This window comes from Schistocerca piceifrons, chromosome 8 (genome assembly GCF_021461385.2).
Source record: "Schistocerca piceifrons isolate TAMUIC-IGC-003096 chromosome 8, iqSchPice1.1, whole genome shotgun sequence".
Classification (NCBI taxonomy): Eukaryota; Metazoa; Arthropoda; class Insecta; order Orthoptera; family Acrididae; genus Schistocerca; species Schistocerca piceifrons.
Genome location: NC_060145.1, coordinates 263,016,401 through 263,593,116, shown reverse-complemented (window position 1 = coordinate 263,593,116; position 576,716 = coordinate 263,016,401). Strand labels below are relative to the sequence as shown.

General features: G+C 42.7%; 1 protein-coding gene and 1 pseudogene across 1 annotated transcript; both read right to left on the bottom strand.

The window, feature by feature from the left end:
* Positions 1-45,719: 45,719 nt before the first annotated feature.
* On the bottom strand, positions 45,720-45,837 carry LOC124712816 (annotated as a pseudogene).
* Positions 45,838-259,111: 213,274 nt separating this feature from the next.
* On the bottom strand, positions 259,112-502,945 carry LOC124712257. Its single transcript, XM_047242551.1, has 9 exons — positions 502,918-502,945; positions 488,739-488,914; positions 464,569-464,746; positions 400,911-401,161; positions 372,381-372,808; positions 314,335-314,704; positions 303,688-303,951; positions 279,533-279,739; positions 259,112-259,528 (listed from the first exon to the last, which is right to left on the bottom strand). Exons 1-9 carry the CDS (start codon positions 502,943-502,945, stop codon positions 259,112-259,114), a joined length of 2,319 nt encoding a protein of 772 aa, XP_047098507.1.
* Positions 502,946-576,716: the final 73,771 nt, after the last annotated feature.

Genomic DNA, 576,716 nt, shown 5'->3' with positions numbered 1-576,716 from the left:
ACGCACATTTAGCGCTACAGGACACGCATTTGAGTGATTAATTTTGTACTTAAACCATTTATTTTTCAAGATTTTTGAATTACAAAGAAAGTTTTCCGTGATACATTTCATTCCATTGCTGTAATCTGTAACACCTGAGGGTATAATTACATTAATCCTCAGGGGGGTACACGCCTACTTTTGTACCATGTGTTTGGCAAGCACAAGGAGCCCTAGCTAATATGGTATTTGCTTATACAACTTTACACATCAGTACCATATTTCTCCAACACCGAATTACACAGCTACCTGATTATTTAACAGAGAAACAAACTTTTTTTTTACTACATCAGTGACAGATGTTTATGTAATTACACAGTTGGATAACTTCACACTTATGAAACTGTGTTTTGTCTGTACTTTGTGAACAGTTCATATTTTTTCGGAACCATTGTGATACTATGAGAGCTTTGAATGATGTATTTGGTATGGGATCATGTTTTTAAAGTACGTTTGAGGTAGATGACACTATTTAAATGAGCAGAGAATTTTTTTAGGTTTTGAAATTATTGGAGGAAGCTACGACGATTTTGAGATTTGAGTGAGGTGTTATGATGTTGTTATTACGACGACGATGTGTATTATGCTGTTGAGGTATGTTTATGATCAATAAGATGATGCTACCGTATATGAGGAATTTGATTATGTTACGTATTTCTTATGATGAAATATTGAAGAAGTGTCGATGAATATATATATGTTTAATAAGGTAAGGAATAATGAGTAGTGGTTAGGGACTCTGATTTGTGGAAAAGGATGTTGGAAACGAAGAATCGTATTTTAAGAGTTATGAAATGTGTGTAAATGCGTGAATGTATCACAATGCCGGCGAAAATTTTTTGGACACTGTTATAAGATTTTGTTTCTACAGATTTGTAACGCAAATATTTCGACCTTTGAAATCTTATTTGTATCAAACTGTCACTGTAGCGAAAACTGATGTCTTAAATATTTCGGTATGGAAGGTAGGTCACTGTAAGCACCCAGCTGCGTGACAGTCGCCTGGAAAAAAACGATTAGTGTGTGCCTTTCAGAGGCACAGGTGGAGAAAAAAAAGAGGCCATTATCCTCGCTATTGACATTTCTTTGTAGAAAGCATAGCAAATATGGTACGCCCAAACTTGAAAACATATGATTACACTGTGGAGCTCTTAATTTATGATATTTACTGAAATGCCTAATGAAATGATGAGAAATATTTTATGTCTATACACCTGATTATGACTACTGTCTTTCTAGTTGAGAGATTTTTTTACTACCTTATGAAATGCCATATGGCTAATGAATGATGTTTCATGCCTTCCTTTGTACATATTTGCTCATTTTGTTTAATATCTAGTTTCTAGCTGCACTGCAGCATTGGTTAAAATAAAATGTTATAGATGTACTAATATAGATATTTTCTGTCTACAAATCCAGTAAATGATAATTTTGTAATATACTTCCAAAAAAATGAGGAAGCACAAAAAGACATTTCCCTTCACAGGAACTGCATACATAATTTTCTTTTCGAGTACTTGGTAATTTTTATGGTAGAATAACTTCTTGTGGTGCACCACTTTAATGGCATAGATATTAAGATGTGAATAGACATTTCCCTTATCTGCATTGTTGTCTTTAGTGTACTATTTTTTCTGCTTGAGCTTTGTCATGTTTAGGTATAAGTTACTGCATTTGCGGCTGCTGTGTACCAGGCATAGTGCTACTGAATTTCACTTTGTATTACTCTGTTAAGCCAGTTTTACTACTGATTTATTTTTCTTGTTGCTGCACATTGGCTCATATTAGTTGTAATGTTGCATTTGCTTGGTAATTTAGATTAACTGTAGCTTGCTTTGCCAGTTTGCATTTTTTTTTCATTGCTGTTTGTATTAATTGTTTTGTGCTGCTGCATTGCCTCGTTCTTTAGTTTAGCATGTGAGCTCAGTAGATTTAAGTTAGCTTAAGAGGGGGTAGACTATATAAGAGAAAGTGTTGCGATGCATTGGAAGAAATACATTGAGAAGTTATACGAAAAAAGTACAGAAAGCAGGTATAGATAGGACTTTTTGGAAATAATGAAGAATGAAGGGAGATCTCCGAGAAGTAAAGAAAGTTTTGTTTGCAAAATACTGCAGTAAAACAAACCCTGTCCTTTCCTTGTGTTATCCCACTATGTGTTTGTGTACCCTTGGGTATTTGTGTTCTTCCTGTCATTATTTGTTTATCTGATGAGAGTTACGTTGTAGAATTTTTATGATAATATGTTATTTTCTTTGTGAAGATGTTTAGACATTATTTATTCTGTTTTGTTTTAATGCTCACGTGTGAAGTGGATGTTTCAAAAGGTATTCTATCTTTTATGTATTTACTTATGTCATAATTCCTGTAACACTGACGTATATGTTTATTTCTATTCTTTTGTAAAGCCTGTATTACTACAAATGTTATCTGTACAGTTATGTTCTTTAATGATGTATTTTGTACCTTTGCAATTGTATTCTTATGTTGTAAATTTGTAATTGTATAGACACCAGTTCTTCAAATTAAGTTACATTTCACTGCACACGTTTCTGTTGGTCATAGTAATGCACAATATGTGAGAAGTTGGGACTCTTAGTGTTTGCACATGTGTTAAGAATTCAGCAAGGGACTGCATAACAGCATTGCTGGTTCGAAGGACATTTCAAAAAAAAATTTTGTGTGTGCACAAGTGGTGGTTCAGGGACTTGCTATTTTCCCCACAAGACTCTTCAATGGTGATTGTGCACCTGCACAGTCACAGCTGATGGCTGCTAGCCACCTCTACAATGACTGCAGTGGGTCAGCACCTCTGGTGGCCCACCAATACCATAATCTCTACCAGGACTACAGTGGGTCTGTTCTGTGATGACCTACCTACCTACCAGTATTCTTCAAAACTTCGAATGACTCTGCTGTGGGTTTGCTCTGATGTGGCCCATTACCTGTCTGCATGTCAAGAGTCAGCACTGTCTTTCCGTTGGAAGGACAACACTACTTCTTCAAGACTTCATGGAAATCCACTACTTCCGTGTGCATTTTCTTTTACTGCTCAGACTTTGAGAAAAAAAAAAAAAAACACTGCAATTCTACTGTGATGAATGATCAGGACTGCCTTTATGGACTGTGAGAAAATTTTAGCTTTTGACCAACATTGTATCAATAAGTGTGTGCATTTGATTTCTTTGTTATTGTAATTATGAAAATTTTTTTCAAATCTGTATTGGCCACTGCCCAAAGCAATTTGTAAATTTTTTTGTGGGGAGCATGGGGGCTATGTAAGTAGGCTGTTTAAGTTTTTATATTGGTAACGCCACGTAGCGCTCTGTATGAAAATCAATGGCTGTGTTGTGTGCAGTCTGTGGCTGGTTTGCATTGTTGTTGGCCATTGTAGTGTTGGGCAGCTGGATGTTAACAGCGCGTAGAGTTGCGCAGTTGGTGGTGAGCCGCCGGCAGTGGTGGATGTGGGGAGAGAAATGGCGGAATTTTGAAATTTGTAAGACTGGATGTCATGAACTGTTATATATATTATGACTTTTGATGACTATTAAGGTAAATACATTGATTGTTCTCTATTAAAATCTTTTATTTGCTAACTATGCCTATCAGTAGTTAGTGCCTTCCGTAGTTTGAATCTTTTATTTAGCTGGCAGTAGTGGCGCTCGCTGTATTGCAGTAGTTCGAGTAACCAAGATTTTTGTGAGGTAAGTGATTTGTGAAACGTATAGGTTAATGTTAGTCAGGGCCATTCTTTTGTAGGGATTTTTGAAAGTCAGATTGCGTTGCGCCAAAAAATATTGTCTGTCAGTAATTTTTCTAAGGGGACGTTTCACAGGAAAATAACATTTCGGCAAACTGCATGAGGAAATCTTAATCAAAGATCAAGCAACGGCTTTATACAGTCGAAAAAGTTTTTATTTCACAGGTGCAGCTGTTCGTTGAGTATGAGGCCATCATGACGAGATAGAGGTTTGAAAATCTCCAATTCCTCTAAAACACCTATTTCGTAATTTTTTTTTAGAAAGTGACTTGTAAGTACTGCATCTCTTTCCAGTCAGTACACACTTAAGTTTATTACTATGTTATATACCTATTATGTTTTAGAACAGTTAGTTTAATTCTGAAGACGACGCTCATAGTAGCGTCGAAACCTGGTCATTTTTGACTTAATATTTGTGACCGAGGGCTTATTTGTTCTAATATAATACGTGTAAACACCTTTTAATAACTCTCTGCACTGCATATGAGGTCATCTCCTCCAAGCTTTATTTATCGCCCAAATTGATACTCATTTGGCGCAGGTCCTACCGATAAGTCCAGTGATGGCACCGCGACTCCAAGCGGTTTTTGATTATTTTGTTAGTGCTGGATTTCTCTTCAATATATGATACAATACCATCACCTTCCCCCTAGCAACGGAGGCTTGTGATGTCATAGGACTCATGACGGTGCCTTCTTCTCAATTTGTGTCCTGCCGTGGCGAAGGAGGTTTTAAAATAATCCCATATTCCAACTTATTCCACATTCAAATTGTACTTATCACTTCATCGGTTCCTTTTGAAAACTTCTATACAACTCCTAGAAGCCATAAAAAGAATTGTGAAAGATTTAATTGGATGGCTGACTTCCGCAGTAGCTCTATATGCATTTTTGTCTGTCTATAGCAAGCATGGGCAACATTTGGTGACACGCGACCCTGATTCACATACGCATGTAAGCTCGCGAATCGCCTCGTCACGTGACGCGACAGCAGCAGTCCAAGAGCATAAATTCAAATTATAGCATCCTTGACGTTAATGTTTATGTGGTAATGCATCAGTAAAAATTGCACCCCTTTCCAGACACGTCACGCCAGCAAATGATGCCTCAAAACACACGTTCCTTGAGAGTACATTCATTTTATTTTGACCGCATCTTCATCAACTTACATTTATGTACGTGCCGTGAACTCTGTTTCCTTAGTTACAATGTTTTACAGTAGTTATCTTAAAACCTTCTGCTGGAAATTCTGCAATGCTGTTCGTAAATGAAAAATGTTACCAGTACTTATATAAACGTAAACAGAAGATGAGATGCCACGCAGGTCATCGGGAAAAATAAGCGCCTATAAAACCAACTGGTTGCAGGTAATTCATTATAGATTACCTCCAGTTTCAGAAGTTACAGTGTTATAATACGTCCACAATCGACAATTTTTTTTTACTAATGGTAATAATCGTATAAAACAGACCGCAAAAACAAAATATGGCAGTGACTCTGATAATCCCAGTCGTCAAGCAGTTAGGAGTGACTTTGCGATTTTTGGCCGCTGCCACATCATTAGAGTGAAATTTAGCAACACTTTCACCCATATTTGTCCACAAAATTCTTCTGATGATTGATTGCAGAGGTATGGGTTGTTTCTGTCACGAGCCAGAACATTACGATCACCGACCTAGTATCGATATAAACTCGTCCAGCGATAGCTGCATCACCTGGCTAGTCAGACACATGCTTGGTGCGTGTAGTATCAATGAGCGTGCTTTCGGTTTGTAGAATGGGGAAGGCGCGCTATCTATCTGGGTTTGCCCGAGAGCAGCAGGTTATGATGGCCTGAAGACATGGCACGAGCGTTTCGGAAACTGTAAGTCTTTTCGAGCGTTCGAGGAGTGCTGTGGTGAGTGTACTCAACACGTGGCCAAACCAAGGTGAAACCACGTCCAGACGTTGAGGGGTTGGGCGGCCACCCCTCATTACAAACGTCGGACGTCGTAGGCTGGGCAGTCTGGTGAAAGAGGACAGGCGGCGAACTGAGACGCAGCTGACATCAGGCTTCCATGCTGGGCACAGTACAAGAGAACACTCCCAACGATAGTACCGAGCGGGGTGGCGCAGTGGTTAGACACTGGACTCGCATTCGGGAGGACGACGGTTCAATCCCGCGTCCGGCCATCCTGATTTAGGTTTTCCGTGATTTCCCTAAATCACTCCAGGCAAATGCCGGGATGGTTCCTCTGAAAGGGCACGGCCAACTTCCTTCCCAATCCTTCCCTAATCCGATGAGACCGATGACCACGCTGTCTGGTCTCCTTCCCCAAACCAACCAACCAACTCCCAACGATAGGCCTCCGCAGCCGACGAGCCATGCATGTGCCAATGTTAACACCATGGCGTCGGCAACTACGACTGAAATGGGTACGTGACCACGTGCGCTGGAAGGGGTACAGTGGCAGAGCGTTGCACGGTCTGGTGAATCCCTATACCTTTTTCATCATGCCGATGGGAGGGCGCGAATCCGTCGTATTCCAGGGGAACAGCTCCTTGACACCTGTACCGCAGGACGGAGACAAGATAGTGACGGCTCCATTACCCTCTGAAGAACATTCACGTGGGCATCTATAGGTCCAGTGGAACTCGTGCAAAGCACCATGACGGCCAAGGTGTATAGTACAGTGGTTGTAGACCACGACACCTCTTCATGACTACCATGTTTCCCTACGGCAGCGGCACTTTTCAACGAGTTAATGCGCATTGTCACAAGGTCAGGAGTATGATGGAGAGGTTCGAGTTTCAGTTGATGTTCTGACCCCGTACCTCACCAGATCTGAACTCGATCGAACACTGCTGGGATGTGATTAAACGTGACGCCAGAGCTCATCGTTCCCTTCCCCGGAACTTACGGGAATTGCGTGAATTGTGTGTGTGTGTGTGTGTGTGTGTGTGTGTGTGTGTGTGTGTGTGTGTGTGTATGCGTGCGTATGTGGCGCCAACTCCCTCCAACGAGCTTGCAATGCCTCATTGCTCCCATGCCACGACGCGTAGCCGCTGTAATCCGGCTATAAGGTAGGTGGTCATAATGTTCCAGCTGATCAGCGTAAATGAAGCTAAAATGAAATCAATACAACGCCGAACATCCGAAAATGCGTCCAAGGTGGAGTGAATGCGAGCGCCTCGCTCCCTTTTCAACGATCCGGCCGGCGGGCCGCCGGTTGCCCACTCGTGGTGTAAAGCATTCTGCAGTTTAAGAGAGCGCGTTTGGCTCTTTTAGACAAAGCATCATCAGTGATGGTTGGGCGTTTATTAGTCTTACATTTACTGAATTCGACAGGTTTCGAAAGATTTCTGACCGGTTACCGTCAGAGGAAAATCCAATGCTAAACGCAGAACTTGTATAGTTCCAGTAACGTTTCTGCGAAAGCAATTTGTATGAATTTTTACAAATCTTGAGCGAAGTTCAAAGAACGCAAGTGCAGCGAAAGGATAAGCAGGTTCATACAAGTGTAAAAAACTGGTGAGGGTGAAAGTGGTACCAAGCTTTTTCAATTCATTCCCTGCTTGCAACGAGCTAATACGCTGACGATCGTAAAACATGTAAATAATAAACCCAAACCACTACTAATGATGATTTAGTAACAAGAGGGAAACACGGTATACCACGACCATAAATTACACTACGCTAAAGAAAGAAAGAAAAAAAACTAATTGATCGCCCTGAGGTGTGACAGTTGGCAGGTTCCTCGAGTGCCCTGGTATGTCAGCACATTTCAATTTTAGTAGTCTACAGTAAAATAAATGAAACGGCCTTGTTAGTGTTGTTAGCTATTTATATCGCTGGCTCGCAAAGAGAATGTGAGGTTAGCAAAAAAATGGAAAACTCTCTCTAGAGGAGAAAATTCTTTCCTCTTGAGGCGCTCGCGTGTGCTGAAAGCGGAATAAAAGCGCCCAATTTCATGCTTCTCGGCACTCGCCAATTGCTAAATTATCCGCTGACCTCCTTTCAACAGCCTTGACCTCCGACAGGTTTCGAGCTGTGTTGGATGTTAGCATAGCGCAAACAAAGTTCATGCCATTGGGAGCGCAGGCTACGAACAAACACCCTTTTTTCTTTGTTCGATTGGATTCGTATGTGACCCCTATATCATCGCGCCTTTTTCTATTTTTAGAATCTTTGCAGGCAGCATTTGTTCATTTTAAACTCTCTCCGTCTACTGCCGCAACTGTGATAAAAGTCGATAACGCACGAATTTGAGCTGACTAGCATGTGAAATGTGCGTAAGGGCTGTTATCCAGGAACACTTATTCACCGACATGAAACTACACTCATGCTCATAAATTAAGGATAATGCTGATACATGGTGAACCAACGCTCTGGTGGGCGATTTGCGGGTTTAAGTCACCTCGGGGTATGACCATGCAGTGCATTTGACCTGCGGTCATCGCATAGTGGCGCTGGCAGCAGTGCACATACGCAGAGCTGTGTTGGTGCATGTCAGAGTACGGTGCAGCTAGTAAATGTGCAGATGTTTTCAGACGTGCTAATGGTGACTGTGTGTTGAAAATGGCTCAAAGAACACATATTGATTACGATATGAGAGGTAGCATACTAGGGCGACTGCAGGCTGGTCAAACAGCAGGTCGTAGCACGGGCCCTCCGTGTGCCACAAAGTGTGATCTGAAGATTATGGCAGCGATTCCAGCAAATAGGAAACGGCGAGACGTCTACTGTGTACAACACCACTAGAAGACCGGTATCTTGCCATCAGTGCCCGCAGACGGCCACGGAGTAGTGCAGGTAGCCTTGATCGTGATCTTACCGCAGCCACTGGAACAGTTGTCTCCAGACACACAGTCTACAGACGACTAAACAGACATGGTTTATTCGCCCGGACAAGGTGCATTCCACTGACCCCTGGTCACAGGAAAGCCCGTAAATCCTGGTGTGACGAACACAGTACATGGTCATTGGAACAGTGGTCCCAGGTTATGTTCATGGACGAGTCCAGGTGTAGTCTGAACAGTGATTCTCGCCGGGTTTTCATCTGGCGTGAATCAGGAACCAGATACCAGCCCCTTAATGTCCTGAAATGGACCTGTATGGAGGTCGTTGTTGATGGTGTGGGATGGGATTTTGATTGGTGCACGTACATCCATTCATGTCTTTGACAGAGGAACTGTAACAGGTCAGGTGTATCGGGACGTCATTTTGCACCAGTATGTCCGCCTTTTCAGGGGTGCAGTGGGCCCCACCTTCCTCCTGATGGATGATAATGCCCAGCCCCACCGAGATGCCATCGTGGAAGAGTACCTTGAAACAAAAGATATCAGACGAATGGAGTGACCTGCCTATTCTCCAGACCTAAACCCCATCGAGTACGTCTAGGATGCTCTCGGTCGACGTATTGCTGCACGTCTTCAAACCCATAGGTCACATCAGGAGCTCCGACGGGCACTGGCTCAAGAATGGGAGGCTATACCCCAGCAGCCGCTCGACCACCTGATCAAGAGTATGCCAACCCGTTGTGCGGCCTGTGTACGTGCGCATGGTGATCATATCCCACATTGATGTCGGGGTACGTGAGCAGGGAACAGTGGCGTTTTGTAGCACGTGTTTTCTCAACTTATCACCATTACCGTGGACTTACAGATCTGTGTCGTGTGTGTTCCGTATGTGCCTACGCTGTTAGCGCCAGTTGTGTGTAGTGCCACGTTGTGTGGCACTCCATTCTGCAGTTATCCTTAATTTATGAGCATAAGTGTATTGTGAGTAAATCATTTCAGCCACAGCAAGTACTCACCCATGTCGTAAATATGAAGACAGTAACGAATTGTACTAAGTGAAATATGTAGACTGTAGAATCTGGATCCGGATCCTCCCTACCAGCATGTTTTGTATGTATACGAGCACTGAAGCGGATTCGGTGCGCTTCTGATCAACAGAAATATCTGTTCTAATATTCTGATATAAAAATTTGTGTGAACGAGAGTTTCCGTTGATTAACTTAACTCTGTAACTTGGACAACGGAACCATTTGCAATTTTTGTTGTTGTGAATACTGCATCTCAATTCTGTAGGTGCTTTGCTGTTAGCTGTAATACAGGGCTGCTATATATGAATCATTCGTTTTCAGTGAACTACATTTTTCACCTGTATAAATATGGTTGTTGCATGAATAGAGCCTTAAAATCACGGAGATTGCATTGTCTCCACCTTCTGGCGTCAAGAGTGTAGTGCCTTGACAGAATGGCGACAAAGAAAGAAAAGTGGCTTGGTGTGTTCGAATATTCGGGATGTTTATTTGTTATAAGAGTGCAGTTTGCGTTCGGAAGGAATTGTGGAAAGAACCGTCATGTAAAGAGACGACTGTGCCTTTATATCGGCAATTTAGGCACACTTGGCGTCTCTATAAACAGAAATATACTGATGGATCAAGTGTATCAGATGTAACAGTGGAGAGAGTGAGGTAAAGTTCTGTACGCAGTCAAATAGAAACTAACTTCAGATATCGCAACTAACTGTGTGGAAGGCTTTGCGACAGCGGTTACATTTCAGATCGCACCGTCTGCAGCTCTTACACAGTTAAAACCGGAAAATTATGAATGGCCCCTTCAGCTTTGTACCATAATACAGGAAGAACTTTAGGATGAAGCCTCCAAGCAAATAAAAGCGACGAAGAAGCCACCCATTTATCTGGAATGGTTCCCCATAATGTGAGAGTAACGGGCACTGAAATTCCTTAAAAAATAGTGACGCATCAACTCTATTCGCTGAAGGTTAATGTTTTCTGTGCAAGTCTCAGAAGAAGCTGTATGTGCCGCTTTTCTTCTCTGAGTGCCCTGTGGCGGGTACCTCTCACTTTGATACGATGCAGCTGTGGTTATTTCCACAACCGCTTACTGATTCCGAGAACTTCATCTTCCAACAAGCTGGGGCACCGTCTCACTGGAGCATCGATGAACGTCGCTGTCTAAACGACGAACTTCCGCACCATTTGATTGTACATAGTGTTGAAGATGAAGTGACTGTATTTCATTGCCGCCCGCCCCCCCCCCCTCCTCCTCCACCCAGGTCGCCTGACATTACGCTTTGTAACTTTTTCTTTTCGTGGTCATTAAGGACCGTGTTTACGTATCCCCAATGTCAAGAAAGCTGGAACAGCTCATAGAAAGTACCAGGATTACTGTGATTATTATTGACAGGATATTGTTTCACCAGTGGGGAACTCACAGAACAGGATATTGTGTCACCAGAAGGGAGCTCACAGAATATGCTAACTTGGTGAGTTTACGGTTCTATTCGTGCATCAGTTATTTTGTGCATGTTACACCTTTAAAGATACAGGGTTTTTAAGACGTATGTATCATTTAAAGTAGCCTATACAACCTTGAATATATTACAATTATAATTTTATACATCTCAAACATTATGACGCACTGGAAATAGGGACGGAGAAACTCTAAAATAATAATGGCACGCAGCGAAAGTCGTACAAAAATAACATCTCCGTCTCATGAGAGTATATTCAAGAAAAGTATGTTTATAGTGTGAAGTCCAGCTATCGTGGCTATGATAAAATTCAGACTCGTATGGTCAACAGCTGACATAAATCGAAGATACGTGTTCACCAACCTTTTATATTATGGCTCACTCATTCAAATTCATCAAGAAATAAAATGCAAATGGAACTATTACGAAGCTAGGCAAAGCTCTTTGCGTCTCATAGTCTATTAGGCAAGATCACTATATTACTGCGGGTATCTCATCACATTTATTCGGTTCAGAATAACACGAGGACCAGAAATACAATGAATTGGAACAGTTCTTAAACTCGTACGTGACTTTGACCTATGATTTTAAATCAGACTTTACTACTTTGAAATAATATCGTGCCACAAGCAGCAAGTTATAGATTCCTGCGTAATGAAAGTTTACACCCCACGGAGCTTGAACAATACAAATTAAAATCAAACTCAGACAAAATAATATTAATGAAGTTAAAATCTTCTGGGTTGTTAGGCTGTCTCATATTTCTTCCAGCAGTCGACGTTTCTACTCCTCCGCTGGGATCTTCTTCAGCATCTTGTGGTGTCCACTGCAAATTGTATACTGTCAGCTTCGCTTTGGACAGTAAACACCACAAGATCCTGAACAAATATCAATTGGCTAAAGAAATATGACGCAGTCCACCAACACAGAAGATTATAACTTCAACGACAACGGCCACGGAAGCCTGGAAACATACATAAAATGACATCAGTTAAACTCAGGTAAAGATCGGGCTGAGCCATGTTCTCGATAAATTACCTAATTTGGTCTTTTTAATGCCGATTTCCTATTCAGTGACCACATGGTACTGACTGCACCCTGTAACATGCGATGGGCCCCACACTGGCAATCCACACCAGAATGCCCTCTCTTCAACGCGGTCTACTGAACCATGCAATCGGCGCGAAAAGTTGTCCAACGTCCAGTCATGTGACCTACAGTGTGTTATGGAGTGAGGGCAAACGACACGTAATGATGACCCGTCCGTTGGGTTGGGACGTTAAGCTCGGCAGTGTCTTTGGTGTTAATTTGGAGATATGACAATAAGCGCCTGCTCCAAGAATGATCTTTTCTTTACATGATCCCCACAATAACTACATTGTAAAAGCACTGGTCAAATTCATGTAAAAGATACAGTTACACACTGTAATTATGCGGCCTTCACTATGCTCCGTGTTAGGTGGGGTATTACAGAATTAAGGGATGGCTCATTAGCGATTAGTTTGGCATTTCAAACACAGAGCAGAAGTCTTTTAGTATCAACAAATAAGAGACTAACCAGACTCTGATTATTATGCTGTAACGTCAGACATGCAATAGGGCTGAAAACAGGAGATTACGAGTATTCAAAAGCATATCAACGAATGAATCAAGAAGAGGGAGAAACTAAACATTGCAGAGAACTTAGAATCGGAGATAAAGGGTCAAGAATTATAAATGTTTTTGGGATCACAGAATCAAAAGATACTTGGGAAACATTCACATATGAGATAATGACAAATACGGAGGGAGGAAGTCTGCAGCTTATGAGTAAAGGAGGATGTGTAAACTATTACAAGATATTATTCACATTACAAAGATTTCTGAAACGAAGCACATGAATTAAATCGAAACTGCACAAAATGAAGAAGAATGAAGAGGTTCCAAGAACAGGAAATGTAGAAGAACAGACCACAAAAGAGTTTTAATTTCCACAAAAAAAGAATTTCATATGAGTATTACAGAAAACTACGAACCAGGGGAATCAAAGGAGGGAATATTCTAACTGTAGAGGTATAAGTGTAACGGTAAACAGGAAAAATTACATGAAGAATTTCTCAAAAACGTTCTGGAGAAGAAAATTATAGATCATGTGTAGAGAATATATTTCATCTGCAGCAGGTAATTAAAAGTAGTTCGCTAGGGTTATGGAAGTCCATTTTGTTTTAGTAGGCTCAAGAAAGCATACAGCACTATCCCTCTCAGTAGATTTTGGTATGGAGTGCTGCAGAGTGTCGTAAGCTGCCAGCTCATAGCAATAACACGTAGCATGTGCGAAAATATTTCAGCAAGTATTAGAGTAGAGGAAAAACTTATTGAATCTATATATATCAAGAATGGAGGAATACAAGAATGGACACCCTTTAAGACAGAAGTACAGAATGCTCTGGGCAACTCAAGTAGTAAATTGTATGGCATGGGAAAACCTGTAGCACCAAGTAGTCTCCATAGCGAACAGTCGACCAACGATGAGTTTATCATAGCAGCAGATAACGATTACGTACTTTGTGACGACGAATATGGGAACTGGGGCCTGGTAATGAAGACCAAAAAAAGAGAATACATCGAAGTTGCAGTCAATATGAAAGAATAAGAAGTATTTAAAGACATAATAAAAGGTATCAATATTAATTTTCTTATATTTTCTTAGTGACAACAATCTGCTCCTCTTGTTGTCGTTTGTTGAACGAAAACGTCCTTTTAATTTCAAAATCTCTGTTATTACACAATGGCAGTTGCGTAGCTATTTTAAAATGGCTTGGAAAAAATCCGATATAACATAGTTAAAATGCAAATACACAAGAACCATTGCTTGTTTAGTCGAAAGAATAAAAAGAAAGAAACGAATACTTGCGTTATATAACTCGTCACTCGAGAGTATTAGGGTTACACTCCAAGCGTTCGTCTAGTCATACATTGTTAAAGTTTAGTGAGATGCCCTATTGTCCCATAAATGTAAACAGAAGGAGAATTAAAAGGTGGTACTTACCCAATAAATCAGCACTATATATAATAAAACATATCACCATGTTACAGGACTTAAAAATTAATAACGTTATACCAAGTGTAAGCGGCAGTGGCATAACAATCAGTTTTTCAGAGAAAAACTTGAGCGATCGAAGTATGCCATGTTTGCCGCTGAAATACCATTATAGTCATTCTTGTTCTGCTACGAAAGTGGCATAATCCAAAGTGTGACTAATATCACTGGATGATCGATTGTTATTTCTTTACTCTTTGTGCAAGCCCATAGAGATTTCATTTCTAAATTTCTCTTAGCGTGAAAATAACAATTACTATTGTAATTAAGAATTTAACAATAATTACTCCTGATATGTATCTTCAGGCTCACTTGAAAATGGGAACACAGATGCTATTGCGCAGATATGGAGAATGCAAAATAAAATAATACAAGTACAACGAGAGCCAGTATACCAAACTTATGTCATTCAGGAACTTTGTTTTGCCTGAGAACTCCATCGCGACTAACATAACAATAAATCATACAAATACATATTAGTTTCAACAACAGCTAAAGGAGACCGCGAAGCAATAAACTAAACATACACTTGGTTAAGACATAGCAGCAATAAAACATCTAAATAATGTGCTACGAATACGAAGATCTGAATATATATAACAAATAGCGAATCCGGAAATGCTTCAGAACTGCTAAATATATATGTGAATTGGATATACGTCCTAATCTGAGATACCCCTGGGTATTGTGTAAGGACGCAAGTTTTAGTTCCTCGCGGCGGCTTCATCCACTTTGAAGTATGGAACTCGAATTTATAATAAATCATCTAGAATATACATTAAAAGTTTCCTTTGCTTCCGTCTCCGATTTTATTTTATTTATTTATTTTTTTACATGATGCGATTACAAAACTTTCCGATTCTCATGCATACTGCGTGGTAAGAGTTTAAGCTAGTTTTCTGAATTACGAGTTCGTAAAAGTTATATACTCCTGACATTGTTAGTATGGGGGCTATCCGCAGCGTATGTTAGCTGAAGAAAACTTCAGAAGCCAACACAGCTAAAAAATTATTTTATTGGATGGCCGGTTTCAACACAGCTATGTTCTCATCATCGTATCTTATGCTTTAAAATGACAACAGTTACAACACCGATGGACAATATGTGGTAATTTCTTGAAGAATAAGATCCGATGATAATAGCGTAGCTCTGTCGATATCAGGTATTCAATAAAAAGTTTTTTTAGCGAACTTCGCTTATGAAATTTTCTTCAGTTACTGGTTTGTGAAAGGGCAACATACAACTGTCCATGGGAGAAACGCTCTGATCGTGAATCAGTTTTAAAGTATTTGAATGTCTGCCTTGAGTTTTCTTTATTGTTCCTGCAAACGAAACGTTGAGTCTCTTTAAATTAACGGGTATACTGGTTGGGATCATTGGTATACGGGCTGTGAGAAACGTCTCTCCACCTGCTGGATCTCTGTGGACAGTAGCTTCAGTCACATCACGTCGCATAGTTTTAATCTTCGAATGGATAGAATTATAAGGTTTCGAACGAGTCAAATTGCGTGCCAGTATCAGAGTCGGACAGTCACGACATTGGTGCTCATTTTTGTTATACGTTCTGACAGTAGTACTCCAAGCGGACTGTAAGCTCTAATTCTGAATATGGTATCAGATGAATGCGAATACTACCATTTAAACAGATTTGTAACATAGCTTCTAAAAAGGTGGCGTATGTACTGTCATAAAAATCGACAACAGCTAAAAAATGATATCACGTTTGTTTTATTCGATTCTCTTGTGACCTACAGATATTCACTGAACAATGTCGTTCTCCTTTAAGGACAAGAAATATCTAGTAAACAGCAGAAGATCTGCGTTTTTGCAGAAAGACGTCTTATATGTATTGATTAACGTGTTGTTCACTGTACTACCAATTAAATCAGATAATGTGGAATGCACGTTGCAATACGGTATGGAACACCTACATTATCCAACGTGTCAAATAAGGCACCACAACTACAGCTGAAGGGGAAACCACACGGGCATGCTAATAAAACGTCAAAAGCAATAAAACTGTTTCCCGACACAGAAGAATCGAATTCCACAATCGTTGCTACATCTGAGCCACAAACGACAAGAATATTCAACACATTCGCTTTTGAAGCAAAGTGATTGCGTTTTCATAAATGTTCCTATATTAGAGACTCAAGCGAAGTGTAAGAACGTGCTGTTCAAGAGATCCATATGAAGCTGTTACCGAGCGAGGTTGCGCAGTTGTTAGCACTCTGGACTCATGTTCTGGAGGACGACGGTTGTAACCCGCGTACGGCCATCCTGATTTAGGTTTTCCGTGAGTTCCCTAAATCACTTCTGGCAAATACCGGGATGGTTCCTTCGAAAGGGCGCAGCCGACTTCCTTCCCCATTCTTCCCAATCCTAAAGGACCGATGATCTCGCTGTTTGCTCCCCTCCCGCAAATCAACCAACTAAGGGAATTGTTATATGTCAATGTGTCAAAACAAGGTGGAAGTCTCAAACAAGTGCACCTGTGAAAAGCCGAACATGCGAAAGCAGTATCTCATCTGTCTACCTCTTAGCGTTTTCAGTATTCCTCCGACCGCCAACGAAGATGTGCAGCTGCGTACGGTCACAAAATATGATACCTCTTCACACCATTAGGCCATCACCACTTAACCGGTTTCTTTCCACGATATTCTTAGGTTTGTATCGGCTACCAGGTTCTCTCCAGAATAATGTGCGACGAGAATAATTTTGCATACTCAAGTGGGATTCATCTGTGAAGAGGACATTCCTCCATTCACTCATGATAAAATTTTGATGCGCCGACTCCAAACACACGAAAGCGTCTTACTGGAGTGAACAGGATAAGCAAGGCTGGACGTCTAAAAAACAGCCCCGCTGTTCTGAGCCTACGATACACATTTTGTCGGGAAACAGCAAATCCTGAGGTAGCTCTGCAGCCAATTGTCCTACGGGTGCACGCCGATTTCATCGGGCAGTTAGTGCCAAATATCGATCCTTCTATGGGATGGAGTCGACCTTTTGCTGTCCTACAACCAACATCTCCTGCGTCTCGAAATCATGGCCAAAGCCTCGAAATGACACTTTGCAACACATCCAAGAATACTGAGACTCCGATCTGTGTCCGCCCTACTTCCAAGCGTCCGAGAACTTTACCTTGCAAAAAGGGATCAAAAAGGCGTCTTTTTGATGCCACGCCGGCCACTGTGGCCGAGCGGTTCTAGGCGCTTCAGTCTGGAACCGCGCGACCACTACGGTCGCAGGTTCGAATCCTGCCTCGGGCATGGATGTATGTGATGTCCTTAGGTTAGTTTGGTTCAAATGCACTATGGGACTTAACATCTGAGGTCATCAGTCCCTTGACTTATAATTACTTAAACCTAACTAACCTAAGGACATCACACACATCCATGCCCTAAGCAGGATTCGAACCAGTGACCATAGCAGCAGCGCGGTTCCGGACTGAAGCGCCTAGAACCGCTCGGTCACAGCGGCCGGCGGTTAGTTAGGTTTAAGTAGTTCTAAGTTCCAGGGGACTGATGACCTCAGATCTTAAGTCCCATAGTGATCAGAGCCATTTGAACAATTTTGACGCCACATAGCCTACTTTGCCAAAGAATTGAGTGATTTAATGTCCCGTTTGTGTTCAGCTTTTGGTTACGGCGCTATTCGCTTCACGGAGTACTCCATTCCTATACAGAACGAGCAATTAGGGTTTGTAGGTAAATATTTGCGGTGATGTTCGGGGATTTTCACCTTTCGTATTTTCGTTTTTGTGTTATCGTAATTGTGCTTAACGTTGCGACACTCCATCTACATCTAAATACGTGCTGCCGGCCGCGGTGGCCGTGCGGTTCTAGGCGCTGATGTCCGGAACCGCGGGACTGCTACGCTCGCAGGTTCGAATCCTTCCTTGAGCTTGGATGTGTGTGATGTCCTTAGGTTGGTTAGGTTTAAGTAGTTCTAAGTTCTAGGGGAGTGATGACCTAAAAGTGAAGTCCCATAGTGCTCAGAGCCATTTGAACCATTTTTTTAACTACGTGCTCCGCAAACAACGTACAGTGCATGGCGGAGGTTACTAACTACCACTACTAGTCATTTCCTTTTCTTTTATATTTTCAAGTAGAGCGAGGTAAAAACAACTGTCTGAAAGCTCCTGTACGAGCCCTAACTTCTCTTATCTTCTCGGTTTATTAATAGGATATAGATAGTTGAAAGCGTAATGCAGGCAGGGCGATGGGACCAATATACGGAAGGAAAGTGCCGGCCTTGTAGTATTATAATGGCGGGCTGTAGCAGACGTCGATATACAGGGCTGAGTCCATCGCGAAATTAGGCCCGGCCGGGTGGTGTCGTCCGTCAGGCCGGAAAAGGTGGGCCAGGATAGCGGCCGGAGGGGGAGGGGGTGGGGCGGAGGCGTTGCGTGACTGAGTCACCGATGGCGCTCGCACAGCGGGCCGAACAAGCGAGGTATTGAAAAAGTCAGGCAATCGCCTACCGCCGGTGAAGTGAAGCACTCCCCGTACGATTCTAACCTTTTATTACTCCATTTGGCAATTGCTGTGCAGACCAGCTGGTTAGCACCTGGTAGTTAAAGTACACTGTTCAAGGTAAACGACTGCAACATGCAGGGAAGCAGCCTACTCACGCTGTATAAAATTCACATCAGTCTTTCCACTGTGTGCCAGCCTAGTCCGCTGTAACTAGCTCTGACGTCATAAATGTTGAGCAATATTTTAAAAATCAAGTATATAACCTGAAACGGTTCTAGCCTGTCAGGAGTAATTCTAAATCAATATGTGTTGAATGTCAGTTCAATAACTTTAACCATTTTCGAAATTTGGATGTTTTTCTGTAAAAATCATTGGCGCAACAGAAAGGAGCTAGAGACTTAAGAATTTATATTTAGATTCCTTTTTCATAATAATTTAATAGAAACAGTACTTTGGCTCTCACAAATTAAAATTTTAGTGGAAATTCATGATTTTCTGGTTTTTGTCTTAAAAATTCAGGAAGCAAAATAGATTAAGTAGGCGAATAAATAAGGCTAGGATGTTAAATTTAAGTAGAAGGGAGATCTGCTATAATAATAAAGATGTGAGAAGTTTCAATTGAATAACTAAAAAACTATAGCGATAGCGTATCTCCAAAGGGCAAGTTCAGAGCTCGTCTACTGCGTGTAGTGTAATTAAATTAATTCTCTCGCCCAAAATTTTGACTTAGGCACGTCAGACTTTTATTACGATTACTTACCTGTGTGCTGAATGCACATTTAAATTGAGAGCTTCATCGGCCATCAGCAAAGGAAGCGATGATTTATTCAACAACTTAAAGTGGTGCTTTACTAGCCCAGCGGCTAGTTGGGAGAGCCGATTTGATCAGGCGTTCCCTTAGCCGTCCGCACCGCGGCTTTACATATAAGAACGCTGCGCGAGGAAGCAAGGCCCCAGTTCTCTCCAGACGCTAAATAGCACACCACCTGTGCCAGGAGTCGCGTCGCGTCGGTATCATTGCTATAAACAGCCTCGGATGCCGTAATAAGTTACTCGGGATACGCGTAACCATGGGATCGTTTTGGAGTGAAGTGTTAATTCTGGGATGACTTTAATGATCTATCTTCAGTTTGTGCATGTCGTATTTTCACGTGCCGCCGCGGGACAAACATTCTACCATTATTTAGCGTGGCGCTTGATGAACATTATCATCAAATTATGGCGAGCATTCACTTAAACATTTAATTTGGACAGTTATAGTTGCATCAGCGCATTAGACTCTGAACTGCTCTGTTAGTCAGATTGTGTGGATTCTTTTTTTTTAATCTGTGACTTTCAGAATATAGCGAACGTTTTTTTCACGATCGCTTTTGATTATGAATCCCAGACAATCTCCTAATTCCTCAGAGCTATAAGCTGTAGCTATAAATGTATTTCTCAGATGAATTGGGCACTAGGAATTCTAATTACAGGCTTCACGTTTTGCTAATCACTTTCTGGTTGCCAAAATTGTAGTTAGAGAGCCAGTGATGAGAACGGCAAAGGACAGCATAATTAATAGGAACATGTATATAACAATTAATTCCACCCGCCGCCCCACATATGGTTAAACGGCAGGGAAATGCATTCTTTTCTACATTACATTACAAACCAAACATTAAATAACAGCAACCTAAATTTCCACCAGCCGCCTCACATATGTTGCTAATCGGCCGGGAAAAATATTCAACATTTAAATATAAAACAGCATAATTCCACCCTCCGCCCCACATATGGTGCATCGGCCGGGAAAAACATTCAACATTTTATATAAACAAATAATAATTCCACCCGCCGCCCCACAAACAGCTTGACAAGTGAACTAAAAACGCTGATTCGTCTTAGGGAATTCACTTTCACGACATACCAAGTAACTCACTTAAGCTATTAATCTCGTTTTCAAAACCTTTTAATAGGGTAATTCTAATAATAACTGAATTCTCCATCGGTGCTTGGTAATAATAGTAAAAAGGGATCACTTTTCTTGAGGGTTTTAGGATTACGTACCTCCATCGACAAAAACGAAACGCTGACGTAGCTTGATAATGCCTAAGAAGGAAAAATTAGTTAATTGCTAAATATTGAATTCAAATGATTACTTCAAAATAAAAGGGCAATCTACACAGGAAATGACGTCCTTCAAGAAATTTCTTGATGTTCAGTAACTATTATTTATTCGGTCACGATCAGTTTGAAACGTCTCTGTGAAGTCGTTTCATAAGATGCTTGTCGAACTCGGTACAACTTATTCACTTTACTACCTGATTTTTAGCTCAATTCATGAACTCTTCCTGAAAGACTGAGCACTCAAATGAAGCCTATTGAATATTATATCTGTGTTTTAATGTGGGGTTTCGGTTTTGTTTTGTGGGAAGCGCTGAGTTGGTCATCGTCTGGTGGGAGCAGACGATGTTGCGTCTCGTTCGGAGGAGAGCACAGGATGACAAACTTAGGTTTCCAATACCTGAAAAGAGTTTACCCAACTTAGTCGAAGGCTGTGTCGAAGACTGTTTTTGTGCGTGAGGTTGGTGACGGAGGGCTACCCCTCTGGTAGCTTCCGCTGCACGGGGAGCTAGGTAATCTCGAAAGAGAAAGGGGCACTCTTCGGTGAATGCTTGGTGAGTACGGATCGTAGCTCTTAAGGGGGGGGGGGGGGGGTTTCAGGTGATAGGAAGCAGGTTGAGTTACGACTTCGTTACGTTTAATTGTTGAAATACGTAAGAACATCAGTTTAACTGAAACGTGTGAGGAGAGCTATTTATCTAAATGTGCCATAATTATATTGCTTTAAACAGGTGTTTTTTGGGTGTTTGAGTTAAAAGTGCGGAAGTTACTTTGTTCATTTTGACGAACGATGAAGTAGAATTTCAAACGGTAAATCTGATTAGGAAAAGCTGATTAGGATCACTTCAACCGTACGTGAGTGTAATACTGTGTCTAAGTGAGTATGATTTTTTGCTTTTGTCTTTTTGTGTCGATTTTGTGCCACGTGTTTGGTAATCATATGGTTCAAATGGCTCTGAGCACTATGGGACTTTACAGCTGAGGTCATCAGTCCCCTAGAACTTAGAACTACTTAAACCTAACTAACCTAAGAACATGACACACATCCATGCTCGAGGCAGGATTCGGACCTGAGACCGTACCGGTCGCGCGGTTCCAGACTGAAGCGCCTAGAACCGCTCGGCCACTCCGACCGGCGTTTGGTAATCAATGACCCTTCTGGTACACCATGGCACCGCAGTAGGCTTTATTTTAACAGTTTGCTTGTTTAATGAGCTATAATTTCTGCAAGAATATCTGTTCTTCCGTGCGCTTTCTACAAAGCAGCACAACAGTTTGATTCGGAATGCACCACGTGCTCTAGTTCGGCCGTTTGCAAGAAGAAGACGCAGTTAGTATGTTGAATAATTATCGCACAATCTCGTGCACTGGTTAAACCTCTGTCCAGAATAGTGCATACGTAGAATCGTAATGTGAGTCTCACTGAGATATTTTTATGGTATGATTGCAAAGGAAATGATTGTATCATTGTCTTCCCTCCCCTCCCCTCCCCCTCCCCTTGTGTTTCCTCTTGCTGTAGTTAAATTGTGCTCTGTTACATTCTCACGTAATTCTTACTTAAATATTTCTAGACAGGTACCAGTTATGTGTAGTTAGGACGTGCAAACAAATACTTCTTGTTGTTGTTGTGGTCTTCAGTCCTGAGACTGGTTTGATGCAGCTCTCCATGCTACTCTATCCTGTGCAAGCTTCTTGATCTCCCAGTACCTACTGCAACCTACATCCTTCTGAATCTGTTTAGTGTTTTCATCTCTTGGTCTCCCTGTACGATTTTTGCCCTCCACGCTGCCCTCCAATACTAGATTTGTGATCCATTGATGCCTCAGAACATGTCCTCCCAACCGATCCCTTCTTCTAGTCAAGTTGTGCCACAAACTTCTCTTCTCCCCAATCCTGTTCACTACCTCCTCATTAGTTACGTGATCTACCCACCTTATCTTCAGCATTCTTCTGTAGCACCACATTTATAAAGCTTCTATTCTCTTCTTGTCCAAACTAGTTATCGTCCATGTTTCACTTCCATACATGGCTACACTCCATACAAATACTTTCAGAAATGACTTCCTGGCACTTAAATCTATACTCGATGTTAACAAGTTTCTCTTCTTCAGAAACGCTTTCCTTGCCATTGCCAGTCTACATTTTATATCCTCTCTACTTCGAACATCATCAGTTATTTTACTCCCTAAATAGCAAAACTCCTTTACTACTTTAAGTGTCTCATTTCCTAATCTAATTCCCTCAGCATCACCCGACTTAATTTGACTACATTCCATTATCCTCGTTTTGCTTTTGTTGATGTTCATCTTATATCCCCCTTTCAAGACACTGTCCATTCCGTCCAACTGCTCTTCCAAGTCCTTTGCTGTCTCTGACCGAATTACAATGTCATCGGCGGACCTCAAAGTTTTTACTTCTTCTCCATGAATTTTAATACCTACTCCGAATTTTTCTTTTGTTTCCTTCACTGCTTGCTCAATATACAGATTGAATAACATCGAGGATAGGCTACAACCCTGTCTCACTCCCTTCCCAACCACTGCTTCCCTTTCATACCCCTCGACTCTTATAACTGCCATCTGCTTTCTGCACAAATTGTAAATAGCTTTTCGCTCCCTGTATTTTGCCCCTGCCACCTTCATAATTTGAGAGAGAGTATTCCAGTTAACATTGTCAAAAGCTTTCTCTAAGTCTACAAATGCTAGAAACGTAGGTTTGCCTTTTCTTAATCTTTCTTCTAAGATAAGTCTTAAGGTCAGTATTGCCTCACGTGTTCCAACATTTCTACGGAATCCAAACTGATCTTCCCCGAGGTCGGCTTCTACCAGTTTTTCCATTCGTCTGTAAAGAATTCGCGTTACTATTTTGCAGCTGTGACTTATTAAACTGATAGTTCGGTAATTTTCACATCTGTCAACACCTGCTTTCTTTGGGATTGGAATTATTATATTCTTCTTGAAGTCTGAGGGTATTTCGCCTGTCTCATACATCGTGCTCACTAGATGGTAGAGTTTTGTCATGTCTGGCTCTCCCGAGGCCATCAATAGTTCTAATGGAATGTTGTCTACTCCCGGGGCCTTGTTTCGACTCAGGTCTTTCAGTGCTCTGTCAAACTCTTCACGCAGTATCTTATCTCCCATTTCGTCTTCATCTACATCCTCTTCCATTTCCATAATATTGTCCTCAAGTACATCGCCCTTGTATAAACCCTTTATATACTCCTTCCACCTTTCTGCCTTCCCTTCTTTGCTTAGAACTGGGTTGCCATCTGAGCTCTTGATATTCATACAAGTGGTTCTCTTCTCTCCAAAGGTCTCTCTAATTTTCCTGTAGGCAATATCTATCTTACCCCTAGTGAGACAAACCTCTACATCCTTACATTTGTCCTCTAGCCATCCCTGCTTAGCCATTTTGCACTTCCTGTCGATCTCATTTTTGAGACGTTTGTATTCCTTTTTGCCTGCTTCATTTACTTTATTTTTATATTTTCTCCTTTCATCGATTAAATTCAATATTTCTTCTGTTACCCAAGGATTTCTATTAGCCCTCGTCTTTTTACCTACTTGATCCTCTGCTGCCTTCACTACTTCATCCCTCAGAGCTACCCATTCTTCTTCTACTGTATTTCTTTCCCCCATTCCTGTCAATTGTTCCCTTATGCTCTCCCTCAAACTCTATACAACCTCTGGTTCTTTCAGTTTATCAAGGTCCCATCTCCTTAAATTCTCACCTTTTTGCAGTTTCTTCAGTTTCAATCTGCAGTTCATAACCAATAGATTGTGGTCAGAATCCACATCTGCCCCAGGAAATGTCTTACAATTTAAAACCTGGTTCCTAAATCTCTGTCTTACCATTATATAATCTATCTGATACCTTTTAGTATCTCCAGGATTCTTCCAGGTATACAATCTTCTTTTATGATTCTTGAACCAAGTGTTAGCTGTGATTAAGTTGTGCTCTGCGCAAAATTCTACCAGGCGGCTTCCTCTTTCGTTTCTTACCCCCCCAATCTATATTCACCTACTATGTTTCCTTCTCTCCCTTTTCCTACTGACGAATTCCAGTCACCCATGACTATCAAATTTTTGTCTCCCTTCACTACCTGAATAATTTCTTTTATCTCGTCATACATTTCATCTATTTCTTCATCATCTGCAGAGCTAGTTGGCATATAAACTTGTACTACTGTAGTAGGCATGGGCTTTGTGTCTATCTTGGCTACAATAATGCGTTCACTATGCTGTTTGTAGTAGCTAACCCGCACTCCTATTTTTTTATTCATTATTAAACCTACTCCTGCATTACCCCTATTTGATTTTGTATTTATAACCCTGTAATCACCTGACCAAAAGTCTTGTTCCTCCTGCCACCGAACTTCACTAATTCCCACTATAACTTTAACCTACCCATTTCCCTTTTTAAATTTTCTAACCTACCTGCCCGATTAAGAGATCTGACATTCCACGCTCCGATCCGTAGAACGCCAGTTTTCTTTCTCCTGATAACGACGTCCTCCTGAGTAGTCCCCGCCCGGAGATCCGAATGGGCGACTATTTTACCTCCGGAATATTTTACCCAAGAGGACGCCATCATCATGTAATCATACAGTAAAGCTGCATGCCCTCGGGAAAAATTACGGCTGTAGTTTCCCCTTGCTTTCAGCCGTTCGCAGTACCAGCACAGCAAAGCCGTTTTGGTTAATGTTACAAGGCCAGATCAGTCAATCATCCAGACTGTTGCCCCTGCAACTAATGAAAAGGCTGCTGCCCCTCTTCAGGAACCACATGTTTGTCTGGCCTCTCAACAGATACCCCTCCGTTGTGGTTGCACCTACTGTACGGCCATCTGTATCGCTGAGGCACGCAAGCCTCCCCACCAACGGCAAGGTCCATGGTTCATGGGGGGAGCAAATACTTAGATAAAATAATCTACGTGAAAGATAAATCCTGTGGTGTTGATCTTTCCTACTTACTCCGATTTCCAATCCTGAATTAATCTAGTTGCTTCATGCACGACATGGAGTGCTATTTATCTGGCTACTTAAAGAAATTTGCATACTTGTAATTAAAGTATTAAAGTATTAAAGTAATTAAACTAATAATTTTCTAGCTTCGTTTTTTTCTAAATGGTTAGGAAGGGCTTGTGCTGGTGGCGACCCTGAATTTCTGAATTTTTATCATTATTTGTGTGAGAGAAGCAGCTAGAAATGCGAGATAACGTATATAGCTCGATGAGCAACGTCGTAAAGATAGTAATACGTTACAAGGTTTTCGGCTTTGTAGTCCATCGTCAGGCCATTACTTAATGTCGCAACACAATGAAAGTGACGTGGGACTAGGACGGGAGCTGTCTCTAATGCAGCATTATCTCAATGCACAGAACTCGTTCTTTTAAAAAAGAATTGATTTTAATGTGGATTTTTCTGATAGAAATATGCCCTGAAACTGAACATCTTTTTTCTTATATCTCTGATTACGTTCGCTGGGCATAAATTTTGCTCTGTTTGTCATGCAGCTCGTAGACCCAAACAACGAGAAACTTACCTCACGCACTGGAACAACAAACATTCGTGCACCTGTTTGTGCAACGTATTCAGCTCAGTCTCTTACCGGAAGGCGAGACTGGTAATGGAAAGGATGCATAATTATTGGCTTGGGCTAAAGAAAAAAACCTAAACGCCGTTGTATAGATCAGTTGTTTGAAGCCAAATTGTAAAAGTAATGAGAGTTCCATTGAGGACAGTATAGGTATGCATATGACCAAATACTGAAGGCACACAGTGCATGACCACATGTTGCTAAACAGTACAAGCCTTATGATTCATTCATTTACGAAACGTACTGAGGTAACACATTCATACGATATAATTAGCAGGTGTAACAGTTTCTTTGGCTTCGGTGTAGTTCAATGTACTAAATCTGAAAGCAGTAGTACGCAATATCACACTGGCGTAATGGCGCGCTGAGTGAGAACAGATGAGCACCTTTGTAAAAATATAATCTGGAAGGAACTGAAATGAAGAAGAAAGAAAGGAATGAAAAGAAACAACAGACTGGCTTGAAGTGCTAGAATAGGAAGGATGTACTTGGATGCTTTGCTGAAAATTCATAGAAGGAAACAAGAAATAAGGAGTATGCGTCAGAGTAGTCACTCGTACGTTTCCTAAATCTCTGATAACGTCGATGACAATCCTTACGATAGGAGTGTAATGGCGCATTGGAAATGAGTATGTACACGCAGTAAAGTAGCTAATGAGCTATGTTGCATCTGTGGAGAAGCAGGTAAAGACATATAATTAAGGTTCACCTGTGTTGGGTGGTCTGCTTGGAACCATACTTCATGTACTGGAGGAGACACCCTAAGAATAAGAACATTCTAAAAATTGTTGAAATCCAAAAGTGAAAGAGATTATAGATTCCATGTTACTGTTTAAAGACGTTTCAATACTCTAAATTGCTAACAGAAACTGTCAGGTTACTTAAATGACATTTATATTCGTTCTTATATATGTAACATAAGTTTCCCTTCTCAGGTGCTCCTGTCCCTAACCATTGCGGATAATTACCGCACGGGGTTGGGAACTGAGAACAGTCGAATCTTTTTTATTTTTGCAGTTAAATTTCATTCTACCGCTTTTTAACATTTACACTGATGTAAGAAAGCAGAAGTAGAGAAACTACAACAATAAAATGTTGTCAGGCTTCAAGTCGCGTCAAGTGGGTGAAATACCATGGACTTTCGACCAAGTATTTGTCGGCCATTGCCAAGTGGAATGACGGCTGTAGGTCTGCTGGTACGCCCTTATATACTGTACCTGCCGGTTGTGACGGCGCTTGTGTTCACATTATCGCCATACACTATGTGACCAAAAGTATCCAGACACCTAGTTGACAATGACTTACAAGTTCGTGGCGCCCTCCAACCGTAATGCTGGAATTCATTATGGTATTAGCCCACACCTTAGGCTTGATGACAGTTTCCACTCTCGCAGGCATACGTTCAATCAGGTGCTGGAAGGTTTCTTGGGGAATGGCAGCCCATTCTTCACGGAGTGCTGCTCTGAGGGGAGGTATCGATGTCGGTCGGTGAGGCTGGCACGAAGTCGACGTTCCAAAGCATCACAAAGGTGTTCTGAAGGGTTCAGTCAAAACTCTGTGCAGGCCAGTCCATTACAGGGCTGTTATTGCCGTGTAACCATTCCGCCGCACGCCGTGCATTATGAACAGGTGCTCGATCGTATTGAAAGATGCAGTTGCTATCCCCGAATTGCTCTTCAACAGTGGGAAGCAAGTATGTGCTTAAAACATCAATGTAGGCCTGTGCTGTGACAGTGCCACGCAAAACAATGGATGCAAACCCCCTCCATGAAACACACGACCACACCATAGTACCACCGCTTCCGAATTTTACTGTTGGCACTACGCTGGCAGATGACGTTCACTGGGCATTCGCCTTACCCACAACCTGCCATCGGATCGCCACATTGTGTACCGTGATTCGTCACTCCACATGACGTTTTTCAATTCTTCAATCGTCCAATGTTTAGGCTCCTTACACCAAGCAAGTTGTCGTTTTGCATTTACCAGCGTGATGTGTGACTCATTAACGGCCGCTCGACCATGAAATCCAAGTTTTCTCACATCCCGCCTAACTGTCATAGTACTTGCAGAGGATCCTGATGCAGTTTGGAATTCCTGTGTGATGCTCTGGATGGATATTTGCCTATTACACTTTACGACCCTCTTCAACTGTCGGAGGTCTCTGTCAGTCAACAGACGATATCGGCCTGTACGCTTTTGTGCCGTACGTGTCCCTTCACGTTTCCACTTCACTATCACATCGGAAACAGTGGACCTAGGGATGTTTATGAGTGTGAAAGTCTCGCGAACAGACGTATGACAAGTGACACCCAGTCACCTGACCACGTTTGAAGTCCATGAGTTCCGTGGAGCACCCCAATCTGCTCTCTCACGATGTCTAATGACGACTGAGGTCGCTTATATGGAGTATCTGGCATTAGGTGGTAGCACAATGCACCTAATATGATCTCACAGTGAATGTATGTGTTATTCACTTACTGAAGGCTTTCGATAGCATTCAGGTAATAGACGTGGAAAACCTGCACTACAATAGCGGTATTCCTGTCAATTCAATGAAACCATTGAAGACAGTTTTTCCAATAACCGCGTCCAGATTTCAGATTAACTTGCTATATACCAGTGAATAGTGGTATTAGACATGGTGACTCTTTGAGTCCGCCACTTTTAAAGAGTCTTGGACAAGTTGATGAATAAGATAGTGGCTGGTGCTGACTATAGAATGTGGAGATGAAAAAATAAAAACCATTTGTTACGCTGACGATGCAATTCCGCTAGCGAACAGTGAAAATAACATGCAGAAACTTTTACATATAATTAACGTGATAGCCAAGAACCTCAATATGGCCACACCCAATCAAAAAGCCAATCAATTAGATGCAAACTCGAAGTAGATTGAAAATTTTTTTTTTACAGGTAATGGCATGTAATTACTTCGGTATTGAATTTCCCAGCTGGGATAACGCCACAAGGTAGATAGGCAACAAGGAGGAGGATAAAAGAACGAAGTGGCATGGTCTGCAAAATATTACGGTTTGGAAAAACAAACATATAGGAAACGACGCAAAGGCAATGATATACAAAACAATTGTGAGACCAATTGTGACCAACACAGCTGAGACAATAGCTGAAACATGAAAAATCTAGAACACTTTCGGACACCACGGAAATGAAAATTCTGCAGAGGACTACAGGGAAGACAGTGAGAGGCGGACAGAGAAGTGATAGCATTAGAAAATGATGTAAATTGGACTGCACTAATGAGTTTATATGTAAAAGAGAAAGCGTGAATGGGACGAACACATAGGCAGAATGGAAGACCGGAACATGTTGAAAATTGTAAGAAATGAATTACCAGCTGGCAAAAGAAATCCAAGGAAAAGATAGAGTGACAGCCTCAGAGTAGACTGAGGGATACTAAATGGAACATGTTTAAACTTAGGAAGAAAGGAAGAAGAAAGCTTCAACGGGATTCCTAAGATGAAGGGAACACTTCCTTTCTTTCGACTGATAATTGTTACAGAGATTCATTGGCAATAGACCACTCCACTTGAACTATCAACAGAACTGGCGTTGCTAAAGGTCTTCCACATCGCTGGCACAACACAACTGACACTGGCTTAGTCAGGATTTAATGCCCAGGAAGGGGGCACTGGCAGCTGATTGGAGGAGGAAAGGGAGCGGGAGGCCAGGCCTCCTCATTTTTCTGTGTTAAAACTAGTAGTCGTAATAGTAGTAGCAGCACTAGTAGCAATATTTTTTTTTACAGTAAACCTTTATACACTTTTGTCAGCGGGAGCAAAAGACTTTACCTTGTGCTAATTATCCTAAACCACCCACACTAGAGGTTAACTTAAGGCAGCCGGAGATGCAAGCCATATGCCGAAGAGGCCAGAGTCATTACAGGCCGCCTGTCAGCGCTCGGTTGCCGTGGTAACCTGACGTGAGGAGAAGGGACAGAAGATGGGGTACAGGCGGTCCTAAGCCATGGTGCTCGCGCTTCGGTGGCACGGGGGGCCAGCAGCTGTGGTATCGCGCCTCTAGGTTTCTCTTACGTTAGTTGTTCTTAGTGTAGTGAATACGGAGAATTAAACGCGCTACAAACTAAGATATGTGAAATTGCCCACACCCCAATCTCTTTTTGCTCTCTGTTTTGCACAACGTTTAAATTTCGTTCTTGTATAAAACCAGTAAGAATTCTTTTCTCCACCCTTCAGGATATTGCTGCTTCCTTCCGCCAGTCATCCAAACGTACAGTAATTCTGGATGACGTTGTTGTAAATGCATTCCTTCTAACAGTGGAACGAGGTGGAACTGTAACGCCAGAATAATATCTGCCATTCACGAAAACCGTCCCGGGATAGCTGACGCTTTAAATGAAAAAAATTGACGTTTCAGACTCTAGTGACTAATTCATAAACTGAATCTTCCATGAATAGAGCTGAAATGATGGCTGAATGCAGTAGCTATCCATTTATGTCAAAACGCAAACAGGTGTACTTCGAGGTATTGTGTAATACTGTAAAAAACTGGAAACTTCTCTTCCTTAAATTAGACGACGCTGCTCAGTTCGTCAATTAAGCCTAGCACTTTTCGATAGACGGTTTGGATTAATTGTAGTGTATCCTTCAATCGCTCACAGTTATGTGTACAACTAGAGACTGTATTTTGTTCCCAGCATAAAGAGAGAGCCGGCCGCTGTGGCCGAGCGGTTCTAGGTCCTTCAGTCCGGAACCGCGCTGCTGCTATGTTCGCAGGTTCGAAGCCTGCCTCGGGCATGGAGGTGTGTGATGTCTTTAGGTTAATTAGCTGTAAGTAGCTCTAAGTCTAGGGGACAGATGACCCAGATGACCTCTGATGTTAGGTCCCATAGAGCTTAGAGCTATTTGAACCATAAAGAAACATTTCACTCCGTCAGTTTTGGAGACGTTATCGAAAAACTGGTTGAGAATGGAGCGGACAAAATCTTTCAAAAGCTTTCAGACTATATCGTCTAATTGCCACCATTCCTGCAACAAGTGTTTCAGTTGAAAGAAATTTTTCCTATCTTAAATACGTAAAAACGTATTTGAGGAACAGTATGATCCAGGATCGCTTATCAGTTCTTGCTTGTACCCCAGTTGAAAAACCAGTATTACGAAGCCGAGACACATCGTATGACGAAGTCATCGAAAGATTGTAGAAAAAAAGTATCATAGAGGTTACTTGTTTTACAAGTAACGATGCTCAAACACCCAATCTACCCATTCGTTTGTTAATAAAAGTGAGTGTAGCAGCAGCAGTAGTAGTAGTAGTAGTAGTAGTAGTAGTAGTAATAGTGGTAGTCGTCGTCGTCGTCTTAGTAGTAGCAGTGCTACAAGTAGTATTAGTAATAACAGTGGTGGTCTTTAGAAACGCTAGGAACAGGTTGATTAAAATGGAAAGGAAGGATACCTGGCAATGTTTTCCAGCCTCCCCACAACTTAGGCCCCTTATCCGCAACTAGGAGAGGGGGCGGGAGGGGGTTCGACAAATGGACATCATAATAAAGTTTCTATAATAGAACATAAATACACACTGACGGGGAAAAAATCACAACACCAAAAATAATTAATGTAGAGTAATGAAATGTCGGGAATAAATTAGTGTAGTTAAGTGATCAACATTGCAAGATCACAGATAGACCATTGCATTGTGAAATGCATTGTGTTGTACAGGTGGTGGATACCAGTTTGCAGGATGGAGTTCCATGCCTGTTGCACTTGGTCGGTGTATACGGGGACGGTTAATGCTGCTTGCGGATGACGCTGGTGTTCTTGTCCGATGATGTCTCATGTATACTCGACATAAGAGACAAATCTGGTGGTCGAGCAGACACAGGCAATGTGTCGACATTCTGTAGAGCGTGTTGGGTTACAATAGCGGTATATGGGCGAGATTTATCCTTTCGGAAAAAACACTCTGCGTTTTTGTTCATGAATCGCAGCACAGCATGTCGAATCACCAGAATGACATACAAATTTGCTATCCAGGAGAGTGCTCCTGCTGTCATACGAAATCACGCCCCAGACCGTAACCTGAGGCGTAGGTCCAACGTGTCTAGAGTTGGGTTGGGTTGTTTGGGGGAGGAGACCAAACATCGAGGTCATCGTTATCTACGGATTAGGGAAGGACGGGGAAGAAAGTCGGCCGTGCCCTTTCAAAGGAACCATCCCGGCAATTGGCTGCAGTGATTTACGGAAATCACGTAAAACCTAAATCAGGATGGCCGGACGCGGAATTGAACCGTCGTCCTCTCGAACCACTGTGCCACCTCGCTCGGTCCAGTGTGTCTATCAAGCAGACATGTTGGTTGGAGACCCCGAGCTAGCGTTCTTCTAACCACTGGCACCGGGACAGGACAAGCTTTCATCAGAAAACACAACAGACGTCCACCTGCGCACCAATGAGCTCTCAGTTGACACCACTGATGTCGCAAATGGTGGTGGTTTGGGGACAGTGGAATGCACGGTAGAGGGCATCTGGCTTGAATCTATCCTTGAGGAAACAGATTTGTAACAGCTCACTGTGTCACTGTGGTGCTAACTGCTGCTGAAATTGCTGCTACAAATCCAGTACGATGCGCCAGAGTCGTACGCCGAACACGATGGTCTTCCCTCCCGGTAATGACTGTGACCGTCCGGAGCCCGGTCTTCTTGCGACGGTACATTCTCTCGACAGCGCTACCAGCAGCCATGTACAGTGACTACATTCCGCCAGTCTTCGTGTAATACAGGGCGAATCAAAAGTCCTTTGACACCTTCGTAAGTTGGAAAATTAAAGGGAAAATTGAAATGTGATGATGGGAACATAGGTTTTACGTGGGGCTGCAACTTTTGGACTGAATGTCATTCATGGCCGCCATCTTGAAATCCGCCATTTTGGATTCAAGTCCTTTTTTTTATGGGAAAGGGGGTCTATGACACATCAAATAACACTTGCTTGAGCTCTGGAATTGAGTGGTGTAATTTGTTTGGTCTATCTTGTACAGTTTAGAGGTTATTAATGTTCAAAGTTGGGAAATTACCTTCATACCGACCGCTACAACACATGTTCTACGTGTTGTCTATCCTGAGACATGAGTCGGTATCAAGATAACTTTGAACATTAATAATCTCTAAACTGTACAAGACAGACAAAAAACAAATTACATCACTCAATTCCATAGCTCAAGCGAGTGTTATTTGATGTGTCATACACCACCCTTCCCATTTAAAAAAATGACTTGATTCCAAAATGGTGGATTTCAAGATGGCGTCCATGAATGACATTCACTCCAAAAGTTGCAGCCCCCCGTCAAACCCATGTTCCCATGATCACATTTCAATTTTCGCTTTAATCTTCCAACCTATGCAGGTGTCCAAGGACTTTTGACTCGCACTGTATATTACAAGACCTTGTTCAAACTCAGAGAGGTACTGGTAATATCGTTCTTGTCGCCTTAAAGGCATTCTTGACTAACATGAACACACCCTCGTCCAATCTGAAAGGTAGCTAACTCTCACGAGCGATATGAAGTGTGCTTAAACCAAACCTGATTTGCATCTTCATAGTGGCGCTACTGGAACCACTCTTTTTGACAGGCGTCAAATTTGAAAAGACATAACCTTTCAGATGTAGAAACACGCATCCCAATTTTCGTTTATGTTACCCAACTCCTTCTCGATGTTGCGAATTTTCTTTCCCGCAAAAGTTCGTTACCATATGAAAATGTAGTAACTTACGGTATGACGTAGATATAGAGGTAAAACTTAACACGTAACACATTGCCTGAAATGACAGGGTGTCTTATTGAAACCAAAAACGAGTGTAAAAACCGGCCAATAGATGTAGCTGTCTTCGAGGAAATGCAGGGTGCTGCTTTTCAAACTGAAAGAGTGATAGGTGCAAGCTTCGCTGATATGTTACAGAATTGCATCGTCTGTAACTTGTGTGATAAGCACCTGCTGGCAGATATGACCTTTTAGCAGGACGGCGCTCCATTACATATTGCTTGCTACATGTGTGAAAGACCTCTTGCGCACATCGTATGGTGAGGGTCGCCTACTGAGGCGCCAACCGTCAAGTTTGGCCTCCCATATCGCCAGACCTCAATCCTCGTGAGTATTTGATGTGGGGTTATCTAAGTCGCAAGTCTTCCGCGATGTCCGACCTAATTAGAGATGCCAAAAGATAACATCTGACAGCAATTTCTGGCTACCAACCGACTGATATGCTGTAAGAGATGTTCATAACATTGTGGCTCGACTACAGGTATTTGTTAATGGATGATGGCCGACATATCGAGCATTTATTGTATACAACATCGTCTTTGCTAAAAATTGTTTCTTCTGGTAGTTATTTCTTTCTTGTCATGTGGAGCGCCATCTGTAGGTCGTTCTCTGCACTTTTTTATTTCAATAAAACCTCATGTAATTTCATGTGTGCTAACTTTAACCTCTCTACCCATGTTATTCCGTGACGTATTGAATTTTCAAGTGTTAATGGACTGTCAGATCACCCTATACATTCAGGGTGAATATTTATAAAATCGAAAACTGCAGGGACGGATTCCCGACTGGATATGGAGGAACGGAGGTCCCGTGAACATGTCTCCGGTAATGCATTGTTGCCAAGGTAGATGGTGCTGACAAAGGAAACTTACTCGGACCACGTGTTGCGTCTGTAGCCCACAAGTAACGATTATACAGGTTGATGATGCCAGTTCTGGTAAAGCCTGCTTCGTCGGTAAAGAGGACTGATGACAGAAATCCCGTAATAGTGATGGTCTGGTGCAAAAACAATAGACAAAATCCTTCCCGTAGAGGGAAATCCGCTACTGATAATCCTTACACTCGTTGCAGGTGATAGGGATAATAGCGGCTGCCATGCAGGATATACATAATCGTGCTTTGGCTTACACTATATTGACGAGCCACTTGCCTGGAGCTTGTACTAGAGTTCGTCTCAATATCGTGTAGAACCTTGTCCGCCAAATCTGGTGAACTCACAGTCCGTGGCATCTCTGTGCTTTCGTCTGTCTGAAAGGACGCAGGATCACACAAAAGCCCAAAAAGGGCTTGAAATGTTGTGATACACAGACACCATTTTGTCCTGTTCCCCACACAGATACCGGCCTATTCTGCTGCTTACAGTACGCTGCTTCCATCATACAGCCCGCAACGCACAAGTAACACACGGCACATGGTCAGAGGAACTGTCATTCGTCAGCGCCATATAATGTGGCAACGACGCATCAGGACACATGTTCATAGGACCATTTTTCCTCCATTTGTAGTAGGAATCCGTCACTGCAATTCATCGGCTTTATTAATGTTAAGCCTGATTGGTTTCTGATTGATGAAGACTGTTATAATTTAGTAGCTAAATGACCTACAAGAATTTAAATTTTATAGTGAGAATTACCCCCCCCCCCCCATGAACCATGGACCTTGCCGTTGGTGGGGAGGCTTGCGCGCCTCAGCGATACAGATAGCCGAACCGTAGGTGCAACCACAACGGAGGAGTATCTGTTGAGAAGCCAGACAAACGTGTGGTTGCTGAAGAGGGGCAGCAGCCTTTTCAGCAGTTGCAGAGGCAACTATCTGGATGATCGACTGATCTGGCCATGTAACACTAACCAAAACGGCCTTGCTGTGCTGGTACTGCGAACGGCTGAAAGCAGGGGGCAACTACAGCCGTAATTTTTCACAAGGGCATGCAGCTTTACTGTATGATTAAATGATGATGACGTCCTCTTGGGTAAAATATTCCTGAGGTAAAATAGTCCCCCATTCGGATCTCCGGGCGGGGACTACTCAAGAGGATGTCGTTATCAGGAGAAAGAAAACTGGTGTTCTACAGATCGGAGCGTGAAATGTCAGATCCCTTAATCGGGCAGGTAGGATAGAAAATTTAAAAAGGGAAATGGATATGTTAAAGTTAGATATAGTGGGAATTAGTGAAGTTCGGTGGCAGGAGGAACAAGACTTCTGGTCGGGTGACTACAGGGTTATAAACACAAAATCAAATAGGGGTAATGCAGGAGTAGGTTTAATAATGAATAGGAAAATAGGATTGCGGGTAAGCTACTACAAACAGCATAGTGAACGCATTATTGTGGCCAAGATAGATACAAAGCCCACGCCTACCACAGTAGTACAAGTTTATATGCCAACTAGCTCTGCAGATGACGAAGAAATTGAAGAAATGTATGATGAAATAAAAGAAATTATTCAGATAGTGAAGGGAGACAAAAATTTAATAGTCATGGGTGACTGGAATTCGTCAGTAGGAAAAGGGAGAGAAGGAAACATAGTAGGTGAATATAGATTGGGGGGTAAGAAACGAAAGAGGAAGCCGCCTGGTAGAATTTTGCGCAGAGCACAACTTAATCATAGCTAACACTTGGTTCAAGAATCATAAAAGAAGGTTGTAGACATGGAAGAAGCCTGGAGATTCTGACAGGTTTCAGATAGATTATATAATGGTAAGACAGAGATTTAGGAACCAGGTTTTAAATTGTAAGAGATTTCCAGGACCAGAGCTGAAGAAACTGCAAAAAGGTGGTTATTTAAGGAGATGAGACTTGGATAAACTGAAAGAACCAGAGGTTGTAGAGAGTTTCAGGGAGAGCATAAGGGAACAATTGACAAGAATGGGGAAAGAAATACAGTAGAAGAAGGATGGGTAGCTTGGAGGGATGGAGTAGTGAAGGCAGCAGAGGATCAAGTAGGAAAAAAGACGAGGGCTAGTAGAAATCCTTGGGTAACAGAAGATATTCTGAATCTAATTGATGTAAGGAGAAAATATAAAAATTGCAGTAAATGAAGCAGGCAAAAAGGAATACAAACGTCTCAAAAATGAGATCGACTGGAAGTGCAAAATGGCTAAGCAGGGATGGCTGGAGGACAAATTTAAGGATGTAGAGGCTTATCTCACTAGGGGTCAGATAGCTACTGCCTACAGGAAAATTAGAGAGACCTTTCGAGAAAAGAGAACCACTTGTATGAATATAAAGAGCCCAGATGGAAACCCAGTTCTAAACAAAGAAGGGAAAGCAGAAAGGTGGAAGGAGTATAAAGAGGGTCTATACAAGGGCGATGTACTAGAGGAGAATATTATGGAAATGGAGAAGTATGTAGATGAAGATGAATGGGAGATATGATACTGCGTGAAGAGTTCGACAGGGCACTGAAAGACCTGAGTCGAAACAAAGCCCCGAGAGTAGACAACATTCCATTAGAACTACTGACAGCCTTGGGAGAGCCAGTCCTGACAAAACTCTACCATTTGGTGAGCAAGATGTATGAGACAGGCGAAATACCCTAGGACTTCAAGAAGAATATAATAATTCCAATACCAAAGAAAGCAGGTGTTGACAGATGTGAGAATTACCGAACTATCAGTTTAATAAGTCACGGCTGCAAAATACTAACGCGAATTCTTTACAGACGAATGGAAAAACTAGTAGACACCGACCTCAGGGAAGATCAGTTTGGATTGCGTAGAAATATCGGAACACGTGAGGCAATACTGACCCTACGACTTATCTTAGAAGCTAGATTAAGGAAAGGCAAACCTAGGTTTCTAGCATTTGTAGACTTAGAGAAAGCTATTTACAATGTTGTCTGGAATACTCTCTTTGAAATTCTGAAGGTGGCAGGGGTAAAATACAGGGAGCGAAAGGCTATTTACAATTTGTGTAGAAACCAGATGGCAGTTATAAGAGTCGAGGGGCATGAAAGGGAAGCAGTGGTTGGGAAGGGAGTGAGACAGGGTTGTAGCCTCTCCCCGATGTTATTCAATCTGTATATTGTGCAAGCAGTGAAGGAAACAAAAGAAAAATTTGGAGTAGGTATTAAAATCCATGGAGAAGAAATAAAAACTTTGAGGTTTGCCGATGACATTGGACTTGGACAACGGACTTGGAATAGCAGTTGAACGGAATGGACAGTGTCTTGAAAGGAGGATATAAGATGATCATCAACAAAAGCAAATTCGAGGATAATGGAATGTAGTCGAATTAAGTCGGGTGATGCTGAGGGAATTAGATTAGGAAATGAGACGCTTAAAGTAGTAGATGAGTTCTGATATTTGGGGAGCAAAATTACTGATGATGGTCGAAGTAGAGAGGATATAAAATTTAGACTGGCAATGGCAAGGAAAGCGTTTCTGAAGAAGAGAAATTTGTTAACATCGAGTATAGATTAAAGTGTCAGGAAGTCGTTTCTGAAAGTATTTGTATGGAGTGTAGCCATGTATGGAAGTGAAACATGGACGATAAATAGTTTGGACAAGAAGAGAATAGAAGCTTTCGAAATGTGGTGCTACAGAAGAATGCTGAAGATTAGATGGGTAGATCACATAACTAATGAGGAGGTATTGAATAGAATTGGGAAGAAGAGGAGTTTGTGGCACAACTTGACAACAAGAAGGGACGGTTAGTAGGACATGTTCTGAGGCATCAAGGGATCAAAAATTTAGCATTTGTGGGCAGCGTGCAGGGTAAAAATCGTAGAGGGAGACCAAGAGATGAATACACTAAGCAGATTCAGAAGGATGTAGGTTGCAGTAAGTACTGGGAGATGAAGAAGCTTGCACAGGATAGAGTAGCATGGAGAGCTGCATCAAACCAGTCTCAGGACTGAAGACCACAACAACAACAACAACAACAACAACAGTGAGCATTCATTTATAAAATTTCCATTGTTGTGGATCATTTAGTTAATAAATGATAAAGTCACCATTAAGAAGAAATAAATCAGTAAAATTGTTTTGTCGAGGGTAATTCCATGGAGATGTGTTGTTTAGAGATTGCAGGGACACTTCACATGCATTTCGACAAACCACGTGTTTCAATCAAGTGGTGTAGTTTTAAACAATAACGGGTTTGTGAGCAGGAGCAGCACAATGACCGTCGCAAAGAGAGGAGAAATACATGGGAAAGAATTTCCATCTTACTCAGTGCTGACAACACACGTATGGTGCCGGCTTTATAGGCCTATCAATCGGCTACTGTGGTAGAAGTAAATAAGTGAGTTTAGTTTTTTTTTGCCTCCTCGACAGCTGAGTTAACTGGAGACGAAGTGCTGCTCGGATTTTTAATATTGGAGGGGAAGGAAGTGGCAGGCCTTATCAAGGCGCCATCCCAGGGATCGCCTAGAGCGAAATTGGAAACCACGGAAACGCAAAATCCGTATAGCTGGCACTAGGGTTGAACACGGGTCTCTCAAATACGAGCCTAGTGCTTTAGGCACTACGTATTCTGCTCAGTGCTATGTTGGAAATGACAGACGAGAATTATATAGTGATGTGAATGCGTAGAACAGGAATGTTTATATTGATATGTGGTCCTTAGTAATAGTAATGAATATGAAATTAAATCAACTGCATTTTCACAATGTTATAAAGCAGAGATTGCCAGTGGCCGGATTCTGAACGAAGATTACTTACTTTTGGCGAAATGTACGCCAAGCGATTCCAACTATAGCTAGTACAGGTTTCTGGGCAGTTCCACTCCCTTTTTCTGATCGGTAGTTGTCGCTAGAAGTCTGACATGGTTATGTCGTTTATTGAGGTGCCCGCCAGTCTCAGCTATCAATTGACTACTGGAATTGTTATAACAGAATAATTTAATTTCATCGTCGTTACTACAAATAAGAACAACATTTAAATGTGAATATACCTAGGAGGGTTGGAACTTCAATAGTGACAACCATTTATTTACAGCTCGTAGAAAATAGATAAGTGTTCCAAAGTTTTACTGACCTCCAAAGTAGTCACCAGCATTGTGTACAACCAGTTGCCGGCGATGTGGAAATCGTAGAATACTCTTAGTAGTGCCAGTTGTGTTGACAGTTCGAGCAGTGCGGTCTATTGCCCGACGAAGCTAATGCTGTGAAGTGTTTCGTTTAGAAATCGAGTTGCACTTACGAGGGCTTAGGTCAGGGGGTCCAATAGGTGGTCTAACACTTAGCAGCCCCATCAGTCAAACAAATCAGTAAAAGCTTGCACTGTACATGCTTGAGCATTGTCCTGCAAAATGATGGTCAGGCCCTGCAGAAAGTGTCATTTCTGTCTGATCATAGGTTCTGTCCCAAAAATGACCAGCGCAGAGACAGAAGTGATGACACTTACTGCAGGACCTGACCAGCAGCGAGCGGTTGTACGAAGGTGAGTCAAATGAAAACCTTAAATTTGTAATAACAAATAGAAATTTCGCCCAGTTATCCTGTAAATTGGTAAGCGTGCTACAGACAGCGTGCAGAATGGCCTGTATGTGGCAGCACAGTGCAGATGCACTCATAGTGTCGCAGTATCAGTATAAAGATGGACGCCCCACTTGCGACTTGCACCAGGGAAGAACAGCGTTCTGTTATTCGGTTTTTGCGTAGTGAAGGTGTGAAACTACTGATATTCATCGACTAATGAAGGTTCAGTACGGTGATGCATGTTTGTCACAGCAGCAAGTCTACGAATGGAGTAGTAACTTCGTAAATGGTGTGACTTCAGTGGAAGATGCTCCTCGTCCAGGTCAGGCACAACGAGTTGTGACTCCACGGAACATTGCAACAGTTGAAGCCATAGTGAAGGAAAACAGCCGAGTGACACTGAATAACATTGCAGCATGTTTACAGATTAGTCGTGGGTCAGCTCACCACATTGTGCATGATGTGCTCCAGTTTCACAAAGTGTCTGCAAGATGGGTGCCACGGCAGCTGACTCCTGAAATGAGAGAACGTCGTGTTGATGCTTGTGAAGAACTTCTTCAGCGCTTTGAATGAGAAGGTGATGGCTTCCTTGCAAGAATCGTTACTGGGGACGAAATCTGGGTTCACTTCCACCAACCACTTCCTCATCCACCATACTCACTACACCTTGCCCCAAGTGATTTCCGTATGTTTGGACCACTCAAAGACGCAATGGGAGGAAAGAAGTTCCGTTCTGATGAAGAGGTAAGCCATGTGGTGCATGAGTGGTTGCGCGGACTACCAAAAGAATTTTTTTCCAATGGAATTTATGCACTTTGTAAGCGCTGGAGGACTTGCATTGAGCGTGGGGGAGATTATGTTGAAAAGTGATACAGCTTTGTACCACTTCTGCACAATAATACACTACTGCCCATTAAAATTGCTACACCAAGAAGAAATGCAGATGATAAACGGGTTTTCATTGGACATCTTATCCTAGAACTGACATGTGATTACATTTTCACGCAATTTGAGTGCATAGATCCTGAGAAATCAGTACCCAGAACAACCACCTCTGGCCGTAATAACGGCCTTGATACGCCTGGGCATTGAGTCAAACAGAGCTTGGATGGCGTGTACAGGTACAGCTGCCCATGCAGCTTCAACACGATACCACAGTTCATCAAGAGTAGTGACCGGCGTATTGTGACGAGCTAGTTGCTCGGCCACCATTGACCAGACGTTTTCAATTGGTGAGCGATCTGGAGAATGTGGTGGCCAAGGCAGCAGTCGAATATTTTCTGTATCCAGAAAGGCCCGTACAGGACCTGCAACATGCGGTCGTGCATTATCCTACTGAAATGTAGGGTATCGCAGGGATCGAATGAAGGGTAGTGCCACGGGTCCTAGCACATCTGAAATGTAACGTCCACTGTTCAAAGTTCTGTCAATGTGAACGAAAGGTGTCCGGGACGTGTAACCCCATACCACCACGCCAGGTGATACCTCAGTATGGCGATAACGAATACACGCTTCCAATTTGCGTTCACCGCGATGTCGCCAAACATGCATGCGACCATCGTGATGCTGTAAACAGAACCTGGATTCATCCAAAGAAAATGACGTTTTGCCATTCGTGCACCCAGTTTAGTCATTGAGCACAACATCGCAGAAGCTCCTGTCTGTGATGCCGCGTCAAGGGTAACCGCAGCCATGGTCTCCGAGCTGATATTCCATGCTGCTGCAAACGTCGTCGAACTGTTCGTGCACATGGTTGTTTTGCAAACGTCCCCATCTGTTGACTTAGGGATCGAGACGTGGCTGCACGATCCGTTACAGCCATGTGGATAAGATGCCTGTCATCTCGACTGCTAGTGATAAGAGGCCGTTGGGATCCAGCACGGCGTTATGTATTACTCTCCTGAATTCTGCGAACAGTCATTAGATCTCGAAAAACGCGAGCAGCGACGTCACGATACGATAAACCGCAATCGCGATAGGCTACAATCCGACCTTTATCAAAGTCGGAAACGTGATGGTACGCATTTCTTCTCCTTACACGAGATACCACAACAACGTCTCACCAGGCAACGCCGGTCAACTGCTGTTTGTGTACGAGAAATCGGTTGGAAACATTTCGCATGTGAGCACGTTCTAGGTGTCGCCACCGGCGCCAACCTTGTGTGAATGCTCTGAAAAGCTAATCTTCTGCATATCTCACCACCTTCTTCCTGTCAGTTAAATTTCGCGTCTGTAGCACGTCATCTTCGTGGTGTAGCTATTTTAATGGCCAGTAGTGCATTTAAAAAAATGTTTAAGGTTTTCATTTGACTGACCCTCGTATATGATTGTTAAGTATGGAGTTCTTGCATCAGCCTACTGTGAAAGGAACCTGGACCAGAAAACTTGCTTTTATTACGTGATTTAAGTTGCTTCACTACTCCCAGGATATCTACTTCTAAGTTACTCATGTTGGCAGATATTCTTGATTCGAATTGTGGAATATTTACTTCCTCTCCTTTTGTGAAGGCATTTCGGAAGGCTGTGTGTAGCAACTCTGCTTTGACAGCACTGTCTTCGATAGTATCTCTCTGTTAAGCTTTACTTTTGGTACCTTCGGTGGTTTCAGTTAATCACAAACCAGCTTTGCTTCTATGTTTCCTTATTCGGAGTACTTTTTTTGTGAGCAGAGACCGGCACTGCGTAGTTTCCCAAGGCGGCATAACAAAGGGGACACGTGCTCGCAGCTCACGTGGAGGCGGCGCTCGCCGCTGACCTGACCAAGGCGTCGCGGACGGTCGATGTCGGCCGTGAGCGAGACGTCGATACCGCCGACCACAACACAACACGGGCGCCGCTGCCATCCGTCAGGGCCAGACCTGGCTAATGGCCAGTCCGGTGGATGCGGCCGACCGCCTCACCTGTTGACCGCCGGACACGGTGGTTGCGGGGGTGGCGCGGGGTGCCTGGGAGGAGAGGGGGGGAGAAGAAGGTGGCTGCTCGCTGTCATTATTCCTGTGCTAGAGTGCGACATAAAAGGCTCGAACGGTTTATGTCACAGGTCGGCAAATCTCGGGCTCTGATGGCAGAGCGATCTAGTGAATTCTTTCTTCCTGTTTACACGACGTCCCTTATCGTTACTAAAGCGCTGTTAGTTTTAATACTAAAAATTACTGCTTAACTTACTATTTTTTTCCTTTATTGAGTTTTGATTCCTCCCGAAGCGGGCGGGCTGGCAGCGGCTTAGTATGCCGCTCTTCAGCCTACAGAATTTGTTTTACAAAGATGAAGATAATAAATAATAAAAACTGGCGATAAAATCGGAGACTTAAATGGTAACATGGCGGAAAAATCGTGGAACTTAAAACACAGAACAAAGGGATGATGATGCTAATAAAATACTTATGAAGCAGACAGGTAAAATAATAGACAGACAATTAAAAAACATGGCGACAGTCTGGTTTCTGTTTGCGAGAGACATAAAATTCTCACCCAGCGACAGCACGATTTCTGTTCGCAACACTTTGGAATTACGAACAACACTGAACATTCACTTGAACACTGCACTAAAAAGTTGTCAAATAAGACATACCACAGCCGAGGGGAGGTGGGGGGAACCTGGACAGATGATGGGAAAATAAAAAGACGGGGGAAGGACAGGAAAAACGAAGGGACAAAGGGGAGGGGGGGGAAGGAGCAAATTAAGGATGAGGACCCAAAAGAGGGGGGGGGGGGGTGCTGGTCAGACGCAAAAGGGAGTGGGGAGAGGCAGAGGAGGGGAATACAAAAGGACATGGGGGGGGGGAGAAGGGAGGTAGAGAGAGGTTATGTGGGGAGAAAACAGGATGGAAGGGGGGGAAGAGGGAGCCCAGGGAAAGGACAGAGGAAAGGATGGGGGGGGGTGAGGATCAGAGTTGATAGGAGGGATAATTGGAGGGGGAGGGCATCATCCGGGAGGGGGAGTTGATGGAAACCACCTTGAGAAAGGAGATGAAGGGCATAGAGATGGAGGGTAGGGGGGACACAACAGTGAAGGTGTGGCAGTGGTGGGGATGGGAGAGGAGAGGAGAGGAGCGGAGCAACCAGGGGGTGAGGGGGATCAAGGTGGCGAGAGGTGTGGAGTATGCGGATATGTTCGAGGAATAGGAGCAGATGGGAGAAAGGAATGAGGTCATAGAGGATCCACGTGGGGGATGGGAGGCATATACGGAAGGCGAGCTTAACTTACTACCCAACCACGACATTATTGCACTTGGCCTCCCGTGGCTGTTATCGGGAACATACGGTGACGTCACAGTACACAAAAACCGCGTCCATTTTTTCGACTGTCCTACACACTATGGAAGTCTCAATACCTTCACGAACAAGTTTTCTCGTCATCAGAAAAGCAGAGCAGATTGTGGTGGGCTTCAAGTGCAAACGTGAACACATGAGCCGACCGAAGCGCCCTCACTTCCAGCGTGCAATCATAATGGGGTCGACTAATAGATTGCAATGACATCTAAAATAACAAATAATAAAAAACAATAAAGGTTCGGTTTTTCATAACTCTGTGACCACCTTTCCAGCTGAAGAGCACATTAGACCTCTTTTCTTACCATTGCACCTTCACTCTTTCTTCTATTATTTATAAAGGAAACTACAAAACAGGGTTCTGTTCGCCGCCGCCACTTCGACCCTAAAAAAATATCAGCACCACGTCAGGCGTTGGTTCCTAACTACCCCTATCCCAACAGATCTACCTAAACTGAAAAAAAGGAAAGGAAAGGGGGGGCGGACAGGGCAGGGCATCAAATGTATGTAACGGAGACGATGTTTTTCTTTTTTTCTCGAACCTGTGGAATGAAGTTCTTGAAGGTCGCCTCTGGTAGTGGAGAAAGTCATACACGTCTTCTCGAAATAAAGAGGAACACCGTGGGATCACTGGTGTCAAAAATAGTGCATCAGATCGACTGCTCATTGCAGGGACGTTTCTACTACGCGGCGAGTCGTAAAAAGCACTCTAAAGCACTTCGTCTCCAGGCCACGAGTGGCCTGCCGGGACCATCCGACCGCCGTGTCATCCTCAGAGGAGGATGCGGATAGGAGGGGCGTGGGGTCAGCACACCGCTCTCCCGATCCTTATGATGGTATTCTTGACCGAAGCCGCTACTGTTCGGTCGAGTAGCTCCTCAATTGGCATCACGAGGCTGAGTGCAACCCGAAAAATGGCAACAGCACATGGTGGCCTAGATGGTCATCCATCCAAGTGCAGACCACGCCCGACAGCGCTTAACTTCGGTGATCTCACGGGAACCGGTGTATCCACTGCGGCAAGGCCGTTGCCCACTCCAAAGGAAGTTGGAAAAGTATTGCATCTATTTCGGATTACGGACAATGGCACAATGACGTTCATTCGCGTAAGTCCAAAAATCGAGAATACTCTTCTCACCAGTGGCCAAAAAGTATCGATCTGCAAGGTCGCGTAACGGATTCACAGAGTGAGTCTTCGTCTGCATGTAGTACACGTCATCCGGCAACAACATCATGTGCGTTGTTATTCAGTCAATAGTGGCACGTGAGAGGAAGGCCAGAATTCGCGGGAGCAAGCACATCACGATAGCTTGGGCTGAAAGGGAACGCCACGACTCCCAGTAAGGAGTATCGATCCTTTTGGCTTGGAGACTCTCCAGGCGTCAGAAAAGTTACCGCAGTGATAACTGGCTTGTGGCTACCATACATTTATAACTACGTCGCTTTTTCATCCTTTGATGTCAGCTTTTCTGTAGTTTCTAATCAAAATTTGCCAAATGTTTCACTATTCGCCCACTAACATGGAAAGCTGTTTCTTTAAGTCGTCAATCATCTGACTGGTTTGATTGTGGCCCGCCACAGATTCCTCTCCTGTGGCAACCTCTTCATCTCATTCAACTCTCAGAGTAGCATTTGCAACCTACGTCCTCAGTTATTTGCTGGATGCTTTCCAGTTCCCGCCTTCCTCTACAGTTTTTGCCCTCTACGAGGTGCAGTCAAGTTCTAAGGCCTCTGATTTTTTTTCGCCGGACTGGAAAGAGATAGAAACATGCGCATTGTTTTAAAATGAGGCCGCATTCATTGACAATACGTCACAGAGATGGCAGCACCGTACGGCAGATGGAATTTTACCGCCAGTGGCGAGAATCAGAACTGTTTTAAATACTTGAAATGGCGACGTTTGAACAGCGTGCAATCATTCGTTTTCTGAATTTGCGTGGTGTGAAGCCAATTGAAATTCATCAACAGTTGAAGGAGACATGTGGTGATGCAGTTATGGATGTGTCGAAAGTGCGTTCGTGGGTGCGACAGTTTAATGAAGGCAGAACATCGTGTGACAACAAATCGAAACAACCTCGGGCTCGCACAAGTCGGTCTGACGACATGATCGAGAAAGTGGAGAGAATTGTTTTGGGGGATCACCGAATGACTGTTGAACAGATCGCCTCCAGAGTTGGCATTTCTGTGGGTTCTGTGCACACAATCCTGCATGGCGACCTGAAAATGCGAAAAGTGTCATCCAGGTGGGTGCCACGAATGCTGACGGATGACCACATGGCTGCCCGTGTGGCAAGTTGCCAACCAATGTTGACGCGCAACGACAGCATGAATGGGACTTTCTTTTCGTCGGTTGTGACAATGGAGGAGACGTGGATGCCATTTTTCAATACAGAAACAAAGCGCCAGTCAGCTCAATGGAAGCACACAGATTCACTGCCACCAAAAAATTTCGGGTAACCGCCAGTGCTGAAAAAATGATGGTGTCCATGTCCTGGGACAGCGAGGGCGTAATCCTTACCCATTGTGTTCCAAAGGGCACTACGGTAACAGGTGCATCCTACGAAAATGTTTTGAAGAACAAATTCCTTCCTGCACTGCAACAAAAACGTCCAGGAAGGGCTGCACGCGTGCTGTTTCACCAAGACAACGCACCCGCACATCGAGCTAACAGTTTCTTCGCGATAACTTTGAAGTGATTCCTCATGCTCCCTACTCACCTGACCTGGCTCCTAGTGACTTTTGGCTTTTTCCAACAATGAAAGACACTCTCCGTGGCCGCACATTCACCAGCCGTGCTGCTATTGCCTCAGCGATTCTCCAATGGTCAAAACAGACTCCTAAAGAAGCCTTCGCCGCTGCCATGGAATCATGGCGTCAGCATTGCGAAAAATGTGTACGTATGCAGGGCGATTACGTCGAGAAGTAACGCCAGTTTCATCGATTTTGGGTTAGTAGTTAATTAGAAAAAATTTGGAGGCCTTAGAACTTGAATGCACCTCGTACATATCCCTCCAGTACTATTTAAGTCATTCATTCCCTGATGTCTTAACAGATGTCATATCATCCAGTCGTTAAAGCCTTCACATTGTATGACTGCTTGCAAGTCTCCATACGAGACCTTATCTCTGTTATTTTGTCGTTAAGATTCTTTCGCGAGATGAACGTTGGACACAGTGAAAGCGTCCTGTAGCAACCTTTCATTAGTCCGGTAGCCCATTTTCACTAGCTTTTCTCTTTCTTTTCCCTGTTTCTTTTCCTCATAACTCTGATAGTGATGTGATTGAATGAATGTGGTTGTGTGTCACGTTGCTAGACGGTGGCGTAGTCTGCTGCACAAAGTCTGCGATAGTCATACAGATTCAGCAGCAGTTGTACAAAATAGCCAACTCTCGTAGTGGTCGAGTAGGCAAAGAGGTTTGGGCTACTTGTGAGATATCCATCTGCGTTAGGTTGGTGGCGGAAATGGCATCTTTGGGTTTTCCGGTCCACCCGGAGCGTGGAGGAGGCTGGAGATGAGAAAGGGAGGAGGCTGCCGCCCGTACGGGAAGCGTCCACAGCTGTGCTCCAGTCGAAGAAGGGTGAGTTAGACTGACCGCGTGGCGCCCTGTTACTTGGCGAGAGGAGGGCTGTTAGCTTTTGGTCTCGCTTTCCAACTCTGAAAGATTGCTTTGCCTTGTCGCAGCAAGGAATGCAAAACTTTGGCAGATTTTTCTTTTAGTAAATTTCTGTAGCAGACTTGGATCAGCCGGAAGAGCGCCACACAAAGGTATCGATAAGAAGTGAGCACTCGCTTCTGTATAAACATGTCTGTTTGCCTTTTCTAAATATTAATAGCTTTGCCTTCTCGTAAATTTGCCTTGCTTTATGTATCTTTCGTCCGTGGGGAGCCGACCACATGGTTGAACATTAGAGTTTGTTGGGCTACCGTCACTAACTGTCCGATCTCATGTTTGTTTTAAAGAATGTTAACTGTTCCTGATTGTGTGATGTGATATTGTTGCAACTTTGCCACGATACCTATAAATTGCATCTCTACAAACCACGTGGGCACGCGGGTGTACTGCGAAACGCGTACCGTTTCACGAGTTATTGCGATCAGTTATCAGGTACCAGCAGTTGTATGAATGATTCGAACCAATGATTTTAGTCGTAGATTATAACGGTGTATGTATCGATTTTCTTTAATGTTTTAGGAATTAATGTTATCAGAAATTGTGTACGTGCCTCACATCCATATCTTAGGAATAAATGATTTTATACACAATTTTCTCTTGCATTCCGAGGTTACATTTTTGCACCTAAGCCACTCACCTCGTAGCTTTCCTGTTAGCACATCCAACGCGTTTCCTTACGTACAGGTCCAGTGATTAGTTTCCCCTTTTATTTTAAAACAAATACTTGAGATTAAGTCTTATTTCAAGGTGTGCTGCTGGGAGCTGATCTTCTGCACAGTGTTCATGCATGTGCTATTTTATTTTAAATGGTTGATTCTCGTGGACAGTGCACGGGAAATACTATTAATGACATCGCATCCCCTATGAGCGATATCACGACGTACGTATTTTTATGAGTTTTTGGTCTGTGATCAAATTAATTTATTTTCCGACTCGGCCAAACCTTTGTTTAGTTGTATGGTTAGAGTCGGTGGCGATCCTAATCTTCTCACGTTAATTTCACAATCAATAAGCATTTCCATTCCCACTCTTAACGTAATAACCCGTAGAATCAGTTTAGTTACAACAGTAAACTCGTTCCGCAATCTGTCGCAAATTCTGGTCCTTTAAGCTTCTTCATTGATCGCAACTCTTTTATACCGGTGAACCCTGTGGGGAAGCAAGCACTTACCGCTATGTTCAAATGGTTCAAATGGCTCTGAGCACTATGTGACTTAACATCTGAGGTCATCAGTCCCATAGAACTTAGATCTACTTAAGCCTAACTAACCTAAGGACATCACACACATCCATGCCCGATTCAGGATTCGAACCTGCGACAGGAGCGGTCGCGCGGTTCCACAATGTAGCGCCTAGAACCGCTCAGCCACCCCTGCCGGCCTTACCGTATGTCTAGTGTGACGAGAGAGTGATTTTTCTCTGTCACTCGACCAAGTTCCAGACGACAGAGCCTAATTCATGTCGTGAATAGAGAGAACAAAGAAACTGCGCAATAATCTTACGTGAAATTAAATGGTTTAATATTGGTATTAAACTTGGCCACAGTATGTAACATGTCAAAGATTTCCAGTCCCGCCTTGATCCACTGTTAAATTTCTCCAAGAACCCAGTTAGTTTCATTTGGCTATAAAAACATTCTGCAAAGGTTGCCAGCAAGCTACCTTTCTTTACTTTTTGAAATATTTCACATTTTACGAAATCTCTAAAGCGCTTGACATTAAAGTTATAGGGTTCTAGCTGTGGAATTAAGTTCAGTTCTTCATAAAAACTTTCGGTAGGCGTTTTCGTGAACCTACGAGTACGTCCTTTATTTATTGAATTATTAAGAACAAAACTATTTTCGTGCCAAGAACTGTAAAAGTGAGTTAGTTTAAATTACGTTAGTATATAAGACGCAAAGGTAAATGACAGCACTGTATTTGGCATAAGTAACAATGAAAATGTATCAAGTTTCAGTACGATTTTGTAATTCAATAAGGGCACAGAGATTTGAAAGACATAACTGAGCATCTATCCTCGGTTATGTTTGAAAAACTCTGGAGGTTAAAGGTTAAACTAGGCAGAGAATTTATACAATATAAACAGAGTACAGATATATTTCGAGAAAAATTGAGTATTTTTAGGTCTTGAACTAACAACGATATAAAAAATTCTGTAGTCAAAAAAAGGGTGCCGGATGATTGCTGCTGCCAAGGCTGGAAACAATCTTGGAGCGAATGTTTCCTTTCGCCTTTCGCACTGCGGGTATATAAATACGGATGTGTGTGTACTGAGGAGATTACTTCATCATCATCATCATCATCAGTCATACAAAATATTTTACACTCCTCCATAGAATGCGCCGTGATTCTGTCCGCGTCCGTGTCCGCTTAAGCCTTGGGTGGCATTAATGACGACTGGCATGATTTTTTTTTAAAAAAAACGTATCTTGTATAACTTAAGAAACTGTATAAAACTGAGCTTACTCGGATTAATGATTTAATTTGCTATCTCGTGTTTCGTTTTCGATGTCCTTCTGTTTCGTGTGCCGAACTTTATATTATAGAGAAGCACGTGGCAAACGTCTGAGACTATTCTCCACATTTAAGGCGATAAATTAACTTTACGTGGATATAAACAAGGAGAATAAACCGTCGCTGAATTGTTTTAGTGCTGAGTACGATATGACAAGTTTTACTGATTTTCAAATCCCATTCTTGCGCGTATGATTTTCTATCAGATTATACCGCTCAATTAAACGACAGTAGACTTTTATTTATCGTCGTGATTCCTAACGCATCTGCATCATTATTAGAGAGATAAAACATTTTATTTCAGTTTCAGCAAGATGAATTGTGTGTGAAATGTGTGTTAAATCTTATTGGACTTAACTGCTAAGGTCATCAGTCCCTAAGCTTACACACTACTTCACCTTCATTATCCTCAGGTCAAACACATACACCCATGCCCAAGGAAGTACTCGAACCTCCGCCGGGACCAGCCGCACAGTCCATGACTACAGCGCCCTAGAACGCTCGGCTAATCCGGCGCGGCGATGAATTGTGCGCCTGTGGACTAAAGACTAGGAACAGTACGTTATTCATCACTGTCCAGCAGCTCGCACAAATATTTGGTTTGTTCATCAGCTCGTGGCGTTTTCCCATAACTTTAATGAACACAACAGCTACACGTAACAGAGACTTCAGTCCTCAATAATGTATTCTCCTTCACTGTTTACAACGTTCTGCCACTGCTGGGATAACTTTTCGATTCCGCGACGTAGAAATCGCGTGGTTTTGAGGTGAGGAACTCGTAAAGCCAAGTTCGGAGCGCATTTTCATCCGTAAAGAAAGTTCCCTGAAGGTTGTTCGGTAGAGAATGGTAGAGAATGGAAAATATGAAAATCTAAGGACACAGGTGGGTGCGGAATGACTCCAACCAACTCGTGTATAGAATTTTTTATCAGTCTAGCAGAACGCGGGCGTCGCGCAGTCTTCCTGGTCGTTGTTCTTGGATTTTGTCTGCAGTTGTTGACAATAAATTTCAGCAGTGATGGTTACCCGTGAAGCAATTCGCAGTATAACCAACCGCCGCTGTTCCACCAGTAATATAATAATCTTTTGCGTATGCGCGCATGTCTGTACAGGGAGTTGCTGTTTTGTTAGGGCTTAATCATTCCTTTATTTTCTTGTATTGGCGTAAAGACAATATTTCTCGTCAATAGTAACGATAGAGAATAGGAATGGTCCATGTTGTTCACGAGCCAATTGATAAGTAAGCAGAGTTGCACATACAGCCAACTGCAGATTTTTGTGACTTTGGCTTAGAGCACGCGGTACCCGGCTTAGAGCACGCGGTACCCGTACCCCGATTTTTGAACGTTCCCCAATGAACGCAAATGGTGGAGAAATGATCACATTTCATCACATTTACCAGTTTTCGTGGATCGTTGGGGATTAATGCTTTTAAATGATCTTCATCAAACCCGATGGCTTTCCTGACTGTGGAGAGTGACTTATGTCAAAACGATCCTTCTCAAAACGAGAAAAACATTTTCTTGCCGTGCTCTGTCGAATGGTAGCATTCTCATGTACGGTGTAATGTTTTTGGATGCCTCCGCTGCTGTCATCTCTCTACTGAACACAAACAGAAGAATATGTCGGAAATGTTCCAACTTCTCCAACATCCACAGCTCCACTCCCTGTTTCCAAATGACAAAATGATAATACGCAAACTCAAATAGCAACAGTGAACTGCAAACAGCGAATGGCAATCCACAATTGAACCCATAGCAACCGTAATATCAACATGCAAAACAAAAATGCTACGAACTTACGCAATACACTATAATAGCTTTCAAGTCCTTTTAAGAGGCCGTAGCATCCAAAAACCGCACAATGCTACCAAACTATTCAAATTATAAAACCAACATTAACAAACCACAAATGTAGTTCTACCTGCCGACGCACAATCCGACCGGTAACAAATTTGGCAGCCAACCTCCGACGCCTTCTTCAGTCTGACCTCGCGGGAACCTCAGACAATCTAGCAGTACTCATGAATGAATCACGTAATCAGTCTGTACGCAATCTCCTTTGTAGGTGAGCCACACTTTCGCAGAAATCCACCGATAAACCATAGTCCGCTGTAGGAAAGACGTTTCCTACCTACAGTTGATCGTAAGTGCTCGTTACGTTTCATGTCGTTTTTCAACGCGACAGCTAGGTTGGAGTATTTAATCGATGCGCTTCAGGCAGCCATCCTATTCGCACAAATGCACATTTATTCACATCTAAATTAAGCTGCCACTCATCGCACTAAGCAGAAATCATCTCCAAGTCATCCTAAATCGCATTATAGTCATTCAGTACAGACATCCCAGTACACAACAGCGTCATTGGCAGTCTCTGATTGCTGCCTGCCAGGGGCGGATTTCATATGGAAATTTTCAAAAATATGGATAATTTTTCTTGTGTTACCGTCCGCTTAGGGTCCATTCTGCGTAAAAGTGAGCTGTTCGAAATTTAGGCTCAATAGAATAAATGAAAAGGAGAGCCCATGGAAAATCAAAATCCCAAGAAGGCAAGACAAGTAGCTAAGAGGGCGGAACAAGCTGAACCATTAGCTCTTACGACTCAATCCGGACCACCGCAAAACTCTTTCACTTTCGAGGAGCGGTAGCTTAGTTTCCAGCTCGTTCATAGGAGTTGACTTATTTGTTCAGGTACTGCTTTCACTGAATAACTGGAAGGAAACTACCACCAGACAGATAAGCGTTAGTGGCTCATATTTAAAATTTGCGGATATGTAGGTTAACTGTGACACTAGCTGTGCGGCAAATGATGATTTATTGTGCAAAAGCACTAATTACGTTACTGGAGCTGAGAAACAGCATACTAAAATTAGTAGCTTTCCGTCAACAACAGGGGAAAGTACAAAAACATTCGGCAGGTCATTGTAGATTCAAAAGCAAAAAGAAAATTTTTTCCCAAAAAACTGACGAGATCGCACATGATACAATTTTGACTATCGTCACTATTGAAGAAGATAACTAGTATTTATTCAGTTACGGAGTGAAAGAAAACCCAAGCACCTTCACTAGAATCGATCACCAGTTTAAAAAAATTTAAAATGATCTCTGAACCATCCCAGGTAGCAAAGGAGAGGCCTGAGCAAAGCGAATATGAAATCCAACAGTTACATCAATTATGTGTATTTCTGTGCTCATACTCTAAATTTGGCACTTGAATGTGTTCGAAAATCAGTCCGAGCACAATGCAAGGTACCACTACGTTCCAAAAAGTCTCTCGCGAAAATGCGATTTTTCAGCTGTCATATCTCGGGTTCTATTGGTAACAGAGGAAAGGGATAAAATGTTTTGGATATGCATTGGCCTAGAGAACATTTGTATCCCTATCGGAAGAACGGGCAAACTGTAGCTATTCTACAATATAGGGTCAACATATAAACAAGACACATTTTCATCAGTCCAGGCAAACTGAGCAAATCAGTTGGTTCTTTTGTGACGATGAGCCTTAGGCGACTTATAAAAGCATAATTTGTTTATTAGCGGTTCCTGAGAAAACCCTGAAAAGCCATGATTTTTGGGTACTAAAAATACCAGTTGTGGGGTGGCCACTTCTATAATGTCTGTTCATGGCAAATCACTGAAATTTTTGCCATGTGTTTTTAAGAAGATGCTGTCGGGGAACGTAGAAACATTTTTCGGTACCATCATCCGTTACCAAGATCCACGTGTTCAAACACACAGCACTTACGCACATAAAATACGTACGTAGTATCCGTCTGAGGCGTAAATGCATATAAACTGACGCAGTGAACACATGGAAAGAATTCTCGGGTCATCGCAAAGACACTGAGGTCACCAAACCATGTTTTTAATCGCCATTTTTCACCAATAAAATTTGATAATGCTCTGTCTGTGTATAACAAGCACTTCAAGGCTATGTAGGCTATCTTGAGCTAAAAACTATTCCACGGTGCCATCTGTCGCCGTAAGTATCTTAGGAAGATTATTTCGTCATATGTAACTCTTTGTACTTGCAAATCAAACACCTTACTTTTTCTTATACTATGAGTGCAACCTAAAAATGTTGTGAATTTTTATGTCAAGTTCTATAAAATTAAATTGTGTTGGACGGGAGACGATTTTGTGTTAATCTTACATGATACGTACTTATTTGTTGTTTATGTGTCAAAATACGTAAATGAGTTAAATTACATAAGTAAATTGTCTAAACCTCACTGAGCTGTAATATTCGTTTTATACAAACAGTAGACGCCGCTATTAGAGGAAAAAGGGAACCAGATGAAAAAAACTCCAGTCAGAGCACAAAAAAGGCGAATATGCTCCTCTTGAAAAGACTGACAGAAAAGTAGGGAACCAGCAGCCTAAGTTCTCATTCCGTCTTTCTCACCAAAACTCTTAGCATGCAATGGAATGCAATTTGTCTCAGTATTTTTCCTAATCACTGTGTATGTCATTCTGTGCCTCTTCTGAAACGAAAGCACAAAATCTGAATGTCAGTATTCTTTTAAAATATTATTAACTAGCTGAGTACCAAGTACTGCCTGGGTATGTATTCACTCCACTCTTCTTTTAGTACATCTGCACCTACTTGCTCTCTCTCACCCATCTCCTCTTCCCCCTCTCTCCATCCATCTCCCTCCTTTTTTCTCCTTCCTCTTCATTATCTCTGTCCGTCCCATATTCTCCCTTTCTGTATCACCTTCTCCCTATTCCTTTGTCCAACTCCTACTCCACCTTACCACTGTCTAACTCACATTCGCTACCCCCCCTCTCTCTGTCCATCTTCTCCTCCACTCTGTCTGCGTCCATCTCCTCCTCTTCCCTTTCTCTGTCCATCTCTCACTCCGCCCTCTCTATCCATTTCCTCCTCCCCCTTTCTCTGTGCAGCTCTTCCTCCCTCTATCACTATTCATCTCATATTTCCGTCTACCAATCTCCTCCTCTCCCTATTTCGGTCTCCTACTCCCCCTTATCAATATCCTCCTTCCCCTCTTTACGTCTATCCTCTCTTTGCCCTATCAGCGTCTGTCCCCTCCTTCTGTCCTCTGTCCTCCCCCTCCATTTCTCCATCCATCACCACTTTATCACCTCAACCCCAGGAGGAGGTAAGTGGTTTTCAACCTCACAGATGTGTTTCCTGATAGTAAGCAATATGTGTTGCAAGTTCGGTTAAAATCGATCCAGGTGTTTAGAAGGAGATTTTTAACAGCAGATTCACGTAAGTACGCAATGTCATAAGCATTTCACACATATTTAACGTATTTCACACATGTATGTGCAATAGATCACCTGTCTCTCTAGCGAATTTTGCCCTATTGTTTGGTTCCACACAACTCAATGTTTATGACGTCATATCGTTTGAACCATTTGTCGTGCAATGACATAATTTTTCAAGGTCACTCTATGGTAAATGGGTGTACAGTCTGCAAAATGTCTTGTGGATAGAGTTATCAGTAAAGATGTAATAAATTAAAACGTTATACATGGTGCGGAAGATTTACTACATGAACAGCGAAAATGTAGTATTCAACATTTTTTTTCCTTTTATCGCGTTGTGAGTGTTGTCAGAGAAAAAATACTGAGATTATGTGCAAAGTCTGTGGACAGCTACTAAGTGCTCTCATTCTCAAATACTGAATTAATATAACATAGGTATTTGCGTGTCGTGAGCTGCACTTGTTTTCCACACCGACGTCCACCCCTTTGAGAACTAGGTGGTTGTCAACCCCACAGAGTAAGGCAGTAAGCGAAAAGTTTATCATGTTTGGTTGAAATCGACCTAGTGGCTTAGAAGGGGATGTGGAACATACCCACCTGATACATTTCTGTGATATGTATCGATATTAGACTATCTGTCGTGAAGCACTGCTCTACAAACGTTAAGGAAGAGATAGATAAATTAACATAATACACTGAAGAGCTGAAGAAACTAGTACACCTGCCTGATATCGTGTAGGGCTCCTGCGAACACGCGGAAGTGAGGCAGCAAGACATGGCATGGACTCGACTAATGTCTGAAGCAGTGCTGGCAGGAATTAACACCGTTAATCCTGCAGGGCTGTTCATAAATCCGTAAGAGTACGAGGAGTTGGAGAACTCTTCTGAACAGCACGGTGCAAGACATCCCAGATATGCTCAATAATGTTCACGTCTGGGGATTTTAGTGGCAACGGAAATGTTTAAAGTCAGAAGAGTTTTCCTGGAGCCACTCTGTAGCAATTCTGGACGTGTGGGGTGTAGCACTGTCCTGATGGAATTGCCCAAGTCCATTGGAATGCACAATGGACATTAATGGATACAGGCGATCAGACAGAATCCTCACGTACGTGTCACCTGTCAGAGTCGTAACTAGACGAATCAGTGATCCCATATTACTCCAATTGCACTCGCCCCGCACCATTACAGAGCCCCCACCAGCTTGAACAGTCCCCTGCTGACATGCAGAGTCCATGGAATCGTGAGGTTGTCCCCATACCCGATACAATTTGAAACGAGACTCGTTCGACCAGGCAGCATGTATCCAGTGATCAACAATCCGATGTCAGTGTTGACGGGCCCAGGTGAGGCATAAAGCTTTGTGTCGTGCAGTCATAAATGGTATACAAGAGGGCCTTCGGGTCTTAAAGCCCTCAGCGATAATGTTTCGTTGAATGGTTGGCATGCTGTCTCTTCTCGAAGGCCCAGCATTGAAATATGCAGCAATTTGCGGAAGGGTTGCACTTCTGTCACACTGAACGATTCTCTTCAGTCGTCGATGGTGCCGTTCTTGCAGGATCTTTCTCTGGCTGCAGAGATGTCGGAGATTTGATATTTTACCGGATTCCTGATATTCACGGTACACTCGTGAAATGGTCGTACGGGAAAATCTCCACTCCATCGCTGCAGTGTCCTATCGTACGTGCACCGACTATAACACCACGTTCGAACTCATTGAAATCTTGATAACATGCCATTTTAGCAGCAGTAGCCGATTCAATAGCTTCGCCAAGACACTTCTTGTCTTATATAGGCGTTGCCGACGGCAGTGCCGTATTCTGCCTATTTACGTATCACTGTATTTGAATACGCATGCCTATACCAGTTCCTTTGGCACTTCAGTGTATATTAATAACTCAGGAGAAATGAATGAATGTGTGAGAACATGTTGCCAGAAATCCATAAGTGGTTGTATACGAGGAGTTGCTGTGCACTGAGGTGGTGTTCAACTCTACAACACGGCCCGGAGACAACGTTTGAATGACTTCACACGGGGAAGAATCATTCGGGAAATCTAAGAAGGATAAGGCGGGCCTAGAGCAGTCCACTAGTCTGGTACTGCCCAGAGCGTTTCATGTGCGTGGGGAGCGTACCGAAACGCAGGCACTCTTTCCCAAAGCAGAGGTGGTGGTCAGTTACGATCACCTACAGCAGGAAATGACCGTTACATTTTGTAACATTGAAGAAAGGACTCACGTCAAGCAGCAGTTTAACTGCAACCACGTCTACCAGGATTGCAAGGCACACAATCTCACGCTCCACAATGAGACGGTAATTGCGTCGGACCTCTATGCGCGTTGACCGGTAAGTAGTGGTCCATTCACGTCCGCACATCGGCGACTCGGTTTTCGATGATGCCGACTGAACTAACGAGGAGTGGGGTCTTACGTTCTTCTCAGATGAGAGCAGACTGAGTGTTAGAAGTGACTCTGGGTGTATACTCGTACGGCGAGAGGGGGGCGCAAGTAATGCACCCAGGAACGTTGTCGGGCATTACCGTTTTGATGGTCCAAGGGATATGGTGTACTGAGGCCTAGTGTTGCATGGGCGTACTGACCTCTACATCTCTGAAAACGGCACAGTCGCCAACCAACGTTATTGTGACAGAATTCTTCCCGAAATGCGTCTTTTTGTGGGTGCGTTTAGCCCTGACTTCATTCTCAAGGATGAAAATGCGCGACACATCGAATATCGTATGTGGAGGAGCTCTTGGGGTGAGAAAATATTCAGTACATAAACTGCATTGCTCCAATTTAATTCCCATCGAGCTCATGTGGGATGCGCTGGGGACCCGTATTGCAACATGTCCACTCGTACCAATGACTGTCAGGCAGTTGTCAACCGAGCTGATGGACGAATGGGACTGCCTACTACACGAACCTATCTACGTTGGCACCAGCGTGGGAGGACATTGCCGAGGTCACATTGGCGTCCGTGGTGATAATACGCTGAAACCTGATAATTAAAGAAGGCAGGATTGGGTTACGATTGTGGACGGCCCAAATCAATTACTACTGGTTTGCTGGCAATTTCATACATTTATTTTAATGAATAATTTTTGAAAATAAGCCAGTGAGATCCCAATCAAAATTTTAAAGCAAGTAACCGCAATCACGGCTGAAGGCCTTTTAACGCCAAAATGGCAATTATAAAAAATTTAACAAAGGTACTGTCAAACGGTGAATGGCACAGCAAAAGTTAATTTTAAAAAAATATTAGATCACCAAGCAGGTGGGACAAATGATGGTGACTTAATAATACAATAATGATATAAAACACAAGGGCCAGTGGCGGACGGTGCTCCAGGAATCGACCTCTGAGTAGGTCACACCCAAAAACACTTCCGCGAGCAAAGAGAAAGGCAGCCAAGAATTACATTCAGATCACAAGATGGTAACTCGGACTGGTGGCAGTCTAACGAGCGACTAATGATAATCTTGGTGAGGCTACCTGACATCTAACAAAACAAATGCAAGATGTAAAATTACGCCAAAGCTGGAACCGGCTGTCTGGGCTCCGCCTGCAGAACACTGTGCTAAGAGCGCCCGGAACAAGAAGGAATGACTACCACTAAGGTAGAAGAACGCCACCAGCCTACACAAGAAGTTGTCAAACTTACAAGCCTTACCAGACAGCGGCGGCAAGGCGAGGAAACGTTCACTGCCGTTACATACACTAACCCCCAGGGCAGGTAACTGGGTCGTTAGCGGCCACAAGAGAGAAAAATACCACTGGTTGAACTTAACAATGTAAGAAACTGAAAATAGTAAATAGTTATTAGAAGCTCAGGAAAGCTAATCACATCCGCCTTCCTCATGTACTCCACTCGCTGTCTTTCGCCTCGGCGACACTATGAGCACCAACACGAACTCAAGTCACTGGAGAATCGCGAGATTTCACAGTGGTGCAGGTTTATCTACGTGAATTACAATGCACTCAACTTAAACATGCAGGATCCGGTTTCGACGAGGTCGTGCTTCCTCGTGACCACTGCCCTTCCATCCGGCAGTCCATACACGTTGTGGCGGCTATTGTATATCATCAACATGGACAAATGCAATGAATATGGATGATATGATACTCTATGGTATTCTGCGGTTTGAATTCACTCTGTTTTTTTTAGCAGATGCATTGATTTGATTTTTTAAATGATACTGACAATATTATAAACATGTATAACGCATTATACATACTACAACTTCTCCCGGATAATTATTTTGTTCAAATTGCACAAGAATTCCACCTGACGCAGTGTAATAATGTTGACTGTAAGTTGTGTTCATGTCACTAAAATTACAGATCGTACATCAGAGCTTTTATAATTTTTGTCTTCGATGGATTTAATTATTCTTTGCAAATTGATCACGAAAAGTAACCACAGAATACCACCCGCACACAACACTGAGGTATGCTACCAGAAATATTTTTCTCCGTGATTCGTGCGTTGTTTAATTTTGGCCTCATACATCAGCAATGAAATCTTGTTCAACAATAAATACCATCAGCACAGTTCTTAGAAAACGCAGTCTGATTCGATTAATTTTTTCTTTTATAAATAGAGTTCAGTACCGCCGGTGCACATTTATTTCTTACACATCGGAATATTGTTTGCAGTTTCAAGCAATTTAAATTTGCCACGGTGATGAAAGTTAAGATGGCGGCAAACAAAAGATAGAGGATTTCTTTTTTAATTAAGATTTTCCTTTGCTCAATAAATAATTAATCATTTAAATTGGTGCCACCAATAAAAAAATATTAAGTTGTCTTGCAAATTAGTTTAATACAAACCCATGCTATTTTCTACTAGAAGTACAGACGAAGTTGCTATATAATCGCAACTAACAATGGCTGCGCTTCTTGCAGCTATGATAAAACAATTAATAAAAAATTATAATTAAAAGAGGAAGTGAATTTTCAATAATTAAACATAAATAGTTTTAACGCATTTGGCTCTATTTGTTTTTACCAGCAAATGAACATAAAAGTACAATAGTTTTACATTAAATGTTTTTCATTCAACAGACCTCAAATCGATTCGCGTCTTGCGTCGGCGACGTACATCAGGAGAAGGCGACAAAAGGGTACAAAACAAAAGAAAAGAATGACATAGATTCACAAGTTCGTCAGTTTCCAGGCGAACTTGGAGCGACTGTAGTAAAATTATTGTTTTGTCATAATACACCGCTAATGTAGTTTCCAGGTGCACTTGGAGCGATTGTAGTAAAATTATTGTTTTGTTATGTAGTTTCCAATCGTGCTTGGAGGTAGGATGGGGTCTCGACCGGTGGTGGTTCAAATGGCTCTGAGCAGGATTCGAGCCTGCGACCGTGGCGGTTGCGCCTGAAACCTGTTTTGTCTCTGTTTTACATAATTATCATATTTTTAAGAAATAATTACATAATTTAATGAATATTATTGAGTTACGTAATTTTCCACGCGTTCGTATTCCACTCGTAATAAAAAAATATATATATCTTGGATGTTATAACGTCACCAGCGGTCCCGACGTGTTGTCGCTCTGCGCGGACCTCGCTGCTTCTCCGTCCCCAACCGAACTCCTCACTCACATCACATGGAAGAAGAACGAGGTCGCTCCAAAGATAGGGCAGCAGATCTACATATCGATAAGCGCCGCTGCTGCCACCGGTAAAGCTTTGCGCAGATGTGTTTGGCAGTGTCTCTTAGTATGCCCGTCGATTGTGTCGCATCGCTCTTTCCAATTTTGAATGAACAATGAGCAAGTAAAGATTCGTAGGGAATAGAGTCTCCCGCCAAGTATGAGGGCCCGCTAAGAGATTTCGCCTGTGTCATGCAGCCCACATAACACAAATGGCTCTGAGCACTATGGGACTTAACATCTGTGGTCATCAGTCCCCTAGAACATAGAACTACTTAAACGTAACTAACCTAAGGACATCACACACATCCATGTCCGAGGCAGGATTCGAACCTGCGACCGTAGCAGTCGCGCTGTTCCGGACTGAGCGCCTAGAACTGCTAGACCACCGCGGCCGGCCACATAACACAACTGTCGTACAGTTCCTTCTTGATGCCAATTCCCGGCCGCACAGCGCAGGCGCAGTAAAGACGCTCCTGCAGTGTTTCTGATGAGAAGTGTTTGATCACCCACAATACAGTCCATAATGCCCCCCACCCCCACCGAGTCTCCTCTGCGCTCACAAGAACGGCTGGCTATGAAGACAACAATTTTTCCACAGACAATCAGCTGCAGATAACTGGCCGAAAGCACAGACGGCTGCTTTCTACGACGAAGATATTGGAAGGTTAATACAACACTAGGACAAAATACGAAGTTGGAGCGGCGACTGTGTGGAGAAGTAGGTGGAAGGTGTACCTAACTGTTGCAAATAAAACTTTTCTGGTTTTCACTGTCGTTTCCATTTCGTGACCGATCGGAACTTACTTCCAGGACAACCCTCGTATTAAAAACTCTGTCTGGCAGTTTGTAATGTCGCACTATCTTCAGTGTAATTATTGTCATCGAATAAAAGTGTCGTTTCTGTTCGTTCAAAAATGTTCAAATGTGTGTGAAATCTTATGGGACTTAATTGCTAAGGTCATCAGTCCCTAAGCTTACACACTACTTAACCTAACTTATCCTAAGGACAAACACACACACACCCATGCCCGAGGGAGGACTCGAACCTCCGCCGGGACCAGCCACACAGTCCATGACTGCAGCGCCTGGACCGCTCGGCTAACCTGCGCCGCTTTCTGTTCGTCCCGCTGCGTATTTCTTTCAGTTATCTTCTGTAGCATACTATACTACACTATATTGTACCATGCTATTTACGGTCCAAGATTCATCGAATTTTGTTATTTGGCAGTGGCACATCATGCGAAAGTTACCTTTGTCCTTAAGTTTTGCGCGCCATTGTATATCTCGACTGGTTTTACGATAACTAAAAATTATGTGTGGTACTTGCCTCCCATTCTCTCACTATAGCCATCTGTGTACTTATTTGTCTTCTGAATAAAAAACCGAGACTGCTCGGTGATTGAAAGTGGTGCAAGTAGGAGTCGGTCAGATCTCAGAAGGTATGAAAGATATCACCAACTGTGACCATAATCGTGGGTAAAAACGGTGATTCAGGTAGAGTACAATTATTTTGTTTTTTTTACAGAGCACACGCACAAAAAAATTTGTCCTCGGAGTATTAATTTCGGTCAGTGGTGAACATCGGCAATGCTATCTGATTTTGTTTGTATCTTTTGACTATGCAACTTTGGCTTTATTATGTTAGGATTGGTTTTAAATTTTTAGGACAGTGTACATGCATACAGAGTACCTTATGGCAGTCCTTCGCAGTGAAATGAAAAATATTTCATCTCTCTACACCTAGTTATTAACCTGAACGTTGCTGACTGTGGTGGCAAGCTTGTGGAGGACTACAATCTGTTATTTATATAAAACTAGGAAAACAAGCAGCTTGCACCTAAAGTCGCATCTGGGTATCGCCTTAAGTTTCCAGAGCATAAATAAGACTGTCGCAGAAGAGGTATTTTCAAAAGAAAACTTAATTTCTTTTCATCGTATAGTCTTCGAAAACATAGTACTCACTAGCTTAATAATTTGTATTTCCAGTGTTAATAAGCAATATTAATAATTTATTTAAAATTAATAGGTTGGTCAAATATGTCTATAATGGGCAAAGCGCCCAGTCATCAGGGAGATTTCAGCAAAACTTGTGACACTTACAGGGTTTGGCCGGAAACGGAAGCGAGAGAAGTGGGAGCTCCAGATGGCCTGTCATAGCCGTTCTGGCGTAGGTCGTGCTAGGCTCGAGAAGTTTGTGTTTGCTTCGATTTCACACAGTGGTGCGCTAGAGCAAACAGTAGGGATCGGTAATCTGATCTTCGTGGGGTCGAATCACTAATCGGAAAGTTATGTTTATTTTCAATTTTTTCATTACTTATACTGCAAATAATCCGAAATAATGTTTAGTACATGGTAATTATTAATATTTTCATAAAAAGCTTCAAAGAAAAGGCAGATGAACAATTGGGATCGGTATAAAAATTCCAGGAAGGGATTATAAGGCGTACACGAGAACTTAGCGTATTAAATTAGACATTTTTATTGTTTTGCAGTTTATAAGTTACACGTGCTGCCCTGATAGTCATCGTAGAAACAAGAGAAGCCGCACTTTTCTCGGCCTTTTGTAGCTTTATAAACGCCGCATTTGTATAATTATATGGTTGCAGAATGAGATTTTCACTCTGCAGCGGAGTGTGCGCTGATGTGAAACTTCCTGACATATTAAAACTGTGTGCTGGACAGAGACTCGAACTCGGGACTTTTGCCTTTCGCAGGCAAGTGCTCTACCATCCTTTTTTTTTTAGTTGATCTCATTTTGTTCCATATTGTTCGTTGAATTTGTTCGGGGTGGACGTCCGATGACACCCGTTCAGATTCTTCGTTGATCCGTTCACTCAGTTTTTTTATTAGAGAGGGTAGCTAGCGCTCTGACTGAACACGTTGAGGCACCGTGTCGTCAACCATCTGAGCTACCCAAGCATGACTCACACCCCGTCCTCACAGCTTCACTTCTGCCAGTGAGTCGTGCCTGGGTAGCTCAGATGGCAGAGCACTTGCCCGCGAAAGGCAAAGGTCCCGAGTTCGAGTCTCGGTCCGGCACACAGTTTTAATCTGCCAGGAAGTTTCATAATTAAATGGTTGTTTTAAAGTTCCTATACGAAAAGAAACTTGATTTACATTCACAAAATACTCGTTCACATCGCAAACTGCGGGTAACACATCATTTAGTTGAATATTGGAGAGGACAGCTACTGATGTTCAATGGAATGTATTTTCAAGCAGTCTTGTTTTCTCTCTCTCTCTCTCTCTCTCTCTCTCTCTCTCTCTGTGTGTGTGTGAGATAAAAACAGCTTGAAGCTTTTAGATCAAATTCTTTACCAGACGCTAAAAATAGACATCACTGGCACTACATCCGGGGAAATCACTTTAACACTATATGATGTCAATCCTTCCTTCTTCATCTTGAAAAATCTCATCGTATAATTGTGGGTTCCCCCCCATGAACCATGGACCTTGCCGTTGGTGGGGAGGCTTGTGTGCCTCAGCGATACAGATAGCCGTACCGTAGGTGCAACCACAACGGAGGGGTATCTGTTGAGAGGCCAGACAAACGTGTGGTTCCTGAAGAGGGGCAGCAGCCTTTTCAGTAGTTGCAAGGGCAACAGTCTGGATGATTGACTGATCTGGCCTTGTAACAATAACCAAAACGGCCTTGCTGTGCTGGTACTGCGAACGGCTGAAAGCAAGGGGAAACTACAGCCGTAATTTTTCCCGAGGGCATGCAGCTTTACTGTATGATTACATGATGATGGCGTCCTCTTGGGTAAAATATTCCGGAGGTAAAATAGTCCCCCATTCGGATCTCCGGGCGGGGACTACTCAGGAGGATGTCGTTATCAGGAGAAAGAAAACTGGCATTCTACGGATCGGAGCGTGGAATGTCAGATCCCTTAATCGGGCAGGTAGGTTAGAAAATTTAAAAAGGGAAATGGATAGGTTGAAGTTAGATATAGTGGGAATTAGTGAAGTTCGGTGGCAGGAGGAACAAGACTTCTGGTCAGGTGACTACAGGGTTATAAACACAAAATCAAATAGGGGTAATGCAGGAGTAGGTTTAATAATGAATAGGAAAATAGGAATGCGGGTAAGCTACTACAAACAGCATAGTGAACGCATTATTGTGGCCAAGATAGATACGAAGCCCACGCCTACTACAGTAGTACAAGTTTATATGCCAACTAGCTCTGCAGATGACGAAGAAATTGAAGAAATGTATGATGAAATAAAAGAAATTATTCAGATTGTGAAGGGAGACGAAAATTTAATAGTCATGGGTGACTGGAATTCGAGTGTAGGAAAAGGGAGAGAAGGAAACATAGTAGCTGAATATGGATTGGGGGACAGAAATGAAAGAGGAAGCCGCCTGGTAGAATTTTGCACAGAGCACAACATAATCATAACTAACACTTGGTTTAAGAATCATGAAAGAAGGTTGTATACATGGAAGAACCCTGGAGATACTAAAAGGTATCAGATAGATTATATAATGGTAAGACAGAGATTTAGGAACCAGGTTTTAAATTGTAAGACATTTCCAGGGGCAGATGTGGACTCTGACCACAATCTATTGGTTATGACCTGTAGATTAAAACTGAAGAAACTGCAAAAAGGTGGGAATTTAAGGAGATGGGACCTGGATAAACTAAAAGAACCAGAGGTTGTACAGAGATTCAGGGAGAGCATAAGGGAACAATTGACAGGAATGGGGGAAAGAAATACAGTAGAAGAAGAATGGGTAGCTTTGAGGGATGAAGTAGTGAAGGCAGCAGAGGATCAAGTAGGTAAAAAGACGAGGGCTAGTAGAAATCCTTGGGTAACAGAAGAAATATTGAATTTAATTGATGAAAGGAGAAAATATAAAAATGCAGTAAGTGAAACAGGCAAAAAGGAATACAAACGTCTCAAAAATGAGATCGACAGGAAGTGCAAAATGGCTAAGCAGGAATGGCTAGAGGACAAATGTAAGGATGTAGAGGCCCATCTCACTAGGGGTAAGATAGATACCGCCTACAGGAAAATTAAAGAGACCTTTGGAGATAAGAGAATGACTTGTATGAATATCAAGAGTTCAGATGGAAACCCAGTTCTAAGCAAAGAAGGGAAAGCAGAAAGGTGGAAGGAGTGTATAGAGGGTCTATACAAGGGCGATGTACTTGAGGACAATATTATGGAAATGGAAAAGGATGTAGATGAAGATGAAATTGGAGATACGATACTGCGTGAAGAGTTTGATAGAGCACTGAAAGACCTGAGTCGAAACAAGGCCCCCGGAGTAGACAATATTCCATTGGAACTACTGACGGCCGTGGGAGAGCCAGTCCTGACAAAACTCTACCATCTGGTGAGCAAGATGTATGAAACAGGCGAAATACCCTCAGACTTCAAGAAGAATATAATAATTCCAATCCCAAAGAAAGCAGGTGTTGACAGATGTGAAAATTACCGAACTATCAGCTTAATAAGTCACAGCTGCAAAATACTAACACGAATTCTTTGCAGACGAATGGAAAAACAAGTAGAAGCCAACCTCGGGGAAGATCAGTTTGGATTCCGTAGAAACACTGGAACACGTGAGGCAATACTGACCTTACGACTTATCTTAGAAGAAAGATTAAGGAAAGGCAAACCTACGTTTCTAGCATTTGTAGACTTAGAGAAAGCTTTTGACAGTGTTGACTGGAATACTCTCTTTCAAATTCTAAAGGTGGCAGGGGTAAAATACAGGGAGCGAAAGGCTATTTACAATTTGTACAGAAACCAGATGGCAGTTATAAGAGTCGAGGGACATGAAAGGGAAGCAGTGGTTGGGAAGGGAGTAAGACAGGGTTGTAGCCTGTCCCCGATGTTGTTCAATCTGTATATTGAGCAAGCAGTAAAGGAAACAAAAGAAAAATTCGGAGTAGGTATTAAAATTCATGGAGAAGAAATAAAAACTTTGAGGTTCGCCGATGACATTGTAATTCTGTCAGAGACAGCAAAGGACTTGGAAGAGCAGTTGAATGGAATGGACAGTGTCTTGAAAGGAGGATATAAGATGAACATCAACAAAAGCAAAACAAGGATAATGGAATGTAGTCTAATTAAGTCGGGTGATGCTGAGGGAATTAGATTAGGAAATGAGGCACTTAAAGTAGTAAAGGAGTTTTGCTATTTGGGGAGCAAAATAACTGATGATGGTCGAAGTAGAGAGGATATAAAATGTAGGCTGGCAATGGCAAGGAAAGCGTTTCTGAAGAAGAGAAATTTGTTAACATCCAGTATTGATTTAAGTGTCAGGAAGTCATTTCTGAAAGTATTCGTATGGAGTGTAGCCATGTATGGAAGTGAAACATGGACGATAAATAGTTTGGACAAGAAGAGAATAGAAGCTTTCGAAATGTGGTGCTACAGAAGAATGCTGAAGATTAGATGGGTAGATCACATAACTAATGAGGAAGTATTGAATAGGATTGGGGAGAAGAGAAGTTTGTGGCACAACTTGACCACAAGAAGGGATCGGTTGGTAGGACATGTTCTGAGGCATCAAGGGATCACTAATTTAGTACTGGAGGGCAGCGTGGAGGGTAAAAATCGTAGGGGGAGACCAAGAGATGAATACACTAAGCAGATTCAGAAGGATGTAGGTTGCAGTAGGTATTGCGAGATGAAAAAGCTTGCACAGGATAGAGTAGCATGGAGAGCTGCATCAAGCCAGTCTCAGGACTGAGGACCACAACAACAATTGTGGGTTTGTTTTTCTTCCCCACAAATCACTTGACAAAACGAATTTGTTCTACTGTACGTAGAGCATCACATTAGTCAAAAAAATTTTATGTACGGCTATTGAAAGTTTCCCAGATTTACAAGAAGTCAAGACAACATTCCAAAATTTTGCAAGCACTTGTCCACTCTATTCTTAATCCTCGATCCAAGAGAGTCAGTACTCCCCCGTAGGTATACATAGACTGTTGGCAACCACTTTTCAGAAAGGGTTGTAGCATATTGCGCTGTATAAGAATGGGTTATTTTGTACCTGTTGTAAGACATTGTGGTCTTCTGACCTTCATTGCTTACATATTCCGCCCTCACAATCATATTCCGCACATCAAGACGCTTCATTCGAACCCAAACTCGATAAAATAAAGTCAGTGTTGTATGGATTCATGTAAACGATATGCAAATAATAAGTAAGAGCACCGTGTTTGAAATACTCGAGGCTGGCGTACACATGTACATTCCAGACACGACAGTCACAGGAGCTTTTAGTTCAAGAGAGGCAGACCACATGCCAGGAGGCTGGTCTCTTCAGAGGACAAGTCAACCTTGGCCACCCGTGGAGCAGACAGTGTTTGCCTGAGTGAAAGGAAGAATGATCCCGTGTTTGGCTTAAAAGCAAATTCTGCTACATTGTGTGGGAGCGTCCAGCCTACCCATTCTTTACAAATATAGCACACAGTTTCAGAGATTTTCACAGGGAGACAGTAAACGCCAAACACTGATGCTACAGATTTCCGGATTGGTCGCCTTAAACAAAACGTCATTCTCCAGTTTTAGAAGAGCAATGCCGATTGGCAGACGATATTTCTGACACCTTGAGCTGAAGGAGTAATAGAAGAGACCGAAAGATATACCCCTTCACATCAGGTGTGGAGAGGGGCCGTTCCATTGTCGCTCTTGAAGCGAGAACATGTAACAAGAGCGTGCGCGCTCTTACGTGTACTCAAAGAGTGAGGAACAAGTCTCTCCTCAGTACTTCACTGGGAGAGCACCTCTGTGGAGAGTGAATCGGAGTGCGACTCTATACTGAGTCCTTGCGATTAAGCGTTGTTCTCTGTGTTGGCCGACACACTTATTATGCGGTGTGAACGGACAGAGTTATAGTTAAACGCCAGTGAGCGAATTTTTGAGTGGCATCACATTGGACTGGTTATCTGACCGGTGTACCATGCCAATAGTTAGACTAGGGGCGAATAGGAGTCCTTGACTTCATCAAGGCATAAGGAGAGTTTGATTGGCGAAGGTCAACCCAGATAGAACGAGAGTTATCTTCTTTGTCAGCAGCGAGCGGCGCAGACAGTAGTCATCGCAGCTTACGGTATTGTGTGCTACAGCTCTTGAAAGCCCCATATTTCCTCCACAACAGTACACTTCACTGCATTTCACATGCGACAGCCTCGACCATACCTAGCAACATTCTAACGGATTATTATTCAAGTTGAGTAGGCGTTGCTCTCAGCCATTCTGCCAAGTCAATAACAATCTTAAACTTTGTACAGAAATTTCATTAGCGAATCCTATCTGTAAGAGGTAACTTCACACTCCGAAAAGGACCCGGAAATAACTTGTTCAGTTCATAACTAAAAGTGCCATTGTGATTTCTCAGAATTTTAGCAAAACAAATAATAATTGTCGTTAGTTTCATGTTTTTCTTACACTAACTAACACTACTCCAGTATCCAAGTATCCCACTAGTTACATAAGAAATTTTGTGAATTTTTGCGTCATTTCCTTTCAGTGGACGACTCTAGAAGATATTTATTGCTGAAAGTTTTTCAGGCATTTCTTTTAGTACGTTAGGAGCGTCTGTCTGACTTCTGTAGCAGTGTGGGGGTGGAAATTGCATCTTGCAGGAGCCACAGGGTAAAAGGTACATCTCAGATTAATCCGTTGCGCAGAATGACAGAATAGCACCCCACCGCTCACACTGTCAGTTTATTTGCTGTGTGGTAACATAAAAAAAGTATTCGCATATAGAATCAGACCCATAACTCTCGGATTATCATTCTGTACTCTTCCCGCTGCGCCAATCGCTGGTTGGAAACTACGCTGTCATGAAGGCCATGCCTCCCCTGACCTATGCCAAAAATTCTATTTTTATTTTCTAAACGCTCGGACATTTGCAGCTCCCAATTCCATCACTTTCATTTGTGCAAAGTGGTATGTATACCATAAGTCTGGACGAAATTGGTGATGACTTTTAAGGCTGGTTCACTCGTAAGGAATTTGAGATAAAAACAAACAAGATTTTTGGAGGATTTTTTTTTTTATTTTCCTTATTGCATGATCTGAGTGCACTCAACTTTTCCTGCTGAGACAAAATTCCAATAACTCATGCTTTTATGGAATGGAAACTGCTGCGGCGTACACGTAAACGAAAACAAATTTGAAAAATAGGGACCAACCTGCCTGCTAACCTACCCGACAAATAATTTACGTTTATGGAGAACCGGAGAAATCTTGTCCCGCTTGCTTGGCGCGCTCATGACGTTACATTCGTCTCCATGACGATTCATGACGTTCTGTTAGTCGAAAATTCCTGAGCCAATAATGTATCTGAGAACCTTTTACATATGCTGAGACCTTCAATAACAGTCTACAATGTGTAACAGTATCGAACGTGTTCCAGAAGCACTCGACTGTTTCCACAAGCGAGTATTTAGTTGCTCCAGCAGGAGCAATTCCGGCTGCTGCGGTGTTGCTGTTCCCCGAAACGGTAATTCAATTCAGAAACTCCAGGATAGGCTCTCATGGTTGCGTCATAGCTAATTTTCGAGTTTGTAGAAGTTTTAGTAGGCTTCAGGAGTGTTCGTTCTGCAAATTAAACTTTGAAACTCGAGTATAATTAGAAAGCGATAACTAACGTCTGAAATATTTCGTCCTAAATTGCTACACGTCGTGCGGGCTTCATGAGGTAATTCGTTTTGCAGCTTGGAGGAAAGCGCTAGTGTTATCTAAAGAAGAATTTACGAAGTCTACACAGTTTATCGTTTTCAGCACGACTCAGTTTCCCTTCGCATTTTGCCATAATGTTGTCTGAATGCTACATAAGACTAAAACATGTAACTTATGTATACAGTAAAGTCCACACATCTTTCGTTACAACCCTTCTTTGAAGAGCACAACATATGTTGTAACTTCAGAGCGTGTACTAAACAGTTTATTGGCATTAATCAGCTAAAAATACGTATTTGCTTAATACTAAATTGCCTGCACAGGCCCTGGAGGATCTGTTACTATCGACCGACCGCCGTTTCATCCTAGGCCAATGACGTCATTGGAAGCGTTGTGGATGGGCTTTGGGTCAGCACACCGCTCTCGCATCTGTTGTTGGTCTTCGGGAAAGTAGCCCCTCATTTGGCATCACAAGGTTGCATGCATCCCATTACAGTCCACCCACTAGGAAAGAATCCTGGTAGAAGCGGGAATCGAACGCGGGACATCCACATGGCAGTTAAGCGCGCTGACCATTCAGCTACGGAGGCGGACAGTTGTCAAACTGCACCATCCTACAAAGTAACAACTACGTCGGAACAGACGTTAAGACACTGAACTTTCATTTGTGAACAGCTGGGTTCAAAGGCTGAGCTAACCATTATGACCTATACTTTTATTGATTTCGAAATCGTATAAAGGCGGCTGTGAAGGTTTTTCTTCAGTGACGCAACGATGGATTTCCTTCCTTATTTTCCTCCAGCTGACAGAAGTGTGTGGTCCGCAATTAGCTTGATGCTGACAGTACGGTAAGGGCTCTTGGGACAGCCAGACGGGAATTCTCCTTTCGTCCAACGTTGGTGTCCAGTATGTAGGACCTCCGTAGGGTAAATTATTATTTTGTGTTTAAAATTTTGTGTGTGATCTTGTAAAGGCAAATATAGTTGATAAATCGATGGAGGACCAAGGAGCTACACAGGAATACTTATGCAATCTGCACAAACAAATTGCGGCACGGTCTTCAATTTTTTCTTCCAGGGCAGCTAGGAGATGCCTGGCTGTTCGCTTTCGTCTTTTACCATGTTGATATTGTCATGTAAGAATAGTTGTCTGTAGCTCTGAATAGTTTCTAACATAGTGGGCCAACTTTCATTTAAAACATATTTGAATACCTTATTACAAGTCAGTCGAAGCCTTCAGCCGCACACTCTAGGCAAATGCCGGGATGGTTCCTGTGAAAGGGCACGGCCGACTTCCTTCCCAATCCTTCCCTAATCCGATGAGACCGCTGACCACGCTGTCTGGTCTCCTTCCCAAAACCAACCAACAAACAACAACCTTCAGCCGCGCGGGATTAGCCGAGCGGTCTAGTGCGCTGCAGTCATAGACCGTGCGGCAGAGGTTCGAGTCCTCCCTTGGGCGTGTGTGTGTGTGTGTGTGTGTGTGTGTGTGTGTGTGTGTGTGTGTGTGTGTGTGTGTGTGTGTTTGTTTGTCTTTAGGATAATTTAGATTAAGTAGTGTGTAAGCTTAGGGACTGATGACCTTAGCAGTTAAGTGCCATAGGATTTCACACACATTTGAACAAAGCCTTCTCTGCGTGATAGCAATGGAAACACTGTCGACAACAGTGCTGCGAAAGAAGAGTTACTAAACGCAGCCTTTCGAAATTCCTTCAGCGAAGAAGACGAAGTAAATATTCCAGAATTCGAATCAAGAACAGCTGCCAATTTGAGAAACTTACAAGTAGATATCCTCAGAGTAGTGTAGCAACTTAAATCACTTAACAAAAGCTAGTCTTCCAGTCCTGATTGTATACCAGTTAAGTTCCTTTCATACTATGCTGCTACAATAGCTCCGTACTTAACAATCATATACAACCGCAAGCTCGACGAAAGATGCGTACCCAAAGACTGGAAAGTTGCACAAGTCACATCGATATTCAAGAAAGGTAGTAGTAGCAGTCCACTAAATTACAGGACCATATATATCATTGACGTCGAAATACAGCAGGATTTCGGAACATACGTTGCGTTCGAACATTATGAATTACCTCTAAGAGAACGGTCTATTGACAGACAGTGAAGATGGATTTACAATGCGTCGTTCTTGTGAAACCCAACTAACTCTTTATTCACACGAAGTTCAAAAATGGTTCAAATGGCTCTGAGCACTATGGGACTTAACTTCTAAGGTCATCAGTCCCCTAGAACTTAGAACTACTTAAACCTAACTAACCTAAGGACATCACACACATCCATGCCCGAGGCAGGATTCGAACCTGCGACCGTAGCGGTCACATGAAGTGTTGACTTCTATCGACAAGAGATTTTCAATTTATTCCGTATTTCTAGATTTCCAGAAGGCTTTTGACACAGTTTCTCACGAGCGGCCTCTAATCAAATTGCGTGCTTAAGGAATATCGTCTAAGTTATATGAATGGATTCATGATTTCCTGTCAGAGAGGTCTCAGTTCGTAGTAACTGACGGAAAATCATCTAGTAAAACAAAAGTGATTTATGGCATTCCCCAAGGTAGTGCTCTAAGCTCTTTGGTGTTCCTAATCCAGATAAACGATGTAGAAGACAACCTGAGCAGCCGTATTAGGTTGTGTGCAGATGATGTTGTCGTTTATCGTCTAGTAATCTAATCATAAGATCAAAACAAATTGCAAAACGATTTAAAAAAGGTATCCAAATGGTGCGAATATTGGTAATCGACCCTAAATAATGGAAAGTGTGAGGTCATCTCATCTACATGAGTGCTAAAAGAAATCTTTTAAACTTCGGTTACACAATAAATAAACTGAGATTCCTCACAGATAGAATTAACAGAGTACATCAGAAAGTTCAAAGAAGAGAAGCATGTTTTGTATTATCCTGAAATAGGGGAGCGACTGTCACGGACGTGATACAGGATTTGGGGTGGAAAACATTAAAATAAAGGCGTTTTTCGTTGCGGCGGAATCTTCTCACGAAATTGCAATCAATAACTTTCTCCTCCGAATGTTAAAATATTTTGTTGAATTCCACCCGCATAGGGAGAAACAGTCATCATAATAAAATAAGGGAATTCGGAGCACGGAAGGAAAGTTGTAGGTTATTGGTTATTCCGCTCGTTATTCGAGATTGGAATAACAGAGAATTATTGTGAAGGTGGTTCGATGAACCCTCGGCCAGGGACTTAAATGTGTTTTGCAGAGTATCCTGTAGATGTAAATACCAGCCAGCTAATAACAGCAGGTTTAAGCAAATTATTTTTTTTTTTTTTTGGGGGGGGGGGGAGACAACACGTCGACGAGGCATCTGTCCGCTATACCTTTTTGTCCTGTCGCACAATTTAAGCCTGCAGCCATTTGAAGTAGGAGTCCGAGAATTTTAACTAATCACACCGCATAGAGCGGTTACGAGATCGTAATACGCAATTTGCATTTCAAAAATTCCATCAGTCCACATCTTTAGTTGCGCTGCCCCAATACCAACGTGGGACAATTTCATCGTACATTCTTTTATTGCTTCGGTATCCATTCAGTTATAGGAGGCGGAAACCAACTCGCAATTATTACAAACAGTGCGTCAGCTTACGTGATAATGACAATAGTAATACAACAAAAGTAAGTGTTATAAGGAAACTAATAGGACACTTAAAGGTTGACAGGAAAGTGACAGATGATATAAGGACACTGAAATTAGTAACTATTGACGTTTCATTTCATTTATCATAGGATGCGTTTCAGGTTCATTTCACATCTTCAGATAACTCTTCAGGTACTTTGTATTACATTCGAAGTACTCAGCGCTGTAGGCAAAATGTAGACTGAACATATTTGAAGATGAGTATTTATACTTTCAGTGTTGCTGCACAATAGCAGTTAACGCAGACTGGTACTGTGAGACCCTGAAGAAACTCAAACGGGCAATTCAGAACCGGAGAAGAGGAATGTTGAGCAAGGCCGTACCCATTCTCCATGACAACGCTCGCCCAAACATCGCTCGGCAAACCGTTGCTCTCCTGTAACAGTTTCAGTTGAACATAATCTCCCACCCACGCACCCTATAGTCCTGACTTGGCGCCAAGTGACTATCACCTGTTCCCTAAGTTAAAAGACAATTTGGCCGGAAAGCGATTCAGCTCCGACGGTAAGGTGAAAGAAGAGGTTCATAACTTTCTGAACAGCATGGCGCGCGAGTGGTATGACATGGGCATACAAAAACTGCCACAGCGTCTACAAAAATGCATCGACAGAAATTGTGATTATGTCGAAAAATAGCTAAATGTTCTAGCTGTAAACTGATGTAAACCATTGCAGAAATAAACAGGTCTATGTACTTCCAAAAAAAACATGAGACCTTACTTTTGGGATTGCCCTCGTAGTATAGATGCAACAGTAAAATTAATTTTATGAATGAGTGGCGTCTGTTCCTTTGTACATGTCCGGAAAAACAGACGTTACGCAGAATACGCAGCCGTGATACATATTATATAAATTGAAGATGTATGGGGAGCAAGGAAAAGAAAGGGAAGGAACTAATGACGTCAGCTATATTGGGACTTAATGCGGAATGAGCGGAGACGAGTGAAATTGTGTGCCAGACCGGGATTCGACCGCGCGATCTCCTGCATACCAGGCAACTGATTTACCGCTGTGCCATCCGGACACTGTTCGTCATAATTGCGTGGACTATCTCGGGACGTCCGTCGGTCAACCCACATTCCCGTCCAGCGCCTCCTATCCACATACTCGGTCCATGTCCTCCACGGTGGCTGCTTTGAGATTCCCGCAGGAGGTCGAACGAAAGGGTTCGACGAGGACTACGGATAGGTGCCGCTGAGTGGGAATGTGTGGTGGCCAAGGGCGTGCCGACATAGTCCGCGCACTGGCGACAAGCGCTGTATCCGGATGGCGAGTAGTTAACGCAACTGCCTAGTCAGCAAGCAACCCCAGGTTCGTCTTTTCCGTCCGCCACACGTTTTCACTCGTCGCCGCTTATTCTGCATAAAATCTAGATGCAGCTGACATCAACAGTTCCTATCCTTTCCTCTCCTTTCTCCTACTTCCACCTTCAGTTTACATAATAAATACTCATGCTCATAAATTAAGGATAATGCTGATACATGGTGAACCAACGCTCTGGTGGGCGGTTTGCGGGTTTAAATCACCTCGGGGTATGACCATGCAGTGCATTTGACCTGCGGTCATCGCATAGTGGCGCTGGCAGCAGTGCACATACGCAGAGCTGTGTTGGTGCATGTCAGAGTACGGTGCAGCGAGTAAGTGTGCAGACGTTTTCAGACGTGCTAATGGTGACTTTGTCTTGAAAATGGCTCAGGAACTCATATTGATGACGTTATGAGGGGTAGAATACTAGGGCGACTGGAGGCTGGTCAAACACAGCAGGTCGTAGCACTGGCCCTCCGTGTGCCACAAAGTGTGATCTCAAGATTATGGCAACGATTCCAGCAGACAGGAAACGTGTCCACCCGCTACAGCATGGGATGTCCACAGTGTACAACACCACAAGAAGACCGATACCTCACCATCAGTGCCTGCAGGCGGCCACGGAGTACTGCTGGTAGCCCTGCTCGGGACCTTAACGCAGCCATTGGAACAGTTGTCTCCAGACACATAGTCTACAGAAGACTGAACAAACATGGTTTATTCACCCGGAGACGTGCAACCTGCAGTCCACTGAGCCCTGTGATAAGGGACGTAGACTGCACGACTTCCTCCCTGACATAAGGTAGCGGTTGAGAACGAGACATATCGATCCCAGCCTACTGCGTGAGTCTGAGGCAGACACCTACATGCACATGCGGGGAAGAAGGTTCCCCAGAACACACTGTCTTTTTCTGCGGGCAATACGCGAACGGTAGACATACACTACAGTTAGACGACACAGATACAGACAGAGACAGAGATATATACACAGCAATAAGAGACGAAGTACAATGGCCACAATTAAACGCACTGACAAACAGTATTTCAAAAACAACACATGAAGAATACCTGCGAACACAACATAACAGACATGCCTATGTGCAGCGTAACAACAATCTCCAGAGGGTGAACAGCGATACCCACAGTGACAGCGAAAATAGTGACAATGAGGAGGAACAGGAAGGGGAAGCTGAGGTGTGACAGTAAATAAGCGTAAGGTGCTGGCGATCTAGTCAAGAAATCACCAAACGCTGTACATGGATGGTCACCTAAAGTAGTTAATACATAGGATTAGAAATAAATAGGATAAACAGTATTATTTCTCTACTAATAACCTTTTTGTGTGTGTTTGTGTGTGTGTGTGTGTGTGTGTGTGTGTGTGTGTGTGTGTTTGTGTGTGCGCGCGCGCGCGAACAGGCTGTCAACGGCTCGAAGAAACCATTCCGAGGTATTCACCGTCAGTCACATTCGGTGATGGTACTAACAAATCTCTCCTCTATCTTATCATCTTTTTATATTCTTCTTAAAAAATAACAAAATTTTATTTATATTTCAACCTTAAATTATTGTTATTTTGAAAAGTATCACTCTTTGTAAATGTTGTAGATAAAACAAAAGAAAAGAAAACTGTAAAAGATGAAAAACGAAAGTTGTAAGATGTACGACCTGTTTTAATCATCAGGTAACAGGTCTATAATTTGTCAATAAATAAATAAGTCCACTGACCCCTGGTCACAGGAGAGCCCGTAAAGTCTGGTGTCAAGAACACAATACATGGTCATTGGAACAGAGGTCCCAGGTTATGTTCACGGACGAGTCCATGTATAGTCTGAACATTGATTCTAGCCGGGTTTTCATGTAGCATTAACCAGGAACTAGGTACCAACCCCTTAATGTCCAAGAAAGGGACCTGTATGGAGGTCGTGTTTGATGGTGTGGGGTGGGATTGCGATTGGTGCACGTACACCTCTGCGTGTCTTTGACAGAGGAATTGTAAAAGGTCAGGTGTATCGGGACGTCATTTTGCACCAGTATGTCCGCCTTTTCAGGGGTGCAGTGGGTCCCACCTTCCTCCTGACGGATTATAACGCACGGCCCCACAGAGCTGCCATCGTGGAGGAGTACCTTGAAACAGAAGATATCAGGCGAATAGAGTGGCCTGCCTGTTCTCCAGACCTAAACCCCATCGAGCACGTCTGGGATGCTCTCGGTCGACATATCGCTGCAAGTCTTCAAACCCCTACGACACTTCAGGAGCTCCGACAGGCACTGGTGCAAGAATGGGAGGCTATACCCCAGAAGCTGCTCGACCACCTGATCCAAAGTATGCTGACCCATTGTGCGGCCTGTGTACGTGTGCATGGTGATCATATATCATATTCATGTCGGGGTAGATGCGCAGGAAAGAGTGGCGTTTTGTAGCACGTGTGTTTCGGTACGGTTTTCTCAACTTACCACGAATACTGTGGACTTACAGGTCTGCGTCGTGTGTGTTCCTTATGTGCCTATGCTATTAGCGCCAGTTCTGTGTACTGCCACGTTGTGTAGCACCACATTCTGCAATTATCCTTAATTTATGCGCATGAGTGTATAATGGTATTATTGTCGCGTTTTTGTAATCTAGCCCAAAGAAAAAATGAAATTTGGTTAGAGTAACGAACTTCATTACGAATTTTGAGAATAAGTAACTTATATCGCCGTTTGTCTAGCCACTTTTTCCTACAGCTCGCGCTGCTTTGGGATTACATCTTTGTTTTCACAACTGATCGTAAAGCAGACTGTTTCTGCTGTTCTGCAGTCGTCGAGCCCCCGCAATATTTCATCCTGCTGACTGCAGTCGGACAGTAACCATAACTCGTAAGGCGGCGGAAGGCGGGCGCCAATAGGGTCGACGATACCAGAGCTGTGGAATCGCCTTGACCCCGAGACCGCCAAAGCGGCAGCTATCGAACCGAGAAATGCACCGCGCGAACGGCCTATTAAAATTTCACGGCCCGGCGCACACGCAGCAGTTTGGTGGGTCTGCGGGCGCGCAGGTCGATCTCCTGCGCTTTGGCAACGCAAACAGCCGCCCCCGGAGGCGGAACCCGAGGCACAAACCGCCGGGGCTCCCGGCGGAATTCCCCTCTTAAAGGGAAATGTCCAAGAAGGTAAGGCGCGCCACCTTAGCCATCAAAGGCATCACGAGCTTTCCATTACACCATACACGGGGGAAAGTCAAGAAGTAGCTACATGACATTTTCCTACAGGATACAAACCATATTTACAGGTGTCTTAAACTCTATAATTTATTTAATTTAAGAAAAATGAGTGGGCCGTTACATTTTAAACTTCGTGTTTAGAAAAAAACTTATAGTGAACTATCTCAATTTTTACCACAGTTTTTTATAGATTTGGAAAATTATGCTGTGCAAAATTCATCGAAGGCTCTCTCTTACTTATGAACAAAAGTGTACCTTTCCCAACAAATGCAGCCAATAGTAAGTGAAAAACTGATGAAATTTCACATGTAAAAAACAAATATTTTGTTATGTTTTTGGACGTCACTGCTATGAGTTTGAACCGTGAATGCTTCCTGGTCATGCTGACAAAGTTTATGAATTTATTTGTAAAAGTATAGACAGTGGAAATTAAAATATCCTGTAGTGCCTTCCCCGCTCCAATTCTGCCCGTTTGAAGCCTATCCCCCTTAAATTAGAATTATTACTCACGAGTTTTTGCTTCCTGCGTCGTTCTGAACGTTCTTCCACACTCGTTCTCGAGTCTTAGGGCATTGCACTTCACTGACACTAAATACATATTTGTTCGTGTGATATGTAGATGCACCTAGACTTTGTCCATTTTGTTTTGACGTTATGTGGTGCGATTGTCCTTTGTTCTGTTTTATGTGGTTGTGGAAGCATCGCCGGCCGATGTGGCCGAGCGGTTCTAGGGGCTTCAGTCTGGAACCGAGTGACCGCTACGGTCGCAGGTTCTAATCCTGCCTCGGGCATGGATGTGTGTGATGTCCTTAGGTTAGTTAGGTTTAAGGAGTTCTAAGTTCTAGGGGACTGATGACCTCAGATGTTAAGTCCGTTAGTGCTCAGAGCCATTGTAACCATTTTTTTTGTGAAAGCATCTCTTACTTCTCTCAGTGTGTATTTGTCTTTTTTGAGTATTGTGTGTGCACATGTGTCTATATGTGTGGTACTGGCCGTGTACACACACACACACACACACACACACACACACACACACACACAAACGCGCGCGCGTCGAAAACGATCAATAGAAACACAGATGATTAGCAGGCGTTCCCATAACCACAGAAAACAAAACAAAAGACAGTAGTGCCTCACAACAACAAAACAGTGTACGAGATGCATTCGCATCTACACATTGTGCAAACAAAAATACATCCAGTGTCCCCGAAGTACAATTCTCTAAAAACCGAACCCATTCGTGTCAAAGAACCTTAAGAATAAAACAGAAGCAGAAAATCGTCAGCAATAAAAGTAAGTTAACAGTGTTTAATAGTTTTCGCCTCAGAAGCACGCCGGTGAACCGGGTTCTATTGCCGGTAGTACCAGGGATTTTAACCGGTTTCTATTGCCGGTAGTACCAGGGATTTTCCCTTAGTGGGAGAATTGGTACGGGGTGCAGCGCACGTCGTTAGCCGAACTGAGTGCCAATTAGTAGCGGTTCTAAGGCCAAGAAACCCTGCAATGACCGGGAGAGTGGTGTGCTTAACACAGGCCCCTCCATCCGGTATCCGATGACACCACCGGCAGACAATGACTCGGTTATCGATCGGCCCAATTGGACCGTCCAGAGCCAGTAGGTGGAACTCTACACGTTTACTATTTAATACCAATAATGCACAACATGACAACTGTTTTCGATCTTGACAACAGATTTGTAAGAATACCAAATTTTACAGTGACAACTGAAGATGCTTTGGAATGAAGCGCCGGCCAGTGTGGCCGAGCGATTCTAGGCGCTTCTGTCTGGAACCGCGCGACCGCTACGGTCGCAGGTTCGAATCCTGCCTCGGGCATGGATGTGTGTGATGTTCTTAGGTTGGTTAGGTTTAAGTAGTTCTAAGTTCTAGAGGACTGATGACCTCAACTGTTCAGTCCCATAGTGCTCAGAGCCATTTGAACCATTTTTTTGGAATGAAGCGAAACGCGTATGGCCGAAGTAAGACTTTGATTACAGTTTCAAAAGAGGATTATAATCTATATTACCTGTATAACAGTGACCGCCGGAAAAATGAGGCACAACCACGAAAATGACAAATTTTTTTCTTCTACGACAATACAAGATTTACAATGCCATCACTTTCAACATTGTCACCCTGCTTTTTCATGCACTTGCTTCATCTTTGCAGAGGCTTCCCGAAAATCCGAGAAGAAAAGGTTTTCGGAAGAGGTCAGGCTCCTCTATCTCTTCATCAGAGATGAACCGTTAGCCTCTTAAACCGTTTCTAAGTGACCACACAAATAGACATCCGAGGTCGTGAAATGCTCCAACACCTTGAAATGTAAGGTGTTGAACGGTGACGGCAGCAATATATTGACGCTGGATGTCATGCAAAGAAAGAGTGTCACTTGGAAATAGACCTCCGCATTTGTTTTGAAGTACAGATTTCAACGAATTGCATTGCACATCACTGCCTGTTCGCTGTTGATCGATTTAACATGTAATGTTTCAGAATTGCCCATTAAGCGTCCGAAGAAAGTGCACGCATCAGTTTTCCTGTAGAGGGTATGAAAGGTTCCTCTCGTACGTATTCAGGGCTTCCATGGCGCCGCGCGAAATAGCACTCGCAGCCGTGACAGAGTCCACGCTCTCTTGGCTACAGCCAGCGCGCAAAAGAAACAGTGCAACGTACTGTTCTGCAGATTTAATTGGGACCGTTTATTGGCGGACCATGGTTAATTCTCTGCAGCACTACACACGTATCACAGTCTAACTAAGTGTTCAAAAAATGGTTCAAATAGCTCTGAGCACTATGGGACTTAACTTCTGAGATCATCAGTCCCCTAGGACTTAGAACTACTTGAACCCAACTAATCTAAGAACATCACACACATCCATGCCCGAGGCAGGATTCGAACCTGCGACCGTAGCGGTCGCGCGGTTCCAGACTGTAGCGCCTAGAACCGCTCGGCCACCACTGCTGACTAAGTAAGTGTCGCCAGACTAGATGTCATGCGCGAGACAAGGTTGATCTTCTCCCTACTCCAATATCAATGATTAAGGCTCTATAGCAATCTAAATATTTTCAGATCGTTTCCAATATTATATCACCGGGCTGGAAAATGTGCGCTGCTAACCGTTTATACGCCACCTCCAATTGGTTCCTAGCAGCCTCCGGCGGTAATCTCTACAACACCAAAACTCTAATACAGTTTAAAGTTAACAGGGACAGGATCACACTGAAGCATTATACTAATATTTCAAGCGATCGAAAATAATTTATTCGTTTCCATAAAACATCGGCAAATGCCTCTCGTTCCTTAAACACCACAGCCCAGCTAGCTAATTGCCTATTTGTGGTTCCTGGCTATTGATTTCCTGTCTGCACACTCGTCAAACGGCAACTCTCGAGTTGAAAACCGGAATGACTCATCCCGAAATTTACGCGCCTACGAGCGAAAGCACTTTCGAATTCTTTCAATTTTCCCTGCTGCAAGAAATTACTCGGCTCACCACGAAGAAACGCCTTCTTCCGTCTTCTGAAATACACTATGAGAACACCAACCTCGCCACTGAGGGCACGTGAATTCTACACCAGACGATGGCTACCTGCCAATTTCTCAATTCCTTGAACTCCAGATTGCTCCACTAAATTCATAACTCTGTGTGTGTGTGTGTTTGTGTGTGTGTGTGTGTGTGCGGGAGGGTGGGTGGGTGAGCTATGGGCGCTAAACTGCGAGGTTAACAGTGAGCTTACATAAATCAGGAGGAACGAATGTTGTTAAAATATCATAAAACGAGAAATAATGTCTCATACACAATTACGCGCACTCTCTTCCAATACACACACGCTCATCCGCACAATCATACTAGCTCACATCCCTTAAGATACCGTAAAAATGTACAGATGTACAGATGTTCTAAAACTGGCAACTGAAAGATATCATTTGAGGGCAGTCAAAAAGACAAGCCAATACGGGACCATAGAATGGCTCCGTTCAAAAGTAACCACCACACGCGTTACGACATACGTCGCACTGTGAGACAAGAAGATAAATTCCTGTTTTGTAGAACAAGGTCGGCCGCTGACAGATCCAAAATCGCGTACACTTTTGCAACTGTAACCGATGTCCGCGCGTGTCTTTGTTCACATCGGCAGAGATGTGAAAATCACACGATGAAAGATCCGGCCTGTACAGAGGATGTTGCAGTGTTTCCCAATCAAATCGCTGAAGCGTAGCGTTCGGCCGATTGGAGGTGTGGGGGCGGGCGTTATCGTGCAAGAGAATGATTCCATCGGATAGCAATGACGGGCATTGTGACTTTATGTCGTGTCGTAGTTTCTACGTTGCGTGTTGATTGTGGTCCCACGGTCAAGGAACTCTACGACCAGACTTGCAGGGTAACGCCCGCTCCCACACTGCCAATCGGCCGAAGGCTACGCTTCAGCGATTTGGTTGTGAAACACTGCAGCATCCTCTGTACAGCCCATAGAGTACAAATATCTCTGGAGTGAGCATTGCGTCCTGCGCATGTTGTCAACATTAAACTGGAACTGTCACGTGATCTAGGGACGACGTCAATTGTTTAACGCCAATTCGCGTCCGCCATCAGGTGACATCACGTCTCGTCACACAACACCAAAACGTTCTACAATACCTTTCGAATAGAGGCATTCGCACAGGTCGTCAACGGAACGTCACGTCATTTCACGGTACATCAAGGTTTCTCGGGAAGAAAATTTTGACTGTACCAGTCTGTTAACATCTTAAGTTAATCTATTTTCGCCGCGCTCATTCTCCTTATAATAGTGGATTTTGTACTGTTGTATCTTCATAATCTTTATTTTATAATAGCGCTTTCTTTTAGTGACAAATTGGAGATGTTCCATGACGACTGGGATATTTTTTCCACTTTCTTACACAACCGAGGTCGTATATCTGAAGACGAAAAGTTATTTAGGTTTTACGATAACACAACGGCGCTACGCCCACAATGTATATGTATAAGAACATTAGTAGACGAAGCAAATTCCACCACATGACATTTTAAGCAAAAAAGTCAGCTTAAATGAAGGAGTCAAATGAAGTTGTTAATGACGTTATTAATTACATAAGAAAAACATAATGGATAAGTTTAACAGGCTTCATTAATTCGTTTGAAGCTTTCTTTGATGTGTATGAATGTACATATTTTCCCTAGCAAATAATTGTCGATGTTTTGAAACGTTGTCTCACTTCTCAGTAATTTACCAAACATAATTGATCAAGAACATATGTTATAAAGTTTGCTTCAGCCATTGACAAATTTTGTCGTGGTTAGCTCCTCAGTTCTGATACTATACTGTAACATTTTATGCATATTAGGTATGGTGACTCAAAACCCCAATTTCGCCGTTCAGTACTGTGTTAAGCGACTTGAAGAGATGTGACATGAAAGGCATTGCAAATACATGCTGACGTGAAGCTTCTGTGACGTCATGCTCGTTCGTTTTGCTCTTCAAAGCTAAGAGCCCAATTTATTTCAAATATCAGACATAAACTGCTATGGTGCCTGCAAAACGTTTATACTAAGTCCACAGCACTTACGAAGGGAATCTGTCTTTACTAGCGATATGACAACATTCAAAATTTATAGGATAAACGTCGGGCAAATCTACGGCGTCCCGAGATCACGTGACCATTGTGGCAACGCATGTTGACAACACAAAATCAATTGTGCGCTTCTGAATGCTCACTCCAGAGATATTTCTACTCTCTAGTACAGCCCAGACCTTTCACTGTGTAATTTTCACATCTTTGGCGAACTGAAGAAAGACATGCGCGGACGTCGGTTTGAGTCTGACGAGGCGGCGCGAGAGTGGATGAGGTTGTGGATCTGTCAGCGGCCAACAGCGTCCCACGAAACGGGAACTGATCGTCTCATCTCTCAGTGGGATAAATGTCGTAACGGGCGCCAAGATTACTTTTGTATGGAACCATTCCCTTGTCCCGTAGTGACACTTGTTCGGTTTTCATTGACTGCCCCTTATAAGAAGAAAGATAAAGTAATTACGCAGTGATCTGTGACTAGCTGACGTATCGACTCCTGGAAAGCTTCTAAAAACCGTAGTAAAATGTTACGATAACCACAAGTGAACTGTGTCAATAACGAATAAAACTATGCATGTTTATGTGTGTAAATATGTTATCAATGATGAAACATTATTTTGGAACGAGAAAACTCTCCATATTTTGAACATAAAAATATTAATAATAAATATATTTATGTGTAACAAATACTAAGAATAACAAAGAATATGAGTATACCTTGTCATGAAATTTCTGTACAGTTGTGGGATAAAGTCTTGGATGAATAAAATGATTACTCTGGTTCCAGCTCTCAAAGCTAGTGCACGTTTTTGTACGAGGGTGCTTCTGAACGCACGAATTTGTAACGTGTAGGTAAGTTTTTTCGCAATGTGTGTATAAAAAGTATTTGTCCTTTTAATTATATTTCATATAATTAAGTGGAAATAATCAATTATCATAAGAATTCACGTGTTATCATTGGCCGTCTGCCATTTTTTTTTGTCGTAATGGCCAATATGTAAAATATAATTAATCACATGATTTTAGGGCTTACTCAACATAAAAAGAAAAAAATACCTTAAATATTTTGCGGAATAGTTTTCAGTAAATATACACAATAACGAAAAGATAATAAATAATAATACGAGCTTATGAGTAAGTCGCTGAGTGGTAAATATCTTGTTTTCACTGCCGTAAATGTTATTCAAACCATAATAGCAGTATGAAAGGTCAGTGTTTAACAAAGAATTTACGTAACATTGAGAATAATAGTGCAGCTACGTAGGAGATTATATCGTCTCTCTCTCTCTCTCTCTCTCTCTCTCTCTCTCTCTCTCTCTCTCTCTCTCTGTAACAATATTTATTTATCGGGCGTTAACTAACACAGTTTTAAATAAATTGCGCGTACTTCTGGGCCAGCCGCGTGTGTTGACAACATAAGTAAACTGTTACAACCCAACCCTAGTACCTTTACTTGGAATTATTTGCTTAAGTAGCAACACTCATGATTGTTAGCGTGTATTTCAGCCGTTAATACGAGTATGCGAAATATACGCGAAGTTGCGACTTGTAAATATTTTCATCCACGATTCCAAACGTAACAAACCGACACCTTGAATACAGAAAAAAGAGAAATGAAATGAGCGTGTGGCATTGTTGGTCGGGAGGCATCATCCGGGGAAGTTCGGCCGCCGAGTGCAAGTCTTATTTCAGTCGACGCCACATTGGGCGACTTGCGTGCCGGTGATGAGGATGGAATGATGGAGAGGACCACACATCACGCAGTCCATGAGCGGAGAAAATCTCCAGTCCGACCGGGGGTCGAACCCGGACCCGCTCTATAGTAGGCAAGCATGTTACCACTCTTGTTTTAATTCCACAGAAACAGTAATAAAAAAGGCTAGCTTACAGTGAAATGACCAAAATATGGTGACACATAACTCCAGTCATAAATTACAGCATCCGTAGAATGAGGAATGATATTCAGTCTTTAGCAATAGCACACATTTAGCGCCTTCACTGTTACCTTCAACTGGTGGCAGTTCAGCATGCACATTTTCTTCTTCTGGAGCCTGAGGTTCCTCATCATCATTTCCCAGACCCAAATCAATCATTCAGTAAATCCTTGATGTGTGTTCCTTCCGGGGTCAATTACGTGGACAGGAGAACAGTCCCGAACAGCGACATCGCAAAGTTCTTCACTGACTTGTTACTTTTTGTCAGTTCCAGCCTTCTAAACGCGTCCTTAGGGTGTTCAAGATCTTCCGAGCTAAGCAGGTGGACAGAAAGAAAGAGACAGAGAGAGATACGACATACTTATCAGTTACGAAAACACCGATGAACCAACCACTCTGTTGATACATTCAAAACTCCTCCGTAAAATTTTAGAGAACAAGTCGAACATTTCAGCCACAATAATAGTGGTCATGCTGACAGTCAGCTGTGTTCCAGATGTTGTCGCACTGTCAGTGTGTACACTTCCTTCCTATAAGAAAGGTCCAATTACTGACTGACTATACGTGACTTGGTTGTACTATCCTGCAAGGCAGAGCTAACAATTTTCTGCTCGAATGGGGACATCGAGACCCTGCATAGCGTCAAACATGGCCATCATCAAATCATAGTTTTCATATTCACGTGAGAGTCGTGTGTTCACGACCAAAGCGAGCAGCGACATCTTGGAACGATTAACCACAGTCTCATTACATTACGATCCTGCCATTACCGAAGTCCAACCAGAAAGGGTAGGCGTTTATCTTGCTTACACGAGGCATAAGACAATCTTCTCACAAACAAAAAACATTAAAATGCGATTTTTGCACACGAAACCTTGCTGCGTAATCTTTCCTTATACATGGCCTATAGAAAGGCTTTACTGCTGTGTGTTTGTAATTGAGGTGCAGGTACTCATGGAACTCCTGTGGGGGCTGTAATTATCGCACAGCAGCGAAACATGATAAATACGCCAAGGCCTCAATGCGGAACCGATTGACGTTGGAAAAATAATTAGTTCCATTTGTGGCCACCAGGTGTCAATCTGGCGCTGTACGCTGTTTGTATGATGGTACGACATCCACGCTGTCCGCTGTCATTTGACAGGCCTTAAATTGGGGAAAATATGCCTATGCAGGAGAAAGACAGTGCGCTGTCAGTGAAACTGTTTTACGTGAATGGCAGTAAATAGAGTATTGCCGACTGAAGGCTCTGTAGAGAGGCCCGATATTATTTAATTCCTTAAAGAACATGATGATAAACACGAGGGAGCTGAGAATGGCACCTAGTTATTGACCAGGGTTGCTGTTGCTTCACCTGTGCCTGCAACACCTGTCCTGGATAGTGTTAGTGCTCCTGCAGTGTCACGAGAATTGTCAATCACTTGGTCAACAGTAGGGAAAGGTTCGCAGTCTTTTTTTCACTGGTAACCATACACTGGTACGCTACGACTTATCTTAGAAGATATATTAAGGAAAGGAAAACCTACGTTTCTAGCATTTGTGGAAAGCTTTTGACAATGCTGACTGGAATACTCTCTTTCAAATTCTGAAGATGGCAGGGGTTAAATACAAGGAGCGAAAGGCTATTTACAATTTGTACAGAAACCAGATGGCAGTTATAAGAGTCGACTGGCATGAAAGAGAAACAGTGGTTGGGCACGGAGTGAGACAGGATTGTAGCCTATCCCCGCTGTTATTCAATCTGTATATTGAGCAAGCAGTGAAGGAAACAAAAGAAAAATACGGAGGAGGAATTAAAATCCATGGAGAAGAAATAATAACTTTGAGGTTTGCCGATGACACTGTAATTCTGTCAGAGACAGCAAACGACCTGGAAGAGAAGTTGACGGAATGTACATTGTCTTGAAAGGAGGATATAAGATGAGCATCAACAAAAGCAAAACGAGGATAATGCAATTTAGTCGAATTAAATCGGGTGTTGCTGAGGGAATTAGATTAGGAAATGAGACTCTTAAAGTAGTAAATGAGTTTTGCTATTTGGAGAGTAAAATAACTGACGATGGACGAAGTAGAAAAGATATAAAATGTAGACTGGCGATAGCGAGAAAAGCGTTTCAGAAGAAGAAAAATTTGTTAACATCGAGTATAGATTTAAATGTCAGGAAGTCGTTTCTGAAAGTATTTGAGTGGAGTGTAGCCATGTATGGAAGTGAAACATGGACGATAAATAGTTTACACAAGAAGAGAATAGCAGCTTTCGAAATGTGATGCTACAGAAGAATGCTAAAGATTAGATGGATAGATCACATAACTAATGAGAAGGTATTGAACAGAACCGGGGAAAAGAGAAATTTGTGTCACAACTTGTCTAGAAGAAGGGTTCGGTTGGGAGGACATGTTCTGAGGCATCAGTGGATCACAAATTTAGTATTGGAGGGCAGCGTGGAGGGCAAGAATCTTATAGGGAGACCAAGAGATGAAAACACTAAACAGATTCAGAAGGATGTAGGTTGCAGTAGGTACTGGGAGATGAAGAAGCTTACACAGGATAACGTTGCATGGAGAGCTGCATCAAACCAGTCTGTGGACTGAAAACCACAACACAAACAACCGCACAAGATCCACACGGCGTAGCAACTGAAATCACATGATCTGTAGCAACGTTCTGAATTTGCTCCTCAGCTTTCGGCACTGGTTAAAGTTGATGACATATGCTGGAGCAATATCGTATTCATTGACGAGGCACATTTTACATCACAGGGTGCAGTGAATACACACAACTGCCGAATTTGGGTTACTGTTAAACCGCATGTTGTGTATGAAGAGCCACTGCTCACGCCGTATTTGACAGTATGGATTCACGAGGACTTTTATTCTTGGTCCGTTCAGGTGTACAGTGACGTCTGGACGTTATCGAGACCTTTTACAGTATGTGATTCCTGCTTTTTGAGGGCGTGATTGTGTGGAAACTACTGTTTTCATGCAAGATGAGGCAACACTTTACGTCGCTCGTCCAGTAAAAGATTTTCTTATTGTAAGAAAGCCTTATCTGCAGATGTTTTGCAGATACATGGCCTGCAAGATCGTCGGATCTAAATCCATGTGACTTTTGGCTCTGGGAGTACTTAAAAGAACGTGTTTACCACGGACACGTTCTTCCTCTACCTGAGCTAAATGCCTGTATACAGGCACACGTTCTTGCGATTCCACAGCAATTGCTGCGAACAACTGTTAATTACATAGTTTTACGGATGTAGCATCTCTTCGGCGTCTCAAGTACTCATACAGAACAAATTTTGTAAGCAGTTGTTAGTAATAGAATAAACATTATGCCATTCTGATTTGTTTGATATCTTCTGCCCACGTATCGTGCTTCTAGTCCATTCCATATGGAAACATCTCTGTACATCTTTCTTTCATTCTTGCATTGGAAATGTCGTGTGGCTAGGGCCTCCCATCGGGTAGACCCTTCACCTGGTGCAAGTCTTTCGAGTTGACGCCACTTCGGTGACTTGCGTGTCGAAAAGGATGAAATGATGATGATAAGGACAACACAATACCTAGTCCCTGAGCGGAGAAAATCTCCGACCCAGCCGGGAATCGAACCGGGCCCTTAGGTATGACATTCTATCACACTGACCACTCAGCTACTAGGGGGCAGACATTGTTGCATTTACAGCGCCAGATTTGAATCTAATGGCCAAATTTGTAAGTAACTGTTTTTCCAACTTAAATGGCTTCCACATTAACGCATTAGAATATATAACAAGTTTCGCTGCAATACGATAATTACACCCCACACTGGACCTTCGTGAATAGCTGCACTTTAATTATAACCACCCGAAACTACCGAAGTTCTGCGGTTACGTTGAAATGCTAATCTTTTGAGTATCAAACCATGTGGTGGACTTGGTGCCAATCTGACGTCTGTTGCATGTCACCGTCAAAGCGCAGCAGTGTATTGCGGCAACTGAGCCAAACTGACACTTCTCCCTGCAGTTTCTAAGAGAGCAGGTGAAACGGAATAAAGATGTGGCCACAAACTAACTACTGCTCTGTCGCGCCATTGTCTGCCATCAGGGATGCACTACCCAGGGTGCAATCTACCGATTCACTGTTCTTTGTCAGCCAGCTTCTAGCTTTAAAACTGACCTGATCATCGGTTTTCAGAGGTAACAACTTGCGCTAAACTGAAGAGAATCAATTCGGCTTGTTCTCAAATGTATCATATTCGATCCTACTTACAGACGTGAATAGTGCAGTGAATTCTTACAATAACTAAACCGAGTTGATTATCGTGATGTGAGTGAATAGAAAGAGCGAGAACCACAATCATAAAACCGATAAAGGCCCATATTTCACTCCATATTTGAAATGTATTCAGCGCGAATGTTTTAGGTTTTCTAAATCATGGCTGACAAACAAATACTCTGATTTAAAACAAACGTAAAATAAAGATATTTAGAAAGGGATGTGGTTTTGACGCTGTCAAGTGCAAGGAATGCGGCAATGAGAAGGGGTATGGCGTGACGGCGTGTTACTTGGCTTGTAGGCAGCAGCATCTGCAAGTGTGGCTACAGGCCAGACTGAATGTTTGATATTTAGATCTCGTAAACATTAAATTTAATTCACGTGTCTAACACGGTAAACGCTACGCTCTGTATTAGAGGCTCTTAATACTCCGCTGAGCCTTCAGAATATCATTTTCTCATTTTCGCCATGATGCCATGGAGGTGGGCACTGACTCTTCATCATGGACATTGCAAGTTTGGTGCTCAAGAAAACCGTCAAAGTGAAGCTGATTGATATTGATGGGTCCTGTTTATAGATTCATAAAACAAAAAACAAAAAAAAAAACAAAAAGGAGTACTGTCGTCGTGATCAGTAAGGTCTGTTATCACCATAAATAAACAACTTCACCAAAAAATGGTCACTTTTATATGCAAGTTCTAAGGAAACACATCCATTGGACTGCCATCATCTGGCTTGTATTAACAGAGGTATTCCTACTCTGATACAGAGTAATCTTTTTAACACTCATTGTCATCTTGGCGAAAGTTTATGATTATAACTTGGGAGGAGTTACGAGAAAATTAAAATACACGGCAAGTGCTCCCGCACGCAACGAATAACAAGAGCGAATTTCAGTCTCAGGATAATATTTGCCATTTATTAATTAACAACTTATTCGCCAAACAAAGTACTGCACTTAAATTTAATCAAGTGCTCTCGAATCTCGGTCACACAATTATATTACTAACTTCCCACTTTTCGGTTTCAGACTACAATCTTTTACGAAAACAACTGTCCCCTGCTCAATTACTCACCCTTCAGTAGGTACCTCGATTATGGACAGTTTAATAAACTCCCAGAATTGTGAAGCTTATCAGAAGACAACAGGAAAAAGCTGTAATATATGGGGAAGAAGAACTTCAAAACCTACAATTTTTGCTACGAGGAGAAAATCTACACCTGCTACAAAATGTGGGACACGACTGTTTCGTTGTTCAATTTCATCGACTTTTCTATTTTTTGTAACTAGTTACATTAAGCAAACATCTCAGTTAATTTACATGCTGCCTACAGCCAAAAGATAAAACACAATGTCAGTTCCACGGTTATGTAGAGAGCTTTGGGGAAAATATGTGAATCCCACATCGCTTTACTGAGTTACCTCCTTACGGTTTGCTGCTGCCTCTGATCTGTCAAGCTTTGGCGTAGCACACATTTACATTGGGAGCTAGGTTCGAAGCTCGTAAAAAGTAAACAAAATTATGCTGCTTGGCTTGATGAAAAAAATGGAAAACAAGCCCAGTTTAGTGTGACAGAATTTTCAATCAGACTGTTGTCTTTGTTACCAGAACGATGTAGCGTAAATATTTGTTCACAAATCGTAACTAAATAATTTTATCAGTTATTTGGGAATAATTGCAGAATGGATATTTTGTTTCTGTTGCATGTCTAATGAACGGGAATTGGAACAGCGTAAAGAAAAATAATATCCTAAATAACGTGTGCTAAACACATCGTGGTAGTGGTGTGCCGTTTGAAAGAGGGATTACTGAAAGGTAATGCCTCCGAACTTGTGTGTGAAACTTCTCACAGCTTTTTAATTAAAACGAACATCATTAACAGCCTACATCTTTACTCTTCACATTTACGTATCTTCAACCCTCTACCGCTAGAGGGCTCCGAAATGTAGTGCGGTGTGTAACGTAGCTACGTCAGTGCGTGAGAAACATCGTGCGGTTAGGGAGATTCGAGCTCGAAGAGTTCGTCCACACATGGCGCGCCATTTTCTTCAGCATGACACTGCCAGACCGCATGCCAGTACTGCGACACCTGTAACAATCCGACGCGTCGGTTCACTGACGTCGATCATCTTACATACCGTCAGTCCCGATTTGGCCTCATCCGATTTTCATCTATTTCGAAAATTTAAAGAGTATCTTTAAAAATTTCACTTTGATAGCGATGAAACGGTGCAAATTGGATGTGGTTCCATCAACAAAGTCAAACATTCTACTGTCACAGTATCAACAAACTGGTTCTCTTTGGGAGAAATGTGTTCGTCACCAGGGTAACTACGTTGAGAAATAAATGTTTAAACATGAAGAATAAAGACCCAGAATGTTCGCATCGTTCGTTTCCTTTAAAAAGCTTTAAGAGTTTTTATATCAGTAAGCCCTCGAACACTATGTGATAAAAAGTATCTGGACACATGGCTGAATGTGAGTTACAAGTTCGTGCTGCCCTCCATAGGTAATGCTGGAATTCAATATGGTGTTGGCCTTGATGTCAGCTTCCACTCTCGCAGGCATACGTCAATCAGGTGCTGGAAGGTTTCTTGGGGCAGCCCATTCTTCACGGGTATCGATGTCGGTCGGTGAGGTCTGGCACGAAATCAGCGTTCCATAACATCCCAAAGGCGTTCTGTAGGATTCAGATCAGGAGTCTGTGCAGGCCAGTCCATCATAGGAATGTTACTGTCGTGTAATCAGTCCGCCACAGGCCGTGTATTATGAACAGGTGCTCGATCGTGTTGAAAGACGCAATCGCCAGCCCCGAACTGCTCTTCAACAGTGGGAAGCAAGAAGGTGCTTAAAACGTCACTGTAGGCCTGTGCTGTGATAGTGCCACGCAAAACAAGGTGTGCAAGCGCCCTCCATGAAAAATACGACCACACCATAACACCACAACCTCCGAATTTTACTGTTGGCACTACACACGCTGACAGATGATGTTCACCGGGCATTCGCCATACCAACAACCTGCTATCGGATCACCACATTGTTTACTGTGATTCGTCATTCCGCACAACGTTTTTCCACTATTCAGCCATCCAATGTTTACGCTCCTTACACCAAGCGAGGCTTTGTTTGGGATTTACCGGCGTGATGTATTGTTTATGAGCAGCCACTCGACCATGAAATAAAAGTTTTCTCACCTCCCGCTCAACTGTCATAGTACTTGCAGTAGATCCTGATACAGTTTGGAATTCCTGTGTGATGGTCGGAATAGATGTCTGCCTATTACATACTACGACCCTGTCGGCGGTCTCTGTTAATCAACAGACGAGATCGGACTCTACGCTTTTGTGTTGTACGTGTCCCTTCACGTTCCCACTTCACTATCACACCGGAAACAGTGGACCTACACAAGTGACACCCGATCACATGACCACGTTCGAAGTCCGTTAGTTCCGCGGAGCGCCAGATTCTGCTCTCTCACAATGTCTAATGACAACTGAGATCGCTGATATGGAGTACCTGGCTGTAGGTGGCAGCACAAAGCACCTAATATGAGAAACGAATGTTTTTGGTAGTGTCCGGATACTTTTGATCACTTTATGTATTTCGTACCAGAATGTTGTCAGTACCTGACTTGTTGGGTAACGTAACGTTGATGAAGGCAGCAATACATTTTCAACTGTGGGTCTATACTATGGCCAAAGTGAAAATAAATACTTTATTGTCATAGTGTAAAAATCACTAATCTATGTGAGGAACTTATTTGTCAGATTAACAAGTTTTGTTTGTGAAGTGAAAACGCAAAAAAGGAGAATATCTATATTTTTATCCTATTAGAAGAGACATAAAAACAAATATTATAAGTTGGAAGTAGTAGTCTGCATATTACGGAAATATCTGAGTATATGACACTAGCAAAGACTTAAATATCATAAATTTTATTTTAAAAAAGTATGAGTTCTATATGGGTGTTGAACGTATCATGGACTATAAAAAATTAATTGAATAAATTTTTGAGTTTAAACCACATTGGGGCACTGTGTATAAAGCACGTCGCTGGTTAATGGTATATCAATGGCATCAACAGCAAGTTAAGAACAGCTATCCTGCGTTGTCGTGTAAGTTACCACATTCTCTGGTCACTAACTAAACACTTCTGTTCCTACAATAACACTCAATATGTTTCGGTGTACCGGCCAGCCTAACGTGATTTTTAAGCGGTTTCCCATATATGCCTACTCGAACACTGGGCTAGTACGAACGTTCCGTCTCACACGATTCGCATACCTTTTGCAAAATTTTCTCGGAGTGACAGGAATACTCTCCACCATTAACATACTCAAAAGTCAATTCCAAAATTAACGGATCGACCCTGTGAAGTTACCGGGTGAGGCCTGGAAAAAGGAGATATGATCTACTACACACATACAGGGTTATATAGTAGGACGTTGCAATTGAGTATCCAGCGAAAAATGGCGATTGCCATTTTGGAAAACCGCCAAGTCTGAATGCGGAGCCATTAGTGGCAGTTAGTTGGGCGGAAGTTGGAAGCTTCGTGAAAAATTTTGGCGTGTACTGCGTCCCTTGGCGCCATACTGGACAGATGTCATCAGTCACCGGGGATTTCTAACTCGAGTCCAAGCTATCTCAAAAGGGACGGGAGCATATATTCTCTAATATGAGACAAATTGTTTTCCACGATCTGGGTAACCTTAGTATTCACATGATAGCTTCACTATGGATTCCGTATTTCTCTACAGATGGTATCCCAAGCCCTTGAGGTCAGTATAATAGGATAGAAAAGGACAGAAAACTGAATGCTTTGAGAAGAGAATATGAGGGTAACTCAGATTTTAAATTTCTCGAATGACAAAACTGAACTCAGGGTTCGATGTCTCATGGCCCCATTCATTATACAGTTTTTCATAACAGGAACTCTCCATTCTTCGAAGAGTACAGTCACGAGCAAGTTTACACGAGCTCTTTGATGAATCTTAAAACCTCCGGTTTCGATCCCTTCACTGTATGTACAATTGGAACATGCAAGTTACGAAAAGAGGCAAAGAGGCTAATTGTTACTGGCAGAACCTGCATCGAAATAGAATATTCGACTATGTGATGCTGTTAGGTTCTACATATGTTGCATTCTGTACATTATGAGGTGTGGTTATAATGTGTTACCTATGAAGCATTCTATTAGAAGGTTTCTCAAAAGATTTAGTATCCGCAATCGTATAATAATACGAGGGTCGTTCAATAAGTAATGCCCCACGTTTTTAAAAAAAAGCCATTAACATACATAGACAAACGTCCCTGTTAGTGCTTCACAGTTGATGCTTGTTTTGTGCGCCGGTGAAGTTTCGAACCGTTCTGGTAGATGACAGAACCGTAGTACAGCGTCAAAATGGCGTCTACATACGACTCACGTTACAAGCAGCGCGCTGTTATTGAATTCTTGAGTGCAGAAAAAGAAACCGTAGTGCGCATCCATACACGTTTGTGTGGAATGTATGGCGATGCTGCAGTTGATAGGAGTACAGTTGGGCGATGGGTAAAGAAAGTAACAGCCTCAAAAAATGCAGAAACAGAGCGCCATGATCAGCAACGCTCGTGACGTCTTGTCACAGCCATTGCTCCAGACATGCTGAATCGTGCGTATGTCATTATTCGTTCCTACCGGCGCATCACAACTCGATAATTGGCTCTACAGTTGTCGGTCATTATTGGAAATGCGTCTGGAATGGTCGAGACTCTCAGATACTCAAAGAGGTGCACACGATGGGTTCCACGAATGCTTACAGAGGACCACAAGATTCAAAGAAAGGCCCCTTCATATGAACTGTTTGAGCGTTTTGAAACCGACGGAGAGGTCTTTCCGCCACGGATCGTTACTGGGGACGAAAACTGAATGCACCACTTTGCACCAGAAACATGGCTACGCCTACAGGAAAAGAGCATTTACGGGCAGGAAATACATGCCCTTCCACAACGTTGGCGTACGGCCGTAGAATTTAATGGAGGCTACATAGCAAAATAGGATATGAACAAGACATGTTGATGTATATTGTCACCGAATTCTGACTCTTAACAATAAATATGTTCTGAGAAAAAGAATGTGGGGTATTACTCATTGAACGACTCTTAGTTGCCAGACAATAATATACAATGAGGTCACCAATTGTGTAGCAGACAAGAGCAAAAAATGTTGTACAGTGGAGTGTGTTTATTTTCTCAGTTGCTCATTTACTGAATTTGATTATGTGCTTATGCCGTAATGGGAGCAATGGGTGGCGGATAAAGATTGTTTGAAAGGATGGCACATTATAATTCCCTGTCCCTGTGCTGGTCCAAATTTTACTTCTCTAGAATTCAAGGTAATGAGCGTGAATAAGAGAAAATGACTAACATTTTTAATGTGTAATTGGTGATTCACAGGTATAATGAGACACAGGCGATCTCAGGTGTATACTGGTTGAGGTGGCACAATGATAAAAAGACATTTGTCCCACAGTCGGGAGGAGTAGAATTCATACCCTTGTCTGGCCATCAATAATCAAGTTTTCCGTGGTTTTACTAAGTCTTTAAAAGCAAGTGCTGGGATAATTTTGTTGAAAAGGGCGTGCCTGATTCAGTTCCCCATCTTCTCTAACTCAAGCTTGTATTACATCTCTAAATACGAAATCTAAAATAGGAAGTTAAAACATAATCTTCCTCCCCATCTTAAAGTGTTCCAGAAGTGGACTCCAAGATATGATTATGACGTTTTTCACTGATTGATAGCTAATGTTACAATGAAAGAACTATGGTTTCTTACCCTCGTTTACGTGAGCTTGTTACATTTACTTATTATGTTGACGCTCAGTTTCACGCTTTGAGTTCTTTTCTGAAGCTCAAAATCGTTTTGTGCACCATGGACTGCATATGTTATGTGAACTAAATCTACCTTTGTTTCATCATGTGCTTTGCGTTTCCAGTCAGTTTCTGCCTTTCTGCCTGTGCTATTTTCAAATCAGATGCAAATCGGTAGCGAATGGTTAATCACATTTTCGATCAAATCGTGTTACGTGGGTTGAGGAATTTGTCGTTATACACGAGTAAAATTTCCTAGCATATAAATAGGATAAAAATCAGAATGACTACCAGCATGTGTAAAATTCATATCAAATCTCTGAAATTTTTACGTATCTGTAAAATGATTGTTGAAAAATGTGCTTTTGTACCAGGGTTATCGACAGCTTATACATGGTAAATGCGGTTGTAAACGCGCAAAATCTTAGTTCACAATTGACGTATTTCACATTTTTCACTTTTTGTGATGTTCTTCTGTCCCCGTCTCTTACGTTTTATTTTTACCTACCCAAAAAATATGGCTTTCGAGAAGGAAATTTGCATCACTATTACATGTGATACAAATAATCATTAAGCAATGAATATTGTGAGTTTGAAACAAATTTGTTTACCTAATCGAAAAAACATTAATTTTAACAGTTTTCAATCACTACGTATTCTAAAAATACTATGAATTCGTCCTGATAGTTGATGATCACCGATCCACAAAGCCAAGAGTGATGAGGACGTTACAGTGCTTCCGTCTTTGAAAGGACTTTGTAGCTAGATGTTTTGCTGCCTGCTTACCGTTCAGCAGTTGGAGGAGCATTTCGACGGCTGACGTCGTACTCTTCCGCAGGAGATGGCCGCGAACCACCAGGTACTGCCAGGCACCTGCACTGCGTCTTTCCACTCGACGTATGAAGCTGGAGGAAGCAGAAATATTTGCCTCACGTTGAGAATTTCTGCCAGCGGATACCTGCCCCACACTTTTCTTGCTACCAAAACTATTGCAGTCCATTCGGCCACCCACTCTCTAGTACAAAACACACCACAGAGGAAATGCTAGTTATCACAAGTCACACTATTAAATTCGTATCTGAAAATTATTATCCTTTGAGTAACTGTCAGTCGCCGCGGAGCACTTAACTGTGCCTGTCGATCACTAGCACAAGTGAGGACTCATCACGACGCGGAGCTGCTCTGTCGCCAGCGTCGACTGAGTTGGCAGCCCTGCCGGCGGGGGTGTCCCGAACAGGTGTCCGCCCTGCGTCCGCGCGCGCCTGTACTTCCCCGACAACTAGACACCGGCACGCACGGGAAAGAGAGAGAGGCGTGAAGGCAACGCCCCCGCCGTGGAGCGTACAGCGAGAACTCGTTTCTTCCGTCGATAATCGTGGTATCGACCCCTCGCACTGGCACAGGCACTAGGTCAGCGGGCGGGGCCTAGTTCTGTGTCTGTGTCGCGGCTCAAGTCGGACGGCATTGCGTGGCAGATGCTCGCCGGCAGCAGGGGCTAGCGTGACTCGTAATGACTCAGAGCCGCCACTGCCTTCCGCAAGGGAGCTCGACGTCGCCGGTGCCCACCCCTTGGCTAGGCACACCGCACCGCACCACGTCCGGAAATTCAATAGCGTGACACCACTGTCGATTGTGCAACAGCTTTCTCTTACCTTACAGTTTCTCCGTTTCATTTTCTCATTTATCATTCAGGCTAAGCAAATAGGAGAAATTCTGACATCGCACCTAAAAGATTTCCGTGTAGGTAAGTAAGGAAGGAAGGAAGGAAGGCTAGCGTTTTACATCCTTTTGACATGGAAGGCATTACAAACTAGCCGCATGCGGTAATTTGCAGCATTGGATATCATTATTTTGATAACAGTGGATAGAAGAAAACGAACTCATGTTTAAGCTACTCTTATAAACCACAACATGTAAACATTTTTGTACATTATTTACACCACGAAAAGTTCAAAACAAAAAAGTTAAGACATAATTAAAGAAGTGAAATTCACAAAAAGCCAGTCGATGTATTTTACACGAAACAAAACGAAACTGCTTTAGAACTATTTTCACTTTTTCCTCCTTTTACTAGAATTTAATGCTCCATTATTTATCAGGTTTACTCTGGCAGCCTACTTGTACGTAAAATATTTTTATTCGTCTTGTTGCAGGAAAATGGAGATCTATGGACGGATGTGCTAATCCGTTTGTGACTTTTGGAATCATCTTTTATCTTTTTTTTAAGGTAAGAAATATTTTTCACGCGATCCTGTTGTACGTGGCACATTTAGAATTAGTAGCACAAGCTCACAAACTTCACGTCCACCAGTAGAGCTCCTAGCCGATACACTAGCTGGTACGTTTTTTCCCGTCATTTCGTGTAACGTAAGGAACCAGAAAACTTGGTTGATATCTAAATTAAAATACTCATTTGAACACTTCAGGAGAAGACCGATATGGTCCCTCATCCAGTCTCCTTCAACTGTCTTTCCATATGACTCTGCAACTCATAGTGAGGTCTGTCTTTATTGACCCTGACATCGAAGTTTCGTCACCTTCAAACCATCGTTCAGTATAATGAATAATTTAAACAGTATTGCAGTTGTTCCAATTAGGTGCCGTAACTCAATATTCCTCTCATAACATCGTCAAGAAGGCGCCTCATTTAATAGAAAGGTTAATTCGTCGATATTCCTATCATAACACCGTCTAAAAGACGCCTCGTTTAATAAAAAAGATTCATTCGTCGATATTCCTACCACAACCCCGTGAAGAAGACGCCTCATTTCACAGAAAGACTAATTCGTCTATATACAGGGTGGTGAGAACAGTCTGAAAAGCTTGTAAGGGTGTTGCAGAATAGGTTCTGATGAGAAATCATTTTCAACAAAAAAATTCGATACTTTGCGCCGTTTCCGAGTTAGTTAGCATTGCAGTTAGCCAATCACGCCATTGTTCGCAAAAATTCAAGCAGGCTGCCAGAGATGATGTCACCAAATGCGTTCTTCTTTCGATTTCGTAAATCTGGAAAAAGAGAGCGATAGAAAAATTGTATATGAAACGGTGTAAGGACCGAACGCGAGTCGAAGATTGAGCAGTCTCGTGCGCTATCATCTACGCTGTGGGCAACTATCGATACTAATTGCATCTGGCGGGCCACTTGAATAGCGTAACATCGATGCTAGTTACTACTCTAAGCTACCCTACAACTCCCTTACAATCTTTCCAGACGGCTTCTGACCACCGTGTATGCTTCCCGACGCACCTTCAGTAAAACTCAATGACAATTATATCGGTAACAGTTTAATAGTTATTTGACTCGATTTATAATTTGTGAACTTAAAGCTTTTCCCGGCATACATACTGCTGCGAAATCCAGGCCTTGAATTTGTCAAAATCTGCCGATTTATCGAAATGTAAACGCCTGTGATTATCAATGCACGAACCGTAGCCAAATCTTTGTTTCCCCTCTCTCTGTTCCGAAAGGGAAAGCAATCATCCCGAGTATTGAGACATGGCAGCGTCATGTTCTTTCAGCTGATAGAGGGCTAGGAAAACCTATCCGGACACCGGCAAGTAAGACGGAATTTACCATTAGGTGTCACGGGACGCGACCCCCTAGTACAAAACGAGGCAGGGTGGGGAGTGTTGTGTTGCCAGTAGAGAAGCCGTAACATGAGAATGCGTCGGTCAGCAGAACTGAGTGAGTTCGAAAATGGACCAGTTGGGTTGGGGTTGGGGTTGGGTTGTTTTGGGGGAGGAGACCAGACAGCGAGGTCATCGGTCTCACCGGATTAGGAAAGGAAGTCGGCCGTCCTCTTTCGAAGGAACCATCCCGGCATTTGCCTGGAGCGATGTACGGAAATCACGGAAAACCTAAATCGGGATGGCCGGACACGGGATTCAACCGTCGTCCTCCCAAATGCGAGTCCAGTGTAATGGACCAGTCACTGGATATCACCTGAGTAACTAACCCCACAGGAGCATTTAAACCCTTCTAAAGCTTCCAAAGTTGACTGTCGGTGATGTGAACGCGAAGTGGAAATGTGAGGGAACAACTACAGTTAAACTAAGATCGGCCACACCTCATGTAATTGCACACAGGGACCGTCAAGCATTGCGGAGGGTCGCTGCAAAAAATAGCATGAAATCAGCGGTAAGAATCACTCGTGAGATTCCAAATATTTATTTTCATTTTATTTATTTAACCTGATCTGATAGGGCCATCAGGCCCTCTCTCACATCGGACCAGTGTTTCACACACACAGTACCATTTTTGCGTCATTCTCGCAGTTACGTAAGAAATAAAAATTTTAAAATGACAAACAGTAGTAAAAAATAATTTGAGTGTCCGTAGCGACAATGAGAGTAAAGAACACTGATTATGAACTAATGGAATTAGTGTACTTGTGCTGCTGCTACTGATTTTGATAAATGTAATAATAATAATAATAATAATAATAATAATAATAGTGGCAGATGTAAAAAGTATAGGTACACAAAACAGATGTGTTCTGATATAGCAAGTTTTTGGGAAGGAAATTTAAGGAGCTTGCACGAAGCTAAAAATATTGGGAAATGAGGAAGACCTGGTTGGAAAGAAGGAAGTACAAATGTAACGAGTGCGCATGGGGACAATGTCAATCACTACTAGCAGTCAGGCTAACACAGTGATTGCGCGTAGGGAGTTAACAAGTATGAGGTACAGTGGTCGAGCAGCCTCTTGTAAGGTACGCAGTTGTGCAGTCAGTGGTAAGCAACGCTTCGCGTGGTGTAAAGAGCGACACAAATGCACAATGGATGACGGGAAGCGAGTAAGTGATGAATCACGCTATATCCTGTGGCAATCCGATGGAAGTACACTGAAGCGTCAAAGAAACTGTTACACGCATGCGTATTCAAATACAGAATAGTTAAACAGGCAGAATACGGCACTGCGGTCGGCAACGCCTGTATAAGACGACAAGTGTCTGGCGCAGTTGTTGGATCGGTTGCTGCTGCTACAACCACGAGCGATAGGACACAGCATCACCGAGATAGCGATGGAGCGGTGATTTTCCCGTATGACCATTTCACGACGGCACCGCGAATATCAGAAACCCGGTAAAACATCAAATCTCCGACATCGCTGCGGCCGGAAAAAGGTACTGCAAGAAATGGACCAACGACGACTTAAGAGAATCGTTCAACATGATAGAACTGAAACCCTTCTAGAAATTTCTCCAAGTTTTCAGACCCGGAGGTCAAGGAAGGCAGGATTCGGTTACTATTGTAGACGGGGCCGTAATCAGTTACTATTGGTTGGCTTTTCTTTTCATCACACACAGTTTATTTAAAATCAACAACAAATTAAAATAATGGCAATAATTAAGGAATTGTTTCACGGCTGAAGGCCTTAATGGCAATAAATTAAGAATTGTTTAATTTGTTGCAACTTACAAACTACAGTTGTTAAAATATTGAAAACAAATCACCAAGTTCCTAAAGGTTAACTGCTAAAATAGAGTTGCCACATTAGAATTTTAAGACAAGTAGCGACGGTCACGGCTGAAGGCCTTTAACGCCAAGAATGGCAACTACTAAAAAAAATTTAACAAACATACTGTCAAACAGCAAGGCAATAACAAAAGTTAATTTAAAAGACAGGCAACTGATCACCAAACAGGTGAGACAAAATGATAGTAAACTTAGTAGCACAACCGTTTAAACTTGCTGTAACGCCAAGAATGGCAATAATATTTAAAAAATTTAGAAACATACAATAAAACGGCAAATATAATAACAAGGTTACCTCAAAAGGACAAGTAAATGATAACCAAACAGGTGAGACAAATGGTGGTAACTTGCTAATACAATAATAAAATGATAAAATGATAACAATAATAACACACAAGCGCTAGTCACAGACGGTGTTCCAGGAATCGACCTCTGAGTAGGTCAGGCCAAAAACACTTTCGTTAGCGATGAGAAAGGCAGCCAAGAGTTGCATTCACTTCACAGGATGGTAATTCAGACTAGTGGCAGTATAACGAATGACTAATGATAATCTGCTGAAGTTACCTAACGTCTGATAACCAATGCAACGATGGAACACCACGCCTAAGCCGGAACCAGCAGTCAGCACTACGTCCTTAGAATGCTGTGTTTAGAGCGTCCGAAAGGAGAAAGGAACCACTACTACCAGAGCAGAAGAAACACCAATCGACCTACAAATCAAGGAAACTGTCAAAACTACTCCCCTTACCGGACAGCAGTGGCAAGGCGAGGAACCGTACACTGCCGTTACATACACTAACCTCCAGAGCAGGTCACTGGGGCGATAGCAGCCACCAGGCAGGAAGAATACCGCTGGTTTAAGTTAACAAATAGTAACACACAGAATGCAGCAATTAGTAACAGGAAGTCGAGGAAAGCTAATTAGATCCGCCTTCCCCAAGCACTCAACTCACTGCTCTTCGTCTCAGTGACACTGCGAGCAGCAACGCGAACCCAAGTCACTGGAGAATCGCGAGATCTCACAATGGTGGAGGTTTCACTGCTAAGATTAAAATCCACTCAACTTGGATCCCGTTGATCTCACATGACCCGGGAGAACAACGACGTCACCCCAAAGATAGGGCCACAGTTACTACATATCGATAACTCCGCTGTTGCCACTAGCGGGCAGGCAACGCTTGCGAAATCAAGTGGCGCCATTCAACACTAGGAGAATACAAACAACCACAACCATGCCAACTTAACGATACCATCTGGCCTCCAACAGAGGACGGAAACATACAACAGATCCAACACGAGCCCCAGCACCGATCAGGTTTCAATGCTGGGCCATCAACAACTGTCAGCGTGTGAATAATTCAACGAAACATCATCGATGTGGGCTTTCGGAGTCGAAGGCCCACTCGTATACCCTTGATGACTGTACGACACAAAGTTTTACGCCTCGACTGGGCGCTTCAACACCGACGTTGGACTGTTGATGACTGAAAAGATGTTGCCTGGTCGGACAAGTCTCGTTTTAAATTGTATCGAACGAATGTACGTGTACGGGTATGGAGACAACCTCCTGAATCCGTGGACCCTGAATGTTAGCAGGGGACTGTTTAAATTGGTGGAGGCTCTGTAATGGCGTGGGGCGTGAGCAGTTGGAGTGGTATGGGACTCCTGATATGTCTATATACGACTCCGACAGATGACACGTACTATGTCATCCTATCTGATCACCTGCATTCATTCATGTCCACTGTGCGTTCCGACGTACTTGGCCAATTCCAGCAGGACAATAGGACACCCCAAACGTCCAGAATTGATACATAATGGCTCCAGGAACACTATTCTGAGTTTACACACATCTGCCGACCACCAAACTCGCCAGACATGAACATTATTGAGCATATTTGGGTTGACTTGCGACGGGCTGTTCAGAAGAGATCTCCACCGTCTGGTACTCTTATGGATTTATGGGCAGCCCTGTAGGTTTCGTGGTGTCAGTTCCCTTCAGCACTACTTCAGACGTTAGTCGAGTCCATGCCACGTGGTGTTGCGGAAATTCTGCGTGCTCGCGGGGTCCCTACACGGTATTAGGCAGGTGTAGGCCTACCAGTTTCTTTGGTTCTTCATTTTATTTTGGTTTGGCGAGTACCTGGTGAACTCTACCTGTCATCAAGTGTAGTTCTAGCACTGAAGTACGGAGGGAGTTTATAGTGGGGGGTGTTTCTCTTGTTGAGCTTAAGAAAATACATTTTACAACACTGTATATTGCGCAGTAGAGGAACATTTCCGAGACGATGATTATATCAGCATAACAGTGCATCCTGTCACAAAGCAACATCTGATAGACAATGGTTTGTGAACAGTAATGTTCCTGAAATTGACTAGCCTGCCCAGAGTCTTGACCTGAAACCTATGGAACACCTGTGGCGTGAGTTACGGCGTCTACTTCGCTTCAGGCTGCAGAGTCCGGCAGTACTACCTTGTCCGGTCGGCTCTTGAGGAAGAATCAGCTCTCACTCCTCCACAAACACTCAGAATTTCATTGACTGTGTTCCCAGCGAGTTCAAGTGTTATAAAGGTGAGGCGTGGACAGACTACACTTCAATATCCACTAGCAGGTGTTTGCATATTTTTGATTAGATAGTGCTTGTGTATACAGAGTAAACACAATGATTTTCTCGACTTATGCGTTGTACGTCGATTTCCCTCTGAGGCGCTGCGATCGACGACATCCACCGAACCTAAACTTTTTTTCGTGTTTTGTAATTTGACTCCTGTTTAGTGTCACGCTGCCAGCGCCTGTTTCCGCTTTCCAGCCTTAAGGTCACAGTTTATTTTAGAGCACAGTATTGTGGAAGTAGACAAAAACTCATTTTTTAGTAAAAGAGTAATCTGTTATTTACATTTATGCCACGGTTGTTGTTGTTGTGGCCTACAGGTGGTGCAGGCGAGATGTCGCGTTGTTACACTACTTGCCACTAAAATTGCTACACAAAGAAGAAATGCAGATGATAAACGGGTATTCATTGGACAAATATATTACACTAGAACTGATATGTGATTACATTTTCACACAATTTGGGTGCATAGATCTTGAGAAATCAGTACCCAGAACAACCACCTCTGGCCGTTATAACGGCCTTGATACGCCTGGGCATTGAGTCAAACAGAGCTTGGATGGCGTGTACAGGTACAGCTGCCCATGCAGTTTCAACACGATACCACAGTTCGTCAACTGTAGTGACTGGCGTATTGTGACGAGCGAGTTGCTCGGACACCATTGACCAGACGTTTTCAATTGATGAGAGATCTGGAGAATGTGCTGGCCAGGGCAGCAGTCGAACATTTTCTGTGTCCAGAAAGGCCCGTACAGGACCAGCAACATGCGGTCGTTCATTATCCTGCAGAAATGTAGCGTTTCGCAGGGATCGAATGAAGGGTAGAGCAACGGGTCGTAACACATTTGAAATGTAACGTCCACTGTTCAAAGTGCCGTCAATGCGAACAAGAGGTGACCGACACGTGTAACCAATGGCACCCTGTACCGTCACACTGGGTGATACGCCAGTATGGCGATGACGAATACACGCTTCCAATGTGCGTTCACCGCGATGTCGCCAAACACGGATTCGACCATCATGATGCCGTAAACAGAACTTGGATTCATCCGAAAAAATGACGTTTTGCCATTCGTGGACCCAGGTTCGTTGTTGAGTACACCATCGCAGGCGCTCCTGTCTGTGATGCAGTGTCAAGGGTAACCACAGCCATGGTCTCCGAGCAGATAGTCCATGCTGCTGCAAACGTCGTAGAACTGTTTGTGCAGATGGTTGTTGTCTTGCAAACGTCCCCATCTGTTGACTCAGGGATCGAGACGTGGCTGCACGATCCGTTACAGCCATGCGGATAAGATGCCTGTCATCTCGATTGCTAGTGATACGAGGCCGGTGGGATCCAGCACGGCGTTCCGTATTACCCTCCTGAACCCACCGATTCCATATTCTCCTAACAGTCATTGGATCTCGACCAACGCGAGCAGCAATGTCGCGATACGATAAACCACAATCGCGATAAGCTACAATCCGATCTTCGGAAACGTGATGGTACGCATTTCTCCTCCTTACACGAGGCATCACAACAACGTTTCACCAGAGAACGCCGGTCAACAACTGTTTGTGTATGAAAAATTGCTTGGAAACTTTTCTCATGTCAGCACGTTGTAGGTGTCGCCACCGGCACCAACCTTGTGTGAATGCCCTGAAAAGCTTATCATTTGCATATCACAGCATCTTCTTCCTGTCGGTCAAATTTCGCGTCTGTAGCACGTCATCTTCGTGGTGTAGCAGTTTTAATGGCCAGTAGTGTACTTGTTCTGTGGCTGGTGGAGAAGGCAGTAATGTGTGTAATGCTGGCGCTATTAGCCTATTGATGCGGATGCAGCTTTTAGATGGCTGTGGTGGCAACGACGAGGCAGCAAGCATGCATGTCCGAAGGAACACTGTCGTTCTTCTTAACAACACAGGCATCGCAATTTAGTATTTCTCGCAGATACCAGGCACTGACTTTCAATTAAACTGTCCTTCCCGATACGGGAATTACATAATATGTGTACAACTACAGGTTTTGACGCAGGTACGACGACAAATGGAAGTTTGGGTCAGGTTGTGAGTTGTGAACGGATAGCCAAAGCGGTTAAGGCGACCCATAGGGTAAAGAGTAAAATCCGGGGTCGAGTCTCGGTGCGGCACGAATTTCCATTGTCGTCATTCCCTTATAAAGCAGATGATTGTTCGTATTAGCAACTGCAAATACATTTCATGTATCTAATGACCTCATTGTCCATGGTGCGTTAAACTTTAATCTTCCTTCATTCGTTTTCGCTTGTGCAGTGGACGCTAACAAGTAGATCACTGGTGAAACAATGTGTATGAACAATATCCGTTTTGAACATTTCGAGAACTGTGTGTCGATATGTTTCGCGAGTGTCATGAAATAGACGAACTTTATCAGTAAATACGCAATCGCCATTATGCCCCAATTTACAGTTTTACTGTAAGAGCTACAACTCTTACCATTGGCGTAGATACCATAATTACGTCACGCGTGATAGCTCTTATGCAGGTAAAATCATTGACAATTATGTGCAGAATATGACACCTTTTCAACAATTTTACAAGACGTCGACACACAAAATCTGCCTTGAATTTAGAATAAAACTACGCGATGTGCCTAATAAAGAGGAGTGATACTACCGGAATTTCTAATAATTGTGCATTCATGTCGTGAAATGATATAAACCAAGGAGGAAACAACCAATATGATGAAGTTTCCTAGTTTTTACGAAAGCAAAACAATCACACTCTTCTGTAAATCTTTGTTCAACAAATTATTTTTTGTGTTCGTGCTGTATAGTGGTTATGTAGTTGCTTGTCAGGTAATTGATCCACACATTCACAACATAAATTATGATTTTTTATTGCTCCACATACGCACAATATGAATTACGAATTATTTTTTCCCCGTTTCATTAGTAATTAAAACAACCGATCGATTCCTGCTGTTTTATGCACGTATCGTTTCCAATTCATTAAAACACTGGTTATTTTAATTTTTGACAGATTACGGTAAGTCATTCCTCGCCCTTCTTTGTCATTTCATAATTGTTTTGGATGTAATGCCTGCACTTTCCAGCTCTTATGTAGTTCTGTCTATCGCTGATATCTGTCGTTCCCGATCACTTAGTCTGGTAACAAAATTTTGAGATAAATCAAATGCTTTGGAGTAAACTTTGCGGAACAGAAGTCTCTTCAGGTCTATCAGCTGTAGCAGACCACGTGCACATGATCTGATTGTGTTTAACGCTGCATTTACATATCACTGAAACTCTCACTGTGACTTTAATATACTGGAGAAGAACATACTAATGTTTGACATTACTTACATTACTAATCGAAAATACTTATATTAATAAGAAAATGTGTTCAAACATAACTATTTTTAGTTTAACAAGACATTTTATAAACAACCGGATGGTTGAGCCATAGAATCAAGCCTCGTTGGCTTGCTAGATGATGTTTATACTGAACAATTAAAAAACATGATTCTTTGCTCAAATCATGCGCTAGAAAGTAAAATAATTTAGTTGTACAGATATATATATCACGTTATGATACTTTCCCTGGCCAATAAAACCAAAGCAGAACAGTTATGTAATCTTTTCAGCCAGTTCCATCCCAGCATCAAATTCACCATTGAACACCAGATGATAGAAACATTAAATTCCTAGAACTAACAGACTGCATAAGATCAACAGATACAAATTCACAGTATGCAGAAGGAAAGCGGTTACAGATGATACTATCCAAAATAGCTCTTTCCATCCCTCTACACAAAAATTAATAGCATATGCAAATGTAATGAACCGTGCAGTGAACATCCCAGTGCCACAATATGATCATGGTGATGAAATTGTTTTAATCAAACGAATAGCCACTAATAATGGATATTTGCTACCCACAATTGATTACTTCCTTAAAAACAAGAAAAAATAAGAAAATATAGCTGAAACAATACATTTGTTACCAAAGACAATAAAGCCATAAAATATTTCAGTAACCCAATCGTTGGAAAGGCCTTGTATTAATCTGCAAATCAATTCAAAAGATATGGCATTAACATGAGCTATTACGCAAAAAATAAAATAAACCATGTCCTTTTTCGCAGTTGCAACAAACATGACAAACGCAAGTAACTATGGGTTCATGAGATCACATGCTCAGTCTGTCCTAGTTTTTACATGGCTTGGACAGGCAAATCAGTTGCCATAGGGTACAATGAACACATATCAGCTCTACAGATACATCCTAAATCTGTAATGGTAACACACCATAATGACAGCAAACACAACCTTCCAGCATCAATGAAGACCTCAAAATCTGCCACAGGCAATCCTCAGGCACGTAACTCAACAAGCAAAGAAACTAGAAATACACAGACACCAAATTTTCCGACCCACTGACATGCTGAATGTACAGACAAATACCTAATACAACAGATAATTTTCTGTATTCAGTAATTACTATCTTTTAATACAAAAATAAGTAAGAAGTAATGAAGACGGTTCCCTTATCCCTGTCTCATTGATCTCAAAAATTCAAAAATCTCATACACACCTCATTTTACCTACCCTGCTCGCGCTCTCTCTCTCTCTCTCTCTCTCTCTCTCTCATTCAAAAGACAGAAAATGAACTCCAGTTTAAAATATATGTCTTAAATCAAGAACGGTACGTAAGAACGACGATCTAAAAATTTCAGTAAAAAAACTAAAGTAATACCCTTCAAAGGGAAATTTCCAGATTTAAAATCAATACAGCAGGTGTTAAATTTGCAGCTTTTAGTCTGCGGTATTATTTAGGAATAGAAAACGGATGTCATTTATTTGTTTGTTTGTTTGTTCGAACTGTCCTTTAAGGAGCACGTTAACTCAGTATTTAATTCTTTCTGCATGTGCTCTTCTTCCTCTTCGTCGACATTCGTTTCATAGCGTCTGGTCTTTGCTTCTACAGTTGTTCCGTGGTATAGGCTGTTTTCTTGTTCGTCCCTGATAACTACGTTCTGAATTTTGTTCCTAAATAAATCCCTGTTATCTGTGTCCATAATGTTCATGTTTGGTTCTTTGAGACATTTAGTGTGTGTGTAAAGAATACTGGTTGTACTTTCAACTTCATAATTTTGCTGAAGACTTGTTTCGTCAGTCTGTAATCATTTATCCTATCCATATTCCCGAAGAACGACATTCTTCTTTCGCTCAATTTGTATATTATGTTTTCTACACGTTCATAGATTTCTTTATTGGGTCGTGGCCTGTTGTATTCTGTCTCCGTTGTTCTTGGCCAAGTACGCTTGTAACCAGCCTTCCTTCCCATAACTTTTTCATGCGACCTTTTCAAACTAGTTTAGAGCTGCGAATCCATACAGAGCCTCAGATTTCACTACTGTATTATAATTAATTTTTGTATCCCGAGATAAAGACTTCTTGTATATGTTTCTGCTGTTCTTGAATACGTTGTTCACTTTATTTGCTCGTATCTCTAGACTGTTCTCATCGTTGTTTGTGCTTAACCAAACACCTAAATATTTAAATGTGCTGACTTTCATGACTGTTTTCACTTATGAGTAATTTCTGTGGACGATTTTTAATGTTTGCTATAAACTCTGATTTTGCGAAGGACATTCGCAGTTTGCCCATTTAGATTTTCTATCTGGATTTTGACTTTTTCTGATGTGTCTTATCAAGGCAACGTCATCTGCGAATGTCAGGGAATCCACATAGATGTCATCTTCTACATTTTCCAATTTGATGGCTTTCGTGTTGGATTTTCTCTACTCACTAATCGCCTTTTCCCGACCGCAGCTGGAAAGTAAAAGTAACACTCCACCGCCCCTTTCCTGCTCTTGTTTCATCTGAAAGATTTTGGAGAATTCTCCACAGACCTGAAATTAAATGAAGAATTTCTTAATATGTCTTTGCTATTGTTCGTAATTTTCCCTCTAAACAGAATTGTTTCATAATATTGATGAGGAATTATACCTTTAGTTGAAATCTATAAATGTAATTGTTCTATGTCATTTTCTCGGTTGGTTATTTGTAGAACTTGATTTAGATTCAAGGTCCGTTCGCTGCATTACCTATTTTTCTAAAACCCACGTTAATATTCCCGTAGTTGGAGAGTCTGATTTAGATTCTGCACGACTGACCAATGCTTTAGATAAAATGTTGCATGTCACTGACTAGAGTGATATGCGTCTATAATTATTTGGGTCTTTGAGTCCTTTCTTACGCAGATGATGTATGATGGCTTTATAACAGTTCTCTCGTATTTCTTATTAGATTAGATTAATACTTGTTCCATGGATCATGAATGAGACACTTCGTAATGATGTGGAACGTGTCAGGTTAATAAAAGATGTCTGTACAAGATATTAATTACACAAAATATTGCATGACACTAATGTTTAAGTTTTTTTCCTTTGAATTATATCTAAAAATTCAGCCAATGAGTAGAACGAGTTGTCATCTAGAAATTCTTTTACTTTATTTTTAAATGTTAGTTGGCTATCTGTCAGGCTTTTGATGGTGTTTGGTAGGTGACCAAAGACTTTTGTGGCAGCATAATTTACCCCTTTCTGTGCCAAAGTCAGATTTAACCCTGCATAGTGATGATCATCCTTTCTCCTGGTGTTATAGCTATGCACACTGCTATTACTTTTGAACTGGGTTGGATTATTAACAACAAATTTCATAAGTGAATATATATACTGTGAGGTTACTGTGATGATCCCTAGATGCTTAAATAGATGTCTGCAGGATGACTGTGGGTGGGCTCCAGCAAATATTCTGATTACACGTTTTTGAGCAATGAATATTTTTCTACTCAACGATGAATTACCCCAGAATATGATGCCATACGAAAGCAGTGGATGAAAGTAGGCATAGTAAGCTAATTTACTGAGATTCTTATCACCAAAATTTGCAATAACCCTAATAGCACACTTAGCTGAACTCAGACGTTTCAGCAGACCATCAATGTGTTGCTTCCAGTTTAACCTCTCATCAATGGACACACCTAAAAATTTTGAAAATTCTACCTTAGCTACAGACTTCTGTTCAAAGTCTATATTTATTACTGGAGTTGTGCCATTCACTGTATGGCACTGTATATACTGTGTTTTACCAAAATTTAAAGAGAGTCCGTTTGCTCAGAACCACTTAATAATTTTGTGAAAAACATCATTTACAATTACTTCACTTAGTTCTTGGTTTTTGGATGTTATTACGATACTTGTATCATCAGCAAAAAGAACTAACTTTGCATCTTCATCAATGTGGAATGGTAAGTCAATGTATATCATGAACAGTAAAGGACCTAAGACCGAACCCTGTGGGACCCCGTACTTGATAGCCCCCCAGTTTGAGGAATAAGCTGTTGTTGTAACATTACATGAACCACTTATTTCAACTTTCTGCATTCTTCCAGTTAAGTATGAATTGAACCATTTGTGCACTGCCCCCTCCCCCTCAAACCATAATGATTTAGCTTATCTAAAAGAATTCCATGATTTACACAATCAAAGGCCTTTGAGAGATCACAAAAAATACTAATGGGTGATGTCCGGTTATTCAGAGCATTGAATATTTGATCAGTGAAAGCGTATATAGCATTTTCTGTTGAAAAGCCTTTCTGAAAACCAAACTGACATTTTGTTGGTACTTTATTTTTAAAAATATGGGAGGCTACTCTTGAATACATTACTTTCTCAAAAATTTTTGATAGAGCTGTCAGAAGAGCGACTGGGTGGTAGTTGTTGACATCCGAAGTATCCCCCTTTTTATGCAATGATTTTACAATGGCATATTTCAGTCTGTTGGGGTAAACACCCTGCTCCAAAGAGCTATTACATACGTGGCTGAGAATCCTACTTATCTGTGAGGAACAAGCTTAAAGTACCTTGCTGGAAATGCCATCAATTCCGTAAGAGCTTTTACTTTTCAGTGAGTTTATTATTTTACTGATTTCAGAGGGAGAGGTTCGTGGAAGTACAGTTGTTTCAAACTGCATGGGTATGGTCTCTTCTATTAGTAGCCATGCCTATTCTAGTGATACATTCTATTTTCCCCACAACATTTAAAAAATGATTATTGAAAATATTTTTAATTTCTGATTGTTTGTTAGTACACTTGTCATTCAGTTCATCTCCCTGATGTGTGTTACAGTTTTAAGTTTAAGAACGCTGGCATCATCTAGAGTTTTCCATTTCTGTGTGGCTGTCGACTCATCGATTTGAGTATAGCTTTCACTAACGATAAATTTTGATGTAGGTTCATGACAGTATTATAAAACCAAAAACTTTTGTCATTATTTCTTAGTTTTCCAGTTTAGAGTGAGACGTCTCGTTTGCTTTCGAATTTACAAGCTGTAAAGTTGGCTATGTAGTTTTCGTGAAGTGTTTCTTAAACAGCTGCCTATAGTTTTTTCATTTTTCGGTTTTTAAAATCTTTATTAAGATGGTGTAGCTCATTTCTGATGAATAACTTACTCTCTCTTTTAAAATTTCTAATGGCTTCTCTGGTTCTTTTTAGGGAATTGCTTCTGTTTTCCTGACTTGTTTGCATTATACTTTTCCCATGACTCGTGTCTTTCTTTTAGGGCCTTGTCGCATTGACCATTCTACCGTGTCTATCTTTTTTGGCTTAGTGCCTGCTGTTTTTTTTTTTACTAATACTTTGATGAAGCGATTTTTAAGATTTCCGACGTTTTGCTGCGCTAATATTAGTCCTAGCCGAAGGAAAGGGAAATTTTGTCAGAATTCAAAGAAGGCACAGTTGGGCGATGAAATCTGGGGCCGCTGGCAGAGTGTTGTAACAGTCAACAGCCAGCGGGCCAGGCAAGATACACATGGCACTCGCAGGCGCGGGGCTGCAACGGCAGTACTGCATGTACAATTTGTTTTGAGTGGAACAACAACGAGGCAGAAAACTGCAGTGTTGCTTTAAGTTATTGCGATGTATGAGGCAGGGCACTAAGCCAGAACCAAGAGTGGCGATTTGTAAGTAGCTGACGTGTGGGAATTTATCCATACCACAGTTTCTGGCTCTCTCTGACACTACATCAAAAGCGAGGGAAAAACTGATATAAATAAACAAACTTTTAGCTTGGGATAGAGTGTGCCAGGACAGTCGAGCGTAGGGACAGACCCTGTGCTGGTCTTCGCTTATAGGGGGCAGTCTGGCAGCAATGTTTTAAGTATCCTGCAATACTGGTATTCTGCTTTCTATGTAGTTGTTTGAGCTATATTCCGCCTCCAGGGACAGAATACTGGGGCAGGATGGAACAGCAGCCTAGAACTTGGAGATCGCACGGTCTGCCTGAAAGAGGGCAGTGACAGCAGTCTGCAGCGTGTCCAGGAGGGGCTCAGTTCCAATCGAGTCTGCAGGCCACATTCGCTTCCCACCTGTGGTACCGGGGTCTGGACAAGGTATACGCTACGTAAGGCACAGCAGCGCTTCAACAGCGCCAGAGATGGCGGCGGGTGGTGCCAACCGTCTAGCACCACTAGCGGCAAGTTGCGGCACAGCATCCAGGAGGGTGCGGGTTCGAGTCCAGTTCTATCCTGGGAGCAGCGGCGGCCCAAGGGCCATGGGTGACCGGTACACCAACCAACCAGACTGAGCAAGCCAAACAGGGCAGACGGCGACAAGGACCAGGGACTGTGGCTGTCTCCGGAATCGCGGTCAGCAGCGCGGCACAAGTCGCAACCCATCTGTGGGCAGTGACTAGGAGAGAACGGTTGACTTACAGTGGGGCGGCCTTGAAGACAGCAGCACTGGCGCTGGCATACTAGTAGCTTGCTGAGCCAGCTGAACTTGTGGGACAGCGCACGGGCGGCACGCCAACAGTACGCCTCACCCATCGAGTACTGTAAATTATCTGAATTAATAAATATTACCAAATACCACTGTATCACTCTGCACTGCCCCTTGAAGCCCTTGAACTTGTTCGGCCTCCTGACTAAACACGGCGTGGTGGGTCCCAGTTTCAGCTCTGCCATCTCGAGTCTCGGGTTCGACACACCAACCCCGCAACAATTCGACAGTTATGGCTTTGTATATCTGTTTTTAATGTTCCCAGTTCCAACTCATGAGTGTCATATTTCACGTTCTTGGTTTGTCTCTTAAGGTTCCTGGGTAATTCAGGCTTAATCGTCAATTTAGGTACAGTGATCTAATTGGACGATTTTCTGCTCATTTGCATGTGGTGTACTTTTTTCCCCATATATTGAGTTCAATGACAGCCACGTCATTAGCTTCTTGGGTTTCCCCTCAAATGGATATGGATTCTAGGACTATGTTGAGATTAGTACATAGATTTATCAGTACTTCCCCATTTCTGTTGGTATGTATATGCATAGCCTGTATACCAAATAACTTGCTATATTTTTCTCTTTGATAGTATTCTATTCATGTAAGTATCTATTTTCTTCCAGCATTCGTCTGTATTAAGTCTGGGTTTCCCTTATTTTTGCCATTAGTGGGAAAATGAATATTTCATGTGTTATAACTGTATTTGTGAATTTCAGTGTTAGAAATGATTCCTTTCCTCAATAGGGTTAAAATGCACTACTGAACCAATTATTTTATCAGAAGTGATGAAACCACTGGCGAAAATGGGTATACCCCTTAACATCCTGCTATTGGATTTACTCTTACAGATTTTGTATCTGTTTCAATATCATTAATGATTTAAATATTATTAATTAAGTACAGGGACAAACAATTCAAGAGTAAAACCACAGCAGTATGCTGCATAAGTAACTCTCACAAAATTCAGTCGCATGAATGTATCACAAACTTCTCCATCTGAAATTAAGAAAATTTTACATTCTCTCAAAAGTAAAAGCTCATCTGGGTCTGATGGTGTTTTATCATGACATTTTCCATAGAGACTTAAATATACCGTTGTTACGCCCTCTTTAAGGAAGGTGATGAGAAAGATGTCTAAGACTAACGACCTATTTCACTGCTAACATTATTTTCCAAAATTTCTTAGACGGTGATGTACCCTAGTATAATCTCTCACCTTAGCAACAATAATACCCTCAGCAAGTCAGTTTATTTCGGAGAGTTGCTCTACTGAGAATGTCATTTGCATGTTCACTCATCAACTTTAACATGCATTAAATAATAAAACAGTGTCCGTTGGTACTTTCTGTGACCATTCCAACGCATTTAACTGTATGAATCGCAGTATTCTCCCAGACAAATTGAAGTTCTATGGGAAAGACGGTATAGCCAACCAATGAATAATACCATATCTAACCAGTTACTTAGCAGCTGTGATGTCTAGGGAAGTAATCGTGACTGTGGAGAAATTTTTATGGGGTTCCCCAAGAGTCAATCTTAGGCCAACTCTTGTTCCTCATATATGTAAATGATTTTCCGTACAACAAGCGGAATTAGTTCTGTCTGCAGATGACCCTGGTATTGTAATCAGTCCAGGCATACATACAGCAATAGAAGAAATGGTAAACATTGTTGTTAAAAGTGTAATCGACTGGTTTTTAGCAAGTGGTTCATCTTCAATTGTAAAAAGACACAATGTATCCAGTTCTGCCCATCTAGGGGTACTACACCAATGATACATGTAGTACGTGGTGAGGAAATAATAGAGTGGAAACTTCAAAATTCTTATTTGTTAATACTGATGAGAATTTAAACCATAAAAAGCACATTTTGTAACTCCTGAACAATTTAGTGCACCCACATTTGCACTTGGAACCATTGCAAATTTTGGGGAGAGACAAATCGGTACGTTGAGGTATTTTCCACACTATCATTCGGTAATGTCATATGGCATAATGTTCTGGGGTACGTCATCATTAAGAAAGAAATTCTTTGTTGTTCAAAAATGTGCTGTAACAACAATATATGGTGCTCACCCACGATTATCTTGTACACAAATATACCAATACAAATATATTCATACTGTGATACTTGGTAAATTACCGTTTTTGGTTGAATGTATAAAATAAGGTTTTTAATACAAATCATAATAAAAATCTTACGTCAGAGACATTATTTAAAGAGGTCAGACGGAAAGGAACTTTGTATATCTTTTGGTGTAAAACAAATGAAACTTCACTTCAATTATTCTCGCCATTCTGTGGCGTCTTTTTTCGTCTTGTGTAATAGAGTAGGATCACATGTATCTATTACCGTAACTTCAGGAAAAATGTAAGATATATGTTTTTTAATTGTGAAAGTGGAATTTAGTTGCAGTATCAGACCTGATCACGTCCCTTGATAGTAACCACATCTTTGTATGAATATGTGCACTTTTTTGTCAGACGCAGTAAAATGAATGACGACGAATTGTTCGAGGGTAGAACAGTTCGCTAAGTGAAGGCCGTCGACCACTGCGTTGTCCGTAGAGAGGGGTAATGCCTGGAATTTCGTATTCTCGGCACACACTTGGCACTGTTGGTCTTACACTAGTGAATCCCCTAAGGATTTCCGAAACGAAATTTCGCACGCGTCTAGCTCAAACTACCATTCCGTGTAAAAAGTCTGTTAATTACTGTCCTGTTGCCATAATCACGTCTGAAACATTTTCACACAAATCAATTCAATACAAATGACAGCTCCGCCAATGTATTGCCCTTTCATATTTTTTGTACCCGATATTACCGCCATCTGTATATGAGCATATAGCTATCCCATGATTTTTGTCACCTGAGAGTAATTACGTGAATACGATCTATTTAATTTCATTTATGTATTTCTCTTACTCAGGTTTGCCGTTTTTGAACGTTTCTCGCGCCTATCCCGGGACTGCTTAGTAATCAGTATTCTTATCTGCTGTGACGTTCTGCGAACAGTTTTCATAATAGTAGTACCTTAGGCCTTTCTCTTGTTCTGTGAATTACTCCCTCATGATGTTTCTTATAAATAATCTACTACGTTCAAAAGGGGCAATGAAGTACATGACAATACCAGAAGGGAAAATGGCATTCGTTATTCCATGTTAAGATTGTCTTTAGCAAAGGAAGAGGTCCACAATGCTGCAACAAAATTGTTTGATCATTTACTCATTGGTATAAAAAGACTGGTAAACAGCAAAGTAAAATTTTGAACAAAAGGAAAAGAGTTTTTCTTGACAGCTCCTTCTGTTCCGTAGAAAAATGTAACCATATTTACTAATTAATTCGGGATGTGTGTGTGTGTGTGTGTGTGTGTGTGTGTGTGTGTGTGTGCGCAATTAGACGATCCACATTATTACGATTTATCGTTAAAAATCAGCCATGGAACATGAAACTAGCTAACTAAGTACTGTTCTCCAATTCCTCCTAACATTCATACACGTCCACCCTACGATCCAGTCAATTACTTTCTCTGAACAGCCCTCCCTAGAATTTATCGTGGCTGTTATCGCGAAAAACTGTTTATATTCTGTATAAAGTTTTTCTTACTGTCCCTATTTCACTTACTTAGTCTGCCACCATCTCCAAGACTGTAAGTAGGTTGGAAACATACCTAAACAACCGCATACAGCCTGAAAATGGTTGCTGGCAAACGTCACCGCTTTTAATTGGGTACAAATTTTATTTCTCACTCCGGCAAGTAGTAAAGAGTATTGATTTAATTTCGACTTGCTTACACATTCCGATGCAAACTCAAGATTTTCTTAACGTACGATACTAACTGGTATATTTGTGTGTTCATCTTTAATGTTTCAAAAATTCCATGGGAGACATGTGTAAAAGTAGTCGCAAATTGCGGTACAGACTTCAAGTTGCAGAATGGCTAGAACAGGTACGAAGATAAACCTGTAAGTGGCATCCATAAACAATCATAATTTATTCCATCAGGTTTCAAAACAACGTATGATGTAATGAATCTTTGTGTAATGTTGTTCTTGTCTGATCTTTCTGTAGGAATGCAATATTACAGTAGCGTATGTTTTACTTTTTGGTATCAGAGGTTGCATTAGAATAGTCAATATACATCTGTTGTGGGTTGTTGTCGATCTTCGGTAAGTTACACCAGCAGTCGACCACCGCAAAGATGCTTGATGTCCATGAGGCGTCGCCGGGGGGCGAAATTCCGGATAAGGCCTGCACCACGCCTCCCAGTAATTGCGAGATGGCGCAGCCGCGCAGCGGTTATAAAATACCGCCGCATGGGACAAGGGTGACAATTCTGTCCGAAGTTCAGATAGAGTTGACTTCTGCTTCTGGTGGACACAGTCATAGAGTCGTCGCTTTTTCGAGCGTATGTCGACATGTGTATTCAGATTGTTTAGTTGTCTCTAACGGACGGAGTTTGTAGCAGCTGCACCTAGAAAATTTAGTGTGAGATGTAAAGACTTGGATATCACGCAGCACAGTGTCTTCGGCTGCTTCTTTGTTAACTGTGGGAATCACGAACTATATTTGTGTAAATAATTCCACTCGTCCTTCCGTTCAAATGGAGTGTCATTAAGTACTAAATAATGAGTTCTTTTACTTGACTGTTCAATTTTTTATACTTGCGTATAAAAAAGGAGGATAAAACATGTTGTGTCTGTCAGTTATTTCATCTAGGATCAAAAATTCTGGATTATTGATTGCTATTCTTTTTGTAGACAACATTTTCCATTCATGTTAGAGGTGGAGTACTGGTTTTCTTAAGGGGACATTGTATGTCTTATGCCGACAACGTTAAATTATCTAATTTTGTGACCCATTATTTGGGAAACGTTTTAAGACACGAACATACAATTTTCCATAATTACTGAATGCACCTTTCTAGATACACTGAACTAGAACTGTTCCTAAAATTCTATTGTGGGGCATGTTACCTTTTTTTTTTTTTTCAAACATTAATTTTTGACAGAATTTTGTAAATAAATGAACATAAAAACAAAACTAGGGATATTTTAATTATTCTAGTTCCATATGTGTTGAATCTCACACTTGGCATGCTGTGAAAATTTCATGTCTATACCATCAGTACTTTTTTTAGAAAACGGGTCATTTATTACAAAAATGTAGTTAAGAGATATTGAGGTTTCAGACCTTTTTATTACAAATTCTTATACTGACTTACATTTCTGCGTCTTTTATGCACTATAATTGCCCTGGATCATAGTCTGTGTCTTCTTCAGTATCACAACAGCCTCTCCATTTTCTTTCTTGCTTCTTTCGTCATTTTCTGAGCAGTTGCTAACTCTGCTTCACGCACACGAAACTCATCCAGTTCCCGCAGTCCTTTAGCTGTGTTCTGTCCAATTCTTAACCCTAACTTCTCCAGAACCTTAAGTCTCTCATAGTTTCCATCATTAAAAGTTATTACAGCATCAGACACTGCTAACATTTGAGTCACAAGACCAACAAATACATTTTTAGGCACACGGCACCACACAACATTATTGAAAGTCTCATTCACGTTCTGGGTCTTCCCACGTAAACACCTCTTTAGTAACTCAGGATTTGCCAAATCTCTGCAAATAGATTTTATTGCCTCCACTACTGCCAAAGGAAGAGAATGTTTGTGAAAATTCATGCAGAATGCAAGAAAATTCAGCTTGCCTCTATTTACACAAGTGTTTGGTGGAGGTGGACACAAAGCATGACCTGGCTTTTCATCGGTGTTTTCAAGTACTTCAGAAGAAAATTCAGGTCTCACATATCTGTTACCCTGAAATTTGCATTTCTTGAAGTTACTTATACGTTTAGTCATTTTATTTACGTATAGAAAACAATAGAAGTTAGCCTACTACAAAAATAGCCGATGATCACACTACTTTCAACGAAAACTAGTATCAGAAACAAAGGCCTGATTTGTTTATTCGTAATGCCAACTTCTGAGACGTAGCATTGGGCACAAAACAAAGAAATTCAGTCTCCCAGGCGGTGTAGTTCCGAAGGTATGAGTGCTCAATTGTGGCAGTATATGTGTAGCAGCGACATTTGACAGTCACACGTCAACATTCAAAATATTATTTGAAGGTCTCACAATTGTCTGATTTTTTATGTATTATATACCAAAATGTTCAGGAAACCCAAAGTACATTATAGAGTAGAAAACAGGAAATGTCAAATATCAACGAATTTCACGTACAATATCCCCTTAAGGGACTCGCGTTAGGAACACCTATCCTCGTATACTTTTCCATATACAATTTCATAAGGGACTCTTGCAGCTTTGAAATTTTGACAGTATCTAACAATTACTGCTGAGTCCAGTTACTCTTCAAAACAGCTCATGTGGTCAAACCAGTTGCGTCTTTAGCAGTGATTACCCGTACTTCCGGCACTTGGGCTGTGCACGGCTCTGTTTAAAGAGAATAGATCGATGTAGTCATAGGAGCGAGCCGTACACACCTGCTCTCATGCCTCACAGCTAATTCGCTACAAAAAATAACCTGTAGCTGTGATCCTGCAGTCAAATAGTCTATTCATTGGCTGGAATTGCGAGTTAATGAAATACAATGAAACATAAAATAAAAGTTAAATGAACAATTTGATGACAAGCGTGCTATTCTAATGTCTGTAGTTAAGGTAAACGACAGAGAATTATTTTGAATAATGTTTATTCAACAAAGGACATCTCAAATAAAAGGAAAATGGTCCTGCGCTATTCTCTTAAAGTACGTAATTTAATCCAACCTAACTCCATTCGAACACATCTCGGAAGTGCCTAACGGTACTGACCGACCGCCGTGTAATCCTCAGCGTTATGCGTCACTGGATACAGATTGCTCTCCCAGCCATTGTCAGTTTTCGTGGCCAGAGCGGCTACTTCTCAGTCAAGTAGCCCTTTGGCCTCACGAGGGTAGAGTGCACCGCACTTGCCAACAGCACTCGGCAGACCAGACGGTCACCCACCCACGTGCTACCAAAGCCCGACAGTGCTTAAATTCAGTTAAAATACAGACAGAAAATATCCTTATCAAACACAGTAAAGTTACATTGAGAGCATTACGAGAATTGTAACAATATCTTCCATCAAAAACACGTGAAATCTAAATCTATTTCATACTGACAGTACATGAAATATTCACCAGTTCAAAAACAGTTCAGAGTTCAACATGATGATTTACAAATTATTGCACATGATACAAAGAGTAGTAACAGATACTCAGAATTCTCAACCCTACACAGGAGCACACTGAACCGTCTCGAAATATAAAGTCCCCTCAGACGTTGAAGTGTTGTAGTGGCCATTCACCGGCCAGAATAATCACCTGTATGATCAAACGAAGAGTCTTACTGCAGGAACGTCTCCCTTCTTCATGAACTCGACATCCAGTGACCAGGATCTCCCGGTTCAGCTCTTCATTCGAAAAGTCCCAGTCTCCACAAACTCCCATAGTGTTCTGTTACTGTCTGCTTTTCCACTGGCTGAAGGATATCTCCACCAAAAATACATCGTCCTTAAACTGCACTGACATTACCTGACTCAACACGACTACTTCCCAGACGAAAATAATATAACAAAATCTAAGTAAAGAAATGTCATAAACATTCGTTTACACGGATTACAATAAGTAGGAGTAATAGGTGGTTCACAACTAAGTAATCGAGCGTTATTCCACAACTGTCCGCACGATAAATGATGACAGATTTTCCTTAAATAGTGATTAAACAATTATTTATGCCTTCTGGAGAGAAGTGGCTTTTGATTCTCTTTTCAACTGTTGTGTTCGCTAACACATACGAATGACCACATTTAAATTTTTGTAGTTCTTTTTATAATATTTGCAGTCAACATTTAAATAAAGTTGCTGGCAAAATACTAAACTGTTCATTAAATAAAAACACAAGCATGACAAAATACGAGGTATTGATGCTGTGTTCATTTGCTGTTTAAATATGGAAAACACGACGTCTGACAAACATTTGCGTGATAAAAAAAAAGATATGAAGGACGGAATAAATCAAGAAATGAAATAGATATCGATATGTAGGTTTCAGAGATGATAGCTATAGTGTAATGCTATCATCTGAGACATCATATGTTGAAGTCAATCGGAGGTTCATGGTGAAAATGTTTATTCGTTGTGAAATATTAATTTTTTAGGTTTAAAGATATTGAAATATTGTTGTCGTTGGATAGATTTCATTTTTCTGAGATTGCAGATGTATTCATGTTTGCGTTAATATTTTACTGAACATTATTGTAAATTTCTCAAAGAGATGTAAGGTACCATCTTTCAGCTTGTCTGACGCTCTGCCGTTGCTTGGAGCATAGTCTATCCTTTTAAGTGTCAAAATGCCCCCTTACTAGGATTTTCCACGTTCTCGGTGTCCATACCAGAGGTCGCTCCCAACGGTCGCTGCGCCTACACCGGCTGCGGCGCTTTGACGACCCTGGAGCTGTCTGCCAGCGCTCAGCCATACAAACCTCGTACCAGTACTGGGCGGCCGATTAACTCGTCTAAATAGGCGCAACGCTACACATCTTCTCTTAATGTGGCACTTTAGCTCGCTAACTTGGCACATTAAGTTTCATCAAATTTTACATACTTACGAGGTAAATAAATACACGCACAACATAATAAATAGAATATCCTACTGGAGTATCGGAACAGTGGTGTAATTATTTTCGTGGTGGCGTGTTAAAGAGCGTGTGCCTTCTAGGATATGTCATATTGTATTACCAGCAAATCCTTTCTAAATCTAACACAAATTATAGAAATTACGTAATATTAAATAAAGGCCTGAATAAATACACAACTTCTATGTAACTTTAGAGTCAACAATTAGAAAAGTCTTTAGCACTTTAGCGCTCATTGCCTTGACCACATTGCAGCTCACCAACACAACACGCGATCGGTGTTCTGGCGTCGAAGTTTAGATGGTTCACCGAACAGCTGCCTCTGGAGAATTCGATGACCCCCTTGGTCACAAACTGCGCCGAATATTCGTCAATCAGCAGTCACTGCCAGTGCTGAAGAACGATACCTGTCAAAATAAGACTGCGTTGTAACTACCGCTGATAGTGTGATTTCTAGAATCCCCTTTGATCAGCCACTGAACGCCCTCCCCAGTGGAATCGATACATGTACAAGCAGGATAGCAAGCAGAAACTGATTTATAACGTAGTCTTAACACCTGATTCAAATCGGCATTTCAAACACTGTCTATGTTTCCAGTGGAAAACACGTCTATGAAATTTTGTTTCACATCATAAGTCAAATAACATTTTATCTTTTCTCTAAAAGTTTATCTCGTCTAATTAGAAACTTTAAAACTAACACTATCCTTTCATTTTTAACTCAGATAATAGCTGGATCATAAATTCAGTAAATGTTAACTCTAAAATACGATTTATTCCCAGACTTCATTCTCATAAATATATTACGAACTTATCGCCATAATTTTACTCACATAAATCAATTAAAAACCCTTCCAAGATAACGTGCTACAGAATTAATCCATCGAAATATAGCCGGCCAGTGTGGCCGAGCGGTTCTAGGCACTTCAGTTTGGAACCGCGCGACCGCTACGATCGCAGGTTCGAATCCTGCCTCGGGCATGGATGTGTGTGATGATGTCCTTAGGCTAGTTAGGTTTAAGTAGTTCTAAGTTCTAGGGGACTGATGACCTCAGCAGTTAACTCTCATAGTGCTCGGAGCTATTTGAACCATTTTTTTGTGAACACACATTCGCACCTATGCCTATTAAAAATTGTTTCCTGCCACCAACTCACCCCAGTAAGCTACATTCCGTTTGGACATTAATTTGTGTCGTGCCACAGTGTATGGGGACTACCTTCCGACGGTTGAAGCAATCCCGTTTGTGTTTAACGGATGCTTCCCTCGCTGGTTTTTTCCATCCTTCCTACCTCCACGCTCAACTGCCCACTGACCCACAATGCCACACGCATAGCACTATCGGTGCTTGCACTGAATGCCCCTCCCGGCCACTTCTGTAACACTACTTCAGAAGCGGACATACGATGGCCCACTCCCTGCTTTATGGTCATACACACCTCGTCTGTAAGTGTTGAGATCCTGAAGGCTGACTAAGTCCTCTCAGTTCTCCATCCGTACCCTCCGTGACATTTCAGTGGGTATACAACGCAAAAAAAAACACCCACCGCTCTATTTTCTGCCTCCTCTAACAGTATCGTCTAGTAAGGTCATCCGAAGACCAGTATCAGTTGCACAGCGATTTAGAAAAGATTTCTGTATGGTGTGGCAGGTGGCAGTTGACGCTAAATAACGAAAAGTGTGAGGTGATCCACATGAGTTCCAAAAGAAATCTGTTTGAATTCGATTACTCGATAAATAGTACAATTCTCGAGGCTGTCAATTCAACTAAGTACCTGGGTGTTAAAATTACGAACAACTTCAGTTGAAAAGACCACGTAGATAATATTGTGGGGAAGGCGAGCCAAAGCTTGCGTTTCATTGGCAGGACACTTAGAAAATGCAACAAGTCCACTAAAGAGAGAGCTTACACTACACTCGTTCGTCCTCTGTTAGAATATTGCTGCGCGGTGTGGTATCCTTACCAGGTGGGATTGACGGAGGACATCAAAAGGGTGCAAAAAAGGGCAGCTCGTTTTGTATTATCAGGTAGTAGGGGAGAGAGTGTGGCAGATATGATACGCGAATTGTGGTGGAAGTCATTACAGCAAAGACGTTTTTCGTCGCGGTGAGATCTATTTACGAAATTTCAGTCACCAACTTTCTCTTCCGAATGCGAAAATATTTTGTTGAGCCCAACCTACATAGGTAGGAATGATCATCAAAATAAAATAAGAGAAATCAGAGCTCGAACAGAAAGGTTTAGGTGTTCGTTTTTCCCTCGCTGTTCGGCAGTGGAATGGTAGAGAGATAGTATGATTGTGGTTCGACGAACCCTCTGCCAAGCACTTAAATGTGAATTGCAGAGTAGTCGTGTATATGTAGAGCCCATATGAGCTTCTGCGTTCTTGATCTGCACATATGTCTTTGCGTTTAGCTTAATGATTCTATCCGAGAACGTTTCCAGACTCGTAGCGCAGCATCGACAAGGTACTTAATTTCTCCCACACTGTTCTGCTTTTGGCAACACTAGCACAATCCCTCGGGCTTCTCCTGGTACGTATGTGCCTTTCGCAGTGTCTCGTGGAAGAGAACTTATGCTTTGGCGTCCCCCGCCGAACGCACATTAGCAACATACAGCGTTACTTCATCCGCAGCGTACTTAACATCCGTAACGAAAATTGTCACGTCTTCCACTGTCTTGTCCGAGAGGGGATTAATCAGAGCGACCACAGTCGGGTCAATTGAAAAAGAAGGCACTCTCAATCCAGACTTACTTTCCCGTGACGCTGATTACAACTTATCGTGACACCCGTTACGAGACTAACTCACGGTAAAGTTCGAAATTTTTTCTCGTCCATGCTCTCAAACTGCTCTGTTAATGCTTGCAAAAATGGTTCAAATGGCTCTGAGCACTATGGGACTTAACTGCTATGGTCATCAGTCACCTAGAACCGAGAACTAATTAAACCTAACTAACTTAAGGACATCACACACATCCATGCCCGAGGCAGGATTCGAACTTGCGACCGTAGCAGCAGCGTGGTTCCGGACTGAAGCGCCTAGAACCGCTCGGCCACAGGGACCGGCTTAATGCTTGCACTTGCCGAGTTAAAGCATCAACTGCATCTGCGGTAGTACTAATTTCCACCTTTTTGCATACTCTATTTCCACCTTAATTCAATAGATTATTTTTAAAAAGAAGAAAAACAAGACAAAACAAAATTCAAATTCAACTCTGCACAAAAAAATGTATACCCAAATTAATTCCTTCAGTGAATCATCGCCAGTTTGCACTCAGTACAACTACTAGACAGATGACCAGCAAGTCTACATACAGAACAAACAGCTGCTACAGTTCTACTCGCGCCCTGACAAATTGCAAAATGGAAACCTCGCTGGCGCTAAATTATCGTGTCCAATATTATGCCTAAACAAAGATAAGTTCACGGGATCCTGCGGTTTCACTAAACTTTTTCGAAACATCTTGTTCACACAACTAACTCTGACAGCAAGAGCAAACATAACAACTATTAATAGAATTTAGACTCACCGCACCACAATGCGCTGAACCGGTACCTAGGTCAAATGCTACTGCTCACTCACTCACCAAAACCAACTGCCTCACCAAAACGTAATGCTGGACGTGGACGGACGCTTTCCGACACAACATATTGTGTTGGAAAGCGAAACGACCAGTTCCTGACACCAAATTGTTACAACCCCCTGACCTCAGGGGTTGTAGTATGTCAGAACGACCGAGAGGTATGGTGTAGGAGAGAGGGATGACTCACGCCCCGTCGTTCAGCCTTACGGATGTAGTGCTCCTATTCACGCCACAGCCAAGTGGCCGCCGCCTAAGTTAACTGCACCCGATAGCCGGGAACAAGGATGACTGCTCCCTCAAGCGCGACTCATGACCCCATGTAGAGCACCGAAGGAAAACTGCCGACCGCCGCCGTCGTAGTGAGCCTTAGCAGCTCCGGCCGTCCGTCCATGGCAGCTCGTTCAGAACCCGCAGACAGTTCTGCACCCGGGAGGCAGTGTGTTCGAATCCGAGGTCCGGCCCTTGCAGTTCGCCGTACGATGTCACCCAGAGAGCTGTGACCAGCTCTCTCGCTCCTCGTGTCGGTACAGTTCCAAGGTGCGAGCGCTCAACCACAGCAATGCAGCGGAGGATGGAGGTTGCTTCAGGTGGGGGGGGGGGGGGGGCGGATTTAAACAATCGTCATTCTCTCCGGTTCTTGACGTGGATAAAATGGCTACACGATTCCATGCTTTGATCTTCCGGGCTCCCTTATTTGTACGCCGTTTCCCTACACCTCTGACGTAGTTTCTCTGGGGGAGGCAAATGGAGCGCTCTTTGATAATTGCAACGTCAGCTTTCCTCAGCCTGCTTCGGCCCCTACACACAGGTCGCTAGATGCTGTTGTAACCGCAACGCACGAATTCTTCACAGCATGTTGGTGCCCTGTGCTGCCCTGAGTGCTTCACTTTTGTATATCGTGTCCACCAGGCCGTGCCTTGTAGCCTGCGAGCAGTGTCGTAAACCTGCCTCGCAGAATCGTTTGCGAAATATTAACGTCACCCGCGCCTGCCATCCAGTGTGGCAGTTGGTCCCGTAACTACTACCTTCTAGCCATAGCTGCGTAAAATTTACAAGAATTCCCAAAACCCACACCTGTACTTATTCGTGGCGCAGCAGTATCAATACCTCATATTTTGTCATACTCGTGTTTTTCTTTAATAGTTTATTTTACCAGTAACTATTTAAAATAATGCTGATTTGCAAATACTATAAAAAAGTGTAAATTAAAAAGTAGTCATTCATATGTGTTAGCGGACACTACGATTATGAAGGGAAGACGCTTTTGTCAAGAAGGCATGAATAATTGTTTAAGCACTATTTAACAAAGTATTTTGTCATTTATTGTGAGCACACTTGCGCAAGAATGACGCCATGTTTATTTATGAACCAACTATTTCTTGTATTTTTTGCAAATAATGAGAGTAACCGAATGTTTATGACCTTTTCTTATGGAGGTGTAGATATAATATATTAGTTTAGTCTGGTAAGTGGTCAAGTTGAGTGAAATAATGTCAGTAGAGCTTAAGGACGATGTATTTTTGATGCAGACAGCCTTCAGCCAATGGAGGAACAGACAGCAGCAGAACACTACACAAGTCTAGTGGAGACAGACTGCCCGAGTGAAGAGCTGAAGTGAGCAATATCTGGGCACTTCGTCAAGTTTTTGAAGAAGACAGATCTGCCTCCAGTAACAAGGATCATTTGGTTGTTTAGGTGATTGATTCTGGGTGGTGAACGGCAGCTACCATACTTCAACTTCTGAAGGGATTTTGTATTTCAAAAGGTCTGAATGTGTTCCTGCATAGGACTGAGGATAGACAGAGTATAAATTACTGTTCTTTGTAGCATGTGTGATAATTTATAAATCGTGTTGAACTCTGAACTGTATTGAGCTAGTTAGTATTTCGTGTACTATGATTATGAAATGGACTTAGTTTCCGTGTATCTTTGATGACTATTTAGTCTGGGAACTTTGCTATCATTCTCGTAATGCTTCCAACGTAACTTTATTGCATTTGATAATGGTATTTTCTGCCTGTACTTTAACAAAATATCGTAGGACCACTTCCCGTTTATTTGAGATGTACTTTCTTGAGTAAACATTATTAAACATAATTGCCTGTTGTCTATGTCAACTGCAGATGTTAGAATATAACCCTGGTTATGAAATTATTCATTTAACTTTTGTCTTATATTTCTGTGTATTTTATTAACTTGCAATTCTAACCAATGCAAAGAATGTTTGACTGCAGGACCACAGCTACAGGTTATTATTTGCAGCGAGTTAAGATGTGGGACATGAAAGCAGATGTGCATGGTTCGATGCTGTGACTACGTCGAGCTATTCGATTTAAACAAGCCATTGTTAGTGGCATGGTCTAGGATTGGTAAGAAGAGGACAAGGGCTGCTGGAGTGGAATGCTGAACCCATTTGAGGATACAAAAATTTATTTTCACCACGTTAATTAAAACAGAGCACCGGTAACAAGACAACGATTGAATAGTATTTGAAAATTGCCGTGACTAGACCGACTATTCAACTGCATAAAAGCAATGAGAGTATTTTTAAAAAAATTAAGGAAAACCAGCCTTATGGCCCCAACTTTAAATTAATAAGGAATTGCTTTACACAAATTATAACGTTTACACAGCTACACATCTGAGCTCACTAGTCAGTTGTTAGGCCTTGTGAAAATGAAAAATAATTTGTAAAAGCTATTAGGTTTTAAAAAAATACTGAAATAGCAAGGTCTCATAAATAAGCGAATTAACTATTAAGGAAAACATTCGGCAATATGACATGATAGCCTGAAAGATCTACACAGCAATCAGCACAATCCCGACGTTGGCGTTCACATCGGCCATGCATCTGAATTCCAAGTTCAAGTGACAACAAGCAGGAGGGCCTGCGCACACCAATAACGGCTTCTAGACCAACTATCGATACACAGTTCACTAAAATACCAAAACCAACAGTCAAGCACCGGGTAGCGCTGAATGTAGGAAGACACGTTATAGTGTGACAACAGCAGTTACTATAAAAGCAATAGTCCATTAAACAATCCCCAACGACGTGACATTTCACTTGATAAACTTATAAACCACAACTTGTTCACGGTGATAATGACCAGACAATCGGCTCACAACCTTAAATACCAAAGCACCCTTTGACGGTTACTATTATAGTTGCCAACAACAAGAATACTGGCGATTCCAATTTAAAGTGGCGGCTGAAGATTTGTACCGAAAATAAACTTTGATTCATAAAATCGACCACTTAAAATATTAACAATAACAATAAATAAAGGAATCGCCGAACATCGGCCACACTTGAAATGCAACAGAACTAGGGCACAGCGCAGTTACATGTGTAAGTAGGCAGTTTAGGTTTTTATGTTGGTAACGTCACGTAGCGCTCTGTATGAAAATCACTGACTGTGCTGTGCGCAGTCTGTGGCTGGTTTGCATTGTTGGAATATTTGCTGTTGTAGTGTTGGGCATCTGAATGTGAACAGCGCGTAGCGTTACGGCAGTTGGAGGTGAGCCGCCAGCAGTGGTGGATGTGGGGAGAGAGATGACAATTTTGAGAGCGGACGATCTGGACGTGCGTCCATCAGAAAGAGTAAATTTGTAATACCGTATATCATGAAATATATGATGTCTTTTGAACATTATGAAGGTAAATACATTGTTTGTTCTCTATCAAAATCTTTCATTTGCTAACTGTACCTGTCAGTAGTTAGTGCCTTCAGTGGTTAGAATCTTTTATTTAGCTGGCAGTAGTGGCGCTCGCTGTATTGCAGTAGTTCGAGTAACGAAGATTTTTGTGAGGTAAGTGATTCATGAAATGTATAGGTTATTGTTAGTCACGGCCATTCTTTTGTAGGGATTATTGAAAGTCATATTGCGTTGCGCTAAAAATATTGTGTGTCAGTTTAGTGTTGATCAGAATAAGTAAAGAGAGAAATGTCTGACTACGTTTAGTTCTGCTCAGCTGTTTGAAAATCAAATAACGTAAGAGTTTTATCAGCACAGTCATTTATAATTTTTCTAAGGGGATGTTTTACATGGAATTGCAATTCCAAGTATCCCGGACCCAAGTCCAAGTGGTTCAAGGAGTGACTAGCGAAAATCAAGGTGGCAACACGTAGCAACGACACAAAATGGCTCACCATTTGAAGTTAGTCCAGGAGCTCGCCGTTAACATGCACGCCAGGGTAAACTCCAGCGCTCTCCTCAGGCTTCGAGATAGACACGACTGTTGAACAGAGCCTATGTTGACCGGTGAGTGCTTCCGCACTCCAGTTGCGCTCGCCACCAGACCCAGGCGCCGGGATGTCAACACCGCGCGTCCTCACATCACACCAAGCGCCGACTGACTACTTGAGATGCTCCGTGCGCTGTCTTCCCTCTGTCACTACCCCGACTGTGTCTCCTCTAGCGAGCTGCGACCGTCGTAAATAGAGGGCGCTAACCAACCAGGACGCCACAAAGCGTGCAACTTCGACAGAGAAACTATCCTGCCAAGAGCATCACGGGAAATCACTGCTCAGTTAGCCCAGGTACCTCAGGTACAAGTAACCACTGGTAAAGGTGCAACTCGTTTGCTCGTCTGAGATACTGTTTGGGAGAGCAACTACACTCATCAGCAACTGTTACGTGCTGTCACTATTGGGGACTCAGCTGGGATATGAATTTCGTCCCTTTACAACTACATCTGTAATTACAACACTTCAGAATATTCTATGATCCAGATCCCAAATCTAAAGCATGATAGGCAGTTCGTGTGGGGGCTGCATGCATAATATTTTGCAGCAGTTGGTTGCGTGAGTATTGGTAACAAATGTTGTGTGGGGGAAGTTACATACGGAACTTCAAGAAAGAAGAAGAAGGCAACGCAGAGCTGTGTTGGCAGCATCTTCACAGTCGGCAGTAGCAGTACAACAGAAGCAGCCAGCATGAGCGACAAGTTAAGTACCTGCGCCGATAGGGTTAATACGTGTCCACCCACAGAGTTACTGGCACTGATGGAGCTTCCAAAGCTTAATCAGTCACCCAGCGTGTGTACCTCAGATAATGTTAATGGGCCAGTTATTCCAAACACTGAATGTGGTGATGTTCATAGGGACGATATTAGTGGAGCGGATAGTCCATAATCAGAGAGAGGAAGTAAGCTTTCAATGCAATGCACTCTAGTATACTGGCATCGGATACAACGATGGAATAGAAAATTCTTCCCATAATTCAAATACTGAAAGTGTAAAAGCTGAGGCGGAAAAAAGGAAATCAGATACTGAAGGAGTTATGGATACAAAATTATAAATTAGAAGCGCAGACATAACCAAGTTTTCTGTTGAGGTTAGCAGTCGATACAGTAGAAAAATATTTCAGGGAAAAACTGGAAAAGATACAGGACGAGCTGGGTGACTATGTTAAGAATGTGTTGAGGCAAAATGCACTGAGGAAGAAACCACTAAATCTGTTAACAGTCAGGTGGAGTAATAGAATGTGAACGGACGTGCTTAAACATAGAGTATATTTTGAATCAAGACTAAATAAAGAAGATGTGCAGCATGAACAGCAATTTAAAGACGTGAGGGCTGAATTAAATTCTTGTTTTCAGATGATGGAAAATACCATCTTTCTGCATGTAGAGATGGTTTTATAAGAGGAATATCACAAGAGGAAAAAATTAGGTTCGCTAAAAGACATCTTGAGGGCAATACAGGATCATGGCAAATTTAACGAGTGCTTCATTTACTACCAATGAACTGTCTGAGAGTTGTTTCCTGAACAAATTCTGGAGTGAAGCGAAACAAAGGCGACTTCAGAATGAGTTTCTAAACGGACCAAATTTCATACACGGAGATGCGTCAATGTGGAATATTTGTGTTCATGAATTGACTAAGTTGACGCACATGAATCGTCTGCTGGGGGTATTGAGAGAGATTATGTCCCTCAAGATACGACTACCGAAATTTTTATCATGGTATCTTGTCCACAACCCGACGAAGCCCATTGATGAGTTTTTAGATTTTATTGAGAAACTTGAACAGGCACTGGATTCAAGCCTCATTATTGGAACAGTAGACAGAAAAGTGGGTGCTAGAAAAGGAATTACAATAATCATGAAAATAATTATCACCGCATTGGTAACAGTAATTTTCAAAGGGAAATGGAAATTGGAATTCTCACAATCGAAGTCAAAACTGAGAACGAAGATCTGAGTGGCAGGAGCATCATGAAATGCAATGAAAGAATAAGAAGTCGGGAAATTGGAGATCGCTGCATTTGAGGTCTGAAGGTGGTGAAATAAACCAGCGTCGAAAAGAGAAGTTATTTTGAAAATTCTGTGGCTATTGGAAATTCGAGAAAGAAACCACAAATGTTGGACATGTAAGTTATATGATATGGGGCTGGGAAATTTAATTTTTGAAAGTGAAGTGAATGATGGAATTAACGTATTCATCAGGGAAAATTCCGTGATCAGAAGAGAGGCTGAGGTGGATCTGAATTTGGTAGAGATGAAATGTATGCCGAATTCTAATGAGGCACTACTCAGTAGCAATTATAATAATGTAGCTGAGAAGTCTGTAGACGATTTTGTACAGACGGAAATATGTGAGGATATATGTGAAGGCGGCGAAGCTGCAGTCTCGTCAGTTGGAGAAGAATTTTGTGGTATATCGAAGGAAGTATGTAAAGATACTTGTGAAAATATTTTTGTCAGCTGGTGATGAATTTTATTAAGTATCGGTGGAAGTGGGCGATTTATTGTTAAACGGAAGTAAAGGTAATGTTTCATGTGCTGAAGTTGCGAAGGCTGAAGCTGCTCATTTATATATTTCGGAAGAAGGAATCTGTGCATTTATTTATATGGAAGTGAACCGGTGATCTTGAAGAAAGAATGAATTATGAGTGAATGCGAAAGGATGAATACGAAAGTAATGTGTTATGTAGTAGATCAGAATACGAAGTGGCGGACGCATCTGATTTGGGGGTTGGGGGGGGGGGGGGTGTGAAAGAGAAAGTGTTAGATCCGAGTCTGGAGGAATTTAGGTGTACTGTGAGTTCTAATGTAGAGTGATGTACTAACGGCAATTATGTGGAGTATCGGTGGTGATTTTTATAATGTATTGATGAATGTAACATGTTTTACGTAATGAATCGTATGAGTTATCGGTGGATGTTAATGGGGTTAATTGTGATAAAGTTTGTAGTGATTCGGAGAATATAAGTGAGGATTTGTTTAAGAGAGACAAAGTCTTAAGCTGTGTGGTTAGTTGGAATAATGTTGCAGCTTCTAATACCGTTACTTCGAAGGAGGCGAACGCTATATTTGATGTTTATGAAGATGATCAAATGACAGGTTTTGAGAATGACTTAAATCCTACAGATGAGTTGGAGTTAGAGCAGGAGAATCTAGGCATAGATAACGAAATGGAGGGTTGGTCTGACGTTGCAGTGTCTACAACAGATATAGTAGAGAAAAGAAAGGATAATGAATATGATCCTTTGAGGGAACAGTGCTTAGGGATGTGAAATTAAAAATGTGCAGCCTGTAAGTGAAGTGATCAAAGTTGATGAAGAAAGTAAGTGTGCGTCTCTCGAAATTAAAAATGGTGTTCCAGCGGTAGTCACAAATGTTGTCGGTAAATCAGGAGTCCGTTGGTGAACAAGGAAACAAGGTTCGAAATTGAGCAGTTCAAAACACGCAAAAGGATGAAATTTAAAAGGTGCTCAAACTTGCGAGAAAAATGCATTAACCGTTACAACCCTTTGAGGCACAGAACAGACAATTGCTGAATTTCAGCTGGGAACTGATTAAATTGAATCAAATGCACATGAAGTAAAACAAAATGATAATTTATTAAATTTTTCTTGTATTTGCATACAAGTTAGGGGATGGTTTCATTTGAAGTCACTGTGGCAAATCTTAGCGACATACACAATACGTAAGGAAACACACTGCATATCCTGAGTAGACTCAAAATAACTGATTATGGGAAGGAATGAAACAATTCCTGTCAGATGACAAATATAAGCCTACATCACATGTTTTTTGCAACTCCATCTGTATCTACGAGGGTTTTTTTCGTACTACGGTACACACAACGTTTTAGAGTCCCATGCTGCGGCATGTGTTTTGCTTCAGAGTTTGTTTTCTGTAGGTATCTGTGGTTTGAATCTCTTAGAGTGTGGTGTACTACGTGATGGACATGGTAAATGTGTCACATTTCCAGCACCTTCTAACCAATTGCAACATTCCTTCTAAATTCTTTGAGACATAAGCTCCTATTCAGTGTTCCACAGAGTGCAGAAAATAAATGAATTTACAAGTGATTCATCAATAAAATACCAAAATAAACCTAGCCAGGACCATTTCGCTTTTCTATTAATTGTGTAGAACAATCTTAACATTTCAGCTTTCTCAACGCATTGCATATTCGCATGAAATGCCTTAGGAATGTTAAGACAACCAATATGCTCTTTGCTACCATCAACCTGCCTTCTGTTTACAACAGAAACGTCATCTGGAGAATAGATAGTAGATAGAAAACAATACAGTGCATTTTCCTTCCTTTTTATGTGGGCTGTTCCATCTTTCATTACTGAGAAATCATATTCCCTTCTACTGAGTTCTTTATCTTGCTTCCATTGTGGTAAACCTCTGCAATCACACCTGACACTAACACAACTCAGCATTCTACGTAGTTTTAGCTTATATAATAACGGCAAACTTGTGAAGTAATTGTAAAAAATACATTGTAATCTTTCCCTTCCTACAAAATCAAGCACAACTCTGTCATAAATTAACCTCAACCGTATCTTTTTTCCCAGTCTTCACTTGAAAATCACAAATTTTATGCATCGGCTCGAAGCCCTATCTTGTATTCTCTTCTAACAGTTTTCTCTTGCATGTATTGTTTATAACCAGTCCTACCCTTGAATTTCACCTTTCATTATTCAACTGCTTCATTTTTGGTGGGAATATAATTCTCTTTCTGAGTTTTACTCAGAATGTCAAGCATAGGGTTAGTCTTATAAAGCTTGTCGTTATTTTGAGAATTCCTTCTTGGCATCAGGTTGTTATCATTCAATGAATATGTGATAGTAGCTATCCAAATCTATTTAGGAACAGGAAAGAACTTATACAATTGTCTTTCAACTATTCATGACAAGACTAACAATCATGGTAATTACGAGGTCGTTTCATTCCATGAGAACATATATCGCTAGAAAAACCAACGTTTTGTCTTTGGTTAGATTTTTAAATGGATTGGCTTTTTGAGTGGCATATACGTCAGTGTGTAACACTAAATGTTCAATCAAATCATCACAGAAAATTACTGAAGAGAGATCATGTGGTGCCATGCTGTTACCTTCGTCTCTCAATTTTGCCCTGTACACGAACACACTCATTGAAGTCAGGTCACTTTATACTAGCACAATAAATTTTACTCCACGTATTAGTGAAAAAATAAGATAAAGACATAATATCATCGCTGCTAAAACAGTCATCATAATCACTTTCACTCTCAGAAATTATTTGGCCTCCAGAAATTATTGAGAGTGGTAGCACCTCCATGACTATTTCTTGAGCAAAACTTCCAGAACAGGAGCAGGATCAGGATTGCCATCAAGGTAACATGCATCACTTTGTAATTCGGGTTCAAGCGTAACTTCATTCAAAATTTTTAATATTTCTTTATTAGACGGTGTTTTTTTTAGACATTGTGTTCTTGGGAAAAAATGGTTCAAATGACTGAGCACTATGGGACTTAACTTCTGAGGTCATCAGCCCCTAGAACTTAGAACTACTTAAACCAAACTAGCCTAAGGATATCATCACACACATCCATGCCCGAGGCAGGATTCGAACCTGCGATCGTAGCGGTCGCGCGGTTCCAAACTGAAGTGCCTAGAACCGCTCGGCCACACTGGCCGGCTATATTTCGATGGATTAATTCTGTAGCACGTTATCTTGGAAGGGTTTTTAATTGATTTATGTGAGTAAAATTATGGCGATAAGTTCGTAATATGTTTATGAGAATGAAGTCTGGGAATAAATCGTATTTTAGAGTTAACATTTACTGAATTTATGATCCAGCTATTATCTGAGTTAAAAATGAAAGGATAGTGTTAAAGTTTCTAATTAGACGAGACAAACTTTTAGAGAAAAGATAAAATGTTATTTGACTTATGATGTGAAACAAAATTTCATAGACGTGTTTTCCACTGGAAACATAGACAGTATTTGAAATGCCGATTTGAATCAGGTGTTAAGACTACGTTATAAATCAGTTTCTGCTTGCTATCCTGCTTGTACATGTATCGATTCCACTGGGGAGGGCGTTCAGTGGCTGATCAAAGGGGATTCTAGAAATCACACTATCAGCGGTAGTTACAACGCAGTCTTATTTTGACAGGTATCGTTCTTCAGCACTGGCAGTGACTGCTGATTGACGAATATTCGGCGCAGTTTGTGACCAAGGGGGTCATCGAATTCTCCAGAGGCAGCTGTTCGGTGAACCATCTAAACTTCGACGCCAGAACACCGATCGCGTGTTGTGTTGGTGAGCTGCAATGTGGTCAAGGCAATGAGCGCTAAAGTGCTAAAGACTTTTCTAATTGTTGACTCTAAAGTTACATAGAAGTTGTGTATTTATTCAGGCCTTTATTTAATATTACGTAATTTCTATAATTTGTGTTAGATTTAGAAAGGATTTGCTGGTAATACAATATGACATATCCTAGAAGGCACACGCTCTTTAACACGCCACCACGAAAATAATTACACCACTGTTCCGATACTCCAGTAGGATATTCTATTTATTATGTTGTGCGTGTATTTATTTACCTCGTAAGTATGTAAAATTTGATGAAACTTAATGTGCCAAGTTAGCGAGCTAATGTGCCACATTAAGAGAAGATGTGTAGCGTTGCGCCTATTTAGACGAGTTAATCGGCCGCCCAGTACTGGTACGAGGTTTGTATGGCTGAGCGCTGGCAGACAGCTCCAGGGTCGTCAAAGCGCCGCAGCCGGTGTAGGCGCAGCGACCGTTGGGAGCGACCTCTGGTATGGACACCGAGAACGTGGAAAATCCTAGTAAGGGGGCATTTTGACACTTAAAAGGATAGACTATGCTCCAAGCAACGGCAGAGCGTCAGACAAGCTGAAAGATGGTACCTTACATCTCTTTGAGAAATTTATAATAATGTTCAGTAAAATATTAACGCAAACATGAATACATCTGCAATCTCAGAAAAATGAAATCTATCCAACGACAACAATATTTCAATATCTTTAAACCTAAAAAATTAATATTTCACAACGAATAAACATTTTCACCATGAACCTCCGATTGACTTCAACATATGATGTCTCAGATGATAGCATTACACTAGAGCTATCATCTCTGAAACCTACATATCGATATCTATTTCATTTCTTGATTTATTCCGTCCTTCATATCTTTTTTTTTATCACGCAAATGTTTGTCAGACGTCGTGTTTTCCATATTTAAACAGCAAATGAACACAGCATCAATACCTCGTATTTTGTCATGCTTGTGTTTTTATTTAATGAACAGTTTAGTATTTTGCCAGCAACTTTATTTAAATGTTGACTGCAAATATTATAAAAAGAACTACAAAAATTTAAATGTGGTCATTCGTATGTGTTAGCGAACACAACAGTTGAAAAGAGAATCAAAAGCCACTTCTCTCCAGAAGGCATAAATAATTGTTTAATCACTATTTAAGGAAAATCTGTCATCATTTATCGTGCGGACAGTTGTGGAATAACGCTCGATTACTTAGTTGTGAACCACCTATTACTCCTACTTATTGTAATCCGTGTAAACGAATGTTTATGACATTTCTTTACTTAGATTTTGTTATATTATTTTCGTCTGGGAAGTAGTCGTGTTGAGTCAGGTAATGTCAGTGCAGTTTAAGGACGATGTATTTTTGGTGGAGATATCCTTCAGCCAGTGGAAAAGCAGACAGTAACAGAACACTATGGGAGTTTGTGGAGACTGGGACTTTTCGAATGAAGAGCTGAACCGGGAGATCCTGGTCACTGGATGTCGAGTTCATGAAGAAGGGAGACGTTCCTGCAGTAAGACTCTTCGTTTGATCATACAGGTGATTATTCTGGCCGGTGAATGGCCACTACAACACTTCAACGTCTGAGGGGACTTTATATTTCGAGACGGTTCAGTGTGCTCCTGTGTAGGGTTGAGAATTCTGAGTATCTGTTACTACTCTTTGTATCATGTGCAATAATTTGTAAATCATCATGTTGAACTCTGAACTGTTTTTGAACTGGTGAATATTTCATGTACTGTCAGTATGAAATAGATTTAGATTTCACGTGTTTTTGATGGAAGATATTGTTACAATTCTCGTAATGCTCTCAATGTAACTTTACTGTGTTTGATAAGGATATTTTCTGTCTGTATTTTAACTGAATTTAAGCACTGTCGGGCTTTGGTAGCACGTGGGTGGGTGACCGTCTGGTCTGCCGAGTGCTGTTGGCAAGTGCGGTGCACTCTACCCTCGTGAGGCCAAAGGGCTACTTGACTGAGAAGTAGCCGCTCTGGCCACGAAAACTGACAATGGCTGGGAGAGCAATCTGTATCCAGTGACGCATAACGCTGAGGATTACACGGCGGTCGGTCAGTACCGTTAGGCACTTCCGAGATGTGTTCGAATGGAGTTAGGTTGGATTAAATTACGTACTTTAAGAGAATAGCGCAGGACCATTTTCCTTTTATTTGAGATGTCCTTTGTTGAATAAACATTATTCAAAATAATTCTCTGTCGTTTACCTTAACTACAGACATTAGAATAGCACGCTTGTCATCAAATTGTTCATTTAACTTTTATTTTATGTTTCATTGTATTTCATTAACTCGCAATTCCAGCCAATGAATAGACTATTTGACTGCAGGATCACAGCTACAGGTTATTTTTTGTAGCGAATTAGCTGTGAGGCATGAGAGCAGGTGTGTACGGCTCGCTCCTATGACTACATCGATCTATTCTCTTTAAACAGAGCCGTGCACAGCCCAAGTGCCGGAAGTACGGGTAATCACTGCTAAAGACGCAACTGGTTTGACCACATGAGCTGTTTTGAAGAGTAACTGGACTCAGCAGTAATTGTTAGATACTGTCGAAATTTCAAAGTTGCAGGAGTCCCTTATGAAATTGTATATGGAAAAGTATACGAGGATAGGTGTTCCTAACGCGAGTCCCTTAAGGGGACATTGTGCGTGAAATTCGTTGAAATTTGACATTTCCTGTTTTCTACTCTATAATGTACTTTGGGTTTCCTGAACATTTTGGTATATAATACATGAAAATCAGACAATTGTGAGACCTTCAAATAATATTTTGAATGTTGACGTGTGACTGTCAAATGTCGCTGCTACACATATACTGCCACAGTTGAGCACTTATAACTTCGGAACTACACCGCCTAGAAGACTGAATTGCTTTGTTTTGTGCCCAGAAGTGCTCAGAAGTTGGCATTACGGATAAACAAATCAGTCCTTTGTTTCTGATACTAGTTTTCGTTGAAAGTAGTGTGATCATCGGCTATTTTTGTAGTAGGCTAACTTCTATTGCTTTTTATACGTAAATAAAATGACTAAACGTATAAGTAACTTCAAGAAATGCAAATTTGAGGGTAACAGATATGTGAGACCTGAATTTTCTTCTGAAGTACTTGAAAACACCGATGAAAAGCCAGGTCATGCTTTGTGTCCACCTCCACCAAATACTTGTGTAAATAGAGGCAAGCTGAATTTTCTTGCACTCTGCATGAATTTACACATAAACATTCTCTTCCTTTGGCAGTAATGGAGGCAATAAAATCTATTTGCAGAGATTTGGCAAATCCTGAGTTACTAAAGAAGTGTTTGCATGGGAAGACCCAGAACGTGAATGAGACTTTCAATAACGTTGTGTGGTGCCGTGTGCCTAAAATTGTATTTGTTGGTCTTGTGACTCAAAAGTTAGCAGTGTCTGATGCTGTAATAACTTTTAATGATGGAAACTATGAGAGACTTAAGGTTCTGGAGAAGTTAGGGTTAAGAATTGGACAGAACACAGCTAAAGGACTGCGGGAACTGGATGAGTTTCGTGTGCGTGAAGCAGAGTTAGCAACTGCTCAGCAAATGACGAAAGAAGCAAGAAAGAAAATGGAGAGGCTGTTGTGATACTGAAGAAGACCCAGGCTATGTTCCAGGGCAATTCTAGTGCATAAAAGATGCAGAAATGTAAGTCTGTATAAAAATTTGTAATAAAAAGGTCTGAAACCTCAATATTTCTTAACTACATTTTTGTAATAAATGACCCGTTTTCTATAAAAGTACTGATGGTATACACATGAAATTTTCACAGCATGCCAAGTGTGAGATTCAACACACATGGAACTACAATAATTAAAATATCCCTAGTTGTTTTGTTTTTATGTTCATTTATTTACAAAATTCTGTCAAATATTGATGTTTGGAAAAAAAAGGTAACATGCCCCACAATAGAATTTTAGGTATAATTCTAGTTCAGTGTATCTAGAAAGGTGCATTCAGTAATTATGGAAAATTGTATGTTCGTGTCTTAAAACGTTTCCCAAATAATGGGTCACAAAATTAGATAATTTAACGTTGTCGGCATAGGACATACAATGTCCCCTTAAGAAAACCAGTACTCCAGCTCTAACATTAATGGAAAATTTTGTCTACAAAAAGAATAGTAATCAATAATCCAGAATTTTTGATCCTAGATGAAATAACTGACAGACAACATGTTTTATCCTCCTTTTTTATACGCAAGTGGAAAAAAATTGAACAGTCAAGTAAAAGAATTCATTATTAAGTACTTAATGACACCCCATTTGAAGCTCTCCACAGCTGTGGATGACGGAAGGACGCGTGGAATTATTTACACAGTTAAAGAAGCAGCCGAAGATACTGTGCTGTGTGATATGCAAGTCTTTACATCCCACACTAAATTTTCTAGGTGCAGCTACTACAAACTCCGTCCGTTAGAGACAACTAAACAATCTGAATACACATGTCGACATACGCTCGAAAAAGCGACGACTCTATGACTGTGTCCACCAGAAGCAGAAGTCAACTCTATCTGAACTTCGGACAGAATTGTCACCCTTGTCCCATGCGGCGGTATTTTATAACCGCTGCGCGGCTGCGCCATCTCGCAATTACTGGGAGGCGTGGTGCAGGCCTTATCCGGAATTTCGCCCCCCGGCGACGCCTCATGGACATCAAGCATCTTTGCGGTGGTCGACTGCTGGTGTAACTTACCGACGATCGACAACGACCCACAACAGATGTATATTGACTATTCTAATGCAACCTCTGATACCAAAAAGTAAAACATACGCTACTGTAATATTGCATTCCTACAGAAAGATCAGACAAGAGCAACATTACACAAAGATTCATTACATCATACGTTGTTTTGAAACCTGATGGAATAAATTATGATTGTTTATGGATGCCACTTACAGGTTTATCTTCGTACCTGTTCTAGCCATTCTGCAACTTGAAGTCTGTACCGCAATTTGCGACTACTTTTACATATGTCTCCCATGGAATTTTTGAAACATTAAAGATGAACACACAAATATACCAGTTAGTATCGTACGTTAAGAAAATCTTGAGTTTGCATCGGAATGTGTAAGCAAGTCGAAATTAAATCAATACTCTTTACTACTTGCCGGAGTGAGAAATAAAATTTGTACCCAATTAAAAGCGGTGACGTTTGCCAGCAACCATTTTCAGGCTGTATGCGGTTGTTTAGGTATGTTTCCAACCTACTTACAGTCTTGGAGATGGTGGCAGACTAAGTAAGTGAAATAGGGACAGTAAGAAAAACTTTATACAGAATATAAACAGTTTTTCGCGATAACAGCCACGATAAATTCTAGGGAGGGCTGTTCAGAGAAAGTAATTGACTGGATCGTAGGGTGGACGTGTATGAATGCTAGGAGGAATTGGAGAACAGTACTTAGTTAGCTAGTTTCATGTTCCATGGCTGATTTTTAACGATAAATCGTAATAATGTGGATCGTCTAATTGCGCACACACACACACACACACACACACACACACACACACACACATCGCGAATTAATTAGTAAATATGGTTACATTTTTCTACGGAACAGAAGGAGCTGTCAAGAAAAACTCTTTTCATTTTGTTCAAAATTTTACTTTGCTGTTTACCAGTCTTTTTATACCAATGAGTAAATGATCAAACAATTTTGTTGCAGCATTGTGGACCTCTTCCTTTGCTAAAGACAATCTTAACATGGAATAACGAATGCCATTTTCCCTTCTGGTATTGTCATGTACTTCATTGCCCCTTTTGAACGTAGTAGATTATTTATAAGAAACATCATGAGGGAGTAATTCACAGAACAAGAGAAAGGCCTAAGGTACTACTATTATGAAAACTGTTCGCAGAACGTCACAGCAGATAAGAATACTGATTACTAAGCAGTCCCGGGATAGGCGCGAGAAACGTTCAAAAACGGCAAACCTGAGTAAGAGAAATACATAAATGAAATTAAATAGATCGTATTCACGTAATTACTCTCAGGTGCCAAAAATCATGGGATAGCGATATGCTCATATACAGATGGCGGTAATATCGGGTACAAAAAATATGAAAGGGCAATACATTGGCGGAGCTGTCATTTGTATTGAATTGATTCGTGTGAAAATGTTTCAGACGTGATTATGGCAACAGGACAGTAATTAACAGACTTTTTACACGGAATGGTAGTTTGAGCTAGACGCGTGCGAAATTTCGTTTCGGAAATCCTTAGGGGATTCACTAGTGTAAGACCAACAGTGCCAAGTGTGTGCCGAGAATACGAAATTCCAGGCATTACCCCTCTCTACGGACAACGCAGTGGTCGACGGCCTTCACTTAGCGAACTGTTCTACCCTCGAACAATTCGTCGTCATTCATTTTACTGCGTCTGACAAAAAAGTGCACATATTCATACAAAGATGTGGTTACTATCAAGGGACGTGATCAGGTCTGATACTGCAACTAAATTCCACTTTCACAATTAAAAAACATATATCTTACATTTTTCCTGAAGTTACGGTAATAGATACATGTGATCCTACTCTATTACACAAGACGAAAAAAGACGCCACAGAATGGCGAGAATAATTGAAGTGAAGTTTCATTTGTTTTACACCAAAAGATATACAAAGTTCCTTTCCGTCTGACCTCTTTAAATAATGTCTCTGACGTAAGATTTTTATTATGATTTGTATTAAAAACCTTATTTTATACATTCAACCAAAAACGGTAATTTACCAAGTATCACAGTATGAATATATTTGTATTGGTATATTTGTGTACAAGATAATCGTGGGTGAGCACCATATATTGTTGTTACAGCACATTTTTGAACAACAAAGAATTTCTTTCTTAATGATGACGTACCCCAGAACATTATGCCATATGACATTACCGAATGATAGTGTGCAAAATACCTCAACTTACCGATTTGTCTCTCCCCAAGATTTGCAATGGTTCCAAGTGCAAATGTGGGTGCACTAAATTGTTCAGGAGTTACAAAATGTGCTTTTTATGGTTTAAATTCTCATCAGTATTAACAAATAAGAATTTTGAAGTTTCCACTCTATTATTTCCTCACCACGTACTACACGTACCATTGGTGTAGTACCCCTAGATGGGCAGAACTGGATACATTGTGTCTTTTTACAATTGAAGATGAACCACTTGCTAAAAACCAGTCGATTACACTTTTAACAACAATGTTTACCATTTCTTCTATTGCTGTATGTATGCCTGGACTGATTACAATACCAGGGTCATCTGCAGACAGAACTAATTCCGCTTGTTGTACTGAAAATCATTTACATATATGAGGAACAAGAGTTGACCTAAGATTGACTCTTGGGGAACCCCATAAAAATTTCTCCACAGTCACGATTACTTCCCTAGACATCACAGCTGCTAAGTAACTGGTTAGATATGGTATTATTCATTGGTTGGCTATACCGTCTTTCCCATAGAACTTCAATTTGTCTTGGAGAATACTGCGATTCATACAGTTAAATGCCTTGGAATGGTCACAGAAAGTACCAACGGACACCGTTTTATTATTTAATGCATGTTAAAGTGGGTGAGTGAACATGTAATTGACATTCTCAGTAGAGCAACTCTCCAAAATAAACTGACTTGCTAAGGGTATTATTGTTGCTAAGGTGAGAGATTATACTAGGGTACATCACCGTCTAAGAAATTTTGGAAAATAATGTTAGCAGTGAAATAGGTCGTTAGTCTTAGACATCTTTCTCATCACCTTCCTTAAAGAGGGCGTAACAACGGTATATTTAAGTCTCTATGGAAAATGTCATGATAAAACACCATCAGACACAGATGAGCTTTTACTTTTGAGAGAATGTAAAATTTTCTTAATTTCAGATGGAGAAGTTTGTGATACATTCATGCGACTGAATTTTGTGAGAGTTACTTATGCAGCATACTGTTGTTTTTCTCTTGAATTGTTTGTCCCTGTACTTTTTACTATATTTAAGAAATGATTATTAAATGTATTTGATATCTGTGACTCATCATGTATAGTCCTTCTATCAGCTGAGCAGCGGTGTTACCGTGTTTTGTGACTCACTGTCCTGTCTCTCGTTTCACTACATTCAATATAGCCTGAAGTCTTGTCTAAATTACTAATTTATGACATGAGTTTCTCAGGTATTTAATAACATTTTTTAGTAATTTTGAGTATTTTTTGTAGTGTGCAACTGCCGCAGGATCTCTACTTGTTCTTGTCAACACATACATTGTCCTTTTCCTTTCACAAGGTACTTCAAACCCTCTAGTGATTCGTGGCTTTTTGCATGGATGTTTAATGCCCTGTCTGATGCTTATGCGGAAAGTTCTTTTCAAAAAATAATACGAATTCATCTTGGAATAGATTAAATTTTACGTTAGCATATATTTCATTACAAATTACTCCCCAAGTCTTCTATTGTGAACTATTCTTAAAAACATTTGTCCTGGGGTCATTTATTATTCTAGCTGATTTCCACTGAGAAGTATCTAAGAAGCACTGTGTTATTCATCCAAAATAACTATGCATCATGTTCAGAGACAGCATTTGTTACTGAGTAAACAGTTTCTTGCTTCGAGCTTCACCAAAGAAAATATTATCAGCTAGCGTCTTATTGTTTTTATCCACTCGTTTGGAAAGTTCATTACTGTGAACAAATTGCAGGATTCAAATAAGAATTCCAAATCTTTTTCTATCAGACATTTAGGAAACCTACGCTGAAGTCGCCACAGACAACTAACAGCTTGCTGTTTTTTTGTCAGATAGCACAGTAAGGAATTCAGGTTTACGAACTTCCAGCATGTTGAAATAGCGGTGGGCCTGCAACTTCTGTTAACCATTACAACCAAAAACCTGTCCAAAGATGCAAAATTTCATTTTTTCATTCATTCGATGACAAGTTTCGAGCCGGCACCCATTTCCAAATCATCATCATAACATAGTCAAAAAAGGTATTTCCGAAAATGCAAAAACCATGTCAAAAATGTGCAAACGAACAGTTACGGCGCTTACAGATAACTCACCAAAAACGTGCAAACGAACTGTTACAGCGCATATAGATAATTCATCAGCATTCACTGTAACTGATCGTTTGCACATTTTTGACATGGGTTTTGCGTTTCCGGAAATGCCATTTTTGAGTATATTAGACGATTTGAAAATAGGCCCCAGCCCAAAACTAGTCATCGAGTGAATAAAAATATGAAATTTGCACGTTTGGACTGGTTTTTCGTTGTATTAAAAGTGAACCGATTTTCAGTAGCGAAATAATAGCTTAACCAAATACTTTGTTTCTTCTCTGTACGGAAGTGTTGGCTGATCAACTGCAAAGATCGTTTCACTTATATTTTTTTAAGGACCACTTCGATTGTTGAATGTCATTTGTTTCAACTGTTTCTAGATTATCGTCTGAAGATAATGTAATCTGTAATGTATTTAAAGATACTATACTTATTTTTCTCTTCTTATCCAGCCTTGCCAGGTACTTGTCACATTGATCTGGATTTGGCATAATTGGTGGTGGACAGCGAATAGATGCCCTTCTGTCGCCACCCCTTCCTCCCCAGCATGAAACGAGTGTACCCAATTTCCCTCTATCTAGTGATGGCCCATGTTAAAGCGTGAGAATGTTTTCGAAACGTTTACGAACCGTGTAACTGAGACTGGATGTGGGTACCAGCGTGGTATTCGCCTAGTCAGTTGTGAGAAACTGCTGTTAAGACCAGATCCGGGGTTTGCCATCACACCGGTCTTCGTAGTTTATCCGCCAGACACGCCACCACCATACCCGAAGTGGCAACCTAATACGCGCAGCTGTCCGGGCAGCTAAAGAGATTTTACAATGCATCAGTGATTTTCTTGCAAACTGTTGGAATGAAACCGCAGAACACACCAATAACTAATATCCGCTCTCAAAAGAATCGCCTTGTTGCCGACTACTGCAAATTGTGTCTGCCCCTGGCAGCTGAGTGGTCAGAGTGGCGGAATGTACCTAACGGCCCGGGTTCGATTCCCGGCTGGGTCGGAGATTTTCTCCGCTCAGGGACTGGGTGTTGTGTTGTCCTTATCATTTGATCCCCATCGACACGCAGTTCGCCAAAGTGGCATCAACTCTAAAGACTTGCCCCAAGTGAACGATCTACCCGACGGGAGACCTAGCCGCACGGCATTTCTTCTACTTCTACATGGATACCCTGCAAATCACATTTAAGTGCCTGGCAGAGGGTTCATCGAACCACCTTCACAACTCTATTATTCCAATCTCGTATAGCGCGCGGAAAGAATGAACACCTATATTTTTCCGTAAGAGCTCCGATTTCCCTTATTTTATCGTGGTGATCGTTCCTCCCTACGTAGGTCGGTGTCAACAAAATATTTTCGCATCCTGAGGAGAACGTTGGTGATTGGAATTTCGTGAGAAGATTTCGTCGCAACGAAAAACGCCTTTCTTTTAATGATGTCCAGTCCAAATGCTGAATTATTTTTGTGACACTCTCTCCCATATTTCACGATAATACAAAACATGCTGCCTTTCTTTGAACTTTTTCGATGTACTCCGTCAGCCCTATTTGGTAAGGATCCCACGCCGCGCAGCAGGATTCTAAAAGAGGACTGACAAGCGTAGTGTAGGCAGTCTCCTTAGCACATCTCTTACATTTTCTAAGTGTCCTGCCAATAAAACGCAGTCTTTGGTTAGCCTTCCCGAAAACATTTTCTGTGTGTTCCTTCTAATTTAAGTTGTTCGTAATTGTAAAACCTAGGTATTTAGTTGTATTTACGGCTTTTAGATTAGACTGATTTGTCGTGTAACCGAAGTTTAACGAATTCCATCCTGTGGATGACCTCACATTTTTCGTTATTTGGGGTCAACTGCCATTTTTCGCACCATTCAGATATCTTTTCTCAATCGTTTTGTAGTTTGTTTTGATCTTCTGATGACTTTATTAGTCGATAAACGACATCATCATCTGCAAACAACCTAAGACGGCTGCTCCGATTGTCTCCCAAATCGTTTATATAGATAACGAACAGCAAAGGGTCTATAACACTACCTTGGGGAACGCCAGAAATCACCTCTGTTTTACTCGATGACTTTCGTCAATTACTACAATGTCCATTTACAGCAAATTGTTATGTAGCTCAATGTGCCACTGAGATAATGCAGTTCCTCTCAGCAGATGCATTTAATAACGATCTCATTGTGCCACTGATGTAATGCAGTTCGTCTCAGCAGATGCATTTGGTAACAAGCTCATAGAGCCGCTGAGGTAATGCAGTTCCTCTCATGCATTTAATAGCTTTTCTGTACCTATGTGTAACATATTACAGGAAAATTTGATGAATGACTAGTAGTTGTACGTAAAGACCCTTGAAGATAACAAAGGACGCACCACAAAGGAATTTTGGAAATAGGTCACAAATTTACATTCATACAGGTATCGACAGAAAATTCAGAATTTTAAACGTTGGCAACCGGTGTATGAATGTATGACGCTGCAGCAAAGTTTCACCACGCCGCTGTCAATGATAGCAGACAGGGGAGATATCGGTAGCAGGGCACAGTCTTTGCTAATTTCATTTCAAGTCGTAGTTGGACAATAACTATGTCTCGCAGACAGGCGTGTGAACAATATTTGCAGATTTCAGAAAGACTCAAAGAAGCCGGTTGGAGTAATTGGCAAATCGCTCGATGTATTATTAGGAACTATACCACTAATTGACGATGTTGTGTGGCGTTTTCTTTGTGTCGGCTCAATGGTGATGGTTGTCCCAGTCTGGTTGACATGGAACAGTGTCCGTCGATCGTGACGACACCGATCTCTAACTGTTAAAAACAAACTCCTCGCTTGGTTGGTTACTTATAGGCACTACCTCCCTTAGACTGACATCAGCGTATCGATGTAGCAGCACGACGGAATGCGTAAGCAGCCCTTGTTTAAAATTGAAGCACTGGTGTTCGAAGTCTGTCGGTCTTCTTTACTTCGAACCCACAGCGACTGCACCACTCGGTACCGCAACAACTCCCTTGGTCTGAAACAATTAACGAAATATGCTTCGAGTGTTCGCGACAGGCTGATAAGCTTACGCGAACTTGATAACTGTAGTTCTTATGCCCGGTTTTGGAATGAGTTCAAACGCAGATAATAGGGTATCTTGAATTATGAAGTCCATCACTGAAGCCGATGCCACATCATAGTTTTCCGAGATGTTGATTTATTTATTAATATAGTGTCGTTAAGGCGTCGCTAGGATGTTAATTCGACAACTAATACGACCTAATTCCAGAGATAAAATAATCTTCGGACAACGTACAGAAAGCGTCGTATTTCGGTGTAAATTTGCTGTTCACTGTTAATAAAATCACTAAATCACCTTAAAGTTCTGCGTTCTCTGAAGAAATAGTTTATTTCACAATTACACAGTAAATTTCGATTAAATAACTTAGCCGACACGAAGCATTAAGGTTATATTGGAGTTTATTGAACTTCGTAACTACTTAAACCTGCACTGAAAACACACCGATCTGTCATTGAGGGTCTTGAATCCATTTGCATCAGCGATTCTGACATTGACTACAGCTTCCAACAACAGGGCGCAACTAAGTTCTTTGTGTTCGCGTGTAGCTGTTTCCTACTCAAGACTAATAATAGAGTTTATGTCGGCGGTTGGTGTATTGCTGTGTCCTTTGATGTTCGCGACAATCACAGATCACGGAGGCTAAGTCCCAGCATTAATCAGGTATCACACGATTTACTTTTCTTTCGCATATAATAACTGCCTTGTTGTCTGCCTAAATCGTAAATGTCATTTTACTTCAGTTCGAAATACTGACTTGTACGTCAAGTCGATACTGGAAAAGCTTTAAAACTTCCGATCGGTTCGAAACAATCTAGTAGCGTTCAATAGGCTTACTACTATTTGCGGCGTCTACAAGAGAGACTCAGTTAACATCTCCATTGCAGTGTTACATTGTAGTCGCAGCGAACTTACAACTCGATGCGGCTACAACTCTCTTCTTGGATAAATGTAGTATCTGATCTATTTATGGTCTGGGCTTTAACGTTCGTAAATAATATATTTTGAATTATTTATTTAAAGGTTCATGCTTCGTATCATCTGATAGTCTTTCATTTAGTCCTTTCTTTATAGTAAACGTTATTAGTTACATAGCATTCCTGTTAGTCAAACTTGCAATAGTGTTAATTTTGTTGTCAGTAGCTCGCGTCGATGTCAGGATAACTAATTTTGCTATTTCTCTTGCTACCAAAGGGCTTTCATTAGGGGTTCGATATCGGGGTGTTACAGTTGCCAGGAATGGGTGAGCCATAGCCGAACACAGCGTCAAGAAGGAAGCGGTCGATCGACAGGGAAAAAATGGCTCTGAACACTATGGGACTTAACACCTGAGGTCATCAGTCCCCTAGAACTTAGAACTACTTAAACCTAACTAACCTAAGGACATCACACACATCCATGCCCAAGGCAGGATTAGAACCTGCGACCGTAGCGGTCACGCGGTTCCAGACTGAAGTGCCTAGAACCGCTCGGCCACACCGGCCGGCGACTTACAGGGACAACAGAACGAGCAGAACGAGCAGACCGAGCAGTCATCAGGATCCATCACTGCCATTTGTCCTACGTGGAGGAAGAGCTTCAGTGACCACAGGGATCATTAACAAGTGGCACAAAAGAAAAACAGCCGAGCTCAGGGTGCCCCTTGGGCTGACTTCCATTGATCGACAACCCCGTCTGCACTGCTGTTGGACACATTCAGTAGCGTAGCGAGGAGCGGCGGGGGTGGGGTGGGGGAAGAAGAAGTAGGTCTATTATGCTAAATATGCCACTTGCAGAGTGGTGTCAAATGGTCTGCAAGATTTTCTGGTAAACATATTACTAGAGTAAATTCTATGTTATTTTACGATGTGTGCGTGAGGAGGGAGGTGGGGGGGGGGGGCAACAAAGTGTATCGTTGTATTCTGGACGCCGAGTTGGAGGTGGGAGGAGCGCAAGTCTCGTTCGCTACACCACTGGACACTTTCCGCCTGGAATCTCACTGACCGTCGTAGACTTGTCTTCAGTGATGAGTCCCGCTTCGAACAGAGCCCTGATGATCAGCGAGAATGTGTTTGGAGACGCTGCAGACGGTGGTGAGATACCAACGGGACTGTCGCCCGCCCACCATACGGCCCGACACCCAGGCGTAATGATCGTTTGGGGTGCCGTTCCTTTTCATGGCAGGACCCCTTTGGTTGGCTTACGTGGCACACTTCTAGCGCAGAGGTACGTCAACGATATTCTGTCGACGATATTCTACGCCCTGCTTTGTTGCTCTTCATGTTTGCCAAACCGCACCTTGCCCAGTTAGACCGCTGGATCTCTCTTCGAATGAGAACGTTTGGAGCATAATCGTCAGGGCCAATTGGGCAAAATTTTACATAAAATCCCTCTCGAGGACATCCAACAAATGTATAAATCAGTGCCAAGTCCAATAACTGCTTGCATAAGAACCAGAGATGGACCAACGCGTCGTTTATTTGCTTAATTTGTGATGATCATTCTCTTTAATAAATCGTATCTTTTTCTGATATTGTAATCATTTGCTTATCTGATCATGTACATCACATCTACCTATTTCCGTCCCATTCGGAAAATTCGTTCATGGTGCGTTGTTTCTTTTGTCTTAGACCGTATATTGTTCAAACATTGGACACCCATTCTATGCTACGACATATGCATTGCATATTCACAAATACTCAAAATTTTATCGTTTGCTTTAGCAATTAGGTAGAGCAATGGCTAAAACCAGCGCATGCTAGTAGATCCGCCTTTCAGGTTTTCCCAAAGCTGTGAAAGAGACTTTTTTCAAGAATTTTATTTAATGTAGTACATATGGGCAGTATGTAGCTACATACTGCCCATATGTACTACATTCATCGTTCTTGTTCTTTTCTTAATTTTATTTAAATTTTTTCTCAAAATATCAGCCTTTAAAACGTATAAGTGGTTTCATGAGTACGATGCCATTATGGAAATACGTTTTCCACTCTTCTTTCCACACTTCACTGTGTTCTACGCTGCAGATAGGTGGGGTCGGACGTCTACGTCTGTGTCTCATTGGCTCCAGTTTTGTAGGGAGCCTGTGTGTGGACTTGGAGTTTCTATTCTGGTCAGTCTGCACTGATTCACTGTCCCCTCTCTCCCCGCCCTCTACCTCGGTAAGCCAGGTTCGTTGCTACAGATACTATTCACAGGTTAAAAATTTGGCCATACACAATGTTCACAAACGCAACAAAAATGGTTAAAATTACAATGCATGTTATACAAACTGCAGCAAATGCACGCAAGATTTATACAAAATGCATTTTAACACGTTCACACACCGTATACCACTGGTCGTTCCCCCTCGACGCTACCAATTACGCTACCTGCAACACAATACCGTATGATACATACCTATCAGCCAAGCGCAACGAACAACTCTGAATAAGGTTCGCAGGAGAGCTTCTGTAAGGTTTGGAAGGTAGGAGACAACGTAATGGCAGAAGTAAAGCTGTGAGGACGGGGCGTGAGTCGTGCTTGGGTAGCTCAGATGGTAGAGCACCCGCGAAAGGCAAAGGTCACGAGTTAGAGTCTCGGTCAGGCACACAGTTTTAATCTGCCAGGAAGTTTCATCTCTGAATAAAATTTTATGAGACCCTTCAACGAGAGAGTTTTCTGAATAAATGAGATAGCTCACAATTTGTGATTCGTTTAGCGTAAGGTATTTGACGTGATCTCTCGCTGTTTTAAAAGAACAGATTTATGCAATTTTCAACACGAAAGGTCATTATATTGAAATAGCTGTGATCGACGTTTTTGAATACGACCACCGCCCCACGGCGAGAAACAGGAAAAGCGGCGTCGACAAATAAAGGAAAACGTGAATAGGTGCGCTGCCCCATAGAGAGAAACACAGTTCTCAGTGCTGGTGAGAAGTACAGTCTCACTGACTTCATTTACCCCTGTTCAAAACCACAGTGTTGCTAGCAACTCGTTCTAACGCGTCCTTTTTGGAAATACAAGGGTCGGGCAAAAGTCACTGCATTCATTTTTTTATCCTCGCAAAACCATCCTAGTTGGAAAATACGACCTCGAACATTTTGGATTAATTAACTCGCATCGAAGAATACATACAGAAGGGATCACGTCGGCGGATACTGCGATGGTCAATCACAACGTAGGTTGAAAAAGAATAAAATAAAGCTCAGCTGAGAAATGTCACAATCTCTATTCGTATCAAGCGACCAGATTGCTCGTTAGAACCGGTACTTGAGTTCCAACTCAGCATAACTGAGTACCACATGTTGTGGAATGAGCCACTTTTTTGAGTGAAAATGAACGATTAAAAGGCGACAGAGTTCAAGAGCAAAGAGAACTACTGAGGGGGTTTGTGACAAAAGTCATTGCAACTATTTTTTTTTTCCCTTGCAGATACGAGTCCGGTTGAAAAATACGATACACAGATGAAAGGATGAGATGGGAACTACGTATGTGAACACTGAAGAACACGCAAACATTCTTTCTCACACGTTTATTACAGTAGTGTACAGGAAAATACTGGTTTCATTGTGTACAATGATTAAATCACAGCATACATAGAGTTGACATGACAAAAATGCTTCTAAATGACCTCAAAGTAGTCCCCCGCAATGTTCACCACACGCTCCAAGTGGGAAGTGCTGACAATGGACAGTGCATCATACAACACGACAACGCAAAACCGAATAAAGCTGGGTATGTACGGCGGCAACTGCACCGCTGAGCATGGGAGAAATTGGAGCACCCGCCGTAGCCGCCTGAGCTTTCGCTCTGTGACTTTGATCTCATGCGAAAGGTAGAGGAACCAGTACGTGGTGGGCTATTTACGACACGGGGGAACATTACCAATTCTGTGCGACAACAGACGACCTGATTCAGACATGGTACGGCAAATAGTGACAGTATTCAGAGCCTCCGACATCGTTGCCAGAGTAAGGTGAAACTTGCAGAGGACCACTTTGGTGGCCTTTAGAGCTACTTTTGTCTTGTCAACTGTATGTATGCTGCGCTGTAATAATGTCGCATTATGAAACAAATATTGTCTTGTACACTACTGCAATAGATGTGTGAGGCACAATGTTCGCGTACTCTTTGATGTTCACACGTCTAGTTCCCACCATCATCTGTATACGTCGCAAAAAAGTTCCCTCATTTTACAACATGTGCAGGTAGTTCTCGTGCGTTGGATGCAGTCTCAAGTACCGGTTTGTAGAGAGCAATATGGTCGCTTGATACGAATAGAGAGAGAATGCGACATTTATCTGCCGAGCTATATTTAATCGTTTTCAACCTACGTTCTGATTGTACCGCGTAATATCCACCAACGCTATACCTTCTCTGTTGTTAATTAATCCAAAATTGTCGAGGTAGCTAAATTTTTGTTGACCACGTCTGTATTCATAAAGTGCTGTTGGCAACAAATTATAGCGGCAGAAACTGACACAGTTTTCGCCTAAAAGTGTCTTTTTTTGCATCTGTTCAGTGCCACTTTGACACCTGAAATCCCTGGGTCTAGTCATAGAGCAGGGAAGCAGCAGAAGCAAAAAAAAAGGTCTGTCCAGTGTCATCAGTGATGTTACCAACGAATGTAGGAGGTATTTTTAATGCAGGCGTATACACGGGGTAGCATATGGCACCGAACGGAAGCCACCGGAGCGATAGTAAATCACGGCTGTGGCGGCCCGGGATTATTTCCAGTGTTTCGCTCTCTGCGCGGAGGCACAACAGCGACCGACGTAAATTACGATCTCCAGCGGCTCGCAAATTACAGGAATTACAGCCAGAGTCGCGGCCGTTGACTCGGCTGGGAAAGACCGCGATAAACAGGTGACCCGTCTCACGTTACTTTGCATATCTCCACCCCCTCGGCCGACGCGCTCGCCATTTGGCGGCCAGTAAATTCCCTTTCCGTGACTCGAAATGGTCAGACAGACCACCCCCACCCCCATCCCCCCCACAAATCCTAAATAAAGATCATGGTGCACTATCTCCGAATGCTTGCTTTCTACACTTTTGCGGGCACGGAAAGAGTTCTCACCTGTTCTCTTATCCGTGCTTAGTTCCTTTTTCTTCGGGTGCTGTAAAAAGCTGAATGAAACGTGTTGATAGACATTTCACCGAGGTTGTACTCAATGTCACTTGCACGACAAAATTTTATTTAATCCAGCAATCTGTTTCGGTTGTCATGTACCAGTTCTCAGTTTATCAACAATGACGAAAAGCACAAAGTTTCCAACATTACTCTGCAAATTCTACAAACAGTCTTACGAGGGATACTCAAAGATTATATACAATTACATCTACATCATAATTCACAACTGATCCCCTCTTTCCTGTTCCAATCGCGAATGGCTCGTGGTAAGAATGACTGTCGGCAAGCCTCTGTATTAGCTTTAATTTCTCGAGTTTTCTCGTCTTCGTCGTGGCGCGAGACTAAACGAGCCTAGGCGAAACGTGCCGCTCTTCGTTGTAACTTCTATTAGTCATACTTCGTAAGGACTCCAGACTGATAAACAATACTCAAGAATCGGACGAACAAGCGCTTTATAAGCCACTTCCTTCGTGGATGAGTTACATTTCCTTACGATTCTTCCTAGGAATTTCAGTGTGGTTCTGCTTTTTCTGCTGTGTGTTTCCTGTGGTCATTCCATTTAAGACAATTATAGACAGTTACTCTTAGATATTGTACCGTGTACTGTTTCCAGCAGTTTGTCATCAACAGTGTAGTTGGATATTAGTAGATTTCATTTTCTGTTACGCGCAACGTGTTACATTTATTTACGTTCACGGCGTACTGCCAGAACTGCGCTATTCATGAATCCTCTGCGGGTCATTCTGGAAATTAATACTGCCATCTGGCGTTGCTGCTTTCTTAGAGACAACCGAATCTTCTACGAACAGCCTTAAAGAGCTTACGACGCTTTCTACTAGATCATTTATATACTTTGTAAACTGTAAAGGTCCTACCTCGCTTCCTTGCAGTAGTCGAGAAGTCACCCTAAAATATGTCGATTTTGTTCCATTAACTGTGACACGTTGAGCTGTATCTGCAAGGAAGTCTCGAATCCACTCACAAATCTGGCCCGATACTCAGAAAAAAAATTTTTTTTTTAACTAGACGGCAATGTGGGACTGTGTCAAATGCCTTCCTGAACTCAAGCAACACGACATCGAACAGAGCGCCGTTGTCTACAGCGATTTAGATCTAATGGAGGAACAGAGCGAGCTACACTCATGCTCAAAAATTAAGGATAATTGTAGAATGTGGTGCCACTCAACATGGCACTACCCAAAATTGGCGCTAATAGCATAGGCACATAGGGAACACACACGACACAGATCTGTAAGTCCACGGTATTGGTGATAAATTGAGGAAACCGTCACATGTGCTACAAAACGCCACTGTTTCCTGCACATGTACCCTGACATCAATATGAGATATGATCACCATGCACACGTACACAGGCCGCACAACGGGTTGGCGTAATCTGCATCAGGTGGTCGAGCAGCTTCTGAGGTATAGCCTCCCATTCTTGCAACAGTGCCTGTCGGAGACCCTGAAGTGTCCTAGTGGTGTGAAGACGTCCAGCGATACGTCGACCGAGAGCATCCCAGACGTGCTCGATGGGGTTTAGGTCTGGAGAACAGGCAGCCCACTCCATTCGCCTGATATCTTCTTTTTCGGGTTACTCCTCCACGATGGCAGCTCGGTGGGGCCGTGCGTTATCATCCGTCAGGAGGAAGGTGGGACCACTGCACCCCTGAAAAGGCGGACATGTGCAAAATGACGTCCCGATACACCTGACCTGTTACAATTCCTCTGTCCAAGACATGCAGGACTGTACGTGCACCAATCATAAACCCACCCCACACCATCAAACCACGACCTCCATACAGCTCCCTTTCAAGGACATTAAGGGGTTGGTATCTGGTTCCTGGTTCACGCCAGATGAAAACCCAGCGAGAATCACTGTTCAAACTATACCTGGACTCGTCCGTGAACATAACCTGGGACCTCTGTTCCAATGACCATGTACTGTGTTCTTGACACCAGGCTGTACGGGCTCTCCTGTGACCAGGGGTCTGTGGACTGCAGCTTGGAGGTCTCCGAGCGAGTAAACCATGTCTGTTCAGTCGTCTGTAAACTGTGTCTGGAGACAACTGTTCTAGTGGCTGCGGTAAGGTCCCGAGCAAGGCTACCTGCAGTAATCCGTGGCAGTCTGCGGGCACTGATGGTGAGATATCGGTCTTCTTGTGGTGTTGTGGACTGTGGACGTCCCGTACTGTAGCGCCTGGACACGTTTCCTGTCTGCTAGAATCGTTGCCATAATCTTGAGATCACACTTTGTGGCACACGGAGGGCCCGTACTACGACCTGCTGTGTTTGACAAGCCTACAGTCGCCCTAGTATTCTACCCCTCATAACGTCATCAATATGTGTTCTTTGAGCCATTTTCAACACAGTCACCATTAGCACGTCTGAAAATGTCTGCACACTTACTCGCTGCACCGTACTCTGACATGCACCAACACTCCTCTGCGTATCTGGACTGCTGCCAGCACCACCGTGCGAAGACCGCAGGTCAAATGCACCGCATGGTCATCCCCCAGGTGATTTAAACCCGCAAACCGCGCACCAGAGAATTGTTTCACCACGTATCAGCATTATCCTTAATTTATGAGCATGAGTGTAGTTTCGCCAGATCTCTGTTTGCAAAATCCATATCGACTTTTGCAGAGATGATTTTCATTCTCCAGAAACGTCACAATTGCTTAGCATAAAACATGTTCCCCAATTCTGCAACAGGTTGACGTCAATGATGTAGGCCTATAATTACGCTCATATGCCCTACGACTCTTCTTGAAATCGGGAATGAGCTGCGCTTTTTTCCACTCGCTAGATACCCTTCGTTGCTATAGCGAACTACGGTACACTGCTGTTATAAGAGGAGCAAGTTCTTTCGAATAGTATTTGCGGTAAATTACTGAAAGGAGAGACCGTATAACAATCTTCCGCGGTGAAACAATTTTGGAGACCGAATTTAGTATTTCGACCCTCTCTGTGTTGTCTTCCATTTCGATGCCTGTATGGTAGCTGAGTGAGTGAATATACGATTTGGAACCGATTACTGATTTTACGTAAGAAGGAAGCCTCTTAGGGATTCCAGTCAGACCGGTTCACAAAATTTTACTTTCAATGTCATTCAACGCTTCTCTCATTACTCTCCTTATTCACATTTTCGCTTCGTTCAGCTTTTGTTTGTCTGCTGGCTTTTGACTTCTCTTGAATCTGAAATGAAGTTCTTTTTGTTTACGTAACAGTTTTCTAACACGGCCATTTAACTGCGCTGAATCTTCATCATCCCTTAAGACCTTGCTCGTTACGTAATTGTCTAAGGCATACTGAATGATGTTTGTCAACTTTTTCCCATTTGTGCTTCGTATCTTCGTCCTCATCACTGAATATTTGTTGTTGACTACTCAGATACCATTTGTACCCGTCTCTCTTGCTAAGCAAAAATATTTTCCTAACTTTCTTAACATCACTTGTAACACCCGTAGTCACAGTTGCTAACACAGCCCAAGATCATTGATATCTTCCTCTACGTTGACTGATTCGGCAAGTTCAGGTTTGTTGCTAGAATGTCTAAGACGTTACTTTCTCGAGTTGGTTTCTAAGTACGAGCTCTAAGTAATTTTTGGACAAGACATTCAGAATAATATCACACTAATCTCTGTCTATGGCACCAGCCTTGGCAGCATGAATCTACCGATCTATGCCTGTCCATTTGAATTTACCCCCTATGACAATGGCATGATCAGGAAAGTTATTAACGGTATTCTGTAAATTCCCTCTGAAGCGCTCTACCACTACAGTTTCTGGCGCAGGTGGTGTATAAAAGCATCCGATTGCTACAAGGTGTACAACTTTGCTTCCGCCGTTTTTTCCCCAACGTTTGAGACTTTAATAAAGCAAATCGGTTACACATGTATCATTCAAAGTATTTTCCATCGCTGGCCACTACTTTCTCCCATCTTTCGGGCAGTGTGCGAATCCCGCATCAGAAAAATGGTTCATCTTTTGAAGCGATCCACGGATCGATCCAATTTGTGACTTCATGAGATCGGAAGTGTTGGTCAGCCAGGCCATGCGCTATTGTTCTAAACAGGTGATAGAGGGAGAATGTCTGGAGAATACAGCGGGTGGGGTATGACTTGCCATTTTAACGTTTCCAAATACGTTTTGAACTCTTTTGCAACGTGGGGTCGAGAGTTGTCGTACTGCAAAATCACTTTATCGTGCCTCTCGCTGTATTGCGGCCGTTTGTGGTTTAATGCTATGCTCAAACGCATTAATTGAATTCGATGACGAGCACCTGCGATTGTTTCACTTGGTTTTAACACCTCATAGTACACGACGCCGAACTGGTTCCACCAAATGCAAAGCATCATCTTGGAGCCGTGAATATTCGGTTTGGCCGTCGACGTGGAAGCTGGCCGGGATATCCTCATGATTTTCGCGTTTGGGGCTATCGTAATGAACCCATTTTTCGTCCCCGGTCACAATGCGATGCAAAAATCCCTCCAGTTTATGTCTCTGAACCAACTGCTCACAAACACACAAACGCCGTTGAACTCCCCTTGGTTTCAGCTCACACAGAACCAAAGTACCTTCTTTCTGAATCATGCTCTTAGCCTTGAGACGTTTGAAATGGCTTGCTGTGTCACTCCCAATAATCGTGCCAATTGTTCTTGAGTTTGACGCGAATCTTCACTCAGCAATGTCTCCAATTTTACATCTCCGAAAACATTCTCTCTTCCACCATTATGCCGGTCTAGGACGTTAAAATCACCGTTCTTGAAGCGCTGAAACCACTCACGACACGTTCTCTCACTAACAGCGTCCTTACCATACGTACTTGAGAGCACTCGATGAGACTCCGCCGCTGTTTTCTTCATACTGAAACAAAACGGTAAAACCTCCCGCAAATGACGAGAATTAGGCTAGTAATGTGACATTCTCAATCAAGAACAACTTTGTGATACAGACACAAATCGGCTAATGGTTGAATGAGGTTAAGTTGACCGAGGCCCAAGCTAACTGCCTGACGTCTGCGATCTGTTTCTTTCGACCGCTACTTACCGTTGTCGCCACCTATCGGCAAAAGGCGGAAGCAAAGTTGTACACCTTGTATTTCGACCGACATTTGATGCCTCACTTCACCCAGTTTAATTCAGATTCGGAATCTGTGATAAGCTTGCTAGTTGTTATCGTATTCTTTACTGCAATAAATCTTTGATAGTGTGTGTTTGAGTGACAAAGCAGATATGAGAACACATCAGGCAAGTGGGAATGATCTGTCTGTATTAACGTTTTAGCTCCACTGTCAAGTAGCCAATAATCCCCACCCACACACTGAACCTGAACTGGTGCTGATGGTTCGCTGCCACCATTATATGGGGATTGTCCGTAGGTCAGAGGCCGGTGTTGTGACGATACCGCTCCTTGTAAAGGTAGCGTCGTCTGTGAATAGGTTGGACGACATAAATCCCTTCACCGTGGAGCTCTTTGTGACGAACTAGCGACAAAACAGTCTGCATGTAGTAAGGCCTGTACACCAAGTAATGATACCGACAGTGCCAGTTGTCACCTAGCTGACCCCACGGTGGTCGTCCACCTGCTTGGCGCTGATACCAGGATCATATTTACAAACACCTTTTTGTCTACACCTTCAAGTGGGAGTACCTCCCCTAGAACAAACGGAATAAAATAGACTCGAACTCAAACTACTGCTTCTTGAATAGTGTTCTTGTTCGCTTGGAACAGAACTGCGTTCATGCTGCTTCATACTTCAAGAAGAAGGCGCGCAGTTCCCTACTGCTTAAGGGTCTACTTACAACGAAACATAACTTGTCCCAACCTCTTCAGTGTTGTAAAAGCAGTATGCAGATCTATATATCTCAGTGATTATATCTACGTGTACACCATACTCCGCAACTCACCTTAGGGCGCTTAGTGGCGGGTACCCCGTAGCGCTACTATTCATTTCCTTTCCTGTTCCAATCGCTTATAGAACGAGGGAAAAATGACTGTCTATACAGGGTGTTACAAAAAGGTACGGCCAAACTTTCAGGAAACATTCCTCACACACAAATAAAGAAAAGATGTTATGTGGGCATGTGTCCGGAAACGCTTAATTTCCATGTTAGAGCTCATTTTAGTTTCGTCAGTATGTACGGTACTTCCTCGATTCACCGCCATGATTTCATACGGGATACTCTACCTGTGCTGATAGAACATGTGCCTTTACAAGTACGACACAACAAGTGGTTCATGCACGATGGAGCTCCTGCACATTTCAGTCGAAGTGTTCGTACGCTTCTCAACAACAGATTCGGTGACCGATGGATTGGTAGAGGCGGACCAATTCCATGGCCTCCACGCTCTCCTGATATCAACCCTCTTGACTTTCATTTATGGGGGCATTTGAAAGCTCTTGTCTACGCAACCCCGGTACCAAATGTAGAGACTCTTCGTGCTCGTATTGTGGACGGCTGTGATACAACACGCCATTCTCCAGGGCTGCATCAGCGATTCCATGCGACGGAGGGTGGCTGCATGTATCCTCGCTAACGGAGGACATTTTGAACATTTCCTGTAACAAAGTGTTTGAAGTCACGCTGCTACGTTCTGTTGCTGTGTGTTTCCATTCCATGATTAATGTGATTTGAAGAGAAGTAATAAAAATGAGCTCTAACATGGAGAGTAAGCGTTTCCGGACACATGTCCACATAACATTTTCTTTCTTTATGTGTGAGGAATGTTTCCTGAAAGTTTGGCCGTAACTTTTTGTAACACCCTGTATGCCTCCGTATGAGCCGTAATCTATCGTACTTTATCTTCGTGGTACTACTGTGCAGTGTACGTTGGGGCAATAGAAACGTTCTGCAGTCATTTTCAAATGCCGGTTCTCTAAAGTTTCTCAATTGTGTTCCTCGAGAAAATCGTCTTCCCTTCAGGGATGTCCATTTGACTTTCCGAAGCATATCCGTAAGACTTGCTTGTTGTTCGAATCTACCGATAACAAATCTAGCACCAGTCTCCGAATTGCTTCGACGTCTTCGTTTAATCTAACCTGGTACGAATCCCAAACACACGAGCAGTACTCAAGAATAGGTCTCACTAGTGTCTTACATGCGATCTCCCTTACAAAAGTACCGCAATGTCTTAGAATTCTCCAAATAAACCAAAGTCGACCATTCGCCTTTGCTACCACAATCTTCACATGCTCGTTCCAATTCATGTCACTTTGCAACGTTACGTACAGATATTTGAATGACGTGACTGCGTCAAGCAGCACACTAGTAATGCTATATCCGAACGTTATGAGTTTGTTTTCCCCACTCATCCGCATTAACTTAGATTTTTCACATTTGAAGCTTCCTACTGTTCATCACATCAACTAGAAATTTTGTGTAAGTCATCTTAATACCCTTCGACATTGTACCATAAACCGCAGCTTCGTTCCGCAAACAACCACAGATTGCTTCTCACCCACTAAATCATTTATGTATATAGAGGACAACAGCAGTTCTATAACGCTTCCCTCAGGCACTCTTGACGGGGCCCTTGTCTCTGATAAACACTCCCCGTCAAGGACAACAAACTGGATTCTGTAGCTTATGAAGTCTTCAAGACACTCACTTACCTGTGAACCTACTCCATACAGTCGTACTTCGTTGACAGCCTATAATTGGGAGCCGTGTGAAACGCTTTATGGAAATCTGGAATACGCATGTTGCCCTTCATTCTTAGCGCGCAGCATATCATGTGAGAAAGGGCAAACTGAGTTTTGCACGAGCGATGCATTCTAAAACCTTGCTGATTGGTGGACATAAGCTTCTCGGTCTCAAGAAAAGTTATTATATTCGAACTGAGAATACGTTCAAGGATTCTGCAGCAAATCGATGCTAGGGATATTGGTCTGTAATTTTGGATGGCCATTCTTTTGCCCTTCTGATACACGGAAGTCACCTGCGCTTTTCTCTAGTCGCTTGGGTCTTTGCGCTGAACGTGAGATTCACGATAAATGCAAGCTAAGTAAGGGGCCAGTCCCTTAGAGTACTCTTTGAAAAATCGAATTTGAATTCCATCCGGGCCTGATGCCTTATTTGTTTTCGATTCCTTCAAATGTGTCTACGTCAGGGATGCTTATGACTATGTCGCCCATACAGAAGTACGTTCGATCGTCAGAAGGTGTTTGTACATTCCTTCTGCGTGAACAATTCCTTGAACATGAAATTAAAAACTTCAGATTTAATTTTGCTATCTTCAACTGCCACATCAGACTGGTCAACAAGTGAGTGGATGGAAGTTATGGACTCGCTTAGCTATTTTACATAGGACCAGAATTTTCTCGGGTTCTCTGCGAGATCTTTTGCTGCGGTGTGGTAGTGGTAGTAGTTATATGTTTCGCCCACAGATATTTTCACAGACGTACGAATCTCTAAAAACCTTTGCTTGTTGTCATTTGCACGTTTTCCTTTCAACCGAGAGTGCCTCAGCCTCCACTTCGTCACCATTTTCCGAATCTCTTTATTAAACAACGGTGGGTCATTTCCGTCCTTAATAGACTTACTAGGCACCTAACTCTCCAGAACACGATCTCCGATCTGCAATTCACAATTACGTGTCTGGCAGAGGACTCATCGAACCACCTTCAAGCTACACACATCAAAAAAGTTTTGCATCAACTCGGTTCCGAAAGTTCCGGAACCTGGACAGAAAATTGGAATGGAGGTCAACATAAACATCATTTCCGCCCTGTGTATTACCCATGACAACCACACATTGCATGTTGTACCACCATACAGCGAGACCTACAGAGGTGGTGGTCCAGATTGCTGTACACACCGGTACCTCTGATACCCAGTAGCACGTCCCCTTGCATTGATGCATGCCTGTATTCGTCGTGGCATACTATCCACAAGTTCACCAAGGCATTGTTGGTCCAGATTGTCCCACTCTTCAACGGCGATTCGGCGTGGGTTCCTGAGAGTGGTTGGTGGGTCACGTCGTCCATAAACAGCCCTTCTCAATCTATCCCAGGAAAGTTCGATAGGGCTCATGTCTGGAGAACATGCATGCCACTCTGGTCAAGCGATGTAGTTATCCTGAAGGAAGTCATTCACAAGATGTGCACGATGGAGGCATGAATTATAGTCTAAGAAGACGAATGCCTCGCCAATATGCCTTCCATGACCCCCAGCGCCGTACGTCGGCCCCACACAGTGCCATCCCAAAACAGCAGTGTGTCTACGGCGTTCAGCCTGACTAGGTTGCTTCCGAACACGTCTCCGACGATTGTTTGGTTGAAGGCCATGTGCAACAGTCATCGCTGAAGAGAACATGATGCCTGTCCTGAGCGGTCCATCCGGCATGTTGTTGGGCCCATCTGTACTCCGCTGTGTGGTTGCAAAGATGGACCTCGCCAGGGGCGTCGGGAGTGAAGTTGGGCATCATTCAGCCTATTTCTCACAGTTTGAGTCGTAACACGACGTCCTATATCTGCACGAAAAGCGTTATTCAACATGGTGGCGTAGCTGTCAGGGTTCCTCCAGGACGTAATCCGTAGGTAGCGGTCATCCACTGCAGTAGTATCCCTTGGGCGACCTGAGCGAGGCATGTCATCGACAGTTCCTGTCGATCTGTATCTCCTCCATGTCCGAACAACGCCGCTTTGGTTCACTCCGAGAAGCCTGGACCCTTCCCTCGTTGAGAGCCCTTCCTGGCACAAAGTAACAATGCAGACGCGATCGAATCATGGTACTGACCGTCTAGGTGTGGTTCACTACAGACAACACGAGCTGTGTACCTCCTTCCTGGTGGTATGACTGGAAATAATCGGCTGTCGGACCCCCATCGTCTAATAGGCACTGCTCATGCATGGTTGTTTACATCTTTGAGCGGGTTTAGTGACATCTCTGAACAGTCAAAGGGACTGTGTCTATGATACAATATCGACAGTCAACGTCTATCTTCAGGAGTTCTGGGAACCGGGGTGATGCAAAACCTTTTTTGATGTGTGTATTTCTCTACCATTCCACTCTCTAGCGGTGCGCGAGAAAAACAAACACCTAAATCTTTCCGTGCGAGCTCTGATTTTTCTTATTTTACTATGATGATTATTCCTCTCTATGTAGGTGGGCACCAACAAAATACACTCCTGGAAATGGAAAAAAGAACACATTGACACTGGTGTGTCAGACCCACCATACTTGCTCCGGACACTGCGAGAGGGCTGTACAAGCAATGATCACACGCACGGCACAGCGGACACACCAGGAACCGCGGTGTTGGCCGTCGAATGGCGCTAGCTGCGCAGCATTTGTGCACCGCCGCCTTCAGTGTCAGCCAGTTTGCCGTGGCATACGGAGCTCCATCGCAGTCTTTAACACTGGTAGCATGCCGCGACAGCGTGGACGTGAACCGTATGTGCAGTTGACGGACTTTGAGCGAGGGCGTATAGTGGGCATGCGGGAGGCCGGGTAGACGTACCGCCGAATTGCTCAACACGTGGGGCGTGAGGTCTCCACAGTACATCGATGTTGTCGCCAGTGGTCGGCGGAAGGTGCACGTGCCCGTCGACCTGGGACCGGACCGCAGCGACGCACGGATGCACGCCAAGACCGTAGGATCCTACGCAGTGCCGTAGGGGACCGCACCGCCACTTCCCAGCAAATTAGGGACACTGTTGCTCCTGGGGTATCGGCGCGGACCATTCGCAACCGTCTCCATGAAGCTGGGCTACGGTCCCGCACACCGTTAGGCCGTCTTCCGCTCACGCCCCAACATCGTGCAGCCCGCCTCCAGTGGTGTCGCTACAGGCGTGAATGGAGGGACGAATGGAGACGTGTCGTCTTCAGCGATGAGAGTCGCTTCTGCCTTGGTGCCAATGATGGTCGTATGCGTGTTTGGCGCCGTGCAGGTGAGCGCCACAATCAGGACTGCATACGACCGAGGCACACAGGGCCAACACCCGGCATCATGGTGTGGGGAGCGATCTCCTACACTGGCCGTACACCACTGGTGATCGTCGAGGGGACGCTGAATAGTGCACGGTACATCCAAACCGTCATCGAACCCATCGTTCTACCATTCCTAGACCGGCAAGGGAACTTGCTGTTCCAACAGGACAATGCACGTCCGCATGTATCCCATGCCACCCAACGTGCTCTAGAAGGTGTAAGTCAACTACCCTGGCCAGCAAGATCTACGGATCTGTCCCCCATTGAGCATGTTTGAGACTGGATGAAGCGTCGTCTCACGCGGTCTGCACGTCCAGCACGAACGCTGGTCCAACTGAGGCGCCAGGTGGAAATGGCATGGCAAGCCGTTCCACAGGACTACATCCAGCATCTCTACGATCGTCTCCATGGGAGAATAGCAGCCTGCATTGCTGCGAAAGGTGGATATACACTGTACTAGTGCCGACATTGTGCATGCTCTGTTGCCTGTGTCTATGTGCCTGTGGTTCTGTCAGTGTGATCATGTGATGTATCTGACCCCAGGAATGTGTCGATAAAGTTTCCCCTTCCTGGGACAATGAATTCACGGTGTTCTTATTTCAATTTCCAGGAGTGTATATTCACTCTCTGAGGACAAAGTTGGTGATTGAAATTTCATAAGGAGATTCTGCCGCAAAGAAACTCTTTCATTTAATGATTGCGGCCCATTTCACGTATCATATCCGTGGCACTCTCCGCTATTTCGTGATAACACGAAACGAGCTGTCATTTTTAAACTTTTTCGATCTCCTCCGTCATTCCTGTCTGATACGGATCTCATATCGCACAGCGTTATCCCAGAAGAGGGTGACAAGCGTAGTGTACGCAGTTTCTTTAGTCGACCTGTTGCATTTTCTCTAAGTGTTCTGCAAACAAATCGTAATCTTTGGTTTACTTTCACCACAACATTACCTATGCGGTCGTTCCAGTTTAAGTTATTCGTAATGGTAATTCCTAAGCATTAAGTTGAATTTATAGCCTTTAGATCTGTGGTTTATCCTGAAACCGAATTTTAGCAGTTTCCCTTAAGTACTCGTGTGGATGGTTTCACGCTTTTCATTATTTAGCGTCTACTGCTACTTTTCACAAAATACAGATAATTCGTCTAAATCATTTTGCAATTTGTTTTGATCGTCTGATGACTTTATAAGACGGTAAATGATAGTATGGTCGGCAAATAACTTAAGAGGACTGCTCAGATGGCCTCCTAAATTCCTAAATCGTTTATGTACATTAGGAGCAGCAGATGGCCTATAACACTACCTTCGCGAACGACAGATATTACTTCCGTTTTACTCGACGACTTTCTGTCTTTTACTACAAACTGATATTTCTGACAGGAAATCACGAATCCAGTCTCACAAATGATACTCCATAGGCATGCAATTTGATTAGAGGTCGTTTATGAGGAACGGTGTCAAAAGCCTTCTGGAAATCTAAAAATAGGGAATCAATTCAACATCCCCTGTCGATAGCACTCACTACTTCGCGAGAGTAAAAAAACTAGTTGAGTTTCAGAAAACTGACATTTTCTGAATTGGTGTTCACTGTTTATTAATAAATGGTTTCTTCGAGGCAACCCACAACGTTCGAACACACTATATGTTCCAAATGGTAGAATACGTAAGTATGTCCACACGAGGGCCTCTTTTGATGTGACGACAGATCGTAGGCGGCTTCAGTTCATATACACTGAAGAGCCAAAGAAACTGGTACACCTGCTTAATATCATGTGGGGACCCCGCAAGCACACAGAAGTGCCGCAATACAACGTGGAATGGACTCTACTAGTGTCCTGGATGGAACAGACACCATGAATCCTGCAGAGCTGTCCATAAATCTGTAAGAGTACGACGTGGTGGAGAGCTTTACTGAACAACACGTTGCAAGGCATCCCAAATATGCTCAATAATGTTGATGTCTGGGGAGTTTGGTGGCCAGCGGAAGTCTTTAAACTCAGAAGAGTGTTCATGGAGCCACTCTGTAGCAATTCTGGAGTTGTGGGATATCGCATTATCCTGCTGGAATTGCTCAAGTCCGTCGGAATGCATACTGGACATGAATCAATGCTGGTGATCGAACAGGATGCATCTGTCAGAGTTTTATCTAGATGTATCAGGAGTCCCATATCATTCCAACTGCAACACGTCCCACACCGTTGCAGAGCTTCCACGAGCTTGAACAGTCCCCTGCTGACAAGCAGGATCCATGGATTAATGAGGCTGTCTTCATAACCGGACATGTCCATCTGCTCTATACAATTTGAAACGGGATTCGTCCGACCAAGCAGCATGTTTCTAGTCATCAACAGTCCAATTTCGGTGTTGATGGGTCCAGGCGAGGTGTAAAGCTTTGTGTCGCGCAGTCATCAAGGGTACACGAGTGCGCCTATTGCCGATGCATCGTTTAATAGTTCGCACACTTTTTGATGGCCCAGCATTTTAATCTGCAGCAATTTGCGGACGGGTTGCACTTCTGTCATGTTGGCTGGTTCTCTTCAGTCGTCGTTGGTCCTGTTCTTGCAGGTTCTTTTTTCTAACCGCAATGATGTCGTAGATTTGATATGCGATCTGAAGTTTTCCCGGCCTATTTCCAATTTGGACAGTTCTCGAGTATCCGACCGGATAGCGTCGTAATTTCTGCACAACATTTCGGCAGACGTACACGCTGCCATCTCCTGGTGGTTCCTGACGAATGCTATGCTGTTCCTCTCGGCGCCGTATATGTACTAGCCATTATCCCCTCCACCGTTCCTCTCTTGGTGTCTTCGGTGCGGCCGGCGCGGCGGCTACTGGAGGTGGTGGGGGAAGCGGCGCCTGGGTCTGAACTGGGGTCTGCAATCTCCCTGCTGCCGCCGTCGGGGGCGGTCCTCGATCTCTGGGACCGCATCTTTCTCTCCAGGCTGAGTGCAGGGTTCCAAGCCTGACTAAGTTGAAGGCTGCTGTCTTTATTAATTAGATCGTCCTGTAGCTGGATTTCGATGGTCTCTTTAGTACTGCAGTCCCAGAAGTAGGCGGGTTGACAGTATTTTTGTTTTTTCGTAATCCATAGTATGGCCAGTCTTTACACAATGGTCAGCCACAGCTGATTTAGTGGCCTGGCGTAATTCGGTATGGCGCTTGTGTTCGCGGCACCTCTCTTCCACAGTGCGGACTGCCTCCCCACTGTATGATTTACCGCACTGACAGGTAATTTGATAAATGCCTCGTTTTCGAAGGTCTAGGTCATCTTTCACTTAACCCAGTAGAGTCAAGGTTTTTTCAGGGGTCGGAATACACATTTCACATTGTGTTTCCCCGGGATTCTACCGAATTTTCTTGAGGTGTTTCCGACAAACGGAATGCACGCCAAATGACTTGTGTTCTTCTGTTTCTTCTTGTTTTCTTGGCGCAGTCTGTCTGAGTTCGTGTCTTATTTGCTTCTGGTTGTACCCATTTTTCCGAAATGTTGTCTCGAGGTGCTGTAGTTCTGCTGGAAGGCTCTCCTGAACGCAGATCAATCGTGCCCCGTGAACAACGAATTGTTGGATCCGTGCCACGTCGAGTTACTACACTACGCCGGGAAAAAGGAGGTACGAAATGATATTAGAAGATAGTCCACGAATTTTTTCACCTCAGTGTAGATCAAACCGTCTGCTGACAGTTGGGAGATCTTCTCGGTGTGGAGCGTGAATGCCTCCCTTCCAAAAGCGTTATAATTCGAGATCTTTGCTTAAATTAAAGAACATGCGACGAAGCAGAATAAGCGTTTGTTATTAACAACATTTCGCACACCATCTAGTGCCCTGTTTCGTAATATGTTCATTACTCAAGGACGTACACTTGAACACAGGCTCAAGCGAAAGTTCCCCAGATTGTCCTGCTCATCCGACAGAAGCGACAGACAATCTACCGCCTAGTGACGGAAGTAGAAGATTTGTCTCCTTTTTCCACCCAACAACACAGACAAGCAGATGAGCCGTAACAAACTGTTGCCATTGTACTAGGCATTCCGTACGGAAGAGACTGGTAGTACCAATTCGAGCATCTGCTGAAGGGGGCAAGTTAGGCAAAGAGCAATTATTCGCTTTAATAGAAAATATATGTTTATTTCCAGTTAGTATCACACACTGGACGCTACATTCCAGTGAATACCTGTCAGAAATAGGCACAGCAACTACAATGTTTTTGTCCCCAAATTCTGCGTGTAGTCACCAAATAATGACAAGCATAAGACAGTAAATACGATACTAATGAAAGTAAATGTATTTTGCTACCTAGGAAGAACAATATCAGATAAAGTTATAATGGCTATTAAAAGAAGATTGCAATGACCAAACGATCCTTCAGAAATTAGACTAATTTATTAACAAAAATCACTTTAATAAAGAAATAAGAAACAGATTTAGCAAGATATTTCTTTAGAGCTTTGCAAGCTATAGTTGTGCAGAGTGGCCTATGCGGAAAAGGGAAGAAAAAATTGTAATCATTAGATATGTAGATATGAAAAATAGCCATGAAAATCTACGTCATACTCCGCAAGCCGCCTAACGGTGTGTGGCAGAGCGCACTTCTGGTAATACTAAATATCCACCCTTTCTGTTCCTCTCGTGAATGGTGTGTGGGAAGAATGATCGTCGGTAAACCTCTGTATTAGCTCTAACAATTTAATTTTCTTGTCATTTCGCGAGATGTTCGTGGGAGGAAGTAACTTGTTGCCCCACCGTTCCCAGAAAGTGTTCTCTCGAAACTTCAATAGTAAACTTCTCTGCGATACACAACATATCGCTTGTAACGTCTACCACTAAATTCTTTCAGCATCTCGGTAACATTCTCGCGCCGACGTAACAATCCCGTGACGAAACGTGCCGCTCTTCGTGGCATCTTCTCTACGTCTTCTATCCGGTATTGAACAGTACTCAAGAATCGATCGAAGAAGCGCCTTATTCGTCACTTCTTTCATGGATGAGTTACATTTTCTTAAAATTCCTCCTACGACTCTCAGTCTGACATCTGTTTTCCCACTATTTCAAAATGGTTCAAATGGCTCTGGGCACTATGGGACTCAACTGCAGAGGTCATTAGTCCCCTAGAACTTAGAACTAGTTAAACCTAACTAACCTAAGGACATCACAAACATCCATGCCCGAGGCAGGATTCGAACCTGCGACCGTAGCGGTCTTGCGGTTCCAGACTGCAGCGCCTTTAACCGCACGGCTACTTCGGCCGGCTCCCACTATTTGTTTCATGTGATCATTCCACTTATACTTGCTCTGGATAGCTACGCCAAGATATTTTACTATAGATACTGTTTCCAGCTGTTTGTCATCAACAGCGTAATTGTACAACAGTGGATTGGTTTTCCTATAAATTCACAATATGTTACATTTACTTACGTTCAGGGGCGGCTGCCAGAAACTGCACCATTCATCAATCATCTGCAGTGCAGGCCTTTCTGCAAATCGATACTGCCTTCTAGAGTTGCTGCAGACAACCGCATCATTATCAAACTTAAAGAGCTCCCGGCGCTTTCTACTAGATTGTTTATACACATTGTTGACGGTAACTATTGCACCACACTTCCTTGGGGTACTCAGGAAATTAACTTTACGTCTGCTGATTTTGTTCCGTTAAGAGCGACGAGTTGAATTGTATCCGCAAGGATGTATTGAATCCAGTCGCAAATATGGTCAGATACTCGATAAGCTCATTTTTTCCACTAGCCGTCAGTGCGAGACGGTTTCAGATGCCTTCGTGGACTGAAATAAAATCCAGTGAGCAAATACTAGACGAAATTAAAATAGAAAATGATACTGAGTAATGCGTTACAAAGAAGAAAAAGTAAATTAATTAGACATCTATTTCGACATAAGAGCTTCTTAAAAACAAATGTCGGAAGTAATAACGCTGGAAATAAATCCAAGAGGTGCGCCCGGAAAATCTGTTTTATGAAGCATTATCACTGGAATCAACTATAATAAATAATACAAAATACCAATGATTGCGACAGGCAGAGAAGAGCGGCTACCTCAGCAAGGCGTTAGTGTCTGATGAGTCAACAGAATAGCCAGTAGCAGTTTTGACCAGCCACTGGCCTAGCTGCAATGGTTATTCCAAGTGAACGACAAGCTCATTCTCTGGGTTATGTGCGAAGAGTACAAAACGCCCATAGCGTTTGGTCGGAGTCAATGCATTGTATCACGTTGCTCATGGACAGAGCTCTTCGCGAATGAGTTCTGTCCTTCATAAAAACAAAAGACCCCAATAGCATCAACGAAAGGAGAGACAAAAGTTCCGTGTGTGTTATTGCTAGAACCGCTAAATAACTGTTACTATAATTGTGGATGTCCATAGACCAGCCATAACGTCCGTCCGCCAACAACCAGTACACCTCCAGTGTATTGCGCATCAACATTCGATTTTTTTTTTTATATTCCACAATACGCAGACAGATGCAAAAGTTTTAGTTGTACGGTTCGACATTAAACAGCAACTGTTGAAAGAAAAATCATGGCTACAGTTAGTATCATTTTATCCACAATTTCCCTCCGCCCGTTAACTTCAGGTGCTATGGATGTTATGGTGCCTCATTGTAATTGACAAACGCAGTTGATATACCTGCATACCAAATGCTACCAAGAGGAAGAAGACTTCTGTACAGTATAGTTACTGTTTGCAAGATTCAGATAAGTCCTGTTGCCTGTCCTGGTGAGTTACGATCGAGATAAACCCAAGAGCAACATCGAGCGAATGTGCTTCTCTGACACCAGTGGTATTAAGGACGAGCATATCATATTTTCTGCAAATGCCGTTGATGAATCTTATCGTGGTGTTCTGAGCGTAAGGAAGCAAATTTAGCGCCCTTATATCGTGGCAAACGTGGTGTGGGGACCGGGAGAGGGGAAGAGGTGGAGGAGGGGTCAATAGCGGTTTAACAGGTATCGGAGTCCGCTACGTTAGGGAAAAAAGTCCACGATAAGCGGAGGGACTCTGCAGTTTATTGTCCCTCCCGATGCGCCATATACTCTTACTACCCACCTGTGCCTAGAATGCAGCGGTGTTTATCCACAGCTTTATTTTTGCCTTTGAACATTTTATTTTTTACCTAAATTTGTAGTAGTACGAGCAGGAGATTTCCTTTCCGGCATTTCACCCGCATCTAAAGGAAAGTTTCTGAAGGTATTGACCAGAATCATAGAACTGACTGTGGTGTTTTTTTCCTCGGTAACAGTTTCAGTCACAGATATGTGCATATGTGTTACGCAAAATTTACTCCGAATGAACCATCCGTGGGCAGTGGTGTACCTTAGGTAAGTGGCGCCCCAGACAAGAATTTAAAATGGCGCCCTCTAAAGAGCCGCCCAGGGAGCAAAGAATGCACCCCCTTATCAATACAGAGAGATTTATTTTCCCTTGTCCCAAGAAAACGTGAAGGCTTTTCTTGGAATATATATATATATGCATGCAGTATTGTTAATTTACAGAAATTTAAGACAGAACGAAACTAATTTACAGCCCAGAATCAAAGGTGTTATGAAGGATTAAGAAACAAACATTTGAAACACACATTTAAATACAAAAACTCGTTATATTTTACAATGTGTATTTCAAAATACATTGAGTTGCTAGGAATACCTATATCAAATTTAACTTGTCTATGTTATTAAGCTCAGTTAATCTACTTAAATGCAACTTTCCTGGCTTTGATTACCGCAAAATGATCAATTATTCCTCTAAGTTAAGTTTCGCTACCTCTTCATGTTAAATCGATAAAATGGCTACATTTGACAAACGTTCCTGTCCCATGGATTATCTTAAACAATTCTTGATGAGCTTTATTTTACTGAAGCTTCGCTCACGAGAGGCCACAGTAACAGGAGGTGTTAAGTAAATTCTAAGAGCTATTTGGATATTCCGATATATATCTTCTAAAGAAAGCTCTTGAATCTGTTGAAGAATGTCAAGTGATGTTGCTTTTTCAACATCGTTAATGAGTTCTTTAGCTTGCATTCGAAAATTTCCAATTCTTCTGACAGCTCATTCGCTCTTTTTTTAGAGCATCTCCCGTTAGAAAATAAAATTCTGAAGATATTTAAGCCATTGCCCCCATACCTCTTAGTGGGTTCTGTCAGGATTTGATCATAAACCACATCTATTTTCCTCTGAAACTCCTGTGTTGAGTCAGATAGTCATCACGCATTTGTCTGTTTTAATCTGGAAGACGTTGGCTTATGATCTTCCGTCTTTTTTCAGCAGAATCATCGAACCGTGGGTTAGCCCGCCCGGCTAGCCGCGCGGTCTGACGTGCTGCTTCTTGAGCAGGAAGGCCCGGCGCATTAGTGTCGAGGTCCGGTGCGCCTGCCAACCTGTGGGTGGTTTTTAAGGCGGTTTTCCGTCTTCCTCGGCGAATGCTGGCTGGTTCCCCTTATTCCCCCTCAGTTACACTACGTCGGCGATTGCTGCGCAAACACTGTCTACCACGCAACCATTTGGGATACACTCGTCTGGTATGAGACGTTCCCGTGGGGAGTACACTGGGGGCCGCACCACACAATAACCCTGTGTTCGGTTTGGGGCGACGGTGTGGTGGGATGGACTGCTGTGGCCTGTCGTGGGGTTCTGAACCACTGAGGGCTACGGCGGGACGAAGCCTCTCCGCCGTTTCTACGTCCCCGTTTCAGTAAACAAAGCACAAATCCGTGGGTTCCTCTAGGGCTGTTCACTGGTTAGAATCACGCCACCACATTTATTTCTCTTTGTCTGGTGCTTCCACTGTATTCACAGTGAGTCTTCATGCACTCATTGATCTCCAATCTTTGTTGTGTTTTAGGTTACACGGCAGACGCACTCCATACTTTCCTTAGCACTTTTCCTCCACAGAGTCAAGACGGCTTGTGCCTAAGAAGCAGAAGTTGCTTTCCTTTCACTGCAGTGTTTATTACCTATACCTGTTAAATAGCACAGGTACGAATTACATATTTATTAACTGTAACTGCCAACGCTATAGCTGTAGACGGTGCCTGTGGACACTATGTGAGGTTTTCCGTTTCTCCTGTCACTGGCGACTGCTCTGAAATTCCTGGGGAGAGAAGGATGATGTGTGGCAAGTAAAGTACAATATTGAGTCCATTTCAATTTATTACCTTTCCAGACATCTAACTAAAAGTGAAGAATGATGTAACTCAGGTGACACGACCGAAATCTATATAACCTGCTCACCTCCATGCAGAACGTATGAGAAACAAATTTTATGTTATGTTATGTTAATCGGGGACCTAGAAACGACGGAGAGGCTCCGTCCCCGCCGCAGCCGCAGTGGTCCGCAACCCCACGACGACTACCGCAGTCCACCCCTCCGCCGCCCCACACCGAACCCAGGGTTATTGTGCGGTTCGGCCCCCGGTGGACCCCCCCCCCCCCCCCCCAGTGAACGTCTCACACCAGACGAGTGTAACCCCTATATTTGCGTGGTAGAGTAATGGTGGTGTAAGCGTACGTGGAGAACTTGTTTGCGCAGCAATCGCCGACATAGTGCAGCTGAGGTGGAATAAGGTGAACCAGCCCGCATTTGCCGAGGCAGATGGAATACCACCTAAAAACCATACACAGACTGGCCAGCTCACTGGACCTCCACACAAATCCGCCGGGCGAATTCGTGCCGGGGACCGGCGCTCCTTCCCGTCCGGAAAACCTTGCGTTAGACCGCACGGCCAACCGGGCGGGCATGAGAACAAATTTTACAAGCTTGGGGCCGAATGTTCTGAGCAAACTCAAACAATAGTCGGATTAACAAAGGCACAAACTTTTTGGTTTTTGAGTTATTTATCAAACAACATTCTGCAAGAAGCTCCAATCTGAAATTCGTAGCAGATATTCACAGGGAACTAGTATGCGCATGCACCTTGTTGTTGCCGGCCTCTTTCATGTGGATGGGTCGTCAATAAACAAAGCTGGCGCATTCGAGGGACTTAATCTGTATTTCGCATACTGACATGCAGGGTCCATGGATTCATGAGGTTGTCTCCATACCCGTACATGTCCATCCTCACGATACAATTAGAAACGAGACTCGTCCGACCAGGCAACATGTTTCCAGACATCAACATCCAATGTCGCTATTGACGGGTTCTGACGAGGACGAGGCGTAAAGCTTTGTGTGGTGCAGTCATCAAGGGAACACGACTGGGCCTTCGTCTCCGAAAACCCATATCGATGATTTCTCGTTGAATGTTTGCACGCTGACACTTTTGATGGCTCAGCACTGAAATCTGCAGCAATTTTCGAAAGGATTGCACTTCGGTCACATTGAATGATTCTCTTCAGTCGTAGTTGGTCCCATTCTTGCACTACCTTTTTCGGCCGCAGCGATATCGGAGATTTAATGTTTTACCGGATTCCCGAGACTCACGGCACACTCGTGAAATGGTCGTAAGGGAAAATCCCCACTTCATCGCCACCTCAAAGATGCTGTGTCCCATCGCTCGTGCTTCGATTATAGTACCACTTTCAAACTCACTTAAATCTTGATAACCTGCCATTGTAGGAGCAGTAATCGATCTAACAACTGCACCGAACACTTTTTGTCTTAGGTAGGCATTGCCGACCGCGGCGCCGTATTCTGCCTGTTTACATATCCCTGTATTTGAATACGCATGCCTATACCAGTTTCTTTGGTGCTTCAGTGTGTTACGACGTGGCAACATTCAAGTTGCACCCACGTTTCTAACCTTACAATGATCGCATGCGGACAGGAATTTGGTTCCGGATAATCAAATTTTATACTGGGAAACGGGTAAACAGCTACATTATCCTTCCTATTTTCAACAACAAGTTCTTGATACCTGATGACGATGTGTAACTGAGCAATAGGAGAAACATAACGCCGAACATAAAGCAATGAAGTCATGACAGAAGGTTCACAAACCATATTTCAGTTATTAGAAACCCGTATTTTACATATCGGGATGCTCAGACAACATTATGCTTAAGGAAAGCCTTACCAATAGCTGTATGTGCTACATAGGTAAAATCCTGAATTAATAGACATATTATAAGTATCTGACAACAGATATTGAAGACGTAAGGAAACAATCTAAGAAGAAATAATGGTAATAAAGGTTCAGCAGTAGAATTAAAATTCAATGTGAAAGGATATCAATGACACGATTCGCTGATGACATTGTTATCCTGATTGAAAGTGAAGAAGAATTACATGATCTGATTAATAGAGAGAGCAGTATAGAATACGGATTTAGAGTAAATCTAAGAAAGACGAAAGTAATGAGAAGATGGTTGAAATGGCTCTGAGCACTATGGGACTTAACGTCTGAGGTCATCAGTCCCCTAGAACTCAGAACTACTTAAACCTAACTAACCTAAGGACATCACACACATCCATGCCCGACACAGGATTCGAACCTGCGACCGTAGCGGTCGCGCGGTTCCGGACTGAAGCGCCTAACCGCTAGGCCACACCGACAGGTAAAGTAATGAGAAGCAGTAGAAATGAGAACAGCGAGAAACTTATCAGGATTAATGGTCACAAAGTAAATGAAGTTAAGATATTCTACTATCCAGACAGCAAAATGACGAATGACGGAAGGAGCAAGGAGGACATCAAAAGCAGCCTAGCACTGGCAAAAAGGTAATTCCTGGCCAAGCGGAGTCTACTAGTATCAAACATAGGCTTTCATTTGACAAAGAAATTTCTGAGAATGTACGTTAGAATCACAGGATTGTATGGTAGTGAATCATGGACTGTAGGAAAACTGGAACAGAAGAGAATCGAAGCATTTGAGATGTGGTGCTGCTACAGACGAATGTTGAAAATTTGGCGGACTGATAGGGGGAGGAATGAGGAGGTTCTGCGCAGAATCGAAGAGGAAAGGAATCTGTGGGAAACACTGATAAGGAGAAGGAACAGAATGATAGGTCATGTGTTAAGGCATCAGGGAATAGGGAATGAGTTCCATGATACTAGAGGGAGTTTTAGAGGGCAAAAACTGTAGAAGAAGACAGAAATTGGAATACATCCAGCAAATAAATGAGGACGTAGGTTGCAAGTGCTGCTCTGAGATGAACAGGTTGGCACAGAAGAGGAATTCGTGGCGGGAGGCATCAAACCAATCAGAAGACCGATGACTAAAAAAAATACAACAACGACGGATGTTCATTTTAAATTCAAGTCAATGCCAATATCGTTGTACCAGTGATTTCCAACCCATTTTCCATGGATAAAACAGCTGCCTGTTTTAAGAAAAGCTAGTTTATTCACACCTCTCAGTGTTTATGTCATATCTCCCGAAGTGTACTTCGTACAGTGATACAATTTCGCAGGTACAGCCAATGGGATATATGAATACCGTACAAAAAATGTGTCGCAAAAGGAGTTAAGTAATAAAGCAGAGTAAAGCAGTAATAAATTAGAACTTCATGCGTGGTTCTGGAGTATTATTGTATGAACAACGAAAACATAGAAAGCAAAAGACTGTTGACTTTTCATGGGTTTTGTGGATATCAGGCAGTATATATTTCGAAAATGTTTGAAATTATGTATAGAATGAAGTTTGTTGGCCGGCCGAAGTGGCCGTGCGGGTAAAGGCGCTGCAGTCTGGAACCGCGAGACCGCTACGGTCGCAGGTTCGAATCCTGCCTCGGGCATAGATGTTTGTGATGGCCTTAGGTTAGTTAGGTTTAACTAGTTCTAAGTTCTAGGGGACTAATGACCTCAGCAGTTGAGTCCCATAGTGCTCAGAGCCATTTGAACTATTTTTTTGAAGTTTGTTGGAAGTCACCAAGTCCTCTCATTCTCAAATACTGGATGAATATAGTCTGAATAATTCTGCGTGACGTCAACTACACTGCCTCAAAACATATACACAGTTTCTCTGTTCAGTTGTGCTATACTTTTAATGTAAGCTTAGATCTCTTAATGAGTACTTTATGACAATTTTAATTTTTCAGTTAGATAAATAATTATATGAAATATTGTAAATCAAATCATTGTTGCCCTGGTAGCCATTAGATAGACGAACCGCAGCTGTGAATGTGCACAATCAACCGCATTAGCCGTATAGGTTGGACAACGGAGAGAGAAAGAAGTGACCGTGGTGAGTTGAACGATTCATCTCTGCGTTTTCTTCCAATAATTTAAAAGGGCAGTAGAAAACTTAAATCAGAACTAAGAACGCGGTTTTTATCTTACCAGGAGAAGACGGGAAATGCCGTAACACGATTTCCAAGAAACTTCGCTTGATGGAAGAGAGGTCAAAATAGGCGAATGCTTGTTTCGGCTTATCCGCTAGATACTTGACGTCACAGAAAACTACGGTCAATGCTTTCGAAGCAGTTTAGGTGCCTTATCTCGCGATAATTTCAACTGAAACGCTTACACAGTGGGTCGCGTCGAAGCTTCACGGTTTTGCGCTCCATATTCGAAACTCGATTATTGTTTTTCTTTTCTTTTTTCATTTATCCACTCATATCCGCAAAATGTTATTACACGAGTGTTTCTTATTAAGCTGTGGATGCAAGTACTTTATATTAATTTTTAAGCTACAATTGTGTTTCACAATAAGTGTCATACATTTATTATATTCTGTACGTGTGTACAGTCTCTTCACTTTGCGAACTAATTCTGGAATGACTTGTTTCCCTTACTGATTCCCTCTAGTGGGCAAATCTAACCGGACAGGTCAGAATAGACTGAAGACAAGACCCTCCTTGTAGGGTGCAGGAATAGACTGATATATGTTCTGCCCAGCTGAAGCCCACTTCTCGCGAACGAATACAGAAGACCATCAACAGTACTGACAACAGGAATTTCATTGAAAGCAATGTAAAATTTTTCTCACTCATTTATTTCAAAAAATGGTTCAAATGGCTCTGAGCACTATGGGACTCAACTTCTGATGTCATTAGTCCCCTAGAACTTAGAACTACTTAAACCTAACTAACCTAAGGACATCACACACATCCATGCCCGAGGCAGGATTCGAACCTGCGACCGTAGCGGTCTCGCGGTTCCAGACTGCAGCGCCTAGAACCGCACGGCCACTTCGGCCGGCCACTCATTTATTGATCCATACATTCGTGTAGTAGTATTCTATGGATATGGGTACATAAACGAAAAAATAAAATAAAGTAATCGTGTTTCAAGCATGGGGAACAAATGTGGAGAAATGCGACGCTAGCCGCTGTGCCATCACTTCGACTGAGCTATTAACAGGTTAAAGGCATATAAAGTGCTTCGTAAACTTTGACCGTCGTTTTCTCAGAAACTACCGAGTATCTGCGGGTAAGCGGAGACACGTGTGAGCTTATTTGGACCCCTCTTCCATTGAGCGAAGTCTCTGGGAAAACGGATTATGGCATTTGCCGTGTCCTGCTCGTCAGTCTCCCTGAACGCCATTCCAGGAGTGAGCTCTCTGGAAGAACTGGTCATTCCAGCTTGTCTAGTGAGGACACTATTTAAGCGATCCATTATATCGCGCGTAAATACATGTACCCAGTATCGAAATACGACCTCTCTCGCGTTTTTGGAAGCAGCGGCGTAATTAGACTCCACATGAGCCTCTGCATCATTTTGTTTAACATTTAACTTAATCTACCTACCTCTGTCACCTCAATTCTGGGCGCAAACTGTAAACTACACAAAAAGAGTGAGCAACTGTGTGTGTCTATAGTGGCCACAAGGTGTATTATTTTTATTTCACATGTAAATAGCCCGTTTGAATGTTAGCAGCGCTACAGACTGTTAATATCGTTGACACCGCTCTGCGACCTCGGCAAGAGTTGCTGTGGTTGGACGGAATAGCAAGTTAGCGAGTGGATAGGAAGTGTATAGACATGAGACTCTGTGTTGGTAGGATATGCATGGTAAAGTGAGGTGAAATAATGTGTTTATAGGAAAATTAACAAGTAAATGTATGAGGGTCGATGTATGATTGATAATGTTTAGGCAGTGGCATTATTGACAAGTATATAATTTTTGAAACTGGATGTCACCTTAGTAATTTCTATATACATTGCTTGCTCTTCAACAAAATCTTTCTTTTTGCCTCCTAGTATTTAGAGTCTTTAGCAGTTAGAATCTCTTTATTTAGCTGGCCATTGTTGCTACTTGCTGTAATTCGTGTTATGAAGATTTTCTGTGAGGGAAGTGACTTATGAAAAAGAATGGGGATCGCGCTATCGGGATTCGTGATTGAAATGAGTGTAGGCAATTAACAGAGTTGGAGGTAGTTTCATATTTATTTAATTTCATATTTTTTGCATTTGTATTATTGTTAGGATTCCTTGCAATTCAGGGTCATTCTTTTGTGCAATTATTGGAAGGCATGTTGTCGATATATAGAAGTCAGGGCTTACTTTGGGCTTGTATATTTTGGGTGATAAATGAGTAGGTTACATTTGAGTTGTCTTTGTTAGAGAAAATTCTGTAGGTCAGTGTTTAATAAAAGAAAAATTAAAAAGTTAGTTTCACACTTCATATTTTACTAAGATTTTTGGCAATTATCGAAGCCCAGCACGCATATTCAACACATCTATGTGCAATGTCTCAGTATATACATCCTTTTCTCCTCTCTCCTGATGAATGAAAAGCAAGAATGAGAGTGTACAAGATAAATTTCGCTATTTAGATCTGTTGCAGTAAGAGTAGTCTGCTACAGTGGCAGAATAGCCAACGCTAGAAAGCAGGTACCAGGTAGCAAAGAGGTTCCTGTTCGCCTTTGACGAAGCTCTTGTACAGGTTGGCACCATACAATAGGGAGCTCTCTGGGAACTTCCGCAGGAATGGGACTCGTGGGTTTCAAAAAGTGTTTGTTCGGCAGTCTTTAGGGCGACCCGAGAAGGACGATACTAAGTAATTGTGAGCGTGCATATTCGTAGTTAATTCATTACATTATTTTTGTAGATTTCATCTCCAGTCTTGCTCTCATTGCTCATTGAACGATATACGGAATTTTCCTGGTTCATTTCGGAACATTATAACCAGTTGCACTTGTCCACGCAACCAATTCATTGTTTTGTTCTACCTCTTGTCAAACATATGAACTCGTGATGTATCTTCTCAGTTCACTTTGATTTAGTTCCTTGGTGATCTCACAAGTATAGTGTAATTGAATAGATTCCTGAAACGTCGCTAATTTCGATTTCAGTTCGGAGCCTACTTTCCACATGTCTGTTGTCTCATCACCTGTTAAGTACAGATCTGAAAGCCTTAAGTTCGCAGGTCATGAATCACTCATTTTATGCAGAATTTTTGTTTGTGGCGGCCACGTGTTTGAGGATGGTGAGAATCGTTACATGTCACAGTTATTAATTCTTGGGGTGACACTTCCAAATTAGTTGCAGAATTTCTTCTATGCTGCTACTATTAACAGCTTGCTCTTGCTCGCTTGCTTCGTGCACTCAAGCCAAGGGAACAACCGTTTGCCAACCACGTGCATACTGGTTAAGTTTTTCTTTATTCTTATATTTGTCATACATACCTATTATATGTGCGTGAATGTTGCCATTGAAGATTCTTCTGAACCTTCCATAATTAATAATTAATGATAAATCGTGCTGCGGTCTCCAAGACACAGTTGTAAATGAAATTTTGTACCTCAGCAGAGAGTGTTATGAAGAAGAGCAACCATCACCCATTTATCATTTTTTAGCTTATTAGTTTGTTCAGTTGTTCTTTAATCAACGTGACTTTACCAGAGCACATGCTTATGTATCCCCTCTCAAACTTCCATTTTAAGCCCCATTGCTATCCGTTGTGCAACGGATAAATATGGCCAAGTTGTTTATTTAATATTTATCTAACTATCATAAATATATAGATCCGGTAACTTAGCTCATGTGAACATCAAAGGTTTTCCTTTCATGTATATCCAGGTATCCTCTTCCTATGTTCCATGTTAATAGATAGTTCATTTTATGGATATTTTCATTAAGAACACAGATCCCCAACCAGATGCTTTACCGATACATATCCTTCACTAGGGCCTGGGTACTCTAAAGACAGACAGACAGACAGACAGAGACAGACAGACAGACAGACAGAAAGGAAAAGTAGAAAAACGAAAATGGAAAGTTGAAAAATTAATAAAGCTGATATATCAAGTAAAGTGTTCCGTTATGTAAAACTAATCAAAGATGATTCAATAAATCCTTCACAGATAAAAATATGCTAAAGATAGCAATTTTCCATAAGGGAACTTAATGACTGAGTGGAATTTGAAATCCAGGTTCAAATTGCTTGGTAAATTGCTCGTCTATGGAGGGGTAGATGACAGAATCGATGACAAACGATATATCGCTCCTGTGTGAACTCTTACTGAACACGTCGTCAATGGAACTACCTGATATATCAGACGATGAGTTATAGAACTGCGTGAGATTCATATACAGATGATACTTACTGCTGTAGATTAAGTGTCAGCGAAATTGAGCACAGTATCAGTGACGACTATGTCAGTCTGAGCGTCAAAATTGCTACTGAGAAGAATATGAATATTAACAGCTCGAATCCCAGCGACAAACTAATTCACACTAGGAAGGCGATAATCCAAAATATGTCGGTGCACTGTAGCGAGTTGCAGGGCACAAACTGCACTGGCACAAAGACGATACACTTACTTCATTACGGCTCATCAGAAACAAATATTTCAAATCGCATTTCATTCTGTTCATATGCTATGGTTTTAAAGGTAAATTAGTTTTATGAAAAGGTTACACCTTTATACGTTAAATCCTTCTAGAAATTAATTAGAAACTCTTGTAAAAATGTATCATTTATTATAAGATTTGGATGTAAAATGACCGTCTCAACACACCGTAGTGATGCACCCGACATCGAAAACATTATCTGTTCTAGCGAATGCAGAAATACACTTGGCACGGGAACTTCATATGAGAATGTATAATTTGTAATATTCCAGTTTTCCTGTAATTACAAGCTTCATAAAAGTCAGGTTTCTCCAATAAACGATAAACAGTCTGCGTAACTGGATTACACGGGTATTCCCGTTGGAATTTATGTTGCGCGTCGGCAAAAGGCTGCAAACGATTTGTTACAGATTGCCACAATCCAGGTGTTTGTTGAAGACTTACCTTCTGACTGGTATCGCTGGTTCGTGCTCTTCTCGTACTTGGCGGTTTTCTTCAGTATTCGTTCACTAGGGATGGACACATTCAGTTGTTCGCCAATCGTCTCGTCTGAAACTGACGCTAAGCAACGGTGTAGACTGCTGCTGGAAGGATCCCGTATTGTTGAGAACTGCCTCACCTCGCGAATTGTTGCTTCTCTAGGACATGTAGAAAATAATCATAGCTTAGTTACGGCAACTACCTGATTACAATAGAGGGCGTAATTGGTTGGGGCAATTTGTTCCGTGGAATAGCAGAAAATCAGTAACAAATTAGTTATGTATTGACTTTGGCTATGTTAAAATAATCCACAGGGAAGGCAGCCCAGTGCATCGAGAGTCCCATCGGAACTTGTGGGTCCCGGGTTCGACTCCCGTTCGGGTTATAGATTCTCTCTGCCCACGGACTGTGTGTGTGTCATCATCATCATCATCATCATCATCATCATCATCCGTGTCGGTGGCTAGACTGGATTGTGTAAAAATTGGACTGTGTAAAAATTTGTACTTTGTACGGGCGCTGATGACCGCGCAGTTGAGCGCTCCACAAAAAATCATCGTAATTTGTATTGTCAGTGTAATCGGCCAAAACAAAAATAAAGAATTGCATATCATTTAATAACGTGAAAGGCGAAGCATCAGCACTGTTAGCGTCCCTTTTGGTCCACTGTCGATTTCAGTTGGAGGGCGTTTGTTAAAGTCACTGGTCACAGTTGCTGTATAGCGGTGTTTCGGATAGACCTATGTGCTTTTTGACATAGCCTTTGTTGACATTTGCCCTCATTGCGTGTGTCAGCTTTATTACGTTTTAAGAAGTAATTGGTTAGTCAGGATGAGCAAGGTGAAGAAACTAAGTGGTAGAAAAAACAGACAAGCTACTGAACGAATAAGTAAAGCTGCCGTACCGGCGAAAAGATTTGGCGTGAGAGTGCAAAATGTCTATTCTCACAAAGTTCGATGAAGACGAAATTGGCCAAGAACCTAAAGACCTACAAATGTATACGGAGGCGATGAAGAAATGCAGAATCAAAGTGAATATATCCACGGAGTGTTGTATTTGGGAGGTTCTATGTACAAAGGCTAATCCAATGAAGCTTTTATTGTTCCTGAAAAAAACCTAGGCAGATAATTTTCGAACATTATAGCTGCCCTGAGACTGCACATGCGAATGTCGGTACCTAATTGTTCAGTGGAAAGGTCGTCGACCCTCGTCGTTAATACACCAGATGGATCCGATCTCAGGTGTCTCGTCTCCCAGAATCCTGGAAGTGGAGTGCCAACGTGCGTTAATATCTCATCAGCTCCAAAAGATTCCTATTGTTCATTCACGGAGACGAGATAGAGTAAACAATGTGAATCACGTGCTAGTGACATCACACTAGTAGCTGTTGTCAGAGCAGACAAGTGAGCGATTCTTCCAGCACAGGCTATTATTATCGTCTTTCGCTCTACTGTTAAACGTGTGGGCGAAATTGTGTAGGCATTCTCAGTGCAACTAAGAAACAAATGAAATTATCAACATTAAGCAGTTCGGAAAAGAAAATCTACATAGAACTACGCAAGCCACCGAACGGTGTGTGGAGGAGGACACCCTGTACCACTAGTCATTTTCATTCCTGTTCCACTCGCAAATAGAGCAAAGGAAAAGCGACTATCTATATGCCTCTTTATGGGCCCTAATTTCTCGACTCTTATCTTCGTGGTCATTATGCAGAATGATTGGTGGAGGCAGTAGAATCGTTTGGCAGTCAGCTTCAAATGCCGGTTCTCTAAATTTTCTCAATGGTGTTTCTCGAAACAAACGTTGCCTTCTTTCGAGGAATTCCCATTCGAGTTCCCGTAGCATCTCCGTAACACTTACGTGTTGTTTGAACCTACCGGTAACAAATCTAGCAGCCCGCCTCTGAACTGCTTGGATATCTTACTTCCGTCCGATCCGGTATGGTTTCCAACCACTCGGGAAGTACTCAGCGTCCTATATGCGGTCTCTTTTACAGGTGAACCTGTCTTTCCCAAATTATCCCAATAAACCGAAGTCGACCACTCGCCTTCCCTACCACAGTTCTCACATGCTCGTTCCATTTCATATCGCTTTGTAACGTTACGCCCAGATTTTTAAGCGATTCTGTTAAGCAGAACACTAGTAGTATCGTAACCGAACGTTGCATGTTTGTTCTTCCTACTCATCCGCAGTAGCTTACGTTTTTCCAAATTTAGAGCTAGCTGCCATTCGTCAAACCAACTGGAAATTATGTCTAAGTCGTATTTTTTTTTTTTTTTTTTTTTTTTTTTTTTTTTTTTTTTTTTTTTTTTGGTTGGATTTAAGGGCGCTCAACTGCTGAGGTCATTAGCGCCCAGACACTGGTGTTAGAGCAAATGGAATCTGCTAAAACTCAAGGGGATGGGGGGACACCAGAAGTGCCTGACAAACATGCAGATAAAATAAGTAAAAAGGTTAAATGTCTTTGGACAAGCCAGTTAAAGTTATAAAACGCAGAATACGAGCAGCTGCTCGAGTGTCATCAGCTAAAACATCCGGTAAAGTAGATGGCAGGGACAGGATAACACGAAATTGACTAAAACGGGGACACGACAATAAAACATGGCGCACTGTTAATGCCTGACCACAAGGGCACTGCGGGGCTGGATCACCGGAGAGCAGGTAGCGGTGGCTAAACCGGCAATGCCCAATCCGCAACCTGGTCAGAAGGACCTCCTCGCGCCGAGATGGTCGGGAGGATGTTGTCCAAGCAGTGGGGAGCGGTTTTACTGCCCGGAGCTTGTTTCCTTGGAGGGATGACCAAGCATCCCACCACAACGACACAAGCCTCTTACATACATCCCCACGAACGTCAGATGACGGGACACAATGGGAGGCTGGCCGAGGCAGGAGGACTGCAGCCTTGGCTGCAGCATCCGCAGCCTCATTCCCAGGCACTCCTACATGTCCGGGAACCCACAGAAAGCTGACAGAACCACCATTATTAGCGAAAGAATGGAGGGACTGCTGTATCCGTTGAATCAAGGGATGGACCGGATAGGGAGCTCCAAGGCTCTGAAGAGCACTCAGTGAGTCAGAGCAGAGTACATACGATGAATGGCGGTGGCGGCGGGCATGCTGAACGGCCTGATGGACAGCAAAAAGCTCGGCCGTAAAGCTGGAACATTGGTCGAGGAGCCGGTATTTAAAGGTGGCGGCCCCGACGACAAAGGCACAGCCGACATCATCGTCAGTTTTGGAGCCATCGGTGTAAATAAAGGTGTGACCGGCAAGTCGAGCACGAAGTTCGACAAACCGTGAGCAATACACTGCAGCCGGAGTACCCTCCTTCGGGAGTGAGCTGAGGTCGAGATAAATAGGAACCGGAGCCTGGAGCCAAGGTGGTGTCGGGCTCTCACCCTCTCTGAAGGTGGTAGGGAGGGCAAAATCCAATTGTCGAAGCAGGCGACGGAAGCGGACTCCGGGGGGCAGCAGGGCAGACACATACAACCCGTACTGACGGTCGAGAGAATCGGCGAAGAAGAACTCGTAAGAGGGGTGGTCGGGCATAGACAACAGCCGGCAGGCATACCGACACAGCAGTACGTCGCGCCGGTAGGTCAATGGTAACTCGGCAGCTTCAGCATAAAGACTCTCCACAGGACTAGTGTAGAAGGCTCCGGTCGCAAGACGTATCCCCCGATGGTGGATGGAGTTGAGCCGGCGTAAGAGGGACGGCCGAGCGGACGAGTAGACGAAGCTCCCATAATCCAGCTTCGATCGGACTATGGACCGATACAAGCGAAGCAGGACAGTGCGATCCGCTCCCCAAGATGAACCGCTAAGAACTCTTAGGACATTAAGGGAACGTGTACAACGGGCCGCCAAATAAGAGACATGTGGAGACCAACACAGTTTCCTGTCCAACGTGAGCCCTAGAAACTTAGTTGTGTCCACGAATGGGAGAACAACGGGACCGAGATGTAAGGATGGCGGAAGGAACGCTTTATATCGCCAAAAGTTGATACAAACTGTCTTCTCTTCAGAGAACCGAAAGCCATTTGCCACGCTCCATGAGTAGAGGCTGTCTAGACAACGCTGAAGGCAGCGCTTCAGGAGGCATGTTCTCTGGGCACTGCAGTAGATCGCGAAGTCATCGACAAAGAGAGAGCCTGAGACATTAGGTGGAATGCAATCCATAATTGGATTGATCGCTATGGCAAAAAGGGCTACGCTCAAGACGGAGCCCTGAGGCACTCCGTTCTCCTGGAGGAAGACGTCGGACAATACGGAACCCACACGTACCCTAAACTTTCGACCCGTTAAAAAGGAATCAATAAAAAGGGGCAGGCGACCGCGTAGTCCCCACCTGTGCATAGTGCGGAGGATACCTCCTCTCCAACAGGTATCATAAGCCTTCTCCAAGTCGAAGAACACGGCTACCGTTTGGCGCCTTCGCAAAAAGTTGTTCATGATGAATGTCGACAAGGTCACAAGGTGGTCAACAGCGGAGCGGCGGCGACGAAAGCCGCATTGGACATTAGTAAGTAGTCGTCGAGATTCAGGAATCCAGACTAACCGAACATTAACCATGCGCTCCATCACCTTACAGACACAGCTTGTAAGAGAAATGGGGCGGTAACTAGAAGGAAGGTGTCTATCCTTCCCGGGTTTGGGTATAGGAACAACAACGGCGTCACGCCAACGCATGGGGACTTGACCTTCGGTCCAGACGCGATTGTAGGTACGAAGAAGGAAGCTTTTCCCCGCCGGAGAAAGGTGTGCCAGCATCTGAACGTGAATGGCATCTGGCCCCGGAGCAGAGGACCAGGACAGTGCAAGCGCACGTTCGAGTTCCCGCATAGTAAAGGGGGCATTATAAGTTTCCAGATTCAGCGAGTGGAAGGAAGGTCGCCGAGCCTCTTCTGCCTCTTTCCTGGGAAGGAAGGCAGGATGGTAATGGGCGGAGCTTGAAACCTCCGCGAAACAGCGGCCAAAGGCGTTGGAGACAGCCACAGGATCAACAAGGACCTCATTACCTGAGGTCAGGCCAGGTACCGAGGAGTGGGCCTCAATGCCCGACAGCCGGCGCAAGCCACCCCAAACGACGGAAGAGGGAGTGAAACTGTTAAAGGAGCTGGTGAAAGAGGCCCAACAAGCTTTTTTGCTGTCTTTGATGACTCTACGGCATTGCGCTCGGAGTCGTTTGTATTCTATACAATTCGCCAACGTAGGATGGCGGCGAAAGGTGCGTAAAGCACGTAGTCGAGCACGGATAGCGTCCCTACAAGCCTCCTTCCACCAGGGGACGGAAACGCGACGTGAAGAAGAAGTAGTACGAGGAATGGAACGTTCGGCAGCATTGATGATAACAGCCGTGAGGTATTCGACCTGACTGTCACAACTGGGAAAATCGTGGTCCGGAAAGGTCGCCAGGGAGGAGTACAGTCCCCAGTCAGCTTTCAGTATGTTCCAGCTCGAAGGACGTGGGGATGGGGTGTGGTGTAGGAGACGAACGACACAGGGGAAGTGGTCGCTCGAATAGGTGTCAGAAAGGACATACCACTCGAACCGACGGGCAAGAGTGGCAGAACAGATCGAGAGGTCCAAGTGGGAGTAGGTATGAGTGGAGTCCGAAAGGAAAGTCGGGGCGCCGGTATTGAGGCAGACAAGATTGAGATGGTTGAAGACATCCGCCAAGAGTGAGCCTCTTGGACAGGACGCAAGAGAGCCCCAAAGGGGATGATGAGCATTGAAGTCGCCAAACAATAAAAACGGCGGGGGAAGCTGAACGATCAGGTGCATCATGTCAGCCTGACTAACAGCAGATGATGGTGAAGTGCAGATGGTACAAACTGAAAAAGTAAAAGCAGAAAGAGTAATGCGGACAGCTATTGCTTGGAGTGGGGTGGTCAATGGGATGGGATGGTAATAAACATCGTCCCGAACGAGCAACATGACCCCACCATGAGCTGGGATACCGTCCACAGGGGTGAGGTCATACCGCTCCGAGGTATAGTGGGTAAAGGCAATACGGTCAGTCGGGCGCAACTTGGTTTCCTGGAGACCAAGGACGAGCGGACAGTGCAGGCGGAGGAGCAGTTGTTATTCCTCCCGATTAGATCGAATACCTCTTATGTTCCAATGAAACAACGCCATCGCTAGTCAAAAGGTTGGGGGAACGAGACAGGGGAAGAGCTGGTCACCTCGACGGCCGCGGAGGGCCAGGTTGCGAGGGAACTACGCTACAACCGACGGGAGGCGGATCCGGTTCCATCGACTCGTCGCCAGCTGCGGCCGCTGTCCCTGGTTGTGTAGGACGGGCCGTATCATTTGCCGACGAAAGGCCGGCTGAGCGCCTGGCAGCAGAGCGTCCCGGCGAAACTGAGGACGGCCGGGAGCAGCGACTCACGGATGGAGCGTCAGACGAAACGCGCCGGTGTGGAGAGGGGGATAGAGATTTCTTCTTGGAGGCCTTCTTGGAAGGCCAAGGAGGCACAGGGATGGTGGGCTGGACCCGAAGAAGTTCCTCACGCGCGGGGTCCGTTTTGGAACGCCGGACCTCGGAAGCTGGGGTCCGGAACGTTTCCCCGATGGACGCCTGAGAAGAGGATCGCTTCTCAGGTGGCGTGGGGGGAGGAGGAGGAGGAAGGGTGGCCCCTGGGGCAGAGGGGGTGGGGGCCACGGGGGAGGAGGATTTGGAAGGGTGGGATTTGGGAGGTGGAGGCAGAGCCCCCTGATGGGTGGAGGAGGCGGAGGGGGGACAGGATAGGGGTGAGGATACCGCGGAAGGAGTGGACACAACTGAGGCAAACGAGGTGGTCAATGGCACGGGATGGAGGCGGTCGTATTTCTTCCGGGCCTCAGAATAAGAGAGCCGATCCAAAGTTTTGATTTCTTGGATCTTCTTCTCCTTCTGATATGCGGGGCAGTCTGAGGATCTAGGCGAGTGGACGCCAGGACAATTAACGCACCGAGGTGGTGGGGTGCATGTATGTTCCTCACGAAGAGGACGTCCACAATCGCCACAAAGGGGCTCAGCCTCACACCGTGATGACATGTGCCCAAAGCGCAAACACCTAAAACAGCGCATAGGAGGCGGAACGTAAGGTCGCACGTCACACCGGTAGCACATCACCTTTACCTTCTCCGGGAGAACGTCCCCCTCGAAGGCGAGGATAAAGGCCCCGGTGTCGATGCGACGGTCTTTGGGGCCGCGCTGGACTCGCCGGACGAAATGCACGCCTCGACGCTCCAGGTTGGCCCTGAGCTCCTCATCAGATTGTAGCAGGAGGTCACGATGAAAAATAACCCCCTGCGTCCTATTTAGTGCCAGATGTGGGACAATGGATACTGGGATGTCCCCTAGGCGGTCGCACGCCTGGAGCGCCGCCGACTGTGTGGCGGAGGTGGTCTTGATAAGGACGGACCCTGAACGCATATTGCTGAGAGCGTCGATTTCCCCGAAGACGTCCTCAATGTGCTGAACAAAGAACATGGGCTTGGAGGTGGCGAACGTCCCCCCATCGGTTCGAGAACAGACCAAATAGCGGGGGAAGTACTTCGCCCCAAGCCGGCGGGCCTGTCCCTCCTCCCATGGAGTGGCCAAGGGGGAAAGGGCAGGAGAACCAGAACTAGAAACGGTACCTTTTCTTTTGAAAGACTCGGCCGCAGAGCGACCTGATACATGTTGACGTTTCATCTGCGAAACGTCCGCCCCGATACCACCCACTCCGACCAGGGGCTCTCCCCACGGGCGCCACCCAGCCGCAGCAAGGGCCACCTGGCAGGATGACCATTGCCGGGAGTCCTGATGCCCCAAGGAGACGGGCATCTACTCCTTGGCCGACGTGGGGAGGGTGCAGCTCAGGTATCGGCAGTACGATCCCTGTGTTGTCAGGGGGCTACAACCTAGAGGGTACATGACGTCCCCACCACAACGGGCTGGCTACCGTGCTGGATTTCTGGTGCCATGGAAAGTCCATCATGATCGCTGGTGCAGATGGAGATGCACTATGGGCGTAACTTGGACAACCCATCAGGCGTTTAGGCCCAATTTGAGGAATAGTGGGTATGGTTACAACGCCGGTGCAATGCTGAGTGCCAAGGTCTTAGTGCACTTAGGACCAGTGGTACACCATGTAAGGTGTCCTTCCCCAAAAGGCTCGTACTTCTGTAGAATTTTGAAAAATGGAGGTCAAACCCCAAGGGGGACCATTACATGGAAGGCCGAAACGGTTGAAACTCCTTTTAGTCGCCTCTTACGACAGGCAGGAATACCTCAGGCCTATTCTTACCCCGGACCCGCAGGGGGGAAGTCGTATTGTGTCTTCCTACAGTCGCTCAGCTTCGGCACCTTGCCGTACAACGCAGCATCATCAGCAAACAACCGCAGATTGCTGCCCACCCTGTCCGCCAAATCATTTTCGTATGCAGAGAACAACAGCGGTCCTATCACTCTTCCCCGGGTCACATCTGACGATACCAATGCCTCTGATGAACACTCGCCATCGAGGGCAACATAATGGGTTCTATTATTTAAGCAGTCTTCGAGCCACTCACAGATCTGTCAACTTATTCTATATGCTCGTACCTTCGTCAACAGCCTGAAATGGGGCACCGTGTCAAATGCTTTCCGGAAACCTAGAAATATGGATACTGCCTGTTGGCCTACATCCGTAGTTCGCAGTGTGTCATGTGAGATAAGGGCAAGCTGAGTTTCGCACGACCGATGCTTTCTAAAAGCGTGCTGATCTGTGGACCCTCGTGAATGCGTGCAGTCGCATCACAAATTGTTGCTAAAATTGCACAATCCAGTGGGGCCAGTGGTTTTTCCACACGTCGAGTGCTCACTAACGTAAAACTAATCTCTCCCTGAAATCATCAAAGAAAGACAGGTCTAGAAGAAAAAAAAAAAAAAAAAGAAGCTGACACTTCGACAGAAAGGCCATAAGATGGAACGTGTACCAGATTTTTATTTTTCGATAAGTGCTGCCTACTGTTGATAAACTCCTTGTTTCCGTTCCAGATCCTGATCTGCAGGACTTAAGTAGAGAAACGTTTCACTCTCTATTGAAGAAGATAAATTTTAGGTGCATTCATCGTGACGTAAAAGCGTGATTTTCGACAACGAAAAGATCATTCTATGGAGAAGGTGTTATTTAAAGATAATAAAGTCAGCTCGGAAGGAAAGTAGGAAAATTTATTACTTGGACGAGACCTGGTTAAATAAAGGCCACACGCGGAATAAAATCTGAATAGATGGTTCAGTATCACCAGTTAAGGGAAGCTTTACCGTCTGGATTGTCTGCAGGAAACAAAGCGCCATCTGGGGAAGTAAAACAACTAGTAATAACGCGTATTGGGAGAGAAACAGGTTTTGTGGACGAGTCGACTTTCGAATCGAAAACGACCTGCGACTATCTCGAAGAAGAGAAGGCGAAGTCTTTGGAACCTTGGTTTTCAGAAGTTCATCCTCATCTTGAGATCATTGTGTTACTGTACCTTTGTGATAAGGGATCATACCATTCCGCAAACTGGAAAATTCCTAACACAGTCTCAAGTAAACAGATTATTAACTGGCTTTCGTTCAAAAAATGGTGTGTTAAAGCGATGACTACTAGCTATGGCAATTTCATTAAAGAAAACAGTTTTAGGAACGCTACCATATCACTGAACTGAACGCCATTGAACTTGTCGCAGCAAGGGACAAAACCTCCAGACTGGATGAAGTGAAAGCACTTCTGGTCAAATCAGCCACTGAAGTAACGCCGGATGTGTAACAGAAGCGTGTTCAGCACGATCAAAAAAAATGAAATATCAGTATGAGACATGGATAACACGGTGGACGTTAACGAACAGAGTTTAGTTATTAGCGTCAATAGTAGCAGCAGCAGCAGCAGCAGCTCATCTGATCATCGGACGGGTAGTTGCTCTGCCAGAGCTGGGAAAAAAATAAAAAGCTCCCACCATAAAATTATTGGTGAGTAGCTTTATTTATTTGCGACCTTTTTTCTCCAAATACATTTACAGCGCTTGTATCACAGGGAGCAGGAAATAATGGGTACATAATATTGTGCATAATGACAGATTTTACTCTCGTTTTTGTTCCTCGTTTCCGAAGTGTTGCCTGCTAAGCGCCTTGTAGTCGAGATACCTCGCCTTTCATTTGTTCACACTCAGTGAACACCGTGATCAGGCCATGCGCTACGCTTCTGCTGGGCAGTTCAGCGCGTGGCGTTGTTTACCCACACTGCCTCGATTCAGCGAATGGAGTATAGGTGCAATGCCAAGGCATCGGCATCTTTTTAATTTAATCTTAAGGTTAGGGCCCCCCGTCGGGCAGACCGTTCGCCGGGTGCCAGTCTTTCAATTTGACGCCACTTCTGCGGCCTGCAGTCGATAAGGATGATAGGATGATGATGACAGCACAACACCCAGTCCCTGGGCGGAGAAAATTCCTGACCCAGCCGGGAATCGAACCCGGGCCCAGAGGATTCACAATCTGTCACGCTGACCATTCAGCTACTCGTGGGGGACAAGGCATCGCCATAAGGACCGTGCTTTCGAACGTCAACGTTTAGAGTGCCGAGTTCAACATGCTGCTGCTGAACGCTCAGAAACGATGCGAATTGTGCATCTGGGCCGGCCGCAGTGGTCTAGCGGTTCTAGGCGCGCAGTTCGGAACCGCGCGACTGCTACGGTCGCAGGTTCGAATCCTGCCTGGGGCATGGATGTGTGAGATGTCCTTAGGTTAGTTAGGTTTAAGTAGTTCTAAGTTCTAGGGGACTGATGACCACAGATGTTAAGTCCCATAGTGCTCAGAGCCATTTGAACCATTTTTTGTGCATCTGGCACGTATGCTTCAACGTGGTATATGCTATCGCAGAGTGCTGCAGCGGCAGTTGCCCGCTGTATTTGGCTCGCAGACGATACACTACGAAGTGGACCGGCGTATGCGTTAGCTCCATTACAACGCACAGTTCCTCCTTTTTCCATATAATAGTCATTTTCTTCTGTCTGTAGAATATACAAATAAAAACTTCAATATCCGTAAACGTGGTAATAAGGTAAAAAAGAAAGTATCATTGCCAGTCAATAACGACATCGACTTATAGAAGTTCCATTAGAAAGAGTGCAATACAAATTTACAATAGTTCTCCACATCAGGTAAAAATTATTTTATCTTTCTCACTTTTCAATTAACTCTAACGTTATTCTTGAGGGTCAATGGTCGCATTCGGTACCATAATCTCTACAATATGTGAAATACGAAACTTGAAACAAGAAAGTGCAAAATGTCTCACTGCAAGTAGTATAAATGTGTTATAGATAAAACCAATCGAAAAACCTCACTCCTCAGAAAGAGCTCACTTCTAATAATAGATGACTGGGTGTTGTGTGATGTCCTTAGGTTAGTTAGGTTTAAGTAGTTCTAAGTTCTGGGGCACTGATGACCATAGATGTTAAGTCCCATAGTGCTCAGAGCCATTTGAAACATTTCTAATAATACAACATCGAATATCATAAGTATACTTCCCATAGTGCTCAGAGCCATTTGAACCATTTCTAATAATACAACATCGAATATCATAAGTATACTTCAATGAAATTAAAAAGGAAGAATCAGAACCGATTAAAAAATTCGACAGTTAATAAGAAAAATTAAAAAACTAAAAAAGTTTGGAGCCACTGAGACTCGAACCAGCAACATATTAGCTGATACCTTACAATTTCACGTCTGTACTTAGGACGCTACACCAGTCCTAAATAATTAATGGTCATACTTTTCATCTTGCCAAATGCTGAAAGCTTTCATCATAGATGGGTTATTAGCAATTTCTTAAGCAAGAGTAAAAAAGTTTCCCCTTATTTTATTAACGGTTGGTTTTCGAGAGCTACTCAATTTGCTGACGTTTACAAACAGTATATATAGAGATTGGGTTCAACTGAAAGCCAATATGGAGTCTCCTGACTATGTACTGAAGAGAGATGGAGTCATATGACGTATGTGGCTTTCTTACATTTCAGTGGTCTACGTTCAAACGCACGTTCAGAATTTTTTGACGTCATGCTAGATATTGCTCTGCACAATCGGAAAGGCTCCCTGACGCACTTTTACCACGCTATGACTTCAGAAACTCGGCACGCTCAGCACGGGCCGTGTGCCGACGGCTTAACTTTCCAATTTAATGTTTATATTGACTGTTTCACATTCAAATACTTTCTTTCTGTGGACAAACCAGATCACTAATTCGTTTCGTTGTTATTCTGAGATGAAAACGGGTATCGTGTTGCCTTTCCACGCGAAAAGCGACTAAATCGAGCTTATTCCATCCAGGGCACTGATTTAGTTTTTCTTCCCCCAGCAGAAAGATAGCTGTAAACAGAATATAAAATTTAAGTGCAATGTTGTTGATTTAAGTAATTTAATTATTGATTAAATTTTTGCAATATGAAATCTTAACTTTGAAGCGTGAAAAAGAAATGCATGGATATATGTTTTGTAAATGAAAACCGCCTTTTCTTGCTGCACCGTATTTTATACCTCCCAAACGCGTTTCGCCTTTAAGGCATCTTCAGTGGGATCTAGAATGACTCAGTTTTATTTTGATGTGTGGTATTTTTACATTATAATTCAATTCATGTCTCTTTTCTATGTAAATAAGTGCTTACTTAAAGTTTTTCTCGTTCTGGTTGACATTTGCGTTCCCTCTCATCTCCTCATGAAAATCAGAAACGTCGACTGTCGGAAACGGTCGATAGGTTGGCGGTAAGACGGGGTAGGACGGGAGGAGTGAGGCTTGAGGCAAGGGAGGACTTAAAGTCTCTAGCCTAGGGGGCTCGGTGGCTACTGTTAAATGCTGTGAAACTTCAGATTAGCTGGAGGGAGGTGGGAGGGGTACGGGTACAGCCCCCTCACTCGCCTAGCAAGCCCCCCACTCCCGCACTTCTACACGGTCCAGTCACACGTCCAGGCCACATGTGGAAAATAGTGCAGTCACCGTAATGCGAGAACGGAATGATTTGTATTATGTCCAAAAAGAGCATTATTGTTAGCTTCTGGGCCAAGAGCGTAAGCATTTCCGAAATGGCTAAGTTTCTTTTATTTTTGGATGGTATTTTAGGGTGCAAGTGCTAAATAAAAATTTGAGGTGAAAAAGCAAAAATAAATCCACTCAAGCAACTCTGAATGATGAGAAGCTAAGGACAAGGACGTACCTAGGGAAAATGTCTCAAAACATCGTTGAAATGGCGGAGGGATCAAATTTGCTTCACCACACCGCTGCGGCGAATAAAGAGTAAAACGCGCTCGACAGAACGCGTGTCATCCGCTAAAATATCTTACAAAGTAGACGGCAAACACAGACGTAAAAGTAAAGAGTTAATAAATGGGCACCGGGACAGAAAATGGCACACTGTGAAGGTTCCACAAGCTGCGACATCGTCGCGAAAAAACAGTGACCCGTATATGTAATAAGTTTCCTTTAATTACGTCTATGGTCACAAACTTTTTGGTTAACAGATTACCGGTTTCGGTCTTTAATGACCATCATCAGATCTGCCGCAAAAATGGGAAAAACAAATACACTCGCAAACTGTATACTGCTTAAGAACAATACATAGACCATAACGAAAAGTAGTACTGACAAAATTTACATTTGTGCGCTTTAAATATGAAGAGGCATACCTGTTTCATAAAAACAAAGTCCTAATGTACTAAGGCCACAGTCGCATCGTCAAATGTTAAATGCGGAATCAGCACCAGTATCGTCGAATACATATAAATCACATCACATGCACGAGTCATGTTGTCAGCAGTACTACTGTTTAAAACAAGCTGCGTACAGTAGCCACAAGATGTTTGTGTTTTAAGTTCACCAGATGTCGCTAATGTCGGCATACACTAGTTTTCAACATGGCTCAAATGGTTCAAATGGCTCTGAGCACTATGCGACTTAACTTCTGAGGTCATCAGTCGCCTAGAACTTAGAACTAATTAAACCTAACTAACCTAAGGACATCACACACATTCATGCCCGAGGCAGGATTCGAACCTGCGACCGTAGCGGTCGCTCGGCTCCAGACTGTAGCGCCTAGAACGGAACGGCCACTCCGGCCGGCAGTTTTCAATAATTAATTGAAACAGCGAAAATAAATGGGGCTCAATAGCTGAATTTTTTTTTTCTTTATTGTATTTCAATTCCCCATCGGGGCGGGCTGGCAGCAGCATATGCGCTGCTCTTCAGCCGAAAGTCATAGAACAAAACAATAGAAGACATTTAAAAACAGCAAAGGAGAGAAGAAGGCGAACATAGATATAAAAAAAGGGAGAACATCATGGAAGGCAATAGACAAAAAACGGGGTGACTGTAAAATGGAGATAAAAAACTGTGTAAAAGTAGCACACACAAAAAGCCACACACTGCGACGATTAAAAGAACACAAGGCACAGTATGACTGGAGCAGAAAGGTGTTGACGGATGGCATAGCACACAACGTAACACTGACGGCGAACCTCAAGGCAGTACACAATTAAAATCACACCTCTTGACGCACACGAGAAACAGCACTAAACACAACACTGATGTGGTACACTGATGATGATCAATACAGAGGATCTGCCAGGTTCAAGGAGATGAGGGAGACCTGAAGAAGGGAGGGAGGGGAAGAGATGGGGGAGGGGAATGGGGGGCGTGCGGAAGAGGGCCAGGTAGGGAGGGATGTGGGAAGGAGAGAGGCAAGTATGGGGTGCAGGGTCTCAGGGGAGGGGGGGATGGAGGAAAATCCGCTCTGGGAGAAGGAGGAAAGAGGAGAAGGGGGCCCTGGGCAGGGGGGGGGGGGGAACAAGGCCGGGTTATAGTTGGAAGGAAGGGTATATGTCACGGCGAAGTTCGTCAACCGGGAGGGGGAGGCGTTGGAAATTGCCCTGATGAAGGAGATGGAGGGTGTGGAGGTGGAGAGAGGGAGGGATACAGCGATAGAGGCGCGGCAATGGGCGGGGGGTGGAGAGGAAGGAGGAAACCAGAGGGTGGGGGGGATCAACCCTGCGAACAATGTAAAGGATGCGGAGATGTTGGAGGAACAAGAGGAGGTGGGGGAAGGGGATCAATTCATACAGGAGCCGTGTGGGGGAAGGAAGGCGGATACGGAAGGCAAGGTGGAGCGCATGGCGTTCAAGGATTTGGAGGGCCTTGTAAAAGTGGGTGGGGGCGGAGATCCAGGCGACGCTGGCATAACAGAGGATAGGACGGATGAGGGATTTGTAGGTGTGGAGGATGGTAGAAGGATGCAATCCCCATGTCCGGCCGGACAGGAGTTTCAGCAGGCGGAGGCGGGAATGGGCTTTCTGCTGGATAGTCAGGAGATGAGGGGTCCAGGTGAGGTGGCGGTCAAGGGTGAGGCCAAGGTATTTCAGGGTGGGGGTGAGTTGGATAGGACGACCATAAAGAGTGAGGTAGAAATCATGGAGGCGAAAGGAGCGAGTGGTGCGGCCTATGATGATTGCCTGGGTTTTGGAGGGTTTGAGACGGAGGAGCCACTGGTTACACCAAGTGGTGAACTGGTTAAGGTGGGTTTGGAGGGTACGTTGAGACCGTTGAAGGGTAGGATAGAGAGCCAGGAAGGCGGTGTCATCAGCATATTGGAGAAGGTGGACTGGTGGGGGTGGCTTGGGCATATCAGCTGTATACAAGAGATTCAATAGCTGAAGTCTGCAATAAGCTTATAAAGTATAATAGCCATTACAGTAATAAAAATCAATAAAAAGAAGAACACGACAAAAGTAATATTGTTAAAAAGAGGAAGAGTTAATAAACAGTGATTGACATGTGCTCTAGTTCCAATATTCTAGATAATGTCAAATATTACACTGTTTATAGTACCGGGTAACAATAAACAACATAAATCAAATCGCTAAAGAAGCCACAATGAAAGAAAACATAGTGCTGCACATAATCAGCGCTCTCTGTTAGCGCTAACGCCAGAATTCCGCACAGGCGGGAAGTAGTTGGAGGAACGTGACCGGCAGAGTCCCTCGTACCCTGCGGTACTCCGTTGCAAGAAAAGAATGATAAAATTCCGTAACAGTGGATGATCCACAATGATCCACATTATCTCATTAATGCAGTCTATGAAATGAATAAAGAAGGAACAAGAACATACTAGTGTCATGCGTAAAACGTATGAAAACGAAGTAAATATGTGATGCACTCTATACTATGTGAACTTACGAACACACTATATAACAGACGTGCAGATATTAGAATACAACATTGTCAAATAAAGCGAAGTACGCACTCGGCACAAAGTCATTTTGCCAGTTAAGTTGGTTCTCCATTTTTCGCTTTATAAATTTTAGGTTCCTCTAACAAGTTATGAGCGTGGCCTTTTTCCACTCTGAAGAATACGCATAGAACTCTCAATGCGCCCCATGGAATGATCAGTATCAGATAAATGCTGTCCCAAAGCCATTTTGTTTCGTGGCTGTGAGTTCTTTAAACCTTGATTAGAAAGAGCGGCCTGTTTGACGAATATAATATTTGCCATAGTTACTGCAGTCAATCCTGTATACTCCAGAGCCATCAAATTTATCATAGTTCCCTTTCCGTTTATTTTTATTCGTAGTTTCACGGTGTTACTAACCTGAAAGCCACATCTGACAGACTTTTTGAAAGATTTTTATATTTGCAGGGACATTTTGCCGTTAAATTTCATAGGAATGGTTTTCATTCTATCTTTGCCGGTTCTCTTTTGTGTGTATATGGCTACTGTTTGTTAAACGTTTCTCTAGCCTACTGTAATGGCGCGTGACGTCATTTATAGAAAAGTCGTTAGCTACCGCGATCTGCTTTAAAATCCTAAGTTCTTTATATATTTCGTTTTCGTCCAAAGGTAGACGAAGGAGCCGGTGAAACATGGTAGAGCAAAAAGCTTCTTTGTATCGGGGAGGATGGCATGAACTGGCATTGATGATACTGTCTGTACCAGTTGATTTCCTAAAAATCGAAAACTTATATTTGTTATTGACTTTCTTAATAGTGAGATCAAGGTAGTTAATGGCACCATCTTCTTCTATTTCAGTGGTAAAAGTTACTTTGGGGGTGCATGCTACCTATTTCTTGGGCGAATGTGTTGACCTCACTGGTGTCACCTATCAGTAATAAAATGTCACCAACATACCGTTTTTAATAAATCGTTTTATCTTTTAGTTTTGGATACTTGAGCCGGCCGGAGTGGCCGTGCGGTTCTGGGCGCTACAGTCTGGAGCCGAGCGACCGCTATGGTCGCAGGTTCGAATCCTGCCTCGGTCATGGATGTGTATGATGTCCTTAGGTTAGTTAGGCTTAATTAGTTCGAAGTTCTAGGCGGCTGATGACCTCAGAAGTTAAGTCGCATAGTGCTCAGAGCCATTTGAACCATTTTTGGATACTTGACAAAAAAATTTACATTCTAAATCACTCATAAGAATGTCTGCTAATGTGCCAGCTAGGCTATTAGCCATCCCAAGCCCGTCCTTTTGATAATAAATGTAGTAATTTATGTTTTTCCCATTTTTGCTGCAGATCAGATGACTGTCACTAAAGACCGAAACCGTTAATCTGTTAAAAAGTTTGTGACCATAGACGTAATTAAAGAAAACTTATTACACTGTCAAGGATTGAGAGCAGTAGGCACAGAGTGGGGCAGGGTCGCCACTTAATAAATGGCGGTGCCTAAAACGACAGTGTCCTACACGCAGCCGGGCTATAATGACCTCGCGACGTCGATCATGCTATTTTGAGGGGTTTAATGTTGCGGAGTCTGTTCTCCTGTAGAGAAGATTTTGCAATCTAAAGAGATACTACATGCCGATAGGCAGCGAAATGAAGATCTTCCGAGGGAACAGAAGTTCTGGCAGGCAGAGGGAGGAGAGCCACAGCCTCTGCAGCAGCATTCGCAGCCTAGTCCTCTGGAACACCGACGTGACCAGGAACCCACAGGAACACCACGTTGGCTCTCCCACAATAAGCGAGCGGAGGCTTTCTTGGATCCATTTGCACTAAAGGGTGGACTGAGTACGGCGCGCGAACGCTCTGAAAAGCACAGAGTCTGAGCCGATGACACAGCTTGGAAGCCCGTGTCGCCCAATTTACTGAATGGCCTGATAAAGGTCGTAGAGCTCTGCACTAAAAAATCGAGCACTGGTCAAGAAACCGTTCTGAAAAGGACCACACACACCACCATGGTTTGTCTCTGAACCGGCCACGTAGACGGAGACACTGTCCCCAAGACGCATTTGATGTGCCAGAACTCGCTGCAACACTCCAGACCAGGAGTAATGTCCTTAGGAAATAAATGGAATCCGAAATGAACAAGAACCTCACCATAAAGCCAGAGTGTTGAAGAGCTCACACCTATGGGGAACGTGGCAGGGAGCGTAAAGGAAAGCTGTCGAAGCAGCAAACGAAAGCGATCTCCGGAAGGCAATGGAGAAGATGTGCGCAGCCTATGGTGGCGGTCAAGGGAATCCTCAAAAAGGGAGCCTCGGATGGGTACCGTGCATAGAAGATAGACGGCTCGCGTAATGATGAGAACATGCCGCCGGTAGGACAACGTTATATCAGCAGCCTCAGCAAAAAGTCCCTCACCAGGACCAGTACAGAAGGCACCAGTGGTTAAACGTATCCCACAATGGTGAATGGTGTTAAGACGACGTAACAGACGGACGTGCAGATGAATATGCGATACATTCATAATCCAGTTTCCAACGGAGGAGGATGGTCCGATCTGCTCCCCACGAGGTACCTCATAAAACAAGTAGAACATTGGGGAGCGAGTACAGTGAGCTGCCAAATGAAACACCTGGGAAGACCAACAGAGTTTCCCGTCAAACCTGAGTCCCAAGAATTTCGTTTTATCAGTGAATGGAAGAGCGAAGGGGACGAGACATAGGGACATGGAAAGAGACTCCCGGCACCGCCAGAAGTTCACACAGACAGTATTGTCAGTGGAAAAGCGGAAGCCATTGATGATAATCCACAAGCAAAGATGATCTAGACACCGCTGAAGACGCCGCTCAAGTAGGTTCGTTGACAGCTGCAGTAGATCGCAAAATCAACCAAATGAGGGATTGGCGGGAGGCAATCCATAATAGGGTTAATGGCTGTGCCAAATAAGCTGACGCTGAGCACAGAAGCCTGAGGCACCCCGTTCTCAGGAACAATAGGGTCTGACAGAGCCGAGTCAACACATACCTTAAACACACCGTCTTAAAAATCCCTGTATAAAAAGGGGCACGCGACCCTGGAAGCCCCACTCGCATATAATACAGAGGATACCAGTCCTCCAGCAGGTATCATATGCCTTCTCTTAATCAAAAAACACGGCCACAATTTGGCACTTCCCGCAAAGAAATTGTTCATAATGTGAGTTGAAGAGGTCACGAGACGATCAACTGCAGAGCACTGCCTACGAAATCCACATTTAGCGTTAGTGAGGAGATTCTGAGGCTCGAGCCACATCACCAGACGGCCATTAACCATACATTCCATCACCTTGCTGACGCTACTGGTGAGGGAAAAGGCGGTAGCTGGAAGGAAGATGTTTGCCCTTACCAGGCTTAGGTATGGGAATGACACTGACCTTTCTCCGGCGTCAGGGAAATGTGCCATCTGTCCAAATGCGGTTATATGTGTGGAGGAGAAAGCTAGGCCCTCAGGAGAGAGGTGTTGCAACATCAGATGTTGATGTCCAGGACATTCATGGAGCTGTGAAGAGAAAGCTATCGTCCTTGCCTCCGCAGCCGATTTTAGATTGAGGACAACAGGGTAGCAGTGGATGCAACTCGAAATGTCTGCAAAATATCGGCCCAAGGTGTCGTAGATACGAAGCGGGTCTACAATGACATTGTTCGCTATTGTCAGACCAGGAACTGTGGAATGAACCACAGCTCCTGCAAGCCAATGGGGCTTACCCCAAACAGAAGAAGGAATAAAACTGTCAAAGCTTTGAAAAGAAAGCCAACTAGCTTTTTTCCTATCCCTGAAAATGCGCACGTAGCTGTACATAACTGATAGTTCACCATCGTGGGATAGCGAACGTTCGGCGGGCGTTTCATAGGACGTGGAGGACGCATAAATTGGCCAGCCCGTTCTCCTGATCTTACACCTCTGGACTTCTGTTTGTGGTGTACGTTAAAGGAGAATGTGTACCGTGATGTGCCTACAACCCCAGAGGATATGAAACAACGTATTGTGGCAGCCTACGGCGACATTACACCAGACGTACTGCGGCGTGTACGACATTCATTACGCCAGAGATTGCAATTGTGTGCAGCAAATGATGGCCACCACATTGAACATCTATTGGTCTGACATGTCGGGACACACACTATTCCACTCCGTAATTGAAAACGGAAACCACGTGTGTACGTGTACCTCACCCCTCATGGTAATGTACATGTGCGTCAGTGAAAAAGACCAATAAAAAGGTGTTAGCATGTGGACTTAATGTGCTGTTCCAGTCTCTTCTGTACCTAAGGTCCATCACCGTTCCTTTTGGATCTCTACATAATTCGGTGCTCCCCGATACACACGATCGAACAGTGGAGGAGTGGTACCCAAGCGTCAACTTTAGGTTACAATATCTCCGGATGTAATTAACATTTTACAATGCAACAAACGGCACTGATTACGTACTTGTTTATATGTTCACGTGTGCTAACGAAACTAACGGGGTTCCATTTAAAAAACGTAGGTTTGTGTTCAAAAACATACTTCCGTGCATTTTTTATGTTTTGTATTAACCAATTACACTAGCCCCTCTCCTCACGTTCGGTCTGTGGAATCGATTCGTCAGTCTTTGATGTGGTTTACGAAATATATCCAGCGGTAATGTTAGGTGACTCACCCTGTATATTGGAAGAGGTATGTATTTTACGCTTTACCCGTATTACAGACTCACGATCGACCATTAGTGAGGGGACAGAAAAGCTTATTTTTGCTATATTTATTTTACGTAGAAAAAGAGACGACGGACTGTATATTATCTATAAGACAGCAACGTGGTTTCTGTGATTATAACAAATTAACATAGATACCTGCACATTACTGGAAATCAACACCCATCTCTCCCATCAACAAAAATATAGTAGAATTCATCCAAAGCAGTACCGTCCTACAACGCTCACACCTTCGCACAGCAGAACTTTACGAAATGCTCATAATTCATTCAGTACAACAAACCTCTAACTTCTCCATGCTAATCATGGGTTCCAAAACATCGATTTCAAAACCCAACTCGCCTTCTTCAAGCGCGATGTCCTGAATGTCATGTGTAGAACAACACGGTTTACTCCAAGTTTCTAGATTTACAAGTAACTTCTAATTTGTTATGTCTTCGATGCCTTTCAAAGAAGATACAATCCTACGACATATATCACCATATTTACAACTGTACGGAAAATTTCATTATTGGCTGACTGTAGTACATTATCCTGCACAGACATGTTTGACAGAACATACACCATTTACACGTGAACGCGGAAATGGAAAGTGCTATTGATGAAGGATTTTCATAGAATGGATTGGTGGTTAGAGACTCGTATTGACAGCCAACAAAAAATTGTAAAAATACTTAGGAAGCGTATTTTTTGTGCAAACACTTTTTTAAAACAGAACAACGCCTATTGACGTTAACAGACTAAAAGTAGAGTAAATTAGAATGTCAGTGGTGTTTGTTTAGGATTCTAGAGTGAGTCGTTTAGGAGATGTCTTATTTTGAAAAGTTTACACACAGACAACGGTTTCTGCCATTATAAGTGCATAATTGCAAAGTACGGTGTTATGTTTGCTTACAGTGAGCTTGTGTGTTCCTCGAGTGCATTGCGACTTTCTGGTCAGTGTGTGATAGTCCAAAGCAGCAGGTCGTGAATGGACGATGGGATTTGCCAATGCAGAAAAAGCCGATGTGCTCTGGCTGTATGGAGAGAGTAGGTAGAATTCAGTTGATTGTTGTACGGTGTATGCGGCGAGATATCCCAATAGACGCCGATCATCTCGGAAGTTATTTATCAGCCTCTTCAACAAGTTACGTGAAAGTGGTGATAGTGTGACACCTGGACAACGTAACAGAATGAAACAAATGACAACAGAACAGGGAGAAACTAATGTTCTTGCTGCTGTTGCAGTTAATCCGCACCTTAGCTCCCGCGCAATCGCGCGAGGAAGTGGCATGAGCCAGACAAGTATCCTACGCATTCTCCAGCGACACGTGTTCCAACGGTATCAGGTCTCTCTCCCTTCAATATCTGCATGAAAACGATTACAAGAATCTTATTAACTTCTGCACAAGGGCATTAAGACAGGACATGCCAGATCTATTATGTATCTTGTTTAGTGATGAAGCCATTGATGGCCAGTTAAACCACCGAAACATGCACGACTGGTCTGTTAACTATCACTGTTGGCTTTGTAATGTGGGACATCAGTGTACACGGAGTGTAAACGTATGGTGCGTGTAATGTCCCTTTTGAAATATTCAAGCCGATATACACTCCTGGAAATGGAAAAAAGAACACATTGACACCGGTGTGTCAGACCCACCATACTTGCTCCGGACACTGCGAGAGGGCTGAACAAGCAATGATCACACGCTCGGCACAGCGGACACACCAGGAACCGCGGTGTTGGCCGTCGAATGGCGCTAGCTGCGCAGCATTTGTGCACCGCCGCCGTCAGTGTCAGCCAGTTTGCCGTGGCATACGGAGCTCCATCGCAGTCTTTAACACTGGTAGCATGCCGCGACAGCGTGGACGTGAACCGTATGTGCAGTTGACGGACTTTGAGCGAGGGCGTATAGTGGGCATGCGGGAGGCCAGGTGGACGTACCGCCGAATTGCTCAACACGTGGGGCGTGAGGTCTCCACAGTACAACGATGTTGTCGCCAGTGGTCGGCGGAAGGTGCACGTGCCCGTCGACCTGGGACCGGACCGCAGCGACGCACGGATGCACGCCAAGACCATAGGATCCTACGCAGTGCCGTAGGGGACCGCACCGCCACTTCCCAGCAAATTAGGGACACTGTTGCTCCTGGGGTATCGGCGAGGACCATTCGCAACCGTCTCCATGAAGCTGGGCTACGGTCCCGCACACCGTTAGGCCGTCTTCCGCTCACGCCCCAACATCGTGCAGCCCGCCTCCAGTGGTGTCGCGACAGGCGTGAATGGAGGGACGAATGGAGACGTGTCGTCTTCAGCGATGAGAGTCGCTTCTGCCTTGGTGCCAATGATGGTCGTATGCGTGTTTGGCGCCGTGCAGGTGAGCGCCACAATCAGGACTGCATACGACCGAGGCACACAGGGCCAACACCCGGCATCATGGTGTGGGGAGCGAACTCCCACACTGGCCGTACACCACTGGTGATCGTCGAGGGGACACTGAATAGTGCACGGTACATCCAAACCGTCATCGAACCCATCGTTCTACCATTCCTAGACCGGCAAGGGACCTTGCTGTTCCAACAGGACAATGCACGTCCGCATGTATCCCGTGCCACCCAACGTGCTCTAGAAGGTGTAAGTCAACTACCCTGGCCAGCAAGATCTCCGGATCTGTCCCCCATTGAGCATGTTTGGGACTGGATGAAGCGTCGTCTCACGCGGTCTGCACGTCCAGCACGAACGCTGGTCCAACTGAGGCGCCAGGTGGAAATGGCATGGCAAGCCGTTCCACAGGACTACATCCAGCTTCTCTACGATCGTCTACATGGGAGAATAGCAGCCTGCATTGCTGCGAAAGGTGGATATACACTGTACTAGTGCCGACATTGTGCATGCTCTGTTGCCTGTGTCTATGTGCCTGTGGTTCTGTCAGTGTGATCATGTGATGTATCTGACCCCAGGAATGTGTCAATAAAGTTTCCCCTTCCTAGGACAATGAATTCACGGTGTTCTTATTTCAATTTCCAGGAGTGTATTTGAGGTAAATATTAAAAGGACTCTGAATATTATATGAACATACAAGACAAATTAATTATGAAAATGTTTTAAATTAGCATCAAAGAAAGATTATATCTATTGCAATGTTACAAAAAGACATTTATATTAGGTGAGATCATGGTGCATAACGTTCTCGAAACTAACATTATTATCTTTGTCATTATATATAAGAGAAAGATATTTAAAATCGCTTCCAGTCAGATCATTTCTATTGCTGTATGTAACGTGCGCTTGCGGTAGCTTATGTATCTCTGTTCTCGTACGTAGCGAATAATTCAAGTGTGTATTCTGTGCTTTGTGGAAATATATTTACAAAAAGTTAGGGCACTGCGTTACTTAAAGAACCCATACAAACAATTCTTCCTGAGTAATTACAAGAAGTTACATAGCATTTTTTCAGTCTCTGCGAAGCTAGCAGCGGTGATCTTCGACTGGCAACAATTGGCCGCCATTACGCGACATATTTAAATTTATCTTTCTGTGTAACGTATCACCACAGCCATAGCAGAAAGAATTATTTCCAGTTATTCAATTAACTAAAGTGCAAAGCTTCACTAATTTTGCTTCGTCAAAAAATGCGTACTATCAAAGATACGATTTATTCTAGGTCAGTGAACACAGCCTGCATTACATTTCGCCGAAAGCATTTGAAATAATTTGTAGGGAGCCTGGCGCTCATTTGAAAGAATTTAATATTTATCTATGGGCACTTACAAATCAAAATATATATATTTCTTATATTATCCCTTTCTTGTGTTTCACTTAACAATAACAATAATTAATAACCACAGAAAGGAAGGGATAATATATGCGGAATAGTGAACCACCAACTCATAGGCTCGTTTTACATAGACAGAACACTGAATTAGCAGTAGTATCGCTGTCTCTTAACAGACCATCTTCCGCGGATGATGGAAGATGTACCTCTGCTGTCTATAAGAACATACCAACCATGAAAAGGGTTTTACTAGGGCCAAGGTAAAGGCCAGCCAAGGGCTGTGGTGTGGAAACGGTATCCAAGGGTAACACAGCAGCAAAATCATTCACAGTTAAAAAATGTCAACAGAACATTTAACAATTGGCAAGTTTAATTCGATATAGCAACGTAAACTAAATGCGTATATTTACCGTAATGAAATCTTAATGGGATTTTTTTCAGATCTCACTCAGCTTGAAGAGTCTCAGATACATTTAAAATAATAATCTCATAATAAAGAATTTTTTTTTTAGAAAACGCTATCCGCAAGCTTAAAGCAGTCCCAAGAAAATTCACAATGGTGTTATTTTAAGTGAGATGTTTGTTTGCTTTACATATTTAGGAATTATTAAAGCAATCAACATCTTGAACTACTAGCAACTCCCTAAATTCGTGCCAAAACTATAGGCTAACGAAAAGTGATGTTAAGAAAATGATTAAATTTATAACGTCAAGAATACCAACACAAATAAGACCGTTAGTCACTTCACTTCAGAAACAAAAATTTCTCAAGACACGCATCTGGCCAAAATCGTAAAACCAGCATTCAGTAACTGGCTAGTAATAATTTACAGAGATTAAAACTTAACTAAATGAATTTCGTGCACTCGCACAGAATGTAAGAAAGTGGCAAGCAAATTAAGCGAGGCTCTTTAACTGAAACCTTTAAACATGAAAACTAACACAACTCTTATCTACATAACTTAGTCCATAATCCAAGGCCATGGCAGCAACGAACTTCTTTGGCACCGCAATATTACAAATATGGTTATTGCACTGGGCAGTTTCCTTCTTCCACGAACTGATCGGCCCAGGCCATTTTTTTTTTTACCACCATAAGAAACTTTAATTACTTGCCCAACAACGTGGAGGGAAAGGCGCCCAATTACAGGAGCCGAGGAGTAGTGCGTTAAAAGAGACTAAGTTTATAACATTACTAAGGAGCAATATTTGGTCACACCGAAAGCTTATATTGCTTAAAAGGACACGTCGCATATGAGAATTTACTTTATCTGACAAGAATAAAAACTTAATGAACCAAGTTAACGTAGTCTGCACTAATAAGATTCAATGTTTGTACAAGAGAGCTAGACACAGCAAAGGAAGTGTTTACAGTCGTCAATCTTAAGAGACTGGTGATGAAGTCCCATACTCCGTAACAGAGCGTAGGGGAACGATGCGGGAGACCCGCACCGCCGTACTAGGCAAGAACCTAATGGAGGTGGTTTGCCATTGCCTTCCTCCGACCGTAATGGGGATGAATGATGATGAAGACGACACAACAACACCCAGCCATCTTGAGGCAGGTGAAAGTCCCTGACCCCGCCGGGAATCGAACCCGGGACGCCGGGCTCGGGAAGCGAGAACGCTACCGCGAGACCACGAGCTGCGGACCCTTAATTTAGCTGACGAAGCTAAGCTACAAAATCACATGCAAGCGTACACTAGAGGCTACTAAAACTGTGCCACCTTTAACCAGCGTACACAGTTCCAAGCATTAAGCTCGATTCGAAACAAGCACTCACAACCAGCTTGTGGTCCAACTCAACACTTCACTTCACAAACATTCGTTACACTCAGATTTGTCCGAAGCGCAGCAAGGCTCACCGTTTTCAATCGCCGGAACTGGTCCCATCAGGCAGCGTACGCAGTGGAGTCAGTAGACACGAGGCCAGCACTTCACAGCTCCACGAACCGCCTCAGTGAAAGACAGTCGAAGCCAACCAAGGCAGCAGCAGCCGACAGACTACGGGTCCGCCGCACTCGTCCGAACTCCTCCTCGCGACCGCCGACCGCAGACGTCTCCCCTTCGCGCCGCAAACGCGACCTCTTGCGGCTAGTTTCTCTACTTGACCTCTCGAAATTCACTCACAGATCTTCTAGCCGAACGAAAGCGTCCCCTCGCACAGAGCGCCATGGTCCTAACTACTCCCGATGGCGTGTAACGACGTATTACTGCAACCTGCTCGGACATATCTGCTGAAATGCTAGCACGTATGCAGCAATCGTTCCGTACCACGATGGAAGCGTGTACTGCTGCTGCCGGCGGTCATTTTGAAGTCATCTTGTGATGGTCAATTGTCTCGTTACTGGTCAGAATCCACTTACCAAGTGCGTATGCACTTGTGTTGATCTATTAGTGTGTGCTACCACAACTACTGTGCAAGTGGTGTGTGAACTTTTCAAAATACGATATTTCGTCAATGACTCGCTGTAGAACCCTGCAACAAACACCAGTGACATTATAATTTGTGCTACTTTTAGTCTGTTAATGTCAACAGATATTGTTCCATTTAAAAAAGTGTATGTTTTCACAGAAGTACACTTTCTAATTATTATTACAGTCTGTTTATTGGCTAACAATACTAGACTCTGACTACCAATCCATCGTTTGGAAACCGTACATGGATAGCACTTTCCATACCCACAATATTTGTGGTACAAATTGTAGGTGATCCACGCTGTATACTTTGCTGCAAGAGCGCGACGACTCCTTCACGTTCGTTTCGGTGAGGATGGACTAATATCGTCGGAAATCTTACGGGAATTAATAATTTGCGAACAGGGGATTAGTGAACGAGGGTGTGCGGTAAGTTAGAACTTTGATCGGGCGGGCAGGGTGTCTGGGTGGCCGAGGCGGTTAAGGCAGCCGTCCTACAGAATCGGAGTTCGAGGACCGGTCCAGCATAAACTTTGAACTTTGGCCTTTGCATTACCACAGTGCCTTGTGTGGCTGAAAGTCGCCAGTTTCCAACCCATCCTTTTTCTTTCTCCACGATCCTGTATTTCATATAAGTATATACACCAACCTGTGCGTCATTACCTCCTGCTCGAGGCGTACGAGAAAGACGGGCCGCGGCGCGTGCGTCACGAAGGCAGGCCTGAGCTCGCTAGCTCAACTCAGCAGACAAACTACGTTTCTACACCTTTTAACTAGTAACTAGGTATGTAGGTACAAACGAGAATTGCATCTTCTAATGGAATGCGCTGTAATGGAGTCTTACTGTTATTGTATTGGACTGTATTATATTAAACTAGGGATCTAGAAACGACGGAGAGGCTTCGTCCCGCCGTAGCCCTCAGTGGTTCACAACCCCACAACTGGCCACAGCTGTCCACCCATCTCCCCCCCCCCCTCCCCCCCGGCGAACGTCTCGTACTAGACGAGTGTAGTCCCAAATGTTTGCCGGCCGGAGTGGCCGTGCGGTTCTAGGCGCTACAGTCTGGAGCCGAGCGACCGCTGCGGTCTCAGGTTCGAATCCTGCCTCGGGCATGGATGTGTGTGATGTCCTTAGGTTATTTAGGATTAATTAGTTCTAAGTTCTAGGCGACTGATGACCTCAGAAGTTAAGTCGCATAGTGCTCAGAGCCATTTGAACCAGGCCAAATGTTTGCGTGGTAGCGTAATTGTGTACGCATATGTTGAAACGGTTCAAAATGGCTCTGAGCACTATGGGACTTAACTGCTGAGGTCATCAGTCCCCTAGAACTTAAAACTTCTTAAACCTAACTAACCTAAGGACATCACACACATCCATGCCCGAGGCAGGATTCGAACCTGCGGCCGTAGCGGTCGCGCGGTTCCAGACTGTAGCACCTAGAACCGCTCGGCCACTCCGGCCGGCTATGTAGAAAGGGTTTTTGCGCAGCAATCTTCGAGGCGGAATAAGGGGAACAAGCCAGCATTTGCAGAGGTAGATAGAAAACCGCCTTAAAAACCATCCACAGGCTGGCCGGCACATCGGACCTCGACACTACTATGCAGGGCGGATTCGTGCCGGGGACCGGCACGCCTTCCTGCTCGATAAGCAGCGCGTTAGACTGCTCGGTTAGCCGGGCGGACGTTCTGGTTTTAGTCCTACAATGATCGAAAGTCCTTAAGCCAACTTCTAATTTGCGACGGGTGTACTGGAGTACAATAAAATTGAAATCATGCCAAAATTATTATCAGTAGCATAAGGCAGTACTTCTTGTGTGAAATGAGGACTGTTAAGCAGAATTGACTAAATGCTATAAACAAGCCGTTATACCATTTACACCGAGTATTGATCTTGTCCACCCATCTCCCCCCCCCCCCCTCCCCCCCGGCGAACGTCTCGTACTAGACGAGTGTAGTCCCAAATGTTTGCCGGCCGGAGTGGCCGTGCGGTTCTAGGCGCTACAGTCTGGAGCCGAGCGAGTACAATAAAATTGAAATCATGCCAAAATTATTATCAGTAGCATAAGGCAGTACTTCTTGTGTGAAATGAGGACTGTTAAGCAGAATTGACTAAATGCTATAAACAAGCCGTTATACCATTTACACCGAGTATTGATCTTAAATTAAATTTTGTTGTAGTACTGTTAATCAGTAAGACTCCATAATAGCAGATTCCAGTAGAAGATGCAATTCTCGTTAGCACGTACACGCCCAGCTGCGAGTTAACAGTTTCAGGAACGCATTTTGTCTGCTGAGCTGAGCGAGCGAGCGAGTTCCGGCCTTCCTTCGTGACGTACGCGCCGCCGTCTGTTTTTCTCGAGTGCCCCGCCCCTACTCCACATAAGCTAATCCATGGAATCTTTTACTCCCTCATTCCCGCGAGGTACAAACATACCACAGATATGAGCTCACGTGTCTCCAACAAAAAAACATGTGTTCACTACCGTCCACTACACCGAGCAAGAAAAATTCAACATCAGCAATACAATTTAGTAGGAGCACAGTCTGGTGGACCTGGGGCTCCCAACAGTTGGTTATTTCCATCACGCCGCCCCCCCCCCCTTCCCCCCCCCCCTACGTTTACCTTTATTTTGTCTACAGTCCCGTACACGATGTCCATCTTTCCCACATTTCCCACACGGTGAATAACGATAATCACGCCGACGACCCACAGTGGTAACACTTAATGTCACTGGAATAAATACTCCTCGTATCGCAGACTCGAATTGTCGCATGTATTTCTTCTAAAGCCATTGCTGTGCCTCTGGTTCCAGCTAAGTCCCTTGGAAAATACACTCGTGCTGTCCTCGACACATTGGGTTTCAATCGCCGTAAAAATGCGTCCAAGTTCCTTTGCTCTGCTTCCTGCAGAAAGACCCTATTCTTATTGTCATTGTCTGTTGACTCATAGTTACTGAACCTGATAAAACTTTTCGTAGGTAACTGTATATGAATGTTAAATATTTTGAAAAAGGAATACAATTGTATATTTATTCTCTAGAGGTTTCAGTTATTACGCACATCTTCACAGGAGGAAAACAGGGTACATAAATGGATCAAAAATTTATTTTCGTGAATTATGACCAACTCGTGGTCTTGAGGTAGCGTTCTTGCTTCCAGCGCATAGGGTCCCGGGTTCATTTCCCGGCGGAGGCAGGGATTTTACCTGCCTCGAGATGACTGGGTGTTGTTGTGTGGTCTCGATCATCATCATTCATTCCCATTACGTTGGGAGGAAGGCATTGGAAACCACCTCCACTAGGACCTTGCCTAATACGGCGGTGCGGGTCTCCTGCATCGTCCCCTACGCTCCTCGGAGTATGGGACTTCATCATCATCATGACCAACTATATGTAGAGTATACCTATCTGTCATAGGAGTGTGTCTGCACACTGTCCGTTAACCTTTATATGGCACTGAACTGTCCCAAAGTAAAGCATGTTTATATGTAATGTGTTCAGACACACTCTTATGACAGTTCAGTGTGTTCTACATATGGTTGGTCACATTTCACGAAAATGTGTTTTTGATCTATTTACGCACACTGCTTCTCTCCTGAGAAGATGGTTGTAATATTTCAAACCGGTAGAGAACGAACATAAATTGTACTGCTGATGGCACAAATTCGTTTTCTTCAAAATATTAAAACTGAGTTTCCTTGTCCTACGCACTGTAATGGGTCACCCTCCTCTAACATTACCTTTTTTTTAATATAAATAAGCGGTACCATGTATACTATCGATTCTTGTATAGGTGAACATTATATCAGCTGTCTAACTGAATGAACTTCATATGACCTTCTGTACGATGAGTTATGTTTCGGAATAAATATGTAAAAACGAATTAACTTGTTTCTATTCTGTGCGTAGAGTTAAAATTACTCTTCTTCCAAAAGTATTTGAAATTACGAAATTTCTGGCACATTTAAAATTCGTATTATTAACGCTAATGGTTAATAAGTTTAATTTACGTCTATGGTCACAATCTTTTCTGTTTAACAGATTACCGGTTTCGGTCTTTAATGACCATCATCAGATCTGTCTCATAAAAACCAAGTCTTTTCATGAGACAAATCTGATAATGGTCATTAAAGGCCGAAACCGGCAATCTGTTAAACAGAAAAGATTGTGACCATAGACGTAAATTAAAGCAAACTTATTACATATACGGGTCACTGTGTGTTTTCGCGAGGATGTCGCAGCTTGTGAAGCTAATGATTAAATTTATTTCTTAATTTTTTACTAAATAATGTTAAGTCCCATAGTGCTCAGAGCAATTTGAACCATTTTTTGAACAAAATAATGATATATTTTAGCGAAGATTCTTCTTTGGTCAAGACAGTTTGCAAATTCTTTTGCTTAGTAAACTCTTTGGAATATTGCGGGTACCGCAGAATGTAAGTAGTAGTGGACATGCCTCCGATGGAAGTCAACGAATTTCGAATCTTGTCAACAACAATGTGGATTCATGTTCTGAAGTGGAAATGTAAAGTCGGTGTGATATAAAAAATTGGGGTAAAATAAAAGAGATTCATAGCAAGAGGCACATCTTCATCGGTTATTCAGTTCAACAAGAACCCGCAACGTTGTAAAAATTACAGCCTCAAGAACGTACCCTAGAGCCGACAACAACGACATAATGACGATAAGTAAAAAGTTTTTCTTTTATATATGTTACGCCTCTCGAAGCTTTTGAAAACACTGAAGAGACTAAGAGGAATTTAATGGTGATGTGTGGGAGGGTAACATTACAGCACGGAACTTTCGATGTATTTGTCCTTCTGTGACACACCATTTAATTCCTTCTTCAACACCGTTGTGCCAAACATCTGATCATAGTGATATCTGACCGTTACATACGTACCAGGTGATTCAAAAAGAAAGAACGGACTTCAGTTTTTTAATTACAGACAATCTATAAAAAAGAGAAACACGTTGCGCATGTCAGTGAATACAGGGATGTATAAAGTTTTGATACAGCTGCGCTGTTACTTGATTGTAGCAACATGGTGACTATACCGCAAGAGAAATAATTTTATGTTGGAATTTGTGCGAAGTCAGTCCATTGTTCAAGTGCAACGTGCGTTCCATCTTCGTTAAGCAAGAAGCAGCATCTGCACAAGCAGATTTATGACTGGCATTCAAAATTATTGGAAGTTGTAGCATATACAAAGGGAAGTGGACTGTCAGGCCCCGCACGAATGATGAAGATGTCGAGCGTATCCAAGATGCGTACACACGGAGTCTTCGCAAGTCCACAAGACGGGCCGGCCGCGAACTGCAATCTCCTCAAACAATGAAACAATGAAATGAGGCCTGCATATGGAGCCTTATAAGATGTAGCACCAACTGCGTCCCGGCGACCATAACAGAAGGTAAGAATTCTGCATTTCAGTTCTCCCGGATGTGGCAGAGGACACTTTTACCGAACGACTCATCTTTTCGGACGAATTGACGCTTCATCTATCGTGTGAAGTAAACCACCATCGTGTCAGAGCTTGGTGGTCACAAAATCCTGGCGACGTTGTTGAACATGAAGGAGAGTCGCCGAAACTGAATGAGTTTTGTGCCGTTTCTGTTGACAAATTTTATGGACCTTTCACTTTTGCGGAGGAAACAGTGATAGGAATCTCATACCCACACATGCTGCAAAACTGATTGTTTCCTAAGCTTCACAGAGATTCCAACGATTTCATATTAATGCCCCGTCTCACTTTCACCTTGAGATGTTGTGATATCTTAACAACACCATCTCACAACGTTAGATTGGAAGAGGGGGACAACAAGATCTTGTCCATAGCTTTTGGCCTCCCACGTCACTAGTCCTCACACATTGCGTTTTTTTCTGTGAGGGTACATAAAAGACAGAGTTTTTGTCCCACCTATGGCAGCTGCTCTTCAAGAGTTGAGAAATCGAAATGTCGAAGTTCTCGATTCAGTAAACAGGGACTTGCTGATTCGTGTGTAGAATGAAATGGACTAACGTTTTGTTGTTTCTCTAGGAACGCGTGCTGTTCATGTTGAGTGCATCGTATAGTCTCTGTGCGAACATAAAACTTGAAACGTCGCCTTAGAAAAATTTATGAATTACTGTGCTGATAAAACTCTTACGCTATTTGGTTTTCAAACAGCTGAGCAAAACTGAACGTACTCAGACATTTCGCTCTTTACCTATTCTGATCAACACTAAACTGACACACAATATTTTTAGAGTAACGCAATCTGACTTTCGATAATCCCTACAAAAGAATGGCCCTGACTAACATTAACCTATATCTTTCACAAATCACTTAACTCACAAAAATCTTCGTTACTCGAACTACTGCAATACAGCGAGCGCCACTAATGCCAGCTAAATAAAAGATTCAAACTACTGAAGGCACTAACTACTGATAAGCATAGTTAGCAAATGAAAGATTTTGATAGAGAACAAACAATATATTTACCTTAATAGTGTTCGAAAGTCATAATATATGTAGCAGCTCATGACATCCACTCTTACAAACTTACTCTCTCTGATGGACACACGTCCAGATTGTCTGCTCTCAAAACTCCGCCATTTCTCTCCCCACATCCACCACTCATCTCCAACTGCGCAACGCTACGCGCTGTTAACAGCCAACTACCCAACACTACAATAGCAAATTCCAACAATGCAAACCAGCCACAGACTGCACACAGCACAACCAGTGATTTTCACACAGAGCGCTAGGTGGTGTTACTAATAAAAAAACCTAAACAGCCTACTTAAAAATTTATACCTTCTTCTATCCAATGGCCGGCCGCGGTGGCGGAGCGGTTCTAGGCCCTTCAGTCCGGAACCACGCGACTGCTACTGTCGCAGGTTCGAATCCTGCCTCAGGCATGGATGTGTGTGATGTCCTTAAGTTACTTAGGTTTAAGTAGTTCTAAGTTCTAGGGGACTGATGACCTCAGATGTCCCATAGTGTTGAGAGCTATTTGAACCATTTTCTGTCCAGTGACATGTGCAATGTGTTCCCATTTTTCGTATTTTGCCTGCGATAAACAAATGAAACCTGTTCTTCCTTTTTGAAACACCCTGTTTACAACCCCTGTTAAACGCATATTGGCCATTTGCAACAATTGTTCGTTCTGTCCAATAACACAGCTGTGTATCTTTCAGCTAATACATCCTCTCCTGCCATGCCTGATAAACTATCACGTATGCTAGCGTTTGTAGCATCTAGGTACTGGACGAGGCTCTGATTTTCAATGCATCGAACTGCCTTCGTCAGTCTGTAGTATCTGCTCTCATTTAAGCTATCTGACGTAACTCAGGTTCCATTACAAACATGTAACTATTTGTCGGAAGACTTATGCGGCGCGGACGTGTAGGAAGTTAGTCAGTATAATCTCAATGGTACCGAAGGGGATGTGGAGGCATGCCAACTACAATGTCTCAAAGCCAGCTGCAATAGGTGTCTCGGTTGAGGATTCAGGCGCGAATAGCTCGATCGAGGTGGTCCTGCCGGCCGGTGTGGCCGTGTGGTTCTAGGCGCTTCAATCTGCAACCGCGTGACCGCCCCGGTCGCAGGTTCGAATCCTGCCTCGGGCATGGATGTGTGTGATGTCTTTAGGTTAGTTAGGTTTAAGTAGTTCTAAGTTCTAGGGGACTGATGACCTCAGAAGTCAAGTCCCGTAGTGCTCAGAGCCATTTGAACCATTTTGAGGTGGTCCTATAGATTCTCGATTGGGTTTAAACTGGGGGGTTTGGCGGCCAGAGGAGTACGGCAAACCCATCCTGATGCTCTTCGAACCACGCACGCACACTCCGAGTTGTGTGACATTTTGTATTGTCCCGTTAGAAGATGCTGAGGAAGAAAATGAATTGCGTGTATAGGCGGACGTGGTCCGCACGGGTACGTGCATACTTGTGTTGATCCACTGTATCTTTATGAATGACGAAATCACTCAGAAAATGTCACAAAAACATTCCCCGGACCATAACGGTCCCTCCTCCAACCTGGAACCTTCTGACTATTGTTGAAGGGCCGTACACACTAACGGCCATCTGTCCAGTGGAGCATAAAACGTGATTCGTCTGAAAAGGCCTCCTATCAGCATTCAGTTGAATTCAACTGCTGTTTTAGCGTTCAAATTCTAGCCTTCGTCGCCAATGAACAGCAGTCAGCGTGTATGTAGGAAGCAGGCGCCTGCTGTGGAGGTCTCTAAGCAGCAACGATCGCAGAACAGTCGTTAGAGAATACTGTTAGTCTCTTGGTTCTTCTGTGTGGTCAGTTGCTCAACAATTGCACGTCTATTCACCCATACATGTCTCAGCAGCAATCGTTCATCCCTGTGTACCACAGTTGTCTCGGAGACGGTTTTGGATAGCGCTGTTTTGCCATGCACGGTATACTTTAACCATGGCAGTACACGAACAGTTTACCAGCTTAGCCGTTTGTAAATGCTTCCACCCTTGGCCCTTATGGGCGTCAGGTAAATGGCTTCATTTCTGCGTTACGACAACGACTGCACTCTTTCCCACGTTCGCCGACACGCTTTGTAGGCCAATACTGTCGAATTCCAGTGCTGCCACCTGTTGTCTGTGGGTGGTTATTGCGCCTTGACGTCGAATGTAGGAAGCGGTCACATTAAAGTGACTGGACTGTGTAAAGATTCAACTGTTTCCTGAATAGCAGCTATCTGTGACAGGTTCGTTCATTGAGCCGTGTGCGCTTTCGATATGTAATCGAAAGCCTGGTTCAGCCTCTTTCGCTGCAGGTAAACAACGGCCTGCTTAGCGTCCCAGCAGTGGGCACAGATGCGGTCTCCCGCGTCGACCTAACGTTGCTTCGGATCAGTTCGACCTCCGTTGTTGCTCACTGATAACAGGAGCATGGTCATTCAACGCCGGCTTCTGGCTGTTATGTGGAACATGGACGCTACAAGTAGCAGCCGGAATTAAGTTGCACTTTCAGCAAAGGTCTACTGTGTCAATTACATGCCTACGAAATACGACACTCGAATCTCCTGGAAGAAGGCCTTGCTACTTCCTTTGCTGTGTCGTATCTGCGTAAATTACAGACAGGGGGGACTGTCAGCCATATGGACATGTTTGATGAGCGGCTTAGTGTATAGAATCTGTGTGAAGCTATTTGGAACTATTTCCTGCACTGAGCAGTTCTTACTGTCCGCACAAGCTATGTTGAGACCCGGTGTGGTGACTGATGTGAACAACCGTACATGTGAAATGCCTTTCCATCATTCCAATCAGCCAGTTGCTGCGAGTGTCAACTTAGTTTGCACGGACAGAATATTGCGTGTTTTAGCCTTCGTTCTACTCTAGTATTGTTAAGAAGCATTTACCGGTAGTTGTACTGGTAGACTCGCCTTTACTTCAAGCTTATTTCTTTCATTGCCTTTGTGCTCTCTTGATAATTTACGAATATTACGAGTGGTTCATATAATGCTTACTCAGCATAAAAGTAACTTGAATTTTTCTGTCTTAGTCGAAGCTGTGTGGACATTTCGGATCAAATTATATTAACACACCCTTTGGTGGAATTTGAAATCAAGCCATGTACGTTTCTAATCTTCTCTTTCTGTTCATGTCACATTTATTCCTGTTTATTGGGTGCCAGCGCAGCTTGTAATTTAGTAGTACTATTTACATTGACTTGGGCACACAGTGTTAAATTGTCGTTGAGGTCAGCTGGGGATTTTGTTTTAAATTTTACTGTTGTCTATTTGTTTCACTGTGTGTTATTAATAATGGATCATTGTCTGTTCTGAGCTGAAAACCAATGTCCATTCATGTTATTTTATTGGTGTGTTATTTTTGCTAATAAAATGTTGTCTCTATGTTTTAGTTCATAAGTGCATGTTTACTCTATGTTGGAACAGAACCACTGAAGTTGGCTATCCAAAGTTAAATTTTTCAATTACTAATTCTAAAACTGTATTGTCCATTTGATGGCATTTATTGAAGTTTTTCACACTTACTAATACACAGATATTTATAGTATAACTTTTATAAATAAACAAGCTGTTGCTGGCCACAAGTTGCTGTGGCTTAGTCCAGTTGTAGGTCAGAAACTATGCATGTCATTCCATAACTTCAATATCTTGATTTTCCAGTGTGACATTCTGCACCCCTAAACAAATGGACATGATCCAGAATAACCTTCTTGCAATACCATTGTGCTGTAACAGTACCTTACACAAAGATATGCAGTGGTGTTCGGCTATTGTGCGCAGTATCTGCCCATGCCATAATGCGTAGACCATACCAATGATGTTCATGAACGTTCTGTGATGTGTAACGTGTTCCCCTATCTCTGCACACTAACTGGTGGCCAGAATCACTTGTCACCATGAAACGGGATTCATCGCAGAACATCTCCTCAATGTTGTTGACTCCAACCAAAATGCTCCCTACAGCAACGAACTCTTTCTCGACGATAGCTTGGTTAAAGTGGCATCCATCTTAACTGTCTCCTGAGATACAAACCAGCTTAATTTAATCGCCACAAATTGTATATCAGTAGCAGTCGCAAGGTCAGCAGTTATATGCCTAAGAGTGAAGTGTCTCTTCCTTTTTTCGGGGCTACAAATAGATCTCCTTGCGGTGTAGTGGTTTGTGTAAGACCATTGGCACGCTTTTGCCCTGCATTTCCCTCTTTAGCGGCCTTTTCTAATCGCGAGATGACACTTTTTGGCACATCCATTACTGTGACCACGGTAATGCTATTTTGACCAGCTTCAAGCTATGAAACTGCCCATCCAAGGCTGTAAGCACTCAAATGCTATCTTGCAGATATGTTGTCATACCACACAGAACATTGCACTCATGGATTCCATAACAACAGCAGAGGCCATACTCTTTGAACTTACATGCACAGGCTTTGCTGTAGTTAACACGTTCTCCCTCTACATATCCTGTTATTATTGTTGGATGGCTGTTCTATAGCAATTGCCAGTTGTTCCATAGCAATTGACTTCTATGTATTAGCAATTCGCAGTTCTTCCTTGACAATGGTCAGGCAAAGTACTTGGCTGGAGTGGCTTTAGTGGTTCCACACAGCATCATTAAGAAAAGGCAGCACTACCAGTCATATATGGAGCTCAGGCAGAAACCATCAGGGTCTGGCGTGTGGTAACCAAACATATTTATCATAGTGCTGGGGCAGAGTATTCCACTATGCTGACTCGGCACGTTTCTGGGCCTGCCAGGATCATCTGGAAGGCAGTCTGCTGGATCACCTGGCTGGAGGTTGTCTAGTCGGCTTGGAAAGGCGGTGGGATAGCAGCATTTCCGTATGTACTGTCTTACACTGCTGGAAAAATATTAGTACATGCTTTTTAGCCGGCCGGTGTGGCCGTGCGGTTCTAATCTGGAACCGCGTGACCGCTACGGTCGCAGGTTCGAATCCTACCTCGAGCGTGGATGTGTGTGATGTCCTTACGTTAGTTAGGTTTAAGTGGTTCTAAGTTCTAGGGGACTGATGAGCCATTTGAACCATTTACTTTTAGAGTTTTCCAATTCACTCAACATTCACTGATGCAACAGTGCATATGGAGTACATGGAATGATTACATTTACAGATCAATAGCACAAGCTGCTCTGAGGTATGAGGTATCGACCCATGCTGGAACACCCATACTAGCACACGGTGTAGCCTCCATTTGCGGCAATGCATGCGCTGACTCTGGCATCCAGTTGACTGCACAGATGGCGAATACTGTCCTTGGATATGTCATACCACACCTGCTTGGGCTGTTCTTGTACTTCTGGAAAAATTGTTGGTTGACCAGTCACACAAGTTACTTCATGTCCCATCATATCCAACACGTTCTCAATTGGAGATACGTCCAGAGATCGTGCTGGCAAGGGAAGTTGTTGCACGTCTTGCAGAGCATGTTGAGTTTCACAAGCAGTGCATGAGCGATCATACCTTGTTGAAACAACACATCACCTTCCTGTTGAAATAGTGGTAAAAGAATGAGCGTAACAACAGTCTGCAATTAGAAAGCGCTGGTTAGCGTCCCCTCAAAAAGCATCGAACGTAAACTAGAGCCATAGCATATAGCACCCCAGACCATAAGATCTTGGATGGACGCAATGTGTCTTGGATGAATGCTCAAGGGAACACTCACCAAGTCTACGTCGTGTGTGCAAATAAACATCACTTATGTGTGCAGGGGCAATCGACTTCCATAGCTGCAGACCACTGCGAGCCACTGCATCTTCCAAGTGATCCTCTGACAGCAGCAGGTGAACCATGCACGTCGATTCTGTGGCGTGACTGGAAGATGGGCTAGAGGTGTGTATGTGCCTTAGTCCCTCTGATAATAACTGGTTTGTAATACTTCGTGTTGGCCCGTCTGGGCTCACAGGCTCTCTGGTCTATGCTGTGGTAGCTGCACTACCTGACACAGCTGCTCTTACAGTAGGACGATTCTGGCGGGAGACTGTGCTGCGTGGATGTCCAGAACCTTGTCTACGGGTGTGAAAATATTCAAGTGACCACTGATACAAGTATCGCTGCAGAATTGATGCAGCATGTCCATCTTATGTGGCAGTTCCCCGAAAAATCATCGCCCTACTGGGAAGGTCACAATGTTATCCCTTTCAAACTCGCTCAGTTGGCTGTAGAAATTACGAGTGCGTCTCTGTGGCATGGTTACCTGTTTACTTCACACGTTTGCACCGCACTGAGTCTTCTGACTGTGAGTATTCCCTATTAAAGGATAGAAATAGACAGCTCTCTGTTAGCTATGACACTACGCTTTCTGTTGGCGGACGAATCACTATCAATACATTTACTTTCCCCCTGGTGGCGTATGCTGTCATGGGTCAAAATCGACATCGTCTTTCCCGGTGTACTAATTTTTTTTCGCATTGTATATGCACATTGCAAAATACGTAAAAAACACGCCTCGGTAACGAAAAGAAACCTGCAAATAACGCAGTTTATGAAGCAGACACCATTAGCAATAAACGAACTCATTAGCAACCCTAAAGTAACGACAAAAGTTTCAACACCTTTATTTAGTTGAATGTTTTTCAAATTCTAGTTAGATAGCGACATTTATGTTACCGAATTCTTGTGCGTCTTATGAAGACATTTACAAGCTCAGCAGGTTTCTACTATTGTGGAAAGATTTGAAAACGTGAGAAACAAAAAAGGATCTTAAGCATTGTCGAGACAAATATTACACATCAAATAACGACGCATCACAGAATGACAGAGATATGTGCAGACAGGGATTCAATAGTGAAGGTTCCCATATTGTTGTTCCCCTTCATTGTAAACTACAGAACGCAGAAAATCATGTGGAGGGTGGTATGGCTCCCTCAGGCTCAGTTAGTTGAATATTCTATGAGACCAGAAGAGCTATACTCCATAGAAGCCATGTGTCTCTCCCTCGTGGATCAGCCATCATCTTCAGGTGAACCACTTAGATTAGTAACTGCATGATTAAAAAGGTTCATTGTCGTTAGTTGAACCCATGTGAAAAATATTCGACACGATTCCAGTCATTTACATTCTGTAACACATTATTTAAAATATATGTTAATTTACTTTTTGGGAGAGGTTGAGGGGCTCCACCTTACACTAACTACGAGCTATGCTAGTTCTAACATCAAGTTGTTGCCATAAATCGTATAGATGATGAGACATGATGTGCATTTGACCCAAATCTAAACAATAATCAGGCCAGTGAAAAAGTAAATTATTATTAAAACTGAGGAAAGCAAATCGGATTTGAACGAACTTTGAAATATTGTTTTTTACTCTGTGGAAATAGTCCAAATGCGAAAACAATTGCACAGACCAATGAGGAAAAATGAGAGGAAAGGTTTGGTTCCTCCACCATCACAGTATTGCTCGTCACACAGTGTTCAATATTAGGTAGGCTTTTTGCCAGAAACATGTTTTGCAGCTCCTCCAATAGATCAACCCCTTGTATTTTTTTCTTGTTCTCTGTGATGATAATGGGGCCTCATTGAGATGCAATTTCATGGTGAAGGTGAGGAGAAGTAAAATTCACCAAATATGTCAAACATTGTTCATCTTTGGGTCTTTTCAGAGCATTTACTGATCTATGTCAAAGTGAAAGAAAAGAAGTTTCTAATGTTGCACTCTTCAAATTTGATATGAACGTTTTTCCTATATCAAACAATTTGTAATACTATATTTGTCAACTCAGCATTATATAAAGTCGATATTGCTATGCATAAGTGGTTCTAGGCTATTCAATAGTCCCATCTCTGGTCGCTTCGATAACAATGTAAAATATGTAAACTATAAATATTTCAGTCATAATGATTATCCTACTTTTTTAGCAATAAAAGGTAACAGACTGTTAGCTTCATTCTGTTTATAAAATAAAAAGCGTTGAATATCCAATATGTTGCCAAAATATCTTTTTTTTTGTTAGTTAGAAGTATTCTAATTGTGTGTCATGAAAATGTGGAGGAAAACATGAAATTTCTGTATGAAAGTTTTATGAACAGTCAGTAAATTGGCTAGTGTAGTTGTGTAGTGTGAAATTTACGATTGTTTCCGAATGAGGCAAAGACTTATGAGCAAAGACAAACGAATGTTTGACGTTAGAACTAGTGGATGTGGCATCACATGCTGGTTGTATTGCATGGTGAACATAATCAGGTGTGTTAATAGTAGGGAGGAGCTACAAACATCAGCATAATAATGCACCAAGAGCAAGGATATGTTTGTTTCTATATGCAATAAAACGTGTTAGCAGCAGTTTCATCACAGCCACGATCATAACATGTGATAGAGTACTGCAGTTTTGATATGTTGTATGTTGATCACTTAGTAGCCTCTAACACTTATGGCTTCAGAATATTATTTCTTTCAGTGAAAATACTTTTGTAGCTCAGAATAAATTAATTTGTCCCTGCCTTGAGTATATTCTCTGTCATAATAATAGTATGCATAACCCATTATTACCACTATATTAGAAGTGTTCAAATAACGAAGTAGTTGTTAAAGATTTTTCACATGTGCGTTGTCTCTGACTTGGATTGTTTATTTATCTGTCTCAACGTCCTTTGCATCTGCCGGCTCATATCTGACATTACAGATTCTGTTCTGCTACAATATCACTGTTACTGAACCATAGACCTTGCCGTTGGTGGCTTGCGTGCCTCAGCGATACATATGTCCGTACCGTAGGTGCAACCACAACAGAGCGGTATCTGTTGAGAGGCCCGACAAACGTGTGGTTCCTGAAGAGGGGCAGCAGCCTTTTCAGTAGATGCAGGGGCAAGAGTCTGGATGATTGACTGATTTGGCCTTGTAACACTAATCAAAACGGCCTTGCTGTGCTGCAACTGTGAACGGCTGAAAGCAAGGGGAAACTACAGCCGTAATTTTTCCCGAGGGCATGCAGCTTAATTGTATGATTAAATGATGATGGCATCCTCTTGGGTAAAATATTCCGGAGGTAAAATAGTCCCCCATTCGGATCTCCGGGCGGGGACTACTCAGGAGGATGTCGTTATCAGGAGAAAGAAAACTGGCGTTCTACGGATCGGAGCGTGGAATGTCAGATCCCTTAATCGGGCAGGTAGGTTAGAAAATTTAAAAAGGGAAATGGATAGGTTGAAGTTAGATATAGTGGGAATTAGTGAAGTTCGGTGGCAGGAGGAACAAGACTTCTGGTCAGGTGACTACAGGGTTATAAATACAAAATCAAATAGGGGGAATGCAAGAAGAGGCTTAATAATGAATAAAAAAATAGGAGTGCGGGTAAGCTACTACAAACAGCATAGTGAATGCATTATTGTGGCCAAGACAGACACGAAGCCCACGCCTACTACAGTAGTACAAGTTTATATGCCAGCTAGCTCTGCAGATGATGAAGAAATTGATGAAATGTATGATGAGATAAAAAAAATTATTCAGGTAGTGAAGGGAGACGAAAATTTAATAGTCGTGGGTGACTGGAATTCGAGAGTAGGAAAAGGGAGAGAAGGAAACATAGTAGGTGAATACGGTTTGGGGGTAAGAAATGAAAGAGGAAGCCGTCTGGTAGAGTTTTGCACAGAGCATAAATTAATCATAGCTAACACTTGGTTCAAGAATCATGAAAGAAGGCTGTATACATGGAAGAACCCTGGAGATACTAAAAGGTATCAGATAGATTATATAATGGTAGGAGAGAGATTTAGGAACCAGGTTTTAAATTGTAAAACATTTCCAGGGGCAGATGTGGACTCTGACAACAATCTACTAGTTATGAACTGTAGATTAAAACTGAAGAAACTGCAAAAAGGTTGGAATTTAAGGAGATGGGACCTGGATAAACTGACTAAACCAGAGGTTGTAGAGAGTTTCAGGGAGAGCATAAGGGAACAATCGACAGGAATGGGGGAAAGAAATACAGTAGATGAAGAATGGGTAGCTTTGAGGGATGAAATAGTGAAGGCAGCAGACGATCAAGTAGGTAAAAAGACGAGGGCTGTTAGAAATCCTTGGGTAACAGAAGAAATATTTAATTGATGACAGGAGAAAATACAAAAATGCAGTAAATGAAGAAGGCAAAAAGGAATACAAACGTCTCAAAATTGAGATCGACAGGAAGTGCAAAACTGGTAAGTAGGGATGGCTAGAGGACAAATGTAAGGATGTAGAGGCTTATCTCACTAGGGGTAAGATAGATACTGCCTACAGGAAAATTAAAGAAACTTATCGAGAAAATAGAACCACGTGTATGAATATAAAGAGCTCAGATGGACACCCAGTTCTAAACAAAGAAGGGAAAGCAGAAAGGTGGAAGGAGTATATGGCGGGTCTATACAAGGGCGATGTACTTGAGAAGAATATTATGGAAATGGAAGAGGTTGTAGATGAAGACGAAATGGGAGATACGATACTACGTGAAGAGTTTGACAGAACACTGAAAGACCTGAGTCGAAACAAGGCCCTGGGAGTAGACAACATTCCATTAGAACTACTGATGGCCTTGGGAGAGCCAGTCCTGACAAAAATCTACCATCTGGTGAGCAAGATGTATGAGACAAGCGAAATACCCTCAGACTTTAAGAAGAATATAATAATTCCAATGCCAAAGAAAGCAGGTGTTGACAGATGTGAAAATTACCGAACTATCAGTTTAATAAGTCACAGCTGCAAAATACTAACGTTAATTCTTTACAGACGAATGGAAAAAGTGGTAGGTCTCGAACTCGGGGAAGATCAGTTTGGATTCCGTAGAAATGTTAGAACACGTGAGGCAATACTGACCTTACGACTTATCTTAGAAGAAAGATTAAGGAATGGCAAACTTACGTTTCTAGCATTTGTAGACTTAGAGAAAGCTTTTGACAATGTTGACTGGAATCCTCTCTTTCAAATTCTAAAGGTGGCAGGGGTAAAATACAGGGAGCGAAAGGCTATTTACAATTTGTACAGAACCAGATGGCAGTTATAAGAGTCGAGGGGTACGAAAGGGAAGCAATGGTTGAGAAGGGAGTGAGGCAGGGTTGTAGCCTCTCCCCATTGTTATTCAATCTGTATATTGAGCAAGCAGCAAAGGAAACGAAAGAAAAATTCGGAGTAGGTATTAAAATCCATGGAGAAGAAATAAAAACTTTGAGGTTCGCCAATGACATTGTAATTCTGTCAGAGATAGCAAAGGAGTTGGAAGAGCAGTTGAACGGAATGGACAGTGTCTTGAAAGGAGGATATAAGATGAACATTAACGAAAGCAAAACGAGGATCATGCAATGTAGTCGAATGAAGTCGGGTGATGCTGAGGGAATTAGATTAGGAAATGAGACACTTAAAGTAGTAAAGGAGTTTTGCTATTTGGGGAGCAAAATAACTGATGATGGTCGAACTAAAGAGGATATAAAATGTAGACTGGCAATGGCAAGGAAAGCGTTTTTGAAGAAGAGATATTTGTTAACATCGATTATTGATTTAAGTGTCAGGAAGTCGTTTCTGAAAGTATTTGTATGGAGCGTAGCCATATCTGGAAGTGAAACATGGACGATAAATAGTATGGACAAGAAGAGAATAGAAGCTTTCGAAATGTGATGCTACAGAAGAATGCTGAAGATTAGATGGGTTGATCACATAACTAAAGAGTAGGTATTGAACAGAATAGGGGAGAAGAGGAATTGGTGGCACAACTTGACAAGAAGGAGGGATCGGTTGGTAGGACATGTTCTGAGGCATCAAGGGATCACAAATTTAGCATTGGAGAGCAGCGTGGAGGGTAAAAATCTTAGAGGGAGACCAAGAGATGAATACATTAAGCAGATTCAGAAGGATGTAGGTTGCAGTAAGTAATGGGAGATGAAGAAGCTTGCACAGGATAGAGTAGCATGGAGAGCTGCATCACACCAGTCTCAGGACTGAAGACCACAACAACAACAACAGTTGACATTGTATCCACGGAGTGGTGTACCATGTAGTTTGGCTTGTGTGATTTTAAAATATAACTGATCTATGTCTGTATTAACATGCATACATTAGTATTTCTCTCAGGTTGATTGCTGCATTTCATGTGACGAAATCTTACGTTGGTGTATGAAAACTACAATAGTAATTTTGTGTACTATGAAACCTTGTTGCAATTACAGGTGTTTAGCTATTAATATTTTGGCTCATATTCTCTACAAAAGAGCTATAGTGAATTGTAAGTAGGCTGTTTATGTTTTCTCTATGTAAGTAGGCTGTTTATGTTTTCTCTATGTAAGTAGGCTGTTTAGGTTTTTTATTGGTAACGCCACCTCTGTATGACAATCACTGGCTGTGCTGTGTGCAGTCTGTGGCTGCTTTGCATTGTTGTAATACTCGCCATTGTAGTGTTAGGCAGCTGGCTGTGAACAGCGCGTAGCGTTGCGCAGTTGGAGGTGAGCCGCCAGCAGTGGTGGATGTGGGGAGAGAGATGGCGGAGATTTGTAAATTGTCATGAACTGATATATATATTATGACTTGTGATGATATTAAGGTAAATACATTGTTTGTTCTCTATTAATATCTTTCATTTGCTAACTATCCCTAACAGTAGTTAGTGCCTTCCATAGTTTGAATCTTCTATTTAGCTGGCAGTAGTGGCGCTCGCTGTATTGCAGTAGTTTGAGCAGCGAAGATTTTTGTGAGGTAAGTGATTTGTGAAAGGTATAGTTTAATGTTAGTCAGGGCCATTCTTTTGCAGGGATCTTTGATAGTCAGATTGCGTTGCGCTAACAAAAATATTGTGTGTCAGTTTAAGCACAGTTATGTATAATTGTTCAAAGGGGACGTTTCATATGTCGACCCTTAGCCTAGGATACCTCACTGGAATCTTCTGATTTTTTTCTTGTAGTTTGTGCAATTAGTGTAGATTTTGTTTATTGCTAGCGCGTAATTATAGAGAGAATTTCCTTTGTAGTTGCAGTCTTTCATTGTGGTACAGTAAAACAGTTGTAGCATGCATGCAGATTTGCACCAAGTATTTCGCAGCTGCGCTGGCAATTAAGTAGACATTATTTCCATTGCTATGTTATTTTATTTTGCTCTTCAAATTGTGCTTTTCTGTGTTGTCGTGTGAAATACTGTGACAATAATGGCGTGTGAAAAACGTAATACTAGGCTCCAAAGTAAACTGAGAAATGACAGTGAAAATGAAAGTAGTGTGTTAGCGCCACCGAGTAATGAATTTACTAATGTTCAAAGTAGTAATTTGGTAACTGTGCACAGGGAAATGGAGCGGGCGCCAAACAATGGCGTGGACAGTGAAACAATTAGTGAAGAGGGAAGCATTATCGATCGATCGGTCGGCAATAGCTCGCCGCAGGAAGCCGAAATGACACGACACGATCTCGCAAATACTGTAGATTCAGGTTTTGGATCCTCACCGTTTTCTCAAATAAGTCAAGACACATTTTCTGCTTGTCAAAATGTGAATGTTTCCGGTGTAAATTCACTGCCGAAAAGCACTGAGGAACATGTTTCAGACACCAGTGCATTGTTATTACAATTAATGCAACAAATGGGACAAAAGCTTGAAAAGTTAGACACAATGGAACAAAATCTTAAAAAGTTAGACTCATTGGAGCAAACTCTTGAACGAACACGTGAGGATTTAACTGCTGAGTTACATCACATTGAATCGAAATGTCAAAAAGTCTGTAATGACGTAAAAACACAAATTTGTGAGCATTTCCAACCTATTTTTTCGCGTCATGAAAATGCACTACAGAATCACGAAGCAGCCATAAAAGAACTGCAAACTATTGTTCATGAAAATCATGAGACCTTGCAAGCAAAATTTGACTCAGTTGCATCTACCGATACGGTTATGCAACTTGCAAAAACTCAGGAAAACTTAAAGGTCACAGTAGACACGATTGCAACACAAATGGACACTCTGAAACTTGGTTCAGAAAAACATAGAGAGGAAATGATTTCACTATCGGATAAAGTAGCCGAACTTTCGGATCAATTCACTAACTTATCTACAAAGGTAGATGATGATCTGAATGACACAACACCTGTAGCCTTCATGGACACTGAAGAGTATGAACAAATTAGAAAATTCAAACAAAATCAAAATCAAATCAATACACAGTACAAAAGAGAAATCCGCGAAGTGCAAGATCAGTTGGCACAAGTAGTACAAGAATTACGTATTTCAGAGGACACTCGCGCCCCAATACGGGAAGAGGGACATACAAATACGGAACAGACACAAAATAACAACACAGGGCACTTCGGAAATTGTGAAAGAAGTTGGCAAGGTACGCCGAATTTTGAGATGGAACCACCGAAACGACATAACAATGACCGACATGCGACTTGCCGACATGATGATTTTGACTATAAGCTGTTCATTACTACACGTAAATTCAAAACATTTAAGAATTCTGGCAACGACATTCATCCACAAGCATGGCTCCATCAATTCTCTCATTGTTTCCCTCCCAACTGGTCATTGGAGCACAGGTTAGAATTTATGTGTGGCTACTTAGGGAATGAACCAGCTGTGAGAATGCGATCGGTCATTCACGATTGCCACAGTGAAGGAGAATTTTACCATGCCTTCCTCTCAGCATATTGGTCTCAAGCTACACAAGACCGTGTAAAACATAGCATCATGATGATGAAACACTTTGAACAATCTGAATTTTCCAGTCTTGTCAAATATTTTGAAGACATGTTGCATAAGAATCAATATCTTTCAAACCCATACAGCCCCTCAGAACTCATCCGCATTTGCTTACTCAAATTGCCTGAACATTTACGACATATTATTTTGGCAGGACGTTGCAAAGACGACATTGAAGCTTTTCAGGGACTGTTACAAGAACTGGAAAGTGACACTGACAATCGCGGAACGCGAAAACAAGGACACAACAATTACATGTCACATCCGTCACAATTCCGTGACGACAGAAACAATAACTGGACACGACAGGTCTATTCTTACAACGCAAATCGTGGCCAAAATAGACACCACCCGTACGACAACCGTTGGCAGAGTAATAATAGTTACAGAGAAAGATCGCATTTCCGTAGTAATGACTATCACAGAGACAATCAGAGAAACAGACAATATGGGAACCAAAACAAGTATTATCAAGGGAGGCAGAATAACTTCAGACGCAACAGTTCGGCGCAGAGTTACGATTCAGGGAGAAATTCCCCACCACATGACCGACAAACAAGAAACTATGTAAACTACCGACAAAACGACAGACGTGAATTTCATCAGAACTGGCGGGATTCTAACAGAGCTGGGCCCTCTCGGAAAGGCGAATTTGTAGAAGTTAGGTCTCCTAATCCCAATAACAACGCGCGCCAACAAAGAGGCAGACAATGACTCGCACAGCAGGCAGCCGCGTGCGCCAGGTGGCTCAGAGAAAAATAACATAGACGCTAACCTTGAGAAAAATTCCAGTATTCTTTACCGACGTATACCGCCTGACAATTGCATTCAAGTTCAAACTCTGAGTACTATGAAGAGTAAAGGTTTACACCACATTTCACATGTAAAACCATTTATTGACAGATAATCCGCCTTTTAACTTTGTCTTTGCCATAAAACGTTTCACTTCACGTTACTAGTATGCTTAAGAAACTGTTAACATACAACAATGTTTGAAGTACAATATCCAATCAAGAACCAAGAGAACTTATTTAAACAGAAATGACGAATGCATTGTTATAGTGAACAGACGTCACAGTGTTATTCTGTGTGTACATTCTTGTTTGTTAGTTACATGATTACGTAACGACTATAAGGCTTACATACTTAGAACATTTACCAGTACTGCTAATGAGATTTTAATGCAACATTTTGGTCTACTTGAAAATATATTCTGGATTTAAAGTACTTTCAGTGAGATACCAGCTGGCACAGTGGTTAGTTTATGTGACAGCTACACGATTTTATCACAACGCTACTAATGAGTGACAATTTACAATGTTGCTTTTGCAGTGTTTCTGTTTTATATCTGCACAGTTTTTCTGAATTCTTCTGGAAAGTAAAACATGTTTTAGTAGTAACTTTTGTGGTATAGCAACAATGAGACAGCCTTTTTCGTGGCACAACATTACGTTACTGTACAGTACTTTCTTCATCACGACAATAAGCGTAATAACTAAGACATTTATATGCAAAGCATTTCACTTTTGTGTATTATGAGGTAAGTACATTGACTTCTGCAGCACTTAGCTTTCGGAGGACGATAACTACGACACTTCCACAGAGATTATGTTGCAACAAGACGCACATTTAGCGCTACAGGACACGCATTTGAGAGATTTTGTACTTAAGCCATTTATTTTTCAAGATTTTTGAATTACAAAGAAAGTTTTCCGTGATATATTTCATTCTATTCCTGTAATCTGTAACACCTGAGGGTATAATTACATTAATCCTCAGGGGGGTACACGCTTACTTTGTGTACCATGTGTGTGGCAACCACAAGGAACCCTAGCTAATATGGTATTTGCTTATACAACTTTACACATCGGTACCATATTTCTGTAACACAGAATTACACAGCAATCTGATTATTTGACAGAGAAACAAACATTCTTTTTACTATGTCAGTGACACATGTTTACGCAATTACACAGTTGGATAACTTCACACTTATGAAACTGTATTTTGTCTGTACTTTGTAAACTGTTCATATTTTTTCGGAATCATTGTGATAGTATGAGAGCTTTGAATGATGTATTTGGTATGAGATCATGATTTTTAAAGTACGTTTGAGGCAGATGACACTTTTGACAGGAGCAGAGAATTTTTTTAATTATTGGAGGAAGCTACGACGATTTTGAGATTTGACTGAGGTGTTATGATGTTATTATTACGACGACGATGTGTATTATGCTGTTGAGGTATGTTTATGATCAATAAGATGATGATACCATATATGAGGAATTTGATTATGCTACATGTTTCTCAGGATGAAATATTGAAGAAGTGTCGACGAATATGTATATGTATAATAAGGTAAGGAATAATGAATAGTGGTTAGGGACTCTGATTTATGAAAAGGATGTTGGAAACCAAGAAACGTACTTTAAGAGTTATGAAATGTGTGTGTATATGCGTGAATGTATTACAATGCAGACGAAAATTTTTTTGGACACTGTTATATCAATAGCATGTTGTTTCTACAGATTTGTAACGCAAATTCTTGACCTGTGAAATATTTTTATATCAGACTGTCACTTTAGCGGTAAATATTTCCGTAAGAAAGTTAAGTGACCACCTGCACGTAATGCGTCGCGGGCACCCAGCTGTGTCAGACGCCTGGAGAAAAAGCCATTATTGCGAGCCCTTTTCAGCGGCACAGGTAGAAAAAAAAAAGAAAGGGAAGGCCATTGTACACGCTACTGACATCTCCTTGTTGAAAGCATACTGTGGAGCTCGCAATTTATGATATTTACTGAAATGCCTAATGAAACGATGAGAAACATTTCACAGCTATTGTCTTGCTAGTTAAGAAAAATGCCATATGGCTTGCTTTATGTATTTATTTACACATTTTGTTTAATATCAAGTTTCTAGCTGCACTGCAGCAATGGTTAAAATAAAATTTAATATATGTACTAATATAAATATTTTATGCCTACAGATCCAGTAAATAATTTTATGATCCATCCAAAACAAATGAGGGAGCACAAAAAGAAATTTCCCTTCACAGGAATTGCATAAATAATTTTTTTACGATTTGGTAACTTATCTACTAGCGTAAGTTTTTGTGATGCATCACTCTAATGTTAAGATGTGACATAGGTATTAGACATGGCCATTTTAGTGTAATATTTTTTCTGCTTGCGCTATGTCATGTTTAGGTATAAGTTGCTGCTGTTTGCCAGGCATAGTGTTATTGAATTTGACTTTTGCTCATTTATGCTGCTAGCTTTGCCAATTTGCATTTTTTTGCATTGCTGTTTGTGTTGATTTGTTATGTGATGCTGCATTGCCTCGTCCCTTAGTTTAGCATCTGAGCTCAGTAGATTTAAGTTAGCTTAAGAGGGGGTAGCCTCTAAGAGAATGAGTTGCGATGAATTGGAAGAAATGCATTGAGAAAACAGGTTTAGGTAGGATTTTCTTGGAAATAAATGTTGAGGTACGAAATGTGTGAACATTTAAATACAGAAAGCATGCTTAGATAGAATTTTTTTGGTGGAAACAACGGATGAAATAAAAGGAAAGATATATGAAGTTTTAGGTTGGACTGCAGTACCAAATGTTACACTGAAAACGAACCCTGTCCTTTCCTTTTGTGTTATCCCAGTACGTGTTTGTGTACCCTTGTGTATTTGTTTTCTTCCTGTCTCTGTGTAGTTTCATAGAATTTTTTTCTTCTTTTAATATTAAGCTACATTCACTATGATGAGGAATACTGTTATCCTCAAATATAATTGGCATTAATAATATGTTATTTACTTTGTAAAGATATTAGACATTATTCATTCTGTTTAAATGCTCATGTGTGAAGTTGATGTTTCGCAAGTTATTCTGATCTTCTATGTATGTACTCATGTCATAATTCCTGTAACACTGATGTATATGTCTATTTCTATTCTTTTGTAAAGCCTGTACTACAAATGTTATCTATATTGTTATGTTTTTAATGATGTATTTTGTACCTTTGTTATTGTATTCTTATGTTATAAAATTGTAATTGTCACCAGTTCATGATATTATTAACTTGTTAGTTACATTTCACTGCACACGTTTCTGTTGGTCATAGTATATGGACAATATGTGAGAAGTAGGGACTGATAGTGTTTGCACGTGTGTTGGTAATTCAGCAAGGGACTGAATAACAGCATTGCTGGTTCTAAGGACAATTTCAAAAACTTTGTGAGTGCACAAGTGGTGGTTTATGGACTTGCTATATTCTCCGCAAGACTCTTCGATGGTGAATGTGCACCTGCACAATCGCAACAGATGGCTGCTGGTCATCTCTACAAGGACTACAGTGGGTCTGCACCTCTGGTGGCCCACCAATACCATTATCTCTACAAGGACTACAGTGGGTCTGCACCTTTGGTGGCCCACCAATACCGTAATCTCTACCAGGACTACAGTGGGTCTGCTCTATGATGACCTACCAATACCATTATTTCTACAAGGACTGCAGTGGGTCTGCACCTCTGGTGGCCCACCAATACCGTAATCTCTACCAGGACTACAGTGGGTCTGCTCTGTGATGACCTACCTACCAATATTCTTCCAAACTACGACTGACTCTGCTGTGGGTTTGCTCTGTTGTGGCCCATTACCTGTCTGCATGTCGAGAGTCAGCACTGTCTTTCCGTTGGAAGGTCAACACAGACTGCATGGAAATCCACTACTTCTATGTGCATTTTCTTTTACTGCTTGGACTTTGAGAAAAACTCTGCATTTTTACTGTGATGAACAATGTGGACTGTCTTTATGGACTGTGAGAAATTTTGATCTTTTGACCAACATAATATTAATAAGTGTGTGCATTTTATATCTTTGTTACTGTAATTGTGAAAAATTTTTGTCAAATCTGTATTGGCCAGTGCCCAACACCATTTGTAAAAATTTTTGTGGGGAGCATGGGGGCTATGTAAGTAGGCTGTTTATGTTTTCTCTATGTAAGTAGGCTGTTTATGTTTTCTCTATGTAAGTAGGCTGTTTAGGTTTTTTATTGGTAACGCCACCTCTGTATGACAATCACTGGCTGTGCTGTGTGCAGTCTGTGGCTGCTTTGCATTGTTGTAATACTCGCCATTGTGGTGTTAGGCAGCTGGCTGTGAACAGCGCATAGCGTTGCGCAGTTGGAGGTGAGCCGCCAGCAGTGGTGGATGTGGGGAGAGAGATGGCGGAGATTTGTAAATTGTCATGAACTGATATATATATTATGACTTGTGATGATATTAAGGTAAATACATTGTTTGTTCTCTATTAATATCTTTCATTTGCTAACTATCCCTATCAGTAGTTAGTGCCTTCCATAGTTTGAATCTTCTATTTAGCTGGCAGTAGTGGCGCTCGCTGTATTGCAGTAGTTTGAGCAGCGAAGATTTTTGTGAGGTAAGTGATTTGTGAAAGGTATAGTTTAATGTTAGTCAGGGCCATTCTTTTGCAGGGATCTTATATAGTCAGATTGCGTTGCGCTAACAAAAATATTGTGTGTCAGTTTAAGCACAGTTATGTATAATTGTTCAAAGGGGACGTTTCAGAATGTGTTGTGTAAATATTTTGGATTTTCTGTTTAGTAAATGTTACTGTGATGTGATGCACAGTAATTAGTGATAGTCCACGCAACAACCAATCCTAGTTACAGTTAATTATTCATACTCTCCAATTAAGCACTTCAGGCTCCTAATACAAAGTATCGTTATATTGATGACCGGAGTTTTTGGTAGCACAGGGAGAAGCTACGCGAAATAATTTGCTCACACAAACGCCATTTGGATCTGAAAACGCATTTCAGCTGTGTTTTGTTTTACTAGTCACATTTCCTGAGCTCTCCCTTTATCATCTCATGAGGAAGAATGAATGAAAGTGTAGTTGTTTGGGTAGTAGAACAGATAGGACTAACCAGAGATGATTGGAGTATGGTACTTTCTTGAAGAGAGATCTGTGAACATGATTGAGCAAAGAGGTTGCAGAGGGTTTAACAATGTGTCTTTACTTAGAAGGCGTCAGGTACCTGAATCAATGAAATACTTCTGCCCCCCTTCCCCCCCCCCCTCCCCAACCAGTAGTTTAAACTGGAAGATGTTGGCCCCAAGGTGCGCCATTTTTGAGCACTGTACAGCTAGAGATTCCCGTGTGTGGACGCCTCCACGTCCGCTGTACTGGTATGACAAGAAATCTAGCTCATAATATACTACATTATCTTCGACCACGCACAGAACGTATTTCTTAAAGTAGGCATAGACAGGGAAATGCTTGAAGACGTGGTAATTTACGTGTTTTTGACAATATAGACGATTGTAACAGTGTAATTACGTTAGAGTGTGATGATGACTCTCAGCGTGGTACCTCTGTGTTTGGAAATCAATCGTTAAGACGGCGGATAAAAAGATACAGTTTTATGTACAAGCTTATAAATTTTATTTTATTTTGATGATCTTTTCTTTGTGTGATAGTGTGGAGCGCACTTCATGCTGAAGACACAAAGAAGCCTCGAGCTATGAAATTTCAAAGCTTTACACACCTGATGAATAACGGTTTGCACCTATGTCTGTAACGAAGACTACTGTCAAAAATCACTGTAGTTATGTAAGAGTATTTACTGCAACAGTTATTGATGGACTTGAGATAATTTTCTGGTATCTTTTTGCGAATTTTGGATCGTTCCCTTTGGACTTGCTTTGAAACCATGTGTTTTGCACCAAGACAGTTCTCAGTTGTCAGTAATTATTAGTGTGCGTCCCTTGCTAATGTTTAATCATTGTTAAGAAAAATAGCAGCCCAGTGAGCGTATTTTCATCAAAAAACGATAATTATTTTTCATGTTTTCTTTGTAATGGATGGTGGTACCACATGGTCTGCCACCTGTGGCTACGTACACTCTGTGCACTGTGCACAGGTACAGAGTGCTATATTAGTTCAGCGAATATCATACTCACAATAGTTTGGCTATACAATCATTATTATGTAGTGAACTGTGCTTGAATTTTGAGCACTTGAATGTTAGTTTGATTTCAATTTCATGTGTAATGCTTGTGTCAGTTAAATTTGTTAAACTGGTGCACTAAATTCTCCAACAACAGCATCCACATTTAGCGCAATTTTGACAATTTCAATTGGTTGTATTTAACATAAATTACGATACTGATCGTATAGCCAATTTATATTAGAATACTTTCTCTGAAGTGATTACTTTTTAAAATTTCATTCAGTTTCTTGCTAATGTAATAAAGAGCAGTTTTCCATGCCATCTTTAATCATACTGTTTGATACTTAACTTTCCCACTGCCAGTGATATTCATGTTGCAGTAGTTGATGCAAAGAGTATCTGGAATGCCGACGAAAATATGGATTGTGAGACGAGATTACTTCCATTATATGAAAGATACCTGCTACCAAATAGTGTGACGATCTTATATTAGCCCTTGGACACCAAGATTAATCCCAACTGAGAATATTTATATGTAGCCTTGAAGATGTGAAAGCTGTGATATGAAGGGATAACATGACTGTCAAGTTGAGAAATAAATTGTGTATACCAAGATACTTATGTGAAATTACAATGAAATCCAGATATTTATCTGCTTACAGGCATTGATAAATATCAACGGGGAAAGTTGAAATTGTGTGCCTGACCGAGACTCGAACCAGGGACCTCCTGCTTACATGGCAGATGCTCTATCTGACTGAGCCTCCGAGGACACAGACTGCAGAGACTTATCTCTGCCACTCTCCCGATAAGACCCACACTTCGAACCTACTGTTCACACACTACCCACTACACTCATTACTCACAGCAGTCAATCTACCAAGTCCCGTAAGAGTTTGGGCAATCTGAGTGTATCTGCACTAAAGAAGGCCATTGGCTGGTAGGCCTTGTCTATATGAAGATGGTATCTGTTCTTTTGGACATGTCTGAAAGAACAGATACCATCTTCATATAGATACCTATGTTGCTCTCAGGGAAGGGAAAATTCAGCTATTCCCAGTCAAAGTACGTTGCAGTAACTAACTATATTTGATTCAGGTGGATAATTAAATAACTAAGAAAATTAAGTTCAGAATGATAAAAAATCAAAATAGTTTCTGGGCAAAAGCAAATTCCTTCCCCCCTCCTCCTCCCCATACTGATTGTGGTGGCTGATGGTAGTGTCAGGGAGCATTATCCACTGTGCGTTATCTTAGTTAAACTGAGTGATGAAAATTAATTAATATTGTTCATTTAATTAGTGCACCATAATTGGAAAGGTATACCCTGTTGTCGCTAGCCATTGCAAGCAGTACAGTGGGAGGTAGCTTCAGGGTAAAACCAGCAAGACTATTAACAAAGGAGACAGACAAGCGCAGGTATGAATCAAACCCAGACTCGATAACATATGGTAAAATCAAACAGTAAGTAACAGTGAGTTTGTATCATGAACAACACGATGATTATTGAAAGAAATTAAGATTTAATGAGTCTCACTGCCATACAAGCTAGTACAATTTCCTCGTATATGTAGTGACAATAAATCTTAGTAATAATGTTTAGGTGGAAGAATCAGCAATGATCAACGGCATGAGGATGCAGAAGGCAATGGAAACCATTGCATTAAAGACGCACAGCATGTATCCACAAAACATGTGGTCTGTAACTGAAGAAGTGTCTTGATGATCTCTCCATTCGCAAAAGATTCCGAAATAGTCCCCCATTCAGATCTCCGGGAGGGGACTGTCAAGGGGGAGGTTACCATTAGCAAAAGATTAAATAATCAAAGAAAGGATAACGTTCTACATGTTGGGGCATGGAATGTCATAAGCTTGAACGTGGTAGAGAAACTAGAAAATCTGAAAATATAAATGCAAAGGCTCAATCTAGATATGATAGGGGTCAGTGAAGAGAAGTGGAAAGAAGACAGATTTCTGGTCAGATGAGTATAGGGCAATATCAACGGCAGCAGAAAATTGTATAACCGAAGTAGGATTCGTTATGAATAGGAAGGTAAGGCTGAGAGTGTGTTACTGTGAACAGTTCAGTGACAGGGTTGTTCTTATCTGAATCGACAGCAAACCAACACCGACAACGATAGTTCAGGTATACATGCCAACGTCGCAAACTGAAGGTGAAGAGATAGAGAAAGTATATGGGGATATTGAGAGGGTAATACAGTATGTAAAGGGAGTACTGGAATGCAGTTATAGGGGAAGGAGTAGAAGAAAACGTTACAGGAGGATATGGGCTTGAGACAAGGAATGAGAGAGGAGAAAGACTAATTGAGTTCTGTAACAAGTTTCAGCTAGTAATAGCGAATACTCTGTTCAAGAATTACAAGAGGAGGAGGTATACTTGGTAAAGGCCAGGTGACATGGGAATATTTCAGTTATATTTCATCATGGTCAGACAGGGATTCCGAAATCGAATATTGGATTGTAAGACGTACCCACGAGCAGACATAGACTCAGATCAGAATGTAGTAGTGCTCAAGAGTAGGCTGAAGTTTAAGACATTAGTGAGGAAGAATCAATACACAAAGAAGTGGGATACGGAAGTACTAAGGAATGGCTGGATATGGTTGAACTTCTGTAAGGCTGTAGATACAGCAATAAATAGTAGCTCAGTAGGCGGTACAGTTCAAGAGGAATGGTCATTTCTATAAAAGGCCATCACAGAAGTTGGGAAGGAAACCGTTGGTACAAAGAAGGTAACTGCGCAGAAACCGTGGTTAACAGAAGAAATACTTCAGTTGATGGATGAAAGGAGGAAGTACAAAAAAATTCTGGGAAACTCAGGAATACAGAAATACAAGTCACTGAGAAATGAAGTAAATAGAAAGTGCAGGGAAGCTAAGACGAAATGGCTGCAGGAAAAGTGTGACGACATCGATAAAGAAATGATTGTCAGAAGGACATCACACAGGAAAGTCAAAACAATCTTCTGTGACGTTAAAAGCAAGGGTAATAACATTAAGAGTGCAACGGGAATTCCACTGTTAAATGCAGAGGAGACAGCGGATAGGTGGAAAGAATACATTGAAAGCCTCTATCCGGAGGAAGATTTGTCTGATGTGATAGAAGAAGAAACAGGAGTCTATTTAGAAGAAATAGGGGATCCAGTATTAGAATCAGAAATTAAAAGAGCTTCGGAGGACTTAAGGCAGAAGCGATAACATTCCATCAGAATTTCTAAAAATCATTGGGGGAAGTGGCAACAAAACGACTTATCACGTTGGTGTGTAGAATGTACTATTCCGGCGACATACCATCTGACCTTCGGAAAAGCATCATCCACGCAATTCCAAAGATGGCATTGCTGACAAGTGCGAAAATTATTGACAGTCAGCTTAACAGCTCATGCTTCCAAGTTGCTTACAAGAATAATATAGAGAAGACCGGAAATGAAAATTGAGGATGCGCTAGATGACGATCAGTTTGGCTTTAGGAAAGGTAAAGGCAGGAGAGAGGCAATTCTGATGTTGCGGTTAACAATGGAAGCAAGACTAAAGAAAAATCTAGACACGTTCGTAGGATTTCTCGACCTGGAAAAAGCATTCGTCAATGTAAAATGGTGCAAGACGTTCGAAATTCTGAAAAAAGTAGGGGTATATACAATATGTACAACAGCCAAGATGGAATAGTAAGAGAGGACAACCGAGAACGAAGTGCTCGTATTAAAAAGGGTGTAAGGCAAGGATGTAGCCTTTCGCCCCTGCTGTTCAGTATGTGCATCGAGAAAGCAATGATGGAAATAAAATAAAGGTTCAGGAGTGGAATTAAAATTCAATGTGAAAGGATATCAATCGGCTCACTGATGACATTGCTATCCTGAGTGAAAGTGAAGAAGACTTACATGATCTGCTGAACGGATTGAACAGTCTAATGAGTACAGAATACGGATTGAGAGTAAATGGAAGAAAGACGAAAGTAATGAGAAGCAGCAGAAATGAGAACAGCGAGAAACTTAACATCAGGATTGATGGTCACAAAGTAAATGAAGTTAAGATATTCTACTACCCAGGTAGCAAAATGACAAATGACGGACGGAGGAAGGAGGACATCAAAAGCTGACTAGGACTGGCGAAAAGGGAATTCCTGTCCAAGAGAAGTCTACTAGTGTCAAACACAGCCTTCATTTGACAATGAAATCTCTGAGAATGTATTTTGGATCACAGCATTGTATGGTAGTATGACACGGACTGTAGGAAAACTGGAACAGAAGAGAATCGAAGCATTTGAGATGTGGTGCTGCTACAGACGAATGTTGAAAATTAGGAGGACTGATAAGGTAAGGAATGAGGAGGTTCTGTGCACAATCGGAGAGGAAAGGAATATGTGTAAAACACTGATAATGAGAAGGGACAGGATGATAGGACATCTGTTAAGACATGAGGGAATGACTTCTATGGTACTAGAGGGAGCTGTAGAGGGAAAGGACTGTAGAGGAAGACAGAGATTGGAATACTTCCAAAAAATAATTGAGGCCGTTGGTTGCAAGTGCTACTCTCTGAGATGAAGAGGTTAGCATGGCAGAGGAATTCGTGGTGGGCTGCATCAAACCAGTCAGAACGCAGATGACAAAAAATGGTAGTTCATTGTGACATTAACACAGCAGGCTCTCACTATTTTTGTATTATGGTTTTTTGGTGTGACAGTCACACAGTCATTATTTTACCTCACGCTAATGTCTGGAAAAAGCATCAGATTAGTTTTATTTTGTATTTTAATCCTGGTAAGAGCTGTCCATCATCAAATTTAGATAAAACATTGCATAATAAAACAAATTGACAAGACACATCATTTCCACTCTCCATTCTGCCTTCAGTATGTAGCACTGACATACAATTTAGGTGCATATAGAAAGAACTATAAAATGTGCTTAAGCTATTCAAACGAAGGATCGCTGACCTGAATATCAAAGCTTTTACACTGTTTCATTACCTCTTTGCTACTCACACTACTGTTACACCAAAACATAAGATGTAGACACATTTAAACACTAATTTATGATGTTAGTTGTATCAAACATAAAACAAGCACTGGGTATATATTCTTGTTTAAGTTGATATGGAATTCAATTAGCATCAGCGTACTGCAACTCTCAGTAACTTCTGTGAGACAAAATATTTTCTTATGAAATGTAATGTTCCCATTTCTAGACATTTTTTAATTTCAAAATATATCCTACTTTTCTGATGTGTCCAGATTAAGTATATTTTGCAACTGATTTGTATGGTACCAAATGAATAAGCTCTTCATTGTAGGATGTAAGATATGACATGTGGGTTATGCTTTGTGAAGCTATTATTCAATGTGTTTTTACTTCTTTTTCTTTGTATTCTGTGTCATGGTAGCTGCAATACATGGTATAAGAAATATGTTCATAGATATTTTGTCATTTATGGGTATCCAACACTTCCTATAAAATCTTATTAGTTTCTAAACTGTGCTCTGATATTAGTTTTGCGAAAAAAAGTCAGTAAAATAGACAGAGAAAGACTACTAACATAGTTTGTTCCTCAAAGTTGCGATTATAGTGAATTTCCTGTTTAGTTAGTTTACAGACACAGTCTTCTTATTGTAGTACTAAATATCACAAAGGTATCTTCATTGCACATTTTCTATTTGGTGGCCCATTTAGATCTTTTGATAAGTGCAATGAAATCGCTGCAGGCCTATTTGTTAGGTTTCCAGTGATGTTATGAAAGTGCAGTAGTGAACAGCATATTTCATATAACACTGTATTTTTATACCACTCTCCATTGGTACAAAACTTCTTTGTGTTTAATAGGTACATACGCAATCATACTTAAAAGAAAATATAAGAATAGTTCAACTCTGTTCTTATATTCAGGTTCCTTTAGATTATAATTTATAATGCTATAACATCTGAATATTCGCAGAGGTAAACTAACACTACCATTAGATTCACTGAACTACTTCTTAAATTGATATAAATGAATACCTTATAAACTTTATAGTGTAATATAAAGGAAAATTAGTCTGTGGAAAGATATCTAATGAAATTTATGTAGCAATGTCAGTATTATACATATTTTTGTGCTTTACAATATCTACTGGCATAGTCATTTTTAATAAATGAGGTTTCTCTTAAAAAATATCTGAAACAAGAATTTAGAGGTTTAATTTAATAAGGATAGCGTAGGTCATATTCATTTTCATCTAATTTGATGGATATCTTGTTGGAGAACTTCATACATTGAATCAATATAATTTTGAGAGACCTACATTTCACAGTTTTATTTGTGAGTAGTTGTGTTTCATACATAATTTTATGTAGCTTCCCTCGAAATTTTGATTCTAGGTCATTTCAGAATTCTGGAATGTCTGTCGTATCTTAAAATTCAGAAGCATTATTAATACATTCCTGTAAGAGAATGATAACGTTAGATTTCATTTGTTGCTACTAGCTGTGTCATATAATGACATATTTGATATTTTCGTATTGGTGGTTGCTTATTGCATTATAAGAACCATAGTTATATCTTCTATCACAACTAGCTCCAGCTGTTACATATTTTTTTTAATATTAATGTATAACCTGTAAGAATATTAATTTTTACTTGTGATTGTACATTACTTTCTCGACTATGATTAGCTTACAGATGCCATCAAAAATAGTATTGCTTTAAAACATTGGTAATTCACATGGAAAGCTTAAATTACAAATAGTTTCTCGTAACTGTAATGTGCTACATGGATCATTATTTCAAAAAATGATTTGTGGATATGCCTGTCTACAGTATAAACCCACTAATCCAGTACCTTTGGGGCTTTGATGATGCTGGACTTCCTAAAATGCCGAATTTACTGAGTGTCATCCAGTAATTGCAGTGTACGTAGGGGGATATGTGAGCAAACAATGGGTGACCAGACTTTGTTTATTGTAAGTTCTCTGCTTCTGTTGAAGTGACAAAAGTGTATAATACTTTGTAAAAGAACATTTTAGAGAACAAACGAAAAAATTTTTATTGCATACATCCTGTAAAGTAATTTTATAATTTTAGGTTTAAGTTCAGGACAGCACAGTATTATACTGTAATATACTGCTCACTATATTTCATGCTAAATTATATACAGCATTTATAAATTTCATTCACTTGAAACGAGACCTGATGTCCTTTTTTGTGTCCGATTTTTTCTTCAAAAAACCGTTACTTTCAGTATGCAAATTTCCAGTTTCTGTAGAGTTGTATGATTTACTGGTTTCATAAAATATCATAATGTATCAACAGTGGCAACTGCTTTATTCCATGGAGGTGGACGTGTTGAGTTTGTTGCGTCAACCTCTTTTCTACATTAGATTCGATACCTGGTGGTTGAAGTTCTTGTTGTGACCCTATCACACTTTCTGCTATCAGTTCATCTGATACATCTATTACTAATTTCTTAATTCCAATGTCTTTCCAGTTCAATACTTCATCTCATGGAAGGTTTCTTATTTCATTTGGAACAACATCTAACAACTTCAGAACAATATCATTTTCTATTGGGGTAGTGGAGTCTGTTTCTTCTTTGTAGGCTTTTGGCCAGAGTTTACCCAAGATTTCGAAAGAGGGGCAGCCTTAACTTCAATCCATACCAAAGAGGCTCCAAAAATAGCATCTTTAATTTTAATTTTTTTAAATCCATCACTGAAGAGGCTGAGCTGATAAGTTCTTGAAGGAAAGACCTATAAAAATACATAGATTTTTTAACTAATCCCTGAGCCATTGGCTGAATCAGAAAAGTAATGTTTGCTGAAAGTTAAGTTCTGAATATGTTCCCTAAGATTAGTTTACATGCTGAAGGGTATGTTGCACAGTTGTCTAGGACCAGTACAACCCTGCTCTGTGCATGCAAACCACTTTTTTTTAATTGTCTCACACAGGAGATACGAAATTATCGAAATGCAGTTCTTAAATAATTCTGAAGTCATCCATACATTGGAATGAGCTCCATAAATCACAGGAAAATTTAAAACATCTTTATAAGCTCCTGTCTTGTTGTACTTGCTGATAATATAAGGATTCAACATGTGGTCGCCTGAGAAATGAGAACACAGTAAAACATCAACCCATCCTTGTTTAAAAAAAAAAAGGAACTTCACCACACTTTCCATCTTTACCTGGCTAAAGTATGATCGTTTTATTGGCAGTGTAAATTTGATTAGAAGTTGAGTTACAGTGTTTAAGGAAATTGCAAAAAGTTTCTTTATTTTCTTCATATGCATTTTGATCTGCTGATCACAACTTCTCACATACGTCAGGGTTCCGAATTCCATGATGAGTTTTGAATCAGATAGCCAATTATAAGAAAACACAAATTCAGTTTCAGATAACCCAAATCGTGCACTGTTTACCTTTTTCCATAATAACAGGTACAGTTTCCCTCAGACCATTTGGCAGAGAACCAGTTGCACCAAATTTCATCAACTGATCTAGTTAGAGCTTTTTCAAAGCTTTTTATGACCCATTGGCTCTTACTGCAACTGTCTGTGAGATGAGCTTTTGAAGTTGACCTTTATTTTTTTTTTATTTCATAGATTGATGAAGACCCAACATTACATTCTTCCACAATCTTATTTCTATTCTTACCTTTGTCAATCCAAATAATGATATCAAGCTTTTGTTGTATCATAAGTGTAACAGGTTTATGTATCGGTTCCACTCTGTATTGAGAGATACTTGGTTGAGAAAAATTCCCAAAACACTACACAGCACTACTGTAATTGTGTTGTAGTTGAGCACTAATTGTGATTACACTTAAAAAAGAGCACTTTTTAATAGCTGTAGACAGTTAGTACATGACAGCTCACAGGCACTGAAACATTTGTTCACACTACAAGATTCGAAATTTTTGACCACTGGTGAGTACGGCAAATTCCCCAAAACACGTGTGAAATATTCAGTATCTGTGAAGTGATGACTGATTGTTGAATGTGCCAGACTGTCAGATGCCAGATTAATGGGCTTCTACACTACTGCATAAATTTAGTGTTGTATTTTATTTTACTCAGTTATCTTAATTAGAAAAAGGAATAAACATTTTACCTTAATTTTGTGTAGGATATCGTACCCTAAAAACGTAAGCTGACATTTAAGGATTTTGTAATTCTGTCTGCAAAGAAAAGCAAAAGTTTATGAACGAGTGTTATAAAGTAAGTGTAGGTCTCTCTTTATTAGCTAATTTATTGCTTAGATTATTTATTAGAATTAACTTAATTCTGTCTTTTATTTATACATTAATTCCTAAAGAAACATGGGATATATTATATTAATTACTAAAAAGGGTTTGTTGTCATTATAATATGAATAGCTTAGCTTTGTTAGTAATTGTTTCCAGCAGTTAACAGAAATTTTAAACAATATGTATATATTAATGACAGGCAGGGATTAACAGAAATTTAAAAACAGGTGGAAACTTCATTGCATTTGGAAGCAAGATACTAGTAATGTCAGATATCATAAAGAACATACAAATGCCTTTATAGCATTTGTTAAATAAATGAAACATGCACTAAATTTGCAGTGAATTTTTTTCTGAGCCAGAATGGGATTCCATAACGCTTCTACAATATCCATGTACATGGTAGGATTTTTTAATTCTATGAGAATGCAGGCTTTCTCGGTGAATCTCGATGAAAAAAATCTTCTCGGGTTGACAGCCGAGTCAATGTGTTGTTCTCGAGCAATGTTTCAGCAAGTTTCTTACTTGCCATCTTCAGGCAAAGTGTCGGGTTCACGTCCAGTCCGGATTTTTATAGCTGCTCGACCAGGGGCTTCTCTGCATCCTTGGCGCCGGTCAGGCGTGGTGGGGGGAATCCGCGGGCTCCAGGTCCTGGCGTCTCGTTTCGGTGCAGCCTGTTTATTCCATCGTCCACCACCGACCTGCCTCCGTCGGTGCGCTCTCGTCTCATTCTTGATAATGTTGTGTTCCACGCGCTGCTGAGTTGTAAGCCACTATCCCGATTGACCAGGTTATCACTAACCTCTATCTCCACTGCCTCTTTAATAATAGAGTCCCAGAAACCTATAGCTCTACACAGTCTCTTGGTTTCTTCAAATTGAAACGTGTGTTCTTCACTGAGGCTGTGCTCCTCTACTGCGGATTTTTCTTTTTGTCCGAGCTGGACGCTTCTCACATGTTCAGAGATGCGTCGTTATGCAGTGCTGTGTCTATCCGATATATTGTTTCCCACATTCACAGGAAATACTGTAGACACCTGGTGTTCTTAGACACAAGTTGTCCTTCATTGAGCACAGCATACTCCTGATTTTTGCTGGAGGATGGAAGATGGTTTTTATCTTGTTTTTCTCCAGTATCCAGGCAATCTTGGTCTTGTGTGGCCCTGCATATGGGAGAAACGCCAGACACTTTCTGTTCTCTTCTTCCTGAAGGACCTTCTCCTTCTTCTTCTTGCACATCTTGAGAGTGTGTCTAATCTGTGTTTCGGTGTATCCATTCTTCTGGAAGGTTTTCTTCAGGTGCTGAATCTCAGTAGATAAACTGTCCATGTCGCAAATGTCATGAGTCCTGTGGACAAGAGTAGTGAGCATGGATTTCCGTTGTACTGGATATTGGCAGCTGTTGGCGCAGAAGTACGGGTCTGTGTGTGTTTTCTTTCACACAGAACTCAATGAAGGACAACTTGGGTCTAAGAACACCGGGTGTCTACGGTATTTCCTGTGAATGTGGGAAACAATTTATTGGACAGACACAGCTCTGCACAACACAATGCATCACTGAACATGGGAGAAGCACCCGCCTCGGACAAAAAGAAACATCTGAGGTAGTGGAGCACAGCCTCAGTTAAGAACACACGTTTTAATTTGAAGAACCAAGAGACTGTGTAGAGCGAAAGGTTTCTGGGACTAAAGAGGAAGTGGAGATACGGGTTAGTGATAACCTTGTCAATCGGGTTAGTGGTTTCAAACTCAGCAGCATGTGGAACACAACATAATCAAGAATGAGACGAGAGCGCACCGATGGAGGCAGGTCTGTGGCGGCGGACGGAATAAACAGGCCGCACCGAGACGAGACGCCGGGACACAGCGCCCTGTATGATCTCCCCCCCCCCTCCACCACCACTACCACGCGCCGCTGCGCCGATTCTGCTCGCGCCTGATTGGCCCGAGTGCTGCCGAGGATGCAGAGAAGCCCCCTGTCCAGCGGCTATAAGGATCTGGACGAGACGTGAACCCGACACTTTGCCTGAAGATGGCAACTAAGAAACTTGCTGAAACATTAATGAAGAACAACACATTGACTCGGCTGTCAACCTTAGAAGATTTTTTTAATTTTTTAATTATGTGTACAAAGAAAATCAAAAGTTTATGTGCCAGTGTTATAAAGTAAGTTTAAGCCTCTCTTTATTAGCTATTGTTTTGGTTGAAGTTATACAGGAGATTAACCCAACTTATCTTTATTTCTACAGTCTCTCATTAAAGGACATCTTTCTAGACTTGGAAAAACAAGATTGTAAATGAGCAAATTTTTCAAGCTCTCAGAAAATTATTAAATAAATTAAAATCAGAGTGAAAAGAAAAAGAATCATACTTCAATAGCTTTTATTGTGTATAACTCACATCAATACACATACAAAATGTATGTTACAGGTAAGTGAACACATCTCCTTTATCTGTCTTTTAAATTAGAAGAGTACATTTTTTCTGACATAGTAGTAAACTGTAGTATGATCTGAAATCAAAGCTTTTCAAAGAATTTCATGCTCTTATTTGAAAAAATACACAATTTTCTCTTCAAATTTTAATAAGGAACTGGTTTGCCATTTAGCTTCAACAAGCTCATGCTGATACACTCTAATGGCGATACAGACATTTTCTGCAGAACAGGGTTGTCATTGTAAGAAATAAATTCTTATTTTAATGAAGTTTATATTATTTTCAGACACAGAAGTTTGGGGATGTATGTTTTGCACTTGGCAATATATTACTCTGAAAATACATATCTCTGTCCAAATTGTTATTACACTTAGTTTATTTTAATTTCATTTTTAAAGCAAACAATATTATTAACATGACTTGCAAAGAAAGTTTATATTCACTTGCATACACTTTGTAATTTGGATACCTGATTGTCAAATTTAGAAGGTCAAGAAACAAATTCAGATTACTTATGTCTGTATCCAGTACCATAAGCACTCAAGTTTACTGGTTTTTTATTAATAATTACGGCACAGAATATTAAGTAACCAATGAAATTCAGTTGTCACATATTTCTCACACAGTATCTTCTCAGAAACTAGCAAGTATGATAGAATGTGAGATTCATAAATAAAAGTATTGCTGAGCCGGTATTAATCATCTACAAAAGAGGATTACAGTTTTCCTTTAACTTTATCTACAACATCTATGGAAAACAAAACATATGACTCATTTGTGCATGACATTTTGCCATTTCAATAATTAAAGCTACAACCCTGTACTGTGTATTCCCATAAACATATAAACACAACTTATACATTAGTTGGTGCTCACTGGAGGGACAAACACAACACATATCACATTCATTTACAAGGGGAAGCCAAACATGTATTATCTATACAATATAGTGAATTACACATTCTATATGGTAAAAACAGTGTCCATTCATAAAATTATGCAGTACTCTATTAAAAGAATGAAAGTGATCTAGATGACCATATATCTAAGTGTCTCAATTTTTTACAGCAAATTTTTGTCTTGAACTTTTGTTTCTCAAAATAATGTTTAAATCATATGTGTGATACTTGAGTTAGTGTTCTTGCTTTTGTGGTAAAGAAAATATATATATATTCATGAGGATATTATGTACGACAATAAATTTTTTTTCATTGGCTATATTAAGGACTTTTTGTTACACCACTGCTCATGCACTGTGAGAATAACAGCAGATAAAGATCAATTAATGCAATAGTTGATCATAACAAGAAAGACTTAGTGTCACACACATGTAATAAGATACATCCATATATCAGCATTAGTACCAAGGGACTGAAAAATAAAACTCATTCGAACAACACCTTTGACAATCCTTGTGCTCTGGGACAATATAAATCTAGACTATAAAATGAGAAAAATGACACAGTTATCAAAGCAAAATATTTGTAAGAGCAGTTCTTACTTGAAAGACAGGTTACTATGACTAGCACACATCTACTTATGGACTGATTTCTTTGGTAAAGCAACAGCTCTTCAGCAGAAGTGTACATCTTTCATAAGATTATTAACGTATTTAACAGGTAAATATTGAACTCCATTGAACGCTGGCCCAATGGCTCAAATGTAAATATAAGTTTTAAACATATCCATTGTCAAAATTTTAAGAAACCGCATATGTGGCAAGGAAAGATGCCAAATAACAATTCTTACACTTCAGTGAGACTAGTTATTACCCTGAAAGTTGCATTCTGCAAAGGCTTGAGAAATATTTCACATAAAATATTTCATTTTGTAATATATGCAATGAATTACTTCCTGAGCTTCTCTGGAAGGAGAGAGAGAAGAAACTCATTAATCTAAGGCATGCTTTCGCCAGCTACAGTGAATTCAAAAGTATGCCACTGTTTAAGGCAAGATGTTTTAGTTAGAACTACTTACTGGATTTCATAAGATTAAATAAATGTCAGTCCTTTATTCTAGCAGTATTTTTTACTGTTAATGAGGTCTTTCCCACATATTCACAGATTTAGATTGTTATCAATTAATTACACTAAAACATCACACAAAAGCCAGCTGAAACTTTTTATTCACATTCTTCCTTGTTTCCTTTGTTTCCAGGTTTCTCGTCTCTGTTGATTCACTTTCACCTAAATGCTGTTAAACAATACTTTTATCTTGGTTTCAGATTTTTATTACAAACATTGTTAAAATATTGGCCTTAGTGCAAAATTTCAAGTTCTAAATGCAGCTTTAGATGTAAATCTCTTACACTTAACTATATATTTCCAAGCAGTCAAATGGGGCTGAATCTGCCACATGCCACAACAAGTGTTTTGTGTATACAATATGACATACATAAATGTAATCATACTTTTACATTAAAGAAGAGGGAAGAAATAGAGTATCTATTGCCATACCAGTGTTACATCATTACCAAACCAGTCTGCACTTTGTAAAACATTCTAACAAATGATTGTAGAATTTGTAGTGTATGAACTGAGTGTGTACTGTCCACTATATTTCCAGAATATTAACTAGTCACATCTAAATGTCACTAAATGTGTGTGCAGAATATGAATATTTAACACTGTAACTTCCTGAAAAACAAAACATAGTAACTGTACACATAATAGTAAATACACAGTTTTATAGCAAGTGTCTCTTTTCTTTAAAAAATAGCCTCACATCCCCAGCAGGATATAAGAAAATTTTTACATTTTACATTTCTTTGTGTTGTCGCAGTACATGTGCACACAGAAATTTCTGAATAGTTGTAGTGTCTTTGCTTTTGGCTCTCAACACTGCAATTGCAAGTTCATGTATGGGAACTGGAACAACTGCTAGGTGAAACTTCTGATAATTGGGCCGAGGTCTGTTGCCATGCTTACATTCATAGAGATTATAGTTCTAATGCGTAATGGCAAACTGTATCATTATTTAACAGGAAGTCATTTAAGCTGCATTTACAGCATTTCAATTAGGTAGCTTTATGTACATTTGTTGTATTACTGCCCTCATCATATTTTCTATGCTGATGGTACTAAAGCAGTACGAGGTATTGCAGCTTGTATTTCCTGCTGCCTGAGCACAACTTTCTTGTCTAGAAGCTACTGAAACTTTGGAGTGGACTCTTGTCTCTCACAACAACATGAAACTGAGCCTTTTAGAACCAAACTTTAAACATTTCAGACAAATTAAAAATATACTGTGTACTTTCTGTTGCTTTGAAACTACATTAGTATGCTTGTACATCAACATTTTATCCGTTTTAAACTAAACTTGAGTTATGTTATAGCTGTGGGATGTCAGTACTGACATTCTGTGCATTGATTGACACAGATCCAGTTACATAGTGCTGTCTTCAAATTTTTCTATGTTAGCATTTTGCAATTAATGAAATCAAGTGCTTAGGGTGAAATGTTGCCCTGCACATACAAGTGATGTACTCCGCTTATGACATTTTCAATTATTCCAGCATACATATATATCACATAGACCTGAATGTTGATGTTATCATAGCTTGCAATCTTCCTTCATTTGCTTTTAACCTTATTTAACATTTATTACAATGGAAAGTATCACCTGACTTGCAGTAGGAAAGTAAAATGTACTAAACTTGTTCAGATAACAATGGGGATTTGAAGTACAGAAATGTATGGAAGAAGAATGAAGTGGATGGAAGAGGAACACCATGGAGAAGAATTAACAGAGCTACATTTATGCATTTTTGCATATCAGTGTGTAATTTATTTTGCAGTATGTATTAGAGTACACAATCTTAATAATACTTTTCCACATCTCAAGTAAACAAGCATGATACATGAAATGTGTTCGCAGTTGTGAATATTGACAACCATCTGCTGTAGAAGAGAATGACAATGACGAAACTTTGTGCCAGACTGAGATGCGCATCATTATTCCCCACTTAACAATAAGTGGGAAATCCAGATTTGTGTCTCTGTATGGGTCAAATTTTCACTTTCATCATTCCGTCATACAGCTGAAAGTTGTCAGTATTCCTAATTGGAAATACATGTGAAGTATTTCATAACAGCTGCAGCTGCTGCAGTGCCTGTTCCTTTGGACATGCATGAAGGGACATTGTATCATATTTGTGAACAACACAGAAACTGCAAAATCGAAGAACTCATAATGTTGTCAGATCTTATCCACTGAAACGCTCTATTTGCATTACTCTATTCCAGAAAGCAAACAGTTATTTGCTTACGTAAATTTGCGGTAGAATCTATCAGTATTTTCATATTTCCAGCGTGTATTAGCGATGAACATCTTAAAACATTTCTCTGTTAAGTGATTTATAGCTTAAGAGGCCACAACTGGAGTTTAAAATTGCTATGAAGTCAATAAACAATTTAAGATCGATTTCAGAATCATTGTGTTAAGGATGCAGTTATTGTAACACACACACACACACACACATACACACACACACACACACACACACATACACACACACACACACAAAACGATGACAGTTAATATCTACCGAAACTCGACAAGTATTACATTTCTTCTGGTGGAATAGGGGTTTTTAAGATTGAATTGCGTTACCGTTTACATAAACATAAATAAGTAGACATAAAATTACCAAAATTTTTATTTATAAGTGATCCATGATCGCAATTCGTAGGTTATGATATGTATGGATAATAAACCATACCAGTTCCTACCACACACATATATATTAGTTTTACCATAGCTGACAATATTACGATATAAAATCTTTGTCCATGAATTACAACTTTGTATTTGATTCAGTTTGTTTCAATATTTAACTGCAAGAAATAGGTGAAAACACTGAAGCAGCTAATCTTTTTGAGTTAGTCTCTAAACAGTTTAGTAATATAAACAACAACAAACATATCTTTATTGGACATGGTGAACAAGCATTGTCCTTTGTCCTTTTCGTGTTTAAAATGGGAAGACTACAACGAAAAATACCGTAGACGTAAACAGTGTTGCTAAATATCGCAAATCACAGCATTTAAATGTGTCGACAGATATGGCATTAGTAGTTTCACACATACATATCTACATTCAGTTCATTTTTACTTGTGCGCTCAGGCCCTTATTCGGAATCGGTAGATATTTCACTCAGGTATTTTTTTTTTATTGGCTTAGTTCGGAAGACGTTGGGCTGCTAATGTTTCATCTCAGTCCATGCTAAGTTAAGCTATAAAACATTATTCTCTGACATAACGTTGTTGCAGTCATTTGAATGATGTGCTCTGTTGTTTGCTGTGAACCCTATGATGGAGAGGTTGCTCTTTCACTATGGGCACAAGTATTCAGTCCTTCTCGGAAAGGAAAGGTTATGTTCGTTTCTTTTGTGGGTGTGCTCAGTAAGGGTTACAAAATAGAGACGCAGTGGCAGAAATGTGTAAAAGGCAGTGAAAAATAATTGCCACCTCTTCCCATAGGAGTCGTTCTGGAGAGCGAAACTTAGTTTTTCCGAGACCCATAGAATCATATTAGCGCTCAAGAAAAAGTGAACACACAGTATAGAAATGTATGCAATTACACGTTTCGTTCCAACTTCGGAATTGGATTGAGAAAACAAACAGCGCTTTTTCTGTTATCACAGGAAGAAATATTTAGTACCCCAATTAGTATATTTTGAATAGCAACAAAAACCAATACGTGAAGTTTTTAGAAGACAAAAGTCCGAAGTAAATTCATTGTTCTTATTCGGCCGCAGAGAAATTTGTTCGTGGAACAGTCACGGCTCAAGCAAGTAGTTAGCATCCTGACAGACAGGCAGCGCCAAACGCCAGGCCCGTCACACGCGCAGCTTCGTGGGGGGCGCACGGAGTTCGGGCAGCGGCCGCTAGGCGGCAGGGTAGCCGAGGTCGTCAGGGATGGCGCTGTAGCGCACGACTGGAGCCTGATTGGAGGAGCCACCGCCCAATCCGACGCCGGCCAGCCCGCCCACGCCTTTCGAGTCGGCGTCGCGGCGCGCCGGCGGACACGTGACGCAGCGGCGCACGAAGACGGCGGCGCCGAAGACCGAGAAGATGGACAGTGAGAGGCCGAAGAAGACGATGGCCTTAACGCCGTTGGAGGGCTGCGCCGGCGGCTGTGCCAGAGGGGGCGACACGTGCAGCGACGGGGGCGGCGGCAGTGCGGGGGGAGGCGCCACGTGCACCTCGCCCTCGCCGTGCGGAGACGCGTTGGCGTCGCTAGGGTCCACGATGCGCACCACGAAGCGGCCCCGCTCCACTGGCCAATAGTCCTGCGCCTGCAACTGCAGAGAAGTGCGTCAACCACACTTATATCTACACTGCGCAGCATAAATTAAAGGTCACTTTTTCGAAACCCAGTAATTGTCTCCAAAGCCACACGAAAATCTGAAATTTGGCTTAAAGGTGTCTATAAGCTTCCCTTGTAATTACTTGTTTTGCAAATTAAACTGCCTTTTCCTGCTGCTGTTTATTTTTTTTTAATCCATACGCGATTCGCCTTCTACTGTTTTAAGGCATCATCAGTGTGATCTATAATTATACAGTTTTGTTAGTTATAGATTATCAAACAGTTCACTTCGCGATTTTTTGTAAAAAATGTAATTACTTATGATTTGTTGATTTGCGTTTCCTCACATCTGGTCTGGAAGTCGCACTACCACTTTTATCACTGTTCTATATTCACCTCTTCGTGCTTTCTCCATCCACACACTGTTCAGCATGTTTGTCACTCTTTTTTGTGGTGGACTATCGTCCTTCTGTCACTCGATACAACTATTTCGTGGTACACTTCTTTTCATAGCGTAAACATTGCGACTCCATTACGTGTTTTATCGTCTTTGTTATGTTCAGCTACGTGTCGCCAACCTAAAGAAGTGTATGTTCGTTACTAACTTCTGTGTATGCTGTTTATACCGTCTGTGTGCGTATGAGTAAGAGAGAGAGGGGTGGCATAGAGCCGATTTTTTTTTTTTTTTTTTTGGTGGGGGGGCATAGAAATATGGGACAAACCACTCCACATTTGCAGAACACCTGAGAGAAAATGACCACAATCCAACCACTAGAGAATATACACGAGAATAATTAGAATCGATAATAAAAAAACCTTCTGACCACGCAAGAAAATTACCACATACGTAAGATCAAAGCAGAGGGGAAAATCCAGTTGAATGACCAAGTACACATGCCAAATAATTCATTATTTACACTAATAGATAAAATAATAGAATAATGTTCGGAAAAAGGATAAACATAAAAACAGTGTTCAATGTAATAATAATAGAACCCAACATCTTTACACTCACTCATCCATGACCCCTCCCTAGAATACCGAAACGGAAAGTCAAAACAGCTGTCACAAAGTTTCAGCCACTCGCTAACAGCTAGTACAACAACAACAACAACAACAACAAAAATCGGCTCTATCCCCCCCCCCTCTCTCTCACACACACTCATACGCACACAGACGGTATAAACAGCATAAACAGAAGTTAGTAACGAACATACACTTCGTTAGATTGGCGACACATAGGTAAACATACCAAAGACGATGAAACACGTAGTGGAGTCGCAATGTTTACGCTGTGAAAAGAAGTGTACGACGAAATAGTTGTATCGATTGACAGAAGAACGATAGTCCACCACAAAAATGAGTGACAAACATGCTGAACAGTGTGTGGATGGAGAAAACACGAAGAGGTGAATATAGAACAGTGATAAAAGGGGTAGTGTGAAGAAACTCAAATCAACAAATCGTAAGTAATTATATTTTTTAAAAAAAATCGCGAAGTAAACTGTTTCATAATATATAACTGACAAAACTGTATCATTATAGATTCCACTGATGATGCCTTAAAACAGTAGTAGGCGAAACGCGTATTGATTAAATAAAATAAATAGCAAACAGGAAAAGGCAGTTTGATTTCCAAAACAAGTATTTATATGCTTGCTGCGGAGGATGGCCACACAAACAAACGTGTTGTTCCTATGTAATGGTGCAAAAGCGTGGCGCACCGCGACGTCACCCTCGGGTTCGCCGACGCTTCGAACAGCAATGTGTCGAGACGTAACAAAAATAGGCCACGGCTCACAAGTTCATGTCTCGTTTAAGATGGTGTAATGATGTTACATTGGCACCAGATTTCACCATATTTCTGTCCAACGCCACCGTGAAAGTGTCAAACAATAGTAAGGTCACCACACTCCCTCTTACCCACATTTCACGCCTTCTTTTGACGCCACTGCGGCGGAGATCAGAACCGTGACTCCCAGTCGTTGAAATCATGCGGTTTTCTTATGGGTGGCCGAGGAAAACGATTATGTCACAACGGCGCTCAGAATCGTCACGAAAAGGCCTCAGGTAGAGACTTATAAGGCGTCATGAAACCACTCCTGATTGACTACCACACATTTCGTACAGTACGTCTCCCACAGTAATATTGGTTGAGAAAATGCTGGTTCAATGATGCACTTCGCCATTGTAGTGTCACCAGATTATTATGAACTGAGATACATTCTGTGGAATCAGAATATGTCTAGATCAAGGTAAATGAGGCATGCACTTCCGATAAAGTCATGATGCCAGGTGCAGAGCTGCAGTAGTATAGCACACACATACCCATGAGCTCGATCTGGACGTATGCTAATTCCATAGCATAATAGTTGTATGAATGTCTGTCGATCCGTGATAATGTGATGATGCCCTACAAAGGCGAAACGCGTCATTACAATAACATTTTAGCAACCAAGACTCTTTTATTATAAAATACGCATTTCGTGTTCGAAAACGACAGTTTACATTGCAGTGAGCAACAGAAGATGTTCTTGGTAATCTTTGACATTGCCCCCCCCCCCCCTACCTCTGGACGGTTCAAATTTTCTCTATTGACACCATGGTCTTGCAACTACACTGAATGTAATCTCACACCTTTGGAGTGTAGAGCGATTACATCTTTTGCTCTGATGCAGAGGCTGGAAACCGTAGGGACTTCTAAAATCCATTTGACGAAATCTGAATGTGATCTGAAGCAACAAAAGGTGCTTGCGTGACGTCCTGTATCGCCCCTTTGGCGAGGTGACGAGATCACTTGGCGTGAGGGGCGACAGCGTCACATGCCTAATAAAACGGTAACACGCTTCATGTACCCTCGCACCAGTGTTGAACATGGTTAAAACATACATGCACACGGACAAGCTGCGACGAAGTCCCAGGCGCCTGCAGGCAGGCAAACCCTCCGACACTCCTCAGATTCCATATGCCTTCAAGTAGGCCCTAGAGCAGCAGTGTAGTGCCACTCAGCTGAAAGGTGGTATCGTTACAGTAAACGGTAGCATTACAATTCGTGACAGCTTTGAAATGGTAGGCATCTCGCATGGATGTAATACATAATATCTCCTACAAGAAGCAAAATGTGCTGTGGATATCGCTTTTCAGGGGTTGCCTGCCTTCTGCCACCTAGAAATGCATCAGTGGTTGGCTCTGTACATACGTGTCAGAAATGTTTTCGTCAGACACCCATAGGAAGATCGCGTAATTTCAATCTGAGTGTCGTGGTTCTGACCTCCACCGCAGAGACGTGAGTGAAATGTAGGTAAGAGAGGGTGTGCCATGTCCACAGCGGCATTGGGCAGAATTGTGATGAAATTTGGTGCCAATGTGACATCATTAAGCCACCTTACATCTCAGGTGAACTTAAGAGGTGTGGCCTTTCTTCGAAGGTGACGACACCTTTCTGTCTGAAGCATCGCCGAGCCAAAACGGGACAGTGCAGGGTGCCACGCTTTTGCTCCATTACAGACGAAAGCTGTAGGCACCTTTGGCCAAATTTCAAACTTTTGCGTCTCATGGGAGAGAATTCCGGGATTTAGAAGAAGCTGTGCAATATACACTACTGGTCATTAAAATTGCTATACCACGAAGATGTGCTATAGACGCGAAATTTAACCGACAGGAAGAAGACGCTGTGATGTGTAAATGACTAGCTTTTCAGAGCATTCAAACAAGGCTGGCGCCGGTGGCGACACCTACATCCTGCTGACGTGAGGAAAGTTTCCAACCGAATTCTCATACGCAAACAGCAGTTGACCGGCTTTGCCTGGTGAAACGTTGTGATGCCTCGTGTAAGGAGAAGAAATGCGTACCATCACGTTTCCGACTTTGATAAAGGTCGGATTGTAGCCTATCGTGATTGCGGTTTATCGTATCGCGACATTGCTGCTCGCTTTGGTCGAGATCCAATGACTGTTAGCAGAATATGGAATCTGTGGGTTCAGGAGGGTAATACGGAACGCCGTGCTGGATCCCAACGGCCTTGTATCACTAGCAGTCGAGATGACAGGCATCTTATCCGCGTGGCTGTAACGGATCGTGCAGCCACGCCTCGGTCCCTGAGTCAACAGATGGGGACGTTTGCAAGACTACAACCATCTGCACGAACAGTTCAACGACGTTTGCAGCAGCATGGACCATCAGCTCGGAAAACCGTGGCTGCGGTTACTCTTGACGCTGCATCACAGACGGGAGCGCCTGCGGTGGTGTACTCAACGACAAACCTGGGTGCACGAATGGCAAAGCGTCATTTTTTCGGATGAATCCAGGTTCTGTTTAGAGCATCGTGATGGTCGCATCCGTGTTTGGCGACATCGCGGTGAACGCACATGGGAAGCGTGTATTAGTCATCCCCATACTGGCGTATCACCCAGCGTGATGGTATGGGGTGCCATTGGTTACACGTCTCTGTCACCTCTTGTTCGCATTGACGACGCTTTGAACAGTGGACGTTACATTTCGGATGTGTTACGACCCGTAGCTCTACCCTTCATTCGATCCCTGCGAAACCCTACATTTCAGCAGGATAATGCACGACCGTATGTTGCAGGTCCTGTACAGGCCTTTCTGGATAGAGAAAATGTTCGACTGCTGCCCTGGCCAGCACATTCTCCAGATCTCTCACCAACTGACAACGTCTGGTGAATGGTGGCCGATCAACTGGCTCGTCACAATACGCCAATCACTACTCTTGATGAACTGTGGTATCGTGTTGAAACTGCATAGGCAGCTGTACCTGTATACGCCATCCAAGCTCTCTTTGACTCAATGCCCAGGCGTATCAAAGCCGTTATTACGGCCAGAGGTGGTTGTTCTGGGTACTGATTTCTCAGGATCTATGCACCCAAATTGCGTGAAAATGTAATCACATGTCAGTTCTAGTATAATATATTTGTCCAATGAATACCCGTTTATCATCTGCATTTCTTCTTCGTTTAGCAATTTTAATGGCCAGTAGTACATATAAGGGGCAATCAAACTAAAACGAGACGCATGAAAAGAAAAGGTGATCAAACTGTTTACTTTTTCAAAGGTAATCACCATAACTGTTAATGCATTTATCCCACTGTGGGCCCGCCCATATGATGATAAGGCTTTTTGAGTATGCTGCAGAAGTTTTGCAGGGAAGTCCTTCCATATGCTGCATACAGTCCCGATCTCTCCCCATGCAATTTCCATGCTTTTGGAGCCTTGAACAAAGACATCCGGAGCCGTAGATCTCCTCTGAATGAAGAGGCGCACCCGAAGACATACGCCTAAGTAGAAACGTGTTTCCGTAGGTAACCACAAGCATATTTCGTTAAGGCATTAATCGTCTTGTCTCGCAGTACGATAACTGTAATATTACAGATTAATTTTGAAATAATAAACAGTTTACCTAATATTTTGTATCTGTCTCTTTTTCGTTTGAGTGTCCCTTATGCATACCATCTGGACGCAGCTTGGACTGGACCACATGGAGATCCAACAGCGTATGTAGAATTTTATGCAAAATGGGACAATATTTTAAAATTGTCATTTTTTGTATCAGAAAAATTGAGACAATGCTGTTGAATATTAAAAGAAATAGTCATTAAAATGTCACACTGAGCGTAAAACGCTTATTCTACTTAGCCTTCTATGAAACAGTTTGCTTATAAAACTTTGCAGCTAATCGCGTTAATGGATTTATTGCATTATTTCATGCTTTTTATTTATTAAAATTAATTGCTGTACTTAAAGTTTAATAAAAAGTGTTTTGAAAGTTTTATGTTTTGCGGGTGAGGTATAACCAGGGGAAAGAGTCGACGATCTTAAAGCGAGAAATCTCAAACAGCCTGGAACAACCGACGGTTCACAGACTGGGACTGAAGCAAGATGAGCCTTCTGCAACCCCATCCCCACACCTTCCCCCTGTTTGATAAACTGTTGTGCAGACATGCCAGATAGCTTGCTGAATTCATAATTCTATGACCGCATATTGTGCTGTGTTGCACCTGACGAAGTTTCAAAGTGTCCTGTTTCTTGAAGTGGAGATCTTCTCGATCTTGTGTTTTTCGCTATTTTTCTCTCTATAACAGCACAGAGAATGGTATTTTCTCTATTTGATTGACGCATTTGTGTGCAGATGAACACACCAGCGGTGTAGCAGTACTAGTGTTCAGGGTCTTCCACAGTGAATGCGGTTTCTGCAAGCCGTGGCGGGTGTCCTTTGACCACAAACAAATGATAAACCACTGTTGTGATTAAGTTAAGCAGCAGGAAGAGGGGTCGTCCTAGAGGGAATTGGGGTCGGATGTTATGCAGGGCCGGCCGGTGTGACCGAGAGGTTTTGGCCGCTTTAAGTCTGGAACCGCGCGACCACTACGGTCGCAGGTTCGAATCGTGCCTCGGGCAGGGATGTCTGTGATGTCCTTAGGATAGTTAGGTTCGAGTCGTTCTAAGTTCTAGGGGACTGATGACCTCAGACGTTAAGTTCCATGGTGCTCAGCCATTTGAACGATTTTTGTTGTGCAAGTAGATATAATGCAGGCATATTTATTTGAGGCTTGGTGTACGGACCGGGACTCGCGAGCCAACGTGTTAAGGCTGGAATACACGTGAGAGTTTTTTGCTCCCGGACGGTTTCGTATTCTCAGAGAAAAGCCGCAGAGTTGCCTACATTAGAGGTGAATTTTCACTGATAAGTACTGTCTGATAGTTCCTCGCTAGTACTTTCTGTAACTGGGAGTTTTACTTGAGCAGGCGTCGGAAGAGGTTACACACAACAGGGTGACAGAGTCTTTGAGAGCTGAGAAATCACTCCCCGTGAGATTTTTCTGCCGTAGTTCTGTGCTCGAGACAAAAGGATGTGAAGGAAGAGCTGCAGCTGCACTCTTAATACCTTTAGTGGCAAAGAATAAACATAAACGATAAGAGTTCATGTTGGAGAAGAGTGCGGATTAGGTGGCAGGATGAATTTTGAGCCTGCAGGAATCTCACTGTACAGCTTGCGATGGAAAATCCGCAATAATATCGAAATTTTACGAGCATTTCAGCTATGGAGATGGAAGAAATACTCTTTATAGTTGGACCAAAAATTTCCAATCTAGGTACTATTATGTGTAAATTCATTAGTGTCATAGACAGACCGCTTCTGACATCAATATTTCTAGCATCAGCTACGTCTATTCTCTTTAATATTAGGTAGAGTAATGATTATGATGAAATAACATTAAGCAAATTTTATACTGATAAACATAGACGTTCCAAATAGGGCTGACGTCTAATAAATAAAGCATTTATAAGAACGACTGATCGCCTTGTTGAGGTAGCGGAGTCGATAGATATTCTTTTATTGATATTTTTATAATAATCTGGGATCGAGTCTCTATTGTGACAAATTTTTTTCAATTTTCGTAGATATATTATATAGCATGTCTATATTGTTTTTACATGTTATTTACTGCGTAGTATTGTTGAAGTATAAAACTTTCGAGACCGGCTAACTGCTCATGATGTTCGTTTAGGAGATAAAACGGGCGATTTCTTCTCTCAGAATCATGCCACCGGTACGTATTATGGCTCGAAACGCAGTTTCGAGCTGGAATTCCATAACTACTCATCAGAGATGTAAAAATCCGCAACTGCAAAATGTGGTGCCGCAAACATAAAACCTGGACAATGGAGCAATGCATGAGTCTTGTTTCACACTGTTTCCAACTTTTGGCAGAGTTTACGCCCCAAGAGTGGACCATGGTGGCGGTTTGGTGGTGATTTCAGCAGCCATATTATGATATACCATGGGCCCCATGGTTACTCTGCCAGTCGCATTACTGCCAAGAATTATGTCAGCATTTAGGCTGATTAGGTCCATTTCGTGGTACGCTGGTTGTTCCGCAATGGTGACGCTATGTTCCAAGACGACAAAACCCCCGTTCGCAGAGCTAGCATCGCCCAGGACTGGTTTTGTGAGCACGAGGATGAATTTTCGCATCTCTGGCAGCCACCGTAGCCTCTAGATCTCAATATTATTGAGCCTTTGTGGTCCAGTTTGTAGAGAAGGATGAGTGATTGCTATCCACATCCATCACCGATACTTGAACTTGTCAATATTTTGCACGAGGAGTGGTATAAGAGTCCTTTGTAAATCATATTGGACCTGTATTTATCCATCCGAGAAGACTGGATGCTGTTTTGAATGCCAACGGTTTTGCAACGGGGCATTGTGCATGGTAATGCATTAACCGAAGTTAAGCCCTGTCGGGCTGTGCTAGCACTTGGATGGGTGATCATCTGGTCTGCAGAGCGCTGTTGGCAATCGGGGTGCACTCAGCCCTAGTGAGGCAAACTGAGGAGCTACTTGATTGAGAAGTAGCGGCTCCGGTCTCGGAAACTTAGGGACTTAGGGCCGGCAGAGCGGTGTGCTGACCACATGAACCTATATATCCGCATCCGCCTATGGGTTGAGAATGACACGGTGTCCAGTCAGTACCGTTGGGCCTTCAGGCCTGTTCGGGGGGGGGGGGGAGTTTAATTTTTCTTATATATATATATATATATATATATATATATATATATATATATATATATATATATGCCATATATATGCATATATATATATGCCATAAGTTCTCTAATGCAGCCAAAAAACAAGCAGTACTCCACCTTCATACTGCAAGCAGTGTTTAGCTTTCGGTGAGAGAGAGGGGGGGGGGGGGAGAGGAGAGAATGCGCACATTGTATTAGACTCCCTTCTCTTACGTCATGAGCTGACATCAACGATAGTATGGTCCTACTGAAAAATACTCGCTTCAGTGCTCCCTACTCCCTGTATTAATTTAATAGTTTTGCAAGAATTGGTGGCTATTTAAATCGCATGCTCAAACTTTTCGTGGACGACTCCGTAATATACAACGAAGTATACTGCAGTAGTATTCAGTAGAATTTTGAAAATAATTTGTTCTAAACCAAGCAGTGTTAGCTTTTCTAAAATGAATAAAATGGAATGTATGGTACTCCATTCATTATCAGCAGGATTGACTCATGTCTTCAATCATCCGTATCTTATAAATACCTGGCACTATTAGTGGACGGGGGTATGAAATGAAACGCTCACACGTGTACTTGAGCTTGAAGGAAGCGGCAGAGGTGGAGCACTATAAGATCCCGAGAAACCAGACACCTTTAACAAAATATATATTTTTATGATACCATAGTGCGAACAGAAGTATATCACATTCTCATCTGGTGGATACCAAGCGAGAGCATTAGGCCAATGCAGAGAAAGTTCATGTGAATGGTATATATATTTTTATGATACCATAGTGCGAACAGAAGTATATCACATTCTCATCTGGTGGATACCAAGCGAGAGCATTAGGCGAATGCAGAGAAAGTTCATGTGAATGGTAGCACATTCATGAGAGTATCATAAGTAGTCTGAAAAAGTGTCGGTAAGGAGAACTTCTTTGTACTTTTATTTAGATGACGTTTCACCAACTCTATTTCTTGCTGTTGCATTTACCTTTTTTTCACACACTATGTGATCAAAGGTATCCGGACACCTGGTTGAAAATGACTTACTAGTTCGTGGCACCCTCCATCGGTAATGCTGGAAATCAATATGGTGTTGGCCCACCCTTAGCCCTGATGACAGCTTCCACTCTCGCAGGCATACGTTTAATCAGGTGCTGGAAGGTTTCTTGTCGAATGGTAGCCCATTCTTCACGGAGTGCTGCACTGAGGAGAGGTATCGATGTCGGCCGGTGAGACCCTAGTCACGAATTCGGCGTTCAAAACATCCCAAAGGTGTTCTATGGGATTCAGATCAGGACTCTGTGCAGGCCAGTCCATTACAGGGATGTTATTGTCGTGTAACCACTCCGCTACAGGCCGTGAACTATGAACAGGTCCCTGATCGTGTTGAAAGATCCAATCGCCATCCCTTAATTGCTCTTCAACAGTAGGAAACAAGAAGGTGCTTAAAACATCAATATAGGCCTGTGCTGTGATAGTGCCACGCAAAACAACAAGGGGTGCAAGCCCCATCCATGAAAAACACGACCACACCATAACACCACCGCCGCCAAATTTTACTGTTGGCACTACACACGCTGGCAGATGACGTTCAGCGGGCATTCGTCACACTCCCACCCTGCCATCAGATCGCGACATTGTGTACCGCGATGCATCACTCGACACAACGTTATCCCCCTGTTCAATCGTCCAATGTTTACGCTGCTTACAGCAAGCGGGGCGTCGTTTGGCATTTACCGGCGTGATGTGTGGCTTATGAGCAGCCGCTGGACCATGAAATCCAAGTTTTCTCACCTCCCGCCTAACTGATATAGTACTTGCAGTGGATCTTGATGCAGTTTGGAATTCGTGTGTGATGGTCTGGAAAGATGTCTACCTATTACACGTTACCGACCCTCTTCAACTGTCGGCGGTCTCTGTCAGTCAACATACGAGTTCGACCTGATTGCTTTTGTGCTGTACGTGTCCCTTCACGCTTCCACTTCACTATCACATCGGAAAAAGTGGACATAGGGATGTTTAGGAGTGTGTAAATCTCGCGTATGACACAAGTGACACCAAATTACCTGACCACGTTCGAAGTCCGTCAGTTCCGCGGAGGCCCCATCTGCTCTCTCACGATGTCTAATGACTGCTGAGGTTTCTGATATGGAGTACCTGGCAGTAGAACGCAGCACAGTGCACCTAATATGGAAAACGTATGTTTTCGTGGGTATTTGGATACTTTTGATCACATAGTGTAGATCTGAAGATTTCCCTCAGTGGTTGAAACCAGTAATATGGTTACAGATTATCCAACATTGTGCTTATGGTAAAGGTTTCTTAATTTAAAAAATAAGACTAGGGGGACCCACACAAAATTAGTGCGTTCAATGCTTTTTTCGTTAGGAAAGGTTGATTAGTACAGGCGGTGGACAAAAATATGGAAACACCAAAAATACAACACACCGCCAGGCATAATACGGTGTGGGAAAACCGTTGATATTCAAAACATCTCCAAGTCGTCTCGTAATTTACAGGTACAGATGTTTTATTGGAATCTAATACCATTGTTCCAGCAATATGTTGGCCAGTTCAGGTATAGATTATTAAGGTGGTCAGCGATCACGTTGCTTTCTCTCCGAAGGCTCGATAACGTTGCGATCTGGTGACTGTGGTGGCGACAATTCATCCTCGTGTTCACAAAAGCTGTCCTGGAAGATGCGAGCTTTGTGAAGAGGGGCTCTGTCGTCTACGAAGACAGCATCATCATTGGGGAAGAAACATTGTGTCATGGGATGGACCTCATCACCCGAAAACGGTCACATAGTCATTGGCAGTAATGTGACCTTGCAGAGTAATCCGGAGGCCCCAGGAATACCACTATATGGCTGACCAAATCATCACCGAACCCGCTTCACGTTTCACTCTTGGGAAGTAAACTAGGCCCGAAGTTGGAATCAGTGTGCAACAACACTCATCCCAGAAATGACATTCCTCCACTGCTCCATGGCCCAGGTTTTATGGCTTCTAAAGACGTTTTTCACACTGATTAATGGTTACGGAATTCCAGCTGGCGCTGCACATCCCTGGTTATGGAGGTCCCTTCGTGTTGTCTAGACGGTGACAGAGTTAGTGATTGAGGCATTCACTTTTTGCAGATGTCGTCCTCTTATTCTTTGTCACAACCTTCTTCAATGAGCGCCCGTCACGATCGCTCGGCACGCATCTACATCTCTGCAGTTCACACTTAAGTGCCTGGCAGAGGGTTCATCGAACCATTTTTATACTACTGCTCTACCATTCCACTCTCGAATGGCGAGTGGGAAAAAGGAACAGCTAAATCCTTCCGTTCGAGCTCTGATTTCTCTTATTTTATGTTCATGATCATTTCTCCCTACATAGGTGGATGTCAACCAAAATATTTTCGCTTTCGGAAGAGAAAGTTGGTGATTGAAATTTCGTAAATAGATCTCGCCGCAAAGAAAACCGCCTTTGTTTCAGTGACTGCCACCCTAACTCGCGTATCATATCAGTGACACTCTCACACCGATTGGGCGATAACACGAAACGAGCTGCTCTCCATTGGACTTTTTCGATGTCCTCCGTCAATCCTACCTGGTAAGGATCCCATACCGCGCAGCAATATTCCAGCAGAGGGCGGACAAGTGTAATGTAGGCTGTCTCTTTAGTGGGTTTGTCGCATCTTCTAAGTGTTCTGCCAACACAGCGCAGCCTTTGTTTCGCCTTCCCCACAGTATCTATGTGGTCTTTCCAATGTAAGTTGCTAGCAATTGCAATTCCTACGTATTTAGTAGAATTGACAGCCCTTAGATTGTGCAATTTATCGTATACCCAAAATTTATCCTCGCATGTGGATGACCTCACACTTTTCTTTGTTTTGTGCCAATTGCCAGTTTCCGCACTATACATAAATTCTCTCTAGATCATTTTGTAATTGGTATTGTTCGTCTGATGATTCTACTAGACGGTAAATTGCAGCGTCATCTGCAAAAAAAATCTAAGGTGGCTGCTCAGATTATCACCTAGATCAATTATGTAAATCAGGAACAGGAGAGGGCCTATGATACTACCTTGCGGAACGCGAGATATCGCTTCTGTTCTACTCGATGATTTACCGTCTATCACTACGAACTGTGACCTCTCTGAAAAGAAATCACGAATCCAATCACACAACTGAGACGATACTCCATATGCACGCAATTTGGTTAATAGTCGCTTCTGAGGCACTGTGACAAAAGCCTTCACACTTTCGTCCGCGTTGTGACGCTTGTCCACTTTCCCCGTATGCGGTGTAGATCTTCGATAGGGTGCCTCTTGAAATACCAGACATTTTGGCTACCGTGGTTACCGAAGTACCCACCATACTAACACCAACAATTTTCCCACTTTCGAATACTCTGAGCTCTGACATAATGCACTCACAACGCGGAACACTATTTCGATCACAATTGACGCGACGCATTGAGGACAACGCGCAAGTGCCGCTCACAGTCGAATAAAGCACGGCAATATGCACACTTGGCAGGATCTGCATTTACGTTCAAGCATGCATTTCTCGCGACGTTTTTATATTTTGTCCAACCCGCTATCGCTTCAATAGAAAAAAGCTGTCGAGCTACCAGCAGTCTAAAGGTAGGCTCGAACACCACGGCGCGTTGTTATGCATAGTCCTATTAAATTTGGTATGTCGTTTACTTCCCCCAAGCTCTGCGCTGAATTAGCCAGGTAGTATATGAGGGACCTACAGTTCAATATGGATTCCGCGGGCTCGAGTTCGATTCCCGAGCGGGCTGGAGACTTTCTCCGCTCGTGGACTGGGTGCTGTGCTGTCCTCATCACCATTTCATCCTCATCACCGGCACGCGAGTCGCCCAATGTGGCGTCGACTGCAATAAGAGCTGCGCTCGGCGGCCGAACTTCCCCGGATAGGGCCTCACGAATCACTATGCAACTCAGCAGTTTTCACTTAATGAACAGTGCCCCACGTGTCCGCCTGCTTAGCTGAGTTGTAACTTGTTTGTCTACCAGGCAGCGGGCTCAGGTTCGATTCCCGGCCGGGTTGGGTGTGCTGTTGTCCTCATCAACCTCTTATCAACAGCGGCACACAAGTCACCCAGTGTAAAGTCACCGGTTGCAACTCTGCGGCCGAACCCGGGTGTGCCTCCCGGCCACCAATGCCACATTACAGCTCGAAATGAAATAAGGGAAAACATGAAAATTTAGAACTGAGGAGATCGTACCCCAGTCCTCCACACTCAGAGTCTGGCACTTTTCCAGTGAGATATCGAGCCACACAACGTTTTCCATTACGAAAGTAGACTACTGGCCATTAAAATTGCTACACCACGAAGATGACGTGCTACAGACGCGAAATTTAACCGACAGGAAGAAGATGCTGTGATATGCAGATGATTAGGTTTTCAGAGCATTCACACAAAGTTGGCGCCGGTGGCGACACCAACAACGTGCTGACATGAGGAAAGTTTCCAACCGAATTCTCATACACAAATAGCAGATGACCGGCGTTGTCTGGTGAAACATTGTTGTGATGCCTCGTATAAGGAGGAGAAATGCGTACCATCACGTTTCCGACTATGATATAGGTCGGATTGTAGCCTATCGCGATTGCGGTTTATCGTATCGCGACATTGCTGCTCGTGTTGGTCGAGATCCAATGACTGTTAGCAGAATATGCAATCGGTGGGTTCAGGAGGGTAATACGGAACGCCGTGCTTGAACCCAACGGCCTCGTATCACAAGTAGTCGAGATGACAGGCATCTTATCAGCATGGCTGTAACGGATCGTGCAGCCACGTCTCGATCCCTGAGTCAACAGACGGGGACGTTTGCAAGACAACAACCGTCTGCACGAACAGTTCGACGACGTTTGCAGCAGCATGGACTATCAGGTCCGAGACCATGGATGCGGTTACTCTTGAAGCTGCATGACAGAAAGTTGCGCCTGCGATGGTGTACTCAACGGTTGCAAGAATGGGAAAACGTCATTTTTTCGGATGAATCCAGGTTTTGTTTACAGCATCATGATGGTCGCATCCGTGTCTGGCGACATCGCGGTGAACGCACATTGGAAGCGTGTATTCGTAATCGCCATACTGGCGTATAACCCGGCGTGATGATATGGGGTGCCATTGGTTACACGTCTCGGTCACCTCTTGTTCGCATTGACGGCACTTTCAACAGTGGACGTTACATTTCAGATGTGTTACCACCCGTGGCTCTACCCTTCGTTCGATCCCTGCGAAACCCTACATTTCAGCAGGATAACGCATGACCGCATGTTGCAGGTCCTGTACAGGCCTTCTGGATACAGAAAATGTTCGACTGCTGCCCTGGCCAGCACATTCTCCAGATCTCTTACCAATTAAAAACGCCTGGTCAATGGTGGCCGAGCAACTGGCTCGTCACAATACGGCAGTCACTACTCTTGATGAACTGTGGTATCGTGTTGAAGCTGCATGTGCAACTGTACCTGTACATGCCATCCAAGCTCTGTTTGACTCAACGCCCCGGCGTATCAAGGCCGTTATTACGGCCAGAAGTGGTTGTTCTGGGTACTGATTTCTCAGGATCTATGCACCCAAATTGCGTGAAAATGTAATCACATGTCAGTTCTGGTATAATATATTTTTCCAATGAATACCCGTTTATCATCTGCATTTCTTCTTGGTGTAGCAATTTTAATGGCCAGTACCGTAATTTTTCAGTTTTTCTTATATCGAAAAGTCTTCATTATTTACCTGACCTCTTATGTCCGCTTCACCTTTTTAAGATAGAGAATGAATAATAGATGCATAATTCCTCCTAATGAAAAGTACGATTCAGTAAACAAAAGCAGAAACTTAATTACATCAGAAAGGTATGTACATGTTACTTGATTCCTTATCTCAGGATAAAAATCTCTCACGCTCGATTGGTTCTTGTGTGTTCCACCCCGTGACGTATCTCAGAAAAGCTTTCTCGCGTGCTGCAAAATTCCCACGTTGCAATCACGGCAGCAGTTACGTAACTCAGGTTATTTGCGGTTGGTCCTGGTATTCAGGTCAGAAACATCGCCGGCAGGTACCATTCCGTAACTACAACGGCCACACTCTCAGCGCGAACTGTCCACATCTAATTTACTTTGATGGAAAACCGGTTTCGCTATTAGCGGCGGTGATCAACTGAATGAGACGTATGCAGATGGTGGACAAAGTGTTCGAGGCGTATGACGATAGTCCCATAAATTTGGTATGTTTCTCCGAAATAGGGGGAAATTTTGTTAAGCGGCCTAACTGTTGATAAGCGTCAATCTTGCAACGATTTATCCTGTGGTTTTTCGTCGGACCAAGTTAAAATATCAACGCTATACATACTATTTCTAATCGTTGATTGCTGACGCTGATCGGACAATCGTAAATCATTTTGTTTAAAAATGGGCCCAGATACTAATTGAAACTGTGAAAAAGTGCGCCCATTCTGCTCTAAAAGGCTGTTTACTCGTCTCAACGGATAAATAGAAGTAACCGTAGCCGAGTGGCCGTATCTGGCGCATTCCTCTGGACAAATAATGTAGGCAACTAGTGCTATCGTTACTGTAAATCATCGCATTAAAATTTGAGATATTTTTGAAATGGTAGCCATCTGGCATGAATGTATACATGATATCTCCTACAAGAAAATCTGCCACGGATGTTGCTCTTTTTGCTGTAATCAAAAACTCCCATAAGAGTTTTTCAAAATCATATTCTACATTTTGAAGCGTAAGATAATGTACTTCTAGTGCTGATATGTAGGATGACATTTGTATTCCTCACTATAGCCCGCAGATAAAAGCGCAGATGAAGGCGTGGCAGAAAATGAATCGAAACAAATGGAAGCTGCTTTATCGAAAGGGAAAAGGATTCAGAGTCTTCATGAACTCATGTATTGGACGATTTGCAAATTAATGAATCAGTGATACGTTCTGATTATCTAACATTACCGGAAAATATACAGGGAGAGGCATCCAGGACGGCCTATCCAATGTACCTGCGTCACCAAAAAAGTTAATCACATAGAAGACACGGCCGGATATCAAGGTAATTTCGTACACGCACACACCGTTGGCGGGTATGTAAGAGAAGCGTTCAATAACTAATGCAACACTTTTTCCCTCGGCCAGTATCGGTTGAAATAATGCGGAGTTTGTTGTGGGACACCGTGGAGTATGCCTGCTTCAGCCCCTATAGTTTCATGAAGTTCCAATAGGTGGCGGTGCTACACGTAGCCTTGAAGACGGCGTTTCTAACGGTGGTGCGTTCCAAGCACAGAGCTGCCGAAGAGTTTCTTTCGGTGGAAAATGAGAGTATCGTAGATAGTCATAGGCACTTGCAGAATGCCTGTTGGTATATTTGAGGGGAAGGGACGGAGCAGCTAGGTCATCTGTCCCACGAGATCAGGGAAGAACGGAGAAGGAAGTCGGCCGTGCCCTGAAAGGGCATCCAAGCATTTTCCTGAATCGATTTAGGGAAATCTCAGAAAACCTAAATCAGGGTGGCTGGACGCGGGTTTGAACAGTCGACCTCCAGAATGAGAGTCCAGTGTGCTAACCACTGTGCTACCGCGCTCGGTCACGAAGTTTATAGTCTTCGCTTATCGGTTACATTGTTGTTGTTGTGGTCTTCAGTCCAGACACTGGTTTGATGCAGCTCTCCATGAAACTCTATCCTGTGCAAGCTTCTTCATCTCCTAGTACCTGCTACAACCTACATCCTTCTGAATCTACTTACTGTATTCATCTCTTGGTCTCCCTCTCTGATTTTTACCCTCCACGCTGCCCTCCAATACTAAATTTGTGATCCCTTAATGCCTCAGAATATGTCCAACCAACCGATCCCTTCTTCCAGTCAAGTTGTGCCACAAACTCCTGTTCTCTTCAACTCTATTCAATACCTCCTCATTAGTTTTGTAATCTATCCATCTAATCTTCAGCATTCTTTTGTGTTCACATTTCGAAAGCTTCTATTCTCTTCTTGTCTAAACTATTTATCGTCCACGTTTCACTTCGATACAAGGCTACTCTCCATACAAATACTTTCAGAAACGACTTCTTCACAATTAAATCTATACTCGATTTTAACTAATTTCTCTTCTTCGAAACGCTTTCCTTGCCATTGCCAGTCTACATTTTATATCCTCTCTACTTCGACCATCATCAGTTATTTTGGTCCCCAAATACCAAAACTCATTTACTACTTTAAGTGTCTCATTTCCTAATCAAATTCCAGCAGCATCACCCGATTTAGTTCGACTACATTCCATTATCCTCGTTTTGCTTTTGTTGATGTTCATCTTACATCCTCCTTTCAAGACACTGTCCATTCCGTGCAGCAGTTTTTCAAGGTCCTTTGCTGTCTCTGACAGAATTACAATGTCATCGGCGAACCTCAAAGTTTATATTTCTTCTCCACGGATTTTAATTGCTACTCCAAATTTTTCTTTTGTTTCCTTTACTGCTTGCTCAATATACAGATTAAACAACATCGGAGATAGGCTACAACCCTGCCTTACTCCCTTCCCAACCACTGCTTCCCTTTCATGCCTCTCGACTCATATAACTGCCATCTGGTTTCTGTACAAATTGTAAATAGCCTTTCGTTCCCTTTATTTTACCCCTACCACCTTTGGAATTTGAAAGAGAGTATTCCAGTCAACGTTGTCAAAAGCTTTCTCTAAGTTTTATTTATTTTTTCATCCAAAAATCTTTCCTGATTTTGGGATAGACCTGCATTATTAGTTTGCAAATACTGTGCGCACAGGCACATACACACACCCCACTTCTACCCACAGAGACACGCGCACGAACTGCGACAGAAAATTAAACGTAGGTTTGTCATTTATTTTTTTTTTTTTAAAGAGTTCCCTAAGCTGCGATAGTGTACCCGCCGACCCCAGTTTTGATGTTTTTCGGAACTAAAATGAAAACAAACTGAAGTTGAATGGAGTACTGCAGAAATTACTCCACAACAACAGCCACCAGGGAGCAGTGCTGGAAGGAAAGTGGCATAACAAAGTACAACCAAGCTGAGCTTTTTGTGGCATGACAGAAGTTGTGTATCTTAAGTTACGCCACTAGGCGTTCACATGTGCAACTTCATTGCAGTTGCAGTGTGCGACTTGCTGTGGCGACACTTTCGTTTCATGCGTGAACCCGGTTCAGACCATCGTGTTCCCGAGAGTTCCTCAGGGTCTCCGAGGAACACATGACAAGCCAGTGGGCCAGATTCCCAAGACCCAGGCGATCACTGTAGGCAAAACCACCCCTTCCTTCCGTCTCCTCGACTTCTATCTCACCATTTATGGCCGTCCTATCGCCCTCACTCCCACCCTTAACTAACCTTGGCGTCACCCTTGACCGTCGCCTCTCCAGGAACCCCCATCTCCGGACAATCCAAGCCAAGGCACACTCCCGACTCCGTCTCCTCAAGCTCCTTTCTGCCCGCACATGGGGTCTGGACCCCTCCACCACCTTATCCGCCCTATCCTCTGCTACGCTCATCCCACCTGTATCTCCGCCCGTCCTACCTTTTACAAATCCCTTCAAACCTAGAACGCCATGCACTCCGATTCACCTACCACATCCATCTCACCTCCCCCACGCGGGTCCTATATGACAACATCCCGTTACCACACCGCCTCCTTTTCCTCGAATGGATACGGAACCTCTACACCTCCCGCAAACTTGATCCCCCTCACCCACTTGTCTCTCCCATCTTCTCCCACACCCGCCTGCTGCCGTGCCTACATTCCCACATCCCACCTGCTCTCCATCTCTCCACTCTGTATACCCTCACCCAAGGTGGCTTCCACCAACTACCCTCCATCTACCCCTTCTACCAACTTTGATCCTCTTCTACCACACCCTGTGTTTTTTTCTCACAGGCACCCTCTCTCCCCTCTCCCTTCCTTCCTCCTTTCTCCCCCCAGGCTTCCCCTACCCCCCTACCTTCTTTCCTCCCCCTCCCATCTCTCCTGCCACTGGCATCTACACCCTCCCCTCTCCATCCTCCCCCACCTTTCCCCCCCTTTTTGGCAGGTCCCCAGACTAGTGAACTTTCGCGCGCCGGGGATCATCGCCTAGTGTTTGTGTGTGCCGTCGTGTTCGTGTTCCAGTGTTTCATTGTTTGTGTTCCAACATATGCGTGTTTCATCTCTGTCGTCTCTGTGCGTGTCCACGCTTCTGAACGTTTTTATTTTGGACACTGCGCCCGTGAACGGCTCCGTGTGTTTTAATTTTGTATGTCTACGTTTGTATATCCACCGTGTCTGCTCTGCCATTGTCTTCTTTTGTATCATTAGTATTATCTGTGGCTGAAGAGCGGCGTAGTATGCCGCTGCTGGCCTACCTGTATCAGGTGTAAAAATAACAATAAAGAAAGAAAAAAAGACCAGATTCGCGCCACATGGCGGCTGGTGTACTCACATCCCTGGGGTTGGGCATGACCCAGGGGTGTCCCATGATGCTGAAGTGGTAGAGTGGTGAGCTGAAGGAGCGGAACCACTTGTAGGCGGCGCCCTGCCACTTGAGCTCGACGGGCCAGAAGCCGCCGGCGCGCTCCCTCAGCCAGAGGTGTACTGTGTCCTTGTACGCCACCAGCAGCAGCGTCCGCGAGCCGCCGATCTCCCCCGCCTGCAACACATCCCACCCGCCATCAGCACGGGAGCAGACGTTGAGAGCACGTTATTGCAGTAGCCAAAACCAACCACGGGAACGCCTTGGGCTGCGGGATCGGAGCCGCCAGGCGAGGAAGCCGCCGACGACAGACGACAGACCAACGACAACCGACAACGACCGACTACGGCCGACACAACAAGGAAGAGATAAACAACGGAGGCTTGTAGAAACCACAACACCAAACACCAACAGTAAATCCACTCGGAACCAGAGCCAGGCAAATGTCAACAACGAGCAACGACCAGAACGCGGTACTGCCGAGATAGAGACGCAATCCAGAGCGAGTACCAGAATGACTGGACTAGGGCAGAGTGGGTCCCTATGTACGAAACCGGAGGGAGCGGCTATTGGCCGCTGTCTGCACGTGGCTCAGCGGTGGCGCCCTCGCTCCGCGGAATAGCCGCCGCGGACGCGGAGCCCTCTATGGGCTGACCACGTCCATTTGTTCTGGCGCGTGTTCGACTTCCGCAGCTATAGTCCAGTTTTGAGATTCCTGCTGCAGCGCAGAGACAAACCACACCAACACACTTGATGCTTCGAGGCCTGTGCTGCAACAAATGCAGATTAGTCGTATGTGGGAACCCGAAAATTTCGTGTAAACGCTAACACGACAAACAACCCGAAATCGGCGGTTTTTACAAACATAATGCGAAATTTAAATTAATTGACTAGCCACGATCGCTTCAATAGTTTATTAGATGACCGGTTTCAGCACTCTGAAGGTGCCAAAACCCCCAAGCGTTCAGGTTTTGGTATCATAGTAATATAGTTTGTCATTATTCTCCATTCGGTGAGGCCCATGGACGAAACGAGTGCCATGCCGATGGGAGCGTACGTGGAATCACTGTGCACCTTGGTCCGCATGTCATTTTCCCTCTGTTCTTGTGCCCTTCATTTTGCTTCTGACCTGGCATTCCTTAATTCCATGTGCCTATGCAGATTTTCGTAGTTGATTTTTACCTTGCTCACAACGAATGTACATCTACATCTACATCTACATCTACATACATACTCCGCAATCCACCATACGGTGCGTGGCGGAGGGTACCTCGTACCACAACTAGCATCTTCTCTCCCTGTTCCACTCCCAAGCAGAACGAGGGAAAAATGACTGCCTATATGCCTCTGTACGAGCCCTAATCTCTCTTATCTTATTTTTGTGGTCTTTCCGCGAAATGTAAGTTGGTGGCAGTAAAATTGCAGCGATTCACGAAAAGAACGCCTCCTTTCCTCTAGAGTCTCTGAAGCATTTCCGGAACACTCGCGTGATGATCAAACCTATCAGTAACAAATCTAGCAGCCCGCCTCTGAATTGCTTCTATGTCCTCCCTCAATCCGACCTGATAGGGATCCCAAACGTTCGAGCAGTACTCAAGAATAGGTCGTATTAGTGTTTTATAAGCGGTCTCCTTTACAGATGAACCACATCTTCCCAAAATTCTACCAATGAACCGAAGACGACTATCCGCCTTCCCCACAACTGCCATTACGTGCTTGTCCCACTTCAAATCGCTCTGCAATGTTACGCCCAAATATTTAATCGACGTGACTGTGTCAAGCGCTACACTACTAATGGAGTATTCAAACATTACAGGATTCTTTTTCCTATTCATCTGCATTAATTTACATTTATCTATATTTAGAGTTAGCTGCCATTCTTTACACTGATCACAAATCCTGTCCAAGTCATCTTGTATCCTCCTACAGTCACTCAACGACGACACCTTCCTGTACACCACAGCATCATCAGCAAACAGCCGCACGTTGCTATCCACCCTATCCAAATATAGATGGTGAGAGACTTTATAGCAAGTGAATATGTTCCTTTTTTAGCGCTTACAATACCTAAGACCATAGTGCCTAGACAGGTAAAGCCCAGCATACAGGTTTTAATCGCTCGTCACATTATACGTAAGTCGCGTTATGAACAGCTTTCTACGTGCATATTCCTGACGGTCTTATATGAATAAAGGTAAATTATAAGATGTAGTTTTGTAAGGCGCTAATGGATAATGTCTGTGCCTCAGATGCTTTTACTTTGTAATTGACGTACTTTATAGTGATTGCAGTATGTACAGGAAATGTATGCACAAATGTGGGCTTTGCATGGGTATGTGACAAGCAGTTACAGTAAAATTGTGTTTTAGTATTAATGAGTGGTTATACCGTGGGACTGTGTATGCGCTGCTTGGACAGTGCTATCTGGTGGCCGGTTGTGAACCACTAGAATCACAGCAAGTAAGCCTGCGCGGAATAAGGCAGTGATTGATGCCGACCGGTGTTAGGCGAGCAGTGGTAGTTTCATCTGGTGACTTCAGTTTTATATTTTATGGAAAGAACGAGCAGTTTTTTATTATTTTTTATTGGTTGTGACAATGATTTTTATCAGATGGTCTGCCTCACGTGCCATGATGTCCATATGGTTTTATAAATGATAATCCACGTTTCAGGTATGTGGTTCTGTAATAATTGTAATGTATATAGTTAACTCATGTAAGCCTTCCCTCAAACCCTTTATGTTATACCTTCACAGATCTGATGATGGCACCTTCAGAGTGCTGAAACCGGTCGTCTAATAAACGATTGAAGCGATCGTGGCTTTTCAATTATTTTAAAAACAGAGTGATCGCCGCACGACACACCATGTGTTCACTGCAAAATAATACGAATTATCGTTTTTTTTTAATTTTATGAATATTGGCATCCTTTCCATTCCCATATAAAAATATCATGAATATGAAGGCAGCAGATTACTAACCCTATCGCTGCTACAGAGGTGCTCCCTGCATTCCGCGCTGAGGACGGCTTCTTTTATGACTGTGCTGCTCGCCAAATGCTGGTCCGTGTGGTAACACCCAAACCTCCAGATGTCAGACACTCAGATCGATACTAAGCATTATACGTCGATAAAGTATCAACCAAAACCCACACTTAGTTCGCGCTATGTGCTGTCGTCCAATAGAACGTGCGTAAACACAATTAAAAGTATCACCAGAGCTACGGAGCACAAGAAGAGCTTATCTGTGAGTGACTGAATTGTAGACCTCGTGTGGGTGAAAAGATAGAGCCGTCAAATTCCACTCATGACAATTTTTTTAACTGTTTACGCGTGAAACTGTTATATGGGAGAACATTTTCCTGACATGTAAAAGTACTTGTCGGAGTTTGTAGCAACCTTCTCTGCGTTCGCTTCGTTGGTTGAACGTTATGTACTTATTATTGATCTTATTATTTTGTTTCTTATTAACTGTCATTATTACTATTACTTCCGCACGCGTGGTGCAATTGTTCTTAATGGAACTAAATCGACAGATGTAAAGGTAATATACGGAGTACCACAGGGAAGTATGATAGGACCGTTGCTGTTCACAATATATATAAATGATCTAGTAGAAAGCGTCGGATGCTCTTTAAGGCTATTCGCAGCTGATGCAGTTGTTTATACCAAAGTAGCAACGCCAGAAGGTAGTAAGAATTTGCAGAACGACCTGCAGAGAATTGATGAATGGTGCAGACTCTGGCAGTTGATAATGAAAGTAAATAAATGTAACATATTGCGCATACATAGGAAAAGAAACCCACTTCTGTACAACTACACTACTGATGACAAACAGCTGGAGACAACGTCTGCCGTAAAATATCTAGGCGTAGCTATCCAGAGCAACCATAAGTGGAATGACCATATAAAACAGATAATGGGAAAAAGCAGACACAAGACTCAGATTCATCGGAAGAATCTTAAGGAAATTTAACTCATCCACGAAGGAAGTGAGCCACATGTTCTCCCGATTCTTGAGTATTTTTCTTCAATCTGGGATCCCTATCAGGTAGGGCTGATCAAGGAAATAGAGAAGATCCAACGGAGAGCGGCGCGTTTCGTCACTGGCTCGTTCTGTAGAACTACAGATATACTGTACAGGTTTACTGCTTTCAAAGAAACGAAGCGAAAGTAGACTGCCAAGAGAACATTTTTGTAAACCTGAAACAGCCCTTTCACATGTCATAAGCACGTTTTCCCACATAACACTTTCACGCATAACATAGTAAAAATACTTACCGCCATTAGGGTTTGAAACTGGGGCTATTGATACGAAAACATAACGCTCTACCAAATTCCGCACGGAAGCAACATAATGTAGTTAGTCACAGTTATGCTTTTGATTTGGTCCGTAGTTCTGGTATTACTTTCAATTAACGTTTACGCCGGTTCTACTGGACGACAGCACGTAGCACGAACTAGGTCGAGTTTTAGTGTATCCTCTATCGACAATCAATGACTGGTACCGATTTGATTATCTGACATTTGGAGGTTTGGGTGTAAGAGGCGACGTTCCAGTAGACATGAAATACTTTTCATCTGATTTTTTGAAAACTGATAGGTGAAAAAAATTGATTTTTATTCATCCTAAGTTTGATACCTCTACTCGATAAAGAACTGAATTTCCTTTCACTGTCCGTCATACTTACTACACTGCATCAAATTAAATAAAACATTGCGCGAAACTTTCATCATTTTGCAGAGGTAAAAACGCACTGCGTAAACTTTCCGTATGGTTTATTTTAGTTCATATAACTGCAGTAAATTAAATGTACGTAATATATCGAAATTATATTTAAAATTCGTTCTCGAGTTATTGGGTTTAATATCCGATGGACGGACGCGCACGATGTGGCTGTTCACGAATCACATGGTCATAACAACCGTCATATGTCACAAACAATTTAATATATCGAAATGAGACATTTTGAAAATGATGGAACGTAGTGAGTGACCTATGTTGTATGATAAATATTTGAATTTTTTTTATTCACCGAGATACAGAAGTAATTAGCACTCAACAACGGGAGATCTGTATACTGTCGGTAGCACTGTAGGAAAACCAAAGCAGCATACGTATATACTTCTACAGCACGTGTGGAACGCTACAGCAGGATGTATATATATGCCCACAGCAGCGAAAGGGCTAATGTAGGAATTGTCATTTTCCACATTCCTGTGCAAATACGTCGTGAATCTGAAGACAACAGCTTACTAATATTGGACACTGGTGGTTATATAATACCGAAACGGATCTCGACTTTTTTTCTCAAGGCTGAGGTAAGCATATAATCTACAAATGATTGTTCATTTCATGTGTAAAGAACTGACGCCTGCATGTGGCGTCAACTGATAACAGTTTCACCTGCTGCCGCCAAATTTTCCGATCCTTTCGCAAGAACAAATCGTAGCAAGGACAACGCATTCTGGTGAGATCTTTAATGTATTGCATGAATTACACTGATATTTTCGTTGTACGCAAGTCAAAGTACAAAATTCGCCAAATACGGAATTGTTTGTTTGTAATGACGTAAATCAACAACATATCTGCTCGGTTTCTTACTATCAGTCAGTCAGACTTCAGACTGCGCTTGAGATCAGACTGTCACCATACACTTCATCTCGCCAAATATACTCTCGGAAGAGAACAGCAACACCAAAAGATGATTAATGTAGAGTAATGAAATTATGGAAATACATTTATCTACGTGACACATTTAAGTGATTAACATTGCATGATCACAGGTTAATGTAAGCGCAAGTTAGCCCATCGCAAATGTGACATTATTAACTGGTGTAACCGCCAGAGCGTTGAATGCAAGCTTGCAAACGTACATGCATTCTGTTCTGGTGCCGGAAATCAGTTTTTGGGATGGAATTTCACGCCGGCCGGTGTGGCCTAGCAGTTCTAGGCGCTTCAGTCTGGAACCGCGCGACCACTACGGTCGCAGGTTCGAATCCTGCCTCGGGCATGGATGTGTGTTATGTCCTTAGGTCAGTTAGGTTTAAGTAGTTCTAAGTTCTAGGGGACTGATGACCTCAGATGTTAAGTCTCATAGTGCTCAGAACCATTTGAACCATTTTGAATTTCACGTCTGTTGCACTTGGTCGGTCACTACGGGAACGTTTAATGCTGTTTGTGAATGAAGCTGGAATTGTCGTTCAATGATGTCCCGTATGTGCTCGATTGGAGACAGATCTGATGTTCGAGCAGGCCAAGGCAGTATGTCGACATTCTGCAGAGCATGTTAGTTACAACAGTGGTAAGTGGGCGTGCGTTATCCCCTCTGGAAAACACCCGTGGAAAGCTGTTCTTAAATGACAGCACAATACAGTGAATCGCCAGATTCACGTAGAAATTTGCAGTCAGTGTGCGTGGGATAGCAACGGTAGTGCTCCTGCTGTCATACGAAATTGTGACCCAGATCAAAACTCCACGTGTATGTCCAGTGCGTCTAGCACACAGATTGGTTGTAGGTCCTCAGCTGGCCACACGTTCTAAGCAGCACACGGCCATAACCGGCACCGAGGCTGAACCAGCTTCCATCAGAAAGCACAACAGAGCTCCACTGCCCTCCAATCAGCTCTCGCCCGATAGCACTGAAGTCGCAAATGGTGGTGGTTTGAGGTCAGTGGAATGCACGCTACAGGGCGCATGTGTGGGTGCTGTCCTTCTAGTAACCGATTTGTAACAATTCGTTCTGTCACTGTGGTGTCTACATCCAGTATGATGCGCCAGAGCCATACGGTGAACACGATGGTCTTCCCTCTCGGCAGTGCCACCTGGCAGTCCGGAGCCTGGTCTTCTAGCGACCGTACATTCCTGTGGCCACAGCTTCCAGCAATCATGTACAGGGGCCAAATTCTCGCCAAGTCTTTCTGCAGCGTAGGAGATGGAACATTCAAATTCTCACAGCCCTATTTCACGACGTCGTTGGAAATCAATGAGATGTTGACAATGGCGTCTTTGTCGCCTTAAAAGCATTCTTAGGTGAAATCAACTCACCACGTCCACTCTTCAAAGTAACTAACACTCACGGTCATTGCAACGTGTATTTAAAGCAAACGTGATTTGCATCCGTATAGCAGCGCTACTACCTCCGTTCGAATCCGACTGGCACGAAATTTGAACAGACATCATCTTTCAGATGCAGAAACACGCCTACCGACTTGCGTTTATATTGCACAACTCCTTCTTGGTGTTTCGATTTTTTTTTCATCAGCGTATCATCAATACTAGCTTTTTTTCCGTTTCCACGTAAAACTGAGGATATAAAGGAAACAGTTTACTAATTTTGGAAATGTCATGTTCCCCGTTCCTGTGTAAAAATGTTGTGAAAGGATAACAGTTTACTATTATTGGACACTCATGGTTGTGTAATACTGAAATTGGATCTTTTTTTGTATCGAGTGAGTTAGGGTCAAATGGCTCTGAGCACTATGGGACTTAACATCTGAGGTCATCAGTCCCCTGGAATTTAGAACTACTTAAATCTAACTAACCTAAGGACATCACACACATTCATGCCCGAGGCAGGATTCGAACCTGCGACCGTAGCAGCCGCGCGGCTCCAGACTGAAGCGCCTCGAACCGATCGGCCACAACGGCGGGCAAGTGAGTCAGACATATAATCTTTGAATGTCTGCCCATTTCACGTGTAGTGAACTGATGCCTCGATGTGGCCTTAGCCGGTAATAGTTTTACCTGCTGACGTCAAACTGTCCGATAGTTCTGTACAACAAATCGTAACAAAGACGACGTATTTCGGTGAGATCTTCAATGCAGTGCGTAAATTATGCTTCATATTTTCGTTGCACATCAATATAAACACGGCTTTTTTGCTTTTTAAATAAGTAAACCATCATGGTGTGTGTTCGGTTCACTACTGTCAACCAGTCAGACCCCAGGCTATGCTCTTACATCGGATTGTCAAGATAGATTTCATCTCACCAAATACTATTGAGTAAATATTGGAATAAACATTCTCAGCGTTATGTTGTACCCCCAGAGACACGCCTGTGTGACGTCACATATTCTGAATGTCATTGACAGATATTAGTTAACGAAACAGGTAGATAGCCTGATAGGTATACCTGCAATGGCAATTCTCTGCAGCGTAGATATTCTGGACCTATACAAGATACTTCAGAACTTGGTGAAAAAAGAAGCTTTCCATGTCAGTAGAAAGTATGAACATTGTCAAGTATTTGGTGTCGTGCTGGACGCAGTTTGCCTTTCACGTTCAGATTTACAGGATATCCATAATTAACGTTTCAGCTTCGAAGTCTGTAGAAAGAGAACCACTGTTCAAAATGAAGTCAAATTTGATCATCATATGATTGACGAAGAAGGAAACGCATAACAACAAAAAAGTAATGAAAATTAGAACAGTAGGTGGCGTTGTAAGCGTCATAACATGTACTCCAGCCGCGCGGTCTAAGGCGCTGCAGTCCTGGCCTGTGCGGCTGGTCCCGGCGGAGGTTCGAGTCCTCCCTCGAGCATGGGTATGTGTGTTTGTCCTTAGGATAATTTAGGTTAAGTAGTGTGTAAGCTTAGGGACTGATGACCTTAGTAGTTAAGTCCCATAAGATTTCACACACATTTTGAACATGTTCTCCAACAGACCCACCGCACACTGCTGCTGTTTCTCATTCTGCGTCCCACTCGCCCAACATGACGATCGTGCGCTGCTAGTGAAGCTCTTTTACAAGAATGGTGACTATGCGTTAGTAGCCCTGCAGAAGTTCCGGAGACTCAAGGGTTTGAAAAAAAGGCATTGCTCCGATATCTGCTAATGGTCTGGCGAAAATGGTTATAAAATACGAAAAGACAGGTTCTTTTGAAGGGCAGCGTGGCAGAGGGAGGAGAGCAGCTGATGCGACGTCTCACGAAGATCTGGCTAAAGCAATGTAGGAGAGGTCGAACGGGGCTGTGCGAACAAGCAGCGCACAGGCGATTATCCGAACGTTGGGCACGCCTGAGAGCACGGTGCATAAAATCCTACGAAACATCCTGCATGGTTATCCACACAAAATCACTCTTGTTCAGGTATTACTTCCTGTTGACCTTCCAGCAACACAAAGGTTCGCTCTGAAATTTTTTGCTCGCATGGAAGTGGACAATGAATGACTATGGAACACACTGTGGACAGACGATACCCATTTCCATCTCCAAGAACATGTCAATACGCAGAAATGCTGAATATGGGCAGGACCACTTCATTCGGCAAAGGACTGTGTGGTGCGAGTTGACGTAATCGTTTATCGTAGGGCCGTATTTTTTCGAGGAGATGAGTCATTGTGGCTTCTGCTACCTTTACCATAATTGGGTAAACGCACCAACGTCAATCCAACTTTTCAACAGTACGGAGGTGTAGTTAAGATCATTTTTGTGCAAGATGGTCATCCTCAACACATCGCACAGCCAGTGAGGCGATTGCTGCAATTTCGGAAACGTTAGAGTTGTCAGCCATTATTTCGCAACAGGTTGGCCGTCCAGATCACTTGATCTTAATCCGACTTTTCGCTGTGGGATTATCTGAAAGATGGTGTGTTTAGTGTTCCAATTTCAAGTGTTGCTGGATTGAAGGCACGCATTGTACAACGCATTCTCAACGTGACCCCCGAGACACTACGATCTGTTGCACAAAATGCTGTTTCTCGATTTCAACTCGTGACAGAGAACGGTGGACATCATATTGAACATATCTTGCGCCAGTTTCACGATAGAAACAGATGTCATTTTGCTTTTTATCAAGCTTTTGGGCCCCAGGACAATTAAAAACAGATGTCGCTTTTTTGTGCGGTTTTTGGCCTCAGGACTACTAAAATCAGATTTTTCCCATCCGTGGTGGATGAGCTTACGTAACTAACAGTGCTACAACTTTTGACTGCCGAACTTGTACAGTCATGCACATTGAACTGTACGGATGGTGTAATGTGCAACTACAGCCACAGGAGTTGCACTGCAATTCATCTGTCATTTGTAGCTGACCCATAATTAAGACGCTGACGGCGCCATCTGTTGACAAAATCTTCGTTAATTTTTAATTTTTACCCATCTTCAGTAATATGGTGTTCAAATTTGGCGTCAGTCTGAGCAATGGTTCTATTTCTACGACGTTTTGAAATCTGAACTTTAATTATGGGCACACAGCAGAACCGAAGCAGCAGTTTTCGTATTATAGTGAAGTGTAGAGGTTTGGGTGCCCAGTGTCTCAGAAGCGGACTTGCAGCTTACGACAGTGTTGGTTGCAAAATTATTTGTTCTTTAATTCATTAGGTTTAATAGGCTTAACTTATAGGTTTCTCTTTCAATAATTATAAGTACTCACATGTTTGATGTCAATAACTAAAACGAATCGATTGATATACTTCAGCATTCGATCCAAAACTGAAAAACTATGAAATACAACATGCCTAAAGAAAGCGCTTGAAAAATACGAGGGTGAGTCAAATGAAAACCTTAAATTTGTAAAAACAAATCGAAATTTCACGCCGTTATCCTGTGAGTTGGTAAGCGTGCTACAAACAGCGTGCAGAATGGCCTGTAGGTGGCAGCGTAGTGCAGATGTACATATAACGCCGCAGTATCAGTATAAAGACGGCCGAGCCACTTGTGACTTGCACCAGGGAAGAACAGCGTTCTGTTATTCGGTTTTTGCGTAGCGAAGGTGTGAAATATATTGAAATTCATCGACGAATGAAGGTTCAGTACGGTGATGCCTGTTTGTCACAGCAGCAAGTCTACAAATGGAGTAGGAGGTTCGCAAATGGTGTGACTTCAGTGGAAGATGCTCCTCGTCCAGGTCAGTCACAACGAGTTGTGACTGCACAGAACATTGCAGCAGTTGAAGCCATAGTGAAGGAAAACCGCCGAGTGACACTGAATGACATTGCAGCATGTTTAGAGATTAGCCATGAGTGAGCACACCACATTGTGCATGATGTGCTCCAGTTTCACAAAGTGTCTGCAAGATGGGTGCCACGGCAGCTGACTCCTGAAATGAGAGAACGACGTGTTGATGCTTGTGAAGAACTTCTTCGGCGCTTTGAACGAGAAGGTGATGGCTTCCTCGCAAGAATCGTTACTGGGGACGAAACCTGGATTCACTTCCACCAATTGGAAACGAAGAGAGCGAGCAAGGAATGGCACCATTCTTCATCACCAAAACCGTAGAAGTTTCGAACAGAACCATCAGCAGAGAAGGTTATGCTGACTCTCTTTTGGGACGAAAAAGGCGTCATTCTGGAGCATTACATGCGTAGAGGGACCACTGTCACCAGTGCATCATACACAGATCTCCTAAAAAATTACCTGCGGCCTGCAATCAAATCAAAGCGACTTGGACTGCTGTCAGCAGGTGTCCTGTTGCAACATGACAATGCAAGGCCCCACACTGCCTGTACAACAGTTGCAACAATCACAGATCTGCATTCTGAGTGTCTTCCTTATCTACCATACTCACCAGATCTTGCCCCAAGTAATTTCCATATGTTTGGACCACTCAAAGACCCAACGGGAGGAAAGAAGTTCCGTTCTGATGAAGAGGTACGCCACGCGGTGCATGAGTGGTTGCGCGGACTAACAAAAGAATTTTTTTCTAAGGGAATTTATGCACTTTGTAAGCGCTGGAGGAGTTGCATTGAGCGTGGGGGAGGTTATGTTGAAAAGTAACACAGCTTTGTACCACTTCTGCACAATAAATATTTAAAAAAATATTTATGGTTTTCATTTGACTCGTCCTCGTAATACGTAAATCGGCAGAAAGTAACTCCTAAATTGGTAAAAATAATAGCGATTATTGAACAAAATACGCGAAGTTGGCCACAAAATGAAACGGTTTTTCCCGGTTCCTAGTTAAACTTGTTTACTCATCAATATAGTGCAAGCAAAGCAAGTGGTTGGAGTTACATCTTCTAGACAGAGTTGGCACTCACCACAGTCTTCATCAAAATATGTATTTGCATCATCGCTTAACCCACGTCCCGAATCCTCCCTGAAAAAAAAAACTCGGATGTTACCTTATTCACGGTCACTTTCAGCCTATCAGTATCCTCTCCTGTTCAGTCTTTATATTTATGACCTTCCAAAAACATCTTCAAGCAAGCAGACGGTAGACGGTATGGCTCTGGCTTGTCAATCAAAGAGCTTGGTCAGTCAGAGGGAACAGTAACAGAGGACTTAGCGGCTCTTAACTCATATTTCAGAAAATGGGGACGGGGGGGGGGGGGGGGGGGGGAAGCCCAGTAGCACTAAGAGCGAGGTTTGTGTTGTTCACCCAGACAACAAACAAGCTAACACAGTGCTGAAGGTGCAATTTGATGGCTATATTCTCCGTCACAACAAGTGCACCAAGTATCTTGGCATCACATTTGATTGCTGTCCGTTTTGTAAGCAAAATCCATAAAATACAACAGTTAAGATAAAATCATGCAACAACATCATTCAGAGGCTGTGTGGCACAACCTGGGGTGGCTTCAATAGAGACTCTTGCACTGGTATCCTCGGCCTCAGAGTATTGTGCTTCAGTGTGGTGTAATAGCTGTCATACCAGCCTCATTGATGCACCGCTCAGCAACATGATGTGCATGATTACTGATACAATCAGACCAGCTCATGTCTACCGGCTTCCCCCGCTACCTACCACAGATTCTCACAACTGAGACCCTGATTAGAAACTACCACAACGTACAAAAAAGTAAGGAACTATCCATTCATCATCATCTCTCCTTTCTATTCTTCTAGAGTGCCTACTATTTTCCTTTGCGTTCGCTATCTCTTAAATCACTTAGCTCTCGGAAAGACAGTATACTTGAAAAGACGACGTCGATTTTGATCCGATGACAACATATGCCACCGGGGAGATATTAGAAGTACTGATAACGGTTTCAATGTCGTCCACCAACAGGCAGACTAGTGGTGGTATAACGACCAGACCGCCACCTGCGTATACTCTTCAATAAGGAATGCTCACAGCCAGAAGGCTCAGTCTGGCGCAGGCGACTGAAGCAAGCAGTCGATCATGCCACGGAGATGCACTCGTGCTCCCTACAACCAATTGAATGAGCTTCAAAGCGGTCAGTCACACTGTGACCTTCTGAGTGGCGGAATGGTCCTTTCGGGGAAGTTCCACATAAGTCGGATGTGCTCCGTCCGTTGGCAACGATGCTAGTGTCAGTGGTCACGTGAACATTCTCACACTCGTACACGAGGTTCTGGACGTCCACGCAGCACAAACGCCCGCCAGTAATGCTACGAGTATATTGTAAGTGGGGGATATCATAGCACAGATAGCCGGCCGGAGTGGCCGAGCGGTTCTAGGCGCTTTAGTCTGGAACCGCTACGGTCGCAGGTTTGAATCCTGCCTCGGGCATGGATGTGTGTGATGTCCTTAGGTCAGTTAGGTTTAAGTAGTTCTAAGTTCTAGGGGACTGATGACCTCTGATGTTAAGTCCCATAGTGCTCAGAGCCATTTGAACCATAGCACAGATAAGAGGACATTTGAGCCCAGACTTGTCAACCAAACTGTTTCGAACAGTCTATTAGTAGTGGGACTACGGGCACGCACAACTCTAGCCCATCTGCCATTCAGGCCACAGCATCGACGTGCAGTGCTCGACTGGTGCTGTCAGAGTATTACTTGAAAGATGTACTCACGCGCCGTAGTCTTCAGTGATGAAAGCAAATTCTGCTTCCAAGCAGGTGATGGTTGTTTGCTCGTATGACATAGACCTGATGAGCACTGTCTCGTAGATTGCATTCGTCCAAGACATACTGGCCTCTCCCCTGGCCTTACGGTGTTTCTGGAGCGTAAGCTAACTAGCAATCGGTACGTGCACAATGTTGTTAGACTCGTTCTTTTGTTTCTTTTGCCATTCTTGCAACAGGAAGGTGATGTGTTGTTCCAACAGATATGCTCGCCCATACACTGCCCGTGAAACTCAATGTGTTCCGCAAGACGTCCGTCAACTTCCCTGTCTCCGCACTTGGCTCCAATGAAGCACGTGTGGGATATGGTGAGACGAGAAGCGACACATGCGACATGTTAACCAACATCTCTTACATAACTACGTGAATAGGCCAGACAGGTGTAGCATAACGTATCAGAAGACAGTATCCGTCACGTGTACCACTGACTGGATGACCGAGTTAGCGCCTGCATTGCCACCTGTGTAGGCTAGACCGCGTACTAATGTAGGTGTTTCAGCATGGGTTTTTACCTGGTACCTCAGAACCGCTTGTGCTATTGATCTTTAAATGTAATCATTTCATATACTCCACATACACCGCTGCAACAATAAATCTCAATAAATCTTGAGTGAATTGGAAACCTCTAAAAGCATGTGCTAATTTTTTTCCCGTCGTTTATATTGTTTACCTGGCAACAGGTACATAACAAACGCCGTTAGAGGCCACCAGCACACAGAGACAGCCACTAGCATGGCGTGTCTGAGGTCCATTCGCAGCCAATATCGAAAGCTGCCAACCGTAGACTATATTTCTTCCGCCTTGTATCGGCGGACACGGAAATTTTTCAACAAAGAGCCACCAAAACACCACATGCTGTGGACGCTCAGAAGATTCGGAACCAGCAGTTAGACAGTTTAGTTCAGTTAGTCTAGGTCACTGGCTGCATCTCACTGAGTACAGTACGCTGTTGACTAAATATGACATTCAGTCATACTGGCAATATCCTAGACTACCAAAATACAACAGTTAAGAGATTTCATTGTGTTAGGTTTAGGACATACATCCAGTTGTTCCAAAGTTAAGTACCATTTTTAATAAACTCGTAACAAATGTAATTTGTTATTTCTTATTGTTTTGCCACGTTTCTTTATAGTGCCGCACTACGGAGTTCTCACTTACAGATAAACTATAGGACCAGCAACTTGGGTTATTAAAATATTTTCTTTCAGCTTCCGTCACAGCGGCGATAATATGCATTTCTTTGTAGTGACTATTTTCTGACAATCGCATCCATTTTCAGACCATAGCCTACAAAAGATTTTATGGTGTAAACAAGGCAAAATTACAAATTATCTCCATGAGTGTACATACAAGTCGAACGTTACATAAAGTATTACAAACCCTTATTACTTTTACATTTGTGCAATATAGGCTTTTACATAGTTTAGAGGTAGGTGTAATCATACAGCTCCCATCAATGTATATGTGAGTAACCAAACATGCGTTACTGCTTACCATTAACCATTAGATACAACATTATAAACCTCATACGAGCACACAATATCAATTATTTCCAGTCGAATGCATCAAAATGAAGTGTGACTAGGATAGCACAGCGCTTCAGTTTGCTGCATTCTATTGGAAACAATTACTAACGTCTAAGGTACGTAAAAACAGGTACTGAATAGATGTAAAAATGTTAATACAAAAAGTTTGTGATACTGTATGTAACGTTAGACTTGTACGCACGCTCATGGAGGAAAATTGTTATCTTTTATTTGTTAACACCATAAAATCCTTTGTAGGTCATGGTTTTCAAATCGACGCGATTGTCCAAAACTAGTCACCACAAAGAAATGACACTGAAGGAAAATTAAGATTTTAAACAAATGTTTATTTGTAACAACGCAAATCATCAGTCACTAAGGACCTATAGCAGGAAAACATTTTCCTGCTACCAGGGATGCTTGGGTTGAATTCACTCACTACATTCACAGTAAAATATGCAGGGTCGGCCTAAGCCTTTATACAATTATCAATATTTACTTTACAAAAACTATAGAACATACGAATTTGTGGTTAATGACAAATGAAAGAACAAATCAAGTTTGTTTGTATACCTTTGTTGCAGGTAGAAACAGAGAAGAGAGCATTACAATCGCTGTTGTTGTAAAATGGCGTCACGTAAGAAGAAGGCGCAGTGTGTTCTATGGTATCACGAGACAAAAACTCGGATTAATGTACAGCGAAATTTTCGAAGACAATGTGGAAGAGAAGCACCTGGTACAATGAGTATTGTTGTGTGATATATGAAGTTTAAACAGACCGGTAGCATGTTGGATCTTTCGTGAGCATGGCAGCCTTCAGTCAACGAACGTCATGTGGAGCTGTGCAGCTGGTGTTCTCACAAGCACTCCCAAATCTACACGACTCGCATCTCGTGAATTGCGGATTCCTAGAACCACAGTGGGATGAATTCTACACAACAGATTGCACCTGCATGTATGTAAGTCCAGGTAAGACACGCGTAATAACCCGATGACAGAACTTGTCGGGGAGCTTTTCTGACTGAGATATTAGCACGAATCGACACCATCAATGAATGCCTTCAACGAATTAGTTTTTCAGATGAGGCTATTTTCCACATATCAGGAAAACCTAACAAGCACAGTTCGAGGCTATGAGGTTCGGAAAATCCACATGTTGCCTTAGATCAAGTTAGGAATTCCCCTGAAATGAACGTGTGGTGCATTTTAATGCACAGCACAGTCACTGGCTCTTCCTTTTTTGTCAAAAAATCAGTAGCAGCTAACGTCTGTCCGGATATACTAGCAGATTTGTGGAACCGCAACTAAGAGACTTGTAGCCTGATGTGATTTTTCGTCAAGATGGTTGATATGGTACACCACCGCACTGAGGATCGCATATTATAAATGTTATTAGTTAAAAATATCCTGACAGGTGTATTGGGCATGATGGTCCCTCTGTCTGGCCAACAAGACTACCAGACTGGGCGCCGTTAGATTCCTTTTTGTGGGGCTTCGTAAAGGACAAATACATTAAGAAGAACGATAACAGATGCTGTTGTCGGCGTTACAGAAGGAAAGTTGGTAAACGTATGGCGTGAAATGGAATATCGATTAGACATTCTTCGAGAAACAAAGGACGCACATGTTGAAGTTTATTGACATCGAAATGAAAACTTCGTGATTTTTTTCTTTCATTTCTCAAAAACCAAAATTTGTAAGTCTACAGCTTATGGAAAATAAATAGTGACAATTGCAAGGACATCAGGCCTACCCTGTACACCTATGTTTTGTCTTCCGTCAACAAACCGGAAAAACTGTTGTCGATCACTGCAGTCGCATCACTTCACTTATGTCATTCTCTCTCATGTCAGGTATTAACTATCAAGTGCGCACACACTTTCCCGACACTCCAAGCTTTCCATATGACCATTGTTTTGTATGCCTACAACAATCTCACGATTTGCATCTCATCTGTCAGAGAAATCATCACGACCAGTAAGTAACGATTCGTGTCAGTGGTCGGAATTGATGGTCTCACGTTACGCCAGTTGCCTTTAATGTTGGTTTCAACTTCCCCAAACTTTATCTACCTGTACTCGGTATTCCACTTCTGGCAATGTCGCCCAGTTTGAAAACCTCTTACATCAAAGTCAACGGCGACACGTAGCTCCATCACTCAGTTGCAAAGAAACAAAGAACCAAACATAAAAAGAGCTTGGGCTTTGACGCCCATTGTCAGTTCCGATTAAGGTTTTCCGGATAAGTGAGTGAAGTGTCATTTATGAAAGTGATGTGCGTTTCCGTATTTGTTGCATGTGTCCTACCTGGCAATAACTTATCAAAACCTCAGCGTGAAGGTACAATCGTCAATCGGAAAAAATTAGCTCTTAAAACAATGGAATACGGAACGAGTCAGTCTGAGATAAAAATTCATAATCAATTAATTGTTATCGTAACTAAGCTGATCGCAGCACCTAACAGTAAACTCTTTGACCCTAACCTAAATTTATTTCAAGTGAATTCCATTTTTTTTTCTCACACGTAAGAAGTTTTTGTAACAATAGCTCAACATTTCTTACTGCTTGCTGATTCTACATATACCATACAAACCTTCTGATATTGTACAAGTATTTTACAATTGCTGTTAGAAATCCGTATATCCAATCTTGAAGCCAGTTTCATTCCTCATTCCATATTCTGCTACGATGAATTTCGAGACTAAAGACTTTCATTAAATTTATTAAATTACAGGTTTCCTTCACGACCTACTCATATGGCTAATTTAAAAACTGCATCAATAATAACAGAATCAGTTGTGCAACATTAAAATTAAATTAAACGACTGTTTCGAAAAGTAACTTTTATTCCAGTGATGCAAGAGGACAAGCGATCATGATTTTTAATCATACAACTGTAACCCAAACGCCCTATATGAATTAATATTACTAAAGCATGAATCATAACATTAAATTCTCCATAACTTCGGAAACGTTACAAACCTGAAAATCTAAGATCAAGTTTTGAATACGCAAGAAAATTGCTCAAAAATTTCAGTCTTTTATGAATTGTTTATTTACCACACAATAATTTTCAGTTGCTTATGTGACGACAAGATGACGTGGATAGGCTTCGGACCTTTCGAATCCGGAAAAGGTGGACATTCCCAGTCTCACCGTGCCAGCCATCAACAACAAACGCGGCATGGTTTGTTAGTCCAGGGTGAAACCGGAAAGCCACAGAAAACTAAGTAAGGGAAAGAAAAGAAAGTGCCACGAAGACTTACTTCCAGAACGTGGAATGTAACCACTGAAACATAAAGCATTCCCCACATTTAGACGGTCACATAGCTTCAGACATATGTTCCTACTAGTAGTACTAAGTGTAATTCTGATAAAGGTGAGTGCAATACTCTGACTTTACGTCATATAAATTATGATGTTGCTAAATATGTTGCCGTTACAGTTTTTAAACTCAACACATGATGTAAGTTGTCCTCAAATTTTCGGACTACTCAAATTTCTTGGACTTTATGTATACACGATGTACTAAGTACTGATGTAGTTCACTTATTATTATTATTATTATTATTATTATTATTGCCTTTAAATATTTTACATCTTCTATAGTTATTAAAGCATTCACTCGTACGACCATATTACCCGTAGTTGCTTTGTAATTATTGAAGGTATTTTAAATCCGTATTTACAACTTCAACAAAATGCGTATTTTTGTCTCCAGACACGTCTTCGACCTGCTATCTCATTGAATGGAGCAAGAGAGTTCTACTTCGGACTGAGTCACGCAGACCTGCGAAGACGAGTCTGGAAAGGCCCTGCACAGCGGTGGGATACCAACCAGACTGTCGCCGCTATACGGACCAACAACCAGCAATGATGGTCTGGTGCACCATTTCACTTTATAGCAAGACTTCTTTTTGTCATCCGTGGCACCCTTAGAGCAAAGCGGTAGATCGACGGTGTTTTGTTGCTTTTTGTGGAAAGCAAGCCATCCTAGGCTAGCATTTCAGCAAGATAATACCCGTCCGCACACTGCCACAGTTTCTACTGCTTTTCTTTGTACCTGCCAGCAACGTCGTCGAATGAATCTCCTCCCAGTTGTGAACATTTGGAGCATTATGGGCAGGTCCCTCCAACCACATTCTGATATTGCTGATCTAACGCGCCAGTAGGACAGAATTTGGCACCATATACCTCAGTAGACCATCAAACAACTCTAGCAATTTATTGAAGCCGAATAAGTGCTTGCAAAACGGCCAGAGGTCGAACGACACATTATTGACCTGTTCAGTTTGTGAAGTTTTTTCCCTTAAATAAATCATAAAATATTTTTGAAATTCTAGACATCTACTGATTTTCTTTGTGCCTGCCAGCAACGTCGTCGAATGAATCTCCTCCCAATTGTGAACATTTGGAGCATTATGGGCAGGTCCCTCCAACCACATTCTGATATTGCTGATCTAACGCGGCAGTAGGACAGAATTTGGCACCATATACCTCAGGAGACCATCCAACAACTCTAGCAATTTATTGAAGCCGAATAAGTGCTTGCAAAACGGCCAGAGGTCGAACGACACATTATTGACCTGTTCAGTTTGTGAAGTTTTTTCCCTTAAATAAATCATAACATATTTTTGAAATTCTAGACATCTGTATGCCTGCACATCATATCTACCAATTTCCAGCTCATTCGGGTAATTCTTCATGATGCATCTTTTTTGTGTTATGTCTCAACACTAATGCATCATGATATACCTGAAATTTGAAAAACGTTGACTACATAAGAGAGCACTGTAAAGTGACGAATTTAAGAAATCGCGGTTAATACTAAAAAAAGAAAACATCGTATGTGTTCTTCAAAACTGTTCAATTTTCATACCACTGGACAAGATAGCATTGCAGAAAAAAATACTTTGTTGTTGGTATATGTCCGTTATTTTGATTGAATACTTTACGGGAGGAAATACTGTTCAAATAGATACTACAAGTACATGTAACTCCATAAGACAGTGACAGCTCCGTGGCCGCTTCAACGAATTTAGACTGTACATGGAAAAACGATTTGAAGGTATTTTGAAACTGATCGTGAATGAATGGATGAAATTTCTTTTAAACCGAAATACGGAAGAACCTGATACAAATCGGATATGATGAGGAAAGCAAACAAATATTCGATAGTTGTGGGTATAAAGCCCTATCGCAAAATATACAATGCCTGTTTTATATTAAATATGTAGAAAACGATGTTCAGTTTATTGATACCTATCCCTACCTTATACGTATCTTGTGAAATCAAGCTTTAGTGCTTGCATAGTAAGACCAAAGAAATAAACCTAATATTTCCAAAAGACAAGATCTTTGTTTGTTCTCTACAGAAACTGAGCCACTTATCCAGTCTTTTGTTTAGTAGCTTCTGCCTCAAATATCTACTTAATAGTTAATTTAAGTAGCTAAATGCAATTTCACAAGAGTCCATGCTTCCATGTATGCAGAGTATAATCAAAAAGATAAATTTAACTACTGTAACTTGTTTTTGAGGATTTACTCAGGCAAATTTTGCGAAACGCCACCATAAATATCAAATAAGCAATTAAACAAAAAATGGAAAATCCAGGATGGAATGTAACAATATTATGAAACGAAAATTTGCCATTCACCATGTAGCAGAGATGCTGAGTCGCAGCTAGGCACAACAAAAAGATTGTCACAAATAAGCTTTCAGCCAGCAAGGCCTTCATCAGAAATAGATGACAGATACACGCACCCCCCCCCCCCACACACACACACATGCAAACACAACTCGCACACACATGTCTGTAGTCGCTGGCAACTGAAGCCACACAGTGAGCAGCAGGACTGGGTGGGGGTAAGGAGGAGGCTGGGGCATGGAGGGGGAGCGATAGTAGGTTGGGGGTGGGGACAGTGAAGAGATGGAGTGGAGAGAGCATAGGACAGCTATGTGCAATCGGGGGGCTAGACAGAGGGCAGAGGAGAGGTGGAAGAGGGGAGAAGTAAAAAGACTGTGTGCAGTGGTGTAATGATGGCCCTGTAGTGCTGGAATGAGAAGAGGGAAGGGGCTGGATGGGTAAAGGCAATGACTAACGAAAGTTGAGGCCAGGGAGGTTACGGGAACATAAGATATACTGCAGGGAAAGTTCCCACCTGTGCAATTCAGAAAACCTGGTGTTTGTGGGAAGGATCCATATGGCACAGGCTGTGAACCAGTCGTTGAGATGAGGGATATCATGTTTGGCAGTGTGTTCGGCAACAGGGTGGTCCACTTGTTTCTTGGCCACAGTTTGTCGGTGGCCATTCATGTGGACAGACAGCTTGTTGGTCGTCATGTGCACATAGAATGCAGCACAGTGGTTTCACCATAGATCACATGACTGGTTTCACAGGTAGCCCTGCCTTTGTTGCGATAGATGATGTTTGTGACTGGACTGGAGTAGGTGGTGGTGGGAGGATGTATGGGACTGGTCTTGCATCTAGGTCGATTACAGTGATATGAGCCACGAGGTAAGGGATTGGGAACAAGGGTTGTTTAGGGATGGAAGAGTATATTGTGTAGTTTCAGTGGACAGCAGAATACTACCGTGGGAAGGATGAAGCAGGACAGTTTTCATTTCAGGGCACAACGAGAGGTAGTCGAAAACCTGGCAGAGAATGTAATTCAGTTGCTCCAGTCCTGGGTGGTACTGAGCTATGAGGGGAATGCTCCTCTGTGGCCAGACGGTAAGACTTTGGGACATGGTGGGAGACTAGAAAGATACGACATGGGAGATTTGTTTTTGTAAAAGGTTGGGAGGATAATTACTTCAGTGGCCAGAGACTGCAGCCATGTGTGTGTGGTGCGTTTGTGTGAATGTGTGTGTATGTCTGTTGTCTATTTTTGATGAAGGCATTGCTGGCTGAAAGCTTATTTGTGACAGTCTTTTTGTTTTGCCTCTCTGCGTCTCAGCATCTCCGTAATTATTATTGTATGACTTAACTTGCCATAACTCTCCTTAATCTTATTAAGCAGTGTTGCTTCCATACATTATAAACCACAATTACTGTAGAAGCAGTGGGTGGTTGCAAAATTTTACTGCTAACAGATATACTTGTCTGTTAGCACTGGTAAGTGTATGCAAAGGCAGCCGATATCGATCGTTAAGTGAAGGCCGTCGGCTACTGCGTTGTCCGTGGTGAGAAGAAATGCCTGAAATTTGGCATTCTTGGCACACTCTTGACACTGTGAATCTCGGAATATTGAATTCCGTAACGATTTCTGAAATGGAATGTCCCATGCGTCTAGCTCCAACTACCATTCCGCGTTCGAAGTCTGTTGATTCCCATCGTATGGCGATAATCACGTCGGAAACCTTTTCACATGAATCTCCTGAGTACAAATGACATCTCTGGCAATGTACTGCCCTTTTATATCTTGTGTACGCGATACTGTATATGTGTATATATGTATATGTGTATATGTGTATACAGCGTGATTCAAAAAGAATACCACAACTTTACAAATGTGTATTTAATGAAAGAAACGTAATATAACCTTCTGTTATACATCATTACAAAGAGTATTTAAAAAAGTTTTTTTCACTCAAAAACAAGTTCAGAGATGTTCAATATGGCCCCCTCCAGACACTCGAGCAATATCAACCCGATACTCCAACTCGTTCCACACTCTCTGTAGCATATCAGGCGTAACAGTTTGGATAGCTGCTGTTATTTCTCGTTTCAAATCATCAATGGTGGCTGGAAGAGGTGGCCGAAACAGCATATCCTTAACATACCCCCATAAGAAAAAATCGCAGGGGGTAAGATCAGGGCTTCTTGGAGGCCAGTGATGAAGTGCTCTGTCACGGGCTGCCTGGCGGCCGATCCTTTTAATCTTATCAGCTGCAGACAGTGCTTGAACCAATTTCAGACGATAAGGTTTCATAACTAACCTTTTTCGTAGGACTCTCCATACAGTTGATTGTGGAATTTGCAGCTCTCTGCTAGCTCTGCGAGTCGATTTCCTGGGTTGCGAACAAATGCTTGCTGGATGCGTGCTACATTTTCATCACTCGTTCTCGGCCGTCCACAACTTTTCCCTTTGCACAAACACCCATTCTCTGTAAACTGTTTATATCAACGTTTAATACACCACCTATCAGGAGGTTTAACACCATACTTCGTTCGAAATGCACGCTGAACAACTGTCGTCGATTCACTTCTGCCGTACTCAATAACACAAAAAGCATTCTGTTGAGCGGTCGCCATCTTAGCATCAACTGACACTGACGCCTAGTCAACAGCGCCTCAAGCGAACAAATGTACAGCTAAATGAAACTTTATAGCTCCCTTAATTCGCCGACAGATAGTGCTTAGCTCTGCCTTTTGTCGTTGCAGAGTTTTAAATTCCTATAGTTGTGGTATTCTTTTCGAATCACCCTGTATATGTATATATGTATATGTGTATATTGCTAAACTACGCTTTTGTCACCTCAGCGGAAGTCACCATTACTGTGAACTCAGTAGAGGCTAGAAAATGTTGCTTCTAACTGATACACTAAAGTGAGTGGGTAGGTATAAAAACATTCATCACCCCTATAGTTATGTATGTCTGAAACATTGTCTCCACAGTTTTGCACTTGATACAAGTCTAGGGACATATGACAGAGTACCGAGAACACAATAACACTGGAAACGAGTTTTTCGGAAAACTGACAGAACATTTGACATTTCCGCTCCTCTATCTGCCCAGTAGGTACGCCTCAGTAACAATATTATTTGAACAGCGACATTAAATACCGCCCATTTCTGGTAGGGATGTGCCAGGCACTGGCATACGTGAGTACTGTAGTGACCTGTAGCACGGTGCGCGTCTCGTCCATCCAGATGTTGGCGCCGGCCGGCTCCTCGAAGGCGGCGTCGAGCTGCAGCTGCCCCAGGGCGCGGATGGCGCCGGGCCCCGCGCCCGTCGCCCCCCACAGCTGGTAGACGAGGCGCGTCGACGTCGGGAAGGACGAGCCGTACGGCGCGCACACCACGTACACCGCGTCGCCGCTGGACGCGTGGCGCGCGCTGCCGTCCGCGCAGCCCGGCCACAGCGAGCCGTTCTCCACCAGCACCTGCAACACGGCCAGCCGTCCTGCACTGCCGCCCTGGGGGAAGTCCCCAGCGCAGGGTCGCCACCTGGGGAATCCCCAGTCGCAAACACAGCATAATGGCGGCTGTTTCGATAACTTTGCGGCAATGATGGTTGTTGAAATTGATATCTTAGGCTTCCGGAATGCTAGGGAGAGAGGCGGGGTGTGAGCCCTTCCCCCTCTTGGAATCTGTGCTGAACGTTTTATTGATTTCAAGATTCTCAAAAAAATGTTCAGGTGTGTGAAATCTCATGAGACTCAACTGCTAATGTCATCTGTGGTGTCACCGCCAGACGCCACACTTGCTAGGTGGTAGTTCAAATAGGCCGCGGTCCATTTAGTACATGTCGGACCCGCGTGTCGCCACTGTGTGATCGCAGACCTAGCGCCACCACAAGGCAGGTCTCGAGATACGAACAAGCACTCGCCCCAGTTGTACGGACGACCTAGCTAGCGACTAGATGTACGAAGCCTTTCTCTCTCATTAGCCGAGAGACAGAATAGCCTTCAGCTAAGTTAATGGCTACGAACTAGCAAGGTGCCATTAGCCTTACAGTGATTGTAATTAAAGTCTCCTGTGTATAGTCAAGAGCGATGTACCACAATGATTGATTAAAGATAAGTATTAATCCAGCTACGTACTTTTCTTCATAGCATTAATTACGTAGCCTGCTCCAGTACTTCACGCCCGTCGGCGTGTGTGCACGCGTGCCTTTCCTTCGGCTACCTCCAGTAGCGTAACAGTCTTGTTACGTCACTACATCATCAGTCCCTAAGCTTACACACTACGTAACCTAAATTATACTAAGGACAAACACACACACCAATGCCCGAGGGAGGACTCGAACCTCCGCCAGGACGAGCTGCACAGTCCATGACTACAGCGTCCAAGACCGCTCGGCTAATCCCGCGCGGCCAAAATTCTCATGTGAAATGTATATACACAGGCTGAAAGTTTGTAGGAAAATTTTATATTGAACTAGAAATGGTCAAATGTAGTATCGATTGTGTGGTGGTATCACTGATCGACAGCCATCGCTGGTTCAAGGTTGTTTCCTGTCAGAAACGTCACAGTTCGTAGTAATAGACGGAAAGTCATCGACTAAAACAGAAGTAATATCCGGCGTCCCCCAAGCAAGTGTTATAGGCCCTCTACTGTTCCTAATCTATATTAACGACATAGGAGACAATCTGAGTAGCCGTCTTTGATGTTTGCAGATGATGCTGTCATTTACCGTCTTGTAAAGTCTTCAGATGATCAAAACGACTTGCAAAATGATTTAGATAAGATATCTGTATGGTGCGAAAGTGGCAATTGACCTTGAATAGCCGGCCGGTGCGGCCGAGCGGTTGCAGGCGCTTCAGTCTGGAACTGCACGACCGCTACGGTCGCAGGTTCGAAACCTGCCTCGGGCATGGATGTGTGTGACGTCTTTAGGTTAGTTAGGTTTAAGTAGTACTAAGTTATAGGGGACTGATGACCTCATATGTTGAGTCCCATAGTCCTGAGAGCCATTTGAACCATTTTTTGACCCTGAATGAAGAAAAGTGCGAGTTATTCACATGAGTACTAAAAGAAATCAGCTAAATTTCGATTATGCGATAAGTCACACAAATCTGAGGGCTGTAAACTCAACTAAATACTTAGGAATTACAATTGTAAACAACCTAATTTGGAACGATCACATAGATAATATTGTGGGTAGAGCAAACCATACACTGCGATTCATTGGCAGAACACTTGGAAGGTGGAACAGGTCTACCAAAGAGACTGCTTACACCACGCTTGTCCGCCCTATTCTGGATTACTGCTGTGCGGTGTGGGATCCGCATCAGGTGGGACTGACGGATGACATCGAAAAAGTACAGGGACTGGCACCTCGTTTTGTATTATCGCGAAATAGGGGAGATAGTGTCACAGACATGACACATCAATTAGAGTGGCAATCATTATAACATACGCGTTGTTCGTTTCGACGGGATCTTCTCATGAAATTTCAATCACCAGTTTTCTCCTCCGATTGCGAAAACATTCTGTTGGCACCCACCTACATAGGGAGAAATGATTATCACGATAAAATAAGAGAAATCAGGGCTCGCACGGAAAAATTTAAATGCTCGTTTTTCCCGCGTGCCTTTCGAGAGTGGAACGGTAGAGCGACAACATGAAGCTGGGTCATTGAACCCTCTGCCAGGCACTTTATTGTGAATTTGTGAATAGCAGAGTAATCACGTAGATGTAGATGGGTAATGTGTTGGAGTAGAAACCGAGTTGTATGGAGGACTCTCAAGTGTAAAGGCGTGTTGTATCTGATGTTTGCTGGATGCATACTTACTCGCTACGGGCGGTAATGATTTTTATTTACAATATACCATACTGTAAATACGAGGGTTGTCCAGAAAGTAAGTTCCAATCGGTCGCGAAATGTAAACCACTGAGAAAATCCGATAAAGATTTGCACAGATTTGTTGGGCAGTGTCTCTAGTATCCCCGTCGATCGCGTCGCGTCGCTCTTTTCAGTTTTGAGTGAACAGTGAGCTCGTAAAGATGCTTAGGGAATAGCGTCTCCCGCCAAGTATGAGGGCCTGGTTAGAGATTTCGCCTGTGTCATGCAGCCCACATAACACAACTGTCGAGCAGTTCCTTCTTCATGCCAATTCTCAGCCGCACCTTGCAGGGGCAATGAAGACGCTCCTGCAGCGTTTCCGATGAGAAGTGTTTGATCACCCACAATACAGCCCGCAATTGGCTCCCACTGAGTCTCTTCTCTGCCCACAAGAACCTCTGGCTAAGGAAACACAATTTTTCCATAGACAACGTTGCAGACTAGTGCAGATAACTGGCCGAAAGCACAGGCGGCTGCTTTCTATGACGAGGATATTGGAAAGTTGATACAACTCTACGACAAAACTCGAAGTTGGAGCGGCGACTATGTAGAGACGTAGGTGGAAGGTGTTCCTAACTGTTGCAAATAAAACGTTCCTGTTTCTAATAATTTCCGGGTATGCAGACGGATCAAAACGTTCCTGGTTTTCACTGTGATCTCCATTTCGCGACCGATCGGAACTTACTTCTGGACAACCCTCGTAATTAACATAAAGAAAGTTGTTTTGTTACCAATGCAATGTGTGTATTCATACGTGATGATTGAGACAATGTATAGCAGTCGCATCCAATGATTTTGTAAAGCTGATCGTTAATGTATAATCACTTTATTGTGTGTTAATTGTGACCATTTTTAATTTTCAAATGGTCAAAATGCGAATTTTAAAGTTAGTTTCATATTGTTACTTACCACAAATCCACAGCAGTTCCCAGCTCCTAATTGTGTTTGATTAACTATTTTTCTCAAGAAATTATTGTCTCAGTCATATTCGATTTAACTCAAATATACGCTAAGCAACAGCCTTGCACAATAGTTGTTTGCTAACTATACAATTCAAAGTACTAACACAGAGCAGTGTTAAGAGTGTTATCACTGTGCAGGTAAAGATAGGAAATTTTATTATTTCAGGGATAGCATTCATTAATCACAGGGACCATTATTTTCAAATTGGTCAAATTTTGTTTTATTACCTGGGCCAATTTCACATCAATAGTGTTTCATCAGATTCAGTTTTTGTGTTATGTAAATTCATATACCTTTGGTTTGGTTTAAAGTTATTGACAGTTTACATTCTCGCAGTTAGAAAAGATCAGTTCAGGGCAAAGGGCATAAATGAAAAGGTAAAGTGCACGTTCGCATGCCATTCCCATTCTAAGAGTTGTGTTGCAGGCTACTTTCAGTTACGTAATTTCAATCATAATTTCAAACGTACATGTTTCACGCGAATTTCTAGAAGTGATTGCCTTTCTTATTCTACTCAGCTGCGTGATACCGTAACATAGTGGCTTTGGTAAATACATTGTTTATACGTGAAATGTATTCGCAGTCGAGAATATGGGCATTCCGGAGGACAACTGTTCAAATCCGCGTCTGGCCATCCTGATTTACCTTTTACGTGGTTCCCCTACATCGCTTCAGTCAAATGCCGGGATGGTTCCTTCGAAAGGGCATGGCCGGCTTCCTCCCCCATCCTTCCCGAATACGATAACCTCGCTCTTTGGTCGCCCAAATCAACCTGCCAACCAACCTGAGAATATGGACAACCGTCAGGTGTATAATGGAATGACGACAAATAAAATTTGTGCTGAACCGGGTCTCGAACCCGGATTTCCCGGTTATCACAAGCAGTCGCCTTATCATTAGGCTCTCCGAGCACGCCCCTGGCCAAACCCAAATTACCATATGTCGTCAAATATGTGTCTACAGTCTGCACTCGTACATCCGCTATGTACATTCCTTTTCAGGAGAGAGATTTTAATTGAAAGTCGCTTGCCCATTGTCAGCGAATAAAAACTATATGCAAGCATGTACGAAAGAACTTCTGCACAACACAGGAATTGCAATACCGTATTTATTGACCGACACCGGTTTAGCGACTTTCAAATAAAATGACTCGTATGTACAGGAATATAAATAATGGATGTACTAGTGCAGGCTGATAACGTATGGAAGTTTGCTCTGGTCATGCGGCGTGTCTAATAGTTTAACGGTAAGGCCATCGCCCAGTCCTGGTATGGCACAGATTTTCATTGTTGACATGCCAGTACACAGCTGATGATTGTCCATATTCGCAGCTGTGAATATACACTCCTGGAAATGGAAAAAAGAACACACTGACACCGGTGTGTCAGACCCACCATACTTGCTCCGGACACTGCGAGAGGGCTGTACAAGCAATGATCACACGCACGGCACAGCGGACACACCAGGAACCGCGGTGTTGGCCGTCGAATGGCGCTAGCTGCGCAGCATTTGTGCACTGCCGCCGTCAGTGTCAGCCAGTTTGCCGTGGCATACGGAGCTCCATCGCAGTCTTTAACACTGGTATCATGCCGCGACAGCGTGGACGTGAACCGTATGTGCAGTTGACGGACTTCGAGCGAGGGCGTATAGTGGGCATGCGGGAGGCCGGGTGGACGTACCGCCGAATTGCTCAACACGTCGGGCGTGAGGTCTCCACAGTACATCGATGTTGTCGCCAGTGGTCGGCGGAAGGTGCACGTGCCCGTCGACCTGGGACCGGACCGCAGCGACGCACGGATGCACGCCAAGACCGTAGGATCCTACGCAGTGCCGTAGGGGACCGCACCGCCACTTCCCAGCAAATTAGGGACACTGTTGCTCCTGGGGTATCGGCGAGGACCATTCGCAACCGTCTCTATGAAGCTGGGCTACGGTCCCGCACACCGTTAGGCCGTCTTCCGCTCACGCCCCAACATCGTGCAGCCCGCCTCCAGTGGTGTCGCGACAGGCGTGAATGGAGGGACGAATGGAGACGTGTCGTCTTCAGCGATGAGAGTCGCTTCTGCCTTGGTGCCAATGATGGTCGTATGCGTGTTTGGCGCCGTGCAGGTGAGCGCCACAATCAGGACTGCATACGACCGAGGCACACAGGGCCAACACCCGGCATCATGGTGTGGGGAGCGATCTCCTACACTGGCCGTACACCACTGGTGATCGTCGAGGGGACACTGAATAGTGCACGGTACATCCAAACCGTCATCGAACCCATCGTTCTACCATTCCTAGACCGGCAAGGGAACTTGCTGTTCCAACAGGACAATGCACGTCCGCATGTATCCCGTGCCACCCAACGTGCTCTAGAAGGTGTAAGTCAACTACCCTGGCCAGCAAGATCTCCGGATCTGTCCCCCATTGAGCATGTTTGGGACTGGATGAAGCGTCGTCTCACGCTGTCTGCACGTCCAGCACGAACGCTGGTCCAACTGAGGCGCCAGGTGGAAATGGCATGGCAAGCCGTTCCACAGGACTACATCCAGCGTCTCTACGATCGTCTCCATGGGAGAATAGCAGCCTGCATTGCTGCGAAAGGTGGATATACACTGTACTAGTGCCGACATTGTGCATGCTCTGTTGCCTGTGTCTATGTGCCTGTGGTTCTGTCAGTGTGATCATGTGATGTATCTGACCCCAGGAATGTGTCAATAAAGTTTCCCCTTCCTGGGACAATGAATTCACGGTGTTCGTATTTCAATTTACAGGAGTGTATTTCATGTATTCATAACGGGCATGGTCACAGCACCTGTTCCTTTGGACACGCATGCATAGCCCAAGGAACATTGCGTCGTACTTCTGGGCAACAAAGGTACTGCGATATGATAAACCTCGTATCCTAACCACATTGTTTGGATGTCACGTTGTTCACGGGAAATTATACCACTTTGTTGCGAGAGTTTTGGTTTGGCATTGTTTTTCAATCTTGAGGGATGTGAATCTTTACAGAACATTCCCGAAATAGAGTAACCAAACAGTTTGTCTGTCGCCTCTTTGTAGAGCCATAAGCGAGCTACAGGAAATGATACTTCCAATAAACAGCAGAGTATAAGGATGGCTTCATTACACTTGCCCAACGCTTGTCCATAGATCCCACAACTACAGCCCCTTCGCTTCCACTGTCAACAAGGCACTGTGAAAGCTGGTGGTGGCTCCATAATGGCGGGGGCTGTGTTTGCATGGAATGGACTGGGTCGTCTGGTCCTACTGAACCGATCATTGACTGGAAATGGTTATGTTCGGCTACTTGGAGGCCATAAGCAGCCATTCATGGACTTCATGTTCCCGACAACGATGGAATTTTTGTGGGAACACAATTGTTCGCGATAGATTTGAAGAACATTCTGGAAAATTCTAGCGAACGATTTGCCCACCCAGAATGCCCGGGATGAATTCCATCGAACGTTTAAGGGCATAATCGAGTGGTCAGTTCGTGCACAAAATTCTGCTCCGGCAACATTTTCGCAGTTATCGATGGCTTTAGAGGCATCATGGCTCAATAGTTGTTTAGGAGACTTCCAACGACTTTTTGAGTCCTATCACGTCCAGTACCTGTACTGCGCCGGGCATAAAAAAGTCTCACCCGATATTTGGAAGCATCTACGACTTTTGTCACCTCATTGTATATAGGATGCGACACTACGCGACATTCAGCCTTGGAGTTATGACTTCTGTAGTACAGTTGCCTTGTCCACACAACAACGTACCAGAACAAGAAAACGAAAACCATTTTGGGAGGGTTGTAGGTTGTTAATAGCTGGTTCTTAAGACCGATTTGATGGCTGTTTCTGAAGGTTTCTACATTCATATTCGTGTTACTAATATTAAAGGATGTACTTCTCACATACGAATGAAAAGTACTTCCTTTAAAGTATACACCTAAAAAAAAATTTTTGAATCGATAAACATGAAAAATTTAAGATATAATATCCCTGTAAAATTTATTTCTTGGGGCACGGCATGTTCTCAGACTCAATCAGTTATACCAGAAATGTAAATTTGGGAATCTTGCCCCATTCCTGGATGAATTTCTGCTGGCGCCCAAGGTGACATTTCCGCATAGGATCTCCTTGTAGATTCTCAAGGTTTCTTTTGACGACGTGAACGCCGATGTCTTAATAGTTACTTAAAATTCACAGTAAAATACAGAAACAACTATTGAACAAATAAGACGTTATTATAAGACGCCACATGAAAGGAAGTAATCAGTGATAATCTACAGGGAGCGAAAAGCTATCTAGATTTGTATAAAAACCAGACCGCAGTTATAGGAGTTGAAGTTAATGAAACTGAGGCAGCAGTTGTGAAGTGAATAAGACAGGATTGATGCTTATACCCCATGTTATTCAAACTGTAGATTCGTCAAACAAGCAGCAAACGAAACAAAGGAAAAATTTGGATTGAGGATTAAAGTTCGTGGAGAAAAATAAAAGATGTAAAGCTTACCGGTGACGCTGTCTCTCCCAAAAAGAGCAAAGGACTTGCAAGTCTAGTTGACCATGCACCGGTTCATATCAATGAGTTTCGAGTGCGGCCAGAGACCTCGTCGCTTGGTCGCTGAGAGACCCTTCTTGCGGCGTCCCGACATGGGGCACGCTAAGAGCCGGCTTAGAAAATTCAGTGCAGGGGACACTTGGGTGATTTTGTCTTGCTCGATACGCGGCCTGGTGTTGAGGGCGCGATAGTGCTGAAACAGTGTGCTACACGACGGACGGATCGTACCCAGTGCTGACATCTCCATGTGGTATGGAGTGTGGCAGACCGTGAAGAGGTATGATATTCGGCCGTAATCGTCTCTGTGTGTGGTGCGACGAAACGGACAGGAGGTTACCGCCGGTCGGCCCTTAAACTCTTGGCTGCAGGTTACCGAGACAGGTTTCGTTGATGGTATAATTCCATGTATGCAGCTCGACTATTTTGAACAATATGGCGAACTTTCATTTGTTAAACCTGTACCAACGGCTCTGATTCGTTGGAAACCTACTGTATTGTATCGATGTGTTTTATAAGGAGCCTTTCATTTCGTGAGGCCAACTTGTATTTAGTTATTTCTCCAGTAACTCTTTACATTCAAGGCCATGCACCATGTGTTGTCTGTGACGTTACTTGAATTTATTTGTGTACGGATATTGGTAGTAGTCTGTGATGTTACTTGAATTTATTTGTGTACGGATATTGGTAGTAGTACATGTGTGTTACGACTTTCATGGGCAGTGGTGTGCCGAGTATAGCTTAGCTTGTAATTATTTTCGGCACGAATCTCATTTTTCATGGCCCATGCATAATTTTCACATAAAAAATTCGGAGGCGTTACTTTTCAGCACACTCTAATAATTATCTTCATAAAGATAACGTACTTAAGACCAAAAATATGTCCATTAATTATCAATATAACTTTCAACACCTTTCCATTACCCATGAAAGTGTAGCTACTGATAAAATAGACGTTAAGTGTAACGTTCTTCTCCACTAACGAATTTCTTAGTAGAGCCACTTGTACATATATTATTAACTATAGAAAACAATGGGAGTGTCGTGAACGATCTTACCTTTCCACATCTCCAGTGAATTAGTGTGATGGATTTATAAAGTGGTGCAAACAGATTTTCTGTTTGATGATGCATGGCTACAAAAGCCCAAAAGTTACGGTTTTCATCTCAGTGTACAACACATTTACATATTTTGTGAAGAGTTTGTTATTACCTCTTAAATGAAAATGTGTTTAAGATTTTTTAAATTTATTCCTCTTCCATAAGGACTGTTTCACTTATGGACGGTGGAAAGTACAGTAGCATAGCTCCATTTCTTTCTTTTCCTGTAATTTTTATTACGTAATTAAATGAATTTAAAACGTCTGGTAGATCGCTGAATAATCACTTGATGTTACTGGAATCTTTTTATTCCAGTTCCAGTAACTTCAATCTACTATTATTCCGCGACCTACCAGCTGTTTTAAAGTCCTTCAATAATTTTATTGAAAACTGTTGCACGCCTTTATGAAGACTTAATTTAAAAATAGATTGGTATTCCGTAGTCCTGTTTTATGACATGCTGTCCACCCTTGAGGCGCTCCTCACTTTGGATTTATGGAAAAAAAGTTATAAGAAAGTAATGCTCTCATCAACTCCAAGGTTGGTTTTGTCACCACAGCATTTCGATACGCATGGAGCTATAGAAGATAATATGCAACTGACTTCATCCGAACTTGGAACTGACTTAACCAACCAGCTGGAGAGGGACCTACAGTTTAACCCTTAAATGAATCATTTTTTATTTCAAGCTGTAAAAATTACCACATTTAGTTTATAGTGCCCACGAAACAAATATTGAAATTTTTTTAAATTAAATTAACAAAGCGTTATTGTTGACAATCGCTGCAAACACAAAAACAGACCTGATTTCAAATCTATCGTAAAGACACTCAAATTAACTGTCTACACTATATCTACTTACGTTTTCAAAATAAAAAAGTAATTTTCAAACCCACAAATCAGTGCACTAACACCAAAAAATCTTCTCTACTTTCCGCCAAAACACACGCGCGGTAGTGCATCCACACAGCTGATTGTCGAACTGGTTCAGTTCATCCTGCCATTTACCATCGCTATGAACAACTACTAGCACCTTAGAAGTTGCAGTAGAGTGTATACACTTAACAGCATAACGAATTTGTTACAAAATGTTGCTCAGTATAGGATACATCGAAGAAATGAAGTCTGTAGCTGATCAGCTACCCTATGCATTAAAGGGTTAATGTGCACGCCAAAAGACAGTGCTAGTCAGACATTTTTTACGTTAAGGAACAATACCAGCCTTGAGAGATGTGATAAGTGTCAGAAAAAAGCGTATGACTGCCCGAGATCACTAGAACACTTTGCCACTTAGCCACTGAGATTAAATAATCTAGATTAGCATTCAGCTGGAATCTAGACGTAGCAGAGAGTCAGTGGGTGGCGGCTTCTACCTGGTGCTGCGTCCAGTGCGAAGTCCTGAGGTCGAACTGCCAGAGGCGCAGCGGCGAGCCGCGCAGGTCCAGGGCTGCCAACAGCTCGCGGCGGGTGTCGCACCACGCTATGGGCTGCGCGCCTGGCGCCCCGGAGCGCTCCTGGCTGTCGAAGTCCGGGCAGAAGGCCTGCTGCTGCTGTTGGGGCTGCGGGGGCCGCGGCAGTGGGGCGGGAGCCGCCTCGGGGCGCTGGTGGTGCGCGCACGGCGGCGGCTCGTCCTCGTCAGAGAACTCGCAGTCCGCGGGTGTGGTGGCAGCCGTGCTCAGCCGCGTGGCGGTGGCCGCGCTGGAAGATGTCACCGTGCTACCGCCTCTGGACACGCTGCTGGGCCTGTGTGTACGGAGAAACATCTAAGCATCTGTATAGTGATGGGCTAAACTGCGATTTTCCGATATCAGTGATTTCTGTGAATGCTACTTTTCAGTATCTGTTATTCTTAACTGTGATTAGTTAAGGAACCTAGGTCGTGTATCCCTCCGCCACTGCTATTTCTGCGATTTCTGCTACTTCCGCGATTTCTGCGACTTCTGCTACTTCTGCGACTTCTGTGATTTCTGCTACTTCTGCGATTTCTGCGACTTCTGCGATTTCTGTGACTCCTGCGATTTCTGCGACTTACCACCGTATGAAACGTTACATCTGTCCACACAGAAAATTGCATCTCAACAAACCTGTCATTGGTAAGTATGTTTTACGTTTGTTCTTCCGTTGGCTTAATTTTGTATTGAAGAAACAACTGTGAAAATATTAATAGTGTAATTAATATGTAAGTAGCCATACAGTAGCGTAATAGTTCGTGTTTATAAAATGAATCCTACATATTGTTATGTTCACAGGTACGCAAACTACATTTTAGTCACTCAGTAAAGTGATAACTCAAAATATCATTGTCAACAGATCTGGAGAAATTGCCACTGCGTCTTTAGACCGTTTTCGTCAGACGAGAGGTTAGTTTCTAAGTGTTTCGATGGACTTAATTACTTCAGTGAGATCGTTCTTGCAAATGTGAAATATACCCCATTGAGTGGCTTTCATTAGAGCAAATTTTAGCAATCTACTCTGTCCATTATATTACTTGTAATTAGTGACAGCAAAAATTTTTTAATAATCCTTGTGATTTTGCAGACACAGTTCTGACTCTGATTACTGGTTGCTGTACGTATCTATCCACATCAAGGCTGTTGAGAGAGACTCGTGAAGATACAAGCCAGCTCTTAGAAGATTTTGCAGTTTAAAAGTGACATAATTGTGAAATAAGTGTGCAGATGAGTGATTAAACTGTGTTTTATTGAAGTTGTTGTGCGATTTTAAAGGAATAATAAATGTTAAATACAGTGAGTGAATAATGAAAATCTCATTTTCCACATGTTTAAGCCGTCCTATACCCGTAATTTTCCGCCACTTATTTACTGGTAAACACTAGTTGGAGAGTGACATGCCGCCCCCCCCCCTCCCCCCGTCTCCACAATCTTGGTGTGACACTGACCTGTAACATATCCCAAAGTCTACAATATGCATTTTGAGGCTGTTGATACGAAAGTTGGAAGTACAGATCTTCCATTTAAATCAGGAATAGCTTAAGTGCAGTACTTGAAAGTAACACAGGAAAAGCTTACTTATGTAGGTGGTAGTAGTGTCGGCAAAAAGTTCTTGTGTGTGAAGTTTCCATGTAGAACACCAGGTGTAAAACTTTTATCCCGAGTCTTGAACTGTGTCGGAACAAAAGTGAGGCATTCATATGACCCAATAATACTGTTTTCATTTCACTACACTTATACAGATGACTGAGTTCCTCTGTGTTAACACTGCAAAGTCCTGTAGGCATGTGGAGTATTAAGCAAAACTGTCATATCGGAAGCAGAATCAAACACATTTGTTACGTTACTTGATATTTTCGGGAGAAAAAGGCAATGTTGCTTCTTATTAATATAATACTTTCAGAGTCACAGCTGTGTTTGACCAACCATAACTGATGCTGAATGTGCATGTCGTCATATAATGTGAAGGGCTTATTTCAATAGTGGTACAAGTCCATTACCTCCACTTTTCTGTCTATGATGCTTCTGAAATTAATGATCCAAACAAACATAAATAAAGGTTCATCTCTAGCAAGAAGCCATGTGCTTGAATATTTCTGGTATCTCAACTGCAGATTTTTCAGCGCTTATTTAACTTTACGACTCTGTATCTCAAAATGAGCAAAAATGGACTTGTACCATTAATGAAATAAGTCCTTCATATCCACACACAGCACACCGATCTCGTGAGGCACAAGGCTCTCATAACGAAGTACGTAAGTCGGTCAACAGATGGCACTAGGAAAAGAATGTTAACTGCGCTTTTTAGTTGCTACTTGCGACTCTTAGTTGCGATTTGTCACAGAAATCGCAGTTTCTCGGTAGCGAATAGCGTAGTATGAACTTTGCTCAACAGATGGCACTGCTAACTGCGCTTTTTAGTTGCTACTTGCGACTCTTAGTTGCGACTTGTCACGGAAATCGCAGTCGCGACTTGTCACGGAAATCGCAGTTGGACTCGACTGCGAATCGCAGAGACAAGCGTAGTACAAACTTTGGCCAACAGATACCACTGTTAACTGCGCTTTTTAGTTGCTACTTGCGACTTGTCACTGAAATCGCAGAAAGCAGTGCTAAATTCGACCAATAGATGGCTCACGTCTTTGAATGTGAAATACTACTTGCGACTGCTAACTGTGACTGAAATCGCAGTTAGATTCTGTAAAGTTGTTATTGTGATATCTGCGACTTCTCAGTCACTGTGATTTTTAACAGATACGCGATTTCCTGCCCACCACTACATCTGTAGCAGGCTTTTCCATTTCGAGTGCCCATACACGAGGCGCGAAAACCATACATCTATGCACCATAGTCCCAAGCGTGCATATCTGTGACTACAGGCTGGCTCGCATAGACCTATTATACCATCCACGCGTGATATTGCCGGTAATAAAGCGCGAAACGCAAATAGGACAGTCTGATCTCTTGTAAAGTCATTCGTTCTACTGTGAGAAACACAAGGGGGGCCGTATGACGTATTGGAACTTCATACGTTCAAATTATTTATGTGAGCTCAAGGTTCCTGTATAATAAGAAATTGTTTTTTATCATTATTTATTAAGTAACTGTTGTTCTCTTATGTAGGTTACCACTGTTCTGAATTACAGACTCAACAGTTACTTTTATCTTACGACACTTGGTTACACAGGTACACGTATATCTAAATTTACATTTATACAGCATTTTGCACATCGGGGACCCACTTGTTTTTTGAGCTATTGCCCTGGCAGTGACAGTAAATCTTCGGATTTGGGCAGAACGACGATGAAAACGATAAGTCAGATGTTGTTGAGTTTGACCCTGGCTGAAAAGAAGAGCTGAAGGCAGGGGATTATATTCACCACTTAAGAAAGAACTGAGGTCCGAACATCCGCAAGAATTTCGGAACTTCGCGAGGATGGACATGGCCTGTTTCGAGAAACAGCTGTGTACGACAGAAGATGGGACTAGTAAGTGTGGCACAGTCATGAGGAAGGCTGTCTCATATTCTCTAAAGTAAGAATTAAATCATATCTTTATACGTTTTGAGATCATACCAGCCTAGATCACTAATAAAATACCAGTAAATGCCCTGTTATGATGCAGGCTGGTTGGAACATTACGTTTCCTGGTGACTGGGGTATCTTTTACGAGCCTGGCTTTTAGCCACAGAATTTGTTGTGGATGTGTGCACTCCAATTTGCAACACTTTAAAGGACCAATACCTAAAGGAGTACTTGTGCTACTTTTCCAAGTTTGTATATAACAGTTACTCAGAGTTTTGCATTCGTCATCTACCGCACTGGGCCAAACTCCACGGACTTTCTCTCGTATCATTACCAGTTTCTCTTTCCTGGCATGCTAAAATAAAGCAAGAGATGCAATCAAATCAAACATGAACTTACGTAAGCTAAGGCATTACCATACAAATCGAAAATCACTGTGTAACGTTATATGCGTTCTACTCAGAAAGATACTCAGTTGTTTGCTGCATTTATGAAAACCTATTTTCTCAAATATGTGGAAAATCCCCAACACGAAAATCTGAAATTAGCCACCAGCCACCTAACAATAAGCAAATAACAATCAGAAAGCACTGCGGTAGCCCCTTCTGCGCGAGTTATCGCTGCCTAGTACGCATGCGCGGATTGACGGCAGTTTGGAACTGCTCTGTACTCTGGCACACAGATAATGTATGTGCAAATTTTCGTAGTTTCACCCATTCTACCACCAGATGGCTGTCGCGCAAGACCAGTGCCGTTCACGGCGGATTGTCGTGTGATACCCCAGTCGGAAGCCCATGGTCAAAGGCATGCAGGGGAGGGCAAACAGCTGATGCATGGCAGTAAGGCTGCTGGGCGGTAGTCTATATGACTGTACTGAACTGCCCGAGCATACACAGGTATAGCGCGAGCAAAATGCCGTGGCCGCTAGATTCACTGTCGACTGGGGAAGTGCGGAGACAGTGGCAGTGGTGGGGGTCACTCAGAGCGCTGTAGGGGATTTGCTGAGCGCTGGAGGGGAAAAGACCGTTCTAAACTGTAGCCTACCCTCACATTTCTTCTGTAAATATTAATTTCGCCCCCTCCACATCAACACTTGTATGGTGACCATTCAACAAGATCTACTGTCACTTCTGCTTTAGTTCGCATCTAAAAAGAATTCCACCGAAAATGCAGCGATTTATTTTCGCCTGGCTTGTTAACCATTTGTAACTATCAGAGAAGCGTCATGAGTGACGAATTTTGAGTAAAACCTACACATTTCTGTGGTTGCCAAGTCAAAATTAGCTTCTTTTGCCAAAACACAACGGAGTTTACACTGTCCCATCTCACTAACATATCGTGCAGACGCAGTTGCTAGAGAATTCTGAAACCACGGTTTATTAAGTTTATTAAGTGAGGAAATGAGGAAAAGTAAGGTCACTAGTTTGTGGAAAAAAACATCCTCTGTATAAAATAAACGTGTAATGTTTTTCTTATGTTGCTCCGAAACCCATAGCATTTCTCGTTCCGACAGCTATCGATGGCCCTTAAAAATTACATTCTTTCACCGAAAAATTCCGTAGTTATTGGAATAGCACGGTAGATGATGACGTTTTACATAATAACAATATTGTAAAATACTCTCCTCTTTGTGTGTTATCAATTGGCAAAACGTCATTTCGATATCTGAAACCGGTTATGAAATATGAAGAATGTTGTGGATATTTCACTCTGGCTTTACCGCTGGCGCGACACGGTCGCTAATGACAGTGCTACATCAGATCAGTTTTCTCGAGATTGGTGATAGATACTCAAGTCTAAAGAAATATTCAATATTTTTGCTAAATTTCATACGCAACAATATACTATGTAATATGCACGAAACGCAAAATCATAGCGACCTCTATTTCTCATTGCACACTTTTCCGAATTGCGCACAGTGTCTTACGTTCACGGAAATATCACAGTAACTATGATCATTAACGAAATAATGGGCACTTTATTATCAGCCTGACATATAATGCTATAATTAAAGTAAAAATGAAACTTTTTACCGAATAGTTTCTGTAACATCGTTTAAGAAAGATTGCAGGGAGCGCGTCTCGATTCTGTCATAGGTGACCGGTCGAAAGGTGGGAAAACACTTATCGGCCTCCCCTTACAAACTAACGAATGAACCCACCCAGCGATTTGGACGAAAACTGGTCACTGCGAATCGGCCGCCGTGTCCTGCGCAAGATATACTGGTGGCCATGTGGCTCGCCTAGAGTACATGTAATACCACTGCTTGGCGGGTAGCCTACACTAGGTCCAAATGGCTCTGAGCACTATGGGACTTATCTACTGAGGTCATCAGTCCCATATAACTTAGAACTACTGAAACCTAAATAACCTAAGGACATCACACACATCCATGCCCAAGGCAGTATTCGAACCTGCGACCGTAGCGGTCGCGCGGTTCCAGACTGCAGCGCCTAGAACCGCTCGGCCACACCGGCCGGCCCTACACTAGGTGCGCCTGCCTGAGAGAGAGCTGAAGTGTGCACAGGGCACCCGTTCATGACATGGCAGCATTGCAGAAGCCTAATGCAGACTCAACATATGCAGGATATCATGAACCATCATCTAAGTATGACAAACCCAACTTGTGGTAGTGGTGTCTACGCATCACCCCAGAGGTTCTGCAAATCACCGACGCCGCTTATTTGAAGGGTGCATTAGAATAGAGAGGTCGAGAATACTGCTGTCAGCGGCCCACCTAGCTCATCAAACAAGATAGTAGTCATTTTTGGCACCCAACGTGCTGTGTGATATCGCAAACAATTCTTTCAATTTACAACATTTTTTGGCTTCCAGCGTGAGGTGGTCCCATTGGTATTTTTCATGTTACGCGATGTCACGAACAATTTCTCGATTCACTACAACAGCGATCCTATCAAATAAATTCGTTTCAGTGGAAGAATACAGTACAAAACAATCGATTTCATGCAAGTCAAGGCTTTCTCCTGCCAGTGAACGCAGGTCCATCTCGACTGCTTTGTGAACATTGCGAAGTGGACTACGTGCAGTTGACATTTGTTGTAGATTACCTTGCAAAAGGGCATTATTCAAACGGCCAAAAATTACAGAAATTGTTCATTATGAGAGTGGAGGCGAGGCGGGTAGTGTGGTCTGACGAGGCGCTGTTATCCTCTTTTCAGATGACGCAAGGCATTGAGTGCACCCGCGGCCAACGAGGTGTTCAACACACAGTGCGTGGAGGGTGTAATTCATGTCGGAGACTGTTACGTAATATTTGTGGGCTGTTTTCAATGCCAGAAATGGTGGGCACTAATTCCGATTACCGTTAACGTAAACCAGAGTATTTGTTTCGACATTCTCGATGGCAAAGTGTAGCCCTTTATTCTACTTCTTGTAATGAACCTGATGATAGAGGTCTGGTCGTCCCATCCACCGTCACAGGCCCCCTCTGAGGGAGGCAGGTAGGTACCGACCGACCGAATTGAAACCTCCCCGTCTCTGGGACATGTATGTCATAAAGTTGTTCTGCACTTTCTAAGAGAAGGGACGTGTTATCAGATAAAAGGGCGGAAGGGACAACTGGATGTCCCTAGAAGATGTGAGACGCCACTGAGACGATCTGCAGTTTGCCAATTGCTGTGAATGCCTTTTAGCGGTTTCGTGTGCTCTCTTGCCGAAAGGTGTGTGGGAACGCTAGCAGACGAGGTGAAAGAGGAGGAGGTGGTACACGGGATATTTATTCTTAACAGGCGGTCTGTAGTTTGCCCAGTGAAGGAATTCCACCCACAATAAAGTGTGTGTGTGTTCTTCCTTTCTTACTGTGAACATTTGAGAATTGTGGACGGCACAAAAATATTTCGCAATAATGGTGAACAATAATTTGACTGCCCACAAGAAGAATATGAGCCAACGAATCGAGTGAATGGCCACGTCCAGGGAAAGAACCTCTCAACAATGTAAAAATATCGTCCTGATGGGCACATGTTGGCAAGCTGGGAAAGAAGACAGTTGTGATCGAAACGGCAACAATGATATTTCCTGATGGGCATCTGAGCGGGACACCCAACGCCGGTGGCAGCAAGAGACACGCAGATGCGCCGCCAGCCCGCGAGAGATGAGGCCAGCCGACTCCAAGACGCCCGCCCGCCACCTTTATGCTGCGACGAGACGCCGCTTACCAACCACAAAGCACCATCACCTTCGTAGACAAGAAAATGATCACCGCTCGATAAAATGCGCTACAGCTCCCTCCCTCTCTCATCCATGCGGCTTTTCGCGGATGATGATGTAGTATACAGAGAAGTTGCAGCATTAGAAAATTGCAGCGAAATGCAGGAAGATCTGCAGTAGATAGGCACTTGGTGCAGGGAGTGGCAACTGACCCTTAACATAGACATATGTAATGTATTGCGAATACATAGAAAGAAGGATCCTTTATTGTATGATTATATGATAGCGGAACAAACACTGGTAGCAGCTACTTCTGTAAAATATCTGGGAGTATGCGTGCGGAATGATTTGAAGTGGAATGATCATATAAAATTAATTGTTGGTATGGCGGGTGCCAGGTTGAGATTCATTGGGAGAGTCCTTAGAAAATGTAGTCCATCAACAAAGGAGGTGGCTTACAAAACACTCGTTCGACCAATACTTGGGTATTGCTCATCAGTGTGGGATCCGTACCAGGTCGGGTTGACAGAGGAGATAGAGAAGATCCAAAGAAGAGCGGCTCGTTTCGTCACAGGGTTGTTTGGTAAGCGTGATAGCGTTACGGAGATGTTTAGCAAAGCCAAGTGGCAGACTCTGCAAGAGAGGCGCTCTGCATCGCGGTGTAACTTGCTGTCCAGGTTTCGAGAGGGTGCGTTTCTGGATGAGGTATCGAATATATTGCTTCCCCCTACTTGTACCTCCTGAGGAGATCATGAATGTAAAATTAGAGAGATTCGAGCACGCACGGAGGCTTTCCGGCAGTCGCTCTTCCCGCGAACCATACGCGAATGGAACAGGAAACGGAGGTAATAACAAGTGTCACGTGAAGTGCCCTCCGCCACACACCGTTGGGTGGCTTGCGGAGTATAAATGTAGATGTAGATGTAGATGTAGATCTAATTCCGCCTTACAGTTTCGTTTGTCTGATAGCAACAACTCTTTAAACACCCTTGTAACGATTCTGAGAGCTTTGTAATCCATAACTGGCTGGTTCAAATGGCTCTGAGCACTATGGGACTCAACATCTGTGGTCATAAGTCCCCTAGAACTTAGAACTACTTAAACCTAACTAACCTAAGGACATCACACACATCCATGCCCGAGGCAGGATTCGAACCTGCGACCGTAGCAGTCACGCGGTTCCTGACTGAGCGCCTAGAACCGCTAGACCACCGCAGCCGGCTAATCCATAACTGGCAGATTATTATTGCCTCCTTCCTGAGTAGAAGTAATTTTCAAATTTTATTACAATAATCGTGATACAAAGGCATATTGTGTCTTAAATTAAATATATTAAGAATCAATCTCATTACATTATTGCGGGTGCCGTACATAATTATTTTGAGTACTCTGAAGTTTAATAAAAGTATCTTATAATTTCGGCAACTATCTTCATTAGAAGTGTGGTGTGAACACTCCCGTCTAGGCAAGATTCGTTCACATGGCTGAACGCCAGCGTTTTTCTCTGCTGAAGCACCCTATTGCTGATGCGCTAAATTACTCCATGTTAACATAATCGAAAATGGTTGCGAATATTTGGAGCACTGGATCAAATCTAGCAATCAACATCCTGACAATTTGTTAGGCCTACATGATCTAATCATCAAGACTGGCTTTGATGCATATGGCATACTTGAGAAACTTGTGGACTTCCTCTCCAGCCGTCATCAAAGCTAGAGACTGTGTTACACAGAATTAGCGTGAGGGCTCCTGGGAGTCACAATTTCTTTCTTCCAATCCATATGTGGCATACAGCATACCAGTGCTTAACAGTAATGGTTAAAAACAGACTTCGTTGCAATTTTAATTTTTTATTTTTCAACTAAGCGTTTCGCCTTACTTCCTTCTAAGAAATACCAAGTTAAGATAACCTGAAGATGCCTAAATAAGGCGAAACGCGTAGTTGAAAAATAAAAAATTAAAATTGCAACCAAGACTGTTTTTAACTATTACTATTTCTTTCTTCTGTGTGCCCTTGAAGACAGCACTAATGTTCGTCAGTAGGAAGTGAACTGCAAATGAACTGTCGACTCTGTATTTCACGCCATCGCCATGTAACGAGAGCTCTGGTGCAAGCAAAAGCAGGAGCAGCCTTTGAAGTATACATACGACGCTACCTTTAGGGGAAGAGCGTGGGGGGCATATTTGAGGTCCATATTCGGGTGAGTTCAGACTCATGGAGGCTCCCAACAGCGGATGGTGTCCAGAATCGAAGCCGAGTGACTGAAAGGAGTATCCAGCTGAGGCTAGGCGGCAGTTAGATCCGATCATCGTCAGTCACTTTTTCTGCCTAATATAGAGTTGTCTAGGTTTCACTCGCAATACGATGCAGCGACTATATGAACCGTGGAATTCACAGCCGCGTAAGACTTCTTCCATTCCTGGCGGGAAGTTCACTGTGTTGAATTATGTGAGTCAGTGGCCTTCACAAAAGAAGACGAAGTAAATATTCCAGAATTCAAATCAAGAACAGCTGCCAACACGAGTAACGTAGAAGTAGATACCCACGAAGTAGTGAAGCAACTTAAATTACTTAATAAAGGTAAGTCTTCTGGTCCAGACTGTATACTAATTAGGTTCCTTTCAGAGTATGCTGATGCAATTGCTCCATGCTTAATAATCACGTACACCCGTACGCTCTGCGAAAGATCCGTACCCAAAGACTGGAAAGTTGCACAGGTTGCACTAATATTCAAGAAAGGTAGTAGAAGTAATCAACTAAACTACGCTTGTCCGTCCTTTTTTAGAGTACTGCTGCCCGTTGGGGGATCCTTACTAGATAGGATTGACAGAATACTTCGAAAAAGTTCAAAGAAGGGGAGCACGTTTTGTGTTATTGCGAAATAGGGAGAGAGTGTCACTGAAATGACACAGGATTTGGGATGGACATAATTAAAGAAATGGCGTTTTTCGTTACGGAGCAATCTTCTCACGAAATTCCAATCGCCAACTTTCTCCTCCTAATGCGAAAATATTTTGTTGACGCCGGCCTATATAGGGAGAAACGATCACCATGATAAAATAAGGGAAATCAGAGCTCGTACGGAAAGATATAGGTGTTCGTTCTCCCCGAACGCTATACGAGATTGGAATAATAGAGAATTGTGAAGGTCGTTCGATTAACCCTCTACCAGACGCTTAAATGTGATTTGCACAGTATCCATGTAGATGCAGATGTAGACGTAGATGTAGATGACAAGCTGAAGCTTTCAGTCAGTCTACAAGGCAGGATGTGGTAGTGCAACAGACTGGAAGCTGGCCACGCGTACACCAATACCAGTCTGGCACAGAAGTTTCAATTTGTCGCTGTTAATACAACAGAATTTTTCAGCCAGATCTTCAGATGCTCATTATTGTATCGACTGTTGTGCTTTCTTTAGCCGATTTTATGTCGTCTCGTTGCCTCTGTAGAGCTATACCACGGAAAGCAAGGAGAGGGTGTTGGTTCGTGGAGTGTACCCTCGTTCTATAAGAAAAAAAGCACGCAATTAATAACTGGATTCTTTATTCATAAACAAAGAGCTACCTAACTGTAAGTTCCCATGTGATGTGGTACAAGATCTCTTCTGTATAGTCCACGTAGCCTCGATGCTGTTGAAGTAGAAGGCCGCTGTGTTCACTATAAAGTTGCTATGAGGTGCCTGTCTCTGGGCTAGAGGCTAAGTCTGCGACTTCGTCGCCGTGACACGCTGGAACTCCACGGCGTACAGACTCGAAATAACTGGCTAAACTGGCCCTCCTAAATACTGGCGGCTGAGAGGGCGTTGGCGACTTGTTTCTAGCGAGTCTTGTCGTTGGCCTCTATCCATACTCTCGTAACTTCTATGCCGCATGGTGTGCTGGCGCCAGCGTACGCCAGCACACCGACATATTTCAACGTTATGTCTAGATCGTGATTGGTCCTGTTACGAATAGATTTATAATCTAGTATGCTTACTGCAAGATATCCACATCTACGGAGGAAGCCCATTTGCTTCGAATGTTTAAATCTACAATTTCGTGTTCCTTTAGCAGCACAGCGCTTAGTACATACAGGATGACAATTATTGAAGTGTATGAAATAGAATCCTCGTAACTTCTGAACGGTTTGTGTTAGGACGTTGGCCGCAGGGCATGATGGTTTGGTTAAGCGACGAAGCTCTCTTTAATTTGGATGAGTTCGCCAATAAGCAAAGTTGGCCCACTTACTGGACTGAGACTCTGCATTTCACCCTCAACAGGTGACTGTGTGGTGAGCAATGTCCAGTTATGGAATAATCGGTGCGATATTCCTTGATGGCAAGGTGACTACTGAACGGTGCGTGAAGGTTCTGGAAGATTATTTCATCCCCACTATTCAAAGTGACCCTGATTTCGACAAGACGTGATTCATGCAAGACAGAGCTCGACCCATACAAGCAGGAGAGTACTTGATATCCTGGACGAGCACTTTGGGGACCGCATTCTGGCTCTGGGGTATCCAGAGGCCACAGACATGGTCTTGATTGGCCGCCATATTCTCCAGATCTGAACACATGCGACTCAGTTTTGTGAGGCTATATTAAAGACAAGGTGCGCAGAAATAACGCCAAAAGCATTACTGAACTTAAAACAGCGGTTCAGGAGATCATCGACAGTGTCGATGTTCCGACACTTCAGCGGTTCACGCAGAATTTCGTTATTCGTCTGTGCCACATCATCGCCAATGATGGCAGACATACCGAATATGTCATAACCTAGATTTGAATATCTGTAGTGACGTTTACATGTTGAATCAAGTGCGTGCACCCGGAAGATTGTAACTAATTTACGATTTTCCCTTGTATTTCGATAGCTGCTTTTTTTCCTACTTTGTAAATCATAAATACATCATACAGACTTATGACAGGAACGCTCATTCGAAGCGAAAAGGTCTAGTAAACACGGACGCTAAAATGCCTATCTTAAGAGCTATGAGCACTTCTTCATCTTCGATACAGTGAAACAAATCTCTTCTGCCGCAAGCTCTTTGCTTTCCATATTTTGCGGTGTGTGGACCCAAACAAGAAAAAATGTCGAGTAAGTATGGTCTCTGAAGATCATGCTTCAACAGCTACTGTCTTTCACAGTAGCGAAGATGAACGAGTCCTCATAGTTCTTAAGGTACGCCCATTAGAGACCTTGTTTACAGGACTTTTTTTTCCTATTTTGGTCCACACTGTCTCCTCCTGAAACAAAGTAGCTTGCAGTAGAAAATGTTCACTGTTAGAGGTATCAAGACGCTTGTCGCTTACAACTTCCTACTCTTTCGTTTCCAGACCAAGATTCGTTCCACCATGTTGATACATTTACTCTTCTTGAACATCCCTGCAAGTTGGTAACATCATTATCGAATCACACTGTAGACACAGCTGCCAATGCATTCATTTTTGTCAATTATGGAAACTTTACATAACGAAAGGTCGAGTTTCATGTTGTTATGTATAAAGTAGCTCATCTATTTCCGAATGTACTTCCAGGGAAACAGATTTTTCTGCGTGTACAGAAAAATATCAGACATAAATTAATGTAAATCATGTACTTAAGAATTCTGTGTTAATGCAGATCATGGAGCTTACAGGATTTATTTTATTTTATCGTATGGTTAAGGCCCCCGGTTGGGCACACCGTTCGCCGGGTGCCGATCTTTCAAACTGACGCCACTTCGGCGACCAGCCGATGAGGATGATAGGATGATGATGAGGACAGCACAACACCCAGTCCCTGGGTGGAGAAAATTCCCCAACCCAGCCGGGAATCGAACCCGGGCCAGATGATTGACAATCCGTCACGCTGACCATTCAGCGACCGGGGATGGACAGCTTATCGAATGCTACACCATGAAAAATGCTACACCAGAAAAACATCAGACAGAAATTGCTGATTAATGTAAATATATACTTAAGAAGTCTGTGTTAATGCAGATCATAGAGCTTATCGAATGCGCCACCATGAAAACAGTGTACTTCAGTAGTCTTGCAACAGATTAACCGTTAAAATCCCAAACACGTAGGAGCGTAGTTTGAGAGCAGCAAGTAATGGCCATCCGGCGACTGTCTGGTGCCTTCCTCAGTTAGAGGATTTCAGAAAGAAACGTAGGTCCCTTCCCGAGAGTGCTCCTGAATGCCGCTGTGACCGTTGCTACTGTGAGCTCGGAGCGGCTGATTACCACCACCTGCGACGGCGCCTGAAATTAGCGGACTTCTTTCTGAATGGATTGCCTGGAACGCGTGCCTGCGTCCCTGGCGGACTGTAATTTTCCTCTGAAAGGACCGCAGCAGCGCTCCTGGGAAATGCAGCCGCGGCGTCTCATTTCCACCACTCTGTTCCGGCACAACTCCCCGTTACCACTGGCCGCAGAAAATTCACCCTCGGCTTCTCCCCTGCCCGTTATACATATTATCACAACTATTATTCTCCTCTCTGGGCCTCACGAACGCCACCATTGCGCAAGCAGAGAGAAATTTGTTTCGAGTGCTTTCTCCGCCAACGTTCGTATTCATTGTTAACACAGCTCAACAAAGACATCTAACTAGGGCAGAGAAGTTTAAACTCGCATCGGAAATTCATTACTTTAGGTACTGTAACTGACGTATCCAGAATGAGTTTTTCACTCCAGCAAAGTGCGTGCCAGTTTGAAACTTTCAGGTAAGTTGAAACTGACTGCCGAACTGACAAGGAGACCATAATACGTGTTAACCACGGATTTTGAGGAGTATTAGGTGTGTTGTAGAGGGAAACGTTCTGAGCACATGGGCAATGGCTTTCCATGCGGTGGTCCCTAATTTCCGAGAAAATCGATGTTTATGATTTATGCGTACGTCCTATATCCGTGACGTTGAGTATGTCTCAACCGAGCGAGCTTAGTGCAGGAACTAGCAAGGTTCATGGCTATCACGCTGCCGGTACGCGCTCAAACCCTGACCGGGCACCTTCTTCTTTCTTTTTCATTTCGATTTTGTGGTACAGAGTATTATTAAATAGTATATGCCATGCAAAATTCTTCAAAAATAGAAATTTTTGCCTCATTAATTTCATTAATAAGTCAGTCATACAGCAAACTTTCGTCAAATGTCTCTCCGTGTTTTTCAGACTAGATTACAGAATCGTCTTATTCGCTGTCGCCTGTATCGCTTGCTGTGCTATTTGTCGCAGAAGCAACCGAAAGAAGCAACCGAAACAAATTCGTTGAGCACCAAGCACATTTGATGAAAGCAACTGCATTGGAGGCACACGGATGTTTCAGAAGACATAGAAGCAATACCAGACAACAGTCCGCTTACATTCAAAAAATTGTTGTTTCTTCAAACAGCTTCGACGCTAATCACGGGCATTTCATCATTCCTGCGGAATCAGGTGCACTAAATTGAACTACAATTAGGGAAAATGCACTTATAGAATCTTCCCTCGAAGCCCTTTCCATATTAGTCTTCAGCGAGTCGAAAGAGTTTTGAAATATATATATATATATATGGCTATTACAAATGATTGAAGCGATTTCATAAATTCACTGTAGCTCCATTCATTGACATATGGTCACGACACACTACAGATACGTAGAAAATCTCATAAAGTTTTGTTCGGCTGAAGCCGCACTTCAGGTTTCCGCCGCCAGAGCGCTCGAGAGCGCAGTGAGGCAAAATGGCGACAGGAGCCGAGAAAGCGTATGTCGTGCTTGAAATGCACTCACATCAGTTAATCATAACAGTGCAACGACACTTCAGGACGAAGTTCAACAAAGATCCAGCAACTGCTAACTCCATTCGGCGATGGTATGCGCAGTTTAAAGCTTCTGGATGCCTCTGTAAGGGGAAATCAACGGCTCGGCCTGCAGTGAGCGAAGAAACGGTTGAATGCGTGCGGGCAAGTTTCACGCGTAGCCCGCGGAAGTCGACGAATAAAGCAAGCAGGGAGCTAAACGTACCACAGCCGACGGTTTGGAAAATCTTACGGAAAAGGCTAAAGCAGAAGCATTTCTTAAACAGGAGATTGGAAAACCGATGGATCGGTCGTGGTAGAGATCATGATCAACAATTCATGTCATGGCCTCCACGCTCTCCCGACTTAACCCCATGCAATTTCTTTCTGTGGGGTTATGTGAAAGATTCAGTGTTTAAACCTCCTCTACCAAGAAACGTGCCAGAACTGCGAGCTCGAATCAACGATGCTTTCGAACTCATTGATGGGGACATGCTGCGCCGAGTGTGGGAGGAACTTGATTATCGGCTTGATGTCTGCCGAATCACTAAAGGGGCACATATCGAACATTTGAGAATGCCTAAAAAAACTTTTTGAGTTTTTGTATGTGTGTGCAAAGCATTGTGAAAATATCTCAAATAATAAAGTGAAATCGCTTCAATCATTTGTAATAACCCTGTATATATATATATATATATATATATATATATATATATATATATATATGGGGTGGGGAGTCGGAATTTTAATCTATTTTAATCTGCCTGTAAAAATAAGAGATAATAAAGTGAAATCGCTTCAATCATTTGTAATAACCCTGTATATATATATATATATATATATATATATATATATATATATATATATGGGGTGGGGAGTCGGAATTTTAATCTATTTTAATCTGCCTGTAAAAATAAACATCACAGGATTGGCAAAGTGGAGTACATTTGGGTGGGGTAATCTTTAAGATGCATGCTTCTCTTTGATCTAGAATCGTTCGATTGTAAAGTGTCGAATCAGTCTGCCCACCACACGAATCAATAATGTAAAGAAAGTTTTCTTATCCCACATATGGCAGAATGATAGATATCAAAATTTCATTGTGCAGCACGTTCGTGAACTTCCCTGATTTCGTGCAGTTCACAACTACAATTATTTTAATTCATGAGTCATGTCGTCAACCCTTTATTAAACATTCCGACCAAATTTCCGAGTTTCTTCTTGCGTACACTGCACAACTTTTGTATTGATTAAAACTTTTTTGAACTAGATAAATTTTATTCCTCTACGAGAATGAGGAATAAAATTTAGATTCTGACATGACTCTGTTCCTCCCAAAATCTAACAAATAGCAAAACATAATAAGATTTTAAGTGCTGTTTCTATTCACCCCTCTCTGTGGGGTTAATAGAGATACGAAGTTTTTATTTTTTTTGTTAGAAAAGAATGAGCTAGGTCCCAAATCTAATTATAAATTTAATCTGAGGCACAAGATCTATAGCCCCCCGTAATTTTGATTTTCATATTTCTTCTTCAAATTGCCAATTTTTTCCTTAAAAGTTGAAAACTGTTTCTTTGCACCCCATTTTACAGAATAAATCCTGATATTTTTGCTGAATTTTTAGAATGAACTTACTGGTAACAACCAATTTTCTAACTTGTAAGCTCCACTTCTACACGATGAATAGATAGTGACGAAATGTGTAATTCTCTGCAAAGGAAGACGAATTGTACTCCACATTTGGACTTTCTAGCTACTGAATCTGGAAAATTTCGATTATAATAATGTTCCATTAGTAATGACTCCGTCCGCCTGCTTAGCTGGGTGGTAACTTGCTTGCCTCCCATGCACTGGGCCTGGGTTCGATATCCAGCCTGGTTGGAGATTCTCTCCACTTTGGGACTGGGTGTTATCCTCATCATCGGCTGCAAGTCGCCCAATGTGGCGCCGTCTGAAACAATACTTGCACTTGGCGGCCGAACTGGACTAGGACATCTCTGCCAATAATGCCACACGATCATTTCATTTTTCAGTAATGACTCTGGAGACTTTTACTGAATGTACATCATCTAGGAGCGTGGCATAAAAATTACGTACTTGTTCAATGATATGGATATGATTTTAATTATGTCTTGTTGAACAGTCTTGTACTTCTGAGTTCACTAAAATGTGTACAAAAATTGTACTCTCTGTTTATCAAAAGAATTACGAAGGTTGAAAGCCATCTGTTAGAAAAGTCTTTCATATTATTTATCCCTATGTGAGTTTCAAGTAATTAGTGTGCCCAAAATAACCTTTCAGTGGTTTCATCTACTGGGGAACTCGCATCTTTGGCCCCACAGTGAAGCGTATCTTCATGCCCTGCCGACGAACCAGGTGTTTAGGCGGTTAGGTTTTGAATTCGCCCATATGGATGCGAAACAAAGCACTCCTACTCTAAAGCTGGACTCTTAACGTTCGCAATTGCCCTGGTTCTTCACGTGGTCGGTGCCTTCAGAAGCTAACTTTCTGCAAGTTAAGTTCAGACGTTAGCTAGCGTCTTTATTATTACAGAGCTGGGTGTTTCTAAGCTGCAGTATTCAGGATTCGTGGCGAGAGCGTTGCTTGCTAGCACTGCAATGGTGTAATTCTATATTACACGATTTTTCAATTTCGCAGATGTGTTCCCACTGTACGCGGTGCTTGATATCTTTGTTCCGATAGTGGCTTTGTCTACTATAAGAGGGGTGCTGAAAAGTGTTGCCTCTGAATTTTTTAAGTGAAAACTCTTAAAGCTATTTGAATAAAACTAACTTTATTAACATTTACATCGTTATTCGTCATGTCTACATATTTATTTCTCAACGTAGACACCCTGGCGACGAAAACATTTGTCCGAATAACAGACCAGTTCGTTGATACCGTCGCTGCAGTATGTGTGACTTTATTGACGGAGGCCACGAACACACCTCTGCTTGCACCGCTTAATCGCTGTGAAAGTGAAATCGTCGAACGTGTTTAAGTTTTGGAAGCAGATGTCAACCCGGTTGGGTTCAGTCGGGAAAGTATGGTGGATGATCGATGAAGTTGTTGAATATGTTGCAGTGCTCGTGTATGGTGTGGCATTGCCATGCTGAAGGAGAGTGTGTTCCATGTGTGGACGAACTCTTCGAATTCGACACTCGATTACAGCAAGCTGTTTCTCACGCATCGACATAATTATCTTACACACCACCATGTTACAATCTACAATTCTGAGCCCTACAGCGGACAGAGAGCTGCAAGTATGTAGACATGAAGAATGAGGACGTAGAATGATTTGTTTTACTTAAAAATCTTTAAGAATTTTCACATAAACAATTCGGAGGCATTATTTTTCAGCACGCCCTCGTACAAGGATTAATATCGGACTTTCATTGATTGATCTGTAGAAATAGGTCGTATTTCAGGTTACGTCCTCAATCACTTCACAGTATTATGAGGATATGAGAATATGTAATGTATAGTGCTCTTTGCTGTTTTTGAGAATATGTGGTATTGTTTTTCCAATGCTGGGACACATACGTGTCTATGAACTTCCATACTTCCTTACTGAATAATAATGAGAATTACTCTAAAGTCCATCGTTTATTATTTTCGTTCCGTAATCATTTCTAAACTTGAAGACTTTCAAGCTCAGTCCACATATCCACATATTCGCCCATGTTCGTGGCTGATATGAGCACAACTCACAAAATACAATCTGCCTCTCTCGAAAGTAATAGAGTGATAAACTGTTTTCGGCAGATATTCTCCTTCTTTTCATGCAAATTCCAGCCAATATAATTTAGGTTTGATCTGCAGAGAACTGGAGACATGTGTCGTTCCTTTTGTGATTCACGCTTCTTTCGATCAGGTGGTAGGTAATGAAAGGTGCAGTTTATATCTTCACTACAGGTTTTTTCTCTACACGAGAAGACGCAGCTATACTTATAGGCCGTGTCAGAATTATTGAATGTCTTGATTGTTATTTTGCAGTCCTGTAACACATGTTAGAGGCCCCTTCATACACTATAAAGTTACATTAACGTGACTATGTGACAGAAGCCTCAATAATCACCTTTTGCAGTGCGAGACGTGCAGGAAGAGAATCATTGAGGTTGTGGAAGGCACCTACAAGGAGGCAGCGCGATGCCGACTCTTGTGGCGTGGCCAGCTGCGCTGGGTTTCACGTTTCAGAATCCATGAAACAGCCCGATCGATATAGTCCGACAGATTTTCGATTAAATCCGCACAGTTTAGTGGTCAGGAAGGACGGAAAACTCATCATAGTACTCTTCGAACTACACACATATACTGCGTGCTACCTTACACGTTGCATTGTCCTGCTGGTAGATACCATCGCGCTCAGGAGAAACCAACATCATGTAGAGGAGCAAATGGTCCCCAAGGATAGATGTATACTTGTGTTGATCCACTGCGCCTTCCAGAATGACAAGATAATCCAGGGAACACCACAAAAACATTCCACAGACCATAACGCTCTCTCCTCCTGCGTGGAGCCTTCCGACGGTTGTTGCAGGGTGTTTCGTTTCAGACGTTGTAGAATGTAGGCCATACAAGCCAACGCCCATCTGTCCGATGGGGCACAAAACGTGATTCGTCTGAAAAGGCCACCTATTGCCGCTCAGCGGTCGTCCAGTTACGTTACTGGCGAGCAGTGTCCACCCTTCGTCGCGGATGAACAGCAGTCAGCATGGGTGCATGATCCAGGTACCTGCTGCGAACGCCCATACTCAGCAATGTTCGATGAGCGGTCGTTGAGGAGAGACTGTTGGTTGTCCGCCGGTTCATTTGGCCGGTCAGCTGCTCAACAGTTGCTCGTCTACTCGTCCGCACACACATCCGCAGCCATCGTTCACCCCAGTCGTCCATAGCCAGTGCTGCACCACAGTTGCCTCGGCGTCAGTTTTAGATAGCGCCATTTTGCGCTACACTTTAACCACGGCGGCACGCGAACAGTTTACAAACTTAGTCGTTTCGTAAATGCTTCCACCCTTGAAACGAAAGCCAATCATCGTTCCATTTTGGACGCGTCACGACATCGTCTGCACTGTTTTACCGCGTCGCTCTCACACGCTTTATGGACCTTCCACCACTATTGCTGCCACCTCCCATCTGTGAGTGGTTGTTGCAAGTTTTCGACGAACGTAGGCGGCGGTCACATTAGTGTGACTGGATCGAGTATAACAGTGATGATGATGATGATGATGATGATGAGGTCCCATACTTCGAGGAGCGTAGGGAACGATGCGGGAGAGCCGCCCCGCCGACTAGGCAAGGTTTGCCATTGCCCTCCTCCGACCGTAATGGGGGTTGTGTTGGCAGAAGAGCCAACACCGTGTTACTAGTGGAGGCCGAAATAAACGCGTTTTAGCTCACGCAGGCTGGCGTGAGGAGGGAAGAACTATACTGACGTGAGGTCTGGAACATGACAAGAAATTAGAATTCAGAAAGCGGACGTAATTAGTTTGATACTTAACTTTAATCCATTAATGATGAACGTCGCTCTTGACGGTACATGATTCACAATATTATCTGTTCAGAATACTTATAGTAACTGAATACGGCACCTTGCTAGGTCGTAGCAAATGACGTAGCTGAAGGCTATGCTAAACTATCGTCTCGGCAAATGAGAGCGTATCTAGACAGTGAACCATCGCTAGCAAAGTCGACTGTACAACTGGGGCGAGTGCTAGGGAGTCTAGAATAGACCTGCCGTGTGGCGGCGCTCGGTCTGCAATCACTGATTGTGGCGACACGCGGGTCCGACGTATACTAACGGACCGCGGCCGGTTTAAAGGCTACCACCTTGCAACTGTGGTGCCTGGCGGTGACACCACAGGGATGAATGATGGTGATGAAGACAACACAACGACACCCAGACATTTCTAGGCAGGGAAAATCCCTGACACAAACGGAAATCGAATCTGGGACCCTGTGCACAGGAAGCGAGAACGCTACCGCAAGATCACGAGCTGCGGACAGTATTACAGTATTTCTTGATGCAATAATTTACCAACAGCCGTATGTATTGTAGAAATTTATTTTATGAACTTCTTATGTGCTACCAGTTTCGGAATTACATTGATGCCATCTTCAGGTCCCTGTACAATGAGTAGAACACATGTACTATTATAAAAAAATACAGACAATACGTTAACAATTGACAGGTATCATGTTAACTACGTAAGTGGCTCAAAAGGACATATAGTATATCATTAAAACTATATGTAACATTAGGACACATACGCTTCTGCCTACGTCATGCTGTTGTTAACAGTTTTCACTGTTTACTCGAATATAGCATAACAGAACGTATGTATAAGTTTCTACAATACATACGACTGATAGTAAATTATTGCATCAAGAAATACATGGCAGCCGTTGTCCCACAGTCCATAATGGATCAAAAAAGATTAAGTATTACAGTAGCTAACAGTAAAACATCTGATGTTATTTATAGACATTAAGTCGTGGTCTGGCTGTGAGTGTAACTTCTAGGTTATGGATTTTTAATTAATGATTTTCCGTCATTAGTCACAATTCTTTTATCTTGTAATTATTATCTAACACATCCTTCTGAGTTACAACTCCATTTTCAAGGACTGTACGGCTATAAATGGTGTTACGTCTGCTTCAGTTTTTCACCTACACTGAGAGAACGACAAAGTTGTTAGATTTAACGAAATGAACCGTACCTCAGATGGGATTAATGAGAGAATGCTACAGAAATGATGAAAATCAAAACTAGTGATATGTCTCCTGCATTTTACCGCGTAACATTCGTCTTCTACATTGGTCTTCTACATGTTTCTTGACATAATAGTCTCAAAGAAGGCAATTAATTAAATTTCTTTGTGCCTGTCACACTAATAAGTACCTATCATCTCATTCCAACTATCCCTGTCGTTCTCTCTCTCTCTCTCTCTCTCTCTCTCTCTCTCTCTCTCTCTCTCTCTCTCTTTCTCTCCTTCAGACACACACACACACACACACACACACACACACACATACACACACACACACACACGCACGCACACACACACACAAACGCAAACTCTTCCTCTCTCCTCGCCCCTCCCTCTTACACGACCTCCGCGACGAACTCTATGTCAATCTGTATGCATTTTCATTTATATCAAGAAATATAAATTTCATATTTAGCAATAGAAACAATCAGTATTAAGTTACTCTCTATGTGAATAAGCATGACTAGTTTCATGCTGAATACATAATAATGTAAAGCTAAAATTTTTATTTGTGTGAATTCAATACTCCATCACATGACTGTAACACGGGTTATGTATGTAGCACTTGAGTAGTGCAGTACGGTTATAAGTATGTTAAATAATTTCAAAATGTAAGTGCAAAAGGGGAAGTTTTTCACCAACGCCAAAGACGAATGTTATGCCGCCAAATAGGGTAAAACGTAATTAAACTTTATTTCTCTCATGTCTCTAGGATTCTGTCGTTGGTTCCATCTGACGCATTGTTCATTTCGTTGAATCTAACAACCGTGTCGTTCTATTAATGCTAGGCGAAAAACTAAAGCAGATATAACGCCCGTTATATCCATACAGTCCCTGAAAATTGAAGTTGTAGCATTGAAACACTGTGGGAAATAATTTAAAAAATTTTAAAAAATCGTGACTGATGACAGAAAACTATTAATTAATCATCCTTAAGATAAAAGTATCTCACCAAAGGAAAGCCAATTTTTGTCCGATTTGCAAAATCGTTTCGAGACTAAAATATAAATGCAACATCCAAAATCTGTTTCCGAAATTCGATTTTCGTCTTCTCAAAGTTGTGTTGCTCATAAACGATGGTAATGGGTGACGCATCCCTACAAGCAGCTCAGTTAGACGACACGTAAGGGAGCCGGTTGACCTGGAACGTATTTCGCGAGGGGAACAAACAGTTCTGCTAAGCTTCCGCGACTACCCTCTCCAGGGACGCATGGCAGTGTAGGTACCTCGACCCATTTGCCCTCGTGGCCATAGAGCGGCAGGTGGTCCCCGGCGGGTGGGCACGCTTTTATCACTTGCGAGGCTACCAAAGCTGCTCCGAAGCCTTATAAAGCCCTCCCCAAATCCCAATGGCACGCACACGGCCATTGATCTCGCTTAGCGCCGAGCAACACGAGAAATTACCTCGGCTGGCATCCAACGCTGCCCAGTGGTCGACCATCCGTGGATGTGGTGGTGAAAACGCTGTAAGCAGCCACCAAAATGAAAACTTGCGAGTCGCTACTTCCGTTCCCAACCTAATAAATAACAACAATTCACAAGAGCACAAAACAGCATCCAGCCACACTATGCAATACGGAAGTGACTAACAGATGTCACGAGAGACGACCACCAGTATATGCGGACGCAGGGAGTATAGTGTTGCCGGTGTAGAGACAGTGACAGCAGAATGGGCGCGGTCAGGGGTGCTCAATGGCTTCGAACGCTGGCTGGTCACTGGATGTCATCTGAGTAACAAAATCCTTCCAGAACGTTTCAACCCTTCTAAAGATGAGCAAGTCGGCTGTTGGCGATGTGACTGTCAAGTGCAATTGCGAAGGAACAGCCACAATTAAACTAAGACCAGGCAGATCTCATGTGCACCGTCGATCATGGCGGACAATGCTTGTAAAAGACGTGAAATGAGCGGAAGGAATCCCTAGTGACTTCCAAACTGCTACCAACAGTCCAGCTAGCACAATGATCGTGCGTAAGGAGTTCTCTTATAGGTGCCCGAGGAAATCGTTTCAGACATACCAGTTTCCAAAATCAACAGAATAAGACCTCACGGCATAGCACGTCAATAAAACCACCCCTCCCTATGGGCCGTAGATTCCCACACTTTTTCCGTTCGAAAACTACTGTTCGCAGTGCGATGAGGAGCGGGACCGTTCTCGACAACCTTTGACACTGCTGAGATCCCCTTCTTTGAAGACATAGTATGCCTGCAGCACCAATGAACGAGATGGCACCCGTTTGAAATGTAATGTGATCGTACATTTTGCTCCAGTGTTCATGTCGGAACCACTAGGGCCATTCAAAACCACTGGACTTAACTTGAACGTGAACAGAAGCAGCAAAGAGTGTTCGTGCTTTTCTATCCTCTTGTTTCACACCCTCCTGTGGCGAGATGATACATGGTGCGTCATTTATATTGGGTTGGTTCGTAAGTTCGTAGCATCTTTCCACAAGTTTAATAAACGTAACACATACACATAACGGAGACATTAGTCATCAATAATACAAACATGAAAAAAAGTTTTGCATCACCTCAGCTCCGGTAGTTCCGGAACCTGCAGAGAAATTGGAATAGAGATCCAAATAAACTTCATTTCTGACCTTTCCATTGCTCATGAAAACCACACACTCATGTTGTACCACCACACAGCGATACCTTCAGAGGTGGTGGTCCAGATTGCTGTACACACCGGTACCTCTAATTCTCAGTAGCACGTTCTCTTGCATTGGTGCATGCCTGTATTCATTGTGACGTAATATCTACAAGTTCATCAAGGTATTGTTGGTCCAGATTGTCCAAGTCCTCAACGGCGATTCGGCGCAGATCCTTCAGAGTGGTTGGTGGGTCACGTCGTCCCTAAACAGCCCTTTTCAGTCTATCCTAGGCATGTGCCCTAGGGTTCATGTGTGGAGTACATGCTGGCCACTCTAGTCGAGCGATGTCGTTATCGTGAAGGAAGTCATTCACAAGATGTGCACGATAGGGGCGCGAATTGAAGTCCATGAATGCCTCGCCAATATGCTGCCAATATGGTTGCACTATCGATCGGAGAATGGTATTCACGTATCGTACAGCCGTTACGGCGCCATCCATGACCACCAGCGGCGTACGTCGGCCCCACATAATGCCACCCCAATACAGCATGGAACTTCCACCATGCTGCATTCGCTGGATGGTGTGTGTAAGGTGTTCAGACTGACTGGCTTGCATCCAAACACGTCTCCGACGATTGTCTGGTTGAAGGCATATGCAACACACCAATAAAGAGAACGTGATGCCAATCCTGAGCGATCCATTCGGCATGTTGTTGAGCCCATTTGTACCGCGCTGAATGGTATCGCGGTTGCAAATATGGACCTCGCCATGGACGTCGGGAGTGAAGTTGCGCATCATGCTGCCTATTGCGCACAGTTTGAGTCGTAAAGCGACGTCCTGTGGCTGCACGAAAAGCGTTGATCAACATGGTGGCGTTGCTGTCAGGGTTCCTCCGAGCCATAATCCATAGGTAGCGGTCATCCACTGCGGTAGCAGCCCTTGGGCGGCCTGAGCGAGGCATGTCATCGACAGTTTCTGTCTCTCTGTATCTGCTCCATGTCCGAACAACATCGCCTTGGTTCACTCCGAGACGCCTTGTTGAGAGGCCTTCCTGGCTCAATGTAACAATGGGGACATGATCGAACCGCGGTATTGACTCCCTAGGTATGGTTGAACTACAGAAAACACCAGCCGTGTACCTCCTTCCTGGTGGAATGACTGGAACTGATCGGCTGCCGGACCCCTTCCATCTAACAGGCGCTGCTCATGCATGGTTGTTTACATGTTTTGGTGGGTTTAGTGATATCTCTGAACAGTCAAAGGGGCTGTGTCTGTGATACAATATCCACAGCCAACGTCTATCTTCAGGAGTTTTGGGAACCAGGGAGATGCAAACTTTTTTTATGTGTGTATTGTCTTCACTATTTACAACAGTTTGTCATTGCTGGGGTAACTTTTCGATTCCACGACTGTGTAAGTCTCGTGTTTTTGAGGCGAATAAGTCGGCCCATAATCGGAGCGCAATTTCATACGGAAATGAAGTTCCTTAAGGGTTGTTCGATAGAGAGAGGAAAAGGTGAAAATGCGAGGGCGTAAGATCAGGTGAATAATGGGGATCCGTAATGACTTCCCAACCCAGCTGCTGTATAGTGCTTTTTGTCAATTTACCAGAATGCAGGCGGACTTTATCGTTGGCTAGCATCACTTCATAAAGTCTTCCTGGTCGTTGGTGTTGGGCTGCATCTGCAAGATTTCTCAGTTGTTGACAATAAATGTCAGCGGTCACGGTTACACCTCGGAGAAGCAGATCGAAGTATACCACACCATCTCTGTTCCAGCAGATGCATAACCTTATCTTTTGCGGGTGCGCGCAGCTCTTTGTACGGGAAGTTCCTTTTTTGTTTCTAGTCATCCATTGCTTCGTTTTCCTTACGTTAAAGAGACCATTTCTCGTCAGCAGTAACGATACAAGATAGGAATGTTCGGTGTTGTCCAGCAGGCAATTCACGAGAGCAAGTAGAGATGCACATATGACAAGCGGCTGGTTTATGTGATTTTGGGTTAAAGCATGCGGTACCCACTCACCCGATTTTTCAACCTTCCACATTGCATAAAAATGTCGCTCAATGGTGGAATGATCACAGTTCATCAAAGTTGCGAGTTTTGTGGTACACTTACGTGGACCATTGTGGATTAAAGCGTTTAAATGATCTTCATCAAACCCCGAAATCTTCTTGAACCTGGAAAGACATTAATATAAAAACTATCCTCCTTAAAACGAGGAACCATCTTCTCACCCGCTCTATCCAATGTTATTATCCCCGTTCAAAGTGAAAATGTTTATGGCTGCCTCCGATAATGTCACCCCCCGCTGCACTCGTAACAGAGGAATATGTCGGAAATGTTCCGATTTCTTGAATTGTCACTCCATTTTCTAGAGTCCGCAGCTCCCCTCACTATCACTAAATGATAAAATAACAATATTTAAACTCAAATAGCAACAGTGAACCATAAATAAAAAATTACCATCAATAAATAAACCCAGAGCAATCAGAATACCAACGTGATAAACAAAAACGGTTTGAACTTATGCATCGAGCTAATAAGTGTGTGAACAAAACAGCAAACGGTTCGGCGACACCCTCGGTGTCACCTGCACTGCTTTGTTGGGCACTGCCCCTATACAGAGACAGCCATTCACTCCATTCACTGTTTGCCTAAGCATCGATGTGAGAGACATCCATTTCCACACCCCAGGTGAGCGGTGCAATGTCGTACAAGTAGCGCAGCTGGCCACATGCGAAATCTAACGGCTGCCCAGTAAGGTGCCTGTCACGCCAGCAACTGTGAAACAGTGAATGGCTGTCTCTGCGCGTGGTCATTTTTAAAGTGCCCAACAAAGATGTAAGGGTGGCACCGAACGTGTTCCAAACTGGATGATGAGGGGGGAGGGTCTTAGAGACCAATTATCATTTCATTCACTCGTGTAGCAGCGTCGCAGGAGGACTGAAAAAGCGTAATCCTATTTGCTGTTTCGTTTCGCATTCATTTATCGTCGAATGGTTTTTAACGATACCTAATGCCTCGTATGCCAAAGCAAAGACAAGGGTCGGATCGCCCAGGGGTTGTCAGCAGTCTCGAAGGTTGTCTGTAGCGTAGCCTAGTTGCGCACTGCACTGTTAACTGTCGTTTTCGACCGCAAAATGTGTGGGAATCAGAGCTGCAAGAGAAGGAGTGGTTTCATTGACACCCCTGTGCTACCCCATGAAGCTTTTTCTTATCGATTCTGAGCGGCGGTGTGTCTGAAATGTTCTCCTCGGTCACCCATAATAAAACAGCGTGATTTCAACCTTGTGCGTCGTGGTCCTGACCTCCACAACACAGGTATCAAGAGAAAGGGTGAAATGTGGGCAAGGGAAGGGGGTGACCATCCTATTAGTGCGCGTCCACGGTGGAATTGAGCAGAATTTTGGTGAAGTTTGGCGCCAGTCTGACAGCATAAATTCACCTTACAACTTCTGAGCACTGACCATTTTTTCGCATGTATCGAGACCTTGCTGTTCGAAGCATCGCCGAGCCCGAGGGCGCCACGCTTTTCACTGCTACAGAGGAAGGTTGTGGGCACCTTTGAGTCAAATGTCAGTGTCGCAACAGGATACAGTTACGGAGTGTCGAAAAAGTGGCCCTGTAATTATGTTGTGCAGCGTATTTGTTTTACAGGTGACACTGCGTGACTGCTATGTATCCCTGTGACACTATTGGCTAGAGACTTTGGGGATTGTTGACAAAGGATCAGCATACAAGTTGGCCGCGTTGATCCTGGGCTCTGATAATCACTCAGATCTGAGCTGGACTGCTGTGGATATAGTTCTATGTTTAGTACCCTTCTCATGTCTCGCTAATCCCATCGGGTCCCATCTTATCAGGGGTAGGATTTCTGGAGATCCTCCTACCACGTGAGGGTTTTTGCTATTGCATACTGGGCCAAAGAATGTTCGGAGACGCCAGATTATGGCCACAGGGCTACTTCTACAGTCTCACCTGGCTTCGGAAAGTTTGATTAAACATCTTAAAATTTGGAGCTTAGGAAACGAAAATATATTAGTGGAAATGAACGAGTTATACAAGAATACATGGCATATACTGCAGTTATCATAAAGTACTGCAAAAGGTATGAAAATCAAATATAGCTACAATTAGGTTGTTTTTCTTGCCCGCGAAAGGTACAGGTCCCGAGTTCGAGTCCCGGTTCGAAACAAAGTTTTAATCTGCCAGGAAGTTTCATATCGGCGCTGCAGGGTGAAAATTTCATTCTGAATACATCCCTCAGGCCGTGGCTAAACCATGTCTCCTCAATATCCTTTCTTCAGGAGAGCTATTTCTGCAAGGTTCGGAGGAGAGCTTCTGTGACGTTAGAAGGTAGGAGACGAGGTACTGGACGAAGTAAAGCTGTGATAAGGAGTCGCGAGACATGCTTGGGTAACTCAGTTGGTAGAGCACGTGCCCGCGAAAGGCAAAAGCCCCGAGTTCTAGTCTCGGTACAGCTCATAGTTTTGATCTACCAGGAAGTATCATATTAGCGCACACTCCGCTGCAGAGTTAAAATTTCATTCTGGAACGTTACAGTTATTGAAGAACATTCACACAAAGATTGTTACAAATATACAAAAAATATTCCACGATAATCATTCCAGTCCATGCAGTAATGAGTTCACATTCACATCAGATGCAAAATATTTGCGAAGCGTCATGGTCACTGTTAACTGACAACAAAGCCTACAAAATGATTGTAATGTGGAGTTTCAGTACTAGTGGCATAGCAAATAAACAGCGATTATTCAGTGGGAATACCCTGACGAAAAAATCGCAGCACCAACAAATAATTACTGTAGACTAATGAAATTTTGGGAATACATTTGTCTGGGTAACATATTTAAGTGATTAACATTGCAAGATCACAGGTTAATGCAAATGTGAAATACTGGTACATCAATAAACGGTATAACCGTCACATTGTTGAATGCAATCGTGCATGCATTGTGTTGTACAGGTGCCGGATGTCAGTTCGTGGGATGGAGGCCCATGCCTGTTGCTCTTGGTTGGTCAAAACAGGGAGGGTTAGTGCTGTTTGTGGATGACGCTGGAGAGGTCGTCCGACGATGTGTCATATGTGCTCGTCTGGAGACGAAGCTGGCCAAACCAACATGTCGATACTCTGTAAGAGTATGTTGGGTTACTACAGCGCCATGTGGACGAGCGTTATCCTGTTGGAAAACACCTCCTGGAAAGCTATTCATTCATGGCAGCAAGACAGATCGAATCACCAGACTGACGTATAATTTTGCAGTCAGGGTGAGTGGGATAACCACGAGAGGCTCCTGCTGTCATACGAAATTGCACTCTAGACCATAACTCCAAGTGTAGGTCCAGTGTGTCTAGCACGGAAGATACAGGTTGGGTTACGGCCAGTTGAGGAACTGGCCTCCTCCTAATCAGCACGCGGCCATCGCTGACACCGAGGTAGAATTATCTTTCGTCAGTGAAAAAAACAGACCTCCACCCTTCCCTTTAATGGTCTGTCTTTGAAATCGCAAATTGTGGTTGTTAGGGGTCGGTGTAACGCATGCTGTGGGCAGTCTGGCTCAGAACTGTCCTTTAAGTAGCCGATTAGTAACAGTTTGTTGTGTCAGTGGTGCCAACTACTGCTCAAATTGCAGATGCAGTAAGATGGGCCAGAACCGTCGTCCAACATGATGGTGTTCCTCTCGGTAGTGCCAAGTAACCGTCCGGAGCCTGATCTTCTTGCGACTGTACAAGGTGTTTAAAAACGGATTACTTGATTTCAGAACTCAAACTGTTGATAAAAATGTACTGCAAACATGGGAAAAATTGCAAAATACAAAATGCTCTGTGCGTCCACCAGCAACAGCACAAACAACATCTAGAAGTTAGCTAGAGTCGTTGTATTCGCTTTTACAGAAAGTATGGAGGCTGTTATTCTGATCTGTGTGAAGAGATAAAGGGGAGCTGACCGCTCTTTCCTCAGATGTCCTCACAAGAAAATTTTGATGGGGTCACGTCTGGCGATCTTGGAGGCCCAGAATGCAGGGCAGTGTCTCGTGGTCCCGTGAGCCCTGTCCAACGTTGAGGCAGAGCTGTTGTGCCATTGTGGTGGAGCTCCATCCTGTTGGAAAGGAAAGTCATCGCAGGCCTCCTGAAGCTGAGGGAAAATCCAATTCTCCAGCGTTTGAAGGCAGTCACTGTGTTTTCACTTCAGGTGAGAATCTTTCGTGCTCAATAACGTCATGAGGGCTCTGCAGTCCCCATAAGCGCACGTTACCGCTGACATGAAATGTTGTCACAGAAAATTGACCATAGTAAAAACGAAAAAGATGTTGTCTGTGCTACTGCTGGTGGACATAAAGACCATTTGTGACAGCATGGCTAAAACTTTAAGATTTTTTGAGTGTTTTGGAATTCATCCCATGTTTTAGTACCTTTTAAGAATAAGTATGGAGATTTGAAGTCAGTTCATTCTTTTGGAAACACCGTGTACACTATAGAGACTGCTGTTGCCAGCAATCATGCGCAGTGGCTAAATTTCTGCCAAGTCTTTCTGCAATCTCGCAGAAGGCATCCAGTTCCTCGTAGTCCTATTACACCATCTCTTTCAAACTCAGTGAGGTGTTCATAATGGCATGTTTGTCACCTTTCAAGGTATTCATTCTTGGCTAACATCAACTCACCACGTCCTGTCTCAAAGGCAGCTAACGCTCATGACCGTTACAGCGAGTATTTAAAGCAAACCTCATTTTCGTCCTCATAGTGGTTCTACTAGCGACACTCTTACATGAATGGTGAGAAATCTGAATATACGTCATCTTTCGGATGCAGAAACACCCCTATCAACTTTCGTTTATGCCACTCAACTCCTTCCCATGTTGCGATTTTTTTTTTCAGTGTAGATATGAAGTTAGAAAGAGAGAGACTCATAATTCAGAAAGCAATTTATGTAGGTCATTGGATTACAGAGGTATACCACATCAAATGAATTTTAGCACCTTCTGGAATGAGGGCTATACAGATATGGGTGAAACCAACAATTACCTTTTACTGATTCAAACGGCAAAAATTAATGTAGGTACGAAGAAAGCAAAAGAAAAGGAAATCTCAGCCTTTTTCTACTCAAATTTCGTCTCATTGGAACAGGAACGACTACTACAAACCGTATTACCTTTCCTCCAAGAGCAATTGAGTGGTTTGTGGAACTTTGGTTTATAATTAATACCAAGCCAACTAACGGCTGAACAGAACACAAATTCGGTTTGGACTAAGTAGGGAGGGGATATTCTAACCCACAGCTGTACTGCCCATACAGCAGTCAACCTGAAAACATACAACTACTTTCTGTGCCCATACGAACAGGATAGGTCCCTAACTGCAGTAATGTTTTTTCTCAGGACGTCGTGCCCGCTGGCTGACAGCACCCATTCAGAAACAAATTAAATACCACGTCACGTGCAGTAATGCGGTTCTAGACAAGTGACTGACATGTAAATTGGTTCCGTCAATAAGAAGCAATGCGACTCTGCGGACCAGCTGAAAATAAGCGATTGCCCGATAATTCGCTTGTCAGAAAATTCAGAATGAGGTTTAAGGAACAAATCACAATTTCGATTTTGAAAAATGTCGTTCACTAGAAATATGCACGTCAGTTAGTACTTTATAAATTATTGGTAATCCCACTCCTCATTCCTGATTCTTTAAAAAAATAGCTCTCCCACGTATTAACAGCTTCAAACACTGGATTAGTACAGCCTGGATAATTTACCCCACCGTTTTACGAAAAGCTAGTTTTTCATGCATCTCAATATTTATGATGTCATATTTCCTACATTACTGGCCGAGTGCGCCAACCTCGTCAAAAAGCAAGATAACCATAGTTCCGTGGTCACCATGGAAGTAAATCACGTTTAAAAATATCTGCGGTACGCCAGCGTTAAAGGCCGCTCAGCAAACCATCGTCAGCCTACAGTGCATTTGAGAGCTTTTGACTCGTTGTATTGCAATGGAAGATGCCCTGGAGATGCAATGATGTTAACAGAGAAATGAATTTGCAAATGGTCTCCTAAAAACATATGTTTTCTAGACAATCGCTGGTGAGTATCGTCATTTCTAATCCTCTCACTTTTGTCAACAATCAAGAAAGGTGTTTATACCTCGCAGCCAATCCGTTTATGTTTGGGGAAATGGTGGGAAACAAAAGAAATACAGAAATTTTTCGAAGTACGAGATGGATGTATTTCTGAAACTGGTCGGTACGAATGCATTTCTTGAAAATAGGAGAACTGACGGCTGCAGTATAAAAGAAGAAACTGAACGATTTCCTTTCTAATTTGTTTCTTTGCATTCAGTTACGTCCGACTGTATTTCTTTACATCGAACTCATAGGGAGATCACTGCTAGACTGCTCTTACTTTCCAGTGAGAACTTTTACTTTTCCTACATTCCTTGACTTAATGCTTGGGATTTCGTACAAAGGGGTCAGCCCAAAATAATTATTTGACTGTTAAGTGAAGTACAAACTGTTAACTTGTGCACAACGGATAACGCTTGAGAGGGCTCAAGCAACCAAGGAAGTTAGCGGATGTTTGCCGTACAGTCAGATACGATTTATCTTTATGACTGTTTATAATTTGTCAATTTTTATATCTAATAAGTATTCCTATCAGGAGTGATTTTTGAGGTTGAAATTATTAGAATACGAAAAAAAAAGATTCTCAACTGAATAATCACTTTATTGTGTCATGCAAGTAGCGAACACACTGCATGACGCCCGTGCTACAAAGAAAATTTGCTTAGCATTTGGCAACCTAATTTACGTTAGTCATTAAAGGCAAGATAATTGATGAAAGAATCCAAATTAAACCAAACGTGCAGAAGGCTTCTCAAGACTAACTTTGTGTTACTGGATTTTGTTGTGCTCCACGCTCTCGACAAAATACCAAACTTCTGACCATTGAATTTATCTGTAAAATTACTAATAAAGTTAATCGCCACATAACGCTGGCTATTATTTAGGTAATAAAGAACGGATTAGTAATTTTAACATCCTCTTCAGCTTTTGCAGAGTGCATGACGGAGCCCATCACAACTTCCTTTCACCCTCTAGCCAGACCAGAAACGGAAAGGCGAAAAATCACAGAGCGCCCCCAACGGTCACTCTGCTCTTCCCTGAGAGGGAGAGGGAGGGGGATTCTACCAACCCTCGAAGACTCTACTGCTACACGTGCATCTTTATCAGTTCCGTACTAAAGTTACGTTGGCAACAGAATCTAAGTAACGCATGCATCTCTGTCCTACAACTGTTCTGCAAGTGAACCCACAACCAAAACACTCATTTTATAATTTATACCAACATAATGAGGATAAGGGGAAGGATGTACGTAATGAAATAACTAAATAAATGAATGCAGTGGAGTCCATCTCTTTTCCAGAGGCTCACTGTACGATACAACACTTACAAAAATGCGTCATATAAAAACTCTGTCACGGAGTACAGTGTGACACAGTGATGAAGTGGAACCACTAGTTCCGACTCGAAATGTACAGAGTCTCTTTTCGGTCATTATTTGTTTCATTTATTCGGTTCAGCTGGATTACCTATATATCAAACATATGCTAATTAATACGTGTAATCGTCGTTTTTATAAAAAAAAAAAATGCGTGCTTTCTTACTGTCAACTATATAAATCATGCAAAATTCAGTTTTCGTTGCAAATAAAAATTCTTAATTAACCATCTTCTGCCAAAGACGGTTACTCGGGACTGTATAGTCAAAAAGTACCAACGGCCTTGCCATAGCGGTAGCAATGGTTCCGTCAGATCACTGAAGTTAAGCGCTGTCTGGCTGGGCTAGCACTTAGATGGGTGACCGTCTGGGTCCGTCGGGCGCTGTTGACTAGCGGGGTGGGCTCAGCCCTTGTGAGACCAATTGAGGAGTTACTTGACTGAGAAGCGGCAGCTCAAGTCACGAAAACTCACAACGGCGGGAGACCTGTGTGCTAACATGCCCCTACATATCCACATGCAGTGACGTTTGTTGGCTAATAATGATACGATGGTTGGTCGATACCGTTGGTCGTTACAGTACCTGATCTGACGAGAGAGAGAGTGTGTGTATAGTCAAAAAACAGATAAATTAATTCTTTTCTATATTTTCGTATTTCACGCTTCACTTGGAAAGACACCTACCTTACTTCTAAAACTAAAACTAAACTAAACTCCTTCTGAACATGTCATGAAGGCTCAACGGAACCGACCGGCCGCCGTGTCATCCTCAACCACGGGCGTCACTGGACGCGGATGTGGAGGGGCATGTGGCCAGCACACCGCTCTCCCGACCGTATGTCAGTTTACGAGACCGCAGCTGCTACTTCTCAGTCAAGCAGCTACTCAGTTTGCTTCACAATGACTGAGTGCACCCCGCTTGTCAACAGCGCTCGGCAGACAGGATGGTCACTCATCCAGGTGCTAGCCAGCCCGACAGCGCTGAACTTCCGTGATCGGATGGCAATCGGTGTTACCACTGTGGCAAGGCCGTCAGCTTCTACCTTACTTCGGCATATTAAATGTGGACGGAAAACTTATAAGTCGAGAATTTCCGAAGTTGCATCGAACTACTCTGTGAGAGGCATACTCGAGTTTAGAACTTCACGTACCATAAATATAAAACAAAACTCCGATTGTTGTGTGGTCCCTTTGTTAGAGGAAAACCGGCAGTTTGGTCACATGTCGAGGCAGAATTTACCTCTGCACCTGGTAAGTTTGATTCACAAATTAATAAACTTTCTGGGTTCACCTTAAATGTTACGGTATTCGATGCATTGAGCCTGTCTCAGTACATCGAAACGCTCCGCTATCTTAATACTGCACGGCTATAAAGCCCTGCTCATCTCGAGAAAACGGGGCGTGAGCTACGTTCAAATTTAACCGCGGTCTGCTCCCTGGTTTAACTTTGACGGAGGTCGTTGTAGAACATTTTTGGGTTGAAAAGAACTAAACCATGGTTTAACTTTCAATCGAGGTTGGTGCACTCGGTCGTACGCGTCGTAGAATGATATAATTTTGCAGGTACATTCAATGGTATGTGTGCAAAATGTCTGTAAAATATGTTGCGCATTAGTAACACAAAAGTAGTAAATTAAAATGTTATTCATGAAGTAGAAGCGGCGCGCGGAGTGGCCGCGCGGTTAGAGGCGCCATGTCACGAATCGCACGGCCCCTCCCGCCGGAGGTTCGAGTCCTCCCTCGGGCGTGGGTGTGTGTGTTGTCCTTAGCGTAACTTAGTTTATGTAGTGTGTAAGTCTAAGGACCGATGACCTAAGCAGTTTTGTCCCATAGGAATTCACACACATTTGAACACGAAGCTGAAGTTTTACTGCATGAACAACTAAAACGTAGTAAGCAATAAACTTTAGTCCTTCCATTATTTTGTGGAGGTGCGTTAGCGAGAAAAAGTTTCGACAAGGTTTGGTTTTATGTGTAAAGTTTGCCGTAAGTATCTAAGTTGTCTTATTCTCAAATACTGGATGAACAGAGTCTGGGTAATTTGCGCGCAATTAGTTACGCCGCCTAATGATACGTACATGGTTTCTAACCTTTTCACTCGACTTACTGTGTTGATCCTTTAAAGCGGCCGGCCAGTGTGGCCGAGCGGTTCTAGGCGCTTCAGTCTGGAACCACGCGACCACTACGGTCGCAGGTTCGAATCCTGCCTCGGGCATGGATGTGTGTGATATCCTTAGGTTAGCTAATTTCCAAAATCTGCCGTTCGTAATTACTGGTTCAGACGGTTCAGTGGCTCTAAGCACTATGGGACTTAACATCTGAGGTCATCAGTCCCCTAGACTTAGAACTACTTAAACCTAACTAACCCAAGGACATCACACACATCCATGCCCGAGGCAGGATTCGAACCGGCGACCGTAGCAGCAGCGCGTTTCCTGACTGAAGCGCCTAGAACCGCTCGGCCACAGCGGCCGGCTTGTAATTACTCTACGTGAGTCTCATGAAGAGTTGTCCACTGAGTCAATGGTTATGAAATAGGTTTCAGATATGTAGAGAAACCATTTGTCCATATGTACTCGAATTTACTTCCTCAAGCCACTATGACAGGACGCACAGTACGAATACCCAGTAGGGCTCCCATCGTTAGGTCCCATTGTAGAAGAAGGAATAATGGTGGTTCTGCTAGCAGATGACATACATCCCACATCCACGAACTTGAACTTCAGGCGCAAGCTCTATAAACACTATTTTAACTATTTGTTAACTGAAACCCACTGGTAGGCTGAAACTGTGTGTCAGGCTGAGAATCGAACCCAGCAGCTTTCCTTTTGTGGACGACGCTCTTACCGACATATCCAAGCACGCCTCACGGCCCGCCCTCGCAGCTTTTCCCTTTAAATACCTATTTTACTTTCAAACGTCACAATTTGAAAGGTGCACATATTAGGAAAAGTGGTTACGAAAAGTATGTATGTCATGAGACATGTGTCTGCTTGGTATATTTGATAGTTTATTCGGAAGTCTATCACTTTGACCACATATGAGTGATATGCATTCTTTGGTTACCAGAAGTGAACGATTCTAGGCCTTTCAGTCCGGAACCACGCGGCTGCTACGGTCGCAGGTTCTAATCCTGCCTCGGGCATGGATGTGTGTGACGTCCTTAGGTTAGTTAGGTTTAAGTAGTTCTAAGTCTAGGGGACTGATGACCTCAGATGTTAAGTCCCGTAGTGCTTAGAGCTATTTGAGCTACCAGAAGTTATAATAATATTGAGTAAAGCTCGGACGAGCGAAGGAGTTGGAAGTAGCTGTCGACCAGAGAGGGAGAAAAAGAGTGTTATGTCATGGCAGAATGAGGAGCATCGATGTTGGATGTGTCGCCGAGAGATTTTTATCTGAGATGTGTCATGATGCCTAAATGAGGATAGAGGATGATTTGACATGGCTGTATAGACAGACAGTTCATTTGAAAAAAGGTAATTTGCACTGAGTTTATTTTGCTAGTTTATTAATCATTGTAGTGTAATGATTTCATTGCATTAAACAATATCTACGTGTTGGTAACCAGAGAGCAGTATTAGTCATGTGTAGTATTCTAATTAGTTCCCACCATCAAGATTAACTTAAAGATATTTCATTAGGAATTCAAAAGAGTAAATTCTACCTAATTCTAAAAACTGTCTGTTAAAAATATTAAGTATGGCGTATGATAATGCTGAGAAAGATAACGTTGAGAAAGAGTAATAGTTTACGTCAGTTCGACTTTTTTGTGTAACTAAACTGCAAAATACCCTCTTACTTATTTACGAAATATTTTCACTGAAGCTCATCCTCACTGTCTGAACGAAAACCCTGTGTGGCAAAAAGTTGCACCGTCACGTCTTGCACCATTGTGTGAACAGTGAGTAGTGTTTCTTAAAGAGGACGAAAGAGCCACTTGCTACAACAGTTTAATTAATAAGCTAATAACGCAGCTCATCATTCAGCTTATCATTTTTTCAGTGCTGACACAGCACAGCCGAGTTATCCGTTGCTAAGGAAAAAAAACTACAGTGCCTAAATGAACCTTTGAGAGAATATTAGAAACAATTTTCATTTAAAAAATTTAATGTTAATTCAGTGGCTGTGTTTTATCACAAGGCACAGTTTTTGTTACACAACATTTAGCCACCATGTCTGATTGTTGCACAAGTAAGTGATTCTGAGTATTATCGATAATCATTCTTTTCATTCATTTCCAAGCAGTCAGATGCAGTTTAGATTAATGGGTATCACATATATAAAAAATAATTTACAAAATTATGTTCGTATTTAAAAGTAGGGTAGGAGACGCCCATACATGGTAATCGGAATTAAAATAGTTGCTTTCACGTTGATAGCGTAGTGCACACACACGTTTCCAACTACTAAAAGTATAATGAATATTTAACTCTTCAGCCAGGTGTGCAGTATTTTGCAACATACCGGCAGATTTGAGCAAAGTCCTGCAACTGCTACTCGAATCCAGATCTTCGTCTTTTGTGGTCGATGCTCTTAACCGATTGCAACTCATGAACAACCTTCACAGACTTATTTCTGTCAGTACCAATTTCCTAGGTACTCTAATGAATTAATATGGAACCGATTTACAATGGAAAAAATTAGTTCTAATTTTAACCAACAAGTACAAATCTTGTGCTGTTAATGCAAGAAAGATGTATGGACATGTTTCCATATGTAATGGATTAGGAACGGACATAAGCAGAAAAGTCAAACAGATGACCAAGGTGCATCACTGATTTTGTTATTCACCAATCATCTTGCACGAGAACAGTGGTTTCCACACCCTTGTGCTCTTCCAAAGCAGAAATCACACGCTCTCCAAGGACGTCTCGACAATGTGTGAGTAGTAGGGTAATGGGGTCCTTGTTGCAATTTTGATATCAAATTGATTCGCAAATTAATTAAATTGATCAATTATTCACCCCCACCCCAACGGAAGATTTGGAAATGATTCGCTCTTCAAACTTACGTTACATCCAAATGAAAAATTTCTGTACATGAGTTCCCTACCAAATCATTATGTATTAAATCCTCTGTATAACCTCTGGAAACCTGTAACAGGACTTGTGGAACACCTCTTAACATTACATCCAAAAGAAAAATTTCTGTACATGGGTTCCTTACCAAACCGTTGTCTATTAAATCCCGTCTGCAACCTCTGGAAACCCGTAATACAACTTGTGGAGCACCTCGTATAGTTAGCAAAACTGCATTGGAAAACACCCACTAACCAGAATAATATCTTCCTTCACATAAGCTGCGATTTTTATAACCTATGACCTGAATTTTCTCCTGGAAATGGTGACAGAAAATTGAAGGTCTCATAGATATCTTGTGTGCTATGTACCGTTATGGTATATATCCTGCTGGAAATCGACCAGCATTGCAACACTGTTCCCGAAATACACTGTTCAACAAATGTTTGGAATACTATCGTAAAATGTAGTCTATGATACTAGAGGTCTCATTGACTTAGGCACTTGATGCATTTTCCAGATAGGGCCCATCTAATGGATGGTGTTTACTATTGGCATGCTTTGCCGCCGTTTCCCATTCATGTAAACATACCGCTGCCGCAACGGCACACCGCGAGCGGTCCAGTATCAATAACAGATTCATTCAGTTTGTGCGCAGCACTGCAATAACATGCCACGTAGAGGCATACAACACTTCGATAGGGTCAGGATAGTGGGTCTACTTTCTACAGGTCATACACAGCAGAATATTCATGTCACTCAAAGTGGTGTGTCTATGGTGTGGAGAAAGTACAGAGAAACGGGAAATGCGAACGATAGACCTCGCAGTGGTCTCGTATGACAATACCAATGCAGTATCGTTTTCTCCAAGTGGCGGGTACTAGACGCCAAACATGAGGTACCAGAAAAAATGGAAATGGCGTCTCCCGGTCAACAGGGATTCGTCTCTCAAACTAACAGTGCATAGAAGATTGCATCAGAGTGATCTTCGTTCCAGAACCAACGGAACCGACGCAATCGGAAGGACCTGGGCTCTTGCACACCATTCCAGAACGGAGTATTGTCATATTTGCTGACGAGACCAAGATTGGTTTAAGACCGGATACAAGGTTCAAATGATTCAAATGGCTCTGTGCACTATGGGACTTAACATCTGAGGTCATCAGTCCCCTAGAACTTAGAACGACTTAAACCTAACTAACCTAGGGACATCACACACATCCATGCCCAAGGCAGGATCCGAACCTGCGACCGTAGCAGTCGCGCGGTTCCGGACTGAAGCGCCTAGAACCGCTCGGCCACCGCTGCCAGCCCGGATACAATACGTGTTAAGATTTGGAGAAGCGCTAGACGACACCAGGAACACCGATACCACTGTGTAAACCTGAATTGACCGCCAGATGTCATTAGCGGTGGACACGCCAGTATAAAAGGAGTTGGGAGGGGATCGGGGTGTTATTGTATTGTCAGTTGAGAAGCAGTGACAGCAGAATGGGTCGGTCAATAGCGTTCAGCAACTTCCATCCTTCAAGTGGAGTATGGTGCACTTTCCTGCGTTTGGTGGGGAACAGCGCAGCAAATATCTACGTTGATTTATTTATTTAGTGGAAGTGTTCGAACTAGTCATTGGACGTCACTTGAGTAACAGAACCCTTAGGGACATTTCACCCTTTCTAAAGCTGATCAAGTCGACTGTTGGCGATCTAATTGTGAAGAGGAAATTGGAAGGGACAGTCACATCTAAACCAGGACCAGACAGACATGTGCTGACGGCCAGGGACCGTCGAGTGTTGCGTAGGCTGGGTGTACAGGATGGCACGAAATCAGCGGAAGGAATCAGTCGTGAGTTCCCACGTGCTATACAGCAGTCCCGCTAGCTCAATGTCTGTGCTTAGGGAGCTAGAAAGAGAGGGATGCAACGGTTGAGCAGCTCTTCATGAGCCACACGTTTCCGCAGTCACTACTTGACATTTGAGGAGGTGTAAAAGATCGGCGCCACTGGATTGTGATTTGCAGTGATGAATCACCTTTGGCAGTTCGATGCGCGGGTTTGGCGAAAGCCTGGAAAACATTACCTGCCATCAAGTCTAGTGGCAACAGTGAAGTACAGATATCGGCATAGCAATGTAGCCTGTAGTAAAACTACATCGATGAGGCAATTATTTGTAGCCAATGAGATTCCTGAAATGTAATAGCCTGTCCTGAGTCCCCAACTGAATCCTACGAAAAGCTTTGAGATGTACAATTTAGGGATATCCACCTTGTTGCATGGTCGAGTGACTTCAGCTGATTATATATGTGAGAAAAAGTATCACCACCGCTGTATCTTGAGAATGTCTTTATTCTGTCACACTACTAGTTTCGGTGGCACATTACCACCATCCTCAGGTCCCACACTGTCGAACGAGTATTTGATTTCTTTGGCGCATTGGAAGGCAAACAGCGTCAAGTATAGACTCTTTATGAAAGCTAGCCCACGTGTGCTAGTAACAATGATCCCATAGTAGATGTCCCAAAGGAGTCAAAAAATCTGTTTAAATGGGTGTGAATTCCTAAGGGACCAAACTGATAAGGTCATCGGTCCCTAGACTTAAACACTACTTTAGCTTATACTAAGAACAACATACACACCCGTGCCCGAGGGAGGACTCGAAACTCCGGCGGGAGGGGCCGCGCAGTCCGTGACATGGCGCCTAAAGTTGCGCGGCCACCCTGCGCAGCCATAAGAAGTCAAATACTCTTTTGGCTGTGGTGTGTCATGAGGACGACGGTAATGTGCCACCGAAACTAGTCGTGTGATATAATAATGTCATTCTCCAGATACAGCTGTGGTCATCCTCTTTCTCACATAACTTTGGGATGCGCTAGAACATCGAGGTCTCTCTAGACCTACTCTGATTTCGGATCCTGAGGAAGAACAGGCTGCCATTCAGACGTGTCATTGGAAGCATCACCAGTAAAATTAAAGCCGTTATAAACGCGAATGACGAACACGTCCCATATTAATAGCCACAAATAGGTGTCGAAATACTTTTGATCAGTTAGTACACATGTGCCATTATTTCACACGCGGACCCGAGCTGTATATCACACGTTAAATATGAATTACTTAGAAAAGTAAGTAGTAGATAAGCGGTTTATATCGAACCTCGTCGATCATAACAGGCAAGAATGAGAGACATCAGCACGTGGTTGCTTGGAACAGGCCCCGAACATAATTTATTCGAGCTGGCATCTGACTATTTCAGCTTTTTTTTTCCACGGGACATTAAAGGCAGCCCCATTGCTCAAATACTAGCGACTCGGTAAGGTGACTGCAATCGTCTAGTAAGGTAGTAAGGTATAACCACTACCATATGGGGTCTCATTCAAGCTCCAAGTTACACGTTTACGCAGCAATAGCTAATTCCGGTCGCCTCGACTTTCAGTTTTAGAACGTTTCACGAACAATTAGGTAAAATGTTTCAAAGTCAACATTAACAAGCATTACATCAGTGTACTCGTCTTTTCAAGAGTTTTCGAATGCCACTAAGAAAGTATGTAATGCCATTACAAGAAAACGTACTTGCTCCAATTTATCGCCTGATACAGGAGTCAAGAACATTAGGAACGCAATAAGCTACTTGCTGTTTTTAATGTTTTGAACATGGCTGTGATCAACAACCGTAATTAATTACAGAGTCACAAATTTACAGCCAAACGGTTGCAAATAGAATTTAAAATTCTTTAACTAGTTTTCAACGTGAACTAAGGGCGCTTACTTCAGAAGAAACTGTTACCTTACCTCACAACGTCACAGGAAGGTACATTAATAGCAGGTAGGCATTAGAACGAACACTTAATTTTGACTTATTAAATTGCATAAAAATTCTCACAGTTGGTTAAAAGGAAATTTGAGCGAGATCGCTCTAGTCTAAACATTAAAACTAGAAATAAAACATTTTCCACCTGAACACATAACAGGCATAGTCAACATTTTAAAACAGTATATAAATATGCCACTATGGGCATTATAGTGGTACAGGACACGAGTAACAGCGACTGCGCGAGCAGGCCGTAGCAAATAATGAACGTGAACATGATACACCTCGCGCCATCTAGCAGCAGAATTTACAGCGCTGTTATTCAATCGTGTCCTGTAACACTGTAGTGCCCTTAGTGGCATAATTATTTATTGTTTTAATATTTTGATTATGCCTGTTATGTGTTCAGATGGAAAATGTTTTATCGTGGTTTTAATATTTTGACTAGAGCGATGTCGCTCAAATTTCCTTTTAACCACATGAAAGGTAACAGTTTCTTCTGAAGAAGGCGCCCCTAGTTGGCGTTGAAAACTATATAAAGAACTTTAAATTCTATTTGCAACCGGTTGGCTGTAAATTTGTGACATTGTAACTAATTACGGTTGCTGATCGCATCCATGTTCAAAACATTAACATTTTTACCTGCCTAAGTATCCAAGGCTGTATCCAAATATAAAGATGTAAGGAAAAAGATCATCAACACACGTATGGCAACTAAATTTAACAAAAGTTGTGAAGAGCAAAGGCTTGTAACAAACTATGTTAAAGTTTTTATAAATGTCAAGTTGTTCAAAAAGGAACCAAAAACATTTAAATGCCTTGTACAAAAAAATCATTTCAGACAAAATAAGAATGCTATACGGTAAAAAAGATAGTTTGAACGACGAAGCATATTATTTGTATCTTGAAGTCACAAAGTTGTTACGTGTACAGTACAACTTTCAAGTTTATGGTTTTTGGAATCACATATCTGACAGCTTAGAAAATTATAAGCAGATGTTTTCTAGCATACACGAAAAGAAACTTATCAAACTATGTGGTCTTTTGTGTGTAAACAATTCTCAAGATATTCACAGTTTCCAAAAAAGTTATCGTAAATTTTACAACAGAATTTTAAACAAAACCGATATAAATTTTACAAATGAGGAACTGTCCTTACTAGAAAAATGTCTCAAGTACAGCATCTCTCCTAATGTATCTGACCATAATGTTGTAGAAAATATGATAGTAGACCTTAAAAGCGGCCTTGATTGCTTAAAAACAGATAACGCTTGTCAGACTAGAATAGCCCATGATGAATTTAACATCGTCAGTCGCAGTTTGTCTGACGCTGAGAATACCATTAGCCGCGACAAAAAAATTTGTAATGCTATTAATAAGAAGCTTAAAGAAAATGATGCTCTTGTAACGAGATCAAATAAAGGAAATTCCGTGATAATTTCTGAGAATTAAAAACTCCTCCCGAACATGCCATGAAGGCCCGAAGGCACTGACCGGCAGCCGTGTCATCCTCAGACCACAGGCGTCACTGAATGCGGAGATGGAGGGGCATGTGGTCAGCACACCGCTCTCCTGACCGTATGTCACTTTCCGAGATCGGGTGATTATTGCTAGCAAACATGAATATGTGAGTAAGACTTTGCAGTTCTTTGAGGAGAACAGTATTTCTGCGCTGCGAGACGATCCCACCTCAACATTGCAAAAAGAAATTTGGTCCGCTATCAATGATGCAAAATTTTTACTGAAACCATTTCAAAAAAAAAAAAAAAAAAAAAGCAGTTAATCAAGATATGAACCTGCAGCCTCCAAAATTGCGTTCTCAATTTAAGGTGCATAAGGCTGGACCATCTAGTTCGTCCCATTTCTAATAGCATGAATAGTGCCACCCACACCTTAGTAAATTTTCTGCACAATGCATTAAAAAAATCCTTTGTTTTTCAAAATAATTTCTCAGTTCTGAATAGCCAGAACGTAGTCCATAAAATCAAAAATTTGGAATGTGATCAAGATACCAAGATTGTTTCGTTTGATATTAAGAATTTATATGCGAATGTACCTGTACTCACGACCTTAGATATTGTGGAAAAAAATACAGTTTTTTAAGAAAGACATTCCTGACGAGCAAATTACCGATGTCATGAATTTACTACATATCGCTTGAAATATAATTATTTCGAATTTAATGGACAGTTATACCAACAGCATGACGGACTCGCTCTGGGCAATCCGTTAGCAAGTGTCTTAGCCGATATCTTCATCAATTCCTTAGAAGAAAATTTCTTTAAAAATTTTTCATCTCCAACATTAGGTATTTTATTTTATTTCCGATGCGTTGATGACATTTTGATTATTTACAAAGGCCCTGAATCTGGTATTGACCATCTGTTTAAAATCTTCAATGAACTGCACGAAAAAATTACATTCACATGTGAGCGCGAAAATGAACATCGTCAGTTAAACTATTTGGATTTAACATTAACGATAACTGACGATCGAATAGCCTTTAACATTAATCGCAAAGAAACATACACGGACCAGATTGTACCAGCCTCTGCAACGCTTCCTGAAAAAGGCTTTTTTCACTGTCATTCATAGAGCTGTTTCCACACCATTATCCGCCGGAGATCTTGCAACTGAGATAAATCTGTTACAAACCATTGCAGTTAGTAACGAATATAAGCCGTCTATAGTAGATAAAATCTTCAGAAATATGAACAAAGCCAGAATTACTACTCTCAGCACTCCTTTTAATAATGAAGTTAGCGAAAAGAAAAAATGTTTCATTCCGTATTTAGGGCCTGTATCTTACAGGATTCTGTGATTACTCAGGAACAAATATAAGTGAAACGTAGCCTTTTCTACTAACAGCTTGCATAGCAACCTTATACATAATTTAAAATCAGGATGGTCTCCCCTCCAAAACTCAGGAATCTATAAAATCAGTTGTGACACATATAAAGCCTATTACATAGGCCAAACAGGTAGTGCTTTCTCTGCTAGATATAAGGAGCATCTTTTAGGGAAAAATGGTCCTAACATTCAGAACTCACAGAGCGAGGTGGTGCAGTGGTTAGCACACTGGCCTTGCATTCGGGAGGACGACGATTCAATCCCGCGTTCGGCCATCCTGATTTAGGTTTTCCGTGATTTCCCTAAATCGCTCCAGGCAAATACTGGCATGGTTCCTTTGAAAGGGCACGGCCGAATTCCTTCCCCGTCCTTCCCTAATCCCATGAGACCGCTGACCTCGCTGTTTGGCCTCTTCCCCCAAACAACCCAACCCATTCATAACTCAACCTTTGCCGACCACCTGTTGATCACAGGCCACAAACCTATGGTAATTCATGACATCGGAATTTTGCACTGTGAAAGAAAAGGTTTTAGGTTAAATATTTTGGAAGAGTTACAGAACTTCAAACATCTTTCTCTGAATGATGACCTCATATTAAATGAACAACTGCAGTCGCGTAATAAAAATTTTTTCAGTGGCTTAAAGCCGTTACTTAAAGGTGTCTGATAGCTTAATGTTGATTATCCGCTTCCCTGTTAAGTCCTTAAATACTGTTTCCTTTCCCGTGCTTTTACGATTTTATCCTGTTAATTTGTCAGTCACTACTATATTAATTTCGTATAGATGTTGTTAAACCTCTAAAAATTCTGCTACTAGATGGCGCGAGCTGTACCATGTTCACGTCGTCATTTGCTATGGCCTGCTCGCGTAGTCGCTGTTACTCACTCGCGTCCTATACTACTGCAGTGCCCTTAGTGGCATTTTATGTTGTTGTTGTTGTGGTCTTCAGTCCTGAGACTGGTTTGATGCAGCTCTCCATGCTACTCTATCCTGTGCAAGCTTCTTCATCTCCCAGTACCCACTGCAGCCTACATCCTTCTGAATCTGTTTAGTGTATTCACCTCTTGGTCTCCCTCTACGATTTTTACCCTCCACTCTGCCCTCCAATACTAAATTGGTGAACCCTTGATGCCTCAGAACGTGTCCTACCAACCAATCCGTTCTTCTAGTCAAGTTGTGCCACAAACTCCTCTTCTCCCCAATTCTATTCAGTACCTCCTCATTAGTTACGTGATCTATCCATCTAATCTTCAGCATTCTTCTGTAGCACCACATTTCGAAAGCTTCTTTTCTCTTCTTGTCCAAACTATTTATCGTCCCTGTTTCACTTCCATACATAGCTACACTCCATACAAATACTTTCAGAAACGACTTCCTGACATTTAAATCTGTACTTGATGTTAACAAATTCCTCTTCTTCAGAAACGCTTTCCTTGCCATTGCCAGTCTACATTTTATATCCTCTCTACTTCGACCATCATTTTATATATTGTTTTAAAATTTTGACTATGCCTGTTATGTGTTCAGGTGGAAAATGTGGTTTTAATATTTAGACTAGAGTGATGCCGCTCAAATTTCCTTTTAACCACCTGTGAGATTTTTTTTTTTTTTTGCAGTTTAATTTGTAAAAATTAAGTGTTCGTTCTAATGTGTACCTTCTATTAATGTACATTCCTGTGATATTTTTAGGTAAGGTAACAGTGCCCCTAGTTAGCGTTGAAAACTAGTTAAAGAATTTTAAATTCTATTTGCAACTGGTTGCCTGCAAATTTGTGACATTGAAAACTTGCCATAAAACCTCATTTCGGTATCTTGAACCATTTTCCAATTAAAATGTGTGTTGCGTCTTACGTGGCCCGATATATGTGATATTTAAATCGGTTTGGTTTGAACAGCGTTGCCTGAATACAGGGAGTAACAAAAGAGAACAACCCTTTCTGTGTGTTTCACTTCTTTTGTCAGGCAGTGTAAATGTCTGGATTCACTATATGAGTAATTCAAATATGGATTACTTCGAAGATAACGAATTTTGACACATAGCCAGAACAGATTCAGAATATATCGTCCTTGTGAAACACAGCTAGCTCATTATTCGGCACAAGTAATCAGTGCTATCAACAGTGGATCTGAAATTGGTACCATATTTCTAGATTATCAGAAAGCTTCTGACACCGTTCCTCACAAGAGGCCGCTAATTAAATTGCCTGCCTGTGGGGTATCGTTTCAGTTCTGCGACTGGATTCTTTATTTCCTGTTGTAAAGGTCACATTACGTAGTAATCAATGGAAAATCATATAGTAAAATAAAAGTGATACCCGGCAATTCCCAAGGGAATATTACAGGGCCTCTGTGGTTGCCAGTCTATGTAAAAGGTTTAGGAGACAATCTGAGCAGATCTCTTAGCTTGTTTGCAGATGATCCTGTCATCTTCCGTCTAGTAAAGACATTATAAGAGCAAAATCAATTGCAAATTTATTTAGACACGATATCTGTATGGTGCGAAAAGTGTTCCGTTCAGTAAGGAAACGTGTGAAGTCATCCACTGGAGTACGAGAAGAAATCCGTTCCGTTAAACGAAAAATCTCACAAATTTAAAGCCTGTCAGTTCAAGTACATACCTAAGAATTACAATTACGCACAACTTAAATTGGAACCATCACACATATAACGTTGTGGGGAAGGCAAACCTAAAATTGTCTTTTATTGGCAGAATACTTACAATGTGCAACAGACCTACTAAACGGGCTGTCTGCGCTACGCTTGGACGGCTGTGCGGCATGGGATCCTTACCAGACGGGACTGACGGAGGACGTCAGAAAATTTCAGAGGAGTGTGGCTCGTTTTGTATTATCGCAAATTACGCTAGAAAATGTCGAGTATATGATACGCAAATTGGGGTGGCAATCATCAGAACAAACGGATTTTTCGTTTCTGCGAGATTTATTCATGACATTTCAATCAACAGTTTCCTCCTCCGAATGGGAAAATATTTTATTACCGCCAGCGTAGGTAAGGACAAATTATCATCGGTATAAAATAAATCAGAGCTCGTATAGAAACATTTAAGTGCTCATTTTTTCCCATGAGCTGCTAGAGAGTGGGAGGGTAGAGAAATAGTGTGAAGGTGGTTCGAAGAACCCTCTGCCAGGCACTTAAATGTGTACCCACAGAGAAGTGACGAAGATGCTGATGTAGATGTGGACGTAGATGCTCTGTCTTTGTGTGGGATGCATGTACTGACTGCTTTGGCCTCGCCAACGTGAGCACTAATCGCCCTCGGAAAGCGCGTGATTTACGATTTCAGCCGACGCCTCATCAGGACATGAGTGAAGAGCCGAGATTTAATTCGTACTGAATTCAGCCTGGCTGTGTGAGTTGGGTCAACGGCAAGCTTATCACAGCCGGCAGAATCTCCGGTAGCAGTAGACCCGTTAGGGAGGCACCTCGCTCATGCATTTCTTTGCGGTCGTCAGAAGTTCAGGCCTTCCCCGAAGTGCGCATGCGCCTGGCATGTCGAGCCGTTACTTTGCCACAGCAGATAATTATTTTCTTGCAGCTGTTTTCCACCCACATCAGAAGCGGCGCCTGTAAGTGCCATTGTGCTGGTTGTAACTGGCACAAATGTAACGGGAACCACCGCTAAATTGCAATAGACACACAGCAAGAACAATCAGTCACTGACAATTTCACAGACTATGACCAATCGCAAGGGAAACCCAAAAAATCATCTTATTTGGAAGCCAAATGACGAAAGAGCGGTGAGTAGACCTCGTGATCTGGAGAGGGAAGATTTTGTTGCAGAATGTGGGCCTATCTAAACTATTACACTTCATTGATGGGTATCATGGGAAATACTTAATAACTTAACGAAATCCATGAATCACTCACTTCAGTGAGGCCTAGAGTGGGGTCTAACTAAATAATCACGCATTTCACACTATACTGAATGCTGTGCCATTAGGTCCTTTGTGAATTCTGAAGTTTGCGCAATGTACCATGGCCTCTGTGCAGAAGCGCACAGTCTTTACTAGCACTCTATTCCAAAAGGGAGACCACCGTAGTTTGTTGTCGCCTGCTCAGCCACGCCGTTCGTCTGTTAAAAACATCCATCCCACTTGATGTTCTTAATCAATAGCCTAATCATAAGCTACTGGTTTATCAGATTATTGGTTATACTGTAACAACCTGTTACAAAGATCGTTCGCAGACTCGCCAGCTGTAGCTTAGTACTGTCTGCGAGTATACCTGCATCAGAATAACAAAGTGATGGACAGTCCGACACGGGAACAGGCGATGTTGTTGGTTAACTTTACCTGCATGCCCTATATCGCCATGGCATAAATGGCTACGCAATGTAGAATTGAATTCTTCTATATGTTATCAGTTAATTGCGAATACTGAGTACACCTTGTGGTACTGTAATAGTCTTTTGACTTTGGTGCACAATTTCGCTGTTAACTGGAGATTTTTTTACATGTTATTAAAAATTCAGCACAATGAAACAAAGCGCTTGACTAAAACGGATGACAACAGTTACACTATTTGATCAAAAGTATCTGGGCACATATAAGTGGATATTAATTTGGGGAGTGTCCACACTCGCCCTTAATGACAGCTATAATTCTTAAGGGGTACTATCAGAGAGGTCGCTGAATGTCTGTAGAGGAATAGCAGCGTATTTTCCTGACTAGTCGAAACAAGAGTAAGTGGTGATGTTGAACGCAGCGATGGAGCGGTATCAACGTTCTGACACTTTCCAAAGTTGTTCCGTCGGGATTTTCAGCAGGCCATTCTATTTCGGGAATGTTGTCCACAAACCATTGTCTCACCGATGCTCAAAAATGGTTCAAATGGCTCTAAGCACTATGAGACTTAACATGTGAGGTCATCAGTCCCCTAGACTTAGAACTACTTAAACCTAACTAACCTAAAGACATCACACACATCCACGCCCGATGCAGGATTCGAACCTGTGACCGTAGCAGCAGCACGGTTCCGGACTGAAGCGCCTAGAGCCGCTCCGCCACATCGGCCGGCTCGCAGATGCAGTATTATGACTGGGTGCACTGTCACGCTGATACAATCAATCATTGTCAAGAATCTACCGAACGCAGTACACAATACCGTAAAATGTGTTCATATCCCTCCACATTCAGCGTTTTCTTAAGCTAAATAAGAGGATCACACTCCAAAACACCCTACTGTAACACATCCTTCTCTGTACTTCACTGTTGGTGCCATATGCCCAGATGACCGGCATTCCTGAAACCGAAATCTTCTACCGGTTTGCCACAGGGTGTAGTATAACCGACCACTTCATATCACTTATTTCCAGTCGACCACCTGCAATGGCGTCGCTCTATACAGCATCTGAAGCGTCACTTACTACTGATAACACAAACGTGCCCCTTATGAGGAACTTCTTGACTATTATGCCCCATTCTTTTTCTCTATATAAGCACAAAAACTGTGCTAGCTGGACTGGTGGTAGCACTTTGGAACTCTTGACTGATTCCTTCCGCTGATTTCAGGTGATTTTTTTATAATCACCCCCAGCAGTGTTCGACGAACACTGTGCCGCCGGCCGGTGTGGCCGCGCGGTTGTAGGCGCTTCAGTCTGGAACCACGCAACCGCTACGGTCGCAGGTTCGAATCCTGCTCGGGCATGGATGTGTGTGATGTCCTTAGGTTAGTAAGGTTTAAGTGGTTCTAAGTCTAGGGGACTGACGGACGACCTCAGATGTTAAGTCCCATAGTGCTCAGAGCCATTTGAACTTTTTTTTATTTTATTTTTTTCGACGACCCCTGTCCGTCAGTGCATGAGGTCTGGTCTGGTCTTGGTACGGCTGTGGTTGTTCCTCAGCGCTTCCACTTCGCAATGACATCATCAACAGTGGACTCCGGCAGCTTTAGAAGGGCTGAAATATAGCTGGAAGATTTGTTCTCAGCCGAAATCCAGTGACTAGTTCACGTTCGAAGCCAGCGAGCTCGTGTCACTGAATCATTCTGCTCTCATCGCTTCTGTACTAAAAATCCATTTTTTGTAGTAGATACTAGAGCCCTTCCATACCCGCACTAGCATGACGTCCATCACATAAAGTTCTACTGTTATCTCTACAGTATGATTAATATTCAAATGCAGGAGGCACAGGATGCAGGTCTGCGGTGTTGTCTGTATGTCTGAGCACCATCACTCACCAATACGGTCTCACCGGAAGATAGTTGACAGAAAAAGATTGAACGGTAACGGATTGGATAGGGACTGCAACTGCTGTGTTCGGATGCGGGCTGAGTTGGCATCCCTTCGCTCCCAACTTCAGGCAGTGTTGGCTTCGGTCACACAGCTTGAGGCTGTTGCCAATGAGCATCACTGTGGGGTTCCGGATGGAGGTTTGTCGGGGACGGCCAGCTCGTCCCACGCATCCCCCGATCGGATTACGACTGTGGTTGCCCGGGATACTGCCCCCATTGAGGCTGATCCCTCACCTGTGGTAGAGTGGGAGGTCGTCTCAAGGTGTGGCAGGGGGCGAAAGACATTCCAGAGGGCTGAACGGAAGGCCTCTCCAGTTTGTCTGATGAACCGGTTTCAGGCTCTGTCTCAGGCTGATACTGATCTTCGGCCTGACATGGCTGCTTGTCCTGTTCCAGAGGTTGCCCCTCAGTCTGCAAGATCCGGGCGGTCGCAGAGCGTGGGCTTACTGGTAGTTGGGAGCTCCAACGTCAGGCGCGTAATGGGGCCCCTTAGGGATATGGCAGCAAGAGAGGGGAAGAAAACCAATGTGCACTCCGTGTGCATACCGGGGGGAGTGATTCCAGATGTGGAAAGGGTCCTTCCGGATGCCATGAAGGGTACAGGGTGCACCCATCTGCAGGTGTTCGCTCATGTCGGCACCAGTGATGTGTGTCGCTATGGATCCGAGGAAATCCTCTCTGGCTTCCGGCGGCTATCTGATTTGGTGAAGACTGCCAGTCTCGCTAGCTGGATGAAAGCAGAGCTCACCATCTGCAGCATCGTAGACAGGACTGACTGCGGACCTTTGGTACAGAGCCGAGTGGAGGGTCTGAATCGGAAGCTGAGACGGTTCTGCGACTGTGTGGGCTGCAGATTCCTCGACTTGCGCCATAGGGTGGTGGGGTTTCGGGTTCCGCTGAATAGGTCAGGAGTCCACTACACGCAATAAGCGGCTACACGGGTAGCAGGGGTTGTGTGGCGTGGGCTGGGCGGTTTTTTAGGTTAGATGGCCTTGGGCAAGTACAGAAAGGGCAACAGCCTCAACGGGTGCAGGGCAAAGTCAGGACGTGCGGGGACCAAGCAGCAATCGGTATTGTAATTGTAAACTGTCGAAGCTGCGTTGGTAAAGTACCGGAACTTCAAGCGCTGAATGAAAGCACCGAAGCTGAAATCGTTATAGGTACAGAAAGCTGGTTGAAGCCAGAGATAAATTCTGCCGAAATTTTTACAAAGGTACAGACGGTGTTTAGAAAGGATCGATTGCATGCAACCGATGGTGGAGTGTTCGTCGCTGTTAGTAGTAGTTTATCCTGTAGTGAAATAGAAGTGGATAGTTCCTGTGATTTATTATGGGTGAAGGTTACACTCAACAACCGAGCTAGGTTAATAATTGGCTCCTTTTACCGACCTCCCGACTCAGCAGCATTAGTGGCAGAACAACTGAGAGAAAATTTGGAATACATTTCACATAAATTTTCTCAGCATGTTATAGTCTTAGGTGGAGATTTCAATTTACCAGATATAGACTGGGACACTCAGATGTTTAGGACGGGTGGTAGGGACAGAGCATCGAGTGACATTATACTGAGTGCGCTATCCGAAAATTACCTCGAGCAATTAAACAGAGAACCGACTCGTGGAGATAACATCTTGGACCTACTGATAACAAACAGACCCGAAATTTTCGACTCTGTATGTACAGACCAGGGAGTCAGTGATCATAAGGTCGTTGCAGCATCCCTGAATATGGAAGTTAGTAGGAATATAAAAAAAGGGAGGAAGGTTTATCTGTTTAGCAAGAGTAACAGAAGGCAGATTTCAGACTACCTAACAGATCAAAACGAAAATTTCTGTTCCGACACTGACAATGTTGAGTGTTTATGGAAAAAGTTCAAGGCAATCGTAAAATGCGTTTTAGACAGGTACGTGCCGAGCAAAACTGTGAGGGACGGGAAAAACTCACCGTGGTACAACAACAAAGTTAGGAAACTACTGCGAAAGCAAAGAGAGCTTCACTCCAAGTTTAAACGCAGCCAAAACCTCTCAGACAAACAGAAGCTAAACGATGTCAAAGTTACCGTAAGGAGGGCTATGCGTGAAGCGTTCAGTGAATTCGAAAGTAAAATTCTATGTACCGACTTGACAGAAAATCCTAGGAAGTTCTGGTCTTACGTTAAATCAGTAAGTGGCTCGAAACAGCATATCCAGACACTCCGGGATGATGATGGCAATGAAACAGAGGATGACACGCGTAAAGCTGAAATACTAAACACCTTTTTCCAAAGCTGTTTCACAGAGGAAGACGGCACTGCAGTTCCTTCTCTAAATCCTCGCACAAACGAAAAAATGGCTGACATCGAAATAAGTGTCCAAGGAATAGAAAAGCAACTGGAATCACTCAACAGAGGAAAGTCCACTGGACCTGACGGGATACCAATTCGATTCTACACAGAGTACGCGAAAGAACTTGCCCCCTTCTAACAGCCGTGTACCGCAAATCTCTAGAGGAACGGAAGGTTCCAAATGATTGGAAAAGAGCACAGGTAGTCCCAGTCTTCAAGAAGGCTCGTCGAGCAGATGCGCAAAACTATAGACCTATATCTCTGACGTCGATTTGTTGTAGAATTTCAGAACACGTTTTTTGCTCGAGTATCATGTCGTTTTTGGAAACCCAGAATCTACTATGTAGGAATCAACATGGATTCCGGAAACAGCGATCGTGTGAGACCCAACTCGCTTTATTTGTTTATGAGACCCAGAAAATATTAGATACAGGCTCCCAGGTAGATGCTATTTTTCTTGACTTCCGGAAGGCGTTCGATACAGTTCCGCACTGTCGCCTGATAAACAAAGTAAGAGCCTAAGGAATATTAGACCAGCTGTGTGGCTGGATTGAAGAGTTTTTTGCAAACAGAACACAGCATGTTGTTATCAATGGAGAGACGTCTACAGCCGTTAAAGTAACCTCTGGCGTGCCACAGTGGAGTGTTATGGGACCATTGCTTTTCACAATTTATATAAATGACCTAGTAGATAGTGTCGGAAGTCCCACGCGGTTTTCGCGGATGATGCTATAGTATACAGAGAAGTTGCAGTATTAGAAAATTGTAGAGAAATGCAGGAAGATCTGCAGCGGATAGGCACTTGGTGCAGGGAGTGGCAACTGACCCTTAACATAGACAAATGTAATGTATTGCGAATACATAGAAAGAAGGATCCTTTATTGTATGATTATATGATAGCGTAACAAACGCTGGTAGCAGTTACTTCTGTAAAATATCTGGGAGTATGCGTGCGGAACGATTTGAAGTGGAATGATCATATAAAATTAATTGTTGGTAAGGCGGGTACCAGGTTGAGATTCATTGGGAGAGTCCTTAGAAAATGTAGTCCATCAAAAAAGGAGGTGGCTTATAAAACACTCGTTCGACCTATACTTGAGTATTGCTCATCAGTGTGGGATCCGTACCAGATAGGGTTGACGGAGGAGACAGAGAAGATCCAAAGAAGAGCGGCGCGTTTCGTCAGAGGGTTATTTGGTAACCGTGATAGCGTTACGGAGATGTTTAACAAACTCAAGTGGCAGACTCTGCAAGAGAGGCGCTCTGCATCGCGGTGTAGCTTGCTCGCCAGGTTTTGAGAGGGTGCGTTTCTGGATGAGGTATCGAATATATTGCTTCCCCCTACTTGTACCTCCCGAGGAGATCACGAATGTAAAATTAGAGAGATTAGAGCACGCACGGAGGCTTTCAGACAGTCGTTCTTCCCGCGAACCATACGCGACTGGAACAGGAAAGGGAGGTAATGACAGTGGCACGTAAAGTGCCCTCCGCCACACACCGTTGGGTGGCTTGTGGAGTATAAATGTAGATGTAGATGTAGTTTTAAGGGCTAGGGAAAAAAAGTGCCACGAGGACAAAAACCTTTGCGATAGTTTGGACGGGAAGTGGGACTACTGGCGGGTTGCGCCCGTAGCGAACTGACGACACAATACTCCACGCCTCCTTTTATATCTGTTGATCCACCTGCTCTGGCTTCTAGTGGTACATTTCCTGTTACTCAGGGATGTTCCGATACATTTGATCAGACACTGAATGTCAGAGGCCGTAACTGTCATTCACAAGCCTATCCTCTTGTTTCCTGTTGCTGTCGCAGCTCTTTAATAATCAACTTGCTGCGAATCACTTTGCTATACACTACTGGCCATTAAAATTGCTACACCAAGAAGAAACGCAGATGATAAACGGGTATTCATTGGACCAATATATTATAATAGAACTGACATGTGATTACATTTTCACGCAATTTGGGTGCATAGATCCTGATAAATCAGTACCCAGAACAACCACCTCTGCCCGTAATAACGGCCTTGATACGCCTGGGCATTGAGTCAAACAGAGCTTGGATGGCGTGTGCAGGTACAACTGCCCATGCAGCTTCAACACGACACCACAGTTCATCAAGAGTAGTGACTGGCGTATTGTGACGAGCCAGCTGCTCGGCCACCATTGACCAGATGTGTTCAGTTGGTGAGAGATCTGAAGAATGTGCTGGCCAGGGCAGTAGTCGAACATTTTCTGTATCCAGAAAGGCCGGTACAGGACCTGCAACATGCGGTCGTGCATTATCCTGCTGAAATGTAGGGTTTCGCGGGGATCGAATGAAGGGTAGAGCCACGGGTCGTAACACATCTGAAATGTAACGTCCACTGTTCAAAGTGCCGTCAATGCGAACAAGAGGTGACCGAGACGTGTAACCAATGGCACCCAATACCATCACGCCGGGTGATACGCTAGTATGGCGATGACGAATACACGCTTCCAATGTGCGCTCACCGTGATGTCGCCAAACACGGTTTCGACCATCATGATGCTGTAAACAGAACCGGGATTCATCCGAAAACATGACGTTTTGCCATTCGTGCATCCAGCTTCGTCGTTGAGTACAGCATCGCAGGCGCTCCTATCTGTGATGCAGCGTCAAGGGTAACCGCAGCCAGGGTTTCCGAGCTGATAGTCCATGCTGCTGCAAACGTCGTCGAACTGTTCGTGCAGATGGTTGTTGTCTTGCAAACGTCCCCATCTGTTGACTCAGGGATCGAGACGTGGCTGCACGATCCGTTACAGTCATGCGGATAACATGCCTGTCATCTCGACTGATAGTGATACGAGGCCGTTGGGATCCTGCACGGCGTTCCGTATTACCCTCCTGAACCCACAGATTCCATATTCTACTAACAGTCATTATATCTCGACCAACGCGAGCAGCAATGTCGCGATACGATAAAACGCAATCGCGATAGGCTACAATCTGACTTTTATCAAAATCGGAAACGTGATGGTACGCATTTCTCCTCCTTACACGAGGCATCACAACAACGTTTGACCAGGCAACGCCGGTCAACTGCTGTTTGTGTATGAGAAATCGGTTGGAAACTTTCCTCATGTCAGCACGTTGTAGGTGTCGCCACCGGCGCCAGCCTTGCGTGAATGCTCTGAAAAAGCTAATCATTTACATATCACAGCATCTTCTTCCTATCGGTTAAATTTCACGTCTGTAGCACGTCATCTTCGTGGTGTAGCAATTTTAATGGCCAGTAGTGTATTATCTTACCTTCCCTACTGCCGCATGCAACGGAACACCCGCTCCTACGGCTGTCCGTTCCCTACCACGGCGCCTTCGTAGCTACGGTCCAAGTTACTTGTACGCACCCCATCTCAAGGTGGCACTGCACGAAGTTGTGCGAATGCTGATCAACTCACGTGGTGGGCGGCGGCGTCGTCCTAGTGCCGGTCGCGACGCTGGCCCCTGCAGTGGTGGAGGCGCCGTGACCGCCCTCAGCGGCCACCCTGGAGTCGGCGACGGTGTGCGGCGGGGTTGGCGTCGTGGCCTGCTTCTTCTTGGGTGGGGGCGGCGGGGGCGGCGAGCGGCTGCGGTCCGAGGGCGGCAGCAGCGGCGCGGGCTGCACGCTGCCCGGGGGCCGCTTGCCGGGGCGCGCCCGCCACTCCGCGGCCTCCTTGTCCTCCACCCCCGCATCCGCCCCCTCCTCCGTGCCGGCAGAGTCCTTGATTGGCGGCCGCTCCTCGCGGTTCCTCGGGGCCAGCGACGGCCTCTGCTGCTCTATCCAAGGGCCCGTGTGCTCCTCCACAGTAGAAGCGTTGGTGCCTCTAGTTCCGGGCAGTGCATTGTCCTGTCACAACAACACACCAAATACCACTACTAAACTGAAATCCTGTCTCAGGTCTAACAGATATGGAAACTGTATTAAAGGAGGGGGCTTCTAACAGGACTTACCAGTTACAAATCACTTACAGCAGACAGTCGAGAAAGCAATAGAAGTATGATGGAAAAATACGAAAGGAAAGTGAAACAGTTGGTCTTAGGCTAAATTTAAAGAAACAATAGTTTTTACTACAGGAGTGAAAACTGATATGAGGATAAACAATTGAGGAAGTCGACAAACATAGATATTTAGGATCTGCAATAGCAATAAAAGAAGGTGAGAACATGTAAAAAAACTCTACAATTAAATTAAGGACATTGTCAAAGGAAAGGTAAAGCCACTACTAACCAAAACAAAAATGAAACTTCCTGCAGATTAAAACTATGTGCCGGACAGAGACTCGAAATGGGGACCTATGCCTTTCGCGGGAAAGTGCTCTACCATCTGAGCTACCCAGGCACGACTCACGAGCCATCCTCACAGCCTTACTTCTGCCAGTATCTCGTCTCCTACCTTCCAAACATTACAGAAGCTCTCCTGCGAACCTTACAGAGTTAGCACTCCTGGAAGAAAGGATAAAGCGAAGACATGGCTTAGCCACAGCCTGGGGGATGTTTCCAGAATGAGATTTTCACTCTGCAGCGGAGTGGGCGCTGATATGAAACTTCCTGGCAGATTAAAACCGTGTGCCGGATCGAGACTCAAACTCGTGCTTGGATAGCTCAGATGGTAGAGCACTTTTCCGTGAAAGGCAAAGGTCTCGAGTTCGCGTCTCGGTCCGCCACACAGTTTTAATCTGCCAGGAAGTTTCATATCAGCGCGCACTCCGCTGTAGAGTGAAAATCTCATTCTCAAAACAAAAATGGCTGAAACTCTGATCTTTCCCACAGTAAGGATGCAAGTCGTGGACAGAAAAAAAGTGGATCCCAGGAAACACCATTGTTATGAAATGTGTGTTTGGAGAAAGACTCTGAATCTCTCGAGGACTAGAAAAGTAAAAAATAAAACAGACTGAAAAAATAAAACGAAATACAAAAGTTGATCCCGTGATGACCTTACAAATCTTTAGGGAAGCTGAAGAAGGGTAAATGCAGCTTTCACAGCTAAGGGCCAAAACAAGAGAGAAAGACCGTTAAACATGGGTTCTTAAACGTACACCTTAAGAGCTGGGAGCACTTGTCGGTAGCCCGCATCTTGTGGTCGTGCGGTAGCGTTCTCGCTTCCCACGCCCAGGTTCCCGGGTTCGATTCCCGGCGGGGTCAGGGATTTTCTCTGCCTCGTGATGGCTGGGTGTTGTGTGCTGTCCTTAGGTTAGTTAGGTTTAAGTAGTTCTAAGTTCTAGGGGACTGATGGCCATAGATGTTAAGTCCCATAGTGCTCAGAGCCATTTGAACCATTTTTGAACTTGTCGGTAGGACAGATAAACAAGTGCTCATAGCTCTTAAGGTGTACATTTTAGAGCCCCTGCTTGCTAGAATTGTTTTTCTTATTTTGGTCCATAATACCACCTCTGAAAGTTGTCTGCCCTACAATCTTTGCAACTACAGTACCGGTACATGTATTACACTGTCGGAGGTATCACAATGATTTTCGCTTATAACTTTCGACTCGTCGTTTCCAGGTCAGTGTCCCTTACCTCACGTTGATGCATTTATTCTTCTCCAGCGACCCTGAAAGTCTGTAACTTCATCACGGAATCTTCGAAGGCTAAAATACTGTAGAGAAGATAAGGAGCTTTAGGTATATCATGAGAGCAAAGGCACTAGAAAAGCTGCAATTCTCGAAAGCACAGAAGGTCAAAGACGTAGAGGTAAATTAAGGAGCAGGTGGACGAAGGACATAAAAAAAAAGCACCAGAATGACCCGGGTAGAACTGAGAACCAAGTGTGTAGATTGTGTGGATACTACTTACTTGCATTTACCGGGTATTTAACATTATTTTTTATCTATGGCACTATTTACGAGGATAATTTTCAAAGTAAAGATCGTTTCTATCTGACAAGTCTAAAAATTCTCTCCTTCCCCCCTTCCCCTCATCTTCTCTATCGAAATTTACAGATAAAGAATCGATGTTTATGGAAAGGCGATGCATAAAGCTTCAGTTAGAAAATTATGCATCATTCTTAATGACGGACGAATATTCATGATGATGAATGACCAGGCCGACCTTTAGTTGTGAGTGATGAACGCAAATCTTGAACTGATGAAACACTTCATCTGGGTATACGTTTCACTACTGACGGACTGAGATTATACCTTGCTTAAATCTCACGATCAGTTCTCTATCAAAATTTTAGTTGTGATATGAGCTACAGAAAAGTTCGTGGCCAGGTGGATTACTCCACTTCTGACGGATGAAAACAAAAACAACGAATGGGAACAGCACTGACTTCTTTCACTCGATTTCATAAGGATGGTGTAGAGTTTTTCAACTGTACTGTTACTAGTGACGAATCTAGGTTTCACAAGAAAGTCCAGAAGAAAAGCACCACTCAATGGAATGACATCATTCACGATTCCCAACAAATCCGTAAAAAAACAGACAAATTCCGAGCACTAAAATATTTGGTGACTACGTTTTGAAAACAAAAGAGCATCACTGACATTATCCCTACAAGAGGGCTCTAAATTCAGCTGTCTACTGTCAGACCATCACTGACCACGCCACCCCGTTGAAAATAAATGCCGTGGGCTGTTGTCAAATGCTGTTGTGCCTCTTCACGATAACGCTCGTCCTCACTCGACTACGATGAGGAAGGATTTGCTTGGTCTGTTTAAGTGGGAAAATTTTCAACATCAGCCTTTTATCCCAGAGCTATTTCCTTCTCTTTCCCAAATCCTAGGATTTTTTTCAGCGGAAAGCACTATGGAGATGAAAACAAATTGAACAAGGACGTTAGTGACTGGTTCAATAACTTTGCGGCAACTGAGTACACAGAAGGCATAGGTGAGCTTGTGGAGGCTACAGCAGATGTTTAAATTTCAACAGTGACTGCTTAATAAATGCAGAGATATCAAAATATGTTGAAAATAAGATTTCTTGCAGTATCTTGGATAACAATGTCCATAGAAAGGAACGTTCTTTATCTTTAGAATGGTCCTCGTAGCTTTGCCACATTTATGGTGTAACTGGACAACTGTGATATTATCGAACTACTTTTATGTTGAAGGTACAGTCTGTGTTTACATTTTATTAACGTTAATGACTGATCCGTGGCTCCCTGTCACTTTTTCTACTTTAGCCACGACTGTGCTACGCCACTGTCTGAGCACCATTGTCTCCACTTCTCGTACGACTCCCGGTTCTTCGCCAAAGAGACAGTCTGCCACTTCGTTTTCCATCAGACATACTCGTCTGACCGCACTCTAAACCACTGTCATACATGGTGCTGAATTGTTGCCCTACACTTCCACTAAATCAACGCTGATTGTTGCAGCGCTGTTCCCCACCAAACGCAGAAAGTGCTCCATACTCCAGTTGAAGGAATGAAGGAAGATTAGGGTCGACATTGATACCCTTTCAAAGGAACTGTCTCGGCATTTGTCTGGTGAGATTTGCGGAATCCACGAAATACCTAAATTGAGATGGTCGGACACAGATTTGGACCGTCGTCCTCACGAATATGAGTTCAGTGTGAACCACTGCGCCATCTTGCTGGACAAAGCAACTTCAGTGCTTGCCAAGATTGCAAATGAACAAAGCGTTACCCAACATTATTTTTCCAAGGTGACAATTAAAACAACTCCTCATACACTGCCCATGCCGAACACGATATCGATAAAAAAAGTAACACAAATTCACGAACATTAGGGTTTCAAATTTTTGTCTGGTACACATCCTCCCAGAATAAAGAATAGGTCCCACACGACGTTTTTGACTAATGTTGTCGGGAGGCTTCTGGTGGACGCAATGCAAATGATGGGACGGAAACGTCACTCCTAAGTACTTGAAACTGGTACTGCCTCTGCCCCTCTGCCAACTCCTCTTCTATTTTGCTGAAAGAAACCTTGACTTTACAGTAGGCAGAAAATTAAACAGTAAACTTACCTAAAGAAGGAACATAGCACTCGCGTGTGAAACAACGAATCTAATGATTGTAATTACTACAAGGAAGACTTTGACGCTGTGCTTTGCTTTTCTTAAATTCCTTTCTAACGGTGCAAGCGAAAGTATCACCTTTGCATCCGTTAGTAGAATAGTGGAGGGTTCCAGGCGCTAACACAGTGGAGCTCATGTGTATTGTACAACTTAATCAAATCCTTGCACCTAAGAAACTAAATCGTAAAATTTGTAATTACTGTCACAGTAATACTGGATAGTTATCTGTATAAAATCTTTTTAAACAAATCATCAGTAACAGCTATACGAGAAAGAATAAGGCACTGGCTACCAGAAGTTATTTGTTAAGGTTGGAATACGCGTGGAGAATAGTTGATAATAGCGTGAACAGTCGGTTATCAGCCGTCAGAACTGTCAGACTTGCTCGCCGTTAACTGATCGATGACATAATCCAGCTAGAGCGGTGATGCGCACCGCCCAGCCATCGTGCATGCAGATGGAAGCACGATAGTCGCAGTGTAATCGCCGGAACTCAAAGTGAAATTCTGATAATAAGAACTTCTTTCAATTATAAAAACTTTTTCTGTGGCATACAAAACTTATCGCATCTCATTATTCCTTTCCCGTTACTGCCTGTGTCATAGAAGCACTTAGTAGCACATTACTAGGCCACTTACGCAGAGATAATGAAGACAGGATTGGATTAGTAGTACTCTATGTCTCAGTGGAACCAAAAGAAACCTTAACGTATAGCACAAAAAACATTGCCCTATGACATACACATGTATTGATATTCAAATACATTGTCATGCATATGTAGATTTAAAACCTGTTATCAAACGCATGCAGACACTAAGAAAATGGAAGTAATGATTATAAAGAATCCGCCTAGATTGCAAATAGAAACCGGATGTTGACCTAGGTTTCGGAGCGGATATCCACACCTTCTTCGGAACACACTAAAACTACAAACTGCCTAAAGAGGCATGGTCCAACATTAATACAGAACGCCCAAAAGGGCAAAAGACATTCTCACAGCATAGCTGCCGGCGCCACCTCAGTTTCCCTGAGAGCCCGCGGCTGTGGTGAGGAAGCACGCTTCTGACGTTTGAGCTAAGCACAGCTTATTGACATGGTACACACGTACCGTTTATTTTACATTTTATGCAAGTAGTTTTAGTGTATTCCGAAGAAGGGGAGGTTATCCGCGCCGAAACCTAGGTCAACATCCGGTTTCTATTTGCAATCGAGGCGGATTCTTTATAACCACTAAATTATTCACGATTGCTGACGCGTTGCAATGTTAAAAGTTCTCAAAATCGAAGTAGTCCAACAGGAACGAAAACAACGAGGATACGATATGTTATTCAATTCAAAAGACAGGATCACACCGTGTACTGTCCATGTCCTGGCCAACGACCTCGCACCGTTGGTAACACCGGTTCCCGCCCGATCACCGAAGTTGTCAACGTTAGGCCCGGTTAGTACTTGGATGAGTGACCTTCTACGAAAAACCGGGTGTCGTCGGCTGGAGGACACGCAAGTTGCCCAAATGGCATCCACATGAAAATCTTACACAAGGTCGTGGTGTCACATGACGTTGTCTGCCCCCTTAGCTGAGTGATCAGTGCGACTGACTGCCATTCGGAGGGTCCAGGATCGATTCCAGCCGGCTTTGAGATTTTCTCCGCTTGTGGACTGGGTGTTGTGCTGTCTTCGTCATCCATTCATCAGAAATGACACGCTAGTTACCCAATGAGATGTCAACTGAAGAGACTTGGATCTCGGCGGCCCAACATCCCCACATGGGGGCCTCACGGCCATCAATGGTATACGATCATCACCATCACCGTCCATGTCCGATTTTTCTGTTTCTTTCATGCTTCCAAGAACACAGCTCTGCAGATCCTCAACTTCTATTGCAAAAACGGAAGGGGGCCACAACGACGAACATATTTAAAATCATGGTACACCGGCGGCTACTCTTTTTTCTGAATACTGAAAACTTCGAACATAAGCTTCACCAGAATGTTCAAATCGTATAGGAGAACACCGGGAACTATGAACTGGTGACCGACCTATCACAAAACATCTACAGCTTTACGTAAACCTCATAACAAAAATCGAAGGCGAGGCCCTCTTATCCTCATATCACGTCAGAGTGGTAAACAAAACTTGTCGAAACAATAAGCGAACAAAAAGGACTCCGGCGAAAGCGAACATAAATATTTGAAAACCTATATCCCACAATTTGTAGACATTCGATACAAGCCAAATCTATGGATGCACAATAGGTGTAGGAGCTAATGGCGTTTTGCTTAAAGGGTTGCACTTGTCAGACACATCGCGCAGGGAAAGGACATGAGCATCAATCCAAGCTCCGAACACCAGTCAAGAGACAGAGCACACTGCATGTCCCATGGTCACTGTGTCGACGTACTTCATAATTATTCCATTATTCAAACACATAGTACTTACCAACTGCTAGCTCTATGTAGTCGTTACCGACATGGACATTATATTATTTTCATAGAGATGCCACCGTTTTGAGTTAAAGGTATTTTACGTAACAAAGCGTGTTCAGCACTGGCCAATCATCAAAGACATCATTATTGAATAGCTGAACAGACAAGCGGTCAGAACGAACGATGCTCTGTGTGGAAGTAAAGGCCTACAGTGTGTTTCACAACTTCAGCTGACGATCGAGCCAGTGTCACTCGCTATTTAAGTAGGCGTCAGCTGTACGATTCAAAGTTCACTTACAGCGCCGTTTAGCATTGGTAATGACTTGATAGACAGGCTACCAGGGTAGTAATTTCCGTTAGGTTACACAAACATTGCAAGATTTAACATGTCCAGCGTCTTGGCTGTAAATACACTTAATACTAACCCATTCCGGACGCGAGGGCCGTATACGTGGCCCGAGGCGCAGTCGCTATGGGAAGCGAGGCCCGCATATGTGCCATGATTGTCGCGTCATACTCCCAGCGCTGTATCAAGACCACCTACAATACATCAGACCACAACACAGAAACCAAGATGGCGGCCGTCTTAGGCCAAGTATTTCAGCGCTACCCAAATACGAATAATTTACAAACTTCATAAATGGGAAGTAGATTCTAAATTGCGTAAGAAATGTATTGTTATGTATTTTTCTATCTTCAAACTTAAATAAAAAGTTGTCACTTAAGCCACAAATTACGTAATAAGGACTATGACGAAGTAAAATTATGAGATGCAACTCAAAATCAAATCCAAAAAACTACTACAAAACACATGTAAATGGCATATTTGGACACTAATAATAATTTGCACAATAGAAGCTACATATCAATAATAAATGAAGCGTGTAACTAAAGCACAAAATTGTATTAAACAATATGCAGTTAATTCTAGTCACTGTCATTACGTAATATGATAGAAGTGTTTGATTTTGAGTACCTGTTGTATTTATTTGCTGCTCAGCTTGGCCACTTTGCGTTTTGTTATTTTTGCTGCAATGTCTTCATGAGTTCCTCTTTTTTGTTTGACTAGTGTTCGAGCAATTTCCTTTGAAACACAGTTTTCATTCAACAGTTTTGCGTAATTATTAATAAAAATATTTGAAAGCACTTTAATACTTTTCTTGATTATTGTCTTTAAAGGAATGCCACATTTGCACACATCACTGAGGTTACTAACGGCATTTTCACACAATTCAGTTCCTAAGGCAAGTACTGCATCTCTCTGATTTTCAAGTTTTAGGAATTCTGGTTCATATGTGCTGCTAATCAGAACTTGAAAATGTTTATATATATTACAACACAAGGAAATCATTACAGAAGAAGGACACTTCAATCCCCCACAATTCAGTTGGTTGAAATAGGAAAGGAGTTCTTTGGTTTCACACTGCAACAAAATTTCATCCTGTGTCTGCAACATTTCTTCACAGCCTGAACATTTTCCACCTTTTTGCAGCTTCTCAAGCACTGTTTTGCTGGTGTAGCTAGCAATACAAACCAAGATTTTCGAGTCTTCATCCATCATGGGAATGTTTGCTAGTTCCTCTAGAGCAGGTTCTAATTTATCTAAATTTTCATACTTTTGGTTTTTTATGCTGTAATTTACTTTTGCTGCAAAATCATTTAATGTAAATTCACCATGTTTAGTAGGTCTGAGCTTTAGTAGACTTATTACTTTCAGTTTCCTCTCAGATTCCAAAATTTGCTCAACTGAAACATTATATGTGCAGCCACTTAGCCTTCTATAAGCTCCAAATCTTGCTTCCAAAGCGTCAGTTTGTAATTTTGCTGTAAGAATTTAGGACCAGTTGTAAGTGTTAAAAATGTATCTGCATAACTGAACTGTTGTTGCAAGTGTGTGAGAGAAAGTAGTGTATGTTTCATTGGTTAATTTTCCATGAGTCGGCAATGCATGCCAGATATCAAGAAATGTTTTCAAATTTTCAAGAAACACAAGTTTGGAGTCAGTAGGTCCAGTAATTGGGCTAGAATTATAATCTGATGTGTATTTGCCTTTCATGGGATGCTGTACATTAGAAACTGTCCACCATTTAATGATTAATTTCAGCCGGCCGAAGTGGCCGTGCGGTTAAAGGCGCTGCAGTCTGGAACCGCAAGACCGCTACGGTCGCAGGTTCGAATCCTGCCTCGGGCATGGATGTTTGTGATGTCCTTAGGTTAGTTAGGTTTAACTAGTTCTAAGTTCTAGGGGACTAATGACCTCAGCAGTTGAGTCCCATAGTGCTCAGAGCCCTTTGATTAATTTCAAAAACTGAATAGTGCCATCAGAAATCTCAATCCCCTGACTTTTCAAAATTTCTAGTGCTGCCACATTTTTAGAATCAAAAACACTGAGAGCAAGGGTAACATTCTGTCTCTCAATAGAAGTTGGATATACCGCCTTTCTCACTAGTTTTGGGGCAAATTTCAACAGTTTATTTTTCTCGGAATGAAACAGGTTCCTCAAATCAGAAAACTTTGCTTCACTGACAGTATATTCACATGCAACATTGCCTTCATCACTGTGTAGAAAGGTATTGATGAAAGCAAATGTATCCTCAATATTTGGCAATATGAAGGATTCATTTTTTGCATTCAACCAGTTATTTCTGATACACTTAAACAAGTGCACATTGTCAAACAGAAGAAAGAGAAATTTGGATGGAGTGACTGGATTTGTAATACACGGCTGTAAAGTGCCACCACACATAAGCTGATACATTTTTCTATTAGTGCTATGGTTATCTGTTACCAGGCATATAACATCATACTGAAGCTCATGCATTAACCTTAATACATCAATTGTCATTTTCAGTAGAGTATCAGAATTAACATTTTTTACAGGAAAGAGAGCTATCACTTCTTTATAATCAGAATGTAAAGATGATGCCATGAAAACCTGCATTGTACCTGCTGTTGTAGTATCTGAAGTATTCTCAGCAACACCAAGTATCTTTCCTGCCTTATAAGAGAATTTTGAATTAACATAAACTTCATCTAGCATCACTGAAATTACCTTGTCACTTCCCTGAAGAAATTTATTTTTTCCCTCAAAAAAGCTACCTGTGATGGACCAATACAAGGTTTATTTGGACCTATTTTGCATAGTAACTGACTTAAATAGACAGGATGAGGTAATGTTAATACATTTGTTTTTCTCAAGTGATGGTAGGCACCAGGAAATGAAAAGCAAATGGTTGCTGCCCATATCAAAAGCGCAGGAGAATATCTACTTTGCTTTGTTATTGCGAGTTGTAATTTCTCCAAAACAAATTCTATTTCAGGTGCTATTTCAGCGTCAAAATCACTACCAGCTTTTAGTGCTTGTTTGAGAACCTTGACTAAAATTATAATCTTGTCAATGGTGCCAGTAGAGTTATCTGTGAAACCATTTAGGTGACTCACCAGATTATCAAATTTCGTCCACTTGTCACATTTCAAGTACTCTTCCTCCCCAGACTATAGTATCCATTTCAAGGTTTCCGTTGGCAAACACACATGTTTGTGAAACACTTTTACTTCCATGGATCTTGATATCTTGAAGCACACTGAAGCTAATGGCACATCACTGACTGAATCATCCTTTAATTTAATGAAAGATACGTAGTCATCCTTTACTAAAATTGTAAATGGACGAACATTCCTTTTCTGCACTTCGCATTTAAAATGCTGAAAGTCAGGTATATTGTCATTTTCGCACCACTTACTGAAACTACATTCATCACGTTCCAGTAGCTGTTGAATACGATCTTCAGGATTCTTCCTTTGCTCGGGAACTGGTACTGTGTGATAAGAAGGTTGATTAGGAAAGATGGTTGGAATTGCATCATTTGTTAGTTTTGGTATTTTTCGTGGCACCGTATTGGTTCACTATTTTCCACAGGAAAAATGTTTTCCCTAACCACAAACTTAGGTTCAAAATTCTTAATGCACACCACAGTTTTATCGTTCACTTCAAAATTATCTCTATGAATTAGTTTAATCCATTTGTTCCTCAATGCTGTTTCCTTGGGAAACTTAAATGTTGAGGTATCGTACGTTTTGCCGTAATTGGATTTACATCCTGGTACACAACAGCTACGACCCATCGCAAGAACAGTTTACACTTTAAATTATGCCGAACTTACTACAGAATATAGAAAATAAATATTAGCGTAGCACTTTTGACGACATTCACAGCATATAGCATAAATAACAGCTAATAATAAATACTTTCGCTTCTCTTGAACGTCACGTATACAATGTTACACACACGCGTTATGGAAACGCAAGCACACTGGTTTGTTTCGCCCACGATTGCCGCCATATTGTCAACTATCGATATCTACCTTAAGGTCTGATTTATTGTAGGTGGTCTTGGCTGTATCTAGGGACTCGCTTGGAGTATCGACACGGGACGGGGCGCATTCTGTTAGGAAAAATGTGAACTACACGTGCTAAACCCCTCTCTCCACAGTCTTCCCCTCGGCGCTCTGCTAATTGGTCGCGCTGTTGCTAGGGAGCTCGCGTGACGCCTGGCAAAGTTGTAAAGTTTTTTTTAAGCAATTTTTATGAAATTTTGTAGTTTATTGACATAAATCAAATTTTTCATCCCTCAAAATGGACTTTTTATTTTTCTTCCCACGGAAGTCCCATAAGAGATGAAATTGTATTTTATATGTTGTTTTAAAACTGAGACTTTAAAGAATAACATACAACTAATTTTAATATGTCTAATTCAATGCATCACGTCTCAACAAAAAAAGTAAAAAAATCCAATTTTTCATTTTGTTTCTATTTTAACACCACCGTCAAGTCAAAAAGTGCGCGATCTGGAATAATGAAAATAGTATGCCAGTAAAGAGCGTGTTTTAACCTTCATTTATAAAAAAATTATACCGATAAGTCAAAAACTGTAGATTTTAGAAGCAACGAATTAAACCTAAGGGATATGAAAGCCACACAGCACCGCCGAATTGCTCCGCTTTGGGGAAACGCGCTCCATTCCGAAAGGGCTAAATCTTTCTCCGTCCTACGCTCCATTTCAGCCATAAGACTCTGCAAAAAAGAGAGAGAGAGAGAGACAGTAACCTGCGGCTAACCCAGAGCCACGCCACATTCCAGAGTAGATTAAATCTTTAGCCATTATCACCAGCATGTCTTCCCTTTTGACATCTGTCTTGTTTCTGCGCAACAGTGAACCAATATTTCTGCGATATTTCCAACGATATTCCAGCTTTCCTCTTCCCTACCACTTCCAGTTATTTACTCTTTTTCTTTTCATCCCATTTGTTAACTTTACCCCCGAACATTTTACTTCTCTAAGTTTGATTCCTTATGTACTGCTACCATTTTGTCAGCATGTCAGTGTTCCCATTAGACATAAATTTAACGAGAATAGAATGCTAATAAAACTGACATTACTACAAAAATATATATCCATGACTGCATCTATTACTACTACTACTATTATTATTATTATTATTATTATTATTATTGTTATTGTAACTGTTGTTATTATGGCAAGCTCATGTACTATACCCCCGTCGGAGGTTCGAGTCCTCCCTCGGCCATGGGTGTGTGTGTTGTTTTTAGCGTACGTTAGTTTAAGTTAGATTAAGTAGTGTGTAAGCCTATGGACCGATGACCTCATGAGGTCTGTTCAACAGGAATTTACCACAAATTTTCAAAATTTTCATGTACTATATACATTGCCTGATCAAAGATGTGAATCCCCAGAAGGGAAGGAGGAAATGAAATGAAACTTCACAGGTTGAGAGGGTATGTGATCTGCCAAACGTACTAAGAACTTGGCAGCCTGAGCCCTCTTATCAGTACGTCGTTGCACTTCCTCTTGCCCGGATGCAAGCACTGAACCGATTGCTAACGGTGTCATAAAGCTGTTGTATCCTCCACTGAAATGAGATGGCTCACTAATGTTGTAACTGTTCTTTCATATCCCGGATACCGGCGCTGTAACAGAGTTGACAATTGAACTGGTCTAACGGCGATAGCTCTGGGGATCTTGCTGGCCAGAGGACACTGTCACACGAGAGGTAACACTTGGCAGTGAAGGATGACCGTGATTGTAGCATTGTGGCGTCAGAGTTCCCATCTTCACTACCAGCATGACCTGAAGTCGCACCTGGTAGCTCCATACGACAAGGAACCAGGAGCAGCCCCACTGTGCCTCTCGAAAACATTGTAAGAATGGCACCTCTTCCCACATTGCCGTCATAGTCTCTAATGACTGTCATCTGGGGTAGCGTTGAACCGCGTTTCATCACTGGACATAAAGCAAAACCATTCAGTATCAGTACATGCTTCCCACTCCCGGCATCATTCCAAACGCAGCCGTTTGTGTTGTGATGTTAACGACAGCATATGCATGCGACCGTAATTCCATAGTCTGGCTGCTACTGTTCTCCACCCAAACGCTTTGGATGACGCAGACGGTAGCAGAGAGTCTATTAACTGTTCTCAAATGTCAGGCTCAGAAGTGGAGGGGTTGCGATGTGACTGATGCCCAATACAGTGATTCGCCCATGTCCTAGTCAGATGTGATGGAATGGAACCTTGACAATGAGTGTGCCTGTCCTTACAATCCGTAAAGTTCAACATCGGGCCACTACCACATCCGAATGCATCACAAATCTGGATACCGCACGATTCGGCCAACCGACCAAATGAAGATTCACAATGAGACCACTTTCAAACTCTGCTAGGCGCTGATAAGGCAGTCTTACACGACTAGTCAGCATCCCCGTATCCTTCACAGAGATCTGTCAACGTCTGAGGCTGTTCATCCTCTCCTATACACGCCACCATGCCAGGTAACAACGCAAAACACGAACAACGTTAATTCACTCTGGTTGCTGTAACACCTGTCAAAAGAAATTGCAACTCTAATCATTTATGTATCCGCCGACGGTGTGGACATGTACGAACTTACATTGGCATCCTACCGTGTATTCTGGGTGTCTGTAGTTTTTCAGGCAGTGTACATTAATATTGACTAACAAAGGAAGCGTTGTTAGATGTAAGAAACAGCATGGTGAATGAAATACACATATCAAAAAAAGATTAGCGTCACCCCGGATCTCAGAACTCCTCACTAAACCCGCCCAACCATGCATGAGCGGCGCCTATTAGACGGAGAGGGTCCGACAGCCGATCAGTTCCAGTCATTCCACCAGGAAGTAGGTAGACGGCTTGTGTTGTCAGTACCCAACCATGCCTAGACGGTTTAAGACCGTGGTTCGAACGTGTCCGCCGCATAGTTACTTTGTGCCAGGAAGGGCTCCCGACAAGCGAAGTGTCCAGGCGTCTGGGAGAGAACCAAAGCGATGTTGTTCAGACATGGAGGAGATACAGAGAAACAGGAACTGTCGATGACACGTCTCACTCAGGCCGCCCAAGGGCTGCTACTGCAGTGGATGACCGGAGGAACCCTGACAGCAAAGCCACCATGTTGAATAATGCTTTTCGTGCAGCCACAGTACGTCGTGTTACGACTCAAACTGTGCGCAATAGGCAGCATGATGCGCAACTTCCGCAACTTCACCTCCAAGTCCATGGCGAGGTCCAGCTTTGCAACCACGACACCATGCAGCGCGGTACAGATGGGCCCAACAACACGCCGAATGGACCGCTCAGGATTGGCATCACGTTCTCTTCACCGATGAGTGTCGCATATGCCTTGAACCAGGCAATCGTCGGAGACGTGTTTGGAGCCAACAGGGTCAGGCTGAACACCTTAGACACACTGTCCAGCGAGTGCAGCAAGGTGGCGTTTCCCCGCTGTTGGTGTGGCATTATGTGAGGCCGACGTACGCCGCTGGTGGTCGTGGAAGGCGCCGTAACGGCTGTATGATACGTGAATGCCATCCTCCGACCGATAGTCCAACCATATCGGCAGCATATTGGCGAAGCATTCGTCTACATTGACAACAATTCGCGCCGCCATCGTGCATATCTTGTGTATGACTTCCTTCAGGATAGTGACATCGCTGACTAGAGTGGCCAGCATGTTCTCCAGACATGAACCATATAGAACATGCCTGGGATAAATTGAAAAGGGTTGTTTATGGACGACGTGACCCACCAACCACATGGAGGGATCAACACCGAATCGCCGTTGAGGAATTGGACAATCTGGACCAACAGTGCCTTGATAAACTTGAGGATAGTATGCTACGACGAATATAGGCATGCATCAATGCAAGAGGGCGTGCTACTCCGTATTAGAGGTACCGATGTATACAGCAATCAGGACCACCACCTCTGAGGGTCTCGCGTTATGGTGGTACAACATCCCATGTGTGGTTTTCATGAGCAATAAAAAGGGCGGAAATGATGTTTATGTTGATCTCTATTCCAGTTTTCTGTAAAGGTTCCGGAACTCTCAGAACAGAGGTGACGCAAAACTTCTTTTGATGCGTGTATACAAATAAATAAATAAGTAACATTTATAAATCTAAAGACACATTTCAAATCACAGTGAACAGGAAAACATGCTTTATACAACAGGCAGATGTCTCATAGCAGTACTGGCTCACTAGTCGACTTTCAGGATTCAGACACCAAGCGCATCTCTTGAGCAGTGCCTGCCGCACTTCACCAAAAATTTCGTGCACCTGGCTGACACTTTCGGAACCCGCAGATATAAAAGCCGCAGGATTCTTGTCTAACAGTTTGCAATAAACTAAATTCTGAGCATGGGCCCCTCGGTAAGAAGTTCACTGATCCAAATGGTAATCTTTGTGGCCAGCCAACATGTCCTCCTTTTTCGAGGCGCCACTCTTCCAAGATCCCCTCGCTCCTTCTATTGCACGCAATCGCCTCACACAGCTGCAGTATTTTACGTGAATGTTTTCTCATCTCAGCCGTCACAGCGATTACTTTCTCCGTCTCATCATGCCTAAATTAAAGAGGTTAACATCAGGCAGTGACGAATGTCTCGCAAAACTTTTTCGGCTTTCACTTTCCTGAATGCTCTACGGAGTACTAACATGTATGTATGTGTGGTGTACACATATTCATTTGACCAAGTGAGTCCGCTCCAGACACTCACTTGGTTTCGTCGTGTAATGTTTCCTTATCTAAATTAATATCGAGTCATGTATTTTATATATATTTAATGGACAAAAATGATTTTTGATTGTGGTGTTATTAAAGCGTGGTCAAGATATGTTGATTATTTCAGAGTACTTTCTGTTAATGAGGATGCAGAATTATTTAAAAGCCGTATTCATTATCTGTTGAGAGACCACAGTAATTCTCTCTTGTATGCGGAATGCTATAATGACGCGTTATAAATATCGGCAAGTACAGTGGATGTGGTGATAATGTACCTCAAAAACTCCATTAGCTTAAGTTGGTTATTTCATTAATTAACTATTAATGTTTACTGCCTTTGATTTTATTACAACTTTTTTCTTTTTGTTACTACTAAGTATATTTTCTTCAAACACCTGTGCTACAAGTGTTCGTTAAAGAATTCCAAATCACTGCCGATAGTCAATTCCAACAAATGATAGCAGTGTGCTCGATCCACATTGGCTATCATAACTTAATGAGTGTAGGCATTTAGGTCCTCCTCTGCGTTCCAACCGTTCATTCACTGTGTCACGGCACCTCGTGTACTTCTAGCTAAATAAGCGGCTCTTTAAAAGCTACTAATAGCTTTCTACACATAATTTCTGTCATGAAATCGATTGACTTAATGCAGTTTGTTAATGCAGCCCGTAAAAGTGAATAATACGTGCTCCGAATTAAGCAAATTTTGCAACACTAGGATAAGCTAGACTATGTCATGCTGGGATTCCATCTTGCAACAACACACAATTAATACAAGTACCTTCTTGCGAAATGTGCGTGTAGAACCGAAACTGATTAGTAATCCTTAGATAAGATATAACCCACTTTCAATATTGTTGTTTGGGAAACAACAGTGCAGGATACTGCAAATTTTGATTGTAGATAGAAGGAATGTGTAAAGGCTGTTTCGCAACAATCGACAGCTTTGTTCCTCCTCTTTTCCCACCCACAGTTTGCACTGCTAGCATACAGACCGATAACGATCGGTGGTTCACGTTATCTTTTAGTATCGCGAATAGACGGGAGAGACATAAATAAATTAAAAGTTAAGTGGCCGAAAATGCTCAGCGTGGTCGGTAGTTTCTATATTACATGTAGCAGTATCATGGTAGCAATCTACACCACGGGTAGGCGTTGCAGTTGACGAAGTGAGGTAAACCACGCGAGGGGTAATTCCTGCACCGCTACAATATCAGAGGACTGACAAGGCACATTCCACTGCACTGTGCACTTGCGTTCCTGCTCCCCTACCGTTACTTGTCAGAACGTGGGGGATATGGGACAAGTAGTGGGCGGGGATTAATTCCTACCAGTCTTTACGAAAGAGTTCGTCCTGATAGCTGAGCGGTCAGTGCGGTTGTCTGTCACTCCAAGGGGCCCGGGTTCGATTCCACGCAGGGTCGGAGATTTTCTCCGCTCTGGGACTGGGTGTTGTGTTGTCCTCACTATCATTTCATCATCATCAGAGGAAGGCAACGGGAAAGCACCACTGGAATCACTTCCCTAGACGCTCATGCGGTGGACCTCTCTGACGAGGCTTCCCCCATGACAAGACCTGCAGTAAGGCAGAACACAAAGTTTTAAGTTTTATGATCAGACAGTACCACCGCCCAGCAGCAGCCACCGCACATTTGTGTTCAAGTGTTCTGTTGGATTTTGAGCGTATTCTGCGCAAGAGATAGTACGACACAGCTTCAGGAAAACAGTTTCACCATTTAGTCTAATGACAACAAAGCTTAATTATGATAGTCACTGTTGAGTGCTTCATATACAAATTGATGAAGATTACAATATAAAAATAAAACATTCAGTAGATATGATCAGATGGGAAAAAAAGGAGATCTGATCAGATGAAAAAAAAATGGTTCAAATGGCTCTGTGCACTATGGGACTTAACATCTATGGCCATCAGTCCCCTAGAACTCAGAACTACTTAAACCTAACTAACCTAAGGACAGCACACAACACCCAGTCATCACGAGGCAGAGAAAATCCCTGACCCCGCCGGGAATCGAACCCGGGAACCGTGGAAAGCGAGAACGCTAACGCACGACCACGAGCTGCGGACTCAGATGAAAAGAAATTCAGTAGATGTGATTACACATTTAAGTTGTTCTAATTTTATCATAAGAATTACTTCTAACGGAGAGGATATAGAAATCAGTAAGTTAAGATATTTTCATTCATTAAAATCCAGTGGGAGATTATTTTACGGTAGTTTCACACTTACATAAAAGGACATCACTCCATAACGGTATGTAATTACAATTACATGCGACCCCTACGTACGCCTATTCCGGTAACAAAACAGATATTCACCTTCGATTTTTCCTAGGTTGACAAAAGACAAACCTATATTTGTGGCATTCCACAATGTATGACTATGTTGACTGGTATTCACGCTTTAACTTCGGAAGGTATCAAGGAAAAAACACGAGAGCAGTAAGATTAATTACAGCTTGTACAGATAATGGACTGCTCCTAGTGCGCCCAGTGCTTGGGGTGTGGGGGGCGAGAGTTTGTCTCAAAAATAGTAATACAGAAATAAGTCGCAAACATATTTCGAAAGTGTGCGAGAAATTTCAGTAATGCCGAATAATTTGACGCGACTGTCAATTCAAAACGATTGTGAAGTTAGATATTTTGTTTCTTTACTTTGCTTCAGGGATATCGCTGTGATTAGTGACCTAATTGACCAACCTATGTGACCAAAAGACTCGTATTGGTGTGGAATGGCGCCAAAATTCGGGTACAGTCATAATGATTTTGTTTCTCGTGGTTTCCGTAGGTCATTTCATGTGAATCTTAGGGCAGTTCCTTCTACATGACCATACAATGTGGCTCAGTTGCTAGCAAACAGGTCCAGTCGATAGTTAAATTCGTCATTGCGCCATCCATTGTTTCTCTAAATTAGTTAATGGCTTAGTTCGTTTGAAAGGGCAATTTCCTTCCCCACCATTTTGTCACCGTAAGCCATCATTTCTAGGTTGTCTTCCGTCTTCATCGTCGATGCAACATTAAACACTAATCCTGCTTCCTTCCGAAAGAAAACGACACATTTGTTTCCCTTTATGAACCCAGTGTTCCGTTCTGACGTTGTCCATCGTAAGGACCGTTGGTAACAATTACTTTAGCGTAAAACCACTATTGTCAGCATGTCCGTGCTAGCCCTACATATACAAGCACACAAAGTCACAAAATAAAAACAAAGTTATTCGGCCCACGCCCGGGTTCCCGGGTTCGATTCCAGGCGGGGTCAGGGATTTTCTCTGCCTCGTGATGCCTGGGTGTTGTGCGATGCCCTTAGGTTAGTTAGGTTTAAGTAGTTCTAAGTTCTAGGGGACTGATGACCACCGATGTTAAGTCCCATAGTGCTCAGAGCCAAAGTTATTCTGACGTTAACTCCTCGTCTTATTTTTCGGCATATGGCGAGTATAGACGCTTTTAGACTGGGCATTTATGGTAGACCAGTGTTTGAAAACAATTACACTGTCCAGTCACATTAATGTGACTGCCTGTCAAAAGCCGTAATAAGCACCTTTTGCAGTGCGTACCACTGCGAGACGTGCGGGAAGAGAGTCAATGAAGTTCTGGAAGGTGCCGACAGAGATGTGGAGTCATGTGAACTCCAATACCGTTGCCAGCTGCCCCAGATTTCTCGCTTGGGGATCCATGACGCGAACAGCCCACCAGGGTGGTCCCACAAATTCTCGATTGCGTTTCGACGTGCTTCGTGGCCAGGGGAGTACGGCAAACTCATCCTGCTGCTCTGCGAACCACGCACATGTACTGTAGGCTGTGTGATACGTCGCATTTCCCGCTGGTGGATGTCATCGTGTCGAAAAAAAAAACAAATGGCATGTAGAGGCGGAAGTGGTCCAGAACGAGAGACGCATACTTGTGTTGACCTCTTGTGCCTTCCATAATGACGAGGTCACCCAGGGAATGGCACGAAAACATGCCCCCCCCCCCCATAACGTACCCAGTTTTACCCTAGACCCTTCCGACGATTGTTCAATAGTGTTCTGCTTTAAGACGTTACAAGCCGATGGAGGGTAAAACGTGATTCGTCTGAAATGTCCGTCTGTCGCCACTCAGTGTCATGCAAATTCCAGCTTTCGCTGCCGATGAATAGCAGTCAGCGTGATTACATGAAACAGATGCCTGCTTCGGATGCCCATACGCAGCAACGCTCACTGAAGGGTCGTTGAGGAGACACTATTGGCAGCTACTGTGTTCACCTGGGCTGTCATTTTTTCGACACTTGCACGTCTGTTAGCCTATAAACATCTCCGCAGCCCTCGTTTATCTCCGTCACCTATGGCCAGTGGTGCATCACAGTTCCCCGGCGCCGTTATTGGGTAGCGCCATTTTACCATGCACGGTATACTTTAACCGGAGCGATAGAGTTCACAATCTTAGCCGTTTCGGAAATCCTTCCTGCTTTGCCCAAAATCAAATGACCATTCTCCATTTCCGCGTTACGACAACAACTGCACCGTTTTCAGTATCTCCCTCCTCCCCTCCCTCCTCCTCCCCCCCACCCCGGCCCCTCCGAGACGCTTTACTGTCCTCCACAGTGAATGGTCATTGCAGCTTGCCTTCGAGGTGATCCCATTAATATGAATGCACCGTGTGACTGGTCGCCCCCTAAATGGCATAGAAGAGGTATTAGAGGTGATGCAGATAGAGAAGAAAGGAAGAAAGCTTGACGTACTTCAACAGCTTCAAACAGGAATTCTCTGAGGTTGATTCGAAAATTTACTTAGGTTACAAATGGACGAGAGTGATAACGCTTTCTTCTATATTTTTTTTGGATCTCTTTTACGTTTAAGGTTAGGACGGTACATGTGAGCAGTTTTCGATAGATAACCAATGGTATGTTGTCTCTTCATGTACCTTGTCATATATTTGTAATGTTACGGAACAGCTGATGGCTCAGTGGAGTCTGCTGGAGCCGTATACCTGTTTAATGCTAGCCTGTGCTCGGAGAGGCAGCTGATCGGACTTTCAGCTGTTGTGACTTGTGTTTACCTCTATAGGAATGGAACGCTTTGCTGGATGAGCAGTTAAAATGGATAAGCGGAACAGAGAATCAGGTGTTATTATTTTTTAAAAAAATGTTCAAATGTGTGTGAAATGTTATGGGACTTAACTGCTAAGGTCATCAGTCCCTAAGCTTACACACTACTTCACCTAAATTATCCTAAGGACAAACACACACACCCATGCCCGAGGGAGGACTTGAACCCCCGCCTGGACCTGCCGCACAGTCCATGACTGCAGCGCCTTGGACCGCTCGGCTAATCCCGCGCGGCTACTGTTTTAAAAGGAAGACGAAGACTTCATGTCCAAATAATTTTCATTCTTTGTGCGCTTTTTCAGTGCATGTTTATGTAGGATTAACACGGACAGACAGATGATGGGAGCTTGACTCCCTAAACACGTTGCTGAGGATTATGACTCTAACATAAGCGGCTGCACGATAAAGTAATTGCCGGCCGCTATCACCGAGCGGTTCTAGGCGCTTCAGTCAGGAACCGCGCTGCTGCTACGGTCGCAGGTTCGAATCCTGGCTCGGGCATGGATGTGTGTGGTGTCCTTAGGTTAGTTAGGTTTAAGTAGTTCTAAGTCTAGGGGATTCATGACCTCAGATGTTAAGTCCCATAGTGCTTAGAGCCATATGAACCATTTTGATAAAGTAATTATAGCCAGCGTTCTATTTCAAATGATCCCTACAACTCCGAAACGTCGACCTCTACCTGTAGCTTTAGTAGCTCCCACAGCATTCACAGAAAATTCACTTCATTTGCACGCTTCCTTCCCGGAGAAAGAGTATTCACAAACAGCGCTGTAAGTAGCGAGATTATGATCGACTGTTGAATGGAGCATTAGTCATTTGAAGTACGGATCACATACACTGATCATCCAGAACATCATGACCTCCTACCTAATAGCTGGTATGTCCACCTCTAGCACGGATAACAGCGGCGACGCTTCGTGGCATGGAGGCAATGGGGCCTTGGTAGGTCGCTAGAGGGAGTTGTCACCACGTCTGCACAAACAGGTCACCTAATACCCGTAAATTCCGGGGAGGGGGCCGACGAGTTCTGATGTCACGTTTAATCACATCTCAGATGTGTTCAATCGCGTTCAGATCTGGCGAGTTAGGGGGCCAACACATCAGCTGCAACTCGCCACCGTGTTTCTCGAACCATTCCATCGCACTCTTGGTCTTGTGACATGGCGCATTATCTTGTTGAAAAATGCCACCATCGTTGAGAAACAAGATCGTCACGAAGGTTCAAATCGCTCTAAGTACTATGGGACTTAACATCTGAGGTCATCAGTTCCCTACACTTAGAAGTACTTAAACCTAACTGACCTAAGGACATCACACGCGTCCATGCCCAAAGCAGGAATCGAACCGGCGACCATAGCAGCAGCGCGGTTCCGGACTGAAGCGCCTAGAACCGCTCGACCACAGAGGCCGGCCGTCACGAAGGGATTACGTGGTCTGCAACTAGTGTACAATACTCCTTCGCCGTCATAGTGCCTTGGACGAGCTCCACTGGGCCCATTAATGCCCACGTGAATGTTCCCCATAGCACAATGGAGCCGCCGCTAGCTTGCCTCCGTCCCGCTGTACAGGTATCAAGGAGCTCTTCCCCGGATGACGCCGGATTCGCACCCTCCCATTGCCATGATGAATTCATCAGACTAGACAACGCTCCGACACAGCGCTAATGTACAGGGCTGATGTCACGTGCCCATTTCAGTCGTAGTTGCCCATGTGGTGGTGTTAGCATTGGCACCTGCGTGAGTCGTCGGTTGCTGCGGCCCGTCGTTAGGGTTGTTCAGTGCACTGTGTGTTCAGACGCACTTCTAATCTGCCCAGCATTAAAGTCTCATGTTGGTCCCACCACAGTTCGCTGCCTGTCCTGTTTTACCAATCTGGTCAGCCTACAACGTGGGACACCTGCAACGAGGGGTGGCTGCTCATCCCCACGACGTCTGAACGGGGTTTCACTTTAGTTTCACCATATGTCCAAGACACACACCACAGCACTCCTCCAACACCCGACAAGTCGTGCAGTTTCCGAAATTAACGTGCCGAGCCTCCGGGCCATCACGATCTGCCCTCCGTCAGATTCGGATAGATCGCGCGCCTTCCCCATTCTACACATGGACAACACGCTCACTGATAGCACAAACAATACAGGGTGTTACAAAAAGGTACGGCCAAACTTTCACTAAACATTCCTCACACACAAAGAAAGAAAATATGTTATGTGGACACGTGTCCGGAAACGCTTAATTTCCGTGTTAGAGCTCATTTTAGTTTCGTCAGTATGTACTGTACTTCCTCGATTCACCGCCAGCTGGCCCAATTGAAGGAAGGTAATGTTGATTTTGGTGCTTGTGTTGACTTGCAACTCATTGCTCTACAGTACTAGCATCAAGCACATCAGTACGTAGCATCAACAGGTTAGTGTTCATCACGAACGTGGTTTTGCAGTCAGTGCAATGTTTACAAATGCGGAGTTGGCAGATGCCCATTTGATGTATGGATTAGCAAGGGGCAATAGCCGTGGCACGATACGTTTGTATCGAGACAGATTTCCAGAACGAAGGTGTCCCGACAGAAAGACGTTCGAAGCAATTGATCGGCGTCTTAGGGAGCACGGAACATTCCAGCCTATGACTCGCGACTGGGGAAGACCTAGAACGACGAGGACACCTGCAATGGACGAGGCAATTCTTCGTGCAGTTGACGATAACTCTAACGTCAGCGTCAGAGAAGTTGCTGCTATACAAGGTAACGTTGAGCATGTCCCTGTATCGAGAGTGCTACGGGAGAACCAGTTGTTTCCGTACCATGTACAGCGCGTGCAGGCAATATCAGCAGCTGATTGGCCTCCACGGGTACACTTCTGCGAATGGTTAGTCCAACAATGTGTCAATCCTCATTTCTGTGCAAATGTTCTCTTTACGAATGAGGCTTCATTCCAACGTGATCAAATTGTAAATTTTCACAATCAACATGTGTGGGCTGACGAGAATCCGCACGCAATTGTGCAATCACGTCACCAACACAGATTTTCTGTGAACGTTTGGGCAGGCATTGTTGGTGATGTCTTGATTGGGCCCAATGTTCTTCCACCTATGCTCAATGGAGCACGTTATCATGATTTCATACGGGATACTCTAGCTGTGCTGCTAGAACATGTTCCTTTACAAGTACGACACAACATGTGGTTCATGCACGATGGAGCTCCTGCACATTTCAGTCGAAGTGTTCGTACGCTTCTCAAGAACAGATTCGGTGACCGATGGATTGGTAGAGGCGGACCAATTCCATGGCCTCCAAGCTCTCCTGACCTCAACCATCTTGTCTTTCATTTATGGGGGCATTTGAAAGCTCTTGTCTACGCAACCCCGGTACCAAATGTAGAGACTCTTCGTGCTCGTATTGTGGACGGCTGTGATACAATACGCCATTCTCTAGGGCTGCATCAGCGCATCAGGGATTCTATGCGACAGAGGGTGGATGTATGTATCCTCGCTAACAGAGGACATTTTGAACATTTCCTGTAACACAGTGTTTGAAGTCACGCTGGTAGGTTCTGTTGCTGTGTGTTTCCATTCCATGATCAATGTGATTTGAAGAGAATTAATAAAATGAGCACTAACACGGAAAGTAAGCGTTTCCGGACACGTGTCCACATAACATATTTTCTTTATTTGTGTGTGAGGAATGTTTCCTGAAAGTTTGGCCGTACCTTTTTGTAACACCCTGTATATGCGTGTGTCTCACTAGCAATCATTCCTCGCCAGGTGACGCTGCTGTTGCCTATCGACAGTAGATCGCTGGCCATAATGTTCTGGTTAAACAGTGTATGTTGAGTAGATGCGCCCTGCATACCACACGGAGAGTGGGAAATATCACTAACCTGTGATATCCACGCTTGGAAGAGATAATTACGAACTAGCCACTCTATTACGGCTATCTAGTTAATACCGTACATGCAGCTGGAAACTGAACAGTGAGGGAAGCATCAGAAATGCTGTCGATAGCCTCTGCAAGAACTTGAGGTGCGGGGAGTGAGAGCTGGGATAGCGACGAGGCAATTTCTGCGGCACGCGAGGATCCGCCCGGCCCGATGATATACGGCGCTCACGTGTCGGATTCCGACCGCATAGCACGCGATCTGCAGGTGCTCCATAAACCCAAATTACCAGCTCCCTACTGGCAGGGAGGTTAAGGGGCCACCACGAGGCGCTATTCGCCGAAACTGTAGCAAATACGAAAGTCTTGAAGCTATAAATCTCCTTGTTTAATAGTGGCTGTGAAATACTGAGTAATGGTTGCGAAATACTAACACCAGTTATCTATCAAAGAACAGAATGACTGGTAGGGGAAGAAGGAGAAACCCACTTTTAAAGCTTTTGTAGCTTTATGTATTTGCAGTCACTAGCAGTTATCTTGATGGCGACCGCCTGCGAGAGCAGCCGAATTGTTGGTAGTCTTAAGACGCAGCCCATGGTCACACAATGAGCAGGATTTTATTGAACGAAGCTTGGTAATGTATACATTATACAGGGAGTGACGGGTGTAAGTACAGATATTTCTATTTATGCCTAAGTGCAGTGCACTGAACAACTTTACATCAGTATTCGATTCTTTTGCGGACTAATAATTATAGCTAATAGGGGTGGTATGTTTATTAAGTTGGTTAGTAGCACGGTTCAACTCGACAGTGAGATTATAGTGAGGAAGGAAATTTCGTGCCTATTTAATTCAAGAGGGTTACTTGCATTACGTCACGCAGTTTCAAGGGGATCGGGCTACTGCACAGGCAACTGCACTGAACGACTCACGACATGTGGCGTTAAAGGACGGATGGATACTCACGCGCTACTGTTGATGAAGGAATAGACATTATAAAAAAAACAATTGTTAAGCCGCAGGGGCCCAAAATGTTTTCGATGGTCCTTCTATTTTTGTAGGAGTAGGAGTGAACTTTACTTTTGCGAATAATGAAGCTGTTTCACATGGCTGCAGTTGGATTACCTTGGCTATTGTTCGTTGTGGTTCTATCGTAAGCATCGGTAGTCTGGAGAGTTTCAATGCACGTGACGTTATTAGCTACCGTATTCTTCAGATTAGTGAGGTGTCTAATAGGGATATTGGTATAACTTACTTTAGTTCTAGTATGTCTCTTGTTGCTTCGACCTACAATCATCGTAAGGTTGATAAGTCAGAGGTGATTTATGTATGGTGTAACGGTGGCGGTGTGTGTGAAAGTGTGAATGTTGTTGGTGCTTTAACTCTTTACTGTCATAAATAAAGTCAATGACCTTGAAAAAAACTAAACTTTGATCTTGCAAAAAGCTGAAGAGCGATTCTTGTTGCAGCTCTCAGGGGCATCTGGGAAGCTCTCTGTGTGAGGCACCGCTGCGCACATCTATCTGTCGCAGTTCATGACTATCTCAAGGAATGCGTTTGTGAAATTATGTGAATGAATGACAAGTCAAGAAATTAAGTGAGAATATCTTGAACGTGATAGAGAGGTCTATCACGTTCAGTTCTTGGTATAATCTCACTTAATTTATTGACTTGTTCTTCATTCACTTAGTTTCACAAACGCAGTCCTTATATTCGGATAGCATTCTTTTATATTTTGAATAACATAATGCTTTAGTGAATAATGAACCAACTGCTGTATAAACGTCATCTACAGTCAACACTTCACAAACTTTTACAGAGAGTGAGCTATGTAATAAAAAGTATGTTGTCCTTCAACATTAATTCGGATAATAATGTCGATGTACAGAGAGATAATTTACGTTAGACGAACAAAATGTGGACACATTCCCAGTCGAGCGTGTGAAATTCTTTCCTTTGAGCACGTTTTTGCTATCAGGTACGTCAAAAATCGCCAAACACGTGACAAAACTGGTCTCAGGGTACCGTCCTTAGTGAATTCCGGTGATGCCACGAGAGGGTTCTGGAAAACGTAAATATTTACAGCCTTAAGTAAAGAGGTTCCGAAATATTACGACATGAAAGCCTAAGTAGGCGTTACCCAAACTACCTAGTGAACTGGTCGTTCTGTCGCTGTGACGTAAAAGTTGTAAGTAGGATGTTTAGGTTTTTATGTTGGTAACGCCACGTGAAAATCACTGACTGTGCGGTGTGAAGGCTGTGGTTGGTTTGCATTGTTGAAATTTGCTATTGTAGTGTTGGGCAGTTGGCTGTTAACAGCGCGTAGCGTTGTGCAGTTGGAGGTGAGCCTCCAGCAGTGGTGGATGTGGGGAGAGAGATGGCGGAGTTTTGAGAGCGGATGATCTGGACGTGTGTCCATCAGAGACAGTAAATTTGTAAGACTGGATGTCATGAGCTGATATATATATTATGACTTTTGAACACTATTAAGGTAAATACATTGTTTGTTCTTTATCAAAATCTTTCATTTGCTAACTATGCCTATCAGTAGTTAGTGACTTCAGTAGTTAGAATATTTTATTTAGCTGGCAGTATTGGCGCTCGCTGTATTGCAGTAGTTTGAGTAACGAAGATTTTTGTGAGGTAAGTGATTCATGAAAGGTATAGGTTACTGTTAGTCAGGGCCATTCTTTTGTAGGGATTATTAAAAGTCAGATTGCGCTGCGCTAAAAATATTGTGTGTCAGTTTAGTGTTGATCAGAATAAGTAAAGAGAGTAATGTCTGAGTACGTTCAGTTTTGCTCAGCTGTTTCAAAAGCAAATAACGTAAGGGGTTTACCAGCACAGTCATTCAAAAAAATTTTCTAAGGGGACGTTTCAAAGTGATGTCCCACGTGAGCAGCGAGGATTTCACATTACCGCCACTGGGTATCTGCACTGTTCCCATATTCTCATCGATCTTCTACTAATAAAGAATTAACATTTTTATCGGGAAGTGACTGCGTCGCAACTACGCTTCCAAGTGTCGCTCATCCGCAGCGCGGAGGAATTTGAAAAGTGAACTGGTAGCCGAACGAATTAAACAAAAACATCGTTTTAAAACTGAACTCAGTTATTGTCTGTGTGAATTCTAGTGATTAATCTGTAAAGCTGAAGAATTTTAACAAGATTCACAGTCGAATATCGCAAGGATGCGGTTGTATTGGCACAAGTTCTGTTAAGTCGTCACGTGTATTTTGTCTGTGTCGATATCTCTGCCCACAACAGGTACTCAGTTGGTACTAGCTCTACTTAAATCCAGGAAGATCAGTACTTTTTCCTCACCTAATGCCTGTCATACGATCTGATCTGAACTATTTAATGTTCATCTTTCCACGTTGTTTTGGACACCCCACTTCCTCTCAGACTGTTTTGTGTAGACTTCGTCTTTACAACCGAATATCCCATCGACTTGCCGATGCATCCTGTGGTCTGCCATACCTGAGTGTTGTTGTCGTCGTCGCCGGGCAGGGCGGCGCGCGGGAACTCCCTGGGGTCCTGGCCGCGGTGCCGGCGCGGGTGCCCCTCGTCGCTGCGGTCGGTGGAGTCGCAGCAGCAGACGTAGGCCGTCCACAGGCCGTCCTTCAGCTCCATCTGCCAGACGGTGTCGCTGCGCCCGCTGCGCGCCCCGTACACCGCCAGCGAGCGGTCCTCCGGCCGGCGCGCCTCGCTTCTGCCGCACAGCACGATGCCTGCATCCACACACACACACACACACACCAGTGTTAGCCGCGGCAAGCGTCGTGCCGCAGGTACGGAGTCAGCTCTGCTACACTGCGGTGCCACCTTAATACACAGGAACATTATAAAGTCTAGGAAGTATGAAATATGTCAATAGAAAAGCAAACAGGCCATGAAAAATATTTGTTGTTGTTGTTGTGGTCTTCAGTCCTGAGACTGGTTTGATGCAGCTCTCCATGCTACCCTATCCTGTGCACGTTTCTTCATCTCCCAGTACCTACTGCAACCTACATCCTTCTGAATCTGCTTAGTGTATTCGTCTCTTGGTCTCCCTCTGAGATTTTTACCCTCCACGCTGCCCTCCAATGCTACATTTGTGATCCCTTGATGCCTCGGAACATGTCCTACCAACCGGTCCCCTCTTCTTGTCAAGTTGTGCCACAGACTCCTCCCCAATTCTATTCAATACCTCCTCATTAGTTATGTGATCTACCCATCTAATCTTCAGCATTCTTCTGTAGCACCACATTTCGAAAGCTTCTATTCTCTTCCTGTCCAAACTATTTATCGTCCATGTTTCACTTCCATACATGGCTACACTCCATTCAAATACTTTCAGAAACGACTTCCTGACACTTAAATCTATACTCGATGTTAACAAATTTATCTTCTTCAGAAACGCTTTCCTTGCCATTGCCAGTCTATATTTTATATCTTCTCTACTTCGACCATCATCAGTTATTTTGCTCCCCAAAAAGCAAAACTCCTTTACTACTTTAAGTGTCTCATTTCCTAATCTAATACCCTTAGAATCACCTGACTTAATTCGACTACATTCCATTACCCTCGTTTTGCTTTTGTTGATGTTCATGTTATATCCTCCTTTCAAGACACTGTCCATTAAGTTCAACTGCTCTTCCAAGTCCTTTGCTGTCTCTGACAGAATTACAATGTCATCGGCGAACCTCAAAGTTTTTATTTCTTCTCCATGGACTTTAATACCTACTCCGGATTTTTCTTTTGTTTCTTTTGTTTCAATATACAGATTGAAAAACGTTGGGGAGACGCTACAACCCAGTCTCACTCCCTTCCCAACCACTGCTTCCCTTTCATGCCCCTCGACTCTTATAACTGGTTTCTGTACAAATTGTAAATAGCCTTTCGCTCCCTGTATTTTACCCCTGCCACCTTTAGAATTTGAAAGAGTGTTCCAGTCAACATTGTCAAAAGCTTTCTTTAAGTCTACAAATACTAGAAACGTAGGTTTGTCTTTCCTTAATCTTTCTTCTAAGATAAGTCTTATGGTCAGTATTGCCTCACGTGTTCCAATATTTCTACGGAATCCAAACTGATCTTCCCCGATGTCGGCTTCTACCAGTTTTGCCATTCGTCTGTAAAGAATTCGTGTTAGTATTTTGCAGCTGTGACTTATTAAACTGATAGTTCGGTAATTTTCATATCTATTAACACCTGCTTTCTTTGGTATTGGAATTATTATATTCTTCTTGAAGTCTGAGGGTACTTCGCCTGTCTCATACATCTTGCTCACCAGATGGTAGAGTTTTGTCAGGACTGGCTCTCCCGAGGCCGTCAGTAGTTCTAATGGAATGTTGTCTACTCCCGGGGCCTTCTTTCGACTCAGCTACGAAATATGTAAATAACAATTATAGTGTGCAAGAAAAACGTTTTGTAAAATTTATTTAAGTTCTTTGCATATGGATGGTGACAGTGAAGTATCCGCACCAAGCTCTTTGTTGGTGGGAGAGCCCGCGCATTGATACATAGGGAGCGCGGCGAGAAGCGCGCAGTATTGTCGATAGAACACTCTTGAGTCAACCTTTGTGCAGTGAAGTTGTGTGTAGAGACAGAGAGGTCTGCCTGTTCGCCACCAGCTACATATTACTCGAAGAATGCCGGCCTGTATGGCCGAGCGGTTCTAGGCGCTTCAGTCTGGAACCCCGTGACCGCTACGGTCGCAGGTTCAAATCCTGCCTCGGGCATGGATGTGTGTGATGTCCTTAGGTTAGTTAGGTTTAAGTAGTTCTAAGTTCTTCGGGACTGATGACCTCAGATGTTAAGTCCCATAGAGCTCAGAGACATTTGAACCATTTGAACTACAATGCGCCACTGTGGTGCAGGTGAAATCGAGACCAAAAAATTGATAGAGAGCACTCCTATCAAGCCGGGAAGCAGCCTCAAATTGGCCTAAAAAAGCGATCCAAACGACAGCTCGTGCGAGCCGCGCTAGATTTTGGGGCAAATCATCCCTGAATATAAAAAATTCCTAATCTTGTAAGTCAAAATGTAAAATTGCCGTTTGTGTAAATTTTACTTCCGAGTAACATCTCTGGTATAGCTGTAGCATCTTTGACTAGTGATAAAAACTTCCTGCCTCCCAGGTTCGAACTCAGCCACTGCGACATGAGAAGTCACCCTCGTTGTGCCAATGGCCATGTCAAAGAGTGAGGGGGAGTGGGTAGAGGTTCAGAGCACTATCTTGCCCTTGGGGTAGGAAATTGCCTCTAAAAGGCGGAAAAATCACCAACTGAGGATGCAGAGGGCAGTGGAAACCACTTCATTAAAGACAAATAACGTTTATCCGCAGGAAATGTGGCCTGTAGTTGAAAAAGCGTCATGCTGAACCCACCATTGGCAAAAGATTGCGCATTAATCCACCACTCGGATCGCTTGGAGATCGCAGCCAACGAAGGGATAACAACGAGTAAAAGATTGAATAACCAACAAAAGAGAAACGTTCTACGAGTCGGGGTGTCAAATGTCAGGAATCTGAAGTTGGCGGATGTAAGACGTGTATATTTCTATTGTTTATTGTCAAACCACAATTTATGAAAGATGTTTATATTTCATTAATAGGATTAAGTAGGAATAACTAATATTTGTCATGTTGGAAATAATTGTGGTAGCAGGGAATGTCTGCACCAAAGTATTGTTGGCAGGAGAGACCGCACATTGATATAATTTTAAAAAGGGCAGGAGAGACCGCGTATGGATACATTTTAAGAAAAGAGCGGGAAAGACCGCGCATTGATACATTTTGTAATGGTAGCAGGGATTGTTTGCACCAGAAAGCATTGTTGGCGGGAGAGACCGCACTTTAGCGTTCTTAGGAAGTCAGTAGTAAGTGAGAAGTGAAGCGAGTCGGTAGCAGGTCTGAAGCGAGAGGTTGAGAGGAGCGGTGTGCCTGCCAGCCACCAGCTATGATTTACAAGAGGTTATAAACGGATGTACAGAGACATCAGCTAACTATTATCATAAGAGGAATTAATATTATTGAATTATTTTTTTCAGAAACTCAAGACTACTGAAGGTACGTTTGAGCAATGCTAGTTGTAAGATTATTGTAAAAAGTAAGTCCCATTTGAACGTTTGTAAAATCATTTCATTCAGAATACAATTAATGTTTGCCAGCAATATTGCATTGCTGATTATAATCCATCCCAAAAACCATCAACGTAAAACTTAGCAAAATTTTATTGTTTTCACGAAAAAGTTTAACTATGAATTACGTAACGTCAGTCAAATTAATTAAAGAATAACGTCAGCTTCGCTATTAAAGAATAACGTCAGCTTTGGTAATAAATACAGCCTCTTATTATGACAGCCCACCAGAAGCTAATAAAGTATCGTAAAACAGAGTAAGTATATTCATGTCGCAGTTCGATCTAGCAGTCAGATGGCGATCCAGTAACAGTAAAAAAGGTAAGGAACAGTTTTGGGTTATTGCAGATAACGACTGAGGGACACGACGACGACACATTCTTTGTTTCGTCGAAATAATCAGAAAATCACTTTTAATAAACAGTAATTAAATTTGTATGCGAAGTTTGAGAAAGAGAATAAATTTCAAAGGGAAGAGTTCATTTGTTATTATTGAGCAAGAGATAGAAATCCTAAGGGAAGGTTTCATAGGTTATTGTAGAAGGGAAGGTTGCGTAACAAAAGAGATATAGAGGAGACGGGATGGTTTCACGGAGGAGCTAGAAAATCTGAAAATGAAAATGCTAAGGCAAAGAATTGGAATATGGAAGTACTAAAAATGAAGAGATACACTTGAAGTTTTCTAAGGCTATAGATACTGTGATAATGAGAGCTCAGTAGGCAGTTCAGTTCAAGAGGAATGGACAGCTCTAAAAAGGGCAACCACAGAAAGTGCAAGAGATATAACTGTGAAAAAATCGTGGGTAACGGAAGAAGTACTTCAATCGATACACCAAAGAAGGAAGTACAAAAACGTTCATAAAAACCCAGGAATACAGAAAAATAAGTCACTTGGGAGTGAAATAAGTAGCAGTTACAGGGAAGCAAACACGAAATGACTAGAGGAAAGATGTGAAGAAAGCTAAGAAACAATGGTCGTCGAAAGGACTGGTTCAGCGAATAGAGAAGTCAAAATAACCTTCGGTGAAATTAAAAGCAGGGGCGACAACATTAGGAGGGAAATGCGAATTCCACAGTTAACTGCAGAAGAGAGAGCGGATAGGTGGAAAAAGTACAAAGGAGACCTCTATTAGGAGAGGAACTGTCTGATGACATGACTCAGGAAGAAATGGAAGTCGATATCGAAGACGTACGGTTCCAGTATTAGAGTCAGCATTTAATAGCGCGTTGGAAGACCTGCAATCCAGTAAGTCAGAAGGGACGAATAACATTCTTAGGAATTTTTGAAATCATTGGGGGAAGTAGCAACCAAGCGACTATTTGTGTACATAATTTATAAGTCTGGAGTCATACTGTCAGCCCTTCGTAAAAATATCTGTATCATCCAAGCAATTCCGGAAAAAAGAGAGGGCAACGAAGTGCTAGAACTATCGCACAGTCACTTAACAGCTCATGCAAACAAGCAGCTGACAAGAATAATGTACAGAAGAATGGAAAAGAAAATTGACGAGCCGTTAAATTGGAATTAGTTTGGCTTTTGGAAAGGTAAAGCACAAGACAGTTCTCAAGTGCGACTTATAATGGAACTAAGACTGAAGAAAAATCAAGATACGTTCATAGCATATGTCGATCTGGAGAAAGCGTTCGACAGTGTAAAATGGTCCCTGACGTTCGAAATTCTGAGAAAAGAGATGGTAAGCTATAGGGAGAATTTTAAATGTAGATTTAAAGAGCATAATAATAGAGAGAACGGGACGTCAGCTGATACAAAGCATCTTAACAATGAGCAGTATTCGTTGAGGGATATAACGGAAAGCGTGAAGGTGTAGAAAGTTGAAGAAAAATTATGGTTGCTATCAAATTTAGAGAAGCTATAGTATTGCGCCTTGAAAGAGTCGACGTCTTAAATGAGAGGATGAAGTGTCTAAAGGGCATTTATGGACACGCTTTAGCGATATCCTACTTCAGAAGCAGTCACCAAAGTGACGTAGGATTTTCGCATGCTATTTCCGATCACAATGCAGTGAAGAGGTACTTTTAAGTTACAGTGGGCTAAGATCAGACAGGTATTTCTCAAAGATTTCATGACAGCCAGTAGTATGGTTGGTGCTGAGCATTAGGCTTTAAGTAAATTGGTAGGTCATGGCAGCGGCTTTCAGTTTGCAACTGTACCTCGGGAACGGTGGATGGTTGTGATGTTTTATATTTTATGGTCTGAGTAGACGATGCGTGTGTGCTGCTTGTTTTGTAGTTGTGACGAAGATGAATGGCATAAATTTTTTTGAGGTAAGGACGTCTCTAATCCTTATATGTCTTTCTACACTCCTGGAAATTGAAATAAGAACACCGTGAATTCATTGTCCCAGGAAGGGGAAACTTTATTGACACATTCCTGGGGTCAGATACATCACATGATCACACTGACAGAACCACAGGCACATAGACACAGGCAACAGAGCATGCACAATGTCGGCACTAGTACAGTGTATATCCACCTTTCGCAGCAATGCAGGCTGCTGTTCTCCCATGGAAACGATCGTAGAGATGCTGGATGTAGTCCTGTGGAACGGCTTGCCATGCCATTTCCACCTGGCGCCTCAGTTGGACCAGCGTTCGTGCTGGACGTGCAGACCGCGTGAGACGACGCTTCATCCAGTCCCAAACATGCTCATTGGGGGACAGATCCGGAGATCTTGCTGGCCAGGGTAGTTGACTTACACCTTCTAGAGCACGTTGGGTGGCACGGGATACATGCGGACGTGCATTGTCCTGTTGGAACAGCAAGTTCTCCTTGCCGGTCTAGGAATGGTAGAACGATGGGTTCGATGACGGTTTGGATGTACCGTGCACTATTCAGTGTCCCCTCGACGATCACCAGTGGTGTACGGCCAGTGTAGGAGATCGCTCCCCACACCATGATGCCGGGTGTTGGCCCTGTGTGCCTCGGTCGTATGCAGTCCTGCTTGTGGCGCTCACCTGCACGGCGCCAAACACGCATACGACCATCATTGGCACCAAGGCAGAAGCGACTCTCATCGCTGAAGACGACACGTCTCCAATCGTCCCTCCATTCACGCCTGTCGCGACACCACTGGAGGAGGGCTGCACGATGTTGGGGCGTGAGCGGAAGATGGCCTAACGGTGTGCGGGACCGTAGCCCAGCTTCATGGAGACGGTTGCGAATGGTCCTCGCCGATACCCCAGGAGCAACAGTGTCCCTAATTTGCTGGGAAGTGGCGGTGCTGTCCCCTACGGCACTGCGTAGGATCCTACGGTCTTGGCGTGCATCCGTGCGTCGCTGCGGTCCGGTCCCAGGTCGACGGGCACGTGCACCTTCCGCCGACCACTGGCGACAACATCGATGTACTGTGGAGACCTCACGCCCCACGTGTTGAGCAATTCGGCGGTACGTCCACCCGGCCTCCCGCATGCCCACTATACGCCCTCGCTCAAAGTCCGTCAACGGCACATACGGTTCACGTCCACGCTGTCGCGGCATGCTACCAGTGCTAAAGACTGCGATGGAGCTCCGTATGCCACGGCAAACTGGCTGACACTGACGGCGGAGGTGCACAAATGCTGCGCAGCTAGCGCCATTCGACGGCCAACACCGCGGTTCCTGGTGTGTCCGCTGTGCCGTGCGTGTGATCATTGCTTGTGCAGCCCTCTCGCAGTGTCCGGAGCAAGTATGGTGGGTCTGACACACCGGTGTCAATGTGTTCTTTTTTCCATTTCCAGGAGTGTATATAAGGAGGACTGTTTTATCTGATGCTTTTAGCACTTGGAAATGGGATAACGTTGTCCCGAAGTACGTTGTGGCAATAATCACAAGATAGACAAATGTGCTGAATATCTTCAGTATTGCATAAATAACAGTTGTATGGTGGCTTCACATCAGTTAATACGTACAAGAACCAAAAGGAAACAATAAGAGGGGAATAACAAGAAGGAAGTGCACGGATTAGAAAGGGCGTACGAGTAAAAGAGGGATGCAGTATTTCGCCCCTACTGTTCGATCTGTACATCGAATGAGCAATGACAAAAATAAAAGAAAGCTTCAAGAGGGGGATTAAAATTCAAGCTGTCAATGATAAGATTCACTGACGTCATTGACATCCTAAGTGAATGTAACAAACATTTACAGGATCTGTCGCGTGGAATGAACAGGTTAATGAGTACAGAATATTGACTGAGAGTAAACTACAGAAAAATGAAAATAATAAGGAATGACTGAAGTGAGATTAGCTATAACCTTAACATCAAAATTGTGGATCACGAAGCAGATAACCCGAAGGAATTCTACTACCATGGAAGCAATAAGTGGGTCGAAGTAAGGATGGCCTAAAAAGCAGACTAGCACAGGCAAAGAGGGAATTCCTGGCAGGAGAAGTCTGCTAGTATCAACTATTGACTTTAATCCAAGGAAAAAGTTTCTGGGAATGGACATTTGAAGCACATCATTTCATGGTGCATAATCATAGACTGTGAGCGAAGCGATTGAGACGTGGACATACCGAAAACAGAGACAAGAAAAGCGATAAGATCATAGAACTTGTGTTAATATGTAAGGAAATAACTTCCAGCGTAAGGACGAGCTGTAGAGAGTAAAGCTGTCGGGGAAGACAGAGAGCCTGCAAGTAGTTGAGAACATCGGGTGAAAATGGTACGCTGAGATGAACAAGTTGGTGCAGGAGCGCAGTTCTTGATGGGGCATACTAAATTGAAGACCTCCCTCGCCCTCCCCCCAAAGAAAAACAGGAAAAAGTATAAAACTAAGAATTAAATTGCCTTGTTTTGCTGGTCTTGCTATGATCTACTGTCCTTGTGACGGTTAAGTATTGGTTGAACTGTAAACATAATTAGTTTTGCATAATGCATACAAAATTCATTTTTCTTTCATTGCCCCACAGGAAATTTTTAAGTAATAGTAGTAAAGAAAAAGCCGATCAATCCGGTGGCATAAGAGAGCGAGGGGCATTGAAAATCATGCGCGGCGCCAATGCACCGCAGCTTAGGTGGCTTTTGTAGGCCAACTTGAGGGTGTTCTTCCGGCTTGATAGATCACAAGTGTCCTTTCCCTCCACCATTGAGGTACGTTGTAAACAATTACCATTTACATCGTATATGCTATTAACAAACGCGGACTGACTGCTGTGGTCAAAGACAAAAAAAAATGGCTCTGAGCACTATGGGACTTAACATCTGAGGTCATGAGTCCCCTAGACTTAGAACTACTTAAACCTAACTAACCTAAGAACATCACACATATCCATACCCGAGTCAGGATTCGAACCTATGACCGTTGAGGTCGTGCGGTTCCAGATTGAAGCGCCTAGAACCGCTCGGCCCCAGCGACCGGCTGGTCAAAGACATTTTCAACCGAATCGATCCTAGCTTTCGATACACACTTTTAAAATTGTAGACGTCATTTCAGTCTCCCAAAGAAACCGAAACAAGGGTTGGTTTAACACTGATAAATATCAATGTTTAGAACCCATTACATAAGTAACTATTAGGTAAGTAGCTTGTAATGGCACCTGTATTGGTTTATTGGAGCTGTAATTGCTGCTTCCTGTCAAGCTAACGACAGAGAACCGGCGAAAGGGGGAGTAAAATGAACGACACAGGGAGGCGCTGTGGCTCACGGTAGACAATGTCCCGCTTTACGGGTCCCTGCTGGAGAGCGCCGTTTATAGCGCTGTCGACGTGCCGGTGACAAATGTGCAGAACACTTGTTAGTGGTCTCCCACTGAGGCAGCTCGCTCCCTGCAGTCTGTCAAAATTTTATTGCATCAAAACGTCCACAAATATATAACATGTTTTCTGTGTGCCGGTGGTTTTATTCTCCATATGAACAGTGTAATATAGGGTGAAACTGGTATAAATACAGATTTTTGTATTGGTGAGTGAGGTCGGTGTACTGAACAACGTTACATCAGTATTAAAGTCATTTGCAGACCAATAATTACAGGTATTTCAAGGTGTACGCTTTTAGGTTGGTTTGTACATCCAGGTATGTGCGGCAAGACCAAACTATCAATGCTTATTTGACCATGAGCATTAGATCAGGAGATGAAGTGTGGACGCGTAGGCACATAGCGGCTAGTAGTTCACTTATTGCTGCAGTTGTTACCATGCAGAAAACGACAGGTCGTAAAGTTCGTGGCATGTTGGTGGGAAGACTGTTCGACGCAGAGAAAAGACAACCAACTTACGGATGTGGGTGCATATTAAGGTACTACATTTAAAAATATCTTCACTTACACTATTTGATCAAAAGTATCCGAACACCCCCAAAACATACATTTTTCATATTATGTGCATTGTGCTGCCACCTACTGCCGGGTACTCGATGTCAGCGACCTCAGTAGTCATTAGACATCGTCAGAGAGCAGAATGAGGAGCTCCGCGGAACTCACGGACATCGAACGTGGTCAGGTGATTGGGTGTCACTTGTGTCATATGTCTGTACGCGAGATTTTGAGATTTTCATACTCCTAAACATCCCTAGGTCCACTGTTTCCGATGAGATAGTGAAGTAGGAAATTGAAGGGAGACGTACAGCACAAAAGTGTACAGGCCGACCTCGTCTGTTGACTGACAGACCGCCGACTGTTGAAGAGGGTCGTAATGTGTAATAAGCAGACATCTATCCAGACCATCACGCAAAAATTCCAAACTGTATAGGATCAACTGCCAGTACTGTAACAGGCAGGAGGTGAGAAAACTTGGATTTCATGGTCGAGCGGTTGCTCATAAGCCACACATCACGCCGGTAAATGCCAAACGACGCCTTGCCTGGTGTAAGGAGCGTCAACAATGGACGATTGAACAGTGGAGAAACCTTGTGTGGAGTGACGAATCACGGTACACAAAGTGGCGATCAAATTGGCAGAGTGTAGGTATGGCGAATGCCCGGTGAACGTCATCTGCCAGCGTGTGTGGTTGGGGTTGGGTTGGGTTGTTTAAGGGAAGAGCCCAAACAGCGAGGTGATCGGTCTTATCGGATTATGGAAGGACGGGGAAGAAAGTCGGCTGTGCCCTTTCAAAGGAACCATCCCGGCATTTTCTTGGAGAAATTTAGGGAAATCACGGAAAACCTAAATCGGGATGGCCGGGAGTAAACCGTCGTCCTCCAGAATAAGAGTCCAGTGTGCCAACCAGCGTGTGTGGTGTCAACAGTAAAATTCGGAGGCGGTGGTGTTGTGGTGTGGTCGTGTTTTCCATGGAGGGGGCTTGCACCCCTTTTTTTGCGTGGCACTATCACAGCACATGCTTACATTGATGTTTTAAGCACCATATTGCTTCCCACTGTTGAAGAGCAATTCCAAGATGGTGACTGCATCTTTCAACACGATCGAGCACCTGTTCATAATGCACGGCATGTGGCGGAGTGGTTACACGACAATAACATACCTGTAATGGACTGGCCTGCACAGAGTCCTGGAACGCCGACTTCGTGCCAGACCTCACCGACCGAATTCGATACCTCTCTTCAGTGCAGAACTCCGTAAAGAATGGGCTGCCATTCGCCAAGAAACCTTTCAGCACCTGATTGAACGTGTGCCTGCGAGAGTGGAAGCTGTCATCAAGGCTAAGGGTGGGCCAACACCATATTGGATTCCAGCATTACCGATGGAGGGCGCCGCGAACTTGTAAGTCATTTTCAGCCAGTTGTCCGGATACTTTTGATCACATTGTGTATGTCCATTATAACCTGTCGCTCTTGGGCAAATATCAACAACAGTGACATCACTGCGGTGTTCTACACAAATGCACTCGTAAAGCAAAAAAGAAATGGAAATCATATAATCATCCTGGTCGACTGTAACAAAAATACATTTGGGAGCCGAAACATAATCACCACACCTCATCACGAGGTTAAATGCCACCAGGTGGCGTTGCGAGAACGTGATACGGTAAAGAATGTGTGTAAGCGGAGCAGTAAGAAATGGAGAACTATTCTAGCAGCGATATGGAACACAAATGAGGAAATCCACAGACCTAAGCGATTTTCACAAAGGGCAGACTTCTATGTCCTGTCTCTTGGGAACGATTATTCGAAAATGGTGAAGCTAGTCGGTTACCATCGTGAGCATTTACGGGAATAGTTTGAAGGATGCTAAAACCAAGAGTACGTGAGAAGGTGTTAGACATGTGCGCTTCATCGCAGGATGTGGAGATCGCAGGCTCATCCAATGGTTCAAATGGCTCTGAGCACTATGAGACTCAACATTTGAGGTCATCAGTCCCCTAGAACTTAGAACTACCTAAACCTAACTAACCTAAGGACATCACACACATCGATGCCCGAGGCAGGATTCGAACCTGCGACCGTAGCAGTCGCGCAGTTCCGGACTGAAGCGCCTAGAACGGCTCGGCCACAATGGCCAGCCAGGCTCATCCACCCTGCAAAGTGTCCTCTGGCAGATCCAACAACAGAGCTCAATGGTGGAGCAAGCACGAAAGCACGAATGTCTCGGAGCACAGAATTCAGCGCACACTGTTGAAATTGCCGCTCCACAGCAGACAATCTACGCGTTCCCCGTACTGACCTGACAACTGCAGTGTCCATCGAGGGCATCGAGCTTCGACCGATCAGTAAAGTCTGTCGTGTGATCAGATGAATCACATTTTCTCGTTACTCTAGGTCCATTGTCGTAATCAGATGTACAAACGAGTCCTCTAAACATGATACACTATGGACACAGGCAACTGAGGGCAGTATTATTGATTGGGGAACGTTCGCCGTGGCTTCGATAGGACCCGTGGTGGCATTGGCAAGATGACAGTTGTAGATTGCATGAAGATTACTGCAGACCACCTCCATCCCTTCATGCTTCGTGTCTCCCTGACGGTGATGAGGTCTTCAAACAGGTTAACTGTCCGTGTCACAAGGCCAAAATCGTGCTAAAGCGCTGGAGGGGCGTGATAGTGAACTCACGTTGATGTCTAGGTCATCAAATTTGGCTGATCTGAACCCAAAGAACACATCTGGGACGCTATCAGGCGCAAGCTCCGTCCCACAACCCACCAGCTCGAAATATACGGGAATTGTGTGTCCCGTGTTTAGACATCCGGAGCTTCATACCTCTAGAGAGGTACCAGTGACTTGTCGAATCCATGTCATGCAGAATCGACGCTGTAACGCGATCCGTTGTTGGAACCAAGATAATATTTCCGTAATAATGTTTATTCGCCGGTTTGTTTCGCATGTGGTATCCACACGTGCTCGATGGGATTGAGGTCACTTGTGATTAGGGGGGGGGGAGGTGGGGGGAGGAGGAAGCACAAAAGCCTCCTCATAGAGTTGATGTGGCTCATTGTCCTTCTAAAGGTACATGTCGTTGGGTTGTTGTAAGAGAGTGCAGTTGGTCAGACAGTAGCTTTATTTATTTTTGTCTCGTAAGGATGGCGGACGTGTCAGGGGGCCCATTTCATTCCGCAGAAAGATGCCCATATGGCGATACCTCATTCACCGTTCTGAAGAACACACTGGTGCCAGTCGAGATGCATCGTCCGTTGCGGATTTCAAATTATTTCTAACTTGTCATTGGCAAGTTACTTCTCATTCCAGGCCACACTTTTCAGTGGTTGAAGCAGTTAAAACAAGCGTTCTTACGTCGATGTTAATCCGTATGCTTTGTGGCCTGTGGTGAGCAGAGGCACACGTGTCCAAGGCTTCTGTACCGCATACCCAGTAGGTTGTTGTGGGAGGTATGCTTGCTCACCAGTTGTTGACTAATATTGAACTTCTGCTCTGCGTCCCCTCTATCGGCTGCAACAATCACAATAGTAGACGGTTAATGAAATTTGACCTTCCTTCATATTTCGAGCTTCAATTCCGGATAGCAACATTTCTTCTTCCGGTCTATTGCCTGTTAACCGTATCTTCTCGGCCAGTCGGGGACTGAAATAAAAACGCTTCACACAATGACATATTGTGGAGAGTATCCTCACCAGTGTCACCGATAGTGTTCTGGCACCTTCTTCAATTCCTCCGATAAAATGTGTTATGGCAAGATCTTCGATATAGGAGCATAATTGAAATCCTTTCCTAGAATAGACATTGTCCGTTGTCCAGACTGTTATTCCTTAAATTAAAAACCGACCATTTAAGAGACGTTTCTTCTTACAGGAGAGCTACGAGGTGATTCAACTTTGCTGCTTGTCTTGAGGTGGAGTTTTGATGACGATGTCTACATCTACATCTACATGGTTACTCTGCAATTCACACTTAAGTACCTGGCAGAGGGTTCATCGAAACATGTCCCGCAAGTCATGCCATCAGACCACAGCTAGGAAATAGGACGGGGAATAGCTGTTATCTTTAGATGAAAAGTATACACATCTTCTGAGATCAAATCTATCCTTTGACGAGTACACCTTATTATCCCTGTAACCAGTGTCAGGACTACATTACGAATAATCCTTTGTAGCAGGTGCAGTCTGGTGCGTTTTTGTCGTAACGTAATATCTCTAACGTTTCCATAATTTTCCTAATTGACTGGTTACCGACCACAAATGGCTCTGAGCACTATGGGACTTAACATCTGAGGTCATCAGTCCCCTAGAACTCAGAACTACTTAAACCTAACTAACCTAAGGACATCACACACATCCATGCCCGAGGCAGGATTCGAACCTGCGACCGTAGCGGTCGCGCGGTTCCAGACGAAGCGCCTAGAACTGCTCGGCCACCTCGGCCGGCTACCGACCACAATTAGCTTCTTGAGTGTTCTGAGAAAACACTTCTCAGTATTTGTGTCAACTGGTGTTAATTCAGTTACCGTCTTGCCTTGAACATGGCTGTACGGTAACACCCGAAATACCGGAGGAATGAATGCTTTTCCCTGATGCACGTCCGAAAGGTGATGAGATATTCTATCCACCAGGAAAGCTTTAGGAAAATCGAAATTGTCACTCTAGATAAAGTGATCTATTTGAAATATAATGTTTTATTCACAAATTTCTTAATCACATTTGGTAGATACGCATTTCATGGCCAAAAAATTCAAGCAACCGTTCAACCACGTTTGACCATCATAACAGAGAATCGCCGTATTGTTCACAAAACAGAAAAACCTAAAACTTTTTACATCTGCGTCTGCCATGGTAGAGCAAATAATGGTCTCCCTTAATCTTTCAGTGTCTTCCTGCATCACTAGTCGCAGACTAGCAACTGCTGGACTTGTGAACTACACTCCCATCAGTAGTCCACCGTTAACACCACAACACAAACGGATGCGTCGGAAATGGTTCTGAGCCTAGGCTAGTATGGGCTGCTGATGAATGGTGTCGTGTTATGTTCAGAGACGAATTGGGGCTCTGCAGTATCCCGGACAGTGCATGGCGAACATGGTGGTGGCCTGAAGAGGAGTTCTATACTTCCAATCTTTCGGAGAGGCAGAGCAGTGTTACTCCTGTGTTCATGGTGTGGGGAGCCTTCGGGTATGTCTTCAGGCGACGGCTGGTAGTGGCTGAGAGAACTCTGACGGCAAAAAGGTACTTTACGGAAATCTTGCAGTCCATGTGTTACCTTTCATGCAACAGATTTTAATGCCATTTTTCAAGAGGACAATGCCCATCTACACGGGACAAGTGCCTCTGTGAAGACCCCTACACAGTCCCCAATAGAACATGTGCGGCGTCAGCTTGGACGTCGACTTCGTCTCGCTGCTAGTATCAAGGAAGGCAAGGAACATTACGCATCCTCGCAAAAGGGTGTGCAATACCACACAGACAATTTGGCTCATACTGCTAAGTTCTTTGTTATTTGTCTCGATTTTGTAATTACTACAACAATGATAATTTCCCTTTCAACCTGTAAAGTTTCATTTCGTTTCCAACTCCCCTTCTGGATGCATCTTATTTTTTATTTATTTTTTTTCTATGAAGTTTACTGGGGACCTCCTGGGTTGTCTGGTGTTCTGCCGGATATCAGCGTGATACTTGCACGATATTTCGATAGCGTAGCTCGTTACTGTGGTGTACACCACTTCTAACAAACACCCACAACGCGCTCCAGTACGCGGCCGCCAAATACATCGCTGGCCACACTTCTCCGGGCGGCTCGCGGCTACCATCGCTGGCCGCCTTCGCGCGCGCGCGTTTGTCAGCACGCAGCAATTGGCTACGCCAGGAAACATTGCGATTGGTTTTCCCTGGAAAACATCGACTCCAGCCGACGGCTCCATTAACTAGCAAGCCTTATATAAACCCGGCCGCCGCCGCAAACGACAGTTCTTATCGGGAAGTGTAGTACGCCTTGTTCCAGCTGCTTGTGGATGACTCGCCGCACCACTCGAGGTTACCTGGCTGCTCGGCGGAAATCTAGCGACTTCACTTAGAGAGACTGAACTTCACTGGACTTGGGAATAATTACGGAACGTGCACCCCACTATGCACATTTGGACATTGGTATAAACAAACTTTAATTATGCATTACTTCTGAATGTGAGCCTGGGTAGACGCTTGGCTAACATAATTATTAAAAAGTGATTTGTGATTTAATAAACCAGACTGACGAGGTTATTGTGTTATTCCTGGTTATAACAGTTACCTTCATCAAGTGCGACCTGAGACTGCTCCTCGAGTGGACCTGGTTCAGTGTGTGTGCCTGTGGCCTTCCCCCTTCACCAGGCGCTCCCTCTGCGGTCCGCGCCCGATCGCTGCGATCTTCTGGAGCATTGCCATTCCCTTTTCCGTCCGCTACAGTCCTGGGTGTTTTGGTGCTTTTGGAATCCCGTCTGTGGTGCCAGGCATTACCCTTGTAGTCCTATCCCGATCACAGTGATCTGCTGGAGCGTTGCAGTTCCATTTACGGTTCGCTGCGGTTCTAGATGTTTCCTCTGCGGTCCGCGCCCATCAGACCCGACCCTGGGCGTTTCATCTTCGGTCTGGTGCGCCTGGAACTCTGTATGGGGATCGTTCTCCATGTTAACGTCTTCAGCAATTCCAGAACGGGATCCCAGGCTCTACTTAGCTGGTACCCAGTGTCACGGTTCATGAGATTATCGGTCATTTTTATCTGCATTGAGTCCCTTATAACACTGTCCCAAAATCTGGGCGTCTGTGCTAGAAACTTGGTTTCTTCATAATTCATGGCATGACCAAGTTGTAGACAGTGTTCAGCAATGGCTGATTTTATTGCCTGTCTAAATCGGGTGTGCCTCTGATGTTCCTTGCACCTGATATCTGCTGTTCTTGTCGTCTAGCCAATGTAGAACATGCCACATTGGCAAGGTATATTATAAATCCCTGGTTTCCGAAAACCCAGGTCGTCCTTAACATTTCCCACCAGTCCCCCGATATTGCTGGTTGGACAGAAAACACATTTGATATTGTGTTTACGGAGGATCCTGGTAATTCTGGCAGAAACAGAGCCAGCATAGGGCAAATACGCCACCTTCTTTGCTTCATCTTGCTCTGCTTCTGGAACTTGTAGTGTAGTGGCTGGTTGGAGTGCCATCTTAATTTGTTTACAGGGGTTCGACGAAAATGTGGAAACACTACGAGAAATGCATCTTTTCATATAAATAAAGATGCTAAGCAAGTCTGTAGGTTCCGCTGTTATATTTCACCAGGAATGTCAACTGTGCAATGTCCTCAGTACGGTTCGACAGTCAGTCGTGGTCAGAATAATGTTCTTTGTGGTTGTGGATGTTTTTTTAATATGTAGGAGCCAAGTGAAAACGAACGTGGGCAAATTGATGGCGCTCATATGGTGGGTGTTCCGTAATCAAGGTAACCGAAGTGTTTGCTGTTTCGAGAAGCACCGTATGAAGCGGAGGAACATCATCCACTAAATCACAACGCGAACAAAAATGTGTCACTGTAGAACTGAATGTCGCACTCGTGAACCCCGTCAGCACCGAAACAACACGAAGACAGCTTCATAAGCTGGGAATTGGCGGATAAGCTGAGAATCCAAAACCGCACACCATCGATGCAAATGCTAGTAACAAGAAAATCTGGTGCCAAAGCCATAAAGCCTGGACTATGGACCAACGGAAGAAAGTCATTTGTTCGGATCCGTCTTGTGTCACAATGTTCCCAACCTCTGGCGGAGTTCACATTAAGTGAGTGAAACGCAGTTGGTACTCGGTGATGATTTGGATCTTCATACAGCGATATTCCACGGGCTCCACGCGGATGGCGTGAGTGATCGCTCTCCACCTCCATCATCGCTACGTGAAGATGCCACTATTTTGCAGGAATAATGGTACAAGATTCCATTGAAAACCATACAAGATATGTATTAATCCATTCCGATATGACTGGAAACTATTTTGAATGACAATGAATTTCCTGCACCGTATTAGGGATATAACGTGCTGTGTTTTTTATGCTTCTATTTTTTTCTTGCCCTGAACGTTGACAATAATAACATTTCGACGCTCTGTAGCACCGTAAAATTATGTTTGACACACGTTTCTACGCCGTAGTTGTTCGGTAAGTCAGTCTCTATAACACCTTCAAGTTCATCGGCATCCTTTTGCTACACACTGATTGGGGAATGAAGTGATTATCGATGAGGGAAGACATCATCATGCATCATTGCTTGAAAAAGTTTTTCTTACCTGTACGTTCAAAAAATATCAAAGTTAGACCCTAGGATGAAGACTTCAGTACTCCCGTACAATATGTTTGCAACTACATTGAGTCATGGAAGGTGAGAACCAGTTTTCTTTGAAAGAGGTCTTGAAAGATTTGCCTGACCTAAAAGTAAGTAAGAAATATTTGAAATAAAAGTTACACGACCATTATGCACGTCACATCATCATGTCAGTTGGTCAACACCAAGAGACAGCGCTCTGATTCCGCATTACTGGATACAAAATCTTGTCCGAGCAATGGCATAAATGCAAACATGTGAATGAGAAGGAACAACGCGTCCGAGTTGTAAGAGACGCGGCTGACATAATCCGGGAAGATTTCTGTTCAAAAGTGTATCGCCTTGACAGTTACCCAGACCCCAACGCTTTCTAGAAAACTGTGAAGAGAGTGTTCCACAAGCGCTACAGGTGTTGCTTGATTCATTCATAAAGAGAGGCAGACGAGCCCAGTGACAAAAAGACAGAACCAAAGAAATTTCTACTGTTCATGCAGTAATATCTCCCATCAGACCCTCATATTTTCACTCATCCTTCCAAGTTAGGGTTGGATCCCTCCTGTCCGGGAAATACGGTTCAAGGGAGCTAATACAAATAGCAAGTGAACTTGATTTCTGCCGTTCCTACGACGAGGTCAAAATGTGTGAGATGTCTTGTATGAACCACCCTAGAGCTCTAACCACCTAAATTCTTCTTCTCAATCAGTGCTTGACAATGAAGATGTCAGTATTGACACAGCTGATGACTCGATATCACCCATGGTATTGAAACTATTACAATGTGAAACGCCGACAATTCTGTCTGTTCGTGTGGTACAGTAATTGCTGGAATACGTACTGTTCCAAAACCCGGCACAGTTGGAGAATTCTGTGCAATAACAGTCTGGCAGATTATAACTGTGTGCCGGACCTACACTCGTACTCGGGACCCTTGCCTTTCGCGGGCAAGTGCTCTACCATCTGAGCTACCCAAGCACGACCCGTCCTCACAGCTTCAATTCCGCCCGCACCTCGTTTCCTACCTTCCAAACTTCACAGAAGCTCTCCTGAAGACCTTGCAGAACTAGAACTCCTGGAATAAAGGATAATGTGGAGACATGGCTTAGCCACAGCCTGGACGATGTCTCCAGAGTGAAATTTTCACTCTGCAGCAGAGTGTGCACTGACATGAAACTTCCTGGCAGATTAAAACGGTGTGTAGACAGTTTTAATCTGCCAGGAAGTTTTGAAACAGATGTTTGCTCAGAAACTTGAGGAGCTGGAGCTAAATGGTACCTCTCTCAAGTTATCGACTCTCTACTTCGACATGATCACTCTGATGAAGCTATTCATCTAGGCTGAGAAGAGTGGCGACTGGGAACCGCACTTCACCACTGTTAAGAAAATGCTGACCTATTTTCATGCCTGTAGCCATTTTCCGTTGCAAAAGCTCTGCAGTTCTATTTGCAAGACATGATGGGGCGCCGGGCGCTGTGGCCGAGCGGTTCTAGGCACTTCAGTCCGGAACCGCGTGCCTGCTACGGTCACAGGTTCGAATCCTGCCTTGGGCATGGATGTGGGTGATGCCCTCATGTTAGTTAGATTTAAGTAGTTCTAAGGCTAGGGGACTGATGACCTCAGATGTTAAGTCCCATAGTGCTTGGGGCCACTTAAAGAATGCTGGGCCCTGAAAAGTAACTATCCCAAGAAGACTCTACTTGGCTTGAAATCGATGGGTGGTTTGCTCTCAGAAGGCGTGATAAATTTTAGAAAGGGTTATGGACTAACATGACGATTGAGTACACCATAATGCGCTCGTTGGAAAGTACCGAAAGGTTCAGTCATGGTCGTAGCGTTCCAGACAGTACTCTGAGTAGATGGATTCTGACCAGATGTTACTACAGAGACCCAGCAGGTTGAAGATTTTTGTAGACTACCACTCACTATCCCGAAAGAACATGTTGATGCGAGAGATTCTAGAATGTGGCGCTATACTGCAGGCATTCAAAAGTTTGTTGAATGGTTTCAATCCCATTATCCTTTTCCTACTACTTATTTTATTATGACTATCAGCACAGGAATCGTCTGGGATGACTCAGAGTGTCACAGAGTCTTTGAAATTGGTAATTCCTCAATTCTCGCCCTGATTTGTCAAATCTTTGATAACATCAAGTTTATCCGAAAAAAGAGTAATGAGTGTACAAGGATTCAAATCTAACCACCGATGGAGAAGATGTACCAGTGACCCCTGAAACCATATTCCACTGGATAGCACTCCTCAAGAGACCCGGAGAAAAGCTTAAAGAATTCTTCCAAGGTACGATGGAACCTTATCCCCTCTCTCTCTTCTCGATGTAGCTGGAATGATGAAGACTTCCAAGTCAGTGTTCTACAATTTCTTCACACTACGGCATAAGGTAAACCTGGAAGGAGTACAGTTTGTCATCGATGGTGGATTTCTTCTTCACCAGGTTGTGTGGAAGTGTGATGAAACATACCAGTTAATCGTAACCAAACAAGCTGACACGTTTTTTGGCTACCCAGAAGATCTACACACCAAGAGCATCAAATAAGCTGAGCGCCTCCACCGAAACAAGAGACACACTACTTCTCAGGTCATCCTTACAGAGTTAATGGTGGTGACCATGACTCAGGAGGAATTCCTTTCCAACTACAAAAATAAAGAGCGTCTTACTAGCCCGCTTACTGAGAAGCATGAAGTTGAAGGTTTTTCAGTAAAGCAATTTAATGAAAATGTAGACCACGTGATTGTTGCCACGGCCACTGAAGTATCACAGGAGCATAATAAGGTTGTAGTAATTGGCGAGGATATGGATCTTCTCATCATGCTCAATGCCCTCGCCACACCATCAGCAAAGACACATTTCTCAAGATCTGGAAGAGGGAGGACCCCATCAAAAGTATTTGGTCTCAACCGCTTCAAACTGGCAGACAAGATCAAAGGCCACTCATATTTCTCCACGACATAAGTGGACGTGACTCAACTTCAACACCCTTCAAGCAGGACAAGAAGAAGGTGGTCAAACTATTAGTCGAAAATAAATATCTCCTAAAAGAAACCATTCCTTTCTTGGAACATGACACTCAAGCTGAAGCTACTGCCGAAGCTATCCTAAGACTTTTAACAACCTACTACGGAGGTCGGGCAGGAGATACGCTAGATAAATTTCGATTCGACACATTTTAGAAAGCCCTTGTGAAATCCAAATTCAACCTACCACTCCTGCCATCAGCATCTGATGTACCCCACAAAGATTGCTTGAGAACTTATCTACATGCGTAAATATGGCTAGAACACCAGATGAATCCATCCTCTGGAGATGGGAGGCTTCGAAGTTTGATCTTGACCCCTTTTCTACCTTCAAGGAACCAGCTCCACAGTCTCTTTCCTCCACAATTTTCTTAAGATGCAACAAGGGGTGTGCAGATGGTTGTGGGTGTTGGATGACTAAGTGCTCATCGATTTGTGCCAACTGCACTAATTTCCTCCAAGCAGATAAAATTGACAAATCAGATGTTGACAAAGATCTGGACTGCATATATGGGTCGATGAAAATTACAGACTTTGAGGAACAGAGCGATGGGGCAACGGACTCCGAAGCGAAAATTGCAGAATCTGAGGAGCTACGTGACCCAACGACAATCAAACGTCGACGTTTGTGATATTTTTCCCATTTTCATCTTCATACGTTAAACTATAATTTTTGTTATTACAAACTATAGTCATCACTAATTTATTTCAAGATATGTGTTTCTTATTCTGTCTCTATTTTCATATCAGCTGAACGGATCCCATCATGTTCTATATAAAATCCCTTTTAATATTCTATTTTTATATATACAGACAACTTTCTGGGGAGGGTAACCACAGCTCAGAGACATTATAAATAACAATAACCATACTCAACACTCTGTTACCGTTCAAATTATCATATAAATTACAACAATTAAAAATTCAAGAATAATGAGATGTTTCGAAAAGACACATAGCTGTATGCAGGTGCTTTATTGTCAATTACCGGTTTCACGTCAGTATAGTCGCATCTTACGTAAGTCCTAATCTTCTCAAAATAGTATCTGTCTTAGTAAGTCCATCTCAATCAATGCGTAATGATAATATTCCTTTTGTAATAATATCTTCTAACAGATCAATAAAACAATTCTCAAGAGCACTACGTTCTGCGTCCTTCCTGTGCTAACTCACTGCCACGACACCCTGCTACATATATTCGTAATCCTACATATTCCACAACTTTAATATTTCATTGTATTACCATATTTACTAAGCACAAGAGTGGTACAATGCAGTGCTGCACTACTGTGATTAATATGGTGTAAGTAACACTTATGGTAGAACTGAAGCTTAAATAGTCTTCATTGATGATGACAAATGGTCCAAATTCAAGGTGGAGCTGTACGTAAATGGGTGATCCAAAAAACTCACTTTTGATCTGTACAGTCTGTGGACCATTTTATTGATAGATGGATTAGTTTAGATATCATTAGCAGAAATCAGACAACAAAACGAAAATGTGTCATAATATGTAAAATTTGCTCATATTTCATGACCACTAGTATAATAACGGGTGGTCTCATTCAACGCTGAATTCAATGACCTACACTTTTAATGTAATCGTGTCTTCAATGTTGTGGGTTCTTTACGATATATAACCGTAAAATCACAAAAACATCCGGTTTGGGAGTACATTTTCACCCCCCAATCACTAAATCACATTTGTGCTGAGGAAGGGGTGGACCTAGGATAGCCATATTGAACAAAGAATGAAACCATTAAAACAATAAAGCCTTTTGTAGCAATTATTTCCGATTAGCCTGATTTTACGGTTTTGCACTACTGGCCTACGTCCCCTTTAACATTGCCCAAGGCCAGCACTGTTTTCGCCCGCCTCCACCTTGCTGCTATATTCAGCCTGCACCGAGCGGAGGGAGGTCGGCGTTAAATAGTGCAACAGATGAGAGGTTGCAGCCTGCCTGTATTCCGAGAAAACGCGCCGCCGTCACGCTATGGCGCGCCGGACAATTGCGGCAGCATAAATAATTCAGCCCTCCCGCCACCCCTCCGACGGCTCTCACCTCCGACCTTTGCCCACCTGAGGCGCGGTCTGCCCGCAGATTACGGAGTTTGCACCCCGCAGCTAATCTCGCACTGTTTTCTATGAGCCGAGGTTCTCGGAGAGATATCAGATCTGTCCCTCGCGACAATGTAAAGCATGCTAGCTTAGAGGTGCAAGCGCAGTACACAGAGAGAACAAAATCAACTATAGAGTGACTGGCACTAAAGTTCTGGAGGGGGTTACATAGCATATTCACCCTCCTCTCCACCACCAGATACGAGAGTGTGATGGAAAGTAATGCCTCTGAAATTTTTATGTGAAAATTCTTAAAGCTATTTCGATAAAACGAACTTCATTAATATTCTACATCTTATTTCTTCATGTCTAGCTATCTGAAGGCCTCTGTCGCTAGAGAGCTGCGAATTGTAAGGTGTAACGTAAACATGTTGGCGTGTGAGAAACAATAACCCCCAGGACAGGTAACTGGGGCGTTAGCGGCCAATACAGTTTAAGGAAAATACCGCTGGTTGAACTTAACAATGTAAGAAGCTGAAAATAGTAAATATTAATTAGAAGCTCAGGAAGTCTAATCAGATCCGCCTTCCCCAGGTATTCCATTCTCTGCTTTTCGCCTCGGCAACACTACGAGCAGCAACACGGACCCAAGTGACTGGTGAATCGCGAGATATCACAATGGTGGAGGTTTCCCTATGCGAATTGCAATGCACTCAACCTAAACATGCACCCTCGTGGCCACTGCTCTTCGATACGGCAGTCCATACAGCCCGCCAGCGGTCCCGGCGCGTTGTCGCTCTGCCCGGACCTCGCTGCTCCTGCGTCCCCAACCAAACTCCACTCTCACACCACACGGAAGAAGCATGACGTCGCCCCGAAGATACAGCAGCAGAACTACATATCGATCAGCGCCGCTGCTGCCAATAGCGGACAGGCAACACTTACGAAACCGAGTGGCGCCAGTGAACACGAGAAGAAGACGAACAACGCAACCATGCCAACTAAACGATACGGTCTGGCAGAGAAACCTACGAGGCAACACTTACGAAACCGAGTGGCGCCAGTGAACACGAGAAGAAGACAAACAACGCAACCATGCCAACTAAACGATACGGTCTGGCAGAGAAACCTACGCACGGCACCAACGCGAGATGCAGTACAGCTCAGTCCTCCGACAAGTGTTGTAGAGTGTGTGCTTTCAGATGTTTCACGCTGTTCACGTGAACTGCCATCTGTCCGAAGGTGCATAAAATGTGATTCATCTGAAAAGGCGACCTGCCGCCGCTCAGAGCGGTACTGGCGTGCAAATTCCAGCCTTCGTCGTGGATGAACGGCGGTCACGTTCGCTGAACGGCCCTTGAGAAGACACTGTTGTTAGGTCCTTGGTTTATCAGGGCAGTCAGCTCTTCAACAGTTGCACGTCTATTTGCCGGTGCACATCTCAATAGCCGTCGTTCAACCCTGTCATCTCTAGCGCGTGGTACACCGCAGTTGCCTCTGCGCCGGTTTAGGGTTAAACCATTTTGCCACGCGTGGTGTACTTTAACCACGGCGGCCCTTGACCAATTTACATATTTAGCCGTTTCGGAAGTTCTTCCATCTTTGGCCGGAAAGCCAATGATCGTCTCCTTTTGGACGTCAGATAAATCCTTCAGTTTCCGCATTACGACAAGCACCTTACTCTTGTTCGTGTTCTCCTGGCACGTTTTTCTTTTATACACTTCACTGCTATTGCTCCCACCTGCCATCTGTGAGTGGTTATTGCATGTTGATGTCAAACAGAGGTGGTGGTCATATTAATGTGACTGGACTGTCTATATGTCTCATTCGGATTTGAGTACTAATCATATCTGAGCAGTGTTGTAAGCTACTGGCCATTAAAATTGCTACACCAAGAAGAAATGCAGATGATAAACGGGTATTCATTGGACAAATATATTATACTACAACTGACATGTGATTACATTAACACGCAATTTGGATGCATAGATCCTGAGAAATCAGTACCCAGAACAACCACCTCTGGCCATAATAACGGCCTTGATGCACCTGGACATTGAGCCAAACAGAACTTGGATGGCGTTTACATGTACAGCTGCCCATGCAGCTTCAACACGATACCACAGTTCATCAAGAGTAGTGACTGGGGTATTGTGACGAGCCAGTTGCTCGGCCACCATTGACCGGACGTTTTCAATTAGTGAGAAATCTGGAGAATGTGCTGGCCAGGGCAGCAGTCGAACATTTTCGGTATCCAGAAAGGCCCGTACAGGACATGCAACATGCGGTTGTGGATCATCCTGCTGAAATGTAAGGTTTCGCGGGGATCGAATGAAGGGTAGAGCCACAGGTCGTAACACATCTGAAATGTAACGTCCACTGTTCAAAATGCCGTCAATGCGAACAAGAGGTGACCGAGACGTGTAACCAATGGCACCCTGTACCATCACGCCGGGTGATACGCCAGTATGGCGATGACGAATACACGCTTCCAATGTGCGTTCTCCGCGATGTCGCCAATCATGGATGCGACCATCATGATGCTGTAAACAGAACCTGGATCCATCCGACAAAATGACGTTTTGCCATTCGTGCACCCAGGTTCGTCGTTGAGTACATCATCGCAGGCACTCCTGTCTGTGATGGAGCGTCAAGGGCAACCGCAGCCATGGTCTCCGAGCTGGTAGTCCATGCAGCTGCATACGTCGTCGAACTGTTCGTGCAGATAGTTGTTGTCTTGCAAACGTCCCCATCTGTTGACTCAGGGATCGAGACGTGGCTGCACGACCCGTTACAGCCATGCGGATATGATGCCTGTCATCTCGACTGCTAGTGATAAGAGGCCGTTGGGATCCAGCACGGCTTTCCGTATTACCCTCCTGAACCCACCGATTCCACATTCTGCTAACAGTCATTGGAAACCGACCAACGCGAGCAGCAATGTCGTGATACGATAAACCGCAATCGCGATAGGCTACAATCTGACGAGATGATACGCATTTCTCCTCCTTAAACGAGGCATCACAACCACGTTGCACCAGGCAACGACGGTCAACTGCTGTTTGTGTACGAGAAATTGGTTGGAAACTTTCCTCATATCAGCACGTTGTAGGTGTCGCCACCGGTGCAAACCTTCTGTGAATGCTCTGGAAAGCTAATAATTTGCATATCACAGCATCTTCTTCCTGTCGGTTAAATTTCGCGTCTGTAGTACGTCATCTTCGTGGTGTAGCAATTTTAATGGCCAGTAGTATATAATTCTGTGTGTACCATTCATCGTACCAATTAGATTATGCAGAAACTATGGGATTCTTTTCATCCTAGCATTACGAAATGAAATCTGATGCTTGGGTCATGGTCAGGATAGGGTGGTGTCAGACACGTTTCTCTTTTTGCGCAGACCTTAGCACACCATCAAAGCATGAATCCGTCGTTACACTTATTCTAATTTTATATGACCTGCATAATTCTTGGGCACGTTTCTGTTGCGCGGAAAGCTTGAGATGAGAAATTCCAGGAGTTTACATTATTGCAGTTATTCCATAGAAAATAGAAACATGAAAATGTCGTCGTACACTGTGGCTGTCGTAATGAACTGACAAATGCACGAAAGCAGACGCAGATCCGTGGCGAAAACAAAAGGCAAAATATCCGTGACAAAGATGAAGGTTGATTACAAGACCATAAGGCGAGTCCCGCATCACCATCTGTAATGAGCAAAGTTTCCTTCCAGAACTGCTGCGCCAAGGAAATGAACCAACTCCCAGCAGCGGCTTCATTAACGACTTTTTAACTGCGCAAGACTCGGTGGGAAGTTTGAATACAGCTCGCACTAACACATCTATTGCCGCAGAACTTATTTGTCTGTCGTTAAGAAAGATATTTTCTTGAGTACTGGCGTTCATCTTCGATCGTGTCCATCAGTCTACCTATTTATGAACGAACGTATACAGCTGTCTAGGCTCCTTCTCACATCCTCTGCTCTTGTCTCCTCTGTCTCTCCATTTCATCAAATAAATCACTCATTCTTCTGATGATCCTTCTCTTTTCCTTTTAAAATGTTACTTCCTCATCAAAGTGTTCTTTGGTAGAAGAACCAGCTTACATGAGCAAATCACAAAGGATCTATGCAAACTAGTGGGCATTAGTTAGTGACCTTAGTATCATACATATCAAAGTAGAGAAGCTCGTGTCGACATGAGCCCGCAAATGCTTAGTTTCTGAGTTATGAAACACACATGCATACCATGTCAGTTGGACCAGCCACCTTTGGCAATGCTTCAGAATACTTCACATAAATTGTTGAAATGCCCTCCTTCTGTTCGTTATACAGCCTTCCCTAACGACCTGAGTAAATAAATTGAGAACACACTTGAATACACCTGGTATAGTGTGTGCTCTGTCACGTGCTTCCGTGTGATGAGTATATGTTTGAATAGACATACGTACTTTCACGACCACCGCTCATTCACTGACCAGAGAAATGAGGCGTAGTCGAAAGTGTACGCGCAGTCAAATGTGCTGGAGCTCAGTCGTACCTCAAGTACACACCTCGACAGACTATCGATATGTATTCAGCGTTTCGTAGTTCTCCAACGTTTAGCTTATGTGACATCACAAGGCCTCTCAGCTCCCTATGTTTCAGAGCTCGGAAATGAATTTTCCGAGCAATGTTAATTCTTCATATTTTATCCTTTGTAATAACCCTCTGCAACCGTAAGATCCCACTATTCGGTCAAAAAAACTGTTTTTATAATTTTTTTTTTTTGCTGTTTCTGATAGCTGTTTTCAATATTTACGACACAAATAATAAAATACTTTTCAAGTCGAAGTTTTTTGCGTATGGTGCTGCGTCAGATTGTTAAATAAGAGTCACTACACGAAATACATCGGACCTTTCGGCCAAAGTTTCAGTGACCTACCGCTGCGTCTACTGGTGTAATTTGTTGTCTAAGGTCCATGAAAGCTTACGCAACTATACCGAACACTTAATACATTTCTTACAGTTTTTTCTCTATCCGTTTGTGTGGTTTAGCCGCAAGTTGGAAATGAGTTTGGAAATAGACTATTTATATTACTTTGGATTTTACTTTGGCTTTACCACAGTCTTCACTTCTAGTTTTATTTGCAACTGTTTTCTTTGTCATCTCGTCGTTACCTATGTTACTATTAACTTGATGGCTCCGGCCAGTGGGTATGCACAATGACCGCAGTCTGTATCATAAGCGTCATTTGCTATGAATATCTGACGATCTACAAAAGCAGCACCGTCAGAAATTCATTCGTGTCTATGTAGTGCCTTTCCTTGCAAGTATAAAATATTTTAGGTGCTCAGACTGCGTAAAATCGGAGTTAACCCTCGTTACCAGGAAGGGGCGGGAGCATATATGCCCACCTTTTGATAATATTGTAATCTAGCCAGTTACTTCATACACCTGTGATCTAGGGGTAGCGTCTTTGATTAGTGATCAAAACGTCCTCGGTCTCGGTTCGAATCCCGCCACTGCTTAAAGTTTGATTAATAATCAGCAATGGCGGGCGAAGACTTCCGGCATAGTAAATCACCCTCGTTCTGCCAACGACCTTGTCATAAAGGGTGGAGGAGCGGACAGAGGTTCAGGACACTCTCTTGTCCTAGGGGTGGGAAACTGCCTCTAAAGGGGAAGAATCAGCAGTGATCAACGGCATAAGGATGCAGAAGGCAAAGGAAACCACTGTATTAAAGACACGTAACGTGTATCCAAAAAACATGTGGCCTGTAATTGAAAAGTGTCATGATGATCTCTCCATTGGCAAAATAATTCCTGAATAATGTCCCATTCGGGTCTCCGGGAGGGGACTGCCAAGGGGGAGCTGACCATGAGAAAAAATTGAATAATCAACTAAAGGATAACGTTCTACGAATCGGGGCATGGAAAGTCAGAAGCTTTAACGTAGTAGGGGAACTAGAAAATCTGATAAGGGAAAGCAAAGGCTCAATCTAGATATAGTAGGGGTCAGTGAAGTGAAATGGAAAGAAGACAATCATTTCTGGTCTGATGAGTATAGTGTAATATCAACAGCAGCAGAATATGGTATAACGGTAGTAGGATTCATTATGAATAGGAAGGTAGGGCAGAGAGTGTGGCACTGTGAACAGTTCAGTGAGAGGGTTGCTCTTATCAGAATCTACAGGAAACCAACACCGACAATGATAGTTCAGGTATATATGCTGACGTCGCATGCTGAAGATGAACAGATAGAAAACGTATATGAGGATGTTGAAAGGCTAATACAGTACGTAAAGGGGAACCAAAATCTAATAGTCATGGGAGACTGGACTGCAACTGTAGAGTAAAGAGTAGAAGAAAAGGTTACAGGAGAATATGGGCTTGGGAGAAGGAATGAAAGAGGAGAAAGACCAGTTGAGTTCTGTAACAAGTTTCGGCTAGTAATAACGAATACTCTGTTCAAGAATCACAAGAGAAGGAGGTATACTTGGAAAAAGCCGAATGATACGGGAAGATTTCAGTTAGATTACATCATGGTCAGACAGAGATTCCGAAATCAGATACTAGATTGCAAGGCGTACCCAGGAACAAATATAGACTCAGATCACAATATAGTGGTGAATAAAAGGCGGCTGAAGTTTAAAACATTAGTCAGGAGGAATCAATACGCAAGAAAGTGGGATACAGAAGTACTAAGGAATCACGAGATACGCTTGAAGTTCTCTAAGGCTATAGATAGGCAGTAAGGAATAGCTCAGTAGGCAGTACAGTTGAAGAGAAATGGTCTTCCCTAAAAAGGGCGATAACAGAAGTTGAGGAAAAAAACATGGGGACAAAGAAGGTAACTGCAATGAAACCGTGGGTAACAGAAGAAATACGTCATTTGATCCGTGAAAGGAGGATCTACAAAAATGTTCCGAGAAACTCAGGAATACAGAACTACAAGTCGCTGAGGAATGAAATAAATAGGAAATGCAGGGAAGCTAAGATGAAGTGGCTGCAAGAAAAATGTGAACAAATCAAAAAAGAAATGACTGTCGGAAGGACAGCCTAAGCATACAGGAAAGTCGAAACAACCTCCGGTGACGTTTTTAAGTGTGGTAACATTAAGACTGCAACGGGAATTACACTGCTAAATGCTGAGGAGAGAGTGGATAGGTGGAAAGAATACATTGAAAGCCTCTGTTAGGGGGAAGATTTGTATGATGTGATAGAAGAGAAAACAGGAGTCGATTTAGAGAAGATAGGGGACCCAGTATTAGAATCATAATTTAAAAGAGCTTTGGAGGACTTAAGATCAAATAAGGCAGAAGGGACAGATAACATTTCATCAGAATTTCTAAAATCATTCGGAGAAGTGGCAACAAAACGACTATTCACGTTGGTGTGTAGAATGTATGAGTCTGGCGACATACCATGTGACCATCGGAAAAATATCATCCACGCAGTTCCGAAGACTGCAAGAGCTGACAAGTGCGAGAATTATCGCACAATCAGCTTAACAGCTCATGCATCAAATTTGCTGAGAAGAATAATATACAGAAGTATGGAAAAGAAAATTGAAGATGTGGTAGATGACGATCAGTTTGGGTTTAGAAAACGTAAAGGCACGAGAGAGGCAATTCTGACTTTGCGGTTGATAATGGAAGCAAGACTAAAGAAAAATCAAGACACTTTTATAGGATTTTTCGACCTGGAGAAAGCGTTCGACAATATAAAATGGTGCAAGAAGTTCGAAATTCTGAGAAAAACAGAGGTAAGCTATTGGGAGAGACGGGTAACACGCAATATGTACAACAACCAAGAGTGAATAATAAGAGTGGACGACCAAGACCAAAGTGCTCGGATTAAAAAAGGTGTAAGACAGGCATGTAATCTTTCCCCCCTAATGTTCAATATGAACATTTAAAAAGGAATTATGGAAATACAAGAAAGGTTCAGGAGTGGAATTAAAATTCATTGTGAAAGGATATTGCTATCCTGAGAGAAAGTGAAGAATTACATGATCTGCTGAACGGAATGAACAATCTAATCAGTACGGAACATGGACTGAGAGTAAATCGAAGTAAGACGAAAGTAATGAGATGCAGCAGAAATGAGAACAGCGAGAAACTTAACATCAGTATTGATATCTAGAGATCTAAGCAAACGTGAAACTAGCATTGATAGTAACTGCATCCCAGTTTAACATTTTCATTCGTTCTACGAATACTGATCGATACTAATGTCATCAAACTTCTGTTTCTTTTAAAATGTCCTGAGACCTAAGAACAGAGGCACCAACTAAGTTCATATATCGAAGATCACACGTAGTATTCATCTGCTTGTCTTCTCTCTTGTTGAAGCTGGTAAAAGAGTACAGCTTGTTCTGAATATATGTCATGGGAATTTGATTTGTGCGTTTTTTTTAAGCACGTTGTATTTAAATCTGTTTCACGGACACTGCAGTTGCCCTCGAAGCATATGGATTCCGCAATATTTACGACGCACGTGGTGCTGCGGCTATAAATTCGTTTACAAAAATGAGCTTTTCTGGTAACTTGGTCCCTTTGATTAATTTATGTGAACGCCTCAACTAACATTATAGGGATTGGTTTCTGAGCAGCGATGATGTTCTGTGCTGGATTTCTTTATATTAATTCAGTACCAGAGATATCTAGTCACTGCTCAATAACAAGGTTGTATGCTGAATTTTCCTGTGACGAAAATGTCATATTAGAGTGGGGGACGGAACGCCGAAAGGCTAACTAGGTATGAGTACCTCATTCTTAGTAACAATATTCGTATAGTAACCATGAGTAGGTGTGAAGGTACTCTCTACAGTAAGTAATAAAAACGTACTATTTTTGTAAACTTCTAATTTTCCCTTTGTTACTTCTATTCTCGTCAGCTTCTGATACTCTTTGGTCTCTTCGTTATATTATCATATGGCTTCATGTTTTGCGATACTAATACATTCTAACTAGGTGCTGTGCAAATCAGGGGCTTCCATCCCGTGAGGCTATAGCATAAATGTCAGATATCTAAAATATCATTCTCTTTCTCTTTCCGAATCCCATCGCTAATCTAATTTTAGGTAAACCTTTTTTCGTTGTCTCTGAAACCATTAATCGTGGGCCCTCGTTTCCGGGCCGTGTTTTTCCTGGCAGCTGGAGATATTTCATTTCCTTTGGTTTCTCGCCTGACAAATGTCTGCAATCCGACATTGGATCTTACTTTTCATATCTGGGATCGCCGATCCGTGCCGAATTCCATGTGTCTCCAACTGGCACCCTGATAACATTTGCCGAACGACCGGACTCGTCCATTCGTCATGCCGTCACAGGCTAGATAGCCGGTGATAGCGAATCGATTCTTCGTAACTTACTGGAAGAATGTCCGCACTGCCGCAAAAAATGTCGCCAAAGCCTGTAACGTCTAAGCCAAAATGTAATATCAAATGCGAATAACTGGTATATAGTTTTAGTGGCACACTAGAAGGGGACAGTGACATATAGTTCTGAATTTTACTATCATTTCATTACAATCATTTTCAATATCAATAGTTTCATGGGTTTGGCCTTGTACCTTGCTCCTCTTCATCAATATATTTATCGCTAAGCAGTCTCATACTATATGTTTCGATGCACCATTTTCCTCCATTCCAAATATAAATTTCATTCATTTGTCTCCTACTTAGTAGAAGAAATTTACGGATTTCTGCCAAACTCATTTCTGCTTCTTCGATCTGCGATTCAGTATGCTTTTCAGTTCCGTATCTCACTTACATAGAGCTGTAAAGCCCATCCTTTAGGAAATTTTGTGTTCTTTATATGCTGTTCTGTGTATTGTACCGCACATTACAGAGAAAGTCACAAGCATATCTTCGACGATCTTTTATTTCTTATATTTTTCACGACACAAGCACGCGAGTATTCCACTCTGCCGCAAAGGGTTTCAACCAGTCAGTTGTGGGCAGATAAAAAGAGGAAACAAAAATTCATTATATCTGTAAAATCTGCCAAGTAAATATATATGTAATACAAAAAAGGACATTATACATGAAGGCACGAACTGCAAGCAGCTTCCGTTGGATTGGAACAACACTAAAGACACCAACTTTTTAAAAATCGTTCGAAAAACCATCTGACGGTACTCTAATGATTGTAACCGTAAAATCTGTTGAAACAGATATTCCTTTAATGAAAACAGACAAGTAACTTAACACAAAGAGTCGACCTCGACTTCTACATGCTCATTCCTTCAGCATTGTTGACAATGCAACGGAAACAACTTGCAGAGTGCTTTTAGGTACGATTTACACTACTGGCCATTAAAATTGCTACACCACGAAGATGGCGTGCTACAGACGCGAAATTTAACCAGGAAGAAGATGATGTGATATGCAAATCATTAGCTTTTAAGAGCATTCACACAAGGTTGGCGCCGGTGGCGACACCTACAACGCGCTGACATGAGGAAAGTTTCCAACCGATTTCTCATACACAAACAGCAGTTGACCAGCGTTGCCTGGTGAAACGTTGTTGTGATGCCTCGTGTAAGGAGGAGAAATGCGTACCATCACGTTTCCGACTTTGATGAAGGTCGGATTGTAGCCTATCGCGATTGCGGTTTATCGTATCGCGACATTGCTGCTCGCGTTGGTCGAGATCCAATGACTGTTAGCAGAATATGGAATCGGTGGGTTCAGGAGGGTAATACGGAACGCCGTGCTGGATCCCAACGGCCTCGTATCACTAGAAGTCGAGATGACAGACATCTTATCCGCATAGGTGTAACGGATCGTGCAGCCACGTCGAGTCAACAGATGGGGACGTTTGCAACACAACAACCATCTGCACGAACAGTTCGACGACGTTTGCAGCAGCATGGACTATCAGCTCGGTGACCATGGCTGCGGTTACCTTTGACGCTGCATCACAGACAGGAGCGCTTACGATGGTGTACTCAACGGCGAACCTGGTGCACGAATGGCAAAACGTCATTTTTTCGGATGAATCCTGGTTCTGTTTACAGCATCATGATGGTCGCATCAATGTCTGGCGACATCGCGGTGAACGCACATTGGAAGCGTGTATTCGTCATCGCCATACTGGCGTATGACCCGGCGTGATGTTATGGGGTGCCATTGGTTACACGTCTTGGTCACCTCTTGTTCGCACTAACGGCACTTTAAACAGTGGACGTTTCATTTCAGATGTGTTACGACCCGTGACTCTACCCTTCATTCGATCCCTGCGAAACCCTACATTTCAGCAGGATAATGCACGACCACATGTCGCAGGTCCTATACAGGTCTTTCTGGATACAGAAAATGTTCGACTGCTGCCCTGGCCAGCACATTCTCCAGATCTCTCACCAACTGAAAACGTGTGGTCAATGGTGGCCGAGCAACTGGCTCGTCACATTACGCCAGTCACTAATCCTGATGAACTGTGGTATCGTGTTGAAGCTGCATCGGCAGCTGTACCTGTACACGCCATCCAAGCTCTGTTTGACTCAATGCCCAGGCGTATCAAGGCCGTTATTACGGCCAGAGGTGATTGTTCTGGGTACTGATTTCTCAGGATCTATGCGCCCAAATTGCGTGAAAATGTAATCACGTGTCAGTTCTAGTATAATATATTTGTCCAATGAATACCCGTTTATCATCTGCATTTCTTCTTGGTGTAGCAATTTTAATGGCCAGTAGTGAATTCTTTTTTAGTATTACGTAGATAAGACATGGGTACCCTTTCGTGACCCGCAGGCCTGATTCACATAGTTACTAGTCGACCACAACATTATTGCAACTAGGAGTGATGGTGTTTCAGACTGCTTATTGTGAATCAGCGCGTAATGGGAAGCACAACTCACCTAGAGACACTGACGATGAGTTTTCCTTAGTCACCACTGTATCTGTTTACTGTAGCGTCAGCGTGTGTTTCCGATAACGACCAAGTGCAGTAATAGCGTGGTTGGATCCTATTTAGCTCGCGGGTCGCCTCGTGACGTGACGCGACAGAAGCACTCTAGAGCATAAAGTGAAAACTTTAGGGCCCGTGATGTTATGTTTTTGGCATAGCGAGTACCAATCGCTATGTGACGGGATAATGCACTGATATTAACGGTAACCCTCTTCTGATACGTCCCGTCGACAATTTGTGTCTTAAAACACATTTATTTTATGGTCAACCAGAATTTTTTCCGCAGGTCTGTTTGAAACCAATCGCGGGCCGGAATTGGCCTGCGGACAACCGGTTGCCCACCACGACGTAGATGGTTGCTTGGATAGTTTGATACATTACATAATTAAATTTATTTGTTCTTTGGATGTATTGACAGTCTCAAGAAAACGACTGGATAGTCTAAATCTTTTACACCTTCTACAAATGCCCGTGTCACTCTGTCGTATAAAATATAAAAAATGAAAGAACATTATCACTCAATCAGTTAGCCTCCAAGACAGTATGTCACTTGTCCAAATTATCTGCAGCGTTTTGCTAATATTCGAAGATTATACAAAAACCATGGTTTAATATTATACTGTTCCAATATTGTATCGTCGACGTTTGTTTTCGATCGGTGGAAGTCTTATAACCGGGAAACTATGAACTTAACTATAGCTCAACTGGAGTTTACAATTACATCTTTTGGAAATTTTGTATACTTTGAACAATTTGTCCAGGTCGTCCTCTTAAGATGTCAGTATTCAGTCGACGTCGACGATTAAAAACGTATTCAATATATATCACTACTGCTTTCCATGCGCGAATGATAATGCCATTGTATAAAACGAACAGTACACCTGATATGATGATCCTTGTCTAACCACTTGGTTTAGCACTATGAATATATTAAAAGTCATCAACATTATTGTCACGTCAAGCAGTGTTAATCTGCAGTTTAATACCGTCGAAGACAGCTTTATTGTTAGAAATTTAAGAAAATTCTGTAATAAAACCAGAAGGGGTCAAGTGTCACCTCGTGCCGCTTTCCCCCCCCCCCCCCTTTCCCCTCCGTTCTCCATACAGTGCTGAAATAAAATATTCATTTACTAACTAGTTTCAGTTCAGTTCATTGACCCACCATCTTTAGATCTACAACATAGAAAATTACATATAAGAGGTGAACAACAACAAGATGCATTTAATAATCGAACTTTCATTATACAACAGGTACCAATACGAGATAATTATTTTATTCAGTGTGTATCAGCCATCAGTCATCTATATGGGATAAATTTATGTAACCAATAGCAATCTTTTACTTTAGTTAAGATAATAGCTTGGTATCAGTTACCAAATATACTTTTGTACGTCATTTTTCTGACGATCTAATATATTTTCCAGCGTATATGTCCAGAGAATACGTCAGTTTAATAAGAGCGATTCAACTCAACAAATTATGACGATGTGTGATATCTGGTGGCTGATACACATTGAACAAATAATAATTTCATACTGATATCTATCGTATAGTGAAATTTGGATTATTAAATACACATTGTTATTATTCACCTCTTACATGCAATTTTCCGTACGTTAGATCTGAAGAAAGTTCGTCAATGAGCTGAAACTAGCTATCAGTAAAGATATTTTTTGCAATCTTGAGCTTGGATTTTAATCCATACATTTTGTTATAACAGATCTATCGTCTCCGTATTTAACAATGTCAGATAACAACAAAATTTAATTATCAGTCGGAGTTTTCATGGTACCCTGCTTTATGGACGAAACAACAGGATATCACATTTATCATAATATCTACCAACAATGACATACACTGGGCATGCCCCCACAAATAACTACTACAAGGAAAACCCACAGATTTCTGGGAATATCTGGAAGAAATCACCAACAAAATCTCCCGGAAGCACGTAAAAACTTTGCCAGGAGATTCTGATGTCCAATTAGGGAGGGAAAGAAAATTCAAAGACGCAACAGAAAAACGCACGGTCCATAAGAGGACAAACAAATATGGAGAACGTGATAAACTTTTACAGGAATTGCAACTTCAAAATCACATCAACGAACTTTCGGAAACCACATAATAAACTACGAACTTGTAAGTCTCCCAACAAAGCTCTAGTAGGATTTCAGATAGACTAAATAGCGCTATCAAGGAAAAACGCCAATTCTTTACGAATGTGAGCACAAAGAAAGGATTTTTCGAATCTGATCATCACCTACTCTAAATCAAAGTGAAATTTATACTCAACAAACAAACGAATGAGCCAACAGAACGTTCAGAACAGACACGGAGTACATACAATGAAACAAGAAAGAAATAAGAAAAAATAAGAAAATCGACAGCAACAACCGGACCGAAGCGCCTGCAAAATGAAGGAACTGATAAAATTGGGGCAACCAGCGAGTAAAATGAAACAGGTTTAGTGAAACATGACATGCAACAGAGCCATAGGAGACAGAATAAAAGCCTGGAAAAAATTTAACATTCATAAAACATCCAAAAAATGGGAAGAATCCAACAGGACACCGAAGACCACTTCGAAAATAATCCGGAGAAAAAAAAGAGGTTACGAAAACATCGGGTTGAATGAGGCAGAAGAGGAGTTCAACAGAAACAACACACGAAATTTTTACAGAACATTCAGAGAAAATATGACAGGCTATCAACTAGCGTGCTTATACTTCAAAAGAAGGAACTAAATACTTGGAGACAAACTCAAAAAAAGTCTGTGACATACTGGCGCTATACTTCGACGCACATCTAAATGCGATAAACCGATACAAAGACTACAGTTCGAGAAGACAGAACCTACACTGGATTCCAAATTCCTAACACATGAGTAGATTGTGAAAATCATAAAATCATTGAAAAACAACAGAGCAGCTGGAGAAGAAAGACTGAATTCGGAAATCTGGAAGTTAGGCCACGAAAAAATTACATCTAAAAATACAGAATTATGTACAACATCTGAGAAACAGGAACGGTACCATAACAATGGAAGTCAACCTTAATACACCCCGTAAACAAGAAAGGAGACAAAACAGATCCTAATAACTACAGAGGATTTTCACTACCAGCTGCGACATACAAAATTCTATCAAAGCCCTGTTAAATTGGCTAGAGCCTCAGATAGATCCACAGATAGGAATTCACAATCTTCAACACACTGGGAGAAATGGAGGTCGACAACAAGATCAGAAAGCTAATCCAGCAAATACAGCATCCAAAGTGAAGTTCGTGGAAGAGATCTGGGATCCATTCGAAATCATGACAGGAGTGAGACAGAGAGATGGCCTGTCACCCATTCTACTGAACTCAGTTTTCGAAAAAATAATCAGGACATGGGACAAAGCAGACAGTGGATTAAAGATGGGGAGACACAAGTATAGAACCGTCAACAGCAAATGTTTGGCCTTTGCTGATGATATAGCCAGCGTAAGAAATAACAGTAAAGAAGCGAAAGAAACTCTACAGACACTATATGAAACGTCAGTCAAAACAGGACTACAAATCTCACATGAAAAAACGCATTGCGTGGACACAACGTCCACAGACAGATTCCCACTGGTAACAAGAGTAACTCGACATTCAATGAAGAAAGGATCACAAAACTACTAAAAGCATACAGATTTACATGGAACCATCACAGAAAAGAAATGTTCCCATCAGTGCCCAATTAAGACACTGTTCTACAGTAATCTTCCAGAGCCCTTCTACGCCTGAGAAACAACACTCATCAAGAGAAGAGCTAAAATCAAGGAGATGGAAAAACAAGAGAGGAAATTAATGAGAAGGATATACGCGCCGGTTCGGAAAGAGGGAAAATGGATAAAGAAACCGTCGAAAAAGTTGTACAAACAGACAGAGACGATTAAAAACAACATCGGGAAAAGAAGGTCAAAGTTCTACCGTCACGTACGTAGGATAAACGAAAACAGGCTGACCAAGAAGACTTTTAAAATAGTGACCACCATAACAGTGAAATCAACTGGGTAAAGGAAACCATGAAAGACATCAAGAAACTAAACATCTCCACAGAAGTCACGACAGGCGGAGAAAATACAACAAGAAATCAGGATACAGAAATATCAGCAAACGCCCATTGGGATTAAAACAGAAAAGAAGTGGACAGAAGAGAGGAAGAAGAAACACGATGAATATACCGCTTGACAATTACTGAACTATGTGAAAAAAACGTTAATTAATTACAAACTACGATGTGCAAACACTTTATTCAGCATTTAAACGTCACTGTAGATATTTGGATTTAGGTTATGACATGTTCGATACCCCTGCCACCATTGGCGAGGATGTGGCGCAGACAAGTAGCGGAGTGTCGTCCTAACCGCCGTCTGCTTCACGTCTGCTGTGCAGCGAGCTACCTTAATTTAAGTATTAACTGTATTTTTCTTAGTTGTCACTTCTTCTTCCGTGTGTTTTTGCTTTTAGGAAGCTTTAATTGTCGAGTGCTATTAATAGTGTTCCATAGATTTCGTGTTTGTTTTGAATACAGTCAGAGAGTCCCTTTAGTCAACCATCGTGCCAGTAGTGCTAGTGTTTGGTTTCAATACAGTCCAGAGACAGGTAGTGCTATTTTCATTGTTTACTACAAGAAGTGGCTAGCAATCACAGTTTAGTCAATAATCAGCCGCCTTTAGTGAATTAGCAGTCTAGTTAAAAGTTGATTAACTATCTTCAGTAAATTGATTCCTTAGGATGGATAGGATGTGTGACTGCTGTGTACGGACGCAGGAGGAGCTGGCCACTGTTCGCGAACAGCTGAACGTGTTGATGGCCGCGGTCAGCCATCTTCAGGCTGCTGCCTCGGAGTATAGCGGCAGTGGGGAGTCTGGTGCGTCGCAAGATACACCCCAGGTGTTACATGCTTCACCCACTGTCCCTGCTGTCGAGACATCTTCGCGAGTACCGGGCGTGATTGGGCCACCCTCTCCCCAAGGGGAGTGGCGAGTTCAGCGGCGCACGAGGCGGAGGGTAAATGTGGAGGCTGGCCGTGTGGCATCGCCCGCTCTGCCTGTGAGTGGACATGTGGCTGCTCCTTCAGCAAGGTCCGAGCAGGTACACGGGGGGAGGGGTTTATTAGTTACTGGGAGCTCCAACGTTAGGCGGGTGATGGAGCCCCTTAGGGAAATAGCGGAAAGGTCGGGGAAGAAGGCCAGTGTTCACTGTGTCTGCTTGCCGGGGGGTGTCATCCGAGATGTGGAGGAGGCCCTGCCGGTGGCGATAGAGAGCACTGGGTGCACCCGACTGCAAATTGTTGCTCATGTCGGCACCAGTGACTCCTGCCGTCTGGGTTCAGAGGTCATACTCAGTTCGTACGGGCGGTTGGCGGAGTTGGTGAAGGCGGGAAGCCTCGCTCGTGGGGTGGAATCAAAGCTAACTATTTGTAGTATCGTTCCCAGAACCGATCGCGGTCCTCTGGTTTGGAGCCGAGTGGAAGGCTTAAACCAGAGGCTCAGACGATTCTGCGGAGATCTGGGGTGCAAATTTCTCGACCTCCGCTATCGGGTGGAGAAATGTAGGGTCCCCCCGAATAGGTCAGGCGTGCACTACACGCCGGAAGCGGCTACAAGGGTAGCGGAGTACGTGTGGAGTGCACATGGGGGTTTTTTAGGTTAGAGGATTCCCTCCCTAGGCCCGACAAGACGCCTCCTGAGACGCGGCAAGGTAGGAGTAGGCAAAATGCAACAGGGAATAACAATATTAATGTGCTAATAGTAAACTGCAGGAGCGTCTATAGAAAGGTCCCAGAACTGCTCTCATTAATAAACGGTCACAACGCCCACATAGTACTAGGGACAGAAAGTTGGCTGAAACCAGACGTAAACAGTAATGAAATCCTAAACTCAGATTGGAATGTATACCGCAGAGAAGGCTGGACAGTGAAGGGAGAGGCGTGTTTATAGCGATAAGAAGTGGAATAGTATCGAAGGAAATTGACGGAGATCCGAAATGTGAAATGATTTGGGTGAAGGTCACGGTTAAAGCAGGCTTAGACATGGTAATTGGATGTCTCTATAGGCCCCCTGGCTCAGCAGCTGTTGTGACTGAGCACCTGAAGGATAATTTGGAAAATATTTCGAGTAGATTTCCCCACCATGTTATAGTTCTGGGTGGAGATTTTAATTTGCCGAAATCGAAAAACTGCATTACCACACGGACACAGGCAAAGAAGTAAGCCCATTTACTTCGCCAACAAAACAGGAAAACGTACCACAACTTCAAAACTATGACATGTTGTATATTGTGTAGCATAACAGCTACCAAAACAAGAGGACAATAATTTAATGTAAGTTAAAAATAAAAATAGAATCCACTGATGATAGCACAAAAGTGCTGAAACATGTATGGGTGAAACAAAAGAAAAAAGGTGTCTTGCATAAGGCGGAACTTCTCATCCCATTTTCTTAGCAAGCACGGAGACAACAAGAAGAACTGCACCACAAGATGATTGCTATCTTGAGCAGTTAAACAGTGAACCGACTCGTTGCGATAACATATTAGACCTTCTGGTGACAAACAGACCCGAACTATTTGAAACAGTTAACGCAGAACAGGGAATCAGCGATCATAAAGCGGTTACGGCATCGATGATTTCAGCCGTAAATAGAAATATTAAAAAAGGTAGGAAGATTTTTCTGTTTAGCAAAAGTGACAAAAATCAGATTACAGAGTACCTGACGGCTCAACACAAAAGTTTTGCCTCAAGTACAGATAGTGTTGAGGATCAGTGGACAAAGTTCAAAACCATCGTACAATATGCGTTAGATGATTATGTGCCAAGCAAGATCGTAAGAGATGGAAAAGAGCCACCGTAGTACAACAACCGAGTTATAAAACTGCTTCGGAAGCAAAGGGAGCTTCACAGCAAACATAAACATAGCCAAAGCCTTGCAGACAAACAAAAACTATGTGAAGCGAAATGTAGTGTGAGGAGGGCTATGCGAGAGGCGTTCAATGAATTCAAAAGTAAAGTTCTGTGTGCTGACTTGGCAGAAAATCCTAAGAAATTTTGGTCTTATGTCAAAGCGGTAGGTGGATCAAAACAAAATGTCCAGACACTCTGTGACCAAAATGGTACTGAAACAGAGGATGACAGACTAAAGGCCGAAATACTAAATGTCTTTTTCCAAAGCTGTTTCACAGAGGAAGACTGCACTGTAGTTCCTTCTCTAGATTGTCGCACAGATGACAAAATGGTAGATATCGAAATAGACGACAGAGGGATAGAGAAACAATTAAAATCGCTCAAAAGAGGATAGCCCGCTGGACCTGATGGGATACCAGTTCGATTTTGCACAGAGTACGCGAAGGAACTTGCCCCCCTTCTTGCAGCGGTGTGCCGTACGTCTCTAGAAGAGCGTAGCGTTCCAAAGGATTGGAAAAGGGCACAGGTAATCTCCGTTTTCAAGAAGGGACGTCGAACAGGTGTGCAGAACTATAGACCTATATCTCTAACGTCGATCAGTTGTAGAATTTTGGAACACGTATTATGTTCGAGTATAATGACTTTTCTGGAGACTAGAAATTTACTCTGTCGGAATCAGCATGGGTTTCGAAAAAGACGGTCGTGTGAAAACCAGCTCGCGCTATTCGTCCACGAGACTCAGAGGGCCATAGACACGGGTTCACAGGTAGATGCTGTGTTTCTTGACTTCCGCAAGGAGTTCGATACAGTTCCCCACAGTCGTTTAATGAACAAAGTAACAGCATATGGACTATCAGACCAATTGTGTGATTGGATTGAGGAGTTCTTAGATAACAGAACGCAGCATGTCATTCTCAATGGAGAGAAGTCTTCCGAAGTAAGAGTGATTTCAGGTGTGCCGCAGGGGAGTGTCATAGGACCGTTGCTATTCACAATATACATAAATGACCTGGTGGATGACATCGGAAGTTCACTGAGGCTTTTTGCAGATGATGCTGTGGTGTATCGAGAGGTTGTAACAATGGAAAATTGTACTGAAATGCAGGAGGATCTGCAGCGAATTGACGCATGGTGCAGGGAATGGCAATTGAATCTCAATGTAGACAAGTGTAATGTGCTGCGAATACATAGAAAGATAGATCCCTTATCATTTAGCTACAAAATAGCAAGTCAGCAACTGGAAGCAGTTAATTCCATAAATTATCTGGGAGTACGCATTAGGAATGATTTAAAATGGAATGATCATATAAAGTTGATCGTCGGTAAAGCAGATGCGAGACTGAGATTCATTGGAAGAATCCTAAGGAAATGCAATCCGAAAGCAAAGGAAGTAGGTTACAGTACGCTTGTTCACCCACTGTTTGAATACTGCTCAGCAGTGTGGGATCCGTATCAGATAGGGTTGATAGAAGAGATAGAGAAGATCCAACGGAGAGCAGCGCGCTTCGTTACAGGATCATTTAGTAATCGCGAAAGCGTTACGGAGATGATAGATAAACTCCAGTGGAAGACTCTGCAGGAGAGACGCTCAGTAGCTCGGTACGGGCTTCTGTTAAAGTTTCGAAAACATACCTTCACCGAAGAGTCAAGCAGTATATTGCTCCCTCCTACGTATATCTCGCGAAGAGACCATAAGGATAAAATCAGAGAGATTAGTGCCCACACAGAAGCATACCGACAATCCTTCTTTCCACGAACAATACGAGACTGGAATAGAAGGGAGAACCGATAGAGGTACTCAGGGTACACTCCGCCACACACCGTCAGGTGGCTTGCGGAGTATGGATGTAGATGTAGATGTAGAATTCCGCATGACCCTCTGAAGATTCGAAATATCGATGCTGTCGATCACCTCATGAATGGCTGTTTTCAGCTGAGCAATGTTTTTTGGGTTATTGCTGCACGTCTTGTCTTTAATATAGTCCCACAAAAAGGAGTCGCATGGGTTCAGATCCTGAGAATATAGCGACCAATCGAGGCCTATGCCAGTGGCCTCTAGTGGCCTCTGGGTACCTCAGAGCCAGAATGCACTCCCCAAAGTGCCCCTCCAGGACACAAATACTCTTCTGTTTCGACGGGGTCGAGCACCATCCTACATGAACCACGTCTTGTCGAAATCAAGGTCACTTTGGATAATGGGGATGAAATCATCTTCTAAAACCTTCACGCACCGTTCGGTAGTCACCGTGTCATCAAGGAATACCGCACCAATTATTCCGTGACTGGACATTGCACACCACACAGTCACCCGTTGAGGGTGAAGAGACTTCTAAAACCGAAATGCGGATTCTTGGTCCCCAAAATGGACCAATTTTGCTTATTGAGAAACCCATCCAAATGAAAGTGGGCTTCGTCGCTAAACCAAACCACGCATGCGCATACTAATTCTCATCATGCCCCGGCCTACCGTGCAGTTTGAACGTCCTAACGCTATCTGTGCAGCACTTACGACAATTTTATCCCATATAGCTCAATAATTGTCACCCTATATGAAATATGGAACCGCCCTGCTGCTACGGTCACAGGTTCGAATCCTGCCTCGGGCATTGATGTGTGTGATGTCCTTAGGTTAGTTAGGTTTAAGTAGTTCTAAGTCTAGGGGACATAACCTCAGATGCTAAGTCCCATGGTGCTTGCAGCCATTTGAATTTTTTTGAAATGTGTTTGGGTAAGAAAAAAGAAGGAGACATGCCATGAAAATTGATTGTGTATTAGCCCTTTCCTTATCGTGAGAATTAACCCTACTAATAATATCGACAAAAATTAAACAAACTGTAGAGATTTCTTTTCTAAAAGATCGAAAAAGGTACCATTAAAGATACTCGTGTACCGATGCTATATTTAAAATTGTGAACATAAAGAAGTAGTGCCGAGAATGTAGCCTAGAAACATATATTTGATTCCTCAATTATTCAAAAAATATTGGTTGAGTTACGAAAGAAAAAGTGTCCGGAATGCCGTTTGTCAAGGACCCTACACAACACATATTATAAACTAGAAAATTTTTTGAAGGCGCGGGTTTAGGATTTCGCGTTTTATGATGATTTTGAAATGTTCTCGTGTATTCAGCCCGGTTGACGAGGAGAAAATTGGAAAATCACTGTTACTGTGACTTTAGCCAAAGACAACCTGTCTTGGGAGATTTTTTTGTTTTAATGACGTACACGAGAAATTATGCCGATTCCTTAGCGTGGTTGCATTTATGCGCTATTCTGCAGTCACGATGGATACGAACCTTCACAGGACAGTGTGGAAGTAGTGTCCTCAATCTTTTCTTTGCCTCTTTCTTGTACAGTCTTTACCGAGGAGCAGGAAGGGACCGGTCCAAAATCTTGATGAAAACAACATAAACGTGGGAGCAGTATACACATGCCCATCAGTCGTCCTCAACTTCTTCATGAATGCTACTCCCTTTGTTGCTAAACGAAACCTCGCTAATAGTTTACCGCTTGACTGTTTGCAGAGAAGAGTCGTGGTGGCTTGCAGACTCCAATTCACGTTCACACGGCAGAGCTGCTGCAATAGACTGAAGATCAAAGACGTTTGCACTTAATTTAAGAGTTAAAATGCTTCAGTCCAAGCATTGAACCCATTTTTAGGCACTAGAAAAGAAAAAAAGGGTGTAAAATATCAAATTCGGAAAGACATCCTCTGCAGGAATCGGCACATTCTCAACTGAACGGCCTGTGACATTTCACCACTTGCAGTCAAACTATGAATTCTGCCGTCCAGTTGGCCTGACGCTCCACAGTGTGACAAAGCGGAGAGGCAAGGATTAACATGGTTGAGTCCTAGGCTGTTCAATTTTGATGTGGTTTTGCAAGATTTATTACGTTCAGCCCGTCAGTTACAGGCCACCAAGCCACAAAAATGTAGTCTTCTACTCACATTTTGTTCAGTTTCAGTAATTCCAGACAGTCTAAAAAAATGAAAGCACGAAAGTAATTAAATAAGCTCAATGTGATCAGACATGTTATCACACCTACTATTCCTTTCTTCAGAGGTCGCAGACTGTCAGTGCCAGTCCACTTCAAGGAGTATTAACGTTGGCTATTTTTGTTGATATGAACGGGATTCACTAAATCGGTCCCATTCCTTTCCGTTTCAGATTTTAACTTTCGTTTCATACGGCACTGTGGCACTAAAACGATTTTTAAACATTTTGTAGCTTTACTTCATAGCTCCCTTGGTAAACTAGAGTGAATCATGCGAGGATGAAATATTAGATCGTTGAGTCAAAAAGGTGGCACTTACATTCATACTAATATCGTGAGAAGACATACTTTGCATAACACTTGAATAGGTTATCACTTGGATATCAAAGTAATCTCTCTTAGAAATACTAACCGGCTGACAATCAGTCGTTTGAGGTACAATAAATCCTGTGTAATTCTTTGGACACAAATTTTTTTGAAACTCGCCGAATCAGATACATGAAGAAAAAGCAAATGCTGAATTTTACTCCCTCGTGGAAAAAATTCTGCCGGCCCCGATGCACAGTACAGACCATTTTGACAACTGCTGGGCAAGTAAGAAACAGGTCATTTTCCGCCTTTTTCTGGCGACAAAAAAGTTTCCTTTTCACAAACAGCGTTACTACAGGAAAAACATAAACGTGTAAAACTAACATGAACTTACATGTAAAGTAGAAACAATAAGCTGCTCTAAATTCTGTTTGTTGTATGTAGTCTTAACTATATATGATATGATTGAACATGATGATGTGAACCATCGAAATGCGTAACATTACAGTAAACAAGTGAGTCACGCAAAAACTGTTTTATTTGTATTTGGCTTCAGGTGCTAAGGGCTGTTCATTTTCGTTCTTGATCTCCGATGCAAAATTTTTTTTCCATTGCTTTCTTACCAACATATATCTATAAAAAAATAACAGCCTCATATTCTGCTGTTCACCATCACATTTTTGGAAATTTGTCGTAAGGTCTTATGGGACCAAACTGCTAAAGTGATCGGTCCTTAAGCTTACGCACTACTTAATCTAATTCAAACTAACTTATATTAAGGACAGCACACACACCTATGCCCGAGGGAGGACTCGAAACTCCGACGGGGGGAGGGCGGGGGGGGGGGGGGGGGGGGACTCCGTGGACCATGACAAGGCGCCCAAACCGCGGCTACACCGCGCGGCACCATAACATTTCCGTCGTTCATCAACACTTTATGGGACTCTGAATTTTCTTCTCAACTGTTAATCTTCACAGTTACATAGTGCGTTTGTTAGGGGTAAGGGAAACAGAAGAAAAAGTTGTTGGAAGGGCTATATTTTGGAATGGATTGGCCAAGCGGCTTTGACAATGAAAACACGTTATCTCGTAATCTTGTTTCAAATATATTTATGGGGGAGACGGGAGTGGTGAAAATTGAATCCCTTCCGTACTGTTTCTTTACTGATTTCTGTTCCGTTTTATAGGGTTGGGGAGCTTGAGAGGGATCACAATTTCATTATTGACGCGTTAGTTTTTTCCTCTTAACTTATTGGTACAGCAGCAGAAATTGACGAAGATATTGGTTGAATATTCATCGTCATTTATTGTAATATTTCTTGTATGTGTCTATATTCAATAAGTTGTAGAGTACCAGTGCAGAATACGGTAGTGTACGAGTGCCATCAATTTTCCATTCCCCAATATACCGATTTAAAATTTAAAAAAAGGACAAACTTCGAGCGGCAAAGATCGTAATTATATTGGTGGTGAACGAAAGTAACATTCGAGCGCCAAAGATTCAACAATAGTAGCAGTCCGCCACGAGAAGAGTCGGCGGTCGTCTGAAATAATGATTTAGTCGTTAAAACTGATGATATAACTGTATGTTTGTTTGGGTAAATCGTTCGAAAGTAGTTGAACACGACCTAATGTGCAGTTGTAAAGAGCAGATGTCCAGAGGAGTGATCCAGAGTTAGTTGTCCGAGGAAGTTTTCTGAAGAAATCGAGCGGAACAGCTTCATACTGGGGCTTTCTCAGTGTAAGTGACGTGCTGACAGTCACAATAAGCTGTTGCGGGGATAGTCTCCTCGAGGCAGTTGAGCTTGCAGTGGTCTGATTGTTTTAGTAATTAAAGGTCCGAGCATTTGCTGGCTCGAGATAACTGACTGATGTAACTACACGAGTCTACACCAGTGAAATAGCGTTTAGTGATTCGCATTACGCACCACTGAATTACTAATGATGGAGATCTGGCTATGTAATGGCAAAAAGTGGTTTTCATTGATTTGTTGGATGATTGAAATATTTCCCAATGAGGACTGCGCTGAGACCAAGTGTTAAGTTTTGGTATGTGATTGGATTTATGACCAAATGCTGAGGTGGATTGTTCCGTATATTCTAGTTAGGGTTTCTGTTCAGCAACTCAGAGGTAATTGGATGTTTCTGTAATTTTGTATACTTGGTTAGCGCGCTCTAAGAGAATCTGGATGTTTGTGCACTCTAAGAGGATAGTGTGTTGTGCCATTGGTGTGTTGAATAGTTTACAGTTGCATTGAGCGGTAGTGACTCACTTGGCAACGTCCTTGGATAAACAGGCGCTGGGAAATTTCGGAACAAAGCTACACGTTGGTCGTGCAGTGATAATCGCATGTAAACTGACAAGACCTTTCCCATAACTATAAATAGAGGAATATTGGAACCATATATGCAAGCACATCACAGTTACACTTTTACTTAGAGAAGTGAAGAGGCGAGTGACTGTTATATTAGGTTACGAAATAGTAGGCCGCGATTTGCCAACGCCTGAAAAGGCTTAAATTTTGTTTGAATCGTGTAGCTTCAGGGCTGAATGTGATGAGATGCCACGTAGGATTTTTGTTTGTGCTTTTTTTAATTTTAAATCGGTATATTGGGAATAGAAAATTGCTGGCACTCGTAACTACCGTCAACTTCTCATGTACTGACAAAATTAAAATAAAGTCGCAGTACGTCAAAATAAAAAAAGAATTCGCGACTACTATTTAGAGTTATAGAAATTAATTTAAAGAGAAGATACTTCTAAAAGTTAAAAAAAAGAAGTTTCAGTACAGATACATTATTAATTTGTTGTTGATTGCTAGAGAGACAGAAACAGTTTCAGAGATACACTAATTTATCATTACGCTGACTTGATGATACAGCAGTATAATAAATACAGTCACGACACTTGCTGGTGTGAAAGCTTTTATCGTTTAACAGCTGGGGCGACACTAGCGTTTCCAAACGGTGAGAAAGCAGATAGTCACATGTGTCGAAGGATAACGTATGTTTAATTTTTTTTATGATAAAGTAACGAAATAATTGTTATATTTCTGTCTTCCATGCATTACTTAATTACCAAAGGACACGACTTATCGTGAAATGAATCTAAAAAGAGCTGAATTTCACTGATTTAATGGCATAAGCTACAAGTTGTTCGTGAAGAAATACCTTTGAATTTGTGAATAATTACAGCTTGCTTCGCTGACAACAAGAATATGTAAATACGTATTCCATGCCCAACAAGCATATATTTTGTTGTTGTCTGTTCTTACTGAGACAGGCACTACGTAAAAACATTATGGACTAATGATTCGACCGTTCTTAGTCTTCATTCGACTTTCTGATACACGAATATTTTTGTAAACATAATTAATTTTGCTTCAAACGCTAATATGTTGAAGATTGTTGCCGTTTATGGCTCATATGTAGCAGCAATTCTGGGATTGGTTTCTTCACTGATGCAGAAGAGTTTTATTGCTATTCGACGTTTTATTATAAAGTCCGTGCAGTTTCCCCTCCAGATACATGTGCGGTGCGTATTTGGTGCGTAAAATAATGTCGGCATTACCTTTAATACCGGTTTACTACGTTCCACATTCATAGATTTGGCTGGGAGTGCAGGGAACAAAACTTTGCAATGTTGGGTAGATCTATGACGTTTTTCTGTAAAAGGTCAGCTCTTCCGGTGTTTACTGGCAATTTTTTGTTATTAAAGGTGAATGACATTCTTCAACATGTATTCATACGTTACGAGAGAACCGTAAAGGAACAGTCCGTTAATCGACAGTTTCATACAGTTTTTTAGTTATTGTCGAATTTATGGCACGATACACACTGTCTGTTGTAAAAACTATTTTACAAATCAATATAAATCATAGGATTCGAAATCATCTGATTTGTCGCGACTGGTATATTAGACAGTGATGGTAACATTTTATATCTAAAAGAAAATAGCTGATGAAGGAAATATTATCAATACTGGTGATGGACACTTAACGAAGTAATTTAGAGTAAATAGCAAGAAAAATATTAAGCAGAAAATAAATGAAATATTTTATAGCGAAAAAAAAATCAGGGCGAAATGTTGTCGAGAATTCTGCATTGTTGACTCAGTGTAATTAATTCCTTGGATTGAAATGGTTGACTTTTATTCGCAGTCTGAGGAGAAGCAGCATCATTATGAATTATATGTATATCGTAAGTAAAGAAAATTACTTAAACAGTAGGTTTTCTGTGAATCAATTAGCTCTGAGTGACACTTGATTATTGGCTTTTATATTTAAGTACTGAAATGTATAGTTACGTAACGTGACTTTCGCCTAAGATAAGATTATTGACTGCGGATTCCTATGTGGTATTTTCCTATGGTTTTATTTTACAATATCAGTATTGAGAGTAATTCTTAATAGATTTTATTTTTAATAAATTACAAAAGACTACATCGTGTTAAAAGGGCATAAGCCTCATTCATAAGTAATTTTGTTGAGGTCAGATAATATTTTGTGTTGTTTCTTCTTAGATTTCAACGAATTGCTTACCACTGCGTGTTGCTTCGTACAACACGAAAGTCAAGATTCTACAACATTACATCACTCAGTAAAGCATTTAACAAATGTTCTCTACTCTTTCTTTACAAGTCCAGCTACGTATTTTGAACTTAATAAAGACAGCGGGTCAGTAGGCAGTCCGGATGATATACAGCGCACAGTTGCTTGTACGAAATTTAAATCAAATAAAACGGAGTAAGTTCATGTTTATAGGCATATACACAAGCCACATTTCTTTACATGCGCATGCACCTTATAAGCGTTGTTTACTGATTAGGTTGTGAAACATTGTTCGCTAACTTCTTGCAAAACAGCACTGGAAATACCGACCGCTGCCGTTGTATATAGTAGGTATTCGCATGATACGTCACGAAAGAAGCATCGACTCTGTAGTTCCCAGATGTTGCTATTTACGCAAGACAGCGCAAGCTTCACAGTTAGGCTTAATTTTTTGCATGTGGTGCTACGGGAAAACGCTCATGTGCCATTGGTAAGTACTGCATATCCTACAATTGTAATTCTTATTTGCTTAATAGCGTTCGTGCAAGCTGTCCTGCTTAGATGCATTTCAGTTTATTTTAGTTGAATATTAAGCCGACTATGATAGTTTACCCTATCCCCACCGACCCGCTTTCTTGGAATATAACAACTGGTTATGGGATTTGTGAGAAATGTGTTGTAAGATTCACGTTGTAACTGAACTCAAGTATCGAAAACTCCAATTCAGCTACATGGCTAAAACACAGGGTGATTATAATTAAAGTTAAACTTTCAAAACGCTGTAGAAATAACACCACTGGACAGAATGACGTCAAATTGCAACGGAATATTATCGGAGAAAGGGGAAAACGTACGGCAGAAGAAAAAAATAGTGTCAAAATTGATCAATATATGGCACTGTGTGTGTCAGAATACGTAAATGAAAACACCTGTCATGCGACAACCCATTGAAGTTGGTACAAACACGATGGGTACACGGCTTTTCCTCCTTTCGGGTCTGCGACGTTCGCCATGACTGTCTCGATGCAGGATCGCGCTCTGCCTGTACAGCTGTTATACAAGAATGACGACAGTGCACAAATCGCTCTCCAGAAGTTCCGTACACTGAAGGGTTTGAAAAAAATGTTTTGATCCGATGACTGCCGTAGGTCTGGAGAAAATGATTCGGAAATTCGAAAAGAGGGGTTCTTTTGGTGTGCAACCGAGTAGACGGAGGAAACGAATTAATTCCGGTCAGTGGAAGCAGTGGCCACAGCACTGCAGGAAGAGACTACTGGTGATGGGCAAACGTGTAGTGCACGGAGAATTGCCCGAACATTGGACATACCCGTGAGCACAGGGTGTAAAATCCTACGGAACATGCTTCTTTGCTATCCGTTCAAAAATACCCATGTGCAAGAGCTGCTTCCTGTTGACCTGCCAGCAGGAGAGACCTTTGCTTTAGAATTCCTTGCTCGCATGGAAGCGGACAATGATTGGCCGTGGAAGATTTTGTGGGCAGACGAAGCACACTTCCCATCTGACAGGATATGTCATTACACAGACTTGTCGAACATGGGCAATGGAAGATCAACACGCAAATCCGCCAGTACCATTTCATCCTGAAAAGGTCACAGTTTGGTGCGGGTTTTCGGCATCATTTATCATAGGGCCACATTTTTTTCGAAGAGACAGATGCTTCCGTTCCTTTTACCTGTACCTTCACTGGTAAGCTCTGCGAGCGTCTTTTGCGAAACCACGTCATTCCAGGTCCCCAACATCGTGGATGTGAGGATGGGGTCATTTTTATGAAAGATGGCGCACCTCCGCGCATTGCAAACCCAATTAAGCAGCTGCTGCAGCGCCTTTTGGGAAATGCTATAATTATCAGTCGCCATTTGCCTACAGCCTGGCCGTCCCGATCACCTGATCTTAATCCGTGTGACTTCTGGCTGCGGGGCTATCTGAAAGATGTTGTGTTCAGTGTACTGATTGCAAACATAGCTCCATTGGAGGCACGCATTGCGCAATACATTCTGAACGTGACTCAGGAAACACTTCTATCAGTTGTGGAACATGGTGTTTCTCGATTTAAACTTGTTGCAGAAAACGGTGGACAGCATATTGAACATGTTTTGCGCCAGTCACACGGAAATCAATAATCTTATTTGCTTTTGTTTGATGCTTTTTATGCGGTTTTTGGCCTCAGGACAATTAAAAACCGATGTGAGTGATGTTTTTTTCAAAAATGGCTCTGAGCACTATGGGACTTAACTTCTGAGGTCATCAGTCCCCTAGAACATAGAACTACTTAAACCTAACTAACCTAAGGACATCATACACACCCATGACCGAGGCAGGATCCAAACCTGCGGCCGTAGCGGTCGCGCGTTTCCAGACTGTAGCGCCTAGAACCGCTCGGCCACCCCGGGTGGCAGTGATGCTTTTTATGCAGTTTTTGGCCTCAAGACAATTAAAAACCGATTTTTCCCATCCGATGTGATACTACCTTGTCGTGTTGGATGGGCTTAAATAACTGACAGTATCTTACCTGTACGCCTATGCACACAGAGTAGTATAGTTTGTTTGACGTCAAACGAACACCATTGGCATTGTTATATGATTCATTTGTCATTTATTTTTAGGTTACCAGTTTCGACGATACAGTACGTCATCTTCAGGCCTGCTTCAATCGAGTAACTTTCGTGTTACAAAATACAGCAGCACTTGTAACTGGTCTCGTAACGATTATTACGGGCATGCATGCTCTTTGGACAACTCTCAGCACGCGTGTCCATAATAATCGTTACGAGACCAGTTGCAAGTGCTGCTGTATTTTGCAACACAAAGGTTACTCGATTGAAGCAGTCCTGAAGATGACGTAGTGTATTGTCGAAACTAATAGCCTAAAAATAAAACCTAAATAACGGTGTTTGGTATTGTTTTATTGGATATTGACCAGCCGTAGCCCCAAACTCCAGCAGAAGATTTGGTTACATTCACTATTAAATTATGGTGCTTACAGCGCCATCTATTGCTACATTTTGTAACTATTTATTATACTTCTTTCATACTTTTCCCCCCTTCTCCGATACTATTCGTTGCAGTTTGACGTCATTGTGACCAGTGGTGTTATTTCCACAGCTGTTTGAAAGCTTAACTTTAATTATCACCCTACATATTTTCCGATACTATGAGCACCTTCGTTTCCTTATATTAGTTTTTCTTTTTAGTTTCTACTGCTGTAGAGTTGTTTTTGCCATAACCATTTACTCCTGATTCATACGTACATTCCCACCGCGTATCGCGGTCTCGACTTGATCTATTTTCAAGGGTGAGTCACTGAGTCGCAAACTTTGATAGACACATAGGAGCCGCGTGTACCGGCCTGAAATTTATTTTCCTCTTCAGCATACTTCCCTTATAAACTTAAACAATTATTCCATCGTTCGACAAGGCGTGAAAAGTCTGTAGTATATAATTCGTGTGGCAGTATTCGCATCTAACGAGCGACCTCTCGGGACACAAGACTATTTGGTTTCCAAATTTGCTGCAACCCACAAGACCGATGTTTCTTGGTGATGGCGATATACCCCTAGACGTGGAAACAATGTGCCATCACTGGATACCCAGGGCGGCCAGGACGCTTCTTGTTTGCGACATTTCCTTGTCCTTTGCTGAATTTCTGTACCCAATTGAATATAAATTTCCTTACAATGCAGTTCTAACCATATACTGGCCGGATTCCTCTATTGACGTGCTCTACGGACAGTTCCTCGGCTCACAAAGATCACGTTGTTCTAGTCAGACACACACTCTCAGTTCACCTGCAATCTTCGTGTAACTGCTTATCATCAAACATTGGCCACGGAGCGATGTGTGAAAGCGACCTTCCACGCGACGTGTGCTGTCACTTACTAGACAGTTTAGAGGCGCGGAATTTAAAACGATATGCCGTATTCTGGCTTTTGCGACTCATTTACTGACAAACCCTCGTAACTAAAGCGTACCTTCCGATACTGGGTTCGCTTCACTTACAATAAATATTTTTCTTTAAAAATGGTTCAAATGGCTCTGAGCACTGTGGGACGTAACATCTGAGGTCATCAGTCCCCTAGACTTAGAACTACTTAAACCTAACTAACCTAAGGACATCAGACACATCCATGCCAGAGGCAGGATTCGAACCTGCAACCGTAGCGGTCGCACGGTTCCAGACTGAAGCGCCTAGAACCGCTCGGCAACACAGGCCGGCTATTTTTCTTTAGTCAGCACTATGTTTTGTGATCTCCATTACAGATGTAGAACACTTTTAGCGGTACTCGACTACATTCCTTTCCAAGAGGCACTAAAGAGCCAAAGAAATCGGCACAACTGCCTAATAACGTGCAGGGCCCAGCGAGCACGCAGAAATGCCGCACTCGACTATTGCCTGAAGTAGTGCTGGAGGGAATTGACGCCGTGACTTGTGCAGGACTGTCCATCATAAATCCGTAATAGTATGAGGGGGTGGAGATTTCCAAACAGAAGATATGCTCAGTAATGTTCATATCTGGGGAGTCTGGTGGCCAGCGGAAGTAAACTCAGAAGAGTGTTCCTGGAGCCACTCTGCAGCAATTCTGGACGTGTGGGGAGTCGCATTATCCTGCTGGAATTGCCCAAGTCCTTTGGAATGCACAATGGACATGAATGGATGCAGATGATCAGAAACGATGCTTACGTGCGTGTCACCTGTCACAGTCATATCAAGACGTATCAGAGGTCAACAGTGTATTTCGGTGTTGACAGGCCAGGCCTGGTGAGGCGTAAAGTTTTGTGTCGTGTGGCTATCAAGAGCATACGAATGGGTCTTCGGCTTCGAAAGCCCATATCGATGATGTATTGCTGAATGGTTCGCACGCTGACACTTGTTGATGGCCCAGCACTGAAATCTGCAGCAATTTGCGGAAGGGTTGCACTTCTGTCACGTTGAATGATTCTCTTCAGTCGACGTTGGTCCCTTTCTTGCAGGACGTTTTGTCGGCAGCAGCGGTGTCGGATTCTGATGTGTTACCGGATGCATGATATTCACGCTGCACTCGTGAAATGATCTTACGGGAAAATCCCAACCTCATCGCTACCGCGGGTATGCTGTGTCCCACCGTCGTGTGCTGACTATAACACCACGTTCAAATTCATTTAAATCTTGATAACCTGCCATTGTAGCAGCAGTAACCGATCTAACAACTGTGCCAACACTTTTTGTCTTATTTATGCGTTACCTACTGCAGCGCCTTAATCTGGCTGTTTACATATCTCTATATTTGAATACGCTTACCTATACCAGTTTCTTTGTCGCTTCAGTGTATGTTTCGTTTATTTATATGTAGGTGACTATAATACCTGTGACTTGAACTATTTTCTCTCCATGTAGTAAATGCCCTTAATCAAAACTGTGTTATTTACGTTTTCATAAGAATTTCGCCAGTCAGATGACGTCATGAACTCCATGTTGTTTACGTTGTCTGTTGCATGTTAACTGCGTCACTGTCCAAAGCGGACAGCAGTTTAGAAAGTGTCTCTTCATTCCAATAAAGGAGCCAAAGGTAAGGCACAAACATGCCTTAGCTAAGCGAGCACTAAGCGCACAAATCATTCGCACATGATACTATCGGAGCAAGATGAGCTTCGTTCTTTGGCCAGTACTCCATCGTAACAATATGAATGCCATCCGTTTCCAGCGCTCATTTCACTGCTGTGCCACCGAACAGTGTTGTAGCTATTAGCAACTGGAGAGATCTGACGTTCTAATCTAGGTACAACAGCTCGTGCTTTGGTATTTGAATCATAGGTTTCACTTATGTTGCTGTAAGAAATTTTCATGATCAATACTCGTACTTTCTCCCTATGGGGAACAGTGTGCTTGTACAAGGTCTCCGATCATCAGACTCTGAAAAATGTCTCGCGAAGTCTGTGGCAATCCATTTTCCGGATCAGGGTTTTAAGAGAGGATTTATGTAAAATCGGTCTAAAATGTTGAAAATTTTTTTGCCACCAGATGTTTCTGTAACAAGTTAGAAGTATTGTCTCCAGTTTTCAGATTTTATTTTGTGTTGCAAATAATGAAAAATCTATCTTGTTTCAGTCAATGTACAGTGTCGCACCCCTTTTCTACACGACACTGTCCTTCTTTGCGATATTTTATTATTTCCTGCCTTCAGAGAAGACTAATAACACCGTTTAGAGGTGATGCCCGAAGACATTACTTTGCTCATATACTATTGTTAAAATTTTCGCATATGATGCTTGTCTAGTGTTCAGCGGTGACAACACTGGAAGATTCAGGACCCTGACCCTTACAAGACCAGATTTTGATGAAGGCCGCTTCATTGTAAACCAGCTGAAGAAGACTGAAGATGTGCATATTGCTGGTTCGGAAATGTCAGTGAAGGATATCGCCAGAAGGGGACGCCAGATGGATCAGATTAGAAGAAAAGAGCTAATGACGACCAAAACGAACAATTTCTCAGTGTTTAAGGAACTTTTCCTTCTGGAGAATTACAGATAAAAATGTGTAATTTGCTGTGGACTTTGAACATACTATAACACATCTTCCTGTGGTAATCTATCAAGTGCAATACTGTTAAATTTCCTTAATTTTTTAAAAATAAAAATTGCTGCTTCTCATACATATAAGTCTTCAAAAAATTATACGAGAGTTCTTAGACTGACATTAATAACTGCTACACAGATTTTTTTATCTAATTACTATATGTAACCTACCACAGTTGGAAAGTGATAAGTAAGGTAACCAATGAGAAAATGTTTGTCATATGATGTAATGTGTTCTAAAAGTACCCCGCAACGTCCTGATCAAATCGTATGACAAAGAAAATTGAAATAACATAATGGCAACATGCACAAAACTTGTTTCAATTATCTCTCAAACAGTAAATTTACATTAGCTTATACGTACCCACGTACTGTCTCATGCTTCTCCTTGGCGGCCCATTTGGAACGACTAGAGGAGAGTACTATACGAGAGGCAGTCACGAAGTGTTATCAACTCAAAAAAATGAAGCTGGATAATTATTCTTTTCTTGTGCTTTCGCGTATATGTCGGCAGTCCTGGTATGCATTGAAATTCCCCAGCCCCTTCGCAAAGTACCATAGCACACTACTAGAGGAGATAAAAAATGGCGCAGCCCATTGACAAAATGGAATACCGTTCAACAATTTTCGGCAGCGGCGAAAATGTTACAACTACGTCAGGCCAATGCAAATGAGTTTTTTAGTCCTCCATATAGGCCTCGCACAGCAACAACATCCGAAAACATACGGCCGCACGATAATGCACTTTCACAACGAATTTTATTTTTTTCTCCTCTAGCGGCGTGTTACAACAGTATGAGCCGGAATTTAGTTGTGTAGCGATGTCTACCAAAACTGGAAATGTACGTACAAACAAACAGAAAAATCCATTACGTAACTTTTTTTCGAGAAGACAATTAAAACTGCATAACTATCTATCCAAATTGTGTGTTGGCACCGAACTTCCCCCTTTCTCTTCTCTCTCTCGCCGTGATCTACAACACTAAAACTCCACATGGCCATAATTTCCTACACAACAAACAAGTACTTAAGATAAAACTCCAGCACTACACAAAGAAAAGGTATCAAGAAGATAAATTTTTGCAGTTAGGCGAATGAACGTATCCTTAGAGAACTACCAGTCAATAATGGCATATGATTTTACTTTTAACTTCGAAGTAAGATCCAAATAGTGTTACAGAAGATCAAGGCTGGGGATTGAAAGACAGTCGCGTAAAATATCACGTGAAATATGTTTTACAGTTTCTTAGGTGCCGTAAGACCACCGAAACGCAGCAGTTACTGGCAGAAAAAAGCTTCTCTGACTAAAATGGAGAAAAAATAAATGACTATGAATCCGGAAATCAAATCTGTTCCGACGGAAGATGTTGGAGACGTAACGTTAGCCTAATTAAACACGGATATGGCAGTCAAGACAAATGTAAGCATTCCTCTAGCGACATTTATGGAATCGCGAATGCTTAAATTCGGATGGGCAGGCATCGATTTGAAACCAACTCCTTACTAATCCAGAGAGTTAACACTGCGACCCCTCTACCGATGTGTACAAAGGCGCTATAGTCCTCAGTCGGCCATAAGTATAAGGGCTTCTCTTACATTACAGTTTTTCACATTTTTCATAGTTTTTCCTGGGTTGTCCCTCAGTTTCGTTCCATTATATGTAAAGACGACTCTGTGAAATTTGTGACAATAAGATGACGGAAAAGATGTCCCTGCATCTTCAAAAGCGGAAAAAATCTAGAGAAAAAGAAAACCATATGCTTCGCAGAATATTTTGGATGATGCACGTGAAGATGTTTGTCAAGTGTCCAGATGAAATGTCGCGGGTGGCAGAAATCTTTTCCCAGGCTCCACTCATCGAGTATTCTTCATTCATTGCGACCATTACTACCCATAATCACATACAGCATATGTAGCATACACCTATCGCTATTTAAAATTTTTGACTCGTCTAGACTTGTTGCAGCAGCAGTCGTCGCTCGTATTGCCTGTGACTCACAGCAACGCAGGTATACTGTGTATTTCGAACAAGTCACGGCTTTACTTTACACCTAAACAATTAGATTTACACAGAGATTTGGCTTTCATATTTTTCTCTGGGACATAAGGTCCCACAGTTAAATTGAAAATAGTTGCCATCCCTTTACGTCCGACCGAAGTTTTCTGGATATTTCCTTTGGTTTTAAGGCAAATGCTGGAACTGGATATTCCCTCCCAAATATTCTCAACTGAGACTCTCTCTCACCTAAACCGTCCCTCCTACTGCTTGACTAAAATTCTCTGATCTAAAATGGACCATAACTCTAACATCACAATTTTCCTTGAGTGGCGGAATGAAACCTGCACCTTGGACAGAGTTTGTGGTAGAAGTCAGTCTCTTGGGTCTGTGGCGTCCAGTATCGTTATGTACTGACGAGCTTGGCTAGACCTTGTAATATTTCTGGCTGTTTGGCCCCTACCGTTACCTGCCAAATCTGAAACATGACGCAGGTTTCTTGGCAGACAATCATTTCAGTCAGATATTTTTGTATAATAATTGATGAATTTATCTGTGTCGTGATCACACACTCGGTGCGTGGTCAAAAAAATGAAATAACTGAGAAATAGGCTCCTCGTCCTTCACTGGCTGTCCGGAATATTTCCTTATATGGATGTATTCGCTTTTCTGGCTTCCAATTGGCTTTCATTCGAGAACAGACTCCAGAACGGCCTGACATGAAGTAGTGAACATTTACAAAGTGTCCCAGAATTGTTACGACAAACTTCGAGGGGTTGTAGGGTATCCTGAGGAGTTAACTGAGGATCGGAGTCCGTGTCCAAACGTCATCCAAATACACTACAGAGAGTCGATTTTATACGCGCTGGCGCCAACCACTACGACACCCCGTTGGCAGCAAACGTGACATAGTACACTGATGGACGCTGTGCGGAACGTCTCGCAATGTTGTTTATTATTCAGTCATCGAGACGGAGTGCCACGATTGCCAATGGAGAAGGCGGATGCTGTGTCATCTTGGTTGACGGCAGTTTCGGACACGTGTTTTCCTGTGCAGTTTATTTTTTCTCCTGTATACAACACTGACGATTTTAGAGGTTTCCAGAAGAAAAATAAACTGCAAATGGAAAGCCATGTGCCGGCCGCTGTGGCCGAGCGGTTCTAGGCGCTCCAGTCCGGAGCCGCGCTGCTGCTATGGTCGCAGGTTCGAATCCTAGTTCAGGCATGGATGTGTGGTCCTTAGGATAGTAAGGTTGGTTGGTTGTTTTGGGGAAGAAGACCAGACATCGAGGTCATCAGTCTCATCGGATTAGGGAAGGACGGGGAAGGAAGTCGGCCGTGCCCTTTGAAAGGAACCATCCCGGTATTTGCCTGGAGCGATTTAGGGAAATCACAGAAAACCGAAATCAGGATGGCCGGACGCGGGATTGAACCGTCGTCCTCCCGAATGCGAGTGCAGTGTCTAACAACTGCGCGGATAGTTAGGTATTAGTAGTTCTACGTCTAGGGGACTGATGACCTCAGATGTTAAGTACCATAGTGCTTAGAGCCATTTTTGAAAGCCATGTTCGAAATCGTCACCCACTGAAGAAACGGAGCAACATATTCGCAAGAGACAAGGCCTTTCTGCGTAGCAACTAGTTCCAGCTCCTCCACTGGCGATCGTGGCAATCATTCACGACAGCCGAGTAACAAACAACAATGCGAGACGTTCCGTACACGGTCCGTCAGCATTGAGAGTCTTGTTTTCTGCAAAAGGGGTGGCCTAGTTGTAGGCGCTGGTGCCTACAACTCCTCTGTACCGCCGTTCGATGACGTTTCTGGACACGTGTTCCTGCACTCGATTTTTCTTCAAGACACCTTCTACAAGTTTGTCGCAGCGTTCCCGGTACACCCTAAATACGCGTACATATTGGGATCATGTGTTTTAAAGTACGAATTTTAATTACGTTTTACCTCAATTATTATTTAACGCAACTGTAAATACAGAAGATACATATTTCATGTTATTATGGAAATGGAACAGCATGTAGATGAAGATGAAATGGGAGATACGATAATGCATGAAGAGTTTGACAGAGCACTGAAAGACCTAAGTCGAAACAAGGCCCCAGCAGAAGACAACATTCCATTAGAACTACTGACAGCCTTGGGAGAGCCAGTCCTGACAAAACTCTACCATCTGGTGAGCAAGATGTATGTGGCAGGCGAAATACCGTCTGACTTCAAGAAGAATATAATAATTCCAATCCCAAAGAAAGCAGGTGTTGGCAGATGTGACAATTACCGAACTATCAGTTTAGTAAGTCACAGCTGCAAAATACTAACGCGAATTCTTTACAGGCGAATGGAGAAACTGGTAGAAGCGGACCTCGGGGAAGATCAGTTTGGATCCCGTAGAAATATTGGAACGCGTGAGGCAATACTGACTTTACGACTCACCTTAGAAGAAAGATTAAGGAAAGGGTAACCTACGTTCCTATCATTTGTAGACTTAGAGGAAGCTTTTGACAATGTTGACTGGTATACTCTCATTCAAATTCTTAAGGTGGCAGGGGTAAAATACAGGGAGCGAAAGGCTATTTACAATTTGTACTGAAACCAGATGGCAGTTATAAGAGTCGAGGGGCATGAACGGAAAGCAGTGGTTGGGAAGGGAGTGAGAAAGGCTTTTAGCCTCTCTCAGATGTTATTCACTCTGTATATTTAGCAAGCAGTAAAGGAAACAAAAGAAAAATTCGGAGCAGGTATTAAAATCCATGAGGAAGAAATAAAAACTTTGAGGTTCGCCGATGACATTGTAGTTCTGACAGAGACAGCAAAGGACTCGGAAGACCACTTGAACGGAATGGACAGTGTCTTGAAAGGAGGATATAAGATGAACATCAACAAAAGCAAAACGAGGATAATGGAATGTTGTCGAATTAAGTCTGGTGATGCTGAGGGAATTAGATTAGGAAATGAGACGCTTAAAGTAGTAAAGGAGTTTTGCTATTTGGGAAGCAAAATAACTGATGATGGTCGAGGTAGAGAGGATATAAAATGTAGACTGGCAATGGCAAGGAAAGCCTTTCTGAAGAAGAGAAATTTGTTAACATCGAACATAGGTTTCAGTGTCAGGAAGTCGTTTCTGAAATTATTTGTATGGAGTGTAGCCGTGTATGGAAGTGAAACATGGACGATAAATAGTTTGGACAAGAAGAGAATAGAAGCTTTCGAAATGTGGTGCTATAGAAGAATGCTCAAGATTAGATCGGTAGATCACATAACTGGCTCTGAGCACTATGGGACTTAACATCTGAGGTCATGAGTCCCCTAGAACTTAGAACTACTTAAACCTAACTAACCTAAAGACATCACAAACATCCATGCCCGCGGCAGGATTCGAACCTGCGACCGTAGCGGTCGAGCGGTTCCAGACTGAAGCGCCTAGAACCGCTCGGACACTCCGGCCGGCAAGATAACATAACTAATGAGGATGTATTGAATAGAATTTGGGAGAAGAGGAGTTTGTGGCACAACTTGACTAGAAGAAGGTATCGGTTGGTAGGACATCTTCTGAGGCATCAAGGGATCACCAGTTTAGTATTGGAGGGCAGCGTGGAGCGTAAAAATCGTAGAGGGAGACCAAGAGGTGAATACACTAAGCAGATTCAGAAGGATGTAGGTTGCAGCATGTACTGGGAGATGAAGAAGCTTGCACAGGATAGAGTAGTACGGAGAGCTGCATCAAACCAGACTCAGGACTGAAGAACACAACAACAACAACAACAACAACAACAACAGTATTCATGAAAAGTAAAATGAATCTTGGTATCGCCAAAAACGTTTTTGAAGTCACTGCCAATAGCGAAGCAGCCTATTAGGCTAATCATTTATAGCGATCCTCATTGCATTGAAAGTGAGTGCCATCAACGGACAAATGAATGTGCGATGTCTTCTGTATAAGGGACTGAGATGTAGGACATGCAAGATTAGCAGAAAGAATCCTGCAAAGGCCTCGTTACAAGGACCCCACATCATCACGTTTTAGGCAGAAGTGGCGCTACAGATGCGCGCAGACTCACCTGATCTGTTGCCGGCGGCGAATGCGGACTGCAGCCAGGCGCGCAGCATCACGATGCCGCTGGCCTTGGCTCGGCCGTCGTCGCTGGGGAAGACCCGCGACCAGCGGCGAGTCTCCGCCACGTCGTACCGCCACAGGTCAGAGTAGACCTGCAACCGCGCGGGACGCCACTTAATGGTCTCCATGAGCCAGGATTAAATCACATAAAAGGCAGTGGCCCAAAGCCACGAACCAAAACATTATGACACTTGCTTGATAGCGTGTTGTCTACCTCTGAAGGCAATACAATAGAAACTCTAAGTGCCATGTATTCGACAAGAGTCTGATAGGTTTCCAGAAGTATGTGGCACCAGATATCTGCGCACAGATCACAAAATTCTCGTAAATTACGGAGTGATGGTGTGCGGGCATGCACGTACCCGAGACAGCATTGCTGATGTGTCCCACTGGTTTTAAATTAGTTGAATTTAGTAGTCGAGACATCAAAGTGAGTTTACATTCATGCTCCTCAAAGCACTGTAGTATGTTTCTGGCGTTGCGATAGCACAGCTACCTGCTGCAAGATGTAATCGCTGCCATACTAGACCTCAGGCATCAATGTACGCAGGTGATCCTCAATAATGTTCATGTAGTCCACAGAGGTAATGGTGCCTTCGATTACTGTCACTGATTAGATGGAAGCCCAGGTGAATGGGAGGGGATGGGGAGCGAAGGCTTTGCTGCGGCGGCGGTTGGGGGGGGGGGGGGGGGAGCGGAGGCTCGAAATCCGAGAGATTCGTATCAGTAATACACGTTGAGAAAGACTAAATTCACAGATCTTAAAACTCGTTTTAAATATACGAAAAGAGTTCCGTCTGTTTGGTGTAGGACAGTTAAAGTAATAAATGAAAAATGTGACGTATACAGATCACTTTTGGATGCATATGGAATATTAATCAACATAAGGACACTTGTGGAAGAAATCGAAAAACTATGTACTCTTTTTTCGCGCAAAACAATACTTATGCAGCTATCGCTACTTACCAGTATCTCACAAATGATGAGCTATAATAACATTAAACTTACTAATTCATAGGCAAAATGGTAATTTTAAAAAAATTTCGTGGGGTTTCTTCGTCTCAACGAAACATGAAGTTCGGAAAATGATGAAAACTGTCAGTAGTGGCCAAGAAAATGAAGTTCTTAACTTTAGGAAAGTAGTGCTTCTTGCGGGCTTGGCTCGTAGAGGTATTTCACGAGTGTTGTCGAGTGAGTGTGGCAAACTTCCGCTTTTCACACTGTACTATCAATACGAACCATGAACTCTACAGCGCGTATGTTTGTTCCGACATCTGTGCGCAGATATTTGTTCCGCCCACAGTCAGTTTACAAAGCTCTTTCCTTTAACCAGAAAATCACTGTCTGACATGGAATAGGTATTTCCGTCAGCAAATTATCTTTATTTTCCACAGTCGACGTCTCCAAATGCATCAAAATGTCACCCTGCACTGTGACTACTATCTGGCAGTTCCAACAGGATGGATATCAACCTACTTGTTAAGTCACCCTGGACACTACAGGGGTCTCGGGACTGCAAAACACTAATACGACTTTCTCGACTAACCAATACTGTATGGGGTACAGGTCCCAAGATGTGGGCCACAGCTCCGAGTAATGAATCGTCCGCTTTCTGAAGATATTCGTCTCTAATACGAGCTGGTTGCTGTCGGATCCTGCCGTCTTATGGTATCACATCATTAGGAGCTGTACTGCAACAATGACGTGCGCAAACGGCTCACACACTTTGTAAGTCTTTTCATCTTCAGTTTATGGCGTCGGTATGTATAAATGAAATACTGTTGTTGGCACTGGTTTCCTGTATATTCTAATGAGAATCCTATCACTGAACTGCTCATGGTAACTCACGCTCTGCCCTATTTTTCTTTCCATTAGCAATCCTACGGTCGTTGAACTATTTTCTGCTGCTGTCAATATTATCCTATTTCGCCTGACCAGAAATTCCTATTTTCATTCCACTTCAGTTCACTGTCTCCATACATTTTAAATTATCTCAACTTAAAATTTCATATTTTCTTCACAAAGAAGGTGTACTGATCAATGAAACATTATTATTTTATTGTATATTAGCTATGTATTTGCTGATAAGATTGTAGTGTGTCAGTTCAATATTGCTGTTAAGAATGCTTTCGTATTCATTTTTCACCAATCTCGGATTTCCTCTAGGTGAAATTTGTGAAATGAATATCTTTGTAGTATTTAATTTGTTGTGTCCTCTCATGACCGCCACTAGCAACGTCGTAACTTTTTTTTCACCTTTTCGGATGAAAAGTACTGCTCTTTATTTCTTTAAGTGTTGAGTAATCCTCTGTGTACTGCAGTTTAAGCATGTGAAGTACGTAACTGTTCTTCTGCTACTATAGGGCTGGATATTGCAGTCTCATATTGCGCACTGGTCTGTAACTGCGGTGACTGAAGTACGGAGGCAAATAAAGTGAGTGATCATCATTCCCATGGAGCTATACAGTATGCAAGCCAGATAGATAACCGTGAAACAGGAGAAAGAGATAATTTACCTTCAGATAGAGTTAGCAATTGGTGTACTCTGAATTACATAGATTGAGGATGGAAAGAGACGACACATACAAGAGAGATCCTTCTCTGGGTCATAATAGGCCATGATTTAACATAGCTGTCAGTAATGTACACAAATTTGATAAGGTTCCTGTTGACTGCACTAAGTATCGTATCTGTAGTGTTGCTGCAATTCGGAGATGAGGATGAACTGACTGTAACACGGTTATGTCTTATAGTATGTGGGGTTGGTTCCCCAAAGGCTATGAAAAGAAAACTCTGATAAAAAACTACCCATTCTAGGAAGAAGTTGCAAGTAGGGCTAACAATACACACCGTATAAAAATTCAAGTCGCGAAACTTCAACGAAAGGAAGGTGGACTGCTTAATGGAGACACACATGGAAAGGGAAACGACGATGATAATGGGCAAACAAATCATGGAAAAATGAGTAGAAATGTAAAGCACAAATCGGATTTACATACTGCTGGGAGTTGACCAATTTGAATAATTGTGACTGACAGTCACCAACTGAAGCAGATTCTTAGATGCCAACCCAGAGTGACAAAGAGGACAGGAAGGATCGAGAAACAGTCAAGGAAGATCTTCAGAAAATGGCTATAGGAAATAGAAAGATCAAAGCTTCTTCGTGATAACTGGGGAAGAACTTTTGGAAAGACCTAGGTTCACAATGAACTGAAGAGCCATAGAAGAAGAAACCTGGAAGTGAGTAGAAGACATCAGGGCAGAAAAGGCAGTGCTTGTTACAAGAAGTGTAAGGAGGTGCCACCAGCACATAAAGCACATTACCGTGTAAGTAGGCTGTTTAGGTTTTTATATTGGTAACGCCACGTAGCGCTCTGTATGAAAATCACTGGCTGTGCTGTGTGCAGTCTGTGGCTAGTTTGAATTGTTGTCTGCCATTGTAGTGCTGGGCAGCTGGATGTTAACAGCGCGTAGCGTTGCGCAATTGGAGGTGAGCCGCCAGCAGTGGTGGATGTGGGGAGAGAAATGGCGGAGTTTTGAAATTTGTAAGACTGGATGTCATGAACTGCAATATATATTATGACTATTAAGGTAAATATATTGTTTGTTCTCTATTAAAATCTTTCATTTGCTAACTATGCCTATCAGTAGTTAGTGCCTTCCGTAGTTTGAATCTTTTATTTAGCTGGCAGTAGTGGCGCTCGCTGTATTGCAGTAGTTCGAGTAACGAAGATTTTTGTGAGGTAAGTGATTTGTGAAAGGTATAGGTTAATGTTAGTCAGGGCCATTCTTTTGTAGGGATTTTTGAAAGTCAGACTGCGTTGCGCTAAAAATACTGTGTGTCAGTTTAAGCACAGTCATGTATAATTGTTCTAAGGGGACGTTTCATATGTTGACCCTTAGCCGAGGATACCTCGCTGGAATCTTCTGATTTTTTTCTTGTAGTTTGTGTAATTAGTGTAGATTTTTTTTATTGCTAGCGCGTAATTGTAGAGAGAATCTCCTTTGTAGTTGCAGTCTTTCTTTGTTGTACAGTAAAACAGTTGTGGTATTCATGTAGATTTGCACCAGGTATTTCGCAGCTGCGCTTGCAATTAACTAGATATTATTTTCAGTGCTATGTTAATGTGTTTTCTTATTTTGCTCTTCAAATTGTGCTTATCTGTGTTGTCGTGTGAAATGTTGTGACAATAATGGCGTGTGAAAAACGTATTAATAGGCTCCAAAGTAAACTGAGAGATGACAGTGAAGACGAAAGCAGTGTGTTAGCGCCACCGTGTAATGAATTAACTAATATTCAAACTAGTGATTTGGTAATTGTGCATAGGGAAATTGAGCGGGCGGCAAATAATGGCGTAGACAGTGAAACAATTAGTGAACAGGGAAGCATTATCGATCGATCGGTCGGCAATAGCTCTCCTCAGGAATCCGACATGACAGGACACAATCTCGCAAATACTGTAGATCCAGGTTTCGGGTCCTCACCGTTTTCTCAAATAAGTCAAGACAAATTTTCTGCTTGTCAAAATGTGAATGTTGCAGGTGCAAATTCACTGCCGAAAAGCACTGAGGAACATGTTTCAGACACCAGTGCATTGTTATTACAATTAATACAACAAATGGGACAAACACAGCAAGAGCTTCAAAAGTTAGACATAATGGAACAAAATCTTCGAAAGTTAGACATATTGGAACAAAATCAGAGACAAACACAGCAAAAGCTTCAAAAGTTAGACACAATGGAACAAAATCTTCAAAAGTTAGACACAATGGAACAAAATCAGAGACAAACACAGCAAATGCTTCAAAAGTTAGACACAATGGAACAAAATCTTCGGAAGTTAGACACCACACTTGAACAAACACGTGAAGATTTAACTACTGAGTTACATAACATTGAATCGAAATGTCAAAAAGTCTGTAATGACGTAAAAACACAAATTTCTGAGCATTTCCAACATATTTTTTCGCGTCATGAAAATGAATTACAGAATCCCGAAGCAGCCACAAAAGAACTGCAAACTATTGTTCATGAAAATCACGACACCTTGCAAGCTATAATTGACTCAGTTGCATCTACCGATTCGGTTACGCAACTCGCAAAAACTCAGGAAAACTTAAATGACACAGTAGATACGATTTCAACACAAATGGACACTCTGAAATTTGGTTCAGAAAAACACACAGAGGAAATAATTTCACTATCGGATAAAGTAGCCGAACTTTCGGATCAGTTCACTAACTTATCTACAAAGGTAGATGATGATCTGAATGACACAAAACCTGTAGCCTTCACGGACACTGAAGAGTATGAACAAATTAGAAAATTCAAACAAAATCAAAATCAAATCAATACACAGTACAAAAGAGAAATCCGGGAAGTACAAGATCAGTTGGCACAAGTAATACAAGAATTACATATTTCAGAGGACACTTGCGCTCCAGTACGGGAAGAGGGACATAGAAATACGGAACAACCACAAAATAATAACACAGGACATTTCGGAAATTATGAAAGAAATTGGCAAGGTGCACCAAATTTTGAAATGGAACCGCTGAAACGACGTAACAATGACTGATATGCCACTCGCCGACATGATGATTTTGACTATAAGCTGTTCATTACTACACGTAAATTTAAAACATTTAAGAATTATGGCAACGACATTCATCCACAAGCGTGGCTCCATCAATTCTCTCATTGTTTCCCTCCCAACTGGTCATTAGAGCACAGATTAGAATTTATGTGTGGCTATTTAGAGAATGAACCAGCTGTAAGAATGCTATCGGTCATTCACGATTGTCACAGTGAAGGAGAATTTTACCATGCCTTCCTCTCAGCATATTGGTCTCAAGCTACACAAGACCAAGTAAAACATAGCATCATAATGATGAAACATTTCGAACAATCTGAATTTTCCAGTCTTGTGAAATATTTTGAAGACATATTGCACAAGAATCAGTACCTGTCAAACCCATACAGCCCCTCAGAACTCATCCGCATTTGTTTAACCAAATTACCTTAACATTTACGACATATTATTTTGGCAGGACGTTGCAAAGACAACATTGAAGCTTTTCAGGGACTCTTACAAGAACTGGAAATTGACACTGACAATCGCGTAACGCGAAAACGGCAAATAATAAGAATTACAGGTCACATCCGTCACAATTCTGCGATGAAAGAAATAATAACTGGACACGACAAGGCTATTCTTACAATGTAAATCGTGACCACAACAGACACCACTCGTATGACAACCGTTGGCAGAATTACAGGGAAAGATGCATTTCCGTAGTAATGAATATGACAGAGATAACCATAAAAACAGACAATATGGGAACCAAAACAATTATTATCAAGGGAGACAGAATAACTTCAGAAGCAACAGTTCAGCGCGCAGTTACGATTCAGGGAGAAATTCTCCGCCATGTGACCGACAAGAAAGAAATTATGGAATCTACCGACATGACGACAGACGATATAATCATAACGACAGACCTGAATTGCATCAGAACTGGCGGGGTTCAAACTGGGCTGCGCCCTCTCGGCAAGGTGAATTTGTAGAAGTTAGGTCTCCTAATCCCAATAACGACGCGCGCCAACAAAGAGATAGCAGACAATGACTCGCACCTCAGGCATCCGCGTGCGCCGGCTGGCTCAGAGAAAACTAACATAGACGCTAACCTTGAGAAAAATTCCAGTATTCTTTACCGACGTATACCACATGATAATTGCGTCGAAGTTGAAACACTGCGTACTAGGAAGAGTAAAGGTTTACACCACATTTCACATGTAAAACCGTTTATTGAAAGATAATCTGCTTTTTAACTTTGTCTTTGCCATATAACTTTTCACTTTACATTACTAGTATGCTTTGTCAGGCTTAGAAACTGTTACCATGCAACAATGTTTGAAGTTAAATATCCAATCAAGAACCAAGAGAACTTATTTAAACAGAAATTACGAATGCATTGTTATAGTGAACAGACGTCACAGTGTTATTGTGTGTGTACATTCTTGCTTGTTAGTTGCACGATTACATAACGACTATAAGGCTTACATACTTAGAACATATACTGGTACTGCTAATGAGATTTTAATGCAACATTTTGGTTTACTTGAAAATACATTCTGGATTTAAAGTACTTTCTGTGAGATACCAGATGAGACAGTGGTTAGTTTATATGACAGCTACAAGATTTTATCATGACGCTACTAATGAGTGACAATTTACAATGTTGCTTTTGCAGTGTTTCTGTTTTATATCTGCACAGTTTTTCTGTATTATTCTGGAAAGTAAAACATGTTTTAGTAGTAACTTTTGTGGTATAGCTACAATGAGACTGCCTTTTCCGTAGCACAACAATACGTTACAGTGCAGTACTTTCTTCATCATGGCAATAAGCGTAATAACTAAGATATCTATAGGCAAAGCATTTCACTTTTGTTTATCATGAAGTAAGTACATTGGCTTCTGCAGAACTTAGCTTTCGGAGGACAATAATTACGGCACTTCCACAGAGATTATCTGACAGCAAGACGCACATTTAGTGCTACAGGACACGTATTGCACTTAAATCATTTATTTTTAAAGATATTTGAAGTACAATGATACGAAGGTTTTCCATGATACATTTCATTCCATTGCTGTAATCTGTAACACCTGAGGGTATAATTACATTAATCCTCAGGGGGGTACACGCTTACTTTGTGTACCATGTGTTCGGCAAGCACAAGGAGCCCTAGCTAATATGGTATTTGCTTATACAACTTTACACATCGGTACCATATTTCTCTAACACACAAATTACACAGCTATCTGATCATTTAACTGAGAGATAAACATTTTTTTTTACTACAACAGTGACACATGTTTACGCAATTACACAGTTGGGTAACTTCACACTTATGAAATTGTGTTTTGTCTGTACTTTGTGAACTGTTCATATTTTTTTGGAACCATTGTGATACTATGAGAGCTTTGAATGATGTATTTGGTAAGGGAGCATGATTTTAAAGTACGTTTGAGGTAGATGACACTATTGAAATGAGCAGAGAATTTTTTTTTAGGTTTTGACATTATTGCAGAAAGCTATGACATTTTTGAAATTTGACTGAGGTGTTATGATGTTATTTTTACGACGACGATGTGTATTATGCTGTTGAGGTATGTTTATGATCAATAAGATGATGCTACTGTATATGAGTAATTTGATTATGCTACATATTTATTTTGATGAAATATTGAAGAAGTGTCAACGAATACGTATATGAACAATGAGTAGTGGTTAGGGACTCTGATTTGTGGAAAAGGATGTTGGAAACCAAGAATCGTACTTTAAGAGTTATGAAATGTGTGTAAATGCGTGAATGTATCACAATGCTGACGAAAACTTTTTGAACACTGTTATATTCATAGGATTTTGTTTCTACACATTTGCAATGCAAATTCTCGACCTTTGAAATTTTTTATATGAGACTGTCACTGTAATGCAAACTGGTGTCGTAAATAATTCAGTAAGAAAGTTAAGTGACCACCTTCACGTAATGAGTTGTGGGCACCCAGCTGCGCGACAGTCACCTGGAAAAAAGCCATTGGTGTGTGCCTTTCAGAGGCACAGGTGGAGAAAAAAAAAGGGGCCATTATCCTCGCTATTGACATTCCTTTGTAGAAATCATCGCAAATACGACATGCTCAAACTTGAAAACATATAATAACACTGTGGACCTCTTAATTTATGATATTTACTGAAATGCCTAATGAAATGACGAGAAATATTTTTATGTCTATACACCTGATTATGACTACTGTCTTTCTAGTTGAGAGATTTTTTTACTACCTTATGAAATGCTATATGGCTAATGAATGATGTTTCATGCCTTCCTTTGTATGTATTTGCTCATTTTCTTTAATATCCAGTTTCTAGCTGCACTGCAGCATTGGTTATTATAAAATTTAATAGATGTACTAATATCACTATTTTCTGTCTACAGACCCAGTAAAGAATACGTTTATGATGTACTTTCCTAGAAAAGAGAGCACAAACAGACATTTCCCTTCACAGTAATTGCATAAATAATTTTTTAATGACTTGGTAACTTCCTTGCAGAGTAAGTTTTTGTGATGCATCACTCTAGTGTTAAGATGTGACATAGGTATTAAACATGGCCATTTTTACTGTTTTTTTTCTGCTTGATCTATGCCATGTTTAAATATAAGTTATTGCATTTGCTGCTGCTGTTTCCCAGGCATAGTGCTACTAAATTTCACTTTACATTAGTCTGTTAAGCCAGTTTTACTACTGATTTTTTTTCTTGTTTGCTGCTCATTGCCTTAGATTAGTTGTAATATTGCTGCTTGCTTTGCCAATTTGCATTTTTTCGTCATTGCTGTTTGTGTTAATTGTTTTGTGCTGCTGCACTGCCTCGTCCCTTAATTTAACATCTGAGCTCAGTAGATTTAAGTTAGCTTAAGATGGGGTTGGCCATATAAGAGAACAAGTTGTGATGAATTGGAAGAAATGCATTGAGAAGCTATAAGAAAATGGTTTGGCCAAAAAAGTATTTTGAAAGTGGATATGAACCAAAAAAGTAGGGTTTAGGGACAACAGGTTTAGGTAGGATTGTCTTGGAAATAAATGATGAGGTAAGATAATGGAAAATAAATAATGAGGTAAGAACTGTGCGAACATATAAATACAGAAGGCATGCTTGGATAGAATTTTTTTGGTGGAAACAAATGTTGAAATAAGAGGAAAGACATACGGAATGAAGCTTTGGGGTGGACTGCAATATCAAAAGGCACACTGAAAACAAACCCTGTCCTGTATTTTTGTGTTGTTACACTACATGAATTTGTGTTTTTCCTGTCTTAATGTGTTTAGCTAATAAGAGTTATGTTGTAGAATTTTTCTGATAATATGTTATTTTCTTTGTAAAGATGTTTAGACATTATTTATTCTGTTCTGTTTTAATGCTCATGTGTGAAGTTGATGTTTCGAAAGTTATTCTGATCTTTTATGTATGTACTCATGTCATAATTCCCGTAACACTGATGTATATGTTATTTCGATTCTTTTGTAAAGCCTGTACTACAAATGTTATCTGTATTGTTTTGTACCTTTGTAATTGTATTCTTATGTTACAAAATTGTAATTGACACCAGTTCATCATATTATTAACTTGTAAGTTCCATTTCACTGCACATGTTTCTGTTGGTCATAGTATATGGACAATATGTGAGAAGTAGGGACTGTTAGTGTTTGCACATGTGTTAATAATTCAGCAAGGGACTGGATAACAGCATTGCTGGTTCTAAGGACAATTTCAAAAACTTTGTGAGTGCACAAGTGGTGGTTATGGACTTGCTATATTATCCACAAGACTCTTCAATGGTGATTGTGCACCTGCACAGTCACAACAGATGGCTGCTGGCCATCTCTACAAGGACTACAGTGGGTCTGCATTTTTGATGACCCACCAATACCATTATTTCTACAAGGGCTGCAGTGGGTCTGCACCTCCGGTGGCCCACCAATACCATAATCTCTACCAGGATTACAGTGGGTCTGCTCTGTGATGACCTACCTACCAATATTCTTCAAAACCTCGGATGACTCTGCTGTGGGTTTACTCTGTTGTGGCCCATTACCTGTCAGCATGTCAAGAGTCAGCACTGTCTTTCCGTTGGAAGGACAACACTACTTCTTCAAGACTGCATGGAAATCCACTACTTCCGTGTGCATTGTCTTTCACTGCTCAGACTTTGAGAAAGAAACAGCAGTTTTACTGTGATGAATGATCAGGACTGTCTTTATGGACTGTGAGAAAATTTTAGCTTTTGACCAACATTGTATTAATAAGTGTGTACATTTGATATCTTTCTTACTGTAATTATGAAATTTTTTTTCAAATCTGTATTGGCCAGTGCCCAAAACAATTTGTAAAAATTTTTGTGGGGAGCATGGGGGCTATGTAACTAGGCTGTTTACGTTTTTATGTTGGTAACGCCACGTAGCGCTCTGTACGAAAATCACTGGCTGTGCTGTGTGCAGCCTGTGGCTAGTTTGCATTGTTGTCTGCCATTGTAGTGTTGGGCAGCTGGATGTTAACAGCGCGTAGCGTTGCGCAGTTGGAGGTGAGCCGCCAGCAGTGGTGGATGTGGGGAGAGAAATGGCGGAGTTTTGAAATTTGTAAGACTGTATGTCATGAACTGCTATGTATATTATGATTTTTCAACACTATTAAGGTAAATACATTGTTTGTTCTCTATTAAAATCTTTCATTTGCTAACTATGCCTATCAGTAGTTAGTGCCTTCCGTAGTTTGAATCTTTTATTTAGCTGGCAGTAGTGGCGCTCGCTGTATTGCAGTAGTTCGAGTAACGAAGATTTTTGTGAGGTAAGTGATTTGTGAAAGGTATAGGCTAATGTTAGTCAGGGCCATTCTTTTGTAGGGATTTTTGAAAGTCAGATTGCGCTGCGCTAAAAATACTGTGTGTCAGTTTAAGCACAGTCATGTATAATTTTTCTAAGGGGACGGAACACAGTTTTTATGTTAGATATAAGCTGTGTTGAAAGAATCAAGAACAGAACAAACAAGTAAAATACCTAAGAATTTTCAGAACTAGTAAAGTTACTTTGTTTCATCAGAATAAGAGTGGTTGGAAGACAAGGCAGCACTGCTTCTAGTGTGTTTAGGTTTGCACAGTTCTGGACAGACAGCTATTCTGCGTCACACTGAATACCACGTAACCACAGGGATAAAGAAGTTAAGTACAAATGATTATAAACTGGAATTACCGTCATTAGAGTCTATACAGGTCATTTCAAAAGTGTTGGTCAGTATTCAAGGACATGACAGAAACGATCATTCGAAACAACAAAGTCAAGTAAACATGGGCTCTGAAACGCATAGCTTAAGAACTATGAGCAATTCTTGATCTTTGATACTGTGAAACAAATCTCCTCTACTGCAAGCTCTTTGCTTTCCGTATTTTGCGAAGTGGTAGTATGTACCGAAACAAGAGAAAAATGTTCAGAAAACGTTCAGTAAACATTTGCTCTAAAATGTATAACTTAAGAACTATGAGCACTTGTTCATCTTCGCTACCTTGAAACGCAGTTCTTATAGTGAACAAGTGCTCTTAACTTTTAAGATATGCGTTTTAGAACACATGTTTGCTGGCCATTTTTTTCTTCTTTCAGTCCATACTACCACTTCCCAAAATATACAAAGCAAAGAGCTTGCATTAGAAGAGATTCGTTTCACAGTATCGAAGATCAAGAATTGCTCATAGTTCTTAAGCTATGCGTTTCAGAACCCACGTTTACTTGCCTTTTTTGTTTCGAATAATCATTCCTGTCATATCCCTGAATATTGACCATCACTTCTGAAACACCCTGTATAAGAAAAGGAGTTGCCAAACATGGAAAACTGTAGCGTAAATTGAGAAATATTAAACAACTAGTTGTAATGTGGGTCAGAAGCTACTGGGGAATACGCAATTTATAATTGTAAAAATGTAGATATCACCCCTGGGAAACTTGGGGCTATTTATAAGAAATCTAGGCTTGTTGTTTAACTACCAGTCATAAGAAAATTATATAATAGTTTATGGATATTTCAGTGTCGATTCCTCGAAGATTCCTTACAGAAATAATGAGCTGGAAATGCTATTTGGTTGTTATAATTTTATTTTGGTACTGAATTTTCATTTCACTTCACTGCACTATCAAGGAAATTTGACAAACGACCGGTCCAAGTTGACTAATCAGTTTATGTTCGTACTTGCAGGCAGCACCACTATGTACATAAGACAAACAGTTCACGCGGTGGGACACTAGAACTTCGTATAGTGAAGGCGCTGCTACTAACACGGTGTGCGTTTGGTATTACCTTGTGCAATACCTGACACGTTATAATTCCCATTACACACTACCTTGAATAACGCACCACTTAGATACACATGGCTCAACAACTTACTGTTATTATTATTTTATTGTTATTATTATTATTTGTCAAGTGTTACGCTTATGAGGACTTCGCCTCCGAACGATGATCTGTTTTGTGTAATTATCTTTGTCAAAGGTTTCCTTTGAGTTGAAATGTAGCTGTGGAGTATAGCACGAGTTAGTTATTCTTTGCTTTGCTATAGTGCCAATGTATCATGCATGTTTTCAGCAACATTGCGAACAAATACCGTCAATCTTATCCCGCAGTCAACTCAAATGTCATTTCGATACCCATCTGCCCGGAATTCCACGTTACGGTCTTTTGTATAGTGCCACCATTGTCTATGGCTAACTTGTATTTGATCTCGCCATCTCCTTCTTAGTCTACTACTTGATATTTTCGCTCTTGGCCGAAAATTCATTATTATTTTGGACATTCTAATTTCATTCATTCTTGTGAGTGATCTCTCCATGCACTTGATTTTCATCTGTACTCTTTGATTTGTTCATTTATGCTCTCAAGTCCTAGGTTTTGTCTGATTGATGTAATAAATGAAAAGCACAGTTATCCATCTGATTGCTGTATACCTGGTCATATCACACAGTGTATGACAACTGCTTTTCTTAAAAACCAACAACTTGTGGATAAACACTTAAGCTCTAAGAGTGACATGTTCCTGAACGTGAAACTTTCGAACACTGGCAAAGAATGACATTGTGAGTTACTAAAAAAAAATTTTCCGCCACTGAAGGCCACAACATGTTCTTTGACGTATTGCATACTGACATACAAGCTGACTGTCTATACTCAAATTGTTAACCCAAGTGTACATAAATTTTCCACGCTGGTGTGCAATGAGTCGTTGTAAAGTGATATTCGTACGACTTCAGAAATAACACAACGTGTAAATAAGAGAATAACATCGTAGTTCTCTATTTATTTTCACAAAATGAGAGACGCCATATATTTCCTATTATACCACAACCTCCACGATCCAAAAGACTAGCTGCTCATGGTTCTAAATGTGAACTATCTGCAAATACCAACAATCTAAAACTGTTCCTCAATGACATGAAAGCTACCATATAGAAGAACAATTTTTTATAAAGCATTATGAAGTCACTGGTCGTAGTATTAATACAAAACATTGTTTTGACCACAATCGCTGTTTCAAAGTTCATAATGGATAACGTAAATTCACAGATTTATTTCATTTTCAATAGTTTGTGCCCAGATCTGCAATAGTTAGCTGAATCGTGGAACAGGGAGAGGGGGAGGGGGAGGTCATTTTCCCGGCATAGAATAAGTGGTGTGCTTTTAATTAGATAGCTTGGAAGCAGAAAGAGGCAATGGGAACTCGGATAAGGAACAATTAGTAGCACGTAAGTTCTGGAATTTTTCTGAAGGTTTGGCAAAGCCATAAGGGGTCCTGAATTAACACAGTTCTCAGTCACCTGGAAGAATAGTCGATAAAGTTCCCGTTGGCGGCAGCAAAATATCATTTCTATAATCAATACAGTTGGGAAATGGGCATACATTAACCATAGCCTGAACGTGAATAGAAGTGACAAAAGCAGACTAGCTGAGCTCCTTCCACGAAGCGTAAGGAGATAATATCAGCACGTAAAGTAAAATACTTGTGACTACTGGAATCAGAGGGCACTGTATTTATGTTGAAGTCCGGTTACAAACAGGTAGCACTGGCAAAAAATCAGTACAGAAAAATGAAGTAAAATAATTAGAAGTTTCCAAAAATGTAGGTGTAGAGTGTCTCATGATAATGTAGATAGTTGAAAGAAAGATAGATTAACCACTTTTACCGTACGTATAGGAGCGTTAGAGACTTCTGTGGGGACATATCTTTGGCAGTCTATTCATCACCCGACCACAGGGACAGAGAAGCTTACTATAAGTCATTATATACTGGCGTCATCTTCATGCAGATTCAGTATAGGAAAATAAGGAGTTGCAAGATCTTTCACTGAAATTAAAAAGCAGTGTTCAGTAGTTTTGAGGTAAATCAGAAGGTATGTGATTTTCTTTTAGAGAAGAATACATCACTTAAAATTGTAATAGTGTGGAAATCACCACTGGGAATCTTCCAAATATTTATGCGAAATTTAGACTCACAGTTGAGCTTCTAGCGAAGGTAGGGAGACTATATAATAATTTATGGAAATTTCGATATAGGTTTCTTGTAGGATTCATACAGAATAAATGAGCTGTAGTGCAGTGGTTTGAAGAAGATCCCTGTGAATTGTATTGTCCTTGGTACCTTGGTAAGGTTGCTTCGTGTGTCTAATTCAAACAATCACATAACGTGATTTTGATTTTTGTATACGTTTCTACAGTTGTCGCATCCCTATGGACAGTCATCGTTTCCACCTGCAGCCGTTGTGCTTTGTAGCTGAAAGCCGGCATAGGTGCTGCCAGCTGTCGCGGATCTTATGTCGCTGATACATCTGGGTTTCGGTAACGGTAAATACAGCAAGTTAGCTGGGTTTTGACTGACAGCATTTTTCATCGTTACAGTTTGGTCTGCAAAAGTTAATGCTAACTGTGTTGTTAACGCACTATACAATAAATATGGATAAAGTATGGGGGAAAACAAGTCTGTATGTAATGCGCTACTAATGTTATGATTCATCTTATGCGCATGTGTTGAGAGGTGACGAGTATCTCTCCTGCCTTTCGCCTGTTGGAGCTTGCATGAGAATGCACATGGCATGGCAGTTATAATGTGCAATATCTAGCCTTAAAAATTATTGTTCATTAACATCTATCTAAAAATTGTATAATCTGATCTGATATATACAAAAGTAAAGTATCCTGAGTTCGAAGGCAGTATAACTTTTAATTTACTTGAAAATGAAGTTTTTCACAATTTAGAGTTCCTCCAAACTACAAAAGCTAAAAATCTAAAATCTTAGTAGTATGTGTATTTGAGTAAGCGACAATCCTCGCGAGAACCTTGTACAATTATTTTCAGTATTCCAATATTAGCAACAAAAGTTAGGATTTGTGGAACAAAAAGCAGAAAAATGTTGTAAATTATAAACCCTTTCGGTTTTTCCATAAATTATAAATTTCAGCACATTGTTCATTACGTAATATAATATAGTAATATAATAACATTGTACCAATTTTCATGCTTGTAATTATAAGAGTAAAAGGTACAGAGGTTTTGTATCGACACTGTTGGAGGTAGAAGATGTCAACAGTTTCACCTAAACAATTATAGTGTTCGTTTGAAGTAACTTCATCATATCACAGGCATTTTCCTCTATTAGAGAAAAATCTGGCATTAACGCACATTCCCAATGGGTGGAGTTATTCACCTTTTTTGTAGGACGCGAGCGGCCTTTCTTAGCTTCATTCAGATGGCTTGCTGCGAGAAACTAGAGAGTTCCCTGATAAGTCCGCGCCCATGGACGAAATTCAAACGATTTTGGAGCAGCGCAATCATTCAGTGCCGCACTATCTGTGCGATGATCCGGCCGAGCTTGAGTAGTGTCATAAATGTAATGGAAATCGCATTATAACATTAAAAAAGGCTAAAATATAGTGCTCAGAGACAGGTTTAAATGTCACTCAGTGTTTATGTGCGCCTAAGTCATAGTAGTGAAACAATTGCTGTCACATATCGACTATATTTAAAGGAAACCTTCATAGGTAAATAAAGTTTCATTACAGTCCTTAATTGGAAGCTTAGTATGTCAGTAATGCTAGTATCATAAAGAAGGTGAGAGGAATATATAGCAACAGCTTAACTAGCTGTGCACTCAAATTTGGTTTTAAGGAATACTTACAATATTTGTATATAGTAGTGGCAGTGATGAGTAATATTCTTTGAACAGTGTAAAACTTTAGCTAAAGGTATTAGAGGCTTAGCCATTGAGTATACATTTTGAGAGGTACATAGAAAAAACTCTTTGCATAATCAAGGCAAGTGATTGCTAAACAAAATACGTACTTGAATATGTACAGACTTAAGCACATTAGACATCGGGCTACAGATGACACACCTAACATATCAATACATGATCGTTATGTGTATAACATTATTTAAAAACACACAGTTTTAAGTAAAAGGAGGGATATATGTCCTGTTGTCTCTACATTACCAAGTAACTTGTCATCGAGATATTTTCATACCACATGACGAAAACATTCTTTTAAAGATCTTTGACCAGCTTCTCAATAGTTTGTATAAGTTATACTTACAGTTCTGGTCTTATCTTAAGTACTGCTCTGTATACATTTAGAATTCGGATGTTTGCTTTTAAAGTACTGTCTCATTTATTTACATTCATGGCATTCACTACACATTTTGAGTAATGACCAATGCAATATGGTGGCTTAAACCATTTTAACCCTTGTAAGTATTCGTGTTATTTTGCACTTCTTTATAAAAAAATTGTTAACATTTCCTGTATACTACACATAATTATTTGTAACCTTGGCTAACATCCGTACAGATGGTCCAAAAGGGAAACAGGTAGAATTTGAATTTAAAATAAAAAGAACAGACACCATATTGATCTTGCAGCTACTATGAACAAAAAGGAATTAAAGACATTAGCTGCTAGTGGACGTTGATTAATATCAGTGGGGCAAGGTGAAAATTCGAACCCGGATATGATGCCTACTATGTAGACCCACTGACCGCTACGTCATCCCGACACAGTGGTCATCACAACCACAAGCACCACGACATCACACCACCCTGAGACCCAAATGCTCTGGCAGGAGGTGTGCTAGACTAGTCTGTGCGGTTGTGGTGATCACTGTGTCTGGATGGTAAGTGGTCAGCACATCTGCCTGGTAAGTAGGAAATCCTGATTCGAATAGTGATTTGCATAAATTTTCAACTGGTTCCACTGATATAAATCAATGAACACTGCCATGTCGTTAATTCCTTCGTGTCTTAATTAATATACAGTCTCGCCCTCCCCAAATTTTTGTTTGTGGCGCCCCGCAACAAGGGCCTGAAGATCGTTCGCACAGGCAACCTGAAAAAAGTTAAAGTATCGGCTCTGGTTACTGAAGAATGCCTCCTGAAATATGGTAAGAGATAGGATTAAAAACGTTTCAGAAAGTGAGTCAGTGTCTAATCCGATAAAATATGCATCTATTGGATTCTGAAAGTTCATTAATTAAACAGGCCCTGCTGCAACCCCAAAACAAACATCACTTGGCAAGTACTCGAGTGGAAAGCTTGACATTGTTAGAATTTTCTAATTCCACTAAATTAGTGGCCGGTCAGTTCAAAAGTAAATATGCTCGGTATAAAAGTGGAATTTCCTAATACTCCACTTGGCAGGCAGCCCACAAAAACACACGCAAAGTGAGAGGCGTTAGCTTGTAAGTCACTTCGTTGAAATATAAAAAAAGATCACTGTAAACAACTCAGATCGTAAAGAATTATAAAACGTTAGCGTTATCTTTCCCACAATGCATTAAGCAATAACTGTTGTATCTGCTATGCAAGGCCGCCGTTTATAATACTTTGAATGATAGCTTTTCGCATACTAGTACTGCTCCGTAAACACATAGAATTCGGATGTTTGCTTTTAAGGCTCTGTCTCATTTATTTGCGTTCATGACATTCATTGCACATTTTAAATAAAGACTAATGTAATATGGTGGCTTAAACCATTTTAGTCCTTCTAAGTATTCGTGTTACTTTGCACTTCTTTATAAAAAAACTGTTAACATTTCCTGTGCATTACATATAATTACTATTTGTATCTTTGGATAGCATCCGTGAAGACAATCCAAGACCTAAACCGGCAGAATTTGGGTTTAAAATAAAAACAGCTGATGGAACAGTACTATACTGAATAGTATTTGACTTTTCGTTTCCAAATCCGAGCAAATTGAGGAATTTGCCGACACCACCGCACGCTTGCAAGAGTTGTTACCTGTCTCATGTTTCAATCGCCGATTACCGTCCCCATACGTCGTTGCCAGTGATCGTCTGACAACATCGGCCGACAGCTTGGTAAAAATGCGTCCGATTTCCTTCATTTTTTGACGGAGTCAAGGAGTGTAGAATCTGTTTATCAAGAAGGTTGAAATCTACTCTAACGTGACGCGTACTGTACAGTGTTTCCTCAGTTATAGGAATAAGCAGACAAGCTTTGCGAATATATGGGATGTAAAGAAAAACGTTCTTTTACATAAACAAGATGATCCCTGGTGGCATTGAAAAGCAAGCTTATAAGCACTTCGCATAATTTCAGTTAAATTCAGCTAAACATATATATATATGTCAATCATACTTCGATGACTGTCATCTAGAATACGTTTCAAAGATAAACATAAATTTTAGAATAACATACTCTGAACATTTAAACCTCTGAAAAATAATTCGCATACTGCTGCTGCCCACTTACCGCAACGAAAAATGCACCACTACGGAGGACAATTTTCTGAGATTGTAATCTATGACTATAGTTTTCCCTCTGTTGCAGGTGCGTTAAGACGTATAGGCAGGAGGCTGAAATGGCTAGATAACCACACAACATGCATAATGTAATGTAAGGTAACATTCAATAAATTATTATCAAGTTTTTCTTCTAAACTTCTGGTTTCCAGTAAAGTACCGATCTCAGACCATAGATTCCGAAATATACCCATTCTATTATATTTGTCATCCTCTGGGTGCCATAAACTCATTCTTTCTTGTACTAACCACAATCAATGTTTTGCATTTGGGAATGCCCGTCGATTCGACCGAAGTATACAAACTAATCTGACATCCACCGGCCTTCGTCGGCAGTCTGTATGTTCGAGCGTTAAAATCAGTTACACTGTCTCGGCTTATCAGTAGATACTTGACCGTTTCTGAGATGTCTTGGCGTTCGAATGCACGATCCGTGTGACGGTGGCTTTGGATTTATGTGTACCTGTATGTAGCGGGCTGTCTTTTTCAGAGGAGTACACATTCCGCATGCCGCACGTTATCAGCAGAACGGGTAGACTGCTTCACTCCCGTCCAAGCCAAGCTATGCGCAACGCAAGTAGCAAGAAGGAATCTTGCTTGCCTTCCGTCTTTTCGCTGTGTAATGCTATACAGCACTTTATTTAGTACGCTTTCATTGTAGTGTTAAGAACAGGGCTCGAAAAATGAAGTCTTTTTTATCTGAGTTTCAAAAAACGAGGCTCAATGAAATATATATTCATTTGGGGTCATTGTAGGCCATAAAAAGGCGAATTTTATTCGTCATTCTTTCATTTGCAGCGTATTTCGTGATTATTTATTTATTTCGATATGAACGGTTTTCCCTGCAACATTACCCTCTATCGACTAGAACTGGCTATTCTCAATTCGAACCATCATCAGGTCACCTCTAATAAATGTTTTCTGAGGTAAGCAGAACCATCTCTGGAAGTCGTAATCCTTTGCACTTAAGATGTCTATATTCTGGAACGAGAACTAAAGTAATCTTTTGGGAGCCTAGCTTCTGTAACCTTAGTATATACGAGCCGAATAATCGTATGACCCAACTTATACCTATTTTAATTACTTTTTCTAGGATGTATATTGCGGGTTTTCTGAATTCATTCGAAGTTACCAAAATACTTGAGTCTTAATTCCACAAATGCATTTTAGCAAACATTAAGTTCGTTTTTCGTATTATGATAATCTAAAAAGTACATGTCTCAAAGATGAAACTTATCTTTCATACTAAGCTTTCTTCGCACTACGGTGCATACCAACAGAATGTAATTTTTAATATCCACTGAGCCATTATTTTTTCCCCGTTCCAGTCAAAGTTTGCCCTAAATTTAGAAAGCCCATTTACTGCTGAATGTCCTTAAGTCCTTAGCACACTTGTCAGCCACTAAGTGACTCCTTTCAAAATATTTATGGAGTGAGGAATCTGCTGGTCAAATTTACAAACATGTGCTAACATACTCCAGGTTCCCGAATGAGTGTTTTGTAACTTTTTACACAATTTGAATTGCGTGGTACCTACCGATTCATTTGAAACTTCTCAAAAACACACGACAACTTCGCCCCTGCTGGAGTTGAGTTCTGTTTCCTCTATTCCCCAATTCTTAATTCCTGCCTATTGTTCTTTAAGTTTAGTCTGTACGTTTTGATGCTCCCATCGTTGCAATAAACTGGCTGCAGCGCTTCCGTAAGATTGTACAAAGATGTGACATGACATATAGAATGCTCCCCTGAACAATTTGAAGTATGTAACCTGGGATCGGAGAAGCCAGGTTAAAGAGATAAAGAGGTAAACTTGTCTTTTGCTTTGTCTAGCATTACTGTTTTCCAGCTTACTTACAACTAATATGCGTACAAGTTTACACGTTCTATGCTGTTTATTTACATATAATTCTTTATTTCCTGCAAGGAAACAGGGAGGACGAGACTGATTACTAGGAAGTCATGAGGCAGGTTTAGTTTCCTTTACTTGCCAATTACTCAATATACCAGCAAGATAAGTTCAGAAATATGCTTATTGAGACTACAGTCAATTATGAAATGTATATACTGAGTACATAAACATTTCTCAGTTTTGACAAGTTACTCCATGTAATGCTGTTGTATATACATTTTTTAATCCATAGCAACCTCGTGAAGCATAGTTTGGATTTAGCCGGTTTTACCTTGCTGGTTTATTCAGTTTTTTATTGAAAGTGTTACCTATACGGACATCGTACGATTTACATATTACCTCTCTGATGTAACTATCTTAATTTCTATCCAGTCCACAGTTACCTGACGGTCAATTCAATTCTTTTAAATAGCTTCCAGGTTAATAGACGATGCAGCGTTTGAACACTCAATGTGCTGACATATACAGAGCGTTTCCGTAAGAGAGTGCGAAAATGTAACAGGACGTAGATAATGAATGCTCCACTGAACAATTTGAGGTAAGGAACCTGGAGTCGGAGAAGCCACCTTCAGGAGATATGGAAGTAAACTTATATACCACTTTGTCTAGTATTACTGTTTTCAAGCTTATTTACAACAAACATGCGTGCATGTTTACATGCACTGAGCTGTTTATTGAAATCTACATTCTTTATTTCCTGCAAGAAAACAAGGAAACGAGCTTGCGCTGGCATTGTAAGAGACATCTCACTACTATCTTCTACCTGACCATCTGAATGTCCACTTGTGCGTGAGGTTCTTGCAAAGAGATCTACATGAGTTGTTGGAGATAGTGCTAAATGGTTCAAATGGCTCTGAGCAATATGGGACTTAACATCTGAGGTCATCAGTACCCTAGAACTTAGAACTACTTAAACCTAACTAACCTAAGGACATCGCACACATCCATGCCCGAGGTAGGATTCGAACCTGCGACCGTAGCGGTCGTGCGGCTCCAGACTGAAGCGCCTGCAACCGCTCGGCCACTGCGGCCGGCTGGAGATCGTACACTTCGCTGTTGCTGAGAGTATGTAGATACATTATTTCGTGGTCGCTGGACTGTCAGGTGAGGTCCTACTCCATGGCCTTCGAGGTCACCTGACCTGAATACCCTTGATTATTTCCTATGAGGATATCTAAAGCCACTTGTGTATGAGATCTCGGTGGATACGGAGATGGAATTTGTTGCCAGAATTGTAGCTGCCTGCGATGTGATTCGAAACACACCACGGATATCTGGCAGGGTGCGTCAGAATCTTGTTCGCCGATGTCATGCTCGCATTGAGGTCAATGACCGACAGTTTCAGCACATGTTATGAGATACAGTACAAATGGTACGTTCATTGTGTCAATGATGGTATCTGCACTTAACTGTAGCTAATGTAAATAGAAAAGTACACAGTGAAATGATTTTATTCCTATTATCTCCTTAAGCGGGCTTCTCCGAAGCCAGTTTCCCGAGGTCAAATTGTTCACTGGAACATCCTCTATGTGATGTTAAACTTTTGCACGCTGTCACGGAACACCCTGCATTCCTGGCTATTCACGCTGGACAGACAGCGCAACCTGTTGACCGGTGCAGCAAGCTGAACGGATCTCGTCAAGCTTGTCAGTCTTTCTAAAACTGAGGTAACCCTGTTGCACCTCTCTAATCGCCTTTCATCAGCAGAAATCAACCCACAGTTCGGCCCTCTTGGCACAGTCAGATACAACGAAAGCCCAAAATACCTAGGAGTCACTCTGGACAGGACTTTAACATACAAAAAACACCTTTCCAACTTGGCCAAGAATATACGAACACGAGCGAACCTTGTGAGGAAGCTGGCAGGCAGTACATGGGGAGCAACCACATCAGTCTCCGAGGAGCATCCCTTGCACTGGTATACTGCGCAGCAAAATACTGTGCACCAGTTTGGCTACGAAGCACCCACGTCGCGAAAGTAGACGTCCAACTGAACTCAGTTATGAGAATAATTAGTGGTATAGTCCAGTCTACACCTACTTGCTGGTTACTAGTGCTTTCAAACATCTGTCCACCAGATCTCCGTCGAAAGGATGTTATTTACAACCTCTGTCAGCAAGTTTCTGAAAACAACTCGGTCCCTCTTCATGACGATTTGCAATCACTGCCCAGGAAACGCCTCAAATCTAGAAGACCAGCATATGAAATAAGAGTCCAAATGCTATCCACAGGATTCGACCAGGACGCAGAGTGGAAACGTGAGTGACAAGCTACAAGTACCCGAAACCACGAACTTGTAGACAATTTAATAGTTCCAGTTCCAGGCTTCCACCGACCAAGGGAGGTGTGGGTGCAGTTAAACAGACATCGGACCGAAGAGGGTAGGTGCAAATACAACATGCACAAGTGGGGCTTTTCAAGTGGCAGTGTGTGTGACTGTGGTGACACCCAAACAATGAGCCACGTTGTGAATGACTGTCCAATGAGACGCTTCCCTGGTGGCATTGAGAAGGTCCGTCAAGCATCCCACGAGGCACTCCGCTGGACCGGGGCCATCAACAACCGAGTGTAGTCTGAGCCGTTTTAAAACTTGTGTACTATATGTAATTTCACATGTTCATTTTTATATATATTTCTTTGTTTTGCTAAATGTGTATTACTGTAATTGATTCATACGATAATAATAATAACAACCACTGTGGTTCAGTACACGTGCTCTCTTAGGTTTCCGTCGCGACATGTTGAGCTGCTTTAATGGTTACAACGGAATGAGAACCTGTACGCCGCTGGCGTGTTTACCTTGAGGACGTCCCCGGCGTGCGCCGCCCTCTGCCGGCCGCCGAACAGCCACCAGGAGCGGCCGGCGCGGTCCCTCCACAGCGAGGCGCCGACGCGCGGGCCCGGGCCGCGGTAGGCGGCCGACTCGGTCGCGTTGAAAGTGGTCGGCGGCAGCGCCCACTGTTCCCACTCCCACTCTGCAACACGCGTCACCAGGCGGGCTGTCAGCACACAGCGGCACGGTCGCTTCCCAACGACGAGTATGACAACGCGTTCTTGACATCTGGCGACATCTACTCCGTGGTACAAACTCTGACGGACGAGAGCGCAGATACATCAACCTAGCAGTATTTTAAGGAAAGTCATTAAATATCCAGAAGTATGCATGTCCTGACAGAAATAAATAATGCAGATAATAAGATTAAAACTGTATGGGACGTTCTCAAACAGGACACAGGACAGTCAGGTAGCGTAAAAAAAACATAACATTTAAACTACGAGGGTCACTCCAAAAGATATGCACAAGATTTTTTTTTAAAATCCATCTTTTATCATACATGTTTGAAACTTTTACAGTGTGTAGGTACATCCTTTAGGAACAATATTTTCATTTCTCCACATAATTTCCATCCCTCTCAACTGGCTTACGCCATCTTGGAACCAGCTCCTGTACACCTGCACGGTAACATTCAGGAGCAACCTGTTGGAGCCACTGTTTGGCAGCGTGCACAAAGGAGTCATCATCTTCAAACCTTGTTCCACGAAGAGAGTCTTTCAGTTTCCTAAAGAGATGATAGTCAAATGGAGCCAGGTCAGGACTGTAAGGCGGGTGTTTCAGTGTTGTCCATCCGAGTTTTGTCATCGCTTTCATGGTTTTTTGACTGACATGTGGCCGTGCATTGTCGTACAACAGCAAAACATCCTGCTTTTGCCGATGTGGTCGAACACGACTCAGTCGTGCTTGAAGTTTCTTCAGTGTCGTCACATATGCATCAGAATTTATGGTGGTTCCACTTGGCATGATGTCCACAAGCAAGAATCCTTCGGAATCGAAAATCACTGTAGCCGTAACTTTTCCAGCAGAAGGTGTGGTTTTGAATTTTTTTTTTTCTTGGGTGAATTTGCATGATGCCACTCCACTGATTGCCTCTTCGTCTATGGTGCAAAATGATGGAGCCATGTTTCATCCCCTGTCACAATTCTTCCAAGAAATTCATCTCCACCTCTCTCGTACTGTTCCAAAAGTTCGCAGCATACCGTTTTTCTTGTTTCTTTGTGAGCTACTGACAACATCCTGGGAACCCACCTGGCACAAACGTTTCTTAACGCCAACGCTTTCAGTACTCTGCTAACACTTCCTTCCCCTAACTCAACGTAGAGTGACAATTCTTTCACTGTGATGCGTCTGTCAGCAGTCACCAATTCGTTAACTCTCTACACATTGTCTGGAGTGTGTGCAGTACGAGGCCTACCACTGCGTGGACAATCCTCAATATTGCCGTGCCCACTTTCACCACGTAACCTGCTTGCCCACCGACTAACTGTACTGCGATCGACAGCAGCACCTCCATATACCTTTTTCAACCTCTTGTGGATGTTTCCCACTGTCTCGTTTTTACAGCACAGGAATTCTATGACAGCACGTTGCCTCTGACGAACGTCAAGTGTAGCAGCCATCTTCAAGACATGCTGTGACGGCGTCACTCACGGGAACAGATTGAACTAAGTTCGAAAACAAGCGGGAAGGATGTATCTACACACTGTAAAACTTTCACACATGCAGAATGAAAACTGTATTTTTACAAAAATAGTGTGCATTTCTTTTGGAGTGACCCTCGTAGATGACAGTGTTATGACCGGTAATTCACAAGTTGCAACTATTGCTAACAATCAACTTCTAAACGTAGCAGCAAATTTGTGATTTAATGTTTCACTTGACAAAGCAAGAGCATATACTAAAAATGTAGTTCCGCAAACTATAAGCAACTAGAATTAGCACCAGTATTCTATAATGGCATTAATACAATTAGAAAAATTCTAAAAAAAAAAAAAACCTTATGTGAGGCTCATGAAATTTCAACCAGCATTCTGAAAAGTTGTTTCACCTTAATAAGCAATGTCCTTAGTGATATGTGCTATGCATCACTGGCACAGGGAATATTTCCAGATGGGTCAAAATATGCTGTTGTTAAACCACTTCATAAGAAAGGTGACAAGACAGGCTTAAACAGCTATCGTTCAACATCTTTGCTGATATGTTTTTCAAAAGTATTCGAGAAAGTAATGTATTCAAGAGTAGCTGCGTACTTAAATAGAAACAATTTACGTAGCATATCACGCTTTGGATTCCAGAAAGGTAGCTCGAGTGATAATGCTATTTATGCATTTACTCGTCAAACAATGTAGGCTTCAAATAATAAAATATCGACAGATAGTATTTTTTGATATCTTCCCAAGGTGTTTGATTGTGTAAATCAATTACTCTCTTAAAAAAACTCAAGGTTTATGGAACTGATGGCTTTACACACAAGTGGTTTGATTCATATTTCACAAACAGAATGCAAAAGATTATGCTGAATTACTCAAACAGTGTCGGAAGAGTAGAAAGAAAATGTTAGTGACTAGGAAAATAAGTCACAAAGGGAGTCCCACAGGGCTCAGTTTTTGGTCCACTCCTATTCCTTCTATATGTGAATGAGCTTCCACTAAACATTAAGCAAATGGAACTAGTATTTTTTGCACACGAAACCAGTATTATAACAAATCGAACTACAGGAAAAACAACAAAAGAATTGGGAAATGATATATTCCAAAGCATTATTAGGCTGTTCTCTGAAAAATCGACTTTCCATAAATTTTGAAAAAAAAAGAAAACATACTACATTCACTGCTGCACAATAAATAGTGTCATACCAAGAATCGATTTAGCACATGAGCAGCTGGCAGTAAGTTCAATAGAGCGCTCCAAATGTTTGGTTGTACATGTTGATGAAAACTTGATCTACAAGAAGCATGTGACTAAGCTTCTCAGACAGTTAAGTTCAGCTACTTTTGTTCTTGATGTAATTCCTAATCTTGGAAACAAACATTTTGCATATTTCCACTCAGTAACATCCTACGAAATAATTCTCTGGGGTATCTCACCACTTAGAAAGAAAGTATTGATTGAATAATAGCGAGCAGTTAGAATAATATGTGGTGTTCGCTCACAGACGCCATGTAGGTAGTTCTTCAAGAAGGTAGATATTTTAACTGTGACCTCACAATGTAGATATCCGTTAACGAAATTCGACAAAAATAATCTATTACAATTTGAGATAAACAGCGATGTCCATAAATGCAACATTTGAGGGAAAAATGATCTTTATTGTCCACTATTAAAGCTGTCAGTGGCTGTGAAATAAGTTCAATAAGCAGCAACAAAAATTTTTGATCATTTTCCCAACGACATAAAACGTGTGATAGGAAGCCAAGCAAGTTTTACAGTTAACTTAAAATCGTTCGTCCTGGACAACTCCTTCTGTTTCATCGATGAATTTCTACTTAAAAACTAGTAGCCATTAAAAAAAGTATAGCTGTATGAGTAAGACTGAAAGTAATAATATGCTCATTTATGTCAACATTAAACGTATATACATATCCTGTTAGCTGACCAAGCAACAGCATTTCGATAAAAGAATCGTTCAAATGATCCATGTAAGACGTATCTAACTAACTAAATAACTTGGAAAAGCAAGACTCGACTGAATCGAAAGTTTTTGAAGAAAGAAAGTCTATTTGCTCATTGCTCGATTTTCCTTATGTGAGACAATATCTTCAGATTTAGTAATACATAAACAGAGCTTGAGCCCACAACGAATGGATCGTGTCTGTACGTGTCTGTCGCGCAGTATTTGTTTTGCCTGTGATGCCATCATATGGACCTCATTGTTACGCATTAGACTTGTGCAATGATATAAACTAGTACAGCATCGAAATGCGTTTAGCCAGAGCTTCATTATGAAGAGCCTGCGGAGTACTATTACGAACTACAATGACACAATAATAACATTCGTCGTAATATAAGTGAATAGCTATATTAAATGGAAAATGAGAAAATAACGAAAGATATCGTCTCATATGGCTCGTAAATGTTTCGTGTTATAGGAAACGCAAGTCAAAGGAAAGCTCGTGTCGAAAGGAATCCAAAAAGATTAAAAAGTAAAGTACCGAGTGAAAGCGAGAGCTTCGGCAGAGAAGAAAGGGAAATGAAGAAAAGGGCGAAAAGCGATTACGAACAGTAGCTGACGCATAGGACGTACACGAGTCAGCGACAGACCGAACTTGTGATTCACCTCTTACGTAATCATTATGCTCCAACGATTGTATTAAAGAAACTGATAGTTAAATTCGGTATTAGTGCAGAACATCTGTCATGATTTTATCCGACGTTTTCACGAACAATCTGATTCGTGGTGACAGGATTTTTTAAAATTCCTTTTCGTTCTTCTTCTTGTTGATACGAGCCGTGTCATATATACACTATGTGATCGAAAGTATACGGACAAACCTCAAAAACATACGTTTTTCATATTAGGTGCATTGTGCTGCCACCTACTGCCAGGTACTCCATATAAGAGACCTCAGTAGTCATTAGGCATCGACAGAGAGCAGAATAGGTCGCTCCGCGGAACTCACGGACTTCGAACGTTGTGACGGTCGTCACGTAAATGGACATTTGGAGAAAGGGAAAAAAAGTTTTTTATGCGACGTGTGAACCATAAATTATCTTAAGACTAAGTACGTCTGCGTGATGTATAACAAATAGTAAAGAATGTAAATTATTATTATCAAATATCGATGTAACTAGCAACGAACAGCTTTTTGTATAATCTGTGTGTAACATAGGCCATGAAGATCAGAGACAATGCTTTGATTGAACTCTCTCTCCCGTTTTTATTTCGTCTAGAGGTAGGCCGCCATTGTAGCGCTGGATGATAATTAATGTATGTTTTTTCTGTATTTTTGCAAAATACAATAGAAATTGTTATTAGAAAGTGTGTATTATTGACTTAGTTGTCACCTCTCATGATCGCAACCATTAATTCTCATTAACCAAGTTTTTTCAGAAGTTCGAGTTGCGGGGAACTCTTCTTCCCTAGCAGCATTTGGTCGGCCATTACGCTATCTTTTATAATTGATAATGCATTTTATAATATTAAATGTAAATGCGAGAGACTTCTCAGTTTTGATCTTTCACTAATTTCAAAGTTAAAAAGAGTTATGAGAGATTTCATTTACTAAAATTCACAGTAGTGAATGATGGTTCAAATCAAATAGCTCTGAGCACTATGGGACTTAACTGCTAAGGTCATCAGTCCCCTAGAACTACTTAAACCTAACTAACCTAAGGACATCACACACATTCATGACCGAGGCAGGATTCGAGCCTGCGACCGTAGCGGTCGCGGAGCTGCAGACTGTAGCGCCTAGAACCGCTCGGCCACTCCAGCCGGCAGTACTGAATGAGTTCAGTATGTTCCATGTTGGCCGCTTAGTGGCAGACGAGATTCTCTCCAGTTTTGTCTTGCAAATAATGAACAAGAAATGTTCAAAATCATTCCATGCAATAAACACCGCAATATCTCAGTTAATCTTTGCGAAATTTGGTACGTAAATAACCAGTAGCCTCTGAGACTCATATTAATACTTACAGTTTGCGTAAGAATACGTCTATTTTCTTTCCATTCGGGAGGACGACGGTTCAATCCCGTCTCCAGCCATCCTGATTTAGGATTTCCGTGATTTCCCTAAATCGTTTCAGGCAAATGCCGGGATGGTTCCTTTGAAAGGGCACGGCCGATTTCCTTCCCAATCCTTCCATAACCCGAGCTTGCGCTCCGTCTCTAATGACCTCGTTGTCGACGGGACGTTAAACACTAACCTAACCTAAACCTATTTTCTTTCCTAAATAGCAGCGCTCACGCAAACCATCTATTAGAAGGCGGTGAGTCGCGCGTTGTGTTTAAAAAATTTTATATCGTACGTACATCGGGGCAGGCGATGTCCGTACGAGTGTTATCGCGGTACAGGTCAATTAAGTCTCATGCTAGCCCACAATATTTAAAGACCCCCAACCAAAATCAGAAAATATAATTATAAAAATATATAATTATCCCGTGATAAGTGGCCCCATATACACTTATACCGTGATAACGTGGTCAGGTAATTGTGTGTCATTTGTGTTATATGGCTGTACGCGAGATCTCGACACTTACAAACATCCCTAGGTCCACTGTTTCCGATATGATAGTGAAGTAGAAACGTGAAGGGATACGTACAGCACTAAAGCGTACAGGCTGACCTCGTCTGTTGACTGACAGAGACCGCCGACAGTTGAAGAGGGTCATAATATGTAATAGGCAGACATCTATGCAGACCACCACACACGAATTCCACACTGCATCAGGATCCACTGCAGATAACATGGCAGTTAGGCGGGAGGGGAGAAAATTAGGATTTCATGGTCGAGCGGCTGCTAACAAGCCACACATCACGCCGGTAAATGCCAAACGATGCCTCGCTTGGTGTAAGGAGCGTAAACATTGGACGATTGAACAGTGAGAAAACGTAGTGTGGAGTGACGAATCACGGTACACAATGTGGCGATCCGATGGCAGGATGTGGGTATGGCGAATGCCCCGTGAACGTCATCTGCCAGCGTGTGTAGTGCCAACAGTAAAATTCGTAGTCGTTGCTGTTATGGTACACCTTCTTGCTTCCCACTGTTGAAGAGCAATCCGGGGATGGCGATTGCATCTTTCAACACGATCGAGCACCTGTTCATAATGCACGGCCTGTGGCGGAGTGGTTATATGAAAATAACATCCCTGTAAGGGACTGGTCTGCACAGAGTCATGGCCTGAATCCTGTAGAATACCTTTGGGATGTTTTGGAACGCCGACTTCGTTGCCAGGCCTCACCGACCGACATCGATACCTCTCCTCAGTGCAGCACTCCGTGAAGAATGGACTGCCATTCCCCAAGAAACCTTCCAGCACCTGATTGAACATATGCGTGCGAGAGTGGAAGCTGTCAGCAAGGCTAAGGGTGAGCCAACACCATACTGAATTCCAGCATTACCGGTGGAGGGTGCCACGAACTTGTAAGTCATTTTCAGCCAGGTGTCCGGATACTTTTAATCACATTGTGTACCAGATAGTATCAAAAATTTCTGAATTATATTAAACTTATTACGTCTTACCTAGATCTTTTTCTCCATCGTCACGTTCACATGAGTCTCCTTGCGACGTAATACGCTGATGCAAACGTTTCTCTCATTTTCGAAACACATGCAGAAAGTCGTTCTTTGTTAGTTTCGGTGTTCGTCAACCTCCGCGATTCCCCTTGAATTTCCTCCTCTATATCAAACCTTCGCCTCTCAAACTTTATTTTCATCTTGGGGGAGAGGAAGAATCACATTAAACTATATCTCTTAGGAATGGTAACTGACGAACGACCATAATTTTCAAAGAAATCATTTTGTGCACAAATCGCCTCATTATGAAGCAGTAAAGCAAGTACAAAACCGGTGTTTCAAACGTCTCTGTAGCGGTCATCTTCAGGATCGTTAAACTTCTGAAATGTCGGATTTACAGTTTTTTTAGTGTTTCATAACGACGCAGACTAACACCCAAAAGATTTTAATCAAACTGGCACGCCATGGACACCTAAGTGCTTACTAATATCTCGTTTTTGGTCAAAGATTCCTGAAAATATAGGCCGTAAGCAACCGTGCATAGCGCTGGTGGAGTATTTAGTCGTTCCTACGACATTTCTGTGGAAAATGTTCTCCCCATCTCCTCTCTGAAAAAGGTCTTACAACATAGTGACAAAACTGTATATTGCCTGCCTGACGAGAAGGGACTTGTTTAAATTACTTGCAGACTTTCACGTGATGTTGCTTCTGTTCGTTTTGAATCAGTGGTGGCACAAACTTCTCCGCAATCCTTCTAGTATCCAGTTCGTCCCACCGTAACTTATTTCCAAAATGATGTAAAGATCTTGAATGGTCTGTCTATGGCCCTGCAGAATCAGATCTCTCCCTTCCTGAAGATTTTCTAGAGTGATACTCGTTGATGGCCGACCAGAACAGTCCTCATCATCAATCGATGATCCCTTTTTTTGAAACGCTTACACCAGTCTATGTTTGACGTAAACAATTTCTTTTAAAAAGCTTGCTGCAACGTTTGGTGCGTTTCTGCAGCAATTTCCCCGAGTTTAAGATCAGTCATCACAAAACCACAAACATCCGGAAAACGACGATGGTAATATGCCCATCAGCTACTAATCAAACTATTCACGTCACAGGAATTTGTGACAGTGATACGAGAACGACAATTTTGAGGCGCCTAGCGGTATTTCAGTGTTCTCGTAACCAAGTACTCGCAAAATTCAAACTTCTGAAGCTTTAATATACCACCTAGTACCTATGCCGGCGGTATCCTAAACTAACGCGTTTATTTTTAGCGATCCGCAATAGCGTTTATGTATTCACTTTGGCTCGTTCTGCAGTAACTCACTTGATTAAATATAACGCTGCTGCCACCTGATTCTATATCGTCAAAGGAAAAAGGAGAAGAAATCTGAAATTGATGAGTGTACGTATGTCAGCGGCATCTGTCAGCGTCATACATAGAACGGCAGGCACCATTGCGCGAATACAAAATAATTTGTCAATATTCTGTAAGCAAATGTGGAAGACGACAATAAAAGATAAGTTAATACAGAAATTTGAATTCGCCTACATTATTGTGCATACTTACTGTAACATGTCACCACAAGATTGGGTAAGGTTCTGCTTGAAGTGTATCGACACTCGATTTATTTTATCTTTCCCTTGAAAATGTGCTGGTATCTAAGCAGAGAGACTAATGAACTATGGAAGGAAGAGCCAGTGAGAACCCGAGACGAGAAACATATGCCTCGATTTTTTCTCTTGTCTCAGTCTCTACATCTCAGAGTAGGGTATCACCTACACCTATGCATAGTTATGGACGATAATTGGAAAATATTAGGTTTGTCGATTCTCTCCTACGGAGATATAATCCAAGCTGACACATATTTTATAATATGTGTGTTAATCTATACAGCTGGAAAATTGTGTTAAGTTCGCTACCGCTGCTCAGAGTGGCGTCTCTGGGCTTCGATGTAGACTTGACATAGTCGCACAGAGTTTTGTCGTATCCACTAAAAAATTCCCTTGGTGAACAGAGTCACGAACAGAGAGAATTTCAGCCACGACATTCTCTTCACGTTCGGCAGCTGTCTCGTTTACAAGACTTTTCAGATGTCCCTGAAGTTTCTTCTGCATCTTTCAATGGCTCTCCGTCCGAAATAACATAATACTTTCTTCCTACCAAAACATCCTCAATCCGATCACAAGCTGTGTTTCACACTATAATTACGGTCGTATAGATTATCGAAAAAATTTTAAATGGTTTCAAGATTTATTCGTTTTGAGATGGAAAGTTGTCGACACATGTAGACAGCGTTCGCGACCCTTCTATATATAATAACTTGGCAGAAAATGTGGACAGGGATTTTTACAGATGATGAAGCTTTCTGCAATGAGGTACCACCTAAAAGGAAGCTGCACAGATACTGGTAAGATTCCAGAGTGCTGCAAAAAATGTCAGTGTTCAGAAATCTAAAACTGTGTTCTTCACAAAACAAAAGAACTTACTATCCAATGATTGCAATATCAATGAATCACAATTCCAGTCAGTAATCTCTTATAAATAACTGAGTTTGTGGACTTACGAAATGGAACGATCACATACGCTCAGTCGTAGCAACGGTTCGTCGGTAGGATACCGGAAAGATACAGTCAATCTACAAAAGAGACAGCTATCAAAACTCTCGTGTGACCCTTCATTGAATATTGTTAAAGTGTGAGGCACACATGTCGAATAAAACATGGGATACTGAACGTATGGTAAGGAGTGCAGCACGAATTACCACAGCTTCGTTTGACCACAGGCGGAGTATCGTGGAAATTCTGAAGACTCGCAATAAAGTGAGAAATATGAACTATCTGATCAGAAGTGTCTAGACACCCCTGTGTAATGCGGAACTGACCACTAGGCCTCATGAGAGGTCAGTGTAAAAGAAGGCGGGGAGTGTTGTGTTGTCAGCAGAGAAGCAGGTTGATCAGCAGAGGTCAGTGACTTCGAATGTGGACTAATCATTGGATGTCACCTGAGCAACAAACCTATCTCTAACATTTCAACAGTTCTAAAGCTCCCCAAGTCGACTGTTGGTGATGTGTCTGTAGTGGCGACCTGAAGCAATAACCACAGCCAAACCAAGACCAGTAAGACCTCATGTAATGACAGACAAGGACCACCAAGCACTGCGGATCGTGGTTGTAAAAAAAATGGCATGAAATCAACGGAAGCGATTACTCGTGAGTTCCCAAGTGCTGTCAGCAGTCGATATAGTGCAGTAACAGTGCTTAGAGACTTAAAAAGAATGGGGTAAGGTGGCCCAGCAGCTCGTCATAAGTCACTTGTTTCTGCAGTCATTGGTAAGGGTCACTTGAGGTGGTGTAAAGAGCGATGCGACAGGGCAATGGATGACTGGGAACGAATGATTTGGAGTGATGAATCACGCTTTGCTCTGTGGCTATCCGATGTAAGTGTTTGGGTTAGCCGATTGCCTGCCATCGTGTGTAGTGCCAACAGTGAAGTACAGTGGACGTGGTGTCACGATATGTGGGTGTTTTTCCCAGTTAAGGTGTGATCACTTAATTCTATTCAGAAAAGGCTATATGCGGTACGATATGAACACGTTTCACAGCTCTGTGTACCGCGTACAGCAGAGCAACAGTTCAGAGATGATAACTCTGTATCGGAATGACAATGTACCTTGTCATAAAGCAGTATTTGTGAGGCAGGAACACCCTTGAAATCGACTAGTCTGCCTAGAGTCCCGACCTGAACCCAAAGGGACGTCATAGAAATGAGTTAGAACGCCGAATTCTCCCCAGGCCCCAGCGTCCAAAATCACTACCTTCCTTGGTTTCGGCTATTGAGGAAAAACGGGCTGCATCCCTCCACTGACATCGGACACATCATGTTCCCCAGCACAGTTCAAACCATCATTTAGGTGAAGGATGGACATAGTCCGTATTATTATTCACTAAGAGGTGTCCCGATACTTTTGATCAGGTAATGTGTAACCGCCAGCTATGTATCACTTCTGTCGAGACCGCAAATAGGAGATTTGACTGATTACAACGCGCACAGAGGCATTTAAGCAGTCATTCTCCCCACGCTCCGTTGCTAAATGTCACGTAAAGAAACCATAATTCGTGCTACAATGGGAAGCGCGCTCTGTCATACATTTCTCAATGCTTTGCAGAGTATGGATGTAGGTGTACAACCGATTATCTAATACCAGGTCGGGGGAGCGAGCTGACTACGGAACAGGATCGTTTTGTTAGACCCACATACAAAGTTGACTGCCTGACAGCAATGTCATGACGCTGTCTCTAACAAGGGAACCTCCCCATCGCACCCCCCTCAGATTTAGTTATAAGCTGGCACAGTGGATAGGCCTTGAAAAACTGAACACAGATCGATCGAGAAAACAGGAAGAAGTAGTGTGGAACTATGAAATAATAAGCAAAATATACAAACTGAGTAGTCCATGCGCAAGATATGCAACATCAAGGACTGTACAAGCTCAAGAGCGCCGTGGTCCCGTGGTTAGCGTGAGCAAATGCGGAACGTGAGGTCAGTGGTTCAAGTCTTTCCTCGAGTGAAAAATTTACCTTCTTTATTTTCGCAAAGTTAAGATCTGTTCGTTCGATCATTGACGTCTCTGTTCACTGTAATAGGTTTAGTGTCTGTGTTTTGCAACCGCACCACATAACCGTGCGATTATTAGAAGAAAGGACGTGCCTATCCAATGGGAACCGAAAACATTTGATCGCAAGGTCATAGGTCAACCGATTCCTCCACAGGAAAACACGTCTGATATATTCCATACGACACTGTTGACGGCTTGTGCGTATGTGTGTCACATGACAGGAATATGTTGTCGACCCACCTAACTTGTACACTTGGCGAATGGGTACAAACATTCTTCTACCTTGCCCGATTTAGGTTTTCTTGTGGAGGTGATAATCACTCCCAAGAAAGTGATGAAAACATAAGAGTTTGTCACATAAACTGAAAATAAAAAATTAAAATTTTAACTCGAAGGAAGACTTGAACCAAGGAACTTTTGTTCAGCAGTTGCTCACGCTAACCACGGGACCACAGCGTTCATCAACTCAAACGGTCCTTGATGTTAATTATGTTCCGCATCAACTACTCAATTTATATATTTTGCTTGTTTTTTCATAGTTCCACACGACTTCTTCCTGTTTTCTCGATTGATCTGTGTTCAGTTTTTCCAGGGCTATCCACTTAGCCAACTTATAACTAAACCTGAGGGGGGTGCGATGTGGAGGTTCCCTTGTAAGTAAAATAGTGAACACTGGTACAATCAAGCGTAGAGGAAGCAGACGTGAGCCTATCGACAAATAATCGACTATACCAACTCACAAATTCGCTGCAAGTACGTGTTCACAACTGCAGCGTGAGAAGTATTAATGCTCTGCATGAATCTATTCCAACAACTGAGCACTTTGTATTGGAAAATCACCTTCTTCGAAGGAAAGTATATACGCACGAATATGTTAATCGACCATACAACGTTGAAGCGCCGGTTTGCCAACACGATCCGAGGTTCTAAGACAACTCAGCACTTTACATGAATGATATGGGCGTAGCTATTATTCCTTTATTAATTTGTACATAAGTGCTGGAGCGGTGATCGAAGTCACTCATCCACTCGAGAAAGCACTGCTTGCCAAGTCGGGAGTCAGTACAGTTCGATGTCCTCCTCGGTGTTGTATTGTGTTGTCATTTTCGACGTCTTCCATAACCGTTGGAAAAGGGTTGCAAACAGCGTGCTGGATCTCTACTACATAAGTACTTAACGAAATACGGACGGTCAACTTCCAGACAGTTTCCATTTAATGTCCGCAAGCGAAAACTATATCATACCATTCCAAAATTTAATAAATTCAAATGGCTCTGAGCACTATGGGACTTAACATCTATGGTCATCAGTCCCCTAGAACTTAGAACTACTTAAACCTAAATAACCTAAGGACATCACACAACACCCAGTCATCACGAGGTAGGGAAAATCCCTAACCCCGCCTGGAATCGAACCCGGGAACCCGAGCGCGGGAAGCGAGAACGCTACCGCACGACCACGAGCTGCGGACTAATAACTTTCAACTTGTAGCATCCTCATCACATTTCCTTTTTTATAGTTGAAAGTTGGTGACCCATCGCATGAATCATTTAACGGTCTGTCTCCATGGTGCCCTGTCTTCTCCATCTCGAAGTAGCTGGCTTCATGTTTGGTTTGTCTTATCCTTTATTTGGTCCATCCATCATCTCGGTGAATTATGCTCCAATCTTTTCCCTTCGACTTTGCCTTGAATGATCGTCTTTCCCAAGTTACCTTCCTATCATCGAATTATATGACCAAAGAACTGCAGGGTTCGCTGGAAACATGCACTGGACAGCCTCTTCTCTGCCCTGAGTTCTCCAAGTACTGATTTGTTGTTTGTCGTTTGTCCATCCATGATATTATCAACAACGACATCTCAAAAGGATCTTTTGCAGTCCGCTTCAGGTATTGTAGATGTTCACCCCATACAGAAAAACTAAAAACAACAGAGACTTCAGCACTATCGACATGGTATGTCTGGTTCGGGCTCGGCCTTTTCAAGTCACTGTGAGCTTCGATGAAGCATCTCTCGTCCGCAGCTCGTGGTCGTACGGTAGCGTTCTCGCTTCCCGCGCCCGGGTTCCCGGGTTCGATTCCCGGCGGGGTGAGGGATTTTCTCTGCCTCGTGATGACTGGGTATTGTGTGATGTCCTTTGGTTAGTTAGGTTTAAGTAGTTCTAAGTTCTAGGGGTCTGATGACCATAGATGTTAAGTCCCATAGTGCTCAGAGCCTAAATGAAGCATCCCTACCCAGAGTAATTCTATGCTGTATTTATTGTGTATAGCCATTGCTTTTCTGAATCATTGAACAAATTATCAACTTCTTCATATTCTGATAGTATATGAGTAAGTGGTAGTGACTCACCACTGTCAATTATGATGATCTTGATCATTTTCTAATCAATTGACAAACCAAATTACTCACTGTCTCTCTCAACCTTTTCGAGTACTTCGTTTATTTCCACTTTTGATTCATGAAAACCTTCACTCACAACTTTCTCCACAGACGTTGTAACGTTGTTTTACAATATCTTTTGCCTACACTGACATCGCTTTATTACCCGAACTTAGCATGAAATGTTCGCTTATTTTCCCAACTGATAGAAAGTCAATGCCATTTCTGCTTATTAGATGATCTTTGAATTTCAACCGAAATATTGTTCGTAAAGCGTATGTTTGACACTTAAGATAAAACATGAAGTGCTGAGAAGACATATCCAAAAAAAGAGTGAGTGAATGTTTCTCGGTGCCTTTAACTCCGTGGATCGGTATAACGGAAGTTCACACTATAAAAACCGTTTCAAGAAGTCGATCACTGGACACAGCCCTATCCAGTCGACTCGTAATGTTCAATTGCCAACCTAAAACCACTGGCTTCGACCTTTAAATTAATAATTTCATGTGCAGCTATATTCCTTTAAATATAATTAAGAACCAAGACACAAAGGAAGTATAGACATTAGCTGCAAGTGTGCATTGATTTAAATCAGTGGGGGAGGATGAAAATTTTTACTAGAACGGGATTCAAACCTTGGTCTACTGCTTACTAGGCAGATGCGTTGATCACTGCGCCTAGCACGCCCCTCCCCCTCCCCCCACCCTCAGACCCAAATCCTCAAACTATCCACATACTAAGAATGTAGTGACTCTTGCCCATGATCCTCATTACTTGCAGAATTTAGCCGATTTTCGAAAGAACAGGCACCACATACATATAATTAATGTGAGGACGGCCAATGATCTCTTCAGTGCGAATGCACACCAGGCTCGGACTCTTACAGGAATCCGCGCAATGCTGCAAGTGATGAGGACAATGAGCAAAAGGCACTACTTTCGTATTGTGTGGATAGGCCGAGAATTTGGGTCTGACGGGAGGCGTGCTAAGGTAGCCCGTGCAGTTGCGTTGACCACTGCGTCCGGATGACACAGTGGTCAGCGTATCTGCCAAGTAAGGAGGAGACCTGGCCCAGCACAAATTTTTTACTTTCCCCGTTGCCCATTAGCAGAGAATGTCTGTAATTCCTTTGTTTCTTAATTCATAGTGGCTGCTGTTTCAAAATTGTGTGTGTTCTTTAGAATATGTCCAAAAGAACCGACACCACAAATATATAATTAAGAAAGGTCGTCCATCATCTTTCCGGCGTACATATGGAACAGAAATATTTCTTCTTTCCATATTTTGCTTGATAATTCTACAGCCATCTTCGTGGTGGGTCGGTGTCTGAATTAAAGCCACCGCAGGGAGAGCTTCAAGAAACAAATAATTGAGAACGTATTGTGCTGGAGATGATCAATTACAGTCCGAAAGACTGACGCATTAAAAATTGTGTTGTTGCACAGTAGGAGTGAATCATTTTTGTTAAGCCCATCTGGAGCCCTACTAGCTAACCTTTTCCTACTTCTTTACACACTTTTTTTCTACATCTTTGTAATGAAGAGCCAAAGAAACTGGTATGTCTGCCTAATATCGTGTAGGGCCCAAGCGAGAACGCATAAGTGTAGCAACGCGACGTGGCATAGACTCGACTAATGTCTGAAGTAGTGGTGGCGGGAACTGACACCGTGAATCCTGCAAGGTTGTCCATAAATCCATAAGAGTACAAGAGGATGGAGATCTTTTCTGAACAGCACGTTGCAAGGCATCCCAGATATACTCAATAATGTTCATGTCTGAGGAGTTTAGTGACCAGCGGAAGTGTTTAAACTCAGAAGAGTGTTCCTGGAGCCACTCTGTAGCAATTTTGGACTTGTGGAGTTTCGCATTGTCCTGCTGGAATTGAACAAGTCCGTCGGAATGCATAATGAACATGAATGGATGCAGGTAATCAGAGAGGATGCTTACGTGTGTGTCACGTGTCAGAGTCGTCTCTAGACGTGCCAGGGCTCCAATACCACTCCAACTGCACACGGCTCACACCATTACAGAATCTCCACCATCATGAACGGTCCCCTGCTGACAAGCAGGGTCCATGGGTTCATGCGGTTGTCTCCATACCCGTACACGTCCATCTGCTCGACACAATTTGAAACGAGACTCGTCCGAAAAGGCAACAAGTTTCCAATCATCATCAGTCCATTGTCGGTGTTGACAGGCCCAAGCGAGGCGTAAAGCTTTGCGTCGTGCAGTCATCAAGGGCACACGAGTGCACCTTCGGCTCCGAAAGCCCATATCGATGACGTTTCGTTGAATGGTTCGAACGCTGATATTTGTTGATGGCCCAGCATTGAAATCTGCAGCAATTTTGGGAAAAGTTGCAGCAGTTTGTGGAAGGGTTGCACCTCTGTCACGTTGAACGATTCTCTGCAGTCGTCGTTGGTACCATTCTTGCAGGATTTTTTCCGGGCGCAGCGCTGTCGGAGATTTGATATTTTACCGGGTTCTTGATATCCACGGTACGCTCGTGAAATGGTCGTTTGGGAAAATCCCCACTTCATCGCTACCTCGGAGGTGCTATGTCCCATCGCTCGTGCGCCGACTATAACACCACGTTCAAAATCATTTAAATCTTGATAGCCCTTCATTTTAGCAGCAGTGACCGATCTAACAATTTGCGGCAGACACTTGTCTTATATAGGCGTTTCCGTCTGCAGTTCCGTATTCTGCCTGTTCACATATCTCTCTATTTGAATGCGCTTTCCTGCACCAGTCTCTTTGGCGCTTCAGTGTACACACTCTACAATCCATCATTCGGTGCATGGCGGAGGGTATTTCGTAATTGTACTAGTCGTTTCCTTTCCTGTTCCATTCGCAAATGGAGCGAGGGAAAAACGACTGACATCACGCCCCGGTACGAATCCTGATTTCTCGAATCTTGTGTTCACGGTCCTTATGGGAAATGTACGTCGGCGGCAGTAGCATCGTTCTGCTATAAGCTGCAAATGCCAGTTTTCTAAAATTTTTTTTTTAGTGTTTCGCGAAAAGACCGTCGTCCTTTCGTCTTCTTTCCAGGAATTCCCATTTGAGTTCACGAAGCACCTCTGTAATACTCGCTTGTTTATCGAACCCACCTGTAATATATCCAGCAGAACAGCTCTCAGTTCCTTCGCTATCTTCCCTCTATCCGATATAGTGGGGATCCCAAAACTCTCGTGCATTAATCGAGAATGGGCCGCCCTAGTGGTCTACGCGCGGTATCCTTTATATATGAGCTATACATACCTAAAATTTTCACAATAAAACGATACCGACCATTCACCTTCCTTACTAACGATCTTACATGCTCGTTCCATTCCATTCCGTTTTTCTAAGTTACACCAAGGTATTTAATCGATATGACTGTGTCAAACAGAATAACGTTAAAACTGCATTGCAATATTACAGGATTTTTTCCTACTCGTCAGGATTAACTCAATTTTGCTACATTTAGAGCAGAATGTCATGCATCACGCCAAATAGACGTTCTAAGTTGTCCTGTGAAATCCTACAGTCACTCAACGACGACACATCCCGTACACTACAAAGACTTGCAGGTTGCTGCTCACCCTATCCGTCAGAACATTTACGAAAATACAGTGCAAGAGCGGCCCTATGCTCTTCCTGTCGAATAATTTGAAAATCACCAACGCAATAGCGTACAAAATCTAGAACACTTCTTCATCTAGCACTGGGTGTGAAACGGCTTATGATAACTGCCCTGTGGATAGTTAATATGAAATTGATTCCTCCCAAAAATGGGCGAATAACTCGTCAAGGCCTTGTGACCAAACGGTAGTGATGGAAGTGAGAGATTCTAGGAATATTTCTCGAGCGCAGTCGACTTCTGACACTTGCAGCTTGTAGAACAAACTTTTCCTTAGGAGTCCAAACAGAAACCTGTAAAAGACGATAATTGCCCCGTGATCTTTGAAGACTTCCGAGAAGAGACAGGGGAAATGGGGAACAGGGAATGGGCAAACGCTTTGTTAAGGCTACAGTAACAACGGCCTCTGCTCCTACTCCCCGGTAACGTCAAGCGAAGGCGAGAAGGCCTGTGTACCGCCAAGTCTGAAAGTAAATTGCGTCGTCGCAGCGGGAGCGACAAAGGCGCCATTGTCTGCCCCCTGGGCCGACTTCTATTAGTGCCACTCAACAGGCGGGCGGCAACCACTAGTTGCGAAATCACGTGCTCCCTGCCGAGAACAACTCACTTAGAAGCATTTTATGGGATGACGCAGCGCCTAAAGCAAGTTTTAATTTGTCAGAAAAGCTCGGCGACATTGAGGTTATTGCAGTCTGAGGACTATTTCATCAAGACGACGGTGGTAAAAGCACGGCTCCATTGGAGAGACAAATCCGCCGTTTTCCCGTATACTGGGTCAGTGCATAAGTTCGTGCCGTTTTTACAGTCCCATGACTTTATTTTATTGGTACAAAATACGGTATGTTATGCTACAATACACGGACTCGCTCAGTGATGTAGTCGCTATCTTTGTCAATGACCGTCTGTCGGCGTCCTTGTACTAATTCTATGACTCTCTTGCAGACCTGTTGTGATTTAGATTTGTTGAAATTTAGACTGTCGCTATGAAAAGCTTCATCATGAAATTTTTGTACCCGAACATTGCTGGAGACACACCGGAAAAAATGATAATCAGAAGAAGCTTCGTCTGGTGAATATGGATGGTGAGGAAATGGTTCCCAGCCGACATCAGCAATGGCATTTATGGTGGCCCTAGACCTATGCGGGCGTGCTTTATCGTAGTGTAACAACATAGATTTATCAGGCCTTTTGTTTGCAATAGCAATAGATGGACGTTTCAGCTTTTATCGTTCCATTTCTACGAAGCAGTTACTGATGAAGACAGTCAGTCTGGATGTACCTAACGCGCAACATGGTGTTTTGAGGGTGTGAATCATCCTTGCTTTTATCGGAGAGCTGAGCCATTCTTTCCTGATCTTTATGTTCACATCCAGACAGCATTTCTCTTCACCGGTAAGAATATTCCCAAGGAATGGTATGTGTCTACGAAGAGTCAAATAGTAACGGTACGGTAAAGACGAAGATATGGCTATTCGCTGATTTTTGTTGGTGTCGCTTAACACATTTTGCACCCCTTACCCAATTATAACATCTTACCAAATGAATGCAAATAGCGCACAGTGATTGTGTGATAGCATTCCCTAATCTGTGACAATTCTCGCGTTTTTGGCGAGGAATCATTTTGTAAATGGTTTACACGGGGTTGGGTTGGGTTGTTTGGGGGAAGAGACCAGAGAGCGAGGTCATCAGTCTCATCGGATTATGATGGGTAAGGAAGTCGACCATTCCTTTTCAGAGGAACCATCCCGGCATTGAACTGGAGAAAACACGGAAAAGCTAAATCAGAATGGCCGGACGCGGGGATTTACACGGTTTTCACTAAAAAGAAAAGGTCTTCCAGAAAGTCATTCACCACACAAGTCGAATTTTCTTTCTCGGAAACGAGGAAACCAATTCCGTGCCGTTCTCTCAGCAAATTCTTCCTTACCATACAAACCTCAAATTCTTCTCGTGGCTTCTGCAGCTATACATCCCCCATTAAACTCTAAGAGTAAAATATGTCGGAAGTGTTCACTTTTCTCTGCCTGACACTCCGACTGATTAGCCTTGAAAAAGGGCAAAATAAGCTTTGAACAACACACGAGCTCCTGTTCGCAACGCCCAAACTCCTAAGTGAAGAAAAATAATTGAATAACCAAAAAAACTAGCTTCACAACGCAGTGGTACCAACCAAATTAAGAACGGCTCTGTCCTATGAACTGACCCAATAATTACAGGAAAGTGTACTCTAAATCCAAAGACAAAATGTCGAAGGTTGTAAAGGAATATTTTCTGAGAATTTCAGTACAAGGCAGCCGTGGTCTCCAGTGACTCGTTACAGAGAAATTGCATTTTATTTAATTCCTTATCTCCACTTATCTTTGTATCTCTATTCTCCTGAAAATATCTGCACAACAGTGCAAATGCGGACGCTACGTGCTGTGCTTCTTGTTTGGAAACAATCTTCTTCCACTAATTCACTGTTCAAAATGGTTCAAATGGCTCTGAGCACTATGGGACTTAACTGCTGTGGTCATCAGTCCCCTAGAACTTAAAACTACCTAAACCTAACTAACCTAAGGACATCACACACATCCATGCCCGAGGCAGGATTCGAACCTGCGACCGTAGCGGTCGCGCGGTTCCAGACTGTAGCGCCTAGAACCGCTCGGCCACTCCGGCCGGCCCCTAATTCACTGTACTTGCTGCTGATAACAATAACACCTTCAGACTTGCATTCAGTACTGTTCGGTTCTGTCTCGGATTTGTTGTTCTGGCTGTGTAACCGATATTCGCATTGCGTGTACATACGCTGATTGTAGTTAAATGGTGATACAACGTCGTAACGCTGAGCTCTTCCCGCAGCGACGGCAACCAATCACAGTAAATGAGCGTGTGGAGAAGGTACCGATAACAGTAAGCGCATATCAGCTGTCGCAGAGGCGTATAAGCGTATCTTGCAGCCGTCCATCCGTGTATCGAAGGGAACAAAATTCTATACGGGGCAGTCCAATGGAAATGAGAGGTGGAAAAACGTAAATAAACTGATTATTGTTTGAAAGGAATCACCACAACTGTTAATACATTTATCCCACTATGCGACAAGATAATTAATGCCTTGATGGAAAAAATGTTTGCGGTTGCCTAAAGAACGGCGATTTTACCCAGGAGTGCACCGTTTCGTACGAGGCAAATCGTTGGTCACGAATTTCTCTCTTCAGGGCTCCATATAAATGGACCCGTACGCTGCCAACATTGTTTCCACTACGCTTCTGAAGATTCGCTGGGAACTCCTCGTACATGCTCCATACAGCCCCGATCGCTCCCCATTCGATTCCCATATTTTTGGAGCCCCGAAGAAAAACATTCGTAGTCGTCGATTTTCTTTCAAACGAATGGTTCATACATGGGTACAATCATGGTTCCGTACGCAACCACGAACATTTTTCCATGAGGGCGCTGACCATTTTGTCTCACCGTGGGATAAATATATTAACAGATATAACTATTACTTTTGAAACAATAAATAGTTTATTTACTATTTTCCGTCTGCCTTCTTTTCAGTTGACTGCTCCTGATAAAACTGCGCTGTAAAATATTAGACGTGCCTTAAGATAGGCAACCCAACTTCTCATGAAAAAGTCGCTAAAATTGTGACCTGATGTTTCCTGCATGGTTGTAACTGCACTACTAAGTGGATTACATGTCAGTATAGTCTAACTGTTTTGAACCCAAGCGACCACAATTCAGCACCTGATCTGCTTCCCAGAGGAAAATGGGCATTAATGGATTGTTCTTGTCACATATATATAACCAATCTAAAAACATACTTTTGCCAATAGCTATAACTTTTAGTCTGCAAGTGAAGTAAACACTGACGTAATTTTCTTCAGTACCTTGGCGGATGGTGTAAGTTAGGTGGCCTATCTTGAGGCTCATGAAATACTTTCGAAGGCAGTTGTATTTTGCCACCCTCTATATCAGAGGGAGCAATGGTTTTTGAACCATATTGCAGTGTTGCTACTAAAATTTTTATAGGCTCTCCGCGACGTACAGCACCTGTCTTCTTACATGCTACTTAATAACTTGCTTTTCAGCCTTCCGTGCCTCAATCGGTAAAGAACGGAACCCTCATAGGATCACTTTGTTGTCCACCTATTTGATTGTCCATATTGAAGCTACTAAGTCAATTCAGTCAAAAGTCACGGCCATTTCTGCTATTTTTCTGCTACAAACTCACTTATCAAAATCTGCAGGTTACTTCCCTTTAACCTAGAATCACGAAATTTGGCAAGAAGGAAGGTTTCACATCGCAAGTAAAGAAAAAAATAGGATATTCGTTAATGTGTAATTATACCATATAAGAAATATTTTTGCCGTTTATTGTCCTTCTTTCTGGCCACCTGTTAAGATCCATTTTTCTCGGGAATGGGTAGACATCTCAAGTTGAAATTAATACGAGGGTGAGTCAAATGAAAACCTTAAATTTGTAATAACAAATCGAAATTTCGCGCCGTTATCCTGTAAGTTGGTAAGCGTGCTACAAACAGAGTGCAGAATGGCCTGTAGGTGGCAGCATAGTGCAAATGCACACATACCGTCGCAGTATCAATATAAAGATGGCCGCTCCATTTGCGACTTGCACCAGGGAAGAGCAGCGTTCTGTTATTCGGTTTTTGCATAGTGAAGGTGGGAAACGTATTGAAACTCATCGACGAATGAAGGCTCAGTACGATGATGCAGGTTTGTCACAGCAGCAAGTCTACGAATGGAATAGGAAGTTTGCAAATGGTGTGACTTCAGTGGAAGATGCTCCTCGTCCAGCTCAGGCACAACGAGTTGTGACTCCACAGAACATTGCAGCAGTTGAAGCCATAGTGAAGGAAAACCGCCGAGTGACACTGAATGACATGGCAGCATGTTTGCACATTAGTCATGGGTCAGAACACCACATTGTGCATGATGTGCTCCAGTTTCACAAAGTGTCTGCAAGATGGGTGCCACGGCAGCTGACTCCTGAAATGAGAGACCGACGTGTTGATGCTTGTGAAGAACTTCTTCGGCGCTTTGAACGAGAAGGTGATGGCTTCCTTGCAAGAATCATTACTGGGGACGAAACCTGGGTTCATTTCCACCAACCGGAAACGAAGAGAGCGAGCAAGGAATGGCGCCATTTCTCATCACCAAAACCAAAGAAGTTTCGAACAGTACCATCAGCAGGGAAAGTTATGCTGACTCTCTTTTGGGACGAAAAAGGCGTCATTTTAGAGCATTACATGCCTAGAGGGAGCACTGTCACCAGTGCATCATACACAGATCTCCTAAAAAATCATCTGCGGCCTGCAGTCCAATCAAAGCGACGTGGATTGCTGTCAGCAGGTGTCCTTTTGCAACATAACAATGCAAGTCCCCACACTGCCCATACAACAGTTGCAACAATCACAGACCTGCATTTTGAGTGTCTTCCTCATCCACCATACTCACCAGACCTTGCCCCAAGGGATTTCCATATGTTTGGACCACTCAAAGACTTAATGGGAGGAAAGAAGTTCCGTTCTGATGAAGAGGTACGCCACGCGGTGCAAGAGTGGTTGCGCGGACTACCAAAAGAATTTGTTTCTAAAGGTATTTATGCACTTTGCAAGCGCTGGAGGACTTGCATTGAGTGTGGGGGAGATTATGTTGAAAAGTGATACAGCTTTGTACCACTTCTGCACAATAAATAATATTTAAAAAAATATTTAAGGTTTTCATTTGACTCACCCTCGTAGCAAATACTAAGGTCTACAGCCCTTGGCGATGTAAGAAACTTTGTGCTTCTGTATCAACACAATCGAGAGACACGGCCATTTATGCTACTTACTTTGGAACTCCCAAAGCCAGTCATGAAAATCTGTAGATGAACTGTCTCTACAGGATGTAACGCATGTGAGTGCAGATATTTTTATATGTGGTACCTTAATATGAACATACATTAGTGTGCTGTTTTCTTTTTTTCTATAGTCTTCTCATGAACAAGTCACAAAAATTATGACATGATGTTTTCTGCATGATCATAACTCCACCACTGACGGGATTACATGTCAGTATAGTCTATCTGTTTTATATCCAAGCGTCCACACTTAATCACCTGATCTGATGCCCAGGGGAAAATCACGTTAATGGATTGTTCTTGCCAGATATACTAGGATGTACTAACCAACCTAAAAACATACTGCTGCTAATACCTATAATTATTAGTATGCAAATGAAGTAAATATACTGATGTGACGTTGTTCAGTACCTTATACTCAGTCACTAATAAAAATGTATCTGTACTTACATCCTTTTGCCCTAGCCGCACCTACCCGTCCCCCTTCCCTTTTTTTTAATACTGGGTGTTCAAAAGGGGTGTTCAAAAAGTCTCTCCGCAGTGCCGTATGATTGTTAGCCGCGCGTGCGGTATGCCACAGTGAAAATACCGAACTGCAACTCAGTGAAATACAAGTTATTAATTTTTTGAATCCTCATTTTTTACTTACAAATTTTCACATTAAATGTTGAAAGTATCCCCCCTCTGTTGTTGAATACACAATTCAATTCGTCCAACCATGTTTCCAAACACAAGCTGTAACATATCTTCTGTAACAGAAGCAGTGAAAGTGGATATTGCAGTTTTCAATTCATCAATGGATTTTGGACGGTTTTCATAGACAGTTGCTTTCGCTGCACCCCAGAAGAAAAAGTCGGGTGGTGTTAGGTCTGGTGATTGTGGAGGGCAAAGTCCCTGTGAAATTATGTGATCACCAAAAACATCAGCAAGCAAAGACATTGAAACGCGAGCTGTATGCCCGGTTGCACCATCTTGTTGAAAATAACCGTTCAGTTTTTCACTTAACACAATTTCTCCTATGAATGGGTACAGGATATCCACTTGAAGGGAAGTAACCCAGTCAGGCGAACAATCACACGGCACGCGCGGCTAACTATCATACGGCACTGCGGAGAGACTTTTTGAACACCCCGTACAACTTAGCCGTGCACCTAGTGTTCGACGTGGCTGCTTTACGCGAAACAAGTGGCGTATCAAATAACAACTTGTGACATTGTTCATAGTTGGAAGTTCAAACAGCCGGCGACCGCGGAGGTAGCATGTTGCAAGCAGCTTTGTACGCAAGGCACAACACATTCTCTGGCGTGGACAAAGCGGTCAAAGTGGAAAGCACAGTCGCAACAGTCCGATCCCACGTTAACCGCACGAATAATTTTCGAAGTTGAGTCGCTGAAGCCGGGGTTTAGATGCCCGTCAGACGGCGCAACCAAAGCGAGTCAAGCGAGGCTGACGACACAGAAACCACGGGCAACGGCAAAAGCGGTGTCTGTCACGTGGCCATTGAGAGCAGCGAGAACGAATGCCATTCATGTCATTGATCCGGTTTCACGGCGCGCGTCTCCCCCGTAGCAAGCGAGTGTGAGCTCAGCACAGTTGCTATTTCTCCTACACTGTGAGATATGCCGTCTGTCTCAAAGTCTCTGTTATTGTTCGCTGCAAAGACGCCATCAACGAAAGTAGCGGTGTTATTGCTTGACAAAGAGAACTGAAATATCCGGAGTGGCAGCAGAGTCACGTTTACTGTCGAGAAACTGGTAACTGGCGTACTAACAGCGTATATTTCTGTTTAATATAATATAATTATCTAGATCGAGAACATTATAAAATATTAAAGTATGATGGCTGATTTCAGTTAATTAAGCAACCATCTACAGATCAAGGAACAATCAAAGAACATAAACTTAAGTTAAATTTTACTAACTATAATTCTAACTTATAAAAGGAGAAGATAAAAGTAATAACGTACACTGCTAGTAAAATACAGGGCGTTTCCGTAAGAGCGTCGAAAAATTTAACAGGCATAGAGGATGCTCCACTAAACATTTTCAGGCCTGGAATCTGGGATCGTAGAGGCCAGCATAAGGAGGTAATAAGAATAAAATCACATTACTGCGTACTTTTTTATTTAAATTAATTACAGTTAACTGCAAATATCATCACTGACACAATGAATGTTCCATTTGTACTGTATCTTACAAAATGTGTGTAGTGGTACGAGCATTTCTGTGTAAATTCTAGAATCACTCAGCCTTCTACTGTGTAAATTCTAGAATCACTCAGCCTTCTACTACACGATATTCTAGATACGAGTGTGGGATGGTAAAATCCTACCTACTGCGCGTCACATGTTTGTGTGTGCAGGTTTAAAATCAGTCGCGGGAAGAAAGTAGAGGCGGCGGTCGAACGGCACCGACAAGTACATGTCGGGTAATCCATAGATGTTTTACAGGAAGAACCATGGAGTTTTTATGCAGATCTGTGCCTATTGCGTCATTGACTATTGCTATGTGAAAGAACAGTTGAAAAAGCAATCTCGTGGACTCTTAATCTAGTCTTGTTATAGGCAAGACCTATTTTATGATTCATATGATGTATAGTCATGGTTATCAAGACGACTCTTTTATAAATGTAATTAAATTTGTTTCTAACGTTGGACGGAACGAGTGACTTACGGGAAGTCATATATGTATGTGGAAAGTGAAAATTTTATTCTGTATGGAGTTCAGATATACCGTTGGTTAACGAAAAGTAAAGTTCGCGTAACTGCTTATTTCACAAGCAGAGATAGAGGCTTAAATATTCCTGTACCTAGCATCATTCTACAGAGAAGAAGTCAAGAGAGTTTTACAGCAACCAGCTAACCAGCAAAGAAGATCGGCTGCGAATCTCAAGTAAGTCACTCGTATAAAAGAAGTGGGAAGTTTGTACATCTACTTCTCACTTTAAATCGGCGTCAAAAACGTTAGATGTGCTGAAACTGGCAGCAATCAACCTCATCAATTCAAGATTCACATAGGCGAACAAGATTCTGACGCACCCTGCCAAATATCCAAGGTATGTTTCGACTCACGTCACATGAAGCTACAATTCAGCAACTAATTCCATCTCCGTATCCACTGGGATCTCATACACAAGTGACTTTATATATCACCATAGGAAATAATCAAGAGGATTCACGTTAGGTGACCTGGCAGGTGATGGAACAGGACCTCTCCTTCCAATGCAGCGACCAGGAAATACAGTACTGAGATGGTTGCGGGGGTCCACACTGAAGTTAGGCGGTGCACCGTCACGTTGTATCCACATCCTCTCACGAACAGCCAAAGGTACGCTCTCCAACAACTTAGGTAAACTCTTTGCACGAATCTCAAGTACAGGTAGCCAGTCAGACGGCCAGGTAGAAGATATGGCCCAATGAGATTGTCGCCTACAATGCCAGCCCAGGCTCGTTTCCTTGTTTTCTTGCAGGAAATAAACAGCGCAGTACGTCTAAGCATGTACGCATGCTAGTTGTAAATAAGCTTGAAACAGTAATGCTAGACGAAATGGTAGACATCCTTGCTTATCTCCTTAAGCTGACTTCTCCGACCCCAGGTTCAAATGGCTCTGAGCACTATTGGACTTAACATCTGAGGTCATCAATCCCCTAGAACTTAGAACTACTTAAACCTTACTAACCTAAGGACAGCACACACATCCATGCCCGAGGCAAGATTCTAACCTGCGACCGTAGCGGTTGCGCGGTTCCGGACTGAAGCGCCTACAAGCGCTCGGCCACACCGGCCGGCATCGACCCCAGGATCCCTACCTCAAAATATTCAGTGGTTCATTATCTATGTCCTGTTACAGTTCTGCACGCTTTTAGGGAAACAACCTGTATGTGTCAGCACATTGCGTATTCAAACCCTGTGTCGTCTATAAGGATGATGAATTCCCACACTCCATGACTGAGCGTAGGGGAACGATGCGGAACACCCGCACCGCCGTACTAGGCAAGGTCTTAGTGGAGGTGGTTTGCCATTGCCTTCCTCCGACCATAATGGGGATGATGATGAAGACGACACAACAGCACCGAGTCATCTCGAAGCAGGTGAAAATCCCTGACCCCGCCGGGAATCGAACCCGGGCCCCGTGCTCGGGAAGTAAGAACGCTACCGCGAAACCACGAGCTGACAGCTCGTCTATAAATCTGGGGACTATTTAAAAGAACGGAAATGACCGTCAGATAATAGTGGAATATATATAAATTAAGAAAATTACATCAAAGAGATTATGTGTAAAACATACGATGTCCATATAGGTAACACTTTCAATAAGAAACGGAATAAACCAGCAAGGTAAAACCAGATAAATCCAAACGACTATTAATTAGACTGCAGTGCTTACCAAATGTAGGCTATATACAACATCGTTACATCGAGTAACTTATCGAAACTGAGAAATGTTTATGTGTTCAGTATATTCATTTTATAATTGAGTGCAATCTTATTAACATTGTTTCTGAACTTACCTTGTGGGTTTATTGAGTAATTTTTATTGAATGTGTTACTCATACGGACATGGTATGTTTTGCACATTACCTTTTGGACGTAATTTTATTAATTTATTTACAGTCCACACTCATCTGACGGTGCCCGCCCCCGGTAGCAGAATGGTCAGCGTGACGGATTGTCAATCCTCTGGGCCCGGGTTCGATTTCCGGCTGGGTCAGGGAATTTTCTCCGCCCAGGGACTGAGTGTTGTGTTGTCCTCATCATCATCCTATCATCCTCATCGACTGCAGGTCGCCGAAGTGGCGTCTAATTGAAAGCCGGGCACTCTGCGAACGGTCTGCCCGACGGGGGGGCCCTAGCTATACGATTAAATAAATAAATATGACGGTCGTTTCTGGTCTCTTAAATACATATCAGCTCCATAGACGACGCAGTGTTTTCAACACGCTATTTTATGCCATATATTTAACCATCATAGGTAAGTTATTACTTTTATTTATTTCGTCACTTTCCAATTGTTATAAGTTCGAGGTGTAGTTCGTAAACTTCAGGCAATTTTCTGTTCTTTGCTTGTTCTCGATCAAAAACTGGTTGAGTTAATCAACTAAAAATAGTCATCATATGTTAATGCACGTAATCTAGATAACTAAAAATATTAATTTTTTTATTTTAAGAAATCTATATTTTATCGCTTTCTCCTTGTCTGACAATGTCCGAAATAATTAACTCATAGACAAGTTAGTACTGTCCCCCGCTACACGTCTAAGCGCCAGTGCCCTTCACAGCTCACCAATCAAACGTTGACTGACACTTCTGCTTGACAAACGCTTCGCACACTACCAGTTTGACCAAATTTATTCAGCGACAAATTTACATCAATCCACTTTTCGTCATTATAGACCAATAGCCACTTCTATTCAGATACTTCAACTTTTCAGAAGAAACATACTGTAGATACCTTTTTGAAACTATGTCGTCTAGGTAGCATACATTTGTTCTAAATCCGTTTGAAACCAGGTCCCATAGATAGAACAATTCGTCTCGGAGTTTCCATCCTGGCTTTCAGTTCCAGTTCTCTGCGACAAAAGCCATGAATTTTCGTAAAGTAGGTACATCGTTTTATTGTTTCCATAATATTACAGAAAATGCTGCCACACAACAAAGTTACCCACAGTATTGAGATGTAGGTTGTGCACATTTCGCTGCTTCTTTCTCCAAGGCCTCCTGCTATAATTTCTCTTCGCGGTAAATTTGGTGACGCTCAGAGCAAGACCCCGTTGCTGCCGGCGAATACATTTTCCGCAATCGCTTTCCGTGCTGTAAAGTAACAACACGCTCTCCTTCGAATTGGAACGTTGCTTAATCTAGTCACGTAATCAAGTTGGTGACCGCTCTGGCCAGGTGAATGATTCGCTTTGTCGTCTATGATTCGCTTTGTCGAATAATACTGATAAAGCGAATTTTGTTTTTTTTTTTTTTCTTTAGTATCGAATAAGTGGAAGAACTATCCCTCTCCTAACAACGTCCATCTTAGATCACTTAGACAATGGAGCGTGCTCCACGATTGAAGAGTGCCGTAGGTCTAACATTCAATCGTCGTGTCACAACACTAAAATTATAGGATGACTGATTATTTTTTCCAACGAACTATCGACCTTACCGAAGTGGGAAGTCTAGTGTGCCTCAATGATAGTCGAACAGTAGATACCGAGCGGCCGTAATTTAAGTGCAGCTATTCACAGACGTCCAGGGTGGGCTGTAATTATCGTATGCCAACGACAATTGGTAGATCTTCTGATACGTTCATGCGGAATCGATTTATGCTGGAAAAAATTAGTTCTAATTTCGGGTACCAGGTGCAAATCCGGCGCTGTGAATGCAAGAAAGAAGTACAAGAATATTCCACAAGATTTCGGGATTGCAGCCGGATCTCATCGACTTCTTTCCACGATATTTCGGCTGACAACCTTACAGCCATCTTCAGGCGAGTGTTTGACACTGGAGATTGCTAGTGCAAGTCGCTCTATTTATACGTAAAAGTGCCTGCGGCTGTAAGGTTGTCAGCCGAAATATCGTGGAAAGAATTCGATGAGATCCGGCTGCAATCCCGAAATCTTGTGGAATATTCTATACGCCGGGAATATTTCAAGAGTCACAAGTATAAGAATGTTTCCATCCGGGAGGTGTGTTCAAAAAGAAACCGAACTTATGCTGCATCAGCTTTATTGCTTGATGAGCAACATCTTAAGCACTGTCCCCCTCTACTGGCAACACGCCGTTCCCATCGTTTCTTCCAGTTTTGGAACGCCTCATGGAACACATTTTGTGGAATGCCGCGAAGGTTTCCCGTCGCATTGTCCTCTATCTACTCTATGGTTTGGAAACGACGTCCTTTCAACGTGTTTTTCAGTTTGAGAAAAATGAAAAAGTCTGCTGGTGCTATGTCCGGAGAATACGGTGGAGGGGGCACAACGGGATTGTAGTGTTTTGTTAGGTAGTCGCAGACAAGCAGTGACACGTGAGCTGGCGCATTGTCACGATGCAACATCCAACTCTCGTTTTCCCACAACTCAAGCCTCTTTCTGCACATGCGCCCCAGAATTCCTTGTTTACCATCTGACCACAAGGCACAAATTCATGATGGATAATGTCTTTGTAGTCAAAAAACACAACCAACATCGTCTTGATCTTTGACCGACTCATGCATGCTTTTTTGGACGAGGTGACCCTTTGCCCGTTTCAACATCATAGCCATTATGATATTCTTAAGAAAGTTTTCACTGTCATTAACAGCAGCAAACAGTTCCTCGCACATTTGAACACGGCTCTGTTTCTGATCTTCAGTCAACAAATACGGTACGAATTCTGCACTGACACGACGCATCTCAAATTTTTCACTCAAAATTTATTAGCATGATCCTACGCTGATGCTCACCTTCTTAGCAACTTCCCGAACAGTTAAGTGACGATTTCCGCAAATCACACCACGAACGCTATCCACATGGCCATCATCTGTTGATGTGGAAGGGCGTCCAGATTTGGAATCGTCAACGACCGACATTCTCCCCTGCTGAAAACGTTTAAACTACTCGTAGCACTGCTTGCGACTCATACAGCCCTTCCCATATGCTTGGCTAAGCGTTTGAAATGTCTCTGGGAAAGTTTTGCCAAGTTGGTAGCAGAATTTCACACACACACGTTGTTCTTCAAGCTCTTTCATTGCACTAATCTGACGAGTAGGCTGAACACGTGCTTACTTCAGCGGCTGTGGTTCGCTTGCTAATTGTCCGAGAGACAAGAGACAAATGGCAGTTTGTTGTCTAAACTTGCCGCTAGGTGCGCTCTCTAGCCGCAGCGCGCTCTCCCTGCTGGTTGGCGCCCTATTTCAAAAGTTCGGTTTCTTTTTGAACACACCTCGTATAATGGATTAGGAACGGGACGTGGGCAGAAAAGATCAAACAAGTAAGAAAAGCATTATGTTGATTTTTATTATTTACCATCTCTTACACAATTTGTTCAGTACGAGCACCGAAGAGTCGACGACATGCTGCATCTGTAAAACGACGTGATCACTATTTGCTCGCAGCTGTTCCCGTGGAATCTGAGCAACCTGTTTCTGTATATTGAAGCAATGTGTTGCCGTATATTGGCGTTTCAGATCAGTAACGACCGAACGTGTCTCTAGAAAGTGTTCTTTTAGATATCCCTATTGTCAAAAATCACATGGTTTCAGATAGGTTATCTTGCAAGCCTTGTATCTGTAAAACCTCTGGAGATAGCACGTTCGTGGAAGGTTACATGAACCAGATCTTTCACTGGCCGAGCAACATGATGTCCTGCTGCATCTTGCATGAAAACAGTGGTTTCCACACAGTTGCGCTCTTCCAGGGCAGGAATCATTTGTTGCACGAGGCGGTTTCGATAACGTGCAGACATCACGATAAACTTGACAAGCCCTCTGGGTGACCTCTCTTCAAAGAAGAACAGACTCGGATTAAATGTGCTAGTGAATCCACACCACAAGTCACATATGGTGACTGCAGGGGCTCTTTGTGCACAGTATGCGATTTAATAATACCCCAAATTCGACAGTTATGTGTACTCACTGCAATACCTGTAGTGTAAAATATGCCTCTTGACTCCAGAGACTATTGCCTGGCCACATGCTATCAGCTTTGAACTGTGTCAGAAACCGAAGAGCAAATTCAGAAAGTTGCTGCGGATCATTAAGTTTAGTTGCTGCATCGTCTGGATCTTGTGCGGTTGTTTTAGCTCAGACGGTCTCGGAGAAAAACAAAAACGGATTCAGCCTCAGAGGGTACAGGTCGAACACAGGAGGAATAAAGATCCAGGACCCTTCGGTATAACATCTGTAAATTGTCATAGCTGTGTTCGGAAAGTACCAGAACTCCAAGCGCTAATAGAGAGCACTGATGCTTAAATCGTTATAGGCACTCCAAGCTGGCTAAAGCCGGAAATAAGTCCAGTCGAAATTTTTGCGAAGGACATAACGGTGTTCCGAAAAGACAGGCTAAACACGGCTGGCGGTGACATGTTTGTTGACCTTACAAGTGGTTTATCTTGTTCCGAAATTGAAGTAGATAGTTCCTGCGAGTTAGTATGGACAACCGGAATAAAATAATAATTGGATCCTTTAACCGACCTCCCAACTCAGATGATACAATGGCTGAAAGGTTCAAAAGAAAACTTGAGTCTAATTTCAAACACGTACCCGACTCATACAATTATGGTTGGTAATCACTAATTTACTCTCGATATGGTCGCGAAAATACACATTTAAATCGTGATGTACGTACAAAACATCCCAGAAATTATGATAAACGTATTCTCTGAAAATTATTTCGAGCAGTTAGTTCATGAGCCCACTCGAATAGTAAATTGTTGTGGAAATAAACTTGACCTCTTCGCAACAAATAACCCTGAGCTAATAATGAGCATAAAAATGGATACAGGCATTATAGAACGACAACAGTTGAGAGATTCGTACGAAATAAATTAACAAACGACAGAGCTGATCCCCCATCGTACACAGACCAGTTCAGAACACTGTTGCGGATACAGCAAAAAAGGCATATCTAATTTAAACGAACACAAAATCTCCAAGATTGGCGATCCTTTACAGAAGCTCGAAATTTAGCGCCCACTTGAATGTGAGATGCTTATAACAGTTTCCACAACGAAACTTTGTCTCGAAACCTGGCAGAAAATCCATAGAGAATCTGGCGGTACTTAAAATACGAGCATGCTAGCGGCAAGACACAATCCATGCCTTCTCTGCGCGATAGCAATGGAAATAGTATTGATGACAGTGCTGCTAAAACAGAGTTGCTAAACACAGCCTTCCGAAATTGCTTCACCTAAGAAGACGAAGTAAATATTCCAGAATACGAATCAAGACCAGCTGCCAACGTGAGTAACTTAGAAGTAGATATCTTCGGAGTAGTGAAGCAATGTAAATCACTTAATAAAAGCAAGTCTTCCGGCCCAGACTGTACACCAATTCGGTTCTTTTCAAAGTATGCTGATGGAATAGCTCTATACTTATCAAATACAATCGCTCGAAAGATCCGTACCCAAAGACTGGAAAGTTGCTCAGGTCACACCTATATTTAAGAAAAGTAGTAGGAGTAACCCACTAAATTACAGGCCCATATCGTAAACTTCGATATGCTGCAGGATTTTGGATCATATATTGTGTTTGAAAATCATGAATCACATCAAAGAGAACAATCTATTGACACACGGTCAACAGAGATTTAGAAAACAGGGATTTTGTGAAACACAGCTAGCTTTTTACTCACACGAAGTGCTGAGTGCTATTGACAAGGGATTTCAAATTGATTCCGTACTTCTAGATTTCCAGAAGGCTTTTGACACTGCATCTCACAAGCGGCTTATAGTCATATTGCATACTTGTAGAATAGCGTTCAGTTATGCGATTGGATTCGGGATTTCCAGTCAGAAGGCTAACAGTTCGTAGTAACTGTCAGAAAGTCATCGCGTTCCTCAAGGTAGTGTCATTGGCTCTCTGCTGTTTCTTATTTATGTAAAAGATTTAGGAGACAATCTGAGCAGCCGTCTTATGTTGTTTGCAGGAGATGCTGTCGTTTATCGTCAAATGTCATCAGAAGATAAAACAAATTTCGAAACGATTTAGAAAAGACATCTGTATGGTGCGAAATGGGCAATTGACCCTAAATAATTAAAAGTGTGAAGTCATCTACATGAGTGCTAAAAGGAATCCGTTAAAATTCAGGAACGCGATAAATCAATCAAATCTAAAGACAGTCAATTCAACTACATACTAGGAATTATAATTAAGAAAAACTTCAATTGGAAAGAATAAACAGAAAATGTTGTGGGGAAGGCGAACCACAGATTGCCAGAATACTTAGAAGATGCAACATGTCTACTAAAGAGACTGCTTGCATCACGTTTGCCCATGCTTTTTTGGGGTAACAATGCGCTGTGTGGGATCCTTATCAGATAGGATTAAAGGAATATATCGAGAAAACGTTTTGTACTATAGAGAAACGGGGAGAAAGTGTCACTGACATATTACAGGATTTGTGGTGGACCTCATTAAGCCAAGGCGTTTTTCGTGGTGGCGGGATCTTCTCGCGCGTTTTCAATCACCAATTTTCTCCTCCTAATGCGAAAACACCGGGTGATAAAAAAGTCAGTATAAATTTGAAAACTGAATAAATCACGGAATAATGTAGATAGAGAGGTACAAATTGACACATATGCTTGGAATGGCATGGGGTTTTATTAGAACCAAAAAAATACTAACGTTCAATAAATGTCCGACAGATGGCGCTTCACCTGATCAGAATAGCAATAATTAGCATAACAAAGTAAGGCAAAGCAAAGATGATGTTCTTTACAGGAAGTGCTCAATATGTCCACCATCATTCCTCAACAACAGTTGTAGTCGAGAAATAATGTTGTGAACAGCACTGTAAAGCATGTCCGGAGTTATGGTGAGGCATTGGCGTCGGATGTTGTCTTTCAGCATCACTAGAGATGTCGGTCGATCACGATACACTTGCGACTGCAGGTCGACCTGGGAGGCCAAGCATGACGAAAGTGGCGGCTGAGCACACGATCATCACCAAACGACGCGCGCAAGAGATCTTTCACGCGTCTAGCAATATGGGGTGGAGCGCCATCCTGCATAAACATCATACGTTCGAGCAGGTGTTTATCAGCCAGGCTGGGGATGATGAGATTGTGTAACATATCGGCGTACCTCTCACCCGTCACGGTAGCAGTTTTTCTGTCCAGCGCCATCTGTCGGACATTTTGTGAACTTTTTTTTGTTCTAATACAACTCCATGTCATTCCAAGCATGTGTGTCAATTTTTACCTCTCTATCCACGTTATTCCGTGGTTTGTTAAGTTCTCAAATTTATACTGACTTTTTGATCATCCTGTATTTTGTTGACATACACCTACATAGGGAGGAATGATCATCATAATAAAATAAGGGAAATTAGAGCTCGCACGGAAACATATAGTTGTTTTTTTTTTTTCGCGAGCTGTTCGAGATCGGAATAACAGAGAATTACTGTGAAGATTGTTCCATGAATCCTCTGCCATCCACTAAAGTGTTATTTACAGAGTATCCATGTAGATGTAGATGTAGAACAGTAAAAAATCGGCCGCAATGCTTTCCGTGCTCTTGACCTTTGATGGACAATTCTCCTGACATTGCGTCAGGGACACGTGCTGCATAGTCTGTTCCAACGACAGCACCCTCCTCAGTGACTTCCACCGGAAAAGAACTCCTTCATCTTCCAGGTGCCCCAACAAGCCGACCCGTGTTCTCCAATTTCATAACTGTCTTTTTAGACCATTTAATGACATGGTGCTTCTCCTCAGACCTTTCAGTCAACGATAGTCTCTCAATGATCCATTGTAATAGCTGCTGTCCACACAAAACAGTTTCACCAAGAGCGCACGGTCTCTCTTCACGACAACCGTACTACCAACTCACGGTATGGTTGTCAAATGACAGCGTGAATGTCATACCGCCACACAAACAGCGTACAGCGCCGGATTTGCTTCTGTTTTCCACAGCTGGAACTAACTGTTTTTCCAGCGTAAATCGGCTCTGCATTAACGCATTAGCGTATCTACGAAGATTCGTTGTCATACGACAATTACAGCCCACGCTCGATCTCCGTGAGTAGCTACGCTTCAATTACAAAAACCAGGTACAACTGCATAGGAATTATATGTGTGGATAGGCTGGCCTAAGGGGCAAGAGCTTATCCACCACAGCTCGATGAGTGCTGTAGCCTTGTAGCATTACTTAAAATTCCTTTAATGGTTCTGCGAACAGCTAGAAGCAAAGGGAAGCTACAGACATTAGTTTTCCCGAGGGCATGTAGCTCCGCTGTATGGCTTAAAATGGTACTATCCTCTCGAGCAAAATATTCCAGAAGTAGTTCCCCGTCGGACCTCCGCTCTGGGGCTACTCAGGAGGCTGTATTCATCATGGAAAACAAATATGATTTTTTACGGGTCAACGTGTGGTATATGGAAGCAGTCTAGGTAGGTTACAGAATTTGATAGGCTGAAGTAGCAGTGGGAATTAGTGAACTACGATGGCTGGAAAAACAGGCATTCTGTTCGGATGATTTCTGTGTTATCGACAGAAACTCTAGTACAGGTAATGCAGAACTATGCTCATCGAAGAATAAAACAGAAACTACCGTGTAAAGATATTATAATAACTAAGGTAGATAGCAGGCTAAGACCCACAACAGTGGTAAAAGTACACGTGCCTACCATCTCCAACGATGATGAGGAAAATTCCAGATGAGGTAAATGATGTTATCCAGTACCATAAGAGAGGTGAAAATCTAGTAGTAATGGAGGACTGGAATTCCAAAGAGCGAAAAGCTAGAGAAAGAAATACAATCTGAAAGATCGTTGATTGGCGGGAAATGAATGAAAAGACGAACCACTCGTTACAATTTGGCAGACTTGGTTTATGAATCATAAAAGAAATTTTTATAAGTGTAAGACCCTTAAGACTTGGTTTGTATTTGAGATAGCTTCAACTACTCTCGTAGGTAGTGATGAGCGTGCCCTGATAACGAAAAACTGAATAAAATGTATTAGCCAAGAAATGAGTTGCTAACGCTGACTCGAGAACATCAATAAAGAATCAAGCAGCACACATTTTCAGTATATTATAACGCAACAGGAAAGATACGTTTCTGCATACCGTAAAATAATATGTACTACATAAGTGTATACCTTTGTGAAAGCAACAGGCTGTCACACACTGTGTTAGCTTCTCGCTTATCACGATCAGCTGTGTTGTGGAGCAGTTTACCATGAGTGTAGCCGTCAATTCAGAGTGCAGAAATTCGTCAACTATCTCAAAAATCATCTAACAGAGCTCCAATAGTTCTCGTATGCAAGAATAATAGCAGTTCAGTGATACGAATCACAGCACCACCCAGCTATTCAGCAACACACGTTGTCTTCCAGAATGAGATTTTCACTCTGCAGTGGAGTGTGCGCTGATATGAAACTTCCTGGCAGATTAAAACTGTGTGCCCGACCGAGACTCGAACTCGGGACCTTTGCCTTTCACGGGCAAGTGCTCTACCATCTGAGCTACCGAAGCACGACTCACGCCCGGTCCTCACAGCTTTACTTCTGCCAGTATCTCGTCTCCTCCTTCCAAACTTTACAGAAGCTCTCCTGCGAACCTTGCAGAACTAGCACTCCTGAAAGAAAGGATATTGCGGAGACATGGCTTAGCCACAGCCTGGGGGATGTTTCCAGAATGAGATTTTCACTCTGCAGCGGAGTGTGCGCTGATGTGAAACTTCCTGTCTCCGCAATATCCTTTATTTCAGGTGTGCTAGTCCTGCAAGGTTCGCAGGGGAGCTTCTGTAAAGTTTGAAAGGTAGGAGACGAGATACTGGCAGAAGTGAAGCTGTGAGGACCGGGCGTGAGTCGTGCTTCGGTAGCTCAGATGGGCAGTCTGCCTTCGGCAGGGACACAGTGCGGACCGTGTTGCCTGCCGGCCGCGCTGTGGTGCGCGCGCCTGTTTGTTTACGCCGGAGCAGCTTACCGTGTGCGGTGTTGTGAGTCTAGAACGAGATGGCACACTCGTACAGAAAAACGACTTTGAAGTTCAGTTTTGCGAACGACTATACACGACCAAAGGCACACGAGATTGAATGTTTCTTCAGAGAAGAGGTAAGAATCGATCCACAGGAAATCGTGGGAATCAATTTATCGCTCGTTTCAAGCGTCGTCTATGTCAAACTTGTTGACGAGGCTGCTTGCGAAAGACTTCTACAACGATCACCGAACGGGTATCGTTTCTGTCATGCCAACGGGAATGTTGGTGCGATTACAGTCGATCACGCGGGAATGGGGATCCGCACTATACGAGTCTTCGAACTTCCGTTTGAGGTACCGTCTGAACTTGTTACCGACGCCTTTCGACCATACGTTACAGTTCTAACCCATGTGGCCGAAAAATGGACGAGTTTTACCACGTACCCCGTTTTAAATGGGGTGAGACAAATACGGATAGAACTGCGCAAGCACGTCCCCTCTTATTTGTACATAGGAGGTTGTCGAGCGATTATAATCTATGATGGGCAACCTCGCACTTGCTCGGGGTGCGGGAAAGAAGGTCACGTCCGCTCGGAATGCCTCCAGCGCCGTTTAGTGCAAATTCCACGGGATGACGTTCAGGCGCCACAACAGACGACTGTCTTACCGTTGACCTTTGTGGAAGCCCTGAGAGGCGACGTGAGGGAGATTTCCGATGGGCACAAGCAGCTGCCCCCTATTGAGAACATGGACACTAACGGACTGGAACTCCGACCACCGGTTCCACCACAGCAGACACAGGACACCACACAAGAGATGCAGCTGACGGCCGCTCCAGGCTCATCCGTGGTGGCTGCCAGTGCTTCCACCGAGAGCGTGATAGGCCAGGCCCAAGACGGAGGATACACAACCCAAACAGCCGATGCGGAAGCAAGGCAACGGAAACAGCGTTGGTTGGTTGGTTTGGGGAAGGAGACCAGACAGCGTGGCTCAAATGGCTCTGAGCACCATGCGACTTAACTTCTGAGATCATCAGTCGCCTAGAACCTAGAACTAATTAAACCTAACTAACCTAAGGACATCACACACATCCATGCCCGAGGCAGGATTCGAACCTGCGACCGTAGCGGTCGCTCGGTTCCAGACTGTAGCGCCTAGAACCGCACGGCCACTCCGGCCGGCCAGACAGCGTGGTCATCGGTCTCATCGGATTAGGGAAGGATGGGGAAGGACGTCGGCCGTGCCCTTTCAGAGGAACCATCCCGGCATTTGCCTGGAGTGATTTAGGGAAATCACGGAAAACCTAAATCAGGATGGCCGGACGCGGGATTGAACCGTCGTCCTCCCGAATGCGAGTCTAGTGTCTAACCACTGCGCCACCTCGCTCGGTAAACAGCGTTCGCCGAAGAGAAGAAAGAAGTGTCGACTGACTTCTGCTGACGATAGCCATAGTCCCGAGGGGACAGTGGACGACAACGACAGTATCGACCTGAGACCAGTGGATTCAACAGATACCGAGATGACGATGCAGGAACTACACAGCGACGATAACTTGAACTCTCCTTCTGGTGACCGGAAGGCGGAAGTGGAGATGACAACGTTACCTCCCATCCTTCGACCAGTTCCGGAAATATGCTGGGGGACTGGGCGCAAGAAATGGACCAACAGGAACAGGATGAAAATACGAACGCGACGATTGAGGATAGTCCTGGCCAGAGGCCGGGAGGGGTCGGGAAATGTTGACCAACTTAGTGTCTTGAGGGGCGCCGGGGGTGCAGATAGACGCTTAATGACACCGCCCTACAACTGATGAACACAAGCCAGGCGTACCGCATTGCCACGATAAACATTAATGGCATACGGACACCGCTTAAAATTCAAATGCTGAAAGATATGTTACGCGCTGCGGACGTGGATATTGTACTCCTACAAGAAGTGCGTTTCACATCGCCGCCAGAGTTCTACGGTTACGAGGCACATTATTCAGTGCACGATGAAAGTGGATGCGGTGTGGCGATTCTCACCAGGGAAGGAATAGGAGTGGAGGACGTCAGGTCTCTCCCTTCGGCACGTGGCATAGCGATCACTGTTTCATCAATTTATACGCTCCATCTGGCTCCACAAAACGAAGAGAAAGGGCGACTTTTTACACCGAAGAAATAGCACCGTTGTTCGCTGGACGCTTTGATAACTATATAGTGGGCGGCGACTTTAATTGTGTCGTCGACAAAAAGGACCAAGTACCTCATTATGTGCCATGCATGGAACTGCGTGCGTTGATTACCGAAATGGCGCTTCTGGATACCTGGGAACTGCAGCATGGTGACAGACCGGGTTATACGTTTGTCACGGGACACTCGGCGAGTAGACTTGATAGAGTGTACGTGACACGAGCTCTACGGACGACGATACTGGATGCCGAAATCTGGCCAGCGGCTTTTACGGATCATATGGCGTACGTCTGTACGATTTCACTGACGCGTCAGAAGATATGCCGGAATAAGGGTCACTGGAAAATGAATTGTGCACTTTTACGCGACACTGAATGTCACCGGTTGATAGAGGCGGCCTGGGAGACCTGCGTTCGCCGCCAACGAGCATACACCTCGGTTCTCCAGTGGTGGGTTAAATGCGCAAAACCAACGTTACGGAGAACGTTGATACAATACGGGCAGGACAAATCGCAGTGGAACCGCACGACGGCTGATTTTTATTTTACAGCCCTGAGGGAGCTGATGACCCAACAACCATCGCCGGAAAGGCACACGGCCATGCGCAGGATAAAAGCCAAGTTAATACAGCTGACGAGACTAAGAATGGAAGGTATAATGATCCGGGCGAGATTGGGGGACACAGTTGCTACCGAAACCCCCTCCATGCACCACGTGGTACGTGAACGCCAACGACGACGCAGGACATTGATCAGGGAACTAATCTCTGAAACTGGCCAGCAAGTTGTGCGCCAGCGTGATATTGCGCATGTGTTTACCGACTATTTCCGCCAGTTATATGGACCTGTACATGTGAACCACGAGACACTACATGATGTCATCTCGGAAATGCCAGATAGAGGACCACCACTGGATGCAGAGACTTTCATCTCAGCGATAACAGAGGACGAGCTGACAGACGCAATTGCCAGGGGGGCTCCGAACAAGTCCCCAGGACAGGACGGCTTCCCAATTGAATTTTACCGCGCCTTTGCATACCTCATGGGACGGACCTGGATTCAGATGTACAACGAACTCCTGTTACCGCAGACTGAGATACCTGCCGAATTCACGGATGGTATCATCATCCCAATACCCAAACCACGCGGTGGCAGAAATCCAGGAGATTATAGACCACTCACTCTCTTGAACTGCGACTATAAGATCTTCGCGCGCATCCTTGGGGCTCGCCTGCGGTCTTCACTTTCTGATAGACTTCTCATACATCAAACTTGCCTCGGCGGTAAGAGTAACTAACGTACATACGGCGCTCGGTGACTACCGAGATATCATCGCATTAGCAGCGGCATGCCGAGTGCGTGGGGCACTCGTCGCTATTGACTTCGATCATGCGTTCGACAGAGTGGATCATACCATTTTGCATGCGGTGATGGGCAGATTGGGAATCCCACAGGACTTCATCCTAGTGATCATGCGACTGTTACACGGCGTACGATCAAAGGTCTCGGTGAATGGACGGGGCACTGACTACATTGTTATTTCAAGGTCAGTTCGTCAAGGTTGCCCCCTTTCGATATTTTTGTATGCAATGGCTTTGGAACCCTGTCTATATGGTCTCCGAAGACGGTTGGAGGGAGTGCCGTTGCCACAACTGACCACTCATTGCCGCGCTTATGCTGACGATGTGATGCTGGTGGCACGGACAGGCGAAGAAGTACGTACGGCGTTGGGATGGATACAGCGATACGGGATAGCGGCAGGAAGCGTGCTTAATCTACAAAAATCACGCTGCATGAATGTCGGTCGAGGATTACAACCGGGGGAGGAAGGCCCACTCCTCTTAGTTAAGACCATAAAATGCCTAGGTATTACGTTCCACACGGATGTACAGCGGACAGCAGCGGGTAACTACCGCCGCATATTGAAGCTGATGCGGACAATGGTGCTGTTGCAGAAATTAAGAGCGTTGGATATGATTCAGAGGGTGACCTATGTTAACGTATACCTAGCACCGAGACTCACTCACGTAGCGCATGTCCTGCCTTTAACGCGCACAATGGCATCACGGATACAAGCAACTTTCGGAACCACGTGAGTGTGGGACACCTGTTTAAGATCCGATACACAACGCTTACGCTACCGCCTGGAGAGGGTGGACTTGGTCTAGTGAACGTATATGAAAAGGCACGGGCGTTATTCGTCAGTACGGTTTTCCGACAGTGGCGCGGTCAATTTCGCAATATCTCGGGTGCGTTGGCCGATGTACTAGCGCCCACTTCAATGCTGCCCCCAGTCAATGTGGGCCATATTTAATCGAAGCTGTCACATTTCAAGTCTTTTTTTTTTTTTTTTTTGGAGCTTAGCTATGTCAGATATTCCGTCCCAACAACACGACTACCGACGACGCGAGACGTATACCAACTCTTACTGCGCCGGTGCCCCAGGAATACCCTGGAAAAGAAGTACCCAGACAAGAACTGGCGACAGATATGGCGCGTTATACGGAACGTTTACCTCCCAACGTCGGTACGCTCAACATGGTATGTGGTGATAAATAGGAAGTTCGCAACGAATCAACGGCGGCACGCGAATCATTTGGCAGACACTCCACTATGTTTAGGCTGCGCAACAGTGGACACTGATGAACATCGTTTAGCGTGTAGCGGGACGCCTCCAGAGTGGCACTTGGCACAACAGATATTGGCGTTCCTGTTACGCTCCGCCCCTCACACAATTTCATCAGACACACTTTTTTTGCCCCAAGAATCTTATTTCCCGGTCCAACAAACCAATGCAGTGACATGGGTGCGGGGAATGGTGGTGGGCTACGTGTATAACGAATTGGAAAAGGACAAAATTGATTTTTGGCATTTTCTCCTGGATGGACACACGAAGCTGCAACAGCATAAGAAATATACGCAAGACTTCGCTAATTACTTGCGACTTACATTTACCGACCCGCCGGCCAGATGGGGTGTGACGGGTGAGAGATGAGATAGACGAAGAAGCCGAGATAGACATCGATCACACTTACGGACCCTTAGTTAATTTCGAGAAGACGACCCAGTCTTACACCAACGTCTGGAGAACGAGTCGATAGATGGCTCTCTTGCTCTATCGAACGTCGGGTCGTGAGCAGGTGTCGCCCCCGACACGAATTTCATTTCATTGCTACAGGAGAATGTTTCTTTTGTATTTGTACTATCCGCAATGTCTTCATGTCTTTCATTTGGGCATTTTCAGTTTTATTCATTTCCTTAATTACTTAATTTTCTAATTAGCCACTATTTGTCAACATATGGACTTGTAGACACTATTTATGCGATAGTACAACAAAATGTATGTCAGAAAAGGTGGTAAGCCTGACATTGGATAAAAAAAAAAAAAGATGGTAGAGTACTTGCCCGCGAAAGGCAAAGGTCCCGAGTTCGAGTCTCGGTCGGGCACAGAGTTTTAATCTGCCAGGAAGTTTCACACGTTGCCTTGCCTTATTCAATTTCCGGAAACTACCTAGTTTGCAAAGAGATAATGCTTGATATTATTGTCAAGCTCCAGCCATCGCACACAGGCTTTAAATTTAATCAAGGAGTGACTTCCGCTCCAACAGTTACTTTGCATGAAACCACAAAAACAAGATTGCCTCGACCAACCAGAAGTACTTGTAAACGAAGCATGAAGAAAAGGAATTACATTTCTGACAAGTGAGATCGCGACAAATCGTAACAACCGCTATATTCACCATTACGAACATGTACACAACTTATAATATTGTGGCGATAATTCTAACCTCATTACTAATCACAAAACCAAGATAACACCGTCGCAAAAGTAATCCAAAGTCATCCATATAAAAGTAACCTTGTACTCATTGAATAGTCAACACAGAAAAATTTAAGGTATTACAGGATGAAATGAAGATAAACATGATGCAGTAACCGGTCTCCAACTACTTATTAGTTTTCCTACTCACCGAGGCATTGGATTGCACGCATCCGTAATTTTGACAGGAACGCGCTGCAACGGCGTTGCGGCACCTCCCAGGGATTTATTTTTCTGTCTCACTGAACCAAGATGTCACCAGAGATTTAAAATAATTCAACCGTGTTAAATCGCAACGTAACTGTAATTTACCGCTGTGCCAGCACCAGTGAAAGTGTCAATCGACGACCAGCGTAATGGGAGTAGTAGGGGCATGGAGCAAGTAGTGTGGAAGAAATAACATATTGGTTAGTAAAATAATTCAGTTAGAAAAGTTAAGTTTCCAGGAAATTCAAGGTGAGCTTTCCTAAACCCTAGGAATACAATTGTACACCCAAAGGTACCGCTTCACCGGGCAGCCACAATGTAACTGTTTGAAGGTTGCAGCTGGCAGCGGTTGAATACATGACGTCGTATTAACGAAGACGACCGACTTGTGCCGGTATGTATCGAGCAGAACTAGGGAGCAAAGGGACACTGTTACAGGGACAACCGGTAGCACCTGTTGCTTACATAAAATCTTGTGATTGTATTGTTTTGAGTATAAGAAATTGTGTTTTAAGAACCTGAATTTCAGGACAGTGTTTTGTAAAAAATGAGTTCTCATTGTAAGTTCTGTCATAAGTTTTCAGAAATCTAGACCCATGGGTTTTGTGGAATGAGATTTTCACTCTGCAGCGGAGTGTACGCTGATATGAAACTTCCTGGCAGATTAAAACTGTGTGCCGGACCGAGACCCGAACTCGGGACCTTTGGAAAGTAGGAGAAGAGGTACTGGTCAGAATTGAAGCTGTGAGGACGGGTTGTCAGTCGTGCTTGGGTAGCTCAGTTGGTAGAGCACTTTCCCGCAAAAGGCAAAGGTCCCGAGTTCGAGTCTCGGTCCAGAACACAGTTTTAATCTGCCAGGAAGTTTCTTATGGGTTTTGTGGCTGGAGGGGTCACCTCTCAGGGACTTCTTTTTCTGACTCATTGGAACAAGTAGTAGCAACGGACACGTAGAAAATGAGCAGTATCGACAAGAAGAGAATAGAAGTTTATGAAATATGGTGCTGGAAAAAATATATTGAAAATTACATGGGTAGATCGAGAGACTAATCACGAGATACTTAATAGCATCATGGAGAGATGTGCTTTGCAGTAGAACCTGACTAGAAGAGGTGGTATGTTGATGTGACACGCTCTGGTGCAGCGAGGTGTAGTCATTTGGTAATCGGTGGAGGCGGGTAGATTGGGGAGAGAAAAATACAGCAATAATAGGGGAAGAACAGAGCTTGGCTATGGTAAGCAGGTTAAAATGGATGTAGGTTGAAGTGGCTCTGCAGAAACGGAGAGAGTTCCACAGAACCCACTGGTGTGAGCAGTTGCTTTAAACTACTCTTCGAACTGCAAATTCCAAAACTTAACACTCGTACCTCAAACGAAAACATCAAACGACCTTCAGACCTACAACTACATCTACATCCATACTCCGCAAGCCACCTGATGGTGTGTGGCGGAGGGTACCTTGAGTACCTCTATCGGTTCTCCCTACTATTCCAGTCTCGTATTGTTCGTGGAAAGAAGGATTGTCGGTATGCCTCTGTGTGGGCTCTAGTCTCTCTGATTTTATCCTCATGGTCTCTTCGCGTGATATACGTAGGAGGGAGCAATACACTGCTTGACTCCTCGGTGAAGGTATGTTTTCGAAACTTCAACAATAGCCCGTACCGAGCTACTGAGCGTCTCTCCTGCAGAGTCTTCCACTGGAGTTTATCTATCATCTCCGTAACGCTTTCGCGATTACTAAATGATCATGTAACGAAGCGCGCTGCTCTCCGTTGGATCTTCTGTATATCTTCTATCAACCTCATCTGGTACGGATCCCACACTGGTGAGTAGTATTTACGCAGTGGGCGAACAAGTGTACTGTAACCTACTTCCTTTGTTTTCGGATTGCATTCCCTTAGGATTCTTCCAATAAATCGCAGTCTGGCATCTGCTTTACCGACGATCAACTTTATATGATCATTCCATTTTAAATCACTCCTAATGCCTACTACCAGATAATTTATGGAATTAACTGCTTCCAGTTGCTGACCTGCTATATTGTATCTAAATGATAAAGGATCTTTCTTTCTATGTATTCGCAGCACGTTACGTTGTCTACATTGAGATTCAATTGCCATTCCCTGCACCATGCGTCAATCATTGCAGATCCTCCTGCATTTCCGTACAAGTTTCCATTGTTACAACCTCTCGATATGCTACAGCATCATCCACAAAAAGCCTCAGTGAACTTTCGATGTTGTCCACAAGGTCATTTATATATATTGTGAATAGCAACGGTCCTACGACACTCCCCTGCGGCACACCTAAAATCACTCTTACTTTGGAAGACTTCTCTCCATTGAGAATGACATGCTCCCTTCTGTTATCTAGGAACTCTTTAATCCAATCACACAATTGGTCTGATAGTCCATATGCTCTTATTTTGTTCATTAAACGACTGCGGGGAACTGTATCAAACGCCTTGCGGAAGTCAAGAAACACGGCATCTACCTGGGAACCCGTGTCTATGGCCCTCTGAGTCTCGTGGACGAATAGCGCGAGATGGGTTTCACACGATCGTCTTTTTCGAAACCCTTGCTGATTACTGCAGAGTAAATTTCTAGTCTCCAGAAAAGTCATTATACTCGAACATAATACGCGTTCCAAAATTCTACACCTGATCGACGTCAGAGGTATAGGTCTATACTTCTACACATCTGTTCGACGTCCCTTCTTGAAAACGTGGATGATCTGTGACCTTTTCCAATCCTTTGGAACGCTACGCTCTTCTAGAGACCTACGGTACACCGCTGCAAGAAGAGGGCCAAGTTCCTTCGCATACTCTGTGTAGCCGACAACTACAATGTTTTTGAAGTATATCGACGTTTAATAGGTACATTTATACGAGAAAGGTTGACAAAGAGAACTAAAGAATCCAGTGATGTAACTCGTTCGGGCTTCGAGAGGCCCCATCAATATTCCCCTCAACAGCTCTATCTTGCTCGTTGCCCCCACTTTTTGTTGCTTCATCGATTACTTGATTGTGATATCCTACCTTGCAGCTGCCGCGAAGTCGTTCTTCATTTATCCGGGACGGGCGAGATTCAATTTCCGTTCTGCCACTTCCAATTTATTTTCGCTTCCACTCGGGGACGTAATTCTCCTCAACAGGACAATGGACACCACCTATCCTGACAACGTAAATCGTTAACAGTTCGTTCTCAAGAACTGGTACACGAGACACACAATTACTGAATCATCCAAAACCCTTCTTCAGTATCAGGGAGGCGGTTTTGTGAGTCTTGAATGATTTTCGCTCTACACAGTCAACGGTCTAGCCCTCATTTCTAAATGTCAAAAGTCTCGTCTTTGCTGCGTTCCACTGCACGCTAAATAAAGTTGATGAGCCATTATATGAAGGGCTTATTTCAATAGTGTTACAAGTCCATTTTTGTTCATTCTGAGATACAGAGTCCTAAAGTTAAATGAGCGCTGAAAAATCTGCAGTTGAGATACCAGAAATATTCAAGCATATGGCTTCTTGCTAGAGATGAACCTTTCTTTCTGTCTGTTTGGACCATTAATGTCATAAGCATTATAGACAGAAAAGTGGAGGTAATGGACTTGTACCACTATTGAAATAAGCCCTTCATATTTGGAGCCACTTACTACGGTGTTGAGCCCAAACGTCTTCCAGCATCAGACGTTACATATTTCTTTCTATGTGCGACTACAGTGGCCCACACAACTGTCTGCTTTCAGTTTGCCACGGTAAGGCATAAGAATAATCGCTGTCCAATAATTCCCAGAAATGCATCGTTCCTTCACTGTAGTAGAGTAATTATAGTCCGATTAAAATTACTCGATAATTGGTGCTTTACACGTTGAAGCTAGTTCCCTCCAATCAGAGCACTCAACATCAATCCCGAACCGTTCGCCGTCGACAAACTGCAACAACAATTGGTCAGTTCACTGAGAGTTCCTTATCCGGCCTTCTTTCTTCGTGTGTTTGGATCCCGAATCATGAGCGTAGCACTTTTATATAGCTATCATAATCACAGAGAGCGTCTTATATCAGACAAGCTTTGCTCGACCTTGCGTGAAACGTAATTTTGGAAGGCTGCAATTCGTATTTTCGTATGGGTCAGCACAATTCGAAATGTTTTGTTTTTGTGTCTAAACTAAGGCCACATGGGAGGTAAAGCAAAGTTTGGTAATTGAGAAGAGTTGGGCCGGACGGAGTGGCCGAGCGGTTCTAGGCGCTACAGTCTGGAACCGCGCGACCGCTACTGTCGCAGGTTCAAATTCGACCTCGGGGATGGATGTGTGTCATGTCCTTAGATTAGTTAGGTTTAAGTAGTTCTAAGTTCTAGGGGACTGATGACCTTAGAAGTTAAGTCCCATGTGCTCAGAGCCATTTGAACCATTTCAGACGAGTTGCAAGAACATTTTATTCACATACATATTATAATGTGAACTGTTTCGAATTTATAAATGAACTGAAAACTGTATTTTCCGGAGTAAATCCACTATTTCTCGAGCGCAAATAAATATTATATTGCAGCAAGGAGAATGCGTTTGGAAGTTCTAAAACTAATATCCATATACTTACTACAGAAAAGGGCACATCAACATACTTGTTAAATGGGTACTCACTTTCACACATCGAGAGCCCGTTGCGGAAAGAATCAACAACACGTGTGGAAGGGATCTGGAGCACATGAGAAAAAGATTCGCGTATCCGGCTTATTGAGCTCTCCCATGTTATACTATTATGGAGCTATTGTGACTTTGAATGATATGGTGTATAGAGTTCCTTTACGTTGATGGCTTTAATTTATTGATATAATGATATTTACTGTGTTTATCTTGTATTGTATTGTATTGTATGGAACTGAGGACCTAGACAAGACGGAGAGGCTTCGTCCCCGTCGTAGTCCGCGGTGGTACACAACCCGACAACAGGCTACAGCAGTCCACTCACCACACCGCCGCCCCACACCGAACCCAGGGTTACTGTGCGGTTCGGCCCCCAGTGGACCCCCCCCCCCTCCCCCAACCCGAACTATGTTTCGAAGAATCATACGGTCTTGTAGGTACATTCAACGGTATATGTGATGTGCGTGCTGTGAATAGAGATAGTAGTAAGGAAGTAATAAATTAAAACCTCATGCTTGATGCTGAAGTTCTTGTTTGAACAGCGAAATGTACTTAGTAATAAACTTTTTTCTTTTCATTATTTTGTAGGAAGCGTCAGCGAGGAAAAGATTCTAACAGGTGTGAAATTATGTGCAAACCTCGTTGGAACTTGGTAAATGCTCTCATTCTCGAATACTGCATGAATATAGTCTGGGTAATTTGTGCGCCATGGGTAACGTAACCTCAAGACATACACGCAGTTTTTAACTGTAATACTTCACTTATTGTGTTACACCTTTAACATTAGATTATACCTCTTAATGAGTAGATTATGACCATTTTTAGTTTTTGAATTCTATCAATAATTACGTGGAATGAATTTATTTTATTTTCGCCAAAATTTTTGGTCCTTAGATTGGTGGTTTAGGTCAGCAATGACATGCCCCGTTATCAACAGTAGCGATAGAGACAGTATGACTCTGTCAAGACTATGGCTAGTTTACATCATATTTCAAATATGTACAACGATGCTAAGCTGATTCTGTGTACATTTTGTGACGATGCCACTGTAACTTTATTAGGACATTTATAAAATACTCATAGATCTGAAGATGGTCATTGCTGACCGAAACTGGTAGTCTAAGAACCAAACGTTCTGTGAACTTTGGCGGAAATAAAATAAATTCATTCTATATTTCTTGGATCACTGTTTTAATCCAAGACCACGTAGCAACTTGTGGAATTATATGAAACATTCAAAATCAAATTTTTGTTGCCTCTGGAAGCCATTTGGGCAACCCACGAGAGAGACTGGGTGAATTAGTGTCCGTTTTATCCGTTTAGCGGTATACTGGTAAACAACTCCAATTTTTTTCCTTCGTGGTGGCTCCTCTGTTCATAAGGAAACACTATAGAAATAACAATTACTGCTCTGGTTGGTGAACTCCCATCAAATCATCGACAGTTAGAATGATATACGATGTTCTTTTCCATTCATCTGGGCATTAGTGTTGAACATATTATACAGTATAGGTGTGGTGCCCACTTTCGTAATATAATGGCCTTGTCGCAGTGGCAACACCGATTCCCGTCGGATCACCGAAGTTAAGCGCTGTCGGGCTGTGCTAGCAATTGGATGGATGATCATCCTGTCTGCCGAGCGCTGTCGGCAGGCGGAGTGCACTCAGCCCCTGTGGAGCAAACTGAGGAGATACTTGATTGAGAAGTAGCGGCTCCGGTCTCGGAAGCTGACGTACGGCCGGGAGAGCGGTGTGCTGACCACATGCCCCTCCATATCCGCATCCAGTGACGCCTGTGATCTGGGAATGACACGGCGGCCGGTGGGTACTGTTGGACATTCAATGCCTGTTTGAGCAGAGTTTGGCTTAGTTTTAGAAAGCGTAATTAACGCTCCTTCTAAGCAAATTTCACTTTTACCACAGATGGAGCACAAGTTATGTACATTACTGAAACGTTTAGAAAACATTATTATATCAGCCTGTTAACAACAGACTGCCAGCTGAAAATGTATCCCAACACAGTTCTAATGAAAGCGTTTCGGAAAACGTCTAAACACGCCCACTTTATTTCGAGAAAAAAAATTGTAGTGACAAAATAAAGACTGCATAAACTAGGGAACACTGAAGCAGATGAGAGTTTCAAAATTCGTGACTGCCACTCTGTGAGCACATTTAAGCCATTCGGTGTATAAACAATAGAAAATTCAAACAGGAGCGGAGAATTTACCCTAATTTGTCCGCATTTCTCCTCGGCCTACAGGGAAGGGAAGGATTGTGTTCTGATCGGTGCCATGACACTTGGCAATATGGAACAAAGACTGGTGAGTACAGCGGCCACGACCATCGTCCTCTTTGTCCCAAACCCCTAATTTCCCTAGCAACAATAACTTCGCTCATAAGGCATCTTTATCTACAACTACACTATACTCCGAGCTAATATGAAGCTCATAGCAGAGAGTATTCTACTCTCCGAATCACTGCATTACAGAGGATACTTTGGATGGTACCAGCCATTAGGGCTTCTTCCCGTCCCATTCACGTATTGAGCACTGAAAGAACGTTTGCTTTAACGCCACTGCGCGCACTGTAATGGAATCGGTAGTTTGAAGAAGGGAGCAGGCACCGAAAAATCGATTTCCGATTTTTGTCATCCAACGTGTATCAGCACATAAATATATAGTGAGCTATAAAGAGGGAACGAAAACCACTCATCTGCCGGATTAATGGAAATATTTGTCAATTTGAAGAATGGAACACATCCGAGTTTAGGTTCGTCCATCTTCAACGTTGTGGTTGCTGTAACAGCTGGTGTTCGTACCTGTTGTTCAGATGCTTAAAACCTCGTGTTTGCATTGCATCAGAGTATTCTTCTGTGTCTAAAGTCTGACGTCTGAGCTTAGATAATCTTCGTTAGCAGTAAATAGTAACAGTTACGTAGTAACTATTCTAGATGGTTTAAAAGCGTGTTAGTTTGGCAACAGCTAGAATACTTCTTACGTAAAGGTGATTTAACTGCATCTGAAGTCATTGACGGTTTGGTGAACAACACTTTCTTACTGTAAAATAACGAGAGTGGCCCACATTCCAACAGAAACGGCATACAGCCGAAAAATTCCAGTACAGGACACGAACATTAAGGATGTACGCAAGATAGTTACATGCTTTCCATAAGACACGAAGATTAAGGATGTATGCAAGATAGTTACATGCGTTCCATATGAGTACGGACCACTTTATGTGGAGCTGTGGATTACACCAACAACAGCTGGTACAGAGGACGACAAAAATGACGAGCGGTAATGATTTTCAGGATAAATTTCGTAGATACCGCTTTCAAAACCTGTGAGCAGTATGGACAATCTTCTATATGTTCTACTCTGAAAGTTTTGTGGAAACATAACTATTTCTGATGTTATAACAAGACTTAGTAATGCCTAACTCATAATCAGTTTGAAGAAGGGAACAAATCCCAGATTTTTTATGTTATAATGTTTCATTCAGGACAATCCAGTTCATGTTCCCAAGGCACTGAGGTAGGAGACTAATGTACAGAATCTCATATAGAGTAAGAACAGAACGAAGTTTTTTGTATTTCTCCACAGCAGGAGGTTTTCCATTCATTGCCTTCTTCAAATTACCGATTCAATTAGTCTAATCCAGTCGTCGCCATCCCTACGAGAGCAATACGTAGGAAACTGAAGTATATTCCTAGATTCTGCAAATAATAGTGGTCCTTGAAACTTTGTCCGCAGACTTTTGTGGAATACTTTGCGTCTACCTTCAATCATTTGCGGATTCAGGTTTCACAGCATCTCCGTGATGTCCTCCCCAGATATAAACAAACGTGTGCCCCTGCTGCTCTCCACGGTAACGATGCCCTCTTTGTCCTGTTTGGTACGGGTTCCACTCACTTGATTAATATTCTAGGATGACTTGCACGCGTGTTTTGTAAACTCTCTCTTATGAAACTAATTGCATTTTCCTAGTATCCTACTATCGACCCGAAGTCTGCCACATGCTTCACCTATGTGTGAATCTGTGTGACTCATATCTCCACAAATCTTTACACACAACTATTTCTGTGAGATGGCTGATTGCAGTTGTGTTGTAATTGTACGACACTACTCCGAACAACTATACAATTTTTTTTGCGTATGTAAAAGTAGCAATAAGTGGCAGAAAAATCATGTGGCCGATTGAAAACTGAACCCTACAATTTCAGATTTGTTACCTGACCTCCCCTGAGCCACCGAGCCATACACCGCACTTTCAAACCGCTGAAAAACTAACTGGAATAAGTATCTTTATGTCCTACTCTTTGTTACACACAGACTGGTTACGACGCCTCACGAAAGACGTACGATATGGGATGAAATTCGACAAGAAATGTTATTTTATTGTCACACTTACTAACCAGAAGCACATCTGAAATTCGTACTACACCGTGCGTGCGGCACTACATGCATATAACGTGCGCGGGAACTGCCAACCGTGTGTGGTGCATATAATTTGCATGTCATTTCCAGCAAAGCCTAAAGGGCATTCGGCATAACAGTGCGCTCATGTGGCTTCATGTTGAGAGCGATCTGTAATGTGCATAATGCACAGATAACACTAGTAACGATTCGCCTTGGCTTCTTTTTATGTCCCGCAAACTTCTGTTAGTTCCGAATCCCAGAGCGAACTGCGTACAGCGTTCATCTAAAGACTTATCGACACCCACTATAGACCGCTCGTGAATAGAGCGGTTTTCTCAAGGTACGTGCACTCCTTCCCAAAGTCTATGCAGGCCAGTGACATACTGGTATTCATAACGTACATCGAGTATCAGGCAGAAAATCGTTTTCAATATTTACATACTGACTGAAATCAGTAAACATTTATGTCATGGATATGTGTCAGATAGTTCCCGAAATGCTATAATTTATAGTAAATGTCGCATTCTCATAGGTACGTTTACATTTGACCGATATTACACATGCAGTTTAGAATTTTTATCAATGAAACCAGATAGCTCGTTCTATATACAACACCACGATGGATATATGCTTGTGCAGAGACTTCATGTAGAATTAACATCACTAGATTGCATTCCTTATCGTGATACAGGCTCAGAACCTGCAGTCATGGTATCGGCTCCCTTTCAGCACGTAACACGACCACACGAGCTTCACATAGCATGTAGGTTGGACAGCAGCCATAACACTTCTGACTGACTAAGGCCGATGGCTCTGCCATATCCTTGAGTTCTCCACGACATTACTTTTCATGTAGATAACAATAGACAGCGGTGTCCTGACCTGCCATAATCCAGAGAACGTTCCAAAGTTGCCGTGGCCAGATCGTTCTCCAGGCCTGCTCACAACTGAAAACATCTGGTCATGTGCAACAGAGGGACTGACACACCAGCACTCGCCAATCGCTGCAACTCTGGCATAGAGCTTAACTTTATATCGGTATGCGACTGATTACTCTCCAGTGGCAAACTCTTCAGCTCATAGTAGCACTTGCAAACTACATCCTCAATTATTTTTGGATGCATTTCAGTCTATGTCTGCCTATATAGTTTTTACCCTCTACATATCCCTCTACAGCAATGGCCTTGCCGCAGTGGATACATCGGTTCCCGCGAGATCACCGAAGATAAGTGCTGTTGCGCGTGGCTGGCACTTGGATGGGTGACCATCCAGCCGGCATGCACTGTTGCCATTTTTGGGATGCACTCAGCCTCGTTATGCCAGTTGAAGAGCTACTCGACCTAACAATAGCGGCTTCGGTCAAGAATACCATCATAACGACCGGGAGAGTGGTGCGCTGACCCCACGCCCATCCTATCCACATCCTCCTCTGAGGATGACACGGCGGTCGGATGGTCCCGGTAGGCCACTCGTGGCCTGAAGATGGAGTGCTTTTACATATCCCTCTAGTACCATGGAATTTATTCCCTGTTGTCTTAAGAGATATCCTACCATCCTGTCCCTTCTTCTTGTCAGCGTGTTCCAGATATATTCCTTTCCTCGCTGATTTTATGGAGAATTTCCTCATTTTTTACTTTACCAGTCCATCGTGTGCTGGCTTAAGCTGTCCTCAGGCCAAACACAAACTCTCAAGAAACGCGCCGCCAACGCCCTCTTGACCGCTAGTATTTCGATCGCCACTGCGGACCGGAGGGTGCAGTCAGTTCCAGTCGGGCATCCAGTGAGTCACCGAGTCAGGGTCGCAACCAGAGTCTCAGTCTCAGGCAGCACATAGCGACCACGGCAGTGTGCACAGTGGGACTTGTACTTCACCAGCAGTGAGGCTAATGTGGACTGTTAAGGAAGAGCTTCTATCACAATAACTTGCTTTAAGATAAGTAACTTTTTGTTCTTATGAATAAAGAACCCTGTTGATACATGTGTGCAGTTTCTGTTGTAGAAAGAGGATACTGGCCCCAGACAACATCCTCTCCTTGCTTCCCTTGGTAAAAGTCCACAGTGACCACGAGACGACACAAAACATCTAATTCTCAAAATTCTTCTGTAGCGCCGTATTTGAAACGCTTCTAGTTTCCTCTGTTCCGGTTTTCCCAGAGTCCACATTCCACTACCATACAATTCTGTTCTCCAAACGTACATTCTCAGAAATTTCTTCTTCAAATTAAGGCTTATGCTTGGTACTAGTACACTTCTCTTGGGCAGGATCGTCTTTTTTGTCCGTGATAGTCTGCTTTTATATGTCGTCCTTGTTCTGGCCGCCATGGGTTATTTTGCTGCCTAGGTAGCAGAATTCCTTGACTTCATTAACTCCGTAATCACCAATTTTGACGTTCTCATTTCTGAAACTTCCCATTACTCTCGTCTTTCCTCATTCCTCTCATTTACTCTTAATCCATATTTTGTACTCATTAGACCGTTCATTTCATTCAACAGATCCTGTGATTCTTATTCACTTTCACTGAGGGTTGCAATGTCATCAGCGAATCTTATCACCGATATGCTTTCACCTTGAATTTTAATCCCACTCTTGAACTTTTCTTTCATTTCCGTCACTGTTTTTCCGATATAAAGGTGGAACAGTAGGGGCGAAAGACTCCATCCCTGTTTGCATCCTTTTTAAACTGAGCACTTCGTTCTCGGTCTTCTACTCGTATTATTCTCTTTTGGGTCTTGCAAATATTGTATATCACCCGTCTTTCCCTTTAGCTTAGCGCTATTTTTCTCAGAAGTCCAAACATCTTGCACCGTTTTACATTATCGAACTCTTTTTCTAGGTCAACAAATACTATGAATGCACCGCGATTTTTCTTCAGTCTTGCTACCATTATCAACTGCAACGTGTGAACTGTGTTTATGATGCTTTTACCTTTCCCAGAGCCAAACTGATCATCTAAAACATCCTCAATTTTTCTTTTCCATTCTTCTGTATATCATTACTGTAGGAATTATATGCGCAATAGTAAATTTTGCTATTTGCTATTCTTCCTGAGGTTACAATTTCAATGTCCGACAGTGAACATCGAGGAATTTTTATATTTAATCCCTTACTTTAACTCTTTTGTTCATTTTCTAATTTACAAAATTTTTAACATTGCTGCACTACAGCAACGGCTACAGAACAGCAGGTATAACACACAGCCAACCAATCGGTTTTCAAATAACCTTTACCATGTTTTCGACAGATATAAACTTCACATTAGCAATCAGTCAGTAAAGCTATCTCCACATGACATTTATCGACAACGGTCTGTATGTCATATGTAAAAATTAAGCCTCTACAATCAAGGGCTTGTCAGTAAAACCGACTTCTTAAAACAACAGACCGTGTTGGTAGCTACATGTCGGCATGTAGCTACTAATTGGTTTTACCCATGTGACAAGCCCTTGATTCTAGGGGCCTTAATTTTTATATATGGACATGCAGATCTTTGCCGATACACTTCATGTGGAGACGGGTTTGCTGATTGATTGCTAATGTGAAGTTCGTTTGTCCTTCTGATGAAGACAGATTTTTATCCGTCAACACCATGGTAAATATTATTTGAAAATCACCATTTATGGCAAGTGATTGGCTGTCTATTATACCTGCTTTTCTAACTTACTATGTTTTTACGACTACTGCAAATTCTTCTGCCTCGTCGGAAAAGAAATGACCATCAAGAAACAACTGGCGAGGACACGCCGGATGGCTACGTATTTGTTCGTGAGCGGGGTCCGCACGTGCTTGCTACAGTTAGGTAGAATTTCTCAGGTAATAATGGGAAGGTGATAATGTGATGAGAGGTGGGATGGGGCAGCAAAGACAGTGTAAATTACTCTCGGAGCCAGAAGGATGAATTGTCTGCCCGAATAAAGGGGCGAGATAGAATAGGCAGCGAGAGGGCTTAGAGCAAACAAAAGAAAGAATTAAAGGGAAGGGAAGGAGCAGGTGAGAGAATGGAGAGCGAGCGAAACCGGCAGGCGGTTCTGCCCAGACGGGAAATAGTATTAGCCAACTCGAGGGAATTTCCTCGTCCCTCCCACGCGCTTGTTATACTCAGTTGAACGTCCGTCGCAGGCTCTCACTGCTGGTTCGGTCCTTTAAAATTTTGCAGAGACCTGTGGAGCAGACAGACGTTATTCGCATCGTCAGATTCGTGGAGGTGTGGTACATTCCGTGTGTCGCAAAGCGAACCGCGAAATAGAGCCACAATAGTAATCATCTGCCCAGTTACCGATTCTTTAAAGAATTAAACTCATATGTGTATAACAGCTTCAAACATCTGATTACTTTACAAATCAGCTAATGTTTTAAATACGTAACGTGAAGAATATAAAACCTTTGCTGTAGAAGACTCAAAGCCCTAAATTTGTTGGTTTTATTAGTTTCGGATCATTCACACGTAGTCTAATGAAAAAATGTCAGAAACACGGGATTCGTATAGTCCGCGTGATTTGCTCTTCGTTTTAAGCAAACCTAGTTTCTCACGTGTATCAGTTTTCATGACGTCATAGCTCCTGAACTATGCGTCGTACAATGAGATAATTTTGCAGATACAATCAGTGTTACACAGGGTATACATTTTAAGTTGACAAACCAGAATAACTCGAAAAATAAGCTTCACACGAAAAAATGTGTAGAATCCAAAGTTGATTATTTTCGAGGGGTACATCTGCTGGTGCTAAAATAAGCACGCCACCCCAGCCCCCTGGGGGTGGGGCGGGAGGCAACTTTAAAATTTCAAATGGTAACGCCAATTTTTTATTGCAGAATCAGATTCTACATAAAAACTACATACATTTTGTCTTAAACACTTATTTTTATTCTTAGTAGTTGGCGCTGTAATTCAAGAAAATCCATGTTCTCACTGTTGCATGGAAAATGGTTACGGATTAATAAAAATTACTTATTTGCATAGTAAAACTCTCCCTCTCTCCCCATAGGGTGCACTTTTTCCACACAGCTGCCGCCTACACAGCTCGCCCGTGTTCAACAGTGCACTTGTGCCACTAGTTCACAACCCTTCGAAACAGAATCGCTGTATCTGAGGGGTCAACAAGTAAATATTGAAGAAAATGTTCTATGAGTCCGCACGCACTTTATTTCCATGTTAGTGCTTATTTTCTGTTTCTCTTCATAATCACACAAATACGGGAAATCCAGAGAAACAGAACGTATCAGCATTACATGAAATGAAATCGTACAGTTTACGTCAATAAAGATTTCCTGTCAACGTTCAGGCCCGCAGTGCTAATGACTGTTTGTTAGGGTCTTATGTTCTTCCATACAGGCTCAACAGAGAAATGCAGGGAATGTATTCGCAGTTTTGAATATGAGCCATGTTCGGCAATGAAAATTTTTACCGGGCAAGGGCTCGAAAGTAGATTTCTTGCTTCACGCTTCGGCTATCCGTGCACGATTTACAGCCGGACCCCAACTCCCGTATATCATCTCCATTTGTCACAATCTACACCCGCATTACGTATATTCCCGTCCAGGTAGGAAATATTTATTGGGAGTCTAAGGCCTAGTATTGGCGTATAAATACTAAACAGCAGTGCCTGTGTTATTAAGAAGTACGACGCAAGGAACATTGCATGCTACTTCTTAATAACAAAGGCACTGCTGTTTAGTATCAACGGAGAAACTTACCATGCTTTCTTAGGAAGTATTCTATCCGTTCTGCTAAATGTGCCTTTACAAGCGCAAGAAAACATGTGCTCCATGCACGAAGGAGCACCTCCTATTTCATGTTCAGAAGCCTACGGTCTTCAAGATAATAGATTCCGTGAGAGACAGATAGATAGAGGTGGACCAATTCCTTGGCCCCCACGCTCTCCAGACCTAACTCGGATATTAGGCCTATGTGTGAGGGAATCTGATAGCTCTTGTGTGAGGAACCCTGGTACAAGAGGATCCTAATCTTCATGCCGGTATTGTGGGAGGCTGTTAAACAGTACGAAATTCTCCAGGGATACATCAGCGCATCAGGGATTCAATATGACGGCGGGTTGTATCTTTGTTGAAGGGGGTCGGGGATCATTATGAACATTTTATTTAGGAAAGTATTTCATACTGTGCTGGTATGTTGTTTCTTTCTGTGTTGAGTGGTTGTAGAAACTGAGCTCTAGCATGTAAATAAAGCTTTTCCGGACCAATGTCCATATAACATATTTTCTTCCTCTGCATGTGAGAAATGTTTCCTCTAAGCTTGGCCATACCTTTTGGTTACAGCCTGTAGACACTTATACCGTGTAAGTTTATTTGCATGAATAGGAATGAAAAATAATGTGTTCATTAATGTCAACACTGAATAATGTAACCCATCTCATTCACATCATTTCGATAAAAGAATCGCTCAAATTATTTATGGAACATGTAACTAACAATTAACTGAACCCTCACTAAGCAAACGTATGCTCTACCATTGGTAACAAGCTACAATGCTACAGCGTTTGGTATCTTTAAAAGCCATGTCGGAAATAACATAGCATTTATGATTCAGTCCACGTATGTATACATGACGTAAGAGACACTCAGATCTCAGCCCAAACTGGGCATAGAAATAAATCCAAGTGTGACAAGTGAATATTTGTGTGAGATCGGGACTCAAACTGTGTTTCCCGCTTTACGCAAGTGATCGCCCTAACAGCGTCGACTATCCGAGCACGCCTCCGCCCCAACACAGATTCTCAGCTAGTAGCACACTACATATGTATCGTCCACAGCCTATCATCCTCACCGCTCCCACCTTTCCTGATTTCCACAAGAGAGCGGACTTAGCTTTCAACAGCACTGAAGACATTATTCGCCATCAGGCGCACACACGGGGTATTCAAAAAAGAAATGCCGACAGACGTCAAGGACTTCCTTACACCAAAACAAGAAAAAAAGTCTAGTAAACACGGACTCTATAGCGCATGCCTCAAGATATATGAACACTTGTTGATCTTCGATACTATGAAACACATCTCTTCCACTGCAAGCTCTTTGCTTTTCATGTTTTGGGAGCTGATAGTATAGACTAAAACAAGAAACAAACGTCAGGCAACCATGGGCTTTAAAATGCAAACCTTAAGAGTTGTGAGCACTTATTCGATAGAAGAGATATGTTTCACACTAACGAAGATGAACAAGTCTACACAAGTATGCATTGTAGAACCCCATGTTTACTAGACATTTTTTCTTGTTTTGGTCAATATTTCCTCGTTATGAGACATGGAAAGCAAAGACTTTACAGCATAAAAGATCTGTTCCGCATTACCGAAAGTATGCATTTTAGAGCCCATGTTTACACGACAATTTTTTTCTTATTTCTGTATAAGAAATCTGTCCGTAAAGTTTGTCGGTGTTTTTTTTTTTTTTTTTTTTTTTTTTTTTTTTTTTTTTTTTTTTTTTTTTTAGGGGGGGTGCACGCTTTGTACTATTACATGTGTGGTATCTGTTCTTTCTGATATGACCGCAATTGTCTTATTATATACCACACATACAATAATATATATGCACCTGTCAGCGAATAACGATACCTTCAATGCAGATGCACACTATGCTGGAACTCTTTTAGGTATTAGGTGAAGTTGCGACCACAGTCAGGATAATGGAAAGAAGACGCTACTTGACAATTTGTGTTGAATGGGAAGCGCGTTCAGACAGCCAAAGTGGTTAAGGCGGCTGTTTGCGTAAAGCAGGAATTCCGCATTCAAGTCCTGGTCTGGCACAAATTTTCACTTGTAGCCACTGCATTTATTTCAATGACCGATTGTGGCTGACGTATGAGTGCCTCTTATGTGTCAGGAATATCGCAGTTATTCTAGCACATGCTAAAGCATCGAGATTCTTAAGTTCCTTTCTTAGTCATTGTGCTAAACGTTTAATCTATGTAGATCTTTTATCAAATGACACTCCGCAGTTGGTTTCGCTCTGTTTCGATTTATTAAACCTACTTACAAGATTATAAAATTTGATAACATTTCGTAGAAAAAATTGCAGAAGGTTAGTTTCACGAGAGAGCGTGTAAAGCAGTTTTCACAACTCTACCACAAGCACAGGACCAGTTACTTAAAGCTCTGCCGGTATCAATGACTTTTTATTTACAAATCGTAATTTCAGATACTTATAAACACATGGCATCTGCAAAAATTTAAATTCTCTTATCTGTATTAACACAATCAATAAACAACACATATGGGCGAAGCACATAATATGTTTGTGCTACACAGGTAATTTGAAAGACAGGAAAGGTGGGAAATGTATGTTAGTCAACACAGAATATAGGAGGTACCAAAAAACGTCATGTTTCTGTTATCACGCCACAGGTAGGCTAATAGGCAGTCGACGTAAAAAAAAGGTTGTTAGTAACCACTGATAAACAAAAACTTAAGAAGAGAATTGCAATAGTAATATGTTTATGAAAAAATGTAAATCTCAGATATGTCATGTATGACTCACGTAGAGTTGTTACGAAATGAAGGTGAAAATAAATACTGATATTCGTAGAAATAGCTGGCAAACTTGTTCAACGAGAGGTCGCAGAACTGACAGCACTTTGCAGTTTTACGTCCATTGCTACGTAAATATGGTGGAAATGGATCAACATAGGAAACAAGTTGAAGCAGTTGCTACCTCTTCACTGTTATTGGCCTTTTCTCATTTGACAGTACGTACAGAATGAAATCTACTTACAAAAGATAGCTTGATGCTATCTCACTTTACTGCCGTTCTGCATTAATTTCCAACAGAGTCATCGTAAAACACGGTCGAATTGCTGCGTAATTAAGCACCCGCCGCATCACGTCAAACATAAACAACGTTCTTCAGAAATAGCATTTTAAGAGGTGACAGGCATTTTAGAACAGTAAAAAATAGTGATCATCTCGATGGGTAGCTCTGAGTATAGCACTGTTTTTCTAAACCATACACACACACAATCACGCACACACACAGTGTGTAGTGGGTTATAAGAGCAGACATTTCTACTAGTGACTGAGAAGCTGTATTGAACAACATTACACCATCATTTACACCATTTGCAGACTAATAATTATAGCTATTACATGTCGTATATTTTTAGGTTGGTTAGTACCTCTAGGTACATGTGGGAAGAACACGCCATTAATGCTTATTTTCCCCTGGACAGTAGGTCAGGTATTGAAGTGTGAATACGTGGACGTAAAATAATTACTCTATACTGTCGGGAGTTCCACTTAGTGGTGCAGCTACGACCATGCAGAAAATATCACGTGGTAAAGTTTGTGACATGTCTATGGGACGACGCAGAGAAAAAACAACCAACACATACTAAGGTAGCAATAATAAAAATATCGGGATTTATTCCAGTTTCTCAGTGGTCACGAAGCTGAAAAGCTTGTAAGGGTTTTGCACGATAGATTGTACTGAGAAATACGTAATTGTTAAGAACAAAATTCGATGCGTTGCCCCGTTGCCGAGTTAATTAGCATTGAAGTTAGCCAATCAAGTCACTGAGCGCGCAAATTCAAGTGGCCCACCATATACAATTAGTGCTCTCATAGCATAGATGATTTCGCATGTGAGTGCTCAGCCTTTGGCTCATGTTCGATCCACGGTACCATCCCATGTCAACATTTGTATGGCTCTCTTCCACGGTCTTAGGAAACCATGCGAAGAAGACGTGTAGCGACACTGTCTCATTCGAGCCGCTTGAATTTGTGGATGCAACGGCCTGACTGGCTAACTTCAGTGCTAATTAACTCGTAAACGGCGTGACGTGTCGAATTCTTTTCTTAACACTTATTTCTCAGCACAGCCTACCTTTCAACACCCTTGCAAGTTTTTCAGAGTGTTTCTGATCACAATATACGAGGGTTGGAACTTTAATAGTGGCAACCATTTATTGACAGCCCGTACAAAACAGAAACGAGTTTCAAAGTTTTACTGAGCTTCAGTCACTAGCATTGTGTATAGCCCATTGCCAGCGATGTGGAAGTCACAGGATACTCTTAGCAGTGCCAGTTGTGTTGACAGTTCAAGCAACACGGTCTGTTGCCTAATGAATTTGTAGCAGTTCTGAAGCGAATGCCTTGAAGTGTTTCCTTCAGTTTAGAAATCGAGTTGAACTCACGAAGGCTTAAGTCAGGGAAGTGCAGTAGGTGGTGTAGCACTTAGCAGCCCCATCAGTCAAACAAATCAGTTACAGCTTGCACTGTACGTGCTTCAGCATTGTCCTGCAAAATGATGGACAGGTCCTGCAGAAGGTTCATTACTTCTGTCTCTAAGCTGGTCGTAGGTTGTGTTCTAAAAATGAATAGCATACAGACAGAAGTGATAACACTTTCTGCAGGACTTGACCACCATTTTGCAAGGACAATGCTCAAGCACGTACAGTGCAAGCTGTTACTGATTTGTTTGACTGATGGGGCTGCTAAGTGCTATACCACCTACTGCACTCCTCTTTAGCTCTCGTGAGTTCAACTCGATTTCTACACTGAAGGAAACACTTCACGTCATTCGCTTCAGAACTGCTACAAATTCGTCCGGCAATAGACCGCGCCGCTCGAACTATCAACACAACTGGCACTGCTAAGAGTATTCTAAGACTTCCACATCGCTGGCAACGCGTTATACACATTGCTGGTGACTACTCTGAAGGTCAGTAAAACTTTGAAACTCCTTTCTGTTTTGTACGGGCTGTCAATAAATGGTTGCCACTATTAAAGTTCCAACCCTCGTATATGGTGCTTGATTTGTGGCGGTACGCACTGGTACCCCATACCAATATCTCTGACGAAAATAAACCGGAACCGCAGATTTTGAGATGTGGTACGATTGCACTTTTTTTTAATTAGTATCAGCCTCCCTCCTCCTCAGAAGGTTACAGTACCGGAACCTCTCTTCTTTTTAATAAACAAACCCATTCGATAGACTGCTCCCAAATTAGTAGAGGCGATGCTAGTTTTGTGATGTGAATTAAAAGCGGTAGTAAAATGATATGCACTAGCAGGGACAGTAAAAGACGGACAATAACTAGTACTGCAGAGTAGCGACAGTCCCGCCCTGGTCCGTGCTGACCACTACCGCCATGCAGCAGCGCTGCTCAATCGCTGCTGGGGTACCAATTATTCTGTCCTTTTTAATACATATCGATAAAATGAATATCTGATTAGACTAATTTTGGACCATTCAGTGGATTATATACGTAATATTCAGCTTTAAAAATAGCTTTGTTTGTAGTGGCAAACAAACTGTTGCTTTCAGCCGACTCTGACTTGAGATGTAATACCCATCCTAGCAAACGAGGCCATACAAGTAGCGACTGCAGCCAAAGTGGATAGAAGGAACCAGACGTCAAGAAATGATAAAAATGACAAAAACTGAATAAATGACAAAAACGAGGAGCCAAACGTCCCGACACAGATATTCATCTAGAAACCAACAGCAGAAGTAAACATGCGTAAATTGATCTGAGTGGAGAGAAACGACGTGACAGTACGGTCAGGGAGACGTGGAATATAGCAAAACATACACTCAAAGGCAAAAAATAAATCGAGGACGCACCATGAAGGAATTATTCGAGTGGAAAGGAAGTCGGTAGATGTGGTTTACATGTACACATAAACAAATAATTACATTTTCAGAAAAATTGGATGATTTATTGAAGAGAAAGGCTTCACACATCTGAGAAGGTCAATAACACGTTGTTACACCTCTGGCCCTTGTGCAAACAGCTATTCGGCTTGGAATTGATTGAGGTAGTTGTTGTACTCCTGAGTAATATCGTGCCAAATTCTGTCCTGTTGGTCCGTTAGATCGTCAAAGTCCCTAGCTAGTTGAAGGGGCCTGCCAACAACGCTCCACACGTCCTCAATTGGGGAGAGATCCGGCGACCTTATTGTCTAAAGTAGGGCTTGGCGAGCACAAAGGCAAGCAGTAGAAACCCTCTCCTTGTGTGGGTGGTCATTATCTTGCTGAAATGCAAGCCCAAGATAGCTTGACATGAAGGGCAACTAAACGGGGCGTAGACTATCGCCAACGTACCGCTGTGCTGTGAGGATGTCGCGGACAACAGCCATAGAAGTCCTGCTACGAAAAGAAATGGCACCCCGAACATCACTCCAGATTGTCAGGCCGTATGGCGGGTGACAGTCGGATTGGTACCTCACCACTGGCCGGTGCGTCTCCAGGCACATCTTTGACCTGGAATCTCATTGGCTGGAGTAGAACTGTCTTCAGCATGAGAACCGCTTCGAACTCAGCCCCGATAAACAGCGAAAATGTGTCTGGAGCTAATATCTGTTATACTAATTTACGGAAGATAATAGCTTCAGCTGAGTAGTGAAGCTGGGAAAACTTGAAACTGCTATCTATGGCCGGTTACGTCAAATGCGATCCTTTTGCTGTGTTTGCTAAGTACGTCTTTAGTACTAAATTAAATACGCTAAAACTATTGTAATGTCATTAATTTGTAAAACCAATAAGGTGTAGTACTCATATGGCACTGCAGTAAGACAGTTAAAATGTGGTATTGTAGGGCGTGATTTTATTAATTATTAAGTCTAAAAGCGACATTTTTTAAATAAACTGGCATATTGCCAAACGGAAACATGCGACCTTTTAAAAGTTTACATAATATTTTATTGCCTCCAAGATCGTTTAAAAACTACATGCGAGCTTTTAAAAGTTTACGTAATATTTTGTTGCCTCCAAGATCGTTTAAAAACTACATGCGACCTTTTAAAAGTATACATAATATTTTATTGCGTCCAAGATCGTTTGAAAACTATATGCGACCTTTTAAAAATGTACATAATATTTTATTGCCTCCAAGATCGCTTAAAAACTACATGCGACCTTTTAAAAGTTTACTTAATATTTTGTTGCCTCCAAGATCGTTTAAAAACTCCAGTGTTCAGCTTACCGCTTTCAGCTCTTCAGTGTCATCTTCAGATGTGATTAATGTGCTAAAAGATTAGTTAAGGTATATAACAATTCCAGTTAAGCATTCTGAATATCATCAAGTCTTATAAAATATATCAATGAATTATATATCGTATCGCCATGATGTTCAGAATGCTTTACTGTAATTGTTTTGTATCTTGACTAAGTTGTTAACGGATTAATCACTTATGAAGATGCCAATCAAGAGCTGAAACTGGTAATGTGAACACCGTAATTTCTAAACATTCTTGGACGTAAAAAATTATCAAAGTAACATTGGTTAATTTTTACTAATGCACAGACTACACGAATGAATTTTTATTATAACGAGTGCAATAGGTTTAAGCTAAGACAATGGTGAAAAGTACAACATAATTTAAAATATAAACTTTTGTTCCTCGAGCAGAGGAAATTCTTTCTCCCAACATCGTTACACAACAACCACAACGCAAAACAATTGCTGCAGCTTTGTCGGACAATACCGCATTGTTAGTTACAACCGGCAAGTATACGTGCGCTCGTCCCTGATTGACTCTCATTTTATGACCATAGTTCTGTAACGTTGCATTTTTAACCTCTGTTTATTTGGTAATCGTTTACTACCCTGATCTAAGACTGTCAAGGTTTTTTTCCGCCTTATGTGAGTGTAAAGCTACTGACCCAGTGACCCAGTCTGATAATATTCCGACACGACAAGTGTTGGCTTTTTTATGGACTTTTCTGTAGGCTGCTTTCGGGATAGTTTTCTGATTATTCAAACCGATTCGTGTGAATAAATTTACCGGCTAGTGGAGTTGCTGCTTGACTGCAGTTTCCTTTTCCACGTGTCACAAAGTACTTTAGGGATTTCAGCGCACAGTTGAGCGATAGAGTGACTCCCTCACACCGTATCGTTTTCACGTGTCGCCCAAGTGTTCCAGTGGCAGCGCCTGCATCATCACCTGCGCTGGCGTAACTCTTCGGCTGTTTCCACTCACGCCATCTATCTCCCGTAGCTTATCCTCTTAGCCGTGAAACAGGATCTGCCGCAGTGTGATGGCACTTTCAGTTCCTTTTACAGAAATTAGCGCTTAAAACAACGTCGCCCTCCTCGTTTACTACCTCGTTATGCTCGCAACGTTCCGAATTACCTTGCTCATTCTATTTTCTAGCGAATTTTCTCTCGAAAGGGCGGAGGTAATATTCGCACATGTCGAGAGGTGTTACGTGCCTGGAAAGACAACCGATTTTGTTCCATTAGCATGCAAGGGACGTGCTCAGCTCTCGTAATATTAGATCCTCGAAAATCTTCCCACACCAAAGCCCATTTTCTCCGTTCTGTCGAGGGTAAATCTATGGTAGACGTACGTTCCGTCTCTCATACATCAGTCACTTCAATTCCAGTACTTTCTCTGCATTCTCTCCTTTCGTCGGAGGATTATCTCGTCCTCGTATGTTCGTCTCTATAGCCATCACATCGCAATCGCAGTTACTTTTTGTAGTAAAACCAGTTCTGTGGGGTGTTTTTCCGGTTTATTATCTCCGCGCTACTTTCTACCATTCCATCCCTTAAAAACTCCATTAACACATAGTAATGACTGAATGTATGAGTATAAACTTATTCTTTTAAATACTTGGAAGTCTCTCCCGTGTGAGTGAAAAACTGAAGGAACGAAAATATTCGTACAGATATACGAGGGTTGGAACTATAATAGTGGCAACTATTTATTCATAGCTCGTACAAAATATATTCGTGTTTCAAAGTTTTACTGACCTTCAGAGTAGTCACCAGCAATGTGTATAACCCGTTGCCAGCGAAGTGGATGTCGTAGGATGCTCTTAGCAGTGCCAGTTGTGTTGACAGTTCGAGCGTCGCGGTCTTGGTATTGCCCAACGAATTTGTAGCAGTTCTGATGCGAATGCCGTGAAATGTTTCCTCCAGTTCACAAATCGCATTGAACTCAAGGAGGCTTAATTCAGGGGAGTGCAGTAGGTGGTATAGCACTTAGCAGTCACATCAGTCAAACAAATCAGTAACTGCTTGCACTGTACGTGCTTGAGCATTATCCTCCAAACTGATGGTCAGGTCCTGCAGAAAGTGTCATCACTTCTGTCTCTAAGCTGGTCGTAGTTTGTGTTCCAAAAATGAACAACATAGAGACAGAAGTGATGACACTTTCTGCAGGTCCTGACCATCATTTTGAAAGGACAATGCTCAAGCACGTACAGTGCAAGCTGTTAATGATTTGTTTAACCGATGGGGCTGCTAAGTGCTGTACCACCTGCTGCACTCCTCTGACTTAAGCTCCGAAGGAAACACTTCACGGCATTCACTTCAGAACTGTTACAAATTCGTGGGGCAATAGACCGCGCCACTCGAACTGTCTACACAGTTGGCACTGCTAAGAGTATCCTACGATTTCCACACCGCTGGCAATGGGTTATACACAATGCTAGTGACTACTCTGAAGGTCAGTAAAACTTTGAAAAACACGTATCTATTTTGTAAGAGCTGTAAATAAATAGTTGCCCCTATTAAAGTTCCAACCCTAGTATAACCTATTTCTAACAGTTTCTGGGATGGACGTCTGCCTCCGTACCTGAGTGGACAGTGTGACTGAATGCCATACAATGGGCCCGGGTTCGATTCCTGGTCGGGTCGGAGATTTCCTCAGATCAGCGATTGTGTAACAAGTTTCTTTGCGTAGCCATCTTCCGCAGCAAGTACAAAAATACTTGTTTTGCAAATAAAACCGCCTTTTTTTTTGCCAGACCCCTTTCGCTTTTTTTCTTGTTCTAAGGCATCATCAGTGGGATCTACGAGTATAACGATACAGTTTTGTTATTTTCAGGTTATCAAAGAGTTCACGTCGCGATAACAAAACTGTATCGTTGTACATTCCACTGATAATGCCTTAGAACAAGAAAAAGGCGAAACGCGTCTGGGAAAAGTAAATTAAGTGGCAGCAGGAAACGGCGGGTTTAATTTACAAAACAGGGATTGTCTGTTGTGCTGGTCTCATCATTCGTCATCGACACGAAAGTCGCCGAGTGGCGTCTAATAAGAAGACGTACACCAATCGCCGAACTCTACGAAAGGGGACTCCCAGCCAAGTATACCACACACACATTTCATGTCTGAGACAGACATAAGCAACTGTTTACACCTATATATGTAATCAGCTTTTCCGTAGAGGGGTGAAGAGCGGGTAGACACTAGAGATCAGAAATGAGGTCTGTTTACTGTCTGTTTATCCGCTTTAAACCCACCAACAAGCCCTATCAAGTCGTCTCCGTGTTTGCTGAGCCCACGGGAAATACAGACCCTGCAACGAACTTGTGACGTCACACTAGTCGCCTCGTCCGACATACTACCCGAACGTTCAGCTACGTCAGGCGCCAGACTGGAAATCACTACGTTAGTGACAAGGCACCCACCAAGTCCTTAACTTCGTCATATGTTATCGAGAGCAATGATTGAATTTAAACATGGTTTAAAGTTGTCTCAAATAGTAACTCGCTTCCTACTGGATATGGTCGCTGCATCTCATAAGGCCTGTAGTGTCACATGCTGTGACGTATGCGCCATGGCCTGTCTTTGTGCTGGGCCCCACAGATTCGCTTTCATCTACACCCAGTGTCTCCCCCGCTGCCCATTTCATTCAAATCTGGTCGCTTGAGTCTGTTGTTGTCTACAAGAGAGCTACATCAGTGTAGACAGGAGAGCAAGTCCACGACCTCGGAAGTATAACCGAGGAAGCCCGGCATAGCCACAACGTACAAAACAGTAGGACATGATTATTATTAGTTACCAATATGCTAACCTGTTGGTTATCAGTGCATATTGTTGTGTTTATTCATACATATCCATGTATATATGTAACTATATATATATATATATATATATATATATATATATATATATATATATATAGGGTGATTTAGCTGCCAGTACCTGTGGGTTTTATGCAACTCACATGACCAAAAGCTACGCATGAGACTTTCATGTTCTTTGCAATGCGCGAACTGATAGCTGTACAGTAAAAATGAATAAGACCTTTTTGTAGGAAATTTAATGTAGCTATATTTTCTAGTGCGACAAGTTTTCGCTGAGGGTCACAGTTTTCGAATTATACAAGAAAAACGCTTTTGAAGGTCACTCTTGTACGTTTTCCTTGAATAATTCGAATACTTCGGCGTCTGGCGAAAACATATCCCAGAACAAAATATAACTACATTACATTTTCTACAAAAAGGTCCTAGTCATCTTTTCTAACTGAAGCGTAGTGAGTGCGAGAATATGAAAATCCTGCGTATGGTATTTGAAACCACTGTGGATTGCTGAAAACCCCTCGGTAGGGGCAGCTGGATCACCCTGTATATATATATATATATATATATATATATATATATATATATTTTGTGTGTGTAAAAAAGTTCGAAAATTACTGTATATGTCTATATATATATATATATATATATATATATATATATATATATATATATATATATATATATTATTTGTTCACATTGGACGAACTTTGTATGTTGTCTGGCTGAAGTGTAAACTATAGCCTCAAATTTTTTCCGGACACCATTTTTCGCCTTATGAAGTAAATTTGCGCCCATAAACACCGCATCACTTAATTTTCGGCTTGCACCCTCTACAGCCCCACAAACCGATTTTCCATTAGTGAACAGCTGATCCCAAGAATCGGTCATTTTCGCCCTGTCAGTGCTACATTACGACAGCAACATCGTGCATTCAACTTTCATGCTATGTGACGGCCTTGCACTCCTCCACACCTTTGCAACAGGAAACGAGTCGTAACGTAGTAAAGCGACTGCAGCGTATCGTTCTCGGACTCGTCATACTAGCGGAACTACAGTGGGGAGGAAGGAAGCCAGTACAGCACTGGCGTAGAAGTGGCGCCTTGATTTATAATGTATGCAACCCTCAACACTGGACTCGTACTCGCTGCGTTTCTGATCTCTACGAAACACCTTTCTCCACAAACTCGAATTCCTCCTCTTTTTTGTGTGTGTACGCATGTGGGCTGAAGTAATATGTCCTTTGACTCGCTTTGGGACCTTAATTTCAGCAATTTTATAAGTAAAGTTTTCTGTGAAATACAATTCCCCTCTTGTAGCGCCTACCACTGCAGTTTTGTTGAGCAACTCTGTGACACTCTCACAGTAGTTAAAAGAACATATGGTCAATCTTTGAATATTTCTTATTTTCTGTGCGTACTGTGAGTGAAACTCCTTTGTTTGCATACTACAATTTCTTAAAACAGTTACAAGAAAATGTGAGTGTGGCATCTGTCTTCCCCAAAACGTTCTATGATTCTATAATCTTCATTGCGATAGGGTACGCAGCGGCGATAAAATTTGTTAAAAATTTCATGATGCCTTCGACTGCCATTCTTTATATTCGATGTACGATTCTACCGTTTCGGTCTTAGGCAACTTTTAAGTAACTAAAGTGGAAGAATTATACACTGGATCCCAAGATATACTAGAAGGATTATAACCTACTTCTGGACGTTTCTTTAATTGTATATTATGCCACATACGTCCTTGCCCCTATGATTGTCACAAAATAAATTAGAAATTGTTTTTCGCTGTTTTAGGATCACATTACTTTTGATCATTTGTTGAAAATCTCTTATATAATCATGAGAACTAGGAGATATATAGCTTAATTAACAAATTTCTGTAAAATAATTATAATGATCTTAGAGTAAGTACATAAAAACATTGACCTTATTTATAAGAGCTTCCTAAAGTAGCAAAAAACTGTTTCTAATTTATTTTGTGACAATTATATGCAGTCACAGGAGCAAGAACTTACATGGAATAATATATAATTCTTAACGAAACGTTCAGAGACTAAGTCATATTCCAGCAAGTGTATCTTGGGATATGATAAGCACCTATGTTAAATTCATAATGGATACTAATCCATATCAAATAAAGAGAATGTCAGCTGAAGTCATCACGAAATATTTCAAAAAGCCTTCTATAACTGTTAAACCAACGATTTTTTTCTGAAAATATGTTATCCTGTCCTATCATTCTCACCTCCAAGTGGCAAAACTTAAGGACGAGATAAATAATGCATCATAACATTTTAACTACTCTGCAGACCATCCCATGCAATCGCCGTACCATTGTCAACTACAGCAACAGCTGCCCGCTACGTTGTGCAACAGAAAAGAAGAGACCCATGTCAAATAGCTGGTGCAATTGCAACATTTGACGGGACTGGACAGTACCAAGAGCATAGGGACTTGACGAAGAGGGAGCTGGTACGCCTGCTTCAATGACAGCAGACTCAGTAATGATCCTGGATGTACCCTCAAATGGCAAGGGGTGGAAACACGTAATGCACACCGAATTTTGTCGAGCATGATCATTTTGTGGTCTAAGTGTTATGCTGTATGGAGGTATAATGCTGAACAGGCGTACTGACCTCCAAATCTTTGCACACCAAATACTTACGGGGCAACGTTATTGTGACACCGTGTTCCTTTTCAGCGGTCCAGTACCTCGTTTTTATAGACGACAATGCACGATCGCATCGAACAGCGCAGGTGCTTAAGGACCTCTTGAATACAGTGGATATTCGACGAATGGACCGGCCTGCCCGTTCCCCGACTTAAGTCCCACAGATCGGGTGTGGGATACGCTAACGAGACGTATAGCAACACATCCACATGCAGCATCGAGCATCCAGCAGTTGTGAACCTCGCTGGTGTAGGAATGGGACGCCTTGCGCCAAGAACCCTTTACCAACCATGCGGCCAACATCGCAGAACTTTGCAGAGCATGCATTGCCGTCCATCGTGATCACACACCCTATTATGAACCAGGTCCCGCCTTTTTTAGTATCATAAATCGCAGTGGCTTTATTGTGCTTTTGAGTTAAAGTGTCATTTCTGTTCGTCTCGGTACGTATTTCTTTCAGTTGACTTTCTGTTCTACACTTTAGCTGTTCTTTCTGTGTGTGGACCATGTTTCATCGCTCTGTCACTAGGAAGTTACTCTCGTCCTAAAGTTTTGGACACCAGGGTCGAAGAGTAATAAACATTGTATACGGAATACGTTGTATCTTGGAATCCATCCAAAATAATAGGTAAGTTTATGAGAATTGCTTCGTTTCCAAAGACCGTTTATGTCTCCCCTCGGAAAGCTGATAATTGTTCCTGGAAAAGCTTCAGCAACGGCGATGGCGTGAAAATTTTACTGTTCATAAATTCTTCTAGTGTTAAATTATCTTTAAAGATAATACCATGTTAAGGATAAATTTTTAAAAAATAATTTGCGCATGAAATAATGTGAGAATTAAAATTTTTATCGAGCCATCGAATTGTAGCAAGACTGCTGTAATTCCTGTTTTTTCATAAAAAACCAGTGTCGGTCAAACGAGTGTCTTTAAATCATGGCCTAGCGTTACATCAGGTCAGGCTGTGACTTGATGATGGTAGCTTGACAAATATATGTGACAGCAGGTCCTGGTGGTGTTCTTTAAATACAATGAAACTTTGTAGCACAGTTTCCAGAAAATAGAATAAATAAAGTATAGGTACTTACATATTTGACCGAAACTATTGTTTAAATTAATTCCGGATATACTTTTTGGTAGCCCATCAAAGACTGAATTTGTCTGCTTGGAAAGCAGAATTACTAAACATTGTTACAAATCCTTTCCTTTCAAATCAGAATTGCAACAATATACTTAGCATATCAAAACAAAGTTCTTATTATGCCCTACTCTTGATCGCATTTATCATTCGTCTCCTTTCAGAGCCACTAAAACGTTGTATGCCATTTCTCTTACTTGCTGCAAACAGTATCACGATTTCACTAATACCTTTCTCGAAAAATAAAATCAAAATGAATTAATATATCCAGCGTGCTACTACCGATTCTTTCACTGAAATGTATTTAATTTTAATATTTTTTTTTAATTTTTAAAGCAACTTTTAACAGTCTGCCATTGCAAATAACATTATGGTTACAAATATCAGTTTCGAGAATATATAGCCATCTCCAGATCTGCAGAGTTCAAATTTCATAGGGTTCAAAAAATGGCTCTGAGCAGTATGGGACTTAACGTCTAAGGTCATCAGTCCCCTAGAACTTAGAACTACTTAAACCTAACTAACCTAAGGGCATCACACACATCCATGCCCGAGGCAGGATTCGAACCTGCGACCGGAGCAGTCGCGCGGTTCCAGACTGTAGCGCCTAGAACCGCTCGGACACCCCGGTCGGCTTTTCATAAGGTGACAGAGCAGTTTAATAATGGCGTTTTATAGTGTAACATAAACTCTCATAGATCATAAATCCCATCATATGTAACCGAAATCGTTATTTGTACTGAAAATTGCAATATAAAAAGAAAGCTGTGAAAAAAGTTACTATAGATTGCTGATTCTCTCGCAGACGTCATTAGACATCATGCCTTGCATCCGTAAGCCAAAACTCCACGGAATGCCTGGACTTGACTACAGTTTATTTATTTCTTTATCTTATACTGCATCATACTAGGCCTTCTACACATGCATGTTCCTGTCATGTAAGGCAAAATAGGGTTCCGTACGTTGACATGCGTCTAATTTATCTTTTTCGTATCGTTCTCTTGATAATTATTGCACTACATTTTTCGTATGCTGTAGATAAATTTCGCATCGTATATATAGAGAGAATTTGTAGATTATATGAATGTGAACCATACCGTATTTCATAAAGTTCTGGATTAGTTCTTATAGTCCATATACCCTTGTTCCCCAGGCTTAATTTTGCGTCACGTTGCTGTAACCAACGCCAGACCTTGGTATTAATGACGAAACGGGGAACGTGAGATTTTAATTTGTCGTTCCGGCTCTCTCGGCGCGCGACCTCATCAGCTCGCGGAGGCGACCAGCGACAGTCGATAGCGGCTTGTCGCGCGCCGCGATTATCCCGCCTGCGCTATCGAACACGGAGGCCACGCCAAACACGCATTTCCCACTCCATGGCTTAGCCGCGAGGAAGAGGGAAGACGGCGGAAATGCGCGCCGGCTTCCGGTCGGAAGGCTCGGTGGCGTCGACCGCGGCCAGTATCGATCTCCGATAACGAGGCGCTGGTCGATCCCAGAAGCAGGGCCGCATCTGCCCGCGGCGGTGATGTTACGGGAGAGGTTATTTTACCGAAGGCTGCCGCCGAAAGAGAGAGAGAGAGAGAGAGATAGACGCAGAGAGATAGAGAGACAGACAGACAGACAGAGACAGAGAGAGAGAGAGAGAGAGAGAGAGAGAGAGGGAGGCAGGAAGGGAGAGAGGGAAAGGGTGAGGGGAGGGAGAGAGAGAGAGAGAGAGAGAGAGAGAGAGAGAGAGAGATACCATCAACCAGCTGAATGACATAGCTGCGAAGCAAGGCCGCTGACGAAATACCAGCTGGGGCAAAGCTTACACTTCAACTATAAAACAGCTCTGTGTATTTGGCACGAATTCCACTCCTTTTTCTCATCTTCTACTTTTTCTCCGTCAAGTTTTACGACGATTTGCGGGTATGCTGTACAGACATTTTGAACTGTTTTTATAGAGGAGTCATTGTATGGTTTTCAGACGAATATACAGAGGTGAGACAAAATATGATAACACCAAATTCACGACACACAACCATGCCTATTCCGGTGTAGAAAGCTGCCTGGCATTCAAAACAGATTCCTTTCGTCTCGTAATGGATAGATGCAGGATATGTACAGTTTTAAAGAGATTTTTACACCATTCTTACTGCAAAATAGTGGCAAGTTCAGGTAACGAAATTTTTTGTTTTGTTTTAGGACGCAGAAACAACTGAGGTCAGAAGCGCCCATGTCATAAACTTAGAACACTAATAAGAAAAAATAAGTTTAAAGCGACTGCACCTTAAGTCCAATCGATGGAAGTGAAGAGAGCAAAAAACAACGAATTCCACTTGGAGAAATGTCCACAAAATGGTTCAAATGGCTCTGAGCACTATGGGACTTAACATCAATGGTCATCAGTCCCCTAGAACTTAGAACTACTTAAACCTAACTAACCTAAGGACAGCACACAACACCCAGCCATCACGAGGCAGAGAAAATCCCTGACCCCGCCGGGAATCGAACCCGGGAACCCGGGCGTGGGAAGCGAGAACGCTAACGCACGACCACGAGATGCGGGCAAATGTCCACAAAATACACTTTAGATAGAGTGGAGGTTCCAAACCAAAGATTAAATGTCCCTCGCCATATTGCTACGTCGGATAAGAAATAAAATGCGGGTGACACCCCACGCGTCGTTCGCTAAAATGCCGATAACTCAGACGACAAACATACACTAGAACGTAAGGGGTTAAAGAAAGGGCAATCGGTCAGGAAATGGAGAATCATCAAAGTTTGAAGACAATGAACACAAAGTGGTGGGGTATCAACACTTAGCAAATGGCGACAGCTAAGAAGACAATACCCAATCTACAGCCTAGCTAAAATGATCTCCTCTCGGCGAGAGAGTTGAGAAGAGGTAGGTCAAGATGCTGAGAGAGGTTTAACTCCCTGGAGCTTGTCCTCGTGAAGAAAAGACGAGAGGTGATGCCAAAGTGACACCAGTTGGCAACAGACGGCAACATGGAGATCATCCAAAGGAATGGAAGGGCTATCAGGCCGAGGTAGGAGGACTGCAGCCTTGGCACCAACATCAGCAGTATCATTTCTCTTCAGACCGACGTGGCTGGGAAAACACACGAACATGACAATGCCTCAACAGCAAAAAAGTGGAAGCTTTCTTGGACCTGTTGCCCTAATTGATGGGCTGTGTACAGCACACAGAGGTTCTGAAGGGCACCGACAGAATTCGAGCATATGATGTAATTAAAAATCGTGTCTCACTAGATGTACTGGGTGGCCTGATGTAGGTCGAAGAGTTCTGCTGTAAATATAGAGCAGTGTTCTGGAAACCAGTACAGAAAATGGTCAGAGTCAATGACGAAGGAACACCCAGCGTGAGCCATCAGTGTGCACAACGGTGCTATCTCTATGTTAAATGCAAAGGTCGAGAAACTTACACTGACAGATTGAATCCAGAGCAGCTTCCTTGAGAAGTGAATGAAGTCAAAGATGAACAGGGGCAGCCGCACAAAGCCAAGGCAGTGAAGGATTCACACCCATTTGGAACATGGCAGGTAGCATGAAGTTAAGCTGCCACAGTAGTAGTCAAAAATGAATTCTGAGAGGTAACAGAGAAGAAAGACGCGCCCCATCCTGGTGGCCAAGTGAGTCATCAAAAAAGAAGGTGTAGGATGGGTGGCCGGACATGGCAGACAAACGGCATTCGTAGCCACTGAGAATAACATCATACTGGTATGACAGTGGTAGTTCAGCAGCTTCTGCATAGAGACTCTCAACCAGGCAAGTATAAAAGGTACCAGTGGCCAAATGTATTCAATGATCGTGGAGTGTATTAAGACGACGTAAGGTGGAAGAACGTGCAGGTAAATAAACAAAACACCCATACTCTAGAACGGACAAGGGATCGGTACAAGCGGAGGAGTGTGATCCGACCAGCTGCCCCGGAAGTACCCCTTAGGACACATAGGACATTGAGGGACCAGGTACGACATTTGGCCAGGTAAGACACTTGGGAGGACCAAGGATGTTTTCTGTCAAGCATGATCCCCAGAAATTTCGTACTTTCAGCGAAGGGAAGAGCAACAGGTCCAAGACATAAAGACGATGGAAGAAACTCGTTGCGCCGACAGAAACTCACACAAGCGATTTCGTCAGTGGAAAAGCGAAAGCCATTGTCCATCCTCCACGAGTAAAGACGATCGAGACATCGCTGAAGACGCCCCGCAAGGAGGAAAGTCCATGTAGAACCGCAGTAGATCACAAAGTCTTCGGAGAAAATGAAGCTAGATTTGCCTGGCAGGAGACAGGTCAAATAGAATTAATGGCTATAGCAAAGAGGGCGCCAGTCAGGATAGAGTCTTGAGGCACTACGTTGCATTGTAGCGTTCGGGATTCGGGATTCTGAGAGGAGAAGAGTGTCGCCAGAACCTCCTCCACACGTTTCTGAGGGAGGAAGGCAGGAGCTCAAAATCTCCGCAGAATAGCAATAAGATCGACAGAAATATCATCTGCTATGGTCAGGTTGGAAATTGAGGAATGGGCCTTGATCCCAGAGAGCTGAGAGATGTTGCCCCACATGGTGGAAGAAGCAGTTAATGAAATCCAACTAGCCTTCTTGCTGTCCCAAAGAATGCGACGATTCTGTGGACGCAATTGTTTATAACAAAGACAGTTCGCCATTGTAGGATGATGGTTAAAAACTCACAGAACACATCGCGCGAAAATCACGTACCGGCACGTCTCAGTCCACCAGGAGACCAGGACACGGCGTGGTAAAGATGCAGTGCGAAGTATGGAACGTTCCGCAGCCATACGGATAACATTCGCAAGGTAGTCTACCTGGTTATCGCAACTGGAGAAATGTTGTTCGTCAAAGTTCGTCACAGTCAGGCTCAGAAAGCTGCCAATTGGATTTGCACATAGGTGAGGTAGGAGTCAGCAAACACATAGCGCAAGGGAAATGGTTGCTCGAGTATGTTTCAGAAAGAATCGACCATTCGAGATGATGGGCAATCTGGGCACTGCAAAACGAGAGGTCCAAATGGGAAAAGGTGTAAATGAAATCTGAAGGAAACGTGGGTGATCCATTGTTAGATGACACTGCGTTGATTGAGTAGGTCAGCCAAGAACGCACCTCTCGAGCAGGTTCTTGAAGAGCCGCAAAGGGGATGGTACAAGTGAAAGTCACTGAGCAGGAAAAAGGGGTGAGGGAATTGACTAATAAGCTGGAGGAAGTCTGCCCTAGCGACAGCAAGTAACGGAGGCATGCAGATGTTACAAAGAGAAAAGGTGAAGTGAAGAAGGAAAATATAAATTGCAACAGCTTGTAAACAGCTGTAAATTTCAGGGCAGAAAAATGGTAGGCAGTGCTCACCAGAAAAATGGAGATCGGCCGAGTGAGGGTATCACGCAGTAACACCATTGAAGCGAATCTCTGATTTTGGGACGAATAACATAGTTTGCCTTCATTCGATTTCCTAGAGCCTTGACGGTTGCCTGACAAAGACTCAGACGGTTTTTGGCTGGAGGGACGTACAAAGTCTTTGCGCAAGTATTCGGTTTGTTCTTTCTGGCCTACCATTTGTGTAGGGGACGATTTTGTTGCCGGAGGCCAAGATTTGGTGGCTTGTTGCGCAGCTGTAGGAGAAGAAGATGGGGATGCTACCATGATAATAGACGATTTTACAACTGAAATGCTGAATTGGAGGTCACAAGCCTGCATGGCCGTGTCCTTGGTGGAGCGAAGCGTAGCAAGAACGGTACTAAAAGTGCCAGATGGTAAAATGGAGGGCTCTTGACAAGTCAACAACTTGCAAGCGTCTTTTTCCTTAACCTGGATCTCTTGTGTGTGTGTGTGTGTGTGTGTGTGTGTGAATCCCTAAAGGACCAGACTGCTGAGGTCATCGGTCCCTAGACTTACACACTATTTAAACTTGCTTATGCTAAGAACAACACACACACCCATGCCCAAGGGAGGACTCGAACCTCCGGCAGGAGGGGCGTCGCAATCCGTGACATGGCGCCTCAAACCGCGCGTCCACTCCGCGCTGCGGATCTCCTGGATCGCCCATTGACGGAGATACGCAGGACAGTCACAGGATGAGGCGGTATGGTCGCCTTACAATTGACAGAGTGGGAAGAAGGAGGCGGATAATCGCCCTCATGAACATCCCTATCAATAATAACAGGACATGCGAGTGCGGTTGTAACGTTGACATTAGTAGTAATAAATTGAGTTTGGAATATACAGTCGGACCATGATGACTTCAGAGCCTGCTTTGCCTTCAATGGAAGCACTACTCGATCAAATGTGAGAAAAAAGAGTGCACATAGGCACTAAGGTTGTGTGAACCTTTTTCATTATCCGATGGACTGCAGTGACACCGTGATCAGAGAAATAAGTTTGGTTTTCTCCCTCGCTCAGAGCATCAAGCAGCTGAGTATAGATAACACCACGGGAAAAATTCAGCATTCGATGGGCCTCGAAATGAATAGGATTTATGGAGGAGCGAAGCTGTAAGCAGTTGTTGGGTTTGAAAATCACAACTGGTTGCAAGAAGTGAAATCGCATTACATAAGCGAGAACAGGATTTCACAGGGCCTGAAATTGCAGCAACACCTTTCTGAATAAGAAACGAATTAATCGTATCAAAGTGCTGACATTCTTCAGTATGTGAGACCACAAGAAACCAAGGTGCAGCTGGGAGAGTCTCTGAATCGTTATCCTCTGTCCGTTTACGAAACGTAGACCGAGAGGGTGATTGGCTCATTGCCAGCATCTCTGATTGCGCGCTCTGTCCGTCTGGGGGCCTCCCTCAGAGGCGGATTCACCAGCCGTAGGTGGATGCTCACACATCAGGTCACACCTCAAGGATAGAGGTTATAATTTGTATAACGCCTGGAATATGGCTCTTGGTGTAATTACATTGGAGAGAAGTCGTCAAGACGTTGCTGCCGGCGAATATACATCGTTAACTGAATCGAATGTCTGAACACTTTCACCGGAAGTGGTGAGTGTGTAAGTGCACCTCTTTGTTGCCAACCGCAGTACCGCCGCGGTGGAGAAAATAAGTCGCCTTGTCGTCAGTCTTGCGTCTCACTCTGAGGATGGACAGACGTTACGCACCCGAAATATCTGTTGAAGAAGTAATATTTGCAAGGCTGCATGCCCGATATTTAACGGATTAACGTATTGTGTTTCTCCAGCAGTGCAGTGCACGTCCACATGCAACGTGATGTATTGAAATTCCCCTGGTGAACACGATTACCAAATCTCTCACCAATTGAAGACGTAGGGCACATGATGAAGTGGGAACTTACTTGTTCTCCAGGGCCTGCGAGAGCCATTGCCGAATTGCAACAATCTATCGCAGAATGCCATTCGGCACCTCTATGATCATTTTCATGCGACAATAAACATCTGCGTTGGCGCCAGAGAGAGGTACATGACGTATTGACTCACCTGCTCTGGCACCCTTCTCAGTCACAAGTGTATTTCATTTGGTCTGAGCTCCGTGTGATCTCCTACAGTGATTAACTACCTGCCACGTCACTGGTCAACCTTGTCCGTGATGGTGTTGCATTTTTACCGGCAGTGTATTACTTTCTCCAACATACCTCTCGCAAAACGATCACAACGAAGGAATTAAAGGATTCAGTTGCCATACGGCGCTTTGCCAACAATTTTATTTCCCCACACACCATTCGTGAATGGTATAGGGAAGGTGGAAAGTATACTGGAAGCACTCTCCACCACACACTGTAACGTGGATTGCAGATTATTCAATATGTGATCAAAAGTATCCGAATACCTGGCTGAAAATGACTTATAAGTTCGTGGCGCCCTCCATCGGTAATGCTGGAATTCAGTATGGTGTTGGCCCACCCTTAGCCTTGATGACAGCCTCCATTCTCGCAGGCATACGTTCAATCAGGTGCTGGAAGGTTTCTTGGGGAATGGGAGACCATTCTTCACGGAGTGCTGAACTGAGGAGAGGTATCGATATCGGTCGATGAGGCCTGGCACGACTTCGTCGTTCCAAAACATCCAAAAGGTGTTTTATAGGATTCAGGACAGTCCATTATAGGGGTCTTATTGTCGTGTAACCACTCAGCCACAGGCAGTGTATTATGAACAGGTGCTCGACAATGTTGAAAGATGCAGTCGCCATCCCCGAATTGCTATTCAACAGAGAGAAGCAAGAAGGTGATTAAAACATCACTGTAGGCCTGTGCTGTGATAGTGCCACGCAAAACAACAGCCCCCTCCATGAAAAACACGACCACGCCACGACATCATCGCCTCCGAATTTTACAGTTGGCATTACACACGCTGGTGGATGACGTTCATTGTGCATTCCCCATACCCACACCCTGTCATCGGACCGCCACATTGTGTACAGCGATTCATCACTCCACACAACGTTTTTCCACCGTTCAATCGTCCAATGCTTACGCTCCTTACACCAAGCGAGGCATCGTTTGGCATTTACTGGCGTGATGTGTGGCTTATGAGCAGCCGCTCGACCATGAAATCCAAGTTTTCTCACATCCCGCCTAATTGTCATAATACTTGCAGTGGATCCTGGTGCAGTTTGGAATTCGTGTGGATAGATGTCTGCCTATTACACGTTACGACCCTCTTCAGCAGCCGGCGATCTCTGTCAGTCAACAGACGAAGTCGGCCTGTAAGATTTTGTGCTGTATGTGTCCCTTCACGTTTCCATATCACTATTACATTGAAAATAGCTAAACTAGTGATGTTTAGCAGTGCGGAAATCTCGCGTACAGACGTATGGCACAAGTGACATCCAATCGCCTGACCACGTTCGAAGTCCGTGAGTTCCGCGGAGCGTCCCATTCTGCTCTCTGACGATGTCTAATGACTACTGAGGTCGCTGATGTGGAGTACCTGGCAGTAGGTGGCAGCACAATGCACCTAATATGAAAAACTTACGTTCTTGGGGATGTCCGGCTACTTTTGATCACATAGTGTAGATGTAGACTATGTGGATTAGCGATAAGGAAGTACCAAAAATGTAACTGCAAATGATAAGCTGAAGAAAGTGTACAATATGGGAGTGTTATTCGACAGTCAAAAATGTGATCCCACACCCTCAAGGGGCTGCAATATGATACTTATAATTAAAGTAGCGACTGGCTACTGCTCATGGGTAGCGCTAATTATCTACGCCAGACTACTTGTCTGGTTCAGAGGTAACCATATTTAGGGGCCACTGCGTAGAGCTATGATTAAAATTCAGAGACGAATGTGAGGTAACATGACACCATCCCCTAAAAGATTTATTGGGCACATGCAAGGAAAGCTCTCAGGAGATGCGAATGTTACCAGTTCTATATTTAACTGGCATTTACAGTGACATAACTGTTAATACATTTGACAATCAGTGCCTTCATAGAGAAAAGTTTGCGATGCCTACAGAACTATAATTGTAACCAGGCGTGTTCCTCTTCGTCCGAAACAAATCAACGGTCACCTGTGTCTTTCTTCAGGGCACCAAGAACATGTAAATCGCATAGGAAGAGATCGGGACTATGCGACTACGTAGAGGATGTGTAAGGGCCTCCCAACGAAACTTCTGCACATGTACAATATTACCAGTTCTATATTTAACTGGCATTTACAGTGACATAACCGTTAATACATTTATCCCACTATTAGACAATCAGTGCCTTCATAGAGAAATGTTTGCGATGCCTACAGAACTATAATTGTAACCAGGCGTGTTCCTCTTCGTCCGAAACAAATCAACGGCCACCTGTGTCTTTCTTCAGGGCACCAAGAACATGTAAATCGCGTAGGAAGAGATCGGGACTACGCGACTACGTAGAGGATGTGTAAGGGCCTCCCAACGAAACTTCTGCACATGTACCTTCTGCACATAACCTTAGTATATGTGAATGGTCACTATCTCGCAACAGAATGATGCTGTTTGAACTATGCTGCAGAGGTTTCGCTGGGAACCCCTTACATATCCTTCATACTGCCCGATCTCTCCCTGTGCATGCAATTTCCATATTTTTGGTGCCCTGTGTAAAAACATTCGTGGCCGTCAATTTGCTTCGAACGACGAGGTGCAGGACTGGGTACAATCAGGATTCCTTACAAAACCGCAAACATTTTTCCAAGAAGGCATTGGACTGTGTTGACTCACAGTGGGGCTAATAAATTAACAGTTATGTCAGTTGCTTTTGAAATGAACAGTTTGTTTACTTTTTTCCATCTGTCTCTTCTTCAGAATATTCAGATGTGTATGGATTCCTAAGCGACCAAACTGCTAAGGCCATCTGTCCCTAAACTTACACACTACTTAAGCTAGCTTATGCTACGGACAACATACACAACCACGCCTGAGGGAGGACTCGAACCTCCAGCGGGAGGGGCCGCGCAATCCGTGACATGGCGCCCCAAACCGTGCGGCCACTCCGCGAGGCTGTCTCTTCTTCGTTTGACTGTTTCTTATAGATGACAACGGCACAGTTTTCACAGCCGCGTGGGGCCCCTACTGCACCACGGCTAAACCAGTTTGCACGAAATATACATTGCTCAAAACAATTGGGGGATCAGTTGAGATATCTAGGTTCTGAGTATTGTCATCGGCAGCATGAACTAAAATGGTTCGACGTCTTTCTGAGGGTTCTGCGGAGTGGAGACAAAAACATTACGGTCACCGAGACAGTGGTAATACCGGAAAGCTGCTGCAGGGAGGGGAGGGGGGAGGGTTGGTGTTAACTTGTGTTTACTCTACCAAACGAATTACACAAGCAGTTGGGTTCAGATAGTGTAGTGAGCATGTAGTGCAATGCAACAACAACGTGACATGCCCGAAGCTATAGCATGCAGAGCCACAGAACGGTTCGAAGCGGGACAGACACAGAGAGAGGTGGCTGCAGCTATTGGAGTGTCCCAAAGTGTAATTTTCAGGTCCTGGACGCAATTTCAGACAACAGGAACCGTTAAAAGAAGGCATGACCAAGGTCTTCCACGGGTAACATCAGCAAGAGATGACCCTTATTCTAGTCAACAGCCCGTCGAGACAGGAGGTTCAATGCAATTCAGCTGCAACGCATCCTCCAGGCAGCAAAAGGACGCACAATATCAACACAAACAGTCCGAAATCGCCTTCGGAAATGTGGCCTCTACACACGGAGGCCTATGGTGTGTGTTCCAGTAAAACAACGACACCGTTTAGCTCGCAGAAACTGAACGGATGAACATCAAGACTGGAGTCGTAACGAATGGCGCCGGGTTCTGTTCACAGATGAATCAAGATTTTATGTTCAGCCGGACTATCATCGTTCCCTCGCCTGGAGAGAACGCGGAACTCGGAACTATCCTGCTTATGTGCATGAAACATCGCCATATCATAGTGTCAGGAGTCAGTATTGGCGAACATACGGAATATGTCGTTCAGAACGGCGCGTTGACTGCTCGACTTTTGTTGTGCCTCACGCTAGTGCCATAGAAGATGTGTTCCTTCTGGTGGACGATAACGCTCGTCCTCGCGGAGCTGCACTGGTGGACAACATGCTTGAAGCTGAGGGAACTGAACGAATGGAGTGGCCAGCTTGTTCACCAGACTTAAGCCCGATTGAGCCTTTCTGGGATGGACTTGGCAGACGCATTTCAGCCACACCAGCACCTCCCACAACGGTTGCACAGCTGGATATTGCACTCATGGAAGAGAGGCCAAATGTCCCTCATACTGTTCAAGCCACGAAGGTGTGCATATGCACTGGTCGTCCGAAATGATAACACTCCATATTAGAGGTAAACGAGAATGACTGTCTCACTATTATGATAGCACCATGGTGCCTTGCTCTACGTAAACGACATGTAAACCCCAAGTAAAGAGATGAGACAGCAAAATATCATACTGTGTCACACACAGATTACAATTGTAACCGATATCTGAACAAAACACGTTACCACATGTCTATTGTGTATGATATCTCACCTGATCACCTAATTATTTTGAACAGTGTATATAAGAGTAATTCAGCAGCCCCTACTGATCCGTCTTATGCAACTGGCACAATGCCAGTTTGAGGATCGGAATCTATACCGACTACAACCACGTAATTGATATAAGTTCGCTATCAGAGCTTTTGCCTACTTAGCAAACGGAATCATACTGAAAAAAGTTCAAGTGATTGGCCATGGGTCACTCGGTAGTTTTGGACGAAGGTGTATGTTACTTGTGCCATACATATCTAAATGTCTGCAGTATTTCTTTGTGTAATTAGCAGTGTATTGATACAGGTTTAGGATGTCTCTGTTTATAGTAGTTTATCTTTGGTAAATTGTTCATAAACTTTCTCTTATGAAGTGTGTTTCATTATCACAAACAATTAAATTGACAGATGATATCAAAATTGGGAAATGTGGAAGTAATAGCATTCTGTTATATACACGTAATACAGTGAAAAGATTAATATGTGATTCGCTACATTAATGTGCAAAAGTAGTTTCATAAGCAAAATTTGGACAGGAGGTCTAAGATTCCTTCGTGTAATTTACCAGTTATTCTGTGACATTTTGACAATGTGCCAGAGCTAACTGGCCAGCAACATTATTCACTCACGTGGCGTTGCATAAACGATATCGGCAAGAACAACTGAATCACCCTGTCTATTAATATTTTCATTGGCTCATATGTCTGAAAGTGTTTACTTCCACGCTTCCCATTTTGGTATCTCCAGTTATTTTAGTTGCTTCCATTGGCGAAACACTTTTTATAAGGCAATGTTTCTGAACCATTTACGAAATATTAAGTACTGTAAGCAGAATGACATCATAAACATGTATGACTACACCGCTAACTACAAAAGAATGGTTGGAGACACTTGGATAAGTATGGCAGAAGTAAGGTATACCTTGGTCCATAAATACCGTGTAACTCGTGACCAGTCCTCACTTGTAGTTTCGACATTACGATTCTACTTGCTTAACAGTCACACAAGAGTGTGCCAGCAAATTTATATCGATTACGTGGCTGTCGCCTGCCTGGTTACCGTTCCTGGTACAGACATAGTACAGGTGAGGAAAAATGGATCTTAGTGACAGTTGAATCACCCTTTTTCTTTTTCTTTTGAGTCATCACACATCTGGTTGATATGATGCGGCAGGCCACGAATTCCTCTCCTGTGGTTTGCTCTTCATCTTGGTTCAAATGGCTGTAAGAACTATGGGACTTAACATCTGAGGCCATCAGTCCCCTACACTGAGAACTACTTAAGCCTGACTAACCTAAGGACATCACACACATCCATGCCCGAGGCAGGATTCGAACCTGCGACCGTAGCAGCATCGCAGTTGCGGACTGAAGCGCGTAGAACTGCTCGGCCTGCCTTGCCGGCCGGTGTGGCCGAGCGGTTCTACGCGCTTCAGTCCGGAACCGCGCTGCTGCTACGGTCGCAGGTTCGAATCCTGCCTCGGGCATGGATGTGTGTGATGTCCTTAAGTTAGTCAGATTTAAGTAGTTCTGTCCTAGGGGACTGATGACCTCAGATGTTAAGTCCCATAGAGCCATTGGAAACATTTGAACTGCTCGTCCACAGCGGCCGATGCTCTTCATCTCAGAATAGTGCTTGCAACCTACGTCCTCAATTATTTGCTCGATGTATTCCAGTCTCTGTCTTCCTCTGCGGTTTTTGCCCTGTACAGCTCCCGCTACTACCATAGAAGTCATTCCCTGATCTCTTAACAGATGTTCTATCAACCTGTCCCTTCTCGTTGCCAGTGTTTCCCACATACTCCTTTCCTCTCCGATTCTGTGCAGAACATCCTGATTCCTTGCCTTATCAGTCCTCCTAATTTTCATCATTCGTCTGTAGCACCACA

Excerpts from the sequence above, each read along its gene's own strand:
- LOC124712257 (XM_047242551.1), bottom strand. The coding sequence starts at position 502,945 with ATGATCAAGATCATCATAATTGACAGTG. Across the intron at positions 372,809-400,910 it reads ACGACGACAACAACACTCAG|GACAATGCACTGCCCGGAAC; the intron begins GTATGGCAGACC and ends TTGTTGTGACAG. Across the intron at positions 259,529-279,532 it reads TCATGCCCAACCCCAGGGAT|TTGCAGGCGCAGGACTATTG; the intron begins GTGAGTACACCA and ends ACTTCTCTGCAG.